This window comes from Clinocottus analis, unplaced genomic scaffold (genome assembly GCF_023055335.1).
Source record: "Clinocottus analis isolate CAN_PGR_092001 unplaced genomic scaffold, fCliAna1.0.p SCAF_5, whole genome shotgun sequence".
Taxonomy (NCBI): Eukaryota; Metazoa; Chordata; class Actinopteri; order Perciformes; family Cottidae; genus Clinocottus; species Clinocottus analis.
In genome coordinates, this window is record NW_027176207.1 from 5,154,917 (window position 1) to 5,626,945 (window position 472,029).

At 41.4% G+C, this 472,029-nt stretch overlaps 2 protein-coding genes and 1 non-coding gene across 6 annotated transcripts in view; 2 read left to right on the top strand and 1 right to left on the bottom strand.

The window, feature by feature from the left end:
• Positions 1 to 50,322: 50,322 nt before the first annotated feature.
• On the top strand, positions 50,323 to 325,122 carry opcml (opioid binding protein/cell adhesion molecule-like). 2 transcript variants are annotated; one of them, XM_068600340.1, is made up of 8 exons: positions 50,323 to 50,648; positions 173,350 to 173,425; positions 246,784 to 247,019; positions 279,721 to 279,846; positions 322,318 to 322,455; positions 322,774 to 322,894; positions 323,762 to 323,913; positions 324,212 to 325,122. In XM_068600340.1, the coding sequence occupies exons 1-8, from the start codon at positions 50,588 to 50,590 to the stop codon at positions 324,310 to 324,312; spliced, it is 1,011 nt and encodes a 336-aa protein (XP_068456441.1). In that variant the 5' UTR covers positions 50,323 to 50,587; the 3' UTR covers positions 324,313 to 325,122. The 2 variants fall into 2 exon arrangements, with proteins under 2 accessions (XP_068456441.1, XP_068456440.1); XM_068600339.1 differs by lacking the exon at positions 50,323 to 50,648 and having other exon boundaries at positions 172,730 to 173,425.
• A 24,678-nt stretch (positions 325,123 to 349,800) lies between these two features.
• The window catches only part of ntm (neurotrimin), a 386,758-nt gene continuing 264,529 nt past the window's right edge, over positions 349,801 to 472,029 (bottom strand). The window contains exons 2-9 of one of the 3 annotated variants that reach the window (XM_068600360.1): positions 461,297 to 461,387; positions 390,260 to 390,492; positions 372,959 to 373,084; positions 360,218 to 360,346; positions 359,046 to 359,166; positions 358,636 to 358,787; positions 357,787 to 357,822; positions 349,801 to 354,929 (exon numbers count right to left, since the gene is read on the bottom strand). In XM_068600360.1, the coding sequence (XP_068456461.1) occupies positions 354,829 to 354,929; positions 357,787 to 357,822; positions 358,636 to 358,787; positions 359,046 to 359,166; positions 360,218 to 360,346; positions 372,959 to 373,084; positions 390,260 to 390,492; positions 461,297 to 461,387 (989 nt within the window). In that variant the 3' untranslated portion in view covers positions 349,801 to 354,828. Of the gene's footprint in view, positions 354,930 to 357,786; positions 357,823 to 358,635; positions 358,788 to 359,045; positions 359,167 to 360,217; positions 360,347 to 372,958; positions 373,085 to 390,259; positions 390,493 to 461,296; positions 461,860 to 472,029 lie in introns of those variants that run through there. The other 2 variants (XM_068600359.1, XM_068600361.1) reach the window with 2 other exon arrangements.
• Positions 468,689 to 468,782, top strand: trnai-uau (transfer RNA isoleucine (anticodon UAU)). The gene is made up of 2 exons: positions 468,689 to 468,726; positions 468,747 to 468,782. It is a non-coding gene; the product is annotated as a tRNA-Ile (tRNA).

The following is a 472,029-nucleotide window of genomic DNA, read 5'->3' on the forward strand; positions in this document are numbered from 1 at the left end:
GAATCATACATCTAATGACAGCAGAGAGCCACTCACCTTAGTAGTGCTTTTATTTTTAGTAGAACACTGCTGTTTCTGTCCTCAAATGTCTTGTTGAGGTTATAGTTTGCATTTTTGTTCGTCAATAGGTTGCTGTATATAATTGTTTAGTACTGAATGAGCTGTCACGAGCAGTACTGTATTTTCAAGCAGTAAATGCAGGTTTTATTCAAATGCACTTATTAGCATTTGGCTTGAGTTTAATGTGTCTGCGCTTCCACATCACGGTCATTTAACTGAGAGGGATTTTTGATCAAAGTCTTCGTTATTCATGTTAACTGATAATTAAACAGATGATACAGCAAGCAGCCACTAGATATTAAACGTGTGGCATCCACCTTCAGCTGCAGCTCCATGGACACAAATTACTGACCACCGCCTCTCTTACAGGGACCAGCCGTGGGACAGAAGCGTATGCGGTACCATGTCGAACGAGCCCCGGTGACTAATGTGCAACAGTGAATTATCCACAGAGAAAGCGTGCAATTCTTTCGATGTAGTCAAGGACACAAAGGCAGGCAAGTAGCCTTGTGGGTAAAAGGGCAGGAGCACAATGCAGACCAAACACTCCTCTGGAGTGCCTCCTTTTTTTAAGTCCAATTACAAACTGAGTGTTTTTCTTTTCAGAATTTCAGGTCAATGCAATTGAAACAAAAAAGGAAATACCGTGTTGTTTCATTTGAACTGGTAGTCACAAGGCTTGAGACACGTCAGAGTCAAGGCATTTTTAACCTCCGAGAGTTCCTCTATGTCATAATGATTGTTCAGCTTCCACGCTGCTCCGCTCTCTAACTAAGGGAAGTCTGTCTCACATGTCAGATCCCATCCTCCATCCTCCATCTGGCACAGAGCTCGAAAAAAGCAGACAGATGGTGATGATGACAATTCTCAAATGTGAAATTTGAAGCGTAAACTTCTTTCAGAGCTCAACAGGAAGACAGACATGGAAGTGTCTGCTGTGTGCGGTGGCATTGCCGCTATGGCCGTGCAGTAGCTGGCTGGCTCTGGCCACTTGAGGGCCTCATTGAGTCATGCTGAAACCAGACTGCCCGCATTGATTTGATAGCTGCAGTATATTAATTTAGGGACGCATCACAAGTGAGGTCAGTGTTGATATTTATAATTCCTGTAATCAAAACAAAAGGGAATGCAGTCTCATTCAAATCATCCTTATCAGGCATTCAGCAGGTCCAGACTCCTCTGCCAGAGTCTGTAAAAGCTTCTGTGCTGCAGCCAATTTCCCAGTCAGTAAGTGTGAGAAGGCTGGTGTTGCTGCGATTGGAGCGCTGCCTTTTTGGAACGGAGAATTTTGCTGGCAATCTTCGCCGGGTTCCGCGACGTCAGCAGGCCGGACACCAACTTCTGCTGTTTGCACTGAGTGTTTCCCTAAATGTTGGGCATACATGTTCACGCATTTGATGGAGTGAAATGAGAGATCAAAGGCGCCCTCGGATCGCTCCACGCTTTCATTCGGGACTGCTTGGCTCACGGCGACGACTTTGTTACATCCAAACAAAGCTGAGACCCGATAGCATCACAGGCTTTACATGAGTCATGCAGCTCGCAGTGCGGCAGCGCGCCTGGTGCAGGATCCAAGTGAATGCTGTTTGACAACTCGATCTGCCCTAAACCTCTCCCTCACGTCTGTATGGGAAATCAGCTGTTGGGAATGGATGAAACGTCCAAAAAGTTTGCGCTAATTGTTTTCCCCTACATTGTGTATGGCGCTTTGGACCCGCACGCAGGGCTCTGCAGCGGGCGATCAAAACCACACAGAACATCATTGGTACCCGTCGACTGAGCGTCGCGATATCGGTGAGCTGAGGTGTCTGCACGAAGGATATTACAGGACAATACCCACCTGGCCACCGGAGATGCAGAAGCTACATGTTCTACATTCTGCACTGGTCTCTACATTGCCCTACATATGTAAAATGTCTGCCTTCTCATGCAGTTTAACCCAACGTTACCTTCACACTACCTCATTCCGACGACCACTTTACACCTTTTTGGCAATACAATTTATATGACATTGTTATGATCCAGTGGCGGGCCGTGGAATTTCTACCTGCGCCCTCAGTGAATCAGCTGTTTAACAGCCTCCCCCCCTCGAGAGCTAACAGTGAGCGCTAGTTAGCTCGCGAGCTAACAGCGAGGTCCAAGTGTTATACAGTGTCCACAGGGAAAGTCTGCGACTGCGTGTTCTTCTTCACGTTTAAATTGCTGGTAGCAAACAGATGAACTATACGCCACCGTCTGCACCGAGGTGTGCGTGCTGCTGCTGAGGATTGTCTCTGTGAGGGATCACAGTGCAGAACCCCCTCGCTGGCCGTCGCCATGTAGTTTAACCGGCTTTTCTACCATAGAAACAGAGGTGAAATCTGATTGGACCAGAGCGTTAAGCAGCGCGTGTAACCAGCCAAGCTGCCAACCGGCCAGAAGCTGAGGAACAAGATAGGAGCTGTTTAATGAGACAAAAAGCTAATAGGAAAAATACTTATAATACATGTAGTGTATTTGTGAAAAACAATTGACTTATAAAATAGCTATAACTTTGTGATTCTGTTTGGGCCAGCAGAGAAGGCTTAGCGGGCCCTGACGGCCCACCACTGCTATAATATGTGAGTATAGAGGGGGCTACAACTGTTTCATTGTGCAACGCTCTATTGCGTAATGAAAATAACGCTGAACTTTGAGCCTCCGTGTTAGAGGCCGCTGGGAGAAGAGGGCCGTGGGTGGAGGGGATTGGCTCGCTGTGCGGCTCTCCACACTAGCATGTAATTAGTACAGATGTGCGAGGAAATTGAACATTTTAAGTGAAGATGGATGCCAAGTTCATGTCAAGTAATAGCTCAAAAGAAATACAGGAAAATTATCCCGTGTTGTGATTTTACAAATACCTTATTTGCCATTTAGATCGCTGGCTGTAAAGAAGCCAAGGTCAGACACCCACGGATCAGATTCTTGTGGAATTTAAAGTGAGTTTAAAGTGGTGACAGTGTGCAAGACAGGAGCTGATAGTAAACCAGTAAGCACAGCTGAGGTGACCTCCAGTTCATGACACAATTGATCTACTGTAGCTCACCTCCTTGCTCACAAGGCCACTAAATGGAGACATAACCCTAAATCAGAAGTGATGGCCACACCGAGAAGAAAAACACACACAGGCAGTTTTTGTGTTGTTGTCGAAGTGATTAGAGGAGCCTTGAAAGGCCAGGCTGCCTGTCAGGGAAGGGTGTGATTAAAGTGGGACATAATACCAACAAGGGCTACAGGACATATCATTTTAAGACGGGAGATTTACTCAAGACAACATTTTATCAGAAGCTTCAAATTCTATTATGAATTTGGACAAGATGTTGAATAATTTAAGCAGCGTCTGCTACAGTGCTTTTACACAGTATACTCGATAATATAATTGAATAATAGACTGTGTTATTAGAGGAACAAGAAATGAAAAAGAAGAGCCAAATCTGCAGCGGTCTTCACTGACCCCGCTCAGTATGGAGAGCAGGAATAAATGTTCACTCTGCATTTGACTCGCAGGTTTTCTTTGAAACATGCTTCCCTTCCTCTGAGTGACTAATCTTTGTCTCTTCTCAGATTGAGTGGCCCTTCTTTCTTTGTTTCGCCATGTTGGCTAACACTTCCAATGCTGAGTACTCAGTCATTTCTTATCACACAAAGCACCGCGGCTGCTGCTGGAAATGCAAAACAGTGCAACAGAGCCATGTTATTTAAAAGACGGCTTTCCAGACGCACTGTGTATTCTCTCCTGCATGTAATTAAATAGAGAGGGACCTTTTCCCCACAATCCTAGACATTTGTGTAGTATATCTACAAATCCTCACACTCTCTATGAAGCTATACTTTCCTCATGAAGCATATCCAGTGAGATAATGATCTGACACATCTGAAGCTGAATAAATGAAGAAGACGTCTCAAGCAAGAGATGAATAATCTTGCTGATTCAGAGTGTACGCAGCTCAGTGTAGCTCATCAAGCATGGCTCGGAGCTGATGGCATAATAGCACAGGGGTTCCTGAAGAACTTAGTGTAAAGGCTCAATTAGTTTTGGAAGCAAAAGCAGGTAAACTCCACATTTGATCCCATTCTTTTATCAATTATTAAGTGTTGCTCATCAACACGAGTGAGGCTGAACAAACGAAATGAATGGCTCAGTTGTATGAACCTGTTCTCTTCGACAGAAGGACAGGAAGGATCGGAGAGGGGACAGATGGACCTCCAGCAGGTCTGTCTCATGTCACCTTAAAGTCTGCTTATGTTCCTTGAAGGACATCTTTGGAAAATCATCTTTACCAAGGGGAAAATAAACATTTATTCCTGCTCTCCAAGCTGAGAGGAGTCAATGAGGACTGCCACAGATTTGGCTCTTCTTTTTATATTTATTCTTTATCACATTTCTTGACACACAACTCAGGATAAAAATAAACACATGCTTGACATGAATAATGTGTGAGGATATATATGTCAGTTATCTGTCGTTAGCTGTGAGTATGTTTAAATATGTCATGCACATGCTCATGGGCAATTTATTTACCAAGTTTCATTTGGTATAAGTCACCCAAAATGCAGAAATAGCATGTTTGGTAACACTTTACAATAACTACACACTATATAGCATTAGTTAAGGACGAGTAAGCACTTAATTCATCATTTATAAAGCATTGTGACAGAATAATGTCATCTGCGCAAATGAGCGCGGCCTCTCTCAGTCAAACGAGCATCATCGGAAAAAAAACAAATGAAAATACTGTACAGCTGGACGCGAAGGAATCACATCACCGATAGACAGCGCGATGGAAACATCCAAAACATGAGATCCGTACACAGATGGTACTTTTAATTTTACTTAAGTAAAACAGTATTATTACCTGAGCACACTTTTCTGGTAAACTACTCTTCTCAGTTCTTTTTGACCTTTTCACCTTAGAACATGACAGCTTTCTATTTTTTTAAATGACTAAACATTTCAAAGTGATTGTAACGATGCTATTGTAATACCACTGAATAAGTCTTAATAGCATCTACAACTAACAAAACCTAACGAAACTAAAAGAACATGTTTATGTGAAAAAGCTGCAGAATGCTTCCTCACATGAACCTTTTATGTGATTGAACCTACATTTAGGGAACATGAGGCCGAGTCTGACCTCCAGTGTGACTCCAGTCCGCCCTTCACTGCTGACTCATCGTGCTGGCAAGCGGTTTACCTCAGGTGCTAAAGTCAAGAACAGCTGTCAGCAGGTAAGGATGCTGGATGACACGAAAGGAGGGAGGGGAGCTGACTGACATTGTATTTCAGTCAGTGCTGTCAACTGCTGACATTGATAATGTCCTGACATGTGGATTTATCTCTTCCCTGCTCCACCGCTGCAGAGTGTTGAGTTCGCGTGATAGTATCATTTCAGCTAATTTATTCATTTAGTCATTTGCACATCCTCCAAAAATAATAAGCTTGTTGTGTGAGAACAGAACTGACATCACATTAGTGAGAGCAAGCGCTGAGACAAACACAAATACACAACAGTGAGAATGATCTTTGTTGGTGCTTCATTCTTTTATAGGCCTAACTTTGGTGGTGGGATGCTAATAATATTGCACATATTATTTGTTTGTGGTTTAGTACATGACAGATTGATATACAAAACGGAGCTTAAATTCAAACACGATTAAAGACGCTGAAGGCTGCCAACACTGAACCATTATCCAACCTGCTGTCTCACTCAAACCCTTCATTGCCATCACTTTTTGGACTCAGCGAACATATTCTTGGGATTTAGAATCAAGTCTACTGCTGTTAGTTTCATAACGGTGGCTAGAAAATGGTAATTCTCTAAATGGCAGTTATCCCACGCCCAGATGACTACCAGAATCCAATCAATAGGTCCAATCTGTCCACCAGATTTCATTGGAAATCTGTTCTTAGGCTCTTGACATTCCCTGCCAACGTACAAACTAACTGATGGGTAAACATAACCCGGCAGTAATACATGTTATACGATTCTACGTATACGTGCTAGTAATTCACATTCCATTCCTCACACACATTGCTCAGACTTGTGCCAGTTTTTAGTGGTTGCAATCAAGCAGTAAACATCCTCGTTCACCCCCAGCTCCTTAACTGCCTTTACTAGTGCGTCAGTAAATGGGATGTGTAGACCCCTCGGCTATGTACCACATTTGGTCCTGAAAGATCAAAAAACCCAAAGAAATGCCTTCAGGGGAAAGCTGTTAACATCCCAAATATACAGTTTGGTGTAGGATGATGGACCTTGAGGCAGATTTGTAGTGCAAGGAGGTATATATGTATCTGTGGCACATCACTTATATTGTCAAGAGCTATATCTCACATTCAGAAGGAGACTTTCCCAGGCTTCAAACTCTGTGAGAGACGCAACAGAAAACGCCAAAGTTCATTCTCAATGAGTCCATGGCGCCGTGCAACTGCTCGCGCTAACTCAGGTCCATCGTCATGTGGCTCCTCAGCAGCGTGAGAACGTGTCAGGTCCGTTCAGTCTGACGGTTTTCAAAGACCCAAACTCATTTGCATGAGTGGAACAGTTGGAAACAGTTTGACCTCTGCCATGTGGCGGCAAATTCAATTAGTTGCGTTGTCCAGTGGTGTTCCTGAAAGAGCAAAAACCAATTTACCAGAGAACTCACATTGCACAGTAAACCTCCTAAAACAGAGGAATGCCTGTGAGCCGTTTACTGAAGTCAAAGCAATAATGTACTGTGCTATACACAAAAAAATATATTGAATTCCCCTTTCTCTTTCAATTTTAGGGCCACTGGCAGACTTCCGATCAGCCAGCGAAATGCTAACAAAATGAGCTATTAAAAAAGTGATAAGCTGTTATTTATAAGACATGTTGTTAGCTAAGGACGTGTGCGTGTCACTAAAGGTTAACATTGATTTTACATTTGTTACATAACGTAGTTACTTTGTTGCTGTTATTACGTTATTCCATTATTGTCTTAACATAAACCATGATCTCTTTGCTAAGCTAACGTAGTGTTATTGCTAAACCAAACAGATATCACAAAGTGGCATTATTAAAAAAAAGAAGAAAAAACTGAATTGAATTGAATTATCCGTTTCTTCAAGCTTGTTTGGAGGATGAAACATATGAAAAGTATTCTTAGTTCAGATTAGCCGTATCTAACGTATCCTGTGGTTTGTATTGATGTAGAATGCCAACATTTGTTTTCTGCAGACTTGATCTAGAGCTGTACATTAGTTCATTTTCCAGCAAAAAAGCGTAGCACAGAGCCAACGTCGAGGGCAGAAGCTACGTTTGAGTTTAAACGTGACGGAGGTCCTGAGTGGTTAAAACGTTGCCTTAATTAAGCACTTTCCACTCTCGGAGGAGTGTGGGACCCATCATATGCTCCGACCCTCTGTGTCTGCATTGCTCTTATTCCACCTGTCTCTCATGTTGACTTCAGTCTCATGAATGTATATCTGCGTTTTTCATTAATTGTTTCAGAAACCCTGATGACGGCCTTCACCTTGAAACAGCTTGGCGTTGCGAATAAACATTTATTCTCATCGAAGCAAGCTTTGTTGTTGCCCTGATTCTTGATTCATCGAATTCCCCTGACATTGCATTTGTTTGAGTGTTGGAGACAACCCCATTGGCACGTTTTATACAGAACACATTGCTGCCTGCTAGATTTGGCATTGTGCGTTTTGTTGTGCTGAAAGTGAGTGTTGTATTCTTTGGGACTGAAAATGACTACAAGAATAAGAACGCCTTGGGAGGTGAAGGGGGTGGAATTGCTATGTACCCCCCCTTTGCGCTAAAAGATAAGGCATTTACCAATTTGGATTTCCATTTCCTGTTGTGCTGTTTTTTTTCCTCACCCACCACTCAAGAAAGAGGCTCGTATGAAAAGCTCTCAGACCTGTCCATTTTCTCTTGCAGGCGCAGGTGATACGCCGCAGATTTTATTGCCACGCCAGGTTCCGCCGCTGTGGTTTAAATCAGTTTGTTTGCTTGTGACCGTGGCTGGAGGAGGGCGGGGCCTCATGTGGCGCTCGTTACACATCGCCTCAATACAATAGATATGGTTTCACCTGATGTGGCTGAGTGAAAGCTCCATGTTGACTGATGACTTGCTTAAGAGAGAGAGAAACGGTTGGAGAGAGAGAGAGAGAGAGAGAGAGAGAGAGAGAGAGAGAGAGAGAGAGAGAAGGGTAGACGAATATAAATATGCAGAGCGTGCGTCCGTCTGCATCTATTTCATCTGTCAACAATCCAAATGCATCGCAGATAGAGAATTCATGCAGCTATGTGAGTGTGTGCGTGTGCGTGTGTGTGTGTGTGTGTGTGTGTGTGTGTGTGTGAGGTGGTGGACAGCTGCTCTGTATGTATTGATGTGCTCTGATTGATGTCCTTGTATTCCATATCTCAGGACATCAATGGGATGATTAGCCATCAAAGGCTACAGTGATGCTGCATTTAAGCCTGTGAAAGATTTTCGAGCGCCCTTTAGAATGTTCAGTATGGTTTTGAAGGTGACGGTAATGGGTATGGTTGTGTTTTTTTAAATGTATTTTAAAAACCACTGTGACTCACCGTATGTCTTTTTTACATTTTGTGCCATGACTCACTTCAAACGGCCACCTTCTTTTTAAAGGAGAATATATCGGCTACATTAAAGGTCTCCCTATGTCTACGTGCTCAAGGTGAACCTGCGTTTTACCTCTTGAACACTACCTGTCCAAAATAACTGAGGAGCTCATCCAGTTTGCGCACCTGCTCTCAGACTTTTACTGATTAGGTGACGTTATTGAAGGCCTGAGGGATTACGTCTATTCCTGCCAAGAAGGCAGGTAGAACACCTCAAACCCTGCATAGTCGTCGGTGTTATTGCCGTTTATCTTCACGGCACGTCTTCCACGTCAGGCGGTGGTTAGGTTTGAGGAATTAAGCGTGCTTGTGTACGTTGGCGTTACAGGTGATGCTGCCTGTCATTCTCTTGTTCTACTGATAACATTCCCTTAGTCTCCTGTCGATCCAGCTATTCATGGAGTGGCTCTGAACAGCAAAAAGGCAGGCTGGTGTCTCTCCTGACTGAAACCTCAAAGTGACACCATGTGGCACTTTCTCAAATACAGCTTCTGGTTTTGGAGATAAACATCCACATCTGGCTCATCCTGCGCTGTTTTTCACTTTGGCTGTTGTCCTCAAGCATCAGAGCCCCGCTCTGTCTCCTCGACCAACTCTCTGTCGCCTGTTTCTTGTTCTTTTTCTAAATCATGGGTGTGTTCGCTGAGAGAAAAAAATATGAAGAGCGTGCACTCCTAGAGTAATGGGGCTCCGTATAGGATTAATGCTGCCTTCCAGACAACACAGAGGTCGTAATTTTCCCAGATTCATTTTCCAATTTCCGACCTCGAAGCGTTTGGGGTGCACGGTGGCAATCATAAACAAAAATCATGGCTGACTTACCAACACTTGTTTCTTTGACATGTGTACACACAACTCTCAGCATTTCCGCCTCCATGTCCTTCTGGAACGTATAAAGTTATACAGAAGAGCCTTTGTGCAGAGAAGATATCAGTCACAGATTGTTTACCATAAGCAGCGCGCATGGCGACATATTGCCACATCAATTTACATGAAGAACAGCTTTATTATATGATCACATGTATTATTTTAAATTAAATACAAGCCAATACACGCAATGTTGCCTTTGTGTTTACGGTTTACCATTTACAATGTGCGCGTCCATCCTTGTGTTGTGTTGTTCGACAGCGGTGCCTTTGTGCAGGATTTACTTTAAGCTCAAAAGTAGGAAGTCTGACTTTGAGCGGCGTTCCATTATCCTTTTTCTAGTCGGAGGTCAGAAATGTTTAACCTCTGAAGTTGCCTGAAGTGCATCAGAAGTATGTCATTGTTGGATTATAGATGTCCAGAATGGTTTACTTAGTGTTTGCTTTGGACCAACCGAAGGTTCCACTTGTGAGAGACGACAGACAGATTCTTTACTTAAGTATTTTTAAAAAAAGGGCCGCATTGCTTCCACTAAATGAGCAAAGCCTCAATGCATGAGACACTGACAAAAGCACTGGCCTTCTCCCAACTTGTCTAGAATACTATACTAAAGATGCAAGTGGAAGTACTACTATTACTACTACTACTACTACTACTACTACTACTACTACTACTACTACTACTACTACTACTACTATTACCTAACACAATACTTGACTTAGACAACAAGAGGAAGATGAATATTGCATAGTGATAAAAGTGCACAAATCTAATCTCTGCACAACATAAGCAACAACAGCTTAAAAACATTTAAAACTATGCATTTGATGCATGTTAGGAAGTGCGATAGCATGTAATACTGACTATAGTGTGCTGCATCTACAGGCACACGGTTGTGTTCTGGAGTGATAGGATTAGATGTGGAGACAGTTAGGACACACACTAAACTGTTTCCTAAAGCACCACTGTGTACGATTCGAGCAACTTTGATGTCCCCAGTGGTGGTTTCCAAAATACACACTGTTGCAGAGAGACACACATGCAGAGTTTGGTGTGCACTTTGTGCTGACTTCCTTTCTTGACAGGATGACAGCTGGATGCATGAAGTTTTTAAGTAAATAGATTTAACAATGTGCGTCGTTTGGATCTGTAGAAAAACAATAATCTTAACAGCAATGTCACTAAAAACCAATAGAAAATATGTGAAACGTAATTGTGTGTACGGGTGTGTTTGTGTGTGCGTGTGTTTGTGTGCGTCCTTGTGAGCGTGTGTTTGTGGTCAAGCTGGTGAGTGGTTGTTAAAAGCCGATGAGTGATGTTTTCATTGACAAACTAAGGTCAGATATAACTGTGATATACTCCATGACATAAATTATTCTGAGACACAATCTAGGGGTTTGTGAAATGCTAAATGCTGATTAAGGTACAAAATAAACATAGAATATAATAAAGCGACATAGTGCAAGAGCAGTCAAGACATATTTCAAATATGGATTGTATAATTTAAGATGTTAAAGTAAAGATATGCTGAAGAATAATGACACAATATGTTGTGAGAGGACTGCTGCTCTGTGTGGCGCTTGATGCTCCCTAATGCTAAATTACATTAGATTAAAGCTAAGTTGAAGAGCCAGGCAGGCTGATTTATACAAGTGATTAAAAACCCTGAATAACAATGGAATCGTGGCAAGATTCCATTTGCAGTCTTCAACTAGGGCTATTTCAAAGGGCCTGCACATTTTTAATGAAGAAATAGGAAAATTAGCCAACCAAATATTCAGAACTTTAAATTACACGCATCATGAGGTAAAATGAAAACTAGAAAAAGAATCAAACCTGAAATGATAAACTGATTTTGATTAACATAATATAATCGGCCAAAAGCCGGTTTCCATCCTTTGTACCCTCAACCCTTGTGACCTCAGCCCTTGTGACTTTAGCCCCATGTGCACTAAGCCCTTGTGACCTTAGCCCCACGTATCCTCATGTACCCTCAGCCCTTGTGACCTTAACCCCATGTACCCTCAGCCCTAGTGAAGTTAGCACCATGTCCCCTCAGCCCTAGTGAAGTTAGCACCATGTCCCCTCAGCCCCATGTTCGCCGAGGCCAATGTCCCCTCAACCCTTTGTTCCCTCAGCATTTTTTTTTGTTGTGAGTTTCAGGCTTAATTAAAACTGCATTATTTGATTTGTACAATATAAAACTGATAAAGTAAGATAAAAAAAAATATATACTTAACATTTTTCATAAATAATTTAAATAATACACAAAACAATCTCGAAAGGGCAAATGCCTTTTTTTTGAAAGTTAGATTCCTCGTCTGCTTTTTCAGCCATCCTGGTCAACTTGGCTGAGAAGTTGTCCTTCTCGCAAATGTATTGCTGGAGTTCAGTCGATTTCCAATTCAGCGCTGTAGCCGGCAATCAGTTTGGATGTCAGCTGCTGGGCCGCTACATCAAGAACCAGCACATGGTTCCGGCAATGCCCTGCAGTCTGGTGGTGGTGCTGTCAAGAACTGTTGGCAAGACTCGTTTTTCTCTGTTGCTCGGTCCTTCACATCAGTCTCAGCTCTCTGTCTCAGAGGGAGACTGACAGAGCCGCCTTGTGCACACACACACACGCACGCACACACACACACACACACACACACACACACACACACACACACACACACACCAACATCACAGCAACAAGGATAAGATAGCAACCCCCTTCATCAGAAACTTCAGCTATCCATCAACCCAGCAAGATGCATTATAATCATAATTAATATTCTTACTAATCTAACCTTTGACAGCTGGTTAAGGGACTGTCGATACGGAGCATTTCTCCATGTCCCTCTGATGATTAAAGTGTTTTGTGTGCTCGCAGATTTTCAAAAGCCCTCAGTGCCTGGAGGGTGTGTGAACATCCTGGATATACCAATGTTGTTGCCCTGCAGACGTCTGTGAAAGCCCAGCTTCCCTCCTGCGAAACGAGGCCACTTAGATCCGCTTCCTCCCATCCTCTCCTTGACTCTGGTGTTCCTTTCGGTAGTGAATAGAAGTTAGAATATAAATCGGGGGCAAGTGAAGATACAGACGACACATCTTTGATGTCAGACCTCATGTGATGATTGCAAGTCCAGTTCCAAAATTCCGTTTAAACATTTTATCGTCAGCGTAATATCACTCGCTGGGTCATCAGCATGTCTTCCAGCAACTTGAATAATGCGCCAACCATTTAAAAGTTGTTTCGCTGCCTTGAGAATGAGAAATCTGGGCGGTTAAATTTGCCTGAAGTGCCTGAGAGGTCATCCGAGTCCACGACGAAATGGTTTGTGCAGGATCATTGAGGAGACATGATTATAGGGTCCCCCCACCGGGACACTGTAATTATAGGGACCTTGGCTCAGGTCTGCAGGGACATGACATGTATTTTGTTTAATCAAGAAGTTGCACCCTTTCTGTAATTTGAATCCTGCAATTCATACACTTCATTACTTTTTGAAATACACACGGTGCACAAATTGTTAATATTTTACCCTGACGTCATTGTTCCTCACCAACCACCGTTACATTCTCATGCAATTAAACTGCATTCTCTAATACGTTTTGAAGGAAATGTATTTACACGTTAACGATATAAATTACAACAAAGCAAAACAGAAATGCAACAGAAGTACTTGATACGATGTGGGAAACATTATGGTTTTGCTTAAAATGAGTAGCTTTGTCCGTTAATTAAGGTACGGATGTATATTGGACATTGACATACGTGGACATTGACTGCCATTACACAGCAGTACATGACATGATGGAAGGCCTGTTGGAGATTACCTTGTGAGACATGAGTCATCGCCATGTCCACCGACTTTATGGAACAAGTCAGCAGAAGATTTTCCTCGTTTTGCATTTTAAGTTGAAAAAATGCCAACGAGTATGCCTTGGCGTAAATGAATTATGGACCTTCAGAGACATTAATTCTTGCATGTGAAAAAAAAGCCATATATTTGTTAAATGATCAATTAGCCAATGTAATAGCTTATTGTTTTAGAGCTTATTCCTATGAACCAAGGCATTAATCTTAATAAATACTCCATAAACATGATTTACAGAACTTTTGTGCTTTTTTACAAAAGAATGTGCCCATTTTTCTTTGCCAATATCTCCAGCCGGGTGAAGGCCGTTCCATTTCTAATGTGAATAATATAGAAGGCTGAATCACTTGGCGTTGTCATTTCCAGGCTGTTCCTCTTTTCAAATATTTTAATTTGCATCCGAGATGACTGCCTACTCAAAGCGCACAGACAAAGAGATTGCTGTCCTCAACCCTCTCACGGAAAATCTTGCACATGTGAGACACTGTGCGGGGCGGCACAATCAGTTTTTTCCTGTAAATATTGTGTTTAGTGGCATATCACGAAAGACAAACACAGCGTAAGCCAGGATGATTGCACATATTAATTCAGAAGAAAACTAAATGCCTTTGTGTGGACTCTTGCATCTTTAAGAGGTAATTGGAAATTGATTATGCCTTGTGCATATGAATGTGTTGAATCCTCAACTTAGGTCGGCCAAATTAGTTTTGCCATTGTACGTTTCAGAAAACCAGGGGATACTTTAGCTCTTGACGTTCCTGAACCAAAATCCTATTTAATGACTATATTTCATCCCAGCCTTGTGTCACACTTGCAAAAGAGCACAATGCACTTATTGAAGTTGTGAAACATCTGGTTTGGTTCAGACAAGAAAACTATCTGGTTAAGGTTAGAAAAATCACAGGTTGTGTTAAAATAGTAATGTAACAATGTAAGTAGTGTATATTAATAACAAAGCCCTGAGAGGACGTCCTGAACAAGTGTAAAATCAACTCATGCGTTTAGTTTTACCAGGATCCTCTGGGAGAAAGTCCATACTCCAGCAGACCTTGTAGGTCTGAACGCTTGCTTGCTCTGGCTAAATGCAAAGACGTCAACATTGATTGTGTCTCTCACGGTAAAGTATGAATGAGATTCATATTCACTTGTTGTATGTATACCAATGAAAATGTATACCAATTCAAATACATTTGCTGAATTTTGTTGAAATGACAATTTCATTATCGTAAAAGTCGGTTTACAAGCCACTCCTCCCTTCAGTGGGTGTCCCCGTTGTAGCAAGTTAGCGGTGCTGCTAGCTTCCCACTGCTAGCTCCCCACTGCTGCTGTTGCTACCTCCGACTGCTTGAGTTGGACGTCGAGCCGGGGCTGGTCCCGCTACCTTCAGTGGTTGTCGGGAAGCTAGCAGGGAAGCTAGCAGAGAGCTAGAAGCAGCTTGAAGCCCAACTTTTACTGATACACAGAGAGCCCAATAATAAATACATCAAAAATGGACTGGAAAAAAAGAAGCCACGTTGGCTTCTTATCTTTGAGAGAGCTTTTTACATCATTGGGACAACAAAACGGGTGTTTACATATTTGGCACAGATGTGCTCTCCTTTGTACTTCATAAATCTGTCTTTATTCTTGTCTCTTGTGTGGTGCTCAATTCTTTGTCTCCTCAGCCAAGGTGACAACAATTGTGCTCTCTCTACCTTTTCCCTGTATCTCACACACAAACCAAGGTTTCTCCCACAGGAAACATGAAAAAAACAACACTTTGTGTTTGCCGTTCGATTTTTCCTAGAAAAACACCAAGCAGACACTGCCGCTGTGTCCAGAATCCTAACCAGTCTCTCAACTTGAATGACGCGATACTTCATTTGCCAATGCCTTCCTAAATGACCCATTTGAGTGTTTTCAATCTGACCACCATGTGGACCAGACAACATTGTTTATTAGGGCCTGCGAGCGGTTGGTTAATTAAAGTCAGCGAAAGATTGTTATCAGGGAAAACAACAAAGGTGCTCAGTGAAGAGCACGGAGCATTTGTAGAAGCAACATCACAGCCTCCCATCAATTGGGTTAAGCGTGCATATTTATAATATCAAAGAAGATAGCAACAATAAACAATGTAAGCTGGCAGGTTCTTATAATCATATCATTTTCACGTAGCGGGGCGAAACAACCCCTCTACTTGGTTTAATTGAATTCTTCAGTCTCCTGGCTCCCTGCAACCCAGAAACCAGTGAATTATTTGGTTCAACCTTGTTTGTCTGTTTTGAGGGATTACTGTGTGTGTGTGTGTGTGTGTGTGTGTGTGTGTGTGTGTGTGTGTGTGTGTGTGTGTGTGTGTGTGTGTGTGTGTGTTTATATCAAGCCCCTGATTTACAAAGAAAAGGAAATAGGAGAATCTTCCTCTCAGAAAGCTCCAGTGTAATGCTGTGCGAGGCAATTTGCTGATCTCAGGAGGGAGTGCTGCGTGCTGGCAGGCTGCGGGGCTGTTGACCGCGGTACGTTAGGCTCAGCAGGAGGTTGCCTTGAATCGCCAGGTGAAAAATCTGTTCACAATGCTGATTCGTCATTTGGGAACCTCGGAAGGGAACAAATAAGAGCTTTTCAGTGTCAGACTTTCCGAAAAGTGTGACGATGATGGAGGTCAGTCAGACTTGGTGCTGAGGGACAGTCAGCAACGACAAAGACAACAGCACAGAACTAATACATGCAGACAAGAGGTGTGAACAGGTTATTGTAGTTTATAATCATTCCAAACAGTCGTTTTATATCCGGATCACATTCAAAACATTTCGTGACGACCTTTTATATTTCTCATCTGATAACCCAATAATCTGCCCTAAGGATGCTCAGATATGCTGAACAATTGCTCTTAAGTGTCCCAATGTAGCTCCAACACTATGGAATTGCCTCCCCTTCACCACCAGGTAAGAGGAGTACCTGTATCTTTAACACATTTGAAAAAGATTCTTTGACTAATAAAGTCTGGCATTTTCATAAATGTGTTGCTCGCAATATCTTCTTGTTATATTCGTCCTTTAAATCTGTTTTGCTTGCGATAATGTTTTTATTGTTGACTAGCTGCCCTTTTATTTATTTATGTTTAATTGTATGTTTTCATCATATTGCATTGTATTATGCATTTCTATTATTGACTGTGAAGCACTTTGTAACTGCTGTTTTTAATAGTGCTTTATAAATGTATTTCATTTTTAAACAAGGCAGAAAGCAGAACGATGGCTGAACACTCTGATTTCCAGACATCCTGCTCAACCAAACAGCACTCATCTTCTTTTGTCTTTTTAATTGGTGGCTTCTCAGCGTCTTTGAAAGCTGTCTTATAAAGAGAGCATGGTGTTATTTAAATATTCTTGTTATAAAGTCTGGAAAGGTTTCTCTTTAAATAAAAAACTTTTTTTTTTTTTTCAAATATTGACAATGAAATCACCTTGGATAAGTGGTTGGTATTGATAGTAGATCATCGCTTTGGTTTTTTAGGCAAACGTTAATAACTGGTATTTTAAAAAGAAATCTGGTCTCAATATGTCAGACGATACATGTCAGAGGTTTTTCTTTTTAATATAAGTAACAAACAAGAAGATATTTACCCCTGAAATTGATTCATTTATTGTGACCAGTTGGTTTTTTATTAACACCAAAACCAGTATGTGTGTAATAAGTGGACGATATATTGGCCTCTCCAGTTTATTGGTTCAGCTCGACTTTCTGCAGCAGTTCTAGCTTTAGTCACCCTCAGACCAGACCAGAACCTGAGGGATTGTGGGTAAGCTGTTTAATTGCTTTACAGCAGAGAGGCATGTGGTCACAGCACACAGTCTATGCGGTCTCATCGACAACATACATGTAGGAGCTGAAAGCAGCTTGAGCTCTGGGACTGAAAACCCAAACATTAATGTTGTTTCTGGAGAGAGAGCATGCATGGCAGAAAACACAGAGGAATACGGGATGTTGTTTCACTGGCCAAGAACGTCTGCAACTGTGTGCTGTTACTTCATGTAGTTTATTAGCTGGGACTGGTACATGAAGAACATACTTTTTCCAAAGTCATTATCAAGCTCATTACAGCTACAAAACCCAGTAATCATATCATCATATATAATAATCTTATTTAACTTGATGAGATTTAAATGACTTGTTGGCCCTGCCCTATGTGCATTTGCTTTTCCACGAGAGTTCGGTCTTATTTCTCCCTGAGCGCTCGGTGAAAATAGAGCCGCTTCTTAACTTAATGACGTTAAAAGCTGATATATGTCTATGCTGTACCTGAAATCTTGGCGATCATTAGTTTGTCTCTACAGGGCCATCATCTGGAGGCAAATTCACTCCTTGACCTTTAAGAAAATACATAGCTGCAACGTATTAAAATGGAGAGATATAAAACACATTCAGATATATGCCTTGTTGCTGTAGCTAAAGCTCATGTTCAGCTGGTACTCGTTTAAATTGAAGTTCAAGTAAGGTATCACCCAGCAGGATTTCATCTCACACAGGCAAAGGTCAGAATCATTTGGGAGTGCTCTTTCATTTATTCATGCATCCAATCTCAGCTTACCCAGGTGAATCAGTATTTTTGAGCACAATTCCTCATTAGCATGGCATACAAAATGGCAGAGTGGACCAGAGTAGATTATTTCCATGAACCAAAATTGCATCTTGAATTCAAATTGCCTAGATAGGAGAACAATACAGATGAAGTAAAGGAAGTAGAGTGTGTGCACTAGAAATGCAAGCAGTCTCCTTGTTGTTGAAGCTGCGTACCTGAAGGGAATCTTGATCATCTTCAGGCTTATTCATTTTGGTTGTGAATGGAGCTCCTTTATTGATGTTCACCTTGAATAATCCCCTCGTTCTCTGCTCGAAACAACAAGGGTAAATACATTCTCAATATATATCCAGTAAAGAGCAACATCATTCAGGCAAACCTCACACAGCTTTGAATAAACGCCGCAGCCGTTTCCATCAACAGGGTTTGTGTGTCTCAGACAGCAAACTAATGTGTTAACATTGTGGACTATGCTGCACATTTCATTGTAAAATGGGGTGTTCGTGTGTCTCTTTGAGACGTTTGAAATAGTCACGATATGCAATCTGTTGGTTTCGTGCTGAGCGACACGGATTGTCCATTTCTTTTCATGCCGCTCGACTTGACTTCTTTATGCATGGAAAACCACTTAGGTTGAGGAAAAGAGCGCGAATTAACTCCACAGTGTTAGGGGTGAGGAAACAAAGCAAAGTGAGCGTTGGAAAACCATCACAAACAAATCACTCACAACAGCACTTTGGGACCCAGAGATCTCGGTGCGGTGGTTGAAAATTCTGCGTTTGTCGGACCAACCCACTTGCCCGCCATAATGTTACAGTCACACGTGACTTTACGACCTCGACTTTATGTGGTAACTCGCGTCATTCGCTTCATTTGCTTATTCGCTCCAGAAAGGGGGCGTGGCTTATCGCTGTGGCTTATCTTCGGAAAAACAGTTATCATTTCCGCCATCCAGCATTGAAATAATCACTAGTTTTGCTTCATACTTGTTGTGGAAATTCAACAAACGTCGGAACATGAAACGACTTGGTGTCTGGGTTCATAATGTTATCCGTAGGGCGTAGCCGCACACAGCTCCGACTACAGCAAGGGCAGGAAGGCGGTGATGATGGGCGGAGCTTCTCAACTCTGATTGCTTTTCGCGACTCAGCGCCACGCAAATCTTCTCGAGTCCCGAGTTGAAATATTATATACTGAGGCAAGAGGCAAATTTTTCGCAACGCGATATTTGCGGCTTTCACGTGATTCACATCTGTTTATTGACTTTGCATGCAATGTATTAGCGTGAGAAATTTGCATTGCTTTTGGTGTGAACGCAGCATAAATGGTATTTCTCAATATTTGATACTTTGTCACCCATTCCAGTCAGATGGATGCATTTACATGTTGTGTCCATCACGACAAAAGATCCTGGTTGACTCAGTTTACATTGTTTTTATGCTGAGAAACCTGACAGTTTGTGTTACGCCTCCCGTAAAGATGTAGCTCTGTGGGTGTGTAATTAACATACTCTGCTTTGTCTGGCAGTTGTTTCCTGATGCAGCTTCCGTAGTTCACAGGAGGACGTTGTTCACGGTGCACAGTTTTACCTGAGTACTAAATAACTTTGCTTTACCTCTTTTTTTTCGCCCCCCATGTGGTGATAATGTTTCAGCAGCCTGTCGCTGTCCCAGCGTGTGAGTCTGTATGTGAGAATGACTTTGTAAGATTCTACAGCCACAATAATTTGCCATTCAACACAAAGTACCTCGGTCGAAAGCGCACGGCGCAAGTGTGTGACAAGTGTGTGCAAACATTTACAAATCAAAGGTTAGAATCCAATTCACACTTGCATAGATGGGTCATTTTTGACCCGTGTGTGTAAACCTGATGTAGTAATACAAAAAAATGAAGAAAACTATTCATGGTAATCAACAACAATATATTTTACTGAATACTCTGTAATATTAAATGATTAAATAAATAGATGTCTAAAATACGTAGCATAGAAACACAACCTTGCATGAAATAACAGGAAATTAATACGGAAGAATTTGTGATCATCAAAAACAAGTTAATTGATTAATTCCTGTAATTCTAAATGGTGAAATAAATGTATTCCAAAGACCCTTACGAGTAAAACTCTGCCGGTTCGCTTTTGACCCATGTTGTGTGTCAAAGGGTTAATTACCATAAAGTAAAGCATTATTGACTTTGCATGCAATGTATTCACCTCAACAATTAGCATTGCCCTTGGTGTGAATGCAGCATAAATGGTGTTTCTCAATATTTGATACTACGTCACCCGTTCCAGTCGGATGGATGCATTTACTTTGTGTGTCCACCACAACAATAGATACTGATTGACTCAATTTACATTGTCTTTATGCTGAGCGACTAAAGAAAACTGACAGTTTGTGTTATGCCTCCCACAGACCTGTAGCTGTGTGGGTGTGTAATTAACATACTCTGTTCTATATTGTAGTTGTTTTCTGATGCAGCTTCTGTAGTTCAAAGGAGGACGTCGTTCACGGTGCACTATTTTACCCGAGTACTAAATAACTTTGCTTTACGTCTTTTTTTCCCCCCATGTGGTGATAATGTTTCAGCAGCCTGTCGCTGTCCCAGCGTGTGAGTCTGTATGTGAAAATGACTTTGTAAGCCAACAATAATTTACCATTCAACACAAAGTAGCACTGAGGCTCATGAGAATGCTGTTAGCTGTGCAGGTAATTGGTAATACGCCCATTCAGACATGATAATGGCAGAGTTACTTCTATACATCTTCATGGACCATGAATGTCAGCACCACATTTCACAGAAATCCGTCCAAAAGTTCATATTTCAGTAAATTCGCAAATGTCGACCTCAAGGAAAAGTCAGAGAACCACCAACGTTAATAGGATCCATCCTCTGGGGACCATGACTGCCTATAAAAGATTCTTGAAGATTGAGAAAAAGGTAGTCAAATCACCAATGAAGTCACATACCAGTCTCCTGGGTGAAAGTCTTGTGTTTGATCGAACCAGCCGCCTCAACTTCCTCCCAACGCAGACTTTGATTAAAACACATTCTTGTTGAACCTGTGGATTTGTGTGTTCACCACAAGAAAGGATTGATTTTTTCATTGGAATGGTTTTCGTGATGGCGGCACGTCACTTTAACACATAAACCAACACACATATGTGTGGGATCAGGCTCCTTGTTTGCTAGTTAAAGCCATTACATTGTTCAGTTTAAACATGACGATCCCATCCTGTAACAGATGGAGGCTTATAATAGAGAGTCAATGAGACAGAAACCAGTTCCTGATAGACATACGGGCAGGAGTTAGATGAATGGTGGGAGTGTACACATAGCGGATGACAATGTCACTGAAACGCCAAACGGCAGAAATTGCTTTCTCCTGGAGATATGAATGTCCTCCAGTGTCCTTTCATGTCATTTACCCCTCTGCTTAGTGTGAATAATGCCTCGGCTACAGTATGATGATGTTTTGTGACGGATAATACAAACGACCAGCAGCTTTGTTTCATAATCTACTTACACTTCTTTGCAGATATATGTATTTTACTTTATCATTTTCATGGTATGTCCTATGATGATTTGGTATACTTCAGGTGGACCGTCTTACTGAGGGGAGGAGAGTGACACGGTCGGAGAATATACAATTGGAAATTAACACATTGAAATTACCCAATTTCCGCTTTGTGTAGTTGCTCAAAAACTTGATCCCGCATTCTCTATTCAGTTCAATATTTTATGTGAAGGACATGGCGGTGAAACCTACTCACCATTTCAGAGCAGTTTGAGCAACAAACAGGACTCACATAGCCTTGTGCAGGGGAGTTTTTCAATTCTCATTACGTGTATGTCAACCAGTGTGATGTACAAACTCAGATGTCCTTGCAATCTGCCTGTGTAGTTTAAAACCAGCAGATGTTTCCATTCCGGGATCAGTGAACATGACAGCAGCATATGCACAAAGGAGTGTAAGAACTTTGCGGGAGACAACTTTTACATTTCAGTGTGTGTTGAGATCAAGGAGTTTCGACTAAACCTGCACAATTTCATCTGATTTTGTGCGGAATCTGACCCGGTGACGAGCATAAAGGATAAACCAATCTTCTTGCGGATGGCCTCGCAGCGCATACCAGATTACCTTTTATTCTTATCTTTCATAATAAAAGCCTGAGACATATGCATGAATGTTTAGCAAAGGGGACCTCAAATTCCCTTATATCATTTCACAAAAAAAGGAAACTCAATTAACTATGTGACAGTACCTTAGGCTATACAACGGTTTACCTCAGACAGACTGCCAGATTGATCTGGGTCAATAGGGGTTGGCAGATCGATACACACTGACTAGATTAATACATTATGCAGTGTTCGTTGAGCTATTTCAGATCTAGTCTTTGATGATGATTCATGCCATATATTCCAAAACACTGCTGTCGTGGACATGAAAGTAAAAGGGCCACTTAGAGGTATCAGTGTTTCTGGCTGTGTATTAGTTAGTATCTGATCAAAACCAGATTAAGAGTTGTCACACTCCCGTATTAATACTATTCTGCCTGCACCGTTCAAACCTTTGTTGTAACTTTAACAAATTAAAATTGCTGCATGAAGAGTTAGGATGTGAGTATTTAGCTTTTCTGAGTTGTTTATTTGCCATGCAAAGGCCTTCAGAGAGCCACCAGAGTGTCTGTAAACATTAAGCCTGGTGTGTTCAAGGCCTCTAGAGTTCTTTTGAAGTCTAGGCTTTCCATTAGCACTGAATCAAAAACATGTCAATATTAAATTCTACCTATGGTTTATGAAACCAGTGCAGACACAAAGAGGGATGCAAGGACTCAAATATTATCTGATGATGAATACTGCTGGAATTTATTTATGTTTGTGGCTGAGCTAATGGATGGGTTCCCATTGCTCTAGTTGCCGGCTGCTCAGCAGCCCACAACCCTCCCACAGGCCCACTGCACAGCGATAGCGACGTGTCTACATGTTGCTGCATGCTCCATTATTTGGAAATCAAATCACATCTACACACGGGACATGACATTTGATATCTTAATTTCCCTTCCACAAATGGCCCAAATGCTTCTTCGCACTGTTGTAAGTCCAAGCATCACTATCGGACCCCACCACTGATAATTATCCGTTACTCCACATGGCAGCTGATAGATGACAAAAGAAAGTTCAGTTATTTTTCACAAAGCTCTCTCTGTACTTTTGATTGTACCCCTGGCGTGTTGGCACTTTGTCCGCCCACAGGACGCGCATGACTTCCTACCCACAATGCCGAGCACTCAGTCCTGGGGCGGCTCTGCTACCTACCGTTGTTTCCACGCATCTGTCACAATTTAGGCAATCCAAACACCAATGAATCCCAGTGATGGTGAGCGGCTGCAGATGTGTTATACAATTGGGTCACATCCCAACAGTCTTCCCTAATTAGAGCATTGTTGTGCAAACGGGCAGTTGCGCGTATTATTAACAAACCATTACAGTGAGTGCATTTCATCCATCATAAAAGCCGGCTCTAATTGGATTTGTAGGCTTCTATTTATCTGATGGGCGAGGATGGTCATTATTTTTTTCTTCTCAAAGCAAATAGATCTGATTAGCATTTTGTTAACGCGCCGCTGTGTTAATTTGGAACTATACCCCGGTGTCCTTCCTGATGGCGAGGCTGAGATGTCTCCGTTTAGAAAACCTTTCAGTTGAGGCACCTGTGGGTTGACACATTTTCAGTGAGTATTTGTATTTGTATCAAGGTCCTGTAGAAGGCTGTGTGGAGTTCACTCTTCCTGCGTATTCTCCCTGCTGCTGCTTTTCAGTGCTGTCCCAGAACTACTCATGCAGGACACGTTACCCATGCATTATGCTGAGCCCGTGGCTGTCAGCTTAAATACCCTAAGAGACTTGCAATAAACAGAATATGGCCTTTTTTAACTGATGAGTTCCATCTTCAACTCAAATGTAAATTCATTTCAGGCAGTTTAATACAGTATGCATGTGGTGTTCAGTTATCTGGAGCAGTTTTAGAAAATAATGGGATCTCTCTCATAAACAAATTGACGGTTAACACAATATGCTTAGTGGCCCCCTGCCAGGAATGCATAAATGAAAAGCTCCAACTTAAAGGGGAACTTTGGTGTTTTTTTTCAACCAGTCCTTCGCCGTATCCACATTCATTTGCACGCATTATTTAAAAGCCTGTGTCCTCCAACACAACAAATTTCGACGACCCCGGCGGTCCAACTCTCACTCACGTTTTCACCAATGGCGTCCGGCAACAAGTCACATGACACGATCACAAACAGTGGATCGAGCAAAAGCTCAAGACAAAGGTTTTATTTCTCTGTTGGTCCGTTCCATGATGTGGTCAAACACTTAGAATAACAATCTGCCCGTCAGTGGCGACAACAGCACCTGTAGTGGACGTACATGACGGAGAGGGGTTACCAGGAAGGAGTGCGCCGCAGCAGTGTGTATAGCAGCTGCATCCTTTCCTCTCAATGCAGGACCAATTAAAACACGAGTTGCCCCTATTAGTCTATTAGACACCAAAACAGGGGAAATAAGATCCTGGTTGAAAAATAGTACCGTATTCCTTCAATTTCAAAGTTAAATTGTGGTGAAATGTTCATATTTAGTTATTCTAGCCTGTAGTCTACAGCCATGCTACTTGTGTATCATTACATTGGGAATAATCTCCTTGTTGAGGTTCAGTGAGTTCACTTTGCCATTAAAGTTAGTGGAAAAAGCTGATTGTATAAAAACAGCCCAGAAACTTCCATTGCTTTCATAACTCTTTAAGTCTTCATATAAATTCTACAGTGAGCTCTTCCCTCACACACTGACTGCTGAAGACTCGTCGGAGCTATGGGGGAAACGTTTAGCATACAGAACATTACGGTGGCTGGGCCCTGCATGTTGATGAAGGAAGCTGTGCCGTTCTGAGCTGCTTGATACTTTCTGAGAGGAGACGCCGTCCTCTCGAAGACCGTGGAGACAAGGTGTCTGCTGGGTAGTATCAAGTGCACACAGCTGGGGTATGACCGTACACAAAAGTCATAGCTCCGTTGATGCCCTAATGACCCTCCTGTTGGGGCCTGAGGTAACAACTCTGGTGAACGATTTTTATCATAAAAATAAGGTACATTTCAAACACTTGTGTATTAGACTGTAAGGACACTAAACAAAAATGTTTGCAAAACTGACGAGGTCATAATAGGCAATAGAACTGAAAAGCATCTATTATGTTGTGCTATTAAAAATACAAAATACATGGAGGACAAAAACAAGTGTCAATGAGATCCACAGCGGTTATTTTTCAATCTTCAAAGCACAACATCTGTGTTGTACATTCATGTTACAGTCACAGTCCTCCACAGCTCTGTATCGTGCTTGTGCCAGCCCACTTGTTCATGGTCTAATCAAGTGTGAAGGAAGTCCACACGGGGGTGTGGATGGGATTTCCTTCACGAGACTGCAGTTCATGTCACCTGCAAAAGTAAAAGTAGATATTGACATTTTTGGGTACGTTAGTCATGACTGGCCGGTCATGTTGAGGTCAACCACTCTCTGTTCTCAAACCGAACTAAGTGCTTTCGCTGCATGAACCTTCACTTCCTGTGAAGTGATTTTAAAAAGACGCTATGCATATAACGAGTGGTGCCTGACTCGTTGTCCTTGACATGTTCAAACTAACTGGAGTTCAATTAAATTCAATTTCAGTTTATTTTGTATAGTCCAAAATCAGAAACACAAGATTTGCCTGAGGGGGCTTTACAATCTCTACACATAGCATCCCTGTCCCAGGACCTCACATCAAATCAAGAAAAACTCCCCCAAATAAAGTCAATAAAACCCCTCCAGGGTAAAAAAAAGGAAGAAACCTTCAGGAGAGCAACAGAGGAGGATCCCTCTCCCCGGATGGACAGAAGCAATAGATGTCATGTGACCAGAATGAGCAACAGAGTTGCAGCACATTACATGAATATGACAGAAACTCTTCATATAATGACTCGTAGGCATGGACCACGATCCAAATAGCCACAGTCCATGTCAGTAGTTAATCCCTAGACGAGGTGTATTCAACTAAAACTCAGCGAGGTCCAGCTCGACAGATTTCCTCAAGCAGAGGTCCGGAAGGTCTCAATAATGTCAAAGTTGCACGATGATTTTGTCCCATGTATAATGAAGTAAACTAGCAGTTGTATTATCGTCTGTAAGTAGTCAATAACTGACTGTCAAATCAAATGAAGAACCTTCCTGTAGAAGTGCTTCTGTTAAAATGTTATACTTCTCAATTGTGTATCCGGTTACCGTCCAGGGCCGGATACACCGGCGCCTCGGCCCGTAACCGGACCGCGGTACGCCTCAAAGCAAACCCTGACCTAGACCATCAGAGTTGGTCTAGGTCCACTGAACAAGCCTTGGTATTTCAGTTGGGAGTGAGAATGTGGAATATTGCCTCCATCACATGCATCAATAAGTTAACACCACTGAGCTCTGATGAGCGTATGGCAGACAGAAAGGCAGCTACCGTTCCATGACATGTTGCTGGGTTGTACACATATGACGTGCAGCATCACTGCTCTCACTGCTCCAAAGGGATATTGTGGAAACCACAAAATATGTACTGCCTACAGGGTGAAATCTCATTTTAATTCCATTAAACACTCTGCTGTCTGCGCAGCGAGTCTTTACAATTACGCGCTCCATCTGCCTTGTGTTCCGTATCCAAATTAATAACCTCTAGTTTTAGGATTTTGTATAGCTTTTCACTGGTTACGGAACCTAATGTAATTATATAAGGATCGCCTCAAATGCACTCCAACAAACGCGTTTCTTTCACACATTCAACTTGGAGTCGGGCGCCCAACTTTATTGAGCTGGCAAGGTCAATTACACGGTGCAGTGATTCAGACGTCGTCGTCACTGAGTGTAACTTTTGAGTGTAAGACGAGCAAGGATTTTCTTTTTTCGTCTTGAGGAGAAATATTACTTGTGTTTAACTTCAAGTGGCATGAAAGCGATATGATTTCAAGCTGATGTAATAACTCTAAATATTGGTTACAGTTTTTTCAGAAGTGTGTTTAGCACTCATGCGCTCATACACATTCCAAAACCTTTCGTTACGGTGTCTCAGAGATGGAATATGAACCATGACATGTGGATCCGTCTGTCCTTCCTGTTTAGACTATTTCTGATGTTTACTCCACAATGAGCTGAGTCTCCAAGGAGCTTTTTCTTTTCTTCAAAAGCATGTTCGTCAACTTGAGAGCATGCCTTTTTGATGTCACATTGAGATGTAATGTTTTCCCTCATAACCCTCATAGCCCACTCTAACAGCGTTGCTTAAGCATACATTTGCTTTACTTCCTCTCCACCTTAATGCTTGCACTCAGATATATTGTTGCTCGCCCTTCACATGCACTCAGGCTGCATCTGTACCGAGTCACTCTTTGTATTTTTCTGTGCTATAATCTTGGCAAAATTCCAAAAGAAATAGCATTAGACAATCTGAACATGAAATCAACGAGTCAACGGGGCTCTCAAATTGAAAACCTCCATCCACATCTTTCAGTGAACTGAAGATGATCATGAATACACACCATATGAAACACACAATCATAATTTCACTGTGAAAAACACACATCCTAAAACTATTATTAGCTTAATGCCCATACGCTTCCAATTTCCACAGGCTGCTGAAATTCCCATTTAACACTGAATTTGTCACTTAGCATTTAATTTCATATGAAAATTGCAAAATTAAAAAGCATTAAGCAGAGACAAGCACAACACAGCTCTCACCATTGTGAAGGAGGGCTTACCTCTCGAGCCCAAAGAAAAAGAGGTTATTATTTTCAGGGATTAGGTCCGGCACAGCTAAAAATAAATATGGCAAATGCTTCTAAGTGACTGTGGTTAATAAAAGTGAATTCTCTGGTGAATATAAAGGCAGTGGTGGGCAAATTGACATAACCTTCAGATGCACTCTCTTTGTCAAGTCAGCCATTGTCTCTGACCGGCACTCAAGCAATTCTTGAGCATCATTACTTACAAACGTAACCCACCTTAATGAATTGCTCGATGAATAAATGACCGTAATGACTGCAATTAAGCACTGCATGCAGGCATACACAACGGCTGTCCTGAATTGTTGAATAAGAGTCTAATGTGCAGGGCAAGGTTACGAGTGAACTGGCAAATACAGCTGCATTACTTTGAAGTACAGGCCTATATTTGTATTTCATAACAGATCAAGAACATAAATGAATACAAATCAATAGACTGCATTTTTCTTCTTCTTTTAAAATTTTTTTTTTTACAGGAGTTGGCTTCTCAAGGCCCTGTGGTCGACAGAGCGTGATCAACACATCCGTGCGGTTTGCATCAACACATCCGTGCACTTTGTTTTCTATGTAAAGTCCGACACACCAGCAGCATCTTGACACTTGGATATTTTAAAGAAAAGCACCAACACGGAGTTCCCAGATGGAGCCAGTTTGTCTCTTGCTCTCTGACGACAACTTCTGTCAGTCGTTTGCGTTCATCGAGCGCTAACTTCATGACACAATGCTTTTGTTTCCTGAAGTGTTGCAGAGAGAAGGGAAGTGATCGAAGTAAGGAAAGAGGTTCATTATTATTCATTCATTATTTAGTATTGAGTTAAAGGAAGATAACAGGCCACTCCATAACTTCAAATGACAAAAAAAAAGAAAATCCCCACATTTCCCAACGTATGGTAGGAAAGATGAATTGGTTTCTGCATTGGTTTCAGAACCGTCACCTTTTTCATTCCACTTGATTTTGGAGGCCTGTATCATAAGAAGTTTTCATGCTGGTGAATTAGTATTGTAGATATATTATCCGTATCTATACAACCAACTAAATGATCTGTTTCTTTATTTGGATAGAGGACCTGGGGTGGTTTAAGCCACATATTGATTAAAATACAAGCTAAAGGTTTGTTTTTTTCTTATATAATATATAACTGTTTTAAAAAAAAATGTTTTATTGAATTGAACACATGCAGCTTCAAAACTATTTGCCTGGGTCCAGTCCTGTGAATCCTCCCACTCCACAGGGTTCCAGGTCACTGATTGCTCCGGCGTTACTTTCTTGATTAAAAAAACAATTGAGCCAATGATCATTGCAGAGGGCAGGACTAGTGACGTTGTCAACCTGTGCGCATGTCTTATCAATATCACCCTACACCATAGATCTCAATCTGTGTCTGAAACGATGACAACCTGTTAACAAAGCATATCATGGTGGTGGAAAGTGTAATGTGTAAAAATAACAGTACATGTCGCCGCCAGAGAAACAATGCCAATGGAAAGTCAAGTAAGGTCCTTGTTCACCCACGTGTCTGTAGGTGCAATTCTAACGTAGGTGGAAGGGAAGGACGACGTGTCACACAACAGGACTTTTATTCACAGGGTTTGTGTCCCAAAGTGTTGTTGTAAAGTTACATTCATCACGTTTTTGTTGCCTGAACATAATGGCACATTGTTTGGAGACGCATCTCGTGCTACCACTACTTAAATAGTGTTCTATAAAACATAGTTTGGGAATGAAGACCACACCACTCATCCAATCATTCGAGCCCTACGTACTTAAACGCATCAAACCTGTATACTTTCTCTTCGACGTGGTTCCGACATGGATAACTTGTTTGTTTGGAGGGTACGCTGGCACGTGCTGGCCGCAGCTCCTCTTGACACTTTGTTACCGCTGGTCTGATTTATGTGACTTTTTATAGCAATTCAATTCAACCCCGTCATTTTTTTATGTATTGTGATGTATTGTATGTAAGGATTCATTTGAGAGCCTGCCTCCCGCGTTAATACGGCAGACTTTGGATTGATCAGTGAAACTGAGAGCCTACCTACTCTACTGGAGGCCCTGTTCTCTGATGACAATTGGTGTGTTTTGTGACGTGTTTGGATCTGGGCTGGAGCTAGCGTTGGCCGGCTTGTGGTCGTTGCCAAACGGCTTGTTTTCGAGCTCTGTTTTTGACATTGGGTGCTGGCAATGATTTCATACACCGCCCTGCAGCTATGACATTTGTGCAGCTTCATGGTTGCATCCCGTTATCAAGAGTGTGGGATTCTGAAAAACAGAGCTCGCTACAGCCGTAGAGGTTCGCGGCGCTGTTTCAACGTGCAATCAGGACGCAAAGGAAACCTATGAGTCATCGTCGGAAACATCGCGAGACTACCCAATATTAGTATTACGGAGCTTGCAGAGACTTCCAACAGCTGCTTGACTTCATGTGCCCAACAGAAACCGGGCAAAAACCAGGGACTACTCCGTGCTTAGTGGAACTCTATAATACATCCCTGAGCAGTGTTTTTGATCTCCATGCCCCTGTCAAGTCATTTGAGGTCAATTTCTCACGCTCTGCTCCCTGGTTCACACATGAGCTGCGGAAAATAAACAGCTGGGCGTGTCCTGGAACGATGCTGCAGGCGCTCTGGGCTCATTGTCCGTAAACTGGCCTTCCGTGAGCATTAAAGGGCCTACTCCATTTTCCCTTAACCCTGGGCTGAGAAGCTCATCCTCAAGACTGGACTACTGTAATTCAATCTGCACTGGTATCACTGGCAAGAACAGCCAGAAACTGCAATAAATTCAAAACAACGCTGCCAAGATCCTGATGAGAGTCCAGAAATATGAGAACATAACACCCAACCTACACTTGCTACACTGGCTCCCTGTTTCATTCCGGATTGACTACAAAGTCCTACTACTCACCCAGAAATGCATAAATGGACATGCACCTCCCTACTTATAATAACTCATTCCTCCCTTAACCTCCACCCTCAGATCTACAAAATGCTCACTCCTCCGGGTCATCAACATCAATCATCACACCACGGGCCACCAGACCGGGACCCCAACACCAAGCTCTGTACCATAGGCCAACGGGCCGGGTCCCCAACCACAAGCTCCACACCATGGACCACCGGACCGGGCCCCCAACACCAAGCTCTGTACTATGGACCACCGGACCGGGCCCGCAACACCAAGCTCCACACCATGGACCACCGGACTGGATCCCCAACACCAAGCTTCACACCATAGACCACCGGACTGGATCCCCAACACCAACCTCCGTACCATGGACCACCGGACTGGATCCCCAACACCAAGCGTCACACCATGGACTACCGGACCGGGTTCCCAACACCGTCTGCCCGAAACAGTCTGCCCGACCAATAAGGCCAATAAATAATAAATTAAATGCTTTATTATTATCTCTCCCCTCCAACCAAGTTTTTGTCTTTCTATCTCTTTCTCTCTCTCCCACCAGACTAGAGGAACAACGGGGGACTCTGCACAGCCAGAGCTTCAGAAGAAACGAGTGTCCACCCCCGCCGTTCCCTCTATCCACCGGACACCAGCAGTCTCTCACCACACCCCTCCAACCCTTTTTTCACGACAACCTTCTCATTCCTGCTGCTACAACAATCCGCTTCATCCCCGGACCCCGTCCGGTTCCTTAATCCGACCCTCTCTTTCCATCTCGCAATAAACCATCTGTAAACTCATATCGCTATTGCCGTGGTCTCTGTTAGCGAATTGGCTGCTAAGCGGTCACGATCATTTCCCGGACCACAATGCATAGTTTGTTTTTACTTGGCTCCACTCTCATCTTAAAAACCCAGTAAAAACAGTGGCAATGCATCCCTGTCACTTTCACATGACGTCAGATTCTGGGGGATATGTTGGCCTCTAGTGATTGGTTAGAAATATCCGGTCCGGTCAGCTGTCAGCCAGCTGAACGCAGACTTATTGTTGGTCTGGGGGGGAAATACAGAATAGAGCAATCGCTTTTCAATCTTGCGTCGTAAACAAGACAACTAGTCAGTAAAATCAAAGTCCTATGTTGCAAAAAGAATGGCATTTTTTAAAAATATTGTGGTCACAATAATAATAACATTTTTTTAAGAAGAATCCATCTTATACACAGATAGTTCAATCATGGCTTGTTTTTTGAAAAAATGTTTGTGCTGTCCATATTACATTTTTTTTAGCACCTCTTCTTCTGCTGCGCATTTTCCTGCAGCTATCAAGCAGCTTGTGTTCGTTGCAAATATATCTTAATTACCATATTTAAACGTCATGAATTAGCCAGGGTTTTGGTTTTGATTAAAGTCCTGGCAGTACCTCGAACGTTTTGAGTGGAATATCCCACACACAGATGGGAAAGCTTGCAGGGAAGCTCAGAGCACCGTGACATGATGGATCCTTTCTTAACAACAGCCTATATTTTTGCTCCTGCTCCCGCTAATCAACGTCCTCCCTTGGAGGAGTTCCCATCAGGGTGGATGAATTTCATGTCAAAGGTGACGGGGGAAGGCAAGGAGTCTCTTTATGCCCTCCTTCTCTCACGCCTGCAATTTCCCCTCTTCATCTGGTTGTCCTCCAGCCTCCCATTTTGTGGCCAAATGGAGAGTGAAGTGTGCACTGCCATCTGTGCAATGCGGTTAGAGGCGAGCTAATAGCTCCACACGAGGGATCAGAAACTCATCACTCTTAACCCTGTGAGGAAAGCCAAGTCTTAAACGGCCTTCTCAGTTGGACAAACCGTTTGCTTCTAATAGGTTGATGGCAAGTTAAGAGGGATGAGGGGAAGGACTGGATGAAGCCCTGCCACCCGACAGGAATCCCCAGAGAGAGCGAAAGCATTTTGAAAAAGTTTGAATCGTATCTATGCTTTTACTGATGTAGCCCTGTGCCTGAGGAAGAAACATTGTATGGCAGAGTCCAGGAAAGCTGCCATCCGTCTCTTGTCGTGAGCGGGACTCTTAAATGTGTTTGTTGTTGTTAGTGTTGAAGCCATCAAGAGCGCGTGGCCTCGGTCACCACATACAGAAACATCTCAGCCGGTCTTTCATAGTGGTGTGATCGTCTCTGACCGTGGTCACTCAACCTTATGGGGCGTCAAGACAGAGCCGCCATCAGCAACTATCACACACAAGCCACTGATGTGAGGATGTGCTTCGTCTCACACGGAGCCTCAGAAACCAGCTGGGTATGTGTTAGGAGAAGGGACTGGAGTACACTGTCAATACATAAAAAGGCTCCATATGAATTCATTTTCAGTCATTTATAAACTTGTTTTAGAATGAGATAAAAAAAAAAATAAAGGTTGTGATAAAAATGGACATATAGATCGCAGCAATCTTTTCGAGGTCATGGACATTAGCGTTACAGCCATTCACTTTTTGAATAATGGGAATTGAATTGAATTAAAGCACATTCACATTCATAAATAATGCATTTGAGAAATATGAACATAGAGCACATTTATACTATTTAAAAGCAATCACATTCAATGGGAACTGCGCTAGTTTAGCCCATTGGAACCAACAGTCATGGACCCCAACATTGTTTCAAATTATGAAAATCTGAAACAATTCTTTGTGAAGATGGAAGAAGTTGTAAAAGCACATATTTTACTAAAAAAAAGCACATATTTTACTAAAAGGTTTGAGTTGATATTCTGTTGTTCAGATGTATTAAGATTGAGATGATAATTAAATGATTGAGATTTTAGAAGCAGATTGAGTATAAGACTCATTGTCAGCCAAGGAAAATTCATTAGAGGGTTAAAGCTACAATTGGTAACTCAATAAACATAACTTTTTGTGCTATTTACTCACTCAGTAGCACTTTAGTAGCACTTAAATGTCTCTTACTGATAGCACTTTGTAGTTTGACTTTATTGAAGAAATTGTACTTTCCTGACTCTTGTTGTTCTGAGTTTGTCCTCACGGTTGAATGCACTTATTGTAAAGCGCTTTAGATAAAAGCGTCAGCTAAATGACATTTAAGACGACAAGTTCCTCCTCCATGTTTACCTACCATTGCTTGGCTCTGAGCAGTAACTTCTGTATGAATTAAACATAGAAGATGTTAAGCGTTAAGTATGCAGGAACTTTTCCAGGTGACCAAGAACCTTATGATGAACGTTGAGCTTTAACCGGAGGCACTGAGAGCTACATGCAGGTCCAACAGGGCAGTCCCAGCATTCTAAAGGTCCAAGAACTTTAGTGTTGGACTTCACTGATTGGTCAAACACAGGCACTGATTCTTCAACATGTGTACCACTTCAGTCTCAAAACAAGGAAGTGCTCTAACATCGATATTAGGACAACATGTCTTGTTTTTCATTTACGTTAATAACAAAGTTAGGCTTTGTTGTCTGCTTCCTGACTACCTTCAAAAGAAAGAGTGAGATAGAAGAGGTTGGATACAGGCCTGGGAAGGAGAAAATAAGATGTTATGTTACATTCTAAAGCAGGAACAAATAACTATCAGATGCTCAGCAGGTGGTCTCGTGTGGAGAATCGGGAGTTTTTTAGTCTCAAGTTCATTCATTCGTTACATGCAGCAATACAAACAAACACTCAACGTTGTTGTTTTCACATGTGGGTAAATTGTATTTTTCAAGCCAGGGGCCTAATTTGCCAAATTGACGCACTTCCTCAAATGTGGTGGAAACGGCAACAGAATGCTATAAAGGCACTTTTAGATCTTGGTCTAGCTTCTCTTATTCAATACTTCCTGGACCCTTTCGGTTTAAGCTCCAGTGAGGTGGATTTTGTTATCTTTGGATAGAGCCGGGCTTGCTGTGTTCCTCTGCTTCCAGTCTTCGTGCTAAAATTACATTTTTCATTATAAAAGGCCAACAATGGCACATAAATTGTACTTCAAGCACAGACAGTTTTGTAAGTACTAATATTATTCCAACCAGCATAAGTGATTAACAAGAAGGAACACTGTGGCTCAGTGTTCAACATGTCCCTCTTTCTTTTGGTTCGAGTGCGAGTCCATGTCAATGTGTCCTTGAGCAAGACACTTGTCCCTGAATTGCTCCCTGCTGCTGTGTCTATGGTGTGTAGAAAAAAATGTAAGTCGCTTCGGATGAAAGTGTCAGGTAAATATTCCTTTGGCTTTTGAAGCATGCTGCTGCATTTCATGACACGAAGGTTGATCCTGAGATGTGCACCAAGCGTTTCAGGTGCATTAGTTCATCGTGGATGTTCTTATAACTGTTGGGTTGAGCTGAAAGTGAGGAAATAAAAAATAAAAAAGCGAGCTACAGAGAAATGAGTGCCCTAAACCCTTGTAATGAAATACAGTTTCATTGGATGTTATTGCTTCAAATGTAAAAATGTAGATTTTTACTTTAAAGACCCTGAATGAAATGTTTATCAGCATCAGGCTGTGGCTCAAGGGTAGAGCGGGTCGTACCATATTCATCCCTGGCTCCTACTGCCTGCGTGTGCAAGTGTCCTATTGTCTGCATACCAAGTGTCCTTGACATAAAAAAGTACCTTCAACTGCAGATCCACTGTATATCAACGTGACCTCCTGCTGAGATGCTTTTTTTTAAACCTTTTAGTTTTCTGAATATATCATTTTGCAATAAATAATAATCGGCTCATTTGTAATAATTATTGTTTGTGACAGGGTTTGTTTCTGTGTGTGTGTGTGTGTGTGTGTGTGTGTGTGTGGTGTTGACACATTTTCCCCTCGCCAGCGTCATATGGAAAATAAGCCATTTTGAGAGTGCGAGCCGAGAGCGTGATTCTAAAATTGGAAGCTGGTTTGAGAGGCGGCAGTGTCTCCGTTCAGCTCTTACTGACAGTTCAAAGGGTTCAATTTGAAACTTAGCTCATAAATGATCTCATAGGCATGACAGTCAACCTTAGGGGGGTCGACTCTCTTCTCTGCATCTCTCACTGGCATTAATACCCCTGCATAAACTAGAACAATCCTCCTCACTTAATTATCTGGCAGCCAACCATTTTTTAAAACCATATGTACTATTATGTTGACATACACTTGCACAGCAGGAAACCTCCCCCAAGGCAAGATACCGTGAGAGAAGCTGCTGAAGATCAACTCCAAGGATCAGGTTTCATTTGAAATGTTCTTCCAAAAACAAATGCATCATCATTATTGTGTCTTGATCATGCTGACACTCATACTTTATAAAAAGGTGCATAGGGGTTCACATAGTCAGATAATAACATGTGTACTTATTTCTCATTAAGATTGCAGTGGTAACAACACTGATGACAACACTGGCTTTGTGCCCCAAACAAAGCTCACAAAGCTTGTGATGCGTCTCGAGGGAGCCGCATCACAAGGTCAGCGGGTCTGACCAGTAAATAGACAAACAAGTACCGTTCACTTCTTTGGACCTGACTAACAGTAAATACAGCACGAACAAACACCCACAGAGAGGTTTTACCCCTAAAATGGCAAATTATTCTCCTTCCGAACGTCTCCTCAATGAGTTTATATGTTCCATTAATCAATACCAGACATATTGATGTCACATGGCAAAACAAATAGCATGTTTAAAACAGAATTCAACCATAACTATTAACATGAAACAGAAGTATGACTTGAGAAGACTCAAAAGTGACCCGAGAGGGCTCCCCAAGTTATGGAAATGAAAGATTTTTGTTGCGCTAGCTTGATGCTACACACGATTAGCGTAACTTTCTGTAAAGTTCACAACCTACAGATTCCGCCAAATCTCTTGTCAGGCAAAGCCTCAGCAACTTATCGACCACATTGCATCCAGCAAAAAGAAATTCCGGCAAAAAAAAGAAGAAATTTGGTTCACTTTGCGATGAAAGGATATTACACATGGCCTTGTTAGCACTCTAAATGAACGCCCGCGTCACGCTCGTGACATGTTTTGTTTAATCAACACTAAAATGATGAAGGACATATTAGTACAAAATGTAAACCAGATTTAGTTTTTTTCATTTTTATTTTTACCCCTTTACTTAAAAAAATGTATCGAAACTCTGGCGACAAGGAAGATCTTGTGTAGATAATGACAAGAATAATTCTGAAAAAAATTCATCATTAAAAAAAAAAAGTCTTACATCAGTGAGCCAAACAGTGACAACTGTAACTAAGTTGTTGTTGATGGTGGTCACAAGTTGCTTGTACCAAATAGTATTTTTATTATATTTTTTCCCCTCAAAATCCCCTGTCTAGGTGTACTTTGCTATTACCTCACAGCCACTAGTACTCCACTCTGTACATTTTTCCCTCGACTACATCCTGTGTGTGATTTAAGGGGATTGTCTGGGATAGTTCTGATTGGGATAAGATGAAAAGATTCTTTTCTGTTCTTTATCCACTTCCTCGTGCCTCATTATTTTCTGTGTGGATGGTTTCCGGAGGGACTTTTGTTCCAGTGTGGTTCTACTGATGCTCGTCTGCAAGCGCCTCAAGATACACTTCCCAAGAACGGTTATCGTCTTACAGGACACACCTTTCATATTCCGTGATCTTTACAGGTTTTCAACAGTTTTTTCAACCAATTTGCAAATTACACACTGCACCCTGTCCTCTCCATGAGACACAGGAATCTGAATTGAAGTCACTTGGTGGCCATTTTAAAGCACTCATTGAAAAGAGTCAATATATGTGTCACCTTGCCACGTAATTGCCTTATTTGTTTAAAAGGTAAAAACTGTGACTCTATGTGTGCAAGTGCCATATGGTAATGAAATTGTGCTTATATACATTATTTTGTAGTTTTAAAAGATGCGTTTATTTTTGCAAAAGATCTGAGGTGTTCTGCTTAGTCCAGGACTATATTGTTCTTACTTGAGACTTTGTCTTATGTATTCATATTTTATAAATGTATTTTAATGTATGTCATCTCACTGTAGAGCACATCACACTTGAATAGAACATATTAGGAATGTAACTGTACACAGGAGTCCCAAAATCACAAATAGACCACAACAGACAATAAAACAAAACAAAAAAAGTGCTATGAAAACCTGTTAAGCTTGACAGACCCCCACGGGGATCGGTACCTCTTTTCCCCCGTGTTCCAGCAGTCGTAGGAACCCCAAATTAGTTTTTTGTTGTTGCTTTGTTAGACCCCCACAAGCCCGTACGGTTACGGCGATGTGTCTGTTCGTGAAATCCGACGTTGTAAGGGGCACTTATGAAGGGTTTAGTGAAAAGTACTTCAATGTCTATGAATTCAGTAAAGTGTATCTTGCTGTCATTCCGTGAAAAGGCTTTCTTCCACATAAACAAGTTAAACTATGTGGAAACTATTTCAAAATATGACAGCAACACAGCGATTGGCTTACGGAAATTGCTGATGGCGTAATCGCTATGAGACTCGGACTGAGCTTTATGAATGAACCGAAGAGTAGGAATTATCTTCCATTCTGAACTTACGCTTGAGCTGCATTTAATTATTCGCAACGCTTTTGCAATGCTTTTGGTGTGAACGCAGCTTACCACGTCACCGCTGCCAGGGCTAGATATAAGAATGGCCAAATATCAGACAAGCTAAATGCATAAGTGTTGGGAAAATGGATCGGCTAATTTTAAGTGCGTCATCACCCCAATCAATCAGATCTATAGTTATTCAAATGTGCCTGCTGGGAGTAAGGCTTTCAGAATAAGTAAATGAAAACAAGCTTAAATAGCATCTAATTGATACAAATTAATAGATACTGTATGCATTGATGTATCATGTACTATATATATGTGTAAATACATGTATGGTCCGGCTAACTTCATAAGCCAGGTATGGGGAACGGGGCCCTGACCTCTGAACGTCCCTCTTGTTTTTGTCCTCTTCATATTTAATATCAGGTTGCCCCACAAAAGCTTCAAGCTGCATTATTTATTTGAGGCACTGCACAGGAACACACACTGGCCGTGCTTTTGCTGAGTATGGACCGTTGTTGCACACACAAACTTTTTCCTTTTTAAAATGCCACATCTCACAGCATCACCCTTGAAATGGTGGCAGGAGAAGAACAATGAAGAGAACTGATCTGATCTGATCTGCGAGGCACAACTTTATCAACTTCTAAAGCTCAAAAAGCCAAGTCGATAATTTCTTCCTGACAACATAAACGTGTAACATTAAGGTGACGTCATTGTCTCAGTCGGGTGCTGATGAAAAGTTGGCGTACTGTTCTGGTCAAAGTTTAAAAAGCAAATCAGGTTGTTTCACAAAACGCAACTTCAAACCATCATCAGCATGATCCGCCAAAATGGACACCAAAGAGAGATTGGAAAATGTGGTTTCTTGTGGTGTGGATCCTGGCCATCCTGGCCACTTCCCCTGGAGTGAAACAGCTTAAGCATATTTACAGGGCACAGCCTGCAAACCGTGCCCTCGGGGCAGGACCAGGTGGAGGCATCAGCACTAACACCATCACCGTGACTTCTTGTCATAGTGCGGCTTCATATTCCTCTGGGAGGATAAGAGAACAAGCATCTTGGAGACATTCCTAGCACTGTGCAAAAGAATGAAGTTCATTGGTTTGATGACAAGAATTGTTCTTTCAGCACTCTCACTGATCTCAAGGCACTATTGACACATCTTCGCTTTGAGGGTCTGATGCCGTCACTCTCTCCTTGTGATAGTATGGACTGGAGACAACATACAACATGCTCAATATCCAGGGAGGTGGGCAGCTTGTCTCCTGCAAAAACAGATGCCAGCATGGAGTTGACCAGGTTGGCTTTCTCTTCCTGTTGACGAGCCTGGGATCTGGACGCTGACCAGGATAAACACATCAGGATGACTTTTCAATGATTCTGTCATGTTTTCATCTCGTCAGTCCAGCAGCTTCCCTGTGTTTCCTCTGTTTCCCTGCCCTCTTGTCTACCGTGTGTTCTACCCTGTCACTCTGTCTGTCGGCAAGGAGGTGTGGCCATCTCCTCCTCCTTCTCCTCCTCCTCTTGGAGGATGGCTGCTGGAACAGCTGGCATCAATCTGTCATCAGAAGACTCTGCTCTGTATCAACCCGGGTCTTCCTGCCAGTCATAGCCAGATTGTTGCGTTGCCGTAGTGGTTAGGCATTCAAGCCGTTTTTGACTCGTTAGCGTTTTACTCCCCTTGCCCTGGTGTTCCCTACTTGCCAGCTGCCTCCGCTACCTGCTCACTCACTCTCCGACATCACTATCTTCGCTCCTCGCTTCCCAGAAGACTCTTAGCCGTCGCCTCCGCCAGACTCAACCCCGCCTTGCACTCCTTTTTGTGAACAATGTAAATAAAATCCTTTTTTATTTACCAAACTACACTCCGGACACCTGTGTGCTGCGTTTGGTTCCATGTTTGGTTTCCTGGTCATAACAGATTCATCCTTATCTGGACTTCAGGACGAGGCAGTAGCTAATCCCCAGCTATATCATTTCTCATAACAAACTCAACTCCTTGTCTAGGAAACGAGTAGCGTACAGCAACGTCAAAGAACGTCAAAGGGTAATTAACTTTGACTGGACATGCACACGATGAAGTTGGCAGGTATGTAACTCATCTCAATGCCCCGCACTCTTGCACTGACTTCAGAGGGAGACCTCCTTAGTGCTTGGAGGCAGAAGATCACCTGGATTCAGTCTGATCCGTTTCATAATGTTGAGATTTACAGATGATTTAAAACTACACACAAGCCAAAGAAAGGCACAGATTGTTTGGATAAACATCTCACTTCAAGGACAAAACTGATAATTGCCCATCGAAAACCTAAAATGCATTTTTTTTTTAAATATCCTTTTTTTCCCAACGAAATGATTTACACATGCACACATTGACTTCTTCTGTCAAAGCAGCAACAACACATATACCAAACCCGGCTTTGTATACCTTTTTTTTTAATTTTCTCATACAGGCTTACATGAAAGATTGTCCCAATACACTACATCTAATCACATTTCAAATAACACAAAAGCTTCAGAAAATATTGTAAACATTGCAACAAACACAAAGAAAAGTGGAATTGCAGTGCAGTAATCAATACAATACGTTGGTGTTCTTGTATAACGCTTTTCTAGTCTTCCAACCACTCAAAACTCTTTTTAACTACATGCTCGAACCAGCGATTGTCTGATTGAAGGTCGACCCTGATCTACCAATGAGCCGCAGTCGCTGAAGGTCGACCCTGATCTACCAATGAGCCGCAGTCGCTGAAGGTCGACCCTGATCTACCAATGAGCCGCAGTCGCTGAAGGTCGACCATGATCTACCAATGAGCCGCAGTCGCTGAAGGTCGACCCTGATCTACCAATGAGCCGCAGTCGCTGAAGGTCGACCCTGATCTACCAATGAGCCGCAGTCGCTGAAGGTCGACCCTGATCTACCAATGAGCCGCAGTCGCTGAAGGTCGACCATGATCTACCAATGAGCCGCAGTCGCTGAAGGTCGACCCTGATCTACCAATGAGCCGCAGTCGCTGTAATGGTTACTAGTGTTTTTTAACTGTGTGTCTGGTTCCTGCCTCGTCAACCCATCCACATCACAAATAAAGTCTCTGGTCCTCTTTGTTCATGCGCTCATAATTGTCCTCCTGCTGCTTTCTCTTCTTTCTCTCTTCCTCTTGCTCTCACTGACTTCAGAAGAAAGCAGAACACTTCCAGTTATTGATTATTGCTATAATCGCATTACAAATACATACTCTTACTTTAACGACAGTAATTGACAGTAGCAAACGTAGTTTTCATTGCGCTGCACTTACCTTGTGAAAATGAATGTAACACAGGAGTACTCGTCTCAAAGTGGACAGGTGAACTGGACTGTGCTGCCCTGAAATAAATTCTCTTGAAATGTGCCACAGTTAAACCTTCAGTGGGATACGAGCACTATAATTCATTGTTTGCAATGATGCTGTAAAACCAAACGTTGTTTTTTAGATCACAGTTGGTTTATGCCAAGGGCAAGAACAGGAAGCAGAGCACCTTGGGAAATGCATGTGTATTCTCTGTGGGAAGCGCTCTGGCTTTCAGTGCTGGTGGATGAAAGAACATGAGACCAGAGACGGCAGAGCCTCCAACAAAGACATGTTTGATCAAGAATGACAATTACTCATCACAAATATGTTACATAAGAACAATGTGACACTGAGGATCAAATTCATTCACCAAAACAAACATGTCACTTCCTAACCTGAGCTATCTGAATTATAATATTTTGCTTTATACTTGGTGCATTTGTCTTATTTTGGTTTGTTAAATCATAATTTGTTTGTTAAAATCACATCAATAGCAGTAAATGGCTGTTACCCGGGGACTGTTTGAAACATGCTAGCTATTATTTGTACTATTACATATTTAATTATTAATTTACTCGATGTATTTAATCTCTGATAAATGAAAACTCCTCTTGGACACATCATAAATAACATCAAGAAGAGGATGCCGCACATACTGCATCATGTAAAACCCCTCTTAAAAGTGGCGACTGCTCCAGCTCCGCTGTACAAAGACCTCTACAGGACGTCCTTCCTGCCAGCTGCCACCTCATCGTACAACCACTGCCCTCTGGTCAGGACGGGAGGTCAGGAGGTGAAGCCTCGTGCTCCTCCCTAAGACTCAAGACTAAATCAAGCACTCCAACCTGGACTTGTACACCTTTTCATTCCTTTTAAATGATCTGACCTCACTCATTTAATTTAGCTTTTGTGCTCCTTGCATGATGTCCACCTCACAGAATTACAAATCATTGCGTATTGCTCAATTTTGTATGTTTCTAAACTAGATTTTGTATATCACCATTAGTTTTGTAAAGATAAGTTTAATGTTTCGCACGCAGTAAATTGTACTCCTATGCATCGATATATTATCCATCCATCCCTCTTTCCTTCCTTCCTGCCAGTGTATGAAGCCTCACAGATGGTAATATGACTATGTAACAGCTTGTTCTTCATCATTCATGAGTGAAAATAAGAAGCTCCGGCCATTACAGTCCATCAGAGGTTCAACCTATTAAACCCCAGCCAGTTTTTGCGAAAGTTGCGAAGGTTTTCACACCCGTACTAAAACTGCGTTTTCTCCTCAACCACGAGGGCTATGTGAATAATTTAAAGTGGTATAATACAGAAACCCTTGTGAGATTAGTTAATATGTGTATATAGCAGTATGTGTGTTACTGGTTAAATTTTAATGAAGACGGAACACAGAAAAAAAATAATTCCCTGATTAATATCTCTTAAATTGACGCAGCTGAAAGCTTCAAACTTTCAATCATCAAAGCACAATATTTGAACAGTCTCTTTGCAAAGTTTGACTTTGAAAAAGTGAGGTAGAACATTTGAAGTTATTTGTTTCGTAAAGACAGTTTGGGCAAATCTCTAAATGGAGCGTTCATGCCTTGTGTGTTATATTTACATTTTCTTATGCAACACGCTATTTTTTTCCCATTTCTATCACAAATGGTGTTCAATACATCCACATACAGCAGTAACATACATCGAACACACCAAAATAATGCTTCTGTGCCCTCAAATCACAAAGTATTTGCTTATGGATCATAATTCTACACTACTTCAAACTCCGATCTGTGTCTCAGGCACCTCCTTTTAATAGTGAGATCCTCCGGGAGCGTTCTGCAGCGCTCCCATAGGCAGCTCCAAATGAGACTAGGCTTGTTCGAATGAGCTGCGCCTCACCTGGAATCCAGACAAGAGCAGGCGGCCGCAGCAGGAGGCGTTGAAAAAAAACCAAAACTGGATCAAGTCGGACAGTTTTCAGCTGCTTTCAAAGTACACACAGGAAGTCATAGAAAAAATGACTTCCTGTCAGTTCCGATCTTGAGGCGACTTGTCGTTTACAGATCACGATTGCATTTATTCATGTGTTCTGCGGCCGCCTGGCTCTTGTGAGATTATCGTTGACCGCGTGTTTGACGTCAGAGCAAGTCGGGAGCAAGTCGGAAACAAATCTCACATTCGACATTCGAAGCGACCCCACGAGGGGGTCTAACTCCTGACTTCCTGTGGACACGTCATAGAGCTGAAGTAGCTTTGAGGTAAGGAGGGAGCATGTGGGTCATACAAAGCCAGAGCAAAGCTTCAGAAGGTAAGCATTTTTCATGTACAGTCACAGGGTAAAATTGCTTTGGCTGGAGGATTTTATGCTGATACTTTGTCTAAGAAAAGATTGGAAGCTAGCGTTTTAATCCATTGGTTGTGTGCTTTACGGCGAGTTACGGCTTTCAAGCATAGGATGTTTCTACCCAGGTATGTTGTATTTTCGAGTCATTCCTTTGTTATGTCTATCTTTTGTGGTTGAGTTGTGTTTGAAGCATGTAGAATTAGCTTATTTAGTCTTGTCCCGCATGCTTGGGTGTTTAAAGACCTGTACCGAGACCTGTGGACTAGCAAATACACCCCACATGCGGTGATGGGTTTTTTTATAAGGGAAGGCATTAATCAAAAGAGATTTTCAAGATTGCAATCATTAATAAATGAATGATTTGATATCAAAAGCATTTCTTCATGTATGCATGCATTGTCTGTGTCTGATTCATCTCTCTTTCCAGCCAACAAGAGCACTTTTTTTTCCGTTATATGGTAATGATGCTATCCATGGCAAATTAGAGAGGAGTCGCTAACTGCTCTGCAACTATTCTGCTGCAGATCAATTGTCAGCGATTGTGCATGCAGCTCATTATGAGCCCGCAGTAAACAAAACATTTCCCAGGCCAACGCAGAGACATGACTCTCCTCCATCAAAGATTGTCGTGAAAACACTTGACGCCATTTTAATAACAGCAATGACTTACTATATATATATATATATATATATATATATATATATATATATATATATATATATATATATATACTTTTATCTCATCGTCCCCCTGTCTCCTTATGTTTCATGCCACTCACGGCTGTCAGATAAAACCGCACATGGTTTCACAGTTGTCTGCAATGTTTCTGCTTCTCACACAAAATGAAACACTTGTTCCAACTCACAGAATATCTGCAGTTAGCATGCCAGCCAAATAAATGAGTTCTCCGGAGGCGTGCGACTGCTCGGGGGGGTCATGGTTTAGAGCTGTTGGCAGCATTAGAAAAGCATAAATATATACATGTTGCAGATCAGTTGGAAGCAATTTCTTTGCCAACACTGGGTCTATCTTTACTTTATCTTTATTGGCGATAAGAAGTCATTCAATGAAAATGTAAATGCATTTATCCGTGCTAGGCCTACTGTACATTTTGAGTTAATGGATAAAAGCCATGGATAAAGACAGTGAGGTATTTCAATTGGATGTCATTGGAGACGAGAGAGGGTGTGATCAAGGGTTGTCGTGGTGAAGAGGCGGCAGCAGCAGCTGTGGAGGTTGTGAAGTACACGCTTCCGTTTCCCCTTCAATGCATTTGACTCTGCATGACTCCCTGCTGTATCACCGTGATCTGCCTCCATATCCACTCAGTCTGACATGACTCTGTGACACTCAAAGTCTTTGTGCGGAGGAGGTCATTTTTTATTTTTGCTCTGATTCCTCAGATGCTTGAGAAATATAAAAGCCAAAGCCAAAACCTGCAAAATATATCGCGTCAATCGGGCTCAACATGGTCTCTATGAACTTCTGTATTGACATGATGGTTATTGATAATACTATCAAGAACCTGAGGTCTTGACATGTTGTTGTTTGAGACATCAGATCAGTGTGTTGTTAATTCATTCATTTTTTTTTGCCGTGCATAACAATCAACCTGCTTTGAACGATTTATAGTCCCAGCCGTGTTATTTGCGCAGTGATCAGTGAGCTCTGAGTGCTCATTGACTCACTCTACGTCTGTTCTTGTCTCTATACAGGAAGGTTTGAGAGGGTAAACAATTGAACTAATAGATATGTCAATGAAACTTCCCCAGTGGATTATTGACACAATATTTTTTTTAATATGGAAAGTTTTCAGAAATGTTGCACAAAAAAGGTATTGTTTTAAGATGGATGAATCAAACTAGAGTGTTTGGTGTTTTGTAAGAGTTTCTGAAGTGGAATTTTCCTTATAAGGGTGTTTTTGTAAAATTCTATAGAATTAGTATCTGTGAAATCACCTGAGTTTTGTTTACTGCTAATAATTTTGAGCTATAATAACCCGGTGGGGAAGATGCTGTGCTCCTACATATTAATATTTACAGCGCAGACCGACCCGCCACAGTCTTCTTCACATTAATGCCTGACATTACCCACTCATATCGACGTTATCTCTTCCAACCTTCCTGTGCACTCACAGCATTCAGACAGGTGAGCGTCTTCACTGGGAGATCCACATAGATTTCCACTTGGTTTCCACTTGGTTTTACAGCTGTCCTAGAACTTGACATACACAGAGGCGCTTATGTTACGGCGGCTGCCGCTGCAACGTAGAGGCAGGTGTTCTTTTTTACACATTGATCCCTTCAAAGTACGTTCTTGCTTTGTATTTTTTTTGGAATCTTTGTTTTGTTCTCATGCAGATGAACATCCAAATGAAGTGTCAAGTGAAAACAATACATTCTCAATCGTGAATGAGTTTGATGTGTAGAAGTTAACTCCAGAAAGGCCGCGAGATTCTGGACTAATTTAAAGAGTCTGTTGAAATTTTTTTTTCTCAAATGCAACCTTCTTATTATTCTTCCATCTTGAAAAAAATCATAGATTTATGACATCACAAGGCTTTCTAATCACAGTTTTTACGTTGACTATGTGCTGAATAAGGAGTATAGAGATGAATAATGTTGAAGAGTAAAGGGCGGATTTCAACTAAAAAAAGGAAACATACTGTAGCATACTGCAAAATTTGACAGTAGCAAATTTTTTATTCCTCCAAGGCGTCAACTTTTGCGAAATTTAACTGTTTTCAACTGTTACGAACACCAATATATTACTGTTCGGAAATTGAAAAAAAAATATTTTTACAGCAATTTGTTCCAGTGTACCTTCAGATAACTTCAAAGCCAGATGGCCAGAGCCAGTGTCCTTACTTACTCCTTACAGCGTCGTCCTTGGTATCAATTAGTAGCTGAAATAGCACTGAGGTCAAAAATGGAATAATTAAAACAAATATATTAATTCAGTAAGACACGCTTAAATGAAATAGTTTTTTCAAGGGTCTGCCATGGGAAAAAAACAGCATTTGAGGATTGCCAAACCTCACTGTGGTTTGATGAAATTGAAGTATACCAATAATGAAAGTGCATAGAGTACGCTCTGCTGCTGAGCTTAAGGTGCAGGTTCCCACGCTGCTCCATGAGGTCTTGAGGGGAAGCCAATAAAATAGAACATAGCTTAATGTTCTTTTCTATATATACTTTATATATATATATATTAAGCAGATAGCCACATGCTTCATTTAATACACATGGAATAACTGTTTCTCTTACTGTCGAGGAACTTCACCAGAGATTTCACACAATCCCCTAATGAATCAACTCCACCCAGTAGAAGTCGCCAGTGAAGCAACACAAGCGTGACCCTTGACTGGCTTCCACTGCCAACTGGTCCAGTGCTGTTTACTGAAGCACCTGCCCCAGCTGGGACCGCCACTATCAAGGATTAATACTCTGGCTCAGCGGTGGTGGGTGAGTGCTTTTTCTCCTGTGCCACACCGATGCCCATCCACCAGGTCCTGCATGAGAGTCCTTTAATGATAGCCTGTCCAGTTCTAGTACATTTACTGTTCTACAAAGTCCAGCACTCCAAAGAGGTTTGAAATATGTTGCAGTGCTTTTCAATCTGATTTTTTCCGCTTATTAAGGAACTCACTTTAACAGCAAGAGCCTTTAATAAATGTGATGGAAATGTAGTGAAGAAAAATCCAAATGTTCCACTATAACCTAAAAGGTAAATCTTATACAATAAATCTTACAAATCCTGCAGTGCAATCGAGGACTGTCTCCTACACTGCGTGGGAGATGTTTAGCATTGAAAAAGCTAAGGAAGCGGCTGTGCTCTGAGATGAGGGATTAAAGATGTGCATTTGCCAACCAACCACTTCTCATTATTTAAGCCTTTTCTCCAAACATACTGTAAGACAGCACATCTGATCCACAGAAGACTCACCTCTGAGTTGTTTTTATCTAGTGCATCTTTTGTTGCAATGTCTTCTTCAGGGTCATTTAACCTCAGGCAAGACCCACAAGGGCTCCTTGCGTAGTCCCGTCAGCCCTCTTGCGTGCGTCGCTCAAAATGTCTGACTATCCGACAAAGCTACGCAAGCCGTTCGCAGCCCGCGAGACTGTGATTGGTCCGCTAACCACGTCCTTTCTGAGTCTCGCTTTTCCGGTTTCATAGCATAATACCGCTATTTTTAAAAGCCATAGCAGACACACGAACAATGGATCCCGTTGAAGAACGTTTGGCTGAAGAGGTCCTGCAAATATGAGCATTTATATAACCCGTCTGACGGAGTATGAGGACACGCAGATGGCGGTAAATTCCTGGAAGGAGATATCGGTGAACGTCGGTGTGCAGGTCGACTCTAAACGGTCGTTGCGCCGCCTACTGTTCTGGCGTATGGAAAAGGCACGAGAACCATAAACCAAAACGAGGCCGTCGATGCAACTGCGTGGCCAGCAGCAGTTGTCGTTGCAAGAGTGTATATCGCTCTTAAGTCCTGTTACTGTTTATACCCGGCATGAACAGGCTTCTGAGACAACAGCACTAAATACAACTGTAAACCAGAGTGAGCCCATCATTCAAGTAGTTTAACAATGTGGCCAGGGACGCATTGGACCACATGACTTTAGTATGCGTCCCGACAAGGTCGTAACAGGGAAATGGGTCATGAGAGCCGCAGCTCTCCTTTTGCTCCGATTCCTTTCTCACCTCCGGTGGACTCTCACATCACGTAAGCTTTTGTAGCCGAGAGTTATGCGTTGAGCCCATACTTATGAATGTAACTCTTTATTGCTGCGGCTTTGTCAACGGCAAATTACAACTTCACACTTTCCATTTTTCAGAACAAAAGCCTCAGAAATGTTTTCGTTTCGTCCCTGCTTAGCAGAGGGAAATTAAATTCACCGACAGTATTTCCCTAGGAGGCAACAAAAAGAATACAGCAACTTTTTCCACATCGTGTCAAAATAAAGATATATAATGTGTGTCCAACATGTTGATGCCAGGTCTGACCAGGTCCAATAGACGCGTTTGAGGTCGGCGCGAACAGCGAGATTGGACGAACAGAGCGTTGGACGCGGGGCGAATTTGTGCAAGTTGAAATTTCCGTCGCCACGGCCGTCCTGCCGTTGTTGAATCAAACTGCTGCCGGTCCCCCTGAAGTAGCGCCGGTAGCGTCCGTCACTCAGACGCTGTTGTGGGACTACGGAAAATATTATGAACCCAGACACCATGGAGTTTAATGTTCTTACGTATGTGAAATTTATAGTATAAAGCAAAACTACTGGTTATTTCCGTGGTGGATGGCGTAAACGGTAAAGTAACGATAAGTCAGACACAGTTCCTGGAGGAGTCGGTGAAATTCACCGAGCTGTGTGCGGCTACGGGTGGTGTTCTTAACCCAAACGGGAGGGCGTTTGATGTTCAGACGTTTTTGTGACTTCCACAACAAGTATAAAGCAGAACTAGTGGTCATTTCTTTCATAGTCTATAGCGGAAAAGATTGCGCTTTTTAGAGTGATAAACCATGACAATAAGCCACGCGCCACGTTCAGTGTGAACACTCTTTTATTGTCAAGCAAGTAAACTGACACGGTAAACGTTCGGTGTAAACACAGCATAACTTTATGGGGAACATCTCCCAAGCAGTGATCGAGATGGTCTGTAAACTCATCAACACGGAGCAGAAAGCGGAACACTTGTTTCTTATGCGTTCTTTTAATAAACCATCATTTTGCATCATTTCGAACCAGCCTGTACAGTATGAGTACATTTTAGCACAAACATATATAACACTTCTGTGGCAGTGAATTTCTCCCAGCTTTTAGAATGAATCACAACTCAAATCCATTGACTTCACTGGAAATAGCAGCAGTGAGAATTTGAGAGCGAGTCTCATCACACATTGAGTGTCACCTCATTATGTTTCTTTCTGTCCAGCGGTGTCTCTAGTCCCCAAAAAGGAACACATCCATGTGCTGTAGTGCACTTCCAGCTGTCATAACGCTGCATCAAAATTCCTCATTAAAGCACAATCGGGACATGTCAGACGACACCGAGAAATCACATCAAGGGATGATTTTTCTGAAAATTGCCCCAATCCCAGATCACCCTCTGCATTAATTAGGAGGCTTCTATTTATTTAGTCTTTATTGGAGAGCAATCCCGCATCATCTTTGTTAATCCTGCTCTAGTTCTGTCAGGGGGCAGAGAAAGGGAAGCAGGGTTGTGGATTCAGAGCAGCCCCCCCCCCCCCCAAAAAAAAACACACAAAAAAACAGAGCTAGGACTGTTCAGGGGTGATCGACGGAAGCTTCAGCCAATGCCGGCTGAGCAGAGCTGCCCTCCCCCCCTCCACCCCCCCCCCAACCTTGCAGAGTGCTGGTCCCTCTGTGTGCTGTAGTACGTGGAAGAGAGGGAGCTTGAATACTGCGTGAGGAGTCAGCCTCTGTGTGTGCGTGCTGCCTGCTATTACTTGCGCTGGATTTAAAGCATCTTCACTTCAACGCTGCAAGTGGTGGATGAATCCAAACTGACATCCAGGAAAAAGGCAGAGAGAGAGAGAGAGAGAGAGAAGGGGAGAGAGAAAAACAACAAAGTGGACAGCTCACTGTTGTAGGAAGATACAAAAAAAGACAGTGTATAAAACAGTCGAGCAGCTCCGAATCAGCTCTGTTTAGGAAGCATGTATAACTCGGTATGTTTCATCATCCTGTCATGGGTGTTTGCTGCGCTTGTGTTCCCAGGTAAGACTTCTTCTTTTCCCCGGTCTCTGTTCTTCGTGAGTCTGTGTTTACGTTCCTCTGTGTTGTCTGTGGCTCCTCGGCTCCTGTTAGCACAGAGTGGTGCACTGTGGAGAGGTACACTCTCTGTCTTTCTTCATCCGTCAGTGTGGCTCTGAGAGGCTGTTGGGACATCTGAAAGAGAAGTTGTGTTTTAAGTTCATGGAGAGGCTTCTTTGTGCTGGTTTAGTCCTACCGAGGGTATTCCGACACGCAGGAAAAAAGTTCCCTTCACCTCACACACTTGTCAAAGTGTCAGTCTTTAGAAATATTACCGTGAATTAAGTGGATTAAAAATGCATGAACAGCGAAAGCATCTTCAGTGTTTTTCTAAATCTCAGTATTGTCAATACAACCAATATGTCTGAGGCATTAATGTAAAATCTTTTTTTACTAGCTGACACCTGGAAAAAAAAAAAAGAATATTGATCCCAACAGTGAAGCAGATATCGATAAAGATGAAGACGCATGGCCGTTATGAAGTAGTTTCAGCGACCGAGATGTGTTGATCAGTGGAGCGTTTGGAGTGCTGTTTTAGCATTGTGTATCAACCCGTGTGTGTGCAGCCTGCGCTGCCCTTTAACCTCTAGGCTGCTCGTCCTCACACAGAGAGGAAGACGCTCCGGACAGGGAAAACATCAGAGCCCGATTCCTGAGATCAGTTCATACGAGACCGACATCTGAAAATGAAAATATGTGCCCGGAGCACCTGAAGTGAGAGAAATAAGATTTCTCCCCTCACAGGGATTACGTGAAGGAGATTATGTGAAGGAATCTGACGGGAGGGTGTGAGGCATTTACCTGTACCTTGTGTTCCAAGAGCTGCAAACCATTCTGTGAGGGACCTGTAAGCCTCTCTTTAACCTTTCAAGCTGAAATGCACGTCATGTGATCACTTAGTGTTTAAAGATGGCACCTTCAATTAGCCATCTTCATGTAATTCAGTTTGCATTGGAGAAAGTCGGCCACAGTTGTAGAGAATTTACTTATATCACAAAACAACTGCGTTTCACAGGTTAAGAGCGTTCCTCATTGGCGACGTGGCGCACGTGGCCGTCTTGAATCACACAAATGGCTGAGCCGTCTCGCATTAAGCTGGATGGAGGAGGACAGACCGACTCTGGTGCCTCGTAGTTGTTGCGGAGCTGATGAATTTGTCAGATTGCCTTCAGGGGACCTACTTTCTCTCAAAGCCAGACACCAGAGTCTCAGACATGTGATGTCGTCAGGTGTAAAGTTTGGAGCTTCTTCATAGAGGGAGACTGATTTTGTGGACACACCGAATGTTTTTTTAATTTTATTTTCTTGTTTATACCCAAATGTGCTGGATATAATTCTCCTCAGTTGTGAAACAGAACATGTACCGGCACGTTCCCCTGAGGCTCTCAGAGCCAACTATGAACCACAGTTATACACGCAAATGTGTCCCACTTTATTTCCTGTTGCAGGGAATGAAAACAACAGGAAGTAAACACAGAGCCAAGCTGTTGTCTAGCAGTGAAATTATGTTCAAATGGTCTGAAACTTTCCCGATTCATGGTCTTCGGAGAGGTTCCAGATTTTGTACCCACTGATGTGGATTTGGAATTGGGAGAGAGATGCTCCTGTAATGTCTTTGCACTTGTTAGACCACGCGAATAACAAGCATGGCTTTTGAAAATGGGTGTAGTTCCTCTGTAATCAGCACAGATCAATGGCGTGTCTATCGTTCTGAGACCAGGCCAACAGAAGGGCCTTGTCTCCATCGGGTTGCGGTCATCCCTGAGCCTGCACAGTGTTGGGGTTCTGACTGGGAAACTAAGTAACTTTTCCCCAAACAAAAGTTCGGAATGACCTTCCTTATCACTCCTTGAGGAAAGTAATTAGTAACACTACTCGTCTTGGTTTTGCATTGTAAGCCATAATAATTGCACGAGGCTTTCTGGTTATCTTGTTGCCTTGTTATTAATGCCCGACAACAAACGCACATCACAAAAGCCCACATCATTTAATGTGAAACCCTCATCAAATCCTCAACAGATGGCATGAGCAAAAGTCATTTGGCAGATCATAGGCCCTGCAAGGCAAACCAGAGTTTGGTTTAATTGAACACAAGACTGATTGCAAATGTGCCGTACGTTGGCTGGAACTCAAAGGGAAGCGCTCTGAAACGGAATATGAAGACGAACAGGACAATAAAAAAATTACAATCTGTCCGTTCAGCGGTGAATAAAATGTCTTAATAAAGCATGTTTTGACGTTGGTTCTCCTTGTTGTCTCATGTGTTGCCCAATGTGAACCTCCTACAGTGCAGATTTACCTCAAACAACATGTAAGTGATGTATGTGGAATTTATTAACCGTGATGCAAATACATGTATTCATTATTCAGTGTTCTACGAACATATATATGCTGCAGTTTTAGTTGCTATGGGGACTTTGGTGGTACGGAAGTCATTAACACCAATCAGCTTCAAGATGCCTGTTTGATTCCAACGTGGAGCATCCGCATCTTAGAAAACTGTGTCTGTTGCATGTCCATGTTGTCACCTGAAAGCAAGAAAGAATCACCGGACCAGAGAGTCTGTTTGTGGCGTGATCAACACGCGTTTCCCAGCATCCAAAGTGTTTCACAAAGGTTACAGGAATAGTTTGACATTTTGGGAATTAAGTTCAGTCGTATAAGTTCAGTCGTAAATCCTACAAATGAAAAAAAACAACAACTTTGTATTTCCATGACCTCTAGTACGACAATAATGACGCAGATCCATTTACATTGCAGTCAAAAAAAAGCAAGAAAGATGTTGTGTCATTGATATTTGGTGAGTCGACTGGTCTTTCTCCCGAAACAAATGCACGTACAAGCCCGATGAAGATCTTTTCCACGGCAGGCGGTGATGCTTTAGAAAACTCTACCGCTGTTGTCCACCACCATCTCCACCGCCAGCGACTACTGGCTGGTTAAAAAAAAACAAGTTAAAGTAGGAAAATTATTGTGGCCATGTTTAAAAGAAAGTTACGCGTTGTTCAATAACTGATGCTGCGTACACTTTGTTGTTGTCCGTGTTATTGACGCATTAATTGAACAAGTTGTGTGAAATTCTGGGCACCAAAACATCAGCTTGTTCCATTGTCCAATTGAAACATGACAAATTATAACTGTCATGAAACCACATTTTTAATTAAAAATGTAATGCAAATAAATAATAACAAAATAACTTCATTTAAATGTGTACTGTAATAACTTTTACTTCATTAGCATTTTTAATACAACAGTCTGCCACAGGGTGCAGTTATGGGAAAGTGGCAGAAATATGGTTTTATTATATATGATGTTCATTATTTAGAATGATTGTTTGTCTCTTTAATTTTCGCTTTCCATGAATTGTTTGCCGGAGCACAGATGTTTGGAAAAAGCACAACCTTTACTTTGAAGGGGAGCTGTCTTCTGTTGCCCACTGTTCCAAGTTGTGTAACAGAACAAGCTGATGTCTTGGTGCCCAGAATTGCGCATCACCTGTTCATTAAATGCAAGCATAACACAAGCAAAGCATTAACAGCGTTGAGGCAGCACCAGCTACCACACAGTGAACTCACACGCCGCAGAAGACATTTGCATTAACACAAGTCGACCAATGAGATTAGATAATACCCCCAAACTGCCATTGTTCATATAACGTGCACAGACCATCGCCGCTTGTGTCGTATGTGCTGCTGTGCTCACATTAAATACATTATTTCCACACCGCCAGGGATTCCTCTTAGTTGCGCTGCTCTTCCTTCCTTCTGCCTGATGCACGATGGCAGAAAGTGGTCAGTTAGTGATTCTTTGCAAGAAGGAGAAGCATCATTCTACCAGAAAAACAACTAGTCTATTTCTTCAGAATTGTAGCAGCAGTGCTCTTGTCAGGTAGTTCTTATAGTTTTCTTGTGAAAAGTGGGAAAAATTAGCATATAGTGCACAACAAATATCAGCCTTATCTACCATGTTTTTCCCCCTCTCTCTTTTCTTCCTCCAAGGAAGAGATTTGCTGAGTGTGCATGTTCTTTTTTAGTGCTGCCCTGCTTCACAGTCATACACATTCTGTACATACCTTCCCACCTGGGAGCTGCAGTTTATCTCACCCACTGCCTGAGCAGCTGCTGCTCACCTGCCTTGCTCAAGGGCATCTTGTTGGGAGCTGTTGGGAGCTGTTGATAGCGAGGAGAAATACTTTGAAGTTTTGAAGCGTAATTCATCTAGTCATGAGGTAGTTGTGTGTGTGTGTGTGTGTGTGTTTTCCTCCGACAGGGGATGTATTTGCTGAATGACATGGCTTTTCTGAATCATACACCCTGCTGTTGGTTTTGTTTATCTTGTGTTTATTGGGATTAATTGGACTGTCACTCTGTTTGTAGTTTGGAAATGAAGGCTCAGCTTATACAGGCTCAGTGTCTGCAGAGAGCCTGACCGCGATGAGGTGGGAGTCCAAGGCAGGTTGTGGAAGTTCCACATTATGCATTTGCATCAGCAAAACAAATATTGCAAGTTTAGATGTTCAAATTAAATCCATACATAATTAATCTCTGGAGTGAATTGTTCTTATTAAGTGAGCCTATCCAAATAAAAGCACGAGAACCGTCTCTTTTTCATTAGTCTGAGCAAAGTGTAATTATGAGGATGCTTGATGATTCCTGAGCAGTAGCTCATTAATGTCGGTCCGCTTATTGCGAATTGCTGAGTGTTGTGTCTGTTTTGACACCCTTTGATAGGAATACCTTAAAAGAACTGCACATTTTTAAAGAATGTCACTGCTTTATCAGCAATTTTCTCTTTAATTTGTACCATTAAGGTGCACAATAGCTTTTTGCCTCTCAGCAGCTTTAGCAGTGAAGCTTGAACAAAATGGTTATGAGGAGAATAGGGTATAATTAAAGGCCATAAATACAAACATGTTGAACATTTACACCTACACACTTATCATTGTTGTACATGTTTTATATCACCTTTTAGAGCACCAGAAAGAACATTAGGGGGCTTATTGTTTTCAGTTATTTTCAATGTAACTCAGTGATGCTAACATAATGTTATAATATTGTTGAATAGTTTAGTTTATTTTATTTTCTCGATCCCCATTGGCTGACGCCTCGCGGCCGCTAAACTTCCTGGGTCCTTGTTAAATAGTGGCATCTACGGATTTTTTGATATTCAATGTTTTTGCATTCAGTCTGATGAAGTGACCTCTAAATGAGTGAGGTGCAGAGAAAGTGATGTTGTATGTTGAGTTATGTGGTATAATAACTAGTGCATCAAGCAGGAGAGTCCACACAGTATGGATGGGTCAAACAAACACAGGACTTTCACCCAGAACACTGCTGTTCATGTCCCAGTGAAACCAGCAGTAAACACAGACGCTACGTAACGCTGTTACGAGATGTTATGTTAAAAAGTAGTTAAGTTGGTTTCACTATGTTAGTTTTTTTCATTTTAACACAAATAATGATCTTTTTTCTAACCTTAACCAATTAGTTTTGCTTCCAAAACCAAATGTTTCCTAACATTAACATGCAATCCCAATCCAATGTGTTTTTTTTGGGGGTTTTTTTGTGAACGTTCCAAAGATTTACATATTCATTATTTCTGCCAACGGTAAGCACGCCACATAACCAATTTGTCACGGCAAAAAAATAAAAAAATCAGATTTTGGGCCGAGGCGCGTTCGTTCCTTTTCAAACTCTCCGACGACAGATGGCGCTAAGGAGCGCATCTGTAAACCTGTTCGCTGCATAGACATCCTGTTTACCCCAAAGACTCCCGAAGTCAGCAACAGAAGACACAGCCGCGGGAGAAACTCAGGTGGAGCAGAAAGAGTAAGGTATCAGGGCTCTGAAGTGTCATGCATTGAGCGTGACTGTCACGGTCGTAAGTCATGCCCTCCCGCTACACAGCTGTCCGCCGGCGCGTATCTGTCATTGTCGTCCCCCCCTCTCCCTCCCGTCGACAAAATCTCACTCCAAGGTTTATTAAAAAGTTGGCAGCTCTGTATGATGCTTTAAATTAGTGGGAGTTTCACTTTGTCCCTGTAAGTGACTGAAGGTGAAGAAGGTTTTTGGACACATAGTTGCTTCTCACCTCTCGAGTTGAAGCAAATCTGTATTGAACAGTTTGGGATCAGTGTAGCACTTTACAACAAATTCACAAATACCCCAAACATTTTCTAGTTCACATTGAATTGTCAATTAATCTTAAAAACCTACACACAGAAACACAAAATGAAAAACGGTGCACATGATTCAAGTGGACAGAACTGTGTCCGTAAGCAAAAAGGCACCGTCTCTGGAAATGCGGTCCTACGGGGCTACGACGAGCAACGCGGCTTTGGAGGTGTGGATAGATTGGACCGATCACCTTGCCGACATGTTGGGGTCCAGTTGCCATAAATCCTCGGTTGCCGTGAATACCAGTGCTTATATATCACGGTCATTAATTCCCCCCTCACCAAAAACATGAGCAGCGATCACTGTTGCATGCACAACACTGGTAGTAACATGCTGTGTGATTCAACCTTTCTTTTAGATTTATAACAAAAGACTTGCATCAGTTTTATCTATCAAACAATCTGCTGCCCGGGGCAGACTCTTTTCCTCACTCTTAATTCCTTCTCAATACGTGATGCCTCCCTCCAGGCTGCGCATTTATCAAACTGATAGTGGGTGAAGTTCTGGCCAAAACTCCCTCAACTTTTCTGATCTGCGTGTGACTCGTAAGGTATAGCCTCCTCAGCTTCAGCTGATTGAGCCATTTATCATAATGACACGCCTACTGCCGACTAGGCGACATCACTACTCGGTTCTGCCCATTGATCCCGAAGACTCAAAATGATGGATTGCAATTATATGCGAGTCAAATTGGTTGTGAAAATGAAGCTTTAGTTTATTAGCTGTTGATGATCGGTGTATGCATCCGCTTCTACTTAATATTTATGCCATCAAATGTCACTTATCCTAAAGTGGGATTGTAAATCACGCTAACCGTAGTGCCCTTCATCACACTGAAGAACTCGAGGGAGCTCTGTCTGAAAACAGTTGGAATCGCAGCTGAGTAAAAGTATTTATTTTTCTGCTGTTGTTTTCACTGAAATGTATGAAATGTCAATTTTTATGGCTTCTTATTACTCACAGTTGACACAACTTATGTCTGAAAAGGAGATGGCAAGCGTGACAATTCGTCACCTTGACTCCCTTCCGAGGGATCACATCCGTCATGGATCAACACATTTTGTCAGTATGAGTGAGCCAAGCTCTTCAAACTCCAGACATGTATCAAGCGTGCTAAACTGTTTTAGCTGTTAACCCCAGTGAAAGGCAAAGCTGCCTGCACTCTTTCTTATGCCAGTGTTTGTTCTTGAGACGCAGCGAACCGCACATGCACCTGTTCCAAGATAAATAGATAATTTAATTTAAAAATAGTATGCCCACAAATAGTGCTTCACTATATAAACACAAATAAAATGTGAATTTACACCATAAATCCTAATATATTTCTCGTTTCTGCTCCCAACCTTCAGATATGTCAGGGGTATCGTATTTGTACAGATTGTAAAGCCCTCTGAGGCAAATTAGTAATTTGTGAATCTGGGCTATACAAAATAAACTGAATTGAATAGATAATATGAATCCCTGAAATACAAATCAAAAGAGAGTTTCTCAAAATCTTACTCCAAAACCTGTAACCGAGTCATATAACGCAATTGTCTTGGGATGTGGGGACATTGGGGTATTGTCTTGAACGCTTTACAATAAAACAATCATTATCAGTGAGTCACTACTTACACACAGCCAGGGCATTGTAATAATAGTGAACGCAGGCTAACATTCATTGGAAAAGATACATTTGTGACTTGGTATCAGTGAACAATCCCCAGCGAGCGTTGGTGGCTAAATGAGAGCATCGCAGTCTTTGAATGGAAGTAATAGATGAATAGGCGACGCATGGCACAAGCAAGAACAAGCATTCAAGTGTAAGGAGGCTGCAGGGGCGTAGTGCCAGAATCCAATTGGTTTAGAAGGTATTGGTTCTACAGTGTGGCAGTATTCCTGTTGCATACAAATGTGCTCAGTTTCATCTCGGGCTGTTTTCATACAAAACAAACCTTCATTGACTCATTTATCCATTATGTACTGAAACAAATGGGTCATAGCACAGGGACATCAGTGTGCCAATGGCTCCTTTCTGCTGCAACAAGCTCCATGAATTTGCTGAATTGTACTTGTCATTTGTTAATTTGACTTTAAAGAGGTTTATTATTTATACTTTTAAGTCAACAATAACACTGTATTTCAGTGCTGCAGTGGGATAGTAGTGATGTTATTGTGTTGGTAATGTGAAGGCCTTCTTATTGGGGATGAATACCATCAGGTCCTTATGGGATTTCCCGAATGTTTTTTAGCTGGGTTAAACCCAAATAGTCTGCATTTTGACAACTCAAATTGAGCCTTATTTGTATGCCAATCCCAGAAAAAGAACGGTTTATTGCCATGGACGCTACACATGTGAGGAATTTGGCTTTGTGAAATAATCGCAGTCACAAGTGAAATAATCAAATATTGGCTAATTTGATCTCACATTCTAATCACAACACGTGCAGAAGAATGTGGTTAGCAAACAAATGGTCGTAGCATTCAAGCTACATTGGGTGCCAAATGTCTGATTTGTACATAGCGTTGCTTGGTTTATTCAAATAAAATAAAAAAAAGAAATGTAGTCTATTTTGGTATAAATATCAGCCTGAATAATACAGCAACACTCCATTTAATCAATTAATAAAAAATGAAAATGTAACAAAGTATAACATTATATATTTTCTTTCAATGAACCCAAATCAGTGCTGTTGAAGCAGGCCATGAGATCAAAGTTTCTTCTTGTCTTCTGCTATTGATTTGGTTATGTACTCCATGCTTGTAAATAACATTCATTGCTGTAATGAACTACTTGAAAATGTTTGGCCTTTGGCTACTTCCAATAGTTTGCTCTGATGGAGTACTTGTGCTCACTGATCCAGTCGGTTGCACAGCATTATAAAGAGCCACCGGGACGTCAGTGTATTAAAGTAGAGCTACAGCTGATTAAACCTCTGTAGCTGCACTAGTCAATATGTTCATGAAGAATGGCTCAAATGACATGGTCGTTTATTGTGATGAATCCCCAAAGTATAATCTGCATCTCTGCAGTTTCCATCAGCTCGACAGAGTTCATTAGCCTCTTTTAGCCCACCCCACTTTACTGTTTTGGTTCTCATCAGTTTCCTACTGCAGCAGGCTGCAGTTTTTAGAAAAACAATATATAATATATGACATCTTGATAGATAAGATATCTTAATATCCACTGTTCACGTCCTGTCCAGCAGCACCCCACTGCAGACAGACACAGTTAGCAACTAGCTGCTGGATAGAATAGAGATCAGGTTCTCAGGGGTTGATCTAAGCCTCTTTAAACATGTATGTCTTTCAGACTAAGGCTGCTACTTTCAGACTGCAAATCAGATTTGTTTCTCAAATCCGATCTTCAAGACAGACCAAGCACACTGTTATTTGCAAGTGATCACATAGCTGCATGAAGTACGGGTGCTGGGGGTGTCATAGTACACACTAGACCCATATATTTAAAAAAAAAAAAAAAAACATGTTGAAGCAGTAGCAGCAGAAGAGGAACAATCCAGGAGGATTATGAAGATGTAGATGTGATGTAAGCTTCTAAAATAAATCTAGTCTAAATAAACATAGTCTTGAACAAGGCCTTAGTGCAACAAAAGAAGTGTTAATGTCAGGAGGGCTAACAGTTACAGTTAGAGAGTTACAAAACATAGCCATGACGCCAACTGTTAATGAATTAGAATATATTCTTATAAATGTATTAAGTGTGTGCTATGATGGAGCAATCATATTATATGGAACACAAAGTTAATGCAAATGTGCTCTATACCAATCATATATAAATGTATCACGGGTATGATTGAAGGACCTGAGTGCTGCACATTGTCATAGTCTTTTCAAGAATTTAAGAATTCTTGACGAGCCTTTCAGGTATTTAAAATGATTTTGCGCTCCAAACGTGTTTCTGTCCCCTCAGATCTGTCTTGATTGAATCCACTTACACTTGAACGTAATCGCCTGTGTAGAGAAGAAGATGAGTGAGAAGAAATCTGTAATGGATTGCAATGGCAGTCATCATCATCATCATCATCATCATCATCATTCCAGACGGAAATGTCTTAACAATTATTGGATGGTTTACCATGAAAGTACGTACAGCGCTCATGTTCCCCAGATGATGAATCCTACTGACTTTGGTGATGCCGTGATTTTCCTTCTAATGGCACCATGAGGTTGACATCTCAACAACATCCCCTGGAAAGGTCAGATGACGTTATTATGTATGATTATTAGTTATCAGCTTATGTATTTTTGAAACAATGGGAATTTTTTTTTAAAGATAACAGGCCGTTGGACAATTGGACTAAGCCAGAGAACAGTGAAAGGTGGTGGTTAACACCGCCTTCTAAGTATTTACAGTGTGACTGTGTTAGTGCACGGATGTAAGCAATTAGCCCAAAGCACTGCTGTGCCTTGTACAGCTTCAGAGGGCTGCTAGCATGTCTGTGGATGTCTACTTTTCCTGGACAATTCTGCTGTCTTGAGATAACCAATTCCGGGAGATGTTCCATAAAGGACCTGCGTTCATTTAATTGCATATGATTTATGAATAGGACGGCACACCATTAGCACGCCTCTACAAGATATCTCCTAATCGTGAGGAAATAGTTTCTCAGTCACAATACCAAGGCTTTTAAGTTTATCCCAGCAGCAAATCATGAATGCATCTGTATGTGGCCTCGCAGCCTTGTAAAGACTTAGCTCTCTGAGTCGTAGAACACAAAGTCAACCCCCTGCCATACAACCTCACTAATCAGCCAGGTCCAAAGCCTGGAACTGTATCTAGGCCAGAGAGTATTGGACTTGCCTTCCAACACAGAGCTGCTCACTCATGCTGCATTTTACCAAAGAAACTCTATGCAACCTTCAAAAGAAACTCACTTCAGTTAAGTGCCAGGAGTGTGTTTCTGAATGGAGTCACAGCGAGGTCATGGTACTGTTTACGAAAGTCCTGGAAGCTAGTCCCCTAAACAGCACAAAAGAACAAAACGACTGTAGAACAGTACACTGATAAGGAAAAGCAATCATTATTTTTAATGAATAAGTTATTATTTTATAATGATATTTGATTTGTTTTATGCAAAGGTTGCATTCAGTTGTAAAACTCAGCTTTGTACCATTGGTGTGTGTTTGGAAATGTCGGTGACCGTTGTATGCGCTTCCCTCGGGGTACTTTACGTTGCATTGATGACTCAGGGGACACTCAACTTAAATCTCAAACCTTTTCTAAATATAGACTTTATTTATATCAACATAATCCCATTTCATCTGAAATTCCTGGTTATCATCCGGTCTGCTGGTGGGGTTAAATATTGATCATGAACAATATGATATCAATATTCCCGTTATCGGTCAAAAGGTTGACCGTAGGTTTTTTTCATGGGTGTGGTTTTTTCTGTTCTCATTGCTCAAACATATGAATAGGTATGAATATAACCTTTTTTGGTATTACTTTCCATTAAACATTAATAATGAATAGTAAATGTATAGTTTTCTTAACTTTGGTTAATGGCACATTTATGTCTGTTAACAAACAACAACTGGTTTGTTAAACATATTTGTAATTATTAGAAAGGATGTAATATAGTATTTATATATAATTTTTTCATTAGATGGTGTAATACAACATAATTATTTTTACTAAGAAAATGCGTGTTTCTAGAGTTTCTAGACTTGATTAAGTATTTCATAATTATTACCAAAGAAGAACATCTTTGTAAACCTTCTATAAAAATTGCATAGTACATGGACCACAAATCAATTAACCATTGACAACGTATTAGGTATCTATTAAAATAAAAAATAAGTATTATATTCATCACTTCCACCTATATAATAGCCATCCAAATTATGTGTTTAGGCTGATTACAAAAACATATTTACTATTATCAAACAGTTACAAATAACTGGTCAATCTTTTTGTTACAAATTTCTTTGTTCACAAGAAATTTTGTATCTTTAACAAATAAATATAATAGAATATAAAATGTCATGATGTGTTTAACAATACATAAAACATAAAAAATAATGGCCCGTGTGATCATTAACATGCGCTGTGATTGGTCAGTGGAGCGAGCGTTTCGAACCTAGGATCTCAAACTTTAGGATTTACTGATGACCCATTTCTCACAGACTTTCTCACAGACTTACCTCAGTTTGCCTCAACAGGGTTATGCGCATCTGGTGAGTGAAATGCTGATGTTACCGTTTTTTTTTTTTACATTTGCAGTCATATTTATTCATAAACAAGCCACATCGCTGTTGTTGCTGCTGCAGTGACTGCTGATGCTTCTCCAAGTGCACTGCTGTCGCCGGCGCAGCTGAACTGCAATGTCTTGTCTGTGCACCGTGCCGGGTGTCAGTGCTGTGATTTTGTTGGATTGATTTGTACAACATGCATTGTTGTTGACTTAACAGGGTTGGGCTCTCACCTTGCTGTTGCTGTGCTGGCCCTCTCCAGGTGCATTTCCTCCGCTGCGGTGCGCCGCGATGAGCTGTAGGTCGGCTTTGAATGGCTCAGACTGAAGTTGGCACATCGGCTCCAACCGCGTGTTTCAGAGCGCCCTCACCGCTTCCCGGGGCCGTGGAACCAATTTATTCATAAACATTTACTCAAAATGGCTATAATTTAATGGTTTGATTCTGCAAACTGTGCTTGCGGTGCCTTCTCTCCCCGCCGGAAAGGGACGCGGCCTCCTGCTTACGGCGCGACTCAACCGGGGTGGACGGTCCTCAGTTTGCCTCAACAGCGTTGGGTTGCCAGGGCAGGGGTCGGCCGACATGAAGGGCATCAGGGGTCTGTGGCAATGTCGGCAACCCACGCGACCGGTCTTGAAACACGGACCAAGGAGTCTAACGAACGCGCAAGTCAAAGGGTCATTGAAACCTCGCGGTGCAATAAAAGTGAGGGCCGGGGAGGGTCCGCTGGTCGGGTGTCTGCTGTCCACACATGTATGAACGCGCCTTGTATTGAGTGGGTCGGACTTTGACAGTTACTCCAAGGACACTTTTTTCTCCCCCAGTCCGCCCGTGATGTGGACTATACGTTACTAGGTCTGAAACCCACAGTCCGCCACTGAGTGTTACACATTTCTTTATCCAACCCCCAGTGTTGCCTGCACATTAGCATTTTTCTGTAAAAATAAAAATCCTTTGAAGCAGACACTGTGGTAATACAGTGAAGCCACACAGTCAAAGACATGCATGAATATTCTTCATGTGCAGACCGTGTGAGTGAGAATCCAAAAGGTCAATAACATCAACCTTTCCTGAGCCGAACAAAAATCTGAAAGAAGACGTCTTTGCTTCTGGTTGTGACCACGCTTTTGAGAAAGGAGAAAAGCAAAATAAATTAAGCAAAGACGAGCACATGTTAGCTGGAATTCAGTCGCACATGGTTGGCGTCAGCCTTTAGAATAAACAGATGAAAAACAGCCTTGGCCTTATATCGTTCAAATAACTAATACCTTATGAAATGAACTTGTTACAAGACACTTTCTTCTCGAATCATGAACTTTGGAAAGGGAAAAAAAATAATCAGTAAGTGAGGAAAGCAACATGTGTTTTTCCACAAGTGTGAAACAAGGCTGAAAGGAATATTATTCATGCAATGTATTTTTGATTCAGAAACTGCAGAAACATAAAGTGCAAATATTTTCTTTTGCAAAACGTATTTTCCTCTCCATGTTGATATTCAGACACACGCAAGCAAGAGGAAGTGGAAAATAGATGTAGACAGGCAGTAAAAAGTCAGTGCCATCAGCAGGAGGCAGAGAAAAGTTCAGAGATGTCAGCCAGACCATGATTGTTGAGAAACAAGGCAGTTATCAGCAGAGTGCAGATGTTGCAACACCCTCTCACTCCCGACTTGTCAAGTACTGTTCAGTGGTCTGACTCTTCTAAACTGTAAGGCTCTATGTACAACTCTAGCATCGGTTTAGCATGTAGCATGCTGTCTTCATAGGAAGTTAGGTTCAGGCAACAAAACCACTTATTTAGTTTTAGGCAACAAAACCACTAAGTTTGGTTTAGACAACAAAACCACTTGATTAAGTTTAAACAACAAAACCACTTAGTTAAGTTTAGGCAACAAAACTGCTTAGTTAGGTTTAGGCAACAAAACCACTTAGTTAGGTTTAGGAAAAGAGGGTGGTTGACACATCAGTATCGACTTTATTGACAAGTGAGTCCCAAACTAATCATATAATGAACAACTCTTGTGACTCGCGTGACTAATGACGCTCGTGCCAAAATGTCAATGCACAGTTTTAGTTTTGCAAGGCCGTCTCCAGGGTGGAAGTCCTGTATTTGTTAGTAAATGGACTCGTACTTGTACGGCGCTTTTCGAGTCTTTCGACCACTCAAGACGCTTTAACACTACATGACATCGTTCACCCATTTACAACACTAATGAGAGGTGCTGCTATGCAAGGTGCCATATCGGTATCATCAACCATTCATACACCGTAGGCAGGAGCAATTTAGGTTTAAGCATCTTGCTTGAGGACACATCAACATGGGCTGGCGGGGATCAAACCGTCGATCCTTTGATTAAAGGACGACCATGCTCACCACTGAGCCACAGTTGCCTTGTTAGCAGAACTCTGATTCTTTGACACATGAGACTGTCTATTTCAATTTAGCTATATGGCTGAAGAATGTATATAAATGTGTACAACGTGTATTTAAATAAATAATCAACACAAATTATAGGGGACATATTTGTAAAATGATGTGTTTTATCCTTCAGATTTGGGAAGGTTTTGAGTATTTCTCATAGTAGTCAGTAGTGCTATCTACTGCCAATAGTACTGTACATGATTTTACTGAGTGTATAAGGTGCAGTCTATGAAGAGTAGTCTTGCATAGGTGTCCTTACTTTGTCCTTGCGTGAGGGTTGTGTGGATGACGTTGTTGACCGCGTCGTCAGTGGACCGGTTCTGGCAATATGGAAACTGCAGTGGGTCTATGGTCTCTGGGATGGTCTTCTTGATGTGGGTGATGGGTTTGTAAAATCATTAAACAGGAAATTTATTCGTTGCAAGGAAGGAGCATGGAGACAGAGATACAACGTGTTACTTTACTAATTGCATATCCAAGTCTGCTCGCTGAAGGAGCGAAGCACTACCTTTTTAAATACTTATGGTTACCAATACACAGAGGCCCACATGACGTCTTCATGGCTTTATGCCCCCATGCTGTCTTTAGAACGGCCTCGACATGGTATGATAACAAAGGAATTGCACGTTCTTTCAGACAGTGATATACAGATTCCCCAGTCTCATGGCTATCAGGAGACATGCCAAGTTTGTGTGTAAGATTAAACAGAGACAGTTCAATGAGAAGTCTGAATATAACAGGGAAACAGTAACTGATTAAGCGTAAATATGTTTTTCTTCTAACAGTAGGTCATGAATATTCTCTCAAAACACTTCATCACTATTGGGGTAAGTGCCATGGGGCAATAGTCATTCAGGCAGGTTACAGTGTTTTTCTTTGGGAGGGGCACGATGGTGGTAGACTTAAAGCAGATGCGCACACAAGCTTGTGCTAGTGACATGTTGTAAATGTCAGCAAGCAGCGAGCTGTGATGAGCAGACCCTGAGGGTACGCCCAGAGATGTTGTCTGGGCCAGCTTCCTTCTGTGGGTTTGTTCTCTTCAGAACCGTATGAACTTCTGTTGTTGTCGCAATGAGTCGTGAGTCCTGTGTGCGCTTCATTGTCAAGAACCCTCCCTATGGGTTGGTGTTGAGGGTCTGAAAGCGGGCATAGACCTCATTCAACTCATCTAAGTCTGGCAGGTTGTGACCCCCCCGCCCTCTGCTCCCCTGCTGGTAGCCTGTGATGTGTTGCAGGCCCTGCCACATGCGTCTGGAAACTGTGGTGGAGTAGAATCCCTCCAGCTTCTGTTTGTACTGTATCTTGGCTCCTCTGATGGATCAGCTCTGGTCGTATCTGACCTTCTTGTAGTTCTCAGTGTTGCCTGAGGCAAATGCAGTACAGCGGGCACGTAGCATGGACAGAAATTCCCCGTTAAACCAGGGTTTTTGGTTCAGGTAAATCATGCAGCGTTTTGTGGGCACACTTTTCTTCACACATGCTGATGTAGCCCGTCGCAATGGACACACACATTCCTCTAAGTCCACAGTAGAGACATGCCCAGTCTGCACTCCCAAAGCAGTGCTGAAGCACCAGTTCAGTTTCTTCATTCCACACTTTAACAGTTTTACTTACTGGGGGGGCTCGCTTGAGGCGTTGTCTGTACGATGGGTAGAAGAATGCTGAGATGCGATCGGACAACGGCCAGTATAAAGACTGCACTGAGGTAGAAGGGTCTACATTTCACCAACAGTTCAATACTAGTCGGGCAGTGTCTTTCAACTACCTGTACATCCAAGCACCGCCTGTTGTTCACGGTAGAGTGTGTTGCAAGCTGGAGGGTTGAGTCGGGAATGTCCGCTCTCTCCGTGGCTGTGCTGATCACCCACGGCCTTCCCAGCTGTGTTTGGCAGGGTCTCGACGTGGCCAAAAATCAAAGTCTCTAAAGCTATAAGTGAGCTCAAGGTAAGCTTGCTAATCTCCAGAATTGCATCTCTGTCATATCTCAATTTTGCGTGCGCAAACAATTTTTATTTAGAATACATTTAGAATAGATAACTATTGCAACATGTCGGGAGGACGATGCAAAGACGTCCTCCCGACAACCCCTGACCTTCTACTGAAATAAATTCTTCCCCTAGTGACACTAGAGGCTAAAGCTAGGGGCTAAGGCTAAAGCTGGTGGCTAAAGCGTACCCATTGCATTAAAAAGAGATGTCAATGGATCCGGAACAGTGTCACTATCAGACGAGTTGGGAATGAGACTAGCTTTAAATCAATCATCCATTATCCTAAAGCAGACCTTTAAGCTATACCACCAACCTACAGTATATCCTATAATTCAGTGATATTTTTTAGTGTGGAACTAATACAGATGGTTATACAAGCTGGGACCAACAGAACTGGCAGTAATGCTAGAAACCACATTTCTGGAGGTAAAAACCTGGAAGGCCATCTGCCTGACAAATCCATTCCCTGAGGGAGGAAAAAGAAGATGAAAAGAGGCAGCAAATAGATCAGCAGCAACACTCTGTACATCAGAAAAGAAGGTGAAAAATATTCAGGGCCAGAGCAGTTCTCCTGACTGAGCTGAGGGTGTGCGACGTGAAGCCATGATATCTCTCCCGACAAGAATAGGTTCAAGCACTCACTTGGTGTCTGAGTGCAGGGAAACTGGCTCGAGCCCTTAAATCTACCCACTGGAAACAAGTGGCTTTGTGAGTACCCGAGTCTATGAAAAGCCCGGAGTGGCAGATGCAAAGAAAGCTGAAAGGCACCATGAAAAAGCTCACACCGGACTCATGGGAACGATTGGCAGTGTGATGGAGAAATGACCCCACTTCAGATCTTTTGTAAATTTTTCTAACTGCAAAGATCAACAAGTGTTTGACTCCATTGTTAATGTGTGTGTTATTTTTGTGTGTGTGTGTGTGCGTGTGTGTTTGATACATGGCGTGCAGCTGTATTTGTAGTCTGACAGCAGGACAGTGCTTTCCGTTTGATCATAGATCAGAGACGCTGTGTGGCCGTCAGAGTTCTGTCTGTCATTATTTATTGATGAAACAACAATTTCTCTCACACACACACACACACGCCTACACACACGTGCACACACACCACCCCCTTCACATCAGCTGGACAGCTCACATCTTTTACTAACAGACGAGCCTTGAGCTGAATGTGAAGCCTGCTTATTTCTCTCGTGCTTCACAATAACAAGGTCACTGAAGGGCAGTAATGACTGAAAATAGGACACATGCAGTTTTCTATATGGGCAAGAGAGTCGTTTGTTCTGTTTTAATATAAACTTTAATACTTTGGATTTACATAAACCTCATCGTTATTCTACATAATTCACAAATATTCCCCCACTATTGTAACTCTGTACTCCAACTCTGAGAATAGTGAAGCGTACGACACAAAGGACCTTCTGTTCTCATTTGAGCCCCATCAGCTGGGCCTGTTTTCTCTTTCAGCTGTCACATCTCATTTGGTGTTATCTTGCCTTTAGCAACGCAGGCACCGGCCCCTCAACGCTCTGTCACTGCTATTGGTGCTGCTCGGACTTCCTCTCGGCGATGCTGAGGTCATATTCGTTAAAGAGGAACATCTTCCACTGGGCAAAGTCACACAGGATGACCCCGGCGGATTTGAAGGCTTTGGGACAAGTGGCACTGGTCTTGGTGCACGTGCGCACTCAGGCTTATTTTAGGAGGGGCGACTTTAACAGATGAGCAACGTTTCCTCATTTATTCATTGGCTCTCTCTGTATCAGGAAATACTATTTAGCTTTGTTTATCTTCTAGTGGAAGGGATGATGTTCAGAGAGCTTATTGAGACCGTAGTTGTTTGACACAAAATTTTGATGTACGATTATGTTATGAACTTACAATGTATTTTATTGCTTTGGCCAAAAAAATTGAACTTAGTTTTTCTTAAAGATCGCCAGGGAATAAGCTTCAGACTTAATCTTGCTCATTTCTGCAACTTAAGACGAAACCTAAAACAACATAGCTATGAATAAACATGTATTAAGCTACAATTAAAGACACAGCAACAATACAAATCTATTTGAATACAAATATCAACATGTTTCAAGATAAAGCTTTACAGATGCGGAACAGCATCATAGTTCCTTCCGGATGTTTGTGATGTTTTGTTGGTTTCATGAATGCATTGTTACAAATCATCAAGTCAGCCATTAGTGATGCCATTATTAGTGATGGAGCACAATGTTTAAGCTTATCTTACGTGTAGCCTATAGTGAAAATGTGGCTCTGGCATACCCCAGATGATAAATGAATAATTCAATATCAGTGATACAGTATTGATGCATTTTCCAGTTCTCCACATTTAGAAAAAAAAATGACCTCCTAACGTCCATTCCTCAACACTTTTTCTTGACCTCTATTTCGATAACTCTAACGTCACAGGGTCAAGGAAAGATGTGAAGGAGAATTCATGAGGAGTTAAGAGGTCTGCCATGGCCAAACTACAACAAGAGGAAGTACAAAAAGCTACAAAAAGCACAACTAAAACATGACTCAAAGAAATCTATATCCTATTCCAACATGCAGGCTATATGACATGAGATGTGAGAGGCTACTTCACTTATAGGAGGGAAACTGGAGGTCCTTCATTCCTGCTGATGTCACATTTAATCAACACTCCTTCAGTAGAAAATGATAATTCACTCATGTGCCATATCAATGAAACTATCAATAAATCCTTTGTGCAATAATGTCGATTCAATGGCTATATTCATCTTTTTACACGGTAAATAGTCAATGGTCGTGTATTTGTATAGATCTTTTCTAGTCCTAAAACTCTTTAACACTCCATGTCATCATTCATCCATTCACACCCATTCATACACTGATGAGAGGAGCGACCATGTGCATCTGGAATATCAAATCATTCGTACCTGTACCGGAGCAATCTGGTGTTAGTGTGGGGAATGGAACTGCTGACCATCTGGAAGGACGACCCTGCTCCTGGGTCATTTCACTCAGTTAGGAACCTTCCTGACCGCAGGACTCACCTGGGGTCTTTTCAGAGTTCTTACATCCTGATTGATGAGTCGACAATCAAGGCCATATGGTTCATGGGTGTTGCATTTTGAATGGCGGTGTTTTGAAATGACAAACAAGGCTTTTTGTAAGGTTCCTGTGTCTCATGGAGAAAACTGAGTGTGTTACAATGAGTGACTTGGAAATGTGGAAAGCAGAAAGTGGGTTTAGATTATTTTTTTTTTAAATGTCTCAATAATTTGTCTTTGTCTCGGTTTAGTGAGTTAGCGATTAAAAAATAAACTTAACATAAATACAGCCTTTTAATTCTTTGGAATTTCTTAACTGCCAAGAGTGACAATCATACTGGCAAAATGATATGAGTATGAATGGACTATTTTCACTGGGTGTTGCATATTATATGTTTGGCAAGCAAATCTTGACTATGAATGGTCTTCAACTGACAGGCCAATCATTTACTGTTTGGGAGATGTTCCATGAGGTGTCCCAACATCTTAATATAGTTCTAGTTTATATGTGGTGTTTATAGGAATGTGAATGTTCCTTCATATCCTTATATTGTTGTTGTTTTTTGCAACATAAAAAGTAATTGTGTTACAGAAAGCACTAACTCATGCAGTCCATCTATTAACCAGCTTTGCTGAGCCGTCAGCACTTTGTCTGTTTTACACTGAGCTTTAAATTCTAAAATACACTTTCTGCAAATAACTACACACAGTTATCTACATTATACTCATCATTCGAAACACGGCTGTTGAAAAAAGTCTGTAACTGTTGTGATCCCTAAGTGATTTACACTCACACGTCAGTGAGCAGTCAGCATGTGGAAAGAGCTTTTATTTGATGTTTGTGTGTTGCAAAAATAGCATTTTTAGAAGAGTGTAGTTTTGATTGAAGTGTTACCTTTTACAAGAGGTTTGAGAGATTTGAGAGATGTTGACTTTGAGTTTTTTGTCTGCAGAGTTTGGACAAAGAGGGGCCTACTTTCAGAAATGGTGTTTTAGCAATTGCAAAATAACTGTGATACACATAATAATGCTTCAAGCTGACATCCAAAAGCAATGCTTGTTGTCTGTTTGTCCTGTTCATGTTCTTCCTTGTGAAAATGTCAAATTCATAAAGATTTCAATTATTCATGTGAGAATAATGGGATTTTTATATTGGATATTAGATAAGAAGTAGTGTAAACTATGTCACATTATAATGTTGATGAGTAATGGTGGTGAACTCAAAATAGACCTGTGCTGATGACCAAAGTGCTCAGACCAAACCTACTGTGTGTGTTGCTCAGGATGCTGTGTGTTCCCTGGAACATTTTTTTATGTCATGACCTTTTCAACTTTGCATGAGGGGAAGTTTTTTACGGACAGGGAACGATGCTCGTGACAGAGTGCATCGCAGGATACAGTTTGCTCAACTCCGCTGTCTGTTCTCATAATGCGGAGACACCCAAACACTGACACACATGATTTGGGATGTCCCTGAGCGTTTTGAGGAGCTTTAAATACCATTATGTCTGAACAGCTGTGAAATATGACTGTGGACATCTGCATGCATTTTTCCAGCCTTGAGACAGCCGTGCTTCTTGAAGCGCTGCTTTAAAGTAGAAATATGAGATGCGCTCAAAATGATTTCTTGCCTTTTTGCCCTACGGATGCAAATTTACAAATTCTGTGGTGTATTAGATCGTTTTTTTTTTTCCCAGGCATATGTTTCTTTGACAAGTGTATGAACCAGTTTTTTCTCGTTAACATTTCAGAAGAAAAACCAGTACAATGATAATGTAAAAAGTGATGTCTACCACTTTATCCAACAATAACATTCACTTTGATTCAAATGTAGTCAAAGTGTTTTCTCACTGTAGAGGACAATAGATCCTTATGATTTACAGCACAATGAATTCTCCAAATGTTGAATATTTAAAAGGCACCGACGGCTAACAGCTAATAGCTAACACAATGTACCTTACATAGGAGAGATTCAGTAAAATGTCCTCCATGTTCACAGCCGATTAATATGCTAGTTACATCTTTTACTACTCCATTTATCATTTAGTCAATCAAACATGTGGCACATGCTCATCACAAAGCATAGACCAAACTGACATCTTCAGCTTGCTTGTTGTTTTTGTCCAAAACTGTAAGATGTTTAATTTACAATGTTATAAAACTGTGTATACTCACATAAATTGTTCATTTTTAAGTTTTAATTATAATGCCTAATTCATCGCTAATGGATGGCCCCCTCTTAATTGATCCTATTAGATATTTTATTCATTTGTTCTCATGTAGCGGCTTGGCACGCTAAGAAACAACAATGTCCTTTGAGAATATTTTTGTTGCAATACAAAACAAATTAAAAAAAAACAATGACTTGCTGACTTTTTTGGGGGGCACTTATGAAAGCAAATAATTCATATTAAAACCTTATTTGGGGCATAATCATTGAAAACACTAACTCGTGGAGTCCATCAGACCAAAGCACATTATTTACTTTGAGAAACACACTTTTATTTTTCCTTAGATAATTGTAATTACAGTACATTGTATTTATAGTATAATCTTGTAATATGTGCATGTCATAATTGTGTCTGATAATGTTATGCGTACGTGAGTATTGAGAATAAACACTTTGCATTTGTGGTCTTTATTTACAGCATGCTACAAAGCCAAATACTCTAGACTCCAGGATTGTATCAGTGTGCAGTTGATGTGGAAAAAGTATATTTTTTAATTGATATAGTTTTGACAATGTTAGCTTTTCAAGAGATGTAAGATATTTTATATTGTTTGTGTATGTTTTAGTTTTGTGTGTGTAGAGTTTTGAGAAAGAGGACCTTAGTTCCAAAGAAAAGAAACACTGTAATAGTGTTACTGGAAAAACCTGAGAGGGGATGAAAAATCTTCTTTCTTCTGATTTCAGATGGAATTACTTTTTTTGCCCCATAATCCTCAATTTCACACTTGTCAGTTGAGAAAATGTAGCAGACCTTCAGAGCTATTTTTTAAACTGTAAAGATCTACTGTGAAATCATTTGTATCACAGTCACATAGAATTGTAAAATACAGTTTTTCGGGCTGCAACAACGAATCAATAAAATCGATAAAAATTATTAAAGAAGTTGGCAACGAATTTAATTATCGATTCGTTGTGTCGCGCGAGTATTACGCCACTAAATAAGTCGCGGAGATGTTTGAGTATTAAACAAAAGTAGTTGAGTGGAGCGCAGCGCAGCAGACAGGAGGTTCTGGTGCAGCCCGGTGTATCTCTCATATCTCACTGCGTAGCAGAGCTGCCATCTTTTCAAAAAACCTTGGCGTGAGATGTTGACGACGGGCACGTGTGTGAAAACATGAAAAAGTGCGTGTCACGCGGCGAAACCGTGAGTGTTCGTAGCTCTGCTGCATAGTCGCGTTGCGTGTACGATAACTTAACAGCTAGGCTAACCGTTGTCGTTAGCTCGCTAGCTAGTCCTTCATTCCCCGTGTTTGAGCCGCGCTGTTGGGTTAGATAACGTCTTTGTTTTAAAATAAGAGAAGCAACGAGTAAATATCTCCTTTGAGGTGCAGAACGCAGACCTGCGTTCAACACTCCGATATAATGTGGCTTCATGCAGAGGAAGTGTTGCTGGGATTTGTAGTTCGATATCTGAATAAGAACCTTTGTTTAGGTAAAGAGCAGTCCGTAATTTATCCGTTGATACATTGAGCGTTGACATAGTTCTGGAATTCTCATCTCTTGTTCTCTGAGTTCTGAGTGTGTACGTCTGTGAGTATGTGAGTGTGTGTCTGTGAGTGTGCATCTCTGTGAGTGTGCATCTCTGTGAGTGTGTCTGTGATTGTGCGTGTGTGTCTGTGAGTTTGCATCTGTGAGTGTGTGTGTGTCTGTGATCGTGCGTGTGTCTCTGTGAGTGTGCATGTCTGTGAGTGTGTGTGTCTGTGCATGTGTTGAGTCTGCGTGTGTCTGTGAGTGTGCGTCTGAGTGTGCATGTCTGTGAGTGTGCATGTGTGTGAGTGTAGAGTTCTGACGTTCAAACAAATCCTGTTAAGTTCTCTGATTTGTATTTCTTTATTTTTTATAAATTCTTTATTGTTAAGATTCTTTGCACTGTGAATTTGCACGGTCAGTTCTGTTTTTGTAATAAAAGGTTGCAAATTAATGCTTTAGAATTATTATTTTTTCATTCCGATTTATCGATTAATCGAAAAAATAACGATTATAGAAATAATCGTTAGTTGCAGCCCTAATAGTTTTACTTAGGATGGACTTGATGATACACAGACACAGTAATCATAGTCTGTCTGCATAATAACAATCTAATTAACAAACTACCTCTGAGCTACAGACAAAAACCCAATTAATGAATGTAGGCAGATTAGCGGGCCTATATTTAGTTCACATAGGCAGTCTCCTCCTGGGAGGCTGATGCCTAATGCCCTTGTCTTGTGCGCAGAAGTCTTTTAAGTGACGTGATGTATCGTAAGGGAGACATCAGCTGTCAACCTGGACTGTCACACTTGTCAGGAAGTCGATCCATTTATCATGTTTGACTCCACAAGGGAGAGAAGCCTCCATTTGCCTGAGGTCTAAAGCACCTATGGCGGCGGGCCAAGCGCTCCGCTGTGAGCTGGAATCACATCTGGAAGTGCCGTACGTCAAGACCATGCTTTGAAGGGAGCCCATTAGAGAGGATTGATGTCCATCATCTTTCTTTAATGTTTGATGAGAGAAAACTTTCACAGGAGCCGCTTAAACCAGGGATGAAAAGGCATTTGTAGAGAAAATATTGCTGAGGATAGAGAGGTTGGGAAAGGATGTTGAGGACATCTGGACAAAGTGCCTGTGAACGACAGGATGAGTCCCAGTGAGAGCCCTGATTGATACCAGCCATCAGCAGCTGTGATTTTACAGATAACGATGAAGCTCTACTGTGGTAACAGCTATCCAACATTGGTCAACATCAGAGGAAAGTAAACCTTCTGATATGAAAGATTTTTGGACGATGGATGTTGTTTGACGAGTCCAATGACCATATTATAAATAAATTGAAACTTATTCTCTTTCATGATTGATTGAGGTGTTTACACAGGCAGAATCAACTGCAATCTAAACTTGCTTGAAGTAACATTAAAGGATTTTGTCATCTTTTTTTATTTCAAAGCACATTTATGGAAGTGTATTTGTGGTGGACCTCACAAAAGCAATAGCTGTGAAGTTTAAGTCCTACTGAATCTAAAAATATGTGCATCATGTGTCTGTGTTTTGATTGGATGTGAGTTCTAACTTGGAGAAGGAGTGTTTTTAATGAGGAACAGTGAATGTATGCACACCTGTCTTTGTTTACAGTGTTAAGACATTTCACAGAAAATATAAACAAAAAAAACAACTAAAAGATTTAGATCATACCGTCTGTAATGCCGAATCAGGCAATGCACAGTTTCTCAAAGCAGACCTATATTTTAACTAACGTCAGTTGTCTTCATTTCTCCTGTTTTTACCTCCCCTGTAGCTCCAAACAATGGTTTTGTCTTTTGACGTTGTCAACCAAAAACCTATGATGTCTTTGTTGTTGGCCATTATTAAGCGTTAAAATGATTCAGTGTCCAGACTGTTTGTTTCAAGGCATCTGTCATTATGTGTGAGGTGTGAGGTTCTGGGAGAGGGGAGCTGGACTGCTCTGAGGATCATATTCATATTCTCTTTGAAGGCACATGATAGAGCAGGTGGTGATGAATGTGATGAATCATGTTGTCTTCTTAAGTACATAATGGCTTCCACATTAGTTTAGTTTGCCTCATGTATCCAACTCACATGTAACAGAGTCGTCTTATAACAATACAACTATCAATAAAGAGCTCAAACAAACAATAGATACCTTAACAGATTACATTACATTTCATTTAGCGGACGCTTTAATCCAAAGCGACTCATGTTTTTGCTCTATACACCGTAAACACAGCAACGGGGAGCAATTCAGGGTTAAGCTAACCACTGAGCCACAGCCGCCCCCAATAGATCAACTCTTACATATAAAAAGATGGAACCAATACATATTCAAGAGATCTAATCAATGAAAATAAATCAAATTTCAAAGCCCATGCTAGCTCTGTTAACAACGGTTTGGGGATTATGGTTAACCCTTAACCCCAGGTTGATAGACAGTCCGGTAGCCCATCAAATCATTTCATTCCTTCCAATCATTTTCCTTTTTTTTTGCCACAGCATTTAATTCATTGACTACAGTTTGGATGTCAACAAGTACAACAAAACATGTTTCTCATACACATTACCAGAGAGGGTGACTGTGGCTCAGTGGAACAGCAGGGTCATCCTTCAATCACAGGATTGGCTGTTTGATCCCAGGCTCAGCTAGTCCATGTCAATGAGTCCTTTTGGAAAGATACTTAACCCTGATTTAACCTGCAGGCTGTTCCTGTGGTGTGTGAATAGGTGTGAATAAATAGATAGTCCTGATAGGGAGGTGCCACTTGCATGTTAGCCTGTCATCAGTGTATGAATGGGTGACTGATGACATAAAGTGCTACAGAGCTTTGCGTGGTTGGAAGACGAGAGAAGTGCTTTACAAGTACAGTCCATTTACCAGCAGTCGATACTCCATCCATCACTAATGGATGGACAGAATTGTGTCAACATTTAGCCAAAGGGTTCAGCAGAAATATCCTTATTAAAGTATCTTCATGCAACATCCTTCCAAACAAGACAATTTGATTTGTGAAATGTGGGTACTGGGAAGCAGTCTCTTTTTAACACAGTCCATACGGCCTGGTCACAAAATAAAAAAAAGGTTTCCTGACAGTCTGGCTCCCAAGAGAGAGCTGAGTGCTTACTTTAAGAGTATGTGCCTGAAGAAACGTCAGGGTCAAAAAACACACTGCAGAGTCTAGATGTGTGCCCCGCTGTGCTGTGAAAGGTGAGATATCTTATCAGTAAGTAAGAAGTCTCAATAGATCTAGAGATTTTATTATTAGAAGATTAAATTGTCAACAAAGAACCCTGGGACCCATCGACCAAACCACGAGAACCAACACATCGATTCTCTGAGCACAACAGCAGTTTTAATGTCCTAACTCTAAATTAGTTTTTCCAATGTTATTTAGAGGTTATTCACATTGCAGTGGGTGTTTAGTCAACTGTAAAGTAAGGCCTTAAAGTAGTTGGTTTATTATAGGGTACACCAAAAGCCTCATTAGGTTCTTTGCTATGGTTCAGACGTCCTGCAGGTTTGAGTCACAGCTGCTCTCATCAACAGCCACAGGCAGCCACTTGCAGACAAACACATGACTGATGGTCTACAGCCATGCTCGCGGCTCTGTGAGGCTGAGCTCAATGCTAACAGCAGCATGCCAACAAGCTCCCAAGGCCAATGCTAACATGCTGATGGAAGGTTTAGTGTTGACCATGTGCCGAATCGTAATTTAGCATGCCAGCATGATACTATTTGCTTATCACAAGCAGCTGAGGCTGATGGAGATGTCAGTAGCTTTGCAGGTATTTCAACATAAACTCAAGTATTGGACAATTTAAAAAGGTGACCCGATTCTGCGCTCAATGAGAAATTTGGGAATCAGCCAAAGTCGTTGCAATTCATAAGTATGTCATGAATGCCTTCACCAAGTACCTCAGCAAATCACCCAAATAATTGTAGAGTTGTTTCACTCAAAATAATTGGTAGCACTTTATAATACGTGCACACTATTTAGCATTAGTAAAGCATGAATAAACCATAAACTGATCATTTATAAAGCATTAATCCAACATAGATACTCATTAGGAACTCATTCATGAACACAGTTATAAATGATTAGTTATTGATTAAATGTATAAATCCTGAATACTTCATTATAAAATGGGTAATCTATCATTTATAAAGTTTGAAAACCCTAGTTTATTAATCATGAACTAATCATTTATAACTGTTTATGAATGAGTTACTAATGAGTATTCATGTTGGATTAATGCTTTTTTAATAATTTGTCCATGGTTTATTCATGCTTTACTAATAGTGTGATCTTATTATAAAGTGATACCAAATAACTTCCTGACTTGTTGGTGGCAGTATGCTGTAGTTTAAGTCAGGAAGTCGTCCATGTCAGTAGAATCCTCTTCGGACTATACATGTATGTTCAAAAGGTCTAAATTAACTTTTTTTTATTGGACTGACAAACTGAACATTGCCATCCCTGCAGCCATGCCAGTAGTGCTGATACAACGCTCTGAATCCACTGCTATTGCCCCAAGTTATTAACCTGACCCGCCAGAGGGTTTGTTACATTGAAAAGCTATCATTGGAAACTGTTGGAAAAGGGCGGGCAGTTTCAGAAAATATGAAAATTTTATCAAAGCATGTCAGGAAGAGAGCAACAACACCTTTTGCATTGAGAAAGCCTTGAGAGACATGCTTTGCTCATGAGTGAAAACAAGACTCTCCAATTATCCAATAATTACGATTGCAGCATCCATGCTAACCTCCGTATTAGCCACCATTGTTGTTTTGAACAAACAGCTGCCTCTTCATTTCGCAGCTGACACACTTAAGCCACGCCCACAGCCGCCAGTCGCTCCTAGCAGGATGCTGATTGGTCCGTGCTGTAGTTTACCGCATGACTTGAAGCCTGACAAGATGGACTTTTGTGTGATATGTGATCCCCGATTCTCATGTAAACACTTGCAGCCCTGAATCTTCTCTGAAATGCTTCCGACTTCATAAATGGAGCAAAGTGGTGAACAACCTCTCTCTGTTTCTTTGATGATATAATATAGATAGAGGTAGAATAGAGATTGCCTCTCATCTTGTTGTTGCCTGTACAGCAATTACTTAAAGTTGAGCTTTTCTCAACTTTTCCCGTGTGGACCTGCTCGGGCCTTTTAAATCTCTGTAGATCCAGTCTGTCGCTGTCCCAGCTTTTAGCTCTGTTTATGTGACGTACCATTAGTCTGGTATCATAGGGGCTTAAAATCCAATAAAGACGCCTTTTGAAACAACTGGGTAGATGTGAAAGTGCCGAGCACAGTGTGTTGTTCACCTGGCGGTAGCTTGCGGGCGCTAGCATGCAGGCAATGTAACTCAAGGTCAAGAGAAAAACATGATGTGGTCATAAGCACTCACCTTATGATATTTCTTCCATTTCAGTGCACAGTGAGTTTCTAAAATGGTCTTAGGCAAAGAACAATTCCTTTTGCGCTTCAACGATTAGACACTTTCATAACACTAAGTGCTTTTGCATAAAACAAGCCCTTCTTTGTCCCTTTATAGGTTTTAGTCGTTCGAGAAATGCCTATGGAGGAGATTTTACATTTCTTTGTTGTATTTTATTATATTTCAGTAGTTTAAAATGTGAATTGTTAATTGTTGGAGAAACTCCTGCGATTTGAAGTTAATGATTGGCATACATACATCAGATATTGGTGTTCAAGCAGCAGCCAAATGTGTATTACGGGGTGATGCATGTATGAATATATACCTTATGATACTTATGTTCCAGTTAGGGCTTGACATTGTGAGCACATTTTGTCGTGGCTATAATACTTAATCATTAGAGTGATTTGTATGATATCAAATGCCAAGACGTTGTCAATAAATATGTATGTTTCAGTGTAGTCTATCAAAGTAATCAATTTATTGGATTAAAGTTAACTTTAAATCAAATGAGACATGTTAACCTACCTTACTAGGTGTGCATTCTAGTGCATATGTTTGTATGTGTATTTGTGCGAATGTGGTTGTGTGCACACCCAAGAAGTTATTGGCTCAAAATACAAGGAGACTTTGATCCAATTTCTCTTTATGTAATATGACTCTGGGGAAATCAGCACTGTCACACAGTGTTTATGGAAAAGATATCCTGGCGAATACATTTGCAAAAGGAGAAAAATAATGCAGTGGCAGCATGCATGCCCGTAGCTGGTATCGCCAGAGGTGTCTAGAGAATTTTGTTGAAAATGAAGTTAAAAAAAGAACATGGAGCCATAAATGGGATACATTTCCCAATTAAATTAATATTGTGTCACATTTTGTCCTCTGAAGACCTCAGATGTATAAGTCAGAGCAGCCAGTAATGGCAGCATGCAAGCAAAGCAACCTCTACTCCACTGATGGGAGCACCATTTTGGTTTTCACCTTGCAGAGAAAACCTCTGAAAGTGTGAGTCTTATATATGTGCGGGATGCCTGCTTATTTCCTGCTTCTATACATCGCGATACTTTTGTGCTTATTCTATATGTATTGCAATTTTAAAGTATTGTGATTTGACTTTGGAAAATTTCTAATTTGCTTTATAATTCTTTGGCTTTTAACATGTACAGTATGTAGTCAGGGATGCGTTGGACTAAAATTTAAGCAACTCTTATACATCCATTGTCCGCTCAATCTGGACAAGTCACCATGCGTGTGTGTGTGTGCATTGCAGTCGATGTGTCGGCTGGTTTGACCAGGGAGGGGCCATTGACGTCACATTACAGCTATCGGTAACTTTGCGTGTCGAGAGTCCACATACAGCGATGAACATGATGCCTGGCTCTACTTGTCCTGGCTTTATGTTCACCCCAAAGTGTTTCCATACTTTACTGTGTTTGCGCTGTCTTCCATTTACCACTTTCTTGTGAGTGTTCTTCTGCGTCATATAATTCATGGGGAACAACTAATTTCACAATTTTCACTTGTGCCTTTGCTCTGACCATGGGTCTGGGTGATTTAACTGTCCCTCGAGACACCAAGGTTCCTGCATCCCTGCTTCTCGCTCCTGAATTAGGCACGCACCTCTGGGTGTCTGATTAATCACCAACCTCCAGCCAACGGTCTTCCTCTGATTCACGCCGCAGGTCACAGCGACCTGCTTACCTTTCTTATCCATTAGAAATCCTACACTCACACACATCTGCTCCCAGCCCTCTACCTTTCTGTTTGAGCTGCTAACACCCAGGGCACTGTGCACCCTATGCTCACCAGCCTAATCCCAAGTGAACAGCGAAACGACTGGGACAGCGCCCGGGTGGCGAGAAAAACACATTACTGACATTTTGGGATGAGTTGTGCATGAGAGCAGGCTGCAAACCTTGAGTTCCTGTCTTCGAAATTATCTATATTTTGCAATCCATCGAACTACTATTTCCTCGTCCCCTCTAAAGCCGTCATCAGTGGAGACTCCACGTGCTGTTGTCTGGCAGCTAACAGCTAGCTCCCTGTTCCTTCCCAACCGGCACACAGACTGAACTTTTTCTTTACTGGTGATTTAATTCAGCACCGCGTCCCTTTTCGCCTCTTTTTTCCATGAAAAAAAAAGTGTTTTAAAAACGGCACCTTGTAAATCACCGCAGCAGCAAAGTCGATTAAATTCATTAAATTGCTAAAAAAAAAAAAACTCTTGTGAGATGAGGACTGGGGTTTAAAATAATCATCAAGTTTAATTATTCACGTAAACTCCAGAACTTGCTGACTGTAACGTTTTACTAGGTTTTATAAAACCTTTAAAAATACCACTTACAATGTTGTATTTCAGTTAAAGACACAACCCTGTGACCGGACGAGCCTGTGGGAGTCATAAAAGCATAAAAGCAATCAAAATCCATAGCTGACCCCTGTTAGTATCTCTACATTTACAAACGTGGACAGATTTTTGTTTCTTTTCTTTTCCCTCTCGTTGCTGTGTGTGCTGCTGGTTTGACCGCGTCATACGACACATGCGGAAGCCGTTGATCAGTTAGATAGTAGGGTCGACTGGATTAGACTCTGTTTTAGCAAAAAGTGGGTCCTTTTTTTGTTTTTCTTTGACTGAATATGCTTCCTAACATGCCAATGCTTTCCTGGATTGTGTTCATTGTTGTAGATTCCAATGCTTTAGGTCTTAATCTTTCTAAAAAGTGTTATTATTAGTCTGTGGGTTGTTGTTACGACACCGAACAATACTTTCTTTAAACTTATGGACTCTCAAGGACTCCTTTTTGTTACACCGCACTCATACTCATGCTGGATGTTTATAGTTATGATCAAAATATCTTTCAAAATACAATTTTTACTCAAAACTTTGCTGAAAAAGTACATACAATAAACACAAGTATTGGAATTAATTTGGGGTTCCTACGATGACTCAAACGCAGGAAAGAAGAAGTTCTACCGTGTTTAGATGGTTAAAGGATACGAAGATTCATAAGTGTGCATATCGATGGCCAAAGTGCAAAACCTCCTATGTGTAAAATGATCCGGCAAAAGTGGGGGAACTTCCTATGTGCACTTTGTGAATTTTCTTTTTTTTTTAAATTATGAATTGGTTATTGTTAACAAATAGTACTCTGCGAGAAAACAACTTCTTTTTTTTGTGTTCTTAAAAAAGTTCATTTTTCAGAATGGAGGTTTTGCGCTTCAGCCATCGATATATTTGGTATAGATGATTGGATAACATATCAGATCATTGAGATGACTAAGTTTAATTTACTACACACAAACATGTTCATACCGCACTACTGTTTACCTCTCGTTCGTCATGACAACATATATATATATATATATATATATATATATATATATATATATATATATATATATATATATATATATATATATATATGTATTAGCATCTGATAAATCCTTCAGCGCATGCATCTGTAAAATTCAACTATACTAGCTGTTGTATTTCATGAAATGCAAAGTCAAAATAACCTGTTAAAATGAGGAATATTTGTTTTAGGACAAAGAGTTGAGAGAAATGCTTTTTTGAAAGTTCAATAAATTAACAATATTTTTTTACACCCTTTTATTTAGCACCACATCACTGGTTGAAGCCACAGCCTCCCACTGGCAGAATACACAGCATCACTGTTTCCACTCCACCGGTCCAACACAGGGTGTTTAATATTGCAGTGCTACAGAGATAAATGTTTTCATTTCAAAACAAATCCAGCAAACATGCTGGACTTTAATAGATGTGGATACAATAGCCTGAATATTGAACACAAGGTGAGTTGAGATGTCATCTTTTGTCATCCATCACTGCCACTACTATCATTTTGGGAAAAGAAAAAACTCAAAATAATTCTTCCAGTATCAGCTGGAAAGAGTTTCCAAAGCTGCATTGATATTAGTTTCTCCATTTATGTCCATCAAATGCTTTATGAGTAAAGGCGGATTATTTCTCCCTCTACGATGCTACTTTTTACAGCAAAAGCTCAGCACACGCTGCGAATACAAATTCCAGGAATACCTTTCCTCCACAATAATTCTTCATAAGAGTGTCAGAGTGTGGCATGTGAGGGGTTGAGTGACGCTAGAGAGGCAGACAGACACAATAAACTGCCGTAGGAGAAGACAAGTAGCATCTAAAGCTTGTTAACTCTCTCCTAGATTTACATTTTGTTTTGTAGAGAAGACACTCTGTGAGGATCCTTCATTCAAAATCACCCGCCCACCCAGATGTGTCTTCAGTTAGTCAACGGCAGTATAAGTGGGGTTTCTCATGTATTATAAGTATCATATCGCTGGTGCCGTTTGAAAGTAAAGTGCTAACTCTAAATGTGCATGGATGGCGGTGTGCTTGATCACATTGTGAGATGAGGTGTCTGGACCAGGTTTGACAGTTACACAATATTCGTTAATGCTAAAGAATAATTCTGCCCAAATCTCTTCACGGCCTGTCGCTCTTGTATTTAGATTGATTCGAGAGGTGCAATTTTTGCAAATCAGATCCAAATTGATTGGAGGATTGGAGGCGCTTTAAAGTGGGCTTCCAATCAGATGCAGTCAAGCCGCTCCGGCTGCTCAAATCTGACTTCGATGTGTGGACGCTTGCTGAGCAGAATCAATGCTGCAACTTGCAGAGCGCCGTGGAGGACAACATGGAGGGGAACAGAAGTCTGCGGACGGCTGCAGAAATAAAAGCTCTGCTGGCACTTTCACTCTGCTGTTACGTTCTGCTGCTTCTCCGCAACGTCGCACTGTACACCGAGCCTCCTCCGGTTCTGCACCTAGCTTGACGACGTGATTGTGAGGGGAACGAATGCTTCCGCGTTAAAAAAGTTGCGTCACCAGCGTAGCTACTGGCGCCTACATCGTTACCCCAGCAACCCATGCAGATAGGTCGGCGGTGTCTGGACACACGCATTCGATCAGATCACTGGCAGATAACAGTGTGGACGGTTTGTCTGACATCTCTGATTTGAGAAACAGATCTGATTGGCCGACAGTGTGAACGCAGCCTTCATCGTGTATGAGTCTAACCTGGAATGAGTGATGATGAAGGTATTCTCTTCAGTGATCCACTTTGCAGGACCACGTTGACTTCTAGAGAAAAGGCCTGGTTGTGTGTTCCACGTGCGACACACAACACGTTTCAAGTCTTCCTCAGGCAACGTCCACAAGGTACAGATGCAGTCTCGACTAATAATTCTCAGAAACAATTCATGAGCTCTTTGTGACACCGGAGAACATCAATAAGCACATCAGGTTCGGTGAAGTGCCGCGTGACTCGCTCACAGAATTCGGATGTTCCCACTTGGCTTTTAATACAAGATGACATCACAAAACTGTCCAATCAATTGTTGACCTGCCAGTCATGTGGAGAGGGACCATAAATAAATATTCAGTTTACCTAATGAATATTTTGTTTTGGGCTCACGACACCGATTTCCTTACACCAATAAGTATCTCTCATAGTTTTATGTCGTACATGAATGATATACAATTTTGATAACTGTACTGAAGTTATTCTTTTACTCAATCACGGAAATATTCATTTAAATTTATTTTGTATCGCCCGAAATCACAAATTTGCCTCAGAGGGCTTTACAATCTCTACCACAGAGGCCACCCTCTGTCCCGGGACCCTCACATCAATATTTCCACCACAGTATTTTGTGTCTTCTTTCTCTTGAAGATATCCTGCATTTCAATGTTCATGTTAAGAGCCTGAGTGCACATTTCAGTGCACATCCAAGGAAATGTCCACCTTTTAAAGAAGAATTGTGCTGCTCAGTATGTGTGTTGTAGACGATGATGATGATGGTGATGATGTCATCACTCCTTGGACAGCACCCATGGCGACTACATAGGCATATTTTCGGAGTCACATCCCAACGCTTTATATAACCGAGACAAAAGCCGCATGAGCCGCAGTCAGTCACTACCCATGGTACCTAAATACATTACAGACTAAGAGCTTGGTCATATTTCCAGTTAAGGGTGACACTTATATGACTCCCATGTCCAAATTCAGCAGAATGGAAATGTATTTTTTAATTGAATGCCATGTGTTCTAAAGGTCTCGATGGAGTGATGTTTTTCAACGCACTGTGAATAAGCGAGTGATGAAGAGCTTGCTCCGCTCTAAAACAATCGGCGACACCGGGGTTGGCACCGACGCCAAGGGACCCGGGTGCCCCCGAGCCAAGTTCCCACAGTGACCTGCAGATTACAATCAGTAATTAGTCAGCGGGCCAAAGTACAAGCAAACTCCTGTGCCAAGCTGTGCTGCATGCACACACACAAACACACACACACAAGCTGAGCCAGACAATGAGATGAGTGTATGCATAACTTTAGCACATGAATGATACTCAATCACCACGGGGGCGCGACTGAAAATTACACATAATCATGTCTGCCAGATGAATATATGATGCCTGAAAAGCCCTGTATTATGCTGAGGTCACACACCTCATTGCTCATTTTGTTCATCCTTCTTACTCATGCACATGTGTTACAAGATTGATGATTTTATTAGCTTCGCATTGGCTAAAATAGTGCTTTTCACAGATTTCAAACATTTGATTTTATTTAGGTTTGGATTACATACATTTACCGTTAAGTTTATGTGATTACATAAAGTCCTTAACCTCACCGTCATTTCCGGGCGGCGGCCGTAACATTTCACTAGATTGTTGATACATACACTTCACAAAGTCTGATTTCAATAAAAGTCATCTCTTTATAACCCTCGAAGTTTGTATGAGTCTAATAACATCAAAATCATTGTGGATAGTATATAAGTACATGAAAAATCCAAACGCAGCCGGACTGTTTTTTCTCCTGACTCTCCTTCGACTTTTTCGACTTTGCAGGTTTTTTGTTTTATTGTGCTTCTGTATTTTTACAAAGAGGGGTTTTACAACTCTGTAGGTTTTTGTTTAGGCCTTGAATTATGCAGTTGGGAAAACTTTGGCGGCTTGAAGAGGCATTTTTAGGAAATCTTGCTCATATCATGCTGGATGTTCATAGTTATGATTAAAATGTTATAAAAGTGTTGTTGTTTTTAAAATGTAAATTTTTCACAAATATATTCTGGAAGAATTATATAAAATAATTCATAACTCATTTGAAGTTAATACAACTACTTGAACAGACCTCACTAAGGCCTATAGAAGAGCGGGATCGGTGATACAGATTGGCTCAAGTTTAAATCTCTAATATGTTAAAGAGAAGAGATTTGTTTCTGTGATTCCATAAATAGGAAATCCTGTAACCGCCATGTTGAGAGCTATTTAGAGACAATGGCATGTCCCACTGCTCCGAGAATGCCAAATTTCATCTATCTATCTATCTATCTATCTATCTATCTATCTATCTATCTATCTATCTATCTATCTATCTATCTATCTATCTATCTATGTATCTGTCTGTCTGTCTGTCTGTCTGTCTGTCTGTCTGTCTGTCTGTCACCTGCTTGAACTGCATTTAGTGTACACAGATCCTCAGCCCTTATTATGTATTCAGAGCCATGACACTCATTTTCTTCTGATGTCACTTTGCATTTCAAGGCAAATAATAGATTTAAATAATGCATTGTTATCATTATTATCACAATCATCATGATGGTGATGGTGTGCTATCTGGGATTGGATTTAGACCAGGTTTGAATGTTTCAGCACTATGGGGAGAGACACAGTGACACAGTGAGGGGACTTTGAATTTCTATTGAACGTTAACTTCAGAGGTAACACTCCTCAGGTCTTCAGATTCATAGAGTAGAAATCCGGCTATAATGATGTTAAATATTGCTACAAAATGCAGGATGAACCGAATTCAAAATGAAAACATATATTTATAGATACAGTTTATTTGGACATTAACAACTCATCATCACATGGTAGGACACATTCATTCAATTGCAACCGAGTATAAGACGTGCTTTTCAACCTCGATACGGAAGATTGTGGGTACTCAACAACGCAACAGTACCGAGATGAACCAACTTTACTTTCGGCTGAGCAGGAGTCAGTTGGAGCGTCTTCTGAGCATTAGAGTGGTGTTTTCATCCAGGATGATAAAGCTCTTTGTAATCAAATACCGCTAATATTAGTGCCTTGTCGGAGGTTTCCATTTTCTTTTGAATTCCCTGCTGTTCACACCACACAAAACCAGGAAGGAATAAATCCCGCCTCCTGCTTGATCCGATTGGCTGCCTGGGTCGAGTGTGACAGTGATGAGCTGCGCGACTAAAAGTTGAGAACATTTTAACTTTTAAACGCGCTGAAAAAAACGCTAGAAAAGCGCGCCGTGCAGCGTTTAAAAGCGCGCATGAAAGGCGCGCCGTACCATAGGGAATCAATGAATTTGCCTGCTTCGCCTTCTTACTGTCCAAGTTCTGCTTGAGTGGCAGGCAAGAGGAGGTAGTGGTGGACGGTGTCAAATGCAGCAGGCAGGTTAAACTAGATGAGGGCCTGAGCGGAGCAGAGAGCTTCTGGAACAGTGAAGAGTCCAGTCTGTCTTCAGTGGCTTGGTGTGTTTTGACGGTTGATTTTTTTGCTGCTTTTTGGCTTGTGTGTCAGCAGAGTGCAATATAGTAAAGTCACTGAACATAGATAGTAGTCTGGTAGTTTTCACTGAGGATGCATCGACACAGATACCAGTCTGATATCGTGCTCACTAGGGTTAAGTAGCGAAAACCGATGGTAGCGGTGCCGATACGACCGGTACCTACCGGACTGAAAAGCAACACAGATTTCGGCGCTTCCTTTGGGTGCCGGAGCTAATTTAAATACTTGTTTTTTTAACACTACTTTGTAATGTTGCCAGTATATTAATACTAAAACGGTAGCGTGGTACCTGTACGTTAAAAACGATAGGATTTTCCATGTTTTTAATATCGATACTAAAAGTCACAGCTACGCTTCCTCTATGAAGCGGGGCTCAAGGAGGCCCTGCTGCAAGCTCTGCGGTTTCTATCAGTTAAAACGTCAGCAACGGCATCATGTGGTGTATTTAATTTGTTGCAGTCAGAAGTGTGGAACATATCTTGAAGATGAAAAATATTTTTGCATTCATTGTTAGAACTGTACTAATAATAATATTGAGTGCTATTATCAGGACTCAGTATCCACAAGTACCCTAATGTTTGTACATCTCCTTGGTCTGAAAACAGTAGTATCTATGCATCCCTAGTTTTCACATCTCGAGAAGAGTAGTATTTTTTTTTACAGTTGTATCTACCAGAATAGCAGCTCAAATGTCTCCTGCAGGGAGAGGAGGACGCGCTATTACTATAAATATCTCTTAATACAGTGACTGCATGCAGACGCCAGTGGGACTGAATCCAGCAGAAGAGTAACATACTGTTGTCCTTTAATGGCTGGCATTTGATAAGCTCTATGTTTCCTACGACTCAAGGGACACATTGGGTACTGCAATCTTCACAGTAAGCTCAGTTTGACAGATGCTTATTGTTTTTGAACAGTCAACAATGCAGCAACGTGAGCCACGGCAATTTATTTTCAATGCAGACATGTGAGCAGAAATGATTGGTTCCTCGTACCCAATACCAGACATGTGTAAGGAATGGAAGTCGTCTCTTGTGGGGTCAGTTGCAGCTCTCTGACCACAATATTTAATCTGCATCATTGGGGACTTGAGGCATTACATGTATTAAATTCTGCTGGACTCAGTTACAGAAGAAACCCCTCTCAGTAATTGAAAATGGCTTCTTCATCAGCATATTAATTCACACACAGCAAAACCGCCCAAATAGGAAATGAGAGAAATAAGGGCAGGGCTGAGTTGTGGTTGTACTTTCATTTATATTCCTTTACAGTTCAGCAGGTTTGGTTAAAGTGCCTTTTAACGCCTCAAGAAGGAATGGGATGTCAATGGCGGAGGAATTTGCAGGTGACAGCCCTTGACCACCAGTTCGCCCACTGGTGGTACTAATACCTCGGAGTGATTGTGGAGCAGCGGTTTCTGCAGTTCTCCTCCTTTATCATTAGAATTCTGGAAAGGGGTTGTCTGGAAATAACAGCTTGCGGCAAGTGAGGAAGAATGGAGCACGAGAGGCTTGGGGAACTGTGGACGAGTGCGATCAGTATGCACAGTGTTGAAACGTGCATGTTTCTAAAGTGATGGAAATTAAATACTTTAACATCTGTGTATGTTTCAATCTGATTACAGGCCTGTTTTAATAAGCAGCATGCTTTCGACATAACATTTCATCTCACTTTGCATTCACGACTATTGGGTGATCTTTTGGTCTTTTTCTTATTGCATTAGTGCCAACAGCCAAAGCAGATATTTACTGTCACAGTGTTGTAATTTACATCACACCTAGGTGGTTTCATTCCTACCTTTTTCTCTTTATGAAATTATTTTTTCATTTTCTAAATGTCATCAGACAGACGGAAAAGGACAATGTTGAATAAAAGAAAATTGGGAGCGTTATGATTAAATATTAGAAGGAAGAGAACCGTCAGAAAAGGCAAAGAAAGCAGTGGAGGACAGCTGGTGTCTGTGTATAAGAAAACCCTTCATCTGATGAACATCGTCTCCTTAATAATATTTACTATATATCATGTATGCAATATTAGTACAGTTCTAGTTTAAGGCTTCCCCATTTCAAAACTCACATTACACACTCCCAAGTTTCATATTAATTACATTAATTATAGCTTTTGAAATAAGCTGCATCTCCACTCTGCAACTTCCCTGTTCAATGACCTTCAACTGTAGAAATGAAAAAGAGGATTTAGAAAACTTCTTTGGACTTGTGAGGAGAATGCAATTAGCAGAAGTATATGATTGTGCAGCAATTACTGAATGAATGTTTCAGTTACTGGGGTTTGTTTTGTAGAAGCTCTTGAGTTTGTAAGTTTAACACACAAATGATAATACAGATACAACATGGAAATACAGCAAGCATTTGTTTCCATAGCTATAATGAATAGTTAAAAACTTAATTCATAACGTTCAAATTCTAAATCAACATTTGAATGCTGTGCAGCTTTTTCTTTAAATGATGTAATAAATCACAGCTGCTGACCTGATGTGGAGTTTCTACAGTATACAGCATCCAGGGAGCAGTAGCTCTGATAACTGTAGCTCTGGTAACTTTAGCTCTGGTAGCTGTAGCTCTGGTAACTTTAGCTCTGGTAGCTGTAGCTCTGGTAGCTGTAGCTCTGGTAACTGTAGCTCTGGTAACTTTAGCTCTGATAACTGTAGCTCTGGTAACTTTAGCTCTGGTAGCTGTAGCTCTGGTAACTTTAGCTCTGGTAACTTTAGCTCTGGTATCTTTAGCTCTGGTAGCGGTAGCTCTGGTAACTTTAGCTCTGATAACTGTAGCTCTGGTAACTTTAGCTCTGGTAACTGTAGCTCTGGTAACTTTAGCTCTGGTAGCGGTAGCTCTGGTAACTTTAGCTCTGGTAGCGGTAGCTCTGGTAACTTTAGCTCTGGTAGCAGTAGCTCTGGTAGTGGTTGCTCAGGTAGCGGTAGCTCCGGTAGCGGTAGCTCTGGTAGCGGTAGCTCTGGTAGCGGTCACTCTGGTAGCTTGGATTATGGTCTTTCTGACTAAAAGTCCATAATTTAGTAAATGAACGTCATGCTGTATTGAAGAAGACTTGAAATTTACCCCGTGGTGCAGAGGCTATGTTTACTGTTACCGTGGTATAGTACAGGTTGCTAATGGAGCTTCAAATGTTTACCACAGATTATCCAGCATGTGTCTATGTAAATAAAACATGGTAATAAAGTTACAACTAAAGGTTAAGTACTCTTCCATGATGCTAAGTACATCTTTTTTAGAGCCACTATGCTGGAGTGTTGTATTTCATCATTATGCAAGTTTGAGATTCAACTTCAGAAAATCTACAACCTAACATCTGTTAGTTGTTTATAGGACAAATTATTTTGTGCATGCAGCCACCCCCTTCCCGCCACCATCCCAACCCTGCTGAAAGCAGGTTCTATCCGTCTTAATTCAAATAAAAAGACAGAGGGTTAGGGGGCAACAATTTGGCATCCACACTGGGAATGCTGACAAATGAACTGACAAAGAAGGCAAAGAACCGACAGGTATAAACACACCCGTCACCAGACGAGGCACAGCTGGAGTAGGCAGGCAACTGGAAGAAAGAGGAAATCACTATGATTGGGTAACAAGACAATGAGGACCGGCAGCACAAAGGCAGGGCTGACGAGACAAGACACTAAACAGGTGGACGATGGAAGACATGGCAACAGGAACACAAAAAGCAAGCACAAGAAACTCACATATATTAAAAACACAACGACCTAAAAGAACAGACATGAATTGACTTTGAGGATGTTTTTGGTATTACTGCATTATTTCATGCAGGAGAGACAGTCAAGGAAAGGAAAATATCATTGTTTATTATTAACAGATGGTATGTGATGATACAGTTTTGACACAGTCTTTGGCGCTCGGACTCTTCAGGGAGGTTGGTAATTGTTGGCCGCCTGCCCCGATCAACAGCAAGATGAATAGAGTGGAGTCCAGTTCGCTCGTGGTGCCGATGCGGCTGATGGGATGATGAAGAAGATGATGGAGAGACATTCATATTAAAAAAGAGACAGCAGCAAGATAGGCTAACCATGTAATTGTTTCGTTGTGCTTCTCGGATAGAGGAGGCGAGCTGATCTACACAGCTGGTGTCATGATTGACGACACAAGAAATGACAGCAAGTAAATAATGAGTGAGCGTTTGTGAAGAGTGATAGACAGTTGTGTGAGAAATGCATTATGTCTACATCCATGAATACATTATGTCTCACAGTATGATCTAAGACCACTAAGAAATAAAGTGAAGGATGTGCTAGCATTCTCTGCTAATGTTAGCTCCACATGTTTCTACGTAGACATGTAACTTTTTGTACATATCTTCTCACAACCTCTCCGGGTTAAAAGTACCACTAGCACAGGCTAGCACATGTTGCATCTGGACTGTGCTCGTTTCTGTTGCTGCGTGACTACATCCAGAATTTATTTGCAGAACATCTTTCCTTCAACAGATTTTGACCTAATTGTATTGTTTCTCTTTGACATTGCGTTCACAATTCCAACGAATAAATTCAATAATTTAGAGCTATATATTTAATCAGCTAGTTAGGCTAAATATGCTACCACACTGAATACAGTAATTGGAGCTACTCAGTTAGAATAACACATTTTAGTCCTCCTCTGATATAAGAGAGAAACAAATACCATACTTATTAACAGAGTTGTGCATGTAGCATGAAACTGTCCTGTAGCATCATGTCCTGTGGGGCCTCAGCCATCTGAAATATGTTCTGCACATGGGGCCTCTCGTGGGAATATGTGTTATTGATTAGTTTGCTGAGCAGTGGGCATGCAAGTGTAAGTACAAGGACAACCCTTGATTTCTTTATGACATGAAAATGAATCAAAGGCTGCTTGAGGTCTTGAGGCTGGTTTCTCCTTCCTTTGTCCAGAGAGGCTCCGCAGACACGACAGCTGTCATGCACTTCTTTAGAGATGTAACAGCAGGAGAGGTTCTGGCTACGAGGGGTCACAGACCCGTGATCAGCAGTGGTTCAGTAGTGCTCCAGTAGTGGACCACTGTCGATCTGTACGGATCCCCCACACCTAACCGGTTAGACAGTTAAACCTTCACCGTGTGAAATGTAGTTTAGCTGACGATTGTTATCTGCCAATATTCAGTAAAATATGCAATCAGGACCTCATTTATGCTTTTCTAGTCTCCAATCTCTCATGTTACATTGTCAACAACTAATCTGTGTTTAAATTGGCAGGAGAACGGAGATTCTGTTCCGTTACATTAGCATTTGCTGTAAAGCCTTCAGGCATGACAAATAAAGCAGCTTTTCCCATAAAAGGCTTAAGTCATGTTGCACTGTCAATGAAAATATTACTTTTATTTGTGTCAAAAAAGGTGGTTGCTTAGAAGATTCTAAATGAGATGAATAACTGTCCTCAATAGAATACTAGTCCTCCTTTAGCTTAGCAATGGTGATTTATAGTCATTAATAGCATTTAGCTTTTTACCTCCAGCAATTGTATTCACTTTGAAAATCATAAAAGTGGTGTTCATTTGTGAAGCATCATAAACATGTGTTGACACGGACCTTATTTCCTGCAGTAATTTAAAATCCAGTAGAACAACAACCATACACGATTCCTGCAGCACAGTCTGTCAATAATCCAAAGTTCATGAGAAAACGACTTATGTAGGAAGGTAGGGAAATGTATTTTTGCATTCATTCAACTACATATGAAACTGCCACACAACGAGCTGAAATCTTTGAAAATGGCAGTACAAGTACAATCAAAAAGGCGTGGCTTCTGTGCTTTCCCCAGTCTTACAGTGGGCTGCAGCTGCTCCAGCGCTCAGGCGCTCAGGCGCCTCTGGAGGACAGAAAAGGGATAAGGGATCGCCAATCCATAAAAATGCAACATCTCTAACGGAAAAGGAGTTCAGCTGAGCATCTGTTCTTTAGCATCCACATTAATAATATACACAGAGGTGTTTTGCTTATTCAGCACATCCTCACTGGTATAAATAAAGTGGGCAAAATAATATCAAACAGCTCTCAGAAAATTACAATACAGTTACAAGGAATCGGTGTAAAAGCTGGACCCCCTGCAGGGTTCTGTGATCATTATATACTGAAGAACACACTTGTTTCCTCTCATGAAGACGTGGCCTTGCCTTCTCCTGTCTGGCTCCATCTATATCTTTCAATTCCGTGCTTTTGATCATATTGACAGAAGGTGTAGACCCTTTCAGCATCGTCTTTTCCAGAGAAAACTCTGACATGAACAGCTCTGTCGTCGGCCTCAGAAGAGTCACAGAGATCTTCCTAAAGCTAACAAATATCCCCTCTCAAACTACTCCAAGCATGTCGGCAGAAACATAAAAGCTCCATTTCAACGGCTCATTTCTTCCATTTCTCTGGCTGCATCCCTACTGGAGCTCTAAACATTCAGCCCTGGGGAAATGGCTTATAGCAAATGTGTTAGCAGTTTTGATAGCAGGTATCAACCAATTTTGTCTGACCCAATTTGACACCCAGACATTGTGTCGACCTCCTGCTGAAACAGAAACAGCTGTGCCATCACGTCCTACATTTCAGAGAGAGGTCTGTCTGGTCAAACGAGATGTCAAACTGCCAGTCATTAACTCGTACGGTGCGAGATGCTCAGGTTTACAAAGCAGCACTGATGTTTGCATTTATACAGTATGTTTATTCTGTGTATCAGACTGAAACCTCTCCTGTTATTTCCCCAACAGCATCAAAAACAACCAGCCGACAGACACTGCATACCTGATAGCAGCAATTCATCTCTGCATAACACAAGCAGATAGACAATTTGCACTGGGAAAGTGTGCGTTTTGGGGTATATTTAGCCAGTATGCCTAGTATGTATGTATGCTCAAGGTATCAGCAACCACAGCAATAATTTAGATTGGCTTTATTAACGTAGTTTAGTCATCATTTAGATTGGATCAAGTTCAACACTACAAGCTGGCATGAGCAGAGAGTCACTCAGTGTTCACAGGGGAAGTCGTTTCCTTCAGGACGACAGAGGGGCGTACTTGCCAAACTTGAAAATAAAAAACAGGGTCAGTTTCCAAACCAAGAAGGGGGTCTTCCCTCTGAGAAAGTTGAGTTTCCGAGACTTTGTTTCCCACATTCTGGTAACTTTTAAAGAAAGCTTAAAAAATAGCAAGATAGTAAGAACACTGCTACAGCTTTTTTTGTTAAATGTTTATTCCCCCCAAAGTTATTATGTTATAACTTACTTAAATTCTCAGAGAAGAATTCAGAATAATTTCTCCCTCTGGCGTGAATCTTTGGTATGAACTGCTAAATGCGGAGGCATTTTAGCAGTTCGCTTGTTATTATTGCAACAACAGTAAACCCGAACATAGCAGTCCAGGCACAACAATGCCCCAACATCTACTCCGGCACCATTGGTCTATGGTGCTGAGTGCATTAAACGAGCTAGAAACTGTTAAACAGAAGGATATGTTCCGCTAGATGGTAGGTTTACCAGTTGCAGCAACATTACACAGCAGTTCAGGTGAAAAAAAAACCGACTTCTGTTTGTTTAAACACCACACCCCATAATGTACTAGATATTTAATCGACCCGTTTTAGGAAAATTGTGTACTGAGACAATTTTTGGTTTTATTGTAATGGGGTTACTTGCAATTAAAAACACCAGGGGGTTAAAAATGGTCCCTTTGGTTCTAGTGTTTTTCCGAAAATCACTGCCGACCTGTCGGGATAGAAAACACTTTATTTAAGAGGGATGCAGTTTAAGTTAAGTGCTGTACATTTCTGACAAGCTGCATCCTTTGATAACCACCTTTAATTAAACTGTCAAATCAGCGGTACATATTGCAGCGTTGGGAGTATCAGCTTTTTACTAAATATTTACTCTGACAAGTGGTTCACTCTGCTTTTCTAATGACATGGCAAATGAATAGTCCATCAGCAACTTGTAATAATTGGTGACTCTCTGGATATGTACATAAGATTGTTGGGTTGTCTAATTTTACCTGGATTAAAACCTCACCTTTAACCCTTCCAACACTGAGGTAATTTTCAGTCGATTTTAACAATTTTACATAATTTCTTAAATTCTCATTTTAAGGTGCAAACCATATTTCTGCTATGTATTATCAGCGCAGGGTTTAGCCATTTCATTTTATTTTTTTTACCCTTCTTTGTGTTTCAAATATTAATATTGCATTCAATGGAGTGAGAAAGTTCTCCTGTGGGCTGAGATTGTTCCAGGGTCTTGGTTGTAAGCAGCAGGCTCAGTGTCATGGCTTACCGGGGTGTTTGATGGAACTGAGCCATCGTTAACAAAAGTTTCACATGTGCTATTCCTGCTTTGACAAGTTAAAATGTCTCCTGTGAAAAAGTTCTGTTCTGCTGTGGAATCTGTGATGAGCTGACTACAATAGTAACCTTACACACACCATGCCCCAGGAGATATTATAATAGCAATGGGATTCCAGAAAGCTTTTTATATTTCTGAAGCTAAAACACAATATACAATTTTAGCTGTACAATTATCACTCTGCTACAACATATCTAAACAGAGATCCATGTGTAATTTCATGTATTTCTCCCTTTAGCCTTGCCTGATAATCACACTGATCTACCATTTGATTTGTCCATGTTTGCTGTTTTCAGTTGAGGCTGTTCAATATCAATTGAAGAAATATTAGTGTACAGTGCCAATAAAAAAAAAATTCACCCCAGGGTTTACAGGTTGTATTACACGTTAAAAAAAAAGAAAGTTGATTTAGTGAGGCTTTTCTCATTATTAATATTCATTATAAAAATATTTAGTGATGAATTTTGTTTAATTAAATCCATTTCATGTAGTCATTGTTTTGCCTCTTGAACCTCAGCAGCCCCTCTTCATCAGAGGCTCTTTCTCACTCTCTATTAGGGATAGGTATTGTTTGGGTTTTGTCTGATACCGGTGCCCAAACGGTGCCTAAACCGTGCTTAAACCGATACTTTATAAAAGTATTTATACTTTTATTATTGCCAAAGCACATTTTTTTCTTTAAATTGAACAATATATTAACAGTTTGAAGTATATTATAAGTATAAATAAATACAACAAACTTAACGTCAAAATATAGTTTTAACTTCAAACTATGAACAATATATTAACTGTTAACAACAGTTTACAGTACACAATATAAATAAATACAAAACACACTGTACACAGCTTCAAACTTCAATTATTTTGCAGCAAATGCATCAGGTAGCCTGATGGGGTCCGTATGCAACCGAACTCCACTCAGAAACTGTTGGATTCTACAAACTCTGCTGCTTTACCGGACTACACGTCATCATTTATATCAACTGGGAAAACTTGTCTGAACCAGACGGAGCTGCTCTTGAATTCGGCAAAAACCAAATTAACCGAGGAACAAACACGTCTCCTAATAATCTCACTTAGGGTTTGAGTGTTTCTACTGCAGAGTTCCCATCCGATGTTCTTGCCGTTGCAGTTCCTTCGCTTTGACGTACACGCAATTGTTTTGTTGCATTTGCTGCCATAAACCGGTGCCAATACCCAACCTTACTCTCTATGTCCTCGTACTCCTGTGAATCGAAACCAAAGCCACTGATGTGACATAGCACAAAACACTGCAAAGCCTGGCCTTATAAGTCCATTTTACATGTTATAACACAATTCCAACCATAAATATTAACATAAATATGACTTAAAGGACTTGAAAGTGACTCAAGAGAGCTCCCCAAGTTCTGAATTTGTTATCCCTACCGATGCAACATGATTGGCGCATCTTTCTGGAAAGCTTATGACCTACGAAATCCACCAATTGCGCCAAAACCTCTGCCAGACAAAGCTCAGAAAGATATCAACAGCATTGCATTTTTTCCTGCCAAAAAACTGAAATATGACTCACTTCTGGATTAAACAATACTTGCTTGGTATGTATTGGTGCATCTGCTTGAGCAGAGCCCCTCTGTTGTGGAACCGAGGCGTCCAAGGTCGAGGAAGAAAGCTAGGGCATTTTTGCTTTTTAGCAGACCTTAACCTACGGTTCACGAAATCTGCACTAAATTAATTACTAAACATATTTAACTTAATCTTCTTTTGCAAAGATACTACACATATTGCTATTTTATAGTAGATGAATATGCATAATTAAAAAGAGGGAGAGATTTTTTTCTCTCCATTTCATCAACCAATAAACCTGTAACACATATATTGCTATATGAACCTCTTAACTTATTCAAATTGCTCTTGTGGTTGAGGAGATATTCTGTATTTAGTATGGGTATGCAAACCATTCGCAATTTTTTAGAATAAATGTCTGGGGCTCAACTGGGATTTAAAAGGTTTAATCATGGGAAAAAGGTCTTCGACAAATACTTTAATCATTTGTTTTGTGAACAAAAATTCATATTAGAGATATTGATCATTTCATATGTATACTCGGTATATTTAATGAGCATGAGAATAGAAGAGGAGATGAAAATGTCATGAAGTAAAAGTGTGACTCCTTTCTAACCTTCACTTTGTTCACACACCTGCACAATCACTACTTTACATTATCCCATTTTCACCCTGACTTTTCTGTTATGTCTGTCACCATGACAGCAACTTCTTGACACACATCAAGCACTTCCTCTGGGTTACATTTGAGCCAGTTTGTGATCCCTTGGGCTTTCTTGTTGAAACGGAGCGAAGGTGATTTGTCACTTAGTGGCCCTCAGACGAAGGGCACAGTGTCATCTGCTATCAGACGCCATAATTACTCTGCCCTGCTGCTAAATGCTCTTTAGTTTAGACTCTTTGAAGAACATATTGAAATAACAGTTTTATTAATCAACCCAAGTTCAGTTATTTAGTCAAAGCTATCATTCTATTCAAACTAAAAAGAGTTAGTGTACTTTATAGAGACCATCAAATCAGCCAAGCTCACCAAAATGTGTCAGAATGACATGACATTTTGTAGAGCATTTAGTTTGTGATAACAACGCAATATGCTGTGCACAGAGCTCATAATGTGGTGTGACAAGTGAGAGGGATGGCTTTTGGTGGTTGGAAGGGGGAAATAATAGCAAAACTTTCAACAAGCAGGCAAATGTTCCCGAATGGACTTTGTGTCCCAGAAGTTATTTTTAAGTTACAATAGTGATGTTTGTGATGTGTTTTCCATACTTATGTTATGTGTTTTTGTTTTACATAATTTACGTACTCACTGCTGCAGTATAACGGTTACCAAGACATAAAATGACACATGAAAAGCCTAAAAACCATTAGTGTGATATGCAAAATGTCCTTAAAATGTTTTTTATATGCCGTCCCATGAGATCAGGTCGATGCACACGGACCATGGGTGTATTATTGACAACTCCCCGGGGGCGGCTCTACGTTTTCATCCTCTCGTGGAGGACTAAGGACAGACGCGTCGCTACACTGACTATATATCGCCTCTCGAGACACTAAGGGTATTAAAAGACAGAAAAAACGGGGCTAGCACGCTCATTTCAAGAGATATTTTGCAACACACAAAAAGCCTTTTTATTAATGTCAACAATGTAACATCTTCACATTCTATTGATAACAATAGTTACATTTTGAAGACATATTCTGGTCGGATCAAACATATGTCCCCATCACAGGTAAATCAACATTGGACCTACATTCATCAGCTGTCCATTAACATGACTGAAAATATATATGCTATTGCCGCTCAATTTGCTAGCATGTTAGCCGTAGCTACTCCATAGCAGGTGAGTGTTTTGTGTCTATGTGTACAGTATGTATGTATGCCAAACCGGGGGCCACTCTATTCCCTTGAAGAAAGTTCTTTGAATGAACACCTCTTACATACATATCACTTTCACGCCTGGGTGGTAACTACTTTCTTCTCAAACTAAAAATTAATTACATCCCCATAAATTGGCAATTTATCCACTGAGGCAATGCTTACGCCTGCTATGATATGATTCCCTACCCAAAGATGGATTGTACCTTGAGCATCTGCCAAACTGTGTCCATTTCCCTGAAGGTCAAGCAGCCTCCTGGCTGTCAGCCCATCGCAGAATCTTTTGGTCACTGCTTGTTGGTCTCAGGTGTTTTCCCAAAACATGCAATCTGTTCTCACTTGGTTGAATGAGTGAGGGAAGCAAACATTAGAACAAGCAATGCATGGAAACCATTACACCCATGTCATCTTTCTTTCTCTGACATTTTCTAAAGTGGAAAGACAACGCGTGACAGCTGTCCTCACTTCAGATGCATCGTGGTTGTTAATATGTTTGGTCAGGTCAGTGGCGTGTCGTGACGCTCGTCTTCTTCAGTCACATGCCCCTGTGAGTCTCCTATACGTGGGAATACTATACTGAATAGTTGAAGATACCCTTTCGTGTTTTCATTGTCTTGAGGTTTTCATTCGGCTAACATTACAAGTCCACATCAGACGTTAAGCACAGAAAGATCAGAAAGTCATTTTTGACTACATGCACTCCTTTCTCCCTAAAATACTGTGCAGGTGTGACACATCTTGACATTCCTCCTTGTACAGTTTCAAACTTTGATGTTCTCATAACAAAGCTGCATTTTGATTTACCAAATTAGACTCATTGAAGACTTAATGGTTGACTATCCTTGAGCAGAAATTCTTTGTGAATAATGTTAACGTCTAAAATGTAATTTTTCTGATGAGAATATGGATAGCAAAATGATCAACAAGACCATTTGTCAGACAACTAGACTAGACTATATGTAAAAATGGCAGGGTTTAAATATACAAATATACCACAGTTCTAAAGCTGAGCTGTGTTTAAAGTAGTGTCAACACAAGAAAACTATTGGCAGCCAATGTCTGAGATGATATCTGTTAGGGGATGAATGGAATGAACTACAAGCAGTCAAATTAACTATAAAGTTACCTGATTCCTGCTGAACATGGATCCAGCTTCTTATACGGTTTCCTTAAGTTGTGAACATAATCAATGAACCAACGTCTTGGCTAAAGATTGGGTAGAAACATAAAGATCATCCACTTCAACACGTCACCACATAAACATGCAATGATGGCGATCAGATGAGCAAGTTAGGTTATCTCGGCATTGTACAATATCTTTACCAGTAAAGTTACTTTTATCATTTGCTCTATATCCATGGGATCTCTGTGTAGATCCTGTAGCAAGAGGATGAATGCATACTCAGAGAAAACAGAGTGATGGCTTTGTTCACTGAAGCCCAATGTGCTCCGTGTTATTTTTAATGGCTGCTTGGAACCCTTTTGTGTTGCTGTAGGCCTTCATCACTACTCTCAATGTACTCCATTGAATTCCACCTCCCATCAAATGGGGCCGACTTGCTCTCAAAGGTTTTAAGAAAATGCACTTTATGAGGAAGACACAAACTGCTCAACCACGAAAACGTATCAAAGTGGCTCAACAATGGTTTCACTGAAGCCAGACAAAGTCTGTTTGGGTTGAATCGTAAAATGAGCATATTTGTTCATGCCTAATAACATCCACAATGCAATAGCAACCACTGGGAAATGTATAATTTATAGAACTATGAACAGAGGGCAATAGTATTGTCTTGCTGTACTCTCTGGAGAAAGGTAATTCTTCCTACTGCACCGCAAAAGTGTGTTAAGGACTTATTCCTTATACAAAAGTAGATGATGTCACCATGACAGTGGTTTCTGGACTACGGATTTGATTCTTTGAAGCATTTTGGCTGACGCCGCCTTGTTTTTTTGCAATCAGAAGTGACATGAGTGGACGCAGCTAAGTACAAGCCAACGCTGAATGAGACAATACACTTCTGTACAATCAGACTTCTTTTTGCGAGCTTTGAAGTCGCCCCCCGATGGCCATATGAGAGGGTCTTCAGAACTGGAGGTTTATGAGTGGTTTCCTCCGAGTATTAAACCCATCACTTTCTTCCTCATCATATTGTAGAATTTGGCTGAGCGACTTTTCAGCTAACAGAATATTAAACAAGTAAATGCAAGATAATTTCACAAGCGACATGACGGACAAGAAGCCTTCTAATGATACTTTATCAAGCATCACTCCAGTTGTGAGTCCAGAGACGGCAGCTTCTTTCTGGATTCTTGATTCTTTTGAAATGCAGTATTCTGTGAGAAACTATTATCTATCATTATCCACACAACAGCTGGTTAGTGTTTTAGCTACACGATAACATGGCAGGTCCGGTTGTCCTTCCAATCTTAGTCCCTCCAAACTTAATGAGACGGTGTCCCACTCTCAGCAATGAGGTTTTACGTAAATACAGTATTTTCTTCCAAAATCAAAGGAATTCTTCACACCCAAAATAATTATTGTATTTCAAACATTGTGAAAAAAAAAGTTTTTCTTGCATGCCTCTGTGGTAAACAAAAGAACTTTGAAAAGTCTTGAGTAAAGGAAGTTAACACGGCACATTTAATCATTTAAAATGTCTTACAAAACTATGGCAAAACATTCTTTTACAAACACTCACACAACTCGATGTATAAAGAAGGTATTTGCTCACGCCATGTAAATGTATGCTAAAACATTACTATTTAAAACCCTTCCACGACACTGTTGCTTGTACATGTGCGCTACTGGAGTCAGAGTACGGTTTATGCGGAAGCGGTTTAAATCACAAGTTTTGTGAGATTTTATAAACAGAAAGAAAGTCCCAAAGAATATGAGCTTTTGAAGCTTTGAAGGTGAGATATTCCTTTAAAACAGTTTGGGTTATTCCATTTAGGAAATGATCGAGTTGTCCTCACTAATGAGCTCGGCTTAGTTGAAAAATAGGTGAACTAATGTAGTTTTGAGGACTGAGCAGGATTTGGCCATATTAAATTTAATTACGATGCCGACTACATGACTCGATAATAACATCATAATAATGATGCCAGCCTTACTGTGAATAAACTGTTGTTTATAGTTGTGCCGCAGCATTTCTATGGTATCACTTCAAGTTCATGGTTGTCACAGAAAGTCATATTGGAGTGAAACCAAACAGCTGCTGCTAATGGCCTCAGCTCTGCTCCATAAAGCGTAACCCTTCACATCAGAATCCATGTCCGTGCTGTTGTAACGTCATCCATCCATTTATTTCCAGACAAAACTCATTTAGCGTTTCCCTGGAGTCTCTTCAGGACAGTCGCCACAGTTAGCAGATGCCTTTTTCTCTGTACTCATCCTCGTGCATACATCAAAGACACAATGGCTCGTAGTTCAGAGGGGAGAGAGTCGCCTGGTTGGCTGCTGCAGGCGACTGAATGAGTTGCGACACTCGTCTGCCTGTGAGGACACGAGTACAGAAAAACAAAATCCTGTTTCACTTGGAATCAATTTGTAATAACTACGGTGATTGATTCCTATATTGATATACCTCATATGCACTCTTGCTGTGATTCCAGTTGTTGATGTCGTAGTAGTAATAGTGATTGGGTGGCTGTTCCTCTTTTCTTTTCCGAAATGTGAAATGCGTAAGACCTGACACATGCTCCCAAGAAACAAGGATGAGCATTACACCTCCACTACTGACTCCATACAAGTCATTTCCTGTATAACAGATCAGTTATATAGAAAATAAATGTTTACATTTCAACCAAATGGATGAAAGACCTGAGAGCTGTTCAAAGTAACACTTTTATCATATAATGTTATGGCGTGCCGTTGGCCTTGAGTTTACGTCAGCCGTCCGTGTGTTCACAGCACAACTAACCGGTTGCCGCATGGTCTGTGGTCGATTAGATCCATTGGTCATTAGGTACATTGGTTACACATTGGTCCCTCTGGGTCAGACCCCACAGTGCCGGTGTATGCTCGCGCTGGATTTGAGCTAACTGCTAACGAAAGCTCAGTCCATCTTTCAGAGCCACCGCACGCTCTGCTCCTGCCGTGGTCAGTAGATATGTCTGCAACAGGATTCATCGGCAACCTCTTCACATTCTGTTTGATGTCATTGCCCTCTAACAATATACCGTTGTCAGTGTCATTTCTGCTGGACGCTTCGTGCTCTGCACGTCCTCGTCATGTCCTCTCGCCATGACTGACTTTTGTGAAATGATCCTTTAAACTATTTCAGGATGACAAAACACAATGTTGGAGTCTTTGAGAATGGCCATAAAACAGTTCTGCTCTTCCTCTCTTTCTCTTCATCGTCATTGTTTGAAGCTTATCTTAAAACCACATAAGCACAAAGCGCCCCAAGACCCCCGCGCCTATTATTGGACGAAACAGAAAGTTTAACATTTTGTTACTTATCTCTGGAACTACATCGTTGTTTGACTTAATTGAAATTGCTCCAATACTGTAACCCTTGTGAGAAGAGTCATGTTGTGTGAGAAAAATAATAAACGTTAAGTTTAAGTACTTACGTAAACTCTTTCAGCTCCATCAACTTCTATGGCGGGACTGTAAAGTTGTACTAAATCCTTATTAAACAATAGTGGGCTGTCACGACCTGCTAAGCTTTCTCTGCTGGCCTAAACAGCATCATAAAGTTATAGCTATTTCATAATTTACTTTTTTCACAAATACACTACATGTATTATAATTATTTTTCACTAATAGCTTATTTTTTCATATTTTCTCATCTCGTACAACTTCCTCTCACGCTGCTCCGCTCCTCCTTCACTGGCTACCGGTGGCCGCCTGCATCCGCTTCAAAACGTTGATACTTGCGTACCGTGCTACGAACAGATCAGGTCCGACCTGATCTGTTCGCTTCAGCCAATCAGCTTGTTGCTCCGTCTTTGCGAACTAAACACTCAACAAAGTACGACTGTTTGCTGTCTCGGCCCCTCGGTGGTGAAATGAGCTCCCCATTGACATCATGACAGCAGAAAGTGTCTACATCTTCGGCCGCAAACTAAACACTCATTTTTTTTTCGACTACACCTTGAATAAAGACAGTGGCAGCAGCACTTTAGCAGCACTTAGATGGCTCTTACTGATAGCACTTTGTAATTTGACTTTATTGAAGAAATTCTACTCTCTTTATTCTTGTTGTTCTGAGTTTGTACTCACGGTTAAATGCACTTATTGTAAGTCACTTTGGGTAAAAGCGTCAGCTAAATGACACGTAATGTAATGTTATTCTGTTAAGAGCGCCCGATCACATTTCCCATTGGTTTCTCTGGTAGATTAGCGGCTTAAACTACATGAGGAGGCCATCTAGCCACCTACTGAAAAAAACAAGTTGTGAGACTCAAAGAGCAACTTTTGAGCCAAAAGATTATGGTTTTAATATTTCTGATACAGCGGGAGACGCATGTAGCTGCACACATAAAACCACATTCATGCACTGCATGTGTGTAATAAAGAATACAGAAAAGGAAAGTATAAAACACACTTTTTACCATGAAAATGGCTTGGCCTTCTTTTCCAAATGTATTTGTTTTGTTTGTCACCCAATACATATGAGCTATTCAATTTGATTTTTTTTTTCCAAAACCAATGAGAAAGAATTGTCATAATGTGATATTCCAGGGTCACAACATTTTGAGATAAAAGTCGATAATATAATTCACTAGTTCGAGAATAAAGTTGAACAATACTTCATAGATTCTCAATCAGTCCCAATAGTCATAACAATTGCAACTTAATTGTCTATCTTTTTCCATTTTTCAAATTCAGTGTGTGCCGGAATGCACTACAACCAGGGACAGTGTTAGACTGAGAGGTCTAACGGAGGCATCCTGGCACACAAGAGTTTAGTGTGTGGGGTGTTTGCAGGTGACAGTGTTAGACAAAAAAAAACACAAAACATTTTCTTTAAAAAAAAATCATTTCTATTTTATTTTTAAAAGTCAAATTCCACGCAGTTGGTCTTTTTTGTTTATTTCGTCTCCTAGAGAAATCATAAGTAGCCGACAATAAGCAAACATCTTTGATATTTTTTTCCTCGTAGTTTAAAACCAGGTTGTGCACGTGTTTAGCTTTTAGCAGGATGAGGATTGCAAACAGACTTCTAACTGTTCCAACGCCTGGAGGTGTTGCCTAACTACCAGCTGCAGGAAGATGCCCACGGACTGCATCAGCAACAGAGTGCTTGACGTCACAGAGAAGTACGCGCACACAAATGGTGGCGTTGTCCTCTTAGATCACCGCGCGCCGCTTGAACAGCTGATTGACTCAGACTGAACGCGCAGGTAGAAAATCCACGGCTCGCCACTATGAATAAGTACCGCAAACAAAGTCAAATATCACTAATAAATATTCTGTTCTGCTCACATTCCTAAAACCACGTCATATAGCAATTGTAGACGAACTAGCAGATTTAAAGTCCCAGCATGCACGATATCTTTTGACATAAAATAGTTCATTTTTGAACCGAACGTCAAAGTTTTTGAACTAAAACTCCTTCGTAACAATAATGCTTTGTTTTTATTGTCATTAGTATGTGGGCTGTAGTTAAGAGCCTCAACCATACAATTTGAAAAACTCGGTGACCTCGGTGAGAAGAAGCATTTTTGGGAAATCTGGCTCATGTTGAAGGAAAAATGTTTTAGAGAATCCTGTTGTCACGGCCATGTACATACATGTGGGGGAATGTTTTATCCACATGAGTTAATATCAAATCCAATGAGTAGTCCCAGCAACAGCTACAACAACACATAAGCACACACACACACACACAGTTTCCTAATGTTCCTCTGTGCACAGTACATATTTTTGGCCGAAGCCAGCCTTTCTAAGAGTTTGTGAAGCACACGACCCTTTGGAACGTTCCACAAGAAAGAACACGGTGTTGTCAAGAGCAGTCAGAATAACAGGATGGAGCCATATCACAAACTGCGCACTTCCTCTGCTGAAGAGTTCAGGTGTTTCGAAACAGTCACTGTGACCCGGTGGCGCGTCCAAGTACTGGCCCAAAGGGAGGCTTCGAGCGGGAAACCGGAGTATGGGCCACAGGCAAGCATAACAATGCACGTAGACGCTATTATCTGGGAACTGATTGGGGACTTGGTCAATACCAAATGACGAGAACTATGTACTATGAGGAGGAAGGTGGGACCTTTGCTTGCTCATGAAAGCATGTTAATTACCAAATGTTTTGGGGTTTACAAGTTAGTTGGACCTGACGGCTTGAGTGGTCTCGCTCGCTGTCAGGAAATTCCGGAACAAACCCAATTTTGTATCTAACCCTGTTGGTGTTATGAATAAAGTTGACGTGGAGTAAAGAAAGCCTGGATCCAGTCTACGGTCTGTCTGTGTGTCGTGGAATCACTAAGTGCCATACTGAGAAGGGATTTTGTAGTAAGAGCGGTTGGGACTTTTCTGTCTGCAAGGGACTATCTATTGAACCACAACACTCATATCATGCTGGATGTTCATAGTTATGATCAAAATATGTTATAAAAGATTGTACAGATTGTAAAGCCCTCTGAGGCAAATCTTTTATTCGTGATTTGGGGCTGTACAAAATAAACTGAATTGAATTGAATTAAAAGTGTGTTTAAAAAAAAATACATTTCTTTCACAAATAAATTGAGAAAAAAGAAATGCAATAACACGAGTATTAGAACTCATTTGGGGTTCAGACGACTACTTGAACTACTTGAACACGGGGAAAATGATATCTCCTACTTGTCATGGAGGCAAATAAAACATGTTGATGCCTGACAGAAAAGCTGTGGCTTTTTGATTTCCATGCTGACAATTTCCTCCAATCACAACCCTTTCATAATGTATGACATTGTTGATTATGGATAGCATTTAAACCCAATCCCAATCTAGAGAAAAAATCAAATAATAAAAAAAAAAAAAACGCAAACGAGCATGCGAACACACTCACTGAAATAACTGATTAGCCTTATGAAATCAAACCTCACATAATTGGCTTACCGTGCTTTGTGAGGGATAGAAATCTGCAGCGAGCTACAGGCCTCCCATGCTGCAGTGCTGCTGCTTGTTTCTTCTCATCTCTCTCTCTTGCATCTTTACTATATTTGCCAGCAGAGTATCTGTGTCTGTGACTTTTTCGCAAATGCGTCTGCATTTTGAATGTACTCTTGCAATGGAAATTAATTGTGGCAGCTGAGCCTTCAGCAGCCCCCCCCCCCCTCTATCCTCCCTCCTCCTCTGCTCAGCTGCACATCCAGCTCTGAGGCCTTCTGAATAGCTTGAGTAACACTGACATCTGCTGGGACGGTGCGTTGTGACCACAGTTGAAGCTGCGGGCAAATACTGCCAGTCTCGTGTGGAAATGACCTTTCTTTTGTCCTTGAGAAGTTATTCAAATGGACACAAAATATCAAACGCTCACACAGAGTAGATTGAGCTAAATGTGGTAATCTGTAAGACGCCTGAGCCAGTTGTGTGTGATGTGTCTCGGCACGGCTTGACGCCCCGTCAATCAGCATAGCAGCGTCTCAGAGGGATTTACATCACTACACTTTCAGTGCTTTTTGACAACGACATCTTTAAAGTTAAAAAAAAGACACACAATCTGAGCACGAGCACAACATGCATCATTGTTTGCCATTCCTCACGACTAATTGCTGTTTCTTTCTTTTTAGGTAAGAGATTTTTCTGTGTCTTCATCACTGAAGGGTATGTACGATAAACTCTGATTTCAGAGGTGCCGTTTCATGGAAATGAATCCATATCTTGCGTGTGTGTGTGTGTTGGGTGGGGTGGGCGGTGCACCCTCCATCTTTTTCAGTCAGTCTGTCTCTGTTGATATTCATCTTGCTAATTTACAATTCATTCACTCCTGCAAAGACTCTCAATTTGTCATGACCTTAGTTGTTGCCCAGAGACTTCGACGAAGCGAGTTTATATTCATGCTTTGGCTCTCAGAAGGAGACGTACCATTCTGTGCCAGTGTGTGTGTGTGTGTGTGTGTGTTGGTGCGTGTGTGTGCACATGTGCTTTTTGCATGTTTGTGTATGTGAGAAATCAAGTGCCATTTGGACCTAATTAGGTCCAAATTGCTGTTTGTTCCTCCTCCGAATAACAATGAGCCCCCTCCTCTGAAACACTGCTGCTCAGGAGGCGTGACCGCGGCTCGATTAGTTGCTGAAGATCGACATCAGCTGGAATCATCTCAGATCTTTGGCCGCCGTGTGGAGAGTGAATGCGGCTCAGCGAGCGCGAGCCGGCGACTGAATCATGCTGCCTGTGCTGTCAAGTCGCCAAGGACCATGTCATATAATCTTCTTTCGAACAAGGCAATCCCCCCCCGAGCCCACCCCCCGAAAAAGAACAGCAGACGAATCCCTCTCCCTCCCCGCGATGGTATTTTGATTTCAGTTTCCCATTTCCAGTTTATCACAGTTTGATAAGGTCACCTCACGCTGTCACCTGCTGTATCCAACTCCATTTACTCAAGCGCCCTGAAATGCTATTATCAATATAAAATATTGTCCAGACAGGGTACAGCTCTTCCAGCGAGGAAAACATCACTGTTTACTGTTCAGAAATCAAGCCCTCGCCCCAGGTGCCAGCCACTATCTGTCTTCTCTTGGGAGGGGGGGGGGGAACAAAAATCTCCAACAGGGATTACTAATCCCTTGCTTGTTTGTGGTTCAGCAAAACAAGATTATCCCAGTCACTGTTGACAATTTGGGGTACCCAGATGAAATGATAAACGCCAAGAAATATTTATTTTGTTGAATAAACTCCCTAATCCATTCCAATAGACTGCTTAGTAATTGCATAGTAATGGCTTTTCCCTATGCGACCCTCCCAGACTGTCGATACTTAAATGGGAGTGTGACTTGCCAGCTTTGAGATATTGGAATCAGGATGACCCAGATTCCTTCCTCCTGCTTCTAATGAGGTGCTCAGTCATATTGTTGTAGAATTATTACTTGTATATTTTTCTGTTTACGTCTGCCTGTGAAGACTTTAATAATCTCATGAAAACAAGCAAGTACACACACGGCTGACAGCTTAGTGTAGTTTGTGGAAAAGTGAAAAGCCAAATTAAATGATTGAACAAATGTGTTTGGAGTGATTCATTCTCTGAATGGAATTATTTTAAGATAGGTGTAACCATCCTCATTGAGATGCAGGATTAGGTTTTCTAAGCCTTCAGCAAAAGCCATTTAAGAATGACACAATTGGAATTCACTTAATGAAAATACTTTCCACTTGATATGCATGACAGTCTGTAAAAATTGCACATGAGGGCCAGGTACAAGTCTCCCAGGACTGACTACCAGAAATAAAGCAACACTTTCCAAGCTGGAAGGAGAAAACTACCAGCATGCCCAAGCCTCAACACCATCTTAGCTAGGAGCTAGCCGGCCTTGCCTCAGCGCGTCCATGGCAAACATGGCCACTGAATAGATGCTCCGCCAGACGGTCAATGTGTACGGAAGCTGTCTAAATGGGGGCACTCTTTCCTGGGTGTCATTTCCAGCTGCTGTTATTGGTCCCATGTTGGTACTTTTAAGATGTTGGCGGCAAGTAGCATCCTGGTGTGAAGATGGTGGACAGACACTCTTTAGCCCAAGCCCACATAGCAAAAGCTGCACACAAGTGTTCCTATCTAGCTTATGGCTGTGTGCTGAGGCGCGATGTTCCGCCAACCCTTGATTATCTGGAGTTTGCCTTTTGCCACCATGATGTTTAGTTTTGTAACATTATGAAAGGCACGGGTCAAACAGACCCCTGACTTTCACCCAGGAGGCCGCTGTCCGTGTCCCCTGTGAGTTATTTATGTTGACCACTTGCTAAGTACGTAATTAATTCATGAAAAAAGGGAAACTATGATCTTTTCCTTAACCTAACCAAATAGTTTAAATTCACAACGTTGACCACATGTTTAAAATGTGTCCACAAGTAACTTAAATTGGTGCATTTTTACGCTATGACATGAGATCACGTTGGAGCACAAAGGGTTTTTAGTTGAGCTCGATCGACAAATCGATCAGGCAAATAAATCATCCGATTGCGGATACATTAGTACTGACATATGATTGCCGATAAGTAACAAAAGATGTCAGACATCTATGGGCACAATTCTTTCCCATAATGTGAGGTGCTCAAACCTTTCACATGCTGTGTGCTGACTGTATGTGTTGGTTGAAAGATGTTGCTGAAGATTTTCCAGCAAGATACATTTCTGTGGGAGAACACATACAACATCATACACATATATCCATGAATACCAAATGATAAAGTCTCTCGACAGCCATTCGGTAACTTTCTATCTCGTCTATGAATACTATTGACGTACTCTTGTGTATGCAAGACTTAAGTGAGTGAGAAGTCAAAGCCAATCCCCACATGATGTGGATGTATAGATGTCCTGCTGCAAAGCTTTGAGCTGCAGCTCCAGGCTGCGTGTTCCCCGACGAGGCTCATGCCGCTCTGACATGTTTGCTTCTTCTGTGAGCGTGTGTGGACAGATAGAACACAGTGTGGGGAGCTAACGGGATGGACAGATTGCATGCATGCATGTGTGTGTATGTGTGTGTGGGGAGGTGGGGAACTCGTCTCCTTCCTCCTCATTCATCGCCTTTGTAGATCACAAAGAGGATCAGCGTGACAGTCAGTACAATAGGGGGCCAGGTGCAGCCTATATATGTAGGTATACCATATATATATATATATATATATATATATATATATATATATATATATATATATATATATATATATATATTGTAGATATACCATGAAATCAATTCATATGTAATCCACATAATCATGAACCAGGAAGTATGAATAAAAAACAACACGTGATTCAAACAAAAACGGATATTTCACCTGTAAGATTGTAGTTTGTGCGACGAGGAAAAATTAATTTGTCACCTAACTTTCCTACTAATGTCACTTCGGTAGTTATTTTAACCCAAACTACGATCTTTTCTTAAACCTAACCAATTAGTTGTGTTTCCTAAACCTAAATAAGTTGTTTTCTATGAAACCGCAAATGGATCTGTGGCAGAGGAACCTTTCAATATGTTATGTAATTGATATTTATACCTCCCAGCCATATTTTAAACTTCCAAATTTGACCGATTTCCAAGTTTTTGTTCTCTCTGAAGACTACACTGAAAACAACATACATTTATCAGATGGACACACTTCCTCTTCGAGACCCCTATACGCATGTGTGTGTGTGTGTGTGTGTGCGTTTCCGTGCGCGCACACACACACACACACACACACAGAATATACACCGTATATGAGGCTGCTGATCACATCTTTGATCATAACAGTGGTAAAGAGCACAGGGGCCAGAAAACTGACTGTGGATATCAAAGGAGGACGTCATGGTGAAAAAAAAACCAACACAGAATACGATCAAGAAAAGCAGAACAACACAATCATCCATTTAATCCTCACAACAGATATGCTGTGCTACTATTCAGAAAAATGAAACTAAGCTTTGCTAGAAGGTATTCTGTGATAAATCAAACAATATGTTACACAATAGTATTTGTATTAGTCAAAATGATCCTTTCATAATGCTTTTTCACTCCAAAATGATGCGTATGATCTCAGGGCAATGACATAGCAAGCATACATAGCAAGTGGAGGTTAACCTGTAATGTCTACAAGAACATACGCTGCTGTGATCAAACAGAACATTAGTTCATCATTTATGGGTTGCCATGGATGTATAGTACGCGCTAATGAGTTGACAAACACAGCAGGAGGGTGAAATTTGTGAGGAAACCTGCGAGAACGTGATATCAAATCTATATATTTGTATTTCTATGCACTAAATATAACCAGCGTTGGCTGCAGTGTCTGAGAGGGTGACGCCAACAGAATTTTACATATGAGTCATCCATCACGGCAGTTTGGAAATGATTCACTGGAGCGGAAACATCCGAGATTCTCCTTCTTCAGCCTCCAATTACAAACACAAGACTGCAGATGCAGGGCTTATTTTTATTAGCGACGAAACCCACATATTTTAAGAGAGCATACATGCAGCCCATCCAAATCCCTGCTACTGTGTGGAAGAAAGTCAACAGCCTGAAGGTTGTGATATGAAGCGCCGCTCGTCTGCACTGAGCCTGTGTGCCACTGGGGGGCAAAGTAGCACTATCAAAAGCGTGTAGCAGTGACCTATTTTTCCCAATGTTGTCCTCGTCTGGTGCATTTGTTGTTTCCCCCCTCTCCCCCCTTTGAAACCAAAATATGTATGTTAGCATAAACATATGATGCATTAACATATCAATCGGCGACGCTGGATGCTGTGTCACTGCGGTAAAGGCCAGGCATATCGTTAACACGTTGTGGACATCAAGGAGCGACGTCTCGTGTATTAGCCTCTCTTGTCATCAGCAGAGAGTTAGAGGCAGACAGGGAGAGGCACGGCGATGGAGCTCATGATTATCAGCCTCAGTAAACTGTCATATGTTCACCAGGGTGACACGACACTGCATCACACTCTTACTTATTTAGCGGGCCTCCAACATTTACAGTCGGGTCTTCTGAACGGGACTTAAGACTACAGCTATGTGGCCATAAATAATCCACCTCAAATATCCTCTTATACTTCAAAGAGATGCCTGCTGAAGATTAGCATTTTGCTCCCACTGTGGGGGGAAACGGCTAAAAATAGTTGTGTTCTTGGCAAAATGCATTCTTTGGTTTGGGGGGGGGGGGGGGTGCAGTTGTTCTTGTCTGGGTGTTAGCATCAGGGGGATGGCTCAGATCTCCTCCCAGTCTGCTGTCGATCGACTGTGCGCCCAATAACTACTGGTGTCCTCGGGTGAAGTGCTGATGAAGCCCGGCACCCCGGGGAGGTTCATTCAAATAGGTTCCAGTGCTGCAACAGGGGGAAACCAGTGACAAACCAGAAGCAAGACCACAGAAGAAAAATATGTATTAGTTTGTACAAGTGCAGTTCTGTGAGAGATAGAAATTAACTTTTCTTTTTTTTTGACCGATACAAGAACACACATCTTTTCTCCTCAATTTGATCCCGAGCAAAACATTCACAGTTTGTGAATCCTTTCTGTTACCTGCAGCAGCAGCAAGTGGTCACGTGCACACCGCGCTGGTGCCCCCGCTCGTCCTGTTTCTGGGAAAGATTGTTCTGCTTATCACCGTTTTCTATCCACTCAAGGCTGCGGCGCCTTTTGTCTGTATTGAGTGGCAGCATTAGAAAAGCGTACGAATCTGACTGGAAATATGTATGAAAGAAATATTTTCAGGAGAATAAAGGCACAAAAGCAGACAGCCATACAAAAGAAAACAATAGAAGAATACATTTTATTTATATTTACCGTGGATATTATATTGTGTGCACTAAAAAGCTTTCTGGAAGTTTGTGCTGAGAAAGATGACACTGTGTTTGTGGCCTAACATCCTCAGGTAGGACGTTCCACTTTCAGAACTGTGGTCATGGCACCAAGCTGATGAGGGACTATGTAAACTTACTTAATTACTAAATTACGGGATGGTAGGATTGAAAAGAATTGGATGTATTATGCCCTTCTTCTTCTTCGTCTTCCACTACTTCTTCGTCTTCCTCTCCTACATATTGTGGAGGACATCAACCTTTGCATTCCTATCACTGATATGTGTTCCTGCCAGTGATCACGACGCAGCGTTCTGCTTAAAGATAGCTCATAATATCAGTTTGGAGAGAGGGAAGTCTGATAGTGGATATGTAAATATATATTTAGACTCTGTGCTACTACCTTAATCCTAACTCTGTTACCCATGCAGATATTAAATATACAGTACACATTTCATTAAATGTTATAATCACTTGATAGATATAGTATTCATTCAAATAACATGTGGCAAATTGGTGTTGGTGGTTTCTGTGCATTGTTAAAGGGGCTGTATATGGATTTCATATGGAACGTGTTTGTGTCTTACTGTCTGTGTTTACGGCTGTTCATGACTGACAGGTCAGAATATTAGGCGAGTGTAACTAAAAGGATATCCAACGGGTTGTTGTTGCTGTGGCTCCCAAAACCATTTAAACCTCGAAGTGATTTTATTTCACATTCTTGTGAAATAAAATCAACCTACTCTCAATCCCCCAGAAAAAAAAAAATATATAACAATGTCAGCTGTTTCAGGTTGTGGTATGCTCATAGGGCACATGCTGTTCTGTCATTATGTTTACAAGTACAATTTTCTGTTTGAAAGGAGAGAAAAAACACTTGCATACACAAGGTCATTCATCCTGGATTTCATCTCCGGCGCGTCTTCGACACTTGCTGGCTCGAGCGGAGGACAGCGTTTCCCTATCTCTTGTTATATAACATGTGTAAAACAATCTGGATCCGATCATGCTCCCATCCCTGTCGTTTAAATGTTTCATGACTCATCCTTTACTCAGAATCGTCTAATCAAATGAGACTTCAGGCAACCGGCAGGCCACACAGATGATGTAAAACCACTGCTTGTGGATGAACTAACAGAGCCATGTGGAGATGTGTTTAGGTGTCAGGAGGCGAAACCTGTTTCCATTTCCTAAACAACGTGGCCGAGTTCTATTTCAAAAACGTTGCTGATTTTCTCTGTCACTAAAGCGAAGGCAGTACGCGCAGACGAACATCAACGTTTCCCTTTCATCTCCACCGTGTCCTCCTCCTGATCTAACAACAGGTGAAGGAGATTTGTGTGGAACAGTTCTCTGTAGCTCAGCATCGTGAGAAACGCTAAGCCCACTTTTTAGCGGTCTAAACCCTTCACATTTGATGTAAATCCCTCTCACATCGTGCAAATATTCCTTTTCACTTCTGAAATATGTCACAGTTCATAAGCCAAAGGTGCTCTAACGTGTGTTTCACTGGCTCTTGAAAGCTTTTGTTTGAGATCAGGGAAAGATGTATAAGTCATCCCCTCAAGCATGAGATGGATAGTGGTCTCGCCTCACAGGGAGAGGATCCATCCCGGACTGGAGCTTGCAAATACTCACATGTGGCAGTGTGGGTTCTCTACGGGTTCCTCGAGCTTCCTGCCATAGTTCAGAGACATGAGTAGCTTTCTATGTTCTGCGATGTCAGCTGGGATGAGCTGACATTGGCTCGGGGCAAGACTTTATACATCTGGAAAGGATATTAGAGTTACATTTCCCTGAACCACTCCAACTTTAACTAGGAGGGAGTTTTTACTTGTGCTCGTGGGGACGTCAAAGGGAAGCCCTGTTTTGGACCCGGTTCAGACGGGGCTTTCTGTAGACAGTCATGGTGCTAGGGTCCTAACACCTATAGCAGGAAATCCCACTATTACCTGTATTTGCACTGAATGACTCACTGGAATACATTGTACAGCTTAGATAGTTGCATATGAGTATTAATAATCCTAATAACCTTATCAGCCCATATCTGAAACAACTGAACACACAATAGATGCACGCTTTTTTTCCTCTCTCTGATAATTTCCTGTATCCAATTTGTACTACACTTTTCATGTGCGGTCTGTTTTTGTTCCATATAATATTGCACATTAAAATAGAAAGTGAACAAAGTGAATTGATGAAGTGTGCGGTCCGTATTAAAAGCTCCGTTTCCACTGTGCAGATATGAGCCGAGAGTGGGCTTTCCTTCTTGCTCTGTGACAGCACACCCGCTAATGAAAAGACTGCGCGAGTCAAGCAACACTTGGACGACCACATTCATATTCATTAATGCACAATTGAAGCTTAATTCAAACACCAACAGTGTAAACAAAGATCATTTACAAAATGAGTATGCCGGCAGTTTTGCACGGTACAAACACACTCCCAAAAAGTACTGTGAAGGTGTTGAGCCTTTTAATAATACATTTCCAAACATCAGCAAGCGATTCATAATTCAGCTCAGTGGTAGGTAGCGCCGCTGCCAAAAAACCAAACCTGTTTAACTTTTCACACTCACAGCACGTTACAGAGAACCAAGCGCTATAAAGCTGGAGTCATTTGGGGGAAAGTGGGAGGCTTGTGTCTCTCCATACTGCTGAGATAAGTAACTAGAGGGACTTCCCAAGGCCTCGGCCTACTTTGCTTCAAGTCCGGGTGAAGGGAGGAGGAGGAGGAAGAGGAGGAGGAGGAGAAGAAAAGCAGATCAGCTGCCAAGCAGACGGCATGAGGTGGTGTCTGATTCAGGCAACAGCATCTTTGCTTGATACACAAAGCTCATGATGTTTGGGGGCTTTTAGGTCTGCAATCTTTAGCCTTGATGTGTGAGCTTGTGTCTGCTGTAATGACACATGGCAACGCTCCAACATCTCCAGGAGTCAAACAATGTTTTTTGCAGACAGTTTGTCGGAAATACCTGCAATCCACCAACTTATATGAATCGTACAAACACAAAAGAGTCAGTGGAGCTGGCTTGCAGGTACAGAATGTCTGGCTAGGATGATAGAGCTTCTGAGGGACAGATGTTTTCCATCTGAATTGTTCATCCTGTCACTACCCCACATCAGCGATAATAAGGAGGAAGGTGTGCCATTTGATGCTTGCATCCCCAACGGCTTGGGGAATATTGAGTGTCCCAAAGATGATGTTATCTGGCTGCTATCCCAGCCAGCGGCCGGCCTATCTAGACTGTGGAAAATGTACGGTATAAAGTGAGCAAAGGACCCTAACTGGAGGCTTGAAGCCGACACCAGAAAATATGATATTCCATTTTACATTTAATGCATTTAGCGGGCACCCTTAAACGCATCAATTTATATTGAGTGTTTGGTTAATTACACACAGGCAAAGGCAAGTGAAATATCAACAAGGGCAGAGTGAATACATTAACTAACATATGCTGCTGGCATCTTTAAAGTGTTTTGTGTTAACAATGAATCCTAGTTTATCAGTTTGTGAAAGGTTTTGCATGTATAGGAACCCACATGAACACCTCAACAGGTCGCGACATACTCGTCACTAACAACAGACTGTGTATAAGAAGTGGAGCGAGTCACCTTGACATCTCCCATTGGTTTGTTGTACTGTTTTGAGGCTTACAGTCTAACATTTTTGCTGCTGCCATCTTGGTTTGTTGCCTTTTGTCACGAGATGTGGCTCCTGAGGTTGGAGATTAGAACGTTGTATACAACAATTTTCAGTTGAACAAAATGTTCCAATTAACTTTCATGAAGTAAAAAACACTGTGAAAGGGTTAAAGTTGTAGACAAAACATTGTTGCACAAACCTTTTTGTTTGCACACAAGAGTTTCTCCTATCATTGAGTTTAAAACCTTAGCACTTCTTGAAATATCTTTATATTTAGAGAGTGCAGTGTTATTACTTTTGGGAACGAATTCTCACTTGTTTGCTTTTGTGACATGTTTATTTGTTTGTTTGACTCGATAAACAATTCCTCACTGGTGCCAAGCAGGTGTGGCAACAGAATACTTGAGGGACCATATTAAATGAAGATATGTGTTGTGGTCTGTGTACCACTGTGTAACAAGAAGGAACCAGCAAATAATGCCATCCAGCGTCACACACTGCCTTACACCAGGGTGTAAGCATGCCTCAGCTCTGTGGCTTGGGCTGCTCGGCCTGTCAGCGCCCTCATCTCAAAATATAGGTCCCACGCAGTCTCTGTATACAAGAAAGTCAAACTGTAGGCCAAAACATGGATCCAGTCCATAATATGTTGCTATTAGAAAAGCAAGGTTCCGGATGTATTTACCTGTCAAAAGTGGGCTGGGGCGTTTAAATCATCAGCCGTATGAAGAGGAAGATAATGTGGAAGTTCAGAGACTGCCGACCAAATAATTTCAGAGGATTAGCTTCCAGACTGTCATCTTTGCCTTGCTCAGCTTGACACTTCAGAGGCATGCGACTGCCCGGACAAACAGCAACCTCAGAATATGAAAGAGTGGAGCGTATGTATGTCCCCTCAGTCTTATGCCCTCTCTGTCCTATGTTCCCTCTTGTCCCCTCAGTCCTATATTCCCTCTTGTCCCCTCATTCCTATGTTTCCTCATGTCCCCTCATTCCTATGCTCTTTCAGTCCTATGTCCACTCAGTTTCATGTTCCCTCAGTCCAAAGTTCTCTCACTTTCATGTCCCCTCTGTCCTATGTTCCCTATGTTCTATGTTCCCTCAATCCTGTGTTTCCTCATTCCTATGCTCTCTTAGTCTCGTGTTCCCTCTGTCGTATGTTCTCTTAGTCCTGTGTTCCCTCTGTCCTATATGTTTCCTTAGCCCTGTGTTCCCTCATCAGATCAGTATCCACGAGGTGCAAAGCCATTGTTTCACATCCGACAATGGGTTATCTTTTAAAACAAACACACATTGTTCTTCAGGCCCTTTGCTCCAAAATGGTAACTGACAGAAGCACATAATAGTTACTTATTATGCAGAATAAAGTCGCAGGACCTTCCAGGTTGGAATATTTGATTTCCTACTATAGTGAAGGCATGACCCACGATACTCTGCCTCTGATTGGCTCTTACTCCAACCAAGCTTACTCCGCACCTCGAAAGCATACCAAGCCGACTAGTGATAGCACCAGCCTGACCGTCTGCCTGTAATCGGGTGTTGCTCGCGTGATGTCTCAAAAAGCTATCCACACATTTTAACATGGACCAATCATGATGCTGAGGAAACATGGTGGTTAGGGAACATGGGAATTTCCTGACGCAGGCCACATTGGAAAAGAAGTAATAAAAAACACAAGTATGCATCTGCTGACTACTAATGTAATTAATTGTATTCCATTCGCACAGTCACTCCAATTACAACTCTTATTGTTGAGAGCTGCTGAGACAGGATGGAGCTGTAAACAAAGCTCTTAGTTTACTTACTGCAGCAGCGACACAGCCCCCCATGCGCAGGACGGCAGCAACGTCCCCCTGAGAACATTTGTACAAACACCGACAATAACACCAGCTCCTTCCTCCTTTCGCTATAGTGGCTACCGAGGCAGCAGCTATAATGTTCTGAAGTCTATGTGTACAGAAGTGTGTGTGTGTGTGTGTGCGTGCGTGTGCAGGCAATAAGCCAGAATGCTCCCTCAAGCGAAATCTCAGCTGACCTACAGCTGCCATGGCATGCTCTCCCTGTATCCTGAGCTGTCTGTGAGGCGTCTACAATTCTGTAAAGCGAGATTAAGATATCATCCGAATCACTCTATCGTTGGCATTTGTTTATAATATATTGCTGCCCAGTAGCCACTCTGGTATTCACTTCATTTACCACTAGCAGTCCATCGAGCGCTCAGCCAGACGTCTGCTATCGGAGGAGGTGGACGTCATTTATACGAGTTTAGTTGATGTAACTAATGTTGACATGGAAATGAACGCTGTGCATTGAACAACATGCACATTTTACGGAACTACACTACTTTCCTCTGCTGGAACCAACTCACGGCAGGTAAATGCAAAGTCAAAATAGTTTCTTTCAAGTGGATATATGTTGTTGTGTTGAACAGGGCCGACTGTTTCCTAAAGAGAAAAAAAAAAAAGAAAAGTCCAGCATGGTACGAGGAAACGTCTTCGTGCCCACACCTACACACAATTAATATTTCAGCGGCGCTCACTTTGCAGCGATTCACATGCCAATCAACCACCGGCAAGCAATTAGACGGAAGGCAGAGCGACCGAGCTAAAGCTAATCTGATGGGAGAGGAAGGAGCGAGAGCCTGAGATGGAGATGGATGGAGGGAGAGAAGGGGGGGGTTGTTGTGTAGGAGATTCAATGTGCAGAGATAGCGAGAGAAAGAGATGAATAGCAGAGGGGAGGGAAATTGTCAGAGACAGTGCTGGATATATAGCAGGCCGAGACAATATAGACTCTTCATCTGGCTCCTGGCAGATGTTTAAAGAGCTTGCTAATGGAAGACTGGCGCCTCCATAACAATGAAGCTCATAAGCATTGTCATATTCCGATGATTAAACCAAGGAGGCTATATTTGCACTCACCACCGTGAAAATAATTCCTCGCTTTGCTTTTCTTTCTCCCCCTTGCCTTTGTCTTCACTCCTAGTTAATTACTATCTAATAAAAAACAGAAAGGCCAGAGAAAATTCCCAAAAGCTTAACAGTGGAGCAGAGGGAGAGCTTCTGCTGCCAGCTACGTCTTCCGAAAAAAAAACCTTTTCTTTTAAAGTGACACAAAGGTGGTCAGATTTGAGTGGAATGTTTTTCAATCACTTTTCTGTAATGAGCAATTACGTTGTTATGCACGGCAAACACCGTGATCGCTATTTAAATACTGTACCGTCCTCTTGAAATGTGAATACATGGAGCCCTGTTTCATTGTCCAAATCCTTTTATGGCACTCAGTGCTGCATGATCACAGGGAATAATTGTGGCTGCAAATTAAGCTGTGTTGTTCCTTGACCAACAGACATATCTATAAACAACAGAGCAATTATGCGTGAGTTACCAATATAAAACTGCCAACAGAAAGAGACATCCCGGGGCGTCGACGTTCAAAGCAAAAGCCACGCTTATTATTAGCTATCACTCTAGCTGCACTGCAAAAAACATCAGCCTGGTCTTGAGCCACACTGCTCCAATGGAAAGTATTCCGTCTGTAGCTTCTTTAGACTACCAAGTAGATCATGTTTTTCCAACATATTAACCTTTCGATGCAAATTGTATCATCAAAGTGTCAGGTAATATGTCTTGTATAGTTTCTTAGCCTGTGTCCAGGGGAAGCTACAAATAATACCAAACAAGATGAGTTTACTGTAATAAAGCATTCATTTAAGCCACGTTGCGCCGAAAGACAGCAACTTTAAGTTACAATACAGATTTTACTTTTCTTGTTTTTTTTTAACTGTATGCAGTGCAACACAGCCATCTGCCATGCAGGTGGGCTAGAACAAACCATACGAAGCAAGAGGGTAGTCGCTGTTGCATCATGTAATATTGGCTGCGTTATATTTGCATAGTTAGTCAACCATGTTTTTTGGATTTTTTTTGTATCACAATACAATGAGATGAAAATGATTCAGTAAACATTCTAAATTACTCAGAATAGCCAAGTGGGGCTCAGAGGTAGAGCGGGTTGTTGTTCGTGTAAGACTCTAAATTGCTATGGTATGAATGTTATACCTTGCATGTAGCTCCCCCCGTCAGTGCATAGACGGGTGTGACTGATGACTAGTGATATGTCCTTTCGTGTCGAGGCTTTGAAGCGCGTGTCGAGAAATCCAAGTAGATTTTGGTGAAGCGCGTACCGAGGCTTGTGTCGATGACGTATGTGGTGACGTTCGAAGCCTCGCGAGCCGGCCGTACCACGTGACTGATTCAGAAAACAGTTTGTTGGTTTGCCGTGCGATTCGAAATATAAGAGACAGCGAAACTCAATGGATTTCCCCGCTTCCTCTCTGCAACCAGCTTCATCTGTGCCTGCGCAAGGTATTTTATAAAGCAGGTGACCTTGTCTCAAAAAGCCCAGCACTGTAGGAAAGTTTCAGCGTGAGAAATACGATGTGTGGCGGGAGGGCGTGATTTAAGACCGAAATGCGTGACAGTCACGCTCAATGCGTGACACTTGAGAGCCCTGAATGTATTGACATCTCAAACATCATTTGTTCATTTATTAAATTCAAAGCTTCACACATGGTGTCGTTATGACGTCTGTTTTACATGTTTCGTTCACTTGGTGGCGCAGTAGAGCAAATGAAGCATCATGAAGCTTCGACCCATGAGCGAACCAATTGGATGGAAAGCCTCAAAGCTTCAAGAAGCTTCATCTCGCCATCACTACTGATGACATGCAGTGTGAAAGAGCTTTAAGTGCTGTGAAGACTAATGCTGCATTCACACCAAACGCGGCGCGAATTTTTGCGCCCTGTTTACTGTGTCAGTTTACTCGTTTAACAATAAAAAGGGTGTTCACACCAAATGCACTGCAATTATAATCGCGCCACGTTTAAAGGGGTGTGGCTTATCACCGTCGCTTCTCTCGATGAAAAGAGCGATCTTTTCCGCTATCGACTATAAAGGAAATAACTACTAGTTGTGCTTTATACTTGTTGTGGAATTCACAGAAACGTCAGAACATCAAACGCCCTTGTAGGTGCATAACACCATTCATACTTTATCGTTTTCACCATCCACCATGGAAATAACCAGTAGTTCTGCTTTATACTTGTTGTGTGAATTCCACAAACGTCGGAACATCAAACTCCATGGTGTCTGGGTTCATAATATTATCCGCAGTCCCACAACAGCGTCTGAATGACGGCCGCTATCAGCGATACTTCAGGGGGACCTGCAGGAGTTTGATTCAGCAACGGCAGGACGGCCGTGATGACGGGCAGAGCTTCTCAACGCTGATTGGCTGATGCAACTTCGCGCCACGAGATTTTTTTTTTCGCCGAAGTTGGCATATTTTAAATCACGCAAATTCGCCCCACGTCTGCTCTGTCTCTGCCCTAAGGCAAACTCACTGTTCAGGAGTTTTGCAAATATTAGCATGCAAACTAAGATGGTGAATGTGGTTGACATTATATCTAATAAACAGTAATAGGTCAGCATCATCTTTGTAAGCATTTGAGCATGCTGATGTTAGCATTTTAATCAGTAGAGACTTAATTAGAATTTAACATGAATGTATGACTCTTGCATAACAATTGGACTCCATCCTGGAGTAGGGTGATAGAAGGGGAGTGATGCTGAGGTCAGATAAGGCAGAACCCCCTGGAGTCCAGACACTGCTGGTGGTGGTGATGAAGCGAGTTGCTGCACTCTGATGATGAATGAGAGGCAGGACTGTGATGCTGACTGGAGGTGACCAGGGTGTGGGAGGGTCACATCTGGTCTGAGCTGAAATGACAACTGACGGCAGCAGAGAGGATAATTAAAATTTGACAGCAACGATGGGATTGGCTTTAGGAAACTGTGCAGCACCTGGTTGTTTCATTTAAAGTCAACGCCCACAATCAGCTAATAGACTGAGAGATTATAAATGAAAATGAAAGAGAGTGTTTCTCACTGAACTTCTGCTTAAGCGTCATTAACATCAAAGCACGGTTTTACCTGGCTGTGCATAGTGGCTGAAGCTTTGATGCAGCAGACGTGCAACTGAAATGTATTCACAAGTGTTTTATGGAGATCCCACACGGGGCCTGCAGGAACTCTGATTGGTCAGCATGGGCTGCTTACGTTGTATTCGTCTGAGACTGAGGGCCTCCCCCACTAACATATGAAACGCCTCACTTCGTTTACTTGCTTAGTTCAGCTCAATCCCTGGATGTTTATGGGTCACGATAGCCCGATATTTACATAACTTCAGGCTACACCGAAAACATGAAAAGGTTTGAGGCATTTATTAGTTTCTCAGAAGCAATTCCCCAAAGCTACTAGATGTATGAATTACACTCACCCTACCAACCCCAGAGGTTTTCTGTGATATTGAACAGCTGATTTATCCGCCATTGCAATTCTTCAATGGCTTTGTCAATCTATTTGTTCCTGATATCTTCATGTCAGTGTTTTAATTAGTGCTTTTTCAATGCTCATTTTTATTTCAAATGCATTCGGGTCCTAGGGGACACCAGTTAAAAGCACCCACCTATAGCCTGTGTAGTTTTAATACATGAAACAGAACACGTAGATCATGGGTCCTTTAAAGCAACACACTATCAGGAGAGGGATATTCTGTCATTCTGATCGTGACACACATTTCCTCACGTGCTCTGTTTATTTCCATTTGCAAATTAAAATGTTTAAAACTTTAAAATAAGACAATATTGTTTTTTCTTTTGCTCATATTAATGAAATAACTCATAATGTTTTGAGAAATAAGTGAACATTTTGTGACGATGGTCGTGTCTTACATTCGGGTATTACTTAAACTATAAACTCCAATTCTTCATCAGGAGCTCTTCCTCACTCTCCAAGTCCTCGTACTCCTATGAATCGATACCAGAGCCACTGATGTGACATAGCAAAAAAACCCTGCAAAACCTGGCCTTTCAAGAGCATATAACACCTTTTTGCATGTTTATAACACAATTCAACCATAAATATTACCATAAACCATAAATATCACTCGAAAGTGACTTGAGAAAGCTCCCCAAGTTATGGAAAAATAATGTATCCCTAGCTTGATGCCACACATAAAGGGCACATCTTTCTGGAAAGCTTACGACCTACGGAATCCACCAATTGCGCCCAAACCGCTGTCAGACAAAGCCTCGGCATGATATCAACCACATTCCAGCCAAACAACTGAAATAACTTACCTATGAATTAAACAATATTCCACATAGCGTTGCTTGATATGAATTGCTGCATCTACTAGAGCAGAGGCCATCTGTTGTGGAATTAGAAGCGTTAAAGGTCCAGGAAGAAAGTTAGGGCATTTTGGCTTTCAGCGAACCTAAACCTACGGTACACTGACGGTGATCTCCGGTCAGAGCTTACGTTAGAGCTTCATGTATTTTCATGTGTAGAGAAAACGTGTAGACAACTCCAACCTTGAGGTGTCCGACCGAGAGGCGCTGCGTGATTGTGTGTTGGCGAGGGAGTCCGCTGGTGGTGGAGTGGCTCCGCGGGTCGGTCCCCACACCCCATGTGACCTCCTTCCATGCTCGTGGTGGTGCCGTGTGGCGAAGTGGCTGTCTGCTGTCCACACATAGTGGACTATATGGACCATGTATTGAGTGGGTCGGTCTGTGACAGTAACTCCCAGGACACTTTTTTACCCCATTCCGCACGTGATGTGGACCACTGGGTTAAACGATATGTTGGTAGGTTTAGGTTTCACTGAATTCAGGCTGTTCCATGTGAACCTCCTTTGAAAACTAATGTGATTCATTTTTGTTTTGACTTTTAATTCACTGAGCCTCAGAGCCGGGTTCAGAGTGAAGACAACATGAAGCAGAATGAATAACGTTGTCTTCTCCTTTTCAAAGAAATACATCTGCTGTAGCAAGGCCATCTCCAATGCAAACCTTGTGCTCGATGCCTTCTCGCACAACAATGAATGAAAACATGTACTGTATACACAGCGACACACAGTGCTATATTGATAAAGGAAAATGTCCCACTTTCAGTGGGCTAACTAAGTGGATGACACCATGAGACAATGTAAACACAGCTATTGTTTGGAACACAATAAAATATAGCTGTGCATCCTTCCTGTGTAGCTCAGGTGATTCAACCTGAGAAATGCTGTATGAATCTTTAGCGAAACTTCTGTGAACCATTGCGTCCAGTGTGTTCCAACAGACAACAGAGCTCGTAATAAATAAAAAAGGCAGCCCAGTCATTCCTGTGAAAAGTGAGAAAATATTTTGATATTGTTTTGTAAAATGTAGATTGCATAACTCCGAAGGATAAAGTGATGGGTTGGGAGGAGGGGGCGGCGGGAGCCTCCCACGTGATCAGCTGGAGCCTTCTGGCCATGGCACCGAGGTCACCAGTGAAGAGCTATTGGCACAGGGCTTAAGTGAAGGCTTTAATTCATGTCTCAAGTTAAATTAACTCCTCTCCACTCACAACACATGACATGCTCTGTTTCCTCCACAACAAGCAATGACCTTCATTATCTTGAAAGCTGTAATTAGGTGACTTAAAAGCCCCATTAATCGACTGTGTGTCCCAGTCAGATGCTTGTCCTGATTGATAACTCTTTGGTTCCACACGCAAAGAACCGGAATATAATGTGGCACATATTTGGGTTTATTTGAATTCAACATTACTTATTTTTTTCCACCATCACATAGTCCTTCCCCAGAAAATCTGCTTTGCTTTTGGCTGCGTGCTGAAGCAGGATTTGCAACAGATCCAGGGTGAATATTTAAAATAGACTGTGGCCTGGTTTTTATTTTGGCGAGTTATTGTAGCTTTGAATAAAGTTCAGCAGCCTGGCTTAAGTGCTGAGGGGGCAGGTTTGACCTCTGCACCTTATGGGTACCGTAGCAGAAGGTAGAGTCTTTTTTGGCTCACCCCATAACCCGGGCAGGGTCTCATCAACATCCACCAAAATCATTATGAAGTTACATTAGGAAGATGGATCAGGGAAGCCGTCCGCTGCATTGAGAACCAAAGCAAGATGATGGCGTTTTTTGAAACGTAATCACAGAGAACCGTGACTTATCTTGTGCAAACGCTTGTGTTCCCAGCCAGGCAGCGAGCAAGGATATGCCAGCAAACCTGAGGCTTACAGGCATCACTGAGCTGCAGATGTGTGATTTCAGCAGGCTGAGGTTTGCCCTCCTCTCTGCCCCTCCTTGTCAGAGCCCAATCCACCATCCAAATACAAAAACATTTGCATTTTCTCAAGCAAAAGGTTATGAATAAGCTTTTGATGCAAGAGCAGGCAGTGCTTGGGAGCTGGCGTGACACAAATACATCTAATTATATCTTTTATTGTAGCTTCAGGATGTTAAGTGGCTTATATTTGAATTACCTGTGCACACTTGAGTGAAACTGACCTTTACTTACAACTGCAGCAGGACAAGAATGTTATGCAAAGCTTTTCTGCTCTCATGCGTCACGTCTTAAAAGTATGCATGTGTGCTCATACAGATTGTTAAACTCCCAGGTCACAGCTTTAAAAAGTTAACTAAACCCCCAGATTTCCCATCCAGAAGTGGAGGGGCATAAGGAATGTCACAAAAGCTCATTGCACCTAGCGTGTGTTCAGCACATATATAAAAGTGGACATAGCCACTGTGTGTAATTTGCCAAAAAACCTCAGTTGACACCATAGTTTAAGTATTGACTTCTTTTCTAGTCAAATGGAATCAGTATATGAATAAGTACTTGTCTCGGATCAGTTAGAAAGTTTTCAAATGTGGAATGTTGATACCTACCATGTCCTTCCTTTCATTTGAGCCATTTCATCATGAGTTGCCATGAAAGTACCTTTGTACGGTAAGTGAATGGCCATGAAAAAGACTTTTCATGAAACAATGTGCAATGCCACCTATAGTTGAAAGAAACATTCACTCAGTTGAGGTTATAGCTTGCGTTCCACGATCCTTTGAGCTACATACAACGTCCATGCCATTGTGACTCCAGTTCTGGGAAGACACATTCTCTGAGTCTCAATCCAATCTTCAATTCAGTGTTGTGCAAATGTCTTCAAGACAAGACAAACACACCAATGAGTGTCAAATACACACATATTGCTCTGTTGATGATGCAAGGTTGAGTACTTGTAGTAATTGTTTCTTTTTTTTTTATCTCCTTTAGTTGTAGATAGAAGACAAGTCCTCGTCGTTATACCTTTGGTAAAAATACTATTGTATCCAGCCACGTATTTGCTATAGTTGATCCGAGGACGTGAAAACATCTCTAAAAAAGTTTATGAACAACCACCCAGGTTAACCCACTAAGAAGAGGAAATCATGGACAACCTTTTCAGTTTATTAATATTTCAGATGTTACAGTGCTAAAGACTACACCACCTTACAGCCCTCTTTTCAAGCCGTGAAGTTTATATAATATTTAAACTTCCTAGAGCCAAGAAAAGCAATTTTAAATTGTTGAACATCAGCCTAATGAACTGTCTGTCGACAAAGACAAAATGTGCGGCCGGGTCAGCAGGAGAAACACTAATGAGCACAATTCTGATACAAACCCTGAAGATAAACAACTTCTATCTTAACTTCATGTGCTCAGTGTGAAATGTTCAAGTGACTCTGGGAGTCTTTTAGTCCAGTCCTAAGTTTCTAAACGTATCCACAGGTCTCACATGTCAAAGTGCAACATTTTGTTGATCCATTCCACCAACCAACTTCCTCTGCACATTTAGTTGTAAACAACCACATTGCAACTGGTATCCCATAAAATGGGAGTACAGATGAGGCTGATGGCAATGTCATTAGTTGTGCAGTCATAAACCAAAGTATTGGATCAATACGGTCATTAGGATTTAGGATTAGGTGAATGAATGTCTGTCTATTTTATAGCAATCCATCTAATAGCTGTTGAGTTATTTCACTCTGAACAACAGTAGTGGACCAACCAACCATCACTTGCATAGAAAACCTCATGAGATCAGTAAAAGAAAATCATTTACATGCTGTCCCTCTCCTTGGCTTTGTCTCAACTCATGGCTGGCTCCAGACCGTATGCACGCTGCTCTAAAGGATGCCTAACGTGCACAAGCTCTCGCGTCACATTTCCGTGCATTCCCATGTTTTTATAAGTGTGACTGCTGGAATTTGTCCGATCCTTCTTAGAACCCCTCGCACAACAAACTGTCATGCTGTGTTCACGGTACAAATGCAACAAACTGGCCATGTTATGCAGGTCACCATTGCTCAAGCGCCTGTTGATGGAGTTCATCGGAGTTCAGGAAAAAGTTTGCAGTGTGAACTCAGAATAAGTCAATAAGCATCTCGTACTGTTGGGACCCTTTTCATTGCCTGAGGAAAGGCTTGTGGATAAAGCTCTCCTGAACTGGCCATCTAGTGAACCATGGTTTTGTAACAAATAATGGTACAACAGCAACCTATAGTCAATAAAAATGGAGCGTGTTTACTTTAACATGTTCCCAATGAAATATTTCCAGGTGATCCCAAGTGAGGCAATTAAAGTTGTGGCAAATGGCACATCAGAAATGTATGGAGGACTTACCTGTGTGTGTGTGTGTGTGTGTGTGTGTGTGTGTGTGTGTGTGTGTGTTCCTCTCATCTCCTGCCTGACCAGGACAGCAGCTCACATGACGACATGAAGATTACTGTCTGTGCAACACAGGAAACGAGGTGGCAGAGGATGAAAGGAGGCTCAGGGTCGGGAGTGTGAGGTTACAGCCCGAGTGTAACAACATGAAACCTCTCTTAAGCCATTTTCACAACCTAACTCTATAAACCATTTTTATCGTTAACTAATATTGATCATGGCAATGCATATGTAATTTACCATGTATTTATTAACAACATATCCTTATTCAGTACACAGTAAGCGATACCTTTGAAATTTACAAAGTGAAAGAAATTAACTGAACTTCTTATTTCCTTTTTCTTCTCCTTACATCTTCGAGACGGTTGAAGTCTCACATCAGATTGAACGAAACAAAGTCAGAACTCAGGCAGACACTGAGACATGAGTCACCTCATTAGTTTGGGTTTTCACAGATAAGCTGCAATTGATGGCAGGTTGTGAGTGTGGCACACGGCTGGCATTGTGATGTTTTTCACGTGCAATGAAAGGCAATGTGAGTATACCGCAACCTCAAAGTGCTCTTGAAACCAACTACATGTGTACTTCTAGAAATGTAAAAACATGTGCTGGGGATTAAAGTCTTTATTTAGTCCGGCATATTTATGGATCAAAAGTCGACGTGTTTCAACTGATTGGGGTTTCCATCCGGGCAGAGACTATACAAGCGGGACTGTCCTCGGCATCCGTTCCAGCAAATGCCAAAAACATGTTTCCATTCAAAAGCAGAGCCAAGACATTTTTAGACGTTCAACCTGTTGAAATGAACTTTCATGAAGTGAAAGCACATTGTGAAAGGGTCAAAGTTGAAATACTAAAACACAGAGAACTTCCTGACCGCTCAACCCTGAGGTAGCAACCTATCAATCACAAGGTAGCCCCGCCCTAAATCAGACCCCTTTTTAAATTAAGCCAACATACTCCGCTTTATGGTCTTTATGTTTTTTTTTTGCAACTCAAGGAGAGAGAATGCAGGTATAAGTAAATATGTATTCATAGCCGGAGGTTGCTGCTTGCTCCAAACTCCTATCATGTATTTATCAACTATTCATCTGTATTCAGATATGTTAAATAATTAAATGATTCTCAATATTCATGAGAAAAGAAAGCATCGGATTCTAGTTCTCACAATTGCCTCACAGACAATTTCAGGGCCCTTTGGTGTATAAGTTATTCATGTGAGTTCTATCGTCCCTGTGTTGGTACAAACAGGCGGAGATCTCTTGTCCCTGCTGCTTTCAGCTGTGATGCAGACCCCATTTACAGCCTGAACAGCAAACTATAGCCCTCTTTGGAAACCCATAAAGAAAATCATATCCTATAACACATGAATTGTTGAAGAGATCTTGCTGAAGCATAGTGCCTAAAATCACACTGCATCAAAAGAGAAAAGTTGGGGGGAAAAAAAGAACCAAAAAAAAAACAGACCGCCTGACCTGATTTTTAGAGCAACAAATAACAAAGGCAATAGTTCCACGCTCTACTTGCTGAATCCTTCATGCTGACAGGTGGATCTTGTGTGAGTGTGTGAGTATGATTTATTAGATTCCATACTTGCCCGCCTCTAATGGTGGATGCTCCCGCCTGCAGGATGCAGAGTGATTACTGTCCACTAATCCTTCTTGGCGAGCGGCGTAGAAAAATGACAGTGAAAGTCGTGTAGAATGGCTAATCAATACTGTATTTATGCCCAGTGAGGAGACAGCATTGCTCACTTGCCAACACAACAGGGCTTCCATCGATACATCCCAGTGGATTTCACAGGGAAGATAATGAACCCTTCTTTATTTAGAGGAACCAAAACAGAGCAGTCGATAGTTATGGTGGAGAACTCGCTTTCTTGAAATGTGCTTTTAAATAATTATGGCCTTTCAGACATTCTGTGTAGAGCCACTCCCTTTGCGTCTCGACCAAAACAAACTTTGTCCATCGATCGTCAGTCTCTTCAAGTCCTTCGTCACTTGCTACATTGCCGTGTGTGAATACGAACGTCACTTTCAGGACTGAATATTATCTCTCAATTAAATTTTGAACCGGAAATGTTCATTTGTCGACAACGTTCGCTAAAAACACAGTGTGTTGCGAGGCGTGAATATCTTTATCTTTAGGGTTGGCCACAACATCGGATGTTCACAGACAGATAGTTAGGGTGTGTAAAGGGGATTTTCTCGAAAATCAGGCACTGGGTGGCTTAGGGTAGAAAAGGTTAAGTGTGTACACTCTCTTCATGTGGATGCTATCTGCCTGATCAGATATTGATGATGATATTCTTCACCATTCAAGCCCTCTGCCCCCCCAAGGCTCTCATTGAAATGTAAAGTGAAAGCTCGACCTTGGACTGGATTTCATCCATGTTGTTTACAATGTTTGGCCATGAGATGGCTTCATTTCCTGGGAAAATGGATGCGATTCTCTTTCAAAAATAAGAACATGTAGTTGAGCTCACATAGAAATAGTCACATTGTCATTATAGGCGGTCTACTACATGTGTGCTATAGCACTTCATGACTCATTTCTTAGTGTGGGTTGTGTTCGTGTGTGCATCCTTGGAGTTGTTACTTAGTGTTACGCTGTGACAGCGATTACGTCATCCACACTTGGAAAAAGTCTTGTGGTCTGCGATGGAGCCGCTTTCTGTTTCACACGGGACGAGGTCAGCGGTCTCCTGTGTGTGCTTGTCTCCTCCTACTGCCCTCTGTGGATTATCTCACACCACGTCAGCTGCTCTGAGCATCAAATAATGATGTGGGTGTGTTTACATTAGAGTCAGTTCAAAGCTCGATGCATAGACATGCTAGAGAACTGTCAGTGTCTGACACCAAGAACAACCTCCTGAGCAGCGGTATTTAACACATTGGGTTGCAGCTTTAGATAGAAACACGTCTTTAAGAAGTGGAACATTTTCCGTGAGATTCCACATTCATTTAATTTGTTTTTTTTTTCATGTTTCCTCTGTTTTTTGTTGCGCGGGATCCTGTTTTCTCGGTTTCTTAGCTTGAGTAGATGTTGTTAGTAGTAGTACTGAGCCTCTCTTTAGAAACCCAGATTGCATTTCTTTTGGCAAAGCTTGATTCTTTCTCTGAAAACGTTGAAATGGAACGCACCAGGATGTTCTTTATCATGTTGGGGGATGATAGATGGGTGCCCTTAGCAATGTGTTTCTGTCTCTTTTTTTTCTTCAAAATGCAGTAGTATGGAGATATTTGTCATACTGTTAACTAATTATGGTGACTGACAGGTCCACAACGTACATTTTGTGTTTCAGAAACATTCATTCTTCAGATAAATAGACCAGGCAAGTACAGATAGCTCAACATAGGAAAGAGCTCAGGAGTCCGGTGGACATTGGCTGAGCAGCTGGATCGTCTGCAGAACCACAACAGAGCTGGAACTATTTAAGAAGTTTACACCTTTGACTGACTGATTTATGAAAAAAACATATATCTTAATCTGATTGAGTTTTCATAGAAGTATTTATTTTAAACTGATAGATTTATTAAATAAGTGAAATCAGAGGTTGCTGACTGCGCTTTATGTCGACCACTGCATGCATGCTGCGGTGATGGTTTGCACATAATGCAGTCCCTCAAGTAATCCCCCTCGCTGAGGAATCCGTAGTGAAGAGACATGTCAGCATCGTGGTATCTTTATGCTAGTTGATAGGATGCGAATCACAAAAGACAGCAGAGCATGTATTCACTTCTATTGAGGACATAACACAGCAGTTGGAGGGGTCAAGAGGTCATGGTATTTCCATGACCCCTTCAACTGTGCACTGGATCAGAAATAGTATATGAAGTTGTAACGTCTGCTCTATACTGTTCTATAATCGTATCACATGAAATGTAATTGAGTTAGAGAATGGTAGCAGATTGCAAAACCCACTTGTAATGTGCAGACAGTAATTCATAAGTCATATAATATTAAATATACTTTATTGTTATTACTACTATACCAAATATATTACTAATACTACTAAAATAAGTGCTTTTCTAGACTCTGTGGAGGCCTGGAAGAACAAAATAAAATGTCCAGGCTTTGTGGAAGGTTAGAAGAAGGTTGTTTAAATGCTGTGACATCTCTTGGGAAGAAGCTGATGAGTTGACAGCTTCAGTCATGATGGACTGCTACTGTTGTTGAAAGGACGGTTGGTTGAAAAGACAGTTTCCTGGTGTGCAGTGTTGGCAGAGACGCTTGCTGCTTTTTCCTTTCACCTCGGTGCTCTGCACCGAAGCAGAGCAGATAGCACACTGCAACAGGAAGAGAGTGGAACTAAACCATGGGGAGGAAACTGGGTTTCCTGTTGGATGATTGGTCAAAGGCACTTCCATTTCAATCATTTCCAATTATCCAACAAAAACATGAGAAAGGCAGGAATAATAAAAGGGATGATTTGCAGTACATCATGACACACGTAGAACCTGCAATACAGGTACTATTTAACAGTTTTAATTTACACTGTTTAAAATATGAGATGCTATATATATATATGACAGGATAGCACTGAACATAAGATATGAGTATGCTTACTGATGACACACACCAGTTGTTAGGAGCAGTGGGATGAAGGAACAGCGAGAGTCACACTCATTCATGTACATCCTCGAGGGGGGGATTGACGAGAATAGAGTTGATGATGTGCATGTATGAAGGAGGTGCTTATATCAGGGCAAGATATTTTAGTTCCGTGCGTTTGTGACGTTACACATGACACACTAGCAAAAAGACAAAAAAGAAGGCACCTATCTATTGTCAATGGTAAATAAAGTCAATTGTTTATTTTTAGTGTTATCTACTGTGTTTAAAAACCTGCATTTATGTTGTAATTTTGGTAAAAAAGTGTTGGTAAGCATTAGTAAGTGTGGACTCCAATGACATTCAATCTCAATTCAGCCCCCGTGTGTTGGTTACGTTTTCGAGCTCCTTGTGGGCCAATGTTTATTGTTATCAGAGGAACAGTTACTCTCAGAATGAGATGTCAGACTATGCAGGTGTGTGAACTGTTACTTAAAGACCTCGCGGGCTGCTGATTCAGAGTGTGAGCACTCTTGCTGTGACAAAAACTAATTCAAGTTTTTTTTTCAACTGTGGTCCGACGGCCCACAGTTATTATCTATATTTTGAAACCGTCTTGACAGTTTGCATTGTCACATGGGCTGAAGGAGTGCTTTTGAAAAGGGTTTATAACACAATATGATCCAGCTAAAAGCAAATATTAGCCATAAACCTTTTGATGAACTGCATAACTGCTGTTTAAACAGTCAATGGATGCTTGACAAAACAGGATACCAATTTAATTATATGTATTCATTTTTCTTTTGTCGTTTTCCACACATCATTTTACAGTTTGTGGAATACATTAGAAAGCAGCCCAATATTTGGCCAGTGGCCAGATATATACAAATACAGACGTAGCGTGTAACGTTATAGCAGAATGACATTCGGAGCTACTAGATGTGTCAACTCCACTATCTGTGTTCATGTAAAGGTCATCAAAACTACGGCAGATAATTGACTTTGTTCAGTTCTAAAATAGTTTTTATGAAGCTGGCATTTGGACATAAAATGTCATGTCATAGTTTGTATTTAAAGAAAATGCGATCACTTTTCTGCAGAAGGTGTCAGTAGATAACTACTAATTAATGATGATGATTACAGTCAAAGGGCAAATCAGTGGCTTGATTAAGAAGAAAAAGACGGACCCATCAAAGTGTCACCCTGTGTACAACTGTATTCTCATTCTCTTAACAGGGCCCTTGATTGTGTGATTCTCTGTCTCTAAATAGATATTTATGGCCTTTACGCTGGGAGATTGTTGTAAAAACTGGATTTGTATGAGGACAAGTTCATGATTATGTCTCGAAATGAGAACTTTCATCAATGTGTGTCCATCCAGGTCCACTGAATTTAATTCTAGAAGTGGTGAGTCACATCGATGAATCATGACGCGCAGCTTGGCCTTCATTGTTCGATTACTTTCTTTTACTGTGTTTTACGTCACTCTGCCAGCAGTATCTGTCAACGAGAGCGCGGTGGAGTGGTGGGATTGAAAGTCTGGTACCCAACCAACCCAACACATTTTGCATCAGAAGGTCACAAAGGGCTCTGACTCCATCAACACATCAGCATATCCATTACCACCTCGCCAACAGTTTGTAAGTTCTGGACAGGTGTAGTTTTAAATGGCAAGAAGCCACTCTGTGTTCTTAAGCCATGACTAATTCAGCTCCAAAGCCTACAAACACTCAGAAGTAATCCCGCTATCGTCCTATGCAGTCCAGAACCTTTGATGAAAGTCACTGGAGATCAAGGGGATCTGTCGAGTGCCTTCCAATTTTCCCAACCTAATATAACAGAGAGCCATCCTTCAAAGGAGCCCTCTCGTGGTACTTTATTCTCCAAGTTCGTCTTCAGCAGTTCCACATCAACAGCGCATATTTCTACCATATGGCGGGGGCTTTGCCTTTGCCCCATGGCAGGTTTCTCCTTTGGGTAGAATTCCAGTTCGAAGGTAATCAGCGCATCCACACAGCTTTGGCAGCTCTTCATAAAAGGCCCCCATGACTTTCATGTCAATAACGTGCCAAGGAATTGCTCACGGAACAAAATTAAGTGTCATGACAGTTTATGACTGCCAACATTGTGTGTGACAGCTGAGCTCCCTCTCGGGAGGTGGGAGATGGTAACCATGAGTAATCCTGCTTCGTGTTGCCACAGTGGTCTCTTGTAGGGTAATGGATTACTCACTGCTTGTTGTTAAATATCAAATCAAGGGGAGTGTACTGAACCAGATGTATTTTCGGATCTTCTCTGGTATCACAAACATCTCACAAGGAGATATTTCATTGTGGAAATTTGCCCAGACAGCAACTCACCGGCGGACAGGTTGAAACAGGACGTAAAAATTGTCTTTCACGTCCTGTCTTTTCCGCGGTACCAGGGTTAAAAATTTGTGACGTTGAAACGTTCCGTCCATTAAACAGATTGCTTATGGAGATGAAGACAGCTGTGACTCAGCAGGTAGAGCAGATCGTCCATTTATCACAGGGTTCAGCTACATACTAAACACAAAACGCTCCCAATGGTTCGGCCAGACTGCATGCTTCCAATCTGTGTTTGTGAGCAAGAGGCGTATTGTCAAGGGCTTTGGATGAAAGGGCTTCATAACTATGCTTTTTGGCTGTGACTTTGCAGTGTCATCACCTTTCATATCTTAACACCCATAGTGTGTGTAATTAAATTGTCTACTTGAGTAGAAAATAGCTTACAAGAGCACAAAGTTCTTTATAGATCTAGTCTGTCAAGCAAAAAATAAGGTTCGTAATCAATAAAAACATATTGCTTCAGATGGATTCTGGTCAACATATGTGTGAGCTTCCTGCAAACATAACTGTCAGGAGAAAGAAAGAGCTTGTAATGGTAATAAACATCCAGTATGATCAAACGTATAGTGTTACCAGGCCTGATCTTGCAAATTACAATGGAAGATTGAGGAGAAATACAAAGACAGCAGGCAGCAGGTGTTCCTTCTTGGCCTTCCTTGTTGCTGCCTTCACTTCAGTGTAACAAGAAGCTCGTGCAGCTGGAGTTCACAAAGCAGTCACATCTTTCCTCTTCTTCATTAGCAAGAAGTCAACTCCAAAAGATGTTTGCAGGAATATGTAGTTATTATTTCCATGATAAGATAACAAAAGCCAATTATGCTGTGTTTAAGGTCGAAGAGATGGTGACATACATACATACACTCAGTGGAAACCGGCTTTTAGTGATCACAGTTACAGAAATAGCTCATAGTAAGTATGTAGTTCATTGACAGTGTTCATTTTGGATCTTCTCAAATGCCAATTTATGAAAGAAAAAATATATATTATAGCCTAATACTGATAACCTACTGTCTATTTTCATGCCAAAGTGTAGAAATGCAGTGAAGCTAATGCCAAGCTGTGGCTTAGTAAACATTCACAATGCTAGTATTACAATATTTATAATCAGCGCAACATTATTTAGGTTTTATAATATACAGAATAGCTACTATACTGTAATATAGTGTATTTTAATTAAACATATCGCAGTAATACAATTTGAACAGTAATTTAAGAAACAGATGCACTGAATTTATAAACATTCAGTAAATACATAAACTGTCAATTTCATTAGAAATGGCAATATGATGGTAATCTGCATGACACAGAAGGACAAGATAAATATTTAATCATCAGCTTGAAATCATCAATTTGACCCGGACAGATAATCACGATATCTTATTAGTTTTCTGTTACCTTTTTCATTCAGCAGAGTCTCCTGACTTTTAACACAATGTGAACCGAGACACATAGAGTGTTTTATGTCAACATTATGCATCACTTAGAAAGCTACCAGTCAGAATTTGCTGTGTGACTCAATTTAAGAAAGCATTATTACGAACCCAATTAGTGCCGCTAATGGCTGGCGGACTGCCAGGTCCACCTTCAATCGCCCGTGGAGGTGAGCTATGTTGCCATCGCTCTCTTCATCACAGCATTTTCAAGCCTATTAGGAATAAAAGTATTGGGTTGACCTTTGTGCTCATTAAAATTAAAATGAAGGAAGCACACGTCTACAATCAGCCTGTGTGTTGTGTGTCTGTGTAGCTACAGCAGCATTCCACACCTTGACAGCACTGTGTTTACCGTTTACCCAGTTTGCTTCTCTCAGACACCGTGTGAAGGCACTGAGGTCTCTGGGACGTGAAACGTGAAACGTTGCAGAGTTCCGCCCACTTCAGGAAACGCGCTTTTAGCTGTCCGTGGATTCGATGTTGAGGAAAACCTCTCAGGGGGATCGTGGTCTGCGGTGTAGCTGGCGGGGGAGCAGTTTGAGGACATGTTTAATGTAAACATTGAACCTCTCATATGTGTTATTGAAAAATGATCTTTCCTACAAATCATATATGCTCATGTTATTTGTCATATGTGAATGTCGGGGATGCCTCAATACACTAATATATTCCCTTTTTGTTGGAAAAAGTAGACTTGAAGACTGAATAATTGCTCGTTGTGTTTACCCCCGTGAGACGGACGAGATACGCGCTCGCACAGAGCCGGACATCTGCCTGAATGAAAAAATGTATTTGTTGTGCGAGGTGTGCGTCTGCTACACCGAGAAGCGAGGTTAGCCAACTGTGGCTTGTGTTCATTCAATCACACACGACAGCAATGGCTGTTACAGACACACCTGGGCCCTATTCCACGTACGTGGTTTACTGATATAGCGGGATAACTTCCAGGATAAGATGACGTAGATCTGGATTTTCGGTTCCACGAAGCCAGTTTAGATCAGTCACCATAGCAACACATCGAAATCGCCTAACCTGGTCGGGAGCAGGTTTAGTGAAAGTTCACTGGATAAGTTGTTCACTCCCACCGGACAAAACGCAGCTCTCTTCCTCATTGATGAAGCAGCGATATTAGTTATATATTAGTTTTATAGGGAGAGAGTTCTTTCAGATCGCCAAGATCCGTTCTCGCATCATGATGACGTCATTTGATCACTATCGATTCTGCCGACAAGGACTCATTTATTTACGAGACTTTCTGGAGCCGTACATTGAACACCGGCACAGCCGAGCGCTGTCCGTCTCACATACTGTACACAATACATACTGTACACAATACATACTGTACACAATACATACTGTACATGCAGACTGGATCACAGAAGGATTGTGTACAAAAAAAAAAAGAGCGCAAGGCACAGCTCGCTTTTTTGCCAGTGGTACACGTTTGTATCCGCGATGCAGAGAACACTGTGAAAGCCGCTGCATGCCGTGCTGCTCATAACGTTTATTTAGCGCTTTAGAAACTTATGGATGTGTTGAAAGCACTCATACTTATATGATAGTCATTAGTACACTATGCATATCATTACTGTAGAACACGATGAAGGTGAACTCAAGATAACAATACTTATCCCTGCTTCAACTTATTGAATTTCTGATTATGAATAATACATACATACTGATCCGCCCAAACTCAAACTCCTAGTTATATGATAATCTGAACACACATAGGTTACATGAATATACACATAGTTCATGATAAATACGTGCATACAGTACATATATCCTCATAAGTATATATTAATTCGTATACTACTACCAGCAGGCACATTTAAATAAATATAATCTGAATGATTTGGGTGATGAGGCACTTAAAATAAGCAGATACATTTTATTTTGTTTGACACATTGACTTGTCTGATATTTCTGCACTGACTCGTGTTGCGCGGCGTTACGCTGCATTCACAGCAGGAAGTGTTGCGAATATTCGCTACGCTTAAATGTGAAAGCACCATTAGATTTTGTCATGATTTTGGACTTAAATTCATCATATGTAGTCTTGATCAACTTCTGCTCATCAGCAGAGAAAAGAGAGAGTCATTCTTTGAGTTTATATGTCTTTTTAGAAAGACAACTTCATGAATTTGGCGTTCGACCTTTCTCCCTTCTGAAGAGGAGCGGGCACGCACAGTTATTATGAACTGACGTCTTGTTAGAATAAACGAGACCGTTTGTGGGCGGATCCACCTTCGTGGAACCGGCATATCCTGTAGTCAATCATCTCGTTAGGTGAAGCTGGATAATAGGACTTTTGATCGGATTTGTTGAACCACATACGTGGAATATGGCCCTGGCTAGTTGTATAATTCATTGAATCAATCATTTATTTACGTTGATTTTATATCAACTTTTAGTTGACTGACAGAGGTAAATAATATCAAATGTTATGGCAGCATTTCAGAAAATCAGTGGTAAAATATTGTTATAGTTATATATTGTTAGCCTGCCTTGAACCAGGTTAGTTTCCTAGCACAAGTTGCGGTTCTTACTGAACTTGAATTTTATTGAATTTGCTTCATGGAAAAAGTAACAAAACATTAGTCCGACTGATTAAAGTGAGCAGACCTCCTCTCCTGTTGCCACAGCGTAACATACAAATTTAAACCAAGTAGTTTATCCCAAAGTCCACAATCACACAAAGACTGAGCACGCTGTCCCTGACTTACCCAGTAAAAGGTATAAAAGCATGCAAATGTGTCCCTGAACAGTCATATAAAAGATGCATGAGTGAATAAGAAGACACTTCTCCTCTTGTTGAGCAGTCTGTCAGTCTGCCTTCAATGCAGACTGACAAAGCCAATAAGACGTTTACTTCTCCTAGTACCTTAAAGAGAAATGCCAATTATTGGTCCTTGAAAAACACAATATTTGCAGCATACAATCAGATGTTCTGGACTGGATGGAACATTCAGAGAATAGGTGAGAGACGGGGAAGCACACTGACTGTTCCTTTCATTGTATGGGTGCATGTACCTGTAAATGTACCCGTACTTGCATGCGTTGCATTGGCAGGACTTTATTGACACATTCCCATTTTGTTTTGGGTAAAGATCACAAGAGATTACTATTGCAAAGTGTGTTTAGCTCAAATAAGTTTTGGATATTTGACATGTAAAGAAATGACGCTACCGTAGACCTGGACTGAAGGTCAGTTCAATAATTGCTCTCTGCTGTGCTCCAATCAGCAAACGAAGAAACAGGCAGCAGGTGCCACTGGGAGATTAAACAAAGCAAATCAATCTGATCCTACGCGTCATGGTGAAGTCCTATAATCACATTTTTAAAATAAAAAATGCTAATTGTGTCAAACGATATCCAATGGATCTATAACAGCAAGCCGATTATGGGCGATGAAGTGCAGTAGCTAATGAACTATTAGGGCAATCAAAAAAACTGAACAGGCATGCTGTCTCGTCTTAGTTCATGCTTGGTTTCCTCCTCTGATTAACACTGAAAGCTGAGAAGAGTGTGATGGATTGTCTCTTCAAAAGACTGTGGATGTGTGAGGATACAGTATTCTGTTGTAGGAGAAACACATTGCTTCATGGCGATCATCTCGGGGAGAGAACAAACATCCTAGCGTTTGTATTTATGAAATAAAATGAATCAGGTTGCGCATTAGATTCATTTGCTGTGACAAATGTAAGGAAGAGGGGCAGTGCCTCGTGGTCGCTCAGTGACTGGCTGAAATAAATACAAGTGACAAGAATTTAACAACCCAGCCGCCAGAAGAAATGTCGACATCATGGTTTGTCTGAGAATGATGATCTAGCACAGGGGTGTCAAACATACGGCCCGCGGGCCAGATTCGGCCCACCAGGGTGTTCAATCAAATTTTTTTTTTTTTAAATAACAAAATTAACAGAGCTGGGATTTAAACCTATGATCCTCTGTTTGTAAGACAGACATGCAAACTAGGGCTGTGCGGTATGGCCCAAAATTCATATCAGGTATTAGTTTCACAGCATATTGGTCAACAGCCCATGTTAGGCTGCCATAGGTGTTAGTCACGTTGCTAATATTGCACAGTTTGATGCTGTTAGCGTAGCGGGATACTTATGTGCCAGGGTTCTAACTCCAGTCATGGTTCAAACTTTAGTTGTGTATTTAACTTTATGACAACAATTTATAACCCCCAACTAACGCTCTTTAACAGGGCTAAACACCACAACACAACACTTTGTGACACAAACCGTTCGTAACACTGATAGTTGTACAAAGTCGAATTGCATGCTGGTTATAGCGCGCAGGCAAACAGGAAGAGTACATATTACTGTATTGGTATTGAGTAAACGTCCTGTGGCTCAAAAGTTACATTAAAATCTTAAGTTATAAATTTTAAGCTTTCCCTCCGTCAAACTGACGTAGCGTTACTGTGAATAAATAATAAACTAATAAAGATCGCTCGTTAGATCCTCATAACCTCGACGGAGAACTCGGAGCCAGCGAATCGTTTAAAAAATCCTGCCGTGTTCAGGTCTCTTTCAGCCGGCAGCAGAGGGCGCTGACGTGCCCGTTGCCCGGCTCATAGGTCCCGCGAGCAGGATTCAAACCGTCTGTAACTCTTTAAATCGGCTGATTCTTGACAAACCGACCACAGATTTGAAATTTAAACAACTAACTTCTCGCCAGAAAACATCTTAAAATGACATTTTGTGACTCAACAACAGTAGTATTCAGAGACTGTCAACTTTCAGTTTTGATTTCTCCTCCGCCATTGTTCCCTGTTAAATTGTGCCAAAAATGCATCCCGGCAAATTTGCATTTCCCAGCATGCAGTTTGGCTGTGTAATTTGGCACCGTGACTAAACTTAAGAACCCTGACAGCTAACTAGCTTTGCTGCGCACTCAGTTTGGAACTGTCAAATGTTTAATGTCCTACCTGATGTAGTGCACAAACTCATGTTGGGTCCGTGCAGCGGTATCACAGCCCGAATGCAAACCATAGATCTACATTCACAATTAATGTGAGCGTTGATATTATTGTGTCGGAATTCGTTAAGCATGCATCACGTCATCAAAGTGGCTCACAAACGTGTCTCAAAGGGAGGGAACCTGCTGATGAGAGCCATGCAGATAAACAGAGGGCTGATGTCGGAATGTTTGGTCTTTATGTTTCTAGGTAATTGTTGAGAGACTTTAAAATAGAGTTTATCATCTAAAAACCTTCTCCAATGATTTAAACATAGAGAAACATTGTCGTTAATTATGCGTTAAAAATGCGTTATTATGCAGTGATTTTACTGCTAAGGCCCACTTGAGATCAAAATGGGCAGCATGTGGCCCCTTCACTAAAACGAGTTTGACACCCCTGATCTAGCAACTGAGACAACGTAACTTTTTCCCATCGGTTACTTCTACTTTCACACATGATGCATACAGCGGCCTCCTGGGTGAAAGTCCTGTACATGACAGTCCTGTCCTGTGCGATAACAGTCAGTGCGTTTACATGCTGGTAATAATTCGAATCTTGCTTTAGTCGGACTATGCTCTCTCTCGGGGCAACTGCTGTTATCCGAATATACATGGCAGTGAATAAATCAAATCATTGGCCGAATGCATGTCATATCCGATACGACAGGTGGCGCTGTTTTCATTACATGTAGTGGTGATACAGCCATCTCCGCTTGACCTCTTCACTCTTCATAATGGAGAGAACCCCGCTAGCTTCGGTGGTTGTCGGGGAGCTAGTGCAGAGCAAACAGGGAACTAGCAGCAGCGCTAGCTGGCTACATCAGGGAGCTAGCAGAGACACCCACCGAAGGTAGTATCGGCTCGTAACCCGACTTTTACGTTTGTTTGTTTCTGCCGGCCGTGACAACTTATCGTCTCTTTCGACTTCCGGGTCACGACCTGGGAGGGAGGGAGGGAGGAGGCGGCGGGATCTTGAGCATGCGCACAAACGCATTGTCCAGTTCCGATCCGATTCAGCGTTTACATGCAGCGTTATTCGAATTATCAATCGAATCGAATCGAGTTATCCAGGGGTATTAATCGGATCGTAGTCGGACCGCAGTTATTCGAATAAAGGTGTTTACATGAACTGGATAATTCGATTTTAGTCGGACTAAGCCAGTTATTCGAATCCATGTAACCGCACTGAGTGTGTCCTGATGTTGATCCAGTTTGCTCATAAGCGTGAGCACTATGGCCAGCTGTAGTACCGGATATCTTACTGGATTTGCAAGGACTGATATGTGAAAGAAATGAGCCGAAGTGATTATCACTACTGTTCATAACAAGAAAAATTGACCTGATTTGTAATGTAAATTTGAAATGAAAAAATAACCTTAACTACAGCCAGATGGACAAATCCTGATCGTCCATGTTCAGTCCCTCAAGGCTACAGTGATATTAGATCATGGTATAGATATGCAGTATTTTGTTTGGTTACCATGTTCCAAAATCATCCCACAGATCTGAATATTTCGAGTTATCAGAAATAAGATGAGGTTATAATACTATCACTAATAATTCATGAACTAGTCATGGCTTTAACATTTTCTCTGTTTCATATCATTATGAAGCTGATATATTGTAGTAATTTCTCAGGTGAAATAAGCCCATCCCTTTAACCTTTTCTAACATATGTTCATCATTATTTTATGACATTTAACACACTAAATATAGAACAATGAATGGTGAAAGCATCCAGCAGCTGCAGTGCTATCTGTAGTGTATTGACCTTTCCTTCTCGTGCCTCCTTCTCTTACCTCTAGGTTACTGCCGCCCCCTTATCAACCAATGCAGCGATACTATGCCCACTTGCAAAACAGATTGATTTTTCGTTCATGCAGGTCTGCGGCGGGTGACATTCAAGAACTGACACCTTTAATAGGGTTTCCTGGGATGCAGTTTATGTAGGTAATAGCTTAAATAGGACTGCAGGTGCTATTTGGCTATGATTCATTTTACACTCATCAAGAGCTTCAGTAATAAAACTTAACAAAATACTAGCAACCCCACTGAGGAAAGACAGCCAATAAAGAAATACCTGAACCACTAAAGCGTTCCTTGTCAGTAACCAGCACCATCTGTTGTATATTATGTGTATTCTGTTCCTATTCTGATATACAGGAGCAAAAAAAAAAAAAAAAGTAAAGTATATGTACACAGATCAGGTTTTTTCTCCTTATTGTCTCCTGGAGGACTTGATCCACACCCGGCTAAATCTGGTTTTGATTCGGAGTCAGTAATCATCTATAAAATTGTAGTTTGTTTGACCAGAACAATATTCTCCGAGGAGCCATTCACTTTATGAAAATTGCGCTTGAATCTGGCTTTTGTTGCATCTCGCAGTGCCGCTGCGTCTGCGTGCATGTGGAAGATCAAACATGCCGCTGTACTTATGGGATTGGAATAAACAGATCTATATTGAATCTTTTCATTTTCACTCTCAAGGACACTCATATTGCTCTCCTGAGGAAGATGAGTCTGAATTCTCAAGCGCTATACTGTAGCTCAGGTGGGGAGTGGCAATACCTCGGCAATAACCAGGAGAGAGGGAAAAACACACAAGGCCTTGATTTTGAACAAGATGCTGATTGGATCAGACAGATTCTTTGTCAACCAGTTTAGCGTTGGCTGTGTTAGCCAAGGTCATTCCACCAGAGACCCCCCCCTCCCCTCCCACGCCCCTGTCTCCATCTCAGCACTGGCCTGTCCTTTCATTTGTTTCTTTGTTTGGTAAATGCTTTGTCGCCCCTGCATCTGCATCCCACTGTGCTTGTCTTGGACTTCATTGAAATGATAGAGCACGTCAGTCTCCCACCTTAACAGCAACGATTCATCAGCATTGGCTAAACCTCTAAGTGCCATTCACTTCCTGACAAATGGGGCATAGAAATCGGTGTAGGGTTTAATTTCCTTCTCCAGTGCCATGCAATTAGTGTAATATCAGTATGATGAATGTTATCACATTTTTCTATTTATCTGCTTAACTCCAGTGCTCCTTTTAGGGTCAGATACAGCAGGATCTGCACTGACAATTTGCTTTGCTTTTAAAATTCCCTTTTTTAAAATGGCCATTAGTAAGCGGTATAGGAGAGTAATCCCAAAAAGCATGAGCCAGGGCTTGGTGTGTGAATGTGCTGGATTTGTCTAATATTTTAGTGTCATCGGCCAGATATTCACTGATGCGACTGATCTCTGCATTCCATTGTGTAATTGCATGTCGTGTGTAGTTTAGTTACTGCAGTTCAACACTCGAGCTCTGGTCTGGAACATGTCATGGACAACATGTCATCCACCACTGGCAACCATTTAGGGAAATTAGCAACCAATTCTTGGCTTTCGAGTGCCATCCATGGCAACCGCTTTTAACCGATAGCAAACAGCCTGACGTGCAACCCGAAATACATGTTTTTTTGTTGGGTTAGAGACATTGAAATATTTCTTTTATAACCTTTGCGTTGGCGCTGTCACAGCCTGGAGAGCCTGCACACGGGATATGGACCCAAATGTAGACAAACAATGGATTGATTTCAATAAAAAAATGTTTCTTCAAACACAACACAAATCCACAAAGACTCACGACTCATCAACTAACCCGTTGACATCACTCGCAAATGTGCAAACTTATTAAAATGACAAAGAACACGATGAACCTGAACAAGAAATTAAAAGGACATTTGTGAAGTCTACTAACAGTACTGTCATAAATATATCATTCTTGGATGTCAATGTAAGCTAAATTGATGACAAATATAAAATGACAACCATATTTTCAGATTCTGATGCCTGATTGCCCCTCTGGGAGCATCTGGGATCTGAGATATGAAACATTAGACACCTTATTATAAACATTGTCACGTCATTTATTTACAGAATTTGATCACTTCTGATGACTGTCATCACATATTGTATTTCATTTCATTGCCTGACTACATGACTCAATTTGTACACACACCTGCTGCACAAAGGCCAGGTATGAGTCTTCATATCATATTATATTGTGTTTGCATGGAACATGAATAAGACGGGATTTCATACATTCGTATGCGGCGCAGTGTGCGGATGAACTGCAGGTCAATAAGCAGCAGCCAGCAGTTTTAATTAATAATATGACAGCGAGCGATGGTCTCTCCTCAGCATCAGGTGTTCAGTGCAGTGAGCGGGGAAGAGGGGGTATTTAACAATGCAGTGTGCAGTGGGGGTATTTAACAATGCAGTGTGCAGTGGGGGTATTTAACAATGCAGTGTGCAGTGGGGGTATTTAACAATGCAGTGTGCAGAGGGTATATTTAACAATGCAGTGTGAGCGGTGGGGGTATTTAACAATGCAGTGTGAGCGGTGGGGGTATTTAACAATGCAGTGTGCACACCGTCTGTTTGACAGTCCTTTACAGGTAGATTGGATATCTGTGATCGGTTTCAAGCTGTCTGGTTCCCTCTGTCGCCGCTCAGTGTAGACGTTCTGCAGAGGAAGTGCCCGGATGTGTTTCAGCAACAAGGACGGGCTCCAACTCCGATTATTTTATTTTTACATTAGACGTTGGAAGATTTGAGCAAATATCTCGGCATCTTTATGATAGAGCTACAGTGTGAAGGAGGGACAGAGCGGCCCGTGTATTTCCTAAAATACACGGGCCGCTGTTGACAGCCGAGCTGATTAAATGAGTTCTCCAGCACGGCGCCAGGATCAGCTGGCCATCTGTAGGTTTCAGCGTCTATTTTTGTTTATAAGAATATGTTGTTGAGTGTTATCATCATATCTATGGACTCATGATGGGACATATTATTGAGGCCAGCAAATTACTCTAAATATTATCATCAGTAAAATATATATATTATGTATCACGTAGCTTTAATTCATGCTGATGACTCTGGTTTAGGGATCTTTCTCATCAGAGCTCTTGATATGTTTGATGACACAGAAACACAGAGCAGCTGATTAAATACACAGTATACACAAGTGTGTTTGACACTCACAGTTAAAAAGAGTTTTGTTACATATAGTCACACTGTTTTGGTTCTACGCATGCTCAAGTTGAGATTACTCTTGCTCAGAATACCTTTGAACACTGCAATATCTACTACAGCAGCCTGCTCTTACCATATTAGGTATTACTAACCACTTTCTAAAGTCATTTCGTATGTTATAGTGACACAATTTTATCTTTTTGCGTATTATTTCATGTTGCAGTAATATTAGATGCTCAGAGTCTGTGTTGGGACGGGGTCTGGATGGACGGATGGGGCGAACAAACACTGGACTTTCACCCAGGAGACCACTGTCGTGTCCCGTCTGAAATGAAAATGTAACTTTGACTTCTTATCTTACCTCGGTAACTTATCTTACACAGCAAAACTGACTTACTTGAACTCAAACCGTGAGCCACGATTGTTTGAATTCACAACATTAATCACATGTTTAAAACTTCAGCGGCACATCCATAAGTGACGGTTTATGTCGACGACTTAACTCATATGCACAACTCAGTTTACGTAACAATATTCATATTTTTCCTGCCAAAGCATAATCTTATTCAAAACATAACCAAATTGTTTTGTTGCCTCATCATACAAAAAGTCATTATTTTTTAAATACCGTGCGTTATATGACAGAAGAAGAAAGAGGGACTGTGACTGTGGCTCAGTGGTTAGGATGCCCGTCTTTCCATCGGGGGCTTGAGCCCTGCCTCCGCTTAATCCCTGTCGTTGTGTCCTTGAGCAAGACAATTACCCCGGAAGACGGTGTATAGAGTAATAACGTAAGTCGCTTTAAATAAAAGCTTCAGGTAAAAGAAATGTAATGTCGAGACTTGAAATATCCACACAAGAAGTGTGCTTCCCATGAGATCACGCTGTGATTCAATATGATGATTTATCAAACAAGGTGAGTGTTACCTTTGGCTGTTCTCAGTACAGGATAACATAGGATGATTATAAATAGGACATTATGATCATACAAATGTGTGATCATAATGTGTTATCACTTTGGAGGAGTCCTAAAACTGTCACTGAGGCTGCATCAGTTAAAACAAAACCTGCAAACAACTTCTCCTACTGGTCATAAAGGATCATGTCCTGCTGCTTGTGCTCTTTCAGCTCAATGTTCTCTCTGCTAATCATTTAGTAATAGAATCATATAATATTATAAGCATATAGCAGGCAAAGTGTGAATGCTCTTACAAGTGTTATTTTATGTCACATTCAACAGTGAGAAATGTAGACGTATCATAGAGTGGGTCCTGGTTCTTCAGATATGGTCATTCATATGCTGTGTAGGTTATCAGAAAAACAGCGTTAGGGAACAGGGAGCTGCATGATCTGCGTGACCTCCGCGGCCTCCCTGAAGACAGAGGTCAAATGTGAAGCTTGGCAGGGCATCCCACTCTGTCCCACTCCATCTGCGCTGCCACTGTTTATGCAGTCCACATAACCCAGCCCAGGATATGCTTCACAGTCCTCAGCCCCGTTGGCTGGCTTTAGTAGGAGGAAATAACAGACATGGTCAATGATAACAGGCTTTACAAAAATGCTCCCTTTTAAGGACGAGACTTGTTTACTAGCAGTTTCTATATATTGTTTCCACAAGAGTGCCCCAAATAGAAAGTCACAGTTTGATTCCTACAGGGCTGTTAAAGTGGGTTTAGAGTGATTGTACCGTACACACACTGTTTAATGTTGACAGATTTTAAACAGTGCCGTTTTAAAATCCCTTACACATGAATCTGCATTATTGCCATGTTGTTCTGGGAATGTGTTTGCCAGATTAGAAGCCTAACACTCATTTCCTCGCAGAGGAATGGCTTTTGATGCATAAGCACCTATTACGGTAAATGAAATGACAACATGCTTGAGTAGCTGGTTGCAGAAGCCTGAGCTTGATTGACTCTGACCCCGAGCTTTTTTACATGGGAACTCGTCAGTATGTCCGGTTGGTGATAAGAGAGTGAAAATCCGTCCTCTGCATGGCTCCCTGTATTCGCTGAGCCCTACGAACTGTCAGGAGATAGCGGCATTGCAAATGACAGCCGCTTATCTGAGCAAGCTCCAATGCATTTGCCAAGGGAGGAATTGGTGATACACCAACCGCATTACTGTTGGAAGTTCAGCACCCTTTTACTCAGTCTTAAGGCTCCTTTCAGTCCAGACGTGTTTGCCCTTTGATTTGGCCCCACTGAAGGGTTGTGTGAAACCCACACTGCCTCCTATTCATACGCATTACTAAAACAAGTATCCATCACCGATAGGAAGAGATGCTGTTTGAAGATCAAACATATTGAAATAGTTGTGACTAGGGAGGGGAAGAAAAGCTGTACAATGCATTTTAATTGCTAACAGGAAACAACGTTTTCTTTTATCTCTCTGTCCTACTAAGCAACTCCACTGTTTCTAATTAAATTGCAATGTTCCACTGGACCGTTGATATCAATGGCAAATCTATGTAAATGGAATTAGCTTGCATCTTAAGATACCTCTGCAAAACACCAGAGGGATAAAAAAAAAAAAAGAGAAAATAATTACTACTGGGTGTAGTGCATCCAATTAATGTCAATGAGGGCTAATTTGACAACTATTCCTGACAGCCTGTTCACTGTACTTACTCATCTGAAACACGAAGAACTAATTACAGGTGATTCCCATTGTAATTTAAATCACAAACGTTTATTCCTTCCAATTGATATGCAGCGGCGCCCGATTAACGGCACGCATTATTAATAATATGACAATGATTAAAAAAAAAATCACATCTTTTGTTTCTTATCTTTTGTTGAGCAGCTTACCACTTGTCCTGGAGCCATGGAACTGGAATTGTGTACTAATTTAATGTATGGCACGTGTCGCCTGGATATGTCAGGGCTGGAAATAAGGGATGAGGAAGCCAAAACTAAAAAGAAAATAGTAATAATAAAAGATTAGAAAGGTCGCAGAAAGTTCTTTGTGTTGTTCAGACGTTAATGCTCGTTGGGCTTTCCTTAACGTTTGCTCGCTAATTCACCACAAGTTGACAATATGAAAGTTAAAAAGAGCAACATCTACGATAATTCTTTTAAAGTTGAATGACAAAGGAGCCGACCAAAAGTCCAAATGACCACAGTAGTAAAATCCAGAGGAGGACCTCTTCCTGACAGTGAGGGATTGTGGCTCTACAACTCCTTCCTGCTTGACATTAGTCATCATTGCCGGCTCAGTCATTTCAGGGTTAGACCAGATATTCATCATCAGGCGACTTGAGAGACTCTTGTTGAATGAGTGAGGATTGGGATATTTATGGACTAGAGAAGCAAATATCCTAGCTGCCAGTGTGTTTGGAAGCACCAGCGCTGAGTTAGATCCTGGTGACCTTACTTTTTTATGACTGGTGGCTTCTTGCACTCATGTCAACAGACATACTGTCAAGGACTCTGTCTTTCAGCTGACAGATAAATATATGTTAAAAGAAATTATATCTGGATTCGTCATAAATCACAAGACAAAAGCAGGAGGCTTTATGATGATCATGACTCTAAATTTGGTGCTGCAGTGAGAGATACAGCTCAGTCCTCGGCTATAGTGGTTTGACAATAGCTGTATATCAAATTAATCTCACAGATAGGGAGTGAAATTATATTTATGGTTTGAAAGCATTGGATCAAATCTCAATCCACTATCAAAGCTATTTATTAAATCTGATTCCTGTCGGATCTAATCAAATCCCAATAACTGATACTCAGATTATGTTGAGATCTGCTTTCATCATTTATTGCTTGGTTGAAAAGCCAAAGAAAAGTGTTTTGAGTGACAGGCTAATGTTTAGAGCCAGCAAACTGAAAATGATATGCAAGATATGTTAATATGAGAGGCACTAGGAGATATAATATCTAAATGACCATAAACTGGAAGAAGTGGACACATTTACCATAACATCAGCCATTGGTTTTTGGACTGTCATTTGTAATGCCTCATGTTCAGCATTTTGGATTTTTCCATTGTGGATTTTCCGCATTGGCTTCACTTTTCAGAACTGCAGGTTGCCGCCTGTGAAGGTAAAGTGTTCCCGCACCCTGTTGGCAGTGCACGGCACACTCTACCTCCTGAGGCACCACTGAGGAGTGAAACACTTATACTCACAAACTGTGAACCAGAGAGGGCATTGCTTTTCAGCCTGGTGTTAACTTACTCTGTACCAGGAAATATTCGGACTGCTGAACCTGAAATGACACAATTGAGCAGATATTAACAGAAGAGAAGACTGAACTGGAAAAACAAAACTTCCTCAAACAACAAACTATGTGTGGAAGAGTGCTGACAGCAGCTTGCAAAGAACATGGCAAAGACACATTAGACCCTTTTTTTTTGACCTTTTGAAATGTAACTTGTGGCATTCGGCAGACATTGGTGCTGAAAATGCAAAGCCTGTTACAGGACCCTCTTTTGCATTACATAACAGGTTTGATTAGTAATTCATTAGCGTTAGAAGTTGGAATTCAGGTGTCAACCTATCGTACCATATCATCTAATTAAGTGTGGCTTCAGTGGGCTATTTAGGCGACTCATTTTCCTTCCTAACAAACAGCTTCTCACTCTCTCAGACTCCCTCCCCTTCCTCCATAGATCCACTCATCCATTCTTATAATAATCGGCGAGTCGAGTGAGTCAAGTTAGGCGACTCATTGTTCTTCCTAACAAACACCCTCTCACTCTCTCAGACTACCTCTTCCTCCGCCTCGTCCTCCCCCTCATCCGCCATAGATCCACTCTTCCATTCCCTCACCTGTACCCTTCACTCTCAACCCAAAGGCCGCAATAGAATGGTGAAACAAAAATAACAGGTTGTAACACAATTGAATGATGCGAAGGAATGGTGAAACACAAATGATGGACTGATGTCCTGATTTTGTTTCTCACCATTTGCTTATCCCTGGTTGTGATACAATTTTGTTTTTTCTCCACCTGTTTGTAGGGTTTTTCCTTCGGGCAATCCGGTTTTCCCCCAAACTCAAAGTGGCCATTACATCTTCCCTTTAAGGTTGTGTCCACAATTTTTGTCTGCATGTTCTCCACCTGTTTTTAGGGTTTCCTGGCAATCCGGTTTCCCACCAAACTCAAAAACATGCAGGCCCAAATAAAACCCAACTATCATTTTAACTCTAATTCCATGTTTGAATGTTTATTTCACTGAAGCCCACGCTAAAAAGTACTCAAGGGTACAGATTCATCAAGGCTGTAAAATATGAATTGACCTGAAGATGGTCTTCATCTTCTTCATCCTCGTGGTTGTCATACTTTTGTTTCGGTTCCTCATCTTGTCCGGAGGCTCAAGCTGTGATCAAGATGTAAACCACAGCATTAACGCAAGGAAATAATAAATCTGAGTTTTCTTTTAATTTTATGACCTGTTGGTGTTTTCATTAATGTTTGGGTAGCACTTTATAATAAGTGCTCACTATTTAGCATTAGTAAAGTGTGAATAAACCATGAATTTTATAATAAGTGCACACTGTTTAGCATTTAAAGCATGAATACACCATAAACTCATCATTTTAAAAGCATTAATTCAACATGAATACTCATTAGTAACTCATTCATAAACACAGTTATAAATGATTAGTTCTTGATTAATAAGCTAGGGTTTCAGACTTTATAAATGATGGGTTTCCCATTTGTAAATGAAGTATTCATACATGATTAATAAGATCATGTGTGAAGTGTTAGTAAATGATTTTTAAAAAATGCTGCAATTTCTAATTAATTCAGATAGTTACTATTCATTAATTCACTGGTTTTTACTAGTTAGTTAAGCATTAGTTAAGCATGTTCTGTGACCTAATCTAAAGTGTAAACTTACATAAATTAAATCAGCAAGCACAGATTAACTTAATTGTGCAAGCTCACACAGCTGAGATCAGGTTCAAAATTTTAATTTCAGGTTAATCTGTGAACGTTGACTGAATATTCGTCCCAAATTTGATGGTGCAAATACTTGCAAGGACTTTCTATTGTATTATACCTCTGCAAAGAAGTCAATAATAAAATGCTTCCTAAAATGTCATAATGTAATAATATGCTGCCGGTTGCCTTTAACTATTAGAGGTCATCTCCTCAATGATTCAGTATTCTGTAATTCACAATGGGATTAATGTGAATGGTCGTAAAAGGTTATTGTTGTTAAAGTAAGTAGTTCAGACTGCTGCGTCGCCATTTGGGATGATGAACGTTACATTTTGCTGCCTTCTTAAGAGGGGGGATATGAAAAATCCATACCTACATTCCCCTAGGTCCTAAGTCCCTCCATGTTAAGCTTCCTAACGCACCCTGTGAACCAACCTACAAACAGATGATGGCCTGTTGCAAGTGAGTTCACTACAGCGTACCGTGAAACTGTCAGAATCTTACAAAAATATCATGATATACATTTTTGGCCATACCGCCCAGCTCACACTCATAATCAAAACTCTACAAACATAACAAGCATATCACAAACATTTGAGGACACATGAATGTTCACAAAAGTCTTATCTCTCGCATGGTTCATGTAGGTTTTTTAAATCAAATTCAATAGTTTGATTGGTGTATTTCCTTAAATTTACAGTCCAGTCTGCCTCTAATCCGTCTGATGGCTCTCACTCAGTCTTCGGTCACCATGACGACGAGAGCACACGGGTGCTTCATATGAGCCAATCAGTTTAACGCACAAAACTCCTCAACGAATCTTTTTGAGGAGGGACAGCGTCATAAACAAAAGCTATATATTGCCCTGTCTTACGGCAGTAGTAGCCACACTTTCAAAATTTCTTGCGAAATTTTCTAGTTCCAACATATTCTCACTCCCAGCTTAGGAAATATATTGGTTAGTGGCCCTGAGCTCATGATGCTCCAGTTCCCCTCAAGCATCAGTTCAGGACGTATCAGGGACGGCCTTCTTCACAGGCAGTTAGGTGAATGAAAGGTCGTGGTCGACTTGAACTTGACTCACTTATGCCGTACGTGACCACCATGTGCTAAAGGAATGAACAAATCCACCGGAAAACAGGTTTAAATAAACATTGAAAACACTAGGGTACATTTTGATCTGTCTCTCTTCAGTCCTGCTTGTGACTAATTTGCAACGATGTTTGAGCGCTGCTTGCACTGAGATGGACAGAATTTGTGCCTGAGATGACAAAGAAAGCGCCTGAAAAAAGGGTGTCATGTTTCCATAGATGTAGATCACTGCCGATGTCCATAAATACCTGTGACTACAGAGTCATTAGTCAAGAGAATGAATGACGATTGCAACCTTTACCAGTGAAAACAAAAGTGAGATGTGAGTGGGTGTTTGTCGAGTGGGAAATAAACTTTGGAAAGAAAAAGAAAACTAGCCACTTCGCAAAGTCACTTTTGTTGTGATCATAAGTCATCATTTCATTTGGATGTCACTTACAGAGACCTGTGATCTCTGGCAGCGCCGTCTTGGTGGATCGAGACAATTTATTTTGACTTTTCAGTTAATTTCACAAGCTGTCGTCTCTGGTGTCTCGTAAAGTTCACCTCACAAATGGAATGAAGTGCAGGTGACTACAGCAACCTCAGCCTGCTGGCTTTGCCAAGATATTCTTATGAAAAGTTTCCTCATCGTTCACACAGCATATGCAAGGACCCACCAGGTTATTAAAGTAGCACATATTTCTTTTGAGATGTTGATTTTTTTTTTTAGGGTGTAATAGTGTTAAGAGTGATTTTCGTGTGAGAACTTTATAGACTTGTAATTAAAGGTTTGATAATGTGAGTCACATCTTCGCTCTTCCCTTCTGCTTGAACTCTCTGGCCGTGTTTTTTAGTCTTAAGATACAGCTAAGATATTTTTAGAGCCGCAGACAATTCTAAATCATATGAAGTCAGTGTTATAACCTCAAATCACTGCACACCGTGGCTGTTACAGCAAGTAGCAGTGACAGCCAGCTGTGTGGTCATCCATCAACTTGTATTTGGAGAGCCATGTAACCCTTTCAAAGAGGCTGGATGAGACCACAGCCTCTGAAATCAGTTTATCCAAACCGCCTCAATATTTTACTGACATTCCTGTAACAAAGTGTTGTGTACGGTCATTGCTCAGCGGAAAGAATGATGAAGCTCCTCACATTCTTTGGGTTGACACACAAGTCATCCTGGAACACATGTAAGAAGGAAACCTTCCTCGTCTAGACACTCCACAAGGCATATCTTTTAATTAACACATCGTTCCCTCCACTTTACCATAACGTGCAGATCTAACATGTTTTGAAAGCTACGATACATCACAACATTCTAACTCTGGTTCCATCGGGGTTCTCCAGAGGTAGCATTTGTCTAACTGACACAGGCTCCTTCTTCTATCTTGTTCATTAGAATAGTAAATTAGTATAATAATAATAATACGTATGTGCTGGCTTGTTTGCAGGTTATAGTTCATCTGTAATCACTTCAACTTTGTTTAAATGATTTTGTTCAAGACAAATCTGTAATTCATTAATTAATTGTTTAAATCAATTGTATTTCATCTTTTAATAAACCGTCATACCTCTGAGCGACTGATCAAATGAGTTAAAACAATCTTGTTTTATCTGTGCATTTATTGTAATACTAATAGGTTTTGCCTAACTTGATCACATGTTTGCATATAAGTGCCGAGAGTGAATAAAAGGCTCCAGTGCATTTTACTGTGAGCTGTAGCCCCACAAGAATCAACCACTGCCGTGGGCTTATTTATTTATTTGAAGATCCTGCCATTCATAACTGGTGAGTATTTCCAAACTGAAATATTTCTCTGTGTCTGTTTGTTAAGAATGCCTGCTGTCAACCATTCAACCCAAACGAGTGGAAGAAGTGAGTGTGTTGGGAGCAGATTAATAGTGGTAACGGTGTTCAGGGCCAGAGTTATACAATGGAAACAATAGCAGGTTTGGAGAAGAGCCTATTGTTCTGGGCTCCTGATCATATTATTATAGGATTTAGTGTTTCCCCTCTGCACTCCTTTAAACACCACATTTCCGCTGTCTTTCTGGCGCTCCCTGAGGCTTTGTGAGGACCACGAGGCCAGTAGCAGGAGAATGGTTTATATTTGTCTTTTCTTTGGCTTTTGATAAGGATAATGAATCCATCCTCTGAGCCGCTTCACTCTGTCATACAGACACACTGTAGTGTGCATTCTTCACTGTGCACAACACATTGGCTCCGAATTCAGACGTGAGACTTTTACAGTATTCAATGCACGGCTTAATGTGGGTCTACGATTCACAGGGAAGGTTCAATTTAGCTAAATCAACCGGGGAGAAAATATTTCATGACTGATTATTTTAATGGTTCAACCTTGGTTATGAAATTAATTTGAACACAGAAGCTCCAAGTCGAAGTCTTTATGCATCTGAAGACTTGAGGGAAATATCTTGATCTCGGGAAGGACCTGTCGGCCCCATGAGAAAATGGAACGGGGAGATAATGAATATTGAATGAGCATATCTACTTCATGCAATCATCCCTGTTGACCAAATCCCATCGGCACACAAATCATCTGTGTGGTTATGCCAGTTAATTAAGATCTAGTGGAATGAGTCAGGCCATTGCAAATGTTTTCCGTCATTGTACCTGCACTGTCTTATCTGTGAGTCCTTTTACTGCTGCGACACGAGGGCTGAAGATGATGCATAATATTGGAGATAATCGCAATAAAAATGAGACATTCTTACATGAGGACGAAAGCACCTGACGTGGAGACTGGGAGGGAAATGCTTTGGGCCTCCTTCGATTCCAAACCAACCAACAGGGAACCCAGGTAGAGATAGTAAAGACTGCCATGTAGTTGTGCGTTGACGTTTGTGTGGGTGGAATGTCATTTTGTCTGGGGACATACTGTACCCTCTCAGGCTTCTTGGACTTCTGCGGATAAGAAATATTAGTGAGATTACCCCCTGTTTTCTTCTCAATGCCAACATTTTCCTTTCCATTGCTAGTTGTAATTGTGCCCTCCAGACTTTTACACCGTGAGTGCAGAAATTAGTTTGGCCGAAGAAAACTGGCGAGATCAAAATGCCCCAGTGAGCCATTCGCTGGTGTTGTTGTGACATACGCAGGGAAGCGTATACCTTCACTCAGTAGCAAGTCCATTCCATATGAAAATGAGTAAAAAAAAAAGCAGGAATCTGATCTCTTAGTTCTTGTATGGGGAAGACTCAATTTCTACACAATGACTTAAATTGTTGCCCGTGCTAATTCATTATTTGCCAGCTTTGTAGAAGACAGTTCTCCATGTGGGACGCTAACGTACCTCTGCACCGTTCGCTTCCGTTGAAAGTTAGCAGGATAAAGAGTTTGTGTGTCAGGGAGACAGAGAGAAATCACGAGCCGTGAGTCAGCCGTCTGCTGCCTTTCATAATGTCACAGCTGCATGTTGGAGTCCCAACGTCACTTCAGGGAGGTCAACCAACAATTAGTGAAAGTGGACATGGTTCACTAACTTTGCACAATATGAATAACTTTACACAGATGAGTGATATTGTCTGTTCATGTGAGATACAAGAAAAGTTACTAAACTTTGGTTTGATCATTTTAACTCATCATTATGTTTTACATTGAGTTTATCTTACAGTTTGGGTTCTAGAGACTGTGAACGTTCCGAAGATCATCAGGACAAATCTTTTGTCATTATGATCGAACATACACACATATACAGTCGTTCAAATCAATTACAAATACATTACATTGACTTTGTTACAGGGTGGGGGTAAGAAAGAGGCCAAAGCAAGAGTGCAAAAATAATATTTATTTCAAAATCTAAGGACAAGCCTCCAACAGGCCGAGAGGAAAAAAGGTAGAAGAAAGAAAAAACAGGAATCAAAAAAACGGACAGGAACAGAAATCACAAAAACCAGGGATCTCACAGGACACACACGGACTACTCCCAGACAAAAACACTGGGGCACAAGACAAACATGGATTGAATACACAGGGGAGGGGCAGGTGATTGGACACAGAAAGAAACAACTAGCAGACAGGGCAGACAATCACAGGACAAAAAGTACAGGAGAACAGAAGACACAAGAGACGAGGACCTAGAACATAAAACAGGAACACACAACACCTCAACATCCTAACACTTACATTCATATTCTGGGGAATTACCATAACCATAACCACACTTACCTAATAAACCATCACCTCATGTTACATGTCAAAACCAAGTCTCAAGTCTCTGTTTGTGAGAGAGGTGCAAGTCTCAAGTGGAAGTTATGTTATGGGGATATGCATGTTGCCCCCAAAGAGAGAGACAAGTCCCCACCATGCACTGTGTACACAGATGACTGTCGCCACAACATGAGTATTACACTCCCACACACACACCACAGGCAAACTGGTCTGTTGCAGAGTAAATCCAAGGTCCAGTAAGAACTTGGCGTGAGAGGCCCTGACCATTGGCATGTATTTTGTGTGAGGACAATGCCCGCAGCTATTTGTTGTTCAAGGTTAAATAGCATGGCACACGTTAGTACAAATACATTTTTAAAAAAAAGAAAAAAAAAGCTGTAAATATGAGTATGAAAAGTAAGACAACGTGTCCCTGGTCAAATGTGCAAATTTATCTGCACTGTGTGGGCCCTGAAAGGACAGTAAAGTGACCCAAACATCATCATGAACACCCCACTTTAAAAGAAGGGTTGTGTCGATGTAACAAAAAGAACATTAAACACATAACTACATATATGTCTGGAAAATTCTTTCCTTTCATTGCAGCGAGCTCCATCATACGATATGTGTCCTTCGTACACGAGCTGCAGGTCCTTTTGTTCTAATGGATGAAATCACAAGTCAACATGTGAAGCATTGATGTGCGAAAACAGCTTTTAATTACTTTCCGCTTTAGAAAGCTGCATTCACCCGCACATCCTTTGACACAGTCAGAAGTGTATTAGCACAGTCTTCATCCTTTTCTCTGCCTCTCACTCGAGCTTAAACAATCGGTTGAGATCTCACATAAAGCAAAGAAATGCCCAAAACGTATGTCGAACAGACATGCACACTAGCTTTTTATTTAACTATTATTAAGTTCAACTGAGCATGGGTTTTAGTGTGCAAGCTTCCACAGGTTTGTGTCTGCATTTAAATGTTGTTGCGTTCTCCGACACAAACAATGAATTAAGCTAGCAACTAAACTAGCTAAACCTTTGGCTGTACAAAAGCAGAGGTCTGGGTTTGAGAAGTGATATTATAGAGCAGCAGCCCCCAACCTTTTTTCCCCACAGACCGGTTTCATGTAAGACAATATCTTCATGGACCGACCTTCACGGTGTGGGCTATAGATATGACGTAATAAATATGACATAATAAAATGATACGACCGGCAAAAAAACAGATATAAAGTTCACGAAACTACAACTCACCCATACGCCAAACTAGTGGGAGCCCTGAGCTTGTTTCTCTGCTACGAGCCGGTCCCATCTCGGGTTGATGGGAGACAACTAACTACACCCGATGTGTGTTTTGGATGTCCAGTCTACTGCTTAAAACCCACTGCACAAAGACAGGATGCTGTAATGGAGGCAGGTTTTCAGAGCGTGGCCATCTCAGGATACTCTGCCTTTCTCTGGATTTGAATCCAGAACACTGTCAGAGTTGTAAAAGACAGTTGTCCATGATTTGGTTACTGTATATACAAAAAGTATCTTGACAAAACTATGAATTGCCAACAATTGTCCCCACATTGTTGGTGCTCTTTCTTATTTCTCCTCATTTCCCTAATGATGGGCTGTTCCCAAATCCACTTTTGTCCGGCAGATGTTACGATCAAACTTAAAAAGGAAATATACGACAAAAACAACTCTGAGCTGGCTGTCCTCTAATTGCATTGACTGCACTCTTCTTTCTTTCTGCAAATCTTTGCAACACTTAATCTCCTAAACATTATCTTTATTCTTTTTATAATTATGGCATTTCTTTTTTTAATTATGGCATCAGCCCGAGGGAGGGGGAATCAAAAGCAACTTTTATCTCTGACTGGAATGCAACCAGTGTATACAAATCCATAATATTGTATTATTCTGGAGCAAAACGCTCATATGCTAGATGTAAATCAATATTCACACAGCAGTGCTTTTAGTATAATGTGTCTCAGGCCAGTATGCATTGCAAATAAGGGCCGTCATTAACGTCTTTAATATGCAGAGGTTTACCATGGTGGAGTTGCTTGTGGCTACCATGGACCCCAGCTGAACACACAAAGAAAACACTTGTTTCTGCAAGATCACAGATTGTTTATACGCCTCCAAATCCAGCACTGAAAACAGAAGTAAAGCAATCGTCATGGGGGTCCATATACTCTGTTTGCACCCACCACCGATATTTGGGCAACTAAAGTGACACTGACAAATAATTCAGCACTGATATCACTTTCTGATTGACTTCCGCCGATATGGAAATTGGATGAAATTGTGCGCTACCTCTTTTTGAATATTCCCCTCATCATGTAGATATTTTTTTCCCAACTTTCCCAAAACTGCCAACCATATGTCAGTGTCAAATATGATCCGAGTGGTTGATTCGTTCTATCCAAAGGTATTAGTTCCATTTGACTAATATTTGAATGGAAATTGCTCATTCAGATGCATTCACCTTGAAGTGAGCGGGATCCATCTCTGGTATGAGCATTACTGGGAGCCGCTGCTCTGACTTCAGATTGGACACTGTTATTGTCAGCGTCTAAATTGTTTATAACCTTTTAGGTTAAAGACAATTTAATGCTGATAGGACTGGCATTAGGGCTGAGATGGCCACCGTATTGGCTCTTTAGTCCTGGAGGACCGCAGGCTGTAAATCTGAGCATCTCAATGTGTACAGTTACCAAAGTGGCTAATGAATGTTTGTCTTAATAACCCATCATGCTGGGGTTTTATTATTGTTTGTTAAGGGAAGAAGTAGTGATTGTTGACTGAAGAAGCTGTCAAAGTGTTTTTGTAATAAAAATAAGGAAATACTGCCGGATCGTTTGCCTCTTCATTAGTCTTATCTCTTCGTCCTAACACGCTCCAAAAACGTATTAGGCTCCCCCCCCCAAGGTATCTGTTGAAATGCCATCACAAAGCCTTCATTATCCAAACCATTCACAGACCCACAATCCTGGATTCAATTCTATCCAGACAGATGTGTGTTACATAAACTATGACAACTGCCTTCTTTTACCGGCATTGAAATCAGGTTTCAATGTAATGGTGGAAAGAAATTAAGCACTTTGAAACTCAAAGGGTAAATATGCTAGCATGTAGAAACACACACACACACACACACTCACCTTGTTGTCCTTGTTGATGCCTTTCATATTTGCAAGGCTCTCATAAAGAATGGATGCCTTAATGCAGGAGGATTTAGCTTTGACTTTCAGGCGGCTTTTACGTCCATCGCTTGTAGTCAATAGTGCTGCTGCTAAAAAAGGAGGGAATGTTGACAGGCTGGGGAAAAAAAAATGTTTATAAATGGAACGCACTTTTACTAACGTGTTCAAATCAATGCCTCATCTTTGTGCCCACACTTTTAATTCTGTCACATGCGCAACAGAAAGTCATGCAGAGGTCAGTGAGCCTGTGATAGTGTATCAGCATATCTGCTGAGCACGGGGGCCTGCTGGGAGAATTACAACTATTGATAACACAGGATGTCTGAACATTCAAATCAGTTAAAGGAACCCGCTTCTTCAATAATTCATGCCTTCTCGCCGTGCATACATTGAGTGACTTTGCGACACGTCCCGCAGCATTAGTAGAGAGAGAGAGAGAGGACTGGGGCGGGCTGGGATCGGGATCAGATGTGACAAAGAGCAGCACGGCTCGCTGAAAGCGCCGAGAGAGCAAGCCTGCATTCTAAAGGCTGGCGACAGACGTAAACAACCTTTTGTTCCACACGCTGAGACTGCAGCTAACACGTCTGATTAAAGCTGTCTGATAACTGGCGACTGATGTAGTTATCTGAGATCAAAGTTGGAATCATGTGCAGCTATCCATGCCAGGAGCACTTAAGCTCCCACACAGTATAAAGCAGACCTGGATCGAGTTTCTATTTGATTAAAAAAAAAAATCGGAAAACAGAAGCAATCAGTCCCTTCTCAGAGAAGAAACGCTGTCAGTCCTGAACTTCAGGCAATTAAAGTTGAATAACAAAGCTGGTATTTGTTTCTAATCCTGTTTTCTTCAGGTACCCATTTGAGGAATACATGTACATCTGTTTGGTCACTGTAATTATTCCTCCGGTCTTTACTCGCCATTAAGAGATCTTCTCTTACAGATATTTTTGAGCGCTTGATTGGGGGCAAAGTCCACGGTCCTCTGTGGAAAGGTGCATTCCAAGTTAGTCTTCAACATTATGAGTTTGACCAATTAGGGGATGTTCTCTAAAGCTGCATTTTTTGCAGAACAAAATGCCCACTTTGTGTTACAATCCCTGTGTGTTGTGGCAAAAATGACGAGGAGAGACGTTGATTTGGAGTTGCAACCCAGCGGGGAACGTTTAATGACCTCAACAGGCACATACAACAAGACCACAGTTTAAACTTTCAGCACGGACTTTATTGTGTAATTCAGCCCTCCCAGATCCCTTTCCATCGATCGGACCAATAGGTTGAAACACAAACAAAGCTCATCAGGCTTTCCAAATATGGTATGTTCTTTTGGTGTGACTTACGGTCGGGGTCAAAATAACCTTTGACTAAACACACAAATCGTGTACAGAAAATGTATTTACTCAACCCAAGTTTCATGACATAGTGTCATTGTCAACTCTCTGACTTTTAGGAACTATTAGTTCTAAAACCAGATGTGTTCAATTTAACACGTTATATATTATGTTTACTTATGTTCCAAATGTAATCTTTCCAAGCTAGGCTCTAACCTGTTCTTCGTGGCATGGTCAGAGCTCCTTGGCCGTATCAGACTCTGAAGAGACAAAAAGTCTACGAGACAGAGTCTGAGATGGATTTTCATGATATGAATTCACTTTAATACTTTATTCCAAATTATAACAGTTATTTCCCATGAGCAAATTTGTGGATGGTAATAATAGAACCAGTCCATTATTGGTATTCTCTGAGCTGATCTGACACTAGAGGGTGGAGTTAAAACACTGTAGACTACTGATTGGTCAGAGAGTATAGTCACTAGAGGACACAGTACCTCCAGCGCAAAGTCACTGTTTTTAGATCGCAAAACTGAGGTCAATGGTGTCAGCTTTTTTTTATTCACTCGACCCAGATTTACACGTGTCCCACTGCGTACATTATACCGTACAAAGTGCAGACACTTCTCTGCTAGTTTGCCGATAAAATGATTCAGTGAGTGTCCCGCCTCCACTAAGCAGGTACTATAGAGAACAAGACCTGGTTCCAAAAGTGAGTCCAGTCAAGTGGAGCAGAGCCGTATACCATGCAATGGGAACCGGAGCAACAATTACATCCACCCACCAAACCTAATGAAATGTGTTGTATGGTATTGTATTAAGATACACTGAAAAAGACATGCCAACATATCCATCTTCATCCTTCTATTTCTCTACTTTAACCGGTGAATATTGACCTAAATCATATCAACATCCAGAAGATGCTTTTGTTCTTCCAGAGCATCCGGCCTTGCTGTGACTGACTGCAGTACTTACTCGAGACCGGACACAACCAGTTCATCATTTCCTTATGAAAGGTTGCATGAGATTGCTTCCTGCAGCAGGAGATAACGCTGATGTGTGTTGAGCCATCAGACAAATATTGGTCGCAATAATTTGTTAGATAATATCCGTCTCCTGATGTTAATAAATCAAGGTGCTTATATATACAGTTCATGTCCTAATTGGGTTTAGATTGTGTAACTCACCATTGTAGTTGTACCTAACCCAAACGTGACTCATGAACTCAAGCTCATTTACATACTTTCAGCCAACAGAGAGGAACTTGTCTCGGACTCCTGCCATTGCCCCAAACGAGCTCTTTCTCATTTCAAAACATTTCCCAAAACTTGGACTGACCTCAGAATGCCAGCCACTCATGAATAAGTTGCATAACATTAGTGTTCTTGTGCCAGTGGATTCTGAGCTTCTGCAGATGACTGAATCCATTGAGTGAGCGCTCTTTATTCAGTCTCCCCATGTTTTTGCATGGGTATTAGCTCGCTTTGGTCAGAGGCCGGTCTATTGTCTGCGAGCTCTGCCCATCCTTGCATGATGTGAATGAAGATTAGCATGGATTGTTTGCATAAACCACGCAGGGCCTGGTGTTAATGCGCCGCAGCAGGAAATTATGTGAATGTCACTGCATATATAAGTGAAATAAATGAGAAACACAATCTGCTGGGAGGAGCTGGGAGGAGCTGGGCTGCACACGGCTGCGACCGATCAAAAAGACGATGATTTAAGTGAAATGGCTTTGTTCATTTAGGCATGTTAAAATCAATATGTCCACCTCCTATTTTAGAGCATGGGTAGTTGATCTAGGCCACATAGTTTAGCTTTCTTTCTTTTGCTCTGCCCCTAGCCTTGCTACATCAGGAGTGATTCATGTGCGCCGTGCAACAAACAATGCCATTCTAATTTGTCATTTCTGCATGCTTGGCCCCCCTCGCTCGCGGTGGAGCTTTTGCAAGGTCACCGGATGTATCTGACCCGCTGTTAGGCAGAACAATGAGGGTTTAAAACGTAATGCACAGGACAGGGATTGAAACGGATTGCACTCTTAGTTTATCCTCTGTGCAGAACTGATTGCTGAAAATACTGCACATCCCTGCAACTCTCCCTTCTCTCTGTTGATGGTGTTATTGCCGTCTTTATTCTCACAGTGGATTGATGGCAGATGCCACCAAGGTGTTAACAGGAAATCGCGTGACCAAACGTTGCAGCCTTAATCGACTGGGGGAGGGGCGGTTCTGTGAGCGAGGGCCGCAGCCCACCCCTCCCCACCTTTGACTCTAATTAAGACCACATATCTTAGATTTTGCTGAGGTCAGGGACGGATTTTAATTTAAAAACCATTAGGACGAGCACATAGTCAGGACCTGTGTTGCATCCCAGGTAGATATCATTTTAATTAAGTCTTATCTTAGCTGAATTTCTCTGGCACAAGACATCATCATAATTCCTCAATAACAACCTGAGCGTAAACTGGTTCGGTGAATGTGATGGGCTGCTCATTATGTTACAAGTATTGACCCCGTGCACCCCGCACAACACAATTCCTCATCATGTTCATTCATTCTCCCAACTACGTACTCATCTAGCGTCCACTGGATATTTCAGGAGTCAGGGTCGGTTTCCAATCGTTAAGATCATACTATATTTTCAAAATAAACTTCAGTCTTCACAGGTAGTTTGATTTTTGCAACAAAAAACACTTTTTAACTTAACACACTATTGTAACCGTGCGTGAAAATCCCCCCCCCGCTCCTATTGTCGGATAAAATAAATAATTGTAATGTTTCCTTAATTACATCCATCGTTGTTTAACTTAATTTAAATTGCTACAATACCGTAACCCTTGTGAGAAAAGACATGTAGTGTTAAAAATAATTAATGTAACCAGTTAAGTTTATGTACTAACGTAATCTCCGTCAACTTCTACGGCGGACCGTAAGGTTTCACTAAATCCCTTACAAAGTTGGGTTTACTAACAAACACACCTCTGTAGCTCTACTGGCTTGTGGGAGTCTACAAATAAAGTATAAGCATGATAGACACCCCTATTAGTCCCTGAAAAATCTCAAAACGGGCAGAGATTTTTTTTCTCCCCTCATATCACATTTCCTGGTCCCAAAGGTTTCTGTTTGTCTCACATTTCTAAAACCACAAGTGCGAAAGGAGACGTACATTTTAAGTCCGAGCATGCACCATTCAGACAATCTTTGGGCATAAAATCAGTAATTTTTCCATTTTTGAACCCAACGACAGTTTTATGACTAACATTCCTTCATAACACATCAAGGCTAATCTTTCCAAAAAGGTGTGTTATTAGTAGGTGGGATGTTGTTAAGGCCCTGAACCATGGAGCTGGAGAAACTCAGGATGGCTCAAGGAGGCATTTTTGGGGAATCTTGCTTATATCGTGCTGGATGTACGACTATTTGAACACAAATAGAACACACTACTACAAAACGGAAGAAGCGCAGTGCTCCCCAATCTAAGGGGGGAGGGGGAGCCTGGTGCTTATCAGTTTCTGACTAATGACTCAAAACCTACATTGCTACGGAAATGATGAATTCCGTCACATTCACGGTGACTTTCAGTTTCACACGGGACACAAGCGAAGGTCTCCTGGGTGAAAGTCTTGTGTTGGTTTCCTTTCCCTCTCACACAGCCTACACCCTTTATGTTCAGTCTGTGGCTCTGACGCTCTAATAATGAAGTGGACCGGTTTACATTGGACTTAGTCCTAAGCCCGGTGTGTCTCATGTGCTGAAGGGTGTTGAGGGCAATGCCCTTGCGACAGTATTTGGAGAGTTAGGAGTGAGAACAGATTGACTCTGTACAGTTTCTAGACTTCTGGGTAATTATGGCTTGTAGCTGCTGCGTAGGTAAACTGTTTTGTGTTCTCCTAACAGAGAATGTGAAAAAAAAACATTTCCAGAAAGCCTCACACTTGCTAAACAGATATAATTGTCTTGGGTGCACTGTACCGTGCAGTGCACTTAGTACACTCATCTAAAAGAGAAAGGCTTTTATTGTGAAGTCAATTGTTCGTGGGACAAGATTGATGAACACACAACAGTTGCTTTCACAGTTGCACAAACATTTGATACCAGACAAGGACAATGCGTGTCACTCCTATCTTTCCCGGTAACGGCCTCCAAAGCCCTAGGTGGATTTCCATTTGTTGCCTTCCTTCCAATAGCTTAACAGCGTGCTAAATTGATGTTAAGGTAAAGAAATGATCTTGTTCAATCGTCTCATGAGACTGTCATCGGGGGTTCTGAGTGCCGCTGTCAGATACGCTGCAAAGTGCCACTCGCTTCCTCAGTGGCCGGCATCCCCCCCATGCATACATATATGGAACTGATAAACAGCTCAGGAACACATCAGCAAACAAAGGCAATGTGGTTTGGTGAAGTTCAGACTCCCTTTTGATCTTCTCCTCACCCTGACCATCAAAACTAACACATGCATTGAAAATGTCATCTCCCGCCTATTGAGTTAGTCTAAAAGGACACCTCCCAGGTGTACAAGAAGGTTCTGTAGCTTTTTAATCAATCAATGTCGATGTTTCCAGGCAAAGATCAATGGGACAACATGGTAGAACTGTTAACAGCAACACGTTTGTGTAACTTTTTAGAGTTGAGAAAAAAGCTGACGGACACAGTGATCTATAAAAAGCCTCCAGAAAGAGCATTTTGAGCTATTTGACCGAGCGGCCAAATGGTGAAATTACAACGTATGGGCCCGTCAGGTGGGTTCATAAGCTTGCTCTATGGGACTCATGGATGTGGATCATCGCCAGAAAATCTGTCATTTTATTGTCAAAGGTCAAATCTTTTTTTGCTGAGAGTGACAGCTGCACCTGCATGGCTCGGAGGGCTCGGGCTTTTGGTCAAGGTCTGCTGTGTTATGACTTGATCAAACACAAATATGTGTAATAATCTTCAACATGTAAGCACAAAATACCTTTTCAGAAGGTCTTGTTCACATATTCCAGACACAAACCAGCTTTTAGGGACCAGAGGCGGTCCCATGCTTTGCTTGGTAGCTTAACCTAATGGTAGCTAACCGAATGGTAGTGTAGTGGAAAAATAACTTTGTTGATGATGAATATATTTTCTAAAGATCGATACTGAATAAACTTTCATCTATCTTCTTAACTCTCAGAACACAGCCAGCTCCAGTCCAGCCTGTCCTTACGTCTTACCCAGATACAAAAGATACGTTTTTCTGATAGACTATCCGTGTAGCCCATTTCTTTTTTTTTTGATTGGCTGATGAGTGGCAACTCACAGGAGACCTCCAGAGGATTCGGGGGAGACGTGCTTGATTCCTCCATAGTGAGGGCATGTTTCGCGCGCTGCAGCACATTAAATAGCCTAGAGTTTATTTTCAGCGTGAGAAATACGATGTGTGGCGCGGGGGGGGGGGGGGGGGGCGTTACTTAAGACCGAAATGCGTGACAGTCGCGCTTAATGCGTGACACTTGAGAGCCCTGTTACATATTTCTCGTCACTTGTTATTCACCCTTTCTGCCAAAAAAATGTACTGTGCTCCAAGGAACATTAGGAAAGTGTGTGTGCTTAATTGTTGTTGCAGATGTTGCTGGAGCGCTGTTTTATGAGACATACAACTATTGGATTTGATATTAACTCATGTGGATAAAACATTCTCTTATGTATAGGGCCGTGAGAAGATGATTCTCTAAAACATTTCTCCTCCCAGTATAGCTAGCCTAATGGTAGCTAACCTAACATTGGCTGTGTTTCTAGGGGAATTTAGGGACATCTGAAAAGATCCCCATTAGGCGACAGCACACCACTTATGGACAAATATGATTTTAGTTTAGTATTAGACACAAAGCAAGGTGGGTTTATTCTATTTCCGTGAAATTCAATGAGGACAATTATAAAGGAGGATGGAGTCTATGATCTAATATAATAAAAAGAAGAAGACATTTTGTTGTTATATTAATGAAAGCTTGAATAAATGAATGCCCATTACATGATTGAACTTTTCAGAACTATTAACCAAAAACGAGAAAAACATTCCGGGAAGTTTACCCCCCATCATCCAACAGCAACACGCATTAAGATAAAAACAAATCAACACAAATATCGCACAAATAAGTCTCCAGGAGATATCCATATATAAATACTGTATATATCCAGTATGTTACATATATATATATATATATACATATATATATATATATATATATATATATATATATATATAACCAATTTTAACACCGTCAATTTTATTAAAGCCGTTAACGCAATTTTCATTTTTTAACACCAGATGTAGTTTAACCGGCTGTAGGTCAACCGGAAGCAAAACAATAGGCACGCCGTTTGCGCTTGGAAGCTAGGCTAACGTTACGGGTTGAAATGAATCGGGAGCTCGATATGGCAAAATGAATGATAAGACGCTAATAAATGGAAAGTTTACTTTCAACGAGTTGTCAGACGGTTCCCTTGACGAGACCGAAGTGGTATGAGCCATTTGTCATTGTGAACTGAGCTATCGTCGTAGCTATCCAGTCTGAAATAGCACTCGATGGCCGAGCACACAGCTGATGCTAACTCTGCGCCCCCTCGTCATAGCCAGACACGAACGGGTGACTTCAGACAGAAACACATGGACACCACAACGAGCCACAGCTAAATGATGCTACTGCATGTAGCCGGTTAGCGTTGTGGAGGACGAAGATCTAGCTGATATAATACACATCACATCCAACGACAAGACCTACGAAGCCTGACTGCTATCTACACCTCTCTCGCTCTTTCTCTCGAATGTTGCAACAACAATATTGACAAAGTATCAAAACACATCAGAAAAACATAGAAATATACATATTACACAGATAACAACAATAATGATAAAACAATAAGTAATTAAAATAATCTCTCTCTCGCCCTTGTTTACTTGAAATGTGCACTTTATAATTGTATTTTGTAAAACCTTGTTTACCTGAAATAAACAAGGGTTTACTTTTTCTTTTTTTTTTATACTTTTCTCCTTCCAAAAATATATTCAGATAATGCAAACAAAAAAAAGTTCCATTTCCTATATTCCGATCAAATCTGCAGGCAGTTTTTTTTTGCAATCTGTAAAGGACAATCAGGAATAACATGAATTACCTTCTCCTCCTCATTCTTTCATCCGTAATCACACGCCTGTATCTTCCAGTTTTCATACCACATGTCTCTGATTTGTCTACTGCTATAATCTCAGCAAATTAGAATCTTTCTCAAGTAAACAATAAGCACTCACGTTTGGCTTTTGCCAGACTTTCCCTGTTACATCACTCACTGAGATTAGAGTGGACCATATATTATTGGACCACACTTCAGGATTCATTCTCTGAGTGGACTTGTTTCAAGTGAATTGAATCATCGTGAAATTGGTTTCACAATGTTTGGTCACCTGCAGGCCTTCAGGCAGGCGCCGCTGCATGGTCACCTGCTCCGAGTGCCGAGTGATCCCAATTAAGAGGAGAGGAAACACGTTGAACCGCTCTCATGGCATATCTCCATCTCCACGTAAACCACAGGCTCACACTACCGTCCTCTCATGCACGAGTGCTCGCTGCGAAGGAATCATGTCAAATGTGTCCCATGAATATTTGTCGTCTTGCTAATTAGGGGCTGTCTCCTGTAGACCTTAAACTAATCTTAAGCAGTGTGCAAAATACCTGGTGGCATGCGGGGGATGAGCGATGTCATGGCACGCACTTGTGTGTCGATGTACAACTTTTCTTCTGATGTCTATCACAACACAGAGTCTGTGTTTTGAGCCGAGTGTTGCCATGATATCCAAGCAGAATAATTTTTTTCAGGTGGTTCGTGTGCAGTTTAGCCCTGTGTCATGGCAGTCTGGAAATAGGCGCAAACTGCAATCTGTTGTTTTGTGTACGGAGACACAAATTGTCAATTTTATTTTGTGTTGCTCAGGACGAAAGTATAGCCAAAGGAAAGTTGGACCCGAATTCCGTTCATCCAAGTGTTTAGTGACAGTCAGAGCAAGTATCTAAAAAGAAGAGGAGGAGGAGGAGGAGGAGGATGGGTCCAACAAAAAGGACTTCCGACACCTCATTGTTTTTTTAGTGCCAAAACCAAACTGTTCCTGACAGTTTTCTTAAACTTAATTATGTGGTGTTGTTGGCCAAACATAACTCTTCTGTGTTATTTTAAACCCAACCAGGATGACTAAACTTTGTTTTTTAGAGTAATGTCGTCTTGAAAAAGAAACTCGTGCAGCGGTATCTGCAAATAAAACAATTAGTGTTGCTGTACATGAAACCAATAGATCTCATTTTGTTTCACAAACTATGTTGAAATGTTATGTTTTCTAAACTACACAACCGTTGCCTTGCGCTCTATTCGCCACAGCGCCACCCGTAGAAAAGGCCTTACGGATTCCCCACCATCATATTTCACTGTACTCTTATTTATAATAAGAAATATTTAAAAATACGATTTTTTTTTAAGTCACCCACATGTCTTTTCCCCTGTTGCTGCTTACAGGGGGGTCCGAGTGTCAATCAAGCACTACCCTTAAGGACCTGCTGGTCCCTGGGCCCCAGCCCGGGGGCCACCTACCCATGTGAGAACACTGCAGACCATATGGTCCTCATGGTGGAGGCTGCAGATTAAAGGGGAGGAAGAGAGGGGGAAATAGAGAGGGAGGGAACAAGGGGGAGAGAGACAGAGATGGAGAGAGAGAGAGAGAGAGAGAGAGAGAGAGAGAGAGAGAGAGAGAGAGAGAGAGAGAGGGAGGAGGGGAGGGAGGGATGGAGAGAGAGAGAGAGAGAGGGATGGAGAGAGAGAGAGAGAGAGGGAGAGAGAGAGAGAGAGAGAGAGAGAGAGAGAGAGAGGGATGGAGAGAGAGAGAGAAAGAGAGAGAGAGAGAGAGAGAGAGAGAGAGAGAGAGAGAGAGAGAGAGAGAGAGAGAGAGAGACCGAAGGGAAGAGAGAGAAAGAGAGAGGGAGAGACTCAGGAGCTGTAGCCTACTTAAAGAAAGAAAAGGATACTGAAGGGATGAAATGAGCTTTTTGCATTGTATGTGTCCAAACTAGAGCTTCACACGTCTCACCCGGACTACAGCAAGAAGAGAGAGAGAGAGAGAGAGAGAGAGAGAGAGAGAGAGAGAGAGAGAGAGAGAGAGAGAGAGAGAGAGAGAGAGAGAGAGAGAGAAGGAGAGGGAGAGCGCGCGCGAGAGAGAGCATACAAGTCTTGGCTGATGCATCTCTCCCAGAGCATCCATTTCACGGCGGTTTAAGCGGAGGAGACGGTGCGCATTCCTCCCAGAGACGCGGTGCTCTCCTCTCCTCTCCTCCGGAGTCACTTTCCTCGAGAGACTCTCTTCCTTCCTTCCTTCCTTCCCGCGTCCGTCACACGGACCGTGTTTCGTAACCGCGGCTGTTCACTTGCAGCGCGAGCAGGTCGTCCGCGGCTCCAGAGGCGACCCCGCATCTCCCTCTGTGGAGGAACCCGCGATCCTTTGCGGCCGAGACGCAAACACGGAATATCCCACGGTTTTCAAGTTTTCCTGGAAGTTGCGCAGTGACAGCGGATGATGGGGATTTGTGGCTATTTGGCGCTGCCGTGGAAATGTCTCGTCCTCCTCGGACTTAAATTGTTATTCCTTGTACCTGCAGGAGTTCCAGCCAGGAGCGGGGATTCTGTACTAAAGGACAACATCACCGTGAGGCAGGGGGACAGCGCCGTCTTAAAGTAAGTCACTCCATCACTCCATCCCTACATCTCCATCGCTGCGTTCTCTCCTCCGGGTGCGATGGGCTCTTGTTGTGTCTCCGAGCAGCGGACAGGAGTTACTAAAGGTCACCGGGAGCCGGTGAACAACGCGCATCTTTGTTTTGCTTTTCTTAATATGAGTCGCACCTCCTGGCAGAAGTGCGAGCGTCGCGCGCGTCATGTGGAAGTTGCATAATGTTCAGCCTCTGCTGCTCGTTGCCCTTGAACGTTATTGATCGGGTGGCTTTAAGGTCTGGTTGATGCGGAGCCGAGAGGCTCCAGTCCGGCACTGGGAGGCTGTGTGTGTGTGTGTGTGTGCGTGTGTGCGTGTGTGTGTGTGTGTGTGTGTGTGTGTGTGCGTGTGTGTGTGTGTGTATGTGCGCTGATGGAACAGTGTGATACAAATGCAATTATGACTTTTATGTCAGGGCTGGTTTGTTTTAGTCTTGCTGAAGTGTTTACACGTGAATGCACTCATTCTGGCAGTAGCATACATAGTAAATCACAAATTATATTATATATTATTATTTCTATAAAAGTATTATTACCATATATCAATATATACATATATATATATATATATATATATATATATATATATATATATATATATATATATATATATATATCGTTGAACAGTGTTGCTCTGTGTGTTTTTATCACATGTGAATGTATTTTCTTATCTTCTCTCCTCACTGTGATTCCTGTGTATTTGTGCCTGTAGGTTTGCTGTAGGTCTTTGTGTGAGAATAGAGCAGGTGTGGTGCTGCAACTTCACAATCACTGCGAAAAGATGCGAGATAGGGCTCCACCCACACACACACACGCACGCGCACACACACACACACACACACACACACACACACACACACAGTCTAACAGTGCACAAAGAATTGCCTCATCGGCAACAGACATAAACCATCACATACGTGGACTGTAATACACCTGTTACATCCGCCATGCAGCTCCGCCTGCTTGTTGTTGAGTGCTGGGAGGAGACTGTGGGTCAATGCCAGGGCGATTAGCGATTATGAACAGCTAACGTGTTGAACAGGAGAAAGAAATAAAAGGGAGCTGTAGTGAAGGGTAAAGAGAATCCAGGAGGAACAGAGAGAATCAAAGCATCACACTGAGGAAATACTCACAGTGTAAAGAATGGAGGCGCACGGTGGTGCGGCCGAAGCAATGTGACGCCTTGATTTTCAACATATGCTTAACAGTAGCACACGTCTGTACGCTACTGCAGATGCTAATTGACTGCGAGCTTAAGTATGATGTACAAAGGGCCCGCTATAAAAGCAGACATTGTCCGGATAGGAATGTGACTCCTCGGTAATGCGGTTACACATCATCCTCAAGCTGTCAGCGCGGGTCAGCGCAGTTCAGCTGGCTCCGAGCCGGCTGAGATATGAGGTATTTAGACAAGAATAATTGCACGGTTTAATGACTGCTGACACGGAGGGGCAGCTAAACAGCTGGCCTCTGCACCGTGGGCGCGAGGTGGGAGGCGATCATGCAACAGAGTTCACCACGGAGGCGGGGAAGTTGGTGTCCTTGTGCTTAGTCCTTGTCCTCTCTCCTCTGCTCTGCTCAGCCTCAGAGAGCCGCAGGGTTTTGATCATGTCTGGAGTCAGAATAGTGTGCTGGCCTCCACTCATTAGTGGAACTTGTTAAGTAGTCGGTCGGATCCACTAAACCCGCCCTTTCACTCGCCACATCTCGGACGGCGGCGGGAGAAATCCACCTCGTGCGCCTCCGTCACGCCGCTGCCGCTGCAAATGGCTGCACCTGGAGCGGCCGGCGGGACTCTTCTGGCAGCCGCTCTCCTTTACTCGCCCTAACCTACACACCGCACAATAGAGGGGCCTTCGAATAACTCGTGGAGCTAAACCGTGACCCTGAGCTGAATCTTAAAAGGAGAGGCGTTAAGAGAGTGAACTCAAAGGCTGACAATACAGTGGTGCTGCTCCTCAGTGCATCCAATAGACTGCCCCGGAGGAAGAGGAACCGCTGCCTGTCAGTGCAGCCAGTCAGGCCGTAATCAAGGAAAGCATGCCCGCTTTGAGCTGCTCCCCCAGCAGGAGGGGCTGGACGCTGTTGAAAGCAGCAGAGAAATGAAAGGCCGCCATTCTCATTCGGCTTCTGCGGGTGGGAGTGGGCCCGTGGAGCTGGTATATGATAGCATTGTCCGCACATTTGACAGCTAACTGGTGCTGGAGCTCCCCCGGGGGCTGATGCTGTGAGGGCCTGCTGCCTGGCCCGCGAGGAGCCTCTCTAACTCATCCGTCACCAGAAGAGGCAGGGATGCAGAGTCCCTGGAAAGGCAGCTGGTTAGGTCGCTGTGAGAGGTGGGCGGCTGTGGTGTGAACATCTGATTTGATTGAAGCAATAAGAAGAGGACACGGGAAATAGAGGACGCTGTATTATTGTCAAAACAACTCATTTCCAAATATGTTAGAATTCCCGGTTGCACAATGAGCTCAAATGAATGTTGTGTTGCCATGAATGCGATTTGGAGTGTCACATTGTTTGTAACATGAAAATCGGCAAGAGATGTAAAGAGATGTATAAAGTAAAACCGAGGTTTCATTCCAGCTTGGCGCGGTTCTCTTTTCTCTCACAGATCAGGAGTCCAAAAAACGATGTGAGAGCTCGTCGAGGGTTAAATACATTCAGGCGCAGAGGAGCTACAACGATCCTGGCAATATGCTTTAATGAAAGATGTGTTGCATCGGCGTGTTTTCCTGTCGCTGGCAACGTTCCGAGGGTGCTACTTTATTTCTACCGGGCTGTGTTATTAAGACAGTCAAGGGCAACACAAAGCAGCATCATTCTCACATAAAGAAAGCCTCTGGCAACAGGAACTCAGATGTGAGCGGGAGAATCATTAGCAGCATTCAACACAGCTTCTAAAGCTAAACCACTTTTATTTTATTTATTTATTTACAGAAATGCAGACAACTAGAAAAAAATAAAACGCCTGGATGACAAGTCGAAGGGACAAGAAGGTGATGCCTGAGACAGCGTTTAAAGCTGGAACTCATAACCTGAACATTGATGATTCTTGGTGAATAATGCGTTTTAATTGGCTGGATTGTTGTCAGTATTTGTGTCAGTGTGTCAGTGGTAATGCATATCTATATCTAATTATCTGAGAAGGGGAAGGTAAGGGTGCACCGCTAAACAATCCACATGTTGGCTTCCCACAATTCACATCACGTGCGATGTTTAAAACGATATCAAGCGCTTCCTAAATGAACAGCCGCCTGTCGATGGAGATGTTTTTGAAACGTCCCTCAATGATGCGGCTGCAGGTCAGCGCCGAGCAGTAATGCTTTGTCCTCTAGAGTCGAGAACAACCCTCACATGACAGTTTTCACAAGTGTGTGCAGAGCTCCATTGTGTGAGAAAACGTACAGCATTAATCTCCACAAAAATCACAGCATACAGTTTGTTATACTGCGTATATATATATAAATACTTGTGGGCCCGGTCACCCTGGTGTTACCTCCTCTTCCTCCAGTGATGGGTAGCAATTTATCAGACATATATTTAAGTGAAAATCTTCCAGATTAACAATTTACATTGGAGTTTTATTGAAATACATGTGGAGAACGTGTGATTGTCACTGCGCAGCGCATGATATTGTTGATGAGGATGTGTTTGTTTGTTGTTTCAGATGAACATTATACGTCGATGTTTTCATTTCACTTCCTGCTGTCGAATGCTCAGTTTCTTCTCCACTGCAGTCCTTGTCATTGCTCAGTCTGTGGTTGACCTGTTTAGTGTTACAGACTAACGCCTGTGACACCTGAAGAGTCCTCTCTCTCTCTCTCTCTCTCTCTCTCTCTCTCTCCCCCGCCCCCGTTCAGTCAGAGAAACTGTTTTCTTTCTCTCTCCTGGCAGATTGTGTCAGAGTGAGACCTCCTCTGCCGCTGCGTCTTTACGCGCGCAGCATCCCGTTACGCGGCCAGTGAATTTAATTGTATCCGTCCTCCCCCCTCTTGCTGTTATCGTCTCATGAAGGATAAGGACAACACCAAGACTTTCCTTTTTCACGAAAACGTCCACAAAATGCGCAACAACCACATCGGTAAATTACGGCGACAAATTTGTTCATATGTAGGCCGATAAACAAATGAATATATGAATATATTATTATAGCCTGTAGCAATGTATAGAATAAAATATCAGTCTTTTGACACATACACAGCCTCTACACACGACAAACAGCTATCCATCTTTGAATGATAATGATGGATGATATATCATGAATAATGTGGGGGATTACTATTCTTTATTTCATCGGTTATTTGGGATTTTTGGGGCGATGCATACTTCAAGAAAAGCTAAAATGTCGTATGTCAGACGCTGGAAGTCGATAACCATGGTGACACATTCGGGTCACCCCTTAGCAATCAGACACAGAAGCCTTTTTTTTTTTTTCCAGGGAACAGGTGGTGAATCCATTTTGTCTCTATAGCCATGGTCCTTACAAGATCCACCACTCAAACCAAATGACATGGGCTGCCTGAAGAGACTCACAAGGCTTCGTCCCCGCTGTTCTGCTGCTGTTCCAGGAGGTCTGGAGACATGGCCTGAAGGCCACTGCCTCCCCTCAGTGTCTCTGGCTGCAGCGCTCTGCCTCTGACAGGCCCTTTATAATTCCCCTCCCCGTGGCTGCTCTCCCAGGTGGACAGATTAGCACCAGAGGTGGTTGAGGTAATGTGCGGCTGACCCTCACTTAGCCTTGTAAGCCGCAGTGTGGCGAGCCAGCTGATGACGGGCGCGTGAGAGGTGCAGTCGCACGAGAATTGACACCCCGCTGGTTAAATGCTCGTGCGACGGGAAATGGGAAGCGAGAATGTGAGTGCTGCTGCACTTCTTTTCTTACGCTGTGATCACGTGGCTCTGTGTTGAGGGACTTCATGTCGGAAGACCGGCTGAGGCAGCACAATCAGGGGGAAGACCCCTCCATTATTGTCAGCGTCACACTGAAGTGGAGGGTGCACACGTTAGGGGATCCGCTATAGGAGAGACATTCAGTGGCTTTGTTTATGGCCACGTTCACATTGCCAACTAATGTGGCTCAAATACAATGATTGTTTTCATCTCATGTGACAGAAATCTGATTGAATGTGGACTCGGAACTCTGGGCCTCTTTCACAAGTGGAGCTATATCCTCGACAACAGCGGTCCACAACCTTGTTCTGCGCCACGGACCGGTTTTGTGCTCGACAATATTTCTTTGGGCAAAGAAATGCCCAAAACGTATGTCTGACAGAAATGCACACTAGCTTTTTATTTAACTATTATTAAGTTCAACTGAGCATGGGTTTTAGTGTGCAAGCTTCCACAGGTTTGTGTCTGCATTTAAATGTTGTTGCCTTCTCCGACACAAACAATGAATTAAGCTAGCATCTAAACTAGCTAAACCTTTGGCTGTACAAAAGCAGAGGTCCGTGTTTGAGAAGTGATATTATAGAGCAGCAGTCCCCAACCTTTTTTCCCCACAGACCGGTTTCATGTAAGACAATATCTTCATGGACCGGCCTTCACGGCGTGGGCAATAAATATGACGTAATACATATGACGTAATAAAATGATACGACCGGCATAAAAACAAAAATAAAGGGCATTAAAATACAACACACCAAAAAGTGAGAGCCTTGAGCTTGTTTCTCTGCTCCGAACGACACCCGACCTGTCTTCTTTATGTCCAATCTATTTCGAAATGTATATTCCGCTTCACAAAGACAGGATGTTGGAAATGGAAGCAGGTTTTCAGAGATTTTTCAGCGATCTCAGGAGACTCTGCCTTGATTTTACCATTGCGGCCCGGTGGTTGGGGGCCGCTGCTCTACAAATCCGATCACTGGCCACAGGACTGCTGTTAGAAGGGTCATAAGAGTATTATAACATTGATACTGAATTATGTTAAATCATGTTTGTGGAATGAGTTTGTCTCTGTTTATGAGTCTATACGGATGTTTACCGTCGTTTATTTTGCAATATGTTCACTTAGATAATTAGGTATGGCTTTATTTTTTTCACATGTTTATGCTTGTTGAGCAGGTTTATTGAGGAAGTATTGGCTTTTTATCAGCAAATGTTTCATTGCCGTCAAATCGAGTCCCTGGTTCACTTCTGTTTCTCTGCTCTGCGTGTGGAGGAGATGCTGAAGTGTGATTAGAAATGAGTCTTCACCTAAATGGATAAAAAAGATAAAAGAACCAGTACCATTGGAGCCTGTCACGCGGCCTTTCATAATGTACAACCCATCCCCCATTACACACATCGGGGTATTTGAGCATCTCCGCGTTGGGAGTGAGACCCGGCTGCACACGACACGACTAAGAGGCTTATTTATTCAACTTGTCCTTCATCAGAACTGCACCCTGTCTGATGCGCACGTTGAATTAATTTACTTTCACTGACAAACACATGTCCTCCTGGGGAAGAAAATGATTTTCTTTTTTTCCTGCTCTAAATTTCAGACTTTTTTTTCAATATTCTATACGCTAGCTATATCATAATATATATTTCTATGAGGCCAGTGAAACCTTAAAAGCACATGTCATTTTGATTTATGTCCTCAGCGATCCCCACCCGAGTGATTTTCATATTGGACTCATAAATGATGAGGAGAAGTGCTTGCCTCATACTACAGCTAGCACTTGTTATTGGCTGAAGATATCCAGCGAGTTCCAGCTGAACGCTGGGGTCAAGTCAAAGAAATGACTCAAAGGCGTACCGTTAATTGTGGTCTTTTTCTGAAGTGCTCCATCTCATTGTGTGCTGAGACGGACAGCTTGCTGCTGCCGCCGCACTTCTTTCTACACGGAGTTCAGCTCTCAGAAGGGCCAGAACGTTGCATGTCATTATGATTGTCATTCATATTTATTTTAGACAGAAAAAGGTATAGAAGCGTGTGCTCATTTGAAAATAATCACAACCCACAATTACCAGCTGGGACTGTATTCTTTTGCGAAGCCCAAATTTGCGCTCACTTCATGTCTATATATGTCTATATATGTCTATATATATATATATATATATATATATATATATATATATATATATATATATATGTATATATATATATATATATATATATATATATATATATATATATATATATATATATATATATATATACCTTATGTTCTCAACAAATTCTGTCCACAGAAAGATGCTGGAGGACTTTTTTTGTTGATATGGAGTTATAAATTATTACATTTTCATGTCAGCAATATGATCTCCAGATATTGACAACCAAACCGTAGTAACATTGCTGGTATGATGTCAACATACTGTCAAAAGATCATTTTTATTTTCCTATTTTTGCCTGCGGAAGAATAGGCGAGACTTTGATTAAATACAAGACCCAGAAGAGACCAGTCTGGCTCTCATGTGCACCCAAAAAAAATGAAAAAGTCAAGATATTCATCCACGCACACGTCTGGCTCACGCATGCATCTTGGCCCGGGCGTACACGCAGGGTGATACACGCAGGGTGATACACGCAGGGTGATACACGATACTCTGATGTACACTTCCCCTCTCAGGCTCGCGCGCCACACAACACCAGGCTTTGGGTTGAGAAGATGAAGGTCTTAGAGTAGATGAGCCACATTAAATAATTCAGTGACAAAGCAAGCTGCTGCTTTCTCTTCACTGACTAAGCTTCAGCAGTCTGTATATCTAAACTGGAGAGTTTCAGAGTGCTCAGTGGTGTTCTTCATATTGTCTCTGCAACAACGAAAAGATAGACATTGTGCAGAGTTACTCAAATATATAAAAAAGAAAGAAAATTCTGTTTTCTATTTTTGTAAAAGTTTCTGGGATAATAACTGGAAGTTGCAGTGTCTTTGTCGAATAGGGCTATAGATGTTGAAGTGGAACGCTGCAGTGCGCCCAGAGTGCACGAGGAGTTAGTGCAACTAGAAATGATATCAGGACGATGAGCAGGCATGGCCGTCTGGCAAAGGGCAGCCTGAGGGGAGGATGATGGGAATGGACACTGGGAGCTTATTTCTTTGTTCGTGCTCTTACAATGATGTATTATTTGAACCAATTCTTTTCAGAAACCCGCTCATGACCAAACTTAGCCGTGACCAAACAAGGCCAGATGTTTCCTCTTGAGACGACGCAGTTTTTCTTTTACAGCCTAAAACAATGTATAGGAACCCAAGAATAAAAAAGGCACTGGAAGGTAGATATCCGTGGTTAAAATTAAACTCTTTGGGGGGAAAAAAATCCAATGTATCATTATCTTGGGACTTAGTCTGAATAAAATGTCAGAGGTGCACTGCCTCTCAGCATGGCGATGCCTGAGCTGGCAGCACAGAGCAGTGTGCAAACTAGAGACAATGTGCTGACAGGACTAAAAATGTGTCTATGGAATAGCTGGAGGCTCGGTGCCCGGCCTCCGCGATGACGCTATCGGGATCCTGAAAGAGCGCCTGAAAGGGGAAGGAAAGAAAGTAAGCAAACACACATCGCCTCACAGTAGAGGGCTAACGGTACGCATTGAAAAAGTCTTCTTTCTGTGTTGATGCATGTCAGAATCGATAGCACATACATTTTATATGATAAACTGTGTTATTTTTATTCTACAAAGCGTTTCAGAGATAGAACAGAAAATGGGTCAAGGGTGGTGAACAACAAGTTTAATGGCTGTCTGAATTAACTTTAATTACTGTCATCTGATATAAACTGATAAAACATTTTCCGACACTGATATTGAGGGACGCTATGGTGTGGACATCTCCCCCCAGCCTCCAATATTTTTCTTACATATATGTACAGTACATATGCCCAACATATTGCCCACTAGGCAAATATATAAATACACACACCAAGGGCAATTGTAAGGCTATCTGGCCTTATACCACCCAGCATTGAGTGCTGTAGTTAAATGTAACAGAATTGAAGTGAGGGTAATCATCACAGTGTTAACTTCGGACTTTCAGAGAAGAGCCCTTCAGTTCGCGCCAGCATGACAATCTCCCGATGTCCGAATGACGTACGACTCTTCATAATACTGAGGCAGTGATGGAGCTCTGCCACGTTGACCCACAGGAGATACCTGAGGACGGGGGGGTCGGGTTCCCACGTCCCGCTCTGCAGCAGTCCACCATCAGTCCTCTTAGCATTCCCAACACATCCATCTTACACAGGTTGGGTTTCAGCATCTTTGTGTTGTCGTAAATCACTGAGATAGTCATTAATTTTTAATATCCAGGAAGCTAGGTGCCGTGCTGCAGTCCAACTAGCTCCTCCACTTATGAGAGCCAGCCACATCCATTACTGCCTGCCTTCGCTGTCCCCTCCCTGTGCATGTTTGGCTGCACCTTTCTATATCATTAATACTCATCAGCAACAGCTTCCATTCATGCCACAATTCTGCCAGGCAATTTACGCTCTATAACTCCACTCTCCTACCTACTTTTCTTCTTCCTTTCTTGAGCACATCCTCATCCCTCTTGCTCCTCTACTCCTGCACTTACTGTAGATGGACAAGAAGGAGCCATGGAGCCAGGCCACACATTCTGATTGTAGAATGACTGATCAGGCCGAGAAGAGTCTGTTCAGTCAGGTCAAGCAGCTACCCAGTGTTCTTTGTAATCAGGATGGTCAACGTAGTGGCAGAGACAAATCGAGTTCAATCACCTCCTGATAGTTCTGCAAGACTTAAAAGTCTTTGTTGCACTTTTTTCCCCCTCAATTTCTTGAAGCATAAATAATTAAGTCCAATAGTTTTGAAGGGTGTCTGATCTATGGTCGTACAAGAACAAGCAACTATGTGCGCAGAATAATAATGGTGGCCTCGTGACACAGCGTTCCTTTTTCTTTACAATTCTGTTTTGCTTGCATGCTCGAACCACTGATGAACATCAGTTGGATATACACTTCTTATCATATCAAAGGGTGTGCAGGCTAGCTGCGTAACCAACCAATACCCTCCCAGTGTGAGTGAGGCAATGGAAGTAGTACAGTGACCTCTTGTCCTGATAATGAACTAATAATACCAGAACATCTACACGCAGGACCGGCTAAGCCTGCTGAGGGGAGCATAGCCGCAGCGCTTATCTCGGACTCAGAATTTGGCCTCCCCAACAGCTGGATATCAACATGTGTGGATGCAATAAGTGTAGGAGGACTGGAATTACCCCTATTGCTTCACTAAAAAGACATTATATGTCGTATCTAAGCACTACAATCACACTGCAACATCATACAGGATACACAAGAAGAGCATCAAGAACCATCTGAGCCAACCAAGTTAGTAAATCACATAATACTGAACAACCCCATTTTAACCTTAGCTTGCAGCAGGTATCCCATTAAAAATGTATGTCCAATTATGTACTACTGTCAGCCTATCCCAGGGGAAGAGCTCTCTTGCCTGTAGGAGACTACAAAGGCTGCCTCAGAGGCTAGACTTGGATAAAATACAAACCAGTTGTATTTATTTTTTTTGCAATAAAAAGAAGATAAAAGGTTACAAAAAGGGATAATGTAAAAAATAAGTAAAAGAAATGACAGAATGTCAAAAATTTAAATTCCCAATAAGACCTTTGAAAGAGTACAAAGGATGAAGAAGCCCAAAGGACTTAGAGAAGGAGGAATACATAGGAGAGAGCAAGGGTTCTCCTATGTGTACCTCCTTCTGCACTTCTTTAACCTCCTGGTCCATATCTGGTAAACAACTACTCATTCTCCATTCATTGGATGAAGCAGTTTACATAGTCTTTTTTTTCCTAACAGACTTGTTCTTTAAGTTAACACCTCCCAGCCAGATTCCTGTCTGACTTTTATTGAACAGGATGTCGCTCTAACAATGACTACATAAGATATGAGAATATATTGATATCTGAGATGAAAACGCTTTTGACTCAGTAGAAGAAAAAAAAATCATAACCTGTCAAAGGGAATACAACTTAAATAAGGATACAACCTAGGAGTAAAAAGTCATCTACACCTTAAGGTAGCACTTCCTACATGGCTATAGGTCACAGGAGCCATGTCTCATATATGTCAGTCAGGCGCAAAAGCTGCAATATGTCGAGGTGTTTCCATCGTGAGAGAGCCAGCTGTGCTTTAGGGTCTCGCTCCTTTGGAAGTAGAGGTGTTGGATAGCTTCAATCTGCAAAGAATCTGCAGTACACAGCAGTACCACAGTTATACTTTGTTATTTGTGTATTCTTCAATTATCTTAATTGACGAATCGAGAGTGTTTGGTAAGGTGTGTCTCGGGCATTTCTTGGGAAAATGAAACATAAAATGAAATTAGCGTCTACTTCCTGGGCTATTTATTCTAGGTTTCAAAAATCGAAATGCCTAAAGAAACATGGATGATTTCTGAAAACATTACAGGTAACGTTAACCCATCGTACTAATGACCCTCCCTTCTAGCACAGATGTTTTTGAAAAGAAGAGTAGACCCACATAATGCACCGTTTCTATCTAAAGTTGCATCTATTGAATTAAAAAGGTCTCATCGTTTCATGTCCTTGTCTTTTAAAGATTCCAGCAAAAGACGTACCTCAAACATCTCTGGCATCCAACGATCCTAATTCTCTTGAACAGCCTTCTGAAACAATGAGTTGATATCAGTACTGGAAGGAGAGTCTTAGAGGTTGTGTCTCGCCAAGTCGACTTGAGTTTTAGACAGAAGTGGCAAAGTAATTGATGAGAAAACACATTTTTGAGTTGATAGTTGTATTTTAGGTTTCTGCTATACGTTTACACACATCGCTGTTCAATAGGGGCATGTGGAGGCAAGCCAAATATGAATGGCTGATTGAATCATATGCTTCTCGATCTTGGCAGCCACATGGATATAAACACGCACTGTAAAAGCTTTTTGTTTAAGAGTTGACTGGGAAGTCCTAATGGGACAGGCTTTATTTTAATGTAGTGCTTAAAAAAGTGAGTTTATTTAGTAAATTCCCATGTTTAGCTATGTTTGGTATATTCTATGAAACATTTCATTTAAAGTCAAACAGATGTTCCCCGTCTAAAATAACTTTTGCATTATTTTTTTGAGGAAAACAAAACCAACATAGTGGTGTATCTTGATGAACCTTACGTTGAAGTTGTCAATAAATTTGTACATTTCTTTTTACAAATAAGTCATAGGTCGTTGGGTTTTTTAAATATTATTAGTTAAGAAGCTAAAATACACTTTCACGTGTTTACAACATGTTTACTCTCAGGTATATCAGTCAATATGGTGGAACAGTGGAATGAGAGAGTCAGAGGAACACATACACACTTACGCACACACGTACACACACACACACACACACACACACACACACACACACACACACACACACACACACACACACACACACACAACAAGAGAAAGGAATAATTGTTTTGGGCTATTTTCTGTGTTTTGTTAATTGTATCTTTTTTATAATCTCATTATTAAATAATACTTTGCCAATATTGTCTTTGTTACAAGCTTGCCAATAAAGCATATTAATTTGAATTGGTTCTTAGTTACACAGCAGACAGTTTGGTTAGATGTCGGAGCACTGAGCTGAAAACATTTGAAAAATAATCAGTGAAAAATGATTTTCTTCCATTTTTACTTCCTTAAGGCTGAGACCGAACCTTCATTTTAATATTCTCCATGTGTTATGTGAAGATAAGTATGTTGACATCTGCTAATTAACAACAGTGTAGCAGAGTAAGTTAGCTTAAGTACTGACCTCCCCAGCATAAACGGTTATGTTTAATATATCATGGTAATTATGAGGAGACATTAGGGAGCTGGTGTGCTCTGGTTTCCTGGTGTAATGGCTGCTATTGGTTTCCAGAATCTGATGCTAAAAAGAGTAGGACATTCCGTCCGAGGTGATACTGAGGAGTACTGGGGCATGAGCTTTACGGGTCAGGGTCTGTCTGCAGCACAACGAGAACCTTCAGGTCAGAACGTGGAAACCAGACACATCAACTGGAGTCACTAGAGTGTTGCGCTTCCCCTCGTTTCAGGTCCTTGTTGCTGGACCATGCCACCGAGGGACTAACACTTTTCATCACTACAGGCTTTCACATTGAAGTGCTGCCATCTGAGTTGATGCACTGTTGGTGGGCATTAAAACGGCTCTAGAGATCCCGTATGCCGCGCTCATCGTCCGTTCCGCTCGAGATCTCATTTTCAGAAATGAGACGTCTCCGACCATCTGTCAACACAAAGTACTGGCCTCCCGCGACCAGACAAATCATTCCCTAATTCTCCCGCCTCTCCTCGGGACCTGGATCCCAGCCGCCGGCCTTCTAACGAAACAGATCCCCCTAATGAAGGGAATATGGCAGAGAAAAGTGCCTCCCATTGATTCTGTTCCCCGGCCAATGCCGCCTCAAGGATAGTGCAGATGAGCTATACTTAGAATCAAGGGTAGGGTGGACGTAATATCTCTGTTTTCATATTGTGTTTTAAAAGCTCCGTAAGGGCAACGCGACGACGAGACTTAACTAATCTTGACGGAGCCATTTCAACTGAACCAATCAGCTCCAGTAGACTGTTGGCAGCTGCGTGCAGTAAACATGGCTGTCAAACGGGCCTTGGCTGCCAGCCTTAGCTTACGAGCTGATCACAGTGTGAGAGCCTTGAACATGTCTATCATGTAGCAGGCAGTGCATTACAGTGATTATTTTCAGATTAGCAACTTGTTTATTGCTCTGTAAGACCATGTGTGGTGCACCCCTCTGCTTTCAGTAGCAATCAATGAAAACGGACTCTTTCTCCTTCAGCTATATTGACCGGCGCACTGGGAGCTGGACAAGTGAGGCTAAGTCAACTTTGTTAGCGTGCAACTTGCAACACATTTGGATTGGCCTTTAGATACCGTCAAGAGACTGATCAGTCAGATGTCTATAGTGTGTTAAAGCCTCCCCGGAAACACAGCATCCTTTCTGATTGATACTTGGTTTTAATGCACATAGTTTCGGTGCTTCTGTTTGAGGCACGTTGAAATCAATAAGTGTTGGTGATTTATTATTGCAACCAGATTTTGCTGTCTGAGGGCCAGAAAGGAAGGAGGGAATTTGTCTGAGTCTGCCAGCTGATGGTGCTCATTAATATGGATAAAACTGACAAGGAGTCAGCTGGGAAGAATGTCATAGCACATTAGACAAATAAGTGGCTGAAACCATCGGCTGTAATGAATTGATTTGCTTCACATTGATCTGTCCCCCCCGTCCCCCCTCGTTCTTCACCGTTAATCACATTTGGGAGTCATGTTCATGTTCTGAATTTCTGAACTTGTAAAATATGAAATAATCAAAGTGAGTGGGACTTAATTCCAAGTTGTACTTTTGCCTTAGTCAATGTATTTATGTTAAAACAGATTTTACAAAAGTGGAACATCTCACCAGTTTAGCTCATGTGAAATGACAATGTATTCCACACTAGTTGAATCAATACATGTGAATATGATAAGTTCTCAAACGTTGGATCCCAAAGTACCCGGTACTATGTTATCATTGTCATCCAAAGGAAACCGAGAATGCGTTGACTTTTCAAAGCACCACAACTTTTACAGCAGCCCTGCTTCACATTTACACAGTTAGGCGCTGAACACATTTGGGAGCCGCCCTCTTCCACTGCTGGCCCCCGAGCAGCTCTTCTGCTGTTGGCCCCCGAGCAGCTCTTCTGCTGTTGGCCCCCGAGCAGCTCTTCTGCTGCTGGCCCCCGAATATCTCTTCTGCTGTTGGCCCCCGAGCAGCTCTTCTGCTGCTGGCCCCCGAGCAGCTCTTCTGCTGCTGGCCCCCGAGCAGCTCTTCTGCTGCTGGCCCCCGAGCAGCTGTGGCGGAGCAGTCGGGGGGCCCATGCGTCCTCGGTCAAGGGCATATTGACAGCAAGCGCTGGGGGGGGAGGAGAAGGCTTTCAGCCTTTATAAAAGCTTCCTTGTTTCATAAAATCATGTCCAGTAATTGTGTGAAGATAACATGCATTGTCGGAATGCACTGCAAAGAAAACACATGAAAGTGTAAAGTCGTCCGTCCTCGCCCCGCTTTCTGTAGAGTCACCGTTACCAGGCTCATCGATAGATAAAAATACGATGAAAACCAGTGATTGAGGCTTAAAAACTAAGGCAATAAATGAAGAGGCACCTTAAGTAATGGCCAGATTAAACAGATATGTCTCAAGGTTATTTTTTGGAAGTACCTAGGTGTACTTCAGATTCTCAGTTGCAGAGTCTGAGGCCACAGTGGCATATCACGGGCTCCCCGTGTGTAGATGTGTGCGACAAAAAAGAGAAACACATCTATTTAGTTGGTCCCAAAGTCCAGTGTCCAGTGGCAGCTGCTAAATGATTCATACGAACAGCTCCGTACTGCTTTCCGCTTAGTGTGCGAGCGCCTTGTCATATGGCCACTTCTCTAACGTGGATTATCGCCACCTTGTCACCGAGAAAATTTCTGTGGCGCTGTTGCCTGGATAATAAATGGAAGCACGACAGGAGGGAGAACCAAGGCGCTGTTGTAAAACATTTCTGACATACACTGTTTAACTTTGGAAAATCAATAAAGCCAATTTAACAGAAAGCTTTTCTTGTTTATCTGAAATGGTCTACCTGGAACAGGCCTCTTTTTTTTCCATTCTCTCTCTTTGTCTCTCCCCTTTTGGAAGAAAATTATCCCATAATAGTAAAAGCTATGACCTTTGTCCTTGGTACTCACCATCATGTGTGTCCAGATACACAACTTCCTTTAACTGGCACAGTGGGAATTTGTTCATTGTCTAGGGATATGATAACACTAACTATTGACACTGCCCAATCAGCAGCTTGGGATGTTTTATCAGAAGTATCGTAAAACATAAAGCAGCTAATCATTTCTAACTGCTGGGTAACGGGATGGAATCTAATGAAATGTCTTTTCAAATGGCTTCCCAATGCAATAAGTTAATGTAGTGCATTGATATGCAGATGAAGCAGCAACATCATATATTACAAAACTGGCAACTGTGCGCTTACATTTTCATTGCTGTAATAATGATATTCAGTGTTAATGCAATAACTAAACTATCATATTGAATATTAAACTCAGATCTTGTATTAGTAGCACCAGTCCATCTCCTGACAAAGATTCCAATACCTGAACACTGTGTATCTGTCAAGTACTGATCTGGTACCAGGATCTTTCTTCACTGGATAGACACAAAGAATCATTCTGGTTTCAGGCTAAAATGTAACACATCACTCGGTTATGAGAGAACAGCTTGATACAAAAGAGTTTCAAGGCTTGTGAACATTTCAATTGTATTGTTCGAGACAGATTTGATTTATTATAAACATTGTTTTGACATAATACGCTGAAGTTCCCTATATAGCTTTGTTTTTTTGGCCGTTGCCATCTAGTTGAGACGTTGGCGCTAAGTACTCAACTCAACGTTGTTTATATTTAATTACCTGTCATGCAATCATGCAGCCCAGCTTCACAGATCCCACACTGAATAACCTCAAAGCAATAGACAACAATACAATAGAATTTTGAAAGGAAAAAACATTACAACAATCCAGAATCCACAGTTAAAATCAATAAAAGTCCCTGGATAGATAAAAAAATAGGATGAAAACCAGTGATTAAGGCTTAAAAGCTAAGGCAATAACTGAAGAGGCACCTTAAGTACTAGCCAAGTTATTTTTTTAAAGTACTCATGTGTAGTCCTTCAGATCCTCTGTTCCAGAGTCTGAGGCCACAGTGGCCTAACGCGGGGTCCCCATGTCTCCTTGTGGGGTCTGTGGGAGAACCAGAAGGCTGCAGAGGAACCGAGGGACATTGTTGGGGAGTTTCATTCATTCACACCTCAAGATATTTTTTCAAACTTTTGTTTTTTTGTCATGGGTAACAGATTGTGAATTAAAAACGCCCTTTTTTCAGACACAAGGTGGATTTTTGTGTGAATAAAGGCACCAACCTCTACGGAACGGGTTAAATTGTGCCTATTTGTTAAAAAAACAACCAACTTAATTACTTAATTAAGCACAGATTGATCCACTCCCTCTGATTTACATATATTCAATATAATATTCGCAGGTGAGTATTTTGCATGTTCATGTTGTTTACACGTCACACCCCTGGTGTGTAAATGCCTCTTGTCTGGGGTCCTTCTTTTTCCTCAACATAATTCCCCGCTAGAATACATAGCTCCTTCATTAGCATATTCCCTGCAGTAGTTTGCTGTTATACATGTGGGATAATGTATTTCCATTGATTGAAATGTGTTTTTGCATGAGACAATACTGTATAGCAATGTGCTAATTGTGCCTAATGACTCTTCAGAATCAGTGTAAATGAAGTGACGACCAGTTACTGTGGAGTAACTGTTATCTGATTCCTACATTATTCCTCTGTGCAGAAGCTACTACATTGCCCAGAGCCCTCTGTGTCTCTGTGCCGTGTGCTGCATGACTCTGTGCCGCTACTTGTTCGCTCTGTTCACTCAGAGGTTGTACGAGACAAAGGCTGGAGCACCAACTCCACACCACTCAGGAGAGTCGGGCACATATTTAATGACTGTCTTTAGATTCCTTTGTAGAGCGCTAATAGTAGACTCCATACATTTCATTGAGCTTTGTACAACAGTGGGAGCCATAAGAATTAATTATATTACGATGTAAAACCCAACAGGAAGGCCTTTACAAAGATACATCTGTTATTTATTTATTTTTATTTAAGAAACTGGCAGAAGGGGCTGGTGTTAGTGTTACCATCAACATACACAGATTACTGATTGCCAAAGCATCTTTTGTTATAAGTGGAATTAGAATTCTGGTGGATTTATCCGAGGCTTTCTGAAATGTAATGCTTGGCGGATGCTAAAAGTATATTGTAAATATCATTTCAATAATTAAAACCTGAGGATATTTTACAACGAGTTAGCCTTTGAATTGAGACATTTGCCAGGATGCTGATACCTCTGGTTCTATCCTGCTTGCTGTTATTTCCCTCTGCCAAACAACCCGTATGCATCTCAATGTGATTAACCTTTGTAGATGCAGCGTGAGGGCGAACGGTAACCAAGTCTAAATAATATGCCCATAAACCTGACAGGATCTAATTCATTTCTTTGTGTAGCCTACATCATAACCTTTGCCGTTCACACCCCTGCTGTCTCTGCAGGCAGACCAGAGCCTAATGGCTGGCTTGAAGTGCAGCGAGCCATAAGGAAGATGTAGACTTTAATGATTACCTGGTAAAAAGAAAGTGCTAGATTAAGTTATAAAAGGCACACTTTGCTTCACTTTCACCCCGATGTGATAAAAAGCAGAGAGGTTACATTAATCATGCTTTGAATAAAAAAGGTATTTAATGTCTACCTCTCAGAAGGAAAGAAATGAGAAAGTAATGCCAGAAATGAAGCCTTGTTGTCTTTGGTTGTATACACCTATGAAAGTGCATTTTGAGATTATAGTGTTGCCCTCAGCCTCTTCTATAAAGTGAAGACAATGCTAATGTGCCTTCATCTTGCATTATCTCTACTTACTGCCAGGTGGCGACTCCTCTGGTTGTATAGAAGTCTATGCTTCATGTGCTACAGCTGCAATCTCTTTCCTGACCACCAGAGGGCAGGGGGGGTGACTCCTCTGGTTGTATAGAGGTCTATGCTTCATGTGCTACAGCTGCATTATCGCTCCTGACCACCAGGGGGGTGACTCCTCTGGTTGTATAGAAGTATATGCTTCATGTGTTAAAGCTGCATTTTCTCTCCTGATCACCAATATGACACTCCTTTGGTTGTATAGAAGTCTATCTAAATGATTCTACTTCTTTCTTGATTTATTCCCTCAGTAAACATTGTAAACATGAGTTTGTCTCAATCTCAAGTTTTAAGTCTTTTTCGACATAGCATGATGTTCATTTAGTAAATTATGGTCATTTAGAATCAAACAGACCTTAATACAGAGTATGCTTTAGGGCGGGCCATCAATGTGATTGACAGGTTGTTTCCACGGCACGGTCCAATCTGGACGTTGTTCAGTTTAAGTTTTCCAACTTTGAATCAGTCATTGTGTGTTTCACTGCATGGAAGTTGAATGTAATATGTTGGTCTCCAAAAAATGTCAGTTAAATTCAGCCCCGCCCTCTGTTGTCACTTTTGGTTGCAAAGAAACCAAGATGGCGACGGCAAAAATGTTAAACTGGAGGTTTTAAAACAGTGGTCCACAAACCGATGGGAGACAGTGACTACATCGTGAATCTCCAAAGTATATCATTATGATAATACAATTGGTTACAGTGTATTTAAAGCAGCGTCTCGTAAACAGAAAAAATGAATCCATTCCTTTTACATATGCAATATCATTTGTTCTGCTCGCACACATTTTGCCCATGTTTACAAAAGCCACTGAGCATGCAGATACAAGTCCCTGAAGTGTATGAATCACCTTGTTTAACATGAAATCATGCAGACAAAGCAACAAATGTCTTCCTGATGTGCGTGTACCTTCCATCTTATTAGCCTCTTGCTGAGACCTCCAGGGGACACATCCAAAGCCGGATTTCTTTTAATGAAATGACTCACATTGTTCAGTACTTCCTACTATATTTTTTGCCTTTTCAAGGGCCTTGTTTTCTTTTTAAGAAAACTTTCCCTTAATTACCTTTTCTTTGTTTTTCGTTCTTAATGCGAAGGTTCAGTTCCACGTTTTGCAGGATCCTGAAGCCTACTCATCTCCGGACCGGGAGAGAATCTCAGGTTACTCAGGAGGGTCTCTATTGACAGACACTCTGCTGTTTTTAATTGCTTGTTTCATTTAGATACACTTCTCCCAAGAGCTGATCTCTGATACTGATGATAAGCGACAAAAACTCCCTCAAGAGAGCAAAAAGATTCATGCAAATGTTTCAGTTTATTCCAAATTTATTTTCATTGACTTGATAAATAGGAAGAAAGGAATCTGAAACGGTGCGGCAGGTGACAGATTCAGTGACACAAATCTGAGCACAATTTGCAGGAAATGTTCTATTTAACTGTAATTGACAGGTGTGGAAGTGGGGCAAATAGTATTGGATATGGAAATGTATCACACACTGGACAGACTATAATGGGTGGCTCCTGGAGTGACTTACTGCTGCCAGGTGGCTCCCAGCCAGAGATTAACAGCTACCCCAGAGTATAACTAGAGTAAATTCAATTTGCATTATAATTCGAGAATTTCTCTCACAACACTGATTCTGCCGTCTTCACTTGTTGAACAGCGAGAGCTTTGCATGGCTGTCATTTGATGTCAAAGCACAGTTTTTCCCGCCTTCCAGATTCGACGCAGACCGAGGTTGAGCCAACTAGTGTTTCAACATGGAAATTGTTTCGCCGCTATAATTCTGGGACGTCATTCACGTTTTAGTGCTTGTTCATATCTGCATCCAGCCATGCAAAAGTGTGACGATAATACTAGCTACAGCTGCACCTTCAAGTATAGTGATTTATATCCTGTCATCCAGAGTGATTTTATTTGATTCCCCTGGAGTACAGTACAGGATGAACTTTGAGATTTAGCCGACACACATTTGAGTGCAGTGTGACTGGATTGCTGCTGTTACAGCTGATCAGGACTCTTTCAATAAGGCTTTAAAGCCTTTTTCTTTCTGAGCACATGAACACACTAGAAGCAATCAATGTGAAAACCAACGGTTCTCCTTGAAAAACATTGTTGCTTGTTTATCAGATGCCAACCAACTTCTTTCGATTAGGTATCCACGGTAACAACTGAGCCATGCTTCCAATTTTTTTTTAATTGGGCAATCAATATTATTCACTGTCAATATGTTCCCTTCAGTTTCTCTGAACACAAGGACTTAAACAACTTCTGTAAACCCTGAATACACTTTTTTATTCATTATTTAATTGTTTATTTCTGCTTCTGTGAAGAAATATTCTGCATTTAAAACCAGGACATGCAGAGAGAACCTTCCTCTCAAAAGCTATTAAAACTATTTTTTTGTCAGTTCATCTATCTTCTGCCTCAGAGCCTTTTTAACAATGAGAGCCATACAAGAAAATCAACAAATGATAAATACATCTTGCTCTATTGTGGCATGGGGTTCAATACATTTTAACGCGATGTCATCACTATGAACCGATATACGTAGTGAGTGACTATGAGAGATATGAGATGATGAGGTGTGGAAGGCCTCTGATTTCAGAGCAGATGAATGAAGGAGAACAAATCAACTCACATAGTCATTTTGTTAGTATGTTTTTCACAATGTATTCCTAAACTTAACCAAGTAGTCGTTTCCTGTGAAGTGACTTTTGCTAAGACATCCTATAAAGCGTTGCATGAGGATTCGTTGGTTTGTTGCGTAAGCTACAAACATTATGTCATGTGACTGAGTTTTGCTGTAGACCCGGTGTGTCTCTTACAGACACTAATTCTATGTTAACACCAAACGTGGCACAAATTTGACGCGCGACCAGATTACATGCAAAGTCAATGCAAAGACGCGCTAGCTTACGAAAAAGCGTTTTTTTTTTCTTCGGCGGGCAGCGATAGACACGTTTGAGGTGGCGCGAACAGCGGGTTGGACCCGGGGCAAATTTGCATGAGTTAAAATATACCAATTTCGGCGAAAAATCATGTGACGCAAAGTTGCATCAGCCAATCCGTGTTGAGAAGCTCCGCCCGTCATCACCGCCGTCCTGCCTTTGCTACATCAAACTGCTGCAGGTCCCCCTGAAGTAGCGCTGATAGCGGCCGTCATTGAGACACTGTTGTGGGACTGCGGATAATATTATGAACCCTGACGTTTGTGGAATTCACACAACAAGTATAAAGCAGAACTGGTGTTTATTTCCATGGTGAATGGTGGAAACGGTATCATAACACCACACTGAGTTGGTGAAATTCACCGAGCTGTGTGAATGGGCTACGGATAGTGTTATGAACCCAAAACACATTTGACGTTGCAACATTTTTGTGACTTCCACAACAAGTATAGAGCCGTGGTTATTTACCAGTGTTTTTTTCTTCTATAGTCGATAATGGAAAAGATCGCTCTTTTTATCGAGAGAAGTGACAGCGATAAGCCACGCCCCCTTTAACACGGCACGGTTATAGTTTGCTGTGAACACCCTTTTATTGTCGAGCGAGTAAACTAACACGATAAACGGTGTTGACACCAATTGCGGTGCGAAAAAAATCCCGCCGCGTTTGGTGTGAACACAGCATAAGAGTTTCTTATGCGTCGCCATCAAGGCCCACTGACCAAGCGTTGATATTTGATGCCCTGAGAGTGGGACCAGGCTTTTTCTATGCTAGGACATGCATACACAAATAAACAAGTGCAGGTTATTGCCATCCATTTTGTTGAAGTGCACCATAGGAACGTAATGTATGCTTTGCATGTTTGAGAAGTTCTTCCTGCAGCGTGTGATGTTTTTTAAATGATTTTTTTCATGCAGAGGTAAAGAGATGAAAGTGCAGTAATTAGCAGCTTCCATCTGTCGAGTCACCTGAGGAAGCAGCCCCTCTGTACGTGTTTAAAGAGGCGAACAAACATCTTGGCCACGATGCAAGTGTTTAAGGGAAATGAAGCAAGCCCCGCTTTTAACCTAGCTTCTCTTCTGAAAAAACAAGCCAATCCACCCAGCACTTCATATTGGGAGACCGAATAAAATTAAGCATTGAACTTCAAAATGATTATTCCAACATGTATTATTTGTTCCTTTCAGGGTAAAAGGCAACACTTACGCTCCTAGTAGTACACTCACGAGGAGGGGCTAATCATGACACATGGCCCACTTATCCCAGACAGCGTTGTGTTAAACATTCAGAATAAAAATGGCACTCTCCACAATCTTGCAGGAATATCGCGGCATGACTGGTACAGGATGAGTCCAATCGCATTATCGGGGCTTCACGGTATGAATAGTGAGGCTGTGCACATTTAACCTTCTACTGGCTGGCCAATGTCCCTTACTCGGCATTGAGATTAATGAGAAAGATGAAAAGCAGACTGTTGACAGTGACCCCTTTGACTCCACACTAAATTTAAAGTTGTCAAGTGCAGACGGCCCTCTCTGCTGCTGTGGGGTCAACGCTATCACGGCCATATAATTACTGGGCTCGGGACCCGGCCAGTTCACACTACCGTGCATTCTCTTGCAGTGTGTGATGTGTTATGAGGGTAATGGTCCATCTCCACCACATGGAGATATGCAATCCAGTGCATTTTGTCATGTTTGACATACAGGATATCTATTCACTGTTTAATGGCAAATAATACAAGGTGCAGTGGAGTGCAAAATTGTTATTTCATTTTTATTGATTTTTCTTTAACCTACATTTAGTCAGTATAATCGCATTGAAATGTTTAATCTCCTTTACAAGGGTTCCTGGCCAAGATGGGTGCATATGTTTCACAAAAGCACCCCATGGAAAAACATGTAAAAGTTAATACAACACTAAAAAGCAGTTAACTTTCTAACTTAAGCTTTAATTTCTTTGGAAAACACTAAATATGCTGTTCAAAGAAAACACATCCCAACTATTTATACTTGTAACTTAATTTAATCACCTAATTATTTACTGTAGCAGTCTCAGAGTTCTCTGAACAACATTAAAAGCAGATTACAAATTCTCAATAGCAGAACTATAGATCATGAAAAAGCATGCTCACCAACACTGTGTGGGAACCAGGAGGCTCCATGCACATGTTCAAGTTGACTTCCTGTCAGCTGATGTTTACATGCACTGCAAAAGGAAAGTGAGACGGGGTGAAAGTGAAAGGAAAAAAAACAGTTAGGGTTCTCAGGCCAGTGCACGACCCAAGACAATACTCTCATTCATGTGCGCGTTTTTGACAACCTACCCGACCCGTCTGCCGTGTCATCACCCCAATATGTCAAAATTAAATACTAAAGCAATGATGTTTTTGAGAAAAAAAGAAAAAATGGCTTGGCTCCAGTTGACGAAAAGGTCATTGACTTTTTACAGTGTACATTACTGTCAACATGTTTAAACAAGGTTATATTTTCTTTGAATTGAGCTCCACATCTTAAATAGCCTGCCTATCTTTTGGGCTTTTTAAGGTACTGAGTTGAGTTTATTTCCCTCTAGCTAAATCCTCCCCTACTGAAAGGTCCATATCCTTACCACATGGGTTACATAAAACTGGCAATTTCCCTTAGTTATCCTTGCTAATTTGACTCTTGAAAATATTGGCAAATATGGCTGGGTTGCAGGTCACACTCAGCTTCTCATAGATAATCACCTCTTCAAGTGTTTTACTGCCGAAAGTAAAATACTCATTTAAAACATTCCTCCAGCTCCTGAGAGTTTATCTGCTGGGTCAAAACATTATTCTTTTTTGATAACAATTCTGGATCCTGGATAGATTTAGCTCCTAATATATGTATGCATGTATTATTATTTACAAAAATGTATCTGGGAATAAGCAGCACAAACGTTTTCAGGGTTAATGAGGCCCTAGGAAACACTGAGCTTGTGTGCTAGAGTGGAATAAATATTAAGAGGCCCATAGATCCATGTTGGGCTTTAGTAGACATCTACTTCCATAGACGTGTGAGTGATGTGGGTTCAGAGCAAGGTCACCTTGGTGTTTACAACACATAATGTGCCTCATGCAACTGTTTATTGCTGTGAGACATTTTCTAAACTGAATGAATGCGTACACAGCACTTAACGGGTTATGTTGTAGTACAAAAGAGAGTTTTGGTTGCATAGTTGATGAACGTATGGATTCAGAGGAAACACTACGAATGAAAGGGTAATAAGAATAGCTACTATTTATATTGATACATTTTATGTTCAAATGCGTACAATAATTATAAAACAACAGCCAATAATATGAAGGGAATATCCTGAAATACCCCCTAAAAATGTAATTGCCTGGTCACTCCTAATGATAATAATGATTTAATATATGAAAGGGTTACAATCACTATTCCATTGTTTTAATAGAACTACTTTTGAAATTCTGTATTTAGTATTTGATCAGATCTGGGTCGAATAGGACGAGATAATGGACGGAACAGGATCATATCTGTCTCGAATAAAATCACATCTGGGTATAAAAGAACCAGAGCTTGGAAGGATGTTGGTCAAATCTTGGGCGGCGGCTGTCGTTCATGGCGATGAGCGGTCGTCCTGTAACCACGAGGCAGCTGGTTTGATCACTGGTCTCTCCATAGTTGGCGTGTTGAAGTGTCCTTGAGCAAGACACTTTGCTCCCTGGGCGCCTCACGGCAGCACAGTGCTCCTTGATTATTTAGGATGGGATAAATGCAGATAATAATTTCCCAAAGCGGATTAACTAAACATATGTTCTTCTTCTTTGTAGGTTTGCCCAAATGCTCGGGATTAAATAAACTCCTGTAAAGTCTTGAATGTGTTTTTTCTTCTTGCTTTTCATTCAAACAACTTCTTAAGACTTGTTTTTTCTCTCACTCAGAACGTGTGGACACACAATCCATCGAGTTTTTTTGTGTCAATTTGTGTAATCTCAACCAAATTTAGTTTGACTGGAAATGCTTTGAATAGAGTCACTGCCATTTGCACATGTATTCACACGTTTCATCAGCTAGATGTACGGTAGCGTGGTGACATGCTTAGCTTGCACTGGGGCCTGTGTTTCTCTCTCGCAGTCTGAAGCTCTATTGAACTGAGAGCAACAGCGAGCGGCTTTCACAACCGAGCAGATCATTTTCTGTAAACTGCCACTGGGCCGAGGTTTGAAGTGACCGTCCTCTGCCTGTCTGTGTCAGCGTGAACCATTTCTATAGCCAGCCCCTCGGTGTGCTGTGGGTAGCGTCTGAGCTTTATTTCCACACATGACGGTGTCCCCATCGTGCAGAAATCAATCGCAAAGACATAGTGGAAGAACACACATAATGGGGAGAAGGCAGATTTGGCTCTGAAATATTTTTCTCTTGCACACAGTAACCACACGGGGGGAAGAAAAAACGAGGACTGGAAGATGTTATAAATAATAGATAATGTCTCAATTTTTGGAAGCAGGCACAAATAAGACGTGTCATTTTCTGACATGAAATACTCTGGCAAGGTGCCCCAATAGATTAATAGCTAAACAGGTACAAAAGTGCTTGCATAAATCATTGGCAAGGCCTTGCTGGTGCCCTCGTGGATATAGAGCTTGCATTGGAGGGAAATCTATAGCTGTGAGGGAGCAGGGTCAATGATGTTATTCTCCACAAAGTGCATTGCACTCATTTGTCTGCCTCGCGGGTGGCACATTGGCCCAGCAAATAAAACTGAATATTTCCTGACCATGGTAGCAGATCTGATCAAATTAGCTCTGGAACAAGGGCAACGGCAGCGTCTCAGCCTTGATAGTAGCCCATCCATCCGAGTGCACTTTCAAACTCTGTGGGACGCTCGCGCCCCGCTCCGAACACAGACGCCTGTCTTCAGTGAAACCAGCCGAGTCACTCTGGATTGGTGCAGGGCCATCGGCCCCGAGTCAGACACCGCCACACACTGCAGAGCTACGCGACTGGAAGCTACAGCTGGAGGCGACAAGCAGAGAGAATGATGTTGCTTTTGTTTTATTTTTAGACGTGAGACTGATGTTGCTCTGCATACATTTAAAAACTGTCCTCGACAGGGTCATTGGATGATGAGTAATCATATTTCTTTAAAGAACACATCATGAAAATAATAACAAAGGTATTTTTTTTTAATGAAAAGAAATGTGCTCTAGAAGAAAGCTTTTGTTGACATTCTTTGAGCATGTAGTTAACTTCAGATTGCTCTTCGCAGATTGAAAAAGGTCGATATTTTTTCTAAATCGCGAGGCCTTGGAAGCTTCAAGCGCGTAATGCATAATCATAATCACTGTGATGGTGCAGAGATACATTTGGTCTCTACAAGTGTTGGAGTAGTCGCTTCAAGAGCTTACTTCGAGAGGAGGAAAATCTGATGCTATATCCATAATCTCCTTATCAAACGGATGTGTTTCATCCTTTAGAGGAGGGCCTGTAGACTTAAAGTCGATTGGTCTGGAAGTCTCAAAGTGGAGCGGACTGATATTGAATCCAATCCATTAACTCAACACCATATTGAAGCTGCAGATGCCAGTTATTTGTATTGTCGACGACTGATTATTCCAATGATTAATGGAGGACTTTTGCTTCATGAGGATCAATAACGAATATAGAAAAGAGAAAACACTGAACAACAAATTGTTTTCCTTTTTTAATGCTTGAATTGCATGTAAAATATGATCTGTGAAAACTAAACCCATTACAATTTTACATACAATTGTTACATCCTTGGTTTCAAGGCTTCACTAAATGCTTTTCCCACACAATCCCCACAAATTATTTCAATCTTCCCAACGGTGATATTAACTGTCAAAAAGTCTAAATGATGTGGTTGACATTTTAAGTTAGAAAAAAATAAATGTATGTATTTTTTATTAAATACCTGCTGTAATTATCTTTTCATTCCTTTTCCTTTTTCATGATTCATATTATAAGATTCTTTAAGCAAGTGTAAAGAATTTCAACAGGTCATGATTCCCTCATTAATATATATATTTATAGTTTCTATTGCTTTTGAGAAAAATTCATTCCACAAGATTACGCCTGAACACTTGATAAATGGACAATACTTTTTTCTGAGATTTGTACTTATCTTTTATCACCTTCTGAGCTCTTAAAGCATTTTCACACTAAATGTCACCACATGCCATTAACCCATTCACACTCTGATGGGAGGAGCTAAGGCTCCACCTGGATCTCACCTTCATACACACACCGGAGGCAAAGCTATGGGAGACATTTAGGGTGAAGCGCCTTTCCCAATGACACTTGGACTGGCGGAGGCAGGGATCCAACCACCGGTCCTCTGATTAAAGGACGGCCCTGCTCACTACTGAACTACAGTCGCCCACTTCATCATCATAACATTATTTACTGTGCTCGATAATAATTTCACTGAATAGAGCTTGTACGTTCTATTCCACAGCAATTTCTATTCATTGATTTTCTCTTGTTTCTCGATCAAAACATGCAGGAAACCAAATGTGTTGAATCAAAGCATTCAACTCCAACTAATACAGATATTTTGGATGTTCACATGAATAATCCAAATGGCGTCCTGCTGTTGGACAGATTGCTGCCTCAACAAGTAACAAGATGTCAAACAAGTCACCTCTTGCGTTCTCACTAAGTAAACTGTAACTTGGAATGAGGCTGGAACGCAGTGTTCTGCCTCTCCGTTTTCAGATGAGGGTGAAGGTTGTATTCCATGTGAGCACCAAGTGGCAATTCCAAATGGATTTCTGTTTGTTATCGTCCAATCTTTTAATTAGAAACAATTTGGTATATGCGCAAAACAATTTTCAATCACCGCATCGGTTCAGATGTTTGAAGATAGCATTGGCGACGAGGCGAGAGCAGCCGGGCCTGCTTGGGTTTGTCCTCTGTCTGTAGTCCGCTCCTGATACTCCTTGTAGCAGCTGCTGAGAAAATGTAATTAATTAGTGCATTAGTGTTAGCTTATAAAGGAAAGGATAAGGGAGATAAAGGTCGATAAAGATTTGATAAATAAGATAGATAAGGGCAACGGATGAGGACGAGATGTATACTATGTATATTTTTGGAGGGTGAGTGTGCTTCTTATCGAAGAAACTAGGTTTTAAAGTAATCAACAACGATTCACCGTGAGTGGAATTAAAGGGCTTTATCTGCATGATATGGTGCAGATTTAATGTGGATACATGGTGTGCTGATGATGGGAGAACAATTCTGTAAGTGATTAGAATGAGTCCAAATGTTCAGCATGAAAGCAATCAAGACGAGTCAACGAGCATGCAGAAAAAAGTTTGTTTTCTACCTCGTAAAAGTATCCCCAAAAATGTTTCTCATAATAAATATATTTTTAATTCCTTCCTTGAGTAAAATTATCCCGCTGACAGTGCGAACCACATGTGGATTCATCCAAATTTATTTTGAGTGTTCCTGCAGTTGCCGTGTTCATTTTCAGCTCACTTATTGCTTTGTTTAAAACCTATTTCCACAATTGGAATGGGTGTGCTTGGTAGCAGATGCTTCAATTTTCAGACCATACCAGAAGTAGACACACACACACACACACACACACATTTGGACTGAAATCATGCCTCCATCAGTTTCGCCTTGTCTGTCGTACAGATATCGATTTACAGGCCAGTTATGAGCTGGCTCTGAAGCCACCTATGGAATGTTATAGAAACATAATAAACATCATCAATCTCTTTGTACAGCCTTCACAAGGTGGCAGATGGCTCATAGCCTTTTAATCAATTGGGATTCACCGGTCCAATATAGCACATGTAATGGTGCTTATGCTACTTTGGCCCACTGCGCTGGTGCGGGTTCATGCTGGTAAAGTCAATTCTGTGCACCTGCTAGTTTTTCTACTCCCAACATTACATCATCAGGCAGTTTGCATATTTGTTCAGTACTTGTGGTTATCAGCAGAGTTGAATGGGGTTGTGAAATATATATGGGATGGAGGATGTCATATGCACAGATTGTAAAGCTTTTCAAGGAAAATATGTAATTTGTGATTCTGGTCTAAACAAAATAATCTGAATTGATAAGGATGGAAGATGGTCGAAAAGAATATGAAAGTAACTGCAACAGTAACAATTTAATATGTTAAAGAAAGTTACAGTCGGAGACACGGACGAGTTTGAATAAGAGAAGAAAAAAGTTGTAGTCAAAAACATCTGTCAGAGGGGAGTAAACTTTATAATAATTGCTGTGTGGTGCGATGTGAAGAGTGCTTCATGTGAATTTGGAAAAGTAACTGATGAATATTTATAGAAACTTCAAAAAAAAAGTGTTACATTCTCGAGTAGAATTTCTTGCAGTGTTTTGTTACCCGGTACAGCTTTATTTTTAAATGCAGAAATACATGCGTATGAACTGTTTAGTAACTTGCAACAGCGTCAACATGAGTGTGACAAGTGATACGGTTGTGGATTGTGATCCCGCCTTAATATGATATTGATTTTCCATAAAGCCACAGTAATTTAATATCACATGATGTGTAATTAAAAACCGAGTAACATAATCTATTGTACTTTATTCACTGCACAACTAAGATGACTTATACAGCATGTATAAGTCATAATATTGTAGTTCAGATCTTCAGGTAGGATGTTAAGAGACAAGAGCTCGGATGCCCTCAGGGGTCTTTTATATCTTGTTCTGGGCCTTTAAACTTAAAAAGGTTTTCATTTTATGATCCTCTGATCACATACATATATGGGGACAACTTCAAATGTCACGATCACGTCTTAAAAATGAGCACTTTCAGGGGGTTAACTGAGGTTACAACTTTCAAATCGAAGAGTGAGACATGAAAGGAAGATTCATTTCACAGTGCAAAGTAAAAGATCGAATATCGTTTCTTTTTCTTTCATATCTGAGTTGCGGTCAGATTTGTGTCACATACCACTGTCTCTACATGCCTTCACTTGTGTTGTTTTAGTTCTGGTTGCAGTCGTATCTTTTTGAATGGTATATTTTGATGTATTGATGAGGTCCAAAGCAAACACAAGGTTTTCCTAAGGATTTCTTGCTCTGAGCAGAAATGTTTAGCGTTCATACTACACGCCACTTGATGGAGGATGTAGAGCCCTGGGAACACACAGTAGATGCTCCGGATTAACAAGCTTCAGATTAATTTAAGAAGCCATTTACTGGGAGGCAGTCAGCTTTCAGTTAGAAATCTCCTCATTAGAGGAACCCCAGAGTATACGGCCAATTTGGCTGAAGCAGGTCTGGCAACACAGTGACTGGAGATGCACAGAGTGACGCGTCTGTAGCATGCAGAGGCATCAAAGATAAATGGAGGATGGAAGTCGGGACGACACAGTCTTGGCTGCAAGGTCAACATATCCGTGCTGGCACGCAGCCTTAAAACAACACACCTTGAACTGGACAAGGTGGGTTTTCACATGACACTCAGTCAATAATTGTAAACTAAGAAAGATTTAGGTTAGTCCTGTTAGTCCTAATTTTCTCTCCAGCTTTCTGCATTACGTAACTGCCTTTTCTTAGCGAGCCAGCGCTCAACACATCTCCATGAGCACTCAAGTACAGTATATCTCCCACTTATTTCACCAGTATCAGAGGCTTTGTGCTGGTTTCCAAGACTCCTACTGTAGTGTCATAGAGGGCAGGGATAGACATATTTTCTCGGCAGGTTAATGGAAGGAGGGGGCGATCATGTCTTACCTACGAGTGGCCCCTAAGGAATATGTAGGTGGTAGAGATGAAGAGGCCAAATTAAATAACTAAGTTGGCAAGTTAGCGTGAGCAGAAGAGAGAATCCAAATCCAAAGGAAACACAAATCTTAGCTCCATAATGTGACGTAGCCTATGTTTATTAGTCATAAATCGACCGCTGGAAGACGACAGTGGCCACACATTGACATTAATAGTCAACAAAAGCTAAGAATAATTTGTTGTGTGGTTTAGTGCATCTCACGATGAACTGGCAGATACAAAAAAGTACATAAGGAATTCATTGTGCTTGACCTGGTGTCAGGATGTGAGCTAATTCTATTTTACACATAGTCCAATGAGACAGCAAAGACAACCTGCTCTCCCTCCAACCCGTCAGGACCCCTGAGAGTTTGGATGCCAACGCACTGAAGCGCACTTCAGTCGTTGGCATCTCCAATCACGTGACTTAAGTGTAAGTCACATAACCTATTAGTGTCGCCAGTCACATGACTTCTTTATTTTGGGAGTCACAGGATGTATTTGTATTGTGAATCACGTGACTTATTCGTAGTGCGAGTCACGTGACTTATTAGTATTGCGAGTCACATGACTTATTAGTATTGCGAGTCACGTGACTTATTAATATTGCGAGTCACGGGACTTATTAGTTTTGGGAGTCACGTGACTTAGTATTGGGAGTCACGTGACTTAGTATTGGGAGTCACGTGACTTGTTAGTATTGGGAGTCACGTGACTTGTTAGTATTGGGAGTCACGTGACTTGTTAGTATTGGGAGTCACGTGACTTGTTAGTATTGGGAGTCACGTGACTTGTTAGTATTGGGAGTCACGTGACTTGTTAGTATTGGGAGTCACGTGACTTGTTAGTATTGGGAGTCACGTGACTTGTTAGTATTGGGATTCACGTGACTTGTTAGTATTGGGAGTCACGTGACTTGTTAGTATTGGGAGTCACGTGACGAGCAACTCTAGTTAGTCAGTCAACTCCGACCTGTTCCTACCTCGATGCTGTGTTGACATGTAAAGAACAGTCCTCCATCAGGACGAGTGTTCCACTGTGTCATAATGTGCTGACCACCTCCGTGTGACACCATGTGTGCTTCTCACCCATCTGAGTGATATCTGTGACACCTACGTAACATCATCTGTTGCTGTGATGTGTGTGGACTTCATGTACACTTCGATAGTCTGACATTATTCTATATGGAAGTTAAACGTTCCCATTTTAAATGGTCTATTATGGTTACGCTGGAAACAATATATTTTTTCCAGCATCTAAAATATCACTTAGTTTTTTCCTGAAAATGAAAACATGTATGTACTATATCAATGATGCTGTTTCCCAACCCACTTACTTTCAGAGTCAGCAATAAATGTCTTCAGGGTTAAGGTTTATTATTTAATAGCTTTGCTCCGTTATGAAATTATTCATTTTTGTCTGTAACTCCTCATTACAATAAAGAGTTCAGCAAGCCTCCGCTCGATATCGACTCTTATTATCTTGTTCAAAAGTGTTTTATTGCTTGTCAGAACAATACTAAATGTCAGGGGCCATTTTCTTCCCTCATCTGTCAGCTAACTCCTTCAATATTGTTTTCAGCTCAATTAACGGTCTGCTGTGTTGATTTCTTAATATGGAAAAGAGATCACTTATGACACCAAAGTCCAGGAGTCTGCTAATTACTCCAAGGGGAATATCTTATTATTGTAAAACAGAGTTTCTGATTCTGAGCTTACTGGTGTTCAGCATGATGACAAGACACCAATGTGTCTAATAGCACTGGTCTGGTGCTACAGATGAGACTCATTCAGCAGAATGGTGGAATAAACCACAAGAACTCAGTTGGTAGGTTGTCAAATTGGATGAAAACAAAGTTTAGATTGTGTAGGATTGTGTAGGGTGTTATAGGATGTAGTGGCACCTAGCAGTGGCGTAGCAGATTGCTGCCAACTGTTGACTCCTTTCTGTGAGAACACGAGCTGCCCAGTACAACACCATGGTGACACTGTTTGCCATCAGAGGCCATTCATACCATAATAACATCACATTAGTTGCAACAGAAGTGGTGAAGGACTCAACAATTCTTACTTTCAGATGATTGTACACTGATGAAAAGAAAGTGACAAAATTATATTACATTTCCACTCCGAGATTCCAGTTACACACTGACCCCTGACTTTATAATACATTCCTGTCAGAATTTTTTTTCTCAGGCTTCCCAATGTGAAAAAAAGATTACAAAATAAATAAAAAAGAGTACAACGTCAGCCAAAGTTTAAAACCATTTCATGTCTTTATTTTGAAGGACGCTTCACATTACTCAACACCTGGAATAAATGTGTCAGGGTTGGCCACCGGGCTCACTTTCTACAGCAAATAAAAGGTAAAAGGGCAGAAATAGAAACGCATGCAGCAGGACGCGTTCGGACGTGTGGAAGAGGACAGTATGTTCCGGTCCGATGTCCTAATATTGTGTTGGATTTCAACGCCATACTAAGCCATTTTCATCCAACAGTAATAGTGGACAAGCAGCTGAAATAGGCTGCTGACAGTGTGAGAGACAAAAGCACCGCTCCACAAGAAGAATAAACTCATTTATCTTCTCAAGGAGAGCAAGTACCCAAAGAGAGTATTGTTGGACGACAGTGGACGATGCCGGTGTAATTCCACTTTACAAAAACGCAGACACTACATTTTAGACAGTACCCACAGCCAAATAAACTATTGATCGTGTGACGGTGGCGACTCAAAGCGTAAAAAGACACTGAGATGCAGTCACACCCTAAAAGACACAGTGAAGTGCTGCACAGCCATGTAGACATCTGTATTGATTAAAATGTTAAAGCTATCTGTTCTGTCAGACGCGCATGAAACGACGACTGAAAAACCTGTCTGACACGCGCCAGGTGTCGTAGACGGGTTGTTGAATTATTTAAAACCTCTTCTGATTATGAGCAGAAAACTGCCACAACTTGGAAATCAAAGTTTTCAAAATAATGCTGCTTTTATACGTTCCTGCGCTGAAAATGCGAGGGAAGAAAGACTTAATGTTTTTTTTTTCCATGCTGCTGCATTTCTGCCCTTTACATATTAAATTGAATCCACGGTGTATTCAAAATAACAATCGGAAACATAACATGCTTGCTATCGGACAATATGACAAAATATGATTTGAATGCACGGAGATATCAATTACGCTTTAACCTACAATAGCAGTAAGGCATTACAGCGATGGAATGCAAGCGTGCATAATTAATTCCAGGTTTCATTGAATGGTTACACAAATTCACTTGAACAAATGTGCACGCTCTGACGAAAATTCATTCTGTCGTTTAATCTGCTGCTGCCGATCCTCCGGGTGGAATGAGAGAAAACGATGTGTACATACAGAAGGACACAAAGGCTCGCCTGTGTTGCCCTCCCTCTGCCGGGCCTCCCCTCATCCATCTTACTGTGGAGGGCTCACGGGGAGCCAGCTGGGCCCGCTTCGAGGCTGTGATGCTTGACAGCTTAAATAGAACAGCGGGCATGATGTCCACTCAGTGACAGAATAAACAGCGATTTCAGTCTCAATTGTACCTGCGTGATTGCAAGAGCCAGGCCGGGAATTAACATACTGTACGTTCCCAGGTTAGATGGCTCTTTGATTGGCTAGAGGTCAGCGAGGCGATGGAAGCAGACTGGCAGGTCACACAGGCGAGGGGGGTTGACGGCATTCTCGGCTTCAGCACATCGCCAGATTTTGCGGTTTCTCTGCGGACGTGTTGACAGCTTACAAGTCTTTGTGTTTAAGAGCTGGTGTATTCTGCCTGGATACTGCGTCTGAGACCAAGAGTGGGGTTGGGGTTCATCAGCAGGCTAATGCTTGTGCAGTAAGAAGATTTTATGGGGGAGAGGTGTGGATGATTTATGATACATAACCAAGTGGGAACATCTGTTCTGAAAAGTGTTTTAATTTTGCATTATATCTCCTGACCACAAGGGGGCAACTCCTCTGGTTGTAAGGAAGTCAATGTGTTAAAGCTGCATTTTATCTCCTGACCACCAGGGGGTTATTCCTCTGGTTGTCTAGAAGTCTATGCTTCATGTGTTAAAGCTGCATTCTCTCTACTGACCACCAGGAGGTTACTCCTCTGGTTGTATAGAAGTATATATAAATGACACTCTTGATGTATTCCCTCAGTAAACATTGTAAACATGAGTTTATGTCTCAATCTCTAGTTTCTAGTCTTCTTCAATAAAGCATGATGTTCATTTAGTCAATTATGGTAATTTACATTTAAACAGACCATAAAGCAGGGGATGCTTCAGGGCGGGGCTACAAGGTGATTGACAGGTCTCTATAACGGTGTTGCCTGATCTAGGAGGTTTTTGTCTTAAAACTTTAACCCTTTAACTGTGTGTTTTGAGTTCATGAAAGGTAACTGTAACATGTTGGTCATGTTCTGACGCTCAGAAACCAAGATGACAAGGGCCAAGATGCAAACCTCAAGGCTTCAAAATCGTTGTCCACTAACACGTCAAAGTGACTAAGTCCTTTTTATATATACTATCTATATACTAAACATAGCATTGCATAGCCACTACTATAGTGTTTCTGAACGCATGTCATGCAAGGAAATTGGCATATGATGGCAAACTGTACATTGCTCCAAACACACCAACACTGTATACATGCAGCATTCGAAATGTAGGTTTTTCTTTTTTTCTTTCTCTCAACAAAAGAGAATGGCTATATAAGTTGATGCGACTGGCAGTCTGCAGCCAGATGCTCAACAGACTGAGCCTCACACATGGTGAACTCAGCAGCAGCCCCTAATCCAAACCTTAACCGGGCCCAGAGGAGGAGCCCCCAAAATCCCACAGCAGAGCTGAATAGACTTTTGCTGAGAAGTGAACGTTTGCTGCAGACTTCTTATTACATCGTACAAAGTCGGGTTAAGCATATCCTTTTATAGTCACCGTTGTACATGCAAGTGCAGAATTCCAGACTGTGAGTAACATTTTCTGTCCAATACGGATTTTTTAATCACACCCCACCAATCCAGGTGTTTGGCTTTACTCAGTGAGAGAGAGAGAGAGAGAGAGAGAGAGAGAGAGAGAGAGAGAGAGAGAGAGAGAGAGAGAGAGAGAGAGAGAGAGAGAGTACAACATGATGATAACAAGAATCTGGGAGGGGGTGGAGAGGAGGGTGTCAGGTGCACTATTTTCTCTGACATTGTTATTGCACAATGATAAGCTGTTACACAGGTCAGAGGGGGAATTTGACTGCTGGCGGAATCTAGGCCACGCTTCCGAATCATCTTCAATTTGTAGCCCCCAGATTGCCCATGGGGAACAGGAAATAGTCGCTCCATCCCTCCATTATAGCCTGGCTTGTAATTAAAGGCAATCCGGATGCTGGTTTGCAGAGTCAGGCTGCCTGAAATCCTCCTAAATGCACTTTCGCAGGTGTGGTCAGTGAGGGTGTGTATGTGTCTGTCTGTGTCTGTGTGTGTGTGTGTGTGTGTGTGTGTGTGTGTGTGTATGTGTCTGTCTGTGTGTGTGTGTGTGTGTGTGTTTATACCTGCAGTGTAGAGGATTTGTGTGTGTGCACACATGTTTATGTCCAGTCTGTGGGGAGGAAACCATGTGTGCTGGGAGAGTTAGTCGTGCCAGTGTGTATTCAAAAGTTGATTATGTTTTTGGCTTCATACTGCTGACAATTACAAAGTCGTTCTGCTTTAGAGAAAATTCTACTAGAAAGCCAATGTGTTCGCATTCACTGTGCAGAGAATCTGCCAGTTTTCCTCCAATAGCCAGACGGAGAAAAAGGCTTTTTCCGAGTTGTATTGCACAGAGACATGGAATGCAGACAGGCGCTCACAAAAACAACATTATGAATGCGTCCTTCATTGTGCATATCTTTTCACAACATTTTCCCCGCAGACAGCAGCACTGAGCATTTTAGCCTTGGTTGATGGTCCTGGAGTTTCAAGTTGTCACCATCAAACGCGCCAAATGTCCCGGTTTTATAAACAAGAACGGTGGAACAAAAGGGATGATGGGACTTTTCAAGTCAAAACAGCTCAATGTTTCTTTCTGAAATCAGCCACAATGAAATCAAAACATTTGCTCCAAACCAAATATGAAATTAACTTCATCTCTACCGTATGACGGCTACTAAAGTCTATTTAGTTCTTTATGTGTGCACGTAATGAAATAACACAAAGAGGGAAGCGATAACCTTCAGTTACCTGAGGGTTCGTAAAGGAAATCCACCGAACATTGAAATTAAAGACAGCTTCATATGCTCGCCGCCACAATTACATGAATACATAAGTTGTTACTTAAGTTGTGATGAATATATATATATATATCCAAATAGAAAATAATAAAAGAGTTAAATAGACCAGGAGAGGAAACATTATCACATTACTTTAAATTTAATTTTGCTTAATTTTGCCCAAATAAATAAAGACACAATGACACATATTTGCTTTCATACACGGTATTGTAGCTGTTTTGCAGTACCGTGCGGGAGAGCAAAATGTTTCTTGACTGCAGTGAAAATATTATGTTTGAAAGACTAAAACATAACAAATATGGATTGAAGCATAATTTTTCTTGAGATAAAAAAACATGTGAACTTTTAAATGTGTATACCCATTTTCTTTTTTCAATGAATTTTGGCTTTTAGACTAATTAGAGATGAGGACACAGCGCCATGTCACTGTGTGTGTGTGTGTGTGTGTGTGTGTGTGTGTGTGTGTGTGTGTGTGTGTGTGTGTGTGTGTGTGTTTAAGAGAGGGGGAAAGAGAAGGTGGAGGCTGGTGGACCACTGCAGCATGCAATGTTTCTGTAAGTTATTAATAACAGAGAGCTCCAGATCATGAAAAAATGGATTTTAAAGCTGTGCGATAAACAAGTCGGGACTTAAGACGGAAACACAAATCTTCGCTCCCATCTTCAAAACACTCGCCATTCAGGAGAAAATGTCTGCCATATGACTCCACCCACAGAGAGCAGCTGAGCCAAAACTCCTCCCATCATAATCACTTAACCCTGAGCTTTTGTAAAAAAAAAAAAAAAGCAACTGAATATAACAGGAAGCACTGGCGAGACTCTACGAGAGCAGTCACTACCAGAGGATTGATTTGATTTACGGGTCTCAGCATGCTCTAACATACAGCTGGCTGCCAATACATCGTGGCCAAGAAGGCGACCATTGAGAGTGAGAAGTGTCCGGCGCCATTATGAGTACACCATCTGGGTTGTGCAAGTGCAATGTGCGTTGCTATACTGTCAGTGTGAACACACTTGTGCACTCAATCTCTCACAAGAAGATACGCACAGCAAAAAGACCAATAGATGTCAAAATATGTTTCTCAAGTTTTTAATGATAGGGCAGAGCATTCCAGCTAGTGATCTTTAAAAAAAAAAAAATTTCCTGATAAAAAGATGGACTAGACTAGAGGCTGGTTTTCTATGTGCTCGCCGATTACTGTAAAGTCTAAAAGGATAAGTCATGGAGTAATATAGATCCAACATGGCTGACTCTCCATAAAACCCCAATATTATTACGTAACTTTGTTCCTCACATTGATGTTATTTAGAACAAAGCTTGCGCTTCAGTCTTCAGGTGAGCTTCGGTTAGAAGCAGCACATCGTTGGAACATGTGCTAGATAATAAATACTTGCCGATCCTCACTATTCACGCCGCGGTTGACTCATTGCATTGCATCACATTTTAAAGGTCGACTTTCAGTCATCAGTGTTTCACATCCTCCCTTTAATGTCATCTGGTTCACTCACAGCTCTGCCCTTTGGAGGCCTGACACACCGAGCCGGCTTCCAGCAACCTGCGCCGGCAAAGAACGACAGCTGCGCGGCCTCACGTCTCCTGTCACGGGATGCACATGAATGCATCACGAAGACATCGCAGTCGATACGCACAGACTGACACGAGAGGAAATAAACAGTGATGGGTTTTTTATTTTTACAAGAACGTCAAGGCGTCATGATGTGGATAAAAGAAATAAGCTACACAGCCACACTGTGAATTTGATTGAAATAAATTTCAATCAAATATAATATTTTCGAGAAAATAAGCATTATTATAAAAAAGAAATGCCAATTGGAAATTAACTATAATGTCTAGCAAATCATTTTGTATTGAATATCTATACATGGGATGTGGACAAATGCGGTACTTTTTTATGATTAGAAAGAACACATCTATCGCATCCATCCATCCGTTTATGAACCTGCTGGCTCAAGATATATTCTTAGAAAACAATTTCCTGCCCTTGGGTGTGTGAGTTTTGCGCAACTGTTCACAAGTTGCTCTGGCGCTGTTAATAATGAGGGTCTGTGTTGACCACCACATATCTCACTTCAGCAGCAGCGCTACACAACCGGGTCTGTCGTGGATCCGTCACGTCGCCGACCAACTGAGACTTTCTGAACACATTTGCAAGCAGAGCGGCACGTCGCTTTGTGTCTGACAAAGCGGATCCAGTTCAGTCATAAACTGCTCGGGATGGGAGTTTTTTTTTTTACCTTATTGCCATAATAATGATGATTACAAAATTAAGAACAACACTATTATTGTATTTAATGAATAATTATTATACTTTGTTGCTGATCGGAGATGGTGAAAAGTATAATTTTGGCATCATTAGATTCTCACTTGCCGGCTACAGTTTGGGCAAAGACCTCCCGTTCCAGTTATTTCTACTTTTTATACACCTTTCTGACCTCACTTTTTGGGGGCTTGGTGTTTTCTTCATGTCATACATCTTCACAAGTATAGCTTTCACGGCATAACACCATGACGAGTACCTATAGATCTGCTCTCTACTGCTATCTACAGACTCGAATGCATGTTAGCGTGTGTGAACTATATAATACAGAACAGCATGTTCAGTTGCGCTCTGAACTCACCAGGTTAGCCAGTGAGAAAATCTACAGGAAGCCAAGATAAAATGTATGATTTTCTTTGTTTAATCACTAATTCTACACCTGAAACCAATGTGATATGTCCTTATAGGAAAAGCATACATTTTGTTGATAGTCATTGTGCAGCGTTGTGGTTACAGTGAAAAAAGGGAAGGCTTTATTGATTGCTATCTCTGCACTCTTGTTTTGCTCACATTGGCCACCCACAGCTGGAGGACCTGGTTTGCACTGTGCTGTCCTTGATCAAGGAGGTGTTTGATAGATACTCAGCAAGAGTTTAAAAACTGTCTCGCTGCAGTCGGAGGGGGTGGCATGTACTTGTTTACGATAAAAGTCTGTATGTGTGGAGAGGAGGCGAGATAACGGGAGGGGAAATGAGAAGAGCGCTTTGACAGCCAGCTCGCTCAATGCGGGGGAATGCAGCTGACTTGTGTTTATTTGTTTTACACTGTAAAACCGAGCATTGTCAAGATGTGGCCTTCCTTAACAGAACACAACATGAGATAAGAGCTGACAGCCTTCAGGCTTACTGCCCAATTCTTGAAAAGCATTTGAAAGGTAATGAAACACATGGTTAGCTGTGATGCGTGTGGTTCAGACTTTATAAGTGAGCAGAAATTTGGTCTACAGGAACTGTATATGTACGAATTTCTGAACAATACATATGTAAATCATTCTTATCCTTTTGGGTTGCTCGACATGTTCTTAAATGAGTTGAGTTCCTGAAAGTCAGTCCTCAATCCAAAAGTCAACATGTATTCATAAGATCTTTTTACTTATCAAAATATAATTTTTCAGCACACACACAGAACAGACAGCTAGCACACCAGGACAACGACATGAATTTCCACAAAAGTGTATTTAATTAGACTCATAGCAGAGGCAAAACCCTACTTTTTATATATAAATTGTTCTGTACATTTCACACAATAGCAGGCTATTGAATGTGTCTATTTTGCAGACATTTTGTCAGTTAATGATTTCATCTGCATTACTTGTGATACCTGCATAAAGCTGCCATTTTCTGGCAAATGTAAACCTTATACAATTTATTCAGTAGCTAGCTTAGCAAAGAAGCACTAATGCTAGTTAATGATGCGCTAACCTACTCTGATAACGTTAGCTCCACAGGTCTTTACATAGAAACGAAGCAGAGCCACCAACTCTCACGCTTACACCGTGTGACACACGCTTTTTCATGTTTTCACACGCTCACACGCCACACAACCAATATCACAAAAAAAAAGTCCGGGGCGCGTTCGTTACTTTTCAAACTCCCCGATGATAGATGGCGCTAAGCAGCGCATCTGTAAACCTATTCGCTGCATAGACATCCTGTTTACCCCAAACAGACAGTCGCGGGACTGTGTCCGCGACCGGAGAACCGCCGGCATTGAGGAGCAGAGAGACGGAGGTATCGGGGCTCTCAAGTCTCACGCATTGAACGTGACCGTCACTCATTGGTCTTAAGTCACGCCAAGGTTTTTCGAAAAGTTGGCAGCTCTGAACAAAGCGTTTTACAAGCGTAGTTCAACCTCTCCGGGTAACAAGTATCACGAGCACGCTTAACCAGGTTTAACCAGGAGTGGTGGTTAAACCACTAAACCAGCCTAAAAATGCAAACAATATGTAACGTTGAATGAGAGCTACGGAGCCGCTTAGTTGTAGTTAGTCAGAGCTTGTTTTGGGATTTATTAAACGGTCAAATGACACCAAAGAAGTTTATGGTTCACTGTCATAATCTTAAATAATACTAGATTAACCAATTTCAGTCCAGTATTATGAGAGTAAAGACCATAATGGAAGCAGACTATTATAGTTAGTCAATTGGAGTTTGTTCAGTCAGTCGTTTGGACACCTCTGCTGTCTTTGACTAAGACTGTAAACACAAAACTTGGTGCAGCTTAAGATACCGAAGCTCGAGGACATGACTCATCTAAAAACTTAAAACTTACTCGTCTGTTTGAAGTCTTCAGTTACGGTGTGATATTTTGCCAGAGAAAGAGTGAAACTGAAAATCTGCGTGCAATACGGTAGCAGCGCCAATTAAAAATTGCAAGTAATTTTCATTTCATCTTATTTCTGCAAAGCGCGAGCTCTTCTACATCATTCGCTGGCTCGTCATGTCACTCTGTGTGCGTGGGTGGAACGGGTAGCCTAATGGGTCACGCTGCGAGTTTCCTGGCAATTAGCCTGTCGTTCATAGATTGATTTGTCTGCAAAATGGAGGTCATGTTGTGAGGCGTCGGGACGTCTCGGCCCGCAGCCGGGAGCAAATTCTGTGGTCTTCTGGTGTCCGTCGCCTCTGCTTGAACTCATATTCTTTTGATAGGTTATTAGATGCCTGCCTGTGATCCCCTGGTGTGTATCCTGTGTCTGCATGTGTATATGTCTGAAATATATTGTTACTTCCCTTCTCCCCTCGTTGCGCCAAAACACAAATGTAGCTGCTTCAAGCACAGAAGAGAGAATATAAAGAAGCGTCTCTCCATATAGAAAAAGGTGTATCTTTAATCTCCCGTCAGCAGTCTTCCATGCAAATCATCAGCTGAATGTCTTGATATGCTTAAGATCCAACACTGCATTTCCTTCTTTTAAAAGGAATAGACACGGTTTGATCATTTCCAATATTCCTGAAATAGAATGAAAAGCTTAAGTTGATACCAATCATAAAATATCTCCTTTGGAAAGAAAAAAATAATCCTACTTTAATATTTTTTAAAGCTTTGAAGTATTAGATCTACCATTATCTCTGGCGAAATCATTATGGAACCTTTTTAATGTCCTCCTAATTCCCGCTTTAAAGACAGGTGACATGTCAGATTGAGGGGCGAAGCGAGCTGTGTTTAATTGTTCGTGGCTTCAGATGGAGAGCTGAGAAATCCGCGAGGTGTGAAGATGCTGATTGGCAGCAGCCGCTGTTTCTTTATGAAACAAACATCTGGTGAAATGTTGGACTTGAACCACAAAAAAATCAGATGAATCAGACAGGAAACACATCCAAATGAAAAGAGCCTGCCAATGTGTAACCAGTGCAGTCTGCAAAACCCTCCCCAGACCTGCTGACACTGCTCCTGTTAATTTCTAATTAATTACTCATATGCATGGCATATGGTAATAGAAGATGATACTGAAAAAGAGAAGAAAAAAAAGGTTTTAAGATGCACTTGCCACTATTAAGGTGAGGCTTCTCGGTGAAACAGCCCTCGTCTGATGAATATTAAGGGGCCTCTGCATGATGCAGATAGCAGGGCCCGGGATGGAATAGAGAAACAGCGGCATGCCTGATCTTGTATACAGTCCAAGATACAACAAGATGTGCAGGCCGACTTTCACATGATGGATCGTGGCTGTCCTGCAATGGATCTACCTGCAGAACATATCACTTTCTCCCAGTGATTGTGGAATGGAAACTGTGGCACAAAGTCTGTGCCCGGGCCTCAGACACCCCGGGGCTGGGATTTACTGAAAAGATACCAGACGCTGTCCGTAGTAATTCAGATTGATGAAAGATAAGGAAAACTGATTGTGCGGGATGATGGACAGCTGTATCACGGATAAATCTGGCTATCTCCGACCCAGCCAAATTGACAATTGTGAGCGCCGAGCGACTTCTATTTCTGACTCTGGTAGTTATTCCGCCTCCGTCACGCATGTTAGTGAGATGTCAAATGAGAGCTGAAACTCCCAGTGCTCCGCCGTCCGAGCAGGGATGTATATATATATGTGTGAAATGATGTGGAAATTTCCAGACCAAATAACAAAATTGATATGAGTCTGAACAACACAAAAGTCTGCTGCTCTTATGAATATGCCTGCAAAACCATTGCACTATAGTAGTTAGAGTTAGAGAGCACAATCTGTGAGATGCTGATGATAAAACAGATCAACGGTGAGATAAGCATGACTCCATTTATTTCCACACTTTTCTTGTCTAAATTATAATTATTAGTTTTTATCCCAAGTGTTCATTTCTTACAGCAGCCCCAGTTTTGACCTGTATGTCAGTAATCTTGAATTAGACATTCAGATGGAGTTTCTGAACTCATATTATTTTCATGCTATGCACAAGCATAATTATTTGGTCGTTTTTTTTAAAGCCGCAAGGTGGGGATTAAGCAGATACTTTTATTTAGACTGTGTATGCCTACAGGACACTTCAACAAGGCACAGCCTGCGACGCATATAACTAGCCGGGAATGTACAATTCAAGCAGCATTACAACAACAACCATACATAGTAAATGCACAGACCTAAATGAACGTGGTTTCAGAAAGACAGTGTTGAAGTCTCAGTATATGACAGCTGTCTTTGTGAGGACCAATTGGAGTTTTAGACATTTTCCTCAATTTCCTCAAACTGTTTTAGGGTTCAGACCTTTGAAGGTTCAGGTTAGAATGAAGTTCCCTCGGTTTATATTCAGTGTTGGTGTCAGGGTTTTGGGTTTGATGGATAAGGTTAGCTAAAGGGTATTATGTCAATGCCTGTACTCACAAAGACAAAAGTACAAGGTTGTGGATGTGTGTCCTTTTTTTGTCATTTCACAAGTGTCATGCAGTTATTTAGTTATGATGGAGCACTGACTAAAAACTGAACGGAATATCTTGGATCAATATCCTCACAACCCAATTTACTTTTTCTCTTTTTGTTTCAATCTTTATTTGATTGTAACACAATGAATGACAGCATTGATTGGACATTCCAAAGACTTCACAGATGATAGCGTCTATTGCTTCATGTGATCCTGTCATTTCAGTTTACATACATACAACGGTATGTGTTGGCTCTGTGATTAATTGTTGTTTACATAACTGGCTTGTACAGTATGTGTCTCTTCAAGCAAATCTGAACTCATCGGCTGCATATTAAGTCTCTGGCACTGTGTGTGGATGAGCCACTTGCTGCCGTGGCCCAGTCAACATGGCTGAAGCTGTTAATGTGTAAACGTGCCTGTTGGTAATGGGTTGAATTCCAGTATTTCTGTTCGCAGCTTTCTTGAGAATTGCTATTGCAAACAATGTCACACTTAACACACAATGTCACTGTGGTGCCTCGGGTTCTGAGCAATACACCCGCAATCAGATTACAATTTTTCGAGAAAATGACTAATCATGTGCCGTAGATGTCTGGTCTCTCCGGTCTGTCTGCCTTCAGCTGTTCTTGAAAGCATTTTAACGGCGCGTGGTCATATTGTAGCGAGCTGTGTCCAGCGAGCTAGTTGAGGGTGATCAGATTTGAGTTTGTGAAAAAGAGGACACTTCGTCGAAGGGAGAGGGGGGGAGGGGTGTTGTAAAACACATTGCAACTATAGGCTGTAAGGTGAACCCCGTTCATCCCGCTTCACAGCATCTATGCAATTTTTAGCTCATAAAAAAGAACAAATCGTGCTAAGCTACCAAAAAAAAGTTTGGCTCTGAAATTCCAGTCGATTATTGATGCGGCGATGTTTTATGCCGAACTAGTTTCTTCAGAGCGTAACAGGATATTTGTCGCGAGTGAAGGTGACAAAGTGCTCAGTGTTGCCAGATTGGTGACGGCGTAGTAGCGTACTAAAGGCTCAAAATGGTCGTATTTGGAGGATAATCATCGTGCATCTGGCAACACTGAGATCGGTCGGCCAATGACAGTTCTCTCCACAGTCAGAGCTGGCGCAAGAATGTGGAATGTAAGGAAGGCACCATTTCCAAAACGTGTAAGTGCGTAATAACTAGTTTGTGAAAAACTCAGAGAAACACAAATATCCAACGAGCCCAAAATCCCGGACGTTTTTGGAATCCCTGCCGGATGCATTTTTTAGGTCTCGAAAAGAGGACATGTCCGGGAAAAAGGTCACCCTACCTTATACAGTGTATACACAATGATCTACTAATAAATATGTCACTCACAGTTCACAAGAGCTCGCACTTGACACTTCCTTTGCTAGGGTCTTCTGTAAAACACCCACCAAGTTTGAAGTTGGCAGCAAAATCAAAGGACATACGTACATATTGAAACTGGCACTCCTTCTATTTTAGGTCGACTAGTAAAGTGTCATTCGAGGCATGACCGGAGCGAGGCCATTGCTTGGCCCCGAGGAAGTGCTACTTGCAGTGTCCTCCAGAACCACCAATCACTCATTGGCTCCAAGAGCTGTTCTGTTATAACGTTAGTAGATCAGTATCAAGCGGCATTAGTGAACAGCAGTCAATGAGCCTTTCCCCGTCTGCAGAGCCCTAAACTTCCACCCTCACTGCTGCTGCACACAGCACATTTTGCTTTTTCAATCAAAGTTCAATAATAATGTGTTGCACGACCAAATTGCACCAAATTCGAGTCGGCACTCCCCTTGCGTCCCCAGCAACATGAACACCAAGTGTGAAGTAGTTTAGTACCAACAGACAGCTGCATGGCTTTATAGATACAACATCAAATCATGTTGAGGGAAGCAGTCATATAATCTTGATAGTCATTGGTGGTACGTGTGCCAGAGTTTACACCACGGACAACTTGGATAGATAACGTTTTTTTCCTTCTTATGGGGCCGAAAGGATCATGAGGCTTTCCCCGCCATAACATCCATCATGTCTTTATCATCATTACTTTTTTCTTTCAATCTTTGGAGCAATATTTTCTCCCGTTTGGGTAAACTGCAATGATGAACGACGGTGCTGTCAGACCTCTTTTGCCCTCGTTTTCCCTGCAAGGCTCGAGGTTGGAATTAAACCTTGCTGAGGAGGCCTCCAGGGCGATCAGATAGCGGCTTCATGTATGTGGCAGATTATATTCTGCGACAGCGCCCTGCGGTGTGCAGTTGTATCTCTGCTCCCCCATCTCATTTTCCCGACCCCCTGAAGAATGTGTTTTTGCCACCATATTGTTCATAATGCACCAAGGCCAAACTATCAGCAGCTTGCTTTATAGCCAGTTCAATTCAAAACCTTCAGCCTCAAGCAGTTTGGTGTTTTATACTTTGCCTCAAGTGATACATCAACATGCATGCTTCTGGATTGTAGTAAGGGAATACTTTATGTACATAAACTATTTCACTTAATGTCTCACAAATGATGACCTGAGTGATCGTCTATAATGCTCATCTTGAGGTGACGACTGTAAGAGAAGAGGTATCGGGGAAACGGCGTGCTTTACGTAGCTAATGAATGCAGCAGATCCTGTATTCTCTTTAATCTGAGACGCATGTCTGTGGATAGAACATTACCCCCCCGCAGACTGGACAAGACAGGCGTTAAGTGTTTCCCTGCCTGGAAGGATGCCTCTGGAGAATAGATACAGACTGCTGCTGAATTATTAACAACCTTCCATCACCAAACCGACAAACCAGATAATAACCTAAAACCAATATTAAAACTAACTTCAGTCGCTGCTCAAGTGATCAGCCAGAATGGAAACAAAAGGCTTCCGTCTTCTCAGTGAAATTGGATCACACACACATACACACACACACACACACACACACACACACACACACACACACACACAAACACACACACTCGCCACATTGGTTTTTCATCCGGATATCTCAGGGTGAGAACAGCAAGAATCATGGCAGGATCAGCACTGCAGGCTGTGGCTGTGAAAGTGAAAGTGACCTCTAAAATGTGTAAGGGAAAATAGAAAAAGTGTGCAAGGAGCTAGTGTACAAGACTTAAGAACAACATGTAAATGCCAGGAACTGGTTGACGGATAAGGAACAATTAGATTTTTTTTTTTTTGGAGTGCATAATTCAAAAGTTTCTTCGACTAACACATGGATGGAGCTCCTCTTGACGCCCAGCACTCCTAGCAGACCAGAGTTTTTCAAAATGCCGTTGTCATCTGCATTTCAAACGTCTGCGCCGAGGTGCTGTAAAGGACACGGTTTTCTTTTTCTTCAGAACACATCATCATCATTATCCAGAAAGTGACATAGTGCTCATACCTCCATGTGCTGTAGAAGAAAGGACCAGCTGTTTCACATTCCTACCCACCTGCCATCCCCCCGAGCTGTTTCTGAGTGGCAGGTATTTGCACAGACAGACAAATCAAACATCTCGCTGAGGTCTCTTTCAAAATTGTAAGATGTTCTATGATGTGGCAAATCATCCCGTTTCACAAAGGAAGCATTATGATCATTTGTCGACTTATGCACGTTCTCAGTGAAAGGTTCTTTCTTGTTCTCAATCATCGACAAGATGAGTGAAAGGAAGATGCGGAAGTTTATCTCTACCCAACACCCGCCCCCACAAGTCAATCATCCACTTGTGCGCTGTCACACCGGGCTGGAAGGTTCAGCGGAATCTATTGTGTGTGATAAAAATAGGGGGCTGTTAATACACCACTGACACCTTTTCTAAATTGCATGCTGCAAACAGACATCAAGGTAAAGCGAACCACATTATGAGACATCACTTATGGCATTTAACAAAAGCAAATATGCAAAGAAGGCAGGCCCAAAGTGTTAAAGCAAATCTGTTAGATTTGGTACAAAGAGGCAGAATTATGATTTTGTAAGGGAAACAAATGTTTGACACAGCTTTCTTTTATGCTACACAAGCTGTATGAACACTTTACATCTGCAGGTATAAAAAGAGTTCCAGCTGGTACCTTTGCCCTTTCAATAAAATGTATTTTAAGAGCTAATTCCCAAGTAGAAATGTGGCTTTGACCCTCATGACTTGGACTGTTGTGGAGGATAATTACAACGTTTAATTGATTAAAAAAAGATGACATCTGGCTAAAGACGTAAATGCTGCAATGAGTGTAAATGAAGCGAATGGCTTGATAGCAGCAAACGACTATTATCTATGTAAAGATATGGAGGAGTGATGCTCTCCCTCTGTGTGTAATGTTATCAGAGCTCCTCTTAGTGCACGTGAATGTGCATGTGAGTGTGCGCCAATGGTAACCCCAGGCAAAAACGTAATATTTCATGTACAATTTAGAGGTGGCCCATTTTGCTTATAACATGTCTTCTTTCAGACTAGTGGAAAGAAAGCACACACGTGTTCATTTTGCTGTGCTGTCTATTTACGTCTGTAGATTTCTTCACTGGAGATTTGCATTAGATAATACCTCATTTAAACCTCATTATATCAGAAAATCCCAAAGAAATTCTCAATGTAGGTTATCAACAAGGGAAGTTTCATGATTTATTAGTTCAACATTTTAGCCCTGTTCTACCTAAAATAATAAGTAGCCGTAATGGTTCTCTGAGGTGATCGAGCAGCTTTTAATAGCATATTTCATTTTCTGAGCATGAAAAAGGGCAGCTAATGCCAATCCATAAAGTTCTGGTGAAATCAATGGGATGGAAACAATTTGGTGAACTACTTCACTCCAGTAAGAATCAGAGAAAAAGGTCACTAAACAAGACTGTTACTGCTCAAGTGTGTTACTACGACCTTTTGGAGCAATTTGTGTGGTGTAACATCCAGGACAGGAAGCCGACTTTGTACAAATTATAACCTCCCAGCATGTGTGGTGAAGGGGGTTTAGAATAGCTCAGATCAGCAGGCATCCCACAGATAACAGGACGGTCCCGGGCTGTACTCACAGAACCTGCCAGGAACTTTTTCCACTTCTCCGGAGAGGCTCGGCTATGATTGCCGGCGGGACTCACTGCTGCAATGCTAGAGCCGTGAGAGATGACACAATTTTTTGCAATGATGTCGAGCTAAATTGAACTCTCGATGTGCCGAGGCTTCTTGCTTTCGGCTCGCATGACGGACACGAGGTTCCGGGCCCAGATATGGCACCTGTGAAACTTTCTGCCAACCGACAGATGAGTTTTGTGAGCCGTCGATTCCTTTTGATCCGTTGCTTCTCCAGAACTTATCTGTCCCGAGACACAAATGAAACACGCTTCCCACTCGCTCCTCTGTGCTTCGGTGAACAGAGCAACAATCTCACTTGCAGGTAACATATTTGTAAATATAGATGCGTTACGAAATGCTCATGGACCGCCGGGAGAAGGAAGTGTTTATCCGACAGTGGGTTTAATTGTAGCGCCGGTCTTGAGCTGATTAACACTTCAAATCTTCGACTGCAGCATCTGTGTTTACCACTGTATGTCTTAAGAGAGAAGAAGCAGGTGGATCCTCTCATGCTGCTGATTAAACCTCAGATTCAATGTAAAAAATGTGAAAGTACATCACGTCTCCAAAAACCCAGTGGGCATTGAAATGAACGTCTCTTATGCAACGAGACATTCATGTCTGAGACCATGTTGAGGTCTCATACCCTTTAACTCCAGCAGCTGAGGCTTTAATAGAGGTTAACATTGTCTTTGCCTTGTAAAGATGTCGTCACACTGTTACAATATACATATTCGAAATGAAAAGATAGAAACCATGTCTAATATTGTCCATAAATCCCTTAATAAGACTAGAGCCAACGCTGCATTAAACATACAATAACATTATCAATCGTTTGTGTTTGTGTGTGTGGGTGTGTGTGTGTGTGTGTGTGTGTGTGTGTGTGTGTGTGTGTGTGTATTATCAGGCTTTTTTTTAGTTTGTAAATAACATGGTGTGAAAAAAAAGTCATTTCCCTGGACTTAATAAAAAAAAAAGTTCTTTGAAAAATATAGAATATTACCAGTCTTTCATTTAAAACTTGTTTTGTATTCCAAGTTTTATACAGAAGTGTTTGGTCCGTTTCCCAAAAATAGACCTGCAAAAAAACCATCTTGCCCACAAGTCATTAAATAAACTGAACAGTACTTTGTGAAACTGCCTCAATTTGTGACTGAGCAGTTTGGTGGTATCGTCGGCTCCAGCCGCCTGGATTTTGGACTCCATCCTGGAGTAGGGTGATAGAAGGGGAGTGATGCTGAGGTCAGATAAGGCAGAACCCCCTGGAGTCCAGACACTGCTGGTGGTGGTGATGAAGCGAGTTGCTGCACTCTGATGATGAATGAGAGGCAGGACTGTGATGCTGACTGGAGGTGACCAGGGTGGAAGAGGGTCACATCTGGTCTGAGCTGAAATGACAACTGACGGCAGCAGAGAGGATGTTTAAAGTTTGACAGCAACGATGGGATTGGCTTCAGGAAACTGTGCGGCACCGAGTTGGTTCATTTAAAGTCCAACGCCCACAATCAGCTGATGTAATCACAGGGAGAGATCGAGACTGAGAGGGTGTCCTTGAAAAGAAGTGTAAAGAGAGTCTTCCACTTCAGCTTCATAGAGTATCCTGCTGCAGGTTATTCATAATAATACAGAAACAGTTTTCAGCCTTCGCCGGAGAGGAGCTGCTGTAATCTGTCACAAATCTCATGGAGCATTTCATCGCGCACGTGAAGAGACACTTTCAAGTCCTGAGACAAACTGGATTTTAGAAAAACATTAATTGTTCTTGGAACATTAGGTCTGCAAGACCTATCATCCAAACCTTGTTCTTCTAATTACATGATTCAGGTGTTGATATGAGGTTTATTATGAATGTATTTGACGTGCTAATGGCCGTTCAAGATATTTGCAACGTGTTCATTTTATTGCTGTATTTGTGAGTGTGCTAAAGCCAAGGACACCTCTGTAAAAGCAGGTTGTACAGCACAGGGTTGAACCTCTGATGGACAGGTTGAGGACAGCAAGAACCCACAATGCACTGTAAATGATGACACGTAGTGATCAAGTGCTTTGAGTGGTCGAAAGACAAAAAAAGAGACAGACAACCTTTCAAGCTCACATTCACACCTACAGTTGACCCAGTGGTTCTCAAAGCTTTTTTGTAACGCCCGACTTTGGAGAAAGAAAAATGTTCATAGGCCACCAGAAAAAAATGCCTATTGTGGCTGCAATTAACCTGTTTTGCACTGAATATTGTTTTTGGATTATAATAATAATGTGCAACCTGCGCAAAACAAAAATGAGTGCAGATGTGTAAACCATTGTATCAGTATTAGTGGCTGAAGTGACTGCTTTCCTCTACAAATATTTTTAAAACGGGGTTGTAGATTTGATACGGCCGCTCTCAATTTATGCTGAATGTTGAGCTGAGATTATGTTCTGTTTTGAGAGATGCAACAGCAGAAAAGCTGACCTCACAGAGATCTCACGGACGGCTTTTAGCAAAACGCCAAGAATCAGCAAGTCGCGCAAGCTTAACATGTTAACTGCGTGATGACGTTTTATGTCTGTGTCCTTTGTACTTTTATCATGTTCATCGGGAGAGTGGTCGTCCTGAAACCACAAGGTAGCCAGTTCGATCCCTGTTATCCCCATAGTTTGTATGTTGAAACACTGCTCATTAATTACTAAGGATGGGTAAAATGCAGAGAACCATTTCCCCACTGTGGGACTAATACATTATTCTTAAAACAATATATATATATATATATATATATATATATATATATATATATATATATATATATATATATATATATATATATATATATATAAGCACAAAACAACAGCATCTCTCCCCCCTCCCCACCTGTAATACCACCACACCCCACTAGAGTGGCGCACCCCACAGTTTGAGAACCACTGAGTCAACCTGAGCTGCATGTCTTTGGACTATGGGAGGAAGCCGGAGAACCTGGAGAGAACCCACGCGGCCATGGGGAGAATGTGTAAACTTCACACAGAAGGAGCGTCTGGGATTGGGTGACGGTGCTGGGATCGGGTGACGGTGCAAGCCAAGACACAACCATGCAGCCATTCTATGAATGAAACATTTCATTGGATGAAGTTTAAAGAAATGTGAAAAAGCGGACGCACCTTGTCCCACCTACTAGTGTGTTTATGTAGTTCACACTGCAAGTAGCAGTTGTCTCCGCAGAAGTCATTAGTTGATCTGGGAACGAGCGTGTAAACAGTAATATTATGACAGTGTCTCCCACAGCAAGTGATACGCAGCTAGACAGGGTACCAGCGCTATAATGTGTGCTTGTGGTTTGAAAAGTGTGTGTTTTCCAACAAGTGACATCCCCGTTTACTCTCACCTTGACAGGCCAGCTGCCCCGTAACACATGACTGGAGCACACTTAAAAGAAAGTGGCTCCTTAATATTGCAACAGTGCACCGTCGCTTTATGTTCCAGGGTAATGGGAAGCTAAGCCTCGCTTGCGATGGAAGCCTTTAGATTAGTTACATTGTTTCCCAATAATCAATGTGCTGAGGATAAAAACATTTTTTATGAAGTGATTTTATTGGAACATTGCCATTCTGGTGGTTAATAATAATGATGCTTATGAGGGCTGATGACAGCGTAGTTACTGTCATCAGCCCTCATAACCACCGTTATTGTCTATTCGTGCATCTGCTTAGAGCCATGTTTTGATTTTTAGCTTTTTCATTTTTTTAAGATGGTAGCACTAATATGCTGATTTAAAATTTTAAAAATGTATCAGCGCTTTTGTATCCCAAAAAATACACTGTCATTAGAGGAGGCACATAGACTTACCCAAACACAGATAAATCAAGGTTGCTTGCTTTCTGCTTTCGCAGCACGAGGTGTGACTTCTTTTAGTTTTTCCATACGGAATGTCGGTTTCAGCTTAAACTTAGCTGATTGCATTATCTGCCTTTGATAACACAAGCAGGGCGGCCGCTTCAGCATCGCCTGATTTGATTTATAGTCTAATACTACAAATTGATACGGATCAAATCACCATTCTACTTGCTCATTTTGTTCCTATCTGTGTTGTGTTATTTTTCCCTCCAGAGTAATAAACCACTGCTGGCACACAACATTTGTAAAGGTTACAGAGGCTCCGGGAACACGTCTAAAACTGGCACTGTGTGATCACTTTATAGACGAGCAAGTCACTTTCTGGTGACTAAGGGTGATTCAGACCAACACAAATTGATGCCTCTGTCGCACCTGCTTAGCATTGCAACACACATACCGTAATGATGTTGGGATGGGAAAGTAACTGAGTTTTAGAATGCCTTACGTTCAAGGTTTGTGCAATTTTATCGAGTTAAATGTGGTGAAAGTCTGGGATCTAAATTGTGAAATAAATGTATTTCATAATCTGTGTTTGCGTAGAGTAGGAAATTAGAGACGCATGTTGCAAGGACAATAGCAATGATGCAAAACATAGTAATTAAGAATGAATTCAATATTCTCTACAGGGAGGGGATGCCAACTGTGCCGTATTAGCCAGGATGTAAAGAGGTTCGCCCCAAACAGGATCTCCCTTGTTCCATATTGACCCCTGACCCTTTGATCACTGGCCCTTCATGCGTATCAGTTGTGTTTAGCAAAAGACCTTTGTTTTATGACTCAAATCTTGTGAGGAAGATTCCCTTTGGAACAATGAAACATCGGTGATTATAATGAATGTTTTTAGGACCAAAGACTGTGCAGGACAATTTAGATGCTTAGTCCCCGACTGAAGATGAGCTTGAGTTTTTCTCTGTTGCAAAGGGCAACGGAAATAAGAAGTTGCTCTCAGAGTGCGTGAGAAATATCTCTGTGTCTGATTTTACAAAAAAAGCGCTGATGACCGGTCAGAAAAAGCATGAACTAACAATATTTGTGACTTGTTCAACTTTTTTTCTGGCTGTGCAAGAGGACAAAGGACAGTTTAAATCAGTCAAGAGCAGCAAAAACATGTCCGTGGAAAAAGCAGACCTGAGTCACGATGGCCTTCTTTTATATTTGAAGTGTTAGTTTTTTCTTACTATAAGGGTCCACATACTGATTTATTTGATTGTTTATTTTAAGATTTAGCTATACACTAAATCAAATATACACCTTTTAGTCTTTTTAATTCAAAAAGCATATTCACTGTTTATTTACACAACACCTTCCACAGCAGGTGCCAGCTGTCGGCAACCCTATCTACAGGTCACCTATCGTTCATACAATCTTTAAAATGACTACACATGATGTGTTTTTTACCACAGTGGTTTAACTGTGGTTTATTGAATAAAAAAAGGGTTGTTTTGAGAAAAAGTTATGTGAAAAGAAGGCGGACTGCAACATTGAATACAAGCAATTACATCGTGAATCAGCCTTCTATGGCCACAATGCAATTGAAGTGGAACTGTTTACAAGCCAGCCAGCCATACAAGCGCCACCAGTGTGTTTACCACCACGGAGCTGCATCCGCTCAACACTCACAATCCTTTCACATTTGAGCAGCACGGCCAGCAGGCTGATTACAGCCACAGAGAGAATGTTCTGAATGCCTTGCAGCCTTTTAGTCAAGTAGAAAGAAGCTGCACTGAGGAAAATGAGACACAGGTTTTTTAATTAATATACCACATTGGTGCGGTTCATAGATAAGCCCATGACTTCCTCAAGTCATGCCGGGGTGTGTCATAAGAGGTGTGCAAGCATTACTTGGTAATAAGAAACAGCATACATCACACAAAATGCTTTTATGCCTCTGAGCCACGTTTAAGTCCGTAAGTCTAAGTCTTGTGAGTACAATATCTCGGGATGCACGGAGGGAATAACTTGATTTCAGGTCAAATTGTCCACCTAGACTAGAGGAGGAGCTGATTAGAATTTGTTGGTAAAAGGGCAAAGGTTGACCTCCCAATACACGTTTTTGGCTTTAACTCAATTTATACACTAATTATTACCAAATTTCACACACAAGTCTAATAGGATAAAATGATGAAGGGATGACATTTTATATCCAAAAGGTCAACTTCACTATGACATCATAATGATCTGCAAGAACACTTTTCTGCCCATTATTCAACGCCATGTCTCACGGTAGACCGCGACTATATTTCACAATTGATAGTGAATTGCCGACACTAATAGCGGTTGTCCATCTAAAATGTGAAGCGATTGAATTGATCTTCTGTGCTGGCTGGTTGAATATTTGTGTGAAGCATCCACGTTTTAGAATTTGTCAATTATTTGCAGCAACATGCATATTTTAAGTATTGACTCTTGTCATGGCTACAACAAAGCCAGGGTGACAAGGGTTACCCAGACGGCCTCTATATAAATTGCATTATATTAAGGCTTAACATTAAGCATAATTAACAGGATAGAGGCTGCTAGGTAATTTACGTTACTGAACTTCATTTCGTGCCCATGTTTGTGGTGTTGGTGCCTTTTGTAGAATTTTCCGTGCAAATAGCGTTCAAATAACAGGCCTGCTGTGTGGTTAATTGCACGCCTCCCTCCCTGCGGCCCAGTGTGCAGCTGTTGGAAGATAGGCTGCCGCTGGAGGACCTCAGTGATGCCCACATCCGTTTTCAACGGGCTATCAAGAACAGTAATGTTCGGAGAAGTTGGCTAAATCCTGGAGTACCGGCGGGCGATCCACGAGGCCCATTTTCGGTTTTAGAGTTGTGTTGTGTTGTCACCGCCAAGATGGCAATGGCCAAGTCTGCAGTGCACTTATTCTGTGATGCTGGACAGACATGGATGCAAACTTCAACTCCACTGGTTGACGGAGGCCTTAAACTGAGAGGTAGGAATTATGGTTTGTATTCATTTGAATGGCCGGGATAATGAATCTGAAACTGTTCATAACAGACGTTATCGTGTAACAAACCTGACACCACTAGGATGTTTGTCAAAGAGTCCTCAGGCAGCAATACTGATCTTAATTAAACATGAACACTGTTAGGAGAAAAAAGAGAATGTGACAAAGAGAGACTGATGGCACAAGACAGGTTGTCACAGTCCCTCGGCCTGACCCGATTAGACTGGTATAGTGTGGACCTCAGAACCAGGTGTACCTGTGAAGACCCCTCCTGTGGTTGGTATCATTAGATCCCTATCTGCAGTGTAGACTGACACAGACTTACACTCAATGACATTACATGATCACATTCATTTGTAATTCATAGCTACACTCCTGTGCATATATGACCCCCGTCTCTCACTGCCTCACATATGCACACTCTATTTCTTGCTTTCACTCTTCAGGGAGTCAGTTGGATGCCTATCAATTGATGAAATAAAGCTACAAATTAAAAAATAATTAATAAATAAAATCACTTTAAATGAAACCGTGTGCTCTAACAACCCAGCGATCTCTAGTTACCCTGATCTGCTTTATAATCAAGAGCTACAGAAAATATATTTGAGTGAAGTACAAATGGCTTATCTCTGCACAGCGACAGCAATTAACATTACATTACTCTCGCTAATAGCCAGCTGGATGGGACTCTCCATGGATGATTGGTGTCCTGGCTTCTTTGCTTGTTTTGATTGAGTAGAGCACTTGAAGCACTCCTCTATAACACCTCTTTACTGGATGGAATTCAAAGTGTTAGAAACCAGAAGACGACTCATATTTGCGTTTCGTCCTCCCTGCCACCAGGTGAACACCTCCATGGGAGGAGGCCAGATGGCAACTCCAACTGTACCAGCCAGCATTCAGACAGCAGGGTGTGGAGTGCTGGTTTCACCCGTAGAAAGGGTGGGGAGTTAAGGTAGTTCCCTGGGATCAAACGCCCGATCGAAGGGAAGGCGAGGGGAGGGACCCGGCCACCTGTTCACGGTGCGACTGTCGACCGGGGCACATTGTCCTTAGTGCGCCTTAATTGCAACGCCAGGGCGGGGATCGGCACACGTAGAGGGCGTCAGGGGTCTGTGGCGATGTCCGCAACCCCCACCCGACCCGTCTTAAAACAAGGACCAAGGAGTCTAACGCACGCGCGAGTCAGACGGTCTCTGAAACCCTGTAGTGCAATGAAAATGAGGGCCAGCATGCACCGGCCAGTGTGCGGCGGCTGAGGCGCACACCGGAACGCACCCTGCTCACGGCATCTCCTTTTTTTTTAGTTTCTCAGCCAAAGTCCTTCTCAAACGAGCCTGGCCTCAAGCTGAATTTTTTTTTTAGGGCACTGATTGGATAAAGTGTATGCCACTCATCTTTAATCAGTAATTGGCTAAACTGCTTCCCACCTCGACAGTGCAATTCTCGTCAGACAGCAGGCAGGTGGTATTTTAGTGGGTGTATTCCGTATTTCAAAAATACAAATATTGACAATTTGTATGATTAATCATAATATTATTATTATTTTTTTTTTGTGTGGCTCAAGGTGGGGCCAGGCCCCATGGCCCTCTATTAGCTGGCCGCCGCTGCGTCCAATGCAGCAAACTAAAAGGGAAGCCACAGAACATTCATATGTTCCATTTCATTCAAAGTGCTTTAAGGTTTTAAAAAAGGAATAAAGAAAACAAGATAAAAGATGATAAAAGCCAAAGAAATGGGCAAAGTGCAATCTTAAGTAGCCTGGAATTTTGACATCTCACTGAGGTAGAACATAAAGGCTTTTGGACTAATTTAAAAGATGTCAAAGTTGAGATGAGTCTCAGATCCTCTAGAAGGTTCTCTTCCCAATACATGCTGCAGTACACTTAACCCAGGTTCACCCGGTGTTTTAATTCAGTTCACAGACTACCATATGATCAGAGAGGTCTGGAGGGTTTGTATTGTGAGAGCAAGTCAGAGAGGATCAGTGAACAAGAAGCAGGAGTCCTTACAACATCCTGAAAGCTGAGATGTGAGACATGCCGCACTGTCTTTAGCTTTCTCATTCTTTAAATAGAACTTTGCCAACAGTCGCTGGCTGGCAACATTCATTTAACATCTATCATGTTGTTGTGGATGTCTGCCTCATAAAATGGAATGAGAAAGAACATTGAACTGTTTGTCTTGGTCATTGTAGAGATGAAAATGGTGATTCTTGGTAGTCGGTTGCTGAAATGTGTACTGCTCCTCCGCTAAGCCGCCAGCGAAGGTAGTACGTAAATCAACTAGTAGCTCTAGTTACTACAGCGTCGCTGTTTCCAGAATAAATGAGCTTTTCATAGCTAAGCTCTTTTATTGATCAAGTGGTGCAGTGTCATCCACAAGAGCTACATTTCAATGGGCTTTTCTATGCTTTCTGAAATAAAAGTAAGGAACTAAGTGATGTCATCTTCTTTGGCCGCAAATATACTCATCTTTATTTAATGTTTGATGGATTTGACCTTTTATTGGCCTTCAGCCCTCCTCTTCTTATAGTTCTATATTTCTTTGAATGTCTTTCAGCAACATTACTGAGTGTGCAGACTGATTAAGATGTCATCATGTCCGACATGCAGTAGGAAAGATACATATTGGAGACATACAGCAGCAGAGATTCCATTTGAGAAAAGCCACAGTGATGCGCGTCACTCTGTTTGTCTGTGAAATACTTTCTCTTCTAAATTTCCGTTATTGATGTAAAGTAAATACCTCAACATGACATCATAAAAAATAAAGGAAGGTCTGAAAACAATGAGGTGGCTCGGTATGTTGAATTTCAACAGTCGCGATATAAATAAACATGCTGTCTCTGAATCTATTGCATGTTAATAAACAATAGCTCAAGGGAACTGTGTCATATCTTTCTGACTCATTTCATCTTCATGCAGTAGTTATAGTTTATGCATGTGCTGTCAGTGGAAGGGAGAAATCCATGACAGGACTTGGGTAGCAACAGCTTGTGGTTTCCTATATGAGGGACGGCATCATTAGGCATCTCCGACCTTTCCCATCTTTTCTATAAGGTCAATAAAAAAAGTCTAGTACCATATTGACGCGATTAGTTACAGCTAACGTTGTTTTTGATATCTAACTAGCGAACAATCAAAACTTAGTATGCTGAGTTGGTAAATATTATGGTAACTATCCATTTAATTCTAAAAAAAAGTCCTTCAGAACTAAATGCATGAGTGATGTACAGTGCAACGTGTTGTTACTACCAACTCCTCAAATACAGATGTATCCCTGTCCGTCTGATACTGACGCACAGCGGCACCTTAAGGCTCTGTATCCAAAGACCTGCATTTTCAATTAACTCCAATATATACACATTCACTGTTTACGACTTAGACAAACTGAGAGTATACAGGGTGACAAAGTCTACATGCGAGTGCGAGTGGGAGGGAAGGATGGACGGATGGATGGATGGGTCAAACACACAACGTTCAACATTGATTTATTTTACCTTTGCTCTGTGATGACACTTAACTGACATATGGAACCAACAGTTACATATTTCAAACAAGAAACCAAGTGATGCTAAAGCTGTGAAAAGTTTATTTTGAAAAGACAATGCATGAGCGCCCATGGACTCGCCAAGAGCTTCACAGTAAGACGAGTAGCGTCACTGAGAAGGAACGTGTTCTCTAGTGACACATGCAGAAGTATTTATTTCCATCCAGTTCATCCAAAGGCACATGGCATCTGGTTGTTGTGTCTGTTTTGTTCACATCCATGTTGCATAATTTATTTGTTTGGCAGTGAGAAGAGCTGTTTTCCCTCCAGTGAAGCACTGGCCTGTTTTGGCTCAATGTTAACACGCTATTAATGCAAATTATCAAAATTGTATGATTTGATGAATGCGGTGTAAATGCTGCTCACCACCTCTTGTTCAGATGATCACATTAGCCTCCTTCTTGTTCCTGTTCATTTCTGCACCGGCTGATGTTACGGAGTCATTCAATTCCCACTTCAATTCATGCCGCTCCACGTTCTGAGTGACTTGCTCATGAATTGACTTGAATTGTGTTCGAGGCTGGACAAGCAGTGATAGAAGGTCCTTGTTAGTTTAAGACCGTGAGTGTCTCTGACATTTGCCTGCATTTAGTATGTGTTAAATGTGTTTCCAACCATTTAAGTTCTCTTGTCTTTCTGTTTTTCATTGCTTCAAGCTGTTTTTTTTTTAGAAGAAATGACTCTAATGGTGTAATGATTGCTCGCACTGGCCATTATCAAACTGCCACTATGCACTTAAAGCTGTCTGTGCTTACACCCACCGTTGTGACGATGAAGAATCCTTGACATGAGCTGGAGGCTGCCCACCAGTTATCCGTTTCTCATGATTCATTGTGACAGGGCAGTCGTATCTATGTGCTGTATATCAGCACAGTGCCTATGACCTTGAATCTGTGACTACTGCATGAATAATTATGAATAATATATGGTAATAATTTGTTGTATTGTTGAATGCTTTAGTGCTCATGGAGCATTAGCACTTTAATTGTTTCTGCCATATGGAGCCGTCCTGGTGGTTCTGGTGAGCAGTTTAATCAGATAAAGTTTTCCAGGAAGGGGAAGGAAGATCAACAAGGTCAACTATGATCGATGCAAATATGCACAACATGACAGTGGTATAGCGGTTCACTTGTTAACTAATGTACAGTGTGATGCAGTGTGCTGCAGCCCACGGTGGGACAGAGGCCGGTTTAGTCTTAGATTAAGGAAAGTCTTTGTGGGACGGACGCTTAAAGGAAAAGCTTATTGCTTTGCTCATGTCTTATCAATTCAGAGCACACAAGTGGAGGAAATATAAAAAAAAACTTGCTTGAAAGAATTGTTGCTAATAATTACAACTTTTGAGAAGAATAATACTTAAATATTACATATGTGTCAATTACTCAGACAACTTCTTTTAGTTATCTTATTAGATTAAAAAAAAACAAAAAAAACCCAATGCTTTTGTTTTTTCCCTTTGTTTTGCTTTTAGCGAACCGAAACTTACGGTTCACGAATTTTGCACTTAATTAATTACTAACAATATTTAACTTAACTTAATGATACTGTTAACACATAGTGCTATTTCATAGTAGAGAAAAAAAAGCGATGACATGCATAATTAAAAAGAGAAAATACGTCCTGGAAATTTTTATTTTTGGAAGTTTTTTTTTGTTTTTTCCTGTGTTCTGTCATCAACTAATAAACCAGTAACATACATACTGTTATATGAACCTCTTAACGGTATCACAAGTGTTTTCTGTATATTATACCTTTTGAAATGATTGTGGTTGAGGAGATATTCTGTATTTATTATTGGTATGCAAACCATTCACAATTTAAAAAAAATGGCTGGTCCTCAAGTGGCACTGAGCGAGTTTTGTGGATAGCCACCTTAGAATTTGTCCTTTAAATATACATACGGACCGGATACTCGTCATGGAGCCGACTGCCATGTTTTTACAGTAGCCCAGGACAGTCAAACCAGATCTCGGCTTGAGAGAGGGCCAATCACATTTTAGCGTTGGCCACTCATTCTCCATTTATGCACATTACTAACTTTGCGCCGTTTCCGGAGTCTTTGTGATTTCTCAGCACACACGTTTACATGGGTCGTGGTTTCTTGACCCTGGTCCTGCCTGACACCTCCTGCTATTGTCATTGTTATTGCTAGTTGCATTGCTGTTAGTATTGCCAATACCATTGCAAAGTGCAAACGTTTCAGTAGGTTGAAATCTGCAACCTCACCGCTAGATGCCCCCACATCCTACACACTGGACATCGAAAGAGTCTGGAGGGAGTATTTTGAGAATAACATCGTATCAAAGACTGAACAAAAACAATGTGTAATGTTAAAGAGGCTGATCATGGTGATGAACCTCCGGAGAATAATCACCTAAATCCACAGCTTATCTCAGCTTTACGGAGCTTCATAGTGAATTTCAGCTCATCGATTAGCTGTCCGACTGCAACTTAGTTGTTGTGTTTCAGTCTCAGCGCTCAGACCGTCGTTCTCTGACACAGCAGGAAGCTGCTTCTACAAACAAAGCTTTCTCAGCCCACGAAACACGACCTGTTCAGCACCAAACAGCCGTCAGTTGCCATTGTGACGAAGTAACATCCTTATATTGCATGGTCAAGTTCAAAGAAAAGAATATATATATATATATATATATATATATATATATATATATATATATATATATATATATATATATATATATTAACCTCTCATTGTGCACATTTCTGCCTGACTCGCACAATAAGTGTTTTCAGATGACAGAACCAGCAGGTGACCCTCCATACATCACTCAAACAAAGTGGCTGCAGCATTGTTTCAAACTGGATTTGGAGTTGCCATAAGTTGTGGCATATGCTAATCTTTCTCTTGAGCTCCTTGGCGGCTTTTCCAATCTTGTTGACTTCTCTCAAAGAGTTTATTGTTCCATTAAGCATGCCAATTCATGAGTAAACAAGAAGGAAGTAAAACAGGGGCTGGGGTGCAGTGGCCACCACTGTCACCTCAGTACTTTAGTAACCCTACTGTTTCTAAAAAGTGTGAATAACTTTATTTCTCGTTACTGTAAAAGTCGGGTTACAAGCCTTCAGTAGGTCTCCCCGCTAGGTGTCCACTGTAGCCGCTAGTGCTGCTGCTAGCTCTTCGCTAGCACTGGGGCAGTAGCAGCAGCAGCAGCACGGAGCTAGCTGCAGCGCGAGCTTGCTACAGCGGGGACACCCACCGAAGGTAGGAACGGCTTGTAACCCAACTTTTACGGTAATATAAATACATGAACAGACTGGAGTTCTATTTGATCCTTCAAAGCTATTTCATGCCATGTTCCGTTTTATAGAGGTTATACATTGATTCCTAAGGCTGGGCAATATATCAATATTATATGGATATGAGAGGAGATATCAGCTTAGATTTTGGATCGTAGTATGGCATTAATGTTGTCTGTTCCTGGTTTCAAAGTCTGCTTTGTGATGTTCTTTTCTGAACTGACAAGAATGTTGGAGCTGTTTTATAATACGCCCACTTAGCCAATATATCAACATAAATTATGATTATCAAAAATCTCATTGAAAATATTTTGTGAAGCACCAATGGTCAAACCTACCATATTGCAATATCAATGAAGAAGTATTTGTTCCAAAACATTTTAAAATGTTATTTCCCCCAGATTGTCCAACCCTAATTCCTGGCACAAATCTGGACCAGCTGGTATGATCATTTAAGAGCAAATTTATACTACTCAGTTGTAAGCCTGCTTTTTGGATGCAACTCCTCAGTTGAGTTCTGTGCGAGAAATCTAATAATTTTACAGCCAATATAATTGTTAATGTACAATAACTGACATAAGTTTCACATTTGACATAACTTGTTAATCAACCTAAATGAGAAGCAGTCTAACAAATACAATACAATTTTATTCCAAATAGTGTTGTGCTGCTTTTAAGTCTGTACACGAATAGTTTGAAGTTCTGAAGCTTCATTTATAATGTTGACATTCCCATTATTATTAATTACTTACAGAATCATTTTGTGCTATAGTCTTATCTTCTCTTACCCTCCAGCCCCCTCAAACACACTCAGCGAGCGCTGTGGCTCTGTTATTATCTCAGGCAGTCCGCAGTCCAAATGTCAAACATATTGAAAAAAGACAGATATAATCATCCCCAAAGATTCACAAAAACAAGTTATTCAACGACATATTCTGCTTTAATCCATATGTGTTGGTGTTTAGGCTCTAAAACAACATTTCAACTGTGGTGCAAAAATGAAATATGACAAAGAACAAGCTGCATTCCAAAATCTCAATAGAAGCTTTGAATGTAATAAAAAAAAGACAGTTGCCACTAATCCATTTGTTTGTTTCCTATTTATAGATCCGGGCAGTGTATGAACACCAGCTCTTTTTATTCAGTGCACACACATAAAAGTCAGCTATAGCGGATTGTGTAGATATGTTTGCTGAATTGGACAAAGAAGTGTATCTGCTTATAATCACGACGGAGGCAAAACCATTTGCTATATATATATATAATATTAGGTCATACAATATTAGGATTTATATCATACTATTCATTTATTTGTTTAGCATTGTTTCCCAGTGCACACTTTGGGGCTCTTGATAATCTCATCTGCCGGTAAACTACGTGTGATACCAGCACAAACTCGTATTTACATGGATATGAAACACCGCTGGTGTAGTTTTCATTGAGTGTGTCTTCATGGAAAAACGTTGCTGGAGGACATATTCTGCAGCAGACCTGCCACAGACGAGGTCCTGAGTACTTTGTCAGGTTGTTTATGTCAGTCAGTCAGTCTGTGGACAGATCTTATTCCGAATGGAGCGTCACACCCGCGCAAGATGCCGGCGTGAAACTTTAACGGAATATATTTGTAATCAAAGTGAAGTTGAATGTAATCCAATCAACGGAGTGAAGGGGCCATTGGATCCCGACACAAGAAGGTCTCAAGTTAAAATAGTATTTAGCCTATTTCTTTTAAATAACTTCAATAAAAACATCCTACAGGTCAATAGTGGTTCAGTAACATATTCTGTACTTAAAATGTCTGTCACACTTGTGCGTCCTGTGGGGAGTGTTTCTCCACTATTTCAGATTCATGTGTGGACTTTGATGGAGAGCTGTGATAAAACTGGATTCCCATACGGCGGTCTCCTCTGACCCTGCAGTAGCAGTAGGAAATGACAGTATGAGTAATGCTATTCATCCAGTGTGGTCCATTGGATTGAAGGCTGGGCATTGTGTGGTGAGAAAACAATAATATGTCTTTAATACGAATCCTTTGTCACCCACTCTGTCTCGGGGACTCTGCAGGGCGAGAGCTCGCGGCGTCGTGACCTTCTCTTCTTTATTTCAAGACACATTTTCAAAACTGCTTCGCAGAGAATACTAAAGACATGCAAATCCGGGACTGGGCTCAGATTTGTGGTAAAAGGACATTTTTACAGGTGCTGACATTTCGGGCAGTGTTGCGTGACGATCACTATGGCGCACATTCACTTAGAGTTTGGCAGCTGTCGGCTTTTTGATTGCTGTTCAGCATAATTTTGAACACTGCAGAGTGAAATGTTCTATTAAATCTTCATATCTTACCAACAAATAACACTTCACGAGACAATCTCACTTTCTCTACTTTTTAGGTTTGCAGGGGCCATGAGTCCCAAGTTTCATAGCAGCCATATTGAGTATTTTTATCCATTTCTCATGCAGGGAGTCTGTGTTAAACTATACTTGTAGGCCCAGGAGGGAGGGAGCTGACTCACATATGTATCTATTTTCAATGTCTTTTTTAGAATGGTCCTCATAGCAGTATTGGGCATATATTGTAGAAATGTATTATTTCATCATTTATTGAATGCTGCTGAGAAAGCAGCTGCTTCCTGTTCCTTCTAGTTACTGTTTTTGTGTCTGGCACCTGAAATATTAATGTGGTTTTCCGCGTATCACATAATAAAAGAATATTCTTGGTTTGGAAAATAAAAGGACAGTGTCTGCAATGTGATTGTCATCGTGGGATTTTGTCGTACGTCAATAGCTCATAGTTGATACATCCCTGTGAAGAGAAAGCGTTGAAAGTTTAGCTGGGAAAGTCAACTTTTCTTAACATCGCCACATCATGTGAGTGTGTTCCATTATGTTTTGTGTCATTTGTGTTTGACTTTCCAGTAGTCATTTTCAATTCCCGAGTTGTACTGGTCGAGATACAAACCATCAATCTGACACCAGTCGCCGCTCCTTTTACAAAACAAGATTTTAAACCCACCTGCCAACGCTTCTACTTGTTTTCTGTAGAGAGCAAACACATTTGAGTGAATGCGTTTGGACTCTTTAACAACCCTCATATTGTGTCAGTGTGCAACCGAATACGATTACATTTACCCAACAATTACAGTTTTTAGGTCAGAGGGAAACAAGAGGACGGGACCGAATGACAATGCATAAGTATTGGTATAATAAAAGATCTTTGGCATACGTGTAGAGACTTGTGTATGTCTTGTGTAACTTTGCTCAATACAGTGAATCCACGAGATAGAGATCAGCTGGTGACATAGTTTTTTAGATGGAAATGTGAGCATCTGACATACAATATTTAGATGTTGATGTAGTGTGAGAGTCGAAAAGCTGAAAGAGAACCCCTCGAGGATACAATGCATACAGAAAACAAAGAGACATTTTAAATGGCCCATGTGGCCTTGTCAGCATGTCAATTTAAATAGACAAGAAACTAATGTGCATTGTCCAAAAATGATCCATCAACTTAATCATCATAATTAATAAAGTAATAAATCAAACAAAATAACCCTAGCCTACTGATTTTTTTCAAAACCGTCCACAAGTTCTCATTCAAGAACCTCTCGAAATAAATGTGGGCTCTGTATTTTTGGCTTGTGAAGCCTTCGGTTTAATAAAAGCACTAAACTTATATTAGTCTCAGACAATTGTGTAACCACGGGAAGTTCTGTCCTCTTGACAAATCATCGAGGGCTCTTTGAGGGCTTGAGGGCTCTCGCAGAGATGCTGAGCCTTTTATTAACCCTTTCTGTAAGTCTGTATTTCTGCAGACTTTGCTCAAGGGAATTAGCCAGAATTCATAGCAATGTGACGTTAAACACGCGGTTACCAGCAGAAGCATGGGGATGTAAATCTATTTAAAATGACCTCACTAAGAAAGGCTAAGAAACAGCCTACCACATGGTCATGAAAACTTATTTTATTGTTCATACAAAAAGATGTGATCAGTGTAGCTCTGATACAGCATTTGCTGATATGCGTTGTATTACTGCATTAATATCCGTTAGCCGGACATGTTAGCTAGTTAGCTTGATGGGCTGTTAAGATATCATGACAATTGGGCCTCTTTCCAGAAGCTGCTTTAAAATGAGTATGGATAAAGAAATAATCTAATCCTGGTAGATGGGATGTTGTCATTGTTGGACTGACATGGTGTTGCAGCTGTGGATGTACTACATATGAATACCTGGTAATTGCGTGGTCAATGTTGTCGTGTTCTTGATTCTAAATATCTTCATATTGTGGACTCTGCAACCCCTTCTCTTGCGCCGTTATATTCCCTTCTCTTACGCCGTTATATCATTACTTTAACATTCTCATAGAGGGCCGACAGAGAAGATAAACCAATAAATAACAATCAATGAAAACGCAGGAATGGTCCTTTCATCAACGTTCTCTTGCCACACTGATGCAGTTGAGCACGAAAGAGAGTAATGACAATTTTTTTTTTTTTAAACACAACTTGAAGTCTCATCAACAGACAGCGAGCACAAACCGCTTTGGCCTGAAGTGCAATTGAGAAAAGTGTGCTGACTGTCAGCTGAGTGTTACAGCAGGACACTTTGTGACAGTTCACCCATTGTTGGCCTCACTCTAAAGCTTTGGAGCTCACAAGTGCAGCCAATTTGAAAGCTGTCTGCTGCTGTCTGATGTTAGGGGTTGAGACCCGATGCGCCATCTTGTCATCAAGGTGTCTGCGTTGGGTAAAGCACTGTCACACCTGTGAAAACATACCTCACATGGAGCTGATGCTTTTCTTAAAACAACTATATATATATATATATATATATATATATATATATATATATATATATATATATATATATAGCCCCAGTGGATTATGATAATCAGGAGGATAAAGGCATGGAGTACACATTCCATCTCTTCCTTCTCTGGGATGGATGTCTCCCTGTAGAACAGTGCTGCTCATGCAGCTTAGCAGGGCTTTTTGGATGTGACATTGTCCGTGTTTGTTTTATCCACACAGTTAAACAAACAACTAAGCAGCCCCAGGAGGTGAGGTGTTTTAGGACACCATATGTGTATGTTTAAAGGGCACTTTACCAAAGCACATAAACAGTATATCCATCATGATTGACTGAGGTCTGGAGATGCCTGCCATAGAAGCTTTGCCTCCCCCCCGTGCACCGAGCTCCATGTTGCTTTCCTTGTTGTGCACAATGTCGCTGTGTTTTTCTACCACAGGCGTCCACAAACTGCTTGTGCCTCTGCACGGAAGACAAACAGTAGCACAACCATACGGCAATCTTTGGGAATATTATAGTGCAGGATTTTGCTTGTGAGCATCAAAAACAAGCTCCATTGTTTCGGTCGCCTGACATCCCCAAGCTTTGGCAAACCCCACTAAAGCTTTCTGGTTGAAGAGATACGCCGCTGGGTATTTCGGGTAATGTGCCATGAGAAGACGGTAGACACACACTAGAAGAAGGTCAGAGGGGTTGAATCCCAGGACCAGCTGGTAAAGACAGTTTTCCACAGAAGGGATGAAAACAGGGTTCTTGATGCTTTTCTTTTCATAGCAGCTTCGGACAAGGTGCTCTTGTGTGCTTAACCTCCGGTAGCTCAGGCAACGAGCAGGAGGGCTGAACCCAACATTATGAATATGAAGCAGGACGATGGCCAACACACCACGGACTCTCAACACAACTCCCTCCCCGTCTTCACAGACAACTACTCCACTAGAGGAAGTCTCATAAAATGAACACAGAAAGCATCCTCCTGTTGAACCCTCACCTGCAGCCACTTGGCATGCATTCAGCTGAATCTACAGCAGCACCAGAACCTGTCAGCAGACACCAGGAGGGGAAGATAACCTTTTATATTTATATTGTATCACCTAATATATTTATATACGAAGCCAATCCTTAGTGAGAGCTTTTTTTCAGTGTGTGCAGGGCTTTTCAAGTATGTTGTGCTAACTTCATATTTGTTATCTCTGTTTTGCCAGGATTTGCTATTTCTCTCCAAAAATGAATAAACCCGGTGAAAAATTGGTTCCTGTAGATAGTCATAAATAATATAGTAATATCCTATACTAAGTCATAAATTTGGTTTTAACAATGGGACTTCTTTTTGTTGAGGACTACTCAAGTACTTGCCCTCAATCTCTTATGTGTCATTTCCACTGACTTGCACGCACACACACACACACACAAACACACACACACACACACACACACACACATACACACAGACACAGATTAACACATACACACACAGACACACTTACACACAGACACACACACACACAAAGAGATTATCTTGTTTCATTTTTTCTTTATTTACTATACTCCTTACATATTTATTATAATTAGTATTCTCCCATATAACGTGCCCTTAAGGGGACTTCTATCAAATGAATTTATAATGGATTTTATATTTTTATTTTTTGACATTCATATTTAACATTTACATGAAGTAGATGTATTTGACATAGATTTCTATAGTATATATATATATATATTTTTTTTAAAATACCAGTAAATAATACGCACATCAATTTAGCTGTAAGCAAAGTAATAAAAGCAATTAAAAAAAAATACAAGAAAAATAGGACACTTTCAACAACTTTTTTTTCTAAATGAGGATTTATTTATTCGATTTAAAATGTGCATCATTTCCAGGCTGCAGTCAAAGGCTGACCTTTAGAGCTACTTACATCTTTGAGACCATTTACAGCAACAGAGGCTCAGTGGTGAACAGGGTCGTCCTTCAATGAGAGGACGGTGGTTCGATCCCCGGCTCCGCTAGCCCATGTCAATGTGTCCTTGGCTAAGAAGCTTTGCTGAATTGCTCCTACAGGTTGATCCTTTGGTGTATGAATGAGTCTCAATGGTTAGTCCTGACGGCAGGTGGAACCTTCCTTTTGAGTGCTTCGACAGACAGATGGAAAAGCGCAACACAAGTACAGTCTATTTACCGTTTGGTCTTCTTTGCGGTCAAAGGACCTTTTCACAGGTGCTGAAATGTCGTGCAGTGTTGCAGTGTCACTATGGCATCCAGTCACTTTGAGTTTGGCAGCTGTTGGCCTTTTGATTGCTGTTAAGCATCAAAGCATCAGCTTTAGTTTAGTTTCCATTCCTCAAGTTGACGGTGATAATCGGAGCCTTGATCTGTGGATGTATGAAGGAATGTCTGCTCTTCCATGTCTATTTCTTTATCTGAAACCAAAGATCTATTATTGTCATTCTACAATGCAGAATTGTACGATTACAAGTGGTTGTAGCCCCCATTATGGCACGCTACACGAACAGAACATGTATGCGTCTACATCCTGTAAAGAGTGAGGGACTCAAGCACACTCAAACCAATAAAGTTTGAGTGTCAAAAAGGCGTTGAAATCACCAGCGTTCTAAGGAAGGTTTCGTAATCATCAAAATGTGCGAATGCTATCCGAGAGACAGCCTGATGTTTTAAAATTGCACAGTGAAGCCACACCATGATAAGTTTCTAAATAACGTAAAGGGGAATGTGTTAATTACCTGAACATGTCCCATGTTATTATGTGTGTTCTCTTTATCTTGGTGGTGTCTAGTTCTTAACATTTCCAGTTTCGTGACCCGTAGCGTTCTTTACTGCCACTCTGGTTGCTGAAAGAGTCTTCTTTCTTTCACAGACCCATTCCTCCAAGTCTCAGCCTCACACCATCATTGTCTGCATTCAGCACCACACACAGACGGCACACATTAGGTTTTGGCCAGGACGTCTTGTTTTGCTCTATTTGTTGTGAATGCTGTGTTGTTGTGTGTGTGTGTCTGTGTGTGTGTGACTGAGGTTAGTGTGTAGAGCTGCCTGCTTGACGTACATTACAAATGCTGTAATAAATAGACTCATCCATACAATGCTGACATTGTTTGCCTTAAATTCAGCTTCCCGCATCAGGGTTTTTAAAGACCAGTCCATTTTTTAAAAAAAAGAGTTGGCACAGAAAGCTGACTTTCCATTCTTTCACTGATGCATAACATGTTCTGCCAAATCCTGGTTTTATAGTATAAATACCCCAGTGCATTCTGAGCCGAGATTTGTTTTATCTAAATGTCACATTCTCCTGTTCTCATGCAGAAAAAAAGCGATTAGAATTTGTATTTGGACTGATACATGTAATGTTGATCTTACTGATTTTATCCGGCTGAATGAATCAAATCAGACGTTTTAATGTGGTAACTGAGCTGTACAGTCGCCATGCAGACATCTCATATGCCTCGCTTCAAAATGTGCAAATGATTATGTTTGTGGGATCATGACGGGTTGTAGTGCTATTTAGGTGGGCCTAAGTAACACAATTTATCAAAGAGGTGAATAAAAAGGACAAATTAAATGTTCACGGTTCCCCGGTAGGCGTCTTCTCTGATATCTATTTATTTGGTCTTTGACTAATGAAACACGGCCAATACTTTTCCTCTGGTCGATGGTCAGATGTCTGGTCCAAGCTCTAATTCTCCTGATGCGTTCACAGCCGCGTGTTGTCTTTACCGCCAATTTCTGATGAAACTGTGTAACTTTGCGTCGCAGAGCTTACTTGCTCCAACACAGTTGCATTTCTTTTTCCAAAGTTTGCTTCAAATTTGCTTGACAATTGAATGGAAACACTACCAAGGATCTACTCTTATTGCAAAGGCCTTCATATTCAATATTGTGTGACTGTATTCGCAGTGCTGTTTATTTGAATTCATTTGTTCTTGTGATAAAATGCAATAAAAACCCAAGCGCTTCGTTACATGGCCAGTAATCTCCGCCCCATAACTCCCCAAAGAAAGTTGCTGTTATTCATCCATTCTACAATTTCATGTCAGTGGTTGCATTTTAAAATAGTGTTAGAAATGCATGCGGCTGTGAGGGGACAGCCCCACGCTCACAACATCAAGTGCCTTGAGGGTACTACAACTAAATGCCTGTCCAAGGCCTTGGAACCGGATCGCAAACCTGACCCAATTGGCGCCGATCGCCTGATGCCCCGCTGCGATTTGACTTTGACAATTACTGTTGTTGTCCTTTGATTAGAACTGGCAAAGGTGAGTACGTCTATTATACAAGACAGTCGGAACTGTGTTCACGTAATGTGAAAACCTGAATTTGAGATCAAACACCTTAATGCCCTCAAGCCCCGGGATACGAATCGACACCGCTGATCAAACAAATATCCCAAAATGAACATGAAGTGGTTCTCCAGGACAAACGTGTAACTGTGCTCAGCTGGATTATCACCCACCTGTGTTCATAGCGCTTTATGCCAACTCGTATGTTAAAAGCACTGTTTGCTTATTCACCAGGTGTAAGGTGTACAGTGTGATGCGTTTGTGGCATGAACGTTGTGGGTCCTTTTGATGGAACATGAAGCACAGGAGCACGTCTGCAATGATGATTTGTGTTGTTTATTCGGTAACTTGTTCACCGTTTAATCTTTTTGGGATCAGAGATGGAAGGAAATGTCGGCGTGCACATTATGTGTCAGCTGGATCACAGTCTGATGCGCAGTGCTTGTACATGAACTTGCTCGTCATGAAAGAGAGCTCTCATGTCTGATGAGATCTAAAGGACGAGGCATGTGTCACAAACAAGTCAGTGATGCGAATATCTGATTATATCTTCTCAAAGCTCTCCACCCTACCATCATTGGGTTTTATTTTTTAATTGCTACATGACCCCCATGTTCTTCTTGAGTATTCCGTTGAAATTGAATATCTTGCTTCTAAAACTCACTTTTACATGTGCACTCCAAAAAAAAAAAAAAAACTTAAAAAAAATGAATATTTAAAATAAGGTTTGGCAATCTAACCATAATTTCCTGAACAAACTTGTATGATACTAATACTTACTCTTGACCTAAACCAAAGCATTGTGCTGGAAGACATCTCTGACGTGTTTTTGTGTCTTTCTTCCTCGCAGATGCAACGTGGACAGCAAAGTGTCTCGAGTGGCGTGGCTCAACCGCACCACCATCCTCTTCGCAGGAAGTGAGAAGTGGTCCCTGGACCCGCGCGTCGTCCTGATGGAAAACACAGCCGTCACAGAGTACAGCATCAAGATCCAAAATGTTGACGTCCACGACGAAGGGCCCTACGTCTGCTCCATCCTCACCAACAAGAAGCCAAAGTCCACCAAAGTGCATCTCATCGTTCAAGGTAAGATCCGGTCAGCATTAATAACCAGAGGTACCACACGGATCTGGATCAGGATGTGGAAGTGTTTTGTGGGGTTTTCCTTTCTTTATTGCACTGCTGGTATTCAGTTTACAGATGGCTAATTGTAAATGACTAATCTCAACGTGATTTTAAACATATTGCGATATACTGAGTATTGCAATAAGATGCATTTGTGACATACTCAATTCATTTAATGTATTCAACTGCAATTTTAGTAGTTTTTCCACATCTGTTTTGTCTAATTACATGAAGGTTTTATAATGTAGTAATCTGACTTCAGTCATTTTATTGCAATAAAATGGGACTTTTATCCAAGCAGATAAAACATAAAACATAAAAACCTGTCAAATGTTGCATCATGCACCTGCCAAACTCAACTTAACCAACTTAACTCAACGCAAACATGTGAACTACTGGACTACAACAGGTATTTTAACAATGCTACTGGTACCCAAAAAAAAAAGTATGCATCCACATGAACAACTAGGACATTACACAGTCAATTAAATTGAAATAAAATACAATAAAACATGTACTTTGGGACTAAATAGCTAAAGACACTATCACAGTGGAGGAATGATGGCAAAAAGGAGCTGATGAAAAAAAGATGTCTTTTGGACAGCACCGCCAGAAAAGGACATCCTTGTTTTCCACCAGCTCGGGGGTTTTCTGTGAGAGCCAGTGATGTGGCCCCCTGCTATCTTTTCACCTCCTCTTCAGCTATGGCAGTTCATGATGCTGGTGGGGATTCAACATCACTTAGTCTGGCCAAGTAGCCCAGAGACGTCCTCATCTTGGCAGTTTAAACGATGGGGGGTCTGGGATCATCTTCAGTGGAGTCAGGTTCCACCTGATGTCCCTGGCTCGGAGATGGTCTGCTGCCTTACTTCTTAAACACACACACACACACACACACACACACACACACACACACACACACACTGAAATGCACTCTGTAAAAGACAGAGGCATAGGGAGACAGAGAGAGACAGAGAAATTATGCAGCAAATATGTTGTTTCTCTTTGATGAATCAAAACAGTAGTAGAAGAGGTAGTCAGTTCTTGTACCTAAATTAGTACCGATATCACAGTGTAGAAATAATCTGCTACAATTAAAAGTCCTGCTTTCAAAACTTTACTGGTGTAGATGGAAAAAAGGTCTCACCATCAAAATATACTCAAAGTACCAAAGTTAAACTATTCATGGTGCAGAACGACCCATTTTAGAGTCATCTGGATTCATGTGATGCATTAATATGTTAATCACTTTATTGTTGCAGCTGGTAGAGGTGGAGCTCATTTTATTCACTTTATATACTGCTGTGTACTATAATCTGTAATAGTACATGATCAGTCATTAGTTGATTTGTGTGTTGATAATCTCAATTTGAAAACTAAAGTAACGAAGATTGTGAAATAAATGTATAATGTAAAAGAGTACAATCCTAGAATATCATGGAAATATTCAAGTAAAGTACACTACACGCACCTCATAATTGTACTTGCATCACATGTATAACTTCACGTCTTTGTTTTGACTAACTTCCTGCCAATCCTTTACCCATAATGCACCAGAAGAAAACTCAGCACCATCCAGTGCAGTAATTCTTAACCATAGTGCCACAAGCGCCACCTACAAGGCCGCCATAAACGTTCTGTTTTTCACCTGGGGGCCGGACAGGTTATGAATACAAGACATCAGAAATATAACTGTCATCCACGAGACGCTCAGTTACAAAATAGCAGTAATGCGTCAGTCAGTTGTTTAACAAGCTTCAAAATGATGAAGAAGAAACTGCTGCTAGGCTGTAGCCAAAGTTGTAGGGAAGTATTTAAAAATGAAAACAAAAGAGGTGCCGAACACCCCAAACTTCTAAATGTTTGTGCGAGTATAATCCTGAGTTTACGAAGTAGGGCTTTGTGAACGGAGGTAATGAGACGGAGCCCTGAGCCCAGGATGTGGAGTGTGGGCTAACGCTAGCCTTGCTAGCTAGCGGAGCACTGAAGGCTTCAAAGCTAAAACGGTATCTAAAGACCAACCATCCAACGCTTGTGGGTAAGCCAGTGGGATTTTTCAAGCGAAAGGGCAATCTACTACAGATGCAAAAAAAGTCGGTAGTGTCACTGACTGGCAACTCAAAATGTGCTCTGAAAGGCAGCTGTCGCAGATATGAACAGCAACTTCTGGTTCTGCAAAAATTAAGACTGCTGAAGCATATCATTCACAGATGATAAGGCTATATTTTAATTTGCACTTTATTTAAATGTTATTTACAGTTTATATAATTTGAAAATTATTATTTTTGCCTATCAGGTGATGTGTATTCATGTAATGCCCCTCATTGTGGCATAAGCAGATAAAAACCCTGTATCAAGCTGTGCATAATTATAAGGCACCGACTTTTCCTCAGTCAAAGTGGGCCAAAAACGAGATTTAATGGAATCTGAAAACTCAAAAATGGTAAAGAATCTTTCATTGGGGCGTGATCACAAAGCCAGCAAAGTTTTTTTTTGCAAAGTGTTCAGAAAAAAGACGCAAATTAACTGACTTGCCTGACTTAAGCCTTTAAATTAGTTATTGTATTAGCTGGATTTGTTCCACGACTTGCTGTCTGTGCAGGTTCTAGTGCACTATCATAGCAATTGTTACCAAAGAGTTTGATTTGCAATATTAATAGTTTATATAATGGGAGATGGATATTTGTCGTTCTTGTATCGCGATACAATACCATATGTTCCCCCCTCTAAAACCCTGACAGTTGTCCTTTCGTCAAATTACCTTGGGGATGTTTTAGGATGGTGATTAGATAGATTTCTGTGAGCTTTAGAGTTGGTGATGAAACTGGACTCAATCTGGATTTAATTTGAGATTGCTAATAGATATTGATTTAGGGCACAGTATGTTGAAATATGTCCCGGCTAAGTTTCATTACAAAGTTCATCTAAACCAACTATCTGCGTTTAGACTTGTTTTCTTTAATGATTATCCATTTCCTTCACTGCGAGTTTCCACAAACAATTAGTACCAGCACCATGAGTCTGCATTAGACATATAATTAAAATCCAGATGAAGTAGTTGCACGAATACCTCATCTAGGGTCACAAAGACAATACGCTGTATCAAGGAAAAACTTTCTTTGTGGAAATGTTCACATTTTTCTTTTGACATTGAGAAATGGCACATTTTCTAAAATATAATTGACAAGATCTTCACCAAAAAAAAAAAACACAGTTCAACTTGATGATATTCTCTTTCATGCAGTCATAATTAACATTGAGTATTTTTCACACTGTATAATTCATGATGATATCTCATTAACTCTTAATTGATGCTGAGAAGCATCAGGCCATGGTTTTAATCAAACAATAGACAAAGCATATTCTCGCACAGACAAGGAGACACGTCTCCAATTATACTTTCCCATGGATTTATATCGGTCCCTTTGTCCTGACCTTGAATTACCCAACCATCTGGATGCTGCGAGCTCATACTCGGAACCAAAGAGCAGCATTGCACAGAGCGGACGGAGCTGGGCGCTGACACCCAAACAACCCTGACGGCGCTCTGTGTAGTCACAGCAAAGGAGGGATGCACCTGAGGGCAGCAGCGTCTGTCAGCGGTACAACCACAAAACAACTCCTGCCACAACTCTCCATGACTAAGAGGGATGCAGAGTTACAGAAATGTGCTCTCTTTAATCAATGATCCTCTGTGTTAACAAGTCGTTCTTGATTAATAGCTTGATTCCCCAATAGGGTTTTTAAACTACTGCTGTGGCCTGTAATCCAAATAAATTATGCATTATAGTTGCAGATCATAACAGCAAAATAATCCATTCACTTTGCCTTTTGTCAATAAACAACAAATGGCAGAATAGTTCAAACTCTGAAATAGCTGTGTCAAGCATCTGGAGGTTGCTTTTAATGGATTGGAGCTAAGTCAATCAACGAGGCCAGTGCTGTGTGCAATAATATGTATCTGCCTAAATTCCTCTTTCGGAGGAAAAGGGTATTAACATCCAAAGCATGCAGAAGAATGAACAACCGTTCATAGTGGTGCTCTTAGTCTTCTGAATGAGGATCTCTTGTTTCATGGGGAAGGTCTCGACACTTACTCTCCCGGTCACTATATATTTAATAGAAAAACGCATAATTAACTAAGATAAACCAATCCATTGGCATTCGTAATTACAGAGGTCATGTAGGTGGCCTGGTTGACGCAGAAAACATCAGCATGTCAAGGAGTTTGCCCTACATTAATATGAATAGCATATGCACAAGTCTGTATATGAATATGATTAGCATATTAATATCTACATACTGTATTTATGTGTTGCTAATACAAATGGAAATCCAGCTGTAACTTGTGTTTCTCAGCTGGTTAGTCAGAATCTCTTCTGACTGGGTTTGAGATGGAGTGTCCTCGGGCAGAAGGAGTTATTTTTTTTTAACAATACCAGAGCAGCCTTTGTCACTGATCTCCCCATACATCCTTATTACACTTGTTTTTCTGACATTCCATGGTGGAGAGGGAAGGACGGGTGAAGTCAGAGAGGCCTTGTGTAATAATTCTTTCATATTGCTTTTGTGCTGTATTTCTGTAAGGCCTCTGTATACGACTGTAATGCATAATTATAGTTACCATGGCAGTAGACTTTGATATATTTATATAGGCAGCTCTGCTGTTTATTTGGATAGAGAGGAAGGCATGGCCCAGTGTTTCTCTTACGCTGGCACTGGTTTAGGACCACAGTAGTGCAATGCTGCTTTGGATGGATTACACACACCAGTACACAACATGAATACAGAGGCAACTTACAATTGCTGCCACTTGTTCAACTTTCTTTAGTTCTGTGTTGTGAGAACATTTTGTGGGGAGGGACACTGATTCATGTCAAACCCTGGAGTCACACATGAATGAGTAGAGTACATGCTGCACCTTTATGGCAAAGACAGATCAGGAGGCCCTGGAGGATGTTAGTGGGGCCTTTGCCCCCCACAGGCGTTCTCCTCTCTCGTCGCTCAGAAATGGAGATTGGTGTTGAACCTGCACACAGAGAAGGACTCTGGAGGCTAACATCAATCAGTCCAGTGACCTTGTCAGCTGATACCCTCAGGAATATAGGGCATCTGCCTCCATAGTGACTGCACATAAGGAGTGGACTGACTACAGTTAAGCCCAACTACAAGAAGGGATGTTATCCTGGAGTGCTCCGTAATGCGTAGTGTATGTATCTCAAGGACTCTGAATCAACATAAAGTTACACTCTTATAACAACGTTAAACCTTCTGAGTCCCAGAGCCCCCAAAGATGGGCACTCAGCCCCTCGTCGAGCCCTTCGTCGAACCTCTTCGTCAATCTCCCAAGCTCAACCAGTGCAAATAGGGCCTCTGATGTGATACAGCAAAAAGAACAGCACATCCTGGCTTCACAAGTCAATACAAGTACATTGTCATGTTTATGACACTATTCCACATTAAATATAAACATAAAGCATGAGTATGACTTGAAGGGACTCGAGAGTGACTTGGGAGACCACCCTGATTTTTGAAAATATGCCATTTCACATTTATTTTATTAAGCTACACAGACTTACTATACAGTTTTTGGAATCTTTGGAGCCGACTGAATCCACCAGATTGACTGAGAAACCAAACTTTGCCAAGATACGTACAAGATTGTGACGTATGTCCTGCAAAAAAAGAAAAGTACTTACTTGTGGTTGAAATAAAATATATCAGGTCGTGTTTAGCTCTCAGTCTGGAGATCACGGCCAGAGTGAAGCGAAGACCGTTCAGGGACGAGGGAGAGAGTGGGAACTTTCATTGTTGTCCGAGTTTTTTTTTTTTTTTTCATTCTTCTGGATACTATCATAAAGTAATACAACACTTACACATATATGAACGTGTTATCTATTTTCACAAGGGTTTTCAGTATATTATAGCTTTTTAAGTTATTCAAATAGACCTTGGCGTTTAGGAGATATTCACTATTCCGTTGAACGCAAACCATTCACAAATGTTGTCAGTAAATTGGCTGGGACTAAAAAGGTGAAGGACTTTGCTTCTGTTTTTCTAATGAGCCAAAAACTGAGCTGTTTCCCTCCTTTTGACTGCTCCTGAAACAGCAAGGCAACAGCTTGTTGTTCAGTGAAACTGCATCTTGAGTTTGGATACTTAGAAATAATGTTAAAAGAGCTCGTCCTGCTTTGCTCTCTGTAGCTTTTGACGTAAATCAACTAACGTTTTCGCTGTTTTTGAAGAACAAACACTTCCTCTTCAGCTAAAAAAATGAAAGTCACAGCGCCTCGTGGTCGGTAGCTGATGGTGGCTACTTCACTGTGTCATTCTGTTGTAGTCACCACATCTAGCCAAGGAATGAGGAAACAGTCCAACACAATGGCAGACGTAACTGGAGGAGGACAACAAGTTCAACAATTTGATCTCTGATTTTAAAGTCTAGAGAACGTGAATCTTCATGGCTGACACCGGTGTGTCTGCTCTGCGTCACTGCTGCAAAGCTTTTCATGGCGAGAAGCAGAGCACAGAGCACAGAGCCGCTGGAGGAGGAGCCGGCATTTGGCCTTCAGTTGTTGATTTGTAAGTATGAAACCAGCTGATACTGTTAGAGACGGATGCCAGACTCGCTCAGGGCTTTGCAATCTTGCGTCGTAGCAAAGAAATGGTGTCTGCCTGTGTGTGATATCTGACAATCTAATCACATGCAGTTCAGGTAGCGTGGAGATGTTAAGATGTACTTTTACTTCGTTTCCAGGGAGGTTGTGTGTTTCCAGGATGTACAGAGATGTCTGGGCACTGTGGCTCCAGGCATGCATGCTTCAAAATGCTATAGCCCCAATGTTTCCAACCACGGCCCAGCATTCACTTATTTGTCTAAACACAGACAACTGCAGGCTGTGTTGGGGTAAATGCTATTTTTACATAGTCGTACAAGCTGCTGTGGAAAATGTGTATTAGCTCCAGATTATACATGTCATGGCGACGATGATGCGCAGACCTGGCTATCTGTTACTGTTCAACCTCCCAAAATGTTTGCACCAGTAAGTAAATATACTTCGAAACATGTTTTAGGATAAAAGATGAATCGGTCGGCATTATGCAGCACAGCGTTGCATAACACAACGCAGCTGTAGCACATCGCACATCAGAAGACAAAACAACTCTTGAGTCAGATTAATATGGCCGACATTTCATCCAACGTCAAGAATTCATTGTCATGGTGTTCAATTGAATCATGAGACCCTTAATAAATAGATGTATGACGATAATCAAACATTTGATGTGTGCACTCGTTGGACATAAAGTAAATCAACATAACAGACTGCATCTTTAGATTCATTACTACAGAGGAACGTTGCTGTCTGAGGCAGCGAGGCTCAAACAGACTTTGTTTCAGCTTCCCCTGAGCTCAGTGTCCCTCCTGTTTACTCTCAGCATCCACATCTCTATTTGTAGCCGCACATGACACGTGCAGGCATTATATGCTTGTCATTTGAAGGAATACTTCACTAACTGCTCTGCAACACTTATTAAATGGATCACCGTCGCGAAAAATAAAAGTGTCATGTTGGCGGTATTGGAAGTCCAGCTGCAGATTGGTCATGCTTATTGCGCGTTGCCGCGCCGCGCCTTTCCAGAAAACAACAACATGTTCCTTCTTGTGGCGGCTGCTCTGGTCGCTACTGTCCATCATCACACGGTGACTGGCACAGCTTTTTCAAGGTACATCAGATACATCAGAGTTGCTGAGAGGATTGCAATGAGTTGCCTCTGATCAGTATTCCGCCGCTGCAAGTAGTGCTGCGTCTATAAGAACAAGAACAGCAGGGCCTGGATACACCCTGACCTTGTGCTAGCTAAGAGAAAAACAAAAAGCTTCCACACAAAGTCATGCTTTGGAATGTGCAATACATACACAAAGTATATTGAGTAGTCGACACTGAAAGAAGGTCATTATTTCGAGAGCCACGCTGCATTTAGTTTGGTGTCTTTGAGCACAAGAGGAGAGTGAAGTCGAGTTTGATTGGGGAGTTGTTGTTAGAAGCTGGATCATCTTTGTTAAGACAAAATAAATATGACACACTTCATCAACACACTTTTAGTTGAGATGATTTGTATTAACAACAATCGACAGTCAGATCATTCAGAATGACTAACTGTCATAATAATTAGTGATGATAATGAAGTTATGGATTTGTTGAAGGAATCTATTTTCGGTGGAAAAGCTTTATTTTTGCACAATGTTACAAGGAACCCTCCTTCATCAGCTGCTCTGGGAAAACTCTGCCAGTGGTGCCAATCTTGATCTTTCTCCCTCAGTCAATACCAATCAGGGGAGACGGCTGGAATTAGTTCTTGAGCCATTGCTCCGAGACACAGACTGAGGAGTGACCTGTGTCGTCTGCAGCATGCAAGCTCCTTACACTGCTATCTGTTTAAAACAGAGGCAAGCTGGTGTTGGTAGCCACTGCTCATGGGCGCTCCCAGTCTGGGACTTCCATCAATGAACTGGTTAACTAATTGTTCAGCATATGCTGTTGTTGTTTTTTTTCAGGGGTGTCACAGTACTTTGTCATGGAATCAATTCTTTAATTTAGCAGGCAGGTTCTTGAGAGGAGGCGAGGCAGGTGTCCACTTCAATCAGTTCTTCTTCTTTTCGGCCCTGAACAGTCACTGAGCTGTGGAACTCTCCACTGGGATGTTTTCAGGAGGTCTGCAGTCGTACTGTTAATGGGTTGATCTTAAATAGTGTTTATTTATATACTGTTTATTTTATTGTTAACCTTTCAGGCACATTGATATGAACACTTGTCTAAGATTCACTGAAAGTAGGAAAGCATCGGAAATTGGGTCTAATAATTAATATCTGTCTTCTTTTATCCAGTAATGCATCGTCGAATCTAATCATCATCTAGTGTTGAACTCTGCTCTAGATGTATTTAAAAAAGGTCCCGTCATTGAAAGGTTACGCTTTACTTAAAGTCACACTATTTATCATTAATAACCATTATAAGTAACATTTAATTATTACTGTAAAGTAGTTGTTTGCCAGACATAAGGACATGTTTGCATGTTTATTAAGCTACGCTTTGATCAACGTTAGAAATTTTCCTCAGAAGATATATTATATATGATTACATATGTGTACCTATATTGTCATTTATTAAATATCACCACACCAGAATAAAGACTTATATCTGCCGACAGCTGCATTGTAGTGCGTCATAAACCATATTACATGTTTATAAAAAGTGTATGGTTATATAGAAGGAGTTAAACCGTCATCAGGTATCCAATAGATTTGAATTACCTGCTGACAGCCTGAAGGAATTCAATCATTTATTTTGCAGCTGTCGTATCACAAAGGTAAAAATCTTTTACTTCACAAAAACAAACACACACACACACACACACACACACACACACATAAAAACTGTGACTTATAGAAGAAAATTATAATGACTAAAAATCATTCAAATTCAAAGTCTGCATGAAATATTTATGACAAGGAGAAACACATTGTTGTTAACAACATATCTTGTTTTTGACTTGGTTATTGGAGGTTTAAAGATTACACTATTGTGTCCTAATCCTCTTTCAAGGTCATATTCATCACAGGTGAAGCAAGAAAAATAAGGAATCGAGGCATCAAAATCAAGTCATGCACATTCACATTCAATATGTGTATTATTCCTGATACATGAGTTAATATTTCATGAAAAGAATAAATTAAATAGAATATTGGTTCGGCCAACAGAAAGAATCTCTAAGGACTGTCCATATATTCAGAGGAGTCCTCTGTGGATTACTGGGTTTATAATGAACAACATTTATTTATATGACCTTAATGAAGGATAGCCAGTTTAAAATGAACTGGAGGTTGAATTTGAGTTGAACGCTGGCATACAAATTATAAGAATTCCTAATGAAGCGATAAATGAATCTTTAATTATTTTGTAATTGCTTTGGTGCAATGTCCTGCATTTGCATGTTTTGCAGCGTTTTACCTTGATCAAGTAGAAGGAATGGTAGTGGTGGGAAAACCACTTTTTAATGCTTTATTGGACAACAGCAACTAAACAAACACTTTGTTATTATTTATAAGGCTGTTATGTATTTTTCTATTTAACATGGTAATAATAATATGGACAAGGCAGTTTTGGAGCAGCTACAATGCAGATTAAAGCAAACCAACAAATACCTGTGCATTTACTTAAAAGTCCACAGTGTTGCTCCTTTAACAAAGTCTGATTGTCTAAATGAGGTTTCGTCATAGACTCTGTATAAGAAGGGAAGTCGTCACCGTGACGTCGCCCATTGGTTTGTGGACTAATGATTTTGAAGACTCAAGTTTGGCCTTTTGGCGGTCGCTATCTTGGTTTTTGGCTGTTGCCATCCAAGGATGGGTATCGTTTGGGTTTTTTTCCGATAACCGTGATACCGGTGCCTGAACCGATACTTAAAAGAAAAATTGACAATTGACAACATCAAAGATTTTTTTTTCTTCTTCAAATTGAACAATATATTAACTGTTTAAAGTATTCAATGAATATTAATGAATAAAAAACATTATAATAAATAAAAAACATTATAATAAAATACAGCTTTAAACTTTCTAACTCATCAGCTGGCCTGATTGGGTCCTTATGCAACAGAACTCCACTCATAAACTGCTGTAGTCTACAAACTCTGCTGCTTTACTGAACTACACGTCATCATTATTATCAACCGGGAGAGCTTTTCTGAACCAGACGGACCTGCTTTTGAATGTGGCAAACACCAAATGAACCGAGGAACAAACACGCCTCCTAATAATCTTACTTTGTGTCGCGGCTTGGAGCGTTTCTCCTGCAGAGCGCCAAGTCGATGTTCTTGCCGTTCAACTGCGGTTTCTCCGCTCTGACGTTGACCTCTATCAGGGAAACCGACGTTGGGCGGCAGATCTAATCTTAGATTAACACTGTGCTTATGAATGATAAAACATGCACGCCCGCAAACTCTTTTTCATCCCCGGAGTTTAATTTCTCCCTAATTCCTTACTTTTTAAAAATTCTGTGTTAAGTAAGAGGACTCAAGCCATTGAGATATGAAATGTAAGTAAGCTGTTCAGTGGAGATGTTCAAAGTAACTTATCATCAGCATACATCTGTTAGCCAACCACAGAGCAATTCTCTGGTAGGTCGCTGATATAAAATGGACCTAGATCTGAGCCCTGGTGCATTCCCTTTTTATTGCCACGTCAAAACAACTGTTCCTCTGAAGGCACTTGTGCAGGCATACCCTCTCGTGTTGCTAAGTGAATGAACTAACATTATGAAAAGATGTAACACAAACTGTTGTATGAAGCTACATTGACTTGAGCTAGCATCCCTTGTACACTATGGATTTACAGAGAGTTAACTTACCTCTACTTTGACAAAGAGATAAGTTAAGCACATTTCACTCAAACCAGCGTAACATCAACTCGACAGCAAGATACATTTATGAAACTATCACAGCAATAACTCTGCTGAATTGGCTGAATTCTCTGTCCACAATTAATATTAACAATTAAAACCAAAAGGCATAAAGAATATTGTACTATTCATAGAGTCTACTGGAATGCCTTAGTCGGCAAAGCATGGATTAAAATGAATGCAAGCTTCACTGTATATGTATTTGGTTTTGACTATGTAGAATACTACAGCAATATCAGCAGAAGCACTTGACGTCCTTAAATACTGATGAAATAAAAATATTAATTTACTCTATCATGACTTCACTCGATAGAATTCATGGAGTGCATTTTCTCACATACACTTCTCTCCCTTATCATCTTCTTGATACACACAATCTAATGATTTACAGGAATAGGAAATAAACCTGCCACAACTCATTTTAGTCCAGATACTGCCAATTTTAATTTCAAGCGGGCCAGACCAGTACAATCCCAGCTGTCTGGGCTCTCCTCTGCAGATTCCCTCGCTTTACGACGCATTTGTGACAACACTTTCATGACGTGAGCCATTTTTACCGACTTGCAACACAATGCCTCACTGTGACAAATACAGTAAAATGTCCAAAATTGTTGTCCTTCATTTGCAGCTGGTACTTTGTCCAGTTTTACTCTCGATCATTGATGGTGCACCGTCTGTAGCCCCACTAGCTCCTCTAAGACTCCGATAGTTTAAATCTTTTTAATTTATTTCAATTTTTCCCTCATTTTAACAGTTGTCCAGCGGGTCGGACAGCTCTTCTCTTTCTCTTTTTTTCTCTTCTTTGATGCAGAAGACCAGCAGTATTCTGCATTGGTTTGCACAAGAAAGAAGTGTTCAAACATTTCTGACTATTTTTGGTATTCTACTGAAAAATACCACTTCATGTCTAGTATGCCCATTGTTGTTCTGAACATAACCGGACTGGGCTTATTATTCAGACCTTGAGTCTAAAGTCCCCACATGGTCTGATCCTACCAGCACAGATCTCACCACTAGGTTAAAGGCTCGCTGGGTGTGGCTGACGGTATCCAGCCTGCTCACTGACTGTAGCGGCCCCTCTATGCCAGTGTCCAGTATGTTCCTTGGGCTCATGTTTAACGCATGGCAGTTCTATTAAATCCTTTTGAAGGAAGACAAGACTGGTCTGGGTTTCAACAGTTTCCGGGGTAGAATTCCTTTGGTTGAAGATGGACTTTGTTGGGCTCAGAACCTTTTGATGCTTTATTTGTAGGGCAAAGTGTGTCATCAGGCTGAGCACTGTCAACTGCTACTTTCACGATAAATGTGAAATGTAAAGATAGCTTAGAATCTATCACACTGAGAGACCAGGAAAGCATATCTGCATGATTTAAACACATAGGATATTTGATTGACAGTAGACAGCCTGGTGAGCTCCACCAAATGCCCCTAGGTGGAATTTCCAGTAATTAACCAGTTGGAAAACGCCTGCATTTAATTAGTTGAGGAGGACATGCAGCTTGGTTTTAACAAGTAAGAACAATGCAGATACTGTACATGCTGTGCATTATTGATTTCATAGAGAAGCTGAATAATGTCTTCACATGGCTTGTCACCTGAAGCTCACCATTACATTAACTTTTATGAACCTGAAAGTGTTGGTGCCAGCTGCTGACTCGTGTCTCCACTGTTACAACAAACAGGAAAGTTTTGAACGTATGTTATTAAAAAGCAATACCTGGACAAACTTTCTATGTGCTGCAGGACAGACAATTATGGAATAAGTGGTGCTAATATTGGTTATTGATTGGTGTACATGTAATTTATTCATGGCATTCATGGAAGGGCCCCATCAGCAGCAGGTTGACAGAATGGAACAGAGAGTGATCAGTTCTTCTCTTCTCTGTGCCATTAAACCTGCATCCCTAATGCCCTGGAGTCCAATGAAAACAAAAGCCAAACTTGTGACAGTGACTACATGTAACATCATGTGGTGCACAGTTATCTTTGTGCTTGTGGTGTGACGTGTACTGCTGCTACAGATCGTTGAAGTCCTTGAGACCTCGTGGTCTAACATCATACCCTAAACAGTCAACACTTCAGGGGAAAGACTCAGGGAATGTCATTGACATACTTCTCAAATAATATTGAAGAGATCAATTTGTATTTGGGAAAAATAGAAATAAAATGGAACCTTTTTTTTTTTTCCACAAGCTGAACAATAAAGTAAAGTCTGGCTGATTCTTCTGCTGTGTTCACATCAAAGGGAAAGCGACGCTGAGTTTGACCGCGGATCATTTGTGTGCGGTCGTAGTGTGTGTACGGTAGTTATGTGAACACACCATCCAAAAAACAATAACAGTGTGCAAACTGTTTCCGCCCCCTGAAGAGTAGCAGCTCGGGGTCATAGATGCACTCAGCTGTGTTATCACTAACGGCCCCTACTGACCAGGGGCCGGTTAAAAATAGTGCATAGGGACAACGCAGGCAGTCATTGGCAGAACAGTACAGGCTAGAAATGGTTGTGAGAGTCATTGCGAACACAATAGGTCCTTGATTTTGCAGCCATAACTCTCCACCCAAAATATTATGCAGCTTGCTGCAACCCAATGCACTATTAGCCATGGACAGACCCAGAGTTGCACACTCACTCAGTCACGGATGCACACAGTAACACTCACAACCCAACACCTGACGATCATGATCAACCTTTAGTAATTAAACATGGGGTTATCCTGATTCGGACCCTGAAGTCAGAGCTTTATCTAAAATGTAATATATGCTTGACCTAACACAACCATTAATAATATGGACATATATTTGTCATACATGAAGGTAACTGTGGTCTATTTTGACAGATTTTAAGTCTTGTCATGCAGCTTATTTGCAATAAGCTGACCTGTACAATTGAGATATGAATAGGAATCTAGATGAATGCAGCGGGGTCTATTACCGACCCATCTGCTTTCTGTATAAATCAGCACAATGTCCGTCTGGAACCAGTTGGAACAGTTTGCCATGTGTTTCACAAATACTTCAGTTGGAGTTGTATTTCATGTGACATCCTGATCAGTACCAAAAGAAACAATGAAAAAGAAAGACCTCGATAAACACATGGACACACAATCCACCTCTACAAATTGAGGGCTTGCAATGTAAAGTATGATGCATGACACGTACAATATAGTGGTGATACAGGTTAATGCGTTTTAGTGTCGTAATGCCTGGAATCCTCATTAGAATTCACAGGATGAACCACGGTGCTCAAAGACCCTGCTTGCTTAAGGAATGTGTAAATAAAGAAAATCACATTATAAAGATGTATTCCTCGAAATGTTGGACAGTTATGATTCTAAAGGTCCAACGAGTTATTGCACTTTTGATAAGACGAATACTGTATATGGCTTGCGCTGCAAGTTAGGATGAAGGAGGTGGTGAACGGAGACTGTGTTAATCGGTTTAGCCTTATCAACAACGCTGCAACACATTGCCAACATGGGTCCATGCCGTGGGGAGCCTCTGCATTTGTTCCAGCGGGAAACCCTTTTAATCACATGTCCGTTTTAGGGCATCCATTTGGGATTGACTTTGACAATACATGGCATCTCCTGAACAGAATGTTGTGCACCGTGATATGTTGGAAGGCAAGGGTAATTCAATTCAATTATAAAATGCCCGAGACGGACTGCAGGATTATCCTCCTTAGTTTCGTCAAGTGTAATGATGTGGCTCTGTGTTTTTCTGATCGGGGCTCGAGCCTTTCTCCTCCATAAAAGGAAGAAGAACAGAGAAAGCATCGGTTCTTTCAGTTCAATGCACGCTGGGCTAATAAGCTTCAGAGCTCATTACAGAATAGAGAGAGGCTTCTCCTTTTCTTGCAAAATGCAAGTAATGAGGCATTTGAAATATTCCACAACATTAGGATAACTGAAATTGGAGAGTAAGGCCTTTAAGCCTTGCTTGTGTAACACATTTTAAAAGTGCTCCTTCTTTCCTGAGGCTGGTTCGGATTTCACTTTCAATTTCTCACCTACCGAGCTGGATGGCCATTTGCACTGTTTTCATTTTGTGCACATGATGAGTGCATGCAGAGATGTTAAAACAGCCTCCTTGGCTTTCATTCAGATACATTATTTGATGTTTTATATGCAACCGCACTGTTTGTATTATTAATGATTTGCTCTGAGACACTGTAACATCCCATCCTGCGATTCGTATTACCCTGAGGCCTAATTTTGTGATATCTAAGGCTTTCTTATCACTCCACCTGATTTTACTGAGATGGTTTTATTAGATGAAAGAGTGTCAGAGCTGCACAATGACACACTCATCTTTCGGGTACTCAGTTTAGTCTTAAAATTAAACGCTGTTTGAGCTGATGTGACCCATCACTAAGGAGATTATCCACTGTTTTTAGGCGTGAAGCGGCTTAACCATACACCCCTCTGGACAGGAAGCCGGTCCATTGCAGGGGCTCAACCCACATCTATCTTTTGATGAGGATGTGGCAGGCAGTGAAGATCCCTTATTTAACTGAACCCTAAGTATAAGGACATGGGCTGATTAGGTTTTGTTGCTAATCTACCTCTGAGAAGTCATCTGTTCCAATTTGGAACATCGGGCCAGCTGCAAAGTCTTTCGGTTTGTCGGTGTGAAACAGCAATTTCCTTTACAAACTTCATTTTGGGGGGGGGGCTTCTTTAATGCTATGATAATGAATATCTTGCAAAGCATGTACCAAAACAGATTATTCTGACATTAGATAGGCGGGAAAATTAGTTTCTAGAAACAATCCTTGCAGAACATTAGACATGTCTAATGGAAGTGGCATCAATCATATCATCTCTGCAACAAAGCAAAAACATGCGTTTTCCCAAAATGTGAAACTGTGAGTTGTAAAGGAGGTGGGACAGTGAGGTCCAGTCATTAGAGAGACAAGAAAGTTATTTTTCTGGATGTTGTTATTGTTCTGCAATAGCACATGAAGTAACAGTATTTGCACTTCACGTACTGTTGCAGAGCTGTAACGTATCCGTACATCCCTTGGCCACTACTGTATATAGCCATGCAGTGTACGATGATTATTGCACATTTTGTACTGACTCCTACGAAGTGTTTGCTCGAGTCATGACAGGTGCAGCACTCCTGCAGGCAACAGCAGACATTGAGCAACGGAGATGCACAATGTGACATCCAGGATACTTTTTTCTCCGAAAAATATACAACCATCAGCACATACTGCACTTATTATACAAACTTCAGAATAGTGAGCTAGCTCATGCAGTAAGGAAAGTTGTACACAACTGTCAACGTTGTCGTCTGTGGATATACATTTCAAGGTTGTGGTTATGAAAAGTATCTGGAAAGCGTTTTAATAGTGCTCAAGTCCCAGTTGTCGAATCATCATATTCCACAAACTGAATTCACCCTAAAAAGACCCTTTGGGTTGCAGTTATGTGCCTAAACACAAGCTGCTGTCTCTGTCGACATCCCTTTAATTCCAGTAGATGGAGATAGAAGTGTGTGTGACAATCAATTAAAATGTCCGTCTGAATTGCTTCCTGTTTAGACACATGGGCCTTTTCTGACATTATACTGGCTAATTAGAGTTCATCAGCAACATTGACCCCATAACTTCACTAATTACTCTTGTTACGTAGCTTTGGGAGCTGCCGCTGCAATATTTCAGACTACAGTAGTGCTGAAACCATTACTTAATAAATTAATCAGGAGAAAATTAATCTCCAACTATTTTGATAATGAATTACACAAAAACTCAATTAACAGCTGAGGGACAATTAGACTGGCTCCATTTTCCTCAATTCACTTGTTCAGTTTGTTTTGCAGAAAACACGAGCAAATTCACATTTACCGGCATGTTAAAAATAAGTATGTACTAATTATCATGTTTTTACATTTAAAGCTGTTTTTAAATGAAGCTTTGCATGTCTGTCCTCATATTCTATATTGTCATCCCTCTAAATTAAAATGGAAAATTGGATTCTGTGTCAATGTGAATATATATATATATATATATATATATATATATATATATATATATATATATATATATATATATATATATATATATATATATGTAATAGATGGTGCTGTTAGATCGCTGGTCGACCGTCTCGTTAGTACAGAAGTCTCGCTGTGTGCGCCACAAGCTGCAGACATCGGTGGCATTGATGTCTTTTGAAATCAAAAAGGAATTTGAACGTTCACATTTTTGTTTGGATTGTGATTACATCCATCTATTTACAATTAATTTGAACTGAACTAAACTAAGTGCTGCTCAGCTCCCAAACTGTTAGAGAGAGAAGATGGACTAATGCACTCAATGTTTTGGTAAGTTAATAATAATAATTTGAATGTCAACGTTATGAATGAGGGATTGAAGCTTCAAACTATTCCGTGCAGCCCTAATGATAAGAAAACTCCCCACCGATGAAACGTTCATGAAGTCTGAATATGTGAGCAGTATTATTATCAATTATTTTCATTCCTTTAGTCTAAAAGGGTTCACCGATCAAAGGAAACCTAACAATATTGTCGATTGTCATTGTTCAGTGCATTACTCTCGACACAATTTGAGTTTACTAGCTTTTCTTACCTCGTTGGCCACAAAATAAATGTGTGCCAAATAGTTGCTGACGTGCAGGTGGGTTTTAAGAGGACTGGTTGCCATAAAGAAGCTTTGTTAACCGTCTCAGAGCCAGAGTAAATGAATGATTTGTTATTGATAAGTTATCTACCATGCCACCTGCCCATAAGGACATCCATACAACATTCATACACCACAGGAACAGCCTGTGGGAGCAATTTGGGGTTAAGTGTCTTGCCCGAGGAGACATTGACATGGGCTAGCGGAGCTGGGGATTGAACCGCCAATCCTCTGATTGAAGGGCTACTGAGCCACAGTCACCTTCCATTAGTTGCATCCCCAATTGAGACAAAATATATAAAATAAATTGCTAGTCTAAAACCTCACTTAACGGCTCGGCAGAGTGGAACTCTACGATGTCAAGAGAGTGTTTGAGAGTGTTCGGTTGAAAAACTGGGATATCCACCATTCACATATTTAGAACTGGCAAAGCAGACTTGTTGTCATGTTTGTGCCGATCAAAGGAGAGTCTCAAGGCACCGTGTCCTGCCAGGAGCCGCTGTCTTTTGTGATTTTGGCTCTTTCCATCTAAGAAGCAACATCACTTCCAAAGCATGTTCATGTTGCCTTGTGTGAGTAATTCAGTAAACCTCATGTGTTCGATGTGGAAAGAAGAATTTACCTATTAAAAAAGCATATTACTGATAGGTATACCTGAGGGGATCATTGGCACCAACTACTTCTACTCTGTCTCGCATTTAAATCGCATGAAAAGCAATTTTGATAACTTTTTGAAGAAGATGATGTAGATTGATCGCCGAGGTGAGATTTATTTTTTCCCAATTACACACACGCCCACACACGCACGCGCACACACACACACACACACACACACACACACACACACACACACACACACACACACACACACAACCTTCATGGATAGACGTCTGTCAGAGAGAGTGGCCACTCAATACACACATGGAGGGAGGTCACAAGAAAAAAAAAGAAAAACAGAAGACGCTCCTGTTGAGCAAACGAAGCCACTTCAACCACCAGAGCGGACTGCCACCACATCATTGGTGTGTGAACTATCTCCTCGATTAAATATCAACAGTCCACATCAGACAGAAAGTTATGTTGGTCTAAAATCCTCAAAGGCAAGTACAGAGGTGTCAGTGGATTCTAAGTAAAGGCAGTAGCACGGTACAGATCGTCAGATCAAACCAAACAGGGTGGAACTTGTCTTTCCTGCTGTGAAGTCAGTGACGCTCTTACTGCAGCGGGGAGCAGCAGCAAAACAGGATGTGAGCCAGATCCAAAGCAAAATACAGGAACGATTTTTACATATATTAATCAAATGTAATACATACATATCTGATCTCATTAACATCTTATCAAATGACTGCGGGGTAACACTTTATATGACACACATGTCTAGAATGCATTATATACGTACATAATGTGTTGTGCTTTGAGTACTATGTAATTATAGTTAGAAGCACTTTTATTATAAAATGATTCAAAAAAATAATCACTTAAAGAAAAAAGAATTACTTAAAGCAAACAATGGGGTAACGTATACTTATGATACAGTATTACTAATATATATACACATTTTGTATTACTAGCAATGAGGAATTTTCACAGATCTATACAACTACATTCTTCATTATGAAATACTTTGTTTTATGATTATTGTTCTAAAGCATTATGATTCATTTTGAGTGTAACTATAGTGTACTATATATATATATATATATATATATATATATATATATATATATATATATATATATATATATATATATATATATGTAGAGAGAGAGAGAGAGAGAGAGAGAGAGAGAGAGAAAATTCAGCTAAGATGCGGAGTGGAGGAGACTATAGGATGGAAGGGAAGAGAACAATCTATCTCGATAGCCGTTACTCCATTTCTTAAGCGCACATTCTCATTATATCCTTCCTCATTTAATCTGTAGGCTGACTGGGCCTGTTGTGAATATAAGCCATGGTGCGTGAGATTCACTCTTCATGTAAAATCAACCAGAGATAACTATAACCTGTCACTGGTGACAAGATATGATTGCTTTCTGCATGGCATGTTGAAGTATAACATTAGATCTCAGAATAACAAACATACCAAATGGAGCTGAAGTGATAGTTCAGGAAGGAAGACTTTCTTGACATTACGGGTCACATGATCAACTGATCTGGGGGGCGTCCACTTTTAAGCAATCAACCAGATGCGGTGCTGTATCTCTAAGCCAATCATAACGTTGCTGTCAACTCTTAAAGGGGTGCTCTGCTGTAGCTAGTTGTCATTCACAGCTCCAAACCGAATGTGACCCTCCTCCACCCCGATCACCTCCAGGCATGACAGTCAGTCACACTCCTAATTCCTCATCAGGTTGCAGCAACTCCCTTCTGCATTATAAAATACTTTCAAATGTGTTATGATTATTGTTCTAAAACATTATGATTCCTTCTGAGTGTAACTATTATGCATCGCTATAAGCAGATTGTAACAAATTGTAAGCATGTTTGAAATGCATAATTGGAGTCATACAACATCTCGCCTGCTGACTAACACTGGCACATTTATAGAAACGCTGCTACGTGTGTATTTTCCTTCTTACAAAATAAATAAATGGATTGAAACAACGTAGATCATGCATATCCCTCTGTATGTGGACACAGTTCACAAGGCTGTTGTTCTCCAAACGCTGGATAATATTTGCTAGATTTTCATGAAATTGCAGGTATATTTGTACACATTACCCTTCTCAAACTGGAGTCTTGGTGTTGCAAACATCGACCAGATTCAAATTGTCTTGAGACTTCCTGTCAGCATTCAAATGTATCTTCCTTTTGTCTGAAGAAAAGTTACAGTAAAACCAGAAGATTTTTCACAGCAATTCACTTAAGATGTCACGACTGTATATCTGCACATGCACAAGTGGCACCACATCCTATTCTTCCATTTTATTCACAGGCTGTGATTTTGAATTTGAATGGAGTCAGAAGCTGAAGCTGGGAGCCACATTAGCCTGTTTTGACACATCACACATTACTGCCTCAAGTCTGCCAGGGGCCATCAAGGAGAACGCTTGCTTAGGCCAGAATCTGACACTTTCTATCCATAAAAGGCTTAGTATTAAGACCCTGGCATTTACACATTCTTATTTCTGACTGCTTGCGATGTTGATCCATTATATAAATTACACTGACTGTAAATATGTGGTTGTACAGCCTGTCTTGCAAGCTCAGAATGTAAAATTATCATTATCTGATATGTCCTATTCCCATTCCATTGATTTATCCCATGTTTAGGCCGAGAGTTGTACTGAGCATGCCAAGAGTAATGCTCCTATTACACCCTGAAACAAATGCATTTTTAATATTAGTGGCTAGGATTACATGAAGGATCATTTGCATGACCTTTGTGAAGAGCAAACAACTCATCCCTTGTATGGAGCTCAAATCTGATACATTGCATACATCTTGGGAATACACTGAGGTTCTTTTAAAGTCTTCTTGGGTTGGATGTTTGTAAGATCCCGGTCTTGCTTTGTCTGTGACCTGACAGTGACATCCTCCTCATGGGGGATTATGAGCAGGTCTTCCTGGTGCCCTTTTTGCAGGAAGTGAACAAAACAAGGGCATCACCTTACACTCTGATTATATCAAACACCTAACAAGGGAATGGCTTGTGGACCTTTTTGGCCTGTTCCAAGAAACCTCTACTTCTATAAAGTTAGGAGGGAGGTGGATATCTCCATTTGGTTCACTAAAGTCTTGTTTGCTGTTGGGAAGGCTAAAAAGGTAAATGGTTGAGGTTTGTGTAAAGTAACTTGGATTTCCTCAGGAATCTGTGGTTTGATCATCATCATCATCATCATCATCATCATCATCATCATCATCATCATCAATCGTTTGGAAAACATGACCATGATGAAGGACCTCCTTTGAGAAACATTGGTCCAAGCACATTTGTTGTTGAGTGGCTTATACGAGTCATTTGTGAAAAACTGAAGCGTTCTCTGTATTTGTATTTCATCTTGTGTGGGAAGATATTATGTTGTTCAGACCTGTTGTAGGACATTGTCATGTGACATTAGTCATTAGTCCACTGTTATTCAAGCCAAAGTTTTTCACTAATGGATTGTAAATTCCATCAGCACAAAGCTATTTTTAGTCTGTAAATATAAATTACACTACATAATTATGTTGACATTATCCAGTTTTACCCTGCAATGAAATGTTTTAGCATGAGGTCCGGTCTTTTTTATGGTTTACTCACTAAAATGGTCTTACTTTACTTGGCCATCCTATTGTGGAGCCATGCATTGTACATGCTGCACGAGGCGGTTGCCCGAGGCATTTCAGGTACGGACGTCCTGCAGGGAGCAGATATTGTACATTGAAGGTGCACAAGGTCGGATCAGGAATACATCTTCTCGATGGACTCAAACTTCAGCACATTCTTCAGTTTGTGGCATTACAATTATCCATTCAGACTGTAGATGCAAATGTTAAGGGTGTGGTTAAGATCGAATATAGATTGAAAACAAAGCGGTTTTGACTGAATTGCTGTTAATACACCATGCCCCCTTCTGCTTGAAGAAACTGCAGAATGTATTTAAAATGCTCTACAAGATGCACTGTACGATGCAATGCATTTTAAAATCTGTTGTGTGAAAAAATGACTGCAGGTATAAAAAAGGCAGCAAGCAGACAAGGATGCGGCGTGGAGGAGACTAGGATGGAAAGGAAGAGTACAATCTATCTCGATAGCAGTTACTCTGCCTCTTTCCATTTCTTAAGCGCACATTCGCATTTCATTGCTCCTCATTTAATCTGTAGGCTGACTGGGCCTGTTGTGAATATAAGCTATGGTGCGTGTGAGTCACTCTTTATGTAAAATCAACCTGATACAACTATAACCTGTCACTTGTGACAAGATATGATTGCTTTTGAAGTATAACATTAGATCTCAGATTGACAAACATACCAAATGGAACTGAAGCGGTAGACTTTCTTGACATTACGGGTCATTCATAAATGTCTCAGTCTATTTCTCCCAGCGATCACACTATCAGCTGATCAGGGGGGCGTCCACTTTTAAGCAATCAACCACATGCCGTGCTGTGTCTCTAAGTTAATTATATCATTGCTGTAAACTCTTAAAGGGGTGTTCTGCTGTTGCTAGTTGTCATTTCAACTCCACCCCGATCCCCTCCGAGCAGTGGTCAGCCACACTCCTCATTCATCATCGGGTTGCAGCAACTCCCGACTCCAGGGAAGATTCTGCCGGGTCAGAACTCGGCGTCACTGCCCCGTGTTCATCCTGGTTCAGGATAGAGTCCAATCGCCAAAAGACTTTGCATCATTCCATGATTATACCAATGTAATACATTTATTGTAGAATTCAAAACTAGTCTCTTCTGATTGAAATGGGAATATCGACATTTATTTTGATGCATCCTCACTGTAGTACATTTCCCGTCAAACGTTGTCCCAGACGTAGAGCACCTTTTGTGCTTGTTAATCATATTCATGTGGCATCAAAGCTTTCAGTTTGTCAAACAACAAGAGAACACCAATACTTTTGTTACTCTGACTCGTTTGATCACCTGACATGCATCTAATCTGACTTTGACTTCCCACAACATATGTATCTCCTGATGGAGGCGGTCTTTTGTGATAACCAGCAAACTAAATCAAACATACACGTTGCCTCTTTACTGTATTGTAATTAATAAACTGGAGTGTGTTGGTGAGTTGCCCAGTTGTCCTTCTTGTGAGTAGTGTAGTTGTTGCTGTGTAGCGTAAATGAGCAAATAAATGATGAAGTGATATCAGATCAGTGGAGATGCTGCCATATAGGGCTGCAACTAACAATTATTTTAATAATGAATTAATCTGTCGATTATTTTTTCGAATAATCAATGAATCGGATAAAAAAACAAAAAAAGCATTGATGTATTATGTGATCCGGTTGCAACACATGAGGCTGCACTCACAGAAGACCTTCTTATTCTTTACCAGCGCGCCAAGCTCGTCAGTCTTATTGATCGTCACGTTCCCCGTTCTGATCGCCGGTATCGTTAGCCGTGTGCTTTCTTTGCTCAACCATCTCCGCTACTTATTGAGTGGCGTAATAGTACAACAAATGGATACTACAATTATTCACAAACTCTTTTAATAATCAAATTGTATATTGATTAATTGTTTAAGCCCAACTTGCATACTTGCTGGTACTTGATCTAGCATTGTAGGCTGTGGACTCTCTGTTAGAGTAAAACAGTCTTGCGCAAAGGGGGTTGTCCTACTGTTAGAACTTTGTGACTAGAAAACCTGGTGTTGGGACAACTGCTGAAGATTACAGTCTTCAAGTCAATATGTTAATGTGTGAGGAGAACACACAACAGTTGGTCTGGTCCAAAGAGCTCTGCTCGGCACTCGGCATTGAGCGGTGATTTCATCAACTCGTTAATGAATGTGTGGCAGGAATTATTGACGTGTACAACGTTATGATGTGACAGGCTTTTATCCAAATGAATAATGGCTGCTGTCATTTCATTCAGCCGACAAGCTTAGGCGTGCTGTCGCTGACCACAGACCATTTCGGAAAAAGTGTTACGCTCTGTGGGACTCTTAAAGAAGTCTCTTATCACTTTAAAGGATATTTGCCTAGAAACTCTACACCTATAAATGAGCAGTAAAGGATTAATAACATCAAAATAGACTGAAATAAATAGACTAGGCAACAGTAGTCTGTCCGTGGTGCAACGGATCATAAAACTCAAGTTTTGGATCGGATCCAATTCAGAGTCACTAATCGGATCATAGATCAACACTTTTTAAATATTATACTTTTCATTTGGTATAGTCAGCTATAGTCCGTAGTATTATTTTTCTTAATAAAAATACACAATAAAAATTATATGGAAATAACATTTTGTATTCTAATGAATAAAACAGTCATGTAAATGAACGGTGCTACTATCGTTAATAGCTCTACTGTCAAATTGGTTTACAATGTAACATCAAGGATCAGCGACTGGAAAAGCATAAATGATGTCCTTATAATGACAATGATCATCAGTTCAGTAAAACTTTATTTCACACTGTGAAGGTTAATGTTGTGTAATTAATTTGCCGTTCACATGCATGCCGATCTGTACGAATCACGGATCGACAAACGTTCAAGTACATCACTACTGGAGGTCATGATTCTTGACCTCCACAAAACTGCACATTTTCATGTTCAATGTCTTTGTGTCTGAAGGGTGTTATCACAGACTAGCAAAAGATACATGTTCAAATGATTTCAGATGCTTGAAATAGGATCCCGGGTTAGTATGAAGGCTGTAGAGAATAAAGTAAAAGGAACAATATGCTGAAGGTCTCTGCTATTAAGATGTTGTCAGCACATATACAGTATCTTATAAATAGAGATCTGAGGGATATGTATTTCTGTAGGCCAACAGGAAGATAGCGTCTCACTGGTTCCCTCTACAAAAAGCCAGTGGGATAGTTTTATAAGATTATGGATTAATGGAGAAAATAAGGTCTCTGGCAAACATGTGTATGATACTAAAAGGTGTTATTCAGTAAGATAATCTTCCTAAATCTACTTTATGATTATTGGGCCCTCACACACCCCACCCCCTCCCACTACACTATACCCTCTATACTATGTAACTGAAACGTGAAATCAATGGCCTTTTTATGGTCACTTTAAAATCAGCTGATTGTTGAAGAGAAAATATATACCTAGATCTATATATAAATCTACACAATATACACGCGCAGCTTTAAAATGCATTAGCCATGAAATACTGAAAAAAGGTACGAGAGGCCAGCACTCAAAGTAACCAATCGCCAGTTCATCGATAAAATGAAAACATGGCTGAAAGTCTGGAGTTGTAAATACCAGGAATTAAAGAGCCAGCTATCTCCGCCAGCATGAGGTTCTTTACTCATGCGGATCACAAGGTAATATATTTACGCAGCGCATCACGCTCCTCCATTTGGTTTCACTTCAGTGCCGCTGTCATTACTTTGGACCGGATCTTGGAACACAAGATGCGACGGGTCCCATATGAAAAGCTGCCTTTGAACCGAGAACGCTTGGAAGTTTGAAGGCAGGTGTCACCGTTTGTGCCTTCTCCCAGCCAGTGGGAGAACTAACCTAGTTTACTTTCACCTCCACAAAACAACCCGCCACCCCCCGCTATGTGCTTTATCACACTTTTCCAAATGGGAACATTTGGATTCCTTTCTTGTTTCCTTCTCTTGGAGGTGGCTGTGCTTCTGAATTAACTATAACCACTGACAAGAACACTGAATGTTACCGAGCTATCTGTCACGGATGTCTGTTGTTCCGAGATGAGATGGCACATTGGAGAACTCACTGACAGTGATTCCTTTGATGTTTGAGTTGCATAGTAATTAGTTATGAAAGAAGAGTTAGAATCTATTATAGATCTGGTGAATGTTGGCACAGGAGCAGAGGCTTTGATGATGGGAGGTGTCGAAGGTTCAGGCTCATCATACAATTGTGAGCAAAGCTGCTTTTCTTCATCCAGCTCCACATGCATATTCATATCTGAAATCACGTTTTATTGAGTAGATATATTTTGACCACGATGATGCACACTGTTCTGCCGAATACTGGTAATGTTGTTGTAAAATCACTGGGAAAACACATTGTTGTGTGGTTGTATTGCTTTGTGAGTACACTACCGCGGTGACAATGGGAACAATGGGAGCATGATGAAAAAAAGAGGAGCAGTTAGCCAACTGAGGTTCCAGGAAATCAACCAGGCAACTTTCCCACCTACAATTAGGAGATAGCATTATCCAAAATACCCATCACCCCAGAGCTATTTATTATGTCTATAATAGCACCTGCTGTAACATGAATACAGGTCTGCCATGGCATGGGTGGATAGTCTATTCTGATTGGCTGCATAGTGTCCATTGTTTCCTCAGCAAGCAGTTCTCGGGAAATTGTTCAGTGTTCTAAATGTATGCACTGGCTACATTAAATGATAACAATACTTTGAATATCTTATTCAGCAATGTTACTGTCTTTGATTCTTGCTAGCATAACGTTTTTATTTCTGGCTCGTGGCTGAACCAAAGGGTTCTGTGAGCTGAACGAATAGTACCTCGTTACTGGGTTGGTCTTTTCCTTTGCAGTACAGTTCCATTGTATGAGAATGTTTTGGGATAATAGTGGTTCCAGGTATTATTAAACCCTCAAGGTCACCGGGGAAACAGAGTTCCAGTGAAAACCTCTTGCAAAAACACATGAAAATATAAATGAATGGTCCTCATTTGTTTTTCCATTGACAGGTATCCACATACCTGACATATTGTTGAGGCATAATGATATAACACTCTGAAAGTGGCCATTGATGTAGATCCCATATATTTTTTTCATGCTTTTTTCATGCTCTCCTAGAGTCTAGGGTCGTCCTTCAATCACAGGATCGGTGGTTTTGATCCCCGGCTCCGCTATTCAATGTCGATGTGTCCTTGGGCGAGACACTTAACCCCACATTGCTCCCGTAGCCGCGCCTACGGTGTGAATGTTAGCTACTCCTCATGGGCATGTGGAACCTTAGCCATCAGTGTGTGAATGATGACATGCAGTGTGAAAGAGCTTTGTTTGAGTGCTTGGAAGACTAGGACAGCACAATACAAGTACAGGTCCGTTTATCAAGTACAGGTATATATACATATTATTTCAAAGACATACAATCACATCAGTCAAGCTGGTGTTAAATAAACACCCAGAGAAAGCGTCCTTTTGCTCTTTGGGAAGCCTGTTGATTCCGTTTTCTAATTAATTACCGGCAGCAACACATTGGCGGTGCCGACATGAAGAGTGACGTGCCCCTGGGCCCCTGGTCACATTCACCAGCAGCCCCGGTGGCAGGGGAACTGTGTTTTTAATCACCTGGCCAATGGCGTTGTGAAGCCGGAGGACCCGTCCCCCACTCTGCACACAGACGCTGGTTCTCTAGTCTCTGCCGGAGGTCAGTGTGTCTGAGGAGAACGCTGCCTGCTGCGCCCTCCAACCGCTGCACCGCCCCCCTCCATTCAGAGCCTCTTAAAGGCGCCACGTGGAGCATTTTGCTTTCGATGAATCATGACCACATTAGTTTTGTCGTGTTGTTCTAATTGCTGTAAACAGACGACGGTTGCTGAAACCTCTTCATTACATTTTGCCACCAGGTTTGGCAGGAAATCTATTGGAAAGCTTCACAGCTACAGCCCCCGTTCATGGAACATGAGAGGGAATTGGTTTGACTTACACAATACACAAATACGTACATACACAACACTACTTCTGTTATCGTGTTCAAAGCAGTTTGTAATCGGCATTCAAAGACCTTGTGGGTGTTATGTTCCTAAAAAATTGAGTTGATTTTTACCTGAACGCTGCCTCTCTAAAGTGACGTCTGTATGTACCTCACCACCTCTCTGCTCTTTTTCTCTGCTCCGATATACACCAATCTTAGTGGTGCAAACCAACGTAGCTGGAGGACATATCTGATACACAACAGCATATGGGCATAATACTTATATGTGATACAACATTGCGGTTAGAATCTTCCGCTCAGTTAGACACAACAGATGTTAACCACTAACTTTACATTAGCAACTTCAATTCAACATATAGCCGCAGAAATCGGCCGCTCTCAGGTTCCAGTTGGTTGCATTAGATACAATGTAGGAGCTTTAAAAACCTGTGGTCTGTGTTTTTTTTTTGTATTTTTGAGCACAGAAACTGGTCTTCAGACCATAATTTGTTCAGAGAACAATGATGTTCTTGTTCAAGAAACAACAACTATTAAGGACCGGGCCACAATTTGTTGAAAGAACAATGTGAAGACAAATTGCCTTACAATACCTGAGGATTGTAGATTAAGACATCTCTTTGGTGTAGGTGCTGCAGTTATCAGGTTGAAAAAAGTTGAAAAGCCATTTTCAACATACTGATTTGACTTTGTTGATCGTGGATGACACAAAGTAACAAAAAATGACACACTCAAAATAGACTTGGACAAGAAACATATTTCCTTTTTGGATGGCTCTCTCAGCATTTTATTTTTGTACTTACGAAACACTTAATTTCCTATTGTTCTTTTGCATAATGATCAAGAGAGCTGGCCTATGATTGTCTTTACTCTGAATATCTCTATTATGTCAGCCTTTGGTCCAGATTCATCTTATTATATTATAATTGCTGGACATACACCATGAGCAAGGTTTTCTGGTTAAATATACAGATAAACACCTCTGTGCTTGGCTAATTAACCGATTAAGTGGGATGCAGCATATTCTGTTCCCACACGTGCACTTTGACAAACTGAGGAACTTTTGTCAACTTTCACCATTTTTGTCTTCAAAGTAGCAGTGCCCTTTTGTGTTGTCTTCCTGGAAACGTCCTTTAGGTTGTTCATGTAGAAAAAGATGCAGAGAGTTTGAGAAAACAAAGAGAAAACAAGGCCTATTCTGGAACGTTTAGAGCAAGCTTGTGCAAACTTTTTTCACTGAGGGCCAGAAACCGAAAAATATACGAAAGTCTTGGCCACTAACTAGAGGTGACGTATATCGCAAAATGAATCAAATAAGGTCACTTATGCTTCTATATATAATATATTGTATTTAAAAAAATCGGAGGAAACTTGACCTTTTCCAAGCCTTAGTCAGGTATGGAGAGAAGCTGATGCTGTTTCTTCAAAAAAATTATCACAATGCATCTCCATCAGTCGAGAACAACTTGATTTCTTTCTCAATGCAAAACGATTTTGGAAGCGCTGACTGAATTCTGTCATGAGATGTGATGACAGACACGTACTTCCTCATTTTAGCAGACAGGTTGACCTCTGGAAAAGCTACTTTGATTTCAGACAGCGTGGGGAAGAGCGCAGTGTTAAAGTTACGTAGTTATGTCTCAAAGAGACAGAGCTTCACACGCCTTCAAACGCCTTCACGTGTGTGCAGAGTTTGCTACTACCTGCTCTTTGCCTTGCAGGCTCTTGTTCAGTCTGTTGATATGGTGATTAAGATCAACGAGAGGCCAGGTCTGCCAACCATAGAGGGTCACTCAGCTTATGAAGAGGTCGGTCCTCTTTCGAAAGTTTTTCAATTTCTGACCTTAGCGAATAAATCCGCTGCAGCAAGGAGCCGCCACTGAGCAGTGACCTCAGACTGAGAGAGGAGGTCCCATGTTCAGCTTCAACATTAGACAGGAAAGCTTGAACTTCTCTGTGGTAAATCTGACACAGCTTCAAACATGTCCTTCCCCGTTGTTGTGCCCTTGAGACTCCTCAGATCCCGCAGCTCCTGCGTAATGCAAAAGTTATCGTCAACTACTTGCAAAAATAAACAACAGCTGAGTGGCGTCTGTGGCGTTTGTGCTTACATCACATGCAATCCAGTAAAAATCTATCATGTTACATTCTGAAAACCCTCCCAAAAAGGTTCCGAGTATTTTTTCGGCGACCTTATATGCTCACTAGGTGAGTTATGTCGGGCCTGGTTAGTTAGGCAAAGCCCCGCCTGTCAGTGTTTATTTCAATGAGAGGATGTAGCCAAACATATTCATATTGAAATGTACAAAAGGAAATGAGGGGGAGCTTGTTTGAATGGGCCTGATGAAGCTGATAAAATGAATAATGGCATAATATTCAGGCGCTATGCAGCCATAGCTATAAGCTTATGTTCACATTGTATAGCCAGACCTCATTGTATCATATTGTAAGGACTAATTACCAGACAGCAGAACCACAGCTCAGTGTTATATTTGATTTTTTTCTCCAATTTCTAATTCAATACCAATGTTCATATTCACTTCTCTGAAGATTCAATAGAAAATATTGTATTCAATAAAATGTTGTTTATACCTAATTTTGTTCTGTATAGGTCTACTTATTCAAAGACTGACAGATAGCATTGCCTCCGTCACATAGATGTTACAACAATATATAATTAATAATTTTTCTGGATGTATTCTTTATTTTAACTTACCCAAATTTGAAAATAAACCAATTCCCAAAAGGCTCCAAATAAAAGGTTTTGTTTAAACCCAAAGCCAGTTTACAGTTCGGTCTACTAACACTGTACACAGTGTGTGTGAGTGTGTGTGTGTGTGTTTGTGTGTTTAATGCTCCGAAGTTTATAAAGTATAAAGCAGAACTCGTGGTTATTTTCATGGTGGATGCCGGAAATAGTACGGAGATACAGCATGGAGATAAGCCGCGCCCCCTTTCCGGTGCAAAAAAACGAATGAAGCGATGATGGGTGAATATAGTCAGCCAGCATTAAAGTCATTACACTAATATTAATGCCTGGGCTGTTGCTTGTAATTGTCCTTCTCATGAATCAATTCATTTTGTCATCAGTCCTGGTTGTGTAATCCAGTTTTGTGAATGGGTGCATCCTTAATATGTAAATGTCTAAAGACAAATGGAGCATCAGTTACAAGTAATTACCCAAAGGAGGGACTGCACAGCTCATTTCTTTTCAGCTAGAAGTGAAACATAGTCATGACACTGCTATGGCTGTAGCTAAAACTAAACTAAGTCGTTTGGTGAACCAACTGAGCAATGCATGCCAATACAATCGATAAATTCAAAGTCAATGGGATACAAAGTAGCGACTGGAAGTCATGTGATTGTACAGTCTAACGTGAACTTTTTACTTCTGCTGATTGAATTCATCTTTCAAAAATTCTAAAAGTGGTAATTGTAAATTTGTAAAAAATCTGAGAAGATTACCTTTCTGCACAAAACCTGTAGATACCACAAACATTTGTTTGGCACAGGATTTATTTTTCTAGCAATAATCCCAAAACCAATGTAACAATCTCATTGGCTTTTTGTGAAGGGCATTGGTTTGATGCTAACTTCCTGTTGGACTACATACATATGACCTCCCTGCAGCTCTCTATGTGGTGGAAAAAAAACAACCTTATTTATATGCTCAGTGTTGTAGTCTAATTGCCTTGATTTTATATACATGTACATCAATCTAATATTATTGCTGGTTGCTTCTCCTGTAACACCCCTACCATGTCTCAGTCACAAGGATCAATCATTTTGAAGCGTAACTGTTCTAAACTACACACAAGGGGATACATGCATTTCCCTCAGCCGGTCTGGTCCGTTGCACTAATGATCTGAGAGTTCAAGTTAAATTACAGTGAAGAAGGATAACTTCTGACCCTTGATTTGATGCGCCAATCTCCCAGGGTACACTTAAACCAAGAACCGGACCAACACACTTAGGCTAACACACATCAAGCTAGTCAGTCAGAGAGATTGAATTCTGTCTCACTCCAAATCAGTCTGACGGCTGTCTAATGACCAGTGTGGCAGAGATACACGATGAAGAAAATCAATCACGTACAACACCACGGCGGGCCAGAGAATTGTCAGATTTGTCAGCTAATTTCATGCTAATTGAGTTCCCAACCCGGAGGTTATTTTTAACCTCATCGCTGTTCTGATCACGTGGAGCAGGAAGCACTTTGCTCACGTGTCATTAATTAAGCTAAAGGCATCAATCATGATTTTCTTTCTCCCCTCAGTACCCGCCAGGATCACTAACATATCGAAGGACGTCACAGTGAATGAGGGCAGCAACGTCAATCTCATGTGCCTGGCTGTCGGTCGACCTGAGGCCAACATCATATGGAAGCATCATTCGCCAAGAGGTAAGCCACAAGGTTATTTATTTCTATTGGATTTTTCTTGCTCTTGACGAAGTGTTTTATTCAAATGTATTGAATGGAAAAGGTGTTGATTTATACAGGTAGAAAAGGACGATGAGCAAAAGATCAAGTTGTAAACTAGATATTTGTGAACGCTTACAGGAAACAGAATTACTTAGCATGGGAAAAACGGTCTCTGGTTACTATTTGGAGCAAGAAATATGAGTGCAGCTCCAATGTGAAGACACAGAACCAATGCGAGGATGAGACTTTACTGATCCTAATATGTTATTTTTTCTGCATTGTTATGCCATCCATCCATACAATCTATACCTCCATTTGGTTAGCCATGTAATGCACATTTCTTTTCAGAAATCATGTCTTTTCGAGCTGTCAGAGGTAATTCAGACATTTCATGAAAGCAAATAGCGAATCTGCAAGAGCATTACCTGGGTGTTAAGGTGACTGAGTCGCCCTCCTACGCACACGGCCTGATGTTGACGATCCCACACATTACACACATCAAACACTTGCTGCACATGAATGCTCGCCTACGTGCAGAGCAGCTATTTACCTACAGCGGAGTATGAATCTGTAGTTTTTATGTTAACATAGCCACGAGAGGATTTATGATGAATAATTCCCGGCTTTAATCTATTGTCTGAGGCCTTGTTTTCTTTTCAATTTGGTGGATTGCAGGGGTTGAAAATGCTCAACCTGTGGCCTGACAGGACCCCGCTCCAATCACCATGATTTGGCTGGAATCCACAGCTGCTCGAGTCTGTTGTGTGGTGCTGGCACCTCACAGCCTGAAGGAGGGCCAAGCTGCACAGTGTGTGAGCACACGCATGTGTGTCCTGTGTTCTAATTGTGTCGGCTCGGAGCTTCCTACCGAGCATTCAGCGGTGTGAGTCATGCGCCGCTTCTCTATAGGATCAGATGTTCAGCCTCCAACATGACATGAATGCTTGGAGCCCAGCTGTTCCTCTCCTGCACCCTGTAATCTAGAGCCGGCAGAATCTGCCTCGCACAGCCCAGTGGCTCTCCACCTCCTCAGCCATCCGCAGCCTTTATTGGTTCCCCAATATTTACTCTGAATATCATGATTGCTCCCCAACATCCCGTTTGTTTGAAGTGGAGATTGTAATCACATTCAAAAGGAAAGAGACAACGTTAATGACTCACCAGCCAGATGGTGCCATTTACACTGACTTTATACTTCGTAACACCCCGCTGAGGTCTGAGTTCAAGTTATGTTTTTGATATACATAGAATTTGACACCACTTTAACACTTAAAAGCTAATATTACCCACTAAAATATTGTCATATTTCTCTACAATACAAGCTGCTGCCAATAAAAGCTGCAAGCTACTTAACGTAATGTCATTTTAATGCTGGAACCCAAAAACTCAGATGATGTTCACAAAATCACAAAGTAAGGAAGAAGAAGTGGAACAATAGACATGGACAGTATCTTATTGTGGTTTTACAAGATTATAGGAGATGTGTCAACAGGTTGTCATGCGGTTGGAAATGGCCCCAGTAGCAGAAAGACCAACCCTGAGCTGATGCAAAGCGAGAATGGTGGCACATGAAGCAATAGAATCACCAATCATCAAGTAATATAAAGGCATCCCGGGAGCCCGGTATGATGCGTTTATGTTTGTGTATAAGTGTTATTGTCAGCAGGGAAGATAATGGGTTATCTTCCCTGACATTTGTCTGAGTTGTACTAATGAAAAGAGCAACTTTGTGGGGATGTTTGGGCAGCTGAAGAAAGACTCCGTGGCAGTCAGAATCTCAGATATTTTTTTCTTGCAGAGTGGCATTTTCGTGACTGGCTCCTCACCGTTTGCTTTTCATGTTTGTCACTAGCGATAATGGACTGTTCCCTCAGAGGATAGTGTTTGTGTCTGTCAGTAGTACAGCACAAAGGAGAGTCGTCTTCCTCCCCGAGTTAAACGGCATTCATCGGAAGTCTCAAATCTGCGATATAACTGCCTTCCCAATGTGGATGTTGTTATTTCCGTGGCATATCACGGAACATGTTCACACCGGCATGGTGTCGGTACACGAGCAAATGCACTGTGGCAGCTGATGATGCAGACACTCTTCACCTTTCGCTGTGAGAATGACAAGTGACGGGAGAGAATTGGCAAACATGGAAGAAATATGGAAATCCTGAAACAATTGCACACCCTAATTTGAGCCTGGAGTTTGCTAACACAACCTAAACTGAGTTATTGTCAGATTCCCCGTCACCGTTTAATATGATGCTTGTGTCTGCACTGTTTAATGAAGGCCTCTGAAGCCTCTACAGTACAGATGCCAATACATTTTCCAATACAGATGGTGACACAAGTAACAATTCTGTGGTCCTTTACTTAATGTCAGTTTAAGTCTCACCTTTATGTTGTGTACTAAGAGACTCAGTCCCCATTTCAACTCAGTGGGTATATATATATCAATTATTCAGCAGTGTCCACTGAATGTCTGGCCGCCGGCCACTAGAAGGATTAGAAGATATATGGTTGGGGGAAAACAGTTTATTCTGGGGACAATGCAATATGGATCCCTTCGACCCATTAAGACTCATTAAAGTGGATAGCTTGTGAATGTACACTCTCAGATGTCACTTTGTGCCTCTCCTTCTCAACCGACTTTGACACATGGCTGTAATCTGTGCTGTCTTTTAGAGGTGCCGTGACTGAGTGTTATTGCTATTTTCTCTGTTCCAGTGTAAAGTTGCCTGGGAACAGAAACGACCAACACTGTGATGTGACAACCATGATCTCCAGGTTAATGGGATACATGCTCTTCTTTTAATCATGTATGTATAATACAGCCGACCAAGAGGCTATGCGTAAATGCACATTGCTCAGCGGGGGAGCCCGTGTTGGAGGATGAAGGGGCTTTGTGGGTCGGTCCACACGTCCCGCAAATTAACCACATAAAGTCGAGCGAGAAAACTCACGCGATAAGCTAAACTAAGATGGTTAACATGGTAAACCTGATAGGCATAAACATGTTAGCCTTCAACTGAAAGCAACACACTGTGCAAGGATATGATGCTGTGATAATTACATCACAACACATTAAATGTGTTGATCCTCATCCTACCAACTCTCTTAACATACAAGGACTCAAGAAGACACTACTGTAAGACGACCATTATTACACAATATAAAAACAATGTCTTAAAACATTATTATTAGATGTATAATTAATGTAACTGTAAGGAAAAAAACAAGTCATTACTATATAATGTCAAACTAAAAAATACAGGACACACGAGGAAACCTGTTTCTGCTGCATCTGTGTGTTTCCTTCAGAATGACCGAGGTTGTTTGATAGTGTGTTGTAACTTTTAATTAGGACTATTGGTACATGTTTCATCTATCTGTTCTCATTCATCTATTTAAAAATCTTAGGCTGCAAGTGGGTTCTTTTGGCTGGGACCCCAATACATTGGTATTTGGAATGATAATTTAAAAAGCACTAATTACAACAATGATATGAAGTATTTAAGAACAAATTGAAGTCATGAAAATAATACGATAAAATAAACAACAAAGAATATGGCTATACCTTTGGGGTCTGCAGGGACCTCTGTTGGCAGGATGAGGGTTCATGTTTTCAAGTTTGAATATGTTTTTTCCTCCAGAACTGGCTTCATTTCTATTTTTTTTTTCATGAAAAATTGTCAAAATTGTCTTTGGAGTTTGGAGTCTTGACAAGTAAATTGTGAGATCTGAAGGCTAATCGTTTGAAAAATTGTCAGTGTCGCGTGATTGACAGAAGCACAGCAGCACAGACAGTTGTTGTCAGCGACTTGTCATTAGTCTCCTGATGAGTGTCATTCACAGTGTTTTACAGCAGACATGAATGGCACGCTATTCGTCAGCGATGTCGTCTTCCATTGAGAACACAAAACTCGCCTGGTGATGCAGTCACTGGGACAAGAAAAAACACATATGTTCAGTTTCTCACTAGAAAATGCAGAAGAAATGATCCTTAGAAAAAAAAACATTTCATGACTTCACAACGTGCAGCCCACACTGGAGAAGGAAAAAACCTCACATATATTCTGTCATTTTGGATGGGGAATAGAAGACCGTTTGATTGTGAGTTCCAATATTCTTCGTGATTCGTGATTTCTCGTCTGTTTCAAAGAGACAGTTTCAATATCCCAACATCAATCGATAAATACAAGCCGCTAATCTAAGATTTGAGCTGGCACTAACTTCTTTTAGAAGTAAAAAGGCTCATCTTTCCGCGTAGTTTACCTACAAAACTATTCATCACAATGACAGGCCCCATCACATAGAAATAAAGAGCTGGATGAAATAACAGAAATAACTACGTAGTGTTTTATTTGCGCAGAAAATAATCAAGTCTTTGGTTGACTTGCTCTCCATTGCTGACCCACGCATATGCAAAAAGCATGTGATCAAGTGCGTCAAGAATCACACTTTCTAAATACCTTTTCACTAACAAATACCTCGCGAATAACGATAAGGGTTCCAAGTATTGAAGTGAGTGGGATGGTCTTCGGGAGGTAAAGGTGGTTGAGGGAGGAAGGGATAATTATTGTGGGATGAAGAGATGTAGGGTAAGGTGATGAAACGGTGTCGGGGAGGGATCATAACCTTTCATTGCAGAAATCTGGATCTAACAGAGTTGTCGGAAGATGGATATCAAGGGCCGAGAGCCACGGGAAAAGTGGATGGCTGAACACTAGTAGTGCAGCAGATCATAAAACTGAAGGATCAGATTATGTGACGACTCAGAGTCACGGATCGGATCACAGAAAAAGAGGTAGCAAAAATACATTTTCGAGATGCCTGATGAATTCCTTTTGCCGTCGATACTAATTGTCGATCATTGATGATCCGTATCGGCAGATACGGATCCCTTTGATGTTTGATTACCATGGCAGAGTACACACTCTGATCTGCAGCTCAATTATAACTACCAGTACACACTATTCTGCATACCCCTAGGCCGTTGCGCTGCAGTTCACTCTTAATGTTGTGGAAATGGTATGTTGGCTATCCGCGATCAGCAAATGGTAATACTAATACACACACTGCTGAAACCTCATCGAGCAGACAGCTTAATGGGTTTAATTATTTTTTTGGCATGGTTGTATGAGGTGTATTATATAACAACTTTTAGCCGATTGCCCGCATACATTACCATTTGTTTTTCAGTTTGAATGAAGTGTGTTTTACAATGCCTGACAAGCCCGTCCGTGTCTAGATGGAGACAGGTTAATTGTAGGTTGCATTCATACATTGACACACATTCAGCCGTGGTTGGTAAAGACACACCTGGCAGAAATCTGTCATCTACTGTGCAAACGTCTAGTTTCATTTGGTTTGGCAATGAGGGGATATTTTTTTCTTGTGATCCAACATATTTTATAGTATATACATCATTTAAACAGTAGCCCCTTCTTTCCAGTTCCTTTTGCTAGTTACAGCTGATTAGCTTGTGAGGCTAACCGATGACACGCAGGATGATATACCTTTGCTTTCCCATGACCGGCTTCGGAGTCAGCTCATGAAAAAAGACCTCATTCCCCCAAATATGTTGAGTTACTGTACCTGTATCCAAACATGCTGAGCAGATGCAAGTGGCCTGCAGCAAATATCCAAATGAAGAATAACATGACATGGTCTGCAAGAAGGATGCGTGCACTTTTTCAAGCAAATGTCCTTTTATTCTTATATTTGTACCTTGACAATTCCTGGAATGGGATTTCCACTGAGTTTCTTTCTGACATCTGAGCTGTTCTTTGCAACCATTCCAATGCCTCTTTTGCTTGTCAACTCCCAACCTTCATGAGCGTCGACTTTAACCTCTTTTGCAGACCCCTTCATGCTATTATGCCTTAATGGTCCTTTGTACTCGGGTTTTACGTAGAGACACAAGCACACAAGACACGCAAGGACCCTTATGGTAGTCCAGTTTGCCTTCTTGCGTGCATCACCCAACATTTCTGACTAGGCGAGAAAGCTACGCAAGCCGTTCCCAGCCTGCAAGAGCCTGTGTTTGGTCTGCTAACCACGTCCTTTCTGAGTCTCGCATTTCCGGTTTCATAGCATAACACCTCTGTTTTTAAAAGCCATAGCAGAAACACGAACAATGGATCCCGTTGAAGAACGTTTGGCTGAAGAGGTCCTGCAAATATGAGCATTTATATAACCCGTCTGACAGAGTATGAGGACACGCAGATGGCGGTAAATTCCTGGAGGGAGATATCGGTGAACGTCGGTTTTTCACATATTGCAATTATATATTTTGGAGCAGGTTGGGGTGGATTACTGGGTCGAACAACCACAGGACTGCTGTTAGTGTCTGGCCTGAAGTCAAAGGTCAGTGTTGACTTACTTTAATTAACGTCTGAAACTTGAATAGTACCAAGCAAGTAGTGTTGTTTGTTGTCTTATTGTTTTTTTTTTGTTTTTTTTTTAATGTAAAACACATGTTTAAAACTTCAACCATTATCAGCAAAAACATTTTTTTCTCCAAACATTATTATGATTGCAGATAAGTTGTACGAGAACATAATTTAACAGAGGACAGGTTAGCCCACAGACGTCCACAAAGAAGAACTTTCAAGGACATTCAAGCAGTGGGGGAGTCCTCTGCTCGGTCCGCTCTGTCCAAAACGATAACACTGCAACAGCTCAGTTACGTGCTGACATCAACAGTGGCGGCTGGGTGGAAAACAAGCCACATTTCAACTGGTTTTGCTCAATTGGATGCAGCAATGCACAGATTCGCCGGAGCACATTGACAGTCCCGAGACAGTGAGCCTGAGGCTCGTCAATCGGAGGCAGAGGACAGCCCAGCAGCAGCATGAGAACTGACACGCAGGGAAAAGGTCACCATTCAAGGATAAACCTTCCTGGCTCGTTTCTATATGTTGTCACGGGTCCTGTTCTCAAAATGCTCATACGCAACATATTAGCAAAAGGTTCTTATTCTTGATACAGACAATGTTTTGTCAATGTTATAGATTGAAAGTGTTTTTCTTTCTTCCTCCAGAAGATTTTTTTTTGTTGTTGTTATAATTGTTTTATTGTGTATTTGAGATCTTAAGTTAACTTATTGAAATAAATGAAACCGCCTCAGTCATGTTATGTAATTACATAATGTATTCTTAATCCGAGCAAAAGCTGGCTGGGATATTCAAAATTAAGTCAGACCCTCAACTCCTCACCCATCGTCTTCTATTCAAATTAGAATTTGATTCTGTTTTTTTGTTGCTATCATTGTACAGTCGCAGGAAAAGAATTACAACAAGGAACACAAAGATGAGCAAGCAGAATCACTATTATTTACAGATTACTAGGTAAAATGGAAAATGATATATATATATATATATATATATATATATATATATATATATATATATATATATATATATATATGACACTTATATGTGCATGTTAGAATGAATGGTGATTATTTAAATGCTAATTCTGTGATTCTGTTTGGCCAGCAGAAAAGGCTTAGCAGGCCCCTGACGGCCTGCCACTGATGTGTGTATATATATATATATATATATATATATATATATATATATATATATATATATATATATATATATATATATATATATATATATATATATATATTGTAGTATCACTGATGTTTTCTGTTTATCGGAGGGAGTGAAACTTTGCTTGTGTCTAGTATTCTGGCGTACAGTGTTCTGGAAGTAACAGGTTGTGTCCAGGGTGTGGAGGTTCTTGAGTGATCAGTGAGTCTGGAAGTCTATCAATGATGTTCTCTCCAGGCCTGACTGTCCAATGAAGTGTGTTCCTGTCCTGTTTGATGGCCGATCCAAACCACACCGTGGTGAAGTACACAGAGCAGAGTGGATGATCAGCAGCTCTTTTGGCAGAACTGACACAGGAAGTACATGCTCTGCTCGGCATTTTTGACGATTGTGTCAATCTTGGCCGTAGCATATTGAAGGCTCCTCCTGAAGTCCACTGTCATTACATTACATTTCATTTAGCTGACGCTTTCATCCAAAGCGACTTACATTTTTGCTCTATACCCTGTAGACACAGCAACGGAGAGCAATTCAAGGTTAAGTGTCAGGGACAGGGACTAGCGGACCCGGGGCTTTAACCACGGATCCTCTGATTGAAAAATGAACATGATAACCACTGAGCCACAGTCGCCCCCACAGTCATCCTCACAGAGTGTTCAGCTCCAGGTCCTGTCCACCACGACCTGACAATGGCAGAACACTGATCTCTTGGCCTGCTCGTAGTGGAGTCTGTCCCCACTTTCCAAGGCCTCCGCCATGCCCTGACAAAGCTGCCCGAGCTTTGCTGTAAATAAGAGAGTTTTGTTTTTGTATGTGCAAAAAGTCGGCTCTCAAAAACTGCAACTGCACAGGTCTTTAGCTTCAGCCTCAAAAACGCTCCAATCAGTGCAGTCGCAGCGTGCTTCTAACCCCAGCTTTGCCTCATTGGTCCATGACCTCAGTCTTGACAACAGCGCTCAGATTTTAGTTTCAGCAGCAAGTGATCAGAGAGTTTAAAGCTGCATGGGGGACAGAGCGACAGGCGTCCTTTAAAATGATGTAGCAATGCTACCATTAGTCATAGTATGAACTGAACTTCCTTGTTTTATTTTTGAGCATTTTAGTTTTTCAATCGATATAAATGCGCAATAGAGGTCTGCATTTATATTATGAAATTATTATGCACTCCCTATCAAAACCGTGCATGATAATTTTCATAACATAGATATGTTTTGGGACCTTGCCACTATGCCAGGTCAAAATATAAAGGAATAAATTGCCTGAATGCAAAGCCCTCAGGCATTCAAATATATGTGCTGTCCTGTCGATCAAATTTTCTCTGAGTCAACACACATGTATACATGATCGACTCTCCTTCTATTTTGTTGCTCTGACCTGAATGTTGATGTTGCTCCTATACGCATGTCAATGATTCCTAGAAATACATTTATAAACCCTGGATAGCTCATATGTTTTTCAGCAGGATTTCTTTCTGCACTTTCAAATAATTTCCGACATATCTGTCTCGAGCTATCAATAATAAAGTCATGATATTTTGATATGTATATATATATATATACATGATTTTTTTGGGTGTGTAGAGTAGTTGCAGTAAACACTGTAACTGGAGATGCCACAGTGCTCCACACACTCTGCCCTCTCCGGTCACCTCACCACGCAGATGGCTGTGTATTGACAGCTGTCAGTTTCACGTCATTCAGATGCAGCGAGACAGCGGGCATTTTACAAAATAATTACTGAGATCTGGGACTCGGTGACCTCAAAGAAGGCTACGGCCATGCTGAGCACACCAGCGACACTGCTGCCTAATCTGTGTGTGTGTGTGTGTGTGTGTGTGTGCATGTGTCAGTTCAGTCCAAAGATAATGCGAATGCTTTGGCTCTAATATTGTATGACCGCATGCAGACCTACGTCCTTGATTAGAGCCGAGGTTACCTTTTATTCTGTCCATGAAAGCCCTTAGAGATGAACTATTGAACAGTCAAATCTTCAACTTGAACTCAGTGTTGTGAGCACACTGGTATCTGAAGTAAACCCAGATGGACAAGATGAATAGAATGTCTACTTAGTCTGGAGAGTTAGAGGACGGTGTTCGAAAAGACTTTAGTGAGAGAACAAAGGCCATGCTATGTCATTGAAAGTGGAAAAATAATATGTGTATCTGCCCCATGATTCTGATCCATTCCTAATTCAAATGGCCTCTTCTGCTTCATGCTTCACTCATACACCCAGTTTCACAAAAATCATGCCAGTAGTTTTTCTATAATGCTGATTACAAACAGACAGATTGTAAAAAGTGAGAAGGACGTGATTTTTTTTTTAGCAGTGCTTTGGTGGAGCTATTCCCCGTTGTAGAGGCGCTGGGGAACACAATAAGCTGTAAGCATATTGAAAGAAATTGAATTACTGGGCCTTACCACGCACTGTGCAGAGGAAAGGACAATGTTTTCAAGGGAATAGCGCTAAACAACTGCCACTAAATTTGATTTGGACAAAAGTTATGGAACAACATAGTATCTCATGAGGCAATTCCTCACACAACAGAGCCAAGCATTTTTGCTGTACTTTTGCACATCAACCAAGATGTCAGCAGCTATAAATGCCAGCAATCATTTGAAATGTCACCAAGGACAAACCCTCAATTCATAGGGAGCACATTCTGGGCTGTGTTAGTCCCTCGATCAATAGAGTTTCAGTTGCCCACCGGTACCCACAAGAGGCTGGGGAGCTAGATGTAGGCCAACCCTCTCTGGACAATCATATCAGAGAATAAGAGAACAAAGATAAAATGCAAAAATAAAGTATGCCAGGCTGAGTGCTGGAGGAAAACCTTCATGTTCCCTGTGGGGCATACACTCTCATGATAGCTGACTTCGGCAAAGAATGCTTTCACAACGAGAGCCTCTGTGGAGTTCTTCAGAAACTCTACAGCCGCTTTTATCGGTTTCTGACTGGTGAGAGAGACAAAGAACAACAGAAGAGATTCATGTACTTCCCTTTAGTTAGTGCAGGAAGGAGACAAGGTGAGGACACACAGTCCTGAAACAGTACGTTAGCCTTGTGTGGAGTTTCTGGAAGTATCATAACTACATTGTTTGACCATTGATTATGCACTTTCAGTGTTTACAATTCATTTACAAGAGCACATTCTTGATTGGTTCCTTCCTCCCGAGATGATCTCACCTGATTAAGACATCTTTACAGCGCCTCTCATTGTTCAGCATTTTCTGCACCGGATTCATTCAGGTGTTGTGAATGCTATTAGTTTCTACTTCCAAACCCTTTGGTTATCAACATGATGGTGTGAACACTGAGCACTGTGGCTTGCTTGCCATAAAAGTGTGGTCTTTATCATGACAAAGTGTGCCGTGTCACAGGACTGAGTTTACCACGAGGAATCTGTCTAACACACATTCACTGCTCGAGTGCAAGTCAGAAATATAATGCAGCTACTCAGACTTCTCTCTTATAAAACTGGGTCAAACTAATTGGCATCTGATTGCCACCAAATAAAGAATTCATTGGCACAGAGACTCAACTGTGCTTCACACAACAGAGCTACTTCAATCTTGGGATGATTTAAAAAATCCTTTTCCGTATGACATTTTTTACTTTAAAAATAAGAAATCAGCGATATCTCTATTGCATTTTAAAACTTCCCCAATGCTTAAAACAAGATGATGTTGATGAAGATTGTAACTTTAATTTCATGGCACTTTTTATTGCTTCATTTGCTTCATAGTGATCAACATGTCACGGTGTTAACAGATCTGATGTTCTTTGGCTGTAAAAGATTAGCATCAGCTTTATTGCTAACAATTGATAAATCATGATAAAATGTTCATTGATTTAACCCCAGCAGTCTTTCTGGTCTTCCTTTTAGAGATTTCAACTTTGACCTTAGCGCAGTGTTATTAGATTGTGTGCAAGCAGAGAACATTGAAGGAAGATGGTTAGCTAGCTGTCTGTGGAGAGTTCGCTAGGTAGGCTCAAAAGATAAACTTCTCAATTACCCAGTGCTGTGTGGAAGGCAAAACGTCTGCATTTCACATCTACACGGAGTGATCAACTGAAGATCAATTCTACAGCTCACAGGCAGCCAGTGAAGAGGTCATATTTATTATTGCCTCCAAAGTCAAATCCCTATCTAGGCAATAAGATATGAAATTAAGTTCTGTATTTCAGACTGTTCACTGATGATCTCTGTTTTGTCCTTTGACAGTACAACATTCAGAAGTATCCATTCATTGATATCTGAAGAAGCAGCAAAGTAATGAAAAGTCATGACCTGACGGTGCGGTCTTACTTTTAATGAGCCTTTCGTTTCTCATTTTTTTAGTCATTAGTCATAGTTGTTTAAAACCCAGGAGTAGGTCTCCGTGTGTTAACGTGAACATTTCCCAAGAAATTTTGATGGTGTGGCGACCTTGCAATATACATATATATATATATATATATATATATATATATATATATATATATATATATATATATATATATATATATATATAATTGGCGGGCTGTGGGTTATAGACCGAGGCCTTTAATGAGTCCTGTCTCGTCCACGTCATGGGCGGACTGGGGGAAAAAAGTGTCCCGTGAGTTACTGTCACAGACCGACAGTCAATACATGCCGCGTTCATACAGTTACAGTCCACCATGTGTGTGAACACCCGACCCGCGGAGCCGCTCCATCAGTATGATGCAATGCGCGGGACGTGTGGACCGACCCACAAATCCACTTCATCCACCAACGCGGGCTCCCCTGCTGAGCAATGTGCATTTATGCATTGCCTATTGGTCGGCTGGGTCCGGTGTGCGAACCCCCCCTCTCCCATCTGTCCCCCCGAACCACCCAGCCAGCCAGCCAGCCAGCCAAGACCACCAGTGTATGGACTCCTCGGGGGGGGATCTACAGACTGCTGTCTCCGGGCAAACACGGCACAATTTCACTCTTACGGGCATGGAAGAGGTCATACGGGATGTGTTGATTGGCATGCGGAGCAATTTTGACTACTTTGGCAAGAGAAAAAGGCGCGGCCGCTTAGCAATTGTGCCATTACACAGCGCTCGCCTTGCGTTTCTGAGATTGGACTGTGAGACGCGGAAAAAAGCTTTAAGATGTCTACAGCGGCCATTTCTCAATGTGCGATCTTCTCTTTACTTGATGAGAAAACTCACAACTGAAAGTTGACTTTCTCTGAATACTACTGTTGTTGAATCACAAAATATAATTTTAGGATGTTTTCAGGCTAGAAATTTGTTGTCTAAGCATGAAATCTGTGGTCGGTTAGTCAAGAATCAGCCGATTTAAAAAAATGACCCCGATGGGTTGAGGTCCTGCTCGCGGGAGCAGCCTGACTTTTTGAGATGATCCACTGGCTCCAATATCTCCGTAGTGGTTAAACATAAGATATTATTTATTTATAGTTTTGAGGATTTAACGAGCATCTATATTAGTTTATTATTCATTCACAATATTGTTACATCTGTTCGACTGAGGGAAAGGTTATAATTCACAACTTTATGTTTATTTTAACTTTTACTTTGAACTACAGCAGTGTCATTTTACTTTTGACTGAATTGTTTGCAATATGTGTATCTATATCAATATATCTATATATATATATCAATATCTATATAGATATTGATATATAATACATGAAAAAATACATACAGTAATTCATTGTTGATTACATATTAATAAAACCCCATTCGTCAGAGTTTGATAAAAAAAACAAAACCTATGCAATTATTCACAAAATACCGCATAGTGTCCTCCTTTTTGGTGTTATGGACATGGGCACCGAGTCACCCAGCCTGATTGTCAAAGTCTCTTTTTAAAAAACGTAAACTTAATTATCTCCGCAACCACAACGTTTATGAACTTAATTTAAAGTGCTACAATACTGTAACCCTTGTGTGAAAATAACTACATTTTTTAAAAGAAAAAATAAAGTAACTGTTCAATTTAAGTCCTTACCTAACTCTGTGAACTTGCTGCAGCGACCGCAACGTTTCACTAAACGTTGGATTATAATAACAAACACATTCACGTAACCGTGAGGCTTGTGGGGATCTAACAAAGCAACGTCCTTATGTACCCTCTATTTCGACCTGTAAAGTCACAAAACAGTCGCAGCTTCTTTAATTTTTTTTGCCGGCGGACTATTTTGAAGGCAGAGGCTTCCCTGAAGGAAAGATGTTTCTGCATCCGGGTCATTGAGCACCAGCAGAAGCTCCTAAAGATTTAAAGCCGTAGCACGCAATAATCCAACGATGTTTTTTCACATACAACATGTAACTTTTCTATTTTTGAACCAAACGACAAGTTTTCTATTAATAAAACACCTTCCCAATATGTCAAAGCTTTGTTTTTCAGTGCTTTTTGTTGCAGATTCCTTAGGTCCTAACCCTTGTATAAGGGTGTGTTATTAGTATGTAGGATGTTGTTAAGGCCCTGAACCATGTGGTTGGAAAAACTCTGCGGCCACTTAAGGAGCAATTTTTGGCAAATCTTGCTCAGAATAATGCTGGATGTTCTAAAATATGTTAGTCAGTGTGGTGATGCCCAGACCTAACAATAGGGCTTCGCATCACCACACCGAATAACAACAGGCAACCGGCAGATGACCGGTGCCTCAGACAAGTGCAACAGAGCTGAGGGTCACCAGGCGTACCAAATTATCCAGGGAGACTACCTACAACCGCCTCCATCACGCCATTGGCCACGCGACCATGTAAACTGGACCCAACCACAATGGGCTTCAGTCCTGTTCACAGATGAGCCCTGCATCACTTTAGAACACACTAATTGTAGGTGTAGGCCGCCACATATTCTCTGGATATTAATCTGATTGAACACCTCTGGGACCAATTAAAACGATGCCTGGACCAAGTTTTGGCAGACACCATTGGCCACGCGGCCATTTAAACTGGACCCAACCACAATGGGCTTCAGTCATGTTCACAGATGAGCCCTGCATCACTTTAGAACACACTAATTGTAGGCGGAGGCCGCCACGTATTCCCTGGATATTAATCTGATTGAACACCTCTGGGACCAATTAAAACGATGCCTAGACCAAGTCCCCACCCCCAGCCACATGACCTTGCTGAACTTGGAATGTAATGCCATCCCACCGTAAGATGTACCGGCCTGAGTGAGAAGCACAGTCATCTCTGTCAAGCTGTGACTGATGCCAATGGCAGAAACACCGATTACTGATTTAACTGAATTATGGCCATCAAGGGTACCTCATTTCACGCATCATTTATCCTTTGAGATTAATCCTTAACACAAGTTCCATGGCGTCTTTCTTGTCACATTTTAGCAATATTAAAGGGTGTATAATCACTTTGATACAAATATTTAATACGATGGCCTGTGTCCGGTAGCGTGAGGTAGTTATGACGGGCCCTAGTGCACAATAAATCAGCGGTCCCCAACCAGCCCGGTACTGGTCTGTGGGTCCCTTGGTACCGGGCCGCACAGAAAGAATGAATGAAAAAAATGTTGATCGATTATCAAGGTCGGATAGATGTTTTATTTAGAAAAATTACTGGATACATCCGTCTGTGCACCTAACCCTCTTTACACATATCAAGAGGTCAGGTAATACATTATATATATATATATATATATATATATATATATATATATATATATATATATATAGAGATAGATAGATAGATAGATAGATAGATAGATAGATAGATAGATAGATAGATAGATAGATATAGATAGATATAGTTGTTTCTGTTGTTCTGTTGGTTGGTTTTTATTTTCACTACTGAAACCAAAAATAAATAAAAACATGCCGAAGATGATATGTTTGTCTTTTTGAGGGAATACAGAGAAAATGGTAAATTAAATGAGTTGATTTGAGTTATTTTTACACAGATTTTCTGCAGATGCGATTTGAGTGGCTTGTTAGGATCTGAATTGTTCAGTACATAGGTAGAGGGGCTGCTCACCCCTCACCTCCTCAGTCCGGTCTCCCGGTGCGGATTTTAGAATCAGTTTTGAAGAAATGTCTTTCCTCTCTGCTCAACAACACTCCCAAAAATAAACACAAGAGGACAAATGCATAATGTATCACACTTTTGATGGACAATTTAATCTCAAGAGAAAGTATGTGACCAGAGTGGAATCTTTTTTTAGGTTTTCACTGTTGTGTGGGATCACAGTGTGCATTACTATTCCTCAGCACCAGGGATTAAATGGTGAAAAACAAGGAAAAATACAATACGGTTTGTGTGACCCATTTGAAGTGCAGAGGTAGGGTGTTTCTTTCTTTTTCATTTTTTTTTGGAAAATCTAGCCTTTAGTTTATACAGCAGCGTCTCTGTGGCAGACAGCATCCCAGGCATTAATATGTACATACAGCCCGTGTTAGAGGCCAAGAGCAGTAGAAACCAAGCTCCTGCCTGGAAGTGAAGTTCCCTCAATTGCTTCTGTATCTATGCCTCCGGTGTAAGAATGTTCTATGAATGTTAGCTACTCCTGATGGGCAGGTGGAACCTAATCCCTCCCATCAGTGTATGAATGGGTAAATGATGACATGTAGTGTTAAAGAGCTTTGAGTGGTCGGAAGACTAGAAAAGAGATATACAAGTACAGTCCAATTCCCCTTTCCCCTTGAAATCCATTTTATAATTGGCAGTATGATTGTTGGTCTTTTTCAGCCTCCACAGTTAAACTCATTGTTGCGAAACAAAAGGATGCCGTGTCAGTCGACAGATCACGTTGGTACTGTAAGCCAATTACTGTAAATCAGACAGACTTTGAGAGTATGTCTTGAGATGCTGATTGTTAGCCAGCCAGGAAAAACACAGCGTTGCTAGTGCAAATAAAGCGTATGGAATTTGAAGAAAGCATGCCCAATAACCTGTTCTATGGCCTCTGTGCTTTAGGAAATCTCCAAGCAAGCTTTCTTTTTGAAATGTATTGGCCAAATGCACTTCTAAAATCTCAGCGTGGGAGTGTGGAGTGTCGTTTGGCAGTTCGAGGTGGGCGAAAAGGAGCATGCAGTTGTGCGAGTAAACGGCAATGCGGATGCAGGTGTGTGTTTGTGTTGGCTTTGCGGCGGGCCTGCAGGGCTCGCTCAAACTTTCTGTTTCACCCCGCCGCCCACGCGAGGAGCATAAGACTGTGAGAAAGAGGCGCGAGGCATTCATGAGAAGAACGGGCGAGGGTCAGAAGAAAGGAAGAGGCTCTGAGTGCACCGAGTCCATGAGTGAGACGAAGATGGAGAGGGAAAATAACACTGAGGAGGATCAGAGGGGCACAGGGGGCTAAAGGGAAGATTAGTGCACCAAGGAGCTCCCAATTTGCTCTTAGCGGTGTCTTATCTCCAGCGTTTTGCAAACAGCCGTCAGAGCGCCTCAGACAGGTGCAGACTGTTCCGAGTGAATGGCTTCTGCTCGCCTGTCCTCCATCATTAATCACGAAACCAACGGCAGTCATTTCCCCTCGAATCTAAATCATTAATAACACATAGTCGGTGGATATTTGCACTCACACCTGTTTCCCTTTTCAAGAGCGGCAGAGGGGAGGGATCAGTTTGCACCGTCTTATCGTGTGACTGAGTGTTAAGAGGAATACTGTTTCCTCATAAATTGCTATGTATCATCATAATGAGTTGCTGAAATACCTTTGTTTTAGAGGGCTTTTATCTGGAGGGAGAGGGAATCCGGTGTCATCCATTTGAATGAGATGCCTGGCCGTTTGAAGACCTTTTTCAATGAGATGCCCAGCAACAGCAGCTTTGCTGATTAAATATCTCACTGCATCAGTGAAATGCAACGCACGTGTCTGTACTCTCATACAGACCCTGCTCCACTTCGACTTTCAAGGAGGTAAAAAGAAAGTGTGCTATAATAAAAACCATTCTTTTGCATTTGATTTTCTGACACATGACATTTCAAACATGCAATCATTTTCAACGTGAATTTAACAAAAGCACCACATGACTAAGTGTGGGACTCCTATATTTGCTTTCACAGTAGTGGCCGGTCAATACGTTAATCTCCCGTTGTTAATGACCCTTGGAGGCGTTCCTCTCCCACTCACTGAACCGTAGTCATCTAAAAAGTAAGAAAACCCAGGAAGTTATAACAAGTCATTTAGGCATGAAGGACATAATATTCTTTACTAAACCAAGACCTGTTCCAGTGTATGTTTTTAATCAAGAGTTTTTGCTCCGCATACTCGTAATAGTCCTCCACTGCTTTAGAATTCAGAGGAGACCATGCCTTTTGTGGCCCTCGCACACCTCTACAACAGCTTGTTTTACTTCAACGAGGCTTTGAATTTCTTTGGCGAGGCTTGCATGAATCACAGTTAATATTTCACCACAATACGCATTAATGGTTCTAAAAAAAGTTTGTTGTTTTTTCAGAAAGTGTGTTTAATCCAAGGACAGAGCCGCTAATGCAGTCTTTCTGATACCTATTTAGCCGATACATAGATACTTGCATGCCAACACATTGATAAAAAAAGCCAAATAGATCCATCACCATTCACATTGACAATGACAGCGTTTATCCTTGAGTACGACATCTTAGGTAATTAACTTTTTAGACATTCATGAATGTACAAAAATGGAGAATTCCTCTTCAAAAATATACAATAGAACTGCTAAGAAACTCAAAGCCTTCTGAAAAATATATCATTACAGTAGTCATAAGGAATTCAGTTCTGCTCACATCAGTCCCTGACAATATGTTCAGTGTTTACTGGTCTACACATTTGGTCCAAAAGATGTCACCAACAAGAAACAAATGTGGATGTATTCATGTTCCTGCGTGCGTCTTGATTTAAATCCCGGTGAATTCAGGCTGAGGTTTCAACTCGACCAGAGTCTCTCTCATCCTGGAAGCATATTTAACAGACAAGGTCTACCAACTGAAGGAAATAATGTAAAACACATTATTATTTTAGAAATGTTACAGTTAATTTGTAATTTGTGTAAAATGAAATAGACACCCCATGAGGAATTGTGTGTCTGCTCCAACTGTGTGTGTTTCCTTTAATTAGAACCCATGGCAAACATATGATTTATTCGTTTTGTTTCATCTATTTAAACTACATAGGCTGCTAACTTTTGACTGGGGACCCCCAGGACCCTGATACATTGATGTTTCAAAATATTATTTAAAAAGCACTAATTAAAACAGAAAACAATGACATGAATCATTAGGTACAAAATTGTTTTCAAGGTTGTGAAAAAATGAAACCTGTGAGATTTACCAGAGAGCAACCTGAACCTCTGGGGTCGAAGATTGAGACGTAAAAGTTGAGTGAAATCTGAAGTAAAATCTGTGTTTAAAGGTTCACCAGATGCCAAAACACTGAACAGCATCTTCAGAAGAATCAATGTAAACAGCAGAATATACTGTGTGTGTGTGTGTGTGTGTGTGTGTGTGTGTGTGTGTGTGTGTGTGTGTGTGTGTGTGTGTGTGTGTGAACTGCATCTCAGCACTGTGCTGTTTTGTTAGTTTGCAGCAGATACTGTATGTGTGTCAGACAAATCCTTTGTGACATTAAGTCGTATCTTAAAAAGACCCTCAAAGAAGAAAAAATGAAAATGGTGCATCAAGTCAATGGAGCACCACCAGAGTTGACAACCTGTTATCATCCATCCGCTGCCAAGGAAAACACCCATCCAGCAGCTTGAAGCCTCGACACAAATGTATTCAATGTTATGCTTTTTTGTCGAATTGAAGAAATGCTAAATAGCTGTGGTTCTTTTACATTGTTTTATTTTCTCACAGAAATTGAAGAGAATTTAACTTGGACCTACATTAGATAATTGTTCTTGTTTTAATGGTTAAATGTAACACATTTGGATCAGTTTACGACTGCGGGTGCTTTTTTTATTTTTTAAAGGAAGCCTTCAAACGCCCGATGTCATCAGCGTTATCTCTCTCGGATTAGGCTAGACACATCAACATGTGTGCAGCGCTCGACGAATGCCTCCGACTGTGTGGTACTAAATATCTGGAGAACTCGTTTAATGATAGTACATATTATAAAATAATAGTACTGCCCGGTTTTTCACTCTTGTGCTTTTCTCAAGAATGAAATCCCAAATGTGGAGAATCTTAAATCCAGCAGTGTCTCAGTATCGAAGGCAGAGCATTTTATTATTGGAATTTCGGAAAACCTGTCAGACACAAAGAAAGTGGAGTTGCAAAGTTGTAAAACTGGCTTATTTGGCAGGACACACACTAGCACATATTGTTTGGCGATGGCAACAGATTGCCTCCCTGGTTGCAGAAGGACGAGGTTGAACAGTTAGTAGACTTTAACCACACCTTATCGGAACTTCAGCTGGTCCCAGATGCAGAAGCAGGTGTTTTTAACAGATCTAATCAATAATGCAGCCGCTCCTTGGAGGATCATCTCCGAGCCCAGCTGGAAGATGTCTCTTAGTGTTTGTTAGTAAATGTACTGTAAGTTTGCTGAAAATGATGGAAACGACCTGCTACCTACTGCTTGAAAGTCTTTCTTTTGATATCCTCAGCACACGACCCAGCAGCTCACCCACAAATCACTCTGCTGTAAAGACCTCTGATGACTGGCCTTTTCCCCAGCCTGAGTTACAGCACTTGTACTTCATAACTTCGGCTTCAAAAGGCTTTTTAATTCAGTCAGTGGTTTTAATTTGAAAGCGCCTGATGAGGGAAAACACCTATTGATTGATCATTGTGCTCAGGAAAGGTCATGCATTTGAAATGAATGAGGCAAACGAGGAGGAGGAGGGGTGGGTGGGGACGGGTGCTGAGCAATTAAATGATGCTGCGGCGGCAGGAGGCAGGCTGGGGAGGTATGGAGTGGAAATAAACAGCACATTCCGGGGGAGATAACATGACCCATCATCAAAGGCGCGTGGAAGAGAAGGAAAAAAAAAATAATTCTCCTGTCAGAGGAGCTCGAGCGGTGTGGAGGGGAATCATGGCTGCAGGCTGCTGCTGCGTATGTGTGTGTGTATGTGTGTGTGTGTGGGGGGGTAGGGGGGGGCATCATGGCTGCAGGCTGCTGCTGGGCCTCGCCTAATGGCATGGAGAAAACAGACAGGCAAACGCATACGGAGCACATAGAACAAAGAAACGCCTGCAAAGGTTCACAAAGAGGCACACTAGGCCTCAGGGACAGCTCCTTATGTATGTCATTTAGTTTTTTTTTCTTCTTTTCTTTTGCCAATATGGGAGTAACATACAACTTTGAATAGTTGTGTTTCATTTGCATTCATCTTGAATATGTTTAGGATTCATTTTTTGAAAGTGAAACTTCATCACCTCGTGGCCGCAGCTGGTTCCGCTGAGTCTTCAGAGGTAGAGATGCTCTGCTGCTGGACAGACAGGAGACTCACGAGGCTTTGTGACATGTCTTCACGGTCCCACAGCAGAGTCCACGTGTATCTCTCGTTGCATTAAAGACTCTATGCTGTCGTGCCCAGAGTGCACGTTGGCCACGCAGTGCACACGTCTTCACAGTGAACCTAAACACGTGCACACCGCAAAGGAAATCACCATAATCCAAAAAGATTACATTTAAAAAGTCATTCCGCTGCTAGGTTTGTTTCTCAAGATGCTGCTAATGTTGATGTTGTGCACACTGTTCTGTGTGCGTGTGTGTGTGTGTGTGATTCCCTTGGTCTTGTGCTTACGCGGTGGCTGTCATGCACATGTCTAGCTTGCTTGCCGCATCAGCTGAACTAAGCTAGCGTCTTATTTTACTTTTAGAGCTGGAAGAGAACCACCTTGGTTTTTTTTTTGTTTTTTTACCTACCTTTATAATAAAATATGGGAGGGTCAAGACAAAAATTGCTTTTCACAGAGCGTGCAGAGCGTGCTGGCGCCCATGTCAACAGGAGGATGGATTCTAACTGTCGGGAAATGGGAGGAGTGGACAGCTGTGACAGCACATGTTTGTTGCAGTGCGGAGACGAGCTGCCAACCTTTTGTTCAAATGAGAAAAGGTTGCTCTTTTAAAATGTGGGATTCTCTATAAGATGAAGACGTTGCGTGCTCACTCATAAATATGCTCATGATAGCACTGACGAGGCCGCTAATGTCGGTCAGATACAATAAATTATTCCAGCAATAAGAGCCACAGCCTGTAAAAATTGAAAATGTTCTTTTCTGTGTGGGACTTTTTAATATTCCACATATCTAAGACCCACATTTCTTACATATGGAATATCTGTGAGACCAAGCCTGACACTGTGGGAACTTCATGTTCATGTGTATTTTAAGACACACACACACACACCTGTATAATCCTGTGCGTTGCTGAGTCATGTGCAATACGTTTTCCCCATATGTTCAATAATATCACGCTCGACGGAAAAACATTTCAAAGCGTATCCACGAGCTTCAAAGTGTATTCATGTGCTTGGGGTTCCACACAACTTATGTTTCTTTGTTCATTACTTGTCAGATGTTTAAACAACCTACATACTGGCAAAGTGAGTCCGTTTTTTCCATAATTAAGCCGTCATTTTGCCATAATTAGGGCATTGTGTAATAAAGTGTAACCATTTTTCAATACATAATTTGTTATGCTCTGCTGAGAAAGCTAAATTTTTATCGCCATATATCAAATTAGACTGTCCCCATTCTGTCAAGACCTGAGAAACCCAGCCAAGGAAAGTGGAAGTACTTCCTCAGCTTTGAATGGATTTTTTTCTTCTTCTTTCCTTTTGCACAGGAAGAATGTGGGTCACGAGCAAATGAGAGCCCGTCCACATGACTCCAAATGTGCGGCCTCAGACTGAATTGATACCGGATGATTAATCTCTCTTATTTGTTCTAGCGTTTTTTCGATACATTCCAATTGAAGCCTGCTTAATGGTGTTTGGGGCTTGTGGTAAGTGATACCTGAATATATGCAGTTATGAATTTCCTGACAAAATGGCTGTCATGCTGTCCTGTAAGGTCACCTCCTGCAGTGCTACATGATGTCATCGCTACTTGTCACACTTTGCTTAGTCTCGGCGTCACTGTGATGACGCTGATGGCAGCCTCCTATGTGGTAACTTCACGCTGAGGGTTTGTGTGTGGAAAATATTGTGGAAATTGTGCGAGTTTATTACTTTAATTGAAGTAACTAACAGGAATGAAATCATAACAAACTGATTCTGTGTGGAGTCTGCATGTTCTCCCCGTGTCAGCGTGGGTTCCCTCCGTGTTCCCCGGCTTCCTCCAACAGCCCAAAGACATCAGAATCAGCTTTAATGACCATGTACGTTTGCACATACATGGAATTTGACTCCGGTTTCTCTTTGCTCTTCGTACTTATATACAAAAATTGAATATAAAAGACAAAAAAAGACATTAAGAAAACAGAAAGACAGTAAACAGTGGTCGAGATAGTGCAGACCTGCAGGTGGAGGTGTCTGATTATTTGTTCAATTCAGTTCAGTTCATCAGACCGACGGCCAGTGGAAAGAAGCTGCTCCTGTGTCTGGTGGTTTTGGCGTACAGTGCTCTGTAGCGCCTACCAGAGGGGAGCAGTTGGAACAGCTTGTGTCCAGGGTGTGAGGGGTCTGTGGTGACCTTTCCAGCCCGCTTCATGACTCTGGAGGCGTACAAGTCCAGAATGGAGGGCAAGCTGGAACCAATAGTTCTCTCTGCAGACCTGATGATCCGTTGCAGTCTGGCTCTGTCTTGTTTGGTGGCCGATCCAAACCACACGGTGATGGAAGAGCTGAGGCCAGGCTGGATGACCGTAGGTGTGAATGGGAGCTTGAAAGGTTCCCTGTCTCCATATAAGCCCTGAGATGAACTGGACACCCGTCCAGGTGAACCCTGCTGGGATGGGCTCCAGCGGCCCCAGACCTTGAACAGGATAAGATGTTTGTATAATTGAATGGAATCCTAATAATAAATATGTTGTTACACTCTATTTGGATCACAGCTTGTACATAAGAACTGCAGCACAAAGTGCTACAATAAAGGCAGAGAGACAAGAAGGCCAGCAGCTAACACAGACTTCCCAGTGTTTCATCAGACACAAATTCTCTACAGGTCTCAATTACACCAAAATAAGCAATTCTCAGCCGCCTCAGAGCGTCTTCCCTCGGGTTTAACCTCACGGCAGGTCTTATCTAAGTCAGGTACCGCCAGAAAACTGACCCTGAACCCCCTCCCACTGTGGCACTATGGGGGTTCTCACAACACAGTCCAAATCTACCGAGCACTGATAACTAGAAACAAACACTGGCCTCCCAATGCCCCAACAGACAGCGATTCACTGCAGACGGCGATTACACAAGCTCGGCAATAAAACGACTGCCGAGGGGAGAAGAACCGTCGTGGTTAGCTGGAAATCAATACACTTGTAACGTAACATGCGGGTAGTGAATGCATGACAGGCTTATCTGTGGTAAGTAAGTGAGTCCATGCTTGTTGATCTGAAGCTGTCTCTCAGGGGTGAACATGCTTCAGTCTGTCTGGAGGAGGAGATGAAGGCTGTGTGTCAAACTAGTGTTACAGATCAGTGTCATCCGTCACTGTGATGATGCTGATTCATCTCCGCTCACATCATCACAACTGGAAGGCAAGAGATGAGAGCGCTGGGTGTTTTTTTTGTGTGTTTTTTTTAAGTTCCGACAATCAAAGCCGACAGAATCAGAGGGACATCTATTGATGTTATTATTGAAGGTTAAATTCCAGTTAGCTGATGCTTTAATTACACCACTCTTCTTATTCTTCCTCCTACGCCTGGGTTAGAAAGATCCAAATTCATATTGAACCTGGATTGTAGGAAATACTAATTCAATTCATAACTGGATGAATTATCAGCCTTATATCATAAATACAATCCTGTCTGCAAAAATGACTGTTGATTTTAAATCGCAGATATGTTTTAGAGAAAGCTAGTGCCGCCCAGATTATGTCAACCTTATTAAGATTTGTTTATTATGAACACTTCCTCTCATCCAACTGTTTATACCAGATCTGCTGAACATATTTCATGCTTATCTTTAAGCTTTCACATTGAGGAAAAGCTGTTGTCTTGGTTAAACAAGTGATTCTTTTGAGCATTTCCTCATACATATTTTTCTTATGTTTTTTAACAAATACAAAACATTTCAGATGATTAATAGGCCCATTAGATCCAATGTGTGTGTGTGTGTGTGTGTGTGTGTGTGTGTGTGTGTGTGTGTGTGTGTGTGTGTGTGTGTTTGAGGCTCATTCATTTAGTTTTAGAGAAAGGTAAAGCTAGAGGTGCTTTTAGTACGTTGCCTCAGTGAAAGAGGTCAGCTGTGAGTCAATGGATAAATGAGTCCATGCCTTTTTCTGCATCTGAATGTACTAGACCTTGCTATGAGAGGCATTCAATGTTCCTAAAGAGCCATTAGCAAGTTTCCAGAGAGGCTTCTGCTTGTGTAGCTCACTGAGACTCACACGCTAGCTCTGTCGGTGGTCCCCTATTCCATGATGAAGTGGTTCATTCTGTGCTTTATTGCAGGACTTCTGTCACTGCTCGGCTGAAGATATTCTGACAGATCATCTGACAGGTGTGGCTGTTGGAACCTCACGGGGATGACAGGTCATCTGTAGAGAGCAGAGAGACGCTCCACGCAAAGTGGCTGCAAGAGGCCGATGACAGTCGCTCATCCGCACAGGTGGACAAGCCAGTCGGAGGCTGTCTGAGGCTGTCTGAGGCCGTATGAGGCTGAAAGAGGCTGTCTAAGGCTGAATGTGGCTGTCTAAGGCTGTATGAGGCTGTCTGTGGCTGAATGTGGCTGTCAGAGGCTGTACGAGGCTGTCTGAGGCTGTCTGAGCTCGTATGAGGCTGAATGAGGCTGAATGTGGCTGTCTAAGGCTGTATGAGGCTGTGTGAGGCTGTCAGAGGCTGTACGAGGCTGTGTGAGGCTGTATGAGGCTGTCTGTGGCTGAATGTGGCTGTCTAAGGCTGTACGAGGCTGTACGAGGCTGTACAAGGCTGTCGGGAGTTGTCGGGAGCTGTCTGAAGCTGTTTCAGGTTGTCTGAAGATATCTGAGGCTGTCTGAAGTTGTCTGGAGCTGTCTGAAGCTCAGCTCAGGCCACGTCACTGGGGTGGAATCCTGCTGCCTTCTGGCACCCGGACCACTTTTCATCCCAATGATTTCTGTTTCATGAGAACATGTTTGATCAAGCCGTAATGGTGATCACAGCGCAGACTGTCTCTGTCCAGGTAAACATCATTGAAATTGTGGCGAGTGAAGCCAAGAGTAGCCTGTCATCCTTAACGCCGGGTCACACCCCATCCTTAGTTCAGCGTGAAGGTAATGGGACCACCAAGTCCTGATAGCAAATCATCACCCAGAATGCAGCAGTTTGCAGAGATTTCTAAACCAGCGGCACTCGCCTCCCTGTCCTGTAGTTCGCCTCTTGTCTCGCTGGACTTCAGCCTGAAGGTCCTTTGTTCTAATCTGACCCACCTGCTCGGTGCCCCTGGGCATGTTTCCGCTACTCTAGCAGTAGGTTTCAAAGGAGCAAAAACATTAATGAGCTGTTCAATAGACTCAGGCTCTTTGCTCCCTAAAGCGATGGCTAATGGCTTGTGATCTCTCCCGAGAGCTCGCCGAAACCTTCTCAACTGAAGCTCCTCTATCAGATCATTATGGAGTCTTCATTTATTTTTTTACATATTATAAAGCCAGTCGCACACCTGATGAAGCTTGAATGCAACGCGTATTCCCAGTTCATGTCATGTTTCTTTCATCTCGCCGCGTGTTCCCAGCGTCTCCTCGCTGGCTTTGTCAAGTGCCACAGGGGTGCAGCTGAGACGCTGTGCATGAACGCCTCGCCGGTGGATCGTTATTAATTATCATCAGGTGGAATTATCGGGCTGATGCAACACAGGCTCGGGGATTTCACACTCCAGCGTCACACTGAATTTCTTGAGTTTTTAGCGCTACCGTGCCAGCTGGTGATGAGGGCAGGTGGATCTTCTGACAGAGTGCCGCTGTAAGAGTGCAGCATGTGACAAAGTGACGACGTGCGGCCCAAAATATAGCGGGTCAGCTCCAAAGGGCCTCGAAAAATCTTTATGATTCTCTTGACAGGGGCCACTTTTCAACAGTTTCTCCTGATTCTGTCATTCAGTGGACGCAACACATGTTCACCGTGTACCAGTTGAGGCCGACGTGTCCTGCAGTCACATCCTCTGCCGGTTGCTCTTTGTCGGGTACCGTGTTGGCTGGTTTCCATGGCGCTGAAGGGAGGAGGACTTCTAAATGAGTTCAGCAGTCAGGGACCGGCAAGAGGTTTCGTACACATCAAGTCAGGCCTGTTCAGGTCAATGAGGAAAACTGAGTGTGTTAAAAAAAGAAGCACAAAATGAAACATAACAATTGAAACAATGTTGAAGCAAAATAATGAAATGAAAAAAAAAGATAATTGTTTCCTGTCCGTGATGCAGCAGAGTCCCTCCCTTCTCCGCTGGACCAGTGGTGATGAGATGTGAGCGGTGTTGTATTTCTAAACCTTGAGGTAGAAGGAAAAGAAGGGATTTACTTCTGCTGCAGTGTGGTAAGAAGAAGATTGAGGCAAATTAATAGATTTTCACAGATTTGTTTTGGGATACAAAGGAGAATATTTAGGCAAGGATGATTATGTATTCCATTTTACAGCCTTTCTAAAGATTAAGAAATGTTTTTTTCCGATAGCTTTTACTTTTAAATGATCATAGATTCTCCACTTATCGAAGGCTAAAGGTCTTTATACACTTAGGGTGTGACAAATAAACGAGAGGAACATGCCAAATACTCGACTGCAAATATTTTTCTTTCAAAATATTTATACCGGCTGCAATGCAAATTTGCAACAGTTGCAACAATAACACATTTGGATGGATTTGTGTATCGGCAGAGGACCAAGTAGGATCCTATTGACCAAAAGCCGCAGCTGTCAGTCTGTCTGAGATAATCAGTTGTGTAAACTAAGCTTCTGTAGGATATTTTATTGAGATGCTTTTTAATGAAATGCTCTTAGTCAATGTAAGTCCCCTCTGGTAAACAGTGGCTCTGCTTTCGCTGTAGTCACAGTTGAAAGAAGTGATGCAGTTTGCCGTCTTGGTTCCGTAGAGGGTTGACGATTAATACTATTCTCGAGGTAAATCTCAGAAAAATATTCACAACATAACATTATATGGGTTCTATGTGAAAGTAGTACTCATGACAAAAACTACAGTGTGTGTGTCCTTTAACGTATCTGCACTGTGATGTATGTGTTTATGTATACAGTACACCGTTATTCATAGGACACAGGGTTTTATACTACAGTAACGGAATGTAAAGAGAACAATTGTAAAAAAAATTTAAAAAAATGGACACTTGATGTCTTTTTAAAAAACTGAATGAATAATAAGTGTATGTTTGCACTGCAGATGGTATTTTAATACTCTGTGAAGTCACTTCATGTCTGTGACAAGATGGTTTGGATCTGTTATCCTATTGTTCTTATAGATCTCAGTGTTTGCTGGAGATGAAACCAGTGGAAGAGAAGCAAAGGCAGAGTGAAGCTGCTGATAATGGCGGCCGGGTTAACTATCGTGGAATCACTGAACGTATTCCAGAATGACGGCAGAAGCTCAGGCGCTTCTTTATATAATTATGTGTTCATCACACACTGAAGCCGCTTCGCTATCAAGTTAACAAAGAGCAAATTGTAGAATCCAAATGCTTATATGTGTTTCCAGTATTATAAATATTGGACATATTAATATCTATTTGCTCAGTAAACATTGATGGATGTAGACGGATTAGTGGTGGCTGTTTACTTTGCTATGTGCAGCGAAAATGCTCCGCGAGTCTGTCTCGTGTTGCCTCTCTTCAGATGGAGATGGGAGTATAATGATTGAAATAAAAGAATTAAAATTAAAGTAAAACATTGTCAGCTGTAGCTGACGACATGTTTACCATATTTTCTGCTTACTAATTACTCAGTTGTTAACGCTAACTAGCAGGTCAAGAAGTATAATTGCGCTGTTTTTGAAAGGTATCTGCTGGTGAGCCACTCGAGCTCTCTCTCACACACACACACACACACACACACACACACACACACACACACACACACACACACACACACACACGCACACACATCAGAGGAATATATGTTGCTGCCACAAATGTGCCATGGGATTGTGTGAAATTTGCTCTCGGGCACCTCCCCTGGTTGTAGCTCAGGCTGGAGCGCCGCAGCGTTGTGGCGCTGACTTAGAGAAGCCAAATGAAGTCGGCACTCTTTAGAGGTGGTTTTACTGTTGCCACTAGTAATGAATCTGGTCCCCTGGTTGTTAAGAAAATCAATTGCAAAACTGCTCTTTTATGTTGCATTTGATGTGCACTCGGGTGCTGGCTCGCTAGTGCTTTCCAATAACGATGTGCAAATAGCTCTTTATGTTGGGGTTTCCTTTGTTTACTTGTTTGTTTTCCAGGGGGAGTGCCCATTTTTCAATATTTCAGCTTCCACCTCCGTGTAAATGAGCTCGAGTTAGCTACTAGCTAATAATATGTTGTGTGCTTTTAAATACACATTGTTAGAATTCTTCAATATAATCACTTTCTATGTATTGTATCACTCAGGAACATTACTACTAAGTGTATTACAGCTGAATGAGTCAATTAAATGTTTTGGCCAACCTGCAAAGTAAATAATCGCAATAAATAGTCCAGAAAATATTCATACTAATGTACAAAAGCAGTTCTAGAGTGGCCTTACAAGAATAGCAGGAGGATTATATCACTGCCAGTGCCCTTAAATAGATAAGAACATTGACGGAACAGCAGGAAGACAAGTTGTTGTTTCATTCCAGCGCACAAATCTTCATAATAATAATTCAAAATGAACAGTATAGCCAAAAGGGATTTTTTTCTATAATGTATTCACTTTGAGAATCATATATCCTCCAGGTTCTATTCTATAATGACACAATGTCCCTAAAATGTGTTGATGTGTCATACAAGCTTTCAAATGGTTGATAAGCCTGAGCCTCTTTTCCTGATTTCATGGAGATGAGGAAGTGTGTTTTTTACAAACTAATATTCTTCTATCTCATCATCCATAAGTCCATAAATCTAATTTAATTAAAGTGCTAAAGTAGCTGTTACCCTTGTGAGAAGAGAGATGAACATGTACATGTTGTTTTAAAAGATTGTTGTATCCTAATAATTTTGTAAGTTCCTCTACATGACTAATCCATTATAACGTTTCACTAAATCAATAATTTAGTAACCCTAACAACGTTGGATTTCGCCGTGTGGATCTATCAGTGAGAGCACTGTGCGATCAATATTGGAGTCTCCAGCTGTGAAGCAGGAACCAAAGTGTTTTCTCTTTTTTTTTCTGGCACATTTCGAGGTCCTGCGATCTCATTGGTGCTTAGACTCATCTGAAAGCATGTCCGATGACACGTGTGGAAGGAGGCGGTCAGTTTGAATACAAGATTGTTATGGTTTGACCAAGGAAAAGCTCAAAGCTTTTGAAAAGCTCAAAGCTCAAAGCTCAAAGCTCTGACCCTAGACTCTGACCCTAGACTCTGGTTCCACTCATAAGACTCTGGTTCCACAATCATTAGACTCTGGTTCCACTCATAAGACTCTGGTTCCACAATCATAAGACTCAGGTTCCACTCATAAGACTCTGGGAAAACACCAGTATGGTATTGGCTTCCATCTTGATGGCTGTGTGAAGGTGTGCACATTCCCTTTGTCTGCTTCTACCAGCGATGGGGAGGTTGGGTTCCTCAGTGCTCATAAGGGCAGTAAACATCCCTCGTGTTCTCCCATTATTTCCACTATAGCTGCCTTCTTATCAAATGTCAGCAGTCTTTTAATTAGTCTGCTTTCAGAGAAGTCACAATCGGGAAGCCTATTCCTGGCGTCTCGTCCAGGGACGACTTCATATCGCAATTAGAGGTGTTGCCAGCAATGATGGTCAGTGGTTTATTATGAAATCATTTGCACCAGGGAATGTAATAATTGCCCAAATGTTAGCCTGTAGCATGTCAGCATTAATTAACAATGAACTGTGGGGGGAACGAGAAGATCTGTCTCTCTGAACAAGCAGCAGTGATGAGGGCTCGGTGCCACATCCACACGCAGATATGACCACGGATATACAGAACAGACCGGACAACCTCCTCCGCTTTGTGTTAGTTTTTCATTTTACTCATGGCATCCACACAGCAAGACCACGCCTTTCTCATTGTTCCGGTTACGTCGGTGAGAAACTGGAAGAGCAACCCAAGAGGTGCTGATTTGAAGATAGAGCCTCTGCTGCATGTTGGACACATGGAGGGTGGATTCATGTTCAGGTCAGAGCAACATGTAGAAAACACCCTGAAGAAGAAGTCACAATTGAAGACAAAGAAACAATTTGAGATCAGCTCGGGATTTTAATAAAATATACAAAAAAAGAAATAAAGACCTAATTGAGTTGTTTGTTTATTTATGTATTAACCTCAAATGCAGACAGTTTATTTGAGTAAAAAATCAACTTCATAATGTGGCAGAATATAAGTCATAGTTCCACCTTAAGGCAAATAACGACACCACAAATGACCAGTGCGATAATTAATAACTTTTCGGCTAACACATGTTAAATTATGATTGCTTTATTTTGAACCATAGGCACGTTGTAGATATGAGCAGGAGGATAGAGCTTTATGAAGTTCTTTTTGAGCAAAAATTATACTAATCAAAAACATTATTCCTTCTGTTTTTACAGAAAAAAAACAGACTGACTTCTAACAGATTACTAAATTGATAGATTGTTTCCTTTCTGTCCCTAAAAGCTGTTTCTCACCAGTGCAAAGGGAAAATGTGACGCGGCAAAAGGCAAAATCTGCATGCCAATGTCTTGCATGACAACACACAGGTCTGGTGAATTGTCCTCGTTGCTGTGTTCAACACCTTTCCCCTTATTGTTATGAAGTGTGTGTGTCCTGCACACAACAAAATCCTTAAGGGGCTGACGTTAACGACAGAATTCATAAACTAATCAGACATCACAGCTGCTGGGCCGACTCATGCTATATATTTGTCCTTGCAGTCGCTGTTTTTCTCTTAGTTCTTGCAAAATCAAATTGATACGACGTTCCACAATTTTGGCCGCAAGCAATTGGAACAGTACACGGAGGTGTGACATCACTTGGAACGAAAGGATTTGATTGTTCAAACACATATGTCCACAGGCAGAAATCCGCTGGAATCGATGTCCGTCCAAATAATTCTTCCCCGGCAGTAATGTTTCGCCGGGTGCAACATCCACAACAACCCACACAAGTCTGTTTGTGTGTTCACTTGGTGTGAAACTGATCTGGCTAATCATATCTAACGTGGCACTTGGTCGGCGAAGGGCATTGTGTAACCACCATGGCTTCCTTCACCTGCCTGTGACCTTTAACCCGGAGCGCCGTGGACAGTGACAAGGCCGGGATCCCTCACTGACTTCCAGACAAACAATGATTCGTGTTAACTCAACTCCAGCACACATATCTGTCTCAAATCCAGCCTGTTGCACCCGGCAAGCTACTGGTGGCCAGAAGGAATCCAGCATACACAACCAATAGTTGATGACTTACGGAGAATACTTCTCCCCTCCGGTGATGAGGAAGCATAAATCATACTTTTGCTGTGTAATTTCAGAATGTCATTATTAAAGGAATGAAGTTAGTTCCTGTGAGCAAGCCCGAGAAATATGCCTGCAAAGCCGACAGAAGAGCCTTCGGCACCGTTCACTCAGCACAGGACACAGAGACACACTGACACACCGACGGAGGAGCTGACAGCTCGTGGTCAAGTGCCGCGGTTTTGTCGCCACTCTCACCACCAATTTACTCAGTGAGTGCGGTCAGGAGAGGTCAGGGGAGGTCACACGAGGCCACACTGTTCCCTCTGAGACGACACAAAACAGCGGTTTGGGTCGGCAGTAAAGGAACTTATGGAAACACTGAGAGGAGAGTCACAGTGTCACATGATGTGCAGGGACAGTCTTCTACACAACGACAGCTTCTGGTTTCAATGTCCTCCACACATTGTACCTGCTGATTCTTAAACCAGCATTCCTTCCATGAGCATATTATTTTTGGTGACTGCATGCAGGGGAACACTTAGATTTGTTCTTCTGCTCCCAAGTCATCTTTTTTTTTTTTTTTTTAAGTAAGAAAACATTACAAGAGCAGCAATAAAGCCTAAATGAGTTGGATATGTGTCTGTTACTCTGGAGTGCAGCACTCTGGAGCTCTTAACGGAACGAGCTGGATGAATAAAAGTTGATTTCAAGTAAATTAAGTGCCTTAAACATGCAATTAAGAAAGACACTTTCAGTGATTCATTATTTTTACTCTTCATTTTGGTTCCCTGATTGAATTTAATGTTATAATTAGTTATTCTTTAGTGCTTCTCTGCCTGCATTTCACTTCTACAAATTACTCGTAGAACAAAAAGCTGTAGAATATAGATCACTCCATATTAATCATACAAATTTGCATCTATTCACGGCCGTGACCCTTCTGTCAAACAAATGTTGACTTTTGTTTTATTATAACAGCCTCGACTGTCCATCACGTAACTTTTAGTTTCCAAAGTCAGGTGAAACGGAGGCGGTCCCTTTCCGCACAGACAGATGGTAATGGAGTGACGGCGTGGTGGTTAATATTTAGGGTGCATGCTAAACGACCACTCGAGCTTTAAAGGGCATATGGCACAAGTCATACAGGAATTAAATGGCTAGCAGGAACAGAAGGCAGACATCTTCTCCACCTTTCAGCTGACAAAACAGACTCTGCATAATATATTCCAATGCACATTGTTCTAGTGGGAAGGCCTCAACTTTTCTGACTATTAGTTTCCCCAGTGGGGGCCTGTCAGGCTGGTACAGGTGTATTAATGCCTGCAGTTACACATTTCAATGTAGCAATTACGATGGATGTCAAAGGGAATTGTGTTATTTCAAATGGCTTTTATTGCTTTTATACAAGGCCTGCACACGCTGCAGCTGCCCGCTAAATGCCACATAGGCACTTAAATATCCTGATGACACTTGTTGCTTGGCGTGAAAAATAAATAAATACATGTGTGATGTAATTTAATAAAGAGTTCAGCATATGATAAAAGATTAGAGAGCAAAGATTCAATCTGTGGCTCAGAAAGCAGGATGAAATAGACAAATCACGCCTCGGGCTGATGTCTTTGAAGAGCGTCACAGCAATATTAACTTCGCTGTCCATGTTTGTAAAAAGCTAATTAATTCTGATTGTTTTTCTCTCATAGTTCTCACTCATGACGGCTGCAGCTGCTATCTCAGTTGTAGAGGTATCAGGAATCAAACCTCAGGCAGAAGAAAGTCTATTAGGGCAAATGATGTGAACCTCCAGAATCTTTCAGTGTGAAATAAATCACCAATTTAAACACAGAAAGTAAACCCCAGGGTAAGCAGCCATCTAACCAGCCAGCCTTATTGCTATCTAACTAGCATCTGTATATCTGCAGTGATAAAAAACACACACAACCCAACTCATAATTCCATATTTGGCATGATTCTATTTTAAAAGCAGTAAAAGAATGTGAAAAGGGACCTGCAACACTTTGATTGTTTTGTGAAAGAGGGACCTTGGCCTATTCTGCCAGCTGGTTGTGGAGTGGTGGAACACAGTTTTCAGCACAGTTGATGTGTTTGCTCGACAGGTTTACTCCTTCAAGTCTCCGGTCAACAAAGCCCTCTCTCTGCAGCCTCCATCATGTTCCTCCTCCGAGTGATTTAGGTTAGTTCTGACCAATACGGTCGCCCACCAAAGTGAAATGCGCAAGTGCACAATCTTTATGTCAAGTCTCACGTTTCTGTTGTTGTAATGAGCATGATGTCATCGGTCTGCTTAGAACCCACAGCCTGGCATTATCAGGACTCCTTCATTGTATGCAGTCATAACTGTAATATGTTGTATCATTGTAATGATGACACGTAACATCCCTCTGGCCACTTGCAAGTATAGTACAACATATGTGGAGAAAAGTTACAATTATAGCAGCTTTTGAACAAAACGTTAATATTTAAGCCATTATTTCCTTCACCTGCTTCCTATCTCCTTATATTGTGTTTAGACTGTAAACATCTTGGGACAAACAATTTGAGTCTCTCTACATGTACCTGTCAGTTAATATGCTTTTCCAGCATTTCAACAAAACTGGCTCACATATTTGTGTATTAATGTTAATCCCCATCTTTCCATTCAACCGCTACACAGGCTGCATGTGTATATGTTGATTAGATAAAGATATAACTATATTGCATCTATTCAATCAGAAGCTACTGATATTTAGTGTCCACAATTCTTCCTCACCAGTGCACAGAAACAGTGACTCAGTACATTGTTTGCCTTTCATCAACACAAAACGTTTTGCTGGCACACATTACATATTTACATAATGTACTCAGATATCGCTGAAATACACAACATGTCTAACCATAGGAGCAGTATTTGATATTATATCAAGAAGATATTAACAAATATTAGCATACGTGTGCATTTACATTTCGCAAAATGTGCCATGCAAATGTTATTTAGATCAAATGATTTGACTGCACTCACTTGGTATCAGCAACATATAAATATCATTTAAGTCATCAGAGAAAAGCTCAACGCTGCTCTAGTTTATGTGATGCCCTACTTGTGTTTCAGCTTCAGCTGCTGAGCACGTTCAGACTGCAGGACTGCTCCTATATATATGTGTATATATATATATATATATATATATATATATATATATATATATATATATATATATATATATATTAAATATGATGCATTTAATAGTTATGAAGGCTTCAGACCAACTGACTATGCATTGGATTCATGTGTGTGTGTGTGTGTGTGTGTGTGTGTGTGTGTGTGTGTGTGTGTGGAAAGAAACACCTTGATAAACCTCCTCCTTTGTGGATGGAGAGCTCTGTGGGTCATTATGGCTTCATAAGGGCATTTCTTGATTCTCAATCAAGGATGTTTATCATAGGAAATATCTGTTAAGCAGCAAAAATGGAAACAGGTTGTTGCTCTACGTTGTCCTATAAGAAAATCGCACACTCAGCAGATGGGCCTTGTACTGTATTGCATTTTAGCATTGTTGATGAATTCATGTTTAAATGGAATATTTCTAAAATATATCCGTAGTCTTGCAGAATTCAACATGTCCTGTCAGTAACGGGCCTTATTTGATTGTGGCGGCATCACTCCTGAAAGAATTGTTGAAGCTGGAAGCATGAGGACTTTGAATGGAATATGCAAGTAAGCATTTTGGATCTATGCACATAAAACCTTACAGTCACAGTTGTTACCGAATGTACTCTCTTTTTTTTCTCTTTAATTATAACAATATTTGGGCATGTTTCCCCGTGTGGTGCACATTATACCATTCAAACCAGCAAATGTTCCTGAATAAAAAAACAACAACTAAGCATTACAGGTTTAATTTAAAATGAAGCAGACAGGTTTTGTAACTATTATTAAATACATTTCTTCCTTAGACATTTTACTGCAAGAATAACTGTGGTTTTGTTTCCAAATGACAGGCTGTTGGGCGTAATAAGAGCAGATTGGCACAAATATAGCATCAGCATAAGAGAGAAAAACTGTCGAGAGTGCTTTTTAAAGGTTTTTGCATTTCATGCTGCTGTTGATTAAAAGCATAAATAAATACACTGTTACAGTATTGCAGGGCGGTGTTTCTCTACCCTTTAAGATAATTAAAGAGTAGACAGCTTCCTGTAATGGATCTTAGCCAGAGTTCAAGTCTCTCTTGGTGAATCCGAGCACAGAAGTCAGCCTTGCTGCAAACCCATCGCCACCCAACCTCTGCCCCGTTACTTCCTGACACTACTTCCTGTATTCATACGAAAGAATCTTTTAAAGAATCTTCCAGCATGGAAGCAGTGGAAACCAATGATATTGGGCTCCTCTAATGAGATCAGAGCTGGAACAGAATGGATTTCCCCAAAGCACAGTTCATTAAAACCATAGCACTTGGTTGATTTCAAGGAATCCTCTTATTTACCAAAGCTTTTAATCCAATTCCAGAATTCACACAAAGCATTTAAAATGCTAAGGTGTTTAAAGCATGACCGGCGAGAAAAGTAGTTTTACTTTTGTGAGTTTGAGAATGCAGACTTGCAGAAATCGTTTGCTGCGACGACTGCGTTAAACAATTAAACAGCAGTGAAAGTGTCCACAGCAGTAATGCACTCAGCCCTCTGGGACTGATGCTACCACAGCCGCTCTGCGGCAGGGTGGTGTGGAGGAGCCTTGTGGGACATTGGCAGGGATGTTGAGCAACGTCCTGTCGTAGATACATTAATCACCTTGTGGTGCTGCAAACAGCGGAGAGGACTGCGGGAGAGGGGGAATGCAATGGCTTCCATTAATGTACAGCCCCATAAAGAACCTGTATAACTGAAGCCATCTTGCCTTTTCATTCTGCCTCCTCCTGGACTGATACCGTCTTCACAAAAGCTGCTGTTCTACATCAATGCTGCCAATTATGTGGCTCTGCCAGTGGAAAAGAAAACCAGTTATCTCCTCGGAGATAAAAAAAAAAAATACATTTAAGTTATTTTTAAGTTGTTTAAAGACTATTTTGAAACAGTTTTGTTCCTGACCAAAGGTCTTCAGCACAAGAGATGTCTTTTTTTTTTTTGTGCTCTGAAAACCTTTTTTTCACCGCCACCGCCACATCTGCGACTTTGATTACCAATTCTTATGCTTTATCTCGACATGCAGTGTAAGAAACGCTCCAAACACTGCCATTGGAGCAAAGAATGGAAAGACAGGTGGAAAAAAAAGCAACATAACTAGTGTGTAATCTGAGGAAAGTGCTTCCAGTGCAGTGCAGGCGGAGAGCGGCTGTAAGAGGATTGCCGGCCTCCTCTGAGACCAAACGGAGCCAGAGGATATGGCCACGCTGGCCTCCATATTGTAGCAGTGTTTTCACTCCCGGGGGTAATGGGAGGAGGGGGGGGGGGGGGGGGGGGCTGAGTATGAAGGTGGCCCCAGAAGGTCATCAAAAAAAGATAAAGATGATGGCGGCGGCTGCAACTAAACTTTAGTGTGCCCTTCAACACCCAGACTGACGCCTCAGGCAGAGGTGTGGGTGGGACGTGACGGCAAAGGTGAGGGAGAAGAGAAAAAGGCCAATAGCAGCAGGATGCGGTCCTGAGGGAGACGGCGTGCTCGACGGGGCAGCTGCAGTGTCTGGCCATCAAATGGACCATAGACTGTTTCAAGTAGCGTGTGTGCTGGGTACAGAATTCATCTTAGAGAATGACCACAGGGCTCTGAAACGGTTTAGGAAGCGTGGCGCTCAAGAATTACCTGCTGGCTGCTGTCAGCACAGACACACTGCTTCACATCAAGTGTTCTCCAGTGTCTTTTTCAGGCAAGTGACCTCCTGTCCATGAAAAGGCTCCGACCAACTCCGGCGCCACACACATACTCGTTTCTGTATTCAGCTCTGCTTTTTGCACTGAAATAGGTAGACAGTTACAGTATAGGGGTTGACACTCTAGATTTATTTGCTGTATTCCTCCCTGTGTTTGAGGATGCTGCTGCTCCATATTGATGCTGACAATAACACGGTGTGATTAATGGACTGTGGTTAGGGGGAGTTCCTTTACTGGCCACAGCTTGTCAAAGCTTTATCTACCTCGACACGAAAAACCAAGCACTGAATGGAGGTTTTAACTTTAATGATATACAATGTACAGGGACTCCTTCTTACTGTACATCCAGTGGTGACTGGTTTGCTACTTTAGGCTGTGGCATCTTCAAAAATTTCCTTGGTTGAACACTGAACGTCTCTCGTTGAGAAGTAAATGACTCGGACTGGATTTTCAGTCCCATTTAGAAGTAATTTCTTAAAGTAACTATTGTGTTATCTCTTTGCTCAATACAATAACTGCTTGCCATAATGAGATTATTTTTTGTTGTGGTTGTTTGTGTGTTTAAGCCCAAAAATCATCCCAACTCCTCGAATGGCAATTGCCGTCACACCTTGGCATCCGCCTGAAACCAAAGATCCTAAAAGGTGGGAACACAGAGGCCAGTACAAAAACACAGGGATGTGAACGGTAATCACAGATTGCTTTCTGCCAACGTGCTCATGTGGGGTTTGTTTAGTCAGCAGATGAAACGATATGCAGTAGTAATCTCTAATATCATCCCTCACAGCTGGAGGCTTTTTGTTATCAAGCTAGATTTTTGGAACAGCACAAACTGTGATTTTTTTTACCCTGATCAGTGACTGAGACGTTCAAGAAAAAAAAGACTCTGCGTATCTCATATTAAACGTGTATCAAATTGTCCCAGCTGGTCATTGTCAGCTACTCTATTTGTAGTTAACACTGAGTGTAAACATTCAAACCAGTACTCCATGTTTTCATGGCTACACCATCCCATCAAGTGGCAGTGTGTGGAGGTATGACAGCATAGTGTAATACACACAGACTGACAATAATTACAGATATGTGACTGTCCGTCAACATTAAACTAACATGATGTCTGACTCCTGCAGCCAAGAGATTTGCTTTTTTCCCTCAAGATGTAGAAAAGTTTCCCCTCATTTGTGTGTTGGAGGGCTTGTGGACATAACTCCCACACTCCCTTAAAAAGTAGAGTTGTTGAGTTTGGGGAAACTTTCGTAACTCTGTGAAACACTGTCTATGTAAGATTCTTAATTATGTGTTCCTTCTGATAAATATAACTTGTTTATTGGATTATTTCAGTTTTTGTGTCAAAAAAAACCTTGTGTCAGTGTGTCATGTTGATGTAGGTTGTGTCGGCCGCTCTCTGCCTGAGTACATGATACGCCTTGTTGACAGCAGATGCATGTGGTTCATTGTTATGCAAAATGGCGTCATTGTGGTCTCTGATTGGTTTGGAGGATTATTTAACCCTCCACTTAACCAATCTCACGCCTCATCCTTAACCTGACTAACCCAACCAACAAAAGCACAAAGCCGCCTAATGAGAGGCAAAGTGTTGGTCTTGCTTTTGCCACCAGGAAAACAAGTTGGGAAGGCTGAATAATTCTGCATAATAATAAGCCATGTGCTTCGGTTTGCTGTATTTTAGAAGCTGTTGGATGTTGGGTGTTTGGTTCTCTTTTGGGGTTTCACAATAACGGCCCTCCCAGCTTGCATTTAATTTAGCACTTTGTCTGCAGACGTCATTTTCCAGTGACATATAAACTGCTCATTCTAATTAAACAAAACCACCATTATCTGAATGCTCTTAAATGCCACACATGTACCTTTGAGCAAATCCTATTAAAAAGTCAAATGAAATGCCTTAACTTGACTTTCTCTTTGAAGTTAAAATGGTGCATGGCAGCTTTTGTCAGTTTAAGGTCACTTTTTAGATTTTTTTTTCTACAAATTGCCCTTTATCTTCTATAATAGAATTTTTTTTTTACAAACTGTTCTGAAGGGGACCTGTTGCTTGTTTTCTGTCCTGGTACCAAGTATGGTTTTTTTTCTCCAATCATGGACTTTTCTATTGCAAGGCTTGTAATTGGCCTGCAAGTAATCTTCCTCCAAAGGCTGCACAGAGCGGCGTAGAAGCAGCAGAGCTCCTTAAGCTAATGGCTGATATTGCTGAGGTGCTCCGCCGAGTGCTTTTAGACGCTCATTTGTGCCGGCTGCCAGCCGGCGCTTTAATGGCTCTCTTATTAGTCATCCAGTCATGCTGTACTGACACTGATGTTGCGCTGGAATTATGGCCATCGCTGCAGACCACTGATGTGGGTGTTGATGATGATGGTGATTGTTTTTATATTCATTCATCCAGAGTAATATGTGATGATTATGACTTTTTCATTTTCATTCATCTGGGTAATTTAGATTGACATTTATGTTGTGATACTTGCATTGTAACCATGTCTGGTCATTATCCTATACTTTTACTTGGTTAATGTCCACATTTTGTCCACGCTGCTGTGCATTTTGCTTGTTCTCAACAGGAATCAATATTGTTTAGATTGGACTCGGTTCACTCCTGCTCTGTTCTTAATTTGTTGTGTGAATATACAGACATGTTACAATTCATAATAATAGTCAGAATGAGCACACACACATACACACACACACGCACACACACACACACACAGACACACACTCTGAAAACAAACAGTTGTACATTTGTTGTGACAGAAACTAGCAGGCCGTTGGCACACTGTATCGGTTTAAAAATTCTTTAATATCAATTAAAAGACAAATATTTGATGACAAAATTTAAACTAAGCTGCTTAAGTCAGCTGGAACACCGACTACTGGAATACTGGAAAGAACATTGCAATGTTATCACTTTAGGTTTTGAAGTATCTGCTGGTTTTTGGCTGGACTGATTCCAAAATATCTAAATATGATGAATCCACAAAATAGTTTAGGAGTCTGAATTCAAGGCATTAAAAGTTATTATTTCATCAACTTAAAGGGTCATTTTATTTTTAGGTTTTTGAGGCAGAGAAAGAAAGAATAATGTAATAATGCAATCTGCGAATGCGATGTGTGATGTATTGATGAGTGATGTGTTGATGTCATATAAATGAGTGAGACCTTGAATGTGCGAACTGATTGATGCTCTTGTGTCCAATGTGTGTGTCACAGTGTGAGGTGTCTTCCGTACACTGGGATTTTTCTCTCTTGTTTCTTTTATATATATATATATATATATATATATATGTGTGTATGCTATTTTTTTTTAATCCATTGTTGATTTTGTGTTGCCGAATTGTTGTGTATTGTAAGCTCTGGACTGTAGTTTATTACAACTGACCTTTTCCTTTAGGACACTGTACATTCTGCCAGGGGGACAGGCAATGGAAATCAGTCTTGCGGCTGGAATTGGGTGCATTGGGTGCATTTACATTTTAATTTTAAGTCTTCATCAATGTACATTGTCCCTCTTGAGCATATAAAAACCTTGAAACTTGAATTACATTATAAGTTTGACAGTAAACTTGCTTTTGTGCCATCATTAGAGTAGTCTCACAGCACCAGCCACTAACTCAACAGCATGTTGTCACCCACAGTCGGCCTAATATAGTTATCCATGATGAGAATGTTCAATTACCTGGGCTAGCAGTCCCTGGTCACATGCAACACGCTGATTACACCTATAGCCACAACCTTTCCAGTCAATCCCCAGCCAGCTGCAACAGTGTCTGCAGCGGAGGATTTGGAAAACATAATGATATTATGCTAATGTCAAGATATTGCTGGATTGACATTTCTACTGATTGGGATTAGTGCTCCTATCCATTTCCCCACCCACGCAGCAATAGCTTAAGGTCGCTCTTCCACCAGAACATGCTTTTAACATTCGCTGGTGTCGGCAGTAATTTGTGTTGTTACTCAAGTGGGCTTGTTTCGATGCAATTAGTTTATTTTCTTTGTGTAATGAGTGCATGCCCCGAGCCGTCTGCCCTCTGGAGACATTTGGAAACGGAGCAAATAACCAAATTCAGACACAGACTGCAACTGTGGTCTGTTGATTTAAATGTATTTTTCTTTGTAAATCAAGATGATAAGATTGTACCAAGTTTGCAGATGTAAAAAAAAGAAGGCATAACTAACTATGTGTAATGAAAAGGATCCCCTCTGAGAACCATGGATGTCTGTACCAAATGTCATACCTATCCATCCAAACGTGAAATCTTTCTGTCCGGTTGGCCGACACCGCCGTGGCTAATCCATGCTGTCCGTATGTGACAAAGCATTAAATATGTATAACCTGTGTCATTTAGAGGCTGCTGTAATCCAATATAATTCTTTCAAGGTCATCTGCTGATACTCAGACTCATCCACTAATGCATTCCTCTCTCTCTGTGTGTCTTTGCCTCTCCACAGGCACTCATAAGTTTGTGACGGAGGGGGAACATCTGGCGCTGACGACCATCACCAAAGAGCAGTCAGGATCCTATGAGTGCATCGCTTCTAATGACATCTCAAGCCCTGATGTCCGGACAGTTCAAGTCACAGTCAACTGTAAGGACCAAAACTATCACAGTCATGGTGGAAAGAGAAGGGACAGATATATCTCTGCGTTCTCTTTTCTTTTAAATTCACGGTTTGTCTTACATTCACTCCTGCTACGAAGTAAGCTACAGCCGACAGTTATACTGGGATAGTAAAATGGTTAACACGGCTTTAGAAGATATGTCGTTCAACTGGATGTCGTCCCCAATGATGTGACAATCTCACTTTCTAAGAAATAGCATAAGGCTTGAAATAATAAGGTGCCAAAACAAAAACCAAGAGAGTTATGTTTTCTGATTGTAAAAGCGTTTTTTCTTTGTTTTGTAGATCCTCCTTTCATTTCTAAAGCGAGGAGTACGGGTACTGCGGTTGGACAAAAAGGAATCCTGCAATGCGAAGCCTCCGCTGTCCCCAGGGCAGATTTTGAGTGGTACAAAGAAGACCGCAGGCAAGTTTCTGCTCAGATCTCTGTGATGCTACAGGCCTGGAACTGTCCATATTACAGAAACACAGAGACACCGGTTGGGCTGTAGATGTGGACTTTATTAGATTTAATAATGAGCCAGACTGTATCATCTTTGTTGATGAGTGATAGATTTTTACACATATTTTAAAATAAAGCAATTTCTTTCAATAGGCATCATATCCCAATAATCACATTACGAAAATGTATGCTTTTCAGTCAAATCATTTGCACAGCAGGCATGGACGCCAAGGGCAACTATTATTATTTCTGCATTGTAATGTCAGTGTGGTGAGGGGCTCGGAGGTTTAGAGGATATTATAGCATAACATATTTTCCAACTGACGGCTGGAGACTGGAAAGATGTTTATGAGCAGCCCCAGAGCTGCTAAGCTGATGCAAACGCAGGCTGCGTTACACTGTTAAATGGTCCCTGACAGTGACAGCAGCATCGCTCGTCAGTCCCCAAAAGGCAACATCTGTCCTCAAGAACAAAAAGATGGAGGTCGCTGATCAAATAAATGACTGGCGTCTTCACATGTGGAGTCGGGCAATGAAACAGGAAATGCAAGGAGTGAAACCGAGGGAAGGCTGTCGCACCCACAAGGCAATGAGCTGCATTCAGACATTTAGCTTTACTGTCAAACATGTACGTCTTTTACAGCCGACAGGTGTAAAAGGTACTTCTAATTTCACATAGAAATGATCATAAAGTTAAGTATGTCTACTTGAGATTTAACAAAAGGTCTCAGCGAGCACACACAAGGCCCCTCAAAGGACGCACTGCTGCCGTTCCTTTTCTTCACTGCTCACCGGCAGAAGCATTGAACGACGCTCCCCTCTTTCCTGCAGGCTCCTCAACGGACTAAACAGGGTTAAAATAGAGAACCAAGGTAAGCAGTCGATGCTCGTCTTTTTCAACGTCTCGGAAGAAGACTACGGGAACTACACTTGCGTTGCCGTGAACACCATGGGAATCACCAACGCCAGCATCATCCTTTATGGTAAGAATAATGAGTGTCAAGGGAACTCACCGAGGTGAGCCAAAGTGTTAATTATGGTCAAATCATCTGTTTTTGGTGGCTGGTTCTTGGCATGCTGAAGCAGCTGCACATATACAAAACAAAGCAATCCTGACACGGTCACCCGCTTGCATGTTATGTCAGTAGTTTCCATGGCAATGGCAGCGCCGCTGCAAAGCTTTTTCTTGGCTGGACACATCCACATAAGATTTGAATTCCACTTCATACAAGCATCGCTTTGGTCCGAGAACTAAGGCTGGGTTGTGTCTTTCTCCCGCAGGGCCCGGTGCAATGCACGATGTGAACGGGGCCGCCGTGTGGCCCCGCCCCTCCGTATGCCTCCTGCTGACCGTGACCTCACTCTACCTGCTGAAGTTCTGATGTGAAATGTGACGACTTTCAAGCTTCTCTCATTTTCTTCTCGTATTGAGCAGCAAGAACAGACTATTAGTCCTATATGAGGAGAATGGAAAGTTAAGAGTGCCAGTGGCTCACCCTTAGTTTTCTTTCTTTTTCTTTCTGGCTTTGCATCAGAGTCTGTTCTCTGTTGGCTCGCCAAGAGAGAGAGCGGCGTCAATCCGAGCAAGGGAAAAATTAAATTCATGCACTAATTTGATGATGGTAGAACTACTGAGTTTGTGACCCCACCCCCTCCCCAAAAAATAACCTTTTTGTATGTGAAAAGGGAAAAAAAAGAAGAAAAATACATGTAACTGTTGATAGTTGACTGTTTATTGCCCAATATTGAAGTGTACACTCAGAATATTATTATAGTGTCATGTCCTGTTCGATATCTGTACAATACCATTAAGCTTTTTTAAGTAAATGACAAAAAAAATGGAAAAAAATGCAACGTGATTGTTGAATTTTACTGTATTTTTACAGTTGTATGCAAAACAGAGTAACAGATCCTCCCTGATAAACATTCAGAATAAAAATAGTACACCATGATTTCTCAGGCAAAGTCCTACAGCATAGTGCATCCACGTTTTGATTTCCATCCTACGGTATTGTGTAGAAAATGTACAAATGTGTACAGATATCATGGCACTGTTGTTTTTTTTTTTCAGAAGGCATACAAGGCATCAGCCGGCATCTTTTGGAACACCTAATCATTATAGCAGCTTCACGGCACATTCACGTCACCGTAGTCTGCTGAAAACCAGAACCGAGATGTCCGACATTCACATGAAGTGTTGGGCAGCGTGTTTGTTCTGTTGACTAGAGTGACCAATTGAACAGTGCAGATGGTGTGCAGACGATGTCATCAGAACCTGCAGTTAGCGCGTGGTCTAATTGGGGGAACTAAATTTTACTTGTGAAATTACATATTATCATCTTCCTGATGTTACTTTGAGCTTTTTTACGGTCCTGTTTTTAAGTTGAAACTAGCTTGATGCATGCTGATGGAGCGTTATCGAGTTGAAAAATGTGCAAAAGTACAAACATGTTTGATAAATAGCCTTTAGGTTTCTCAGGCAGCCACAGTGGTTCCCAATGTCCCCTGTGGGCTCCCAGGGGCTGTTATGCAATTGAGGCTTTTTATTTGGATCTAACAGGTAAGCAGCTCATCGCAAATGATACGTTTTTCTTGTCTCTCCTCATTGCAATGTACAATGCTACTTATCAATACATTATAATCCTCTATAAAATACTTATCAAATATCTCTGAAAATGCATACAGTCAGTAAGCGTTCACCGAGTGGATAGAGCTGCTTAAAGCTGTGCCAGTGTTTTTGCAGGTGTTAGCGTACGAAGTAAAAGCAGTTTTAGTTGTTTTACTTTGCTTTTTTCTCACTCATATGTGAATACTATTAAGTCCAAACAGTGGCTTGCAGGGGTGGAATGTAACTAAGTACATCTACTCAAGTTTTGCACCTAAATACAGATTTAGGGTATTTGTACTTTACTTAATTATTTCCATTTTCTGCAACACAATAATGATCCTCTTCTACAGTGGTAAATATTGATCTTTACTTTACTGTAGCTGCTTTTCAGATAACAGTGTTTCATCCCCTTCCTGTCCAGTGAACACCACATGCCGCTGAGCACCATGTGTTAACTGAAGGATGAAACGTTCCTTTATGTGTTGCGAAAATCCTCCAACGTCTTCAGCTGAATAGCCGAGTCACAAAGCTGAAAACAGGCTGCTTTTATTAGAGATACATTGTTCTCACATGACAGGACATGTGATGCATTCATGTAGATTATACTGGCCAGCAGGATTTCACGGAGTTCCAATACAACATACAAATGCATGCAGCAGTAATACAATATCTATCTAGAAACATCATATATATGATAGTCAAACATTTTACTCATCAATCAATACTTTTACTTTAAGACATTTAAGTGCATTCTGCTGATAACACTTACATACTTTTTCTCAATTACTGTTTTGAATGCAGGACTTGTACTTCACAGTGTGGTACTAGTACTTGTACTTAAAGGTTCTCTCTACGATACTCAGAGCATTAATAAAGCAGCGATGTAAATCTACAGAGGAGTAATGTCGACCTGCGCACAGAATAGAGTCTCTCTCCCTCTGTGTGTGATGTTATCGGCTGTGTTGACATAGCTGGCTGGCCGCATGCCTTTTAATCCATGCTAGTGCTCATGAGCGTGTCCCGCTGGTTAGCCCACAGCCGCCGCTCGGCTGTCATACGGCGGTTACAGCTGATAACGCTGTCATGAACCACAGCATCCACGTAGAAGCGTGGCACGCACCCTCCGGTCCCCCCCACCGCCCACTCTGTCAGCTCTGTCAGTACTGCTGTTAGCTAAATTTAGCTGCTAGCCGCTCAGCTCAGCCATGTTGAAAGCTGTGTTGAGACAAGAGAAATGCTCGACGGTCTGCGGAGAGTCCCTTTCGAGGCCTGATTCTGGAGAAAGAATCCCGGTATTTGAACTCAACACTCAAACAATTTAATCCTTCAGCTCACACGCATAACACACAGGTAGCTGAATATGAGGCGATATTTGCTGATTGACTGTACCTGAAAGTAAAGAATCCAAATCTGGCATTTGTCTCATTTATTAAACGCCCAGTCTTTTTCTATGGTTATGGTTAAGTTATTAATGTGTGGTAACACAAATCAAAAGCATGCCTTACGTTACCACTCGACCACAATTAAAAACATTGTGAATTGATATTGCATCTCATTTTATAGATTAGGATGAACAAAAACAGTGGTACAGTCCTTCAATCAGCTGCTTCACATATGTAACCAGTACAATCAAGGTTTATACTCAAAAGGTCTGTCAGTCAACACAAACAGCTGTTTTGTTCTGTTTATTGTTCAATTAGACGTCCTTGACTTGAAACTCTTTCAATTTAAATACATGCACGGATGCTGCTTTTTTATTTGTACATTTACAAGGCTGGCACACAGCTCCAGTCCACAGCCACAAAGAAACACAAGCTCGACTTTTCCATGAGTGACGAGGTAGTGGAATCAACTTGAATGATGGCGAATGTCCCGTGTAGCTGCTATGACGCTTTTTTTCAGGTGTTATGAATGTGTGCTTTTAACCTGATTTGGCCCGAGGTAAACAGCAGACGCTGGTCTCAAGACTGCAGAAGTGATTGTTGTGCTCTGTTGTCAGTAGATGAATTTTCAAGGGACATTTTTTTAAGTCTGCCTGGGACAGAAATTTCAAGTGATGAGAATATACTTAAAGCACAAGTGATTGATAATGTGATGTTCTGCTATTGTCCAGTTCACTCCTGTGCATACATATGAGTAAGAAGTGTGTTGAAGACGAAACAGGGACGAGGTCGATGTCTGTGGGAATGCTTTTGTTGTACTCACATGTTAAGTTCTGTGCTTGTAATGATGGTGAACCAGTGGGCTGCAGGCGATGTCACAGGGAGGGGATTTCACTTTTTAGGGGATTTGCAAAAAAACACAGACAGATGAGATCCAGAGGCTACAAAACTAAAGTTTAGGGTTATTGTGAGTCTTTCCATTGCTGATAGATTAACATAAGTATTGATGTCAATGAGCTTGAATCAATTTGTTTAAAATCCCCATTAAAAGAGAACTGATACTGGAATTTACTTAAGGTGTATTTTTGCATATGTAACCATGAACGAAAATACAATTTGTCTTTTATTTTCCCTTTTTTTTTATTTCTAAGGATTTTAGATTTATGCGTTTCACATTATCTGTAATTCTTCGAATGCATAATTCTATGGGCATTTTAAAGTTTGCAGTATTGGAATTCACTTGTCATTCATTTGATTTGGGTTAAAAGCTTTTTTTTGTGTTTTTGTTTTCAAACAGTTGAAATTAAGATGTTCTCACTGACTGCTGCATTGATGACCTGTTTGATTTGTTTTCTGACCTTACTGGAGGTTCAGCATAGGTAGTCACTATTGTGGTATATAGTCATCGTATCATTTGATTGAGAGATTGCAAAAATGTCCATAAACTGGTTAAATGTGAATTCAAGTTGCATGTCATTTGTTTAGTTTCTGTTTTTTTATTTAACGGTGCAGTAGTCAATACTTTTGTATATATATATATATATATATATATATATATATATATATATATATATATATATATATATATATATATATATATATATATATATATATACATATATATAAATGAATAAAAGGATGCCAGGTCTGAACAAGTCTCTTAGGACCTGTTCAGACCTGGCCTCAGCATGTCTTGGTTGATCCAATCAGAAGTGGACTGCTCCAGTACCTCAGTTCAAACCACATGAGTCACTGGTGACCACTTTGCGAGACCAAATGTGTTGATGTATTTGACAGGCGGGAGGCAGCAATGCTCTTGCATTGTCCGCCTGAAATTTTATGTGTATTGACATAGGTTTAACAAAATGTTCAGACATCTTGGATAAAGGCGGCTTAGATGTCTTGATAAATAACTGGAGATTGGGGAAAGTACTCTCATGACATATTTTCCTGTTACGTCTTTGTCGGGATGCATTAGGACGTATTATCTTTAACGCTACAAAAGCCATCTGGTGAATTTAGAGGTTTTGATTTGGGATTTGGTGAACACAAAGAAGGTCGTAAGATCATAGAGATCGTAGTTCCCCTCAGATCTTTGATATGATTTTAGGGTCTGCAGCTTCACTGTATACAACTTGCTCAGCACCAAACAGACGATATTTTTTTCAGAAGTTGGTGAGGACCCAAAACAGAGCTACAAAAAGAGTGAACACCAGAATTAACATTTGAGGCCAGAAAAAATGACTTAATGAATTGTACTGTTGCTCCATTTCTGTCCAATATTCATCATGCATTCAAAAGAAGGTCTTCAAAAGACTTGAATGCATACTACATGGTTGAGATAATCCATAAGGAAGAGCGATAACATGCTAACTGACATGAGTTTTCAAACCTGCATCAAACTGTATTCACCGTAGCAGTCAAATATAATACAATCTGCATTCAATCTTAAAATAAGAAGCTAACAAGCTATGCTCTGAATTTCTGTCAGAACTATCTGCACACCTGTGACACCCAATTTGCGTCTCGTTTGGCCCCATTCTTAATAAACAGGAACATTCAATGTCACTAGTGTCAGAGAGACATTCAAACCGCCTCAGCACAATGACATCAATATCTGCATGTGTTAGATCCTGGGCTCCTTCCGGTGTCACCTTGTTATCAGAGCAAAGCTATAAAATGAGCAAAAAAATCTTGTCTGGTACCCGTGGTGTCAGTCAAGATGCCTGTTACCTCTTTCTGTCTTTGAATGATTGGCAGGAGATGCACTCGGCTGACATGTCTGGAGACACTAACGACAAGCCCTCGCCTCTAGGTACTGTGTGTGTGAGCAGTTTTCTTACAACATCCACATCTTAGTGTGATTAAATGACTGCTGTTCTTTCCAAGGTAAGAAGGACTTTGGGTTTTATGTCCATGATAAAAGAGGGTTGCAGCAGGATGGTTTCCAGGCAGCTCATTCCAAAACAAAGTTATGTTTGGGTTTCTGTCTTCTGGAGAGGTTCTTGAAAGGACACCTTTTTATAAAGTGACAGCATGGTGGGCCTGACGTACGAAGCTGCCAGTGGCCTTTCAGCGTGATGAACACCGGCAATGTTCCAAATACAAGATATAACTTTATTGTTTCTCTGAAGAAAGACTCAAAGTTTTGTTTTGTGTTTTATCTCAGACCAAAGTCACCAGGGAACAGAGAACAAACGTGATTTTACTTTTTTTTTTTAAAGGGGGGATGTAATAGCCTATATAACCACTATAATAAAATAATACCCTTTGAGTACTCCTCATATTCAATCAAAGGCTTGTAAAAATGTTCTCATGAGGGTTGATGATAACTAGTGTATTTTCTGGCAGCTTGCAGTAATACTTAACCTTGTTTATAACAATGTTTTAAAAATAACTGGATTCTTTTGCTTTTTCATCTCTCACAATCTCCATTCTCCTTTGTCACAATTGTGACAGTGCAACACAGTTATGGAAATATTTCAGGTATAACAAATTCAATGTGGGTTCCCGTCTGCAGACGGGTTTCATGTGAGGTTATTGCTTGTACACACGCGAGCAGCAGAATGATGAATCACTTCATTTTGACATGGTTTGCAGAGGCAGATGTATTTTTTTTTCTTCGTCCTCAAATGTCCTCATTAACTTAACCAGCTGGGAATAATAGGCGACTTTACGCAATTATTTCAAAATGCTCTTAATGATTGAGCACCCATTGCGAGATATATATTCCTCTTGGTAAGTTGAAGCGAAGAGAGGAGCTATAAAAGGATGAAATTAGGGCTAACTGCTATGAAAGCATTGGCGGTCTGCTTCCCTGGTCCAAACGTAGACGTAATGATCATGTTGCCTATAGACGCAACATTATTCTTCAATCTTTTTCCACCCATGAATAGTTGTCATCATCAGCACAAAGAACCAGCACTCTGGCTTCCTACAATACCAAACCAAACAGAAAAAGTCCAGTGTTTTCCTAAATCTGCTAATATCTCTCAAATAAGTGCAACAATTCCATTCCGATTATTCAGAGTTCAACTTCATGCGCAGCAAAATAACCCCTGAGTACACTCACAAATCACATTTTTCTTCCATTCACTAGAGTATTACAGTTTGTCCAACCAGTTTTTACAATTGTGTCAACAGTACACTGCAGAAAAAAAAAAACATAACTGGTAAGAATAAAGACATCAGCTTCCAGACTGTGATAAAGAGCGGAAGGCTGGAGGACGGCCTCTCTGCTATTTCTTTGTGCAAACTCCACAACCACGAGATTAGAAGCAGCTGCTCTGATAACTCCTGACTCTCTGCCAGTGCCGACAAAAGTGAAGCATCTTTCAGTCATCTGAGTCATTGAGTTCAGCCCCACATCTCTGCCTGTAAGTAGTGGAAATAGTTGGCAGCCCCTCTGCTTTTTTCTTTTCACTTCAGTTCGTCTCACCATCATTTATAATTCTGCATGCTCTTCTGTATTTCACAAGCAAATACTCTCCAACATACACAGAACTTTACTCACGGTCACCGGCTTAAAGAGAGCATGAGCTCAACCAGACTTCCTGCACACATCATGGCGATTATCATCATAAGCCACAGTCACTTAAATACGCGGCACAGTCATTGGATGTTTTGCTCAACACTCAGGCACATGCATTCATTCACATGTCAGCTACCACGTCAAAAACCTTACGAATGCATTTTCATCACATGTATTATACATCATCACAAGGCTGCCGTCAAATCATAATAATCCATGTTTGAATGCCCCAAGATGAGCCAATGAATGCAGCACTGTATTTGCGCAGAGAGCAATAATATGATGATGCTTTCCCTGGATGTCTGATGAAGGACTTATGGGCAACATTTGAAGTGTGTGGGCTTAAACGCAAAGACAGGTCAGGGGCATAGCTGGAGGGTCCCCAGTCGAGCGTGTGGTGTGCTCCACCTGTTGGGGACTAAATCATCTCCATGTCAGGGGAAGTGTTCACCCAGCTGCACTGCTCCGGCTCCATCGCCAACACAAGCCTGTGATCTGGTCTGTGCCTCCTTCCACTCCAATGAGCAAGACGGTAGTTGAGGTCATGCAGGCCACAATGGGCAACACACCGTTCCATCCAAGAATCTTTCACTAAGGCCCGAGTACAGAGAGATTCAGACCATAATGTGCTTCGACTCCATTCTGATCCCTTTAATATTATATTTGAGTTTTCTCCCAACTTTGGCTTCAGGTGTTGCTGTGGCTGACATGAGAATAAGGATGTGAGCAGCGTCGAGGTGTCAAGCTGTAAAATCTGCCTCCTCCTGCTTTGAAAGACGTTAAGAGCGTATTTCCCATGAAGAGATCGAATCCCATGACTGATCGCAGCACTCATGTCATACTCCTCCTCCTCTTCTCCCCGGAGACACTGGCCCTCATTTTGTTAAAAAATCCATTAAAGAAGCTTGAAGAAATACAGTGCAGTGCCAAGAAACATTATTCATTCCATGTCTCTCCTAACATGACGACACAATCATTGCGGCTGTAACCAATTTAGTTCATTTTGCCGAGATTTTAATGTCACCTGTCTGTAGATTTATCTTCATTGTATGGAACAATGTTCAGTCAAAGTGGATGTACATGCCGGGGAAATGCAATTATTACCTGCATGATGGTGTCACGTTAACTAGTAATTTAAAGTGAGTGATTACGTTTCGAAGTTTCAACTAGAAAGTGTATCCTGATGATCTTCTGCTTCTTTATGAGAATATTGCCGATGGGAAAAAAATGGTGTCACTATTTTTTTTTTCTCTTTGCAGGCTTCTTTGTCTGACAGTGGTCGAATTGTTCTCTTTGATGATATAGTATGGAAAACAATTTGGAGATTTTTTTTATAAATTATACAGTACAAAAAGATAAAATAAACATAAAAATTGCCTAAAAGCTTAACTTAAAGAGTACATAATATCAATATATATATATATATATATATATATATATATATATATATATATATATATATATATATATAGAAAGAAAGAAAGAAAGAAAAAAAGAAAAGGAAGGAAGAAAGAAAGAAAGAAAGAAAGAAAGAAATGCATGCTTAAATGAGCGTGTGGCCCAACAGGAATGGGCTGTCTGGTGAAAAACAGATGTCATTCTCGGTCAGTGCCTCCTTCATCCTCCAAGGTATCATCCGCTCACACATGTCATATAAATGCTCTCGGATCCCTGCCCTTGACTGTTGTCTCGTCTTCAGGTGGAACAACAGCATCAGTCAATGCCAGCAGCTCAGCGGCACGTTCCTTTCTGTGAGTATCCTCCATACCTGCAGGACGGAGCGATGGCCTCCGCCCTGCAGGCTGGCGCCTGAGCAGCAGGTTCAGAAACAGGAGGAAAGCAGGAGGAACCCGAGACGTTTTAATGCAGTTCTTGGATGTGGATTACACAAGAAAAAAAAATAAGATTGTTGAAGAGGTTTACCTAGAATGAATTCACTGTTACATTATTACTAACCCAAGATTTTCATCCAACCTTTTTACCAAATATGCACATGACAAACAAGCTGAGCCGTCAGCAGACTGCAAGAGATGAAAGTATGACTTCCTCAGCAAATATGGAATTAACCTTAAACACCTCAATAAAAGAAAAGGACCAAACTCCACACTACAATCACGTTTTAGAAATATATTATTTCAATTACTCTTTAAATAACACAATCAAATACGATTAGTATTTAATATTAGTATTTCATTATTCTTTCTGTTAAAATAACATGAGTTGCAACAACATTATATTTATATCTATCTATCTATCTATCTATATATATATATATATATATATATATATATATATATATATATATATATATATATATATATATATATATACATATATATATATATATATATATATATATATATATATATATATATATATATATATAGATATATAGATATAGATATAGATATAGAGAGAGAGCTATAGAGATATTTAGATATAAAGATGATGTAACTCTAAATCAGTGGGCCCACATGCATCAAGCACACGCACACACACACGCACACACACACACAGACACACACACACACACACACACACACACACACACACACACACACACACACACACACTCAAACAAGCCGGCACAATAAATAAATAAAAACCGTTGTTGCAGGTCTGATGTGACGCTTGAGAGCATAAAAAGTCCAAACGAGTTGTCTGCTTCACTCAAAGAGCAATAAAACGAAAGTGTGGTACCTTAGTACCTTAGTACTTTAGTCAGTAAAGAGTTCTGGGTCCAGTCTAAAGGTTTTACAGCCTCTCGGTCAGGCAGATGTCCCAATGTGGCACGGCCTGTACTCTGTAGCCCGATGAACTAGTCAGTCGAGCCGCACAGCGTCCACAACACTCTAACCATCACTTCCTGTCAGCTGTGACCGAACCTACAGCAGCCAATGAACAACCTGCATTAGCTGACTGAAGTATGAAGATGGCAAGAAGCTGATCCGTGTTACCAAAATACCAACGGGCAGCAGACATAGGGGGAAAAAAATCCCTAATTTCTTAAAAGTAAATCTTTTTTGTATATGTTATTACTATAGTAATACACATTATTTTACAGTCAGGCTCACATGATATCTCAACACTATAGCCTGTCACATTCACCCAAATAGCTTAAGAAGCCTTCATTAAAGAAATACAATGACAATATAATGATCTTTCCTTGTGTGTGCTAAATGGCAGAAAGTTGACTGAATGTACTTTAATTTTGAAGGTGACAGCTCGCCTTCAAAATGAAAGTATACATGAAGTCATATTTCCAGCTCTCACCCTCCTTGACGCAATGAAACGTTGAAAGTTGGGTATAGATCAAGCTGACGTTTTGGTTTGCAGAATTGCATTGCAGGTGTTCATTCAATGCGACAACAACACAGGCAAAGCATTACCGCGTTGAGGCAGCATCTGTTTGCATTAGAACAAGTAGGCCAATGAAATTCGGTAATACCGGTAAATGGATATTGTAATGGATATATTTTTATTTTACAACCATTGAAAGCCATTGCTGGACGAGTTAAAAAAAAGACATTCCAAGTTTTAATCAGTTCTTATTTGAATTTGTATACATTAAATTAACATGTACCTATATCAATATTCAACCTGACAGGATAAGTCATCCATGTGGGTTCCGGACGATTATATTAATATAATATCCTCTATTATACATTTAAAATGCTTGAAATGGCAGAATCGTCTGCAGCATCAGTGTAATAATGATGTGCCCGTGTGACACTGTGCTCTGCTGTTGATTGATCATTGATTTATGCCTCTGTGCTTAGAGCATCTGGGTAGATCCGTCTCGTCTGTCCCTGGGGAGTTGTGGGTATCCATCGCCCGCAGAGAGTTCATTTACATCTCCAGAAAGTTTGCAACACTCTCACTCACTCCACTGTTTTGGTTAGACATTTGGTGCACATTTCAGATTTGTATCATAATGTATTCCAAATGGAATATAAAAAAAGAACAAATACAAAGATATAAAACAGGCGGCGATCTCTGGTTCCTTAAAAGGAAAGACTCAAACTTGCATTCTTTCTAATTGCCATCAGGGGGCGATGATGAGAAAATGAGCTCAGTAAACATTGTAACCATGAGTTCATTTCTCAATCTCTAGTTTAAAATCTTCTTCAATAGAGCACGATGTTCATTTAGTAAATGATGGCCCCATAAATAAGCCATAAAGCAGGGTGTGCTTTCGGGCCATGTGATTGACAGGTGGCTACCTCTTACATAGCCGTCACTCCTCCACAGTCCAAGCATGGTCACTTCAGCTCACTGGTTGCGAAAAACTAGATGCTGATGGACAAAATGCCAAATTCGAGACTTCAAAACCACACAGATTTTATATTTTTTTTAAGACATATTTTTGGCAGCTAGTTCAGCTGCAAGGCTTCTTGAGTGCAACATAGCACATACTTATTTGGGATGATCTTCAATTCTTCCCCCACAGATTCTTTTTAGCTTGATCGTTGGACTTGGGGGCGTTTCTGAGCTGTTCCATAAACCCTCATGTTTAGACTTAGACCAGGGACTCCACACACTTTTTTTCTGAAACCTTTCCAGTTCGAACGAGGCTCGGGGTCAGTGCCACACAGATGTGTGAGGGGGTGTGTGTCTCCACATCTCTAACTACATGTTTCCATCTCATTCATGTCTATTCTTTTCAATGTCAGCCATCTCAAGGACATTCAAAAGAATTTGGAGGCAATTAGGAGCGACACTGCAGAGGAGCTGAATACTCACTGACTGACACACTTTGTTTTTCATCTCTAATTCATTTCTGGAAGGAAAATGTGTACTGCAGATCTGTAACAAAAAAAACAGGTCTGTTTTGAATTTAGACTGTAACAAAGAAACATGCAGGAACAAATACATGAAATGGTTTGATTTCAAACCCTTTATCTCAACTTCAATTGGTTTCACATGTAAAATGATCAGGTTGATGAATAGCACATATGTTTAGGATCTTTGGTTAAGTAGAGTGTTCTGTACCCTGATGTGTTAACACACGTACCTCTAGAAGAGCTTTCCTCCAAGAAGTGTTCCCAACATCTGGTGCCTTTTATTGGCAACTGTTACATGAAGTTACCATGAATACATAGTAAAGTACTTTATCACTGCAATCAATCACATCTTCAGGGAACGCTAATCGTGGGAATAATACTTTTTTTTCTTCTTTACACTGAACAGAATATATACAGAAAGGTGGTGTGTTGATGCTTAGTACAAATATAAATGACATATTATCTTCAGAAATGAAACAGAATTAAACTAAAAGATAAAGATCTTAGTGTGAACAGAGGTCAGGCAGGTCGACCGCTCCACCTGAAGAGAACAGACCTTTTATGTGATCCGGGTAACATTGTACATGGTCATTTCATATTGTATTGTTTATAATATGAAGGACTACACTTTCCCTTTTCTTATACTTTCTTCTGATGAAAAAAACAAGAAAAAATAAGGTGTGAATGATTTTATTTTGGTAGATCTAATCTGTCAAACTTGGGGCAGAACCAACACTTCTCTGTGGTTGCTAGGTGCTATACAATATGTTGCTGTTATGTTTCTGCAACAGTATTGTTGGTGTCTTATGAGTTGAGGGCTGAACAATTGCACGTGCATGACAATACTTAACAGGACTAACTAGCTACTAATCTGCTGTATATTAGCAGACTCTTGAAGCCAAATGCAGTTTAATTGCAGATTGATTTGAAAATCGTTAGTGCATGCATATCCTGCAATAATGGAACTATGAGTCTAATGAGTCTTCTAAAATGACTTCCATACCATGTACGGATACAAATGGAAAACAGTAATTGCTTTGAGAAGCAGGAAAAATACACCTGGGAATCTGCAGCATGCCTTTGAACATGATGCTAGTTGTATTTATAGAGCGTGTTTAAAAGCAAGTGCTTTCCAGAGGCTGAGAAACACACAGTGACCAGACATGAGAGGGTGTCATTAACCAGAGGCCCGCTATTTATTGTTGCTGATAGATATGGATTGTGATGTAAGAAACAACCTGACAAGCCTTGATACAACATAATACAAGTATAATGAAAAAGTAAAACCCTAATAAAAGAATAAAACACATGTAAGAGAAAGAGGAAGTGTAGAGTATTTATAAAATGGTTAGTTTCTTAGAAAAGTCATTGTGTAAAAATAGCAACAAACCATCCCAAAAAAGCAAGTTGGTAATTGGACTTCAGAGTGAAACATACAAGCGGATTTAAGGCGTTTGCTAAAATGACTGAAGCTGGGTTTTTTTTACAGTCTCTTAAATAGACTCCAAGATGATTCAAATACAGACACAGTGTTAACTGCCATGAGACCCAGTGCAGCAACAACACAATCTGCCTGAGTTAATAAACTGGATTGTAGAGCCGTTACAGTAGAAGAAACACGCTGGTGGATCTTTGAGGAAAGCTCAGTTACATTATCTGTTTCTCGAACAGATTGTTAGCAAACATGTAGTTAAGGGGATAAAATGCAAAAAAACCCAACAACTTAAAATAACTCAAGGATTTCAGGAATGCACAATGAAACGCAGTCGTAGCTCATTTTCTACATGATACAACTAAAACTAAACAAAGCTGTCGTGTAGTTCTGTTGTACATGAATTAACTTGCATCAGAAGGAGTGTAAAAAGCAGCACCAGTGAATTGTCCAACCTGGTCATCAAGAGAGAATAGCTGGCGTTGAACGTTTCTGCGTTTGGTCATAGAAAGTGATGTAGTACAACGGGGAAGTGAAACACTATGTGGTATGATGACGAGTATAGCAGGCGAGAAAGTCTGCTGTGATGGGTGCGAGGTATGGGGGGGGCATTTAACGTATTGCGTCGATTGCAGAGAAGTACACGGCCAACTGTTCTTTCTGCCTAATGAGCTGGATTTCTCCTCGTAGATAATGTGGCCGGTGTCAAAGCATTAAAGCAAATTGACATCGAGGAAACATTGTCCATCAACTTTGATTAACCACAGAGTCGGCCTCTGTCCTGTGTCCGTCACAGGCAGCACCTTGACCTGGGATGCTTGATGGATCGCCTGGAGTCTTTTCATTTATCTCCTTTTCCAACCGCTGGACATCAGCTCAGAGCCGACTGGGTGGTGGAATAGTGTTGGGTCCTTACTGGGTTAGCTAATCTCCCATCTCAGCTCTCCACGGGAAACGACTCCACTCTAGATGGCGTTTAGTCCATCTGGTGCGGCTGCGTGGTCATTGCCTCAAGGCCTGCTTCAATGATGAGTCTCTCTGTCCCCATTGTTAATTAAAACCAGCCCAAATGTTCCTGCTGCCTTCAGCAGAACGATGATCTTCTTGTACATGAAGTAAACATTCACCACATCTTATTGTCAGTGTACCAGGCAGTTTCTTAATCACTTAAATATTCAGTGTTTTTGTTTTCCACATAATATTCCCACTTAGCCAGTTGCTACTCTGCAAGCAGAAACAGCCTGTTCCTGTTCAACAGATGCAACGGGTCAGGAGGAGAGCCGCATGTCCTGCGAACCAAGAAGATTCTCTCTGACAACATGGCGCGGTCCTGCTCGGGTTTCAAAATGAAAGCGAGACGTTGTTTTTCTTTCCTACGCTGATCAAATAGCTTCTTGCCCCTCAACGTGTGAGACTTTATCTGAATATGAATAATGTTTGCCCAAGTGCCAAACAGAGCGACAGAGGGTTAACTGTGCCGGGGAGTGAAGATGGCAAAAGGAGGCGGTGGTGGTGGGAGGTTTGGTGGGTGAGTCTGTGAGCATGAGAAACGTGTCCCGTGCAGAGGTGGGCAGCACGGATGGGCTGCTTGTCCAACAGAGAGGACTGAGAGAAGGGAGCCGTGAAGCTGTGAGTGTGTTGCCAAGGAGCTGCTTGAATAAACAGGCTGTGAAGAACAGACAGGGGAGGAGAGCGAGAGAAAGCCAAAAAGGCATAGGAGAGCCTTCTGTGCCGCCGAGGCGGGTGGGAGGACTGTCTGTGTGTGTGAATGTGTGTGTTTGTGTGTTTGTGTGTGTGGCAGGGGGTGAGAACTGGTAGCTGACATCCGGGCTTGGTGTGAGAGATTATGGGACATGGACACTGTCTGGAGCAGAGATCTGCTGAGGAGCCGCAGCCGTCCAGGCGGAGGACACTGATGGCGGCGGGACACTCGTAGAGGCTTTACCGCCATCAGTCGAGGAGCAGCAGCCATGACGGAGAAGAAGCCCATACATGATACACGGCGAGCAGGAATGGGGCTGACTGAAGGCTATGGGAGGAGACACGTGATTGGCCACTGGGGATGAGGGACAGTGATTGGTTGAAGGCTCAATTCAGGGAGCGGCACCAAAGCTGATCATTTCTTGAATAAACTAAAGGACTGTAGCATGGTTTTTCCATGATTATTAACTCGTCATGATCAATTTTATGAGACTATATTACATGTGATACGTATATTTGATATAATGTCAGAGTTTTGGACTATATTTTGCCATTTCTACAAATAGTTTTTGAATAAGGTCAGGAGAAAATTTAATACAAATCAAATCAAAGGGGGAAAATAGTTGATTTGACAAATTTGTCATAATTTTCAAACATACAACAGCAGGGCAATTAACACAGTGCTTGATGTATTGCGGTGGATGCAGAAATCCCAAATCTCAAAATCTGAAGGAATAAAACATAAAAGGATGTGGTAAAATATGTTTTCTTCTTCCTTTATCTGCTGTGAAAGGTGCTTCATATCAGCTTAATTTCTCAGCTTCACCCTCATAAATATTCACTTGGTGAGTCTCGTAATACATTTTTTAATGAGTATGGTGGGCTATATTTGCGTCCAGAGGACGTGAAGTTGGAGCTGAATGATTGATGTGGCAGACTCCGGGCTTGGATGCATGCATACTGGGATTCCTCATGTGTTAGCTGAGGCTAACGCGCTGCCCAGTGCAGAGGCCTGGTGTTCTGTGTGTTCCATCCCTGTGACGTAACCCCACCCTGCCTGCTCCCACTCAGAAGCAATTGGCTGTGGTGTTGGTCAACAGGAGCAGGAGTGCCCTGCTCATTCAATTCACTTTATTTTGTATAGCCCAAAATCACAAACACAAGATTTGCCTCGGAGGACTTTACAATCTGTACACATGAGATCCCTGTCCCAGGACCTCACATCGGATCAGGAAAAACTCCCCAAATAAAGATAGTAAAACCCCTTTCACAGGGAGAAAGGTGAAGCAGCAGAGGAGGATCCCTCTCGCCGGATGGACAGAAGCAATATATGTCATGTGACCAGGATGAGCAACGTAACAGAGTTGCAGCATATTACTTGAATATGACAAAAACTATTCATATAATGAGCGGTAGGCATGGACCACAATCCAGATAGCCTGATGTTGCACAACACACTCACTGCCGGCCTGGTGTGTGTGTGTGTGTGTGTGTGTGTGGGGGGGGGGGGGGGGGTCCTTATGTCAGCTTAGGGGTTTAATGTGTGTAGTGAAGAGTCTCACCTCGAGTAACTACGGCATAAATCTGGTCGCAGTGCGTCTCAGTGGTGAAGTGTGTCTGTTAGGTACACGGTCAGCCATGACACAGATAGCTGTGTGTACTATCCGCTCTCTGGATGTACAGTCCTCTTGCATTTTATGTGAGCGGTGTTAAATTATGGACTGATAAATGACAGCCGATGTGGTGTGATCTTTAGCTGCCTTTTTGTAATATGGTGAATAAAATGTTCTTCCAGTTAAATTCACGTTCATCTCAGGGTTTAATTTATTTCTGTAAATCAGTGGGCAAGCTTGTATTGTCTAGCAAATTAATATTTTCTTTTGGGTTGAATGTTCAAGGTTCCATCCTCTAAGCGTTCAGCTCCTGTCTTAGAATATAAAAGCTAGAGAATGCTCCAAGAATAATGCAATGCACGTTTGATTCATTTTAGGAGCTCATAGGATCCTATAGAGCAATTCTAGATCCCAGGTCCATGAATTCAGATGATAAATAGTCAATCTTTACATAATTATTCCTTATGTTGTACTTTTTTTCCTCACACTAAGCCCCAAAAAGAATCTCAACCTTTGTTGATTCCTGTATACATGTGCTTTGCTTTGTAATTAATTCACTGCAGCATATTCAGGACAGACGGTACTTCCCTTTGATATCATAAAAATACATGCGCACACAAAAGATTGAGTTTCTTTTTAGATTTACACTGCTAAAGTGTCATCACTTCTGAGACTTTGAATCGTGTTTTTGAAAGCACATTTGTTGGCCTTGGATGAAAGCAGTAAGGACAGTGAAGGTTGATGGCTGTCAGCTTATTAATCATATTTTCATGGGGAGAGTCATCTTGGAAGATGCGTCAATCTTCCGCATGTCTTTCCACAAAGCACATGTGTGCAGCGTAAACCAGTCTAAATAAATCTTTTTCTTTGCACTGCCACAGCAGGTGAGGAGCTAAGTTGATACAGCAATGCAACTAATGGGGTCCAAAACCAGATGCTACACAGATTCAAGGTCCATCAGTGTTCAACAATATTACAGAATGACACCTATAATTAGGGTGTAAGCCCCAAAGGAGTAGAACCCTATGGACTTTGTGTCAGTTTGTTATTGTGTGTTGTCAGCCGCAGCGGCTTCCTGAGAGCTGGAAGGAGCCAGAAACATGGAACGTAGCCCATAACTGAAATGATGTGCGAGTGCTACTATAGTAATTATTGCCCAAGTTGCTGTGGCAACTGCGGCGCTTGCACATGCCGTTAGCTGCATGAATTTTGTCACGTTTTTGTCACAAGTTGGTGCCCTTTACTAGAGCATTCATGGCATCTGAGAGGAACACTCATCAGCGTCAGGGGAGACAGCGTAGGGATTGGATTAGATATTGGGGAGCCGGTCACTGCCCACGGTCGACCATCCAGCTGCACCAGCCTGACCAAACGCCGCCGCCTCAGGAGCAGAGCCTGAATGGAAGCTAGGCTAATCTAGCTAGGACCTAAGGCTACCCAGTCTGCTCCTGGCCGATGTCCAGTCGCAGAAACACTCAAGCAGGAAGTCGATGACTGTACAGAGAACTAGGGCAATGAGAGTTTGTCTCAACATCACCAAACCTGTTCGATATTTTTGATTAATCTGTGGAAAGATGTCCCGAATGGCAAGAAGAATGACTTTGAGTGAGCGAGTGGTGAAAGGATGCATACATTGTCATGATGGAAGCAGTGTATGAGTTTTCTCACTCCGTCTGGAGACAGAATGAAACCAGCTGTAGGGACTCTGCTGGGCTTTATGAAACCTGAACCTGCTGCCTGCAGCTTTGCTTTTGGCCATCGAGTTGCTTCTCTCTGTTGTGTGACAAAGGGCTTCAACTCAGAAGGCTACATTAATGGAGTTATCAATAGTGGGCCGCCAGGTAAGCTGAATCAACTCAGCTGGCCTAAACAGAATTACAAAGTTATAGCTATTTTAAAATGTAATTATTTTTCCCGATTAGCTTATTTTCTCATTGCACAGCTCCCGTCTTCCTCTGTTGCTCTGCTTCCAGCCTGCAGCGCTGCTTCCAGTGCAGCTTGTTTTAAGGAGAGCTTTTATCCAATCAGATTTCACCTCGATGTCTCTATGGAAGAAGAAAGGCTTGAGGCTAGGGTCACCAGACGTCCGGATTTAGGCCGGATAGTCCTTATTATCAATGCCCTGTCCGGCGTCCAGCACAGCATCATGCAGACGCGTATTTGTCCTCCTTTATGGAGTTGCACTTGGCCAGCGTTAAGATGTCCACAGCGGCTGCTTCTATTCATCTTCTCTGTACTTGATGAGAAAACTCACAAGTGAAAGTTTACGTTCTCTGAATAGTGCTGCTGTTTAATTTAATTGTTGTAATTTTAGGATGTTTTCAGGCAAGACGTTTGTTGTTTAAGCATCAGATCTGTGGTCGGTTAGTCAAGGATCAGCCGACCAGTTGAAGTCCTGCGGGAAAGGTTAAGATACATAACTCAATGTTTTAATATAACTTTTACCTTAAATTACAGCGCTTACTGCACCTTTTTACTTTTGACCGAATTGTTTGCAATATGTGCATCTATATAAATATTATATATACATATATATATATATAAATATATATATATATATATATATATATATATATATATATATATATATATATATATATTACATGTACTGTACCTCTTGTTCCCCGTGTTTAAGTGGTCGTATAAACCCCAAATTAGTTCTAAAACTGTTATTTCTTATCATTTTTTTTTTTAAATGTATATTTTAATTATTGTTTGTTTATTTTATAACATCCAGCATTATTCTGAGCAAGATTTGCCAAAAATCCCTCCTCGAGCGGTCTTTCCAACTCCATGGTTCGGGGCCTTAAAACATCCCTCATACTAATAACACAGATTTATGGAAAGGTTAAGACCTGAGGAATCAGATTCTCTGAAAACAGGGAACAAAAATCACTGCAAAACAAAGCTTTAACATATTGGGAAGGTGTTGAAGTAAAAAAAAAAAAAAACGTGTCGTTTAGTTCAAAAATAGAAATGTTATTTATTCTATGGGAAAACAGGAGCTCCTGCTTCTGCTTCACAATCCGACTTTGTTAATTGTTACTCATCACGAGTTTAGTGAAACGTTACGGTCGCTACAGCAAGTTTATGGAGTTACGGAAGTACTTCAATTTACCAGTTACTTTAATTTGTTTTAATCATATGCATATTCTCACAAGGGTTACAGTACTTTAATATAACTTTTACCTTAAATTACAGCGCTTACAGCACCTTTTTACTTCTGCTTCACAATCCGACTTTGTTAATTTAAATGACGTTAATAAATGTTGTGTTTGTGGAAATACTAAAGTTTATGGTTTAAAACACGTTAATTCAAGATTCAAGATGTTTTTACTGTCATATGCACAGATAACAGATTGTTATTCTATACAATGAAAAGCTTGTTTTGCCCGGTCCTCCTAATACAGAATTACAATAACTTTAAGGGAAAAAAGTAAAAAAAAAAATTAAAAAGGCACAAAATATAAAGATATAATAGTATTGCACAACAATATGATAATAGTATAGCTATTATAAATATGATAAAATATGATAATAGTCAACAGTGTGAGCTATCTACCCGTCCCATGTGTCTTAAAATGATGACAAATTATTCACCTGTGATGGTTGTAACTGTGAATAAAAACAATAACATGAAATTAAGCACTACATGGTTTGAGTATAGATTTAGGTAGTTTTGCTTTTATTCTGTTCTCATTTGAGTTTTTTAAAGATTCAGTCATTTACTGTTTGCAAGTATTTCCCCCAATTTTATGAATCATTTTTGTGTCAGAAATTCACAAAATGATTAAAGTACAAAATGTTATCTTGTCATTTCAAATTGTTTAACATATGTCAACATGTGTGTTCTACTAACTGGTATTCAGCAATACAGATACACATGGTTATTCTAACCAAGGTCATGTAAAAATCAATGAATAATAGAGTAAAAAGCTATTTGAACTGTGTGTGTGTGTGTGAAGACCTAAAATGTGTAACCGTACTATACATCTATACAACTATTTATCCCCAATGCAGTGTTTCTTCTGTTCCCTGACTCCAACAGCAGCAATGATGTGGTGATGCAGCATGCAGAGAACAATAACACTGATGCATATGTATCAACGAGAGTTCCATACGGCCTGCAGCCGACATGTTTCTTCCTTCAATAAATCATGAAATTGCTAAAAGCTCTCCAGCAGCAATTACTCTCCTACAACCGTTATCTCTTTATGAGTTGTAACTCCCACTTAAAAACTTGTTTCAGGCGGCTACGACTCTCACTTTGTTGCACCTTCAATTTATGGGCAAGGTGTCATAACATTTTTAATCAATGACATTAATTATGTCTTCCTAATTAGACACCCATGATTTCTCTTGGAAATAGTAATAGTAATATATATATATATATATATATATATATATATATATATATGAAACAAGAACCTCCTCTTGAGAAAGTAAGTGATACTGTGTTAATCACAGGCTAAATACTCCTTTAATTAAAAAAGAGGAATGAGATAAAGCATGATTTTAAAAAGCATCTCTGAAAGTGAACCAAACTGATCTGTACAGTAGAAATCGTAAATACCTTCTCTAAAGTAATTACACCTACATGTTCATTCAATCCTGGACATCATTTTATGTTTCAGCTCCAGGGGGTTGCAGGCTTAACCCCCGCATTGACATTGTTGCTGCTCGACAGCACGGCTCACTCTCTCAGTGAGTGACATGTGGAAATGTGAAAGCATCTAATTGTGTATCTGGAAAATGACGTTTCATCTGCATTTGTGTGGAGGAAGCTGCAGTCTGGTTTCCTTTCTGCACAGATGTTATTGTCTTTGGTTTTGATAAGCGGCGCTCTTCCTCCTCAGTTCTTCTCCGTTCCGCCAGCGTACGCTCGGTCCTGTGAGACAATCAGGCCAATCACAAGATGTTTACCAGCCATTAAGAGTGTGTGCTTGTCTCAATGAGAGCGGAGTGGAGAGAGAAATCAACAACTTTTGGAGACAGATCTTTAATTGTTTTTTTTCCCCCCACATTTCGACATTAATTAGGTTTATATATAACGTGTGTGTGTGGGAGGGCAGGTGGGGGGGGGGGGGGCGTGAGAGGGAAGATATGGCTCCAACTGGGAGCTAGAAGGTAGACGGCGAGACTTTTCTCCAGTGTTTAAATGTCCATCATGGGCCTTTAAGTGGTTGCTGGAGACACCGATACTGTAGCAACTGTCTGACAGTAGCATGAGCAGGACGAGCCTGCTTGTTCTAACACCGTGGCTTATCTACAACGCACATGATGAATCCAACTCAATACATTGGTATATTGTCAATCTACAAACACAGAGCTGCTGCCTGGATTACAGGCAGATTCATTTGTAAATTATTTTTAAAACACTTGGACGAGTTATGGAAGACGGATGATGGCGTCGACACAGGAAGAGACATTGACACCAGATGTGCTGCATCCTGCTTGTGGTTTTGGAGATGGTGGTTTTGGTCAAATACTGATCAAGTCAAATGATCTGTTTTCTTCTTCAAGTCAGCGAGACCTTCTAATAAATGAGCTATGATCTTTACTTACATTAACCAAGAGCTTTGGTTGGAGCGGTTACTCAAACAAATACAGTAAAATATATCGGCAGTGGACTTTTGCAGGATTGAGAAACACACATTGTAGTCAGGCTTGACTTTTGCTACGAGCATATTTATGCTATTACATTTGAATATCATGCATGTCTTAACAACAGCTGGATGGAGGCCATAAACTAAAATATGGTGATGTATTCTGCATTTTGATGACTGTTATAGCTGCCTTTGTAAGTCCACTCCTGGTTAAAGAATAACAATTTGTTACACATTCTTGTTTTCCTCTGCAGTGGAAGAACCCTGGTGGCACCGCATCAAGATGTTGACAGCAGCAGCAATGCCAAGCAACATATAATGATCACAATTATTATCAATATCAACATCACAAATAGTTCTCATGATTAGTTATTACTTTTAGAGACAACATATTTTCACTGCACTTTCACATTTAAGTCAATAGCGCATTGTGCTCCAGGTCATACACACACGGCTTGAATAAGGTTCTTCTTCACCTGAACTCTCTGCATGTTCGCTTGCTCTGTGTTGTGTACAAGCAGACGGGCAAAACAAGGAATTTACAGTGTATTATTCTTCAATTCTGGACTGCAGCTTCAACATTCAGGATGTTTTTTCATGCTCTGTCACTGTTGAGTGGAGGGAAGCATGGCAGCCCCCGTCTGTTTAGGAAGTGCTTCATTTGATATGCAGCAGAGTTTATGTTAGCCGAACACACATTTTAAAGAGTCATATTGGACTCATATAGTTCAATTGTTGGAGGCCAAAATCTTGATTCTTGACAGAGGGGGCTGAGACTCACACTTCTCAACAACCGACCCACAGCCTCAGGGTTTGGTCCAGACCACCACCAGCTGTGAGGAGACCAATCTATTCGGTCAATTATTCTGCAACTGTCGGCCCTTAGACTTGAATGAAAGTAATGAAATACTTATGAGTGAACCGGCTGGACTGGCAACATTTCTGACTTATAAAAAAAAAAAGTTCCCAATGGCCATGGAGTACAAGCAACACAACTATTGATGCTTGGTGTATTATTTTCCCAAAAGACCTCATGTAAAAGAGATGTGCTCTGTATTGGGCCTCAGGAGGATAAAGCATGATCAAATATTTAGAACTGTGAAACGAACGAGCCGTGAGAAACTTTAACAACAGAAACATGGGAGGAAAAATATAGGAAAAAATGTTTTATTAAACTCGAGATGGGCAACCTCATCAGGACAACCTCTGGCTGGCACGCGTCCTTTCACACACTGCTGACCCTGCATTGTTAACTGAGGATATACAGGGCGCTGTTGGAGTAGCCTACAGGACTGTCGACTTTGATCCCAACTATGGTTCAAAAAGTTTACTTGTCTGAACTCTCAAGCTCACTTGATGAACAGAGTTTTGACAAAAGAGTCAAAAGTTGAATCACTTTCTTTCACTTCACTTCAGCATGACGGATGTTGATGCACGCTTTTCTGTTTTAATAAAAGTTTTGAACAGATAATACATATCTATAGTGGTCAGTTTTGAATGCTAGCGGCACATCTCTTAGGATTGCAATGTCAGTCTGTCAGCTCCATGCACCACTTTATTTGTTTCTTACTTCAAATACATGTTCTGTTTCTTCATCGCCACCAGGTGTAAAGCAGCATCTGCAGCACTGTGTTACCGTAAGGTACCATCATGCCCAGCATCATCAACGTCACCTGTCACCTGTAAACCGGGCTCAGGTCATGCTCTGTCCGATCACATTGTGGAACGCCGACAATAGATTTCCAAGCAATTGCCCAATCAGTGTATTTGCTCAGAACATTTATAGTGCTTTCACAAAGTTACATTTTGTTGAGCTGTTGACGGGTTACAAAACCTGACAGTGGTGTAACATGCGGGGGAAGCTATCACAGCTGCGTTGCAGCATCCCATTTAATGTAGCCTGACTGAGCTAAACTAGCACCAATCAGTGGAAGCCTCTTCAAGAGGCAATATGTCCCCAAGCTTGAAGCGGCACTTTTGTTTGCAGAGCAGACTGGATGTGCCTCTTTCTGGTTTGAGCAAGTACGAGCTCAGAGGTGAGCAGGGTCATCGATCAGTCAGAGGATCGGCGGTTGGATCCCCGGCTCTGCTAGCCCATGACGATGTGCAAGACACAATTTAACACAAATTTATATTTAACACAAATTTCTCCTGTAGCTGTGTCAACGGTGCGTGAACATGTGTATGAATGTTAGCTAATCCTGATTAGCAGGTGGAACCTTAGCCCCTCCCATCAGGGTATGAATGGGTGTGAATGATGACATGTAGTGTTAAAGTGGTCGGAAGACTAGAAAAGATATATATACAAGTACAGTCCATACTTAGTTTGTAGCATCCAAGTATTTGAGATATTACACTCCATTTCTTTTCTGCCATTCTTACCAGATGGTGTTGGTTTCAGTGTTTTCTCTCAGCGTTGTCTCCCTTGTATGCTCATGTTTTATTGTTCTTTTGTAACAAAAAGTCAAAACCTGTTTAGTAGCATTAGTAGTAATACAAAGCAATACCAGCTCAAAAATGCAGTTCATCAACATGGAATGGCCTGACATTGTGCATTTCAGTGTTAACTTTGATTTGAGGGACACTGGCTTTTAACATAAGGCATTCTTTTATCTTTCTAACACTGTATTCAGTCTCTGGTGTATGAAGCAATTCTCAGCTGCAGAGAGCAGATGTTTGCATGAATTAAATATTTGTCGAAGCTGAAGTACAACAGTGTGGTACTAACTGCAAAGACGTGTTTTTGTCACTACTTTGAAAAAAAGTGCAATAAAAAGCCCAAAACCTGAAATACTACCTATCATAGATATATTATAGGTTCGTATTATGTCTCGCAAGAATTAAAAATTAAGAGTGGAAACCTCCAGATTATTGTTGCATGTATCATCTGTACAGCAAATGAATTAGAATAGGAAATGGCTTCTGCGTGCAGCTAGAGTGGAGGAAGAGTAAGACCATCACAGAATTATGGCAGACCTCCTGCTGCGGGTGTTCATAATTAATGTACTGGAACCCTTAAAAAATACACTGTGTTCAGGCTCAAAGACACGCTGGTGTCATTTGGAGAACTGCAGTTAACAGTTGTTGGTAATGTAGCGGACAGACCATAATGAGCTCAGTCCAAGGTTAGGACTTTAGAGGGATCAAAAAAATCAATAGGTTTGTCTTATAATCTGAATAAACAAGAATAATATATGCAAAACACACTTAATCTTAAGATACAACATTTTATTATTGTCAGTCTTAAATATGAGCACACACTTTTCATCAAGAAAATACATATGAACCAACAATCCTTTACAATGCAGGGAGTCAAATAGCATGAGGTCCCCCTCCACTTGGAAACAATCCAATCTGAAGAGAGCCCTGTGAACTTGTAACCAGGCAAAGGGCAGAATCTTCTATGTGAATCATTCAAAATAAACCCAACAGATCATGAGACTACTTCATGCGTCTGCTATGATCACCGCCTGGCAGCTGAAGCGAAGGTTGGATTTCTCATGTCCAACCAAAGTTCACATCCAAAAGTGATCTCTTTCAGACTCCAATGCAAACCACACAAATGTCACAAAACACCTAAAATGAATAGTACTATCTGATAGGTGCAATACAAGTCATTTATCTTAACTGGTATCAAATATTCTTCAGAGACTGCGCTCTTGCCTTGCACATATGGATACAAAGAAAAGATCTACACTCATAGCTCATACAATACCCGCCCGCCCTCCGCCCTCCTCCCTCCCCATCTGAGCCCAAGCAAACATGGGCCAGGTTGGAGCAAGGGAGGAAAGGAATGAGGCCTACAATCCTGCAGTCTTCAAACAGACAATGGAATTGGTCATATCACCATTAGTATGCAGCGCTACTGCCAAAATATAAGCCTTCATGGGCTGTGATTCAGTGTTGGCTGACTGGAGTCAGAACAGGAGAAGTTAAGTGTATTCAGGCCTTTTAGTGCAGTTTCAGAGCTGCACTTTGGGATTGGATCAGAAATATGTCCAAGATCCTCTTCCTTTGCTCGATTTTATCATTATAAGTTTGGCTTAAACGGGACTTATCATTTTTTTTAGAGTCATGCTCGGTGGGAGTTTGAAGCGGTCGCTCTAATAGGAAAAGAGACTTTGTTTGAATGCCATGCAGAAAGAAACTGCAGAAGGACTGCTGACAAAGAGAGAGATGGTTAATTATTTCCAATTATGACAGTTGCTCATTTCCCATTGAAACCAGTATGTGGACACCTGCTGTGTTGGGTCTGCCTGAGCGTGACGCATGTGAAGCATACAGCACGGGGAGCAACACGCAATGCAGTTCTAACTGTGTTTAACTGTTTTCTGGCATAAACAGGGTGTTACAAGCATCACACAGGGTGGGACTTATAGAATGGAGCACAAGTCCAGTTAACAGGACAACATGAAGGCCAACTGGGAGCTTATTAGAGTTTTCTCAACTATATGAGCCATAACATGGCAAATAGCTGCGTTACGCAACACAAAACTTCCCACTGTCTCGCTAACTGAAATGTGATTGTGTTTGTTTAACGGCTTCTTTTGTAACCTTGAGGCTGCCAGTGCCCGTAATGCAGAGAGCACACGGGTGGAAAGTAATGCAAAAGGCCTCAGGTCAGAAAACAATCCAAATGAAGCCTTTAAAGAAGGTTTTCACCACACGCTTTCTGTTGGTACACGTTCGGAACAGCAGGGATTTGAGAACAAGGAAATGAAGAGGGTTCTTTTCTGTAAGCCGCATGTGGTCAAGGCCAAAACTTTAGGAAAAAAATCTGCCAGGATCTCCAACCGTGATCTATCATCTCCTCTGAAAAGGCAGAATACCTCGTCCCCTCCATCAGAGATCACACCGCTCTGCGGCTCGATGTGGCTTTCTCGGCTGAGGGCTTTACTGTGAGCGCATATCTCATCAGAGCTCATAAACAATATGCTCGTTTGACATTGAAAACTGGTGGGATTCCTCCTAATGATCATCTTAAATCAGAATATTAACATGCACAGTTTGGGTTCTGTGATTCTCAGTGCAGCCCCGACTCTGAATCGCTGCCATAGTAACCATATGGCTTTGCTATTATTAGCTGGATTATTCGATGACAGCCACCTCCTTGCTGCTGGTTACTTGTGAAGAAAAAACTACGACCTTCCTTTTCATTTCATCTCGAGATATATTTTGACAGCAGCCCTGCTGGTTTTTACAAAGGTACACGCCTATTGTGATAGTGTGCTTGGCTCCAGAAATAATACTGTATTTGATATGACATCAAAAAACAATATGACAGGTATAAAGGACAAGCAATGGAACGCAGCTGTCTGCGCGGTCCTGGCCGAGGCCTGTGAGGGCTGTGACGCTCCGGAGAAACAACACTGACGGCGCAGCGCTGTGGGGTCAGCGCGGCGTGAGCACGGCCGCCCACGCAGATACACACCCGGGACCGCGTGTAAATATTACTTGAAGGTGGTGATTGCTGCGTTGTTAAATAGTTGGGCAACTTGCTGAGCAACTGCTCAGAGGTAGTAAAACGATCAAAATCAATGAGCAGTTTGTACAACGTGTGCTTGGCTGTTCTACAAAAGAAACGTAGGCTGTCTTACTTCAGTACAATCTGTTGCATGTGTGTGTGTGAGGGGGAAGAGGTGCGGTGTGTGTGTGTGTGTGTGTGTTTGTGTTGGGTGATATTTCCAGGCAGACTATTAAGTGAGGTGTTCAGCACATTGGCTCCCTCTCCAACCATTCAAGGGAAGCGAGAGCAGCCAGGCTGGGATTGTTTGTGCATATTGACGCAACCACTTCATGCAAACTCCTCTGAGGGACCCCGATGCGGACCTCCTTGGGAGGTGATGTGACTCCAGTTGGTCTTAAATGTGGTTAATCTTGTGGCAATACAGACGTGGGATCAGTGGCGCCATCCTTCCAGCCGGGAGGAATAATTACCATGTCATTTCCAAACATCACTGTGCTGGAGATGAATAATACTCTCTCTCCCTCTCTCTCTGCCTCTCTTTGTCTTGTGTGTGAAAACAAAGCGTGATTAGCCCGTCAGATTCAGCTGATGATTACCCTGATCAATTTCAATAATGCTCCTATCTGTTTCATGCCGTTTGGATTTGGCTCTATTTTCACATTGAGGAGCACAAACCTTGATGTCCCCAAGAGCCGCGAAGAGCCACAGTGAGGCGAAATGAGTCAAAAAGACAAATTGAAGTGTGTGCACATGTATGAAGGACTACAATCCCACCAGCGATGAGGCGAAAAGGAGGGAAAGGGAGGGAAAGGGGAGTGTGAGCAGAGCAGAGATGGTTGGTTCTACTGCGCGCTCATTTAAAAATAACCACATGTGAAAACACTCAATCGAGCCGAGGGATAATAAGAAGCGCATCATTGCCCGCCACTAAACAGACACACACACTAATTTGATGTAATTCACTGTTCCTGTTTGATGTTGTGTTAATGGGATCCTGCAAACCTTTCTAGTGCTGCACACGGTGCAACGGCGTATATTCGGTAGACGGGTGAGTTTGAACGTCCACAAGCGGCGATGCGTTGCGCATGAGAGGCGTGACGTCTAAAAAACAGTAACCTTTTACACCAAAATCTCGTGTCTTCGTTGTTTTTACACAGTTCTTTTTTTTTTTTTAAACCTGTGTGGCAGTCGGTGTAAACAGTTTGCCAACACAAGAGACATGAAAAAGATAACTCACCGGCTTTTTCATTCTGACCGATTGTGAGCTTTTTCTGATTGTTGCATAAAATCCTGACTCTCACAATGAGATACGGTGAAGGAGGTTCTTCCTGTTTGCTGCCACTGATGCTCTGTGTGAGCTGATCCTCCTCGATGATAACACACTGATATGATTTCTCTGTTTTTACAACACATCCTCTCCCATCTGACAACGCCAGCCACATATGATGCGATAAGAGCAGTTGCAGTATTATTTCCCCCCGCTGTCGGTTATTAATGCAATCGGCTCACATTCTGTACAGTAAGCCTGCAATCTTTTTTTTTCTTTTCAGAAGAGCTGGGAATGTCATGTTCACAAAGAGCATTCCACAGTTATATACCACAAACTGTACATTTTGGTTCAAATGAGTGTGTCCTTTTAGATTTCCCAATAGCCCCGTTAAACTCTTATTAAAAAGTTCACCTTTCCTCTTTGTGAAAGACACTGTGTTTTGTTTGCTGTTGAGATTAGAAAACAGAAATCCAATGAAGCACGGTGCTGTGAGCTGCTACTCTTTGGGTTATTGGTGTCTAAATACATGCAAACAGTGTTTATTTCCTATGAACACGATGAACTGAGTGGCCTCTGACCCGCCCGTGCTGCTTTGCCACATGAACAGGAACATGTTCTGGGTCGTGTAGAAATGGCACGATGCTCAAACAAGTAGCAACAGCGTTAATACATTTGCATTACTTAATCAGACATCGACTCCACACAAGTGGAGCAAACGCTCCCTTCCATTTGTAAGTACATAGTTATAACACAAGTATTCTTGACACCATTTTTGTGTACAAAGAAAGAAAAAAAAGACAGAAAACAAGGATATTTCTCCTAAATAATTACAACTTCATATTTTCCCTTCTCAAAAATATTTAAAACTAAACATAACTGAAAAAATAGAATTAAAGATTAGCATAACACAACTCAAAGTATATCACTATATAATGCTGAGAATACGTGAAGGTCAAAAACGATTCTGTTTCAACAACCAGACGGAATGATAATCATTACACATTAAAATATGACAATAGCAGACTTTCACCCTCCGGGTAACCTAAACTCCTCCTGCTTCACGTCTCGGTTTGACTTTGAGGTATTTAACATTCACCTCTCATACTTGCTGAGAATTTGCCTTTTCCTGGAGTTGAGATGAATATGCAATGCAGTTAAAAATGAAGACAAATCCATTTGAATAAGAGACGCTACAATTAAAAAATCTTTTTTTTCTCTGAGACATAATATAAGTAAAAAAGAGATAATCCAGACTAATATAATTTAGAGAGAACATTTCCAACATAATTCCATGTAATGTGAAGCATTTGTTACATCCGTGAAATCTAAAAACAACAGAAACGTTTTGTTAAGTACTTATTTAGTGGGTCAACATCATTATGTAGCAGGATACTTCATGCACTCACGGTGCACCAGTTTATGGTTCCGGTTGAGAAAAAAAAACACACACACATACACACTCGCACTCACACATACACACAATACTTGTGTTCAAATCCACTCTTCAAATTCTGAGCAGGAACGGCAGAAGCACTAAGAAGAGGAGGCAGGTGTGTGAGTGCACTCCCATCGCGCCGCCGCTGCCATCCTGAACTGCTCTCGGTCCTGACGGGGGAAACAAAACACTCGGGTAAGTTTCACCATTGAAGGATTTCTGTCTTCCTCTTTGTGTTATCACTACTGGAGGTACGCCTCTAAATAAACTGGCTTTCCTCCAGCAGGATTCTCAAGTGAGGACTGTGACTTCTGCCGTGCAAATCTGCGGTTCTGTCTGTGAAAACACTGTCTTTTGGGTAGTTTGCCTGTTATTATGCAAACCAGTGTCCATAATTAGTGATAAGTGATGCATGCGTATTGTCTACAATTACTTGGGAATTGGAGGAATGGATTACAAGGTTGGATTAGTCACATGACATATTAATGTGAAGTTCCTGATTTGGAGACTTTAAGAGAATCTAGAAGAACGAATGCAACACTCACTGAATCTCTGGATGAAGTGTTATCTTAGACAGTGTATTCACATACAATAAGCCACAGCACAAATAGAGGAAATATAAGAATAATCCAGGTCTCAATATAACAGTACACATAACACGTTCTTATTTATGATGCCTGCAAATTATAAAATGAATGTTGCAACTGACACTCACTGCAGGCCCAGCTGTGAGGTGAGGAGACTATTGGTTTGTTAAATACTGGTGAACCATGAGGACAGACTAACCTAACGTTATTAACTTTTAACCAAAGGCAAAGTGCAGAGATAACATCTACTGTACTTTTTTTCAAGGCAAACCCAGAAGTTAGCATCACACTGATTCCCTCGACAGAAAACAATGAGGTTTTTAAGTTATTGCTCAAAATGTATGAAACTTGCCTGTTTGTCAAACTACCTCACGGTCACATGACTTCACGTCACCGCCGCTAAGCGGTTTGAATCCAAAATGTTTCCAAAATGTCCTCACTTTGTAATTGTATTTATCCATTGAATAAACCTGAATGTTTTATGTAATAATGAGCAAATCTAGAGTCATGGCCATGAATGTGTTTCGAGAGGTCATAGTGATCTTTGACCTTTCACCATCAAATTCTAATCAGTTCATCTTTCAGTCACGTTTGTGCCAAATTTGAAGACATCTGAGTCTCATTCTGATATCAAACCAGCATATCAACCACATAGTCTTGTATTTGTCTGTTTTCTCTTGCTGAAGTAAAGACGTGTGTGAAACAGTCAGTATATAACCAACCAACATTATGTTGTTAGTACAGAAATGTCTGAATGTGGATGTGTAATTGTTTGGATGACAATGGAGGATGGAAGCAGGAAACCAGAGAGAGGAATCAGTCATTGTTCAGAAGCATGAATAAACGACAGAGTAAAGCTTCCATTAGTGAGGCAGAGTGGAGCTTCAGTCAGTAATGCTGGTAGCACCTGTTTTGAGTGGGATGATCAATGCTGGTGTGCTTCATCCAGTGCAGCACTGAGGATTAACACTGATCATTGCTCAGCATCTATTGCTTAAAGAAGGTCATTCTATCTTTGTCAAGGGCATTCTGTGTTCTGAGAGCGGCTCCTAAAAACACAGGATTCAGTTAAATCTGTCAACAGATTGAATGCTAATCTCGACATGAGTTAGTTGAGATTAGCGTGAAATCTGACTATGGTACACTATATTAAATATATTACATATAGTGTACACTATGTGGAGAACATAAAATGTGACAGCACACTTTTTCATTTAGAAAGATAAATGGAACTAGAAAGACCAGAAGATCTTTATTTCTAATAAAGCTGCTCCATCTGATTCTTATTCACCAGACTACAAGATGACACATAGAATGGAGACACATTCTTTTTCTTATTGGCCTCATATTGAATGAAAAGGTAATCTTTTGAGTAACTTATGATGAGATGTGAACTTGTATTCTTCACTATTTAATGCACCTTTTATTCTAGTGTTACAGTTAGAAAAAACAACACAATTTCTCAATGAAAAACTGAAACACAGTACTTTCATCACACTGTTTTCAGGGATGATGCAAGTTCCATCTAAATGGATGCATTGTATGAGGATTGAGGACACATTTGAACTTTTTACTTTGAAGCTTGGAACACAATGACTACTCATTTCCCTTGGATTTCCACGAGTTCACCACAGCTTCCTTTGGGGCATCTATCCAATTACCCTGCCACAGTGGATTATCTGTAATCCTGCATATGGCTAATTACAATAATGACGTTCACTTCTAGCCAAACTCAAAGCCATTAATACAATTATGTTGTGTTAATGGAGTGGGTCTGCCTACAAGATGCTGCAACCAGCAGTCACAAGGACACATTACATGACATGATGGGTGAGGCTCCACAAGCTTGTGGGTTCATCTCCACCAGATATCTTTAATCTGCAGTCACTGCTCGGCAGATACAAGACACATGTCAGCTCAGTGACGTTCTGCAGCTTTCTGTGTGTGCTTTTTCACAGCTTTCTGTGTGGGACGTACAGGGGAAATGCAATCACTGGAGGCGAAAACAATCGCACAAGCACAAATGACGATAATGAAAAATGACGAATACTTACATTGGAAAGAAGAGCATGCAAAAATCAAAATGAAGCCGTGTCACACAGTGAGGCGGTTAGGGTTGCAAAGGAGAAGATGAAACATGGTTAGCAACACAAGCCGCGATGCCATTTTCACAAAGATTCATGTGGCATTGGTCTGGTTTGCTTTGCCATTCCTGCTGCCTGCCACACATCTACTTTAACATGTCAGTCATGAAGAGAACAGTTCCCTGATCACAGAGCAAGAACCCATCTGTCTCTTTATGTCAGACGTTTGTGTATAACTCCAGTCACAGTGCGGCCTGACTTCCTGTTTGTGAAAATGGCGGTTGGACATGTGCCAGCATGCGGTTAATACTTTCCATCCACAACAGTTGCCGTGCATGCGGGTGCAGAATACTAACCTTGCAATAGCGTTGAGCTAGTGGGTTCAATTACGACTACACCAGGGAAACAAATGGAACAGAGCAACATATTGGAAACAGAGCAGCAACAAATCATTGACAGCACTTGTGAAAAGCATGAAAAGTAGGCTGCTGAGTAGATTTCTAGCATGGAGGCTGCACAGTGGCAGACGGAGGGCTCCCCAGTTCACGTGGCCGGGGAATTCAATTTCAAGGCTGAAACATGACAGTATTTTAACGTTGACCATCACTCAGTGTTAAGAAAGTAGTGACACGTTTGCTGATGTACACACACATCGCCCTTTTCTGACGGAGATGTGTTGTACTTTAATGTTCCACACTATATGTGCAGGACCTTTGGTAGTTGGAACGAGAGAGAGAGATCTTTATTGTTACTGAATCAGCAGCTTTAGGCTGTGGCTCTCTTCATTGGTTAGTGGGAGCAGGAAGTCAGCTGGCTGAGCTGAGACGGACTCTATGCTCCTCAGGCCCAACTAGCTTTGTAGGTGAAGCAGGATTAACAGGAACAGTATCAAGTTATCTTAATACATTAGGGGGCTGAAACAAATGAAGTAGACTGTGACATCTTATATTTCACGGTTCATTATAGTATATTCACTCTAAACAATATGGGGTTGCACATGATTACATCACCTAAATGTTCATATAACAGTAAATGTAACAGCTTTTCATTCATGGATAAATGTTGAATCAAACTGATAGACGCTAAAAGGGCAAACAAGAAAATAATTACGATTATTAATATTACTTTAATTGAAACATACACTACAGCATTTGAGTCACACGTCCCTCTCAGTAGTACTACATGTAGCACATTACTGTACTCACCATACATAAGGAAGCTTGTGTTCGAGGTCCCAAGTTTGTTGAGTGCGACACAAGTGTAGTTCCCGTAATCTCCGTCGGTCACATTAAAAAACGTCAGCTTGGACAGAGATCCAGAGTTCACAATCTCTATGCCATCGATGCCACTGAGGATCCTAAATGTGGGAAAGAACACGGTGAGTGCAACTAAAGATGGGCAATGATGTTGTTTATTTTAATTTTTCAGTCACTTGGCCAATTACCAATGGGCCCGAATGCACTAATAACACTAATTTAATTCATGACCAATTTATAGTATTCTTAATAGCTGTAAGACTGACAGATGATCAATGACTATCAATAACTGTGAAAACTGAAAACACACACGCTTCTTCCATTTGCCTCACATAAAATTCAAATGTACATCTAATCACCTTCTGTCATCCTTGTACCACTCAAAGTCGGCCTCGGGCACGGCATCAGCCTCACACTCCAGCTCTCCTCGCTGGCCCAGAGTCACTCCGACATCTCTGCCCTCCGACACAGCTGGAGCATCTGCAAGCAACGACACGGGTGCACCGCGGTCAGGACGAGTCAAGGGCACCAGGAGACGGGCGCATGGCCTCGTCTCCTCTGAGCCGTGGTGGTCTGCACAGCATGACCGCAAGTGCACAGGAAGTAGGAGTTCAAATCGTGGACAGGATTTCTAACCCTGGGGAAACCTCATGGTGTCAAGTATGATGAGATGGAATGAACTGGTCAGGGTTTAATCTGCAGCAGTTATTAAAAAAAGATGTTATTAGTTTGAGCAAAATGTGGTCCAGTTACAGTTAATGGAGCCCAAATACTCCCCGTTTGTTCTGGGCCTGTGTGCCTTGGTAAATGCTCTATGAGCCAAAACACTATGCAGTCATGTCTTGACTGTCAATTATTCTTCTCATTGTTTTCTTGATTTAATGATTAAAGGCTTCAACGATAAAATGTCAGAAAATAGTTACAATTAAATTGATACTTTGCTTGGGACCAATTAGTTTCCCATCAAATTAGCCAAAAAAAGTAGCACATTATTATAATGTTTTAATTGTAATTAATATAGTTCGTAAAATCAGCAGCACCTGACATCAAAGCGACTCAAATATTTCTCCTTGAATCCAAAAAGAACATTTGATTTTGTAAAACAATACTTCCAACACAAATGGTAAAACATATAAAGCCACACTTGTAGTTTAACGGCAGTTGGCATCCATCTAATTAAGGCTTCTCTTGGTTTCATACCATTTTAAAAATGGTTCAGCACAGGGTCATAAATAAAGAAATACATTGAATCAATGAAAAGACCTTTAGTTCAAAAGCTGTTATATTACAATTCTGAAGCCTAAATCATCAGAGTATAATAACACCAATGCTATGAAACAGCGAAAAGCCGCAAAGGCTCATACTTGAGAAGCTGCAACCTGAAAATCATGTTTTTTCTTCACAACTTATCCAATTGATTGTATGATTGAACTATATGTTCTGCAAAAAGACTCACTGATACATTGAATAATTGTTTCAGAGCTGTTAAACACAACATGTTGAAGTTCCTCGGCCAAAGCAGCGGACTCACAGTTGACGGTGATGTCGACGGTCTGGACGTCTGAGTCGATATCGTTGACGGCTGTGCACTCATACGTCCCCGCCCTCTGTCTGGAGATAGATGGGATTTCCAGGTACTCGTCCTCTGATGCCAGGTCTCCTGTGAAGGAGGAAGGAAGTGGAGATGAGATTCAGGGTTCAAGTGACAAGTCAACAGCTGTGACCTCGATTTCCACACAGGAAAGGAGGAAGCTGGTGATTTTTGTCACAGTTTTAAGTCAAGGATTCATACTGAGATGCAGTGCATTAAGAATTATTCTGGATTTTGAAAAAAAAAAAAAAAAAGCGAGAATCTATTTTGGTATTTAGAAGACAAAGAGAGCAGTTCAGTTGTAACTCCAACGCAGAAATCACAGATCTCAGTGCAGAGGCGGCAGCAGCGTGTCGACAGGTCCTGTTAATTCTTGTAGCTCCCTGATCTAACATGACAGCAGAATTCACACAGCTACATGTGTGTCAAGCCTACACCAGTAGACATCATGACGTGCCCAATTCTATCTCTGCCACTTCTCCACTGTTTCTTTCAACAGCACATCTTGAGCCTCACTGACGTGTTTCTGAGGACGCTACAGCACTGGCTGATTAGTGCTTTGTTTAGCCCCAACTCATTATCAATTGTCTGTCAGAACTTTCATACTCGGCTCCTTTTTGTGTGTCTCTCATGCCTGCAAGCACACCACGATATGCTTATGAGATGTGACATTCTGAACGGGGAGGGGGAATCTTTCCTGTATCAATTTGACACGCTTGACAGAGACACTTAATACAGCGCTCAACGCGAAGAACAAAAGATGTACTGGTCTTCAAGCCTCCTCCCAGGACGGAGGCAGGTGACAGGAATAAATTGCACATGGATTCACTTTGCTGGGTTGAGGCCCATTACTGAATTGCACCTGGGAAGGTTGTTATGAGAGAAGTTCTCACCGGCACGCTGATCACCTGACGAGGAGGACCGGGAGGACTCATGTTCACTCCACTCGGTTCCTTTCCTGCTGTCCCTCAGAAGAGGGTTCTCCAATGTGCCACCAGAGACCCAGTGTCACTTAAAGCCACATTGTGGAACCCTCTGAAGAGAGTTAATCAAGACCAGGCTGCCAGCTGATGAGCTCTCAAAGTCCACACATCTCGCGGCACTGTTTACGGCAGGTGGTTTCACATCAGCAGTTGTCTTCCTGACTGGAACATGAAATCACCGTTTCACAAAAACAACGGAAAATCACAGCCGCAGCGATGCTCAGCAGTTCTTCCCACATGCCTCCTGTTAGTTTGGGTTTACCAAATGGTCTCTTAATATAAAAGAAAACTAAAATCATGTGTTTTGGGAATAGAAATGAAATAGATGTGGATATTGATTCAAAGTGTAAAAGTCAATCTAGGCCTTGCATATAATGTATTCCTCAAGTATTATTTCTTACATATCTTATTGTTTGGAGTTCAACATAGGAAACAATTATTTAAAAGATATTTATTAAAAAAAGCTCTATTTTTTAATGAATGAGGCTAATTCATATAATCACCCAAATCCATTCTTTATAAAATATCATCGTTTGAAATGTCACTAATTGATACTGATTATACAATAATGCAAACAATGTGCCAAATTATTTAAGAAGGATTTTTTTAATATAAATGGAGCGATGTTTGTCTAGGTTTACACAAATAGAATAATGTGTTTTCAAAATAACTGTTTATGAAGCTATTTTGGGTGTTACAATTGTGAATTAAATTGATAAGATCGTAGGATAGGCATAGTCAAGCATCATGCTTCTGCCTGGATCCTTTCAGTATTGTGTACTAGATTGTACACAGACTACATCTATTGTATTGTGTGGAATGACTTAATATAAATACTACTATTAATTGTAATGTTGTGCCTGTTATGTGTGGCTGCTTTTCAATAACAATTGCTTATGTAAAACCTTGTTTTATACCATTTATTGTAATGGAAGCGCAGCTCCTCTCATGGAACACCACGTGTGTCCTTGAACTAAATAATATATTACTGAACACCTTTAAAGTTCCTCCTTTAAGAGTTCCAGTGAGCGAGCTGCTAATCTAAACTGTCATCTACTAACTGAGTTAATAGAGAGACACGATGTGTCAGAATTTCATTGCCAAGCAATAATTTAGCGCATTAGCTTCGCAGTAACTAATACAAACAGCATGTGACACAGTTGGGCAAAACAGAAAAAATGCTTTGAGTTTGTAAAAGCTACAAAAAGAAGACACACAGCTAATCAATCATATTCAGGTGGGATGCATTGCTCATTCTGGAATAAAAATACCTGCTTATACAAGCTGGGATCTGAGGCAAACACATTTTACAAATACCTAATATTTATATCTATTCTTAATCCATTTTATTGGCAACAAACAATGTGGAAAACATTCAGATAGAAGGCATTTCATTTTATCTGGAACAGTGTGTTGGTTTTACCAGGAGAAACGATAGCGATTAGATATGGTTAATTAACGCTGACTCGGTGAGGAACTTCCCAGAAGGCCTAAATTAAACACCACAAAACAGCCAAAGATGTTTGTTAAAGAAATAAACACTGCTTACTTGCTGTAGGACTCGAGAGTGGTGCGTTTCCTCTCATGAAACAAGCGAGCTAATCATGTCACAAGGATTCCAGTTGAACATCTTCACATCATAGCAATGTGGTTCCTTGAATTAACTGTTCAAACCTCCTGCAGCGAGAGAGTTGAGCCCGATCAGCCCACAAACAGCGATCACACACCTTGAACCTTTGAAGCATTGAGTCACGCGTAACGGTGGATGTTACACATATAGAAAGCGTTACCCAACTTGATTCAATGAAACTACATGAAACTACGTTACATTTAGCTGACGCTTTCCTCCAGAGCGACTTACATGTTTGCTTGACATACCGTAGACACCATAGACACAGCAACGGGGAGCAATTCAGGGTTAAGTGTCTTGCTCAAGGGCACAACGACAATGACTAGCAGAGCCGTGGCTCAACCACTGATCCACTGATTGCTAACCACTGAGCCACAGTCGCCCCAATAAGGGAATCAGGAGGAAGATGTGATGCTTCACTGTCCTACTCTACAACCAAACATTCACATTTGAAATCAACCTTTGAACAAAATAATTGCAAGAAAGTATATAAAGAACAATTGAGCATTATACATTGCCTTTTCATTGTCCACTCAGGATACTCAATCATCTTACATATATCTATAAACCGGTAAATCTATTTGTTTTTGCTTCATCAGTACTCCCAAATCATGTAAGCAGTGCCTTCCCTGAGGCCAATCTGTAGTAAATCAGGACCCCCCCCCCCCCCCCCTCTTCCCCTTCATTATCATATCATATTGTTGTCTTTCCTTCCACACACTGTTCCTCCACCTCCACCGGCCTCCAGGGTCGCGGCTGGCTAAGCATTGGAGGTTGCGACCTTATAAAATCTGTCATCTCATTCACATGAACACACCTGCATCATCGCTCATTTAAATATTATGTGTTTGCCAAATGATCCTGCGTTATAAACAGTTAAGATGAGCATGACGACCCCGTGGCCCTGCTGAGCCTCTGCAGTCTGACCGCCAGTCACCAGACTGTGTGGTGGAAGCCAATGAAAACAAGCGGCGCCATGCGCCAAAGGATGACGTTTCAGTGTACCAGACAGAACAAACGAGTCCTCACTACACAGCACTACCTAAGCTCTGAAAATACATATAGAGACCTTCATTATATATCATTTCATTGGGTATGTGTTTCCAAACAGCATGACTCCTGGTGTTTGACCGCTTCTTCAAGTGTCCACCTGAACTCCACACGTGAGCTGTGTCAAAAAGGACTGCTGGGTGGGCACCAAGTCATTAGTGAGATAGCACTGCCATCAAGGTGACATGGCAGGACATCAGGGAGTCCGGCAGGAGAAGGTGTTGGGGAGAAGAAAGCAAAACAAAAAGAGCCGGGAAGTCTCTGGAGAGGCCCGCAGGAGATAATGTACCCTTTCTGTGTCCCTGAAATGCCAACCTCAAACTCAAGGGCAAAGAAGAAAATGGAAAGAGAGAGAGAGAGAGAGAGAGAGAGAGAGAGAGAGAGAGAGAGAGAGAGAGAGAGAGAGAGAGAGATTTGTGTGCAGGGCAAGGGGAACAACTTGGAAGGGAGGGGGCCAGAGCAGGAGAGCAGATGCTTGGGGGATATAGGCATTTAAGGAGAGGGAACAAGGGGACATGGAGAGGCAGGATTTAAATTGATGAATCCGAGCAATGCGAGGAAAAGAAATAGAAGCAGAAGAGCACACATGAACCAAAGAGAGAGTGGGAGTGGGGATGTGTTATCAGTGTTGTCTTGAGGGAAAGGAAGTCAGAGTGAAATGTGTTGACGGAGAAGGAACAAAAAGCTTTTGTTACTCAGACAAACAGTGAGAAAGAACGTTCATTTAAAAGATGTCCGAGAAGACAATGAAAGCGAGCGACTGCTGCTGCAGCTCCGGTCTTAAGCTGTGCTGCCATGGAGCGAGGTGAATATATAGTTATTTTGTCACTGATTATCAGCCTTTGGCATAAGGAATTTCTTAATGTGCCTTTGATGCATCATCCCCTTTGAAGGAAACAAACATAAAAGGGGTGAGCAAAAACAAATAATTATAGAAATATAGTATAGCTCTGGGTTCCATGTATTCCCGAGATGCAGTAAGGCAGCTTTACTTCTATTGAAGAGGTTTGCCAGCGGAGATAATCTGTTGTGACAGTACGGTTTAGATTTGACCCGTCAATAGCATACATACTTTTTAGTATACAAAGAAAAATGAAAACCGTAGCTGCTACTAATCTCTCAGGCCACAAGTCCTTTTGTATCTCAGTTTGTCTATAGGAGAAGCAGCTGTGTAAGGGAAGGATACAGCATGCGAGGTAAAGATATGACAAATATGTAAGTGAACGTGAAAAGATGAATCACACTTCTGTTTCTGCTTCCACACACTAAATTAAAGGGAAAAACAACCACCCACTGAGCAGTAAATTCAATATAACTTATTTAAATAAGTTCAATACAAAGAACTGTGACAATTAGTTGATTTCGAGAGTAACAATATACATATTTTATTACATTGAAACGTGTATCTGCATTAATTGTGTTTTTAAGTGGTAGTGTATGTCTGCCGGAGGGCAGCAGATGGAAAGTACCTTTCTAAATCCTAAAAACCTACATCTAAAGGGTCACAGGATTTTGAATTAGAATTTGAACACACACACACACACTCACACTCACACACACACACACACACACACACACACACACACACATATATATATATATACATATATATATATATGTATATATATATATGTATATACATATACATATATATATACACTATGTGTGTATATATATATATATATATATATATATATATATATATATATATATATATATATATATATATATATATATATATATGTTCCAAACTATTCCCCAAACAATTTACCAGGTTACATACGATTATCCATCTTAATGGTGGAGTTATCCTTAATATTAGTAGTCTTTCCATCCTACAGCATGTTCTATAAGAAATTATACATTATGATTTTCCCCATTAAATCTGTATAAAAGCGTGCGATAGATGTCGGCAGTATGTGGCTACTTTTGAAGTGTTGCCGGGGGTTGAAATTTTTGTCCGCTGGTAGAGTCGACCTATTTTGCATGTAAATGACATGAATACTATCTATAAAATAATAATCAACTTTTTAAATGAAATTATGTATTTATACCCCGATGCTTCCAAACTGACTCCATATCAGCACATATACACATGGACATGATGGGCCACGTCAAACACACACCCGCACACACACACACACACACTCGTATGCACACACACACACACACACACACACACACACACACACACACACACACACCGCTCTCAGTTCCCGCCGCTCAATCTCAATTCTGTCAGCAATATATGTATTTAATAGGATTAAATGTTATTATTACAATTTAGGGAATTAAAACCACAAATTGTATTAGTTGAAATACAGTGACCAAAAATACTAACAGTAAATGAATAACCTATTTATATTTATGTATTAAAGGTATATGATTCAAATATAGTAAAACAACAACAGTAAATACATATGATGCTAAAACATGGCATGCATGGTGACAGAGAAAGAGAGAAAAGGGAAATGACAAGCAAAAGGTTAATTTATGAATTGGTGAATTAATCTGCACGTTCATGGAGCTATATATCTATATCTATATATGTGTATATATATATATATATATATATATATATATATATATATATATATATATATATATATATATATATATATATATATACACATATACATATATATATATATATACACACATATATATATATATATAAATCTTGTATATATTGTATTGCTGTTGGGCTTTTTCGGGGCTGCTTTTGAGTGGCCTTTGGGCTGGATTTGTTTTAGTTTTCATTGGCTATTGGGCTGGTTCTACCTTGGTTTTGATTTGGCCATGGGGTTAGCTTTAGGGTTAGGGTTAGGCACACACCTGGCAACCCTGGATGTAAAGGAGAAGTTCAGATGTACAAGTTGATAGCATGTAGCTTGTCGGAAAATGTAGCTTGTTGGAAAATGCTCAATACCATCCCTCTCCATCCGGAGAGAAGGATCCTCCTCTGTGGCTCTCCTAAAGATGTCTTCCTTTTTTTCCCCATGAAAAGTTTTTTTCAGTTTTTCCTGATTCGATGTGAGGTCCTGGGTCAGGGATGTCGTATGTGTACAGATTGTAAAGCTCTCTGAGGCAAATTAGTAATTTTGGACTATACAAAATAAACAGAATTAAATGTAATTGAATTGTATTGACGACTGGAATGACTTTTCTAGAATTCTAAATGTCTGACAATGTGCTAATACCCTGATTATTGTTACACTATGAGAGTCATTACAGCTTACACAAACAGCTAAAAATGCTTTGCTGCATTACCTGTTACTTGTAGCCTCAAAATCCTGAAGTTAAATACAAGTGAAATTCCTCAGGGAAGACTATACTAAAGAACCTAACAAATATCAAATGACAAAAAAATGCATTTGCATCTAAAACGTAGGACTAAAGCTGGTGCTAGAACTAACGCTGCCATGCACATGTAAAATGTACAGCATTACGTTTTTCCTTCACCTTCAAAGGGGTCAAAAGGGACCAATCTACTATGACTCCCAACTCCATCCACTTCAAATGAATCTTTCCAAGCATCCAGGCCTGTGCAAATCTAGAAAACCTTTATTGCTCCTAGGCCAAATTTAAATTCAGTGAGCATGTTCATTCCGGTCGCTTAATGCACCGGGGTGTCGGCTGGCCGCCTGGGCTGACAAACTTTGCAGTCAGGTTGTGTGGTCTGTGGGAGATATCGAGGATCACTTCTGATCCGCCACAAGCCCCTAAAGCCATCTATCTATCAAAGGTGAGGGGGAGCTGGGTCACGGCTATGTTAGAGCCCCGGCCCCAGCCTGAAATCATCAATCTTTATGCACACACACACACACACACACGCACACACACACACACGCACGCACACACACACACACACACACACACAGACAGACAGACAGGATCTTTATTTATTTAATTTACTCGTTTTAACACCCCGGAGTGCTTGCAATAGCTGGGCTCACACTGAATGGCCCGGGGCAGGAGGAGAGTTGCTCTGCAGCTCGGAGATACTGGAACACAAGTTTGGACTTTAGCAAGTTCCGGGACATTTTTTCTGCTCTGCTCTGCTGCTCTCTGTCTGAGGCAGGGGACGACTGTGCAGCGTGACGTTGTGTATTTTTGCCACGCTTGCTTATCCGGCCCTCAGTCGAATACTGGAGATGAAATTGATAAAAAAAAAAAAGGCGAGTGAAAAAGAATAGCACATTGGAAGTGAACAATCTGAGAGAAAAACAACCTTCCCCCCCCCAAAAAAAAAACACAAAATGAAAGAAAGACTGAATCGCTGTTTTCTTTTATCTTGCATGGGGAGAATCAAAACGACAGCTTCTCCAGCTAACGCTAGTCTATTTACATTTTCATCCCACACTAAACTAAAAGCCAATAGACAGCCCAGAATTGTAGTTTTGTTGGTGCCTGCGAAATAAAAAAAAAAAAAAGAAGATTTCTTCAATCTGAATATCAATGTTCTATCTCAGATATGGACTTTAAACAGATAAATAAACATAAGCAACCAGTCCCTGAATACATTTGATCATGAAGAGTGCTGAGATGAGCAGAGAATAAAGGATGCCTTTAGTGGGCCTGCTGCTCTAAAAAATGACTTGTTTTACATACAGATTCTGACAAAAGTCAGACTTGGTGCAGCCACACACTGGACACACACACACACACACACACACACACACACACACACACACACACACACACACACACACACACACACATAGCTGTCTTGTAGTATATGCACAGCAGAGATCAGAGTATGAGATCTGAACAATGTCTGTCAAAGATAAGATTAGAGGCCTTTGCTGTATTCTAAAACACAACATGAAAAAACAAACATGAAAGATATAAGAGAGATGCAAAGAAACCTTATTTCAAACCATTAATGTCATAAATAAATGGTGGGCACCCCAAGGTGGTAGGCTGCCCAGGCACCCTATTATTACAGCTTGTAGTCCACATTTATGAAACATATTCTAACAACAGAGGGATGTTGTTCTGTTTTCTCTTCTTCGATATGTGCACCCTGGACAACCATTCATGCTCACATGCACACCTACGTGTGGAGTCAGTGTTAGTTAAGCAAAACGGCATGACTTCAGACTGTGGGAGAGAACCGGAGCACCTGGAGAAAACTCCACGCGCAACATAAAGATATATATATAGAAAAAGTTTCCAGCCCAGCATGGTGAATTCAAACTAATTTGGCCAACGGATGACTCAGCTTCCGCAATCTCCTCCCACATGAAAATGTATTTATAGCCAATTATAATAGATTGCACCTTGAGGAGGTCTAAAGAGAAAACAGCTCTGTTGTTCACATCCGAGCCAAGAAGTTAAGGCAGCAATGAAACCAGCTGTTGGATCCAGTTAATGAGATTTTACAGCAATATTTCCCAGAGATAGCTGAGTGGTTCAGTCCCACACCTCGGCAACACGTGTGGCCCCGTCTCACCCTGTCAAACCGCTCTCCCCTCTGGTTTACTCACTAATTCACTATTGCCCTAATTAAGAGGGAAAACTACAAAAGGGTGAGGAGACTGCGCTCTCTTCTGGTGCGCTCCTACAGTTTGGTTCATGATCATATTGAAATAAGGTTACCAATTGGCTGCTTGAGAGTAAATAAAAAAGCAAGTAAGCAGCTTTTCCTCATTAAGGCACTTTTTTTACCTTCTTATACTCGAACCCCTGAGCACTGCGATTTAACGTCATTCAAACCATTTAGTGTCATTTCCATTTGACATCATGCCATCAAATAGATACAAATAGATGTAGATTGGTTGTTCTGTTGTATTAAATTTGTCTGATATTTCTCTTGGCAATGGTATGGACTACTCCCACTTGGCTCCCACTGTTTGACACAGCCAGTACATTTCTGAGTAATGCATGTTCATTTGTAAAACTGTCCAAATCCTCTTGACAGGAGTGAAACAGGAAGTAGATACAGTCAACCAGCAAGTGACTGAAATGGGAGAACCATCGCTCAGATCATTGATTTGGACCTTCAGAAAAAAGTTCAGTCAATTTTAATAACACACAGGAGATAATATTGTGATAAGCTGTGTGTTAGAACTGGCAGGTATTGTAGATGGATGGACATATGGATTGGACCATACATGGGTGCAAAACCAGCTTTATCATGAGGTAATATCCAGACTATGGTACGCTTCGTATGTTTACAATAAATCCATATTTCTCTCATCCTGACGTTTCTTCCATTTATCCCCATATGTTTTCTTATTCAAATAGAGGGAATCAGGACAGAGGAGGGTTGCGTATTAAAATCCCCATGGAGACACATTTATTTGTGATCCTGGGGTAAATATAATGGATAAGAGAAACAAGATTGGCAATCAAGGTAGGGTAAAATGATGCCATCAGCCGAATGTGATAATGAGTTAAAAACGGGGAGAACAGTGCATATTCCCAGTGTTTGCTGGAAGGCATTCACAGTGTTGCACTCTTTCGTACATACAGAAAGTGACAGCAATAAAAATAGAGTTGAAATCCTGGCTCATTTCACAGCGACGCACACCTGGCCCGGCTGCTGCATGAAAGTGGGTGTGAATGTCTGATTGTGGGTTTTGGAAAGTTAGAGAAATTGACATTCGCAGTCCCCTCAATTTCAACGCTGTAAAGGTGTGGGAGTAAAGGGGGTTCAAATGCTATTCGACCATCCGACAAGCACCTCTGTTGGAGTGTAATGATGCCTTTAGGGCCTTGCAGCACTCCCTAGAGATGACAGCCAGGCTTATCCAAAATTACATAGGACCAGCTGGGACACCACAGATTGCCGCCTCCTGCACAAAAGGATGGGGACTTGGTGAAGCTGTTTGTTCAGTGGGCTTTGAACAATACCAAACACCATGATTAGGTCCCAACACCAAAACTGCATGACACAGAGATCCTTGGTCGACCTGGCGCACAGTGGCACTGTGTGGTCGACAGCGACTTGATTAAGTTTTTTTTTAAACCAAATCTATGAAAAGTCTTCAAAATGTCAGGAAACTAACATCTGGAATGTACAACACCAACCACACCACACCTCAACTCCAAAGAGAGATGATGGTGTCTAATGCACAAGCTAATGTTGTGTTTATCTACTAAAAGCAGCAAACCAGATTTCTCCAGAGACTTAACGCATCATCGTCTTTTAATGAGTCATTGGTCCTCTCTTCTCCGCTGGGAAAACACTCATCAAACATCACAAACATCTCTTCATCAAGACATTCTTACAGCTATGACAGAATGTCATAACCAGTTAAATTGAACTGAGTCTGGACTCAACTTTCCAGGCTAACATACAAACACACACACTCACACACGCACACATATTGACTCACACAAGAAGGTCCGGTTGGCATGGCCACCGCAACCATTAAGCTGCCACACTCCCAGTGGGAGTTGTGATTTTTGCTCTGCTGAATGCACAGAAAAGGCGTGAAGTCTTCAAGAACTGCCTGAATGAGATCTCTATTGTTCACTTGCCTCAAAGAGAAGAACAGCAAGATGTATTTGTATTATATATATATAAATATATTTGCACAAAGCCATATATTACATATATTTAACAAGCTTGATTGATTTCCATATAATGGAGGACCAAATGTATTTAACAGTGGTGGCGCTTACACTGCAATACTTGTACAAGTATACCATTCCTTGTGCATGTTTCAGCAGTTGTGTTATGTATTCTGTTGCTATATTTTTGGGCCTGCGAGAACTCACTGTTAAATCTTCCCACCAGGTCCGGCAGGTTTTCCTCCACCCTATGGTAATACACCAGAGGAAGTGTACTGTGGTCTCTCAGTATGCTCGGCATTCAGCAGCAGTCTAAAAGCCAGAGACAGAGCTGAGCCATGTGCTCCAACACTCACTCATTAAACATACAGGTGTGTTGGTAGCTAGTCAATCCATGTCACTCAAACCAAAGTCATTATATTCTTGAACAACAAGAATTTACAATAAACAACAACATGTGTGATAGAAATACGATGCTCATGTGGTGGATGGGAGACTGACTCGGTTGCTGATAACTGCTGGACAGATTACGGAGGAGCTCATGGGACTCTAATCACAGAATGTCAACATGAGTCAACAAGAAGATACTCCAATCCGTGCAACATCTCGCTCAAAGGTGTCCCAGTTGTTGTCGACGTCAAAGTCTCCAGAGCTTTCACCATTTGACCCGAACAGTGCTATGGCTAGCAGGCATCTGCTTTCTCTCCTTACAAAACAAAGCATGAAAACAAAGGAGCCCAGCAGCAGTCTGTTTTCCACAGCCGGCACAATAATGTATGCACAAGCATGTAGTGTTTCACAAATAGGAGCCAATCAGTGTTCCCTCTCCCTGCTTATCTACTTACAGACAGGTCAGTCACACTTGAGTCATATTTACATTTCAATTCCCAGATCCCAGCATCAACACAAAGGGCCGCACAGACAAAAGCACAAAAGTAACTCATTATGAATGCAAACATCTTGCCTGATTAAGTGAAGCGTGGACCCACTGCGATACAGAAATAACAGGCGGTTTCCTTCATTCTTCAGTGAGGCATAATGGCATAAATGCCGTTGAGCATGCACAATGCAGCTATCACGGTTCTGGACATACTTGCCGTGGCATGCTTGTGAATGAATAATGCCCCACACAGTGGAGTGTTCTCCACATTAATAATGTCATTCAAAGTGCCTCCAGAACATTTACATCCATCCCATTATCCTAATTAATTAGTCCAATAACAACAGGGTCAGTTTACTTTCCCGCGAACAATTAAGTTGTAATGATGATCTGGAAACAGGTAATGATGGGTAATAAGTGAGGCGAGAAATCCACCAGGGGTCAAACAAAGTCAAAGATTGGGCGATAAACAGAGAGGGATGAAGGGGAAGAGAGGAGGACCGAGGGGGAAATATAGTAGGAAAGCACAGAGAATGTGATACATGTGAGAGGAAGGTTTGACTAAAGCAGAACTCCACCGTGTAGCTAATGTACCGACTTACAGGACAAACACATACCTGATGAGTAGATGAGTTTCCAGCTGACGGAAGGTTCCGGTTTACCGCTGGCCTGGCACATCAGGGTGACGTTGGAGCCTTCGTTTACCACAATATCTCCTGACAGGTTGATGATTTTTGGTGGTACTGTGAAGGAAATAACACATGTTCAAGGTTTGAAGAGAATAAATGAGAACATTTTACACATTTTACAGGTTTTTTTGTTCTTTTTTAAAAATGTAATATTATTGTATTTGTCTCTTGCAGGCCCCTGTATATTAGTTGCCGCACTAACCTTTTAAAGTTGGCAAGCATGACTGTAATGCTCCTTGCAAGTAAGAGCTGTTCACGAATATTACGTTTAAATACTTTAAGTGCACTATCACTGTTTTTCATTGTGACATATTTCATACACCTTGTTTTAACGCACTGAAAGAATTTTAGTGCGGGACGATTTATATCAACACATAAAAAAAAAAGGTTGTTTGAAGGTTGAATTATTTGCTCATCCAGTCAGAAGAAAGGGTGTATTTGTATAAACCGTGCCGCAGGATGGCACGCCTCATGCTGAACAGCGAGTGGAGTGTGTGACACGTTGGCTAACGTGTCATAAACCAGCGGCCTAGCTTAGTAGCTCCTGGAAGATAGTGAAGCTACCTTTTGGTGGTAAAACTCCTTCACAGACATATTGATTCTACTGCATGACAGCTCATCTCAGCTGGATACATGTTTCCGTCGCTCAGCACTACGTCACATGTTTCGTTGCACGTTGCCAACCAATTTATTGCATCCAGAGGCAATTTGTCCAAACCTGTTGATAGAGCTCCACGGGAACGCAAATGAAGATTCCACATTAATTCACATTTGCATATGGTCTGACTATGTCAAGCTATATTTAAGCATATATACAAAAAAAAACCACCGATAACTCTATTTCAATACCAGATGATGAATTACATTATTTTTTGATTGTTGTAAAAGCATTTTTCGTTTAAGCATTCAATATAGATCCCATTTGTCGATATTTTCTTCTGGTAACTTTTCAGATGTAAACACTGCCTATGCATCTAGTAGTCTACCAGCGGTAGAGAAGATGGAGAGCTGGTCTAGACCATGCTCTAGAGGTGAGGGACGCATGGTTTGAAGGATGCAGGAGCTTCTAAGTCAAAGGATAAGCAGCACAAGCTCACATCAGCGTTCTGCTGCATATGCTAAAAGCCTCCGCCTGTTTAAATACGAAGAATCATTGATGAGAGCATGTGATGCGTTGAGACTGAATGATTCACATTTTAGTTGTGCGGTTAACGTTTTGTACAAGGAGGAAGAAGCGTCAGTCACATTCATTTACGAGACATTTCCCATTCCTTTTCCGACTGATAAAACAGCTTCTAATGAATAATGCAAGCGCTTCACCAGAGCAGTTGTTTTTGAACATAAAGATATGAATTATACCCTGCGACAAAACAGATTTATTTGAAGTCAATATCCGCTTTTGTGGCACACAAATCAATAAAAGAAAATTATGTTTATGTGCAAATGGAATCATTGTCACGTTTAATCCCTCTGCTTTGTCTCAGACACTTTTTATTCCCCATGGACAAGCACAGCTTTTTGTTTCTGAGCTTGAAACAAGCAGAGAGTGAGATATGTTCCTTCCTGCTCTACTCCACTGGAAGTCTGTGAAACTAGTTCGCGGTTCGTCATTCCCGACTGCCTACTGGATGCTCAGGGGCTTAAAGCACAGACTTTCTTTAACTTTCAACTTTTATTTGTCCCCAAAGGGCAATTGGCTTTTTCAGCAAGACTCAGATAAGACGATATAATACAAAAAAAAAAAAAAAAAAACTTCATAGGGTACATCAAAAGGAAGGAGGTGTGTGTGTGTGTGTGTGTGTGTGTGTGTGTGTGTGTGTGTGTGTGTGTGTGTGTGTGTGTGTGAATGTTAGGAATGGCCCAAAGTTGCCCTTCTCAACATAGCCCTTGCATCCAAGAATCATTTTGTTACATCAATCACAAGACTTGTATGAATGACTAAATCATCGGCATGAATACAACATGATAAGCACATTGCAAGCACCTCATGTGAACAACACACAAGAAATAAGGGGCACCTTCACAACATGTAGAATGATGAGGGTCAAGCTCCATGGAGCAGAGCACAGACCACCGACCAAGCTTTGCTAGGTAGTAAACATATTGCACAGTTATTATCTTGGTGGGTGAATGACTCCGCTGCCAGCTCAGCTCCTCACAGCAGAGAGAGACACAGTCAGAGGCTGCTTCATGTCTGTGGAGCTCCAACCCAACGAGAGGTTCGGAGAGGCTGAGCTAAATGTATAAGTTCAGTACAAATACAGATGAAGTGGGAAACACAAAATATAAATGCAACCAGACGACAACACACATGCATGACTTACTTTTCCCTCCTCTTTGGTGTTTTTAACCTCTTTGAATGTGAATGTGGCAACTATTCACCTTCATGACACATGGGTTCATTGTAATTCATTCATGAGCCTCTCTACTTTTATAGCTCATTAGAGTTTAAGAATGATTTTGGCTTATGGTTAATATTTCAAGCCCTGCTGTCGAGTTGTATTCCTTTCAAACCAAACCATCTAATCCAAACTTTGAATGGTCTCTGGACGAGACAACGAGAGGTTTGGCTGTTAGATAAATAAATTGGGTGTGAACGGGCAAGATGGAAGATTCAAGTTAGGAGCTGGTTTCTGAGCACTGCTGAGGGCTTGCACCTTTTTGACTTGCTATTACTCATTCTGCCTCAGCAGGTATGAAAAATGGGGATTCTAGAACAGGGGTCGTGGTGATAAAGTTTCTTTTTATAAATCTTTTGTTTATGGGTATGATATCTCATTAGCTTGAATGAGCATGATGGGCGGCAGTGCTGTTCTCTGCTCATGTTGTCACCCTGCACAGGCCTAAAACTAGGCTCTGAGAACTATCTTCCAGAACCACACAAAAAAAGCAACAACAAAAATACAACAGCGATGTTTTTTTTCTTCAAACAATTGGGCTGATGTAATTTAACCTGCTGCTGAAATGTATTGATTTCTCAGCAGATAGATCATTTGATGTCAACTAGTCTTTTTCCCACCGCAGGGTGCTTAATCAAGCTGTCTTCGGAATGAGCTATTGGACAGATATCCTCTCCGGCTCCGCCTCAACTATCCACAGAACACTTGAGAGAGCTACTGCCCAACTGTACAGCAGATGTCTTTCACCAATCTGCAAGACATATCTCTGAAGCGAGTTTGAAAAAGAGTTTAATTTCAAGGTGTATAATGGTGACCTGCAGCCCCACGCAAGCGAACGGGTAGACATTTTTTAAAAGCATTTCAGAACTCCAGTGATTTCCAGTAGCTACTGTAGATGATGTCAAAAGAATAGTGCTCCATGCTAAACTTCAAATGCTGATTTTAGAAGGAGCACAGGGCAAATTGCCCCATGACAAGCAAAGGATACGTCTATAATACACAGCACTGTGCTCAGAAAAGACATTACCAACTCCAGTTAGAGTGCTGTTCAAGGTGAAGACAGATGTTTTTATACCACCAGGAAGGTAAACATGCATGTGCGGAGAGCAGCCTTCCTTATGACCTTTCTGTTTTTTATAAGATCATTCAAAAGAACCACTGAAATGCTCTCATAAAGAGAGGGGAAGCGACTCTGCTCAAGTCAAAAATATCCACGCAGAGGATGGAAGTCTGAGGACGTCAGGCACAACAATCGTGAGTTGCAATGTTAAAATGCTCCTTTAAACCCCTACTAGACAGTGTTGCCGCATGGTGAAGCAGGATACACAGTAGCCGACAGCGCTCCTGAATTAGACAACACCACAATAACACCGTTTTGCAGAAAGAATGAATTATTTTGTAACGCAGCAGAGTTGTATTTGAATATGATGTCCCCACTGATACAACAGTTGTTGTGATTTCTGCTGTTAGGAGACATTACAGAGCAGCAAACAAGGTCCTCTTGTGCATAGCTCAGAATACACTTAACATAATAGAATGTGAAAAAAACAAAACCTCCCACCAATGAGCTGCTTAGTACCCCCGGAGGTCCTCAGGGTAACAACATAAGTGGTTCAATCACAGTGTGTTTGTGCTGCCAGTGGTATATTAAACATTGTTTTCATACATATATTTAGACTGTTGATTTAATTTGGATTGTTGTTGATTTATCACTGAGACATTTTTCAGATGCCCTACACTACGTGAATGACAAAATGTCCACATTGAAGATATTAATGATGCATTAATGATGATGATGGATGATTCTGCCTCCATCCACTTTCCCACACCGTTGAGGACCATCCCCTACCTGTCCACCATGTCCTCTGACTGTTCTCCTGTGCCCGTCACATCACTCTCACACCCAGCCTCCCTGACCCTCTGATCTCAGTCCCTGGACCTCCCCCGGTCCACCTGCTCATGTGGGTCCACATTTGGCAAACATTCAACATTCAATGACATGATTTTAAGAGTTTCAGTCACTGCATGGCAACTAGAGTGTGGTAAAGGTTAACATATATGACAATCACGCTATTTTAAAGTTAGGCAACATTACATAAAAAATCATGTTTGGTTTGGGCCAAAGGATGTTCACTGGCTCTAAATGTTAGCACTGCACGAGGTGGAGAATTCTCCAATTGTTACAAACATATTGCCCTGTGTCATTCCAGCTTGATCTCTGAAAAATATTGTTTCCATACAACAAAACTAAATTATTTAAAGCCGACCTATGAGGTTTTACTTAACCCTGCAAAGTAGTTTTGGTTCATTTTTGTTTTGTTTCAATGTTGACTACGTTTGTAAAACTAAGACGAGAGAAAATGTTTCCCTCAAAAAAGGAGAATGTACTTGTGAACATAACTTTGTCGGAGACTGTGTTGGTCTCTAATGTGTGTGTGTCTGTGTTCAGCTCAGCTGACTGATCTCAGTACTCAGCAGACTCTCCAGCTCTTCCCTCTCAGTTGCTTTAGTTTCTCACCTGTTTCCCTCTTTTCTCTCTATGCTTTTGAAGCAGATTCATAAAATTGTGGGATCAGGAAAAATGTTTCCACATTTTCAACCTTGGGCAGTTACTGAGAACTAATAACTGAGTTACTGAGCAGCTTTAGAAAGGAAGTCTTTCATGAGAATGAACAAAGTATGTACCAAAAGCTCAATAATTCAATGCACAGTACATATGGCCTTGAGTAACATGCGGTTAGGGGAGGCAGCTGAGGCTGAGCCAAAATAAAATAAATATTACTCTACTGATCTGTGATATAAATGTAATTCATACACAATTTCCTTCATTTCGCTGAATTTCTGCATGTCCTGTTCAAACAGTGCTTCATCTCAGATTGCTCAATCCCTCACAAACTGGGTTGAATCATGCCTTTCTCATTGTTGGTCACCAAATATGTGCAGAGACTTTTATTATACGTCCTTTCTTTCCATATAATTGGTCATGTTGTGATAAAACATATTTAATCTGACATAAAAGCGCAGTGGAAAGGCAGAGGAGAGGCAAACAGTTCCTCTACCTCAAGAAAGGGGGCGTGCGAGAGCCCACGGGTTTACGCTTGTTTAGTTACACTTTTAAAATAAAAGAAGATAAGGAGAACTTTTACAACAAAGTCACAGAGTTTTTTGACCAGATGGATGACGAATGGACTTTATGTACAAGTGAAGGTAGACCATGCATACACTGCAGTGAGCTAGAGAGTCTATTTCTATCTCTATTGAATGAGTATGAATTGTGGAATTGCGATGGCAAATTAAAGGCACACGGCGGGTGCAGAGGAAATGCACTCTTTCTCTGAGCCGGTATAAATCGGTGGAATAAAATATGTACCTTAACTATGTGTGGGTAAAGAATGCTGATATGAAATATGAAAAACAACCAGTATTTAATGTGTGAGCTGCCAATTGAACGGTGACTTAAGCTCCTCTTTTGGGTTCATATATTTGTAAATGTGACTGTGAAAGAGTCAGTGCCTCACCACCCACCAACCTCACCGTATGTCACTGATGGAATGCATATTTTGGAAAAGAAGAGTTGCATCCTCAACATTTGTGCATTTTATTAATTGCTTGATAAACCTGTCCATTAATCCAACCCTGTAAAAATACCTATTTTTTTATGTTCCATTACAATACATTTTCCATATCCAGTAGCACTCTTATGTGGCGAGAGCTGTTTTTGTGTGGCCTGACACTTCTTATCATAAAAACACATCTGAACAGGCCTCTGATGTCTCAAGACATAAATAACACGTCTCAGGACATCTGAAGATGTGTTTGACTGCTTATGACTGTGATGATTTTTTTTCTGGATGCCTCACACTTATTAGGTTTTCCTGAATAAATGTTGTTTAATCAGTCCAGCGCTCTTTGTGTCATTTCCATTTCAAAGCAACAAGGACACATCTCCGTTTTGACATCTGAGGATCATCAGCTACAATCCCTTGAATAAAGCCTCACTAGTGCTTTAACTTGTTTCAGTCACATCAGACTTGTTTGTGAGACCAAATCTCGATGAATAATTTATTGGATGTCAGCTTAATCCCCATTTACCCTTCATGAATGACAAAAGCATACAGCGAGCGTGTCAACGTTGCTTCTGCTGAGCTGTGGAGCGAGAGGCCGAAGCTGAACAACTGTTTGTGGAATCAAAACAAAAGGTTGAGTTTCAGATGTATTCAATACGAGCTGTCAGGTTGTGACATGCTTCAGCTTTTTTGGGCTGAAGTTGCTCATAATAATAATAACACACTCTGAATGAGGTGTTATCCTTGTTTGCTCTGACAGCGTGATGGTTTTAAGTCAAACGACGCTATTGAAAAACCAAGACAAGTGTGCCAAGCATCATAACACGGGAGTGCTTCATTAGCTACAGCGGCGAGTCAACACAGCTACAACAACAACGGAACTTTTCAACTTAATCCCAGACTACATTTAATTCGTCAGGCGTTTTTACCTGCCAATAAAATGTCTGTGTGTGTTGAGCCCCTCTCTGGCCCTTCGTATAAAATATGTAAGATTGTAATAGATGGTGTGATCTCACATCATCGCATAGAGAGCATTGCAGAGCTTCAAGTCAACCAACAGGTTATTGTTATTATGTTATCATATTTCATCCATGGTGGACAGAATTGTCAGAAGCAAATTTGGAATAATAATGCAGTAATGCAATCAGTTTGTGTGATGAAAACAAATACATGCAGAATTGCTGGAAAGCGCCTCTGATTAACACATTTTTCCAGTGATTAGAGGCTGTTTTCTTTGTTGCTATTTTGTTTTTCACCCGTCAGTCAATATGTCATCTTCCTTTTAGGTCGTTTAACTCCCAAAAATTACAGAAATAAACACATGACAGCACAACCTGTAATATCTTGTTTTCTATGTTTTGGTGCAGGTATCTTTAATTAACACCCTTAAGATAAAAAAAACAAAAACCTGATTATTTCTGATAGAAGATAATGACGTGTGTCTCACACTGAATAAAATAATATGTGTCCAAGTGTTCAGATTTGACTGAGTTATCAATATGAACTGTGACACATATCACAGCAATCAGGCTCTAATGGTGTTAAAGTACCTCAGTAGCCTCCATGAGCGGTCTGCTGCTGCAGCGGCTGATGGCCACGTTGGTGAGTGGGCCACATTAGCTGACTTAACTACAATAACGAACTTCCCAGCATGCACCTGCTCCTTTCACCTCATGGCCGTGGGAGCTTTTCCCTCTGAGTACATTCCACATTTAAATTTGATCCCAGCTGACACCTTCAACTTGTCTGACCATTCTCCCTCACATTACCACCTACGGGCAATTTAGAGTCTCCAATTAACCTGCCGCGCATGTCTTTGGACCGTGGGAGGTGGTGCTAACCACTGCAGCACCACGCTGCCCGCAGAGGATACAGCTTACTCAAAACCCCGAAGAGCTTTGTGTGAATGTAAAGACTGAAGAAGAGAAAGCAGACGAAGAGCTTCGCCCACCCAGTCTGAACACGTGTCACTCCGTGCATCAGACAGTAAAGTATATCCATTGGATACAGGGACACATTTTCATTACCCTGTGAGACAAAACCTCCAGATAAAGAGCAACTCTCTGACGTCTCTGATAGGAGCAATGAGGTGAACAGAGGGATCAGAGTTGTATCTCTTGTGTGGTATTCGCTCATCTTTAAGCTGGAAAACCAGGGGAGTTCAAATCCTGGTAAACCAACCCTGCTTTGCTGAAGTCAGAACTAAATCTCTATTGGCTGCTGCTCTGTAGATGACTCTGACTTTCGACCTCGCATACAGCGGGGGTGAGGTAAAATGTTCACACGGATTGATTAAGCCTCACAAAATAAGGGAATGATGGCTACTGTACACATGGATCAGAGTTTCTCCAAACAGCCCGGTGGTACCCTGCTGTAAAATGTGTGGCATCAGGAGTAATGAGGATACAGTAGCTGGGATGAAAGGAGAATCTATCAATGCACTGGACAAATATCTCTCATTATCTCACAGTGCAACCAATGCAGAATTTTCTAAAGAGAGACAGGGAAACTATTTTTTTTTGTTGTGTCACCATCAACAAAGACTGGCTCATCAAAATCAAACCGTAATGACAGTCATGTCACATTTCATTTTAATGAAGCAGTCAAGCGTATATATTAGAAGCTGCAATAATATTGGAATTTCAGTAAAAGTAAACAATACTGTGGGTTTTGCTTAAGTTAACTTTGAGCAGATCTTATAAATGTGGAGGTTGGTGACTTCATTTACTGTAACATTTATTACTAGAATGGTGAATAATTCATTTCTACACATGATTTTTGAGACTCGCCAACATGTCAAAGGTTAGAAAACCCGTCCTTCAGGAAAACATGCAAACAATGATTTAATTTAAATACAGTTGTACTGAGCGAACATGTGGGGATCTATTGGCAAAAAGCTTTTTTTTTAATTGTATAATCACCTGAAAATAATCACCAACATACACAGCAGGTCCTTCTCACAGAGCCGGTCAACATGTTTCTACAGTAGCCCAGAACGGACATTTTAAACATTGACTAAAGCTCATTTGTGTTTCTGCATCGGCCGCCACTAGATGCTGCCGGATGAAACACACTTGGCCTTTAACCGTGTTTAAACTTGTTGGACATTAAAAGGCTGACTTTAATGTGATTCAAGGTTTCCTCTTTTAGGCTTTTTATACAGCTTGCTGTCGTCACATCTGTGTTTCACTGAAAACATATATACATTTTTACAAATATGTGTCCAGTAATATCAAGCTTGGTTGCTTCGCAATAAATAAAGTGAGATTACACGAGAGTCTGGATACATCCACACATATTTGCTTTTGAAGATATAAAACCTAAAGGCAGTAGTATAGATTATCTTGAATGTCAGGAACAAAGCAAGAATATATATATATATATATATATATATATATATATATATATATATATATATATATATATATATATATATATAAATTCAATATGCAATTCTATTCTATTCTATATTATAGAGAATAATGACATATTACCTATTATCGATGAATACATATGAGGACAAACTATGTGACCAAACATCTGGAAGTATATATATATATATATATATATATATATATATATATATATATATATATATATATATATATATATGCTATGATTTGCATGTTCATTATAATAGTTTAATGTGTTACCACATTAACCTGTACTACCTGAACTAAAAACAAACGTGGAGTGGAATTTAGTCATAAACCAAAAATATTGGATATGTTTGCCATAATTATGGTCTTAGAATTAACCAATTTCCCTTCCCAACTTCCTCAGCTAAGCGGCCTTAAGCTTCACACTATAATGCTCTAGCTACCTTTAGGGTCAGTGTTGGACTTGACCTATCAGTGTCTTTTTAAAATAAACTTCTGTGTTCATGGAAAAAATATGCTGCTCCTTACCTTCATACAATCTCTTCCAAATAATATGTTTGGTTTACTTATGCAATAAAACTGTGCAGAAATGTTGAGGCTTCGAAACCATTGGAACAGGCTTCAGAGAAGATTGTGGTTTAGGGTAAAATAAGAAGGTGTGTTCAGTCAAAAGTTCCTTGAAAATAATGTAAAACAAGTCAAGGTTTAAAACAGTGGTTTAGTATGTAAAAGTCCTGTGTCTATTTGATTCGTCTATCCTCCCCTCTTGCCCGCCCTGCTTCTGACTCTATATTCATACCACCTCAGTTTCTCTGAATGTCTAGATGGGGAGAGTCTGGTGTGGAGAATTTGTATCCCATACTAGACAATTTTTAATACATTTCACAAAAAAAAAGCGAAAAACATAAGATGGTGGCACAAGAGGTAAAGTCAAGAGATCACCAAAGTCATTAAATGGTAAATGGACTGTACTTATATAGATCTTTAGTCTTCCGGCCAAGCTCTTTAACACTACATGTCATCATTCACCCATTCACACACTGATGGGAGGGGCCAGCATGCAAGTGCTACCTGCCATACAGGACTAACTAACATTTATCTCCACACACCATAGGCACTGCAGAAGCAATTTGGGGTTAAGTGTCTTTAACCCGAGGAAACACAAGCGTGGGCCAGAGCAGCCAATGATCAAACCGCCCATCCACTGAGCCTTACACCTTTGAACCTTTTAATGCCAATCTATTGAGTAGATATTGACATATTTAAGGATAAACTTTGACCAGCTGGTGGTGTTACATGGAAACATCAGGGTATTGCTAAAGTAACCAAAAAGCCTTTGTTTATTTGCACCCCATGGCTATCTGTATGAAATTGTGGGGGATATTGTATTTGATAGTTCAGTGAGGACCACACCAATAGACCGACTGTGCAACGTGGCAACCTGTTTTGTTTGTTGTCAACAACTAAACCAACAGACCGACATCATTATTCTCAAGCTCTGCCACAATAACTTTTTCTTGGCAAACTCTATTTGAAGACCATACTCTAACAATACACTGAGTGTTTTGATGGACAAGCCTCCTGTGTGGGCTTCTAAAAAAAAGAAAAGAAGGAAACTTGTAATAGACTATTCCTGGAGGGTTTTCTCCCTATGCCACCTCTACAATACTGGAGAAGTGAAAGATAGGCTTCAGTCAGTTGGCACATACTTTCATTCCCTGTGTTGTTTGCTGGAGTGGCAGCAGCAGCATCAACATATACAGTAACCCCACACATTATAACCTGACCTTGACTGTACGAGTATTTCTTGGCTACCTCACTGAACCCACTTGTATCTGGCTTTTGCTGTCACTAAGACAACGGACGACAATTATACAGTATTGAAGTTTTGGTTTGCACCCAAAGTTTAAGCTTCATAGCAGCAAAATGTTTACTCAGGGTCTCTAACTTCTGGCATGAAGCTACTCCGAGCGTTCAACCAAACAAGCCGTCTCTGTAACTCTGATACATGTGAGCAGAAAAACAGCTTTGACCCTTTTCACATAGTTCTGGTGGATAATGTACCCAATACCACAATGCATGTGCTGTTGTGCATTTCCAAAAAGTGCTGCATTTTGATGTAATTTGAAAATATGGCACAACAATGCTAAAGCACAGACTGTGGGCGTCTCAGAGTTAGCAGTCTGAGGGCTGTAAAGTAGTGTGGGCTTATTTTCAGTGATTTAATTGAGGTAAACACAGTGGACACAATGAAATAAAGAAGAAGCTTGTCTTGCAGTAACAAGCAGCTGTGCACTGATCACTAAACAACACATGGACAGGCAGAAATAACTTTAAATCCAACAACATACCAAACCGCCAGAGTGCTGTGTGATGGTCAGAAAATGTCAAAATCCAATCCCTTGCTACCTCTCTTCAGCCACTTATTTTATTCTGGAATCAATGTGTTTCTTGTTTCCAGAACGTTTGAAGGTAAGATTCTTTTATTCATGCAATGTCTAGGCCGGGAAACAGAAAATAAGTCAAAATCAAAGTGAGACTGAGACCAACCAAATGGGTTGTTCCTCTAATGAGAACACAACTTGATGACACACAGTTTGACATCAAAGTGTTTGTTCAACCCGTTCTCACTCCTAGCTTGTCAAAGGCTGCAGTGGTCCTGTACGTCAAACTCTGATGGTCTCCAAGTTTAGAGGAGCGTCATAATGGCTGCCTTCAGCGGCCGTAGTATTTGCCATGGCGGGAAGTCAGGTGACATTGAATTAAATGGGACCAATGTGCATAGAGGAAGGAGGATGGGGTGGATGACTGGGCCAAACAAACAGACTTTGACCAAGGAGACCATTGTGTCATGTCAAATATGACCTTATGAAATGTTGCCTATCAAACTCACAACAATAGACCTGTTTTATTTACCCAAAATGAAAACCAAAGGGGTACCTGTGTGTTAAAAAGTGATGCCAAGGAGAATTCTCGTTTGTATGTGTGTGTGGAGAATGCTTTAAAAACTGCTTTTGTTGTTTTTTTAAAACACACATTTTATGTAATGACTATTCATGCTTTTATTTCATTCCATCAATACTTTTGTAAATCCGTGCTGACTGTTTTCATCACTTACAAGAGATTCATAATGCTTTTGCTGAGCTACCGGGTCCACTGTAGTTGCTTCATGGCGACCTTTAGAGAGCAGCTAAAACATGCCTGTATTACATGTAATGTATTCGTTTATTTTATTTTTACTCTGATTCATAGATGACTTTGATATTGTGCCCCTATTTTGTGTATTCTATTCAGTTTGTCTTTCATTGTGAAGCATGTTGTGGGATATATAGAAGAACACTTTACTTACTTATTGTGTATTTCTGACTGACATAAGGACAATACTGACAGGTTTGCACATGGGAATGAACAAATTCGTTTGTTATCTTGTTTTTTCCGTTTTAATAAAAAAATGAAAAATGAACATCTCCACCAGGTCAGTCTACAACGACCACCGCTGTATCGTGTGATTGAATATAACCAATAACAATTGACTCACTGAATGTCATGGCGCCAATAAGAAGTAAAGTGTCATAAAATATTGCCACGGCAGAAACGGCTGAGATGCGGAGATTTACAGCATTGTGGGTACTTGTGGTTCCATTAGCTGTTAGCATTTAGTCCTACCAACTGTAAAGACCAATACAAGTGAGCCAACTAACAACCAGGGATGTATGCAAATAACGGGCTAAAAGTGTTGTGAAACATATCATTCAAACTCTAAAACAAGAGACGTATGCACATAATCAGCTGGAAGTCGTTATACAAAACACTTCATACAATACTGGCAAATATTAAATTGAAGCCAACATGTTGTGTGCCTGCGAAGCAGCGGCTGAGCTGAGGCGAGGTAATGCAGCCAAACATAGAAACAACTTTAGCGAGGGATGCCGCTGTGTGAGTACTTGTAGTTCTGTTAGCTGTTAGCCAAACACAACGTCCATCACAAACTGTTATCCTCTTCACGCTGGGCAAATATTATGCAGTTCTCTTCTGCGAAATGTGTGATTAACTGTGGACAGACAGAGAGGCGCACACTCACCCACTCTTTCATGCACTCACACACACACACACACGGCCGATTGCACGATGCTCCCAGCGGAAATAATGAGGCCCATTACAGAGCAAATCTGAAGAACTGTCCTAGAATACACTGATGCATCTTTACTGTTCTAGGGTTGAGGTCTAATCTGTCATCCGGCTTTAAACTCTCCAGCTGAAGGTTCTGTAAACTACTGGGTAAAGTCTCTGCTGAGATCTTACGTGTTGTAAATAATCGATGAAGCCATCTGAATCCGACACAGCCGCTTGACATCAGACGAGGTGTTGTGACGGGGCTCGGTTCCAGGGACTGACAGCTCATGCTGGAGAGCCATCGAGGCCCTCTGATCAAATACGCCAGGAGGGGGAGAGCCAGTTCTATATAATGAGCTCTCTTTTAAAACCACTAAAAACAAGAGCTTATCTCTTCCACAAAACTTGACACCACTGTGCTTATGGAGCCGGTTCCACTGATCATGCCATTAGAGGGACTGTGTAGTTTGCATTGTGTCCCAGCAACATAAGGACTTTGCATGGAGCCTGACGGCACAGTGAGCTCACGGCTTTAAACACACACATGCGTACGGGGATCTAGTTAGTTTAAACACAATTAAATCTAATTTCAAATTGTCCTACATTTTTAAAAAAATAATACAAATGACCTTTACTGTTTTGTTCTTGTGATTTTTTTAAAATTTGACTGCCATGTGATAATTGACAGAACAGTGGCATTATCATGGCATGATTCAGGTGCACATAAAAATAACCCCATAAAGATGAATTAATGTCAGACAAACAATGTCTGAGCACAAGCTGAGATGGATCATTGAGATTCATAGCAACTCATTGACAAATTTCTTTTATAGTGTTCCATTCATAATTAGCAGAGGCTTCGAGATGGCTGAGTGTGCCAATTGTGATAGAGATTTCGGTTCCTCAGTTTCCGGGTTAGATTTTCTTATATGTTTAACGGGAAAAGTTTTTTCAGAAGAAGAAATAAAAGACGAGACTGTGCTCAACCCTAACACAACGCAAGTCACCATGCTAAAGGTTGAGCTGTTAAAGATACTTCAGTTTGAACTCGTGACCCCTGCGTATGCACCAGTCAACATGCTCAAACAAAAAGTCTGCAGGGATCGGCTCACACCCGCCTCCGAGACCACACTATATTTTCCCCTAAATGATACATTGGGAACAACCAATCCGTGTTGAAATGGGCAGCAAGAGAGCAAGTTTAATGTTAGCTGTTAGCTATTATCTGTGAGCAGCCGGTGGACAGTACAGTCCTGCTTTGCTTACAGAGCTCACAACTGTCAGGAAGGTTGCATTCAAGCAAATTCAATTATTAATGTATCAGAATTGGTAACGGTAAAACATTTTTGCATTTGAAAATCTTCAAGGAGTAAACATTGAAACTGATTAGAAACTTCAGTAGAATTAAGAATGGCTCTTGTCAGTATGTTCAGTGATGTTGAAGATACAGCATCTTCAACATCTAATTTACATCCGATTGAAAAAATGAGAGACAGGGCAGGTAGTTCAAATACTATCAGTAATCAAATGAGAAGCGGGTAACTGTGTGTTGAGCCCTAAGTACCAGCTGCTCTCCTTTAGGCAGAGGCTCTAGACCCCCTGCTTTGCAACAGAACTACACAGCTCTGAAAAGCTCTGATGTGGGGTAAGGGTCATGTTAGTGCTTAGAAGTGATTACTGCTTCATTTCAAGCTGTTGCCCGTGGCATGTGACACTATCCTCTGGTTCAACTTGTTCAAGCGAACACACACATGGGAAATGGACTTTAACAGCATGTCGTCATTCACCCATTTACACCCATTCATGCACTGGTGGTGTGACAAGTTGGAAAATGTGCACTTTTACAAGTCAAAGAAAATGGTAAATGCATGCTCTGTTATGTTATGTGTTTAAAACAGATTAACCATAAATAACAATGAGGATTTACTGAAACCAAGTAGTTAAAAATGGTGTTGTTCTTAGATTGTTGACTTTGTTCTTGATATTGTAAAGTAAATTGTGGTCTTGATCGTGAGTCTGAAATTAATTGCTTTTGGTCATGTGATAAGTTTCAAGAGAATGGAGGTTATTTTGTGCTTCATAGTATAATGAGAGAAAGTGAGAAATATCTCTCTGAATACTGTGTTAACATAAATAAAGTATGCACTCTCTACTCTCCTGTGGATCTCTCCTCATTCCAATTATTGTGTTTTGTATACATTCAAGTTCTTGCTGAGGAAACAGAGTCACACCACTCTGGTGATTCTTTTTCAGGGGCGTAACAAAGGCGGGGGCTAACATGCGAGAGGCCGCCTGACCATCAGGAACCTAAACTAAGTCACACATCCGTACAGCGATGGCACAGCATTTTGAGGAATAAGAACATTAAAAGTAGATGAAAAAGAGAGGCATGCCTCCTTTTTCTAATGACCTGGATTGCAGTGGGTGTTTGGTCGTTGCGTTTCACCCACCAGTTAAAAAAGTGTCTTGTCCTTTAACTGGACATGTCCGCCTCCTCTGGGACCGCCGAGCTTCATGTCATGACTGTCAAGCACACTAAGAGGGCCTCTGTCTACCACAGGCACATATTGCTAAAGCTTTTTAAAGGACATTCATAGTTTGTCATTCTCTTTGTTTTGCATTATGTCACAATGACAACTCAGATGAGTCATTTTCACATGTGGTGAATCATGCACAGTGCAACAGAATGTGAGAAGCGCATGTTCCTGTCAGCAGTTGTAATTACGACCTTTGATTTTGTGTGTAAGGAGCTATGAAATATAACAGTGTGTCATCAGTTTCTTCAACAAACATGGAGTAGTTTAGCACTTTTATAGCCATGACCACAACTGTTGTCTCAAATCATAGATGTTGCCTGCAGATTAGACCTGCTGTCTGTCTTCAAGGTTGCCATAGGGAGACAAAGAGCCTTCAGGATGCTGACAGGTGACACTGCAAGGGAGCATGCTTTAACAGAGTCCAATTTGATTAAATTAAATGGGAAAAAAGACTTTGAAGAAAACTTAGTCTACTTTCTGCCTCCCATAGGCAATAAAGACAGCTGAAGTCAACTGATATCAATGTGGTAGAAATGCAGGTGGTGTTATTGTTGCATTTCTTTTGTTCAGCTCAGTGTTATCTCTTCTACAGTTGAGTACAGCATTGTATGTGCAGCATGCCCCACCACATGGTCGTCTGCATAACAACTGCATTGCACTGCGCCAGGATGCTCGGTGTGCACCTCACTGTGTATCGATGCTCTGTGAGGACACTCACCGCAACTCCACACATCATTTTAGCCGAAGGATCTTAGCATCTGGTACTTCCCCATTAACCTCACCTTGCGTCGTGAAAGAGGAACACACTTGCCTCCCGCTCCTCGAGCAAGGCATTTAGCCCCTAATCGCTCCAGCGAAGCAATGAATGAGGAAGCGAGATTCAAAAAAAAAAGAGAAGAGAGAGCACACGTCTGCTTTCACTCTGTGGTTTGTTCACTTATGCCCTCATGTGCTGATGCTCAGGAATAACACGAGCATCAATCATAAAAACTAGAAAAATAAAAACAAACAACCTGTGTAAAAGTACATGCTTATTAGAGGGTGTGGAGTGTTTTTACAGGGGTACATGAGACATCTGGCAAACTGAAACACGATAGATTCATTCCTGATAGAGGCTTGAGAAGACATTTTTAGAAAATTAATGTTTTAATAGTTTTGTAGCTGTCTGTTCAGTTACACTGATTAATTACTGATGTTACGCTCATTTGGTAGTATAATAGTGTGTATGTGTTACCTTGGACGAGGATGTGCACTGAGGTGGTTCTCGGTCGACTGCTCGTCTGGACTGCGCACACATACTGGCCCTCATCTGTCATGTCCACGTTTTCAATCTTGATGGTAAACTCCTCTTGATTAAGGGTCACCAGACTCACTCTGGGATCCACCGACCATTTGTCTTCTCCGGCATACAGGATACTTGAGCGGTTTAGCCATGCTGTGTGTGTGACCACGTCCCCCTGTGCACACCTGGGAAGAGATGGAAAAAATATGTAAGAAACACAGCACTTAAAATAAGGGTTTCAACACTGCGGTTCGATAAATCCAGCAACATGTGAAATGTACATCCAGTCTTCCAACTTGGTGAACAAGCCAAGTAAAAAATCTAAAAGACATCAATTACAAGGGCTCAATTAAATTCAATACTTGATCGCCATGTCAACACAGTTGATGGAAATTTGCCTCAGGGCAGCTCTTAATAGGCTATGTAAAATAAGAGCATCACATTTATTCAGCAAATAAACACAATAAGTCCTTTCTGCGGCCACATTATATAGTTTTCATCTGCATGTTTCTTGGTGACGTGAACCACCCCCTTTTTTAAAAAATACTAGGCTATATGACCAAGCGCCTGTGCGTCAGAGTTCAGGTATCGTACAGCCTCAGGATGTGTGCTATTCATGAGGTAAGATGTTCGCCACCTGAAACTCTCAACTTTCCTTCGATGGCATCAGCAACGCCTCCCACCACACCAAGCTCTTTAAGAGAAGCCTCTGGTGCTCGGGTTGATCGAGCACCAGAGGCCAGAGGCTGGTTGTTGAGGCGTGTGGCAGAGCCAATAGTTAAAATGTATCACGCCTGCCACTGTCGGCTCGTCTGCTCATCAGATATGCGACACAATCATTGGTATCTTCTGTATTATTCATTGCAAATGTCTGATTTCCTTTCTTTTCCTTCTCGCTGAGGTGGACAATCATCCCAATGATAATCAAATCTTAAACCTTGGAGGCTGAAACTGCTTTGTGAGTAAGGCATGGATCAGCTCAATCTGGACAGTCTTAAGACCTTCACACACAAGGATCTTTTTTTGTGTGCAATTACTTCACACAGAATGTGAATATATATTGAGTAGACCAGATCCACTCTGTTTTGACCTGTCACAATAAAAGCCTTTGACATATAATATTAACAGTCGAGTATTACGTATTTCCGGGATCTTCTGCATAAAACAGGTGAAATAAGTAAATATTGTGTTGGTTGAAATTAAAAATATATTCCAAATAATCCATTTTCATATCCCCTTCTAATACGTGGGGGAGCCAAACCACGTTTTGTCTTTTACTTCACAACCAAATCCCCTTCATAAGGATTGTGTGCATTTCGTGAATAAATGACATGGGTCATTATACAACATAGGTACTATAAGTACAGTTCCCAATTCAGTTATAAAAAGGAGGGGATGTATTAAATATTGATATGCATAAAAATGGAAATATGAATAGCAGAGTCACTATCTTAACAGCCTGCTTGGAATGGTGACATTGTTTTTAAAAGCTTTGTAACAACCCATTGTATGATGCAAAAGGCAGCTCTGGAGCAGTCTCCAGGTGTCTGTTGTTAATCTGCCCACACAATTGCTTTGTGACAGTCACAAGTGATTGAGACAATGAGCGGAACGCTGCACCGCCACAACAGATTGGTTTCAGCAGTCACAAAGTGCTGCTTTGATACAGGAGCTGGGTCACTGATCTTTGACTGTTTCCACAGAGCAACACATCTGCTGCATTTTCATGACAAATCTCCGGATCCCGCTGAGAAAGCACCGCCAGACAAACTAAAAGTCTCACTCACCAGGGAGCGTGCCAAAGGAAGTAGAAATTCATACTTTGTACAACCTGAGCTTTTTGGCTGCCAAATGCCCATTCAGCATCTGGGTTCATTTACATTTCTGTGGCCTAATTTTCCGACCTACAGAAGGGCAGGGCGTTCAACAAGAAACGGTTCAAAATGGCGGCAATGTTAGGGGAGCAAAACACTTTGCAGCTGAGAGACTCTGGGCTCCATTAATGCTGTCACAGCTTTTGTTGCAGCATCAGTCACTTCCACTTCAGTGGAGGCAGTAGGGTCAGTGGCATCCTTGGGGCATTTGTGGTGCCATGATGGAGAAAAGAAGGGGAAAAATGGCGTTCGTTTGTGTGTAATCAATAAGGTTTTCAAAAATAATGGATCACAGTGTATGTGTGAGATGGCGAAGGATCAATTTAATATGACAAAGTGGATTCAAAGTAGGGTTCTCATTTCTAATGGCCACAGAAAATTAATTTCTTTGAGCTTCAAATGCATTTCCCACTGTTGAATGGTAACCTTTATAAATAACACCAGCCTTGTAACACTCTGGTTTTCCTGATAGCATCAGGATACAGAACTTTAAAGAGTGACTTAACCCCTAAAGGTCTTCTTCACACTGTTGGATGTGGTAACAGGTTCAATAGAGCCAAAGAGGAAAGGAGAACACTGTTTCCCTCTCTGTTGTCACTCTTTAAGGAGAGCTGCAGACATACAAGAACATTTTAAGAATGGACGTAAAGTTTGCGTCAGCCAATTTGTGAGACAGAAGATGAAGGGTCATTTATACTCTGGTTTTAAGCAGAGACGCAAGGATGCAAGATCCGCAAGGGCCCCTTGCGTAGTCCAGTTTGTCCTCTTGCGTGCATCGCCCAAAATGTCTGACTATCCGACAAAGCTACGCAAGCCGTTCACATTTCCGGTTTCATAGCATAAAACTGCTATTTTTAACGGCCGTAGCAGAAACACAAACAATGGATCCCGTTGAAGAACGTTTGGCTGAAGAGGTCCTGCAAATATGAGCATTTATAAAAACCCGTCTTTGACGGAGTATAAGGACACGCAGATGGCGGTAAATTCCTGGAGGGAGATATCGGTGAAATGTGCAGGTCGACTCTACGGCTGTTGCGCCACCTACTGTCCTCGCGTATGGAAAAGGAACGGGAACCATAAACCAAAACGAGGCCGTTGATGCAACTGCGTGGCCAGGAGCAGTTGTAGCTGCAAAAGTGTATGTCGGTCTTGAGTCATTGACTTTTTTCTTTTTAACAAGAAACACTTTTATCATCACAGCAGCAGCTTTAAGAGACACACTATGATACTGTAAGTTGCAACAAATTTATATGTAATGATACTAATGAACTATATTTTCAGTTACCAAGTGCTTCCAAGCTAAGTGCTAAGTGCACAGCTAATTCATATGCCATCGTTTTCATAAAGAAACCGGAAATTATTTATTGAAAAAAGAAAAAAAAGAAGGCAAAAATAGAAAACTTCATGTTTACTGTTGAGCAGGGTCCCCCCCACCCAAAAAAAGGTTAAGTATCAAATCCGCCTATTCTCCACTTAGCTACTACTCATGTTTGTTTTAGATATTTTTGTTTTCCATGGCAACAGTAAGTATGGCACATCATTATTATTCCTTCAAAAAAACAAACATGTTTTTGAAGATATTTTCCAAAAAAAGGGAGAAACCAAAAGGGGTGAAATGTTTCGGGAAGCCTTATTTCAGCGCTGAGAGAGGTGGACTTCTGGCTCATGCTTAAGTGTAACAGAAACTATTAATGACTTAGGGAACAATATATATCACAAAGTCCTAATCTGTCGCTTTTAGAGAACTCAGTATCCCTCTTGCTGACTTATCGGTCTTCAAGGTCGAGGCTATGCTCAGTGTCTCCTCTGGAAACAGTCTCCTTTAGTTTGTGTTCAACTTAAGAGGGTCAGTGACACAGCTGACGCTTTCCTGGCAGCGTTTTTACACTGAGTCATGGTGTGAGTGTGAGTGCTGCCATGTTAAGATCACTGAGAGAGTGTGACACCTGCTATGAGATTAAAATTGCTTATCCTTAGTTTGATAGTCATCAAATGAAGAGGAACGAGGAGGAATTAAGAGAGTAAAAGCAGCTTCGGTGCCTTTTGTGTTAACTTCAGCAGCGCAAACTAGAATAGCAATGTTTCTCAGTCTCCATGTGCAGAAACCATCACTCACTTTATGTTAGCTTCAGTCAGTCCTGACAGATTTTGCACCTAAACTAGCTACCTACCGTAGGCTGTTTGTCTAATCACGTGATCAAATAGAGACTTGCCATTGGACCACCTCAACATACATATTACCCATGCAGCAATCATCATTGCATATCTGTATATGACAAAAAAATACCACGGAAAATAAACACTACAACTGCACTGTAGCTGTGAAGCGCCCACACTAAATTGAAAAATAACAAACTATTATTCTTCAAGGTGATTGTACACTAATTAAAATATAGTGATGGGAATTATATTCCACTTCTTCCAAATAATCCTCCGAATCATACACACTGGTCCTTTAAATCAATTGGCGTTACATCTCTAGAAGTCTATTTGGAATGATCCTCTTGAATATATATTTGAAGAACTTAACTAAAAAGAATATCTGGTGTGACGTCGGCTCTTATTGTTATAACTATATGCCTCAGCAGCTAAATCCCCCTCGAGAGCAGCAAGAAGAAAAAGGAAGGGATAAATATTTTACATACCATATTTTCTCTCCTTATCGCTTCTGCACAGATGGCAAACAAAATTTAATCCAAAATAAAATTGTCATCCCTCTCAGAAGCATGAAAGGAGGAAGGGAGGGAGATGCGAGATTGGGAGGTGGAACTGTAACCGTGAGCAAACGGCTCCTCCGCTCTCCTGACAGTGTGTGTGGATCATTAAAAATACATGACACGTGTTGCTCCACAATTAGACGTCGGCAGTAGACTTTGTTTACACTGTGGATCAATTGGGTTAATGTCTAATGCCGTGTCATCGGTAGCTTTGCTTCCAGGAGTACAACCCTCATCTCTTGCAGCACTCTGGATACATCAACATCACCGCTAATGACTCGCGTGCTCTTGAGCTGAAGATGCTTATCAAAGGGTGCCTTCTGAACACCGCACTAAAACACATGTTCCCCACGCAATGCATACCTCAATGGGCTCGGTTGACAAAATACAAAGAGGGTGATGGAAATCGGAACTGTTTTCAGAATTTCAGATAAAAATAATGTCACCGCGCATGTATTCCTGGTCTAGACGATCACAAAGACACAAATGCTTTGTATTTTTTTATATGGCACTCTGTGTGTGTTTTTTTTTGGAGCTGATAAAATGTCCCTCAGACAGAAGGGGGACCTTTCATCCCACCTGTCTTGCGTGATGTTGTTCTGCTGTCTTTTGGTCTGCACCAAGATCTAAGGAGCGAAGCTGTCAACAACCAGTCATGTCTTGACACTTGATTTCTGCGTCACTTCTCTCACCTGATTGTTGCCGGCAGGGACACTCCATCCTTTTAACACCCACTGACCACATGGTATCATCTGATGATGCATAGAGCCCGCTGTCATAGACACATGCTGTCAAACAGGCTTCAAGTGAGTGGGGATTCACATGCTAAGGAAGCTGTAAGCCCTTTGAAAGAAACTGACTTTTTCAAATTATATTTGAGATCAAATTGTGAGAACGTAAGCTCCAATTGGTGAGAAATGACTTCACCGCTTTAATGTCTCAATCCTTTATCATAAGCAAGGACCCAGATGCATTAACCGTGCATGTTTTAGTGCTTTAACTGACACCACCAAAATGTGATGTTGATGGATAGAGAGATAGATGGATGGATGGAGAGATGGATGGATGACATTTGAGGTTATATCAACATGGACTCGCAAAGCCGGGGATCGTACTGACGATCATGTGATTGAAGGACGACCCTGCTCTAACACTGAGCCAACATTGCCCATGTTGGATATATAACATATTGGAAATATATATGTGTGTGTTGTTACAGGCCACTCTGGGTCATGAGGACCTGGACTGAGATCTAGTGACGGGTTCTGCTCCAACTCAAGCCCAGACTTTGATGCTCGATGCCAAAAACATGTCAGATGTCTCACAGTCTGTTTCCATTTCAATGACCTGCCAAAGCACATCACACCGTTTGGGCTTTTGGATGTGAAGTCCTGAACTTTTATTGCACCGGAGAATGGCATGTGAAGGGAGGGGAGATGTGGTTTCGTTCATGGACTGTTTTATGATTAAACGTTACCCAAGATGTAATGTAAAGATAGAATACAGATTTGAATACAGACAATAGTCTCTGAATGATTGTTGCAGCAGCCAGAAAGGATTGAACTCCATTTTATGCGAGTTGCTTTGTGGTGTATTAAATGTTGCTGTGCTGCAGTTTGGCCATATTTTACACAGCTTGTCAGGGTAACTTTCTGGCAGCCATTTATTTTAGAGCGTGTAAACCAAAAGAAAAAAAAGGAGAAAAAAATGACAGTAATTGATGATGTTACACCACTGCTATTGCAAGACTCTGAATATTTTATAAATGTGGAAGGTGCAACTTTTACCTGTATGCTGCCCTGAATTGAATGAAAAGATGAAGTATTAAGTAGCCTCCAGTAAAATCCTTTGAATATTCCAGACTGGGCCGAAAATACACATGAATTCAAACATTACATATCACTAATGAGCATCTGAGTTGAACAATGTTTATGAATCCATATACCTCGACATGACTGATGTTCCGCCGTGACAAGTACACGTGATTCATGCATCCATAAAAGCCTTGAGTCAAGCTTCATAAATTGAGAAAGGTTACCAACCAGTGCGCTATAAATCCTAAATAACAGCAACATTACCTCTAAAACAAACCTCTTATTACGTGTGATGCAGAGTCTCATGCTCGTATTTAAAGGGAGGAGCTCAGTAAAAATAGAAGAGCAATTAAATCTGACTGCTATACACCTCAAGATAATGACTACATGTTCTGTTCATGCCACAGCAGGTTTGTGGAGCAGAAACTTACATCGAATCCCATCAAGGAACAACCAGCACTTTGCAGGAATGATGTCTAAAAAGGCCACAAGACTGTGAACTATTCCAATTTTATTCCATAGCTCATAAGCGGCAGTTAGTCCTTGCTCCAATCCACTCCTTTCATGATAATCTGAAGGAAGAAATTGGCACACGGCAGATGAATGTTCGCACCAGAGATTAATAAGCTACGAGTTATTCATGTTCCCATCTCTGTGTCGAGCAAAGCGGATAAACAAGCGTGTCATGACCTGATGGAAAAAGAGCCACTTGAGCTGCCTAATGTCTCCCCATAATCACAGTGATGTATTAGGCCTCACCAGTTACACTGATGGGGCCATTAATTAACCCAATCCATGCATTCATTAGAGAAACATTTCTGTGTCAACATACTTGTCTCCTTGTAACATGTGGGAGGAATTAATCTGCTCGCTGCATCTTGGAGCACCGCGGCGGTGTTTGCACCGCGACGTGCTCGTCACATTATGACAGAGCCGTGACATGCATCATGGGGTGTGAGATGCTGAATGGAAATGTCGTTAGTGAAACCAGTTTGAGGGAAGAGTAATCACTGAACCTGACTCCATGGTATTCAGCTGACGTGACTTTGGACTAATGATACCTGGAAAGCGTATGTTCTGGAGGCTCTCCCCGCTAGAGCAGCAGTCCTCTCCAGGCCTGCTGCCATGTGAAGAGGTACTTGTGTCCTGGAAGGAGGCAGTGCCTCAAAGGCTAAAGTCACGGTGCCAAATTTAACGCCACATATCACACGAAAGACTGTCCAATGATGGCCTGCAGCCTTCATGCAGATGGAGGTACAGGAGGCCAACTCAAAGGAAGGACTGAGCCCTGGAAAGAGGAATGGGTCCTCCCCAAATATGTGTCACTCATATCAACACATGCACATGCTCTCTTCCTCTTACTGAACACATGCTCTCTTTCTCCTACTGAACACATGCTCTCTTTCTCCTACTGAACACATGCACATGCTCTCTTTCTCTTACTAAACACATGTTCTCTTTCTCCTACTGAACACATGCACATGCTCTCTTTCTCCTACTGAACACATGTTCTCTTTCTCCTACTGAACACATGCACATGTTCTCTTTCTCCTACTGAACACATGCTCTCCGTCTAACTCCTGAACACATGCACATGTTCTTTGCTCTTTCTCCTACCGAACACACGTAGACGGAGAGAGACTGGTCCTGACCACGTAGCCATGTAAACCATTACTATTGTCACAGTCATATCTGACACCCCCAGTGCTCGCACTACAATCCTCCTCCTTGAAACCAGTTTGCTGCATCTGTCAGTTTAAGAACAAATGGACTTATGCGGAGAAGAATGAGGTCCAAATATGTATTGAGTGGAGCATTTGCTATATAATCTTGAGATAAATGAATATTAACATTTAATTAGAAATTGTAGAAACTAATCAAATACAACACAAAGCTCTGCTGTCCGGTAATTAGTCCTGACAATGTCCTACATGAGCCTCTGGCTATATAATGTAAACATAAGTCTACAGCTATGGCTGCAGAGCACCTGTAAATTATAGATAGCAATTTAATTATTAATTTTATCAATCAGGCTCATTCAAAACCCTACATTTTCTGTTTTACATTATGAAATATACAGTTTTATTTCTCCTTGGCTTTGCTCGTGATTATTTACTGAGTTACCCCAATGTGACCATATTAACATTTTAAAATCAATATTTAATATGTATTGAATAGAGCTCATATATCTGTAGCTTTCCATCTTGTATCAGTGAGTTTTTGCTGGCTTTTACTTTTGTATTTATTGTATTGCAGATGGGTTACAGCTGCATGCATATGTGCATCCCTGTACAGCAATACATGATCCTTGAATCTTTGTTACAACCTAACGTCCAATATACTGTACAGTATTGTTAGAAAAATTCGCTCGACCCCTTGGAGTAAAGTCATTCAAACAGGAACATTTATTTGCTGCAAGGAAGGAGAGTCAGAAGTACAACGTGATAGACAAATTGTATATCCAAGACTGCTCAAAGATCTCTTAAAGAACCACCTCTTAAATACTCATCATGACCCACTAACAGAAACCCTCATGACGTCTTCGGCCTAACCGTGAACCTTTCCCCCCGTCCTATCGAGCGGTTTGCAAGAAATGCTCATATGATAAGAAAGGAACTGCACGTTCTTTCAGAGAGAAACATACCGATTCCCCAGTCTCATTGCTATCAGAAGACAAGCTGAGTTTGTGTGTAAGATTAAACAGAGACAGTAAGATGAGAAGTCTGAATTTAACAGTGAAACAGTAACTGGTTAAGAGTAAATAATGTTTTCTTCCACCAAGTATGAAGCAGCAAAGCTAAAGTGAATCATGTCATAACGCTGTGTGAAGGACACACAGTGTGAGATACATTAAAGTGATTGCCTTAGCTCTCCCTGGCTGATCGCCCGTCTCTTTAGCTCAGCGGATGAATGAGGACGACTTTGTTTTAGACTGAGGGCATTGGGCCACCTTCCAAAAAGAAAAGACAGATGGAGGGAATGACGAATGACAATCAGGTTAACCTTTTCTCTGTCTTCTTGATCTCAGTCTGGGAGTTTATTTAGATAAATTAAGAAACAAACAAACAACGACACAAAGTGCAAAAACAGGAAGAGAATAGATCAGTGCCAGAAGAGATTATAGCAATGGCCGAACACATGGAGGCTTACCCTTCTCACAATGCAACATTATTAAAATATGTGAACAAAGTAAAACAAACTGTTATTGAATTCATGTGTTTACCCCCCACCCCCCCCTGCCCTTTTATTGTCATGGACTTTGCTTTAATTATTTCTTAGCTTCCTTCAGCACCTTAAAAACGCTGCATTATTTCTCCTTCAGTCATTAAGATTGGCATTTTCACAAACTTTATTTCCTGTATTGCTTATCTTTGCTGCTGGTTGATTAACACAGTTAAAACTGCTGCAAGGTCATAAAGAAAAAAACTTCGTAATTTTATTTTCTGATGAAATGTTTTTGTCTGGCAGCAGTTTGGGTCTGAGAAACCTTTGTGAGGGTCTTAAAGCCTTCACAAACAGTCAGTGTGACAAATAAACAAATAATAAAATAAATGCCAACATACTCGGCTGTGATTATTTCTCAACAAAACTATTCAAATTGCTAACACATTTTAAGAAAAGTTCTCCGATTGATTAGCGCAGTACCAACTAGCGTGGTCCTGTTGAAGCAGCGCCTGGAAGTCGCCTGTGGTAAACGGTTGTGTGTCGAAGCTACTGTAAGATAATTTGATGAGTTTCCTGTCAGTGAAAGGATCTGTGTGACTTTGAGTTCCTCTAAAGAGTTACGCGGTCTCTATTATCTCTTATAAGCTCAGAAGATCGTCCTCGCTGCTCCCTTTTCGTTGCCTAATACTCAAGTTATCTGGGAAAAATGTTCATGACAAAAACAGAAATGCCCCCAGTGTGTAAAGGCCTTCCAATAGAAGGAGTCTGACTTAGACGCAGCGCTGGATACTGGATATTATAACTGTGTACATATACGTTTTATGAATACTTTACTGGGCTGTGTTTTTTTCAGGTTCAAAGCCAACATCCTCCTCCTCATATCCAACTGCAGCTTCAGACATTGCACTTACATGATGGGATCTTAAATAAGTGGTAATTCCACTTTAAAAGCAGCAGTGATTGCCTATCAAGCAGCCGGTCTACTATTTTATATATATATATAGTCTTGGCAGGCGTAATTAAGGGCTGCAACACTTGAGAGTAATAAATAGTTGTAATATATAAGCTTGGAAATCTTCCAGGGAACGTCTCTCTTTCAAACCGTCAATGTAGAAGAGACTACTGTGATTAAAGCGGCTACGAGTTAAATTACCTCATGCCGGACTGGTTTATTGGAGCCACCGATGTGATCTTTACAGCATGCAGGCATCAGTGTGTCAGAGAGGATGCATTAAGGTCTAGTGTTCTTAAACATGCGTTTGCAACGCCTCACGGTAAACTTCCAGACAGGCAACAAACAGGAAACATAAACTATTTCCTTAGGTTTATCACTAAAGGTCCTCTGCAGACTTGTAATGTGGAAAACCCTTCTGGTTCACATGTGACTGTCTTCCTCCCTTTTCCTGGAGAGAAAAAGACCAGTTTGTTGTCTGTATGACCTTTTATAACCTGTCTCCTGCTCTCTGTAGCCAATCAGGGAGGAGATCTGGAATTAGTGCCAATTTAACCAGATGGCATCAATCTCTCCTCCTCTGGAGCCAATTTGTAGTCAAATGCACTAAAGAAAAAATGTATTGCATAAACAAACAACCACTAACAATAGATTGTTAGTGAGGTAGAGAAACTGCTCTCTTCTTTGGGCCTGACTCACATCAATACAACAGGAACAAACACCCACAGAGACATTTTAAAGGGGAAGTACACCATTTCTTCTTAAAGGGACCGGCCAGTCAGGGAATTAAAGTCCCCTTACAGAAAACCTGAGTCAGCAGGAAAAACAAGTGAACACAGTGGAGCTTCCTCTCAGCAGACAGACGAGCATCAACTCACGTGCATTACAGATGAGGAGCGGAAGAACTGGGCTCCATGAAAGTGATGCAAGAAATACATGATCACTGTTATGAAAGCCACAACAGTTCTGTGCATTTGTTTCTGCTTAGACTGTTGACAAGCACAAGTCTGCTGTGTGTTATCCCCCCGATATGGATGGCCGCCTTCTTCTGTTTCCTTGTTTTCATCCAGTTTTAGCAATGGAACCAGGAGGATCCTCCCAGTCTCTGGTTGAGTGAAGCCTTTCGAGACTCATTTGTGAGCCGACTTTCTGCTGGATTGTCATGGCTTCTGGTTCGAACCTTCCTGTTCACGCTAGGATGAGCCGGTGTGCTCTTAGCAAGAGTGAGATAATGCTAATGAGTAATCCTCTAAATACTGCTGGAAAAGCTTGCAAGTAAAGATACGAGCACTGGAGGAAGCGCGGACACGTCCGTCTGCATCTGCAGACTGATGCGATACATCATCATTCACAGCAACAGCTGATGTCTAACTAGCTGCACTGTCAGGTGATTGCATTTTTAGATTTCATAATGTAAGTATGCTTTTTTCAAAACTCCTTAAAGGAATACTCTATCAATTAAGTGTTGGACTTAGTTAAAGCTGAAGGACTTGTGAGACATTTAGAAATAATTAAATATGCAGAGTCTGACTTTTATGGGTCAAGCTCCAGAAGCTTTTTCCCATAGTGCAACTGGATATCATCTTCCTGTGGTCCACCAACTATTAATCTTGTTTTTTCTTATAAAGTGGCGACATTATGTGATGGCCGATAATACAAAATGCCTATACTTTCATTGGCACACTATATTGCTGACAGTACTGTGTGTGTTTGCATATTCAATTATTGCACGTGAGAAAATAACCTGTGTTGTTTCATAGTGTCACCTGCACACCAACATGGTAAGTGTTGAGCTGGAAGAAATACATTCTCTAATATTAGTGTTGTGATTCTTACCCTTTAAACAAATAAAGACATGCTATTTAAATTGCAGATGATGCTTCTAAGCAAGTCTCTTATAATGTTCTTGACAGATATTGATTTATCTTTTTTTAATACAGAGTGAGTTAGCTCACGCTCTTTTACAACAATTTCTATTTACAAGGACGCTGAAAAAAGGTAAATATAAAAAGAGGAGAGGGAGATGACAGAATAATATAAATGGCAGCACAGTTACAGGAAAGTGGGAAATTATTGGACATGGTCTTGTTTTAGTTTGTTTTATCTTTTGTGAATGTGTAAGATGTTGTTGAAAAGCATTTGAGTTGAAAAGAAATAGAAGAGAATACAATAAAATCTAATTAATAAAAACTAATGAGGTGCTTGAATAAAAGAAAAGATCGCTCAAGAAGATATCCAGGTATCCACACACAGGCTGTTGCTAGTTGCCAGTTACCCCCCTTCCTCTCCACAAACCTGAAAGAGAGCGAGGATACCAGCGGTGGGATGTGGCCAGCGGCTCCTCTGATCATAATCGAGGCTCAGTGTCTGAGAAAGTGTTTGAGCTTTGCTTAATTGAGCTGGACACAAAGCTAAGCCGGGGATAAAAGCACCCCTGTGAATAATATTAACACACTCACAGCTCTACACATCAGGCCAAATTTGCCGGAGCACTTCCACTCGTCTTATATAAATGCTTTCGCACAGCGTACAGTAAAGGCAATAAATCAGACCCCACAGAGCAGAGGACTCCTGTGCTTCCACCCCCCTGTTAACAAAACTACAGAAAATTAAAGGGGCTCATTTAAAGTATTAAGTGTGCTAATGACTGGAATGTCAAAGACATTTTTCAGTCTCGGGAGACTCAGCGAGTAGCCGGCCCATGTGCAGAAATCGCTCAGTTCATTTATCAGCCCACTCTGGCCAAATTTCATTAAAGGCCGCGATGTTTATCTCTCGGATAGCTCGGCCTTGTCTGGTGATTGGGAACACAACTTTCAAATGAGAGACTGGAGTCAAAGACTCACAATGTCATCGCGGGAAAAAAACATTTTTCCGCTGCAAAAAAACATTTTTCCGCTGCAAAAGCAGTTAGGATTTTATAACTCCTAAACAACCTACCAAGCGTAGAGCCACTAGGCGTATGGGTAGCCACTAGGTGGAGGACCACTAGGCACAGGGCCACTAGGCGTAGGGCCACAGATTATGGCCACTAGGCGTAAGGCAGGCGTAGGGCCACTATGCGTAGGGCCACAGTGTAGGGCCACTAGGCCAGGCTTCAGTATTTGTGTCTGGAGTGAGGATATTGACTTAGGATACATGCAGCAGAGACAGAGGATGTAGTAAGGTGTACTGAATGTAAAATAGAGCCTTCGGATGCAAATGTGTGATAGTCGGAACAATTACAATGCCATTTAATTATACAGATGTTCCCCCAATATCCAAAAATAATGAATGACCCAACGCTCAGAAGAAACCAGGTTCCTGACTTACAGTAGAGATCGCTTCATGTAAATCTGATGCTACTTTCTCTGTCTTGCACATGCGTACTAGTAAACAGCTGATTAGATAACCGGTAAACTATGTGCATGGCAGAAGAATCCTGTGGAAATCAGGCTTCTCTAATCCCTTTCCCTGATTATGCTAACCAGGTTTCTCATTTACATAACTTTTCAGAGAATCAGCTAACTGGAGGAAAACAACAGTAACACAGCTACTTAAGTGCATGTAAATGTGCATTTAATGCGATAGCAGTTTCTTTTGTAATCACTTGGGCTGAAATCTGCACGCACACAAACGTGTCTTTGTCACGTCGCAGCCCCGCACTGTGCCACACTTCCCAGGAGTCTGAACGTCGCCTTCTGTCATCACTAATGAGGTTACTCACTGTCCGCATTTCACAGGAGACACTTTTCCATATTTAGGCCTTTTTTTGTGTGACAAAACAGTGACAAACTGTTGTCAAACACAGAGCCTGAAACCAACCAGGAAGTGAAGAAAATAAAGACTTCAGGAAAGGAACAGCACAGGAACAATTAAGAACAATTGGAGATGTAATGTTCAAACAAAATGAACATCCGTTGAACACCAATACAACGCATTGAGTTTCTGGACCAATACCCAAAATTGAGTTTCCAAAATAACTTGGTCGGTTGCTACGAATAAAATGCACACAACTGAAGTCATGATCCATTTATCTTGACTTATAAGCCATATGAGCCGCATCCCATATTGACAACTAATAGCACAGAGGACGCACAGTGTGTTCCAACAGCAGGAAAAGCAGAGTGCAAAGCGTTGTTGCTCTGAGATAATATTCCTTCCACCAAAGCTATCCCAGGCAGCAGAACGCTTGCTTTTGTGCAATCACTTGTCAACATAAACTGCTGTCGCTCTCTTTTCCTACCGGGCCCGTTGACAGCAGCCACACATGAATATGTAATGTAATTCAGCTTTAAAACCTTGACAGAACTCAAAACAAACTACTCTGAAAACCGTAAATAATTGAAAAATATATAAATTGCTCTGGTCTGAATCCACACAGATGAATCCTTTAGCTCTAAATCACCAGACTCTGGACAGCTGCACAGACACATACAGATGAAGGTGCCTTTAGCAAGTAATACCCACTGGCCTCTCATCAACCTAAGTCACACAGTTCAAGGAGGCTTGTATGGCCGGGGAAAGAAATGAAGCATAGTGCAGCTCACTTGTCACGCTAGGGCATTTTAGACCTCCAAAGTCTCCTCATGGCCCGGGTCATTCGTCAGCTCAACTGTGACTGCTGCTGAGGCCTCTGTCCTTGTGTTCTCTGCTCTCAGAGCAGAACAACAACTCCATCAGATTATTAATGGGATACATGTATGGATGGTATGGAAATGAAGCCTTGCGACATGGGGACTGAACCCTCAGCATATGTTCAACATAATTATGGTCAGGAGGTGCAAAGTGGTTTCACTAGATCTGATCCCATCATGCCGGGACACACTAACTATCAAGAGTGTACACTCTGAGGTCGGATGCTGCTCGCTTTGGGATCCCATCAGCCAGACCACATGCTGAGGTTGTCTGCTCCCGTTGAGTTCAGATCCCAGTGAGGTGTGGACAGCATGTGGACTCAATCCAGACCATTTTACAAACATAGGTCTCTATCATCTTCGTCCCCTTACACACATACACACACACACATACACACACACACACACACACACACACACACACACACACACACACACACACACACACACACACACCTGTGACTCTTGTCACCTTACTCCTGATGAAGATACATTACCTTGTTTTCCTGTTTCAAAATAAAAGCTTTAAATAACAACGTAATGGGAAATATTCATGGTGAAACATTTGTAGATGGAGCTTTGTTAGCGTCTATTCTTCAAGAGTACAAGTCTGCTTATACTGAACACGGGGGATTTTATCTTGGATAATGTACAATCTGTTTATCCACCAGAATATATTGGATCAGATCCCATTAAAGTGTCGAGTGTGTGAGCACAAACGAAGACACAGCTGAGTTCTGATCCGGTGCATCGGATCACAGAAGTCACTTTAAAAAAAGATAAGCGTACATTCTGGGATGAAACATGTGAGTCTGTGTTGCACACGGTTTGAAATCACGTGCACTTGCCCACAACTCTTTTGTTGGTCAGTTTTGTTCAGCTCTCACCCCACGTAAAACTAATCACTCTGTATTCTAGTGTGTGATAGATATCATGTTGCACTCAAAAGACATAGTGGTCGTCTCTGGTGTTCTGAGCAACAGAGATCAGAGGGAGAAATAGCCGGATATGAGCTTTAGTTGAGACTCCAGCATGGATTCAATCATACTAAATAATTAAAAGAGGCTGTGAGAAACATAGAAAGAAAGGAGATGATGTATCTGCTAACAACAAACAATACTTTTCTAAGGGCTAAAGCGCTTCCAGCCGAGATGTGCTCCATGAGAGGTTATGTACACTCGATTGCTCTCACATTTACCTCTTACCAGATGTTTGCTGCACCTTCCTTCCAGGAAAGGTAAAGTACACACTGCATCTCTATTTATAATCAGGAAATAAGGGGAGGTGAGAAATGTACCTGCACCTCTGAAACACTGTATTTATCAGGTGTCAGGTTTGCTCCTCAAGAATATATCGCTCATATTTGTAGAAAATAGGGAAAGGAAATCACCTCTTTTCTCTTGTGAATGACCAAGTGTGTTTGCCACTGCCAAGTGGAAATCCTAATTGAGAGGAGAGTTCAGTCGAAGTTCATTCATAAAGGCCTTCAGCAACGTACTAATGAAAGTCACGAGGACATTTAGTTTGAGTGCATGCCTTTTTTACTTTTGCTATTTCACAAATGCTGGTACATTTTGTATAATACAATAATGTACTGTGCTGTAATCAGTATACATATCATTTAACTTCCTTGAATCCACATTTTAATTTCCTTTAATTTACAAGTTTGCAAACTTTACTTATCATGATGCAGTTTATAAACACTATTGCAAAGAATTTAAAAAAAAGAAAGAAAATTGTAAGCAGTCAACATTTGTGCAACATTTTGGGTACACAACGGAGTTCCACATCGCCTGGTTTATAACTGGTGTGCTATTGCCTGCCTCCAAATGCAGGTGTGCTGGCTGTATCATGGGAACCGGAGCCCAGAGTAAATTTAGTGTGGATGGAGATAAATGGAAAGAACGATTCCAACAATATGGGCTGGCTAGCCGTCCTCAATCTCCAATTCTCTCTAGTCTGGCACACAGCAACAGTCAGTGGCAAAGGCTAAGTGGATAGTTGGGTCTAATGGTGTGGTGATCCTATAAATAATAGCTACACAGTTTCCTCCCCATTGATCACACAGCCTTGGCTGACTGATAGTGGGGGCTGGTGTATGTTGGATGGAGCTGACCTAGGAGCATGCTTGACTGCCTCTCCCTCTACATGCTTGTGGTGCATGATCTATCAAACGGGATTGTGCACCTCGAGGAATGACACAGCCTAATTGGCTGCTATGAGAGGCCCATCACTTAAGGCGAGCATGGAAGTGGGGGAAAGAACTGACTCTGGACAAGGTTAACTAACTCCACTGCTAAATCTCTGAAAAGTTTCTTGGCCTCACAACTGTGTGAATATAGCGTCTTTCTTAGCAAAGCGCTTGACGTAAGAGGTTCAGGTTCAGATACACAAAATGAATCCATCTCTGGCAGACGTTCATTAAACCGGTTCATTCAACAGGTTTTTGCCGATCTGACGTCTTAATTTGGTCATGCAGGTCGGCTGTCAGGGTCAGAGGCCCTCCAGCAATCTATCCCTGGTCTGCTGATTTCCATTTGAAAATCAGCAGGGTTGAGGAGACAGAAGGGCAGAGGCTGCGTACTCATCTTAAGTACCACAGTGTGTGTCCTTCACAGTGGGAGAGCAGCGGGGCATGACTGCGGGGAAGATTTCACACTGAAAGAAATTGGAATATTAATATGATTTATCTACTTATCTGACATCACAGAGGATGAAAAAGATGACTTCAATTAAATATTTAACCTCAAATAAATATTAAATATCTTTTTTTTTTTTTTTTACGCTTGGTCATCAAAGATTCTTCTGCCACAAAACACTTTGCAGGACAGATTCCTTCAACCCTCGAACAATGATGTATTTAAAACACAATACAAGTTACTACAAGTCTGCTAATGAAAGCCAAACTAGTTCAAATATGATTTAAAGGTGTAACGACAACCCAGTACACATTAGTAAACTTATAACAGAGAAATAAAGCAGGGCTACGTCACCACACAATCACAGACTGAAAACACATGACAATGTAAATCCCTCTCAGTAAGAATCTCTCTCTCTCTCTCTCTCTCTCTCTCTCTCTCTCTCTCTCTCTCTCTCTCTCTCTCTCTCTCCCTCTGTGCTCCTTAACTCCACTGTAGCCATCTACCTTCCTCAATCATAACCATGCAATCCACTTATGGAAAAACTCACTGAGAGTAATCCCAGACTACCGTGTCCACACTGAGATTCGCGGGTCACTCTAACTGCAGGGGGTGTCATTTCCGAATTACCAGATTCAGTCCAATAAACACTAATGTGCTCTAGGTGTGAGGTTATAATGTATATCTTCTGGCCTGGGAACACCTCAGGGTTCCCTTGGATAGGGTAGAAAATCTGGCTGGGGAGAGGGACTCCTGGAGTACTTTGACCTGGCCCCGGATAAAAGGATGAAAATGGATGGATGGATGGAGTCCAATAAACAGTTTTCGTGGCAAAACTTTAAATTGCTTTTTCACACCTGACATGCTGAACTGGCTGCAGTACACCGACTGTATGTAACTGTGCTTGTCTAGTATGTAGCGCTGGAAGGAACCAGGAACCCTGTTCAGAGGTGTGGGGGGGGGGCAATACAAAAATGATATGAATTATTAGAACTAAGAATGTGAACGGGAGCAACACACGCTAGAATACTTTATTGTGACAGTGTGACTGTCACAAATAGTCAGCTGATAAAAACACGTTATACATGTCGGAATTATACAAAGAAGGCCAATTCTTTTTTCTATGCTTTAGAAACAGGAGGTCTTAAAAATCAACAGCCAAATCAAATAGTTTACAGAATATTCAACCTTTGTTTCTTTATAATGCATGAAATACTTTCTCCACTGGGCCTGTACAAAGGTAATAAAGTAGTCCATGAATGTGAGATACGAGTTTACAGATAATTACAATCCCTCCTCGGCACCGTGGAGGTTGGTTTATGGCTTTTTTTCCCTTATTTTTTTCTACAGTCTGTGGGCATATCGATGAGTTACACTCGTTGTCTTTTTGATTCCTCACAGTTAATTGTGTGTGTTTGCCCTCTGGCGTTTCAGGGCCTAATGCAGTGCACATCGCACAGAGTATAAACACCTCTGTTCCTGCTCGGAGCTCGCACGCCATCTGCAGAGGCTCCCGCTAGAGCGCCAAGCGCGAGAATAAACGAAGCTTTAGAGGTAAATACAAAAGTGGCCTGTTGTGTACTGAGTCATGTCCGTGATAAAGACACAGTGCCGGTTTCCTGCTGATCCCACAGCAATGTGTAGCAGCTTTGCTTTCACCTTTAGTCCATGTGTTTGTAAATTAAACGTTCCACCACATTTGCAACTCACTGTTACGATGTTTCCCCTCCAGAAGGCATTCTCGAGACTCGTGCTTCTCCATTATGCAGCTTTCATACAATATATGAGAGTGAACGCCAGTTTTGATAAATAACTGCTTTCAAGCGGCTTCCAATGCCAAAACACTATTCTTCTTATTAAATAATGTCACATGCTGCATTTGTTGTAAGCAGTCATCTGTGAGCGTAATATCAAAAGATATTAAGAAGGATGTCTATTTTCATACCGTGGCTCCAGCGTGGCTTCATACTGCCAGAAGTATTTCAAATGAGGCGAGGGTAAAGTCTGACTCACACCTTTAATGTACTTTATAAAAGGCTGCTATAGCAAATGCTTTGACTTTTGCACATTTAAAGCAGCGCATTAACATTGAAACACAGTGTGTGACAGTGATGGTTTTTTATAATAGCTATGACTTATTGAATAGTGTACTGTCAATCAGACTCTAGCATTGTTTCCACGGCGTTGCCAGGAGCTGAGCCCCAACGTGTAGTTTTACACTCTTTTTCTTTTTACCCTTTGCAAAAGGAGAGTATGAGGCCAAGCATGTACACGTTGAAAAGTGACGAGTACCATGTCATCCTCTTTCTTTGTACGGCATATCGCACTGCTCAATGTTACATAAACAGATTCATATGTAAAGGTTCTGCCAAGGTCTCTCTCTCTCTCTCTCTCTCTCTCTCTCTCTCTCTCTCTCTCTCTCTCTCTCTCTCAGACATGTGTTCGGTAAGTTATGCAACACCCTGCTAGTGGCATAAGGTGCACCTCCTGACGCACTGTGGGAGGGGAGAACATTTCTAAATCACTGTTCAGCCAGTCATTTTCTAATCATTAATGTTTCCATGGATACTAATTCTGCAGCGATTTGTATAATATCTTTCCAAAAAATGTCCCCTCATGTTTCGCTCTCCAACGCAAGTCCAGTAACACGTGGCAATGTTCTGCTCGTCAGAGCACACAGTCTTTTCAAAGCAAACTTCTGTCCTCACAGGAAGCAGCTCGGTTGGGTTCAGGCCACACTGGGTCCCGTGGGGGGGAAGTCCACTGTTGTCCATTCAATCCAGCCCAACCTCTTATAACATTGAAGCTATTAATACATACTGGTTCATTATGACATGGATTGCTTTTTGTGAGATATACACTACATTACGATACATTACAATACACACACATATATATATAGTGTATATACAATATTGATGAGTGTTTCTATAATAAAATTAATTATTTGGTTTGAAAGTTCTGCTTCGTGCACACATCATATATCTTTAATAAAGAGCTGGAGTAATCTGATACCAGAAACTCATTGCATGTGATGCTGTCAGATGAAGCAAATTAAGATGAATTTATCAACGGAAGGAGAAATCAAAGGCGGAAACCGTAATGTTAAAGGGTTAATCTGTAAACGACAGGAGAGATATCATCTGACAAGAGTTCATTAACTCTGGAAAATGAACTTTCAGTTACCCATCTGTGATTTATTTTTACAAATATTAAAAGCACATCCAAACACCGCTTAAGGCTTTTCACCTCCGGCTGTTGAAGCAGGAAACAAACCCGGAGCAGCAGACCCAGACATTGGTGGATGAATAATAAATAGAGCAACCAAAGCTCAATGAATAACATTCCATCCACATTCAGATCTTCTGTCCTCTCTTGGAATGATCAAGAACAATGTGTGACTGTGTTGGACTACAAAACAATATAAAGGTCTTTTGCAATGTGCGATTCTTTAGGTATGTGTGCTTAGATTATCTGCAAACTGAGCAGTGTAAAGAGAAAGTGACACACGACAATGTTCGGGGATCTGAAGCCTTCAAACTATTTATCTAGACGCCGAAGAATTATACACCAGCGAGCGTTTATACACGCACACGTCTCTTAATGCCACAATATCATTTATGGGGAGTAATTTATATAGTTAGAGCTTTATTAGGTTGGAGAAGTCCTTATCACTCAGCTATCACTTCTGTGACCTTGTTCTCTTTAAATCAGCTGGAGAGGCTTGAGATAGATGAGAAGAAGAAAAAAGATTACTCAAAAAGCGTTGCAGTACAATCACAATGGACCGTATGAGTGGAAGTGGAACGTTTAAAGAGGATTATAAGCTATTTTCGAGCTTTTGGATCTAATGATTCCCTCTGATAATTGCCATCTAGCATTCTGCTCTAACTAACACTTCACATTGATATCCATACAGAAACCACCTGTAGGACCCTCAGACCAGTTTGCAGCTCAGCTGCTGCCAACGTACCGACAACACCTGAAACAACACAGACAGTTCACGTGTGGTCCACTGAGGCCTTCCAGAGCCTGCAGTGCTGGTTCTGCACAGACTGGAATGTGTTCAAACAGGAGCTGTCCTCAAACACTCATTCATACAGCCAATAGTGTGAGAGCATTCTTATATTCTCAAAGACTGCTGGTAGCCAACCAACAGATCAATGGTTAGTACCTCAGCGACTGCTGGTGGTGCCAGAGTGCAAGTCAGAGACCGAGCCTAACAAAATACCATGTTGAAGTGTGCAGCCAGAAAACCTCTGCAAAGGAGCTGAAACAGGTGCCCACCCCTGAAGTCCAACATCCCACCCTCAGAGTATGATACAGTGCAAAAGTACTAACACATAATGCGGTGTTCACACCAAATGTGGCGTGAGTTTGACGCCACATTTGGCGACCAGATGACATCCGAGGTCAATGCACAAATGTCATAGGTTGCGAAAAAGCGTTTTTTTTTTGTGCCAGGCGGCGCAAATGACGCGTTTGACACGGGGAGAACCGAGCGTTTGAGGCAGCGCGAATTCAAGCGAGTTGAAATTTCCCAAGTCTGGCAATAAAATCGTGTGCCGCTGAGTTGAGTTGAGCGTTGAGAAGCTCCACCCGTCATCACCGCCGTCCTGCAGTTGTTAAATCTAACTGCTGCCGATCTGCTGCTGTAGTAGCCCCAATAGCGCTCGTCATTCAGACGCTGTTGTGGGACTACGGACAATATTATGGACTCAGACATGGTGGAGTTTGATGTTCCGACGTTGGTGGAAATTACACATAGGTCAAGAAGTTTAAAGCAGAACTACGTAGTGATTATTCCCATTGTGGATGGCGGAAACGGTAACTGTTTGACGGAGGAGTCGGTAAAATTCACCGAGCAGTAGATGACACTACGTTGTTTTTTCCTCCAGCAGCCCCGCCCATTTTAAGAAGAAAGAAGAGACGCTGTGCCCATGGTGTGAGGAGAACTCAACTCAGGGACCTTTAGGACCTGCTTTCAGAGATACTGTACTTAACACAGACAGGGGAAGGTACAGCTCATCCTTTCTGCTAACAGGTTACTTCACACACAACCCCCTGGAACCCTGCTGCCTGGAAGAAGTACACATGCTGTGCTTACATACCCCATGCAGGCTTGTGCACACACACACACACACACACACACACACACACACGCACACACACACACACACACACACACACACACACACACACACACACACACACAGATTCACATAGTACAGAAAGCATTGCTTTTATTTTAAAAACCATGTTTTTTTTACTGCGTGTATTTCCATGTGATCAATGTATTGTCTTTTAGCATGCTACTCACCAGAGCAGAACGGATTGTCCTTCAGGGTAATAAAAATCCCCATTTCTCCATCTATCGACCTACCTTCCTACCTACACATGGGCGGGTGTTTTACTATCTCAATAAAACAACCTTCCCAACAATTAAATGAACTATATATGACACAACAGCAAACTAGCAATAGCTCTGCCTATTGCTAGTATTGTTTTCCGAACCAACACATATTATTTGTCATGTATCGACCACCTCACTATCATAAGAAGCCTGCGGGTGACTTAATAATAAACACATGAAGAAGAATACATTTGGGTTGATCCACATTTATCCTGGTGTTTTACATCACAACCTCATTACCCAGAAGTCCACCATGGAGGGAGAGTTCAAACAAACAAGCACAAACACACAAACAAAAGGGCTGTTGGCAAACGGTATCGTCAGGGACTCCAAAACTCTCCGCTGTAATTATCCAGCATTCAGCTGTCTCACACACAGCTCCACCTATCCACTTCCCCTGACGAACACTCTCTGAATAGCAATACACAATCTGGGTCAGTACCAGCTATTGATAATGCCATGTGCAGTTTAAATGAGTATGGGTGGGTGCTGATCAATAAAGCACAATTGTCAGGCCTTTACAGTCACCCATGGCCCGAGCTGATGAACATCGATTCAGAGTTAAGTGGACCTAAAAGCTGAGGGAGAGGAGCAGTGGTATCTGGGGCAGGTAAACAAAACTCCCAAAGAATAAACATGTCAGCTTGTGGAAGAGTGTGTGTATTTATCTGCCTTTCACCAGCGTGTTCCATTATTAGGATAATCAAAAGAAAGCCGACAGCTGCAGGGCCGACAGCAGGGAGCATTTTAAGCAGGCACACAAAGAAGTGGGAGGCTCTGTCGAGTGGGTTAAGAACTTCACTTTATTGGTTACTTTATCTGGAAAATATTGATACAAATGTGTCGCTGTGGCGACCCAGAATGAAACGTGTGGCACACAATAGGCGTAAGTAATGCCGTGAGTAAATCTTCAATCTGTAGATGCCACAGCACAGAGCCGAGGGCCGATGCTCTCTGCACATTCCACAGTAATGACGAGGAGGAGCCGGCTGATACTACCAACAATCTGGGCCTTTTTAATTAAAGATTGGTTCGCCCAAATCACCCCAAAGAAGTATGTTCCGCTATCAAGCCATTTTATATGATAGTTCTGCCTCCACACCAATACAAAGGAGGGGGTGCTCAGAGCATTGCACAATGTTATTTAAATTGTCCCTACAGTGTATTCTGTGATCGCCCAGAAAAACAGGAACGCCGTTGCCGTTGAATTTCCAAAATGTCTTCTTTCAATGCTGTCACTAAAGCATACATCCATTTTTATGGCAGGCATCTCAAATATCTAAATGGCTGAAAATCCCTAGAGAATCTGCAAAACACACCCACACTGTCCATCAGCAGGCTCAGGTGTCCCTGCATTGTCCCCCTTCCATATATGGGCGCTACATGTCATCACAGAACACTACGGACGTTGATGTGGGACAAGCACAAGTGTACAAAAAGACACAGCTATTCTTTAGGCTTGGTCTCTCTCATTTGTATCGGTAAATTTGTCAAGTAAGCATCATTCTAAGGCCACATCTGCCACTCCAGATGCTCATTCGGGCTTTGGATCATTTACCAATGGCTTTGAGACGTGCGTTTTGACTTCTCTGCTCACGTGTTAACTGTTTTTTCATAAATGGGTGGTCATTCTCAGGAAGTTTGACTTGACTCGGGTCAGAGGGAAACTGAGGCCTAAACTGTGGGTAGTTTATCTGAACCTCTTGATGACATTGATTAAAACAACCAGAGTGGTTTGATTGGTGCTGCTGCTGTTACTCATTTAACCAGTGCAACAGAGGAGCAGCTGTTCTTCCATGAATCACTTTGGCAAGCAGAAGCTCGACAATTGGCAGTACCATTTATATTGTAAACATGACTAATTTCTTGATCTGTTTTCAATATGCCAAAGCTTTGCCCTTTGAGAGGTGAACAATTTGTTATTGTGTTTTTTGTCCCCCGCTAAGTAAAAGCCAACATTTATCTGAACTCCATATCCCACGTGTCCCGGGGCACTGCTCTCCCGTGAAGGATTGATTATGATATGGAGGTAGGTTACACTCAGCGCCTCAGGGTCATTGGATCCACCCGGGAAGAGAAAGCTGTTGTTCTGGCCACTGAGATTGAGACAGGGCTGGTCCAGAGGGCCAACGTGTGTTAACGGATGATAGTGTGCACCAGAGAGGAGACGGAAGACAAAATGATGTCATAACTGGACAAAATCGTCTGCAAAGTGTTTTTATTATATTTACCAAATAGAGATTTTTGATACAAAATACAGTATCCACATTCTAATCAAATGATAGAGCCGAAAATTGTTATTGCAAAGTGTTATAAATAATATGTCTCAAAAGAGAACTACATTTCCCGTAAACCTCGGTGATTCCCATCACAAACATCCACTGTTAGATGAAGCTCTGCCGTCTTTATCTCTGTTTGTGAAGAACTAGTTCCCTGCTATTGTGTATGTGCTGTAAGCGATCCAGCTGATCCTGGAGCAGCCATATCTGACTTTGTGGAACACAATATAAAATACACATGAAGCCTGCCACTCGTCTGAGAGATGGCCCTATTTGTTTATGGTAATTACAGTCCTATCTCAAAATGTGACAATGATTTATTACTCGGTGTAACCTTCTCACAGCGCATGCTGTCTGTGTTCTCTTCCCCTGCTTATTGAAGGAGTATTCAAACTGAAGTAAGATAATATAACAGAATTGTATAATGAAAGAGGGTTTGTCCTATGGCTGGGCGATAAATCCCATAATCAGCACTATTTATTGTCACATTTACCTCGATAACAAAATAATGACACTATGTTATTGAATACACCCCAACACAAGATTGTCTTTCCTTACAGTGAACCTTATGATCATTTTTTAGGGATTATACCTAAGTAACATTTATATAACAGATTCCGTCGGTTAGCCTTTTAGTGAAGCGTGTCTCTGTCATCAGCAAATAGACTTGAACAACAGTGCATGGCCTCTGTTCCTTCCATCAGCTGGACTGCTGCCACGACAAAGAGCTGCTCACTGCTCCTGCTTGTGTCTAAAGACTCTCACTCCACTGAGGAGCTTGCAGCTGTGACTTTGGGGCTGACCCCCGTCACTGCACTCTACTGCTGGAAAACACAACTAGTTTCATCCAGCTGGAGGTGGGGCTGAGTGGGGACCTGAATGCTTCACCAGAGCGTCAGTGACAACAGTAGTTTGATTGCACTGTTTCCTGAAGGGATGTCATGATTTGGAGGTGCTGGACGTGACCGCCCGACTGCAAGTGGGTATTTTACACACTGATAAGGAGGTATTGTGTGGATACTATACTGATTCTGATATCCTCTTACCAACTAAATTCAATCAGGAAGCAGTCAGCTGGCGGGGTATCCCTAAGTATAGTTGTCCGTTTGTTTAGACCATTTTGATTGTAAATGTTCTATTTTTTCTATTTTTAAATTATGTCTCATGTTATTGCATTCTGTTTTTTGTGTGTTTGTTTGTTGGTATGCACCGTTCACTCAGTCAAATTCCTTGTCCGTGTGACAGACTTGGCCATGAACAGATTCTGAAGAGATCGAATAGCGTGTTTGACGCGAGGCGAACGGAGCGTTTGAGGCGGCGCAAATTCAAAATTTTCCAACTCTGATGAAAAAAGGGTTGCGTCGGCCAATCAGCGTCGAGAAGCTCTGCTTTGTACATCCTGCAGCAAGTGATGCAGCTCTCACTTCACTCGCTCCATCCAAACAGAGTGACGGCGGACCGCGGAGCAGCTGACAGGAAGCGCATTCAAGTTTGGCTTCATGTGACAGCTAACTTTGCTAAATGCAAAGCATGTGGAGAAATGACTCCCAGAAAGGCAGACGACGCCTCAGAAATGACAAAGCATTTGTTACAGTGGAGGAGGACGCTGTGCATTTTGACACATTGCAGTCAATCACTTTCAGAAACACTTCAGAGTGGCTCACTCTCAGGTAAAACCATCACTCTCCATGACTAAACCAGTCATTACTAGCAAGTAAGTCACTGCCAATATTCCACTGGGATATTATTAGTTTTGTTTCAGCTGCTACGTTCAGCTGTTGTCTCCCTCCTACTACTTATTTAACGAAGTGACAGCGAGAGAGAAAAGGAAATGTCTCCACATTGTAAAAAAAAAAAGAAGATTATTGTGATTCATGATTCATCCATTTAGTGCAGATAAATTATTCATTACAAATCCTTCTGTATCACTATGTATTGAGGATATGTTGGCTTAGACCCGGAAGGAGATTTACATTGATTTATGTTGATCAGAGAAATGGACAGCTGACGGTATTAGAACTATCTTCAGCATCAACAGATATAAAGATAAAGATGTCAAATTTGATAACTTCCCCAGGACTCCTGTGGCAATGTGTTGGAGCAGCTGGATCCATCCGAATATATGGCTGTTCACAACAACAACAAATTAAAATGAAGGTCGAAACACACGGGGTGATGTGTTTTTTATTTTTATGATTTGATATCAATCTACATCACACTGATCAAAGTATTTATGCTGTCGAGAGGAGGCTCTTTAAAAAATCCTGAATGTCAACATAATAAACAACTGCCCCTGTCAATGAAACTATGTTAGTAAATCCTTTCCGGCAAGGGTGAATCTACATTCACTGCTGCAGGAGGGAATCCTCGTATCTCCACAGATGGCATGTCTTCAAGAATAAGCAATAAGCAGCTTTGACAACTTCACAACTATTCATGTTTCAGTGAATCCACGGTTTGTTTGTTTTTATCAACCCAGGGGGTCGGAGGACTTCCTGAACCCACAGAGAGCCTGTTATCACGGAGTCACGATATCTTCCACAGCAGCAAAAATAAAGAGTTCTGAAACTGTGCCGTGTGCTTTTGGTGCATTACAAACACCGTGAGGACTTAGAAGAAATATTTGACGATGCTGGGGAAAGTTGCAGAGCTCCAGAGTTTGGAATTCTTCCCAATTGCCTAATCATGACAAAGTGCATATCTAAATTAACAAGTGCCGCGCATGCCTAAACCATAGACTGTAGTGGACGTAGTCACCATCTCCCCTATTGGTTTGTGGAGTACAGTTTTAATGGCTTGAGTTTGGCATTTTGGTCGTCGTCCATCTTGGGTTTCTGGAACCAAAAGTGACAGAGGGTGGAGCATAGGGCTGCAACAAAGAATCAATAAAAATCGATTATTAAAAAAGTTGGCGACGAATTTCATTATCGATTCCTTGTGTCGCGCGATTAATACGCCACTCAATAAGTCGCGGAGATGTTTGAGTATTGAACAAAACAGTTGAGTGGAGCGGAGCGCGCAGGTCCAGAAGGTTCTGGTGCAGCCCTGTATCCTCTCGTATGTCACTGCATAGTCGCGTTGCGTGTACAATAACTTAACAGCTAGCCTAACCGTTGTCGATAGCTCGCTAGCTAGTCATTTAGTCTCCGTGTTTGAGCCGCGCTGTTGGGTTAGATAACCCAACAGGTTAAAGTTCTTAGAAGAAAACACGGACAACTCCCAGACAGGACAACACCGTGGTAGTAACCTGTCAATCACCTTGTAGCCCTGCCCTAAAGCATCCCCTGCCGTAAGGCCTGTTTGACTCTAAATAACCATTATTTACTAAATGAACACCATGCTGTATTGAAGAACACTGAAATTTAGTGATTGAGACCTAAAGTCATGTTTACAATGTTTACTGAGGGAATACATCAGGAGAGAAGTAGAGTCATTTATAGAGACTTCTATACAACCAGAAGAGTCTCCTCTGGTGGACAGGAGAGAGAATGCAGCTTTAACACATGAAGCATAGACTTCCATACAACCAGAGGAGTCGTCCTCTTGTGGACATTAGAGAGAATATAGCATTAAGACACTTCAGCATTGGTTTTCCTTTTTAGAAACAGAGGTTGTTCCCTGGCATGATCACAACCATGAAAGACGCTCATGGATGATTTAGTTTGTACAAGCAGATATTGTGATATTGAATTGCGGAAATGTTAATTGTAGGAAAACATTTGAAATATGTCCGTCTGCTGCTTGTGATTACCTGAATATATTGTACGTATCATAAAGGACAAACCACATTAACTCCTCATGAATGTGGACATGTTTGAAAGTGGAATGCGGAAAGGAACATTTACCCTTGACAGCAACGTTTTTCCATTCTATAACTCATATTCTTATATATAGCCTGATTCCATCATCATCCAGCACCATATTTAAATTCAAAACCATCTTCTTTATCATAGCTTCTAATGTCCAATACGGTAGTGTTACAGTAAACATACGCTGCTGGGAAATTGTGACTTTGATATAGAATGTTCTCATGAGCTGTGATGCGCTGCATGAAGCTCAATACAACATGATTTCCATCTGATTTAGTAAGATGTCAGGTAAACTGCAGTGTCTTACTGTAGTGTGCAGCTTGGATGCCAACGTCACTGATATTCCTGTGCTAGTGTGGTTATATGAGAAGAGCCTGCTTTATTGCGTATGAGGAGGTTGTGTGATGACAGCTGACAGCCGCTGTAAAGTAAGATGAAGAGAGAGAGAGAGGAGAACTTGAGGGCAGAGACAGTCGGAGAAAGATATTTTACAACCTGCACTTAAACTATTGCATTTCTGATGCTCTTATTGATGTGCAATGCTGAGCCTGGTACGTTGGAGGAGTGTTGATGCTGTGTACTGTTACAGCACAGAGTCTAACTACCGAGCCTCATATCTATCTCCCTGCACCATCACCACACTCCGTTACTAAATACCATCAGCTCCTCTTCCTTGGCAAATGGCGATCAACAGACGTGTGAGCTGGGGAGTTTTCTGTTTCCCTGGCAATTGTTGAAGATTAAGGAAGATGGAACTGATGCTTGTAAATTGTTGCGTTTATGAGCGGCTTGAACGGCTTTTACCATTCAGAAGCTCACCCACCACGGTCATAATTAAATCTCTACCATTTAGTCATGTGCATTGTTTATTTGCAGGTGGGCAAACACAGCTCTGGCATCCATTTTGCTACATCCCACTTGTCATTGCCTCATTGTGGGGTTAAATTAAGACATAATTAAGCCGCGCTTGCCGGTGTCCGGAACCTCGGCAAAACGCTCTCTCACAGACACACAGGAACGAAGCACCGTGGAAGGATTTTAACACATTGGTAAAATGATTTTTTTCAAAAATAATTCGACAGTTTTAAGTCTCACCTTCAAGTTGAATTCATGCTGAAAAATGATCTGAACATTTTTACGTTCACCCTGTTGGGATCATGTGACCCCCAGGGATACGCACTCTGACCTTGCAGACGGGTTGCTGCCGTATCTCTTCCTTCTGCCCGACTCCACATGCAGCGTCCTGTGTCCCAGCAGTTGTGGTTCACTGATCCAACGCTAACGTTTAACAATGCTCACTGTCTCGCTGATGGATGAACAGAGCTCACATGAGCACTTACTCTCAACTGACAGTCACAAAGTTTCATCACTTTCCAAAGCTTAGTCACTGATGTCAGTGGCAGACTTCAAATGACATTTTGATTGAGAGAACACAAATTGTCTTTTCAGACACATTTTTGATTTGTGGTTAGAAAACTACTAATAGACAATTCAAGCAGTGTTCAAGTATGGTTTTGAAAATGTGGCGTGTTCGCTCTAAAATTAGGTTTTATAAATGATCCATGATAAAAAAAAACACTTGGTTTTGGAGTTGTTAGACACTTAGATTTTGAGCAATCTTTTAAAATAACGCAAAAAAAGAAAGAAATTAGGGACATTTCCATCAACAGCTCTGGAGCGAATAAACACTTCTCGTTGCGAATGTTACTCACGTCTGAAAGTGGCGTGGCTTATCTCTCTGGCTTATCTCTGTAAAAACAGTTACTGTTTTTGCCATCCACCATGGAAATAACCACTAGTTCTGCTTTATACTTGTTGTGTAAATTACATTGTGTCTTGGTTCATAATATTATCCGTAGTCCCACAACAGCGAATGACGGCCGTTACTAACGCTACTTCAGGTGGACCAGCATCAGTTTGTTTCAGCAACGGCAGGATAGCGGTGATGACGGGCGGCGCTTCTCAACGCTGATTGGCTTACGCAACTCAGCGTCACGCAATTCTTTTGCCAGAGTTGGAAATTTCAATGTCAAATACACTTTTCACACCACGTCAACCGCGTCATTCGCGCCGCACGGCGGAAAATTTGCTTTTTCGCGTTGACTTTATAATCTACTTGTGCGTGAAGACTTTTGCACAATTAAACATGTGGAAGTAAGAGGATGTTCTATCAGATGTTGCTGTTTCCATATCACTTTTCAAATGTGTCTTCAAAATGCATATACATTGACGTTGATAGAAATATGTCTGTTTGCCCCAGTAGTGAGAGTCCTGATGGCACCCCCATAGCACTCATGGAACCTTGCATAGTAGCTCCTATTCACACGTATGAATGGGTGGGAATGAGTTAATAATGACATGTAGTGTTAAAGACTACAAACACACCATACTTGTACATTACATTTTCCAATAAGTCACATAATTTATTGTGCAGAATTGTGTGCAGAGTTGGAGATGAGAAAGAGGTTTTTATGTGCATCTGCTGAAGGAGGAAAGTTTCTACGAGCTCACCCCTAAAATCTTAGGACATACAAATATGACATAACAGTTTGAAAGCCAATTATTCTCAATTATGCAACTAACACAAGGGTGACGTGCAAACTTGAAGCCTCGAGTGCACACACAAAAACAATAGACTTTTTGGGTAGTAAGAGACATCTTGTGTCTAGCAATGTTTACACTGTTAAACACTTTGAACACGAAAATCATTTCCATATTCATACAGATAGGAAAGGGCAATTTTATGAAGTTCTTATTAAAGGGAAGTCTTTCTGTATACTTCATCTTAGGCTATTTTTGTTGTTGGTGTTGTTGACTCGACTATTACTGTCAGAACCCTTAATTTATTTTAAACGTGGGAAACCACCAACATAACAACAGATTTAGTGATCGTAAGAACACACACACCAGTTAGCTTCTTGTTGGAGACCCCTGCTCCAATCCAACGGGTAACGATAAGATTATGTTTTGGAAACCGCCAAACTAGATGATCATTTGGGCAGATAATCTGTCCAGAAAAGCCTGAAATCAGGAAAACTCCAGAACTATGTGGAGGGGCAAATCTGACCAAAATCTGCCCAATAACCCTTTAGAGTGGGGCCACATAAGCCCTTAAACCCACTTTACACCTACAATGGAAGTGCATTACCTATAAGGAGTTTGATTCTCTGCTTCCATGAGATTATAAAACAATGATGAAAGTGGAATGGCAGTCGCAGTGGGAGTGCAAGGCTCTCTGCTTTTGATGTCCTTTAATGGCGCAAAGCATGAACAGAAGTACAGAGCGCTTTTCTCATCGTCCCTCAGGGATTTTCCAAAGCATTTTATGAGATTAACATCATATTCAATCAAGTAGTCATTCAGTTGAACAGCAGCACATAATTCACTGTCCAAACTCATAAAAGTCACCTTGGTTGATATCCACTCGTGTAAATCAAGGGATGGAGACATAGTATGGAATCTAACAGGATGTTCCTTGTCTATAATACTCAGTGCTGTGCTTCACCCAACCTTTGATTGTTGTTGCTGTATATTGTGCTGTAAGTGATGAGCCTCAAGGTATTTTAAACATGTGAATAAAAAAGATATTTCTTATTTCAGAGCACTGTACTGTAATTAAAATACCTAGATCCAAAGTTGTATCACAGGTATTGTTATTTTTTGACAGCCAATACAAGTAAATTATTGAAAAAAGAGTGCTTTACAACGCTTTATAATTTGGAATGAACAAGCTGATTGCAGAACTTTCTGACTTTTAGCATAGAGATGAAATTAAAGATGATGTTTCCAACTCAAGCAATGTTTTGAGATTTAATGACAGTAGAAACAGATGGAGAGCATGGAGCATGTTAAATATGTTGCTATACCTAAAAAAAAGAAGCTTTTATGTTGGGCTAAGCTACTATGTAGCCATAGTGATTTCTTAGTGTTTTGATCACCTTCATATTTTATTTATAATATTATATATATATCATAACATTGGGAAATCCCTTGAATGTTGAATTTGTGTTAATTATAGATCGTCAAATAACTATATATATATATATATATATATATATATATATATATATATATATATATATATACAGTATACATCAGTTGCAGACCATGATTTTAGAGGAAGTTCTTTAATAAGTGTCGTAAAGTCCACATCACAGACCGACTCATACAGTCCGCTCCGCCACACGGCTCCACCACGAGCACACGGGGCGAGGAGACTGACCCGCGGAGCCGCTCCACAAAAAAAAGGAGATGCCGTGAGCAAGGTGCGAGGTGCGTCACGCCTCACCAAATGCCTTTATTGCGCAACAGGGTTTCAGAGACCCTCTGACTCTTGCGTGCGTTAGACTCCTTAGTCCGTGTTTCAAGACGGGTCGGGTGGGTTGCCGACACCGCAGGCCCCTGACGCCCTTTAAGTGTGCCGACCCCCGGCCCTGGCGATGCAACGCAGCACTAAGGACAGTGCACACCGGTGGACAGTCGTGGCACAGAGCCGGTCGCGAAGCACTACAGAGGAGAGGCTTCTCATAGAGGAGAAGAGGAGGACATGCAGCAGCCAGTCCATCGTTACACTTCACCTCATATCATGCTCAAGGTTCTCTGTTGGACCAGTCTGTCACAAGTGTAAAACATTGTAATTTCTCAAAAATCGATTGCCAACATATCACATTCAATATAGGTTGCCAAACTTTGGAAATTGATATGACGATATTGTGTGCACATAACTGAATGAGTCACTTGAGCAAAGTGAAATTTAAGGAGTCATTAAAGCATCAAACATGGACGAGAATAATAAAAACTGGGAGTGAACAACATGCCCCCAGGCTGGCATTAAGTCTCTCCATTCACCATCCTGAAAGTAGAGCCCGTACACTAAAGCACAGCTCCTCTGGGAGCAGTTTGCCGAGTGCATTAGCAAGCGCAGCTGGCAGCGTGAGGTTTGATGCGTGCGAGCTTGGAAGAGGAATAGATTTCGCTTCATTTCCAAATGATACAAATCACTTTATTTAGAAATACGATATGGTAGATGTAGCGCTCACGTTGCAACTAGAACTTTTTGCAGAATAATCAGCAAGCCTAAATGAAATGTTTTTTCACAATTACACATGCAAATTCGTGGCTTGTCTGATTTTTGCGATGATTGGAAGGGGTTGAGAAGTGAGTGATGGGTTAATTAAGCCTCTGAGGAATCAGGTAAACAGTGAGTCTGCTTGACAGAGTGCACGGTGGAAGGTAACTTCAGCTGCCCTCGTCTGCAGTAATTTCACAGAGGATTGTCTCCACATGCTAATTCTACCCTTTAATACTTCTCCCTCAGTTTCATCACTCTTTTTTAATAAGCTTGAAATTAAAGCGGCAGCACATGCTGGCCCCTTTTTACAGGAGAAATGATAAGGCTCAACAATGTGAAAAAAAGGAGTCAGGGGGTTACATCAAACAACAGCCATTTCAAAGCTGAAGCTATAAAAGCACAGACTAAGGGTTTGAGAACTGAACCAGAGGTATGCCGATTCAATGTCTCACTCTGGCTGCAGCATCTGCACCCGTACAGTATACCACATGTTCTATTCCATATTCATTTTTTTCAAACGGGGGGTTGCTCTGTGAACAGGCACGGTTCAGTTCATAACACAAATAGAAGTCAAGGTTTGGTTCACAGCCCAGTTTAGGAGAGACGGTTCCTTTCCTACTCTGGTTTAGGAGTCCCGGATCATTTCATACCCCTGTTTATGAATCACAGTTTGGGTCACACTCCAGTTAAGGAGTCACGGTTTGGATCGTATCCCGTTTTAGGAGACACTGTTGTTGAAGTCACGATTTGCATCCTACCCCGTTTTAGCAATTACTGTTCGGTTCACACCCTGGTTTAAGGGTCACGGTTCAGTTTGTACCCTACTTAAGGAGTCACGTAAATGTCTATGATAAGGGCCCTCACACAGGGAAGGCTGTCCCTGATTGTTTGGCAATTGCTACTAATAAGTGTAGTCTATCAAAGAGAAGCAGACTTTTAGCCACTCGGTTCTGCTCTCTTAAGATATGAAAGGTACATTTGGTCTAACATTTGTTTTATTGGTACAAAGGGACATCCTGTGGTGGTTTGAGCCCCAACTTTTCTCAAGTCCTTCCGCTTCACATGTAGCTGTAATGCAGCAGCCTCGTGGGACTCTCCTATTACAATATTAGCCATTTCAAATCCTCTAATCTCGTTGAGCAGATGGTGACAACACAACATAACAGAGAGGTCAACATCAAGATGGCACGCTAGTTAAGCTGACGGCTGTTACTACTTTTAATAAGCATTATTGCATATTTGCATTGATATAAGTGTCATAGAAAGTATAGGCATTTCAGCTCTAAGTGGATTATTACAAGAAAATGTTTAGTTATATTCACAAATACAGATTTGGTATTTAGGTCAAATATATGTTAAAATTAAATAACGAAAGAAAATGTAATACAATTTGAATGAAAGTACAGGGTTTGTTTAGTTTCAAAGAGGATCCTTCTGCTCGGAAAACAAGGAGACAGTTAGACTTTGAGAAGTCTCCAAGCTGAGCAGTTGGATGGAGTCTATTTGTTTTCTTTGTATTCAGCTGCTAAGTAAATGTAGCAGTCTCCCACAGTTGCAGCCAAAGCTTTGAGAACCAAGCTCAACAAATAACAACAGCAATGTTGCAAGCTGTCGGGGCCTTCGTCAAGTCCACATGAGCAACAGTACACATCCTAACCACTGAAGTATGTATAAAAGGTCAATCATTGTGATCAAAGGAATCACACCAGCATATTTCTAAATCTGAATCCAGGAATGTGAATTACAGGACTTTACTACAACGGGAACCGTTTTGACAGTTGTGTTGTGTTATATTATATTTAAATGGCCTTTTACTAATACAGAATACCCAAACTGATAGCTGAACATGAACATGGAAAATATACACTGTAATCACTGTGGATGTTAATTGTCCAACTTCACACCAAACATGACTAATTCTTTGCAAAGTCATAAGCAGGGAAGTCTTATCATTTAGTTTAAAATGTCGCTAATTTGTTTCCTATTATATTTATAATTTTCTGTAGCTTGACATTTTAAAAACAAGATAACTTCTTTTTGAGTTGTGCGTTCTGTCGAAACGCGATAATGCTCATCGTCACTTGATGGCCTCGTTTTCTGAGGCTATTTTGACTTTTTGTGCTGTGCTAGAATTTATCTAAAGTTTCACTTTGTCCGTACTTCTCATTCATTACTGCGGCCGAGTTGATATTCAGGTAAAGACTGCTGCTAAAAATTAGTTTGACCACAGAACGCTGCCAATTATAATAAGGGCGATAAAATAATGTGATTACCGTAATGTTGCTCTCACTCCTGCAGCTTTCATGCTCAGCGCACTGCTATCAGGAAACAAGTAGACCCTTATCAGAATGTTGTCATCCAGTGAACTGGTGATAATGACCCTCCATACCATGGAATGAGATGATAACAGATGATGTTGTCAGGGTATTTTCAGTGGATATACAACTGCCATGTTAAAGATGAGTCGTGCCAAGAGCTCAGGAAAACCTTGTTACTCTGCTCCAAAGATAAAGTATCGACACCACCAAAAGGTGTATTAGCTTTGATCTTAAGTGCTACTTCAATCAATGATTCCAGGCACCGTATATTAGCATGAGAAAATCAATGTCTTAGAGTTGTGACATTTATTTTAAATGTTCTTTAGCAGCAAGATACCTGAGGTTGAACCAATTAGATCCACTCACATTTCTGAATGAAAGTAAAGTAAAGATTTGGCCTCCACCCTGAGAGCTGGGGTGCATTAATAATACAAAGGGACAAAAAGGACAAACACGGACAAGCGGCACATAATTTGTAATTGGTGGGTGTGCATTTCACGCATGTCACAGTGATATGCGTTCATTAAAAAGCAAAGATAAGACTCACTCCCAATTATCAAGTGCCGATGCTGGTCAGTGCTCCTCAGACTCGGAGACCAGCCTTCAGTGTCTGTGTGACACCCGCCGGGTTTCCAACTAACTCCAATGTAAACACATCCACATCATCATTAGACGGTCAAACAAACTGCCGTAGTTTAAAGAGCATAATGCTCTACTTAGGGCAACAAATGCTCAACATTTGAATTCATAGTTGAATAGTAAAGAGAAAAAATAATTTAAATATGAAAAGCAACGGAAAAGATACGAGGGCGGCTGCACTGAACGCATCGAATGACGTGAGTCACACAGCGTCATTTTTGTTGACTTGAAATGTAACGTGATGTCAATCAAGCTGAATGAGAAATAACTCAACAACAGACGTCCACTGTAACATTATGTCATTAAACACACCACGTAGCTTTCAGCTGTGAGACGGAAGCCCTTAAAAGGTGGGCGAGTACTTGTTGGATGGATAGATTTTGTTTTAAGCAAGTGAGACACTATGGTATAGAAAACTTTTAATTCCAACTTTCCCAATCGGTCGTTCATCAAGCACTGCATCCCTTTCATAGCCAGCAACAGAGATGAATAGAATATATTTGGCCAATTTTGTAAAATGTGAAATAAAAAATGTAAAAAAAAAATCCCAACACTCGTAGGGCACTTGGTGAGTCGTCTCATGAGTTATCAGTCAAGTTGACAGCAACCACGATGCTGCCCTAACCCTGAAGAAGAAGTTGTTGCCGAAACCTAACTTCCTAAAAAGACACTATGCATGTAATGAGCATGTAATGACACTAGTGGTACTTAGAGTGTCACAGACCCAAGCTGCCATATTTGATGAGATGGGTGTGAGCATGTGTTGTGTAGAGAGTGGTTTCTAAATCAGGATTAATCAGTTTTCTGAATCCTGAAAGTATGATCAGGGGGAATGATTGGCGGAGGCAATTCAGCACTATAATAAGACGGCTATCAGGGATCATTTTTGTAATTCTGTGTGACCGCCCCAAAACTTCTTCTCTATGTAAGAGAGACAGAAGGTTAATGAAAAAGTCCTTATCTCGTCCCTGTATAATTGAAAGAGCGGAAGGTATCACTTCTGATAAAGTATGATAATGGAGACCCGGACATGCAGCTGAGTGCCAGGTGACCTTCTCACCACTCTGCTTTTGTCACTTGCACGGTGGCTAAGGTTACAACAGTGGTGCACCAGGATGAGCCGCTCAACCCTGCCCTATGATTGGCCTTTCAGCACAGCCCGCCAGCAGCACACAGTCTCTGGCAGAGGGAAATGTGAGCCACCATATTATTTGAAAAAATGTTCTTCAATCATTTTTACAGCGGGACTGGTAATAATCTGCATTTACTGTCCTCTTGTATATCATTGTCGGGCTCTGATGAGTGTACCATTGTGACCCTGAAGCCCTTAAAACAGGAAATGTTCTATCACTGTGACCTCACTGCACACACTTGTCTCATATATAATCAAGCGCAGCATCAATGCTATTAGCTGGCTTCCAGCTTCCAGATTTTATAATGTGATCAACGTGTATTTTGTGACAAAATGCCATTTTTGCCTTGTTATCTAACCAGAAAAGGTTCTTCCCTTATTATCTCCAGAAGGGTTCATCCGATCTACTTCACTCTGGGCAGGTGTATTGTTCGGGACCAAAGGACGTGGAGTGTCAAAGTTGGTGCAATTCGGGCTTGCAAATGGCTCAATATACATACACTACACAAGAGCTATAGCTCTGTGCAGCAACAGGGGCGGGGCTTCAGGGCTCTGAGTCGAGCATGTCTTCCACATCGGGCCTTTACAGGCCACGGCTCGTTGACTCAAGTTCACGTATCAAGGGCTCTTCTCCACAACCCCGGAGTCAAAGAGCGATGAGAGGTTGTCCAGAAGGCTGCAAGCAGCGCTCCCAGGGGCTCAGCAACCAGCCCGCTCCCAGGGGCCCAGCAATCAGCCCGCTCCCAGGGGCCCAGCAACCAGCCCGCTCCCAGGGGCCCAGCAACCAGCCCGCTCCCAGGGGCCCAGCAACCAGCCCGCTCCCAGGGGCCCAGCAATCAGCCATCTCCCAGGGGCCTAGCAACCAGCCCGCTCCCAGGGGCCCAGCAACCAGCCCGCTCCAAGGGGCCCAGCAACCAGCCCGCTCCCAGGGGCCCAGCAACCAGCCCGCTCCCAGGGGCCCAGCAACCAGCCCGCTCCAAGGGGCCCAGCAACCAGCCCGCTCCCAGGGGCCCAGCAACCAGCCCGCTCCCAGGGGCCCAGCAACCAGCCCGCTTCCAGGAGCCCGGCAACCAGACCGCTCCCAGGGGCCCGGCAACCAGCCCGCTCCCAGGGGCCCAGCAACCAGCCGGCTCCCAGCAACCAGCCCGCTCCAAGGGGCCCAGCAACCAGCCCGCTCCCAGGGGCCCAGCAACCAGCCCGCTCCCAGGGGCCCAGCAACCAGACCGCTCCCAGGGGCCCGGCAACCAGCCCGCTCCCAGGGGCCCAGCAACCAGCCGGCTCCCAGCAACCAGCCCGCTCCAAGGGGCCCAGCAACCAGCCCGCTCCCAGGGGCCCAGCAACCAGCCCGCTCCCAGGGGCCCAGCAACCAGCCCGCTCCCAGGGGCCCAGCAACCAGCCCGCTTCCAGGAGCCCGGCAACCAGACCGCTCCCAGGGGCCCGGCAACCAGCCCGCTCCCAGGGGCCCAGCAACCAGCCGGCTCCCAGCAACCAGCCCGCTCCCAGGGGCCCAGCAACCAGCCCGCTCCCAGGGGCCCGGCAACCAGCCCCTTCCGCACAGCCACGCCTCCAGCGCAGCTCTGCATGAGCCTGGTCAACGTGCATTGACAGATGAATTTCACACACGTCTCTTATTGCGTTTTTTAAAGTTCATTTTAAGCACAATCCTGCCTTAAATGGTATTCGGTGGTTCAGCGTAGCCCTGGTAAAGAAACATTTCTGGATATTTAATTTCATTCATATTTTTGATTTGATTTGTTCGACTGCTTTGTTTTTATAATTGTTTCACCTCTCAACAGTTATCATTTGTTTGTACTATTTTTGGCACTTTGTAAATATCTTATTGAAAAGGGATAGTACTAATCTTACTATGAATCACATTAGTAATTAAGTTTAATACAACAATGTGCAGGAAGGAGTATCATTATTTCCAGAGCAGGCAACACTACTTAAATTACAAACTAAAATTATACACAGAATCCTCAGTTGGAAATTAAAGTTCTGAGATATTTGTCTGTCCTGCTTGTTCTTTTCTGTTTCAGGGGTGAATGTCTAATGTGGACAATATGAGTTTGAATACACAAAAAAAGGCTCATGTCTGCGCATGGAATTGAATTGTAAATTAATGTACCGGTCTCAGCACAGTGTTAATCAAGGCTAAATATACATGAAACAACCTGTAGCCTTGGATAAAATCTAATCTACATTTGTCATGGAAAAAATGAAGCAGTGCATTTTTCAAAGGGAAGCATAACGAAGCATAACGTCTCTCATTTATAATTATTTGATTATCTCTCTGGCTGCTTCGTCTCTGTTATGCACCGCTGGGCTTTTACACAGCTGCTACAGCAGAACATGCTGGATTCAGATAGGACAGAACAGCAATGTGCAATAATTATATTGCTCTACGAATATTGTGTATCAAGAGTCCTTCAGATTTAACGAGACCCCACAGTTTGATAACAACATCAATAGCAATGCATTCTAGCTGTTGTGTGGCTTAGAAATTTACTTAAATGGTCTTTCGTGACTTACATGTGACCCGGTGAATGTAGTTCTAAAACTGTCTCTGAGGCTGAGTCCTTGAAGGGCACACAGGAACTGTTGTCAGACTCCACTTTAGAAGAACTTGAATAGTCTCCAAAACACTTTAATTGCATTGAGACTGCTAGTGAAGAAGAAACATGGAGAATAGCTCCAAATAATGTAAGTATTTGTTTTACATTAAAACTCAATAATTTCAAACCTTGACCTATATACGGCCTTTAGGTGGGTCCTTTGGTCCCAGAATGGATGATGTTATCATGTTAACCCACTGAAAACAATAACATGTGGCACTCATTTCCTCTTTGGAAATATAAAGTATCAGTTAAGGATGCATTAAACTCGACTCCCTAACAAGTGTTATTGTGTTTATTGAGTTGTATTCGATTGTTTCATCAGGTTAAGGGCAAATATATTAATACATTTGTAGTAATTTAATTTACAGAGGATTATTACATTGTTGGGTTCTACAAGGAGTGTGAAAAAGCATCGGCTGAAAGAGAACATTACTTCAGAAGCTCACAAATTAAGTTACGAGCCCAGCGCTTCCCGAAAAAAAGAAGAATATCCCAAAATAAACCGTCTACCTGGGAGTTAAGCTTCGTAGTGAATATCAGGTGTCTGTAATGAGGTGCTGTGTATACCAGTTGGAACAAATCCGCTGATTGGATGTGTGTGTTTGCTCATGTTGATGCAGCCAGCCTGTTTGGAAACACATCTTCAGTTAACTTTGAGTTCTCTAAATCAGGGGCTCTCAACCGTTTTTGAGTGAGATGTGATGAAATACTTTTTCAGCGAAGTACCTCCTCCACAGCACATTTTTGGTTAAAAAAAAAGATGTAATAGACAACACTATGCCATCAGGGTCGGACATTCAGTTTATGGATTTACACTTTTATTTTATTTCAATAAAAGTATTTGAAAACATTCTATTTTCAAAGGATTTTTGAATGAATTCTAATTTTAATAGATTAAAAAAGAAATCTTACGTATCCCCTGGAGTGCCTCCAATTTTTTTTTTCCTTTTACACATGGTAATGCAGAACCTTGTCAGTTTTGTAATACAAATATATGCATGTTAATGTGAATGAAATCAGGCATACTAATAAATAAAGAGTTAACATAGTTTTTTTGAACGGGATGTTCTGTTTCCAACTGTGACACTCTTCTTGAAACTATTTCAATTCAGAGTCTGAGGTTATTCTAAGTTCAGTAAAGCCCGTCAATAATGATTTTGTTACAAACTTAATGTGTCTTGTCAGTTTTGTAATAGAAATATTCCAAATATTATGCTGCACACGTTATTGAGGACTTGTAATAAACAACAGCAATATTGTACTAATGTGTGTTCCTGTGTTTTCTATTTTTATTAATTTGTGAAAGAAAAAAAAAACACTGCAACATGCTTTATAAACTGCAAAATGACCCCCCTCGTGATCCAATATAAATTAATATGGAAAAAAAGACAGTATGTGCACTGTAAAAAACACTATTTATTGTATAGATATGTTCTAGTCTTCAGAGCACTCAAAGCTCTTTAACACTGCGTGTCATCATTCACACGCACATGACAGGTGCTACTATGCAGGTGCCACCTGCCCATCATTCACACAGCGGTGACACAGCCCACGGAAGCAATTTGGGGTTAAGTGTCTCGCCCAAGGACATAGACCTGGACTAGCGCAGGTGGGGATCGAAGTGCCGATCTTTTGATTGAGGGACGACCCGTTCTACTTTCTGATCCACAGTCGCTCCGGCAAATTGATGTACTCAATATTGATTGATGGATAGGTGCTTTAAAACTGCTAGGGTGTTGAAGGCTGTCGGCAGTAAAACATAAAAACACATCAAACAGAGAAGAATACAATTCAACTTTCAATCAGCAACATAAAACTGGTGAGTCTGAAGATTGTCTTTGAGGAATTAACAGAAGTTGCACTGCAGATAAGTATGGACAGACTGTTCCACACGTTTGATCCATTATAAGAGAAGGCAGCCTCTCCATACAACATATAGTCCACCTGGTTTGGAGGTGCTAAACTCCACAAAGCCTTAAAGATGAGTGATTACATTTTACTGTCAATTTTAAAGTAGATGTTGCTCTTTTATTTGCTCGTGTTAAACCTTTGGAAGATGAGTTTTGTATTAACCCAGGTCTGTCCAGAGGTCGTAAAATTAAAAGAGCACTGCAGTAGTCCAGGGGTGAGAGCATCAGAATGGGCAATCTAAGGAAGGACCTTTCAATATTGCAGTTTTTCTGAAGATGACTAATGCATGGTTTTGTGTAATAAGTGCACTATTAGGTGCACTATATTAGCCTGACAGCGGGTGTTATGGATTTACATAATACAATAGATTGTCATACTAAAGGTGTTTTATTTCACATTTTCTCTTTTGCAAAGAATTGAGGACTTTGGCGGCAGTCCTCTCACATAAGAAAAGAATATATATCTAGGCCACTTAGACAAGACATTTGATTCACAGCAGCTGTGAGAGTGACACAGAGATGGAGGTAGCAGTCCATATGCAAGTTATTTGTGAGCATGACATATGACATCTTGACTTTATTCTCCCAACTTTTTCATGTGGTGTGTGCACACTACCCCACCATCTGAATCTCAATGTCACAACATGAATCCCCTCATGAGGACACCGATGCAAACAATTCTGTGGTTTAGGACTTCGACTTATCTTCAGACCTTTCTTAAGAACACATCCACAAGAACCAACTAAGCATGGAATTAATCAACGAGGCACAGGGGGCCTTTGCATACCGTTCATAAAGGTAATTGTTTGACAGAGTGCCTCTCATCTACCCTGTTTCACACAAAATAAGACTTCTACCTCCGGCTAAATTACATTATTTCGGTACACACTTTAAAAGAATAAATGAAGTATCCTTTTCATCAGACCACTTTACGTCTAATTTTAATCTTGACATTTGTGAATAGCCTTTTTCAATAATTGCTGCAGCGTTACTTACAAGTAGGTTACTTGACAAAGCTTCGGAAAATGAGTAATCTTTAAGGTAATTCAAGAAGAATGCTCCAGAGGCGACAATAGGATGACAGGAGAATTCCTGAACCTGATGTCAGCTTACAGCTGTGAATAAACACACGCGGAGTCCCTAAATAACTTCAAAGAGAACACAGACACATAATGCTGACGGAATAACACTAAGTTAATTCCTCATTTAGTCAACGCCTGCTCCAACTAACGGCGGCTCCCACGAGACATCCCGAGCAATAAAGCGCTCTCTATTTCAACACGTCACCTGAGATGACTTCTCAAACGAGGGGAGAAGAACAAATGAGTCAGAGCCGGCGCTCTCATTCAAAGATAATGATCCATGAATGGGTTTCTTTGTGTCACGTCCACACCTCATGACGAATCAAATTCCCCAATGTGTGTGTTTGTGTGAGCGTATAGCATTCTGATATTATCACAATACATGTTCGGCAAACACAAATTGTAGGGATATAGATTTAGAGCATTTCCAAAAGTTTTCAATTTGGCTTCACAAAATAACCATGATCATTCCCAGGGTTGTCTCCAGACATGATGCTGAGCTTCCCTTTCATTAAAGTTGTGGCCCCAGTGGAATGCTGCTGCAATGTGGAATGGCCATGCCATCCATTTTACCAAGAGCTCAATACGCGACACCCACGGCAATGATGAGATTTCCATCAGCAACAAAAAGGTGTCACAGCAGATGAATAGAAGCCATCAAAGACGCATTATCATTGTCAGTAGCTACCAAGGCCCCTGGCTCACTGACACACAGGAGGCACAAATATATGCATCTGAAGTCATTGTGCACCTTATAATCGTCGCACACATTCAAGTCGGGGATGTACAAGAGTACTGCATATGTTGAATCTTTTCTTTGTGCAGTAGACAGAGACGAATAATGATGTTCAACATAGATACAAAGAATATTTAGGTTTTTCTTTTACCAACGAAAGGTGATGGGTTTTTTTTCACATTGAACTGTTGTTGCTCAAAAGAATCTTTCAAGCCAAGCGGATGACGCGCTCTGTCGCTCTAGTGCTCGTGGGGTAATGTTGGGTCTCTGTGACTTTAACAGTCCAGTCTGGACCTGCTCTATTAGTGTCATGAGATAACCTCTGTTATGATTTGGTGCTATATGAATAAAATGGACTTGACTTTGTTCCTCGCTTTGCTTAAAGAAAAAACTACCCCCTGATGTCAAAAACCTGAGGAAGAGCAGTCTGGTTGCACCATCGTGTCCATTACAGAACTTTCTCTTTTTTGTAAACCGTTCAGCATTTCAGCTGTCATGAAGAAATATGAAAACAAAGAGAAAAATAGAGGATACACATGTGAACATCGCATGATCATCCTGGCGGAGAAAAACACAGAAAAGACTGCACACTGAGACTGATCTGAGGCCTTGGTTTGTGTTTGTTGATCACGTATCTCTGTTTGTAAAGTTGAAGCCACATGAGTCCTCTGAACATGAGTTAGTCCGTCCTTTTTTGCTGTGTAGCTAACGCTAGCTAGCCGTTTGTTTGCATCCATCTCATGTCTCGTCAACATCCACAGACACCAGGCAGATGAATTGGTGTGCAGACTTTTCTGCTCTATCTGTGCTGAAACGACACCTCGCTCTATCTAGTAGAAACACGTGGAACTGACAGCCTCTATTGTTCTTTGAGAATGTCACCCTTGCAGGTGGTGAATTGTCTTTTTTTAGTCCTGCTCAGATGTTTGCACATGAAATTCAAAAACTCATTGGTCAGGGACATTGAAGTGTATGCAATTTTTTTTTATTTTACATTTTGGCCATATTACCCATGCCGTTATTAAATGCCAACCTTAAGATGCAACACCGAATAGAAACATTTTATAGAAAAATAATGAAGTTAGTATGCAGTAATGCATCAGCAAAGAATATAAAAGACATCAGCAGTACACAGTGAAACATATACTGCATGTATACACAGATAGAACATGAACAGAATATAATACATGTCGGAAAAACGTAGTGATGACGTAATAAATGTGTGAATGTGCTTGATAAACATACGTCAGTGTGTGAAAGCGGGAGCAGCGTTCAGCCGATGGTCAGAGTTCAGTTAGATGATTGATCATCAGCCTCTCACCTAGATCACTGCACAGATGGCACATTTCATACAACAGCCGGATTTGAAAGGTTCTATAAAAGATAGGATAAGATCAAATATAATGTGTTTAATTCTGAAGGAAAATAAATGACTTAAAAAGTCATCTAAAAGAGAAAAAGTACATTTCTAAATACAAGAGTAAAATATATAGTGTATAAGAAGAGGTACTAACACCAGTGCCGAAATATAAAGTAATACTGAGCATAATATTGAGAGAGATAGTTGTAGAAAGTGATATTGCATATACATTAATGACAAATAATATTGCTATAAAATTGAAACGTAATATTACATATATGACAAACAATTGATGGATACCATGGAAAATAAAGACAAAGTTAAAATGTGAATTGCATGAGTGAAATATTTTATAATTTAAAAGCGACACAAGATATAACTTTATACAAGCAGCAGAAACATATCCAGTGTGGTTGAAGCCACCACCCACACATATGACATATTCACCTCATGATTTGAGGTAAATGCAGCCGGATCCCCACAGGCCGGATCCAGGAAGTCAGAGGAAAGTGAAAGAAGTATAACAATGTACCACTGAAACATTTCCCAGGTGTGAAGTTCGCAAGCTAAATCCTTCAAACATTGGTGGTAGAAGTGGACGGCTGACATTCAGCCTGACACCATGCTGGATGGATGCAGGCTCCAGATGTCACAACGAGCAACACACTGGTCTGTCTGGCAGCCCTAAGCAATGACAATGTGTTCATTGTTCTTTCATGTTTCCCCGCTTCTTCAGATGGATGATACATTAAATATAATGTTTTCATCTCTGGTCACTTGCCTTCACTGGAGTGTGGTCTCCTCTGGAATCTGACATCTGGAGGCAGCAGCTCAAAGTAGCTGAGCAGCACGGCTGTTACAAACCCACAGAGACACAGCGTCAGTGGACGCTGATGGATCTATTAATGAATCCATCTCAGGGAACCCGGAGAGGAGAAACCATATATCATGGGCCTCTCAAAGGTAAGGACACCTTTGTCAGTGTACACGTGTGAGCCTTAATTATCACGACTCCTGTATCCCACTGTTCCCACTTTAAATTCTGTACATCCACATTCATAGATTTTTGTCGCTGATGAAATCATTATTTTGTTCCATTTTTTTAATTATTGCTCATTAAATGCATTCATGTTGTATGTATTACTCTGGCATATTCGCTTCCACAGCTAACTAACTCCACTTACAGATACAGAGCGTATGAACATCCAGAGGTTTGAACAGCTTTTTACAGCTGGTGTCTCTAAATGGTTATTCATTCATACACTGAGGCAACCTGCTCATCAGGACTATCTAATAGTCATACTATTCAGACCCTGCAGGCACAGCCTACGCCATTTTCCGCAGGACAAATCTGCATAGCCGAGCGGAGCCGGGGATCGACCACCAATCCTCCGCTCTTCCGCGGAGCCACACTCACAGAGCCTGCCGGCCCAAATTACACTTTCCAACTGATGAATGGTTCCAAGTACTGCACGCTGTACCTTGGTGAAGCAAAGGGAGAAACAAGTGTTCTCTATAAAAACAGATGCCTCATACATATTTAAATGAAGGTAAACGCAGAGAACAAAAGGTGAAGGCTAAGCCTCTGCTGGACCCCAAATTATACAACATAATATAAGGCTCCTGCTCAGAAAATATTTAGATAATGAAACATGCAGAGAACGGAGGAGTAGTTACAGAACAACAACAACCCCCATGGCTGGCCTTCGTCAACAGAGCACAAAGATTCAGAATCTATATCCAGTATTTATTGAAAAGAAATTATTTTTTACAGCCCTGTGGTGTTGCATCAGACTATGTTATATTGAGAGGTGTTTCTTATCTTCTGAACCCTTCATGCTGGTAAACAGGGAGGACAAAATGTTAGAAACACTTCAATATGATGTAGTACAGTACAACACCACCTTCAACTATGACCTCATTAATAAACATAGCTCAATTTACATATTTCTGACAATACCAAAAGAAACAGAACATTATGAGCTCAGTAGGTGAGTGTACAGTGTCGCTGCTTAAGCTAAACTAAAGGGGCTGCCCCTGTCGCTTGGGCCACTCTCATGTACCGACCCCTCCCTCCAACAAGGAGTTCCAGGTCAACTAATATTATGCTACTTAACTTACTTCAAATTCATATATTGTAATTCATTAGTAATTTTTCCCATTTGGGATATCAAACTCAAAACTAACATACTGCAAGGCCAGCAGATTGTTTATGATGCATTTTCCCAGATGAAGTGTGTAGGTTGCACCACTCACGTAATTAACAGTAATTGCAGCACATGAGTGCAGATTTAGCAGAAGTGAGATGTCCTGACAACGATAAGCGAACAAAGACGGCCTTTTATCACAAGGTAATGAGGAACAGGACACAATGTGTCTCCAGTGAGGGCTATCTATGATGAGAGGCATTCTTCTGGGGCATCTTGGCCATCAGCAGCAGCTTCATCATGCGAAGTTCCTGTCTGAAGAGCATCCGTAATGTGGAAATGCCAAGCTTTAGATTTATTTCCATTAGTTTTCACCTGTCTCTATTTGCACTGTCCTTCTTGAGAGATGCTTGACTCAACAAAAGATGTGCGTGGTCCTTAAGGCTGTGGTTCTTGTTTGCACCGAGCGCGATAAAGATCTTTTTAACTGATTCTGTTGGAGATCGTTAAGTCAGTCTGAAGTGTGTCCTCGCTCTTCATGAACTTTACTGAGTTTCATGAAACTGTACAGGGCTTGACATCGATCAAATAATCCACAACCAGGAGGTGTTGAATTAATCAGAGTTGTAGAGGTCAAAAAACATACTGTAAGTGCGCATTGTGTATGGCTGATTGGTTGTTTTGCCATATAGTGCTTTTATAAATAACAGAATAAAGAAACAATTTCATATCAGATTGCTCCGTCAAACTAAAAAAAATTACAAATTGAAATAAAGTTCTATCTGTGTAAAAAATACTAAATAGGGGACACTAAATAGCTCATTGTGATACGGCTGCTCTCAATTCATGCTCAATGCTATCATATCTCAATGTTCAGATCTGTATTAGATCTGTATTCTGTTTTGAGAGACGCAACAGCACAAAAGAACTCACAGAGACTTCATGGAGATTGGCTTTTGGCAAAATCCGAGATTTGCTGTACCGTCACCATTTACCTGAAAGTACATGCATTTTTTTGGATGTATTTATTAATGACTTAGTTTTATGTCCGTGTAATTTCTACTTTTGTAATATGTGAAGCCAGCAGGCTCATTGTTGGATACAAGACACAAGCACTTTTTCTCATTTCACTTGGAGCAGGAGAGTTACTCCGGGTTCAGGAGAGCAACTCCAGTGAGGAAAGCCACTGTTGCCATCTTCACCCTGGGAGCGTTTAAAGCGCAGCGATAGCGGTCTGTTTTTTACACGACATATTTTTTCCACGCCCCTGTCCACTGGTGTGTGTGCTCAGTGCTCACCTGTGTGTATGTGTGCGCGCGCACGTGTCTGTGCGCATCGGGGTGGAACTCCGCCGTGAGCGATACCGAGATCAGAGCAGAGAAGAAGTGTTAACGCACGACCATTTAGAGGCAGAAATGACATGCCGTCGTGAAGATAATATAATCGACAGAACAAGGTGTAGACCTGTTTTATAGGAAAGGAAATCTCAAATGAATTCTGTTGCAATCTGCTGCAAAAGAGAACATTACCGGGGGCGGAGGGTTTCCCCCTAGTATAACGGTAGGAGAAACACTGGGTAAATGTACGTATGGTCAAGCTATCTGACACTAATGTACAATTAACGTATGGCATATACGTGCACACATTCTTCAACGGTACTCTGTAAAGGCGTGACCATAAAGGCAAACTAGACAGATTAGGTGAGCCGTTTCTTAAGTTCAATCACTCTGCATCTGCAGCTGCCTCCCTAGCCCGCCCTCAGCTCAGACGAGCCAATGGTAGCCAGGCTTACTGACACCAGAGGCTATTGTCTTGGTGAGCAGCCTCTGTCAGCCTCAGCCATTAGATTTTTCAGATTTGTTCAGACAACCAGAGGGATTTACAGCAATTTTCAGTATGAGATTTGTATAAGACACTGTTGGGGGAATAGCAGCAGAGCACTGTTTAAACATATGAGGGATATAAATCTGCAAAATCTGGCCAATGTTTTCTCTCTGGCAAATAAAAACACACACTTTTCCAGATCTGTGTGCTTCACTGAAACCTGGTTTGGTGAGCACGTGCCAGCAACGTCACTCTATCTCCCAGGCTTCTAATCTGTACCAGAGCAATCGGGTAAAGGGAGTGAGGTGGAATCTTGGCGGAAATATAACAAGACTCCTCTGAAGCTGAAAGCGAAACAGGCAGAAACGAGGCAGATATCTGAAATTACAAACTTTGATGCAGGAGAGAAACTAAACCTCAAACCGTAGAGATTCTGTTGGAGGCTACGAAAGCACTGAGAGCTGAAAACACATCTACAGTACAGCTGGAATGGAACAGGAAAAAGTACAGATCAGTATCAGGTAGACAAGCAGATACTGGGTCAAAGTATGGGTCAGGTTCAGGTTATTGTGGCTTGAAAGGAAAGGCATGAAGCACGTTGCAACTAGTAATGTCTGGCAGGGTTGAATGGAACTGGGCCATGATGTGTAGTGACAGCTGATGACAGAATGAGATGCAGGTGAAGATGATAGCTGAGTTGACCAGTCAAGGAAATGGGAACTGGGGTGTGGGAACAGGTGTGTAGATAAGTGGGGCATTAGGTGAAGGCTGATGGGTGGCAAATGGCAATGAAGGGGCATGGAATAGAACATGTGGCTGGAGAGGAAAGACAGTGAGAGGGACTGACAACCTGAAGGACATCCCAGAACCCTTGCTGGACCACTTCCTGTTTGACTGCCGGACAAACAGGTCTACGGATGATGCAGTCAAAACAGGGATGCACTTCATCCTGCAACACCTTCACCCCTCAGGGACATAATCCTGTTGAACCAGGATTATGGCAGGAACAAAATCACATCCAGCACCTGCACCATCATCACTGGCATCCCCCAGGGATGTGTGCTCTCCCCACTGCTTTTCTCCCGCTACACCAAGGACTGCACCTCAAGGGACCCGTCTGTTCAACTCTGAGCTGAGCATGCTTATGGTATAAATTACACTTTTTACTGGTTGAGCTAATTAGCTAACGTAGCAGCCAGTCATTGTTGGTAATATATCTGGTTGCATGAAATGTTCACGTTTGATTAGGGAAGCAAAGTCATGTAAAATGGTATATAGAAAATATGTATGCCTTTACATTGAAAAGTTATTGGAAATATAGTCAAAGAGTATTTAACACTTTTTTCACACACAACACCTCCCTCTAAAGTAAATGGTAAATGGACCTTGTACTTGTATAGTCTTCCAACCACTCTAAGTGCTTTCACACTACATGTCATCATTCACACCCATTCATACACTGATGGGAGGAGCTTAGGTGCCACCTATCCCATCAGGAGTAGCTAACATTCACACACAGTAGGTACAGTTACGGGAGACATTTGGGGATAAATGTCTTGCCCGAGGACACAGTGGAGATCGGGATCAAACCACCGGTCCTTTGATCAAAGGGCGACCCTGCTCACCACTGAGCCAGTCACCAAGAAATGACAACACGACCGTGTAAGTGACTGTTCCGCCTTCAGAATAGTTAACTGTGTAGGTTGCACTCAAATAGTGTATGTTGCAATAAAAAGTAGGTTGACGCGAGACAATAAAAATCAATAAAGATCAATAAAAAATCACACTCTGATCTCAAGTCATAGATCATAGCAGGTTTTCAAACATTTTCTGAAGTGTAAACCTAACTTTCGCAAAATGGAAAAGCACTCACAAGTGCATTCAAATAGGAGCAGAGGGAAAAAACACAAGAACCAACATTTCAAAGTCAGTTTATCTCAGGCTTTCTCTATCACACACACACACACACACACACACACACACACACACACGTACACACAAGCACACACAGACACACACAAACACAGACAGACAGACAGACAGACAGACAGACAGACACACACACACGCACACACACACATTCTCTGACAGGTACAGCCATCCCAGACATCAGAGAGATGCCTCCACTCCATTGACATTGACAGCTTGTCAAACTGTGGCCTGGGTCTAAGAGGACACACTTTGCAATCAGCCCGGCATGCAAAAGTGGTGAATCAGAATGCATTATGGGATACAGCACACTCAGCTGGTCCCTGATCTACCCTGTGGACGTTATCAATTATTAATATTAATTTGAAAAAGGAGGCACTGCATGCCCCAGTGCCTCTACCAACATGCATCATCGTGCACTTTGCATTTCCCGTCTGAAGATCTGAATTACAGTCGCCTTTTGTGCCCCCAAATCAGAAATGTGTTGGTTGTTGAATTTATCTAAGCTACTGGGCTGAGCAGGAATCTCGGGTTCTGGGGTATCATTTGTGAGCAGAGACCAGTCATATATAAAACACACATTACTTCATTTGTTCCCTCAAATTAGTTGCTGAAGCACTGACAGTAAAGACAGGTTGCAGCCCTGGCTGTGCTTTACAAAGGTGTGGCGAGTTACAACGTGTGATGAACCTCCACATTCTCCACAAATGGGACAGTCTACAGAAGAATCACCATACCATAATTGTGCAAATTCCAAGACATGTTTGTCCTTGAAATATGGATTTTATGGAGTCGATATGAAGTAGTCTACACATGAAACGAGACACTGTGTAACATGAACACAATGCACAATAGTAGTATGGATAAAAGTAGGACCCCTCAGCAAAACCACTCACAACTTCCACCTCCCCTGGATGCTCCCTTGTCTCCCTCCTCACATCCTCAACCTCAGAGTCATTTTAATCAGCGGCCGTTCCTTCAACCACCTCATCAATCAAATCAGCAGGACTGCTTTCTCCTTCTTTACACATTGCTCGCCTCCGCCCACCTCTCTGCTCCTCTGCTGCTGAAACTTTGATCCATGCTTTCATCACACCCAGAATTGACTTCTGCAGCCACATCGTTCTTCATGACACATCCGCCAAAGACCTAAATAAACTCCAGTACATTAAGAACTGTGCAGCTTGTCTGCTCGACCCCGCCCGCCCTCCTGTATCACATCACCCCTGAGCTCCAGAACCTCCACTGGTTTCCTGTCCCACGACAGGTCCCTCCCTCACACCGGCCTGGTCATAGAGGCCGGTGTGAGGGAGGCCTCCTCCTCACAACCCGCCCCACCACCTTCCTCCTCCTCCTCTCCTCTGATGCCCGCCTCCTGTCTCCACCAGGCAGGACCGAGCCACCGGAGATGAGAGAGCCTTCTGTGTCGCTGCCCCCTCCCTCTGGAAATCACTCACCAAACAACTGAGGATTTCTTCAAATTGAGTACTATTTAAATGAAATGTATTATCATTATTGTAAATAGTAATAGTATGAGTAAGTCCATCTAGGTCATAGCTTGTGAAACTTTGTTTGTTTTTTTAACTGATTTGATAACCGAGCAACAACCAGTCGTGTTTGAAGAAATGTTGACCCATAATGCCTTTTAAATGATATTCAGGAAAGTATACTCTTGTTCTGTGCTGTTTTACTTTGCCTGTTTTTCAACAAAACATGAAGGAAGATACTTTTTACGGAAACAAGCTGAACTAAATGCTGCCCTCTAGGACTCCCTGTATTTCATTCCATACCGTATTACAGGGATGAACGGAGGCACCAGGAGGGAATCGCTCAGCCGATGAACCCAAAGCGGCTGCGGCACGGTATTTGTTTGCAGCCGTATATTGTGTTACACTGTGATTCAGACGCTCTCATAGTCCGGGAAGAGAAGCAGTGAAGAGCAGGAACATCCCAGCTCTCCCTCCTCTTCAAGGCTCCTCGGTGCATTAACGGCAAAGAATTCCCGTAATCTCTCTCATACAGTAGATCTCTGCACCCGCTATGGAATCAGGCATGTGAGCGCTTTAGATATGTGAGGTGAACCGCTGCTCGGGGAAGATAATCTGCTTTGAATACCACCTGATTTCACATTATCCTCAGGAAGAGACCTAGCGTGTCCTGTACAGTGGTTATTGGAGCAGCGATACCCAGGAGGAATAGAAAGTATTCCAGTTGCAGACCGACTTGCAGCTCGGAAACAAATCATCAATTTATGAACTGCCCTAAATGTAATAAGGCACCCAGGGCATTGCTAATAGAAGGGATGTGTGTGCATGGTTACATCTGCATTAAGCTTTGGGAGCCATCAATTTAAAAAAAAAAGGACGGCCATGTTTCGCTTAGCATTGAGTAATGCTGCCCTCACACTTCTATTTTATCTTTCTACTACTATCGGGTATGCATGGCATGTACTACTCATATTGTCAGCAAAACAGGAACAAATACAACTCATATGAATGAGAGGATGACAAAAAAAAACCTAAATGTTCAAAACTACACTGTAAATAAGTGATTCAGGATCATTGTCTCATCGTAGACAACAAGGCACACTGTACATAGAATGAAACTCATGCTTACTGTGTGATGTGGATTAGACCACAGGAACTGTGTAGAACCAACAAAACAAAGCAATGTGACAGACAAAGACAAATGTTTTGCACTCCAGCAAATATTCAAATATGAACATTACAAGCTCAATCAGCGGCATGCTCAGGAAATGTAATGGCCATTTAGAATCTTGTATAGGGGATATTTCCCCAGAAAGCCGAGCAAGAGGAAAGCATGTGGCGTGTTGTGCTCATTATGTGCTTCCTTGTACAAGCCAAAGATGGCATGAGAGGAAAGGTCATGATGTGACCATTAGTATCCATGGTTACATGCCACCTCCCCTATTTGATCAAGCTCCTCGCTTGACCTTGAAATTGGGAATCCTGCACACCATAATGAAGGCTCCTAATCCTGCACCGAGGAGCCAGGATGGAGGAGGCGTCTTTGACGGGCAAAGACACACGAGATCAGCTGAAGGAATCTTTCAACAGAGCGCCATGAACCTTGGGTTAGCGCCACGGCGTTATAGCAAAACAAATAACATTTCATGTGGAATGCCAGACTCCAGCTGGAAATCACATGTTTCAAAATTCCATTCCAATACAGATAAACTGCTTTCTCAATTACGCTTCCAGAGGCAATGTTTTTTTTTTTTCTACCGGATAAAGATTGTAGTTTTAAACAGTTTGGATTCGGTGGTTTACTTTGTGAATAAAAAAGAAAAAAAACAATGTAACAAAACTGGCTTGTTGGCTTAAGTTTAAGACAATAAAACTACTTGGTTTACATGGGCAAGAACAACTTTTTGTGTTACATCAAAAGCAAGCGTGTGTGTTTACCTCTGGGGTCTGAGGTCATTTCTTGATTTTACATAATTTCTTAAATTCACTTTTTAAAGTCACTTGCATATGATAGATACCCATGTGCTTTACATCTAAAAATGCAAAACAATCTCAGGTATCTATATAATAACCTCAGGCACAAGTGTAAAGTGATAATATGGCCCTCAAGCTGAAAAATCTTCTTATCTCTTATGAAAACCTACCCTTACTCATGTGGTCGAAGTGTTTTAGTGCTGGAAATCTAGAGAGAAGTAGAGTCATTTATATAGACTTCTATACATCTAGAGGAGTTGTCCCCTGGTGGTCAGGAGAGAGAATGCAGCTTTAACACATGAAGCATATACTTCTATACAACCAGAGGAGTCGCCCCTGCTGAGCATAAGAGATAATGCATCTTCAAAACACGTCCGCATTGGCTTCACTTTTCAGAAATGGAGTTTTCCGCCTGAATGCTGCCAGTCGGCTTCTGACATTCGTTGCTCGTACAGTCGTGTTATTATTACAACGTTTGCCTTAGAGCGAGGCTTCAAGATGCAACCAAATCCAAGACAACACTATATTGATTTATTTATTGTCGGCATGTAGACTCATACTCATTCTTCCAGGGGGAGACCGCAATGTCTGATGGCCATTTGTAACTTTTCAATGAGAAGAAATGTGACGAAAATGAGTGTCCTTTCTGGGCGAGCGCTTCCGATTTAATTTACCTATAAGGTCAATGGAGAAATGTGATGTGATGAACGCACACTGTGTCGAGGGTTATGGTTGATGGGAAGAGGGGACAGGAGACTGTGTTCGGGGAGGGATGCAAGGTCAACAACAGGCACCAAGTCTTATTTACATGATAAAACATAATGATTTATTTGACAGGCAATAAAACTATGGGTGCATGAATATGTAATACATTATGTGTGTACTAAATCACAGTTGTTCAGGTATTGGGAACGTAGTAGTGAGGGTCTTACCCCATCAGAGGAATGTTTTGTACACTGCTTTTGTCAGGGCGACTAAGGATGAAATTGTTCCAGAGAGCACACAAACACAAAGGTTTATCTAGCCTCTTAGTGTTGCTCTCAAAGTGCACCAGCTTACAAAATGTAGGGTCAATATTCCTGCATTTTTTCATATTACAGAACATTTAAATCTTTCTTTTCCAATTTCGTGCAGCCCTAACAGCGGTGCGTGATTGTTTTTCGTCTGCATTTTTCGGAATTTAACCGAGGTGAAGATGAGAATGTCATGTTCGTTGAAATTGTCTACTATTAATGTTTATGGGAGGTATGAAAATATCACACAAGATGGTTTCAACCCGTTGCACAGGGATTTTCAGCCCCACATGTGACTGGATGGAAATGCCTCTGACACTAGATAGTTGAGATGTGTCTCCTCTACCTGACTCTTCTATTACGGATGGGTCACGCTGTCTGTGTGAGCGGCGCGTGACGGCTGCCTCGCCGTCTCTCACGCGTGTCCACAAAGACAAAGCTGCTGCTGACAGTCCTTTCTACATCGTCTTTTCCTTTAAAAAAAAAATGGCCAGGATGTTTGATTTCATCTCCTTATAAATATAATTCATATTTATTTCACACAGAAAAAAAGTTAATAATCACTGTAGATTTGAACAATGGTGTCAGAACATTTCAGCTCTACCTGTTCAACTTCATCCGACTTCCAACCATCGCTTTAAAATAGAGTCCTAACTCTAAAGTTCACAGTCACACACCCAAATCTCAATCTCCAACTTTAACTACCACTTCGAGCAGTGAGGGCGAGCTAAATGTTGTCATTCTGCTGAATTTCCTCTCTTGTGTATCCTTCTGGGGACATTTGTCTGTGTGAGCACAGAGATATAACCATCAGAGCACACACACACACACACACGCACACACGCACGCACACACACAAACACACACAGGAAGGCCGTCTCTGATCAGCCATGAAGGGTGTGTTGGAGTTTTAGCCCGGAGCTCTGCCTGTTCTAACTGCACTCTGCCGTCTCTTCACTTTGAAGTGTAAAGTCAGTAAAAACTTATTTTAGCCAGAGGAGAAGTTTGTTGGGCGCAATTACAGCTGGAAATAAATAAAGCTGTTTGTTTTCCACCTAACCGCCAGTTGGCTTGTGAGTGGAAACAGAGGTAAGGTGTTCACATTGATCGGATGTGCCCATTCGATCGCTCATTTCTTCTCACCTGTCGCTCATGGGACAGCGACGCCAGATCCTGCAGCTACAGTATGTTTACTGCTGATGCTGAAGTATATCATCCAATGACACGTTATATGGAACCCCTCACAGATGCAAGGACATGTGCATCTGGAAGAGAAACCTTTTCCTTTTTTCTTTTGCAGTGTCTGCCAGACTTTTCCATTTTCTCAACTTGCAATACTTTTGGTATTAAAACCTTGGATTATGCAAACTTGAACCATGCGTGAAAGTCAGATAGGTGGCGACTGTTAACATACTGTGACTGCATGTGATGTTATAGATATTAAATCTATAAGGAGGAACCGAAGGGACATCCTTTGCTCACTCCAGTATTTGAGGCAATATGTATTATTCCACAGTGGGCCATGCATCTGCTGTATTCATACAGTGGTGTGTGTCAGGTCCCCTTCACGGGGCCCTGGGCCCTTTGTTTTGCTTTGCTGATTTTGGTGGACTGGAATTAAGGCTCCTAAGACAAAGAACAATAAAACATTTGGATTTAACACTATTTTTTTTGTTTGTATTTAACAATTCATTATCTTGTCGTTATCTTGTCGAAGATGAGAGACACAGAGCTGTGCGTGTGTGTGTGTGTGTGTGTGTGTGTGTTTCTGTGGCTGAGGACTGTTCGGCCGGTCTTTTCATTAATGAACTATTCCTACTGTCGTAAATCGGATGTCAGAGAGGACGGTATGTTGTGCAATTCAATTCAGTTTATTTTGTATAGCCGCAAATCACTCATTTTAAATTATCCTCAGGGGGCTTAACAATCTACACGTACAACATTCCTGTCCCAGAACCTCACATTGGATCAAGAAAAACTCCCCCAAAAATGGAGAAAAAAAACCCTTTCACAGGGAAAAGAAGAAACCTTTAGGAGAGTGACTCCGTCTCCCCGTTGTGACACTGGACGTGAAGGCAGGAACACCACATCCTGGTTATTCTGCTGCAGACCGCTGCTGCCCAACAGACTCTGGACAGGACACACAGCCTGACTGACAGGCTGACAGGTCCCATCAGCTATCAACAATGTCTATACTGTGTTTATGAACAATATTACTGATGATTAGTAAGATGGACTGTAGTAGTAGAGCAGGGTTGTCAATCAGCAGACCTCTGACGTTCAGTACTGATAAGAATCACTTTCAAGAAATTAGAACTTATTCGAGAAACAAATTATTGCCCTCATAAATAGTCAAATATAATGCTGTCTAACATAAATGAAATTGATTAAAACATGTTCTCATGATTTATATAATTGTCATTCGTTAATATAATATGTGAATAGGAAAATCTGACCAAAAGTTAAATGCCAGTCTTCACCACCTTGGAGCCATCAGATATGATGTGCATTGAGGTTCCATATCCAGCCATGTCTGAGTGACATATAATGTATATTTAAAATATCTGTGGGGGGCACAACCTGCATAGTTTACGTCCTAAAAACTGCATTGGGGCAACAACAAACACTTATAGAGACTGTTGAAGTCCTGATCATTCTGTTGATTTAATCAATTGATCTTTTGGCCTTATGAACATGCAAGTTACAACTTCTTAAAGTTAAAGATGATTTCCTCAAATAGCTGGTTTTCTGACCAGCTGAAACAAAGGAATGTTTGGTATTTTTACATGAAAAAAAAATACTTCAAGATGAATACTTTATTATAAAGCTTGGCCATATATGTTCTTTTAAATAATGCTTTTAGTTCTAAACTTTTTATTCAGTATATTTGTGTAATTCCATACTTCCATACCTAGTTCTTGTGTTGAAAACTGATAGCATTACCGGTGCAATTAATGTGGATTTTGTTTTATTTATCAAACGCTGTACTACCTTTCCCCATACAAACTTAATTTGTTGATCCTTTAAAGGACATGGATGTTTTTCATACCCTTGCAGATTGTCTGACCTCTGTGGAGCTCTGCATATTACAGTGTGTCTGATCCGCCACAACAATGGCGAGTATGTCCATAACTAATAAACCTCTGAGTTGGGTAAACAGTGCGTGTGTGCGTGTGTGTGTGTGTGTGTGTGTGTGTGTGTTTGTGTGTGTGTGTGAGCATGGGCACGAGGGCCTGCAGTATTGATATCTAAGCTGAAGTGGAGGTGGAGCTGAGAATCTCTTAAGCACATAATCCCGAGCTCTCCGCTGTCTTCACCGTCTCCTCCTCTAACCCGACAGGACGGAAATCGACCCCGGCTGCAGAGCGCTGCTCGTGGCGCTCTCGGGTCAGTTAGTTGACGATCATCACACAACAAGAGGAGGAGTTCAACCACGCTGTTGGCACGAGCATAAACCCCAATATGTCCAATGTTAAAAGATCAAATTCAACGTTTTGATATACAGTCAAAGCTATATAAATATGTTCATAACAATGAAATATTATTTATTAAAATATTTGACTTTTTTACACTAATTGACTTTCAGTTGTTTTGCTCTTAGTAGACTAAGATGCATTTTGACGAGTAGTTGTTGTTTTTATATTTTTTCATTCTACAAGACTTTTTTTTCAGTCATGTAAAGCACATCTCTGGTAAACACAATATTGTGTGATTCTTTGTGGATAAACCCCACCACACCTTTATTTGATAACGGCACATGTCTGAAGCAGCTCATGTTGTCGACAACAACCAAAGCAAAGATGGTTGGGTGGGTTCATAATTTCAACTCAGATGTGGATGTTTTCATATGGATTACAAATTGATTATAGTAGAAGATGTTCTTTTGTATTTTACTCTGCACGTTATCTATATGGACGGAAAATAACTACGGATCTGAAAGAGATTTATATGTTATATCATAATTAAACTTAATGTTAACCAGAAAGTTATACACTAATTAGCAAGTGAATTTTAAAAAAAACAACAGCCCTTTACATCAAAAAGGTTGTCGACCTTTGTTGTAGAGTAAATTACAGGAGAAGGTAATTACTGTGACTCATTTCTTAACAGCAGCAGCCTTGAGTTGCTTCATTCAGAATCACTTTGGCCTAACGGGAGCTAACGGCGGTTTAGTAGCCTGTTGTGAGGCTGAGAGCCCATATGATTGGCTGCAAGGTGAGGGGGCGGGCACTGGTGGCCACTGAGTCATGAAAAACAACATAATGGTCTAATCCCTATTAGACCATTATGTTGTTTTTCATGACCCATTATGTAATAAACGGTACATCAAATAAAGGTTTCATTGTGAAAAAAGGAATCGTATTTAAACGCCTTTTAGTTTTTTGAAATGAAAAAAATAAGAATCTCGTGGGGCTCCATGCAGGGCGGGCTTTATTTGACAATGGCTGATAAACTAGGGGATGACAGCTCTAACTATACTGAGCAGTTTATTTGTCGCACAATTGCAAGCTGGAGCTGTTTGAGAAGACGGGAACATCTTGGATATTTGAGCAATAGCCCTATCAGAGGATTATCAACTTCACAGAATGGAAACCAGAAAGCTTAAAATTGCTGGGCATTTAGGCTATGAAAATCAATCTGTGCAATCCAACCTTCCCAGCACTCATTTCAAACTTCCTGGATAGCCGAAAAATGAATGTTCACACAAGGGCACTCGCCCAATCAGTCACACTTCATTACAGAAGCTCTGTAATTTCCTGGACAGTATTCAAGGCAGAATTAAATCACATCAAAGCAAGACAAGTGTGAGAGGGGAGACCGAGAGAAAAATGAAGAAGAAGAAGAAAAAAAAGATATCTTCCAGAAATGACTAACGATGAACCGCCACTGTTCCACAGTTCAGAAAAGTCCTCCCACTGTAATCCACTGGAGATATGAGATTATTCTCAACAATATGGAGAGCCTGAACATGTAGGCCAAGCTCTTTCCCAGAGCACAAGTGTATGTCACAGAATACAACACCAGACAGCTCCTCTGTCTTTCTGATTAAGATTTGTAGATGAAATGTGTGATTGCAGCATAAGACATAACAGCTTTTAACTGACTGCCTTTTAGATAGTGGATTCATTTTCCAAGTCTGATTTGGTTCTTTAAATCTCATTGGAGGTATTGGCCTTTTTAACAGGCTCCACTTTGATTTAACCTGCTAAGTAACAACACTGTATCTACTGTTATAATCCACTTCTAAATATGTGTAGTAACATGATGACAGTCTTACTGTAACGCTCATCAAGACTAATACTTTTTTTTCTCACTCTTTCATTTTCCATTGGTTTCAAATGAATGTCTTTACTAAAACCATTTTAAGTTTTTTACGCTGAAATAATAAAATGAACTAGTTTAATACAACATTATAATTGAGGGTTATTGATCCCCATCTCAGCGAGTCCATGTTGTGTCCTGTGGCAAGACACTTAACCCGACTATGCTCCTGCAAGCTGTTCATGTGTATGAATGGGTATGAATGGGTGAATGATGTAGTGTTCAATTGCTTTGAGTGGTCAGAAGACTAGAAAATACAAGTAGTTGATTTACCATCCATTTAAAAATAAATTGTAAACTACAGGTCATACTTCCAACCCCTCATCCACTTTCTACATGGCTGCATGTCAAATCTGGGTGACAAATTAAAGGACAAACCAACATTATGCCTCATAGTAAGTATGTCTCTTCCTGTTTTGAAATCAAATCCCCAGATGTTTATTTCAGGGATCAATAGTAAGCCACCTGCTATTTACTACACTAGCTTATCACTGTAGCCTCATCCAACCTGTGTTTGTTGTGTGTTCACCTCCTAAAGTCCAGCAACACATGTCAAATTACGCTCATTAGACGCACACAGTCTTTTCAAATAAATCCATCTTCAGAAGAAACAACTTTGTTCTGTTTAGGCAACAAAAGTAATCGGTTAGGTTTAGGAAAACATTGTAACCTGGGATGAAAAATTACTTTGTAAGTGGTGTAACTCACAGTTTGTTTTTTTTCGATTGCTAAACGACAGTGGGCACAACTGGAGTCACATGTGCAAAACTCGAACTACAGTCTGCACTACCAACAGTCACCTGAGCTAAACAGTTCACGTCACCTGCAAAACTCATTCCAAGCAACACAACTCTTAACACATGGCTCAAAACACGCTCAGTGCAGCCAAACACTATGCACAACCCTCACTGAGATAACACACACTGTCACTCAGAACACACTGAGAGGAAAAACACTAGCATCAAACACCAATACAAACTATATCTATCTATCTATCTATCTATCTATCTATCTATCTATCTATCTATCTATACATATATATATATATATATATATATATATATATATATATATATATATATATATATATATATATATATATATATGTGTGTGTGTGTGTGTGTGTGTGTGTGTGTGTGTGTGTGTGTGTGTGTGTGTGTGTGTTCACTAACAAGTCTAAAACAAGACACCTTGTTAGCCTTTCAGCTGAAATTGCAATCAGCAGCGTTTGAAAGGCACGAGGCTGAAATCTATTCCGTTTTGAATGTGTGGTTCACAGTTTTGACAGCAGTGTGTTGGCATTTGAACAAAGTGCTGTAAATCCACAGTGTTGTGCAGGTTGTGGTTAAAGTCACGGGATAAGTGTGTAGAGTTTTGAAAACTGTGTTCAAGCAATGAAAAAAGAACTAGAGTTTGGTCCCCAAGAACTGCTGCTGTGCTGACTGTAGTTAGAGTTTTGCACATGTGACTCCAGTTGTGCCCACTGTCGTTTAGCAATCGGAAAAAACTGTGAATGCGTACATTATGTGACAAATACATCCATGTTGACTTTCTTAGTCAGTTAGTTCAAACTTAATACTACAAACTGCTCCGAAAAATATTTGTGTTCAATTTGTTTCTGTGGCCTTAAAGTGGCCAAAAATGTATTTTAAAGCTAAGATTCTACTAGATTCTTATAAATTCTAGTGAATGTTTTGTATGCTTGTGACTGACCTGTGAGCCATCCGTAGCTGTACAGTCTGCAGTCATATGCCACTTTGCTGATGACATCAGCAAGAACAGAGGTAAAAGCCATCCACATACTATCTCTCTAATGTACCACACCTATATGATAGTGAATCCCCATGCTGTACACAATTGAACCACATCGCATTGTAATACAATCCCTCAATACTGAATAATATAAATGTGTGATTTTCAAATGATATCCACGAAGCAAAAAAAAAAAAACACGTCTGCCAATGTTGAATAAAATGAGAGAAATGCTTTCTCTATTAGAAAGGACCTGGTAGAGTGGTTCTATTCTGCTGGCATCCTTGCTATCAGAGCCTTTTTTATTTTGACAGTGAAAAGCCCTTTCTGAACCAGTAATGTGAAGACAATAAGTGAAAACGTGGGGCTGATGGATGAAAGCCTGGCTAGACGATGCAAGGTGAAAGCAAATGGAATTACAGAGAGAATCGTTAGCATCCCTCTGTGAAATCAAATTATCAGCTTTCCAATCTTGGCCCATGGCATCTGAGGAATTAAATGAACGTCCCCGAGAGAGCAGCTTAAACTCCAAACATGGACTGGATGGAAAAATCTTCATCGGTGATAGTACCATTCAAAACACGATGCATGTATTCTTGCGCAACCCGTTAGGAGACGCATATCAGAATACACATGCACACGTGTGTCAGGAAACAATGTCACACATGCAAACTAAATATCAAGGCAGTTCAAATTGTGTCCCTGTTTTGGAACAAAGCCTCATTCCTCAAACATTGAACTTGAATCTTTAATGCATTCATCGGGCGACGTGGAAAGAAAGGAATAAATGTTAACATGATGCGGTTGTGAGACCAGCATGGTCTGTGCAGGTAGATAAGCAAGTCTCGGCAGGTTGGCGGCTCACCTCGGCCACTGTGGTGACATTCATTAATCGCAGTCTCAAGAGGCAGTGTGTCTCATTTATTAAATCCATTTGAATGGACAGAGCCCTGGGAAATTAATGTGCTTCTCATTGAATCTGTTTTATGTCAAGCACTGTGCTGTGCGTTTTATAGTACACAATTTATTATGGTTGGAGATTTACAGTCACTACTTAAATAGCTCACAATTTGGTTTTTCAGTGTCGGTGTGGTCTTTGTGAAGCAAGCTCAGCTCAATCAGTCAGACAGAAACACTTCCATCATCTCGCTCTGGCTGCAATCAAACAGCATCACAGTTAAGAAATCACCTTCTCCAGACACGCTCTGATTCTGGCTGTGCAGTATGTAATCAACAAAGTTTTGGCAGAAAATGCCACAACAAACTTCCATCTTTCTAATGCCTGGAATAATGATTATATTCATATGAATATAGGGTGCAACTTTTTTCACGATGCAGCACTTTACGTTGATATATTTCAAAAATATATTTTACTTTAGGAATTGTATATGGTCTATTGATGAAGTATTAATCACTATGAGGTGGAGAGGAGGGTGAAAACAATGCACCAGAGACAGTGACTATATGTGCCCATGTTGTGCTGCTGGTAGTTGTGCGACAATCTCTCCACAGAAGGATTTATCACGGGATCAGCCGGGGAGTGAGAGCTTAGATCACAACACGATAAAGTGATAATTAGTGGTATTTATTCATCAACTCCCCAAATTAGGCCACGGCCCTGAAAAACAGCGCCGACAGGAAGGAAAGAGGCAGCTCTGGCTCTCCTTCTCTTAGAACGTGATACCACCCTCAGCTTTGGCAGTTGTCAAAAAGGGCAACTTGGAGCTTGTTAGCACAGAGCACAGCAGGGGACGGGATAGGGGTGAGACTCACGTCTATTACACCGTGTGTGACAGAGGAAAGGCAATACATCCTAATTATCCAGGGACTTTGAAGGTAATACAAATTGGCTCAGCAAGCTAACGCAGGGTGGCCTGTACCTGCATTACGTATGCTACTGCTAAGATGTTTGCCTTTTAACGCTGCTCATATATTCCATGTGCTTCATATGTGCTGTTGGACTGTCCTGCTCTGTCTCCCCACTACCTTGGGAAAGACCAGTCATAGTTTTGTGCGCCCTAAATTCAGCTGGCGTAGGGGTCATTGTGGACATCGCTCACGATGTCGGCTATATTAACAAAGTGGAGACGAGTCTGCAGTGGAGGATTAGAAGCTGTCTCTGAGTGGGGATCAGGAACCAAACCCAATCTTGATTGCCTGGCCGGCAGCTTGGTCACACCTCCGGGCCATACAACTGTCCTGGCTTCAGGTCGTCCCAGGAGCATGTGGAATAATACGGACACAATGGACAACACATCTTTGAGGGCAATTCGTCGAACTTTTTCATTTACGACCTATCAGTGCTTTCGAAAATGCCGATAGTCTCACGGGTTAAAAAAAAAACTCATATTACCTGCAGTCGAACGCCATGTAAACATGATCCATACGATTACGGAAAACAAAGACAGTTTATCCGTGTTAATCTGCTCCTAACGCAACAACTGCAGTTGTTATCCATTGCCTAGATGAGGGAAAGGCTGACGTTATGGGCAACTAGACAGCTGGACAGCATTACAAGTTGAGCATCCAGCCTTATAACAGCATGTACTTCAGATTCAAATGTCTTTTCAACCCAGGTGATGGTATGAGTGGGGCACTCACCAACAAGATGAAAGAAACTTACAGCCATCAATGTAGGCCTGAAATGGCCAATACTACTCAGCCTGGAGGATTGATGTGCAGACCTGCCACTCCCACTGATCTGAGTACGGCTGAATAGTGCATGCCAATAGTAATCGGAGCAAAACTGTAATGAGTCTTCCATCAACAATACAAGCTCTACGGTGCAGGCCTGCTTACATGCACATCAGTCATATGGAACTGATCAGAGGAAATAATTAGCTTTGACAGTGTAAATACAGCAGACACACGGGACTGTCGCTGATTTGTTCTTTGCGACAGCTTACAGTATACTGCTATGGACTGTCAATGGTTCTGAAGGAAGACAGCCGTATGCTGTCCAAGGTCCTGAAGGAGGACAGGACATCAGTATGCTGTCAATGGTACTGAAGGAGGACAGGAATGTGGACATGGACATGGATGTTGTATGTGTGCAGGTTGTAAAGCCCACCAAGGCTAATTTATAATTTGTGATTTTGGGCAATACAAAATAAACTGAATTATTTTCCATGGTACCAAAGGAGAACAGGAGTATGCTGTCCATGGTCCTGAAGCAGCAAGGTAAAGCAGTGTATTCTTCATAGTACTGGAGGAGGACAGCAGTATCCTCTCTACAGAGGACAGCAGTGAAGTCTGAAAGTCAGGACAGTACAGTACTCGACTGGAGCAGTCAAGTACTTCAAGAGCCAGCTGCTATGGTTCTTAGTGTGCTTAGAATACAAAAATGTGCTTATTTCTATTCATTAGGAGTTCACAAGAAACGTAAAGTCTCGCATGAGATGATAGATGAGTACAGATTACACACATACACACATTTTAGAGGATACATTTTGTGTTATGCAATCTGATCCCTATTTCACCACATGTTTCAGTCGAGTGACTAACGAGGACAACAGCTTTTGAAAGTCTCATTCTGAAATCTCTCGAGAGGGTTTGGACTCTTTCACATTATTAAAGTCAGCTTCATATTTAGCCGTGCCATTGACAATATTTATGATAACACTAAGCTACGTCTTCTGTACTGCAAAACAACACTCCCCTCTGCAGGTGTTATCACATTTGCTCCTTTGTCGTCCAGCAACAAGTCTCCTCAGGTGAGACTTGACGTCTCCCTGAGCGAGACTTAGTTGAACACAATAATAAACAGACAAGATCCAGCGAAAGCTAAATAGAAAACATTTATTTTTCCCCGAATGGGTTCTTTCCATAATGCCGTCTGACACTTATAATATCAATCTGAGCCTGTCAGTGGAAATGAAGCACTTTCAGTGGATGTACATTAACGATGCAGAATTGCCCCAAAGGGTATCGTTGCTGCCTGTAGCGCTCTCTCTCAATGCTGGACCAATTTAAAAAACTGCGGTCCCCATTAGTCAGTTGGACACAAAAACCTGAGAAAATAGGGTCCAGGTTGAAAAATGATGTTTCCTTTGAGAGGACATGTGAAATGATCAGCCAGCAAACTTCCTATAAATGGGTTTTCTTCCCAGTAGGCCAACAACAATGTTTGGAGTGAAAATCACTGCAATGGATCGCACCTGTAAAACTGACACAGGACAGGGAGTCTTAAATGTATTGTATATAAAAGAATCCAGATGAGCAGAATATTGACCTGCGTCTGGTTTACGGTTGCTGTCCTGTTATGGTCTCCTCCCCTCAGAGGGAGCTCACAGTGAATGCAGCTACAGACCTGTGCTCCTCCTCTCCTTACTGATGACCTGCTGAAGAACAAAGGACCCTGGGAGTCCCTAGACATTGATTTATGACACAGCTCGTACAAATGCCCACATTCAACATACAACATGTTGCATTCTATTATTATCGAACATCTGGCAGGGAAATTATGTCAAATAAGACCTGGATTCAAGCGTAGCTTTCAACATGTTGTGATATGTATTATTGCAAGAGGGAATGTGACGAGTTGATGCATGGTTATCAATTTGGTTGACTTGCTAAAATCACTAGTGACTTAGGTTGTTTTTTTATTATAAATGAATAAATAATCCTGAATAAAGTTCTATTCATAAATAAAATTCAATCCCCGCCAGGAGAATTATGAGATTGCTTGCGCGTGTGCTCTTATACATGAGTGAGTGAGCATGTGTGCGCCCGTGTCTGTCCACTGCTAATCTGCCATTCTGCCGCAGCAAATTGCATAATATTTTGGGTGTCCAGTAATGGCTGCATGATCAAGGACCTCTCGTGGTTGTGGTGACCCGCACTTTCGCGAAACACTTTTTACTGCCCGTTTTATGCTGCCGGTGACCGCACGCTGACTCCTCACTCACTGATAACACAGCTGAGTGAGTCTCCGCCCCCTCCTGCGGCTTTGTGTGCAGAGACCACAAAGGGACGACCATAGGGTGCATCCTAAGTCTCTTAATTGCATCCCTGTTTCCCTCACTTGTGTCCTTTCCTTTGTGTTTTAGTCCCTCCCAACAGGGATTCATGGAGAGCAGAGAGAAAACCATGTGAAGAGAGGGGACACAAGGAAATATGTTTTATGAGACACGAGACGTCCTTTTCTCCAAAGCGTCACGCAAAACAATGTCGGTTTCTGGTGGCTGTGGCCGCTGATCACATTATCGGTCGCTTTAATAACCGGAGAGAATTATGATGGAGTTTATGTCTGTAAACATGATCACTGTAACAGAGTTGTTTTCTGGTCCAGATCATTCCAATAAAAATGCACTTCAAATATTGATATTAAGGATCGTAATGTTGTGAGTTGATTTAATGGAGTTGAACAACTACGTATACTAATAAAGAAACAGTTATCATCACTGTCAGAGTGGAGATGTTTTCTCTGTCGTCTGTTACCTGTTTAACAAACTGCGTTGAGTACTTATATACGTGTGTGGTATTTATACTGTGTTCTGTGTACTGCTTTGTACAGGATTGATTTATTAATTATTTACTTATTTATTTGTCGGTATGTTTTGAAATTCTGATTGTGGAATCATTATAAAATGAACCACAGTATAATTATAGTTTCTCTTCATTACATGTTGTAAAAAGTGTTTCCTCTCTCCAGCTCGCTCTGATTTTAATTATTATTATTATTATTGAGGGAATCAAATCATAAATCATAAATGAAGAAATTTGTTCGTGATCCTTTTGTTGTTCATACCTACAATGGACATATTTCAACTAGATGGTAAATAAGAAAACAGATCTAATAAATAACTTGAGTTTGGTTTTCACTCTGGTATGAAACTCCAGCAATCAGTCCGATCAGCTGCAGCGTCCAATCAAATAACTGATGTACAATGAAGGGGCGTGTCCAGTGTTAAAACACTTCCTCGAAGCTCACTCTGCTCCTTGATCATCTCTCCTCCAAGATCCCTCCTCGCTCCTCGACCGTGGCTCCTCAGACCAGAATAAGAGCTTTGGGACGGCCGTCAAAATGTCAGTTCAATCGAGGTGCGAGGAAACGACAATTAAGAAATTTGGGATGCACCCATAGTCTGTAAAAAAAAAAAAGTTTGCCTCCTCTTATTATTTGGAGTCCATGTTTAGCTAACAGAACTACGCACACAGCTGAGTGCCCACACACAGTCACAGTTATCACCGGGCATCATCCTCACATTTAAATGTGTATCCAAACACAGCTGAGACTGCACTGACCTTTCCATATTCATATCTCAAATCAAAACCCACCTTTCCAGAACTGTTTTAATATGTTACTAATGTGTGTGTTCTATGTTTTTAGTGTATATCTCTTTCATGATGATTTTAATGTTTGTAAAGTGTCGCTGAGAATTTTGAAAAGCGCCATATAAATAAAATGTATTATTATTATTGACGTCAAAAAGGACTTGAAGCCGAAATACACACACACACACACACACACACACACACACACACACACACACACACACACACACACACACACACACACACACACACTGATGTAGTTGTGGTAAATGTAGTAATGATGTTGTGTTGTGGCTTTCCAGGTCTGTGCCATATAGTTAGACATCGTACCCTGAAAATACTGAAAATGCCTGTCACCAGGAAAAGCCTGGTGGAAACGGAAGCACGCCTGAGACACACTTCCTTGTCACTTCCTAAACTCGCTCCTTCAGCCTCATCCGTCGCCACAATGTGAGAGCAGTCAACACTTTAACTGCTCACGTGACCCCGTGCCCTCACATCACATCCCACCAACTCTGGGATACAAATACAACCTTCTGCTGGCCGTTGTGATTATTGCTAAACATTTCCCGACAGCACTTGAAAGCAGCACAAATCCGCCTGTGTCCAGTAAGCCTCTGAGGGCGCGCAGGAGGGGAAAGGTCACGCAGACAACGTCCCGTCCTGAGGAACTGCTCGTCAATCCATCCCTGTGTTCTATGTGTGAATTGTTTTCTATCTTTCGCCCACCTCGCTCCCATTCCCTCCTCAGCACACAGCGCCTTTGCTCTTCCTCTCTTTCCAGAAGCCACTGTCTTCCTCCTCTCCACCTTTAGTTCTGCACCGTCACACAACAATTAAACACGCCAAGTCCCTCGTGAGCAGCTGCTAAAGATTAGCAGAGTATCGCTTCTGAATTGAGTGTTTTCCACAGACTAATCCTCTGAAATCCTTCCAACAGCGGAACATGATAAAACAGACGCACACACGCACACACACACACGCACACGCGCGCGCACACACACGTAGCTCTCTAAACACCGAACACTGACATAAGAACGCCTGCAGGCAGCGTCCAACTTTAGGGGAGAATTCCGAGGCGGCAGCTGAATAATATGAAGGAAAGCAAGCAGCGGACTCACCTGAGAAAGACCGTCTCTCCTTGCCGGACGGTGATGTTGTCCATGACTTTGTTGTCGGACTGAGAGTCCCCTTGGCTGCGGACCGGCAACCCTGCAGGCACAAGAAGCAGCATCCTCAGAGAAAGAAGAAGAGAGCATTTGGAAAGAGCCACAAAGTGTCCCCGGACAGACATCGTCTTCAGACCGAGAGGAAAGAAAAACACAAATCCCACAGCGAGACACTGAGTCGGCGTGGCGTCCTGGCGGCCCCGTGGAGATTATGTACCCCAGTTCATTAGAGTTAATCCAGATCTGTAGCCGCGGTGCGCGGGAGGAGACACGCGTCCCGTCTGCCGCTGGAGCATCCACTGTTTACTGTGTGCTTCTCTACAGGGGGAGGACGAGAACAGAAGCCCGTCTCCTCGGTGTCGGTCCGGCGGCTTTCTGCTGCTTTTTATTTCACCAAGTTCTCACACAAGAGGAGACAAGCGAGCCGCGCGCGTCGCTTCACGAGGCTTCAGCCCGTAATCTGCAGTTTAACTGCGCCGAGTGACCAAAACACCCGGCGGACACCTGACTGACACCCGTCATGTTCAACAGAGAAGAGAGAGAGAGAGAGAGAGGGAGGGAGGGCGAGAGAGAGAAAGGGGGAGAGAGAGAGAAAGAGAAGGAGAAGAGATGGAGGGAGGGGGAAGAGAGAAAGAGGGAGGGAGGGAGGGGGGATGAGAGAGGGCGAGAGGGGAAAGAGAGAGAGAGAGAGAGAGAGAGAGAGAGAGAGAGAGAGAGAGAGAGATGCCAAGTTCGTGGTTCGCATCTTGTCACTGAGTTCTCTGTGTTACAGCACTTCCTGTCTGCGTCACAGACACACAGCTGTGGTCGCACCAGGATTCGCATCTGCATCAAATATAGTGAAATGAAAAAATAACTTTTAGGATTCATCTCGTTTGCTGCTCCTGAGTTTGTAACTGTGCCTCTGGTACAGTGAGAGTATTGTTACTTTTTTTTCTTCTTTTTTTTTTTTTTTTTTTTTTACAGTATGTTGCATATCAATTATATTCTCATAATGCATTTCCCCAGAAGCTGTAAAACGTTACTTATGAAATTATAAACTAATACAGAAACCTACAGAAAATAGTCTCACCACTTCTGTTACAGTGCTGCAATCATCTTGACAACATTCACATGATCAAATCTGTTCATTATGGGATTATGTTGTCCATTCACAAAATGTTAGTAAATCGTGAAACACGTCAAACACAATTTCAAAAAGCCAAAGTTGACTGATATAAATTGCTCAACCTTTAGTTCAAATGTTTTCCATCATCGACCAATAACAAGGAAACCAGCCGAACAAATAACATTTGAGAAGCTGGAACCGGAACTTTTGTTTTGCTTAAAGCATGGTGTAAAAGATAAAATATATCATAAATATCAACTGATTACATTCCAGTGATCAACTAATTGAGTATTTAACTTAAGGTTTTCTAAATTTCTGTTAACATTGAATAAAAAGTATGATCCTCAGATAAAAACAACTAACTTCAAAGAAGCTAATTCAGGCAACGTTCTCCAGAGACACAAACCGTCACATCTTTTTACTGTTGAGATTTTCCTTTTATGAACGATTTTGAATCGGCATGAAAAGCAGCCGTCACATTCCTTCTCTTAATGAAGGTTGAATTCATACGCAGAAGAAGACACACAGTTATGCAGACTGCCCCCCCAACACACACACACACACACACACACACACACACACACACAATGTAAAACACGCAGCTGGAGGCATTCTGTGTGAACTGGCGTTACAGAGTCATGGATGGATTATGAGTCAACGGGCTCGGTACAGACATACAAAACGCCCCACAGCCTCTCCCAAACAGGAGAAAGACACGTAGACTTTATACATGTTGGTTTGTTGTCTCTTTGTAGTAGTTTTGTGTGTATGTGTAATTGCTTTGTGTCTCTTTAAGCACCTCTCTGTTGTTTTGTGTCTCTTTACAGAATTTATTTTGTATCTCTTTGGATTTGTTTTGTCTGTGTTTATATTTACTTTATGTCTCTTTTGAATTGTTTTGTGTACATTTATATTTAGTTTTTTATTTTTGTTGTTCAATTTAATTCAATTCAATTTATTTTGTACAGCCTAAAATTGCAAATTACGCTGAGAAGGCTTTCCAAGATCCTCTGTTGCAATTACCCACATTGGATCAGGAAAAAGTTCCCTAATAAGTTGTTTTGTGTATATTTGTAATTACTGTATGTCTATTTTAGTTGTTTTGCGTATATTTGTAATACCCTATATTTTAAGTTCTTTTGTGGATATTGTATTTATTTTATGTCTCCTTGTGGTTGTTTTGGTCTCTTTGCAGTCTATTTGTGTTTCTTTCTAGTCCTTTCATAATTCTTTGTAGTTATTTGGAGTCTCTGTCTGGTTTGTAAATGTCTTTTTAAGTTATTTGTAGGTGACGGCCAGGGGGAGAGCCATCCATGCATGTAGTCCTTCGCCTGACTCTTCCCTACTCGTGCTACTCTAACATCATATTTATCCTTATCCCTGCAATGGCCTCTATAGTGGCCACAGTGGCTGACCAGTTTGACATGTTTGAAAGTCCCCATGGCAATCACACACTCATAGCTAGCGTCCTCTCAGATGCAGTGACACAAAACTAAGCGTTTGTGAGACGAGACAACCCTGAGCCAGTGAGAGCTCCAAGGCGTGTGGTGAGGAAATATGACCCTGAATACATTCAATTTGGGTTCCTAATGGCGGCAGTGATGCTGAGCCGACATCACAGTGTTGAACGTGATGAAACCCTGTCAAATGAGGCGCTGAAGCCATCGAAGCTCCAGAGACATTTAAACACAGAGCTCCCGGGATGTGTTGGACGCCAAATGAATATCTCCAAAGGAAAAGAGCCGAGCTTCAGGCACAGCAGACAGTGATCACAACATTAGCAACTCAGTCTGGAAACACTTTGAGAGCCGGCTACATGGCGGCTGCTCGGAAAAGATTGCAGCCAGGAAGCCGTTACGACCACACAGGAGCTGTATCGTGCCCGTAGTGCTGTGGATATGTGTGAGAGTTATTGGGGGAAGCAGCCAGTCATGTTAAGTTATGTTTTTTATGGTCTTTTTTATGATATATTTAGGAAGGAAGTCCTCAGAAATGGACCTTAACTTACGAAAGGCTGCAAACCCCTTCAAATAAGGTATGTTCTTCTCTCCAGCTGACATTAACATCAATCTCCCTTTTTCATGGAAGACATTCTGACGCGTGACAGCAGCAAAAGCTTGGGTGTAAATTATTCAATCTATTTAGCTGCTTCAGTTTCAGTCCTAGTATTGCTGGAACAACTGAATAAAATGGAACCATCATTGAATTGTAACGCCTGAGCTTTTCCTACTGAGTCTCAATGCATGCTGGGAAAAAAGGACTACCACGTGACAATCTGGATCCTACATGCCTGTAAAGAAGTGACGATGACTCAAACATTATATTGCCAATAGAAAGGATGCTAGAATTGAAGTCAAACTCAGCTGCATAGTGTGAGTGATGCTTGCAGAGATCACCTTCAGTCAACACTATGAATGTGTTTTAACATAAAAGCATGTGTTTTTATCTGCTGCTTTGTGTGCTAGTTAGATCAAAGCAGCCATTATAGTAAGAGGGCTCCAACACAGAGGTGCATGGCCCAAACTGTATTGTTGTGGATGATGCAGCCATTAAATATCAATACAGTTCATTTACATATCTATTGTATTATGGAGCAACAGAAAAATAAAAAGATGATTTGTAAAAATGAAGTCAAACGTTAAGTGGCTGTATCCATCTACCTTTGTCTCCTCCACATAGACACATAGCTATTTATAATTCACAACATTGCAATATTATTCCACTAATATTTACAATTCCTATTCAATTTGTTTTCAGGCAGAAGTCATGCTGCTTGTAATAGACGCGCTGCGAGCCTGAGATGAATATCTGCATTTGTGAGCCTTTGCTTAACAATTTCTGATTCCTGCTGCGAGCTGCTTTCATACCTGCTGGTCGCGCGTGTGTGTGTGCATGTACGTCGTGTGCGTGTGCTGTGTGTGTGTGTGATGTGTGCTGTGTGCGTGCCACACCGGTCTGTTCTGGCTCCCTCAGTGCAATCAATGCTTGATTACTCTCATTTCATTTGAACTACAGCACATCTGAGGATTCTGTCACCTGCAACTCACAAAGTAAGAAAAAAGTAAAAAGTAAGTTGGAGTGAAAAGGGTTAAACGACTGGAAACAAGTCGCACGCTTTGCTTCAGCCAACTGGAACAGGACAGCGTCCCACTTTCACAATGTGGGTGTCAAAGAGGTTCACGGGGCCCAGACGGAGCGCAGGGAACCAGAGCAACAAGAGGAACAGAGGGTCATTCTCTTGTTTTCGGTGAGCTGTTTTCATTCTGCAACCTCTTGGATGTCAAGGGGCATTTTTAATTTTCATATTCATCAGCGTTAACTTTAAGGTCATTATTAAGTTCAATTATGACACCACATGCAATTGTTATTCTTCAACATATCTGTAATTGTACGCCACCCCTAAAGGCAAAGTGCACAGAAATAAAAAAAAAATCTGAAACATTACTCCCAATCAGGACATTGTGCTTAAAGACAAGCAAGCAACAGACCGACATCAGCTCGGATCTTTCTCCAAGAAATAAAAGCACCAATACGACATGAAGAGCACATTCTGTCAACACGGGGCGACTGTGGCTCAGTGGTTAGCTTGCCCGTCTTTCAATTAGTGGATCAGTGGCTGTGCTAGTCCTCGTCGTTGTGTCCTTGAGCAAGACACTTAACTCTGAATTGCTCCCCATTGCTGTGCCTACGGTGTATAGAGCAAACATGTAAGTCGCTTTAGATAAAAGCATCAGCTAAATGAAATGTAATGTAATCATGTAATGTAAAGGTGTAAGCTTTGCAGTACAATGACGTTCAGAAAAATGGCGATTCAGACATTATCTGAGCTAGAAAGAAAGCTCCATAGGGAGTTGTGAAGTGCGACACTGGACACGAGCAACAGAAGCTACTATGTTGAAGGTCCATGAGCAGCAGGTGGCCGGCCATTCTACACCACAGTCAGTCTCTGGGTGCGTTCTTTGTCTCAAACCCATTCAAGCATCCATGACAGTTTCATCCACGAGTAAGTGAAGCTGCCTGAAGGCTTACAGTTGATGAGCAATATTTCACACATGTAATACTAAAAGTAGTTTTAGTTTGTTCATGATGTGTATATCGCTATGATGCCCGATGTGGAAAGACAGCTTCTCTAATATTCCCTCATGATCCATGCATGGAGAGTTTAGCCTCCTGTGGGTCTGTCAGCAGTGTCCCATTTCCATTCACAGCATGACATATACGACAACCAGTCAGAATGCAATTATTCAGCATCTGCTCCCAACAACGAGTACTTTCACTCATTTAATCCCGACATTCACCAGTGCTTTCCCATTCCCAATTTTTTGCTTCTCAGCACTTTTACTTCAATTTGTCACACTGAAGAGTGCAGGTAATGAAGTCATACAAATGTAAATCACAAGAGCTGCAATCGGAAACATATTACTAATGAGCGTACGATTTGCCTTTTTTATGCAAAATGTTTTTCATAAGTTAATGAAATCTAAAATATTGTACTTCATGTCTGGATCTCCACACAGCGGGAATGATAATGCCTTTTAATTAGTTTGACTCCCGAGGTGCAAGTTAGTCGTGTGCCTGTGCCTAAAAGGCCTCAAGAAGCTGCAGCTGCCCGGCCAATAAATGCCAAAATCCATTATAAATATGAATATGACGGCCGGCATTTATTATGGAATGAAATTCAAGGCCTCTCTGACATCAAAGCACATGGACCACTTTCTGCAAGAGCATCTTTATTTATATTCTTTTGTAACTCACATATGCAGACTCAAAATGTGAAAACAATTCAAATTTAGTTGATTGGTCATCATTCGGATAATATGGATACTATACTTTTCCAAATCCCCCCCACACTCCTCAACATCTCTGAGTATTCCATTATGAGGCCAGAGGAAGAGGGTGTGCTTCAGGCTTGACTGCAGTGGAGCTGTTTTATAGTCCAGATCTCGAAAGGGACAGAATGAGATGTCACCATCCAGAACAAGGAGCCTCCAGGCAGCACATTTCCAGGAAGCTATACAGTCACGTCATGTGACTCGCTCGGAGCGCTGCAGCTCATAATGGAGGTTCCACATCCACTTGTGTAGCAGGACTATAAATGCCACAGCTCAGCGCCCCTCTGCAGCTCACCTGAATGAAGTTGTCAAGTAAATGAATGAGAGGGGTGAAGCCTCCTTTGGTGACATGTAATGTTCTCCCTCTGAACCACCTTCAGTTGAGTCAATCCCTCACTATCACCATGGTAATGAATGCATGCTCACACAGTCAACTGGCTGTCACCTCGCCGGATGACATATCACCTGAACACGTGACACAAAAGCTGGAGCTTAATTTAGCATTTTCAATGTTTACTCCCGGCATCAAACAGCAGAAAGATGAAGTTAGCCTCTAGCTGATGAATAAAACAAATGCAAAAGTGATTGTAAAAGGTAACTGTTCTCGGACAAACCCAAAACGTGCACTTGGTAAACCTTTAGACCACACTGAAGCCTCCTGCAAATGAATTGATGTCGTTCCAGAGACATAGAAGAGACAATAATGTGAACATAGGCCGATCTGATCATTATTTAGCCTGCCTTATTTCATGATCTACAAATATCACTCATTACTATTTTATATTTTGGAGTTCTATCTCCCAAATAAGCAACACAAACCGAACTGTGACCAAAACCGTTGCCCAAAAATCTGAAGCCGAACCGAACCACTTGTTGAATCGCTGCCCTACGAACATAGAGGAGAAACACAGTCGTTACTGAGACAGACATTGGTCTTTGGACACTGGATGACAGAAAAGAGCTTCAGTGTGAATGTTAATTTTGACCAGAAACACAATTGCAATTTACAATTGCTCTTTGTCTGCTCGATGTGTTGAGGTAACTGTGTCTTGTTTTATCATTATCATCTCACAGTCTTTATTATGTGTCCCTGTAATAATCCAGTCCATGTATATCCATTCACAGCTTACAGAACATTTGACTTGTTGTATGTATAACATTTGTAAACACCTAGTTTTCAATACTTGTGTACATATATGGTCCTGTGTATACATAACCTCTCTTTGTCTAGCTTTGTTGTCCTTGTACATCCTGTTAGTCTTTTATTCTTGTTCAGTATATCAAGAAAGTCAAATTCCTTCCATGTGCACACATCTTTAGCAATACACACAATATATACACAATGCACAGAAAAGAAAGGGATATGAGGTTCTTTGTATTCTGATTACTTTGTTCTAATATCTAGCTCCAGTGGCGCAATCGGTCAGCGCGCAGTACTTATAAGACAGTACACTGCAGAGCAATGCTGAGGTTGTGAGTTCAAGCCTCACCTGGAGCATTTCTATAATGTGTTGAACAAATACAATGAAATAATTTGTGAGTTGCCACATTTAAGCACCCCTTCAATAGACAAATACTAATTACAGTAAACACCATGTAACACTCAGCCATGTCAAATAGTTCTCAGACATTAGAGAATATTTGGATTCTCCCTTTTAATTTGTACTTTCTTGATTTTTGTTCTGAGTTTGTATGGTTGAATGCACTGACTGTAAGTCTCTTTGGAAAAAAGCGTCAGCTGAAAGTAATGTAATAAGGATTTTACACGTTCTCACATTACACAGTTGTGAACATTATTCATGTTTTACACTTCCTCCAACCTGTAATTAGAAAAATCAAATTAGTCATTTAATTATTTTCATAATTAATCTCTTTCTAAGGCACTGAGAAGCCAGCTCATCAAACTATGATGCTCCACCGTGGTCAGGTCAACACGTGGTTGACGTGAATTCAAACAGAAACGCTGGCTCATGTTAGTACAATCATCTTTGTTGGGCTGCAAATAAGTAGCTAAACTAAGTAACTAACACGCAACTTTACACAGTAACTCAATAATACTTCAAGATACGGATACTAGTCCTGAAAACCGGTGTATTGCTTGACAGTCCTGTTTCTGTTTGATACCTCCACCATATCAGACCATATTTTGGTCTTCATGCTATATCCCTCACTCCCAGTGCATTTTCTTTTAGCGTCTAATGTATTGCTTATTTCTTTAATACCTTTATTTAAGCAGATAGATAGATAAGCAGATCATTTACAATGTTGACCTGGCCACAAAGGCAGCAACAGGACGCCAGTCTAATAATCCCGCTGTGTCTCATACAGACACCGAGGGGCTTGACAACGTGTTGGCATTCGCCGCTCTGGGATTGAGAACGAGCCGACAAAGACCACAAGGAGACAACAATCACAAACACAAGCCACCATCTACTTGATGATGATGACATTTAACTAAACTAATAGCAATCATGCAAGCTTAATTGGGTGGTTTGAATTGGAGCACCCACTGGGAAAAGCTGGGTGAAGGCAGCGAGCGACCCTTCAGCTTGAAATACTGTTGAGATGTCAAGTGCTTAACCTCGGACAACTCCACTGGAGCAGAAGCTGTGCGTCTCTGTAAAAACACATTTACTCAGTACAGTTTCTCTTCTCTTCCTCAATGTAAACTGACATTCTGTTGGTGGAGCAGCTTTTGGCTCCAACCAAGAATCCAAATGTGCCTGGAGGCAACAAAGGACCTTTTATTCGTTGTTAATTGGAATAAATGACAGAGGGGGGAAAGACTGAGTGAATGGTGCATGTGAGAAAGACTGACAGATGAATGTCATCACGATGTTTAGTGTGTCATGATGTCACGCTAATCAGAGTAATCAGTTTAATGACCACCATTAGGCAATCCTCCACACATGTCAATCAAACTGGGACGGTAGATTCTACAGTGTACCTTCAGTGGAGGACAAGCGATGGGTCACAGAAGTTAAATCCATTAGAGTAAATAATAAAAAACGGTCTGACTGACCACAAATGCCATACATATTTTAGCATTTATCTGTACATTAGACATGATGTAAGTATGGATAGGTGATCACACGCTTTCAAATCGACAGACATGTTACTAATAGATGCCAACGGGTGAGTGGGAGAGAGAGATGAGTGTATGTGCATTGGTGGATAGGAAGAGATTCTCAATAACTCCGTCCTACTATGTCCATGTCCATTGTTTCCATGGCAGAAATATAACATAACTCTGTGGAGAGCAATGACATCGACCACAATATATGGGTTGGGCCATGGTTCGTGAAGCCGTTCCAAAGGAATGCATCTTTTTGTTATAGGCAACACTCAATGACCACCAACCTTCACACCTACACACTCTCACCCACACAGTCTCACATGCAATACAATGAGTAAAGCCTACTGTATATACACGCTAGTATACAATATGACTAAATGGGTAGAGGCAGAAGTATAACGCTTGTATATTCCTACTCTAACTTCTTATCAATGAAGAATCTCTCAAATCATATTACACTCAGATATTGAAAATAACTTTGGAACACAGTCTGGCAGTGACTTTGCTTTAGCTTTGACTATTGCTTGCATGATTTTATAATATACCAAATCATGACATTTCATAACATGAGATTTTACAAACAATGGATTTGTGTGTTCATAGTCACAAGACATATTCGTGCTATGCATGTCATATGGCTCATTTTTATAACAAAACTCTTGAATGTTTTTGCAGATGATTTCATGATGTACAAATGTCCCTTATTATGTTGATAAAAAACGCAGCAATCAGCAAATTACCAAATTACCAAATCTATTTTCTGTAGCAACTTGGTAGCACACACATTTCCTAGGAGACAGAGTTGGTACATAGTATAACACCAGATAGACAAACATAGCCTTTGTGTCATGCAAACTGATAATTAAGTGTTATGTGTCTTTGTATTCAATTTCTGCCTCACTTCCGATATGGCTCCTAGAAAATAGTTGAGAGTTTATTTGCAAACAATGCTTGTTTAATTAGCCTAATGCTGCAGGCAGCAGGATGCTTTCCTTCTCAATGTTTAAACCTCATTTTCTGACCTAAAATTAGGATTTTACATAACAAATGTCCTCTTTCTTTTTCTCTGCCAGTCCGACATCATAACAGTGATGTACAGAAATAACGACTGCATTTATATAACGGGTGCTTATCATCTTTTCCTACGCCATATTATCAAAGAGACCTAGCTTAAAGCCATATATCAAATTGTCACTGGTTGTCTTGACAACTAGTGGCAATATAACCATTGCAAAGTGGAAGAAGTTGTTAGACTTGAGAAAGAGAAAACAACAGTCGCCCCTAATGACCTGCAGTCTGCAATACCTTTCACAGTGTAATTTACACTTAAGTTGTGAGCCACAGGCCAGATGTGCATGAAATGGATCACGCTGGTGTTCTGAAGGGCGAGTTAAACGGTTATCTCTGCTGCTCTGCACTGCGATCCCTCTCGATGACTTCCAGATGGTCATCCTCCATCTTTAAGACTCTCTTTGTCCACAAGGGAAGCTGAGGTAATGAGGTCTTAGTCATTGGCAATTAATACAACATCACCTGGCAGACCGAAGGGAGCAATGTGGCAGGAGGATCTGAACGAGGAAGTCGGCCGGACACCTCGACCGACTGTACGTGGTGAAACGCCGAACGCCTCTGGAAAATCGCGATGATTTAAAATGCGTGGTAAATCGTT

Bases quoted from the DNA above. Each gene is read 5' to 3' on its own strand.
- opcml (XM_068600339.1), top strand. From the start codon at position 173,265: ATGATGGGGATTTGTGGCTATTTGGCGCTGCCGTGGAAATGTCTCGTC. The intron at 173,426-246,783 runs GTAAGTCACTCC...TCTTCCTCGCAG, and splicing joins GGGGACAGCGCCGTCTTAAA to ATGCAACGTGGACAGCAAAG. The intron at 322,895-323,761 runs GCAAGTTTCTGC...TCTTTCCTGCAG, and splicing joins TGGTACAAAGAAGACCGCAG to GCTCCTCAACGGACTAAACA.